This window comes from Lepidochelys kempii, chromosome 4 (assembly GCF_965140265.1).
Source record: "Lepidochelys kempii isolate rLepKem1 chromosome 4, rLepKem1.hap2, whole genome shotgun sequence".
Taxonomy (NCBI): Eukaryota; Metazoa; Chordata; order Testudines; family Cheloniidae; genus Lepidochelys; species Lepidochelys kempii.
In genome coordinates, this window is record NC_133259.1 from 110299235 (window position 1) to 110875950 (window position 576716).

A 576716-nucleotide genomic window follows, 5' to 3' on the forward strand; every position below is an offset into this window, starting at 1 on the left:
TCTTTGCACTCTGCATCATAGTGGTGCAGGCTGCAGGAAAGAGCACCCCTTCATCTCTGAGTTTTTTCTCACCTGCTTCTCTCTTCTCTGTGGAGCTGGGGCTTTTCCTGTCCTCTCACATCTATCGGCTCCTTCTCTCTTTCTCTCTCTCTCAGCGCAACCCAGCCATTTTGGGGGATGCACTAGTGCTTGAGGGTTGAGGAAAACAAACCCTCCCAGTCCCGTCGCTTTGGTGTAGAGTCATTTCCTTTATGGCCCCCTCTCTGAAAGGATATCCTGGTGATGTTGTGGTGCAAGCAGGAACAAGGAGCACAGCAAGGCCCATGTGGCTGCAGCACAGATGAATTATTAATAGAAAGCAGAAGGGACACAGTTGGTGCTATTTCTGGGTGTATTGAGACCTACCACACCGACACTCTGTGTGGCTTCCAGCACAGCTGTCATCCTTAGTTCAAATGTGCTGTATTTTCCCCTGCCTCTATCAAAACTGCAGCCATCATCCTCCATTATTAAGAAGAAATTTTCACTTGCTGACTGCCATCTGTCTCCAGTGTCCCTTACCTCAGAGAATTTAAAAAGCAAATGGTTCTCTTTCATCTGTCTGAACTCCACTCCCAATGCAGCCTTCTTGGTAGCTGCTATCACTCTGGTTTTTCAAGTGTCATGGGTATTGCCTGCTTTTTTGTCTGGCTGCTCAGATCTACTCAGTGCTAACCATGGAACGCTTTCTCCTTTCATTCTAGTTTTCATCCTCCAGCTTTTCTTCATCTAATTCCACCATCTACTTTCCCTAAGGATTTTGATCAAGGATCCAGTGTGATCAGTGCCTTTTTTATAATTCCTGGTTTTGACTTTATGGACCTGATTCCTTAGGGCAGGTCTACACTACAGCGGGGATTGACGCTCTGAGATTGATCCACCAGCGGTCGATTTATTGGGTCTAGTAAAGACCTGCCAAATTAACAACAGATCGCTCTCCAGTTGACCCCTGTATTCTACCCCCAATGAGAAGAGTAAGGTAAATCGATGGGAGATTTTCTCCCATTGACCCCTCACAGTATAGACCCCATGGTAACTCAACCTAAGGAATGTCAACTCCAGCTATGTGAATAACATAGCTGGAGTTGCTTAGCATAGGTCAACTTACTGTGGTAGTGTAGACATAGCCTTACTGCCTTCAGTCTGGTCTACTGATTCAGGGCTTGTCTTCACTACACCACTAAGTGAATGTAAGTTACACTGCTTCTGTTATGTAAACTATATAACTGAAGTCGACATAACCTACATCAACTTACTGCAATGTTTACACCACGTTATGTTGGCAGGAAACACTCTCCTGTTGACATAACTTCCACCTCTCATTGAAGTGGATTACAGATGTCAAGGGGAGAGCGCTCTCCCATCAACTTAGCATGTCTTAACCAGACTCGCTAAATCGACGCTGCTGCATCGATCACAGCAGTGCTGATTTAGCCCATAGTGAAGACAAGTGTGTTGAATGTCCTTTAGTGGAAGTAAAGAACTACTGCGTCAGAATTCTCCCTTTACTTACTCTAATAGTTATTTACACCTGAACTAGATGGGTGTAAAAAACTATGCAAGGTGCAAGGCTGTAAGGAATTTGTGTATCTATATATGAACTGCTCCTTTTTTGTTTCTGGTAGAGACTATACATTTTCTCCTTCTTCTCTTCCACTGTGGAGTGCTCTAAGATTTTCTCCTCCTCAAAACTTTTCTTCCTCTGGGAAATCTCTTTGCTAATTTTTATCCTAGAAATCACTTTATTTACATTTCAAGTGCATCTCTCAGGCTCAAGGCATTTTACAAAGCTGAAAAATCCATTAGGCAACACCTCAGTGTGGAGGGCAGGAGCATTGACCAGTCAGTAAGTGGTACTCTTGATTCAGGGTTTGTTTACACAGGAAAATTGACCAACATAGCTGTAGTGGAATAAGGTATATGTCTATTCTGGACCATCTACTTTTGTGAATGTTCTATTCCAGAATAAAAGTGATTTAGCTAAGTAATTATTAAAATCACTTTTATTCTGGAATGGAATGTCCACACAAGGAGATATTCCAGAACAGCTATAGTGGAATAGGTTATTCCACTATAGCTATACTGGTCAATTTCCCCTTGTAGACAAAGCCTTTGTCCTGAATAAATGCTCCAGCATAGTAGTGGGGCCACTGTGCTCTGTTCCTGTAGGAGTCCTCCCTGCATCAAATGGAAAATTGAGATCCTGACGACTTTGGACTATTCAAGATCCACTACCACGCTTCTTAAGTGTAGGGGTGTTAAACTCAGTGCCCTAGTCAAATTCCAGTAAGGGTAATTACATCCTGCCTGTTTAAATTGTTTCCTCCCTTTCAAATAAAAAAAATATTCCTCACCTTGAATTGTTGCAAGGATGCTGTTAAAACAGTTCCTGCATTTCAGTTTCAGATTAAGTGATTCCCTACAGATAATTTCAATATTTATTGCTTGATTTATTTTTATTCTTTTTCTGTCAGACCTAGAGGTTTGGTAGTTGCTGGTTTTGTCCAGCTCTATCTGTAACATAATCCCGTAGTGTTCTGCAAAAATATTCCTCTTCAAAAACTTGTTTCATTATTTATTTGGCCACTAGGGGTCATTAATGATCTAGAAGAAAAGCAAAGCTTTGTTCCCACCTTCAATATAAAACTGTACCAAAACCAGAATCATGTTCATAAAAACTTTTTATTTTTCATATTTTGCTATAAATCTTTATCTGAAAATTTTATTGTAAAATTCACAAAGAGGTGCCCTTTTCCCCAGCTTCAGTGAAAGTTTTGGTACTGAAAGTGTCATTAATTACAGAAAGTAACAAGGGATTTAAGGGTTTTTGTACAACTTAACTCTTCTTAACATAAAATCTATATTAGCTATTATTTGAATCAAGGACCAAAAGTGTAAAAGGGAAAATATCTTCCTTTTTGCAGGGTACAACAAAGGGTAGTGTATAAATAAGAAGTCTGGCTTTTAATGCAGAAGTGTACAGTCAAAGTAAGGCTCCCTAACTGAAATTTCACTTTGTTCCCACTCTGTTTTTAAGAACCTGTAATTAGAAGTACTAATCATATATATATACACCCACACTGACCAATGAGGGCAGAAAAATCAGTAGTCTACAAGATGTTTTATTTTTAAAAATAAACCATAATCTAGTACAGAATATACTTGTATTTTACAATTGTCCCTAGTCTTCTTAGCGTACACGGAACATGCCTCAGATGGAACGTGACCAAGATTCATCACCGAATGTGGTCCACTGGTTGGATCATTAGCTTCCCCAGCCCGGGCTGAGTACAGAAGGGGAGTGCAACGTGAATGCTGATGCATGTAGAGAATTAGAGCTGAATCCCTTCAAACTCCATGGCTGTCTGGACCAAGAGCTCAAACCCTGAGTCTCTTGTTCACGTACAATGCATGGTAAATGCAAGATGCCATTTAGGAATGTATGCTGCTATTCTAAGATGAAATTTGCTCTTCTTGTGAGAGGAAAACCTGCTTCCTTTGCTGCAGTCCTAGATAAACATCTTCTTACATCTATTCCTTTGCTTTTGGCATTCAGCAGAGTTTAAGGCTATGTTTACATTACGCATCTTTTAGTGACACAGCTGTGCCGCTAAAAGAGAGTTCTCCCATCGACAAAAAATTCCACCCCAATGAGAGGCGATAGTTTTGTTGGCAGGAGAGGTCTCACCGGTGCTTTTAATTGGTAAAACTTTTGTCATTTGGGGGGGGGGGGGAGGGTGTTTGTGTTTTTCACACCCCTGAATGACAAAAGTTTTACCAATGAAAGTCCAGTGTAGACAAAGCCTACGAAAAATATCTTAATGGAGACTGCTTTCTAACATTGGCCATACACCTTGGGAATGTAAATGACTAGTGCTTATGTTCATAATGTTTCTTCTAATAGTTGAATTGACAGCAAAATGCGGCACTTTGAAAGGGGGTAAGTAATCCCTGCTTTGAGGGAAGGGTCAGCTGAGTGTTTTGTGAGCCCTCATTTTCTTGCAACAAAAACCAAACATTTGTGTGCCCCAGGACCTCCTGTGCTGATCAGAGTTCAGGGGGACCATATGAGATGGTCCTGGTTTCACTTTCTCAAACTGGGAATGGCAAGTTTTTAAGTGGATCTTTGGTTCTGCAGGATATTGCAGGCCCACAGGGAGGAGTCATGTCGTTGGGTTTAGTGTGTGGATGCTAGGAGGTGTTGGTAGACTGTGATATGCAGGAGGTCAGACTAGATGACTGGAAGTCCCTTCTCACCTGAAACTCTGTATATGTTGCCTATCCCAGTGTACCTTCAATCCACTGCAGGTCACCTTCTTTTCTATTTCTGTCCATGAAAATAACTGTCATCTACCAACAAAGAAACATTTATTTAGAATCATAAATGCATCTGAAACTATACTATAGAGACACTTTCTTTGCCCCAATACTTCATCACATATCCCAGGATTGGGCAGTGCTGGCTCATTTTCAGGCCATTTCTATAAAACATTTCCCAGATGCATTGCTTCTTGGATAGACACTAAGAAAACATGACAGATTCCAACAGATAGATCCTTGTTATCTTACCATCCTGGGGATTTCTCATCATGCCCTGAAAACATTTTTCAGCTGAACATGGAAGATGGCAGTCTAAGCTTTTAAATTGTGAAATATCTAGAGTCACTCTTAAAAAAAGAAAAGAAGGATTTGTGGCACCTTAGAGACTAACAAATTTATTTGAACATAAGCTTTCGTGAGCTACAGCTCACTTCATCGGATGCATTCAGTGGAAAATACAGTGGGGAGATTTATATACACAGAGAACATGAAACAATGGGTGTTACCATACACACTGTAAGGAGAGTGATCAAGTAAGGTGAGCTATTACCAGCAGGAGAGTGGGGTGAAGGGAAACCTTTCGTAGTGATAATCAAGGTGGGCCATTTCCAGCAGTTGACAAGAACCTCAGACGTTCTTGTCAACTGCTGGAAATGGCCCATGAACTCTCCTTGAGCTCCCTTCAAGGATCCAGTATTGCCCTAGTATCTGCCAGCATAAGTGCAGGCTCCGTGGGTGCTCCGGGGCTGGAGCACCCATCGGGAAAAAATGGTGGGTGCTGAGCACCCAGCAGCAGTCCTCCCGATCAGCTCCTCCCCCTCCCCCCAGTGACTCCCACCTGCTGCAATCAGCTGTTCTGTGGTGTGCAAGAGGCACTGGGGGGGGAGGGGGATAGGAGCAAGGGTGGGGTACGCTCAGGGCAGGGTGTGGAACAGGGCTGGAAGAGGTGGGGCAGGATAGGGGTGGGAAGAGGCAGGGCAGAGGTGGGGCTTGGGGGAAGGGGTGGAGTGGGGGCGTGGTTTGGGGCAGAGCAGTGGTCAAGCACCCCCACCTATGCATTTGACAGTTGGTGCCTCTATCTGCCAGCATTTTTTATGAAACTCCCACCCCAACTTCTAGCAAGCACCAAGGACCCTCCCCTCCATCCCCACCTCCCATGAAGTCTCAGGCGATCTTGCACTCTCCAGTATAAGATGTGTCCTAGAGTGCTAGAGCATGCAAATATTCAAAAAAGGAGATATGCAGGGAGTTGGGCCACCCAGCAGGTTAGGTGTGAGACTGAACTTCTTGGGATGCAGGGGCAACTCTCTGTAAGTAGAGTCACAATTACAATGTGCAAATTACAGTCTCCACCTGTAACTGGGTAACATGGCAGTAAACACATGGACTGCTATGAGTTATCTCCCAGAGGAGCCAAGAAAATGTTCCCCTTAAATCCATGAGAGCAGTAGTAGTGTTATGTGTATGTTTAATAAGAGGAAAATTACAGCGATATTCATGTAGCACGTAAATAAATATAGGCAGTATTTTCACAGTGGCTACAGTAGGGGTATTGTAATGCCTACTGCTTTAACCAGGTTAAATAAAGCAGGGCAAGCATAAACCAAGAAACCGCAATCTGATTTGCTAAACAAGTTCTATCCTGACTTCTTGGTATAGCCTAAATCTTTCTCCAGCTGTTAGTCAAAACAAATGCATAATTAAGGACACTACCCTTTACCTTGGTTTCATTTCCTGGCAATACTATTAAAAACGAAAATTAAATAAAAATCTTCCCAGAAACCCCAAGCCCCATTTCACCCCCTCCCTCAAAACCCAATCCCTACACAGCTATTGGATTTTTGTAAAGCAGAATAGCAAACTTAAAAAAAAAAATCCACTTCCAGGGCTTTTAGATTTATGCAGTTTAATTGTTGGTATATTTTCCTGATAAGGTGAAACTTGTCCCATGTCACTGGGGGAATGGTGTCCTGCTGTGTTTTTCCATCCTCATTTACAATGATTATGTTATCAGGCTAGCCAGGCAAAAGGGTGGAGCAACTATAATTTCAAAGCAGGATTAGGTTGAAATAACGAGGTCACCAAGTTGTGGTTGCCATGGCAACGTCACATCTAAGAATATGGGATGCTTCTAGGAGATGAGGCAAGCCTGGAGTCTCTCTCCTGCTGCACAAAATCCAAGACTACTATAAAATTGCTTAATTGCTTTTAAACATGTTATTTTTTTAAAAGTGGCATCTGACATAACAGTGGACGAGAGTTAGCTTTTTTTGTTTTGACAGTGTCCAGTGTTCACATTACCTCTCAGTTGCCATTGAGTCTGTTTTTCTGTCACCTACCAGATCCCTTCTTCAAAAATCCTTAGTTTAACATACAAGCATTTTTTAAAGGTTATGAGGGTGAGAGTAAATTGACCAGAGTTCAGGGGGGTCTGATCCCATTCCTCACTTAACACATGTTTTTTTCTGTCACTATACTGGGACCTCTGCAATTTCCAGGCACAAAGGATGGCATTTGTCTCTTAACCCCTGTTTGTCTATGCTCTTGATGGTTTGCATCCATCCCTTACCATTATTTTAGCTTAAAAACAACAAAAATTATTTTCCATTGTATTTTGATACTCTAAAGTGTTTTTAATGCATAAATTGATATTGTTTCATGTTGTTTTGGATGCCATCTAAAGAGTGGCAACTCTACAGTGTAACTGCTCTTTCGGAGTCATTATGCCGTTAACCTTTAGTGGTGGACTTTTTAAAAAAGATCCTGTCAAATGAAATACTGACCAGCTGGATTTGTTTTGTTTTGTTTTACTATGCAAAATCATAACAAAAGAATTGTGTTTTACTCTCTCAACCTTTTAGTCTTATAATGTTACACTATAATCTTAGTGAAACATTATGATGTAAATCTTGGGACACAAAGTCCTATTGAAGTCAATGGGATATTGTGTTATCCATGCCAAAGATTTACAGTTAATAGTGTAATATAATGTTTAAGGGCCAGAGGGTCGGGGATTTATTGAGAAAGGGAGTGTGTTACAAACACTCCTAAGGAGGCTTGGCTGTAGCAAAAATGGCAATGCACAGTTTTAACAAAGCAGGTGGGTTTTGCAATGTGCTCTGAAAATGGTTGCATATGCACTCAGTCTGATCTCCTCTGAGAGGGCCCTTGATCAAAAAAGCTTTATCCCTGATATGCTAGATACCAGTCAGCTGCATGCTCTGAGGGGAGCACAAGTGTCTGAATGAGTCATAGGTGGAGTGGTGAGGTCTGAAGAAGCCACTGCCAGGTCCTAACTCACTGAGGGCTTTAAAGATCAATATGTTCTTTAGAGCAGGGTCTGTGTCTTCATATGTTTGGAAGGCACCTACCTCACAGTGATGCTCCACGGAAACTGTACTGAACTGGAACTGGAAGTGGACTGATAGTCAATAGGAGGTGCAGTGCGTTTTGGTAATATGTTCTGTGGTTTGTTCAGCTGCTACATTTTGTGCAAATCAGTGTTTGTGTTGCCTCAGTCTTCAGCCCCAGATGACATGAATTAGAACAGTCCAGTCTGGAGGTGATGAAGGCATGGCTTACTTTGGACAGATCCTCACCCAAGAGGATCCAGACAAGCTGAAGGTAAAATAAGGCATTTCTCACCACTTTTGCTACCTGGATATCTAAGTTTAGTGATGATTAATAGACCCTTGAGACTTGATAATACTTTTAAATTGAGGACAGATGCCTTGAAGGATGGAGGTCAGGTCCCTAAGTCCCCTCTTCCCACCATTCCCACTTAAATCTCTTCTTCTTTAATTATGAGCCAGCCACTCTCTATGAAGGTGTTAATTACATGCAGACATAGTGACATCTTTATTATGGTGCTGATGGTATCCAGTGAAAAGGAGGTCTTAGAGAGGAGTGCTGGCAAGTTCTTGGTATGGGAGCCCTTGGCTTCTCCATGAGGGCTCATAAGACGCAGAGGAGAAGGGGCACAGCATTGATTCCCATGGGACTCTCATGAGATGGTCCTGGGGGATAAGGCCAGCTGGCCATCACCACACTCTGGATCCTGATCAAGAGGAATAATTGAGGCCATCCTATTGCCGTGCTGCCCACTCCAGCTATGCTTCCTAGGGTAGGGTCCCTATGGGAAGTCACATACCTTCCCTCCAGTAAGAGCAAAATATACTGAGTCCCAACACTTAAATATAAAGAATAATACTATCTAACCTGATTAAGAGCCCAGGGCCAGAATAGGGCACCTCCCGTATTTTGTGGGGGTTCCTAGTGCTTGGTACTGTGTGAGCTCAGAGCTGTGTATTCAGATCTCTACTGTGTCATCAGACGCCCGTGCTATGCCAGTCAGGGTTTTCTCTGCTGGGACAATCCAGTCCCAGCTGTGCCTGGGGTCTGCTGCCTGGCCAATCCTCTAGCCCCAGGTTCAAGCTGAATTTAGGCCTACTCCTACAATCAGCTATGTGTCCTCCGGCCTCAACCAAATGTCTCCTCTTTCCAGTCCCACCCAGCCAATTAGCCCAGAGCCTATCCGCCATTCCCACTTGGGCTTGGCTTCTGCAATGGAGCTGCACCATTCTCCAGCAATGTGAGGCAGGATAGCAGCAGGAAGCAAGGGTTGGAACCTGTCAGTGCATCTGTCCTCCAAATGGTGATGTTCTGACAATAATTTGATAGTAGAATAGCTAATGTTTCTGGGGCATTTTGAAAGTTCATTGGGTTTTAGAGTGAGTGAACTTTCTAGCTATTTCACTACCTATATGGGATGGAAGGAAAGCCATGATTTTCAAGTGATGGTCAGACTAGCGGAGAGGGAAAGAGGTTCTAATGTTTATCCCCAGGCTAAAGAGTAGATCCAGTGTGTGCTTTGTAGAGCATGGATCAGGAAAATATCTTGTCCTACATGGAAATTAGGATAATGCTACTGTATTGGAAATGATATTTGCATGACTAGTCATCAAGGCCCTGCTAACACAGAGTCTGGAAGACCCCAGTACTATGCTGGGCAGTTTCTCTTTCGGTTACTTAAAGAGAACTGTGGTATATTTTTTTCTTGGAGGTTTGGGGGCAGGACTTGGTCATGTAACACTGTTTAGTTCCAGGATCTTTCTGTCCCTTGCCTTGCAGATCATGTGGGTGCACTCAATCATTTGGTTTGTTGGATGTTGCCTCTTTTGCATCTGAGGTTGAAAAGGAATTGAACTGCTTCACTCCTGCTTTTTTTTTTTTTTTTGGCTTGCTTCCGAGTGGAACAGCCTGCAGGAAAATTCCTGTGTGTCATGGAAAATTACACAGTTTAAGTTCTGGCTTTTTCTTTGTAATATAGAATAAACATTACATGCAGCCAGTGCATGTGAATAAAGCATAGTAGCTACTTAGGGTGTGTCCACACTGCAATTAGACACCCATAGCTGCCCCTTGACAGCTGTTGCAGAAACTTGTGAGGCTAAAGGGCTGTTTATCTGTGACGTAGATGTTCTGTGCATAAAAAGACTCTACAAGTGGGGGAGGGTCCCAGAGCTTTGGTTCTAGCCCAAACCTGAACTTCCACACTGCAATTAAGCAGCCGCTTAGCCCAAGCCCCACAAGCCTGAGTCAGTTGGCACGGGCCAGCTATGGGTGACTAATTGCAATGTAGACATACCCTCAGGGTGAAATAATTTGGCTGTTTAAAAAAAATTAATTTCACAGTTAGAGCTATTGGTTCACTTTGAAGAATAATTGCTGGTAAAACTTACTTCTTCACAAGTCTGCCAGTTTTTCTCTAGCAGAGTGCAAAAGAGTATCAAAAACACCAGGAATGTTATTCCGTGCAACCTTACATCACTAATGATCAAAGAAATCTAAATACAAATGTGTGGTTCTGTATTATGCCTAAGTCTTTTTTCAGCTGTCAGTGACTCTCTTATATTCATAAAAGTCAAACAAAACTATTCAATAGGATATTAGCCATATATTAACACAAAACAGGCCAAATTTAATCAAAAAGTGAATTAAACTGGCTATGTTATGTGCCCTCAAAGCCCTAGTTCATAATGGGAACAAACACTCTTGTGGCTGGAATGTCAACGACAGTAAAATTAATCTTAAAGTCAGATCTGTCAAACAAAATGCTTTTTTTTAAAAAATGTAAAAGATATGAAAGAACTCTGACAGGGTAATATAGAACTGTATTTTACTCAGAACTACCCACTAGAATATGTATTGTGCTAAAACACATTCCCACCTATTAATTCTGAATCACAAGGCCAACTCTGATTTCACTCAGATGAAGAGCACAATTTGGTAGGGGTCCAGTGCTAATGTGAGGATAAGTCAGCTGAGCCTCCTCACAGCTCCCACTCTGCTAGATAGAATTGTGCAGTGGGCCTTGGGAAATCCAGATTCAATTCTTTTCTCTGACACAGGCTTCCTTTGACAAGTGCTGTAGCAGCACCTGGGGCCACATGGCTTATAAAAGGAAATGCATATGTTCCTCCTTTCCTCTTTTCAGCTGCCAGGATGGTATTAATGGGAATTTACAGGCTGTGGATTCTAAGGATCTAAATCAGCTTTGTTGATCTAGTTCTCGCCATGAGCTTTCTTTAGCTGGGACAGCAGTGACAGATTTTGTGTTGTAGCAGGACCACTACACGTTCAAGAACTTGAATATGGCTATTCTCCTATTGTGCCTGGCCCCCTCTACAGCAAACCCAGATGGGAAGCTAATGGTCTTGTATCTGTTCATTTACATAGTTAAGTGAGGAAAACATTGTTTTTATCATCCTGGGGCTAGGAAGGTCAGAAGTGGCATCCCCCATAGCCAACACTCAGGGCCGCTCTACGAATTGCTTCGCTTATGCATTTGTCAACACCCACCACTCAGGACCCAACTTGCTGAGTGTGAAAGGTCTGAGACTGCTGGTGAATGCTGGTCTTTCGCATTGTGTGACATACATCAGCCCTACAATTTTTGAAAAGTGGGGGCAATGCAGCTGATTGCACTGAATGCAGCATATATGATTACCGCTTTGTGGGCAGGTGGCATATGTATGTATTCAGTACAAACAACTCGTGGCCTTCAGAGACCAAGTATGGCTCTTGAGACCAGAATGGCCAAACTGGACGATCTAAGGGAGACAGAGAGGTACACAAAGGAGACTTTCAGGCACACAGTAGGGCAGTCCCAAACCAGTCTGACCGCCTCTGTGGTGTTGAGGAGAACATTTAGCTGGAGCAGAGGGAAACAATCCCATAGCTGGGACTCCCCTCATTCAAGATGATGTCTTGATATCCTCTCAAACTGAGGATATCCCTCCAGAGGAGGGGAACCCAGTTATTAGGAAGAGACAGGTAACAGTAATGAGAGATTTAATTCTTAGAAATAAAGATAGCTGGGTTTGTGATGATCAGGAGAACTGCATGGTGAATTGCCTCCTGAGTGCAAAGGATGCACACCTCTTGAGACATCTATACAGACTTATGTGCAGTGCTGGGAAGGAGACAGTGATCATGGTACTAGTAGGTACTAGTGACATAGGGAAAGGTAGGAGAGCATTCCTACTGGCAAATTTAGGCTGCTAGGTAAGACATTAAAGTCCAAGACCGCCATGGTCGTATTCTCCAGTTCCACTTCAGGGCAGTTAGACAGGCAGAACAGCAGGGTCTCAATGCATGGTTGAGACAATGGTGTTGGGAGGAGGGATATAGGTTTATTAGGAATTGGGGAACCTTTTGAAAAAGGACGAACCTGTAAAGGAGGGCTGGGCTCCATCTAAATCAAAATGGAACCAGACTGCTGGCATGTAAAATTAAAAAGGTTATAAAGGAGCTTTTAAACTAAGGGCTGAGGAAAAGATGCCAAAAAAGAAAGAGGATAAAGAAATGTCACCATGGCTAAACAGCAGAATAAAAGAGGTGGTTAGAGGCTAAAAGACATCCTTTAAAAATTGGAAGTCAAATACTAAGGTATATAGAAAGGAGCATAAACTCTGGCAAGTCAAGTGTAAAAGCACAATTAAGCAGGCCAAAATAGAATTGGAAGAGCAACTAGCAAAAGACACAAAAGCTAGCAGCAAAAAAGTACATGATAAGCAGGACGCCTGCCAAACAATCAGTGGGGCCACTGGATGATTACGGTGCTAAAGGGAAGCTCAAGGAAGACACTGTTGTTGCAGAGAAGCTAAATGAATTCTTTGCATCTGTCTTCAGTGCAGAGGATGTGAGGGAGATTCCCATAGAATATCAGGGTTGGAAGGGACCCCAGAAGGTCATCTAGTCCAACCCCCTGCTCAAAGCAGGACCAATTCCCAGTTAAATCATCCCAGCCAGGGCTTTGTCAAGCCTGACCTTAAAAACCTCTAAGGAAGGAGATTCTACCACCTCCCTAGGTAACGCATTCCAGTGTTTCACCACCCTCTTAGTGAAAAAGTTTTTCCTAATATCCAATCTAAACCTCCCCCACTGCAACTTGAGACCATTACTCCTCGTTCTGTCATCTGCTACCATTGAGAACAGTCTAGAGCCATCCTCTTTGGAACCCCCTTTCAGGTAGTTGAAAGCAGCTATCAAATCCCCCCTCATTCTTCTCTTCTGCAGGCTAAACAATCCCAGCTCCCTCAGCCTCTCCTCATAACTCATGTGTTCCAGTCCCCTAATCATTTTTGTTGCCCTTTGCTGGACTCTCTCCAATTTATCCACATCCTTCTTGAAGTGTGGGGCCCAAAACTGGACACAGTACTTCAGATGAGGCCTCACCAATGTCGAATAGAGGGGAACGATCACGTCCCTCGATCTGCTCGCTATGCCCCTACTTATACATCCCAAAATGCCATTGGCCTTCTTGGCAACAAGGGCACACTGCTGACTCATATCCAGCTTCTCGTCCACTGTCACCCCTAGGTCCTTTTCCGCAGAACTGCTGCCTAGCCATTCGGTCCCTAGTCTGTAGCTGTGCATTGGGTTCTTCCGTCCTAAGTGCAGGACCCTGCACTTATCCTTATTGAACCTCATCAGATTTCTTTTGGCCCAATCCTCCAATTTGTCTAGGTCCTTCTGTATCCTATCCCTCCCCTCCAGCGTATCTACCACTCCTCCCAGTTTAGTATCATCCGCAAATTTGCTGAGAGTGCAATCCACACCATCCTCCAGATCATTTATGAAGATATTGAACAAAACCAGCCCCAGGACCGACCCTTGGGGCACCCCACACCTGAGCCATTCTTTTTAGGTGACATATCTGAGGAACTGTCCCAGATTGAGGTGTCATTAGGGGAGGCTTTGGAACAAATTGATAAATTAAGCAGTAATAAGTCACCAGAACCAGATGGTATTCATCCAAGAATTCTGAAGGAACTCAAATGTGAAAGCGTAGAAATTGTGCTATGTAACCTATCACTTAAATCAGAATCTGTACCAGATAGATGACTGGAGGGTAGCTAAAGTAACGCTGATTTTCAAAAAAAGTCTCCAGAGGTGATCCTGGCAATTACAGGCCGGCAAGCCTAACTTCTGTACCAGGCAAACTGTTTGAAACTATAGTAAAGAACAGAATTATCAAACACATAGATGAACTTGATATGTTGGAGAAGAGTCAATATGACTTTTCCAAAGGGAAATCAATTAGAATTCTCGGAGGGTGTCATCAAGTATGTGGACAAAGGTGATCCAGTTGATGTAGTGTACTTGGACTTTCAGAGAGCCTTTGACAAGGTCTCTCACCAAAGACTCATAAACAAAGTAAGCTGTCATGGGATAAGAGGGAAGGTCCTTTCATAGGTCAATAACTGGTTAAAAGGTAGGAAACAAAGGGTAGGAATAAATGGTCAGTTTTTACAATGGAAAGTGGTAAACAGTAGGGTCCCACAAGGATTTGTACTGGGACCTGTCTGTTTAACATATTCATAAATGATCTGGATGGGGGCAGGAGGGTAAACAGTGAGGCGGCAAAGTTTGTAGATGATATAACATTACTGAAGATAGTTAAGTCCAAAGCTGAAGAGTTACAAAGGGGTCTCACAAAACTGGATGACCGGGCAAGAAAATGTCAGATGAACTTCAATGTTGATAAATGCAAAGTAATGCACATTGGAAAACGTAATCTAAACTTATATGTGCAAAATGAGGGGTTTTAAATTAGCTGTTAACACTCAAGAATAAAATCTTGGAGTCACAGCAGATAATTCTGTGAAAACATTTGCTCAATGTGTAGCAGCAGTCAAAAAAGTGAATAGAATGTTAGGAACCATTAGGAAAGGATCGCTAATAAGAAGCATATGTCAATTCTACTGTATAAATCCATGGTATGCCCACACCTTGAATACTGCATGCAGTTCTGATCACCTCATCTCAAAAATGATAGATGAGAATGGGAAAAGATACAGAGAAGGGAAACAAAAAAGATTATATGTATGGAACAACTTCCATATGAGGAGAGATTTAAAAAATTGAGATTGTTCAGCTTAGAAAAGCGACTACTAAGGGAGGATGTGACAGAGGTCTAAAAAATCATGAATGGTGTGGAGAAAGTGAATAGGGATCACAGGACATAACACAAGAACCAGGGGGTCACCCAATGCAATTAATGGGCTGCAGGTTTAAAACAAACAAAAGGAGGTACTTCTTCACGCAATGCACAGTTAACCTGTGGAACTCATTGTCAGGGGACGTTGTGACGGTCAAAAGTATAACTGGAATTAAAAAAGAATTAGGTAAGTTCATGGCAGATAAGTCCATCAATAGTTATTAGCCAAGAAGGTCAGTGATGCAACCCCATGCTCTGGGTGTCCCTAAATCTCTGACTGCCAGAAACTGGAATTGGATGACAGGGGTGGATCACTGGATAACTGCCCTGTTCTGTTCATTCCTTTGAAAGTATCTGGCACTGGCCAGGAAGATGGAATACTGGGATAGACAGACAATTTCGTGAGGAGTCCTGACAATGAAATGACTGGAGGTAATTGCACTGGACTACACCTTGCCCAGTCAGGAGGAGCCAAATAGTGCAATCTTTCTTCGCTTTTCTTTTGTTCTATATGAAAGGGCATTATCCATTGCTGACTTGCTCCCTGAGTTGTCTCCTTCTTGGGGAAGTGCAGCTTGAATCTGTTATTCAGAAATCTGTGGGAGAGCTTTCGCAAGTTTTCCAAATTGTGCAAGACTCTATTAGAAAATAATTGAAAGGCTTGTGAGACTCAACAAATATTCCTGTTTGCTCTTGCTACATGTAAATGGATGGCATTGTGCTTCCTCTTAGTTCAGTGTATGCCCTGGTACCATTTGTGTCATGGCTGAATGTTGACTGGCAGTACACTCTGTACATATATGGAGTATTTGAGATGCAGCCAGCAATGTTTATAAACTGTGTTTCTTTGGTGTTTCCTTTCAGGTATTTGGTTTTTGGCACATATTGTACCAGAAGACATGTGATGCCTATTCTTCAAACGTGACCCACTCAAGGGACTCATGTAAAGGCAATGACACTTATAATGTCATACAGGCATCTATCTAAAACGTATGCTGGGTTGGCACCCACGCCTTAGTGAAACTGTCCAGCTAACTTGTAAGTGGGCATCTTGCCATCTGAACAGATGGGCATATGTAGGCAGTCAATAGTCAGGTTTGTTCCTCATTTGTGGGAATTTAGACAAGGATTTTAAATATCTTAAAGCATAAAAGGCAAAACACTCTAAGTACAGGAGACATGATGGGGTAGGATATCCTGATGTGAATATCCAGATGACTGTGGATCTTGTCCTGGTGGCCTGTGCTGAGGGGATTTGCTGTCAGTAAACTAGTTCTGGCCTGGGATAGCTTTCAAAAATAGATTTTGCATTGATTATTCCCCCCAACCTCCTCCTTCTTTCCTGGCTTTTCAATTTGCTCCTCTCCAACCAATTCAAAGTGCTGCTGCAAAAATCCAATGCAAAAATCCAGCACTCAGAATCTCTGTAATGGTTTCCTGTACATATCGCATTAAGTTCCAGCTTCTGGGTCCTGAGTGACTCCAGTTGGGCCTGCTTCTCTATTAGTTTCTTCCTACTCTTTTCATGCCCACTTGCTATCTTCAAGCCTCCTGTCCAACTGTTCTTTTGTACCTTTTATATTCTCCCACCTTCATGCTTTCTTCCCTGTTGCCACTTATTCATGGAGCAGTCTTAGCACCAAAGAGTCCCACCCCCCTTAAATCTTTCCTTAAAACACACATGTATGTGTGATACATGTGATGATTCTGTATACATAGCAACAGAGATGAATGATAAAAGCCTGGCCCTTCAACTGATCACACTGTATCACTACTTTGAATGTCTGTATTGAATTCTCTGTCTAACTTAGATTTAATCCCTTGAGGCAGAGACCATATCTTCCTCCCATATCTCACAGCTGCAAGCACATCTTGGTGGCTCTCAAGAAATAGTAATCAAAGACCAATATTCTTCCATGACTGACCACATATGGAATGTTTCTGGCCCATTTTAAAAAGTGTAAATGCTGTATAGGAAGTGAAGAGGGGAGGGGGCTAAGGGGAAAGTCAGGCCTCACTGTGTCTCTGGCAAAACCCTTTTCAGCATGTTAAAATAAGTGTTCATTGGACTCCATGGTAAACTACCTCCTGCAGACTTCCACACATGTACAGCACTTTGTCCGAATGGATCCTTCAGTACATATTTCTGTCTACTGGCTGGGAAGCTCTCTCTCATGTTTATGTAAAAATCATACCAACACGCTTTATGACCATGTGTGGTTTGTGACTTAAAAGGAGCCATATAAACATAATTTTCTTGTCTCCTTGTTAATAAATGAACGCCTGCACACTTACACAAATGCGGTACACACACAGATCTACTGCAAGTAATGAACCCCACCCCCCAGCCCCACATGTCCAGAAGAACAAGGCAGCGCTAGCAGTCAGTCAACAGCCTTAATCATTTGCTAGGCAGGGACAATGTGAAAGCTGCCACAATGATTGCCTATGGATCTCGCCAAGGATCCAAGTACCCTGGCTGAGAATATAATATACAGACTGGCATCTGGTCTCTCTGATTGTCATCAGTCCCTGAGCACCGAGGAGGAGGAAGCGGATAATAGTAATTGAAATGCTCACTGCGGCATTTTAAAAGTAATGATTTTAAATGTTTTCATTTAAAATATCCACCATTGTGAAAATATTTAAATGTGGTTTTTAAAGGGGTTGGGTGGAACAGTGTTATCAAAGCAATACAAGACTCCTTTTCAATGGATTGCTGTTTAAATGGCCAGGATTTATTTCCTTTGCTTAGGAGTCCCCTCCATATTGTACTTTTAATTTAGCCTTCAAAATAATTTTCCTATATTGCTGTAGCCTGAATAACAACTGTATGGAGAGGTGTAACACAGTCAACACACTATCCCATTGAAGTGCGTGCCTGTGCCTCTTGTGGTCCTGGAATAGCCACACACCATACAACTATTGTTTCAACTAAAGTCACCCCTTCTCGGGTGTGCTTCACTGTTGCCAACTCACACAAGTAACACTATTTTGACCCCCTGTTGTAGGCAGTCTCACAATGATATGAGAGACTGCAGCCTTCACATGATTTGAGAGAGACCCCCACCTTACCCTACCTGCCGCCCTGTAGCCTAGTGGAAGGTGTACAAAACTGCAAGCCCAGAACTGCCAGTCCCTGCGCTTCCGTTGAGCGCTGTTAATATTTATGAGCCCTCCACAACCCTTGTGATGAGTCAAGGTTTCATACCTTGGGGGGTAATTATCATTCACCACCATCACAGATGAGATAACTGAGACTTTATACCAGGTCACTTCAGACAGAGCTGGGAATAGACTCCCAGTCTAACAGAACAGAACTAACTCTCATCCCCTTTACCACACAGGTTTTTGGAAGGAACATCCCAAATGAAGTGCTTGTGTAACCCATCTTTACACAGTAGCTCTTTCACAGTCTGACAGATCACATATAGCAGTTTCTAGTTCTGCAATTACTTCCATGATATGCAAACGGTGGTAAAATTCTGGGTCCACTGAAATCGATGGGAGCTTAATCAACGGAGTAAGATTTCAGCTGTGCTTCTTTAGCTCCAGTGGGAGAGACTCATGCTTTTTTAACATCCAGGTGGCTCCAGTTCATTCCTCTTACATCAGTGGTTCTCAACCAGGAGTACTCAGAGGACTTCCAGGGGCTACATCAACTCATCTAGATAGTTGCCTAGTTTTACAACAGGCTACATAAAAACCACTAGTGAAGTCAATGCAAACTAAAATTTCATACAGCTAATAATGTGTTTATACTGCTTTATATAGACTGAAATGTAAGTACAACATTTATATTCCAATTGATTTATTTTATAATTGTATGGTAACAATTTGTATTTTTATGTCTGATTTTGTGAGCAAGTAGTTTTAAGTGAGGTGAAACTTGAGGAGGGGGTATTCAAGACAATTCACACTCCTGAAAGGGGTACAGTAGTCCGGAAAGGTTAAGAGCCACTGCCTTAATGTCAAAACAGTCATGGCTACATTTGGCTATGCTGTCTCTAACTGCCAGACCACAAGCTGCTCTCAGGCCGAGGAAGAGAATCCTGATGTACAACATTCCACTGCTCTGTCATAGACATGTGTGACCCACTGGGAATGTGTGTGAGGTGGTCCAGAGAAAGAACAGCATCCTGTCAGATCCCCTGCTACTCCGATGGCTGAAATGGTCTGTGCTGTGAAGCTGAGGATTGTAGGCTCAAGCCTGGGTTGATGAAAGAACCCATAAAGGGGTGAAAAAATATACCCATATATGTTTAGAAGTTAATAAAAGGACCCTGGAGTAATTTTTAGGATTATTTTATATTGCAGGATACTGTGGTTGAAAGAGACTTTCGATGTTCTAATATTTGTTTTGTTGTTTTTTTATTATTTGTATTTTGGTTAATCAGAAGTCTCCCTTTAAGAATTGGGTGTGGCAAACTCAGTATGTTTAAAGACTGAAAGCAGTGGGTGGGAGATTTTTGCCTGTGCAGGTAGGAGTGGATGATCCTGCCACTGTGAGTGCTGTAAAGGTCAGAAATGGGTTTAGTAGTCTTATCTTTCCAGAAAATAAGCCTCATCACTTTAAGAATAATACTATCACTGATGAGCTGAATGTCACAGGACATTTCTAATAAGCTATAAAACCTTTTGCTTTATGTTACTAGGATGAATCATGCCCAGTAGGGCTAAAATGTTTCCATTCAGTGGATGTGGATAGCCCCTGTGAAATGGGTATGGCAAGTCCCAGTTTTGACATCACAAACTCCCTGCCCTACTTTAGTTTGTAAACACTTCAGGCCAGGGCTGTCTCTTGCTCTTTGTACAGTACCTAACACATGGGTCCCTGATCTCATTTGGGTCTTCTAGTGACAGCTCCTGTAGCAGGGACAACAACTGCCTCTCTGGCTAGGAAATTTGAGAGAGTTGACAACCTTATATGGTCGCACACGCATTATGGGTGGGGTCGGGGACTTCAGAGATCAGAAGGCAGTCCACAGAACGTGACCTAATTGGAAATTTTTTTTTAAGGCAAATCACATGATATTTGAACTTTAGGGGTTGGCAGTGCTGCTATCGGTATTACTACAAAGTATTCACCTTTCACCCTTGCATCAGAGCGATCCAAGTCCCTTCGTCTGAGTTTTGCTGCATTACCTTAGCAAAGTCTATCGTTAATCTTGCTCTTGCCCTAGCTCCCTCTGCACAGGGAACTCAATCAGTCCTACTCTGGAACTTTGGCCACTGTGCTTCCCCAGACTGCTGTCCGTCTGCTAGGGTCTGCAGAGAGTATCTTCCCTGGGCTGTCCTAGACTGAGAGGAAGATGTTGTTTCTAGCTTGCAATCATGTCTCCTTAGTCATGTGATGAGGAAGGATTTCCACCTCTGATCAGGGGGCTTGCCTGAGGGCTCCCCAGATTCAGGGTAAAACCTGACATTAGGGTTACCAGGTGTCTGGTATTCGATTGGAATGCCTGGTCAAAAAGGGACCCTGGCAGCTCTGGTCTGCACCACTGACCGGGCTGTTAAAAGTCAGGTTGGTAGGGCTGCAGGGCTAAGGCAGGCTAGTCCCTACCTCTCCTGGCACTGCACTGCACCTCGGCAGCGGCCAGCAGGTCTGGCTCCTAGGCAGGAACAACAGGCTCTGCACGCTGCCCCTACCCTGAGCATTGGCTCTGCACTCCCATTGGCAGGGAACCACGGTCAATGGGACCTGGAGGTGGGGGAGCGTGCCTGCAGACAAGAGCAGCACGCGGAGCCTCCTGGCACCCCCGCCTAGGAGCCGGACCTGCTGCTGGCCGCTTCCGGAGTGGAGCCAGGACAGGCAGGGAGCCTGCCTTAGCCCCGCTGCATTGCTGACCAGGAGCCGCCTGACCAGGAGCCGCTGCACCCCATCCCTGAGCCCCCCCAAACCCAGAACCCCCTCCTACACCCCAAACTCCTCATCCCTGGCCCCACCCCAGAGCCTGCACCCCCAACTGGAGCCCTCACTCCCCTGCACCCCAACCCTTTGCCCAGTCCAGAGCCCCCTCCCTCACCCTGAACCTCTCATCTCCAGCCCCACCCCAGAGCCCAAACCCAGAGCCTGTACCCCCTTCTGCACCCCAGCCCGCTTGGAGTGGAGCTGGGCTGTCAAGCCTAGGGGTTGAGTGGGCTTGAAATAACAGGACTTCAGGAGTTGAGGCTTTAAGAAAAACTCCCAATGTGAGCCTTGTGATGAATTGGTGAGAGTTGTGGCATAGGCATGCTGCCACCCTTTTGGTTTTGTCAGGCTTTATAAGTGACAGAGCAATGACTTTGGGCACACTGTTACAGAAATCTTTTATTTTTATTGTTAAGTATTTGTCTTGCAGTAGCATCCAGCAGTTCCAAGTGGAGCCCCATTCCCAAAATGCCAGGCACCATACAAATGTATATGAAGACATGGTCCCTGCCCTACGCAGCTTACAATTTAATGTGAGTAGGTGCAAAAAGTGGTAGTACGGGAGCTGACAGTCTTGACAGCAGCCCTGAAGTGAAGTTTGATCAGGAATTTGGAGGAGAGGGAAAGTGGCTGGCAAGCAGGAAGAGGAGGCTATTCCAGAAGCAGAGTGTGGCATGGGGAAGAGGTGTAGGACTTAATGAGAAGAACAGGCACCATGTAGGAAGCCAGCCAGAGGAAAAGAGAACACGGATGTGGATAGGGGCAGAGCAGTGCAGCACTTTGGAATCCAGGTATGTACTTTTCAGATGCCAAACAATAGCAGCTGCCTGCTACCTCCCCATTGATCTCTGAGGGGTTAGTTGGATAGCATAGTTGGGCTGTAAATGCTATAATCACATACAAAGCAATGGCATCTAAAGTGAACTTCCTTACCTGGAGTTTGTAAATCATGAGTTCTCTTGATTATTGACTGAGACATCAATTGATCAAGCTCATTTTGTTGTTTGTTCACAGACTGGACATCTGAGATCAATCAGGACAAACAAAAAAAGGCTAACTTACCAATTCTGGGGTACCAGGCCTATCTGCCTGCACTGGTCCAAGGAGCGTGACAACCACAGGGTTTATGTCGATGATGACTCCTTTGTTTATCCCATATTACAATTGTTGTGATTTAGCTGCATAGCGGGTGCCATCCAATTGCTAACAAATGCTGTCTTATTGTCAACCTCTTACAAATTCCAGTGTGCCCCAAATTTCCAGCTATAAAGAAGCATAACTTTAACCTACTTTGACATGGATTCAGAACAAGTCTTTAGTCCTTATTTAATATTCAGTCATGCTTACCTTTTCCTTGGTTTTTCCTTTTTATAATGTTCTTATCTACTTCCTTGTGGTTTCAGTTACAATTTGTAACTTGTTGTTCAAGTTGCTTAGCCAAACATATTTTACCTAGCAAGCACATATGCTATTAAAAACAACCTTATACAGCTATAACAAAAGGTCATGCTCATAAACATATTTCCACGTAACAAGCAGTTTCGCTCTTATTGGCTAATAATTCAATATCCTTTCTTTTAGCATTACTTTTTGCAAGCCTTATGGGAGTTCTTTAGCATACTTATGATAAATGCTTAGAGTTTAGGCCTTCATATGCCAGGAAGTTGAGATGCTTTAAAACTGTGGGCCTGGTTCTCCTTGCGTTTCTGCCAACTTCCACTGGCATAAATCCTGGCACAAGTCCGTGAAACTGAAAAGTTTGCCAGGAGGCGAAGGTGACAGCAGCATAAAGCTGCTGCAACCTTCCTTCTGCCAAGGGACAGTTCAGAAAGGGGCTACTGTAGTCCCCCAAAGAGGGTGATGTTTAATGAAAGGCATTGCCTGGGATGTGCCGTTTTAGCAGCTTCTTGCAGCAGAAGTCTGATAGAGCCCCTGGTGCAGTATGAACAGCTGACCCTTGCTGACAGCCTTAAGGGAAGTATAGCAGAAGCATGACCTGCCCGCCATTGGAGCACGAAAGGCATCTCTGATGGATGGTGTTGTAATTCCCCCCCTCCACATACACATATACACATACACAAACAAAACTAGCCTTACCAAATCCTGCCAGTTGTCTCAGCTGGCTAGTGTAGACAGAAAAGCCTTTGAAGCACTGGCAATGGAGAATGGGCAATCTTTCACCCGTGCTGTACAGGTCACTTGGCAGGTGGTGCTGTGAAGCCCTGACCCTGAGGATTTGGTAGCTTTTGCCAGCTCAAGCACAGGGCGCAGGGACAAAACGGAAGAAACCTGTGACAGCCAGCAAATGCAAGTTCAAAGAACGCCCAGGCATCATTTAGGTAACAGTGAGCAAGTGTGAATGAGCATTGCAATGTACTGCATAAGTCTAAAACAAAACCCAGCAACTTTTTGCAAATCTGACCTTTTTTATTTCTATTGGTCAATCACAAAACAACATTTATTTGAACAGAAACTCCAATAGAAGGTTGCAATTGGCAGCAAAATGCCTCTCATCTTGGAATGGGAGATAAACAGATCTATATATTTATTCTTTTATCTTAAGTTCACCAACTATAGCAGGTTTAGTAAAGTCCTGGTTTTTTTTGTTTTTTTACACACAAATGGTTCTAACTCCGACCATGTTAACACAATAATGGGAAGAAAAAAGCCACAACAAATAAACAGAAGGCAAGTTGTGACTTTTACCTTTACTAATTTAGTAGAGACTAAATTATCTACTACCTTTAGCTAGATAGGTGGTGAAAGAACAACTGCTTTGCCATTAACTTTTTGTTAAAAGAAAAATATAAATACAGGCACAATCCTGTCCTTGTCTGGCAGTCCTCAGAATGAAATTGCCTTTATTTTTGTTGCCAAGTAACTCCAGTGGAGTGGACAGATATTTTGCTGTACAGAGAGATACCTGTAGAGAGCAAACGGGGCCAATACCTATTTCATGGCTCTGTCAGTGGCATCTCTTTTATTCCTTGCTCAGATAGGTTGTTGAAGAACCCATCTCCATTTGTTTAAAGGTGATCTGTAAAGGGTATTTTTTAAATTGGGATTTTGCCCTTGCTTTGACAAATAAATAAAATATTTGGTTTTCTTACCTTAGAAATATCAATAATGTCAGGTATTGTCTTCCTTGGTTTTGCTTGGGGAAGTCTCAAGGATATTTTTTTGTGAGACTTGTCACCTCAAATGAAGTGCTGAATCTTTAAAGGGGACTTCATTTTCCCCAGAAGTTCACTGGTCATTGAAGTTACGTAGATGATAAGCGCAAACAAAAAGTATTTTAAGCAGTGTGAGCAAAAAATCCCTTCCCCTCTCAATTGGCCTAGCCGACAGAGGAACTGAATTTCTAATTTTAAAAAAATTCCCACCTGATGTGGTTCACTGTGCCCCAGACACACTTGTTGAAGATTGCTGGCTAGATGAAAACCCACTTGTTGGATCTGATTAAATACTAAAATCAGTTACATAAAGAAAATATAAGGCCTCCAAGTCACAAATTGTCAGATGATTTCTCAGACAACTGCTCCTTCTGTGAAAAGAGGAGGCTTTAAAATGTTCACCTTTTTTTATGTTTAAAAGTTGGTGACTAAAACTTACTCAAGTTTTCTTTCAATGGAAAACTTCAGTCTTTCTTTTCGTAGCAATCAATATTAAAGACAATACCATAAGCTTTGACTTTACCTCCTCTTCCCCCCTCCTCCCCCCCCCCACCCTCCTTTTTTAGGACACTTCTGAAATGTTCCTTCCATTGGACTTAATCTCATGTGGTTTATTTATTCTTAAATCTGCCACTTACTGGATGGGGTGCCCTACGCCATGGCACCAGCAGTTTTGCAGAAGCAGTAAGAAGAGCCCATGCATAGGGGTGAACCAGTAGTTTGTGCGGTTTGTCTGCTTTTTTCTGGATCTGATGCCAGATTAGAAAATACTAGTTGGGACTAAGGTTTTCCAAGGCCTGGGTTTTGGACCAGGTGATATATCCCACAGGCTCTAGGGAGGCAGATGTAAGCTTTCAGACAGCTCTGTTGTTGAAATTCTGGAAAGCACATCACTATCCAGGGGGAATGGAAGAACTCCACATTGTCTCGTGATTTGGCTGAAATGTGAGTAAGGGCGGGGAAGATGTTCTAACATCTTCTGAGCAAGATAATGGAGGCTAGGGACAGGTGAATAACTTTTTGGTTCATCTATCCCAACCAGAATGCCCAGGAGTCAGGCATTTGCCAAATTTGTTTGGTTTGTTTTTGGTGTGGGATGAAAGAGGATTTTGTTCAAGGAATCCATTACAAATAACACCTATGCCTGTTGTTGCTCTGTGGCCATCTGGTAGTGGTCTGATCTCAGTGTGGAGTCCCTTGGCCTAGTATGGTATTATGCCCAAAGTGAAGTTGATGTGAGCAGTATGGTACTTTCAGGTATGGACTAGTGATGTGCCCCTTTGAAAGGTCTGGCTTTGATGGGAATAGTGGTATTAATGCAGCACCCTATAGTGATGTGATGGTGAGAGAGTGGGATGGGTGGGATCTGGCTCCTGTATGAACTGGTGGGGCTTGGTGGCCCCCTAGAAACAGATAATACAAACTCATTTGAGCAAGCTGGAGATGGAAGGGGAATGCTCTAGGATGGGGCAAAAGGCTCCCAACAAAACCTGCTATGGATCACACACAGGACTGGTGGAGGGGAGGAAAGGCTGGATTAGGTATTGTGGCTTTGTAGAAGAATATTCCTGTCTTGCTTGTAGTATGTATGTCCCTGGAGCCATGTGGTGTGAAAGGGGCTAGTCATAGCATGATAGCCAGGGCTTAATTTGTGCCAGGTCTTGCCAGGGCTGAGCCCCAGCGCATTTGGCTTGCAAATTCATAGCCCCGGCACTTCTGGGTTTGCTGTGTCAGTTATGAAAGTAGAAAAACTGCTTCATCCCTGGCACCTCTTTCCTTACCAATTAAGCACCCATAGCTGCCATTGTAAGATAACCCTGACGTCCCTTGAGCGTGTATACAGACAGTTCCTTACACCGTTTTTTTTGAGGTTTTGATCTGGTCTCATTCTATATTATAGATATGGGAGCAACACAGTGTCCATGGCACAGTTGTTGTAGATCTCCTTCCAAATGGAGAGTAACATGGTGTGGGGCAGATCACTGGTCTTAGTACACACCAGGCTTAGATCTGGTGACACAAAGGGAGTGGGAGTTGATGCAGATAACTTTCACCTAAAGCAGTGGAGTGATTTCAGTTACACAATAGCTGAGGAATGCGTATGTACCTACATTAGCGGTTTAAGGATTTTGTGTTTGTGGTTTTTATGGGTCCTTTTGGGCTTGATAAATTTAGTGATTAAAGCAAAAATATTTTCCCTTTCATTACTACCATCATCATTGTGATGTCACACTCCATATTCTTCATAGAAATATTGTTATGATATGGATATGGCATAGCTAATACGTTTTATGCAAGATGGGTCATGTGAGATATCAATGGAAAGGTTATGATTTACTGACTGTTTGTCCAATTTGTATGCGCATATCATTTCTGTATCCAAAGTTAGCCATATTGACTATGTAACAATTACAACTGGGTGTGTACTTGGGGAAACACTCGCCAGACAACAGGCCATCAGCCTTGATGGGCCACTAGGAAGAAACAATAAGACTTGGAAGTGTGATAGACCCAGGCCAGTTAAGTACAACAGAGTAGTCTTATTGGGATCCAGGAAGTGGGCGGGCGAAGCAGATAGTAGAAGGCAGATATACTGGCCACTGGTTTAGCAGTTTTCTGTCCCCTGACAGCCTGGGGCATCCCCTGCTCTGGTCAGATGAGAACACCTGACTTCAATTAACCTGCAAAGAATAAGGTGAGTCCATTAAGTTAATGTGAACACCTGACTCTAAGGCCCTTCTGATACTATAAAAGGGCTCACTCCAGTCAGGCTGAAGAGAGCCAGAGGAGAGGAAGTGTGGCTGAAGGGCTGAGTAATGAAGACACCCTCAAGCCATTGGTAAGGGTGAAGAAGAGCACAGCGGGAGAGCTGTGGGGAAGTGGCCCAGGGAAATGTAGCAACTCTGGCAGTGAAAGGTCAATGCCAACAGCTGCTGCCATTAGGGTCCCTGGGCTGGAACCTGGAGTAGAGGGTGGGCCCTGGTTCCCCCCAACCCACCACTACAGAAACGCCTCCTGGGAGGAGACTATAGGCCTCTGTCAGGACAGAAGGCTAAACTATTATGGAATAAGCCCGTAGGGACAACAGAGACTGTGGGAGTTCTCTCACCAACCTCCTTGCTGACTTATGGTAAGGGCTCAGTAGACTGTAACCCTGGCCCTAGAGAGAGAGAAGGGCTATGTGGAGGGTCTTGGTGAGCCTCTGAGGCAAGCATAAACCTCCTGGAAGCGCGAGACCTATGGGGACAAGGTTGGAGCTCTGCCACAGAAGATACTAATCTCTCTCCTTCCTGAGAAGTGTCCTGGGACCTTGCTTTGACACTACAAGTCAGGTGGTCATGTCACCTAGTACTAAACACCATTTTGGACTTCGAGTGATTTTTCCACTAAAAGGAGGGGGAGGTCAACTCTGGGAAACCAAAGATTCCTGCCTTATGTAAATTCTATTTAAGACTGGGGAGTAAGGTGATCATGGTTCACTCTTCAGTGAATCCCCACCCAGGATGACAACTGGAAAGATCTGAGAAACAAAGACATGGTGGGGGGAGAGGGAGGAAGAGTTGAGCCCAGGCTGGAAAAGGGATCTGGTCTGTGAATATGGTGTCTGAAGTTTTTAAGCTGCAAGCAGGCTTGCTAACCTTCAAGAATTTCTGCAACCTGCCCCCTAAAGCAACATTTAGGATGAGAAATTACTTCTTGAAACCAGTCTCTTTAAGATCTTAAGCTTATTATATGTTGTCAAGGTTCCTCCCCCACTCTGAACGCTAGGGTACAGATGTGGGGACCTGCATGAAAAACCTCCTAAGCTTATCTTTACCAGCTTAGGTCAAAACTTCCCCAAGGTACAAAATATTCCACCCCTCGTCCTTGGATTGGCCGCTACCACCACCAAACTAATACTGGTTACTGGGGAAGAGCTGTTTGGACGCGTCCTTCCCCCCAAAATACTTCCCAAAACCTTGCACCCCACTTCCTGGACAAGGTTTGGTAAAAAGCCTCACCAATTTGCCTAGGTGACTACAGACCCAGACCCTTGGATCTTAAGAACAATGAACAATCCTCCCAACACTTGCACCCCCCCTTTCCTGGGAAATGTTGGATAAAAAGCCTCACCGATTTACATAGGTGACCACAGACCCAAACCCTTGGATCTGAGAACAATGAAAAAGCATTCAGTTTCTTACAAGAAGACTTTTAATAAAAATAGAAGTAAATAGAAATAAAGAAATCCCCCCTGTAAAATCAGGATGGTAGATATCTTACAGGGTAATTAGATTCAAAAACATAGAGAACCCCTCTAGGCAAAACCTTAAGTTACAAAAAAGATACACAGACAGAAATAGTTATTCTATTCAGCACAATTCTTTTCTCAGCCATTTAAAGAAATCATAATCTAACACATACCTAGCTAGATTACTTACTAAAAGTTCTAAGATTCCATTCCTGGTCTATCCCCAGCAGAAACCAGCATATAGACAGACACACAGACTCTTTGTTTCTCTCCCTCCTCGCAGCTTTTGAAAGTATCTTGTCTCCTCATTGGTCATTTTGGTCAGGTGCCAGCGAGGTTACCTTTAGCTTCTTAACCCTTTACAGGTGAGAGGAGCTTTCCCCTGGCCAGGAGGGATTTCAAAGGGGTTTACCCTTCCCTTTATATTTATGACATATGTGTTTTGTTTTATTTGCTTAGTAATCTGCTTTGTTCTGTTTGCTATCTCTTATCACTTAAAATCTGCCTTTTGTAGTTAATAAACTTGGGGTTTTTTTTATTATAAAACCCAGTTTGTGCAATTTTTAACTGGGGGTGGGGCAAGAAGTTGTGCATATCTTCCTCCACATTGAGGGAACAGGTGAATTTATGAGCCTACATTGTATAGCTTTCTCTACAGCGCAAGACAATATTACTTTGGGCTTACTCCCCAAAAGAGGTGTGCACATGAGTGCTGGCTGAATCTCCGAGCTGAACCCTCTCACACAGAGCTGACTTCAGTCTGTGTCTGCAGCTGGGCATGGCCGTGTGTGTTAGCAAAGGCTTGAGGGCCTGGCACAGCAAAAACAGGGTAAGGAGGCCCTGGCTGGTGAAACAGGCGGGCTCAGTGTGGCCCCAGCACATCAGATGGCATCCCAGATGGGGGATCCAACCAGTCACACTCACGTGCATGTTTTCTTTCCATTTTTGATGCACATATTGTAGCTGATATCTTTATTTCCAAGGTGTGTTTGGTATTTTCTGGTATTCTTTTTTGTTTTACTCCTTATTTCCACATGCTTTCTGTAAATTTTCTCATATATGGCTTTGTTTTTGTGGAAGTCTGTTACCATGTTTTTTGGGTGGGGAGCAGTTTGTGGTTTTCAAAAACTAAATTCCACAGCATAACACGTTTCAATATCAGGAAGATTTCTCTTGTTAAGAACAAAACATTCAAACAATTTAATTCATTCCATTACTCATAGTTGTTATGCCCTAGGATCACTCTAAATAACTCCTCTTCTTCTTTGTGGTTTACACCTTTCAAACATCTATAGATTACAGTTTTGTTCATGATGTATAAAATGTCTAGACCCTTGAGTACTATACTTGATTTGTGACTTCAGGAGAAAAGATAATTTTGGATCTTTCACATCTTCAGATTATGTGGTGCCAAAGGAGTTCAGCTAGCTGACAAATGTGCATTTTTAACTGATTGCCATGAGGTTGTCTATAGTATGTTTTACTTTATTAGCATTCACATTTGATTTGAGATGCTAATGATTTTGTTGGATGTTAAAGGATAGCTAGCTTGAAAGCTATAGCTGGAACCTGTTTAAGATGTTTGTGTATCACAGTGTCTCTTGCCGTATATTGATTGCAGCCTTCAGTGATGAACAACTACATTAAGAACTCTTCCAAGACTATTAAGTTTCTTACAGAAATTGGTATAGTGTGGTGCTCTCAGGTTGGAGAGGGCATGGATTATTTTTCTTTTAATCATGCTTACTCAAAGGTGCTGCTCATTGTGAGTAAAATTTTCAGAATTGGGCTCTAATTTTTCCAGCAGCAGGAGGAATGTCTTTAAACAGATGTTTATAAATTCCATTATGTGCTTAAAAAAACTTGGAGAACATTTCAAAACAGTGGGGAGAAAGAAGCTTTTGCTTCAATCTGTTGTGCTGCTCATGGAGCTTCTGAGTACCACAGTAAGGTCAATTGAAGAGCTAGCCTTCTAGTCTGGGGAAATGTGGGGCCCTTCAAAACTGGGTTAAGAGTAGTGACTGGCAACCTTAGAGTCAAGTGGGGCTATCTCTGTCTCTACCACATGTACCTTCATTAGAAGTGCAAAAATTCACTGCAGCCTCATACCAGAGTTTTGTCTCTAAACATTCTGTAGTTCCACAATATCCTGTGCAGCAGTAGAAATGCTTTGTGTGTAGCTTTCCAGAGTCAGGATCTAGGTGGAGAGCTCTGCTTGTGCTGGGATGTTGGTGCTTCAGCCTACTGATACCTCTTTTGTGCTGTCGCCAGGGTCTACAGAAGCTAAACTTTTTTTTTTTAATTTAATTTAAAAAAGTTTTTAGCAAGTCCCTATCTATTTGCTTTGGAATCGTGAACTGATGTAGAGACCTACAACAATAACTCTGAGAGGTGGGATTTGCCCCATTCATGTCAATGGTGCTAGCTCAGATGCCTAAGGTAGTTTTAAATGGCCAGCAGTGCAATAGTTAACAATGTGAGAGCATGTAAGAAAGAAGAAGGATCGTATCATGAAGAGCTACAAAATCTACTCTGAGTATCTTTGGCATCACAAGGGATTGGGCTTGGGAGATACTGCTGCAGCCTCTCCCCCTACGCAATCAAGAAGAATCCTACCAGGGCATCTGAAACCCCCCACCACTGTCCGTGGAGCTAAGCTCAAGAAGCCTAGTGAGGCATATGAGCTTTACTAGGGGCAAGCTAAACCCAAGGAAGTCAGCGGAGCCCATCCATGTACTCAGTCCCCAGTGAAAAGGAACTGAGACCAAGGAGCCCAAATCATATCTTGGACATGTGTGCTATCTATTGTAAATGGTATCTTACTGTGGGCAGATTGTAATTTATAGTCCTATTTGGAAGGGTACCACTGCCTTTCTATCCCCCAGTCTGACCCCTACCTAGAAGGATGAGGGCACAATAGTGTAGCCTGGTACAACCAGATCTTCTTTTGGGGAGCACTGATTGATACAACTGACAAGGAACTAACAGAATTCCCACCATAAAAATCATCCACTAGGACAGCACAGTCTGCCAGCACCATACATAGCAAAATCTGCATAATTTGTTAGCATATTACAGCACCGCTTACAGTGTTTAAATTGTGAACAATTCTACCTTGCTCATTGCCTCTGTCCTCAGCTCAAATATACAGTAGTAGTAATACACTAGAAAATGTGGAAGTCTCATTTGGATTGTCCTCATTTATAACATGGAAGGAAAAGCCTTAGTCGTTTTCTCCATGATGTCTGTCCTATAGTTCCGCATTTGCAAAGGCTATGTGTGATGTGACTCAACAGTTACTGTAGATTTCTATCCCCTTTCCCTGCCTTTTGCACTGATCAATTCTTCTTGTCCCCTTGGAAGTGCTGCCTCAGCATGTTCCTTGCTGTGGGTTTTGTGTGTTTGTTTTTTAAATACACAGGTATCGGTGTGGAAATTTGTTATTAACCATGAGTGGAAGTTTTCTTATTTTAGTTTTGCCTCTTATCTGGTTATTTCTGTCCAGTCTTTAATTTTCTTGCTTAATTGGTGCACTTGTAATACCAGGAAAATTCATATGGATCCCTTTCCCTTTTGATAAACCAGGAACAAAGAATTAAAGTTACTAAATATGTAGAGTGTCACAGTTGTAAATCATGTGGTTTTAATTAACTTTTTAACTAATTCCTTTTATCTTGTCATAGTAATTAGGACTATCCAAGTCCTGTCACCATTAATGTGAAAACAGCTCTTTGGCATTGCTGGCCAAGAAACAAAGCCATTGTGATCTGTCTTGCTAAATTAAACCAGAGAGACTGATCAACTTGTACTTTGCTACCTTCTTTGATAAATTGTGTTAAAAGGTAAAAAGTGTTAAAGCACCAACACACAATGGTGCTGAATATTCCTGAACTGCAGCAGCAAACAAATTGAGAGGAGAGTTCTTCAGACCTTTTAAATTTATGCCCCAGGCATTGATAACAAAAAATGAAATGACATGTAGCAATAAAGTAGTTTAAGAAAATTGATAATGCTTGAACAAATCTAAACTTTATACAGTGTTAGCATAATGGAACTGGTGCTTCAGAAGGCTATTTCCTCCCTTTTAAAAATAAGTGACTTTGTGGCCTCGGTGTATAGCCCTGATTTTGGATGTCTGAGATCCTGGGTTCAAATCCCAGGCAATGCCGACGCACAAGGAAATAAATGTATGAGGTCCAACTAGATGATTAAAATGGTCCCTTCTGGCCTTAAAATCTATGAATTATTCCAGAGAAACTGGAAATAAGCAGAGGCAGGTAAAGGGTATTGTCACAACTGACTCCTGCAGACTCCATATCTGACTCACAAGAGGTGAGTATGTATGTATCTGTCTAATATACTTGGCAAAGGTTGGAAAGGGGAGGAAGCACCTGCACTCCTCCCAAGGGTCTCTTAGCTATTGGAGAGTGTTTCTCCTAAACCATCTGACTGCTGTGAGGGGGTAGGTCTCCTCTCCCTGCCAACCTTTGCCTTTTTTGGGGCCTTCTCTTTGATGAATAGCTGCAGTGCCTATTCTGTTGCTGTCCCAGGCAGCAGCAGGGTGAGTTTCTTCAGAGTCTGGTCAGGTTTACAGCTGCTATTTAGAGCCTAGTTGAGCAGTGACCCTGCCCAGTCTTCAGTTGCACTCAACTGCTCCTCGAGGAACATGCAGAGTAACAAGAGAGGCAACAGAGTGGCTTGTTGGCAGACTCAGAAGGATAGCACTGCTTTGGCTCATGTCTAGAAGGGTGTCTTTGCAACACTATGGGTTAGAAAGTTGCATTTCATTTTCAAAAGTAACCTTATTCTTCAGAAATGGAGGGCTTATGCCCACAACTCTTCAGAGAAAATTTCCTATTGGCTGCTGGTGAGTGGCTTTGTTGAAAGCCCTGGTTAGAGATAGAGGGTGGATAGCCTGGGAAATGAAACTGCTGCTCCATTTCCAAACAGATTTTAGAATTATACATTTAAGTACTATAATTTTTTTTCAAGTAGAAATCAACTTTCACATACTGGATCTTCTGCATTAGAGGTATGGACAGGCCATTTGGAGTGGGGGAAATTAGATGACCATAGTAATGAGGATTTGAAGACTGTTAGGGGTCTAGGCGAGGAAGATGGAGTTAAAGATTTCCACCAATTGAGCTGTGACGCTGTATGATTTGACGTATGACCATTTATATAATATTACCACTGTTAGACAATTCTAAGAAAACTTGTACAATGTATCATGAGAGGTGTCAGTGGAAAAGTTATTTGCTAAATAAGATTATCCTGGTGTGTGTGTGTGTGTTTTTTTTTTTTTAAAAAACAACCACCATGTATCTGAAGTTATGAATATTGGCTATAGCGCCAGAGGTGCTGACTTCCTCCTTGCTTCATGGGTGCTCAGTCACCGTTCTGGCCCAGGCCCTGCCCACACTCCACCCCTTTACCCAAGACACTGCCCCTACCCCTGCTCCACCTCCGCCCGCCCCTTCCCACTTCGTCTCCCAAATGCGCCCCGTCACCACTCCTCTCCCTCTCCCCAGCACCTCCTGCACACTATGGAACAGCTGTTCCATGGCGCTGTGGGGAGGGGAGGAGCTGGCTGCTGGTGGGTGCTAAGCACCCACTAATTTTTTTCTATGGGTGCTCCGGCCCTGAAGCACCCCTGGTGTCGGCGTCTATGTATAGCTCTGTATCCCAAATCTGTTTGTTCCTAGGGTAACACTCACTAGGTAAAATCTACATTGAAGCCAGACAGCTTTGGGTTAATGGCCCATCAAAGACAATTAATTCTCACAATGGGCCATAGAAGAAAGTCTTCCCTTCCAAGATGGCTCTTCCTGCAGACACCTTAGACTTCAAGTGACCAACGTCTGCCCATGTGAGTCAGCAAGCCACGTAAGGACATATAATTTACTCCTGTGACCCTGGACTCCATCTTGTGCCTGTCACTTTCCACACACAGACATTGAGCTTTGTTTTGGGACAGTAAAATTCCATCCACATGGCAGAGGATATAAGACCCTTGAAGCATCTCCATGTTGCTTCTTTCCAGCTCTGATTCTCTGGACTATGAACTTACAACTAAAAGGAGCATTCTGATCTATAGACTGCGGATCTTCCAATCTTCTGGAAGTTACTAGCGACTTTACAAAAGCCAGCAGTCTATAACATCATGGCTACTGCCCTGAGATAAGAACTTTGCCATGATTGTATGTATACGATCGATTAACCATTTAACTCTGTGAATCACTTTGAATGTTAAAGAAGCTGGATTTCTCTTTAGTTTAGTAAAAGAGCTGAGTATCTGGTGGTTTTAAAGCTGTCTCGTCAAAACATTGTTTAACCAGGCCCTATTATAGAAGCTCTTAGTACTCGTTGAATGGCCTAAGAGCTACTTGAGCACTGGTCTACAGTGTTATCGGATGTGACTGGTGAATTGGTTCAGGAAAACAAATGAGGTTCTGAACTCCATCCTTCCCGCCCTCCCGCCGAACCAAATACAGCCTCAACTCTGTTCATTGCAGAATGATTTGTATAAATATCCTCCTTGACCCCATCCCTGCCATTAGGTTCTGTCTGTAGGTGCCATTCCCCCGCGCCCCCCCCCCCAAGCTGGGCACCAGCCATTCTCCCCCCTTCACTCAAAGAAAGAAAAACAATTATGCAAACAGTGAGAAAAATCAAACATTAAGGAAATAAAACCTGAAAAGGGGCGGGGAAGGAGGAAGCATTTAATGTAGGATCTGATGGAATCTGCTTTGCAGCATGCCCCTCTACTTCAGACACTGCTCCCTACCTGCTCTGCTTGCTGGCATAGATCTCTACTGTTGTATAAATTCCTACATTTTAATATTCTCCATCTGAAGAATTGGTCAACTTGCTGTAATATTCTAATGTTTTCATAACACATTGCCTAATAATTGCTCGGACTTTTCTGTTCTCACTAAAATAATTCCACCCAACAGGGAAAAAAATAACATGTCTGGAAGAAGTAGTTACGTAATAGGACTAATGGATATTCAACATTTGATTGGGATTTCATGATCTTAAACCCCTCATGCCCCCAAGAGTATATTTTTCTTTGTAATGTATTTAAACTGTTAAATTTGCACTTTAGAGGCCTGATCTAAAGTCCACAGAAGTCAATTGGAAGATACCATGTGATATTATTGACTTGAACTTGCGACTTTGTCTGTACGAAATGCAAGCTGGTCTTCATATTGGAAGAGAAGGTTCAAGGTCTGGAGCAACAGGTATCGACTCTGCGTTGCATAAAAGAAACTGGAGATGTCAGGATATGCTTCTACGGGCACAATGTTTTGAAGATTCAGAGCAGGCTGCGCAGCGGGGACAGGAGGACGGTGAAGAAATTTGGCAGCATGTGACCTCCAGAAGAAGAAAGGGGAACGTCCATGTACCAGCAACGCAGATACAGGTAAGTAACCGTTTTCATGTTATCTCCACAGGTACTAATGCGGAGAGTGGACTAGATGATACATCTGAGGGAAGGGAACAGAAGGAGACTCCACTGATTGGAAGGCATGAGATGCATTGTCCTAGAGTTGGGGGTTCCACGACCACCGCTCCCAAGAGAAGGAGGCAGGTGGTGGTGGTCGGGGACTCTCTCCTCAGGGGGACTGAGTCATCTATCTGCCGCCCCGACCGGGAAAACCATGAAGTCTGCTGCTTGCCAGGAGCTAGGATTCACGATGTGACGGAGAGACTGCCGAGACTCATCAAGCCCTCGGATCGCTACCCCTTCCTGCTTCTCCATGTGGGCACCAATGATACTGCCAAGAGTGACCTTGAGCGGATCGCTGCCGATTACGTGGCTCTGGGAGGAAGGATAAAGGAGTTTGAGGTGCAAGTGGTCGTCTTGTCCATCCTGCCCGTGGAAGGAAAAGGCCTGGGTAGAGACCGTCGCATCGTGGAAGTCAATGAATGGCTACGCAGGTGGTGTCGGAGAGAAGGCTTTGGATTCTTTGACCATGGGATGGTGTTCCAAGAAGGAGGAATGCTAGGCAGAGATGGGCTCCACCTAACAAAGAGAGGGAAGAGCACCTTAGCAAGCAGGCTGGCTAACCTAGTGAGGAGGGCTTTAAACTAGGTTCACTGGGGGAAGGAGATCAAAGCCCTCGGGGAAGTGGGATACCAGGAGGAAGCATGAGCAGGAGCATGTGAGAGGGCATGGCTCCTGCCTCATACTGAGAAAGCGGGACGATCAGCGAGTTATCTCAAGTGCCTGTACACAAATGCAAGAAGCCTGGGAAACAAGCAGGGAGAACTGGAAGTCCTGGCACAGTCAAGGAATTATGATGTGATTGGAATAACAGAGACTTGGTGGGATAACTCACATGACTGGAGTACTGTCATGGATGGATATAAACTGTTCAGGAAGGATAGGCAGGACAGAAAAGGTGGGGGGAGTTGCACTGTATGTAAGAGAGCAGTATGACTGCTCAGAGCTCAAGTATGAAACGGCAGAAAAACCTGAGAGTCTCTGGATTAAGTTTAGAAGTGTGAGCAACAAGGGTGATGTCGTGGTGGGAGTGTGCTATAGACCACCGGACCAGGGGGATGAGGTGGATGAGGCTTTCTTCCGGCAACTCACGGAAGTTACTAGATCGCAGGCCCTGGTTCTCATGGGAGACTTCAATCACCCTGATATCTGCTGGGAGAGCAATACAGCGGTGCACAGACAATCCAGGAAGTTTTTGGAAAATGTAGGGAACAATTTCCTGGTGCAAGTGCTGGAGGAACCAACTAGGGGCAGAGCTCTTCTTGACCTGCTGCTCACAAACCGGGAAGAATTAGTAGGGGAAGCAAAAGTGGATGGGAACCTGGGAGGCAGTGACCATGAGATGGTCGAGTTCAGGATCCTGACACAGGGAAGAAAGGAGAGCAGCAGAGTACGGACCCTGGACTTCAGAAAAGCAGACTTTGACTCCCTCAGGGAACTGATGGGCAGGATCCCCTGGGAGAATAACATGAGGGGGAAAGGAGTCTAGGAGAGCTGGCTGTATTTTAAAGAATCCTTATTGAGGTTACAGGGACAAACCATCCCGATGTATAGAAAGAATAGTAAATATGGCAGGCGACCAGCTTGGCTTCACAGTGAAATCCTTGCTGATCTTGAACACAAAAAAGAAGCTTACAAGAAGTGGAAGATTGGACAAATGACCAGGGAAGAGGATAAAAATATTGCTTGGGGATGCAGGAGTGAAATTAGGAAGGCCAAATCACACCTGGAGGTGCAGCTAGCAAGAGATGTTAAGAGTAACAAGAAGGGTTTCTTCAGGTATGTTAGCAAAAAGAAGAAAATCAAGGAAAGTCTGGGCCCCTTACTGAATGAGGGAGGCAACCTAGTGACAGAGGATGTGGAAAAAGCTAATGTACTCAATGCTTCTTTTGCCTCTGTCTTCACGAACAAGGTCAGCTCCCAGACTACTGCACTGGGCAGCACAGCATGGGGAGGAGGTGACTAGCCCTCTGTGGAGAAAGAAGTGGTTTGGGACTATTTAGAAAAGCTGGACGAGCATAAGTCCATGGGGCCGGATGCGCTGCATCTGAGAGTGCTAAAGGAGTTGGCGGATGTGATTGCAGAGCCATTGGCCATTATCTTTGAAAACTCATGGCGATCCAGAGAAGTCCAGGATGACTAGCCAGGAAAAAGGCTAATGTAGTGCCCATCTTTAAAAAAGGGAAGGAGGAGGATCCTGGGAACTACAGGCCAGTCAGCCTCACCTCAGTCCCTGGAAAAATCATGGAGCAGGTCCTCAAGGAATCAATTCTGAAGCACTTAGAAGAGAGGAAAGTGATCAGGAACAGTTAGCATGGATTCACCAAGGGCAAGTCATGCCTGACTAATCTAATTGCCTTCTATGACGAGATAACTGGCTCTGTGGATGAGGGGAAAGCGGTGGATGTGTTGTTCCTTGACTTTAGCAAAGCTTTTGACACAGTCTCTCACAGTATTCTTGCCAGCAAGTTAAAGTAGTATGGGCTGGATGAATGGACTATAAGGTGGATAGAAAGTTGGCTAGATTGTCGGGCTCAATGGGTAGTGATCAATGGCTCCATGTCTAGTTGGCAGCCAGTATCAAGTGGAGTGCCCCAAGGATCGGTCCTGGGGCCAGTTTTGTTCAATATCTTCATAAATGATCTGGAGGATGGTGTGGATTGCACCCTCAGCAAGTTTGCAGATGACACTGAACTGGGAGGAGAGGTAGACACGCTGGAGGGTAGGGATAGGATACAGAGGGACCTAGACAAATTAGGGGATTGGGCCAAAAGAAATCTGATGAGGTTCAACAAGGACAGCTGCAGAGTCCTGCACTTAGGACGGAAGAATCCCATGCACCGCTACAGACTAGGGACCAAATGGCTTGGCAGCAGTTCTGCAGAAAAGGACCTAGGGGGTGACAGTGGACGAGAAGCTGGATATGAGTCAACAGTGTGCCCTTGTTGCCAAGAAGGCCAATGGCATTTTGCGATGTATACGTAGGGGCATTGGCAGCAGATTGAGGGACGTGATCATTCCCCTCTATTCGACATTGGTGAGGCCTCATCTGGAGTACTGTGTCCAGTTTTGGGCCCCACACTACAAGAAGGATGTGGAAAAATTGGAAAGCATCCAGCGGAGAGCAACAAAGATGATTAAGGGACTGGAGCACATGACTTATGAGGAGAAGCTGAGGGAACTGGGATTGTTTAGTCTGCAGAAGAGAAGAATGAGGCGGGATTTGATAGCTGCTGTCAACTACCTGAAAGGGGGTTCCAAAGAGGATGGCTCTAGACTGTTCTCAGTGGTACCACATGACAGAACAAGGAGTAATGGTCTCAAGTTGCAGTGGGGGAGATTAGGTTGGATATTAGGAAAAACTTTTTCACTAGGAGGGTGGTGAAACACTGGAATGCGTTACCTAGGGAGGTGGTGGAATCTCCTTCCTTAGATATTTTTAAAGACAGGCTTTACAAAGCCCTGGCTGGGATAATTTAGTTGGGGATTGTTTCTGCTTTGAGCAGGGGGTTGGACTAGATGATCTCCTGAGGTCCCTTCCAACCCTGATATTCTATGATGAACTGGGACCGTATAGAACATTGTTGCAACCAAGGTCCTGTAGTGGCACCAAATCTTGTATCAAGGGGGTCAAATAAGGTGTCTAAGACGAGGTTATGGTTTGCTGGTTATGATTATGCTATCTGTTTGCATGTATCATTTTTGTATTTAAAGGTATCAGTATTGGCTCTATACTGTCTGTATTTCAAACTTATGCTATGCTTCTGGAAAGTTGGTGTCAGCTCTGCCTAGCCTGCTTGATGGCCGATTTGAGGACCATCAGCTATACAATTGACCCATTGAGAGAAGGCAGACACGCCTGGTGACTCGGCAAGGTATGCAGGGACTTGCCTATGGACAGAACTCTGAGGTTTTTCCAGGTCATGTGATGGGCTGCTTGTCCTTGGGACAAAGAAAGAGAGACCACATGGCAAGAGAATATAAAAAGCTGCTGCAGCTCCTCCATCTTGTCTTCAATCCTGCTTCTTACCTCTGGAGGAACTTTTGCTACACTGAAGCTTTGAATAAAGGACTGATGACCCATCCCAGCTGTGAATGTCCTCCAGAGACTTGATTTGAACCTGCAGTTTATTCCGTTACTGCTACAAGCCTGAACCAAGAACTTTGCCATTACTGTATGTAATTGATTCCATTTAACCATTTCTAGCTCTCATCTATATTTCTTTCCTTTTATGAATAAATCTTTTAGATTTTAGATTCTAAAGGATTGGCAACAGTGTGATTTGTGGGTAAGATCTGACTTGTATATTGACCTGGGTCTGGGGCTTGGTCCTTTGGGATCGAGAGAACCTTTTTTCTTTTACTGGGGTATTGGTTTTCACAACCATTTGTCCCCATAATGAGTGGCACTGGCGGTGATTACTGGGAAACTGGAGTGTCTAAGGGAATTGCTTGTGTGACTTGTGGTTAGCCAGTGGGGTAAAACCAAAGTCTTCTCTGTTTGGCTGGTTTGGTTTGCCTTGGTGTGCATAGAAACCCCAGCCTTGGGCTGTAACTGCTCTACTTTAAGCAATTTGCCCTGAATTGGCACTCTCAGTTGGGTCCCACCAGAACCAGCATCGTTACACACCCTTTGATGGAATTTAAGATGAGGCCCTGGGTGAATGGCATTACAGTGGAATTTAGTATTAGAATTCATGTGCAGTCTCCTAACATTTTACTTGTGTGTGTTTTTCAGCCATTCACACGCAATAGGGTATGCCCTGGAAATTTTGCACTGGCCATCTAAGGCAAAATATAGGCTTTTTTCCAGTGACATTTTCTGAAATAGATAGAACAATGCACCTTGAGCTAAATTTGGCCAGTCACTACAACGAGGAGGGGTTGTGCGACTTGGAGGGTAGGATATTGTGTAACTGACACACTGTACAACCTAACCAGTTGGAGATCAATGTTCCCTCAAATTTTTGACAGGCCATGTGTGCAAAAAATTTCTTCTGTGCAAATTGTTGTGCTGTTGTGCAAATGTTTGTGTTTGAGGTGTTTTGCCGTGTGTGCAGGGTTTAGGATCTGTGTGCACACGCGCACAGCTTAGAGGGAACCATGTCAGAGATACAGAAAGCAACGATGAGAAAAGAATACTCTGTATGTGGTTAAAAGGGGAGAAATGGAAATATCAATCCACTAGACATTTATTATTGGTAATACCTAGTCTTTGACCAGCTCCAGTGCTATTTTAGTAAAAGCACCATCCTTAGCTGTCCTGCTTACTCAGCTCAGAACAGCAGCTGTTCCAATAAGCAATTTGATGTTTAGCAGCTGAGAATTTACTCTCTCCTTCAACCAAGATTGCAAGCTCATCAAAACGTATAAAAGCATGAAGTTTCATAACTCTTTCTCTCTAATGCAATAACCATAGAAAATCTGTACGGTGCAGTCATTAGCTCCATAGTAAAATTTAGTTTTGATACCTTGAGTTTTCATTTTTATTTTAAACCACAATGCAAAATCTCTGAGATATATAACAGGAGCTATTTTAAAATGATACAAAAAAATATTTAAAATGTGAAGTGTTAACACGACACCAAAAATAGCTGCTACTCAAATATGTATTATTATCTATAGCCTACATTTTATATTCTGCGTTTTACCAGGTTACCACAATTTAAGAGTGGCTGGACCAGCACAATCCGTACACAAAAATAAAATATTGAGGTGGCAAATGCATCCTTATTCCTCTGTGTCCAAATTCACATTTATTCAGAAGGTACAATAGATACTTTCTCACCTTCTTAGAGCATTGAAGGTGAGTAAATACATCTTCTCCCTTGACTGGAGATCCCTCCTAGCTAGTTGGTCTCCCAATGCTGAAAACTTCAGTGATATATATATTTATTTTTTAATCAGAGGTCTTGCATTTATTTATTTTAAGTCCCAGCTTCTGGTGTCATGTGATAACATAATTACCTTTTTTTTTTTTTTACATTTAATTTTTTTAGACCTCGTTGCAGAGAAAAGCTTGAAAATGTGATTCCAAAGTATCCTAAAGGCCCAAACCAGAAGGCAAGTAAAAAACCCCCTGTATTGCTTTAAAAAAAAATTCTCATGATTTTTAAAGTCACTCATGCCTATAGCGAGGATGACTCCTAATATTTGAATAATTAAGGCTGGCAATACTGCTGTCCTTCCAAAACAACGACCTTTCTCATACTTCCGCCTACCCCACCTTCTCCCCCTGCTCCCTTTTTCCCCCTCTTTGGTTCCAGACCTATTAGTCTAGTCCTGATCTTGGCTTCTCAACACAATTGCGCACCACTGCTGATTCATTGCCCAAGAGGAAAAAGCTTGGGAACCAGCACCTACTGGAATTGGGGCACACCTGGATGCAGGCTGGGAATGGAGAGTTTCTGGTAGTGGGAATAAAACGTCAAGGTTTGCTCCCCAAAAAAACTCAATGGTGGGAGAACCCTACTAATGTTCCACCAAAGAGTCCCTAGTGGTGAATATCCCTCTCAATCTCCTTTAGCGGACAAAGAAAACCCTTGGGAAAACTTGCCAGTTACCAGGTGTTCAACACCAAGAAAAACAGCTGGTTTCACTGCTTTTTAAATAAAATATATTAATTTCTTATGTTTAGGGGAGAAGCCTTAGAAATCACCAAAAAAATAGTTTCTCCATGAATCTCAGCTTTTTTTCTTTCTTTTTTTTTTTTAAAGCAGTAATAAGATTTCATTACAGTGTGATGGATTGGCTGCCATGGAAGTGTTCTGTATTTCAGAGGCTGCATATGGTATGAGGCACTGCAGTCATTTCTGTGGCAGTTACACTCAGGCTTATTGAAAGCTGTACATAATCTCACTCTACTCCAAGACCAGTCAAAAGCAAGCCCTCCTTCTATCACAGGGGTCTCCAGACTTTATGAGACGAGGGCCATATTAGATTTTTTGAAGGGGCTTCGCGGGTCGAAGCGACTGTGAAAGAGATTAAATATATGCAAAATCGTTAAACACTACTGTGTCAGTGTTGCATTAAATTCTAAATCTGGTATAAAAAGTTGGCTCCCCTTTTTGGGTCTGCTCTGGCCCGTGCCTGCTCCCTTCTCCCTGTGCCTGCTCTGCTGAAGAAAAGGACAAAGGATTGAAAGTTTGGCTGTACTTTGGTAAGAAGCTCCAGGTTCCCATTGTTGGCGGGGACTGTTTGATTCTATTAGTGCTGTAGTTAAAATGTAACCATTATGAAATTGTTAATTTCCATCTTCTTTACTCCATTTATTGGAGATGTAATTAAGCATCGGGCTTGTATTTTTACTCTAAGGCAGGGGTCCCTGCCTGCTCGGCTGCAGCAACGACTCTCCCGTAAGTTGGCTCCCCTTTTGGGGGCACCCTGGCTCCCGGGGGCACTCACCCCTCTGCACAGCTCAGCTGTGCTGTCACCTCACTTGAGCTGTTGCTGGCGGCCCCTCCCCCGGCCTGCTCGGTGTGCCTACTCAGCTGTTCACTTCTCCCCTGTTGGTTGGAGGGCCGGACAAATGGAAGCCCCGGGCCGGATCTGGCCTGCGGGCCCTAGTTTGGAGACCCCTGCTGTATCAGACTGAAATAATGGTCTGGTGCTTTGCTCTAGTCTCTAAGGTGCCACAAGCACTCCTTTTCTTTTTGCAAATACAGACTAACACGGCTGCTACTCTGAAACCTATATAGAGTGACACTCAGTCGCCATCACTTCAGAATGTCTTCCTGGGGAAATTCTGCAAAGATGCCACTGCTCTGGGGACTGCTGGTTGGGAACAGAGAATTTGGTAGATTGGAAAGTAGGGAGTTAAGAGCTGCTGGGTTGGTGGAGATGGAGAATGGGGCTCCTCAACTGGGGGAAGTAGTGATGGATGGGGATATGGTGGAGGCTCGAGGAAGATACATACTGTAGCAGCAGCCACTTTCCCTCATGAATAATATCTAGAAGAGCAAGATCTCCTAGTTTCCTTCCTGGTAAATAAGAGGATCAGGCCCAGCATGGCGGGATTGGGTGGGAAACCAGCTCTGCAAGACTGTTTAAAAACTCGAGACAGCTCTGGCAAGTACAGACTCTGCCCTCATCAGTGTGGTACAAAGAACTGGAAGTCAATTTTTTGCCAGAAATGCAAAGTTACATAAGGCTATGTTTAGGGCATGGATTCTCCTACCTGATGGAAAATTTCACAGTCCTGGAAAGTGACTGAGACAAATGAGTCGGTCCTTTCTTTGCTAGCTAGAAATTTACTTCCAATTTACAGTATTGGCTATCACAGTACCACAATGTTGAAATACCCATTTTATCAGTATGGGATAACTTTGATTAGCAAGAAAAAAATCAAGAACCATTTGTATTACAGTAGTATAGTAGGACCAGCCATACATCTTATATGATCTGTGACCACTTCTGTTGTTAATCCCATTGTTAGAGTATGCATACTACATTTATGTATGCAAAAAAAACTCTTGTGGAGGGAACTCCTAGAAGCCCAAATTTTCACCTGGTTTCTGTGGAAACCACACTTCAAAGGACAGATTCATAGATAAAGCCAAAAGGGACCAATGTGCTCATCTAATCTGACTTCCTATCTAACACAGGCCATAGGACTTCCTTGCATAGGTGCTGAAACTAGGGATGCAGTGCAGCAGCACCCCCTGTCTTGAAGGGGTTTCTGTCATATACAGGATTTACAGTTTGGGTCAATGTCCCCCAGAACCCCACTATACAAGTTATTCCACCACCCCTGTTTCCTCGAATTAACTCCTGTTAGAACTAGAGCATATCTTTTAGAAAAATATCCAATCTTGATTTTAAAATGATCAGTAACAGAGATTCCACCACTGCTCTTCATAAATTGGTCCATAGATTAGTTACTCTCACTGGTAAAAATTTGCATCTCTTTTCCCTTCTAAATTTGTCTAGTTTGAATTCCCAACCAATGGATCTTGTTATACTTTTCTTTGCTTGAATGAAGAGCCAATTATCAAATGTTTTGTTCCCCACTTGGTACTTACAATTTGTGATCAAGTCATCCTTTAAGCTTGTCTTTGTTAAGCTAAATAGATTGAGCTCCTTGAGTAAGCAATCATGGGATAAGAAGGAAGGTCCTCTCATGGATCAGTAAATAGTTAAGACAGGAAACAAAGGGTCCAAAAAAATGGTCAATTTTCACAATGGAGAGTGGTAAATAGTGAGGTTCCCCAGGGATCAGTACTGGGACCTGTGCTATTCAACATATTCATAAGTGATATGGAAAAGGGGATGAATATTGAGGTGGCAAAATGTGAAGAGGATACAAAATTACTCAAGATTGTAACTCTTCAGTCAGTTTTGGACTTAACTAAGGGATTTCCCAAAACTGTGTGACTGGGCAACAAAAATGATAAATGAAATTCAGTGTCAATCAGTGCAAAATAATGTATGTTGGAAAGCAATTCCAACTATACATACAAAATGATGGATCTAAATTAGCTGTTACCATGCAAGGAAGAGATCTTGGAGTCATTGTGAATAATTCTCCGAAACCTTCAGTTCAATGTGCAGTAGCAGTCAAAGTTAACAGAATATTAAGAACCATTTGGAAAGGAAGTTAATAAGACATAAAATAATCCATGCTATGCCCATACCTTGAATATTGTGTGCAGTTCTGGTCATCCCCATTTCCAAAAAGATATATTAGAGTTGGAAAAGTATATAGAAAGGCAAGAAAAATGATTAGTGGCTAAGTTCCCTGTAAGTCACGTGGCTGTGTAGCAGCCCTCTTAGCGTGGTGCAAGTGCTCAGGGAACCTGTCTGGGGAGCTGCTGGGGAGGGGCACCTGGCCCCCAACCTCCTGCTGTGGCCAGGGTGCCCCGAATCCAGTCGCAACCAGCCCCAACCCAGCCATGACAGCACCCCTCCCCCAGCCTGAAACCAGCCCTGGCCCAGACCTGCCGGGGGAGGGGCACCTATCCTGCAACCCCAGCCCCGGAGCTACCATGGCAGAGGGAGGCACCTCTACCCCGCAGCCCAGGTGCTGCTATGGGGAGTCCTCTCTTCCAGCCGTAGCCCCAGAGCACCCTCCTGCACCCCATACCCCTTGGCCCTACCCCCACAACATGAATTTTGTTATGTGCACCAATATGAAGGTGATGTGTCACTGATTAGGGGTATGGAACCGTTTCCATATGAGGAGATATTAAAAAGACTGGGACTGCTCAGTTTAGAAAAGAGACAACTGGGATGGGGGGAGATATGACCGCGGTCTCTCAAATCATGAATGGTGTGGAGAAGTGAGTAAGGAAGTGTTAGATACTCCTTCACATAACACAAGAACCAGGGGTCACCCAATGAAATTAATAGGCAGACTAAGATAAGGAAGGATGTCATCACACATTACAGTCCACATGCGGAACTTGTTGCTAGGGGCTGTTGTGAATGCCAGAAATATAACTGGGGTCAAAAAAGAATTGGATAAGTTCATGGCAGATGGGTCCATCAATGGCTATTAGCCAAGGTGGTCAGGGAAACAACCCCATACTCTGGGTGTCCAAGCCTCTGACTGCCAGAACAGGGAGTAGATGAGAGGGGATGGCTTATTCAATAATTGCACTGTTCTGTTCATTCCCTCTGAAGCACCTGGCACCAGCCACTATTGGAAGACAGGCTACTGGGCTAGAGGGACCACTGGTCAGACCCAGTATGGCCACTCTGGATGTTATCATCCCTATACGGCATGTTTTCCAATCCTTTAATCATTATTGTGACTCTTCTCTCCAATTTATTAACATCCTTCTTGAATTGTTGACTCCAAAACTGGACCTAGTGTTCCAACAGCCATTGCATCATTGCCAAATACTGAGGTAGGGATTGATTTTTTCCAACTGCCCAACCCTGCAAATAGATCTTGTCAGGTGAGGTGAATATAACGTGCCAAATTCTGTAGAATTTGTTCTGTGGTCATGCTGTAGATGGAGTTCTGGTAAGATCAAATGAGTACACCAATTTAAACTCTTTCCCTCAGAAGAGATGGAAATTAACCATGAATGAATGAGCACTGTTCAAAAATAGTTACTGTAAAGAGTTAACACATGATTTAAATAGATGGGTGATTCTCTCTCTCTCTCTCGTGTGTGTGTGGGGGGGAGGAGGGGCAATAAACATAATTAAAATGAATGCTCTTCTCAAGATCCTTTTTTAGTCTGAATTCCTTCTTTATTCATATTCCTACCTTTTTATTTTAACAAAAGCCAGCAACGTATTCTGGCCTTCCATATGGAATGCTGATAAGCCCAGACTCACCTTACAAAGATTGCAGCTCCCTAGCAAAGCAGGTGGTTTCAGATTTCATGACTTTAAACTTTACCATCAGGGAACAATTCTTAGCCAACCAGCACAGTGGCTCATTCTCTTATGCTGTAGAGCCCTGGATTGGCTATACGTGGATGCAAAATGTGTTGCTCCTTTTACCCTTTCCCAGTGTGCTTCACTCAGACTACTATTGATTCCCTGAAGAGCAATTGCCACTGACTGTGACAGCCAGAAATACTTGGCGTACTATGTTTCTAAATTCAGAAATGATCCCCTTCTACATACTAAGGCCTCTGTCTGGAGTAAATCAAAACTATATAGCAGGCAACCTCATCATTTGGGCAGTTGGATAAGGAAAGGCGTCTTGACTATCAGCCAGTTTATGGAAAATGATACCGTCCTGCTTTTACAATATTAAAAGAAAAGCTCAATCTAGAGATGGAGGAGTGTCAATATATATACAACTTAAATATGCCATCACAAATCAGTTTTGCCTTGATGTATGTGCTACCTCAGATCCACCTGAACTGCTTTCATTTCCTCAAATATTACCAAGAACTATGGGAACTCTATATTCACACCTGGCCAGCAAATTTGAATTAAACATGGATTCCCTAAAAACGGAGGAGGAACTAGGCCAGTTATTCTCTGCTAACCAATGAAAACAAATTAGCCAGTGCTCTAAACTGCTCCATCTCTGGTTCAGATTAATCCATCAGAAAATCATACAGACGATGGATTGGACCTCTCTGATTGTTCAAAATGGGTGCCACTCAATCAGAAAAATGTTGGTTATGATTCAGCAGGTTCTAATTTAACCCATATGTGTAGGAAGGCTCCTAAACGCAATGTTTTGGGTAGAATTTAATTGGACAGTTAACTTTTTTCTATCAAATAAAGTTGTGTTATAAGCTAAACATGAAATTTTAAACCTAATGAACATTAATTGGAAGCTGAATAAATATGAAAAACTTTGGCTCAGCAGAGCACTAATAATTGTTAAAAGACTAGTGCTACAAAAATGGAAATTCCAAAAAACATCCAATAATTGAATACTGGAGCACAGACCATGTAAGCTTGGCCACAATGGAAAGAATTCTACTTTAACAGGAATATACTCAATTCTTAGAGGTACGAGAGAGACTTTCCTGAAAGTATCTAAATGATACTATTAAATGCACTGGCCCCACGCTCAACTCCCCTTTTTTCTCTGCCCCACTTCCTTCCCTTCCCTTTCTCCCTGTCCCTTCCTGAAGCTTGCTTCTGTTCTTTATTTTTATTTGAATAATCCTTCCCTCCCTCCCCATTTCATCTGTACATAAGACAGAATAAGATTTAAAACTAGTTTGTTTGTAAACTGTGTAATACAAACAATTGCTGTATATTTTAAACCATATTATAAATCAAATGTTTCAAGTATAGTTAAGATTAGGTAGGAAATGGTTAATACATTTCAAGATGGTTTGTGTGCATGTGTGTATACATATAGCTATGGAGAGAGATGCACATACAAAAAGTTAACAGGAAGAAGACAATTGCTGTAAGATGTAGCCACATTCCTCTTAAGGAAAATGGACTCAAAGGGAAGAAATAAGAAAATCTATAACATGTTTGAGTGGAAACCTTCACAAGAAATCATCAGGGTTCAAAAAGAAAAACAAGGATCAATTTTTGTTTGCAGAGGATTTAACTCCTCTTTTTGTGTATCAACTAAAGTGGAAGAAATCGACACATTTTCTAGGTTTTTAGGCTGAATTACAACCAACAATCTTTTCTTTGGCAACTAAAAGAATCCCAGTGAAGACAGAAGAGTCTGCACCTAGTACTAGTATTCACTATTAACTACTTCAGTTAATTGACTGATTCAGAAGCCACCTTGGAAGCTGCTTATGCTAAGTTTAAAATGAAAATATGGAGAATATATTTTTGCTGCCATAATAATTGCATGTAAAAATCTTTATGCTAAACAGTTTGTTGCAGAAGGGCAGGAAGCACTATCAAAGAATAGCAAAATGGGGTCCACTTGAAAAGTAACTGGTTACACAACTAGAACTGGCTGAAATGTAGTACAAGAATCTTATTAGATGTGAAGAATGCCTTTCCGAATTTATTGTGATGGCACTCATAGATCCCAATCAGGATTGTGTTGGATACTGTACAAATACTCAGACATGTACTCCACACTGAAAGAGCTTGTGTTCTAATTTTGAAAGAGGACAGAAGGAAAAAGGACTGAGCTGGTTTGAGCTATCAGTGGGGGGAGAGGGGAGGGGAGGGTTCAGGTGACATCTGCTTTATTGGGTGAGGAGGTGTGCCATTTAGGAGTTAGCATTGGGGCCCTTTCTTCTTGCCAAAGCCTGGCACGATATTGACAAAGCGCCGGTTGTATTGCATGCATCTCTTGGCACGGCCAGTCGTCTACAACTTCTTGCTTGCTTGCTTGCTTGGCAACCTCGGGAGCCTGGCCTCTCACCTTCCCAGCACGAGTCAGGGAGCCATGGACCTTACCACCCAGCATGCAAGCAGCCACCTCTAGGATGGTAAACTTGCTGATGCCACATTGCCCAATGAGAGATCCATCCTCCAAGGGAGTTCCACCCAAGAGAACCACCTGGTCCTCGGGTGCAATGCCCTCCACGGACTCAATGTGAGTGGAGGTTTCCTGTCCGGAAACCTCAAGATGTGTGCAGGTTCTGAGCACGGATGAACAGCTGCATGGTTCCAGCTATGCGCGAGACGCTGCTACCATGTTAGGCATGTCCAAATGCCCTTTGGAACTACAGTGTCTTTAACCAAGACTAATACTGACCCATAAAGACAAAGACAAAACAAAATTGCTGTGAATCACTAAAGATTTTCTAGATAGAGAAGCTTTGGAAGAAGAAATGTTAAAGAAGTTCCACAGCTTAAGATTGATTGATTAAAGGACTGAAATAGACTGGAAGAAAGAAAAGAAAAGCATGAAAGTCCAAACTAATGCACAAAACAGAACAGTCACCACTAAAGTCACTAAAGGTCGTATTATTAGCCTGCTAGATTGTGAAAGACTACTCACCAGGAGTCATACTTCACTGTGCAAACAGACCCATTCAAACCAGTACTTGTGTAAACAGGTACTACTCCAAGGTGAGTGAGGGATTCACAATGTGATCCAGAGAGAAATGAAATAAACCTGCCTTAATCAAAATTCAAATAAATCAGTCTAGGAATTGGCATAATGATGAATAAGGCCAGAAAAGGGGGAAATCTCCACTCAGGAAATGAGTGGAGTAGAACATGGTTGGAAAACGAAGTCTAGCTATTTAACCAAGTAGGAAAAACTCCAAGTAACTGCTTGAGGGTTGCAGCTGGATTTATGAATTTTCATTAATATTTGAAAGTTTACATGTGAGACACTGTAGAAATGTCCAAGTATTCTTTGTGTTTATTTCCTGTGTTCTAAAGGGATCATCAAGTAAACTATAAGGCAGAGAGATATAGATAAATATAAAATTGGGATTCTCTACAAAACAGGAATGCTAGAGGTATTTTATTTATTTTTTAAAGTAAATCTACACACTGAAGCAGGAAAATATGCAGAGGTGAATAATGTTCTCTCTCAGAAATTCCAACAGATGGATCATTATGTATCTTTACTTTTTTGCCTTAAATTAGAAGAGTGCTGGCTGTTCTGCTGTCTTTATCATAGCTCGTGCATACATATACATCCTGTATTGGAGAAAATGTTATTGCTAGTTAGTTTCAGTAGCCTAAATGAATAGTGGTGATAGACACTGTATAGAGCCTAGAAGTGTTGTTGTGGCAAAATGCCTTGGCATATACAGCTGCAGTTTTATGCTTCATGTCATAATGCAGCCAGAACACAGTACTGTGTGAAAGAAAGCTTCCACAGTTTGCTGCAGCAAGGTAAACAGTAACTGGAAAACCAGTAGGGCTGAGTGAATGCACCGTGGTCTCAAAAGGAATACATAGTGCTCTGAGAATAGAAGCCACGGCAATTCGTCTGAAACGAAATAGTGCTTGTGCTCTAAAAGATTAGTTCCTTTCAAAGGAAAGGGGAGGTTTATTTTTCTTAACAGCTTTAGTAGCTTTGAAGAAACTAAACTAAGAATCTTAATACAAAATGCAAAATGGGATCTAGCCATCTGAAATGACCTCTGGCATTCTGGGTCATGCTGGATCAGAGTGCTGCATTTGATGGGTGCGTGTTGTGCCGACATGAAGCACGCAGGGAATGGGTGGCCCGCACTGCAAGCCCAAAGAGGAGAGAGAATTCTCAGCAGAGTGTCTTGTATTAGCTTAGGGGTAAAAGACCCGATTTTAAAAAAAATCTTGCTCCCAGAGTTCCATGGGCTGGGTGTGATTCTCTACCCTGGTCCCATCTTTGGGATCCTTTAGTCTTCCGGAGCCTATGGAGCCAAGAGGACCCTTCTGTTCTGCTGAGGAGGAGTGCTGCTACTAACAGATGGCTCCATAAGTGGATGACTTTACTGGTGTCTGGGGGCTAAGTGATCTTTGGGTCCCTATGGACCAGCTTCAGTCTGTTTTGAGGGGTGCAGCAAACTTGCCACACCAGCTCACCCCCCCCCCATTGTGGCCAGAAGTGGCATTGTAGCAGTAGTGCCTTAGTTCCCCCGCACAAACGCACATACTGTCCTTTGGCCTACTCTGACCATAGGAGTGACCTGGCCTTCCAGCCAGACCCCTTTACAGAGTCCAGCCCTTTCCAGGGTCACAAAGTCCTTTTTCAAAGTCCACCAAAGGGGGTGGGGTAGAGTATACAAATCCTTCAGCCTGGCAGGGCTCAGCAGGCAGTCCTCCATGCAGTTATGCCTCTGCTACTGCTCACTGGTTCAGTCAATCCCCCAATCTAGGGCTGGCACAGTCCTTCCTGCAGGCTTCTTCCTAGAGATAGGGCACACCCTGCCTTCTTGCCTCAGAGTCCCCTCCCCAACTGGACTCACCTGGTCTGTATGGAAACAAGCCTTCCTCGCCCCCAAGCTGGGCTTTAGATCTAATTTAGTTCTGGCTCACCCTCCAGGTGCACGCTGGCTTGCGTTGCCTTGCTCGCCAGTATAACCCTTTTGCAAACTGTGTGGGGTAAACGCCCCACCATGGGTGATTAGCCAGAGAGGAGTGACTTGCGCTAGGCAGTCTTTTTATGGTTCTTCCTTGTTTGATATATCACCCAGGAAAGAGAACAGCCCGTTTAATCAGACATCAGGTGGTTGAACTGACTGCCTAAGATGGACTGAGTGGATGAAAACAGCCTCCTCCACTGCAGTCTGCTGGTAGAAAGTCAATGACGCTTCTTGCCTACATTGTAATGAAAGCAGCAACCTTCTCTGAATTTCACAGTCTTTGCCCAGCTGGATTGCCATATGGTTGAGTCTCTAATACCAGTCCTGGGAAAGGACCAAGCATTGTGGCTGCTACTGAAGGGGGAGCACTCTCCAAGGAAAAAGAGCATTCTCCATAGTTGCATATCCAGATATGCTCCTGGAGCTTCCATAGGGCCTTGGAGACCTTGTTCAGTATGGACAAAGTGATATATATTTAAGATACTGTAATTGCTCCTTAGACCCTTTATACATTGAAAAATATTGGAAGGGAGAGAAATGATGTTGCATGCAAGGATATTTAGTCTATTAAATACTAACTAAGGGGTGATGCAGCATTCATTAGGAAGCTGTTTTGGCCAATTTACTTGCCAGGATGAGACTCAAATGAAAAGAAAATTCTAAAAACCTAAAATAAACAGAAAAAGTTATTATATATAGACCGTTACATAAATGTTCATGTCATCTGAGAAAATTATACACGTTTTGAAAGGAGTAATTTTTGACTTTACAAAAATTCATAGTGATGGTGGCCTTTTGCAGATCACAAAACCCAGGATGAAGCACTTGATAGCTGGGAACAAAGAGTTCTTAGCCAAGGGGAATCTAGCTTGGAATGAATTTCCAGAGGAGATCAGATTAACCCAGATTCTGACCACCTTTAGGAAAGGCTGTAAAACCTCCCCATTTGACCGATCTTTCCCACTGTAACTAGAAAGACATTCCACACCAACCAGTCGCACTCCTTAAATAGCAATCTTTAAAAAAACCCAATCCAAGCAAAAAGAAAAGGAGTACTAGTGGCACCTTAGAGACTAACCAATTTATTTGAGCATAAGCTTTCGTGAGCTACAGCTCACTTCATCGAATGCATTCAGTGGAAAATACAGTGAGGAGATTTATATACACACAGAACATGAAAAAATGGATGTTATACATACTGTAAGGAGAGTGATCACTTAAGATGAGCTATTAGAGCCAGGGACTCCATACAGTTTACTGGGGACTTCGTCGTGGCCAATCTATTTAATGTGAAAGATATTCACATACTACAGTTTTTGGTGTGATGCTGTATGGAATATGTGGGTGATATTGGTTAGTCTCTAAGGTGCCACAAGTACTCCTTTTATTGTTGATACCAGTATTATCTGGCACGATTCATTGCAATGTCATATGTCATGTGATGTATCTGCGAAAATGTTATGATTTGCCAAGTATGATCATCTTGTTTGTGTTTGTATTTTGAGTCACAGATTATATGTAGGGTATATTGGTATTTTCAAACTTGTGCTGTGTTTCTGGGGACGTCCCCAGACAGATTGACATCAGCACTGCCTTGACTCTTTGATGGCCCATCAAGGGCTGTTAACTGTACAATGAACCCATTGAAAGGGTCAGGGACTACACCTTAGGTAGGGGAATGTCTATGGACAGAATTCTAATGCTTTCCAGGCCATGTGCTGTGAAGCTTGTGTTTGGGACACAGGAAGTACAAACCACATGGCAAAAGGAATATAAAGGGCAGCTGCATCTTCTCCATTTTGTCTTCATTCCTGCTTCTTACCTCTGGAGGAACTGTGCTACAAACTGAAGCTCTGAACAAAGGACTGAATGACTCATCCAAGCTTTGCATATGTTCCAGAGAGATTTTCAAGCCAGCAAACTCGCCAATACAGCTAAGCACCTGATACATGGACTTTGAATCTTTGTATGTATCTGACTGCTTTTACTCTCTAACAACTTTTTTTTTTTAATATATGTAATAAACCTTTAGTTTTAGACATTAAAGGATTGGCTGCCATGTAGTATTTTGGGTACGATCCAAACTCCTATTGACTTGGTAACGTGGCTGACCTTTTCAGGTCAGAAGAACATTTTGTACATGTGAGCAGAGTTTTAAAATTTCTCACTATATTGCAGCTTGGTACTGATTGGGAGCCAGAGAGCTAGAATTCAATAAGGAGACTGTGTGATAACCAGTGTGGGGATGTTTGACTGTTTGGGGAGTTTAACTTCAGTTAAAGTGTTAATGACCAGCCTTCGAGAGAATTCGCTCTCCCTTTTGTGCCCTGCCCTGCCCTGCCCTTGGCATTTTCAGTGAGGGCTCTTTCAAGCACCCCAAATCACATCTGGTCTCAGTACTAAACACTAAGATTAAAGGAGGAGGGATTTTAATGCATTAAGTAGAAAAGATCTGCAGATATGCTGACAGGAGTTTCTTATATTAGTTTTGCATTATTCATTAATATCAAGAGGGACACTGAAAACTTGTGCCAGATAAAATCCTTTTGAAATCTGTGACTTAGATTTTTGAACTTCTGAAATACATGATGACTTTTCTAGAATCATTTAAATCAAAACAAGATTACCTGGCATTGTAGGTTCCTTGTATTCTTCCCACCTTGCACAGTGGAACTGTATTGGATTTACTGGATCTGGGATCCTTGGCAGCTGTGGCAGTGGGGCAGGAACTGGCTTTGCCCATGTTTTTGAGTGATTATCTGTATAACACATTCTCAATTACAATACCTACCTCTTAAAAGGGTCAAGGTTGAAAATGGGTTTCAGTTGAGTCCAGCTACCACATAAAAATCAACATTACCCTCACTATGTAACTTTACCTTACTTTCTATACAACTTAAAACATTCCTGCCAGACGTCCTGAGGAAATAATATGTCATCTTCTAAGTACAGAATAGGAGTGGGAATTTCCAAAGTGCTCAGCTTTGGTCTAACTCTACTTCCACTGAAGTCCATGAGAATGTCAATGACAGCAAAGTTAGGCCAATGTTGAGTGCTTTTGAAATTGCCACTCTACATTTTAATGAATAACCACAAGGTAGTGAGTTAAGGCTGCACATATAATCTTGACTTTGGCATTCTTGACTTGAAGGCTGAATTTTACAGACTAAACATTCTGCATGTTTTTTTGCATGGAGTTGTTAACTTTTTTTTCCAGTTCATTTTTTTTCCATTGACACAGTATGTTTGTTTTTTGACATAGGGTAGTAAGATGTGCTCTTCTTTCTCTCTTTGACTGAGCATTATTATCTATATTACTGCAGCATCTAGGCACTCTAGTCATGGACCATGACTTCATTGTGCTTGGTGCTGTAGAAGCACAGATAGTTCTTGCCCTAAGGAGCTTACAATCAATTTATATAACAAGAGACAACTGATGGTACAGAGACAGATAGAAGGGGGATTATAAGAAATAGTCCTGAAGGAATTTTGCTCCCCAAAATTAAAAATTCTGTGCCAAAAAATTTAAAATTTCTGCACACAATATTCTAAAATTCTGCATATTTTGTCAAAATAACACAATATAATCCCATTAGTTTTGTTTCAATTATTCTGGCAATTTTACTTTAGAATACCTGTCAGCAAGTATGTCAACAATACAGACAACAAAAAAGATTATCCCAAGAGTAGAGAGTTAAAGAAACCCCTAAGACAACCCAGTTCCAGCTGGAGGGTGCTGAAGAGAGCTGTTTAGCGCTGCCACCCCCACCCCCGAGCCCAGACATGGGGCCCCTCTGGCCCAGACATGCGTTGCGCCCCCACATCCCTTGACACACATGGGGAGGGGCCCAGCCTAGACACGTGCATGTGCCCCTCCCCGGCACCGAGCCCAGCTGCAGGCTCTGCTCTGAGCAGCTTTGTCCCTCTGGGGAACAGAGTGCTGCCCTGCCCTCCCTCACCCTTTGCCAGAGCCAGGTCTCCCATCCCTAGGCAGATGAGGATCAAGCACTGTAGCCAGAGTATGCAGAGCCTCCATCCCCGCCAGGCCAGGTGCTCACTCACTGCGAGCTGAAGAACCAGGCTCTGCAGCGTCCAGTGGCCCCTAGTAGTTGCAGCAGCTCTGCAGCCCCAATTCTGCTGGGGAAACATTAAATTATGTGCAGAACATTAATTCTGCGCAAATTCTGCGTTGTGCAGTGGCACAGAATTCCCCCAGGAATAAAGAAACAATGAGACAATATTGGTTAATATGATAGGCCACTGGTGCACTGATACCACAGCCTAACCATTTTCAGGTTTTTGTAGGTATCATGAAAAACGAGAATTTGGAGGAGGATAATGAAATAGCTTTGAAAATCATAGAAATGTAGGGTTAGAAGGGATCTCAAGAAGTTATTAAATCCAGCCCCCTGTGCTGAGGTAGGACCAAATCAGCTTAGACCATCCCTTTCAGGTGTTTGTGCAACCTATTCTTAAGAACCTGCAATGAGAGGGATTCCACAACCTCCCTTGGAGAGCCTATTCCAGAACTTAACTACCCTTATAGTTAGGGTTTTTTTTTCCCTAATATCTAACCTAAATCTTCCTTGCTGCAGATTAAGCCCATTATTTCTTGCCCTATCTTCAGTGGACATGGAGAACAATTGATCACCTTCCTCTTTAAAGAAAGCACAAAAGCGGTTGTTTGAACATTTAATACATCAATAATGGGGGAAGGCATTGTTGGTCAACTGAAGGGGGAGTCAAGTACTGATAGCGAATGAGAGATGATATGTAGAGTGGGCATAGGCCATAAAGAGCCTTGAAAGTGAAGACAAGCAAATTATTTAATGAAATAGAGAACGGGGAGACAGTGGAGGGATACAAACAGAGGGATGATATGGTCAAAATGAGGGGCTGGGAGAATGATCTTTGCAGCATCCTTCTGAATGGATGTGAGTGGGGAATGACTGAATTTGTCAAGGTAAAAGAAAAGGATGTTACAATAACTGAGATATGAGATGAAAGCCTGGATGAGAGTTTTAGCTTTGTGGGTGGATAGGAAAGACCATCTTTGAGATGTTACGCAGAAAGGTCTACAGGGAGAAGAGAAGAGGACCAAGGACAGAATGTTGTGGAACCCACACAGAAAGCTGGAGTGGGGATTGGGTGGATCCTCCAAAGGACATGAAGGAGGAGGGATTAGAGAGGTTAGGAGAAGAGTGAGTCACGGAAGCCAAGGGAGGACAAGATTTCAAGAAGAAGAGCACAGTCTATGTTGCTGATGACTGACAGGTCAAAGAGGATGAGAAAGGAGTACTGGGTCAGAGCTTTGGCTAGGCAGAGATCAGGAGACTTCGGAGAGAGTGGTTGCAGTGGAGTGCAATGGGTGGAACATGAATCGGAGAATGTCTAGTTTGAAATTAGAGATAAGAAACTCCAGACATGAATTATAAACAGCACATTCAATGAGCTTAGAAATGAAAGGGAGAAAGGAGACGGCATGATAGTTGGAGGGACAAGTAGGGTCAAGGGTAGCTTTTTTTTAAAGCTGGGAGAGACCTAAGCATGTTTGTATCATGAGGGGGAAGAGCTGGAGGAGAGTGAGAGGTTAAGGAGAAGAGTAAGGGAGGGGATGAGAGTGGGCATGAGGGAGATCAGATAGGAGGGGGCCATTGTGGCAAATGGAGAGGTTAAAGGAGAAAGTGGATGAGAAACTTCTGTATTTTGCCAGGACAAGGAGGAGAGATGTATAGGCAGGAAGGGAAGGCAAGCTGAGGAGAAGGGGAAGGTCACGTTTTACTTTGTCAATGTTTTTGATGAAGAAAATTGGGGAGATGCTGTCTGGAGAGAGAAGTGTGTGTGTGTGTGTGTGTGTGTGAGAGAGAGAGAGAGAGAGAGAGATCCCCTGACTGTGTTGTAAACTCTTCAGATATACTGGGTAAAGTGATTTTGGCCCCCACTGCGGGAGCTCTCTGATGGTGTGGAGTTTCCAGTCTTCTGCCAAGCCCCAAACTTTCATTAATACTGTGTCTATCCCCAGCCCAGCAATTCATTCTATGCCCCCACACCTGCCTGTCTCCCAGGTCCCACATTAGTTCTTCCCCTTGCCCTGGCTCCTCCCTCCCCCAGCCTCACCTCTGCTCCTGCAGCTCCAGGAGTTCTTCATTCCCCTCCCCACCCCAGGTTAGGGCAGGGGCTGCAGCAGAGTCCCTCCTGGCCCTTCCAGGCTGGTGTTGCAAGGAGGGAAGGGGAGAGAGGGAGCAGAGCTGCTCAGTGCTGCTGGGCTCTTTCTACTCCCTATGCCGTGCTGCTTTCCTGTGGGAATGGTGGTGGCTCCTGAGGGGAGACTTATGAGGGGCTTATGAGGAGAGGCTGAGGGAACTGGGATTGTTTAGTCTACAGAAGAGAAGAATGAGGGGGGATTTGATAGCTGCTTTCAACTACCTGAAAGGTGGTTCCAAAGAGGGTGGCTCTAGACTATTCTCAGTGGCAGCGGATGACAGAACGAGGAGTAATGGTCTCAAGTTGCAGTGGGGGAGGTTTAGGTTGGATATTAGGAAAAACTTTTTCACTAAGAGGGTGGTGAAACACTGGAATGCGTTACCTAGGGAGGTGGTGGAATCTCCTTCCTTAGATATTTTTAAGGTCAGGCTTGACAAAGCCCTGGCTGGGATGATTTAATTGGGGATCGGTCCTGCTTTGAGCAGGGGGTTGGACTAGATGACCTCCTGAGGTCCCTTCCAACCCTGATATGCTATGAGAGGGAGAGAGCTCTGCCTGCCTCCTACAGCAACCCCGATTGGCTGCTCTTCCTCAGATGGTGGGTCCGTGGGGAAAGTAGCCAATCAGAGGGAGTTTTCCCTGTGGTATGGCTGAAATTTGAGAGAGGGCTTCCCGAATCGTGGCCAGAGGGGCTGCAGCCCTGGTCAAAATGACCTGACTCAGGAAGAAATCATAAGAGTTGGCAACATTGGGATTGTAGTGAACCTGACTGCTCCTTACTGAGCACTGTGTTAACCCCAGCACAACACCCAGCAGCAGAGGGATCCATAATCCCCCAGCAAAGGGAAGGGACTGATTGCCAGAGATCACTGAGCACTGGCTTAGATGGAGCCAGAGGGCAGGTCAGAGTCTGAAGATAAACACGCTTATGAGGAGAGATTAATAAAACTGGGACTTTTCAGCTTGGGAAAGGTATGACTAAGGGGGGATATGATAGAGATCTATAAAATCATGACTGGCGTGGAGAAAGTAAATAAGTGTTGTTTGCTTCTCAGAACACAAGAACTAAGGGTCACAGAATGAAATTAATAGGCAGCAGGTTTAAAACAAAAGTAATTATTTCTTCACACAATGCACAATCAACCTATGGAACTCTTTGCCAGAGGATGATGTGAAGCCCAAGATTATAACAGGGTGCAAAAAAGACCTAGATAAATTCGTGGAGGATAGATCCATTAATGGCTGTTAGCCAGGATGGGCTGGGATCGTGTCCCTAGCCTCTGTTGCTAGAAACTGGTAAGGGGAGACAGGGGATGGATCACTTGATGATGACCTGTTCTATTCATTCCTTCTGAAGCACCTGGCATTTGCCAGTGTTGTAAGACAGGATACAAGGCTAGATGGACTTTTGATCTGACTCAGTATGGCAGTTCTTGTGTTCTTATGCTGGTAGCAGGCGGAGGAGAGAAAGCCAGGCAGCTTAGGAGCTGGGAGTGAAGGGCTGAGAGCTGCAGTTTTGTGCTGAGGCCACTTGTCCACTAGGAACTGGATTGAGCACACCCTCATTTCACAGAAAACAGCAAGTAGCAATTAAATGGTAATGAGTTTTGGTTGCTATATTCCTAATATGCACCTGAGGGGGGCTACTACTGCAGGAAAAAGGGTCATTTACTCCACTAAGAAATGTAGAAATATGCAAGGGAAAAAACATCAGGCATCACAAAGGGATGTTTGTCACATCTAGCATAATATTAGACTATATACATAGTGTGCTTCAGGTGAAATGCAGGACCTAAAGTGGCAAGTATCAAATACAGGCATATGATTGTCTACAGTAAAAGCCGTAAAGATCCAGGAGGTACAGTAAGATGGAAGTGGATAAAAAGCTTAGCGGTTACACACATAGAATAAAAAGTGCTTGTAAGAGGAGGTATTTCAATTTAAGTAAAGAATTAAATGGGGTCCCAAGGGACCAATACTCGAATCTGAACTGTTTCCCGTCTGATATAAACATCCTAGATGGGAGGGGCGGGGGAAGCTAACTGCAAGCCCATAGTTTTCTTTGGCAATATAAAACTGGGAGAAGGCAGAGTGAGGAAGAGCCAATGATTTAACTTTGAAGTAGGTAGACATACAGCAAACAAAATCGGAATAATAAAATGTAAACTAAAGCATCTTGGATCTCAAAACAGGATAAGTATGAAAAGAGCAGGGTTGTTCTAGATCGGCAAGAGTTTAGAAAGGCAGTCCCATTAGTTGTGGTGGTGTCCAACAGCGTGGTGAAGGAGACCAGGTTACCAAATAGTCAGAGTGAAACTCTGGAGAACTAGATTAAGAGTATGATATCTGAATGCAAAACGTGGCCTGTTCTATAGGAAAGGGGAAGAAGCAGCATACATACCATTTTTGGAAAAATTGATTTAAAATTAATTTCAAAACAAAATATGGTGATTGACATAACTTACTCTGAATGCACCCTGGAGAATGCTTGGGAAGATTCACGAGTGACTGTGATTGGGGGGGCAAACCCCACAATCAGCCAAATCAGGAAAGTGTTAATGATTTAGCCTGAAAACACGGGCTGAAGTCAGCTTCTCTCTGCATCCTTTCCAGTAGTAACAAGTTAGGACAGCTGGAGGGAATAAGAATAGGGTTGCCAACTTTCCACTTGCACAGAACTGAACACCCTTGCCCTGCCCTGCCCCTCCTTAGAGGCCCAGCCCCTGCTCACTCCATTTCCCCACCCCTCCCTCTGTTGCTCGTTCTCCCCACCCTCACTCACTCACTCACTCACTCATTTTGACCAGGCTGGCTCAGGTGGTTGAGGTGCGGAAGGGGGTGAGGGCTCTGGCTGGGGGTGCAGGCTCCCAGGTGTGGCTGGGGATGAGGGGTTTGGGTTACAAGGGGGGGCTCCAGGTGGGGGGGGTGAAGCCGAGGGGTTTGGAGCATGGGAGGGGGCTCCAGGCTGAGGCAGAGGGTTGGAGTGTGGGAGGAGGTATGGGCTCTGGGCTGGGGGTGCAGTTTCCAGGGTGGGGCCAGAAATGAGGAGTTCAGGGTGTGGGAGGGGGCTCCGGTCTGAGGCAGGCGGTCTGGGGAGGTGTGAGGGCTCTGGCTGAGGGTGTGGGCTCTGGTGTGGGGCCGGGGAGGAGGGATTTGGGGTGCAGGAGGGGGCTGGGATCCAGGGGTTTGGAGGGTGGGAGGGGGTCAGTGGTGCAGGCTCTGGGCAGCGCTTACTTCAGGGAGCTCCTGGAAGCACTGGCATGTCCCCAGCTCTAGCTCCTACATGGAGGCACTGCCAGGCAGCTCTGTGCACTGTCCCATCTGCAGGTGCTGTTCCCACAGTTCCCATTGGCTACAATTCCTGGCCAATGGGAACCACTGAGCCAGCGATTGGGGTGGGGGAAGCATGTGGAGCTGCCTGGCCACGCCTCCATGTAGGAGCCAGAGGAGGGACATGCTGCTGCTTCCAGGAGTTGTGTGGAGCCACGGCAGGCAGGGAGCCTGCCTTAGCCCTGCTGTGCCACCAACCGGACTTCTAGCAGCTAGTCAGCAGTGCTGACTAGAGTCCCCAGGGTCCATTTTCAGCTGGGTGTTCTGGTCAAAAACTGGATACCTGCAACCCTAAATAAGAATGAGGCAGCAGATGTCTGCCTTTTGGTTTAAGTATAATGTATTGGAATAAGTCGTACAACTCCCGCAATGCTGATTGTTTAAATATAGCAAGTTGCAGGATGTTCTTGTGTGCTTTTCCTCATGTTTTGTTTTTGGTACAATTAGTTATTGACTGGCTGCTGTTTGTGTATGTGCTTCATACTGCAGTATCTCCTCTGGGTTGAGCAATCCTATCTTTCGGTACCTTAGGAGCAGTCAGCCTTGGATTGGACATTGTCAATTGTTAATTTGTTAGTTCGGTAAAACCCTAGGAGGGATGTAAGCTTTGACTCTAGACAGGGTTTGTGAACTGGGTCTAGAGCATAGAGGGAAAGTCATTTACTCACAGTTCTTGAATGTCCAATTTGAGAGAGGGAATATGGTCTGACAGGGCATATTGAAAGTGATGTGAAAGACTAAGACAAATAAAATCCAGTTTTGCCTTCTTTCCCTGATTCTAAGGGCAGAGATGAAGAGAGAAGCTAATTAATAACTACACAGGTATGAGAGCACTGAAGGGGTCTTTCATTATTTGGTGTACAAGAAACTGAAATAAAAGGCCAAACCCTTCTTTTCTGGAATTCGGAATCTGCTGAAATCTTGCTGTACATCAGAGTAAAGTGAAAACTGATGTTGGCAGTGTCAGGATGAGCTCCACCCTGACATCTGGTGGTGAGGTGTGGCAAGTTGTGGAAAAGAACTTCAGGGGCCGATCTCATTTGCATAGGCACACCCACCCCGCCTAGAATGAGGCCATAGCTGCCCAAATGGTCACTTTGGCTGCTGTGGGAGCCCCAGTGTCTCTGTTATTGGGGCAGGAAGAATAAATTGTTATTACCCTGATTATGGGAACTGTGCTTGGAACTGTACTTGGCCTTTTGTTATGATGGAGGGACTCACCATCAACTAAGTAGCACTCGCTAGGCAAGGGTCATGGGTTCCAAAACTCTGTGAATTGAGAGAGGCTGGGGATAAGTATTAATACTTAGTGGCATGGGCCCCTTGGTGAGGGCCTTACATGCTGATTGTACTTCCTCCTCTCTCCACTGTGGAATATCAGAGCTAATTTTGATTTCATTAGAAGTCTAGTTACAGGCTGCTGAGCTCACTTTGGACTAATAGTGCACCAACACTGAGGCTTCCCTACTATAAGCTGAATTCACCTAAGAGCTGAAATCACTGAGTGTTGTGTTAAGTAGTGGGGGAGCCTGAAGATATATTGTGGAGCAGTTTGTGGGACGGCTGGAGTGCCTTGTGGACAGGCTGGTGGAGCAGTTCGTAGGACAGTGGGAGCTGCTGGTGGGATGCAGAGCAGTTTGTGAACCGGCTGGTGGAGCAGTTTGTGGGATGGCAGGAGCTGCTTGTGGGCTGCGGAGTGGAGCTGAGCGAAGCAGTTCGTGGGGCGGCTAGTGGAGCGGAGCAAAGGCCTATGGAGCTGTGGGGCAGTCAGCTTCAGATCATGTAAGGTGCCTCTTACCCCCGTCCCATCTCCACCCAGATTGGGAGGTAAAGCTCCGCAGATAAACTTTCGAAATGTGGGGCTGCCCTGACCAGGAACAGAGACTTTTGGGTCATTGGACTTTTGGGACTTTGGGTAATTTGGGGTTGCTGGACTCAAGAACCAAAGGGAAAGGGGCATGCCCCATTTGCTTGGGGTGCGTTTTTTGCTCATGGGTTGTGTTATGAATCCTGTTGGTGGTGTTTCCCCAACATAATACCACATTGTTTTTCTCTGTTATTAAACGGCTTTTTGCTACACTCAGACTATGTGCTTGCGAGAGGGGAAGTATTGCCTCTTGGAGGCGCCCAGTGGGGGTGGTATATATTTGTCCCAGGTCACTGGGTGGGGGCTTGAGGCCACCCTCACTGGGTGGGGGCTTATTGTGTTATTGGAATGGATCCCCTAGATATTGAACCCGGCCCTTGTTGCTGCCAACTCTGACGGGCAGAAGGGTTACATGGATACAGAGAATTCTGATGTAAGATTTGCTTTTGAAAACATTTTGATGTTTTAAAAAGCAAGTCCTTATTATGCTGTTGATAAAATGAGATTGTCAATGGGACAAAGAAGATAAAACTAAATCCTGCTGTGTCTGGATGGGCATTCAAACTGAAGCTGGTTTAAAAAACAAAAAAATTGCAAACATTTTCAGTGTTTTTGTTCCATTTGTTTTAAACTGATCTCTTTTTATTTATTTTTTTTTTTTTAAACTTCCATGGAATGTATCCACTTTTTGTGTTTGAAAATAGCAATTTTTAATCTCTAAAAAAACTCATCCTCTGAGCAATCAAACTTGGCAATGCAAAAAACAAAACAAACTACTAACTGTCTAAGTTGTTCATCAAAAGTGTTCATCAACAATTTTTGAAAAGTTAAAATTAAAATCAAAATTGTTTTTGAATAAGGCCATTTTGAGTGAAACATTTTTTAGTTCCAAAACTATAATTTTGAGTTTCAGCTATAATTCCCACTATATTTTGGAATTCATGTATTTTATGGTTCTGTATCCAGAGGCACTTGCCACAGAATTGTGCTCCTCGATATAAGCTTTCATTTAAAATATTAAATTTCTAGTCATGAAAATCTTCACAACGTGAATCAAGTTTAAATCCTCTCAGCTGGAATCTTCAGAAAGAGTGCAAACAAAACAACCCCTTTTCCCAAAACTCAGCCATCCTAAAGAGGTCTGAATTGGTTCCACTATTAGTCTAACTGTGTGTTAACTCTGGAACTGAATCATAATTACATCTCCTCTTCCTTAACTATTTCACTGCCGATTGTTTTAGCAGAATCAGCTAGAGAATGTGTCTATCTCATAATCTCAAACCTGCCGCCTGCCCAGGTTCCAGATGTTCCCTTCCAAACTGCCAAAACATACAATTTTCCTTTGGCAAACTTCTACAGTGCAGTTGTGTTATAATGACATATCCAGTTAGAACTCGGGCACATTGCAATTTAAGGGCAGCATAAAATAAATTGAATTTAATATAAAAAAACCCCTTGGAAATAACATACCAACTTTATCATTAATTTTCATATTTAATTAAACACTGCCATTTTACTTGAAGCTGCCACAGATTTTTTTTTTAGTTTGCCATACTGAAATGCCACAGAAACCCAGGGCCATAACCAAGAATTTGGGTCCAGATGGTGTGGTGTTTAGGGCCTTAACTATGTTTGATTTTGGCTGCACTCTTTATAACATCTTCTGTGCACTGGATGTTCTATTTCAGTGTTTTCCTGGATACATGGAAGGAAGAATTTTCTCTCTGTGTGTGTGTGTGTGAGAGAGAGAGAGAGAGAGAGAAATATCCAGGGGTCTCCTAAATAAACAGAATTAGGAAGATCTATTTCCCCCTCCTGTGGGAGAACCGATGAGTCAGGATTAATTATTTGAGGGGAGAAAGGGAAAGAGACTAGGAAACTCCATGGATTAAATCCTGGTCCCATTAAAGTCAGGAACAGCTTTGCCATTGACGTCAATGGAGACAGGATTTCAGCCAGGGCTGCTGGAACAATTTTTGTAGTGGGGGTGTTGAGAGCCATTGAACCAAACTGTAAACCCGTGTATAACAGAAACCACTTGAAGCCAGGGGATGCATCAGCACCCCTAGTTCCAGCACCTATGATTTCACCCCATGTATTTGAACCCTTGAGGAGGGTATAGGGGAGGGCAAGGGTTATGACATCTCAAACCTGTGCAGCTTGAGGATTTCTGGAAAATGGTGGCTCCCACCCATCAGATCCTAGGTTACCTATATTAGTGGCTGTGACATTCTATACCTTGGGGGAGCATCCTGGAACCCCCATATTCCTCATTTTTATATAATCGTGATCTTATGTATAAAGCATGCCTTGTAAGGTATCAGGGGAAAGGTTATGATCTGCTGAAAGTCATTGCTCTATCCATATATGTGTATCATTAATGCAATTAAGTTATGAAAACTGTGTTGTATAGTTGTCACTAAAATATGCTGTGAGTTGAGGAATAAGCCAGATATTCGCTCCCCAGAGGCATCAGCAAGGAAAGTAACCAATGTTTGGGCGGGGTGTCAAACAATCCATCAATAGCCATTGTCCAGTACGGGAACTACAATTTATTGACTCATTTGCATGAGGCCACACCAGGGGAATTGCTCAACCTGGCCTGGAGACTCAGTAATGCCCACCAGACATGCCTGGACTTTGTGTTCTACAAGGACATGGGACTCAGGGTATAAAGCAGAACAAAGCAAGCCCATGCTTGGCCTTTCTCCTTCATCCAAGCAACAAAGACACTCGGAAGACTGCAACTAGGGAGAATGGCCCAGATTTCAAGGGTGAAATCTGTGTACAATGAACTGCAATATCCAGTGGGGTAAGGAAAAACTGCTTAATCTAGATGTTGCACTGTCTAATAGGTCTGAGAGTTTAGACTGCGTGCTTATATTTTCTTTTCTTTTGGTAGCTAACTCTGACTTTTTGCATGTCACTTAATATCACTTAAAATCTATCTTTTGTAGTCAATAAATTTGTTTTACTGTTTATCTTTACCAGGGAGTTTGTATGAAGTGTGTGGCAAATCTGCTCAGGTTTTGCAAAGGCTGGTTTATATCCACTATCCATTGATTCAGTTAATACATCTGCATTGCTCGTCTTGAGCAAGACGGTATCTTCCTGGGGCACAGTGCTGGGAGCTGCACGGGGGAGGAAATTCAGCTGGTGCCTTTCTCTGAGTAGCTTTGGGAGCATTCATGCAATCTAGCTGGTTGTGGGGCTCCACAAGCAGTTGTGCTGAGTGATAACAGCACCTGGAGGGGTTTGCTGCTGGTCACTAGCAAAGCACTGTAAGAGAGAGCCCAGGCTGGAGAGAGTTAAGTGGGCACATCAGTCCCACAGTCCCAGGCTGCACCCCTGGTATCCCGTCACAATGGCAATCCCTTCATGTTTCCATCTGGTGCATTTCCCCTATTGCCCATTTCAGCAACACAGTTTGGAAACTAGAGTGCCATTCAATTTCTGTGCTCTGATGCCCCCTTCTCCTCCTCTGCCAGTCTCCCTCCAGTTGGTCTCAAAGGAAGCAGCTTGTATTTTAATACTGTTTCTGATGTCCGGTTCAGAAGGAGAATGTCATGTAGAGTGGCTTCTCCTTTTCTTCATTTCTCCCAACTGCAGAGTCCCAAGAATGCAGACGTGACATGCGGGGGATTTCACTGGCTCAGAGGCAAAAGGAGGGCACAGCATATGTCATAAAACCACCACCCTTCTTTCCATAGATCTGTTTGTCTATTCCATCTTCCAAAGGGGCTAGGGCCATCAAGGGTTTTGGTTTGTGAAGTTTTTTTTTGATTGGGCGCTGCATTACTGACAATGTTTTTCCAGTGTGCCCACTAAGATGCTACAGTTTGCAGTATGTTTGAATTGCCAATCAGATAAATTTGGGTTTTACCCAGAAAAGTGTTCAGGTTGACTTTTGCCACTGAGCCTTCCAGGGCTATTTAGAGCCACATGTACAGTAAAAATATCAAGAGCTATGGATGTCAAACTTAAAATTACAATAAAAACCCTATTCTGAAGAAGAGAAGCCAAAATGGTACAAATTACTTTAATTCACCTAAACACATTTTAAACGTTCAGTTTAAAAAATCCTGCTTCACATGAACATCCCACAGAACAATATTAAATGTAGAAAAGCCTTTAAAATGCTCTATAGCAAGACTGAGGAGTGCAAGTTTACATGCAGTGCTGAAGATATTCATTAAAATTGTAATTAGACTCACGATTAAATTCAGTCACAGTAGAAACTTTATGTGTAAGTGTTGCTACAGGAAGAAACCTCCAGTCTGAAAATTAGTTCAGCAGTCTGAGCTATTTTAATTATGCAGAGTTGATTATCATTGGAGAAGGAAACCTTTATTACTACAACAGAATTTTGATTTCCCCCTCTATTTTCTGGGCTACAGTGGTATGTACTTTTATAACCTAATCTTTTCTGTGCAAATAACATGAATATTAATAAGAGCATGTGTTTAATATTGGGATACTGAAATTTATTAAATGACCATCCAGTGACTAATGTGACACATTTTCCTTGTGGTGTTACAACTGTAGTTATAGTGCACATCCTTTCAGAGGCAAACAATCTTTCAGTGAGAGAATTTTGTAAGCTACAAAGCTGTAAAAACCTTGTTTAAAGCTGCATTCCGAGGCAACATCTTGTTTCCATTTGCACACTCAAAGCTTGTGACAGCAGAGATGATGGATGATTCTAACTCTCTAAAACATCACAAACATACTTTAATTTGGCAAATCTGAGTGTAGCAGAAGGAAACATCCCGCTCTATTCATATCTGGTTTGATATCTGTAGAATCTCCTATCACAGCAGCAGATACTATGTACTAATTTGAGAGAGCACATTTCTCTGAAATGAAACTTGCCTTTATCTCAAATAAAACAGCAGAAGATATATAGTGTGCACTTTTTTCCCTCTCCAAGTATGGTCTAGAGGTAAAAAATGTACTACTGAAAACTAGGGTTGCCAATTTTGGTTGCACATATTCTTGGAGGTTTCATCCCATGACAGAATCTCTAAAGATTAATCTTTTAATTCCTGGAAACTCCAGGACAGTCCTGGAGAGTTGGCAATGCTAGAAAAGGCTTCGGACATGGTGATCTGATGTATGGGAGATCAGGGACTTGGGCTATTGTGTGATACTGTTGGAGACAGGGGGTGTAGAGAAGCAATAGGGTCAGGTCCTGGAGGGAAGAAGTTCTTGTGTTACTTTCTGAATTTTCATCTGCTGTTCTGGAATTTAATTTCCAGATTACATGCGCACACAAATAACCTCATAACTGGGTTTTAAATATATGTAAGCTTCAACTCATGAAAAGGAATGTTGTGCCCCTTCAACATGTTCAGAAATCTTCTTTCTGAATTTTTTGCTATATGTCTGCTGATTCTCTGCAGTCCTGAAACATGCCATCTACATCTCCCAAACACTCCATCTTTAACAATCACTCATCTTCACTACACAATATAAGTATTGAAACATAATTGGAGAAAATCCAGAGAAGAGCAACAAAAATGATTAAAGGTCTAGAAAACATGACCTGTGAGGGAAGATTGGAAAAAATTGGGTTTGTTTAGTCTGGAGAAGAGAAGACTGAGAGGGGACATGACAGTTTTCAAGTACATAAAAGGTTGTTACAAGGAGGAGGGAGAAAATTGTTGTTCTTAACCTCTGAGGATATGACAAGAAGCAATGGGCTTAAATTGCAGCAAAGGTGGTTTAGGTTGGACATTAGGAAAAACTTCCTGTCAGGGTGGTTAAGCACGGGAATAAACTGACTAGGGAGGCCAGTCTCTATCATTGGGGATATTTAAGAGCAGGTTGGTCAAACACCTATAAGGGATGGTCTAGATAATACTTAGCCCTGCCTTGAGTGCAGGGGATTGCACTAGATGACCTCTCGAGGTCCCTTCCAATTCTATGATTCTGTGATAAAATATGTCAAAAATATAAACAGTGTCTTAAACTGGCATAGCTAAACTAATATGCCCAGGTGAATTGGACACTGCAGAGCTATCTACTTCCTTTTTCTGATGTGCCAGATCATAGTTTACATAGAGAATTTAAGTTAAAAAATATATAAAACTTGTATCTTAAAGAGCTGACTGAGATGAACTCAGGTTAGCACCTCTAGCTAGAAGAATTAACATGGAAAATCATGGTCATTGGGCCAAAGCAAAGAGCAGATAGCACTTGGAAAAGTACGGGATACTTATTTGTGTTACAGAATGCAGAAGTGAACCAAAAGACACCTATTCATAGAATCATAGGGTCTAACTGCCTGCCAAGATGCAGGATTCATTATGTCTAAACCATCTAATATAGATGGCTATCCAGTTGTGTGTTGTTGTTGTTTTAAACCTCCAGTGAAGGAACTTCCACAACCTTCCAAGGCAGTCTATTCCATTGTTCTACTGTTCTTACAGTTAGGAAGTTTTTTTTTGAGATTTCATCTAAATCTGCTATGCTGTAGTTTGAACCCATTGCCTCTTGTCCTGCCTTCTGTGGCAAGAGAGAACAACTTTTCTCCACCTTTTTTATGAAAGCCTTTCAACTATTTTTGAAGACTGCTATCATGTCCCCCCTCAATCTCCTCTTTTCCAAACTAAACATACCCAGTTCCTTCAGCCTTTGCTCATATGGCTTGCATTCCATCCCTTTGATCTTCCTTGTTGCTCACCTCTGGATTCTTTCCCGTTTCTCCACATCCTTTCTGTACATTGGTGACCAAAATTGGACACAGTACTCCAGCTGACACCTAACCAGCACCAAGTAGAGCGGTGCTATAACATTCCTGTGACTTGCATGCTATGCCTCTGTTACTGCAATCTAAAATTGCATTTGCGGGTGTTTTTTGCAACAGCATTGCATTGCTGACTGATGTCAAGGTTGTGATCCAACATAACTCCCAGATCCTTCTCAGCAGGGATGCTGCAAAGCCAGTTATCCCCCATTCTGTATTTGTGTATTTAGTTTTTCTTCCCTATGTATAGCACCTTACATTTGTCTTCTTTGAATTTAATTTTGTTGTCTATAGTCCAGTTCTCCAATTTATCAAGATCCCTCAGAATTTTATCTCTATCCTCCAAAGTGTTTGTGATGAACTTCCTATCAAGTGTTGTGCACTTCCTATCAACACAGTTGCTAAAAAATTAAGGAAATCCCCAGTTCAGGTATAGATCAACATCAGTTGACATGCCTTATCATCAAACATCATCCTAACCAAACACAAAGGTATTCTTTACCTCAAAACCACCTCCCTCTCATTTCTGCCATACAATTTCCTCCAGTAACAATACCTAGTTCTCCATCAGTAGATCTCAAAGTGTTTTACAAAGGAGTTTGGTATCATTATTTCCATTTCACAGATCGGGAAATTGGAGCACAGAGAAGTGAAGTGAAATACCCAAGGTCACCCAGCAGGTCAATTGCCGAACCTGGGATAGAACCCAACATAGGCACTGACTCCATGGGTGTTCCGGGGCTCAAGCACCTACTGAAAAAAAAATAGGAGCGGCTCAACACCCACAGGGCTGGATGTACCTTTTGTGGGCCCTGGATCATGGCTCTGCCCCCACTCCACCGTGAGGCTCTGTTCCCACTCAGCCTCTTCCCCCCCCGCCCCCCAGCTCACTACTCTGTGGTGGAGAGGGGGCAGAGAGGAACACCTACCAGCAAAAACAAAAGTCAACACCTGTGGAACCCAGGTCTCCTGAGTCCGAATCCAGCGCTCTACCAACTAGGCAATGCTACCTCTGTATACACTTTCAGTTAAGCAAACAAACACTCTTAACAATAACCTCAGATTTCTTAGATAGCAATAACATTTATTGTAACAATTGTTTTTATTGTGTTTTCAGTAGTACAAGAAAATAGGCACTTTCCAAACGTAAGAGAAGGAAAGGTTCCTGTCTCCTGCAATAATGTTCCTTTTGGTAAGATTATTATAGTTGTGCTGTGTGTTTGAGTAACTTTGAGGCCTCTGTATTTTTGGTGACTATGTTGGAAGTGTAAGAGAGTTTGTGTTAAGGGCAAAGAGTCTGTGACTGGATTTTTTGATGACTGGGTGGTAAGGCGTGTGAATTGAATTTCAGCTGTGTGGTAATGAGCAGTGATTTGCTTGCTTTTTAGTGATTGTGTTAAAAAGTGCTCTTGAGCAATCTTCACTCTAACTTAACAGTGTTGTTTTGCATGGGAAGATCCCTTGCATAGAGAACAGAAGGCAATTTATCTTCTACATATGAACTGGAATTCACCATTTCCAAAGAATTATTGCTTCTTGCATTGGAGAAGTGACCTTCAGCAAGAAATAATATGAAGTGACTTCAGGCATTAGGTTTCAGTGTATTAACCTGGGGGGGTAATATAAGCCCCTATGGCATATAAATGTATCTATTTATCTTACAGTTTTGTATAGTTCCCATCACTGTAGTATGTCAATGCTTCCCAGAAAAATAAGATAGGTATAGTGATGTCCACTGGAAACTTCATAGAGTCTTTTGTTCTCCCTTCACTGTGAGTTTTATTTTGGGGGAGACAGAGAGAAGAGTATGGTAAGTGGTTGTATATGTCTCATTCTTGTCATGGTGGAAAATCTTTATCAAAGAGGGGAAGGTCCTGAAGTGTTTCCTGTAGGAGGTCAGACTCTGGATTAGCGTGATCTGCCTTAGAAGTACTTTCACAGCTGTATCCTGTGAATGCCTTCTCTTTGGTATCAGGATATGACATATACACAGATATAAAGTACTTGTACAGTATGTCTTGTATGCATCTCTATTCTGTGCATTAGGGACTTCACCACTGCCTTCCATGTTTGCCCGTCTCCTGCTACAGTTTTAGTTTATTTCCATGTCATTTTGATACTTTCAATTCTGCTTCTATGGTGCATTTCAATATTATCTTCTGGTTTACTGCAGGGGTGGCCAACCTGTGGCTCCGGAGCCACATGCGGCCCTTTAGAAGTTAATATGCGGCTCCTTGTACAGGCACCAACTCCAGGGCTGGAGCTACAGGTGCCAACTTTCCAATGTGCCAGGGGGTGCTCACTGCTCAACCCCTGGCTCTGCCACAGGCCCTGCTCCCACTCCACCCCTTCCTGCACCCTCCCCTGAACCTGCTGTGCCCTCGCTCCTCACCCCTCCCCACCCCAGAGCCTCCCGCATGCCACAAAATAGCTGATTGGAAGGTGCAGGGAGGGAGGGGGAGGTGCTGATAGGCGGGGCTGCCAGTGGGTGGGAGGCCCTGGGAGTGGGGGTGGGGAAGCTGATGGGGCGGGGGAGCTGCTGATGTGATACTGTGGCTCTTTGGTAATGTACATTGGAAAATTCTGACTCCTTCTCGGGCTCAGGTTGGCCACCCCTGGTTTACTGCATTACCTCTTGCCCTGAGTGTTCCAGTCAAATGCTTGTCTTATGTTGTTTGGTTCTTTCATCCATTTATGTTCCATCATTTCCTGTCCTATTGGTTTCTCTTTTGTCCTCCCCAGAGTTCTTTGTGATCTTTTTTTTTTTTTAAATCCATTTGATATTGAGGATTTGTCTGAGGCAGCTGTTTAGGAAAACTTAGAGTTTAGATAGTAAGGTCTTAAGTCATCAAGTTTCAGCTCCATATAGTAAGACAGACTTTATAATAGTGTTCAATATTAGAAGTTTAGTTTGGAGGGAAAGATTTATGTTTCTCCAGACAGGCTTAGAATTACAAAGGCATGTATGGCTTTTGCTATTTTGGCTTTAATGTCTTTGTCTCTTCCATCCGTTGTACTTACAGTGCTGCCAAGGTATGTGAAATATTGGACCTCTTCTATATCAGCCCCAGAAAGTGGTGTTGTATTTCCTGTTGTACGTTGATTCTCATGGTGTTAGTTTTTATCTGTGTTGATTTTCAACTCTACTAACTGTGCACAAGCCTGGAGATGATTTGTTTTAGATTGCATGTCTCTGTGGGTATGGGATAGCAAGTTGATGTCGTCTGCAAAGTCAAGGTCCTCCAACTTCTGCGTGAAAGTCTATTGTATGCCCCTTGGTTGTTTGTTGTCTTTCTCATTGTGCAATCCACTACCAGTAAAAAGATCACGGGTGACATAAGACAGGGGTTTTCAGACTTCACTGCACTGAGATCCCCTTCTGACAATAAAGATTACTACACAACCCCCGGAGGAGGGACCGAAGCCTGATCCCACCCAAGCTGCACTGCCCTGGAAGCGGGGGGCCAAAGCCAAAGCCCAAGGGCTTCATCCCCAGTTTGGGGACCTGTAACCTGAGCCCCACTGCCCTGGGCAGTGGAGCTTGGGCTTTGTCCCAGAGTGGTAGGGCTTGGGCTTTGGCCCTGGGCCCCAGCAAGTCTAATGCCAACTCTGGTGACCCCATTTAAACAGGGTTGTGACCCACTTTTGGGTCTGGACCCACAGTTTGAGAACTGTTGATATAAGACATCCTTGTCTGATGCCCGTAGTAGCCTGGAATAGCTTAGTCAATTTGCTGTTATGTATTGCTTGGCATGTCATGCTGACAGAAGCTCTGAATGTTCACAAATTTCGAAGGGATTCCATAGTGGCATAGCAACTTCCATAAATATGTTCAATCCACTGTATCAAAGGCTTTTTGGAAATCTATAAAATTCTTATAAAGCAGCGATTGCCATTCAATTGACAGTTCTATGATGATGCGTAGGGTTACTATTTGCTCTATACAACATTTCTCTTGTCTGAACCCTGCCTGTTCTTGTTGTAACATTGAATAATTATGTTCTTTATTCTGTCTAGAATAATAATGGCTATTAGCCAGGATGGGTAAGGAATGGTGTCCCCCGCCTCTGTTTGTCAGAGGATGGAGATGGATGGCAGGAGAGAGATCACTTGATCATTACCTGTTAGGTTCACTCCCTCTGGGGCACCTGGTATTGGCCATTGTTGGTAGACAGGATACTGGGTTGGATGGACCTTTGGTCTGACTCAGTATGGCCATTCTTATGTTCTTAATGTAAATACTTTACTTGGAAAAGAGAGCAATTGAATGCCCCTGCAGTTTTTACACTGCCTGGATTGTCCTTTCTTTGGCAACTTCATTATATGACCTTTTTCCACTCATTTAATATTTTTCTTCTAAATCAAGCAAGAACACCGACACAGTAACTCCAGGAGGAATATGCTGTAAAGACCAAAAAGAGCATTAGGAAAGATAAATGAGACTTTATAGACAAAATGGCATCAAATGTACAGACCACTGCTGTGGAAAATGACATGAAGACACTATAACATCATTAGACAGTTGTCAGGAAGAAAAACACATACCAACCAGCCAGTTCAAGTCAATGAGGGCAACTTAATAACTAACCCATCGGAACAGTTAAATATATGGAGGCAGTACTCTTTTTACTCAACTACTGAATGGAAAGCAAGTGGCCAATCCCCCAGATACAGAGGAAGGAGAAGATCTGGATGTCAAATGAGGACCTAACACCAGAGTAGAAATAGAGAGGGCATTCAATCAGTTAAAAAGTGGAATGGAATCTGGTCCAAATAACATTCCAACTGAGGTTCTTAAGGCAGTCTTGACGAACACATTAGACATTTTGATAGGCCTCTTACAAAAGATATGGGAACAAGAAAAAATTCCAAATGAATAGAAGAAGGGTAATACAGTGAAGCACATATACTGTACATGAGTATTTACTGCTTTCCGGACAAGCTCTGTCCAGGAAGCAAACTTGGCCATTTAAAATGTCTCCTTCTCTGGGTGATAGTTATTTCTTTCATTCTATTCTCTATCTTCCTTTCTTTGCCAATGACTGCTCTAATAATCTTGTATCTACTGTATCTCCTCTGGGTGGCTATTGTTTCTATAATATTTCTCCATTACAATAGCAGCTCTCAAGTGTACATCCTCTCCTCAGGGTGGCTTTTAATACATAATCGCTAACTTTTTCCATTATTCCAGAGAGTAAGCAAGCATTTATGATTATAAACAATCCCTGTATCTTTCAGTGCAGTGCCAGATGTGGCAAACATTTGAGTTTTAAACTAGTATTAGTACATCACATAGTAAATATGACCCTTATCAGACTTGACAGGAATCAAAGTGAAGCATTTCTCCTTTACAGCGTGCCACTAAGTGACTCACTACAGTTTTCCTAAAGAAAAACTTGTGCTTAGGCTAAGGGAAAGCCAGTTCTGGTTTGGATGTGGTCAGAAAAGAAAATGCACATGGAAGCACAGGACTGGGTTTTTAATATGTGTTTTTGTCTTCTTCAGAGAGATTTCCTAATGGTGGGTGGTTCAGTAGGAGCATGTGTCTTACTTTATTTAGCTTCTTAGTAACAAAAGAGAGATACAACATGTTTTATTACACTGCATTGTAATATCTTTGGATTGGTAGGGGCTTGTTTTTTATAGCATGAGGTACTTTTTGTTTTGGTTTAAAAAAATACTAGAGGAGCATTTCGTAATTCACTAGTTGTGTTTCATTAATAAAATTAGTTCTGTTTTCTACCTAACTACCTTCATTTTATTTAGATTTAATACCAATTATTTTCACTAGTAACCATTGGCCAGGAACGGCAAACCGCGGTTACTGGGAGCTGCGGGCGGCCATGCCCATGGATGGTCAATGCAAACAAACTGTCTTGCAGCCCGCCAGCGGATTACCCTGATGGGCTGCAGGTTGCCCACCATTGTCTTAGACAGAAGATGCCTGAAAAGCATCAGGGGAAATAATGAAGCAGCTATCTCCTGAATATTTATTTTTGCTTAGCCACATTTATGTACTAGCTGGTCCATTTTTCTTATGCATCGTCTTAACTTGAAGAAGTTCTGTGGCCTGTGTCACACAGGAGGTCAGATTAGATGACCACAGTGGTCCTTTCCGGCCTTGGAATCTATGAGTCTATGAATATCCAGTTCTTGTATCTAATTTCTGTTTGCTTTCTTTTAGCTACCACTGCTTTTTCCCTTCAGGGCAAACCTCATGTTTATAGATCATGCTGGCTGCAGTGGAACCTCTGTGATTCTGCTTTGCTAAGCTAGAGGCAGAATTTAAGGTGCTTGTATGGGAAATTCACACATCCTGTGTACAGTATGACTCAGTTTGCTCAGAAGATTCCTGCATGTGGCTGCAGGAGATGTGTCTTGGGGTTCTGCAACCACTAATGATATACCCCCACACAGGGACAATGGAGCAAATACTCCTACTACAGTAGTGACCACAGAATGACTTTGCTTCTGCTATGCAGCCTGGCTTTGAAGGGGATTGGGGAAAGAAAAATTGCTCACTCCAGTCCTTGCAGTGTCATGCTGTGCCAAGTCCATTTGGTGGATGTGAGGGGAAGGTTTCCCTCAAGGCTTGTGTGTGTGAGGGGTAAAAAGTGTTTTCAAAATGTATTACTACTGTGTTTTAATATCCTAATGTTGATGGGGCAGTTGTTGTAGTTTTAACATGTATTAGCCAGCTGAGGTGAGCCCTAGGGAAGGATACAACTTGCCCTGTCAACACTAAGCTTTTAACCCATTTCTAGTGATCATGTTTAAAAAACACAAAGCAAAAAACAAAACAAACAAAAACCGCCTTGTTTGCTTGGTACGGACGTGCCTTGAGAGAACAAAAGCTGAGGTGACGCAGTAACAGTGCTGCCCATCCAATTCCTTTCAGCTTGAGGTGAGTAGAATAAGACCATAGGTAAATCATATTTAAAGAGATTCAGAGACAGTGGTAGGGAGAATCAGAAAGTCCCAGGAGAGGCTCATATGCCAACTCCGCTGTCCTGTCTGACAGGCCTTTGCCCGCTAATGCCGCTGCTACCTAACCACTATTACTTCATGTGCCAGTTTTACTGCCTTAACTGACAGTCCTAGCTTACTAGCTACTCATTTTAGGCACCTGTTGTCTCTCAACTATCCTTTCGTGCTACATACTCAAGCCCTGTTGTCAATGGAAATTGGTCACCTAGAGGAAAAGAAGGGAGCTCAAACTCTGTGATTTAATAGCTCCAGCTAAAATCATTGTCAGTGTGGAAAAATAAGCTCCCATTGATACTTTAAACAATCATATTTATTGAAGTGCTCTGGTAACTGACCAACTTTCTCTGCTCATTATTTGATGATTCTTCATGTGCCTTGAAATTGGAACCATAAATGGATCAACGGATTAAAATGTCCCGTTGTTTCTGTAGCAAAGTTCTTCTGTATTCACATATAAATTGTTGTTTTGTTACTTTCTCAGGCTATGCTTCTGATTGAATCAGAAAAGACATCCTCATAGATCTGCCAGAGGATGTACTTCTGTACTTTGTCCAGAGATGAAAGCCATCACTGTCAAAAGAGCCGTTGCTACCACAGGGCAGTACCATTTATTGTACAGATGTCCTACACCTAGAGTCAAATGCCGCTTGCCTTACAAGGGCTATTTTCAGGTCGGATTTGGCCCTTCCCATGCAAACCTAACAAGTGAGGTCCTCTTGTTTTGAGAGACTTTTGTTTTTGCTGCTGCTGTTGCACCACTCAAATTGAAAGCCTAGTTTCTTTGACTAAAAATCTGACTCATGTAGCTGTGGGATGAGTGACCAAAAGGATCACATCAGTGGCAACAATTCTGCAGCTGAAAGATTATCTTTGAAAAGCAGCTCTTCATGTACTGTAAAGCCAAATTAAGAGAGGCAAGCAAAAGAGGCATTTGTAGAAAAATCAGGATAGTTTTAATGAACCTCTTGAAGATTTACCATCCATATTCCTTGAGAATTGAGATGCAGATAATTTCAGAAGACTGGAGAGAATAGAGTAGAACTTGGTCTCATACAGTTGCTTTAACACTCAAGGTATTGTAAAGCAGTTTTGGAAGGAGAAACAAACAAACCAAAAACCTAGAAAGGACTGAGTTCTAGTCATTGTAGTAGGAGATACAGTTAAAGTCTTCTGTTTGTTAATTTGTATTATTGTGTTAGGCAGCTCACCTCACCACCTTTACAAAAACAATTAGAAGAAATAAATATGACAATATAAGACTTTTTTAAGCCTTGAATTTCTCTTCTCTCAACTCGATGATTGCTTTAAAAGAACTCAGCAGTTTGATTAGAGGCATTGTTAGTATGTTGCCTACAACTTGTGTCAGTTTTTGAAAAGATTTAATAGAATATTGCTATATTAACCCCCCAAATACGCCATCCCTTCCCAAACAACCTGCAGTCACACAGGTTTGCAGAATTTATGAAACTCTGGGGGGAAAAGGTAAAGTGCAAACACAATTATGAGCTGCTTAAGGGTGAGTAGTTCATTGTACTGTGCCGCCAACATCTGAACTAATGCTAGTGCATGTAATGCATACCATATCTGTCACTGACAACCTACAGGGTTACATTTAATTCTGAATCATCAGTCATGTCTTCTCCTGCAAACATGGAAATCATAAAGAGAAGCAAGAGCGCCTTCGGACAACAAGCTTGTTTTACAAGCTAGGATTCCAGAAGGTGACCTAACTGCCTCTGACAGAGTGGACACCATAAATGTCATTCTCAGTTAGTGGATCCATGTCAGCACATTGTAAGTGGGCATAATTGTCACAGTTGTGTCACAATAAAGGCATAATAATAAATGGTGGAATATCTGCTCTCATTTTCACAGCTCTGCAACTGAAGCCCTTTCTGAAAGGTTTGGGAAGAGGGGATGCAGCATGCCCCACCTCCAAACCTATTGAAGTAGTAATTAGATGAAGCTCAACCTTCTAGAGCAGTGGCGGGCAACCTGTGGCCCGTGGGCAGCACACGGCCTGTCAGGGTAGGCCCATGCCGCTTCCCACAGCTCCCATTGGCCGGGAATGGTGAACTGCAGCCACTGGGAGCTGCAGGCAGCTGTGCCTATGGATGGTCAATGTAAACAAACTGTTTCGCGGCCTGCCAGAGGATTACCCTGATGGGCTGTGTGCAGCCTGTGGGCCGCAGGTAAGTATGGGTTAGCTGAGCAAAAGCATTGCATGTCTGAGGCCATTTGAACAGGTGAGGAAGACTAAGTGCTAGAGAAGTGTGACTGGGAAAGGTCTCGTTAGGAGTTCAAATTGTCCTCTGAATAATTAAAGGTTTCAGGCAAAATAAAGGTATCCATAAGGCCCTGCGAATCTGTGGATCTCCGCTTTATATCCGCAGATACCCACATCCACCGATGCGGATAGCCCTGCATCATGTTTGCGGATTGCGCATCTGATGCAGATACAAAATGTTTATCCATGCAGGGCTCTAGGTATCCGCATGGAAATTCCTCTGTTGCTGAAACATGCAAGGAACTGTACAGGCAGTTGTACCAACCTTTATGGATAGGAAATATGGCTACATCACTTAATATAGATTTTTGAATCAAAACTTTTGGTTTTGCTACTGAATATGGCAAAGGACTCTTGAATCAAACTGTATTGAATTAATTATATATAATTAACTTCTAATATGCCAATCGCAATAGCAGCTGATTGTCATAGGCTGACCAGTGAGGTCTCCAAGAATCAGTATGGAGGAGGGGGAATACAACTTCAGTTTTTGGCCTCAATTTTATTGCATAGTTAATTTGGCAGTTAAACTCATCTGCTAGTATGTTTTTATCTTAAGGCATCAAAACAAATAATAATAAAAAAACCCATACACATGGATAGGGAAAAAGGATCTGAACTAAGGTCTCTGATATATGCTATTATTACAGAAATTAAATCTAAGATAATATGCTGCTATGGCATTTATTTATTCATCACAGGAATTCCCCAGTAGCTTAGTTATTGAGTGAGCCCCCACAGACTTCAGACAGATGGTGTAAAAAAGGAAGAAATTAGACAAGTTCCTGGGTTTTTACAGCATATAGGCATCACTTATAGCAAAGTCACCAAAAGGTAACTAAAGGGCCCCAAAATCCTGAGCTCTTTTCACTTCCTGAATTTTTGGATAACTTTCCCAGGGACAGGATATCCTAATCACATTCATTTTTGGTATAAAACCAATAACTTCAATGGGGTTCACCAGTATAAGAGGGTATTAAAGTATATGACAGGAGACATTGCTAGAGAGAGACTGTTCATCAAATATTTGAATTTTCCAACCAGTTCTAGAAATCACTGAAGGCATCAAAGACTTAATATCAATAATAAGGCAACATACAAGAAAATCCTTGAACAAAATTATCTGACAACGTAATCACTTTTTAACACTAATGATGCCAGCAATGTGTCGCCTCAATCTCTGACAGGGCAAGAAAGATTTGGACGTCAGGAATGGAGTACTTCCTTGTTGGGAGAGAACTGGTACCACCAAGTGGAACTGGTGAAATGCAGGAGACGTGTTGCTAGCAATAGTGACCATAGATCAAGCATAGTGATTAACCTCCTTTTGCAAAGTATATGAGAGCAGAACCCTCAACGGTAGTCTTAGGTTAATAGAATTATGGATAAATGCTATTAAGTCTGGCAATAGCAGGACACACTGGGGCAACCAGAAGAATAACCACTACCCTTATTAGGAAAGATGAGAGGAGATATAGAGCAAGATTTTGAACTGTGCCTCTAAGAGATGCAGCATAGAACTTGCAGTCCAGGGAAAAGGAGAGAAGTGTTGGCTTTAAGCCACTTCTGTGCCCTCCTGATCCCTGAATTAGGCTGCTCTGGAGACTGGAGTGGCCCGTGGTATAATTTAGGCTTCCCAGTGCTGTGTAAGTTACAGTAGCTTCCACAGGCTTCCCAATGGACCACAGCTCTGCACACTGCAGTGCTGTCCGCAATGCGTGCGCGCACACACCCATCCTTGTCCTGTGCATGGCTTATGAGCCGGTCCTCAGAAGGCAGTCTTGCAGCTGTCTACTACAGTACCTGTGCCAGGGAAATCCTCCCTTGGCTGGATATGGGATTTTTAGGGTCCCTTTATGCCACTCCAGCACTTTTACATGGCATACAGGGACTAAAGTAGGGTGTGGATCTCACTCATAAAAAGAAATCCAGCCTCACTGAAGTCAATGGGAGTTTTGCTATTGACTTCAGTAGTGCCAGAGTGTCAATTATACAGTATAATCTTAGTGGAAAAGAAGCAGGAGATTGTCATAAAAGGTAGTAACTAAATCACCTGTTTTAGCATGGTCACCCAAAACTGTGGGTACAAGACTTGTCCACTGGCGCAGTCTATCATATTATTAATAGTGGTTCCCTAGTGCCCAGGCTTCCCATTGTGGCTTTTAGTGAATTGTTTTACTAGAATGTAAGAGGCAGAAATAACACAGCTTGATTTTTAGGTCTTAGGTGGAGTTTGCTTGCTAGGATTCTGTGGATATATCTCACCAAATCAATTCCCCACATTTGCAGGGGTCTTGGGCATTGGTGCACCTCAGTCCCTCGTAATCTCTGCCTCTGGCACACAATGGTTGTGTCTCCTGAGGACTGTAATACTTTGGGCTAATCCAAGTTATTGGACTCAATTCAGGGGTCAGTGGGTGGACTTTGATGGCTTGTGGTGTATAGGCAGTTACAAAAAGTGTCCTTTGACTTATAAACTAGATTTGATTTGGTCAGTGATATATTTTTTTATCACTTTTCTGACCAGTAATTGCATTTTAAATATCTACACAGGAACTCCTTGCCGCACAATTCAAAATGATCTTGGGCAGGATTTATCTACCCATTCCCCAGAGTTGTCATGCCCATGTTCAGAAGTCCCCCTGAATTATCTGTATGCCTTTTGGTCCATCTCTATGGATACAAAACCAATCGACAAACAATTTTGAAAGACTTTTGAACGTTTATTTGATTTGAAAGCATAATCAGACGAAAGAGAGAAAGGGGAAAAAAACACTCCCGGCCACCCAGATTGAATCTCCTAGACAATGTAATTTGTTGATATGAGACACATTTCTTGGATAAGTATTCTAGTTATATGAAGTAAATATGCTTGGATTGGAAAATATCCCAGTGTACCTTTTTAAATACACGGCATGCTGGTGTGAATAATAGTGACTAGTCTTTTAAGAAAGTATTAGGAAAAGTCATGTACAGCTATTGATACTGCTGCGGATGTGAGGAAGAGCTTTGTGAACAGAGGTGGATTAAGATTTACTGGGGCCCTGGGCACAAAGAATATTTGGGCCCCTCACACTCTGGGGGCACAGGGACACCAGAACTTTTAAAAGTCGGAGGGCCATGCCTGCCCACCTTTTAACCTGGGCGTAGTAGCCTCGGGCAGGCGTGGAGTGGTAGCGGCAGGGCTGTACTTTGTGGCAGAGGAGCTGATAAGGTGATCTGCTTCCCCACTGTGAAGCGCAGCCCCTGCTAGTAGGGTTGCCAACTTGGTAATATTTAAAAACTGGACACTCCAGCAGAAGTGCCTGAACCTCCCTTATCACCCTCTTCCCTCCGAGGCTCCACCCCTACCCCACCTCTTTCCCCAAGTCCCCACCTGCATCTACTCCACTTCCCCCTCCCCCACTGTTGCTTGCTGCTTTTCTCCTCCCACATCCCAGCCAAGGTCAGGAGGCACTCTCCTGTGGAGACAGGATTGAGAGCTGCAGCCACCCGATGCAGATAGGAGGTGGCCCTGGCTGAGTAGGGGCTGGCATGGATGATGACCTGGCACCTCCCCTCCTCCTCCATCCACAATAACTGGACTTTGAGTGTCCAGTCAGTAGATCTGACCAGACATGGTCAGGTTCCCTTTTTGACCAGACTTTCCGGTCGAAAACCAGGCATTTGGCCACCCTACCTGCTAGTGGTGCCAGCCTTTTCCTGGTAGGGGGCTGAGGTCAGCCTTAATCCCCTCTCGTCACAGGGCCTGGCCTCCTGCTCGCTCTCTCTTCCCCCACCAACCCCCCAGGCCCCACCTCCTGGCCAGGCTGGAAGCCAGGTGGTAAGGTAAGGGCCACTCTGGGGAGTCCTGGACCCTCCACTTGCCCTGGGCGACATGCCCTTGGGGGCAGGGCCACAGGCCAGGGGCTGCTCTTGGGGGGACCCCCCCAGCTTCCTACCCAGAGCAGATGGAGGGTGTGGGGCTCCCCACAATGGCCAGAGCTCTCTGGATGGCTCTTACCATGGCCTGGCTCCAGCTTCTGGCCTGGCCAGGGATTGGGACCTTGTGGGGGGGGGGAGAGCAGGAGTAGGGGGCAGGGCCACAGTTCCAGCATTGGTGGCCCTCCCACTTCTACATAGGTTCCTATGCTCCTGTGGAGGCCCCCAATTTGGCTGGGGTCCCTGAGCATAGGTGCTGACTTACTCAGCTCCCGGGGGTTGCTCGACCCTCACTCTGCCCCAGGTCCTGTCCCCACCCCTTCCTCCAAGCCCCCGCCCCGCCTCTTCCCACCCCTGCTCCACCGCAGGCTCCACCCTACTCCACCCCTTTCTCCAAGCCCTCACTCCTGCCCTACCTCTTCCTGCTTCTGCTCCTCCCCCCTCCCCACAGTGTATCTTGCATGCCACAGAACAGCTGATTGTGGCAGGCAGGGAGGGAGGGGGAGGAGCCAATTGGCGGGGCGACGGGTGGGTGGGAGGTTCTGTGGGGGAGGGGAAGGCTCTGACCTGTGGGGCTGCCTGTGGGTACTGAGCACCCACTATTTTTTTCCCCCTTAGATGCTCCAGCCCCGGAGCATCCATGGAGTCAGTGTCTGTGTCCCTGGACGCAGGCCCCGGGGGCCTATGCATTAATCTGCCACTGTCTGTGAACCTCGAAAGCTTGTCCCTTCCACCAACAGAAGGTGGGCCAATAAAAGTTATTACTTGACCTGTCTTGTCTCTCTCATGCACTGCTATTGACATAAATTGCCCTCCATAGAAGAGTTTGTGTTTATGTAAACATATTATCACCCTCATGGCACCTCTGTTTTTTGGTGAAATGAACAAAATGTTTCTAATTCCATTCAGCTACTATCTCATCCCCAAAATTTTTGCATTATTTCTGGGAGATTAGAAGATGCACTGTGGCAGTGGCATAATTAATATTCATGGAAAATAATTGTGTCAGGGGAGTTTGTTGCTCTTGCAATTGGAATAAAAAGATAAAGACAAAAGTAGGTTTTCTGCTGATATTTTTTCCCCCGTGCAAACTGTGCTTCATTTTTTGTAAATTAAAAACTAACCAAAAAACAAATGACAAAAAGATTCTGTCAGACCTATAGTATTACAACATGTCTAGATGGATAAATAACAAGTAGTGAAGTAAAGATGTGGTACCCTGGCTTTCCTCCCTTTTGCAGTTTTATCCTCGGTAATTAAAGAAAAAGTATTTCACCTACTGTAAAATTCATGCTCTGTTCTGGAACCGTTAAACAGGAGAATGAACAATTTCAAACAAAACATCAGTATCATTACAATAGCATTTCTTTCTGTAATATTAGTGACAAATACAAGTAAATGCACCAAGAATATAAAAGTTAAGGAAGCTCTATGGGGCATGATATTTTACTGCACAAAAGTCTCATCTTTCTCTCTCTCCCCTCTCTGGAATTTTAAATAGAAGGCCTTGGTTGGGAATCAATAGTTCAATTAGATTATGTGGTAGTTCTCAGATGACTGTTAGCATAGCCAGGAGATTACTTTTGTTGATACTGGGAGATGTGGCTGCTCTGTGATATGAGCTTATAACAGCACCTTGAGCTAGTCTGCATTGTGTGAGACAAAACTGTGGTAGAAAAGAAAAACTGTGGTAGAAAAGAGGCATAAGCTTGTGGTGTTTATATCATGCATGTTGGATATCCAAGGACTGTAACATAATTTGCTACTACGCATCTAGCATTGAATAAAAACCATTTGCAGGACAACAAACAATGAATGAAAGGAGGTGTTAGGCCCCAATGGAGTAAATGATGTGCCTAACTTTAAGCATGGGAGCTGTCTCATTGGAGTCAATGGGACTATCTAAGTACTTTGTTGGAACAGAGCATTGGTGCTGTAAAGAGAAACTGCACCTACAGTACATGTTAGATTGCTAGAAAAGCAGTATTTGAAAATAACAAAAGTAAAATTCTTGTGTTGGAGGGAAATTTAAACTGATGGTTTGCTTAAAAAAGAGAGAGTCAATATGTATAACGCTATACAAACAATTCTGCATAATAACTTTCCAGACTGTTTAGCCAGAGCACCCAAGAGAAAATATACTGTTGACCTTCTAAAATAAATGTTTGTAAATTCCATTTTCCAAAAAAATTCAAACAGAATCTCTATTGGTCTGTAACATCAACACTTGTGTGCATTGCGCAAGTGCTCTTTGGAGTATTTGTTGGATACCTAAATGCTAAAATGCTTGAGCATAGATTTCTTTTGTGGCTATGAGATCATTCATATAAATTACATCAGATTAATTAGGCTTTAGTTTGCACTCTCCTGGCCCCTTTATTTCAGTAGAAAAGAGGAATTTCATTATGGAAAGCTTTCATTTTCAAAAGATTATTCTATTAAGAATGTTACATTGGCGTGAGTGGTGATAAGCATCTATTTCTGTATGTTAAAATCAGAGTTTCATGTAAGCTGCCAGATCTAAAAGATATTCAGGTAGTCATTTGGTAAGCTCATAAAACAAGAAATGAGCCTACATTTTTAATGTAGGGAGGACTAAACATTTTCATAAAGATGTTATTTCTGTTTGCTATTATAAAAGATCTGTTTGTTGGAAAAGATTAATATTGCAGGCTTCCTTTGTGAAGCTTGGGCATTGCTCATTATCATAATATTTCTGGCTGAGAGGTTTGGAAAGGTCAGTCTCTATTCTTAGCCCAGTGAATTTAGAGAGACTGTAACAAATTGCAATTAGAAAAATCGCATTTTTGTATTGATCAAACTTAAATTGCTCACTCAAAAGAATTAATTAGAAAGACTTAAGGACAGGGGTAGTTGAGTTCTAAGTACAGAGAACATTAGAGATGGGTTTACATTATTTAGCACAACCTTTCTCAGACAATGGACTACTGGTAATCCATAGAGAGCTGGTTGATAACATGATGTAGCTTGTTTCTCCCACTCTTTCCAATTGTTTCTCCAGTTATCCCAGGTTCTTCTTTGCAAAGGACCCGGAGGTCTGTAAAAAGAGAAGTCATCCTACCTTCCTCCACTGGTGGCTTCTGATCCAGGAGAAGGAAGGGAAATTGGAGATCTACCAGTGGTACTGGAGTTACCAAGCACCAATGGAAGAGGCAGGAATTGAATTATATTTTTCCCCAAAAAAGACTTTTATCACATTAAAGAGGGATAAACTAGGGCACATAAGAGTGTATGGAGAGGGGAGCTCATAGCAACCAAGATGTTTGCAATCTCCTTTGAGTCTATGTTTAAGATAAATATTGCTGCAAAGAGCATTACACAGTGCTCCCTGTATTTTTCCCTTGGCACATTGGGTGGACAGAATTCTTCTTTTGCTACCTCATTCTCAGCTTGCTGCTGCAGGGATGTCATGAATTGAAATCTAAACAGATAGAGATTCCTAAAAGCTCTGTAGTATCGAAAAGTACCCAAGGCAAAAAGGCAACCTGGGCACTGTCTGACATGCATTTCATTTTTATTACATTTCAGGGATAAGCACAGAAAATGTATTTAGTTTTCAGTGAATGAGAGAAAACAGAGTTCAAAGTCACAAATATGGGAATTTTGGTATATTGTGTAGCACTATGGGTAAATGTATTGATCATTATCCACCACTCATTGAACTGGAGGGACTGAAAATTCATTAACTTTGTTAGAAAATAAGAAAGCTAAGCAAGAAAGAGAAACATTTTTATTTTTATTTAAACATTTTATAGAGTATACGTTTATTTTGGAAGCACTGTAATTTCACATCGCTGTCACCATAGGCTAGAAATGGGTCCAAGCTGCAAAGATCAGGATCTGAACTTCCCCAAAGACTGGAATGTGTTAGTTCATGTCAATCTCTACTTCATTCACACACTAGTGTATGGAACCAATAAGAGGCTGTACTGCAAGTGTCCCATATATTTGTATGATAGATAAGCTATGACAAGTCTTATTTTGTCATCCTATGAACTAGTAATATGTATAAAAAGCCTAGCCTTTTTAAAAAAAAAAGTTGAACATAATAAAAAGCTAGAAGCAAAAGAGTTATTGGACACAGCTACACTCCTACGGGCTCTGCAGGCAAGTTCTTCTGGTTCATCGACCAAGCCTAAGTCAGAGAGACAGGCTGCAACCCTTTCTGCAGTGACTTGTGTTCTGTCCAGTGTCACTCAGTTATTCTCCATCCAGAAAATGCCAGGTGAAAACCCACCTATCGTCAGCGCTGACTGTCAGCCTGTGAGTGAGAACCTGTCACAGTGCTGAAAAACACTAGTGAAGACAATGGATGCATGACCCTTTCTTGTTGTTCCCTCCACTGAAAACAGTTAAAAGGCTGAGGCCAATAGCTGATGCCATGCTAATAAGAACTAAAGAATGGCAGTGGAATTACCAAACTGAGGAACAGGTACATTCAGCATAAACTAAGATTTCAGCTTTCTGCCACAAAATCAATGAGTTGTACAAATTAAGCTTATCCCTGTAAATAAAATTCTAGGCAATCTACCAAATAATCATGATTTGTTTGCCTACATATTACACATACAGAGATTGTTAATATCTCATAATATCGGGGCCATAAGGCAAATCAGAGGCGTTATTTCAAATCCGGGGAAAACAATTTTTTTGGATGACATGATGAAACTTCGATTTCAAAATAGTCTCAGAGGAATGCATGTCTGATCAGTCACACATTATTCCAGAAACCTTATACCTACAGCCCTTCATTTTTAGTTTTTACTGATTTTCACCCAAAAAATGCCTAGGATTTACAAAAACTATTACTCAGTTTTTACTCATTTTTCACCCAAATTTTAGACCACTTAAGTACATAAAAGTACTGATTATGTTAAGAAAATCCAATACATTATACTAGATGCGTTTGTTAATAATAAATTAATCTGAGTGCAAATGCGATGCTGTCTGTTAAAATAAGGCAATGTAGTGGAAAATGTACACACGAGCATGCATATGTGTACATACTCTTAATGTACAGTTCATTAAATAAACTATAATATTAAACTGTGTTATACCAATAAAATAAAAACCAGCAGGATCTTATTAAAGGGAAAAAGGCAAAATACCACATTTATTGTGAATACAGAAAGAATCATAGTAAGCAGTTAGTTATAGTTATAACATTCCATTCAATCTCATATTTATTCACACATTCATTCATACAAACACACACGCACACAGAGGTTCTGCAAGGTTGTTATCATAGTTACCAGCCTTAGAGTTGCTCATGTCAAGCCACTGGCCAGGTGGCCTGGACATGAGGAGGGAGCAGGGCCTTGTCAGATGCTCATCTGATGTTCCTGGAAGTTGGTTTGTAGAATCAGACCCCCGAAAGTTCTCACTTTCTAGAGTCCATTTTTATAGGAGTTTCTTCTTATGCCAGTCTATGGGAATTGCTTCATCATGCTGTTGCTGAATCAATCAGCAGATAGCACATTCCTGACGGCTACGTGCTGCTAGATGTTATCTTGTTCTTTGGTTCTCCCATTCTTGAGGCTGTTGGGTGGATTCCAGTCTGCCCTCCGGGGGTCCTCTGGTTATTTCCACTTGACGCCTTCTTCAGCCGATGGACACTGGATTCTTAGGCTGGCACCTCCCTGATCATTCAGTTATTATCCACACCAAGCATCCATCCACATACATCCTCTATCTCTATTTTAATCACAATTGTTAACAAAGCAAGATGAATACAACAAAAGGGCGGGGAGTCTCTGGGTCCTGTTTCTATTGTTACAAAGTATTGCTTTGAGTCTCTCTCTGTGTGAGTAGCTGTTGTTACAAAGAATTGCTTTGAAAACAGACTCTGTCTTAGAATGTACTAACGCAATTAGCAGCTTGCAAGTTTAACACATAGAGGGAGAGAAACAGTACCAAAAACCAAGAGACCTCTTAATTAGTAATACCCTGGAATTTAAACTATGGGGAATCAAACTCATTTGTGATTTTAATACAGTACTTCTTTAATATGATCCAACAACTGCTTTTGATTTCTATACTCTTAATTTATCTATTTGTTGCTTTTTTCCTCTCCTGCCACTCCACCAATATTAACTCTGATATTTACCCAGAAAGCTGTGAAGTTTAATTTTTTGCACTGATTTTTCACCTGTTTTAAAATTTTTGAAATAGGCTCTGATAAATTCCCAGGAAATTTTCAACAAAATAAAAACTGAAAACAAAGAGACTTGCTTATAACATAGAGGGCCTGATCCTGACAAGTGTCGAGGGCTTCCTGGGAGAGGCCTAGTACACTAGTATGTTTGTGTTTTTTCATGTATCTTATTTGCACATCCACAATGTGCTAAGCACTGTATAGACACTAAAGAAGGCCTGGTGTCAATTCCAAATAACTTAAGGCCTCAAGAGGTGAGACAAATAGATCAGAGATATGAAGATAAGAGTAAGAGTTATAAAATACCAGTACAGGTAATGGGTTGGTGATTAGTCACATCCTAACAGTACGACTTTAAATATATGTAAAAATTGATCGATTATCCTCACATACCCTTCAACCTTCCCATAATCAAATACATCCTTGTAGCTGTCACAATAGAAGTGGATCTTCTGCAGAGATTTGAATATGGAGAAAGTGGTAGACTTATGGACAAGCTTAGGAAGGGTGATCCACGTATGGGAGTATGTGATGGGGTGTACAAACCCCACACTGGACAAGGGGTTAAGGGAATATTTTTGGACCCAGCCCTGGCCCACTACACCTGCAGCAAATGCTCCATCTGCTGGCGGAATTAAAACAGAGAATTCGCTCATTTGGCTGGCAGAGCTGGAGGTGAGCAGACCTGCAGCCCACAGCTCCAGCAGTGCAGTGCATAGGGAAGCCTAAAGTCTCTGACGCAGCTGCCCAAAGGGGCCCTCCCTGAGGGAAAGGAGGACTCACCCCTCTCCCCAGCCTGTGGACTCCAGACACTGGTAATCCCCTCTTACTAATTTAGTTTGGATTTCCCCAACAGGGAAAGCCCTGGACTAAGCTGACCCTGGGGGGCGGGGAGGGATGAGAGGAAGTGGCTGAGGGATGGCAGTCTTAAGCAGTCTTGGGTGCCAGACCACTGGTAGCCCAAAAGGCCCTGGGTTGGAGCCCGGTGGAGTGGAAGGGCGCGGGCTCCACTGTTCCCTCTAAGCTGTGTGCGTGCACACAGATCCTAAACCCCACGCACAGGGTGAAACACCACGTGCACAAAAATTTGCACAGAAGAAATGTTTTGCGCACACAGCCTGTCAAAAATTAGAGGGAGCATTGCCGGGCTCCTTTCCCCACAACCCCTCTGCCTGTCACGGGTTGTGGCCTTGACCACTAGGCCACGCTTCCCTACCAAACCGTGAGAGAGGACCATTACAGAGTATCATGGAAGAAAGCATGGAAATGTTTGTGGGAGAAGTGGACACACTGGACAGAAGGCTGTCATTGTCAGAGCAGATGGGATGGGAGTGGTGCTGTACAGTAAGTAGGGAGGAGCAGAGTTATGCAGGACCTTCCAGGACAAACAATTAAATGCAATGTAGCAGAGCGGAAGGTGCCACCAGTGGAGGGATTCAAAGTGTGGAGCGGTAACTTGGTCAGACAAGGCATGGAATATCTTAGCAGCTACATTTTGCATGGGCTGGGGAGGAGCACCATATGTGTCAGGGAGGACAGAAGGTGGAGGTTATAGTAATTAAAATGGGAAATTATGAGTGTTAGCTGCAGGGAGAGAAAGAAAAGCACAGATTTTAGATGTTTTGGTGGAAGAAGCAACAGGAAAGGGCCCAGGGTGTGTAGGGCACAAGAGGGAGAAGTCAAACATGATCATCGGAAGGACCAAGATGTTGTCAACGGTGACAGAAGGAAGGGAGTGAGCAGAGATTTGGTGGGAAGATAACTTTTTACCATGTTTACTTTTGATGTTGGTGAGACATCCAGCTGGAAATGTAACAGAAACAGAGGTGGGATTGGAGGGATGGCAACAAGTTGAGGGAGATGCAGAATTCTGAGTTGTCTGCGAAATGATGGCAGATAAAATATGTGAGTAGAGGGATCATCCAAAGCAGTGGTTCTCAAACGAGGGCTGCTGCTTGTTCAGGGAAAGCCCCTGGTGGGCTAGGTTGGTTTGTTTACCTGCCGCGTCCGCAGGTTTGGCCGATCATGGCTCCCACTGGCTGCGGTTCTCCGCTCCAGGCCAATGGGGGCTGCGGGAAGTGGCGCGGGCTGAGGGATATGCTGGCTTTCCCTGAACAAGTGGCGGCCCTAGTTTGAGAACCACTGATCCAAAGAAAGAATGTAAGCAAGTGAAAGAAAGTAAAGCAAGAAGTTGGGTGATTTGGTGGAGGGCACTGGACAGGATCCTGGGTTCTATCCCCAGCTTTGCCAGTGATCTGGTGTATGACCCTGGGCAATCCACTGTCTTCCCCTCCCATCCTGTCTATTTAGTTTGTATGCTCTTTGGGGAAGGGCTGGTCTCTTACAATATGTATGTACTGTGCTGACCAGAGTGCTGAGGCCCTTGTCTTGGCTGAGACCTTTAGGTACTACTGGACTACAAATAAAGAACAGAAAATGAGGGTGCCAAAGGAGGAGGGTCTGAAGGAATGTTCAGAGAGGTAGGAGGAGAGCATCCTACTGTGGCTTTGATGACAAGATTTCAGTGTATGTGAGTGACAATGTCAAATACAGCAAAGAAATTGTGGAGGAGAATGAGGATGGTCTAAATACCCTGAATAGGTCATTAGAGACCTTGGGGAGAGTAGTTTCAGAGGAAAGAAGATGAGCAGAAGCAAGATTGGAAGGGATTCAAGATACAGTTTGACAAGAGGAATGGGTATTTGAAGACCATAGCGATGAATGGAAAAATGTATATGTTGTGGTAGCTGGAGAGCCAGGAAGGGAAAAGTTCCTAGTTCAGACAAGTTTTTGAAAATGGGAAGACCAGATTATGTATGCATTGTAAAGAGAAGCCGCTAGAGGACAGTGGGAAATTGAGGGGGAGAGGATAGATTGAGAATAGGAGTGAGGGTTAACAGAAGACAGGGCCTAATAGTATCACTGGAGCAGGTGGAGAGAACAGAGAGCAGGAAAGAAACCTCAGTCAGATGTAGGTAGAGAAGGAGAGCATGTTGGGAGCAAGAAAGGAGGCAGGAGATCGGGCTGATTTTGTTGATCTTTTCTCTGGAAAAGCTGACAAGATCTTGTGAACAGGAAGAAGGCGCAGGTTGAGAGGGTTTCATGAAAGGTTCAAAGGCTCCAAATTGGGAAATGTGATCGTGAGCATGAGAGTCAATGAAGTGGAGAATATACAATAACACCAGGGATGTATTAGGTTAGATAGAAACCAATATGCACTTCTTTCTTTGAATTGTAAATGTTGCTCTTTAATGCCACCGACTATTGGTACCATATCTCTGTGGAACTAACAGTAATGGTCCAAAATTTAATGAACATTTCAAATTAAATTCAAGCTTGCCATGTTTATTTTTGTGACTCCCTGCTTCTCACTTTACCCTTTTTCAACTTTATTGGTGGAATAGTCCCGTGGAAAAACGTCACCTGTAAAACCCAAGAGAAATAAGGCACAGCATCAGTGCTTAATCTGTGCCAGGGTTTGCCAGGACTGAGCCCCGGCACCTCCAGGCTTGGCAGTTATAGTCCCAGCACGTCTGGGCTTGCTGCATCAGTTACAAAAGTAAAAATATTGCTTGAACCCCAGCACCTAATTGCTTGAGCTCCGGCACCTCTTTCATTACAAATTAAGCAGTGCACAGCACCCGTGGTCACTTAGTACAGGACAGGTTTGCTTGGCAGATCCTTCACTTGATGCACATCTAGAGAAGGTCGTTAAAGGAGACTGAGATGAATGGAATATGGAGATGATTCAAATAATCTGTCTAGATAATGTTATAGTACAGGACATCAGTTCTCTAGAAATACCAAATGATACATATCACCCACAAAAAAAATCATCCACCTGTTTTTTTTTCCATTTTCAGTTTATTAAAAGGAATAATGACCTTGGCACAGGGCATTTCTTAGAGATTAATCATCAACTGGGGTTAATGGTCCAAGCTGCCCCTTGGATGGACTGTAAACTCCTCCCAGCCAGTAATTAATTCCTAGAAAATGCCCTCTGCCTCAATTGTTATTGCTTATGTATGACACGGTTTGTCAAACCTGGAGGAAATTGGTTTCTGAACAGTGATTTGGGGATTCTTAGAACCTCTGAGGCAGTACTGACCTCTCCAGAGGAGACCAGTTCATGGGTAACATCAGCATGGTTACTGATACACTACTGTTTCATTGAGCTTCTCCTTTCTCTTCTACAGCACTGACATTTTATGAAAAAAGAAAAGGAGTACTTGTGGCACCTTAGAGACTAACCAATTTATTTGAGCATGAGCTTTCGTGAGCTACAGCTCACTTCATCGGATGCATCTGATGAAGTGAGCTGTAGCTCATGCATCCGATGAAGTGAGCTGTAGCTCACGAAAGCTCATGCTCAAATAAATTGGTTAGTCTCTAAGGTGCCACAAGTACTCCTTTTCTTTTTGCGAATACAGACTAACACGGCTGTTACTCTGAAACCTGACATTTTATGGTTCAACAAGTGTTCAAACTAATTTCTCTGTCATTGAATGTTTTGTTTTTCTTCCTCCCTCCTGTCGTTCCTTTATTTTTGTATTTGGTGAGGTCTCTTTAAACTCAATGGACCAAATTCATCCTTGGTGTAACTCAGTTGTAGCCAATAGAATTAGACTTGGGATGAATTTGTCTCCTTATGTGAACAAACTGTCTTTCATGCTAATTATAGTGGCTTCAATTCCAGTGTATTTTATTGTGTGTTTCTTTTGGCAAACCAGTATAACCAACTCATAGGTAGAGATAGTATATCTAAACAGTTAATCAGACACCGGGATTAGTGTGCATTATTTTTCCTGTGAAAGACCACTAGTCTATGACTTCCATCGATTATTCCATGTGGAATATAGGGCTTCACCATTGCTTTCCATCTCTGGTGGTCTCTTGCTGCAGTCTTAGTCTTAGTCTTAGTCTTCTTCCCATGTCATTTTTATAGCTTTCAGTTCTGCTTCTGCTGTGCATTTTCAAGTTGGCCTTGGTCTACCTCATCACCTCTTACCCTGAGGATTCCAGTCCAATGCCTGTTTTGTTATGTTGTTCAGTTCTTTCTCTCATACGTGTCCTAGCCATTTCCATTTTTGTTCCATAATTTCCTGTTCTGTCAGTTTCTGTTTTGTCCTCCTACAGAGCTCTTCATTTGTGATCTCCAGCCCCCCAACCCCCCGCCCATCTGATGTTGAGGATTTGCCTAAGGCAGCTGTTTATAAAAATTTGGGAGTTTAGATAGTAAGGTCTTGATAAGTCTCCAAGTTTCAGCACCATATAATAAGACAGACTTTACAATTGTGTTAAATATTCAAAGTTTAGTTCAGAGGGCAAGGTTTCTGTTTCTCGACATCGGCTTTAGGGTTGCAAAGGCATGTCTGGCTTGCACTATTCTCACTTTAATGTCTTTGTCTGTTCTACCTGGTTTGCTTACAATGCTGCCAAGATACGTGAAGTATTGGACCTTTTCAGTGTCAATCCCAGAAATTGTTGTTGATGTTTCTGGTTGTGTTGATTCTCATGGTTTTCATTTTGTCTCTGCTGATTTTCAACCCTACTAACTGTGCATAGGTCTGGAGATCATTTGTTTTAGTTTGCATAGCTTTGTGGGTATGAACAACAGTTGATGTCATCTGCAAAGCTGAAGTCTTTTAGTTTCTTTGTGAAAATCCACTCTATACTACTTGGTTGCTTTGTGATCTTTCTCATTATTCAGTTCATTACCAGTAGGACTGTCATGGGTAACATAAGACATCCTAGTATTTAGTGTTGCTTCAAATTCCTTTAAAATGAAGACAGTGGGAGTGATCTTCAGATGTACAACCATGTAAAAATGGTCCAGAAATTCAGCACAAACAAGATACTTCTCTTGTGGCCACAAAATATGCTATCCATTCTATAGCTGGATGGACACACATACATTATGCTAGTTGTGGCTTTTGTGAACACACCCAGCTTTCCTATCAGGAGTGCAATGTTGCAATGAACAAGTGGATTCTGTAGATCTACCCACCTGTTTGAATTATTTGTTTTACTGCGGGTTTTATAAGCATCCAGAATTGCTTATAGCCGGTCGATACATACCAAGTAATTGCTTCGTGGTGCAGCCCTAACCTGTGATACCATTTGTTTTCCCTGAATAAAGCAGCATGTGTATTTCTTTCCCACAAATTCCACTTTTGCTCAGAGCACATTCTCTTAATATATGTGTCATGGATGCTCCACAGATGTATTATAGCTTTTGGATGGTGATTTGAGAAGTAAATTGCAGTATTCTCTTCTTTGCACTTGTACCTGCCATGGGAACCATAGTGTGTGTGTGTGTGTGTGTAATTTCCTATAGGGGCTGTAAGAAAAAAACAAACTTCCCTGTCGGTTACCACTTTATATAAAATAATTAAGTTGATACTATTTTGAAATAACTTCTTTTTTACCCGAGTACATTTTGATCCCAGGGCTTCTGCCTAAAGAGTTAATTTTGAAGAACATATATCTAGAGCCAAAATTCTCTTCAACCATTTAAAAACAACAACATTGGATTGAGTTGCAATTTTATTGTTTAATAACCTGGTTGGAGCATTTTTTCCCCTTTGATATTTCTTCTTTTGGGGACTGTGAAAGCTTATAAAAAAATTTCAAGAACTATCCAGAATAAAGTAGACATCTCTTACTGGTTCTTCAGAGATGCTGTTTGTGTACTTAGTACCGCAGTCTCCTCTGGCCCAGGGAGAGAGCAAACTTATGACTTTGGGTTTGTGGCAATTATTTTAAATACTTTTGACTATCATTACTACATGAACAGAACTTTATGCACCATCAATATTTAAAATGTAAATAAAATAGTTCTTTAAAAATGAAGATCACTTAAAACATAGTGCTGCTTGAATGTCGAACAGCCATTATGTTTAATAGCATTTTTTAAACTATTAAAGTTGAGTGGTTAGTTTTTATTTTGCATTTAGTCACTCATGGGAGACATTTATTTTGTCTTATACTATACAAATAGTGATGCTGTTAGTAGAGAATGTTCTCATTTTGAATAATGGCCTCATTTATGTAATATCTCTTAGCATAATATATTCATAACTTAGAGAGGAATGAAAATTCACAAACTGTTAAAGAAATGGGGAGAAAAGTGGATGAAATGTGTGCCTATAAAGCTAGAAAATATTGGGGTGGGGGAGGAGAAACAGGGGTGAATATTCTATTCTAATAGTAATTTTGCTTGTAGTTAACAACCTTTATGGGCAATAATGACATGGACAGGAAATAATAATGAAAATCATAATTTGTGTTGTGGCGTTTACGTGATTTTTTTTTGTAGTAGTCTTAGATAGTGAACCCCAGGACAACCCAGAATGGCTGACTGCACGAAAACACAGAAAGAAATTATGGAATTAGATGCAGCAGCTTTTATAGTCCTGACTTAGCTTTATGTAGGCGTTTGAGAACGATTTTTGCTAATTTTTTTAATTTACTATTTATGGATATTCCAGCATGTTCTCATGATTCTCTTTTTTTATGCTGTGGTAGCACCAAAAAGAAAGGCTCATTTATTTGCTACAAACCTTGCAGGAAAATAAATAAAAGACGGGTTCATCATTTGTTCCTCACAACATACTTTTTTTCTATTACCTTTGGGTACCTTGCCAAATGCCTGGTTTTATATTTCCTGATCCTGAGTGCTTTGAAATTTGAACCAGAGAAATGGACAAAATTGTAGGAATAGGTGCACTAGTCCTTTTGGACACACTTGATTAAGATAGAGAGGCAGATGCTGGAATTAGAAGCTGATGCAAGTTGGGAGTGGATCAATGATAAGTAGGATGATGGATCTCTGGCTCTTGAGGCCATTGTATAAAATGCACACGTGGAATATTACATAAATTCATACACTAGTGGCCATTTATAGCCTTCTTCCTATGTATAGGTAGAGCTACCATTGATGTTATGTATGGCCCTGAATGTTTAGATAAACACTTATTTTTAATGGTTGCTACAGTGTAAAGTTTAGCAAGAAATTCTATAGGTTTCAATGTGATACTGGAACAAGTATATGTTTGACTTAAATTGTGTTGGGGGGGCATTTAAATTTGAAGAATAGTCATCTGATAAAGTCTCTTTGAAAGGCACGAAGACAAATGAAATGTCCTGCAAACATAAAAACATCCTCTATTTGTTGCTCTGGTGTTAACTTTTTTAAAATACTTAATTTTAAAGGAAAGATCCTTGCAGATTCATTTTTTTTCTAAAGCAAACAATGTATAGATTGCCAACCTCAGTAACAATTTACCATTTGTGTTTTGTAACATTGTCTTCGTAAAGCAATTTTAAAAGTTTTTAAGCTATCCTTTGGAGTGGAGGATTGTTAATAAATGGAAAAGATCTCATTACTTTAGCTAAAGAAAAATGCACAGAGGTGGGTTTTTCGGCAAACATAAGCTATCTTCACCAACATGTCTATAATTCTGTTAAGATAGCTATTTAAAAAATGCCCAAAGGTGTTACTAAAATGATAGATGTTATTTTTATATTTAAAAATAACAAGTATAGCATCTTCTGAAATACATGAAGACCGTTTACGTGAAAAATGAATGCATCAAATAGTTGGAAGAACAGCTTTTGCACTCTGTAATTTTTGCACTTTTAAAGATTGTTTCATTTGCTACACGAAGAATTCGAACTCAGAATGATTGACATAGCTATGTGATTTTTATGTGGAATCCACGGTCTTTTGAGAATGAAACATAATTGCTCTCTGCTTTTAGAACAGTTTCCTTTCAATGATATTAGATTTTCTTGCTTTGACTGGTTAAAATAAATTAAACAATTGACTTATTCTTTCCCTCAGTTTGCCAATGTAAGCCACATTTCTGCATTCAGTTATACCTATGTTATCTATTTAATCTATATCGAATCCATATTTTATGTGGCGATCACTGTAGTATCTGAGTAGTTAATTGATGCAATTAGATTACACAGAGACAGCCCAGGTAGAATTTTAATATAAACAGCAATTTTTAAAGGGACTAATCTGGCATTTCTTGCTCAGACAGAATTCCCACATAATTTTAAGCAATTTGAACCCTGTGCTGTACAAACACATACAAAGACTTTGTTTAGTTCATTTTCCCAAATAAAGATGTGTATGTTTTGTTGAAAGACAGTGAGGTTAGATAGGATTTTACTGGACTCCCTGATACTAGATTAGATCTCTTGTCTGAGGAACTTCTGAGCTAGTGCATTCACCTTGTGGTAAATTTGTTATTTGTGTCACAGTAGTGCGTAGCGGCCAAGGCTTCATTGTGCTAGAGATCGTCCCTACCCCAAATAGCTTCCAATCTAAATTTCCTTCTGAAATCACGCTTGCAGCTGAAATGTACATCATTTGCCATCAACGGTTTTTGTAATTGATTAGAGAGAGTGATAGATTTTTAGGGACAGAAGGGACTATTAGATCATCTAGCCTGACTTCCTGTACAACACAGTCTGTAGGATTTCACCCAGTTACCCCGGTACTGAGCCCAATAATTTGTGTTTGACTAAAGCATATTTTCCAAAAAGGCATCCAGTCTTGAGCTGAAGACATCAACTTTCTTGGTAGCTTGTTGCAGCGGCTAATCACCTTCCCTGTTTAAAAAACAAACAAAAAAAGTTCCTTATTTATGATTTTAATTTATCTGGCTTTAACTTCTAGGCATTGCTTCTTGTTGAGCCCTTCTCTGCTAGATTAAAGAGCTAGTATTTTCTCCCTGTGAAGTTACTTATATACCACAATCAAGTCATCTTACAATCTCATTCTTGAGAAACTAAACGGATTGAGTTTATGCATTTCGCATAGTAATACATTTTCTACAGCCTTCAAATCATTTTTGTGGCTCTTTTCTGCACCCTCTCCAATTTTTAAACATCCTGTCAAAAATGTGAACACCAGAACCATACACAGTATTTCAGTATCTGTCTTACCAATGCCATTTGCAGAGGTACCATAGAATCTCAGAGTTATGAACACCTCGGGAATGGAGGTTGTTTGTAACTCTGAAATGCTTGTAACTCTGAACAAAACATTATGGTTGTTCTTTCAAAAGTTAACAACTAAACATTGACTTAATACAGCTTTGAAACTTTACTATGCAGAAGAAAAATGCCGCTTTACATTTTTTTCCCCATAGTTTGTTTAACACAGTACTGTACTGGTTTGGGGTTTTTTTTTCCTCTTTCTGCTGCTGCCTGATTGTGTACTTCTGGTTCCAAATGAGGTGTGCGGTTGACTGGTCAGTTCGTAACTCTGGTGTTAGTAATTCTGAGGTTCTACTGTAAAATAATTTCTCTATGCTTACTCACTACTTGTAAAGTGAAAGTAAAAGTCCTAGGATGAGGTCAGACCTAGGCATGCTTTGTCTGTTTGTTTTGTTGAAGATTAAAAAGGAAGACATGGTCTCTATCCTGAGGATGGTTGCAGTCTAAGAGTCCAGTTCAGCAAAACCTTATTCATGTGCATAATCTCAAACTGATTTCAGTTTGTAAGCTTGGGCTATGGGGGCCCGATCCTGCAAACCCTTTGTGGTAAGCAATTGAAGGGTCTGTCATTGAGGGAAGAGACTTCCATTTATTATGCGTATGTACAGTGTCTGGTACAATGGGGCCCAGCCTAGTTGTGTCCTTTAGGTGCTACTGCAATATAAATGTTAAATTTGTTATAATAATTCATATCAATCAGAGAAGGATTAGACACTAAAAACCTGATTAAGAGCTCACTGAAATCAGTGGGAGTCTTTTTCATTCATTTCAATGGGCTTTGGATCACGCTCTGAATTAGAGGCTTCTTTCTTGATTAAAAAGCATTTGAAGGCCACTATATAGCATTCCTAATCCTCCCCGTCCCCCACCCTGGGGTTTTATAAATAAATAATGGCAAAAAATTATTAAATAATGTTTCTTATGAACTATGCAATTTGGAAACACGTATTTTTCTTCAGATGTAAATCAGTGACAGAGATGTAGTTAGTGAAAATATATCTTTAACTTTACAAAAGGTTGCAAAATAACACCTTGTTTTTAAAGTCAGTGAGACTGGCAGTGATGGGGCGAAAAAGTTGATGTGCTGATCAACTGGAGTGCTGCAGAGACTATAAACTAAAAGTCAGAAGGAGGAAAGAACAACAAAAAGAAATCATAACAGCAGAAAATCTATTGGAAACAATCCATTACCTACTCCTATGTTTTTCTCTGCAAATTAGACTGTGCCTCACTGTCTGTCTCTTTTGACTAGGTCTAATAAATCTTAAACATTTGGTTTATATTTTTTCCTAAGAAACTTTGAAGGAATTATGGAGAAAATCAAGACATGTCTTTAAAAATTCTGATCAGGTTTCCTCTGGAGTCTTGCTGCTGGAAGAATGTCTTATGGGTAAATTTCCACTCTCTCAGCAGGGCAGTGTTTTGCATGAACTAACTCCCAGGAGAAAATGTTGTGTGCTTATTCTATACTACAAAGCTTAAACAGAATCTCCATATTAAACTGACCAGAATGGGGGAGGTGACCTGAAAGAGAGGGGTGTGCGGAAGGGGCGTGGGGGGAGAGAATGGTTTAGATTTCAGGAGCCAGGCATTGCTATTCACAAAATTAAAAATCTGTGAAATATTTCTATCAATATTCAGCAATGGTTTATTACTTAAAGCTGTTACAATATGTTAATATTACCTTAGCATAAATATGCTTGTTAATAAAATGAGATAAAGCTCCTCAAACAAGAAATCCTTTTATCAAGAAATTGTAAAAGCCTTTAAAATTAAGAGAAATACTCCCCTCCACACCCTTATACTGCTTGGACCAGGAAATGTAGGGACAGATTTTAACCTCTGATAAATCAGTGTAAACCTGGTATAAATTCACTGACTTCACTTGAGTTACTTGGGATTAACACTGTCTTAACTGAGATCAGAATCTGGCCCTTAGTCTGCTTTTGTAATTAATTTTAACTCTCAATGTCTGAGAACTAGATTTTTTTTAAAAAAATCATATTTTTTGTAATGAAATGTATTTGTTACCTGGCATTATATATAAAACTGTGACTCTTAAAACTATATGTTTTTTTTTAATATTCACTAAAAAGTGGCTTAACTTCTTATTCTTTTTTGATACATACTACAATACTAATATTTCTCATTGTTAGAAGGCTATTTCTTGATACGGTTCTGTGATTCAATACTTTTAATTATCTTTTTATTACAACATGTACCAGGTCCTAACATACAGAGGATTTACTGATAAAGCCATATACCACTTGTATTGCATCCTTTTATAGTCATTTTTATAATGGTATCTAACTAATAAAATGTTATCTTATTCATTCAATTTGTGTGTAATAAATCAACACCCTGTTCTCTTTCTTGCCATGCAGATATCAGTATAAGTATGTGTGACTGTGTGCATGTACTAAACTGATGACTGTGCTTGCATACAAATGGAAATTAGCTTAAGAGCATTTCATTAATGAAACTATAGCTGTTTGCTTGAGACCTGAGTAAAATTAATATTCTCTAAATAAAATAACATGGGCTTTGTTTTGCCTCATGCAAGTGTTTTATGATGCTTGAAAAAGATACAGCTTGTTTTTCTTCTATTCCAGTCAGCAATCTCATATCACTAATGAAATAAATAAACATAAACAGTGTGTTATTCTCTCTCCAATAGTTTTTTTAACTATATGATATACATATTGGTAGATTAAAGAAGGCTCAGTATCCCAGACTTTGCATTTGGCCCCAAGAAAACAGCAATTTCATTGGAAGCTAGGCTACTAATATCACACGGATATGATAACATGACACACAAATGTCACTACATTGAAATGGGTTCCTTATAGGCTTTCTTAGTCCATGAAGATGGTTTAAGCTTAAAAATATCTTTACACATATTTGGAGAAAGTATAAAAATAGGATTTGGCTTTTGTTGCCTACAGTAAAAATGTATCCATCATTTCATTTGTGATAAATATGGCAGGAAGAATAATTGTGACTTTCCTAATTCCTTCCTAAACCCAATGGTCACAGAGTTTCAAGACAAAATTTTTAAAAATTATATTAGTACAATGTTGAGAAAATTCAGATGTGATGGTTACTTTTTATAATTTTTTTTTTTACAGTGTGCACAACTTAATAAAGCATTGACCTTGAACCAGCTCACTAAGCCAAAAACATAAACACTAAAAACAGAAAAACTATGTCTTGGGCCACTGGTCTTTTGATAATCTCCATTTCTAGTGCTGTGTGTGGCTGCAAAATATTATAGGCCTTTCTTTGTTCCACATTTACAGCTTCCCGGTCTTCTGGACATGTGGCTGCCTCAGAGATCTTTTTGGTCTGTAGGTAAAATGTTTTGTTTTCTTGACTGTTATGCTGGTGGTAGAAAAACAACTCTCATAGGTCCTTTCTAGATGTGAAATGTAGATCATATTTAAAAATGTGTAACACATTTTTAAACATGTTTCACATCATAGTATAGACAGGATTTAACATAATTTTTTTAAAATGACAGCTGATTATGGACAACCATAGGTTTTTCCCAGGTATTCTGGTCCTAATCTGGCTCTTGATCCAACTGTTTTATAGTTGGCAAAGTTATCTTCTTTTCCTGCATTACCAGCATCAACTCATGGGTAACTAAAAATGGGATCTAAAGGAGGGATATAATGGGCTAATTTTAGTTCTTGTGTAGTCAGGCATGATTATCTTAGATATAAGTGTTAAATGGGATTTAGGAGTTATTACACAAATTGAGTAGTCTCTTGACTCGAGAAGTAAATTGTGTCTCTGTGTGAAAGGAGTATATAGATCCCTCTTCCTGGTTGAAACCAGAAGGGGTAAAAATCCTATCTCAAAGCAAGATATTAACAAGGTCTTCACTAACTCCAGCAGTTGCATTTCAGTTTGCCTATAGGAGAGTGGAGCTGGGTGTGACGAGTTTGGTCACAGAGACCCGCTTAGCATTGTCATCCGACGTGCTGAGATTACCTCTGAGCCTGTTTTCCCTGCCAGCTTGTGACTCCAGATCCCTGCCTTGTTGAGCCAGACATGCTAGCCTGCTGCAACACAGACCCAGGTCTGGTCCACACCCCCAAAGCTGCAGACTTAACTGAAAAGAGCTAAACAGGTCACCTGCCTCCAGCACCCAGACACCCAGCTCCCAATGGGATCCAAACCCCAAATAAATCTGTTTTACTCTGTATAAAGCTTATACAAAGTAAACACATAAATTGTCTGCCCTCTATAACACTGATAGAGAGATATGCACAGCTGTTTGCTCCCCTGGGTATTAATCACTTACTCTGGGTTAATTAATAAACAAAAGTGATTTTATTAAGTATAAAAAGCAGGATTTAAGTGGTTTCAAGTAATAACAGACAAAACAAAGTAAGTCACCAAGCAAAATAAAGCGAAAGAATGCAAGTCTAAGCTTAATACGTTAAGAAACTGTTTTCCGCAGAGATGTTCCAATAAGCTGCTTTCACAGACTAATAACATCAGCCACACTATCAGAGGCTCGTTCACCTGCACATCCACCAATGTGATATATGCCATCATGTGCCAGCAATGCCCCTCTGCCATATACATTGGTCAAACTGGACAGTCTCTACGTAAAAGAATAAATGGACACAAATCAGATGTCAAGAATTATAACATTCATAAACCAGTCGGAGAACACTTCAATCTCTCTGGTCACGCAATCACAGACATGAAGGTCGCTATCTTAAAACAAAAAAACTTCAAATCCAGACTCCAGCGAGAAACTGCTGAATTGGAATTCATTTGCAAATTGGACACTATTAATTTAGGCTTAAATAGAGACTGGGAGTGGCTAAGTCATTATGCAAGGTAGCCTGTTTCCTCTTGTTTTTTCCTACCCCCCCCCCCAGATGTTCTGGTTTAACTTGGATTTAAACTTGAAGAGTGGTCAGTTTGGATGAGCTATTACCAGCAGGAGAGTGAATTTGTGTGGGGGGGTGGAGGGTGAGAAAACCTGGATTTGTGCTGGAAATGGCCCACCTGATGATCACTTTAGATAAGCTATTACCAGCAGGACAGTGGGGTGGGAGTAGGTATTGTTTCATATTCTCTGTGTATATATAAAGCCTGCTGCAGTTTCCACGATATGCATCTGAGGAAGTGAGCTGTAGCTCACAAAAGCTTATGCTCTAATAAATTGGTCAGTCTCTAAGGTGCCACAAGTACTCCTTTTCTTTTTGCGAATACAGACTAACACGGCTGTTACTCTGAAACCTTTCACAGACTAGACGCCTTCCTAGACTGGACCCTGTCCCCTGGTACAGTCTTTGTTAGTTCCAGCAGACATCTTAGTCGGAAAGCCGGGGTATTCTCATGACTGGCAGCCCCCTTTGTTCTGTTCCACCCCCTTTTATAGCTTTGGCACAAGGTGGGAACCTTTTGTCTCTCTGGATCCCCACCCCTCCTTCCAAATGGAAAAGCATCAGGTTTAAGACGGATTCCAGTATCAGGTGATATGTTCACATGTACTGTGAGACCCCAGCCTCCATTCTTCCTGGCCTGGCCCACACATACACAGGGAGGTTTGCAAGTAAACAGAGCCATTTACAACCAATTGTTCTAGTCAATTGGAGCCATCAAGATTCTAAACTACCATTAATACCCCACACGTTGCATAATTACAATAGGACCTCAGAGTTATATTTCTAGCTTCATATACAAGAATGATACATGCAAATAGGATGAGTACACTCAGTAGATTGTAAGATTTGTAATGATACCTTACAAGAGACCTTTTGCATAAAGCATATTCCAGTTACATCATATTCACCTTCATATGCTTTATAAAAATATGCATAGAGAGTGCAACATCCCACTGGGGTCATTTGTAATGATACCTTACAAGAGACCTTTTGCCTAAAGCATATTCCAGTTACATCATATTCACCTTCATATGCTTTATAAAAATATGCTTATAGAGTGCAACGTCCCACTGGGGTCAGCTGGTGATCTCCCCCCCTCACCCCCTCCATCAAGGAGAAGGAATAAGAAGGGAATGGGTTCAGAAATAATTTGCCCTAGGATTTGAATACAAAGGGGAGTAGGCTCTTCCTGAGAGAGAAGCATTTTAAAAGACTGTAGTGGCAAGGAACCTTTCTCTTTTGTTTTTAACACTGGTTATGAAAAGCCACTTACTATGTGTTTGACTTCTGTCACAAGAGACATGTTTTTGCTTGAAACAGCTGATCAACTGAACATGGCTAGTCTGCTTCTGTTGCAGACTGTTGGCTGGCTATACTTTAGTCTGATGTGCTGTATTCAAACATAAAACAAGAACTACTGGAGGTCACCCTGCATATGATGACAAGCTTGGAATCCTGAAAATGCCAATTCTATCACTATTATTCTTTTTGTGTGTGTGTGTGTACTGGAAACTTAGGCCCCAATTCAGCAAAGCATTTAAGCATATGCTTAACATCAGTGTTACTGCTCATGTGCTTAAAGTTTAAGCATGTGTTTCTATTTTCTGGATCAAATTCATTTTTAAAACTAATTTTAATGTATAAACTCATTGATTCACTTCAAAATGCTCAGTAATGTGATTTGGGGGAGGATGCAGTTTATTTGTCACACCAAGCAAAGAGGCTGAATCCTTGCTTTTAAGTGCAAAACTCAACTCGGTATTATCTATGGAGCCATAAGTAATGCCTCTGTAGTATCCTGGATGGAACAATCCTGCTCTGTCAGGAAGAACAGGTAACTTGACCTATCTGGACTCTTCCATTTCTAATTCCTGTGCTATTATAAATGTAAGCTAACATGGCTAATGAAACTGCGCTCCTTCTCATATATGTGAGGCGATGGGAAGAGCTGGAGTCACGCCATGATGCTGGATTCTTTGTCTCTGGATTCAACATGATAATGGTGCTGCAAAATCTACCACTTCAGGGGAAATGCAGTGGCAGAGAAGTCCGAGCCCATAGCTGTCTCAAGTTCAACCAGCTTTAAATGGTTTGAAGTCGGTATGTGTGGCTCTGCAGGCTGCTGCCAGGACTTGTATTGAAAATGGTATGTTGTGATGCAGCCTGTCTGCTTCTAGTGGAACAGTTAATTAATGCACTAGCTGAGACACATAGGCCTGGTCTACACTACATGGTTAGGTTAACGTAAGCTGCCTTGCATCGATCTAGCTGTGGAAGTGTCTTCACTTAAATTTGGCTCCCACCGACGTAAGTGCCTCTCTACACTGATTTAGTAGAATCATGGTAGATGTAATTAGGTTGATGCTGTGTCTGTGTAGACACTGTGTTATTTACATTGACTGTTACTGGCTTTCAGGAGCCATCCCACAGTGCCCCACACTGACAATACAATGGATACAAGTACTCCTGGTGAGAACGCGCAGTGCTGACATAAGGAGCCAACTGTGTACACACACAAGCAGTTTAATAACTGTGGTGGCTGTATAATGACGTAAGTTAAGTCGACATAATTTTGTAGTGAAGACATGGCTTTAGAAGAGTAAGGAATGTGATCGTACACGACTTGTGCCCTGATAAAGCCATAGTGTGAAACAGGATGGCGAGTGATGATGATTCTTTGCTGAAAGTGTAATTGTGTGTGGTATGATAATGGCAGTATTGAGTTCCTAACAGGGTGAGGTGCCAAGAGATTAGGAGCACTGTAGCTCACGAAAACTTGTGCTCAAATAAATTTGTTAGTCTCTAAGGTGCCACAAGTACTCCTTTTCTTTTTGCGAATACAGACTAACCCGGCTGCTACTCTGAAACAGTGTAGAGTGTGTGTGTGTGTGTGTGTGTGAGAGAGGGTGAGATTTGCTTCATTTTTTTTCAGTCACAGGCCACACACCTGGCAAAACCCCCTGGGGTTGGTTGGTTGGTTTGTTTTTGTATGGCAGTGCCACTAAATCTGCCTTGAGTACTGCTGCTGTTATTGTATTACAGATATTTTTTGGCTATGGCCTTACTTTCTTTATTCACATTTGTGGCACTAAAATTACTCATTGCAGGGGCTGCTAACTCAAAGGAGAGAGATCTCTACTCCTATTTTTTTAAAGTAATCATACAAAATACAAGGCTACTTACCATCTAGCAACTTTTGATTGTTTTTAGAAAATTTTTTTAGTAATTTATTTATTTCCCAGTGGTTGTGTGGACGTCTTTCCATGCTAATGTCACCCTGGCTTTCTTTCTTTTTTTTTTTTTTTTAACAGTTGCACAACCGATCGCATAGTTTAGGTAAGGACTAGTGAGCCAGCCTGCTCAATGTCATGTTTTGTATTCAGTGACTAAACTGTGTCCTGTACTAGAATGTTATTTTTTTCCTGTGCTGAAAGTCACAAAAGGTACCTCAGGTTTTTGAAGGGGTGGTCATGAAATCAGAAAAAAAAAAAAAAGTGGGGGGTGAAAAATCTTTGTTTTTCTGTTGTCACATTATCACTCAGGTCTACAGATTATTAAATTGTACAAGGAAAAGTGTTCATGTACAATCAAAATATTTTAAACATAAATTGGCTCACAGAGAAGTGATTTAGAGCAGTGCTTCTCAAGCTATCTGATGTGGGGGACCGGCAATTTTTTTTTCCAGTTTGCGCGCAGACCAGCAGCCGATGGCTCGCGGACCCGCACCAGGCCACAGACCACCAATTTGAGTAGCACTGATTTAGAGAGTGTTTGGGCTTGATCCTACAGGGTGCTAAGCACTCTGTCCCTCATCTAGCAAAGCATTTTAACAACTGCTTAACTTTAATCACATGAGTCATCCCACTGAAGTTAACATTAAGTACATGCTTACAAGTGCTTTGCGAGATTGAGGCTAGAGTGCTCAGCACCTTGCAGGATCAAATCCTTTAGGTACCATCTGGCAGAAAAAACAGAATTTTCCTAAGGAGGGGGCCCAGGCTATCTGCCAAGTAGCAGAGGTCACTACAAAAGCCTGCATTTGCACACCTATTACACAGACCGTTAAAATCCACCTTCACACCACACAGAGCTGTGGGACAAGCTAATCAACATACAACCAAGTGCCACACAGCTCTGCGCATGCACTACATTCCCGATTTCCTTGTTGGTGGGATCTTGCCTTCAGAAAGGTATGCACATCATCTGTATAGGGTTCCTGTGCTTTGCATTGCTGCATGGCACATGTATATTGTCGCCAGGCGACATCTCTCCTTCCAGCTCAGATGCGGAAGAGATGAAGGAGGCAGTGTAAGGAGATGGCGACGCAGGGTTCTGGTAAGCGTGGAGCCAGATCTGTGAGCCCCGGGGACTGGAGTGTCAGGAGGAGCCATTGCCCCCACTCCAGGCTGTGTTGGTTGCTGATAGCTTCAGTCACCACTTCTTCTTCCCCATCTCCAAGGTCTGGCGCAAGTTGAGAGGTTGTATAGGCCTCTCCCCTCCTGCCCTCCTCCCATCAGAGAGACCTACGCTGTATGGCCAAGAGGGAAGTGTCTAGCCCTTCCCCTCCTTATTGCACCTCTACCATCTGGATCCCTTAAACATGGAATGAAACCTCTGACATTTTCTCGACTGGATACTGGGACTCTGGAGTCATAGGTTCTAGTCCTAGCTCATTCACAGGCCTGATGACAGACTTTGGGCAAGTCCCTTTCCCCATGTGTGCTTCAGTTTCCTCATGTGTAAAAATGGGGTAATGATACTGACCTTTTTTAAAGTGCGTTGATACCTACTGATGAAAAGCACTATATAAGAGCTAGGTTTTATTAGTAGTGGTAGTAATAAAATATCTTTGTCAGCTAGAACTCTGATTAGGGAACAGTTCTCAACCAGCAACCGTCAACTGCAGGCCCTGATTCTGCAAACAGTTACACAAACTTTAGTAACCATGAAAAGTCCCGTGGGTGAGACTGATTTTCAATGGGACTGCTTACAGTCGTAAAGTTAAGCACCTGTGTAACTGTTAGCATATGTGCCCCAATTCTGCAAACATATAAAGCCCTGACATAATTTGGGGGAGAGGATTATGTCTATTACTGTGTCATCTCCATGTCCCTACCAGGTTTTACTTCCTGGCATGCTCTAAATGTCTTTCCCCAGGGTTGCACCCTTGGGGTGAATGGCAGCATGTTTTCAGGAGAAATGTGGAATTAGTTCTTTCCTGTGGTCTGCCAGAGTCTGAATTTGGTCACCACGAGGAGGGCCTGGGCAAGATCACCGTTATCATCCTGTCAGGTCCCCAAAAGATGTGGCCTCCTTGCAGATCGAGTGCCACCTGGATTGATCTCTGGCTAGGTCTGTGAGAGAGCAAAGGGACTGAGAGAGAGTGAGGTAGCTTCTTGCAGAAGACTTGAAGCCTGGAGCAGGCTTGCTAAATGAGTCAACCAGAAACACCTTCTGCGGGATGGGAACCTCAGGTAACTGGTTCCTTAGAAGAGAGCTGAAGTAGTTCTTGAAGCAGAGGGAGGTGACGCTAGGAAGTCTGTAAGGGAATCAGCTCTGAGGAGGGCAGCTACACGCTGAAACCAGAACAGGGCACCTCCAAAGAACTGACAAAAGGACCCTGTGAAGGAACCCTCTCACTCACCCAGGCTCTGCAGTAAGAGCCATGCTCTGCGATAGACTGAGTTTTGCTTTTTGAGTTAGTTTGTCCGAATAAACCCAGACCCAATAAGGGTGGTGATTGGATGAACAAATGTGTGGGGTCTGTTTAAAAAGGGCCTGGAAGAGGGAGAATAAAGAGAAGGGCAGTGCAGAGGCCACGAGGGTGCATGGGGGACGCCAACTCATTCATAAGGTGCTTGTCATGGTCTGGCTGTATATTCAATTTATAGCTATCACTGGCATTTTATTGTGCCACAGAAGCTTCTGGTGTCCCGGTGATCACTGGCCATGTTTTAGCATTCCTTGGTACACATGATTTAGAATCTGTTTATCTTCCATTCTAATAATATATCCATACCAAGAAAACCACTGAAACCAAACTAGTTCGGATGGAGGCAGTTGCTAGGTTCAGTATCCTTATTTCTGATCTTGTTCTGCCACTTGATATGGAGCAGCTAATGAAGACGACTAGAATCGAAAACATCAGTTCAGTTTTCTTCAGCCTTCCTCAGTGCCCATGTTTCACTTCCATACAATAGAGTTGGTGTAACCATGGTTCTGTAGATCCACCATTTTTCATAGCAAGTCTGATGCCATGGTGTCCACACACAGGCCGCTAAAAGGCCTGAAACAATGGCAGCAGCTGCTATATGAATGTCCACATATTTTGAACACCCTCCAGAACTGTCTATGATGCTACCCAAATATTTGACAGTTGTCACCTGATTGACGTCCCATCCAGACAGGTTAATAATGAGCTGATTGTAATCTGGATTTGGAGGCTGCTTGATGGTAATGGCCAGGGATTTAGTTTCATGCTGATTAATTACCAGACCAATGTGTTCTGCTTGTTGCCCAAGCAGACTGGCCATCAGCACTGGGCAAGATGCTTTTGCTCAATTTAATCTATAATCTGGCAGAGATATATTGTGCCAGTGTTGGTGGGGATGGGATAGGCTTATTGGTCATGTATTTTGGGTGAGAATTACAGCAAATATTTGGATATAAAGTTTTGTGGCCATAATATACTTTATTTTAATTTTGCACTTGTGTTGTGGTTCAAATACAAGACAGAACAAGGCTTTAAGCAAGCAAGCAGACTGGTCTGCTGACGGCTGGTCTCCTGTCAGCTTTCCACCCTCTCTTTTATTCTTTCTCTCCCCCCGCGCATTACATACTCCAACAGATAAAAGGAATACACTGGCTTTGTTTAATATTCTTATTTACCAATATCTATCTACCGCATTCCTTGCTCTCGGGTCTTGAGCCCAGTCCTGGGAGGCTTCCCACGGTTCATGTCATCTGGGCGAGATTCCAAGGTTCATGCCCTTGAGAGGAGCCGTGTGTGCACTGCTCCTACACAACACTTCGGGTGTGCTCTGAATGTTGCCAAGTGCATGAACGCTACACACTTGCATTAAAATTCTTTTAATACAACCAGTGTATTTCCTTTAAAAATCAATGTGTATAAGCAAATAGCTGGTTTTTCTAAGAGTTCTGTAATAACAAGGGGTTTTGCATCTTTGAAACTCAGTGATTCTTCTGATTTTTTTGAAGATGACACTACTGAGTTAAGCAATGAATGGCTGTACAGTTTTGATTCTGTATATGGTGGTTGGTGTTTGAATTGTATTATTAATCTTTGAAATTAAATAAGGTTATTAATACAATACAACATGTCTAATTTTTCCCACTTTAAGAAGATGACTACATAGTTTCCCAATGGAAATTAAGCCATCAAAAACAAAACACAGCGCCCTCAACACAAAGCAAAAATCCCTTACGTGGCACTGAAGACTAGACTATGTTGTCACTTTATCCTTAACTTATTCTTTTCTGCCAGAGTAGTATTACAGTGTGTATGGTACAACGATGTTGTGGACTGATCTAATTACTATGCTCTGGAAATGAACTTTTATGATTAAAGCCTGTGCAACACCTGGGGCCCTAGTGAGACAAGTGAAAAACAGGGTATTAATCTGATGTAAATCATGAGTTTATTCACTGAAGGTAATACTTAGATTGGAGTAAAATTGGCATGAGATTATTACAGTAGTTACTATCTTTCCGGGGTCCAGCTGTGTGCTAACTATCTAACAGAATCAAGTAAAAACATAGACCTTGACCCAAAGTCTAAATTCTACATGACAAAGCAAGTGAGTCATAAACTGACAAGAAGTTGGGACTAAGGACAAGGGTGACAATAAGACCACAAGGTTACTCAACAAGGCATGAATGCATAGTGATGGTCTCATCCTTTTTTGGAATCAGGAATTGAATCAGTGCCCATATTTCCTATTTATTTTTTAACTTCCTTAATTTTGGGGGGTTCATCAGAACACGGTTTTATATTTACATTCTAAAAATTGTTATAATTATTATGGTATATGAATTCAGTAACAGTGGCCAGAAGTTTCGCAAATAATAATGAGGGAGTTACTGACGCCTAGATTCCTTGTGGAAGTTGTAGGAGTCTGCATCCTGCCATCAGAAAATAGATGTCAGGGAAGTGGGAATGCTGTCAAAGAAGGATGTGACTGGACCAACAGTGCTAAATTTTTGTTGCTGTTTTATTTGTGGGATTTCTAGGCTAGTAGCAAGAGACTAAGGACTGCAAGAACTCCCACTTCAACAGTCTTAGTAAAAAGATACTGGTGGAACCTAGTGCCATCTCTCCAAATTGAAGAATATTACTCATCTTTGTTTCTAGCAAACCTAAGCAAACCATAAATGCATTTATCCATATATTGTCACTTAAGTCATTGCCATCCAGGTGTCCTTGAGGTGCAGGGCACAGGGGAAAGATAGTCACCATTGGGAAAGAGAAAAGGAGTACTTGTGGCACCTTAGAGACTAACCAATTTATTTGAGCATGAGCTTTCGTGAGCTACAGCTCACTTCATCAGATGTTTACCGTGGAAACTGCAGCAGACTTTATATACACACAGAAATCATGAAACAATACCTCCTCCCACCCCACTGTCCTGCTGGTAATAGCTTATCTAAAGTGATCAACAGGTGGGCCATTTCCAGCACAAATCCAGGTTTTCTCACCCTCCACCCCCCCACACAAATTCACTCTCCTGCTGGTGCTAGCCCATCCAAAGTGACAACTCTTTACATAATCAAGTCGGGCTATTTCCTGCATAGATCAAGGTTTTCTCACATCCCCCCCACCCCCATACACACACAAACTCACTCTCCTGCTGGTAATAGCTCATCTAAACTGACCATTCTCCAGGTTTAAATCCAAGTTAAACCAGAACATCTGGGGGGGGGGGGTAGGAAAAAACAAGAGGAAACAGGCTACCTTGCATAATGACTTAGCCACTCCCAGTCTCTATTTAAGCCTAAATTAATAGTATCCAATTTGCAAATGAATTCCAATTCAGCAGTTTCTTGCTGGAGTCTGGATTTGAAGTTTTTTTGTTTTAAGATAGCGACCTTCATGTCTGTGATTACGTGACCAGAGAGATTGAAGTGTTCTCCGACTGGTTTATGAATGTTATAATTCTTGACATCTGATTTGTGTCCATTTATTCTTTTACGTAGAGACTGTCCAGTTTGACCAATGTACATGGCAGAGGGGCATTGCTGGCACATGATGGCATAGATCACATTGGTGGATGTGCAGGTGAACGAGCCTCTGATAGTGTGGCTGATGTTATTAGGCCCTGTGATGGTGTCCCCTGAATAGATATGTGGGCACAATTGGCAACGGGCTTTGTTGCAAGGATAAGTTCCTGGGTTAGTGGTTCTGTTGTGTGGTATGTGGTTGTTGGTGAGTATTTGCTTCAGGTTGCGGGGCTGTCTGTAGGCAAGGACTGGCCTGTCTCCCAAGACTTGTGAGAGTGTTGGGTCATCCTTTAGGATAGGTTGTAGATCCTTAATAATGCGTTGGAGGGGTTTTAGTTGGGGGCTGAAGGTGACGGCTAGTGGCGTTCTGTTATTTTCTTTGTTAGGCCTGTCCTGTAGTAGGTAACTTCTGGGAAAGAGAAACACTTTTATTGAAAAACAGGAAAAGGTTGTTACATGTTACAGAATTCTTAATGCTGCCTCTTTAAACTGATGGTATTTTGTGTTCTCTGCTATCTGATTTATTAGTAATTAATCCATCACATCTGTTCTCTGTCCAAATGGCAGCATATAAATATTATAAGGCAAGTGAGATGAAACAGCCCTGGGATTTCTTTCATAGTGGATCTATGTAAGTGTGGAAGTAAAAGGGTCGGTTGATTCATAGTACCATGCCAGAAAGGGTCTAACCAAGAACAGGCAGCATCATGCAATTTTTCTTATGTGATCAGGTGCTTTATATCTATTTTCCACCCCCTCACATCCCTACACCTTCATTCCTAGAATTTACCATACCAAAAGTGGCGGGGGAAAGGAACAATATTGATATTTATGTAAAACGGTCTTTTCCAAATATGTATTATATTTATACTTGTCAATGGCACCGTCACTAACAACAGCAAATGAAAATTCTTGGGAGACTTGTTCAGAGGGTTAATAATGGGAGATAGTGTCTTTAGGCTGTTGCTTTGAGGCTGGCCAGCCCAGCTCACTAGTGAGCTACAGACATTGTCAGTAACCCATCTTCAAACAATTGCCACTCTCAGTCCAGTTCACAGTGGATGCATCCACATTATATTATCTAACTGGTACCCTTTTTCAGATTTGGTAGACAGGCCTCGGCATGGACATGCTTACAGGTGGTCCCTGCAAGTCAGGGTTGAGACATTTCAGTGAGGTACTTTGGGGTAATTTGCATTGCTGCTTTTCTGTGTCATCAGAAAGAGAAGTTAAATGTCTCATGCTGTCAACTTTTGGACCATTAAACACATTGAAAGAATAAACAGGTCTGAGTCACACAAACATTTGCTTTAATAGCCTCCTTGTGAGTTTTGAGAAGTACACATAAGCAGAATGTTGCCACCAGGTGGAAAAATGTTCATAAGTGATTGAATGTGTCATGCTGTCTGGAGTTGCTTACAGTCCTGAGTGCCAACCTCAGGGCAGACTGCCAAAAAGCAGGGCGGAGATCCCAAACTGGTTGTATGTTCTATAATTAGATTTCACCAACCCAGTAACAAGTGTGAACTCCTAAAGCACTATAACAGTCTAACCATGGAGTCACGGACAGTCCCCTTGGACATTCCAGTCTATACTGCCACCCAGGCAAGCTGGATTTAGTGACTGATGGTTGCTATACATCAAAGATGACAAAATATTCAGGTTGCTCCCAGTCCCAAGAGACCAGTCACTTACCCAGGTCAATTTGTACCTTAGTTCTCATACGAAAGACAACACTTTTGTAGCCAATCCTATAGGAAACTATCTCAGATTTATTAACTAAGAAAAGAAATGAGAGTTATTACAAGGTTAAAGCAAGCAAGCATATATACACAAATGACAGGTTTCAGAGTAGCAGCCGTGTTAGTCTGTATCCGCAAAAAGAAAAGGAGTACTTGTGGCACCTTAGAGACTAACAAATTTATTTGCGCATAAGCATCCGATGAAGTGAGCTGTAGCTCACGAAAGCTTATGCTCAAATAAATTTGTTAGTCTCTAAGGTGCCACAAGTACTCCTTTTCTTTATACACAAATGAGTTAGTCTATGGTTCCAAAAGGTGACAGAGTTGTAGTAATTTGTCAGTTCTGAATGTCTTTTAGGGCTAACCAAGGCTGATCCTGGGGATCTCTGGTTCTGTTTCATAGCTCCGGCCCTGTGAGAGTCCAAACAACAAAAGATTGCCAGCTATCTTTATTTCTTTCTTCCACAATGAATCCTTTTGCATATAGCCTCTTCATGGGTGTAAGGGGCAATTAACAAAGCCTTTGTATTGTAATGTCCCACAATGGCCCATTTAGTTTTGATAGGCCTTTTTGATGGGCAGGAGAATCCCTCCTGACTGGGTTCACAGTTTCAGAGAACACTTTTTTTTTTTTACAGGTAGAAAACAAAAACTTAAATATTACCTTACAGCATATGATAAAAATATAATTTGAGATTAATTCATGCAGCAATTTACAACCATTTCATAAAGTCTAAACACATTGTTATAAATCCAGTACCCATTTTACGCATACTGACACATAAGCAAAAGAAACTGGTTTCCAGCAATGAATTTGTAAGTGCTTGGCTCAGGCCCATAGCCTGGTCTGCCAGCATCACAGTATATATCTGTCTACCTTACTCTTAAGGAACAGTGAAACTATTTTAAACATCTTCAGAAACCAAAATAGCAATGGCTTTAAGAGGGTCATCAATGCAGCATACAGTAAAATATATGAAATACACAAACCTCAGGGAACTAAGAATATGGACCACATGTTCTAACTAAAGGTAGACTCATACTAGGACCACTAATCCATTCCCTCCCCAGTTTCAGGATTGGTGTATTCATTAGATTCAGATCCTCAGATTTAAATTGGCCCTTATGGTTTTTGATCCCAGATCTGATATAAAATGTAAAAATAGGTATTTTTTAAATCTAGTTCATTTTATGTTGTATGTAGGTGTTTCTTTGTCAATAGTTAGAATAGATACTGGTACCTCTAGAGATGAGCATGCTGAAAGCCCCAGTATAAAAGGAGAGCAGACCAGCAACGCTTTTCTACTTTGCTTAAAAAAAGTCATATCTAATTGTACCACTCTCAGACTTAAAACCAGAGCTTAGGTTCTAAACTTCTGAACTACAAACATGTTTTGCTGTGTTAGGGGTCCTCTGTACAAACATAGATTTGACTGCTTATGTCAGGAACAATTGGCAAGTGATTTCCCTTTTTGATCTTATCAGCATCTCTATGTCTTATCTCTCTGCATCTAAATTAAGATGTCAAAATGGGGAAGAAAATTTTTGCTGAACTTCTAAATCCATGTGAATCAAGGTTGGGTTAAAATTTAGTAACCAAAAAGTACCTTTCTAGGTTTATGTTCCATGAAAACAGCTGAAATACAACCACCTACAACCTTTTCATTCCCTTATTTTCTAAGAACTCATTTGAGCTTTTGCTCCCATTCCTGATTCTCAAAATTGCCTTCCATATCTGATCTGCATTACAGAGCTGCTCTATTTCCTGTTGCTGATGTGCCTCAGAATCTTGTATGTCAATAACAATGAGAGCTTCAATTCACAGTACAGATCTATAGAAACATTTTATTTCTTCTTTGGGTGTGGGTCTCTGTGTGTATTCCCCTGTGGGTAACCATGCACTCCATGCACCTGAGACTGGAGAATTCTTGCAAGTGGGGCCCATTTGTCTGCGTCTGCACCCCTGCTCTCCTCCTGTGCTGCACGGACAGTGTAAATGGCAGGGTGGACTGACTGCTTCTCCAATTCCTTCTTATTGCTGCATGGCCTAAGTCAGAATCCTCCAGTGTCCAGGCTGATCCTTCTCTTCTCCTGTAAATATTCAAGTTATATTATTGTTTTAGTCTATAATAGTTTTACAGATTCCACTCTGGGAAACCCATCATTTTGTATGGATCGTTGGGATTATTTTTTTCCTGTGCATTTATCCACATTGAATTTCATCTGCCATTTTGTTGCCCAGTCACCCAATTTTATGAGATCCCTTTGTAACTCTTCACAGTCTGCTCTGGACTTAACTATCTTGAGTAATTGAGTGTTGTCTGCCAACTTTGCCATCTCAAGGTTCACCCCTTTTTCCAGATCACTTATGAACAAGTTGAACAGCACTGGTCCCAGTACAGACCCCTGGGAGACACCACTATTTACCTCTCTCCGTTATGAAAATTGGCTATTTATTCCGACCCTTTGTTTCCTGTCTTTTAACTAGTTACTGATCCATGAGAGAACCTTCCCTCTTATCCCATGACTTCTTACTTTGCTTAAGAGCCTTTGGTGAGGGACCTTGTCAAAGGCTTTCTGGAAATACACAATATCCACTGGGTCACCCGTATCCACATGTTTGTTAACCCTTTCAAATAATTCTAATAGATTGGTGAGGCATGATTTCCCTTTACATAAAGCCATGTTGACTCTTCCCCCAACAAATTGTATTCATCTGTGTGTCTAATCGTTCTGTTCTTTATTATAGTTTCATTCAATTTGCCTGGTACTGAAGTCAGGCTTACCAGCCTGTAATTTCCAGGAATACCTCTGGAGCCCTTTTTAAAAATCAGCATTACTTTAGCTATCCTCCAGTCATCTGGTACAGATGCTGATATAAGCAATAGGTTACATACCACAATTTCTACAATTTCATATTTGAGTTCCTTCAGAATTCTTGCAGGAATACTATCAGTTCCTGGGGACTTATTACTGTTTAACGTATCAATTTGCTCCACTCTTATTCTCTTCTTCTGAAATAAGAGTATCTACGTATGGAGTTCATCAGGACTAGTTAATCCACTTTAGGAATAAGGAAGGATGACTTTAAAGCCTAGTGAAAATTGCAGGTGTTTTTTGTTGTTGTTGTTTTGAGACTTCATGGCAATACCATTAAGGATCAAATTTCATGGAATATGCACGACTGCCAAGTCTACTCTGACCTGCTGCAATTGTTTTCAGCAGTGGGGAGGTGGAAGTGGGTGTTGTGCATCCTGGCCTTGTGCTAGGTGTGGCTTGTAGTGTGTGGTGGTGGCAGCATCACGTAGGGCCTTCGGTTTCGGGGGATGCTTGGCAGCCAAATTTATGTGAGGCATACTAGCCAGCGTCGCCCCTGCTTGGAGCACAGGCAGCAGCGGGCTCGGTGGAGAGGCAGAAACAGGAATCTCATGCTCAGTGCGGCTCATAGCACACGGCAACGTCATGTTGGAGCAGCAGTTTGAGGGGGACTCAGCAGCCGCTATTATGCAAGGTGCCGTAGCCAGCAGTGCCCCTGCTTGGAACGCACGCTGCGAGCTGCACAAGACCAGCGCGCGTGGGAGCCAGCTTCTGCCCGAGGCCGCAACTCCTCGTGTTCCAAGTGGCAGCGGCGCTAGTTACCGTGTCTCACATAAAACCAGCTTCCCCGCCCCCGAACTGCTGCTCTGACACGACACTGCTGTGCACTGTGGTCCACACAGAGCATGAGACTGCTGCACCCAAATGACCATTTCTGCCTCCCTGCTGTTGGAAAATTCATGGTATTGGGCTAATTTCATGATTTCCACACAGTCCATGAAATTGTGATTTTTTTCCACAGGGTGCCACTTTATTCCAGATTAACTATCATGTGTAGACAAGCCCTGAAATTTGTGTATTAGGATTGATTCTTCTGAGCAGAAGACCCCCATCCCAGCCTGCTTTGAAGCCATCACACCTAAGATCACTTTGCTAACACCACAAACAGCTGGCAGCCCACCTGGTATTGCATATGGATGGAAGTGATGCAAGTGTTTATGTACAGAAATAGCAATGATGTAAAGAAATCCCAATTTTTTTTTTAAGAAGACTAAAACTATTCCTCACAGGAGAACAAAGGCACTCTTGCAATAAAGCAATACTAGTTCGTAAGAATTAGAAGTGCCAATTTTTTTAAAGAGGGTGTGTGTAATTTTTTAGTACTGTAAGTGTCAACAAGCCAGCAATAGGGAATTTGAAGGCAATGAGTGAATACCAGATGGGCCATTAGTTGGTAAGTAGCTTCCCTTTTGTGTTGGCAAAGTGACCGTAGACTTGATGACTCCAGTCCCAGCAGGAATGGGGGCCTGCTCTGCTGAATAGCTCAGGAGAATCCATCCTGAAAGACTCATTTCAGACCATCTGGAGCCAGGTGGCCAACTTTAGACAAAAAGAAATTAAAAGGAGGGTGATATCCTGGGTCCATTAAAGTCCATGGAGTTTACCCATTGATTTAACTGGGGACAAGACTTCACCCAGAGGGTTTTGGAGACAGAATTACTGCCTGTATGGAAATCTTTTGGGCTGGACACTGAATGCTGTAACAGAAAAGGTGTGGGGGCTGGGCTGGGCAAGAGAGACAGGATTTTCCAAGAGTGGATGGTGGAAAAAAATCTTTGCTGGTCGCCAATATATGAGTTTGAGTTGTGCTGCTTTTGCTGTTAAAAGCCATTTTGTTCAAAGTCTGTCTGCAGGAATTGTACATTTCTAAATAAAAGTGTAATAGGATAATTTAATAATTCGCTGTCTGCTGTCTACTCATTTTCTCTCCTAAAAGAAATTACCAAGATCTAAGTGCACTAACCACTCAGATCGTGACTACATATATTGCTGAATGATTCTTATCGCATTCATTGCTAAGCTGTTGTTTCTGCTAGATGTTTTGAATCTCTCTCTCCCTCGTTTTGTTCAGCTTGTTTACTGAATTATCAATCCATTTGTTCAAACTGAAGGACCCTCTATTTATGATTTTTCCACTGAAAAATCCCTCTGGAACTAAAACCTTAAGTGTGAGAATTATAAATAGAGGGTCCTTCAGCCTGAACAAGCTAGATAATTCAGCAGGGAAAAAGAAAAGAAAAAAAATCAGAAGGCTTGAGATAAGTCAAAATATTCAAAAGAAATGAGAATTACACAACTATAAAGGCAAGGAATTCTTAACATTGACATTACTTCACCAGGTAACTCCCTTTAAGCACAAGATATTCAATATATAGTACATCTATGGGCTGATCTTGCAATGTTCTGATCTCCCATAATTCTCACTGAGTTCAGCCCCCTAGGAATCAGACTCAAAGTTTGTATATTATGTTGAAAGAGAATGGGATTTGGTGCGCTGAAGAACTTGTATTTTTCTGGCATCTGTCTGTATATGTACACAAGGGTGACAATAAAATAATGGTGGTTACCAGCTGAGCTCTAATAAAACATTTATTGTGAGGTAGCAGGAAATTTTTTTTGATAAAGCGAAACGGTCTTGAGAGATCACATTAACTCTCATGAGCTCTTGTGTTAACTGTCATCACAATTGTGCAAGTACTTTGCGTCAAAAATGTTTATATATACAAGTCAGGTGATAGTCTTCATTCCACAAACAAACACCCATTTATATCAACTGGAGATCTGCTCATACATGAGGTACATGTATGGGGAACTAGTGGATAATATATCCCTATATACTTTACTTTTAATTGTGAAGTGCATATAAGTGTGGCCAACAGTGAGTAGATGTTAGTGGAATTTTCTCCATCACTTCAGTGTACTTTGGATCAGGCTCAATGTGGTAATTTAAGTTTCTTTTTGAAATATGTCAAAAAATCACCATTCCTAATTTGTAAAAAAGCTTCAAAACTGAGCATTTTAATTTCTAGCTAGGCATGTATTGTATCATAAAATACTCTTTTTGTATCAAAGTGCTTTATCTTTAGATGGAGGAGGGTGGAGAGAATACATGCTGTTTTTTAACTAAAAAGAAGAAAATTCCTTCACAGATTCTATATCCATAAACCATATATTTCTATGAGAAAACTAAACCATGAAAATGTTTAGAAACTCTGTGTTAGATGAAAGGTTTGCAGGATACAACACTGTTGATTGCAATTTTCTTGCATTTGATGTATTTGACCATATTTCAACTATCATCCCAATTCCTTTCCAACTGGTAGAGAAAGATCTGTTCTACTTCTAATTTAAAGCTGTCTTCTCTGTATAGTAGATACTAGTAAGTCTTAGACTGTATGCTTCTAGGGGCAGGGACTTTGTTTTACAATATATTTGTACAAAACTTAGTACGAGGGAGTTTGATTCTGATTTGTCGTCTCTGGGCACTAATGCAAAATGCTTAAGAATAATACATCAAAGAGAGAAACTGGCTTGTTTAAAGCAAATGGTGGGTAGGTTTCAGGGAAAAATATGTTGGTTTATTGCAAAGAGGACACTTTGTGGTGGGAGCACCCCTGCTTGCTAAGCTGTTCTCAAATTGCAACCCCACTTGCCTTCCATGTGGCCAAAACATTTTGTTCCCTTTCACAACTTTCAGGAGCCTCGAATGACCAAGAAATAAATGCTACTCTCCAATATAATACCAGTGACTCTATCTGAGCAAGGACAATCCACAGTAGTAAAAAGGACTGTGACAGATTAGTGTAAGTCAGTATGTATCTATCTCAAACTTTTGTTTTGAGTGCCATTTTGATAGTAAGAGTAATGCACCTATACTTTTGCCTTTTATCCTTTATCTTGTGCTGCAACCTCCAGGGAGGTGGTCCGGAGAAAATCTTGTATCTGAGAGAAGGCTAACAATACAGTGAAATCCAGGCTCCTTTACCTGTAGCACTTCTCATTCAAAAGCAAGCACCCTAAGATAATAAGCTAGTTTCTGCCCCAACCATAAAACTCAGTGAGCTTGTAACCAAGGAACAGATCACCTGAAGTCACTGAGGAGAGTCACCTGACAGGGGGAGACTAGAGAACCTTGTAAAAGGAAGACTATGTTAGAGACAGGAGAACAGACTGAGGGTGGTGAAGAAACTGGCAGAAGTTTATGTGCATGTTAGGTTGTTTTTCCATGGATCTTTATATCTTTTGTGTTGTTTAAGAGTAAAGTAAATGTGTGTATGTGTTTAGAAATTCCTTTGCTTTCTGCATATCATAGTTCCAGAAAAGGAAAATAGCAAACCAGAGAGTTCACAGGTTTGGTGTAACTCTGAGAGTATGCAACAGCTACTGCGGAGGCTTGGGAGAGGTGGTACTTGTACCAGGGCCTAGCAATTGGACGATGGGGTACCTATGCTAAAAGGGTGTCAGACACAGGCACTGCATCTAGATTGTGTGCCTAAAGATCCAGAACCAGAAAGACAGTGCCTACACTGCCCAGCCCCAGCAAGACAAGAGCACGTAGAACCCAAGGTTTGGATCCAGTACAGTGAGCGAGTGTCCAGGAAGGGGAGCTCATCAAGGGTTGTAACAGGGACCATTAAGGGGCCCCAACAAGAAGTCACACACATAATCCCTGCAGTAATACAGTACACTGAGTTCTTAACTAGGGTAGCCAGAAAACAATTCCATTTCCTCCCACATTTTCAGGTTTTGACATTTATTTTTGTTGTGATGCAAAATGAAAATGAAACTTGCAACACTTTTTTTTTTAATGTAAAAGAGAGCCACCACATTAGCCAATAGCCTGGTGCTTGGGACACTCATCTGGATTGTGAGAGTCATGGCTTCAAGTCCCTGCTCTACGTAATTTGGACCAACGACTTGAACCTCTCACAGCCTAGGTGAATGCCCTAACACTAGGCTATAGAATCAGTCTCTCTTTCTGGCCCATTGAATGTTTGTTTGTTTATGTGAAGTGGAACAGCTCCAACAGGAGATTGAGAGAAACTGACTGTGTAGTTCAGTGGTTAGGGCACTCACCTGAAATGTGGGAGACCCAGATTATGGGGTGTGGGGAGTGCTTTGTCTATCTCTCTCTCTTTTTGACCAGAAATTCCATCCTGGATCTGTGAAAGCTTCCTGACTAAATTTTCTTCAAAACCAATAAGATTCCCTTGAACATTTTAGAATTGACAAAAATGACATTTTTCAACAGAATTATTATTAATAATAATTATTATTTTATTATTTTGTCAGTTTTGAAAAATCTTTCAACCCTCTCTATCCTATTCTGTAACAGAGTGATTCTATTTTACCTGACAAGTAGTCCACGCTGCCCCCATGCTCAGGGCCTGACTCCCACAATGGGGTATTTCTTGCCCCTTCTGGTGACTGTTGATGCTTGAGTACCATGGAATCTCAGAGTAGTGAGTCCTAGTCTGTGCTGAATTGCCAAATAGGGTTGCCAACTTTCTAATTGCACAAAACTGAACACCCTTGCCTTGCCCTGCACCTGCCCCTAGGCCCCACCCTTGTCCTGCCCCTTCTCTGAGGCCCCACCCGCAACTCACTCCAGCTCCCCTGCCTCCGTCGCTTGCTCTTCCTCACCCTCACTCACTTTCATTGGGCTGGGGCAGGGAGTTGGGGTGCGGGAGGTGGTTTGAGGTCCGGGAGGGAGTTACGGGGTGGGAGGGGATTCTTACCTGCGGCAGGAAGTTGGGGTGCAGGAGGTGGCGTGGGGTCTGCAAGAGAGTTTAGGTGCAGGAGGGGGTTCCAACTGGGAGCAGGGGTTCAGGTGGGGACAGGGCTGGCCACCACAAGCAAAAAATTTGCTGCCCTGAGCTCCGAGAGCACAACTGCCCAAGCAAAAAAACACATGTGCTTGCTTTGCTGGTGCCTAGAGCCGATCCTGGGTGGGGGCTCTGCGCTGCTCCCGGAAGTGGCCAGCATGTCCCACCCCTAGGCGGAGGCGTGGTCAGGCAGCTCTGCACAGTGCACACTGCCTGCCCCTTCAGGTGCCACCCTGCAGCTCCTAGCCAATGGGAGCTGGGGGGGCAGCACGCGGAGCTTCCCTGATCACCCTTGCACCAAGGGGCCAGACATGTCAGCCACTTCCAGGTAGTTGCACAGACCCAGGGCAGGCAGGGTCTTGCCTTAGCCCTACTGTGCTGCTGACCGGACTTTTAACGGCCCAGTCAGTGGTGCTGCCCGGAGCCGCCAGGGTCCGTTTTCGACTGGGCATTCCAGTCAAAAACCGGATGCCTGGCAACTCTATAATGCCAGATTGTCTTTGTCACAATGCTGGTCAGGATTTCCTCTGCTGGGTCTGGGTCAATCTTCCAGCCTAACTGTGGCTGTGCACCTAGGCTGCTCATCGGGCTGGTCTCCTAGCCCTGGATTTAGGTTTAATTTTCTCTCCATCATCATCATCTTCTCTGCTCAAGCTATGCAGCTTTTTCATAGCATTGACCCTGTGCCTGCTGATCAAGCCAGTTGCAAACATATCCCTCAGCCCTGGGGCTGAGCTCCTGTTGCGGGGCAGCATCTCCATCCTCCAACTGGGTGCAGGCTGGCAGCAGGAATTTGGGGTGGAGTTTTCTTCCAGACTTCTAGTTCCTCCTTCTGCCTGCTCCCTAATCAGTCAGGGCTCATGATTGGTAGCGCTGACCCTTTCATACTGTGGGCATGTGGAGTGGGAGCTCCATACTTTGCATATCCTTTTTGGCTAAATGTTTATACATACACATCAATTAAATAAAAGATAAATTAGGAGTACACAAATGTTTGCTGCATGAACTACAGACATGAAAGAGGAAGAAGCGGGTACTCAGATTAATTGTTGTCCAGGAAGTGAAGGTATCTGTATTCAGAATTTTTTTTTGTTCAATATATATAGTCCTTTTCTGATTCTTTCAAGATGTCATTAAAAAAAACCCATAAACTTAGGGCTTCATGCATTAGCATTTTTGATTTGGAAAGAGTCTTGATAGTCAGTTCTGAGATTGCCAAAACTATTCATGATGTCACGAGAAATTTAGAACACTTCCCTTACCATCTGCAAAATGGTTTCTGCTCACATCTGCCATATTTTTCTTCTACAGTCTCTACTTGTTAGATGGTGATATTCCTTTCCCAAGATGGCTCTTCTTCTAGATGATGTAGCAATGTAAGAGAACTGGCAAAATGTTATTTTTAAATATCAAAATGATTATAATGCTAGAACAGGATTTATGACCCTGGTTATGATTTCAAGTCATCAAAAGCCTGAATGCTTATAGAAATGAAATGACTAATCTGAAAATATAAGGATTTATTAATGTAAATATATTTTTTGGGATTTATTGGCATGATTTGTCAAACTCTGTTGTAGAGCTTATAATTGTCTTTTTAAATGATCTTTCAGATTTATTTTCTGATTGACTGATCAATCAAATATTTTGGACACAGGCCAGTCAGTTCTCAGAGTATGATACAAATCCAGAGCAGGATTTATAAAGTCCTGAAATACATACAAATCAGTTTTCTGACCTAAGAATAAGTTTTAACTAAATATGATCATTAAAATAATAATTTTAAAAATCACAACTTTGTGGTTAAGGTTTACAGGAAGGAGTTATACATTTTAGTCTAAAAATGTATCTTCAGCTCTGTAGATCAGCTTTAAAGGACCTGCCTTTCAGAGGCATGGAGCACTTGCCAATCCCACTGAAGTCCGCTGGCATTGTGGGTGCTCAGCACCTCTCAAAATCAATCCACACAGTTAATGCTACCTAGTAGATGTGAAGAAAACATTCCCATCTCAAAGAAAGCAGCTACCTGGATAGCTGACCCACTGGAGCAGCATTGCCTCTTGGCCACCTTAGAGGCTTTTTCCTTTTTGAGGGATTACTGCTTTCATCTTGGTAGTAGCCAAGTAACGCTAGTTTAGACCTAAAATGCAGCTGTCACGGGCTTTGCAAGATCTTTACAAGCTTTGTCCAGAATGAATGCTAAGGTAGAGCCAGTTCAGTCACATGTGGGGACTCTACAAAGTACAACAGTTAGGACAACATTGTAGGGAATGAGATTTCAGGTATTAATTATTGTATATTGGGGGATATTAAATTTAATTTGAGATTTGACATTAAGCTGGAAACTTGACGGTAAGAACTAAAGCAAACCTCGTCCTCACCAAAAAATACCCCGTCAAACTCATCATCATGGTATTTAAGCCCCAAACAAAATTATAAGCATGAATTCAAAGGAGTCTTTTCTTTTCCTGTTCCCTCTATTCCAGGGTGCTTAAATTTATATGGTCAAAGATTTTATTAATTATTATTATTATTATTTTATTATTATTATTTTAAGAAAATTATTTATAGGTGCTGTTCCTGGCTCTGTCAAAAAAGATGAGTCTTATACTACAATCTGAAGAACAGACTTGGGATCAAGGTGATTCTTTTCTATATGGACCTTTCTGCTGAATAACTTTGCCTGTTATGAAGCCAGCTTTCAAGGCCTTCCAGGACCTTGGATGACCCAAAAGGCAATTAATATTTTCTGCTGGCTTGAGCCATAATGGTTTTAGATGAGTAAAAAATATTCTTCATTACTATGTGTTTCAAAGATTTTTATTACCAGAAACAGAACTATTTTAGCATATTCTAATTCAACATTAGATGGTCTAGCTAATTCAGCCAGAAGTTAAATTTAATTCAAAGCTTCTTTTACTTAAATCTCCTGAAGACATGTAGGATATGTTAGGTATTGAAAAACCTGCCTCTTTTGAATTCTTTCCAGTTTCTGGACCATTAATTCTTAGTGTCCATCTGCTTTTGCATGATTTGTTGCTTAACCAGTCATAGCAAACTCTCATCTCAAGATAACTATTTAGATGGCTGTGTGTGGACTGTGTGTATATGTATGGAAATAGTATAAATATTATTGTAGTATAAATATTATTATACGAATAAGCACGAAGAAGTTAGAAATGTTAAAACCTCTGGATTTCTAATGCACAGTTATATAGCCCATCCTGTATTATCCTGTAGTATTGCCAACCCCAAGCGTTCAAAAATAATTGGTCAGACCCAAAAAATCCTGAGACTTTTTAAACAATAATAAATATGTGGTGGGTTTTATTTACCTTCTGGTTTCTGAGTCTTTAGGGTGCAGTCATTTCATGTTTTCAAGCTTTTTTCTGAAGTCATGAGGCTATAGAAACTTACTTTTTATTAAAATGAAAACTGAGCTTCTTCTATAATCACATGAATCAGAAGCTGGGGCTTGAAGTAGGGCACCAAATATCACAAGACTCATAATAAAATCATGAGAGTTGGCACACTGTATAGTGTATTAACTTGGGCTCAGCTCTTGCGACTAGTTTTCCGTGGGCAGACTCCTGAACCTGCTCAGAGGCCAGCTAAAGTCCATGGATTCTGTGGATACAGGGAGTCTATCTGAGTAGTTCCCAGTACAAAATCAAGTTTGTCAAGAGCAATATATTCAAAATTTACATTTGCTATTCCCCCACAGATCAGTTCAATGTAGGAGACCACTATTGTGTGCAGTGAGCATGCTGATGTCACATTACAAATATTTCCATTTTTAATTTTCTGATTTATTTTTATGCTTTATTTCTCAACTTTAATGTTGCATTAAAACTATTTTTTTGCACTTAACTCCAGCTGAAGGGAATGGAAACTGCAAGTGCTCAGCAGCTCTACAAATCAGACTCTTAATGACATAGGCAAACTGTTTAAGATTGTTTATGGCCCATTCCAGTTAAAGTCACTAGGAATCTTTAAATTAACTTCAGTGGGCTTTTGATCAGACTCCTAGAGGTGAAGGCAGTCTTAAAGGCTGAACTACCATTAGGGTAAATCCTTTTCCAGTTAAGGATGACCCAGGTAAAACAATTCAGCAGATGCTTCGTATTCTAATCCACTTTAACTTTGGTATGGAACCAAATAAATATAAAAAACGAACAAATGTGCTCAAGAAGAAATATTCTAACTTTAATCACTTTAAAACTACTAAAGAGATTGTCTTCAAATTTTAATTTTTTCCTTCAATTGAGTATACAAAATAAGCCAGTATGAAGTGTGTCTAGCTTAAGCCATTTTGGAGCTAATCAACTACAAAAAGTTCATTTGGGACATAAGAAATGTATTTTTTTTAATCCTATATAAGTTAAGAATTGCAGAACTCACTTAGTTGAATCTTTTCCCAGGGCAAAATAAAAGCAAGAAAAGAAAAAAAATCTCAGCCCCTATAGAGTTTTTCTGAAAGAACTGTTTCAGAGTAACAGCCGTGTTAGTCTGTATTCGCAAAAAGAAAAGGAGTACTTGGGGCACCTTAGAGACTAACCAATTTATTTGAGCATAAGCTTTCGTGACCTACAGCTGCATCCGATGAATGCTCAAATAAATTGGTTAGTCTCTAAGGTGCCACAAGTCCTCCTTTTCTTTCTGAAAGAACTGTAACTCAATCTTAAATATTTGCCTGCTATCAGTGAACTCAGTGTGTATATAGGTGAATCAGTTTGGTTAAATATAAATAGCTTTCACTCACTTTTTAAATCTGAACATACGTTTTCTAAGGTTTGAAATATTTGGTTAAATGTGGTCCCCCATTCTGTAGGCCTTTGCATTTCTGGGACTTTTTGGGTCAAACCAGAGGTGCCAACATACCAAAAACAATTACAGTTTATAAAGATTTCCAGTCCATTTCATGATACACAAAAGCCTCAGGTACTTTGGATCAGCATCCTTAGCCAAACCAAACGCTGTGAATCTTTTGAGATTCACCCATAAGCTAGTAATTTACAAACTTTGTGTACGCACTTATATACTATTATACACTGAATACCATGCACACAGATGAAACTTGCCAACTTTCAGCTCACTGTGATTTCAGATGGCTGAGTTATTGAACTCTCAAAAATGAGGTTTCTAATGGAAACCTCAATTCAGCATTAACTATAGCAGCTCTAATCTATGCGTATTATATTAGTATCATAAAACAATAGTTTGCTGCACTTTAATCTTTTTGTCAAGTAGCTGAGCTATTAGTGCATGGTCTTCAATTAGGATTTGTACTTTAGAAGAATTTAGACTCAAGGGTTAGGTTGCAAACATTGCTCAGAATCAGTTCAGCAGTGAAAGGAGGAATTCATTTCTCAATATTTTCCGTTCACCAAAAATGTTGAAATTTGTGCAGCAGCCTGGACTGAAATCAGTGCTTATTTTTACTACCAAGTTTTTTTCCATTATCCAGGCATGGTTTTCCCATTTCAGCTTTCTCCTTCCTTACATTTTTGTGGTTTCCCTGCTTGGGCCTCCTTTCTATCCCTCAGTAAGGCTGAATTCCCTGATGGTTATCATAATTATAAGCATATGTTGTTACTGTGGGCTACCAATTTACTTGCAGATTGCGGTATTTAAAATGTGTTTTTTGGAATATATTTCACATAATCAGGGCAGATCTTATGAATAATTAAATTGAAAGTGGAGTTTGTAGTAAAAGAGTGGGCCCTGGCATGTGTTGTTGTTTCAGGATAGTTGCATAATATGTTTGAACTAAGTAACAAGCAAAAAAATATCCTTCAACTTTAGCATCACAGACACAAAGATCTAAATTTTAAAGACTTGTCATTGGAATAGAGACCACTAATGTAAAACTGAAAAATGGATAAATACACAACAATCTTTTCAAATCTGGCCAGCTATTATCTTAAAGTGTTTTGGAAATGATTAGATTTTTGATTAGTTAATTTATCACAGGTACTTGCTGAAAAGGATCATCTTTGCAATCTGAAAAAGCACAGAAGGGCACAAAGTTCAGCCCGAAATTCTGCAGTTTACATTCTTTTAAATGTTTTCCTCCTTTTATTCAGGTCTTTATTTTAAAGGTATGCTTTTGTAATAAACCTGGTGAGATATGAGGGAGATTGTGGTCTAGGAATACTTATTCCTGTCTCAGTTTAGGGGAATGGTCTAGATACCATCTTGAGGTCACTCCCAGCCTCACATTTCTATGACTCTATTTTATTATTTAACATTTTATTTCACGGAGCACTCAGCGTGTCGATCAGTGCAGTGTTCATAATGTAAGATGCAATAGTTATATGATTATATATTGGATCCTTAATTTTGTATTTAATATCCTGATAAGTAAAGCTAAAATGTTTGCAACGTTAGTGGCCTGTGATTTGTTAAAAATGAAATGAAGCCATTACAGTAATTAATGAATGAATACAAAAGGAGTAGAGAGCTCCACCATGTAAAATTGATCTTTGTATGGATCTTGCCAACTGTTATATTTATCTATTGGTAGATGATCCAGTAGAAGCCTGATCCATAGACTATTGATGTCAATAGTAAGACTCCTATTGTCTTCAGTGAGCTTTGGAACATGTCCTACAAGAGGAGAAGGCAAGAAAAGTGCAGCAAAAGATGGGGAAATTGTGCAACCAGAGGCCTGATCTGTGGGAGTCTTTTGATTGACTTCAGTGGCAGCTGGGTTGACCTTTAAGTGCACATGTATGGGATGGGTGATACTGTCCTGACTGTTAAACTTTATCGCTTAAGAGTTGCTCTTGAACTGGTAAGACAGAATTAGAGAAGAACAAAGTGATCAGTAAACTAATTTAGAAAGATTTGTAGAATATTTACAAGATAATACTAGCAATAAAATGGAGAAGGTGGCTGCTGCCTATATATTGATTACAGCAATGATCAGCATCTTTAACTTTGCCAAGAACTAAAGCGCACAGATCAGATAGACTCAAGCCTTTCTATCAGGTCAGCAATCTGAGCAGTTACTCCAAAGTGAATGTGGTAAATACTTTCCCGTGATGTATAGTCTGTGAAGTGAACACCACTCTTTTAGGCCAGTTGGTCAATAATCCTGATAGAATGAGGTACATAATAGTTTGAAAGGTACAAATAATGAGTGAATATGATGCTGTGCTGCTGTTTTGGGAAAAGCAGATGCTTTACCTCCAGTCAGACTCCTTTTGGTCATTTGAAGTCTGGGAAGATAACCGTATTCTTTTTAGCTTTGTGGGTTTTGTATTGTATGTTCGGGTGTGTCAAGGTTCCTTCCCCACTCTGAACTCTAGGGTACAGATGTGGGGACCTGCATGAAAGACTTCCTAAGCTTATTCTTACCAGTTTAGGTTAAAAACTTCCTCAAGATACAAACTTTGCCTTGTCCTTGAACCCTGTGCTGCCACCACCAAGCGTGTTAAACAAAGAACGGGGAAAGAGCCCACTGGGAGACGTCTTCCCCCCAAAATATCCCCCCAAGCCCTACACCCCCTTCCCTGGGGAAGTCTTGATAAAAATCCTCACCAGTCTGCATAGGTGAACACAGACCCAAACCCTTGGATCTTAAGAACAATGAAAAAGCAATCAGGTTCTTAAAAGAAGAATTTTAATTAAAGAAAAGTAAAAGAATCACCTCTGTAAAATCAGGATGGTAAATACCGTACAGGGTAATCAGATTCAAAACATAGAGAATCCGTCTAGGCAAAACCTTAAGTTACAAAAAGACACAAAAACAGGAATATACATTCCATTCAGCACAGCTATTTTACCAGCCATTAAACAAAAGGAAATCTAATGTATTTCTAGCTAGATTACTTACTAACTTAAGGAGTTATGAAGAGCATTCCTGATCTGTTCCCGGCAAAAGCATCACACAGACAGACAGACCCTTTGTTTCTCCCCCCCTCCAGCTTTGAAAGTATCTTGTCTCCTGATTGGTCATTTTGGTCAGGTGCCAGCGAGGTTATTTTAGCTTCTTAACCCTTTACAGGTGAAAGGGTTTTGCCTCTGGCCAGGAAGGATTTTATAGTTCTGTATACAGAAAGGTGGTTACCCTTCTCTTTATATTTATAACAGGGTGCATACAGGGAGACCAGATCAGAAATATCAAAATATACAGAAAGGGCTGTTTTTAGGTTGTTTTTGGCATAGCCAAAATCACAAGCCAAATTATAGTAGGAACAGCTTTTCCTAAAATACTTCAAAATTAGGTTTCTCATGAGATGATACTTTATTCTTACCTTTTAGGCAAAGCAGAGTCTATTCTTGTGTATCATTTTGAACTTTTTTGATCATCCTTCTAGCACAGATCATCTCTGTAAGTTTGATCTTACGAGATTTGCAGTTTCCAGACCAAAGAGTTTTGGATAAGTTTTTAAATAAACTTCTGTCCTGAACTCTGCTGTACCACCAAACATTAGAAAGTTTGCCAACCACTATTTGAATGCTGGTTGTAAGCATTAGCTGATGAACTGATATTCAGACTGCTTACTATAGTTCTGGAACAAGCTGTGTGCTCTGTGTTACAGGGAGGCAGCAAAGTTGACAACACGCTCATAAGCAGTCAAGAGAAGCAAAAACAGCAATAGTCCTAGAGAACACGAACAATTCACATATTCTGTCATATGTGGTTAGTATTTAACATTTTAGTTCCTGAAGGGAGTCAGCATGGTCTAGTGGCAAGGACATTGTTACATTGGATAAGTCACTTTACCTCTTTGTGCCTCAATTTTTAATATCCCCATAAGGGGATAGTGGCACTAACATTCATTTGTGAAAGGCTTTAAGATCTATGGATGGAAATAGCTTTATGAGAGAATTATTGTTGTTCATGTCCTAGAGTTAACAATTTCTCCTTGAAATGCTTGCCGAATGGACTCACCTTATTTCTACTTGACCTTTATTGAAGTTGTAAAATTCCTTACTTTTTCAGAATGTTTTGGTCCATAGTTGGATTACCTGAAACGAGGAACTGTCTTGTTGGAGATATGGTGATCATTTCAAACCAGAACTTGTATGTAGAAAGGCTTTTTACTCGGGAAACTGGACTTAATTGACTTTTTCTTTTTTAAATGAGGGCCTGATTTATATCCAATTTTAAAGCAGTGCTAATAGATTTGCTTGAGGTTACTTAGTGAATGTGTGGTTGAAATGAGATTTCCATCAAGGATTCTCCTGACTACACTTCCACATTTTTAGCAAGTTTGTTAACTGTGTGGAACATCAAACTTCTGTATGAAAAGTTCTATAAATTCTCCATTTCACTTTCAGAGACCAGTGTATGGTAGTAAGACACTGAAGGCCTCCAAGGATTAGCACATAAAGCACTGGGAGGTAGACTTTTGTCTTGTTTGTGCCATTCTTCTGACTGATCTAACAAGCTTTTAGAGCTGATCTGTATGTATGCATTGAAAGAACTGTGTCAATCATCAGTAGACTTGCCATGAAATGCCTTGGAGGGATTCAAATACCAGTGTATGATGCAACCTAGCCCACTACTATCTAAACACAATAGAGGAAAGAGACTAGAAATGTCTCAGAAACAAGAGGAAAAAATGTGTAAAGGTTAAACTCGGTGCTAAAATCACTGACATTTGAACAGCATAGATGTAAAAGAAACATGAAAGCATAAGACATTAACTATGGGTATTGTACTGGAAATGTTATCATTTTAATGACTAATGTTGATTCACAGCATGCCTGTTTGTTCTTAAATAAAAACGCTTTTTCTTGGTGGATATATTTATAGACAGTATATATCTAGATACAGATAATGTACAATACGTACACGCTTATGGCATGTAAAATAAATGAATGTCATGAGACCATTAATCTTAGGGGGTCAAAATTAATGTGCTGCATGCAATATATCCAAACATTATTTTTGTCCTGTGAATTATGTGCATTGTCAGCACCTAGTTAATATGATTGACCCTATGTAAATATCATAGATAGACTAATTGATTGTTAAAATACTTTCTACCTTATGTACACATATGGCCATTTCTCCTGTTTTCTTTCAGACTGACTGAGCATGAAATGTTTTTAAAGGAAATCAAATCAAAGAGGTTTGCAAAAGATGTGATCAGGACCTTTATGTTTGAATTTGAAAGTGATATTTGGATATGGGAATAGAGTGATTTTAAAAATAGCCTAAAATTCAAGAGAATTAGGAAAAAGACTAATAGTGCATTGTGCAGCTTCAGCCAATAAATTTCTAAATTTCATAAAATGCATTTGGACTCCCCTATGTTAAATATTGTCCATGAGTTGCAGAAAAAAATACAACTTCCCAATACCTCATAAAATATATAGATATATACAATAAACTGTAAAGCTAATACTGGAGTGTTGGGAGCATCACATTTCATTGTTTAAATCAATGACTGATGAGACTCGGGTGGGTGGGTGTAGTTGTGCATTTGGCAAGTACTGAGTAGGAAAGATCAAAAAGGAAGTAAAATAAATTCCATTCTCAATCCCCCGTATCACCTTTTGAAAGATCATAGAAATAATTGCTGCTGTTGAGTTAACCTGGCATTACCAATGGCATTAGTAATTGGTGGGATACTTGCTAGCAACACAGATTCAAATCCCTCCTGGAATCCACTACTCCTGTGAGATACAGAGCAGTAAACATCAACAAAATGTCCTGACCATCCCTCTTATACATCCACGTGCATTTGCACACACACACACGTTTGTATAACTTTTTGTAAAGACATTAAGTAAGCACCTTTGTTTTGGTCTCCCAATATGTTTCTGTCTAGTCTTTAGCTTTCAGACTTTCCTACATGGGACATATGTCCATTTGTTTTTTTTTTTACTGAGCTGAGCTCACTGTAAATACTTAACAAATAATAAAAACATAATTAAAACTGGGCATGCACATCTGCATGTTCCAAAACTTACAAAAATTTGGCCTCCATTATGTATTTGGAAATGCTGCTTGTGAACGTGTTTCTTTCTTGGAGTATCATTTTTAGCCACAAAGATTGACGTCTGAAATGTATGATCAGTGGCACAGTAAGTTTATTTTCAAAAACACTCTGCGTATACTTAAGGATAATATGTACGGGTAATATTTAAGGAATAATGTATTTATATTGAAAGTATGCTTTATGGACTTGGAACAGAAATTGGTCACCAGGAGGTGAGGCATCTTGGTGATGACCCATTTCAGCAACAGGGAACTGTTACCCCTCCCTAGTCAACTGACAAAATAATGCACAGTTCTAGTGAATACCCTTGCACAACATTCCAGAACAATCAATGGAAAACCATCAGAGACCACAACAAACAATTAAAGGTAGAGAAGAAACTCTACAACAAGGCTGGGGTTCACCCTGCCTGTGAACAGAAACAAAGGACTGTTTTCAATATAGCAGATGACAGCGCTGTATTCAGTGGATGACAGATAGACTGTGCCTGCAGTGGTAGTCGGAACATATGGTTCTGAGTCACACTTCTCTGCCTTTCATCAGGAGGGAGATTGCAGGTGGCAAGTTGCTTGAGAAGGCCTGTGCCAGCTCAAGGTTGCCCTTGTTCATCTACCTGTTTAGTCCACCAGCTACACATCTTTCATCATGACACCCACTATGGTCAAGGCTGCCACACCAGGATGTGACAGCAAAGTCCCTGTGGTGGGAAGACTGGTGCTTCAACAACCCATTAGTTCCTCGTCACAGATCCTACAGCTTGCCCACCCAGCTTTGACCTGCCATGTCATCAGTGGGCCCTCCTTAACCAATTCCAGACTGGGCAAGGACTTGTGCAGTCAGCCAGCACCGTTGGGGTCTTTGAGATAATCCAAACTGCAGCTATGGCACAAATCAAACAATGATGCACATTGTTGAGGAGTGGCCTCTAATCAGAGTGGGCTCTGAGAGCCATTGGCCACTAAGAACGCTATTGCTTAGCTCTGTGAATATGCAAACGCTAAATAAATAAATTAAATAATAGGACAGAGTGTAGGGAAAGGTACTCTAGATCCATTCACTGGTGAAAACTGCTGGTGGAAGGGTCGAGAGGGATGCTTTGATGAAGGTTTGGATCCTGGTTCTTGAGAAACCATCCAACACCCAATAAACTAAACTTTGGAGGGTCGGGGGGAGAAATCTACTTGATTAGACAGAAAAGGTAACTGACAGATTCCTCCCAGGGTGACACTTGGAACTGGGGTACCACTGAGCCGTTCAGGAATTTCCAGGTGTGTTGTGGGGAGACTGAGGTCCCCTCATGATGTCATTGTCCCACTTATATATTTTCTTCCCAGTTGCTGGAAAGCTCTTTTGCTGTGACCTGGGTCAAACAGTTCCCATTGTGTAGTGCTATCTCTGAGAGGTTTCTGTTATACACAGTTTCTGGGGTAATTCTTGTGCTTGGGTGCATTTCCTCAATAAGCCATTAACATTGTTTGGCCTTTTGAACGGTTGTACCTGAAAGGCTGCTTGTGGGTGTTTTCAACCTCACAACATGTTTCAGCAACACACACATAGCCAAACTCCATAACTTCACATACGATGGTAGCACGTACAATCCAATGAGATATTAATGTCTAGCAGATCACGACTTTTAGAATGATACCTCACAAGGCATACTTTGTACAAAACATATCCTAATTACATGATAGTGGTGAATATTGGGGTTCCAGGCTGTCAAAGTAACTATTGATAAGTGTAGACCCAGAGTCAAGGTTTATGATTTTGGTTTGTATTGTAACCATTTATTTCCATCACTCTCTCCTCTTTCTAGTTAAATCTTTATTCTCTCTTATTCTACTTCCGTATAATTGTAAGTGCTCACAAGTACTGTGTGGTTTACAGGGCTGATGGTTAAAGGTAAAACTGGTAAAATGGGGTACACGGGTGCAGAGGATATGGAATTGCTGTAAGTATCCAGTGTCGGGTTGGATATCCTAGGGGTACGATTCCAGGAGACTCGGGGACTGCATTGCATCTATTACTAATCTGAAGCAGGAAGGAAGGGCTGGCATAAGCCCTCAGGAGAGTGCTTGAGTGGCTGAAAGGCTGAGAGTGGCAGGGAGATGACACTCAATTACCACAAGAAAGACTCCCTCTTGCTAACGGCAGGCGATAACAAGGTGACCCAGAGTCCTGGGTACCCCGAGAACTGTCACACCATCCATTTCTGAATTCATCAGGTAAGTATTTGCATCCTAACATCTGTGACATTTGGGTTCCGAAATAGTTTCAAATATCATGCTGTTCATTACCTGGAATTCAATTTCCTGTGCCTCTTCACTACCATTTTGTTTCGGTGCATAGTGTGTGCATATTCATTAGAAACAACAATAACAAAGTTTTGCTAAAAAAAGAAGGGGGTGTAAATAAAAGCTGCATGGGCAAAGCTGTGTTTTGGACAGTTATATAACTATTTACAGTGCTCTTCAGTTAAATCATATAAAAAAAGTAGATTTACCATAGCAACCGAAGCAAGTATGTGTTACATTTTAAATCTCTGAGATACTCGGAACCTTACTAAGAAAACATACTGGAACAGAATGTGAACTTGTGTGCCTTCCCCATGTTTGAAGGGAAGACCTTGTTTCTTATTTCCTTGCCAGTATTTAATTCTCCCTTTGTTATCAGGGTTGTTTTGTTCTCTGTGCTTTGTTACACTTGCATCTCAAGCAAAGGACGAGTGCAAGAGGCAGCTGAAATGTGTTCTCTTCTGAGACATTGTGGTGCTGCCATGAGAGTGCAGCAAATGGTGGCTATTAAGCTATTGTGTTTTTTTTTTATGGAGTGCTTGAATAAATTCCACATGTGAACATACAGGCAGGGCATCTATAGGCAAAATAATTCTGTAGTTCCATGCCTATTTTACATAAAACTATACATTGTGCTTGCCTGAATCCTAGTCACAAAAAGGTATGTAATTGTCTGAGGGATTTTATTTTTCTTCCCCTATTCTCATTAGTTCTCTCTGGATGAGAGGATACAACATGTCTATACAGAAAAGATTCATAACAAAATTATTTTTAAAAGTCCACATCAGTGTATGTATTTGTATCAGTAGGGGAAGACGAGGGAGGTGTTGGGTGATCCATTAGTGCCTTATGCATTGCAATCCTCTAGGGGTGGTAAATTGGGATCTTATTCCACTTTTTGATGGGAACCATTTTTCCTCTGTCCGATCTGTCCCTGCTCTTGGCGGAGTAATTACAAATCCTCTCATCAAGACAATCTGGAGAATAAAGTAGCTTTTCTCCCCATACTATTTTTAGTACCTTTGTCTGAATCTCTTCTAGAGAATGGTTTCAGAGTAACAGCCATGTTAGTCTGTATTCTCTAGAAGAAAAGGAGTACCTTTGGCACCTTAGAGACTATCCAATGAAGTGAGCTGTAGCTCACGAAAGCTCATGCTCAAATAAATTGGTTAGTCTCTAAGGTGCCACAGGTACTCCTTTTCTTCTAGAGAATGGGGCTCTCACAATAACATGCCCAGCTCTTAAGCCAGGATCAATTTGGATAGCAGGTAATAAATATTTTGCATCTCTTTTCTGGAGACTCAGAGCCCTTGACAAAAGTTTAAAGGAGCCTTACAACAACCCTGGGAGGGATGGAAGTGGGTAATCTGAGGTATAGAGAGGTTGTGCCTGCCAAAGGTCACACAATGAGTGGTTGATAGAGCATTTTATAGGCTCACTGCTGTTTGAGGTGTTAAACTGATTCTGGCATGATATTGTTGTCCATGTTTTGACGCATAAGCATCTTTTACAAAATGTGTCCCTGTGACCTTTATGGAAACTCTCATCCATATCTTTTTTGGATGTTCTTAGTTCATTGCCAAGGCTGCCTCAGTACAACTCGCATTATGTTCTAGGATTTGAAGTGATGTCTGCTCTGCACAAAACTTCAGCCTATTGATGGCAGTGGGGGTTGCATATTCTTATCTGAGGAGAGAACTTGGCTTTTGGCTAGAACCTCACCATGCTTGATTAGCGTGGTGGCATGACACTCTTACTAGAACATGTCAAACATTTTCTGATGGAATGTTTATCCATAAGAAAATGCTGTTTTGTCTAAATCAAAACTCTACACTGTAATGTGTTGATTTGATAATTTTTTGTTTAAAAACATTTTAAATGAAGCATTGCAACAAGATCAGTTTTGGCCTTATCCAAATGGAACAATTCAGTTTTTCCTATTGAAATGACTTTTTGTTTGGAAACTTATTATGTATTATAATATAAAAAGTTGCAAAAGTAATTCTGATTTCTATCAAAATGACGCAAAATTTAATTTTATGGGAAATGTCAAAAAAATTGTTTTCATTTTGATTTGGAAAGAAAATAAATTTTGAAACCTCAGAATTTCGTGTAGAACAAAAATTCTCAGTTCCGACCAGCTCTTATTGTTATCTATCAGATGTCTTCTCCAGTGGCATAACTCAGAAATCTATCTAGTGTTGCTCCCATTAATCACTTCTACAGTAGCATCTCCAGCTTTTGTTAAAGTTAAGCAAAACCAACAAATGAAATATGAATTTGCAGTAGCTTACAACAGCTGGAATTCAAAAACAATTACTACTTTCCTTCCTTTTCTCATTTTGGAATTCATCATGCAGTGGCAATTTACAATTTAGATATTTAACATTCTTCAAGGAGAACATTAGCATTTGAAAACCTTATAAAGAGAAATGTCTATGCTAAAAACTGGAGCTATCTTTCTGTAAGGAGATTTCAGTTCAGCTTCTCATCTTCTGCAAAATAACTCTGACGTATTCTTCAGATACAAATTATTTTCTGAAAGTTAGGCAAATATCTAATTTGGGTAAAAGAGTTTAAATGTGAGAACTCGGGCATCCTGTTCTATCCCCTTGTTGCACCTTTTCAGGAAATGCAGAATGTAGATGTTTCGGGATTTCAGTATTGAAAATAATGACTTCTGCCAATTAGTAGAGACTGGTGAGCCTCAAAAGAGATAAGCACCCCAGAATCTGAAACTGACACCCTAAGAGGTTTTTATTTGTTTGTTTGTTTGTTTAATTTGAATGATACTCTAGTGATGAGCACTATGTAAAAAACTAGGAAGATAGCACCTCAGGGGATCTTCAAAAGTACCTAATCAGGGTAGACATCTAATTCTCATTAACTTCAATGGAGTTAGGTCCCTAACCTGCTTAGTGTAAATTCTACTAGGCACCTCTCTGCATCTTTGGATGGCTAAATACATATGTAAATCAGGCCCTTATTTATTATTATTATTTAATATCTATGTTGCAGATGTTCAGAGTCACCAGTCAGGATCCTGGCCTCCTTGTGGGAGGCACTGTGCACATGGAGGTGCACACACAGAGGCTCTGTCTTGAAAATTTTGCAGTCTATGAAAGTTAGAACCAAGCTCTAGGACTTGCATCAATGGAATAGAAGTCTTGGGAGAATAGACTTCCTTGTAAAATTTCAAGTTCCTCCCAATTCTGGTTGGTCAGCAAAAGTCTTTCTTGTGACACATCAGCACTTCCAGTGCTGACCAGACCCCAGAACTGGGCAAAAAAGTAAAATAAGGGGGGAATTGGAAGAGAGGAATTTAACCACATTTTTTTTTAAGTGTCTGCATTTAGTTTGGGGCAAAGGTTTTGTGTGATGGGGAGGTGGTTCTTTGTTGGTCTGAACTGTTTTTTCACTCCGTACCTGTTAAATGGTATTTTGAAAATGGGCAAGGGAAAAATATGCACATAGCAGACATAATTTAATACCATCTTTTTGTGTGTTCCCATATGCACACTGCAAATCATGTACTGTCAGTCTAGGCGACTTACTTTAGATTAAGAAAAGTAACAAAAAGAGAGCAAGTATAAAATATCTGAGTGAGAAAGTAGAGTATGTCACTTTAAGCTCTTACACTGCCTCATAGCTCTGTCCCTCCCCACCCCAACACATATGTAGGCAGACTTTAAGGTGCAGAACATAGAAAACAGTATCATAGTTACTGTGGTGGGGTGCATAGACTCTACATGGACGAGAAAGGTGTCAGAGAGGCCCTGGTGGCAGGACTAGCTCCACGACTCCAGCCCTGTCAATCATGCATGATGAGGAGGAGGCCTATAAAAGGGAGAAAACTGCAGGGTGTGGGGGAGGAGCAGGAGTGCCCTAAAAAGCAGAATGAGGAGCCAGGACAGCTTCACTGTTACCCTGAGGAGAGTACAGTGGGAAAATGAGCAGGTGTGTAAGGTCTGAGGTCGTCTTCTACAGTAAAAACAGCAGCCATGAGCTAAGCTGCAGAGAGTCACATCCTCACATTCCATATAAATTGCATCAAAACAATGTAATATTGGGCTGTTAAGAAGGCACTCCTGTCCTAATGGTAGTTACCAACACCAGATAAAGGAACAGATCTTAAGATGTTTAAAGAAAACTTTGTTTGATAGCATTCTGTCTGACAAGAAACAGCTTAACAGTTGTGACTGTGAAATCTATACTTCCATAGTTTTGCCTTTATGGTCCCTACTTCTCTACTGTTTATCTGTATGGTCTCTCTGTGGTTCTTTAATTATTTCTGTCTGTTGTATAATTAATTTTGCAAGATTTAAATCAACTAAGGTGATGAGGTATAATTGGTTAAAGAATTTATTCATAATGTGCTAGGAATGGTTAAAGAATTGTTTTGTAATGGGCTAGAATTGGTGAAAAATTGGTGAATGCATTGGCGTTCATTTTGATCCCCCCTCCAGAGAGACTTAAGAAGGCCCACAAATGGCAGAGCAATCCCCTGGCAAATAGTAAGGAAGTGGGGCCTGTGTTGGAACCACCCAATGGAGACAACTGGGCGTGGTCATGTTCTCCCACCTTCGGAGGGGGGAACCACTGAAGATTCTGCCACAGTTACCCCCATGGCAGTTTGGGTGAGTGCTTGAATATCAGTTTAATATTGTACAATATTGCTTAATCTCTGCAACTATACTGAGCAGCAGACTTAAAATGAAAAGTTTCTGCAACCTAAATTTAGTGACAAGAGACATGAGGCAACATTTTCAAAAGCATCTGCATGACCTAGGAGCCTAAGTCCCATTTTCAAAAGTGACTTTGGGGCTTAGGAACTCAAGTGCCACTAAGTATGCAGAATGCACTAGATACTACCACGGAATCCCACAGCTCTAGTCTAGTCAGGAGTTAAATTTGTTTTGAGTTGGTGGGGGTCCTTCTAAGGTGGGCTGCTCAGGAGTGGCCACTTAACAGGAGCTCAAAGCCAGTAACTAATTCATGTATATATGCACATACTGTGTACAACATTTAAAAATGCACACACCCATAATATTTGTTTACATAGGAACTTCCTTGGAAGATGTATAGGAACATAGAATTGGTGTGTTTTGAGTATGCCAGCAATCAGACTTATTTTAGATTAGTTTTGTATTCGCCATGTAGTTTCATTAAAAAAGTGGCGAGGAAGTCTGTATTTCATGACCCGATCAGGCTGCATGCAATCCATGGGTTACATGTTGTTGTTCTCCCAGTTCATTAGAGCTGACTGGAAAACTGAATTTCTCATCCATGGAAAATTTTGATTTTTTTGGCAAAAATAAACACAATCTTTCTGAATTGGGATAAAATGTAGGAAAAAAACGCAGATTTTTTCACAGGAGAAAAAATTCCATTTTGGGAGAATAGAAACTGAATTTTTGGGTGTTCTCCTGGGTGCCCAACTACCTGGACAGCTGCCTCCCAGAGGCTACCTGACTTCACAGGGACCTGGCTACCTGGGGAGGCAAGAAGCCCCAGGAGGCATCTGCCTGGGGAGTCAGGGAACCAGCTCACCAAACAGCTGCCTCCCCTTGTTGCCTTGAATCCATGGGGAACAGGTAGCTGCACAAGGAGCTGGGCAGCCTAGGATATCAGCTTCCCAAAGAGTTAGGGAGCTGGGCAAGCCCAGGCTGGCCAACCTGCCTGACTGGTTTCTGTCAAAAGCTTTGACAAAATTGACACATTCCCATAGAGTGTTTTAATTCTGTCAAATCAGCATTTCCTGACAGAAAAGTATTCCACTGGAAAATCTTCAGCACTTAGTAAATGCTTATCAAAACCTCCTATCATTTAACCACTTTTGTGATCATCTGAGTCTTGTACTAATTCTTAGGTGCCTTGTAGGAACACTGTTGTGGTACACTTTGAGATTGTGCGGGAAGACAGCAGCTTGTTCTCTGCTGGCAAAGGAAGAACCCCAAAGTGCAGAGCTAGGGTTTGATTTCGATATTCTCATGACCATGCTGAGCTCTTGCATCTGCAAACTTAGGCTGAAAAGCCAGTAAGAAAAAGCTTTCTTGTGACATTTCCAGGTGGGCCTACACAAATGGTGGAGGAGAGGATCCTGAACATTGCAGAACCGTATAAAGATTGAGTTCTGTTCTGGAAATAGATGTTGATTTGGGGATAGGGAAGAGTGGCTTTTTTTCCCTTGAGAAAGATCAGGCCAAAACACAGGATATTAAGATCCCCTGAACTTTCATAAAGTTTTAATCTAGATCTGAACTTTGCAGTTAGGGAAGCCCTATAACTTTTTCCATGTGCACGTCCGCTATACTTCATCTCCACTTTTTGTGTTGCAGTTTACCTAAAATGTTTGTAATGATTTCAGAAGATCTGAAGGCCGCCCATTTATGGTATGCATGCTTCTTTGGCACAACTGACTAGTTGGTGTGACTGTCCTGGATTAGCCCATTGGGATTTTACATAGTTTGCTGTTGTGATGAAGTATCTATTTGGTTATGTCAAAGTTCTTCATCAGGAAAGCATGGGATGAATTTTTGAGCTTCAGACATGTACCATATGCTACAACACAGATTACAGCAAAGCAATAGTGTTTTAATTCATTTTACTTTACTTCCATTCATGGATTGGAAGACTGAATATGTTTCAGCTTTAAATGCTTTAGAGGTAGACAGGTTGGATTTTCATTACTTCTAAAAATGTAGTTTCTTTCTTTCTTTCTTTCTTTCAATGGAATGAGAGGCTTTAAAACCTATGTGCTGTAAAGCTGACAGACTTCTAAAAGTTCCCTACCCGTTCACCAACCTCAATGAAAGAGCTGGTATCTTCAAGCTTGCTTAACTTTTGCTCCTAGGCTCATAATTAAAGCCACTCAGATGCTTCTGATTTCAAACAGGTCACATCTGATTTAATCTAAAACATTCCCTTTGTGTCCTCTTAACCTGGCCTTGTTACACACACACACACACACACACAGAGACATTGCCATTATGAAAGCTGAAAAAATAGTGATTATTAATCATTCATTACTTAAAAATCCATAGGCACCCACATCTAGGTTTCTAATCCTGGTAACAGAAAATATTATTTCCAGCACCCTCATTCAAGACTGTTTCCTTCTTATCTTTAAAAATATTGTAATAGTAATAGCCTTTATGATATGGGTGTCACTCTGTATTAGGTTTAATAGGTTTGTGGTATGCGCTCTTCAAGTTAGGTCATCCATCTTTAGATACTGACTTGGCCCCTATTATATGAGCATATCATTCTTTAGTGTATTTATCCTCACAAGAGGGAGGAAGTTCTATTATTCCCATTCTACAGATGGAGAACCAAGGTGCAGAAATACTAAAGGCCAAATTTTTAAAGGTATTAGATGCCTAAAGAAGCAAATAGGCACTTAGTGGGATTTTGAGATGTGTTCAGGCACCCAAGTCCCATTTAAATGGATTGATTTCAATGGGAGTTAGGCATGCTTATCTGCATCTACAGGCACCTAAATACCTCTGTAAATGTGGCCCTAAGTGACTTGCTCATGGTCACACAGGAAGTGTACGGCAGAGCAAGGGCTGGAACCCAGAGCTTCCAAGTCCTATGCTAGCGTCCTATTCACTTCCTCTCTGAGAGTCTGTTCCAGTAATGATAAGCTTATTTTGTTTATTAGGGGTCATCTGCTAGGACAGTGACCTTTGCCAGGTCTTTCCCCTCATTTTGTGCCCTAAGGCTATCAGCAAGAAACAATATTCATAATAACAAATTAGATGTAATGACACGGTTATACGCTGCTTTCACTGGTGTGTTAACTGGACCTGTCCACTTTTCCCTTTGTTTTTAATCTGACTATATATCTGTGGTATCTAACACAAGCAAAAAAACCTAATATCTTTCTGTATTTAATGTTCCTATTACCCTATCCAAAAACTACCCTATTCATTAGAAATCATTCAAGCTCTTGCTCATGCAACCCCTCATCTTCTCACTGTCCACATAAAATATACATACTCATACCACACAAAGATATCCTCACAGCTTTAAGTTTCTACTCAACCTCTTTTTCCTTAACTTGAAACGTTAATCCAAAGTACTGAAATTTGCTGCAAGGAAAGTAATGATGCTCAAAAAGGAATTCAGTGCAACAGGAAAGAACCAGTTTAATTAGCTGACATAATTGCATTGTTTAGGTTTCTTTTAATAATCAATGAAGTGGCTGGAAATGATTTTACTAATGTCTTCATGCCCTTAAAGCCCTCACTAGGCAGCCTTCATTCTCCCATAAAAGAAGTTTTCACCCTTTTGAAATTGTTATAAAGACAATCATTAATGGGAAGGGGGTAAACATAACCCTTCTCCAGGGGAGTAAGGGGTAGGAGGGCGGCATGCTATGGATGTGCCTTCAGTGGTGACAAAAACAGGTTTCAAAGCTGGTCACGAAGCAAAATCCTCTCCCTGTCTCTATCTTCTTGTGTTTCTTATTCTTTCTGAGCTCAAGTAGGTCAGGAAGATATGCCACAAGCACACTTCTCTCCTTCCCCAATCTTCCATTCCCTCCTTCCCTAGTACAGAACACCGCTGATCTCTTCATCATCTTAGTAGCAATATTTTGTGCCTGGGCTCATGCTCAATCAGCCACAAATACTTAAACCAAAACAAAAAACTTCTCAAGCCAAGCCATTTCCCATGGAACCATCTGCCCCTATATCTCCTGAAAATGTAGCGCACACATTATGACATCTAATGGTTTTAGGTATGTATAATTCATGCTTGTCATTGGTTAATGAGGATTGCTGTGCACCGGCAGTGCCAATTAGGCCCACCTACACAACATGGTCCACCAGCAGATGGGGAGCTTTAAAAGGCTGAAGCTTGCTAAAGGGTTGGGGAGTTTGTCCAGGAAGAGAGGCTGTAATTGAGCTCCATTAGCAAGAGGAGCCCAGCCTTGGGTAGTAGCTGACTTTTCTTCTTTCCTGGCTCCTTGTTTGGCTGCACACTGACACTGCAAACTTGATATGGGTAAAGGACCCTGGAAGGCTGCTCCCAGTCAATAACCTGTGATGGGAATACATCCAGGGTCTAGAGGTAATTGGATCAAAAAGGATTCTGGGAGTGAACTGGACTCCTGCCTGGAACGGTGAGATTGCCCAGGATTGGGGGGCTCCTGCAGGGGACCCAAAGGCAGCTCCATCCCATGTGAAAATTGACTGCCCCTCATTGACTAGGGTTTATACTAACCAGAACCACTCTCCACCACCAGTGATACCCAATCCTGTTAATCTTACAGGACTGGAGACGACTCCACACCTCTGAGTGGATTGTTAGTACAGCTATGGAAATGACAGAAGTCTTTAATACTGTTGACCAGAAAGGCTGATTTCTATGCTCTATGCAATGCAGTTGTATATGCTGAAAACTAAAGAGAAAAGAGTAAACTTGCCAATTATTCATAGGAGAGAGATTCTTTTTATTGAGAAGAGAGAAGAGAGTAGCATCTACCTCTTCTGGCTGAGGTTAGTGACAGAATGTGAGAGTTGGTGCCTACTACTACTGCTAATGTTGCTATCAGTTCCACCAGGCCCCACGTATGCCTTCTCTTGCCAAGCTTGTAACAACAACAGAAACTGATTAGCTTTTGTGCTTGCTCTGAAAATCAATGATGGTTTAGGTTTCCTTGTTGCTGGCACTGAACAAGGATACTGCTCTTCTCTTTTGCCCTTCCTCTCCTTTCTCTGTCTTCTCCTGGGTGGCTGAGCGTATAGGCCCCAATTCTGCAGATATTATACATCTGCTTAACATTACACACACGAGTAGTCCCACTGAAAGGCTATCTTACGCTACATGGACATAGAAGACAGAAAGATGAAGACTGACCAATGCACACCTCTTCCCTGTAATAGGATTTTTAAAAATACATCATGAATCCAATCTTACAGCCCTTACTCAGGCAAAATTCCCATTAACTTACTTCAGTGAATGAAGAATGGATTAACCTTCAATGATCAGGTCTTCAGAAGCAAGCAGAAAACTCCACGGTCCCTGAGACTTCACCCTATGGGAAAACTACTTCTCAAGACCTTCCCTGATTTCCTACCCCAAACAAACAATACAGAAAAAGGTACAAAATATTTTTTCTTTTTGGTTCCAGACCAAACACCAAAAGATCTCCATTGCTATTTCTAAATGTACAGAATGCCCATTGCCATAGCAGCTAAATCACAGCTTTTGGCAGTGAAACTTATTTTCTTGAGTCATGCACCTCAGTTCTTTCTTTCCAAGCTCTTCATTGCTGTGTCTGAATATTGCAGTGAAAATGTAAATGGAACTTACCCTTTGACTTTCAATTCCTTCCCATCTTCTTATGCAATACAAATTTGTTTTTATTATGTACAAAACCGCATCACTGGCTTAAAAAAAAAATCTCAACCCACACCTTCCCCCCACGCCCCTTTGGTGTTAGCTGGGGGATGCGGGGGGTAGCTATGCTAGTGGAATTCAGGCTTTTAACTTAAAAAGCCAAAATGCAAACATTTTTGTTAATATGTGAAATGAGCGACATAGTGGTAGGAGCAATCAATAAAAATATTCCTTCCGAGAAACCACTAACAGACAATTTGGAGGATCAAGAGGTAAACAGTAAGAAATAGCCAATCTATTGTATGAAAAAAGCATGCTAGTTCTGTAATGAAGAATCTCATTGCTAAGGAGATTCACTCTAGGAGGCTTAATGTGTGTATTCTTAGGAAGATGAAATCAAGAGAGGAACTCAAGAAACAGAAGGTATCATTTGATTTGCTGCAAAACATGCAGTTTGTTCCTTGGTTTTTGGAGATGCAGAGACATGAAACTTTTTTTAAAAAGAAAAATACTTTGAAAATTCTGCAGGGTAAGACTAAAGCACATTCTGGAATAGAAATGATTAAGTAGCTGTGATGCCATGCCATTTTAAAGATCTGTCTGACTAGAACCCAGCTCTGTGGAGCCTGGAACAGCTGACGTTCCCACATTGTCACGAGGCCATGAAGACTTGCATCCAAGCTGCACTATGGAGATTAGACACCGCAGGAAGTGCTGCCCAAAGGGTCCAGAGTGAAAGCACCTTGCAGCCTTTGATTGGCCCATGCTCACTATTTAACCTGGAATGGCATCCCAAGAAGTTGTCTGAGCAACCATGCAGAATCTGGCCTGCTGGGACTCCGGATTTCACATTACTTTCTGGTCTCTGACCTGACCCTTGCCTCCTGATTCCATTCTCATATTACCTCTGATTTCCGACCCTGGCCTGACACTGACCCTGACTCTTGCTTATCGATTCTAGCTCTAGTGATTATGCCCATCCCTGCTCACTGACTACTACTATACTGCCTTGTGGCCATTTTTGACCTGTGGACACCAGTCCAGCTGTGACTGCTAGGCCAGCTCGCCTATGCCCCGGTCCCTTACGGCCATTAGTTCTAGGAAGAGTTAGTTTGGTTTCTTTCCTCGGTATCTGTATTGCAAAATAGAGTAGAGAAACTGAGAGGGGGGTCATGCTTTGTGCACTGTGCCACTTGTATTTGAGAGAACGCAGCACATTGATCATTGATTTGAATGAGGACCACTTTTGGGGACAAGAGATAATTAGTTTCATAAGTTTACTCAAGTATGTTTGGAATTCAGCCATTTGAGTAAAGAGTGAACTACCTATATATTAGACCCTACCTACCTATGCATTTGCATGGATGTCCTCAGCCATTGCTGTTACACTAAAGCATGGGATTTCCACCAGCCCCTTCCTACATCATAATCTGTAATGCAGACGAGTGTTCATTTTGTTCCTTTTCTTTCAAACAGTATCAGACTTTATCACTGTGTAGTGGTGTTTTCCTTTGAGGATGATCAACTTTTACACATTTTCTGGTTTTAATTATATTTACAATTAACTCTTTCAGTTGTTGCACTATTGTGATAATTTGAACAGTTGCTGGGGTTTCTAAGACAATTACTGTAGTGTTCATGTAATCAACATATGATCAAATACTTAGGGTTCCAGGTGTCCATTTTTTGACCAGAACACACGGTTGAAAAGGGACCCTGGCAGCTCTGGTCAGCACTGCTGACCAGGCCGTTAAAAGTCTGGTTGGCAGAGCTGGCAGGCTCCCTACCCAGCTCCGCGCAGCTCCCCGGAAGTGGCAACGTCCCTCAGCTCCCAGGCGGAGTGACGGCCAGAGGGTTCCGCATGTTACCCCTGCCTGAGTGTGGCTCCGCAGCTGCCACTGGCCAGGAACAACAGCCAGTGGGAGCTGCGGGGGCAGAGTCTGCAGGTGGAGGCAGCATGCAGAGCTTCCTGGCTGCACCACTGCCTAGGAGCCAAGGGACATGTCACCGCTTCCGGGGAGCCCCCTGTGGTAAGCGACGCCTGGAGCCTGCACCTCTTACCCCCTATCCTCCTGCACCCCAACCCTCTGCTCTAGCCCTGAGCCCCCTCTCACACCCAAACTCCCTCCCAGAGCCTGCACTCCACACCCCCTTCTGCACCCGTGCCCCAGCCCTGAGCCCCCTCCTGCACCCAAACTTCCTCCTGGAGCCTGCACCCCTGCTCCAGCCCAGAGCTCCCTCCTACACCCGGAGCCCCTCATTTCTGGCCCCACCCTGGAGCCTGCACTCCCAGATGGAGCCTTCACCCCCTCCTGCACTCCAACCCCCTGCCCCAGCCTGGTGAAAGTGAGTGAGGGTGGGGGAGAGTGAGTGACGGAAGGGGGATGGAGTGAGCAGGGTGTGAGACCTCGGAGAAGGGATGGGACTAGGGTGTTCGGTTTTGTGCAATTAGAAAGTTGGCAACCCTACAAATGCTTATTACGCAAAAGTGAGAAAGAAGTCCACCTTAATGGTAAAGTTGGTTTCTGGTTGATACATATCTCTCATCTTAGAGTTTGAAGCAGGAATTTACCTTTTGGATCTCAGTATTAGTTAAGTGTCACCAGTCGATTTCTTCAGGATCGATAACACTTATGGAACGATTACCATTTCTGCTGTGCTTGGCAGGCTAGATAGTCGATTTATGTACATCAGATATGAACTGCTTCTGATTTTGTCTCTACGGTTGCAATAGGAAAACAAATAGAAAATGACCTCTTTCCAGGCTTGGATTACTTCTGCTTCATCAACTGGAATTTGTATTGCAAATCTGTACCTTTAACTTTTATCAGGCTATATCTTGGAAGTGATCTTCTACAACTTCTACACTTTCTAGTGTTCATAGTTTTCTTTGGTTGACTGTAATCAAGAAAGAACTATGAAAGCAAGTAATGAATGAGAAGAGTGGAGGATGGTCTAGGCTTTATTATTTTACTATTAATTATTATTTGTAGTATAGTAGTACGTAGCAGCCCCAGCTAGGTCAGGTATCCACTGGGTTAGGTGCTATATCGTATCGCAATAGTAAAAGACTGTCCTGCCCCAAAGAGCTTACTGTGTTATCTCTGAATTTACCTCCAAACTTCATTCCATCAGAAGGAATAATGGAATAATTGGACATCAAATGTGGTTGAAATGAATTTGTCCCAGTAACACTGTTTCTGCATAGACACAGTTGGCAAGAATCAGAAATTACAGTAAGGAAGCTTACTTGATAGAGGTTAATTAAGCAGAAAGGAAACAAAATACTCTCCCTAAAGTTTTAATATATGAGGATTTCCAGGGTTTCCACTTTCTGCTCTTGAATGCGGTGTCATGTCATAATCACAGGTTTCAGAGTAGCAGCTGTGTTAGTCTGTAGCTCACAAAAGCTTATGCTCAAATAAATTTGTTAGTCTCTAAGGTGCCACAAGTCCTCCTATGTCATAATCAGAATCCCAACTGGTCTGAATGGTGCGCAAGGCTTTTTACTAGAAGCAAAAAGACTCCTGAAAGCTTTTGAGGAGTAACTAAAACAGGCTCATGCCTTGTGTACTGTATTTAACAAGCTAATTAGTTGACATTCATTTTCAAGTATGCCATTCACAGTCAAGTTAAGGAAATGTGCAACACGCATTATGCTGCCCTGATTCTGACTACTTTGTTTTATTGCTACTACTCTGAGGTATGAATAACGCATATTTAAAACCGAGAGGTGTTGCAAGTATTAAGCAAGCATCCATTCCCAGCTTTGTCTGACTCTTGAGTTCTCTGCAATTTAAATCTCTCCACTGTAGTGAGCGTATCCAGTTAAACAGCCAACTGTACTCTGATGTTATTATCTAAGAAAATGTCTTCCCTTGGCTTTCTCTCTTCTCTCCCTTCTTCACCCTTATCAAAAATACTACCCTCCCCCCTCCACTTTTTTTTTTAAACGGAATTGTTGCTCAGATACTTGCAGGCTATTTGCTTCCATTTAATTTTAATAATAAATTAATTGGATTTTAGTAGTAACACTATATCATGATTTATTTTATATTATTTATTTGTATTTATGTAAGATTTTGTTAACAGTCTCCGTAGTTACAGGTAGCTACTAAGCTAGTCTAGTGAGTCATTTCCCTTACTCTGACTGTCACTGATATGATTCCTTTGGTACATATCCACTTATTTAAGCAGACAGGCAATATCGCGAGAAATCATATCTCATTATTTCCCTTTGCTCAAATATGTGAATATTTCAAAGATGGAGCTGAATCAAAAGAAAAAACTAGCCCATGGTGGGGTCAGTTGGCCACGGCAGCTGCAGGCAAGCACACAGGTGAAAGTGAGTTTTAATCATGCAATTTGATGCAAAACTCTTATTAACTAGGCTTGGTTCAGAATGCAAACAGAAATGTGGTGAAGAAAATGTCTGCATTAATGCATTTCCACCTACACAATCCCTTGAGCATGACTTGCCTATTTGATCAGAGACGGAACATTGAAATCATGGTAACCCCTCAACTCTAGTGGAGGAGGCAGAAGCCATGCTTGACTTAATATTTAGAGGCAGCTAAACTAAATAGACATTATTAATGGTTGACGTTTGGCTGATAACTTATTAATTGTGGTCATTTGAAGACCTCACTTTTTTCCCCTCAGCATTTAGAAGGCATGTAACTGGATCAAGTAGAATTTTTATTTCTGGAATGCTCAAATGTGGGTTGTAGTGGTATTTTGTTGGTAAGAAATCAAACGCCAGCAATGTACAAAGTGTAAAGGAATGCATGTAAATGCTGGAGATCAAAGAGTTAGTCTTCTATGGGGATTATCTAATGTCCCCACTTTCTTCCCCACTTTATCTTTACAGCATCATCCTCAAAATAGTGGAATTTCTTTTTATACTCGTTGATATACTAGAATGCACTTGCATTTCCTCCAAGTCTGCAGAGCTATCTGCCATTACGGATTCCTAAAGAACCCAGAGGGACAGCTTCAGGTAAACCATGGTGTTTTTTCAGTAGACTAAAATGCATTGAAAACTTTGAGATAAATTAATTTCCAGTTGCAGAACTGAAAAAAGAAAATCCTGTCCTCACATGCTTCCTCTTCTAAATAGCATTGTGTTGCTTCATTCTGGCTTTTCCCTTAAGGTAAAATCACGTCTAGTTTGGTAAAATGCTCAGCTTTTTGGCTTTTCAGACCAACAGATAGAGTCACAATCTCTTGTATATCATTATTGGAAAGATTTATTCTGCAGGTTATATTGATCTATGTAGTAATCTATTTTTAAAAGAAATCTCATAGTTTAAAAAAAATCTGCTAACATTGCATTAAAATATTTATTGCACATACTTTGCCAATATTTGAGAAAAGATTCAGTGATTGGTCTGAATCACTCAGCTGTGTTTGCTGGTAAGCAGTAGCAGGGCAGGTGGATTAATCCCTTGCTATGTGCAGGTCATTGGGTGACCAGCATTCTGTAAATGCTGTCCTATTATCTCCTGTAGGTACTCTGGCATGTCTCTACTAATCATTGTGCCTGAACAACCTTGCTCGCACATGGCTCACACACCCACATGCTGTCACAGCCTCAATTTTTAAATAAAAAGAAGCTGACAGCAATAAGGAATTTTTTTTAAAAAAAATGTCTATTAGAAGAAGGAATTGTGTGCAACTGTCTTGGAAGGAACTGAGTTTGGGTGGAGGGAGCAGTGGTGAGGATTCAATCTCCCTTTCTCTCTTAAATACACGACTTAGAACTGGCTGCTAAACAATGAACTTGGATTAGACTGGTATTTCTCTCTATAGCCCTTTCCCACCGTCAGATCTTTTTCTGGGGAAATGATGGGGAAGAGGAGAGAGCCTTCTGCCTCATTTCATGTGTTGTTATTTTATTGGGTGGCGGTCAGAGGCTTTCCTTGCCTTGTTGTGCTCTGCCTGGGGGAAAAAAATCCTCATCAAGGAAACAAACACTGTATAGCTGATGGGTGAACCTCAGAGTCAGCTTGGATAGCTATAGACTGGTCTGGATGCTTGTGAGAAAAATGAGCTTCTTCCACCTTTGTTGTTGAGAGCTTCTCCTTGTGCTCTGGTGCCAGGTTTGTGCAGCCCTCTGCCCCCATCTGCAGGAATTATTATTAGGGAGGCTCTGCAGCCCAACTTCCTCTTGGCAGCAACCTTCTCCACAGGGGAAGCTCCACACAGCTTACTATGGAGAAGTCTTCATGACCTTGCTACCATCCTCCACTCCAGGACTCTTTCAGGAGGAAGTTCTGAACCTTCCACTTCAATAACATTTTTCTTAGGGTGTGACGTGTCCGTGGTCATCCCATTGCCTCCCCGCTCATTTCCTGGAAGCTTTGTTTTTTGGACAAGGTTATATGCTGTTCATAGTCCTCCCCCAGCACTGTTCTTAAGGTAGAGGAATGATTCATGCCTGGCTCCCCCACAACCTTCTTCCAGTAAACATGGTTTTTGGGAGAGGGGCAAATTCTGCATCTCTGCCAAGTGCTTCCTTTCCACCAATGTATTGGCAGGGGAAGCTGAAAGCACTAATTTTTACCTGCATCAAGTGACCCATCTGATGTCGCTCATTCCCAGCTTCTGGCAACAGGGAATTCTAACAATTATACATTAAGTTATTGAGAGTGCTTAATGAAATTCCATTGGCTTCAGCCATAGTATACGGGGGTTTCTTATACAGTAGATTTCCTCTGAGATCAAAACTATGTACAACTAAGTTAATTACTAAATAAAACCACTTTAAAATACAGTATAAAGGACAGCTATATCAGTTCAAAATGTAGGGGTTAACTCTGTGGCTCTTAAAGCTTTTCAGATAATGGACCATTTCTTAGGATAAAATCTGTTTTGGACACGCACACCTTCCCACCCCTCATCCTTTAGCACCTAAGGTTTAGCTCATATTAAGACAGTGTTACAGAGACTCAATGAAAATAAACTCATTTTAATCCTAGGGGTGCAGTTGTTTATTTGCATCCTCTCATTTTCTGTCTTTGCTGCTTATTTTTCTTCCCATCACACTTTTTCCTGCTGAATCTCCTCTCATTTTTATAGTTTTAGATCTGTCCTACATTGTGTCTGTGTACAATTATTGAGTCATCCACAAATCTGAAATGTGGTTAACTGTATAGCAAATGCCCAGTGAAGAGAGTCCTTGAAGCGTGCAGAATGATGCTTGCTTTCTCCCCCCACACACACCCACACACCAAACTTTTGGAAACAGTAAAAGGATTCTGACCTGTGTAAGTGCTTGAAGGTGACAGACACTTCAACACTGAAGAAGTCCTGAAGAGCTCTTTGTAGCTCGGAAGCTTCTCTCTTTCACTTAGGTTGGTTCAGTAAAAGATGTTACCTTTACCTACCTTGTCTCTCTAACTTCAACACTGTTACAGAAGCAGCTCCTCAGACCACCAGTGTTCCATGCACCACAGTTTGAGAACCACTGGTCTACCTTAAATGAGCTATAGCAAGAAAATTCAAACTTAAAGTCAATGCTTTTTATTCTTAGCAGACCTTTTTAGCGTGGATTTTACCGGCATCAGTGAAAACCGATAAATCTATATACACATCTATATAATACCAGGTGTCAACAGGACCAATTAGGCATGAAGGCTTCCTCTTGTTTCTGAAAATTGTAAGTGTTGGTGGGCATTAAACCATTCATTGTCCTGAAATGTCTTTGATATTTAACAGATATACTGCATTTTACTGTTTTGACTCTGCCAGCATGTCAACCTTCTCTTTGATATTCCAGGAATGGTGCTCATTTGTGGCTACTTGCTGAGGCCAAGGAGGAAGGATGAGTAACTTTCCTTGGAAAGATGCTGTGATCAACACCATCACCTGTACTCCCTTCCTTCTTGGTGTTTTGGCTTCTTCCCTGGTATGTGCCTGCCATGGCCTGATGGTAACCCAAATGAGACTGATAGAGGATTTTAGATTCCACAGACAATTGTAATCTTAATCAAAACAAGATTTATTAAAACCAGAGAGAAAATGGAATTAAAACAAAAGAAACAGTTGACTAACACTTCTCATCAGTTAAACCAGATGAGGCATTTTCAATTTAGTTATGGTGGGGGGGGGGGGAGAAAAGTGAATCACTTACATCCCTCATGAACCAATTCCTTCTCTCTGAGTACTTTGGTTCAGCTGTCAGCATCCTTTCCTGTCCAGAGACCAACAACTCCTTTTTTATTAATTAGGAAAGCTCTCTTATCAAGTCTGCCCTGATTTAGGGCTTACTACCCCTTACTTTCCAAAACACTTTCCCCCTCCCACCTCCCCGCTTCCCTCCAGTTATCTACACACATAATACGGTTTGGACTCACTGTTTTCTTTAGGACATGGACCATTGAGGATATCCAGATCCATTAGTGATGATTAAGAGCAATCCCTCAAAGGCTCTAGCTCACATATCCTCTTTCAGAGACTGCTTTGGCTATCTATATCCATTTTAGGTAAGACCTCTTGTTAAAACCCTCTGAACAATGTTTGTTTTGTCAGTGTACATAATGAGCAGGTCCCAGTCCCTCCATCACAGATGCATACTATGAAATACAGATAATGAATGTTAGCACTAGTCATTTTTCATTTCAAATGACCTTTTCTTAAATCCATTGCTCACAGGAATGTATCAATAATGGCCAAAATAAAGAGATTCTTATGAACCAATCCTGGAACCAGTTCTTCCTGTGTAGAACTTCAGTTGTTGCTCATTGACTTCAGTTGTTGTGCTGCTGCTCAGACAACTTGCTTCAATTACTTTTTCTGTGGGGTCACAACTATAGTTTATTCATGTATCCTCTACCAAAGAGGAAGACAATGGACTGAGACACATGAGATCTGAATTCAACTGTGAGCTCCACCTTACACTTGCTGTGTGATGCTAGAATCTTACTCTCTCTGTGCCTCAGTTCCCCATCCTCTAAAATAGGATAAAGAAAAGGAGTACTTTCGTGAGCTACAGCTCACTTCATCGGATGCACTTCATCGATGAAGTGAGCCTCCATCGATGAAGTGAGCTGTAACTCACGAAAGTTTATGCTCAAATAAATTGGTTAGTCTCTAAGGTGCCACAAGTACTCCTTTTTCTTTTTGCGAATACAGACTAACATGGCTGCTACTCTGAAACCTAAAATAGGATACTTATAGTCCTCATCTCCCACCCTTTGGGTCTTGTCTGTTTAGATTGTAAGCTCTTCTGTGCCGGGACACACTTTCACTGTGTGTTTGTATTGTGCCTAGCACAATGGAGCTCTAATGTCAGTTGGGGCTTCTGTATAATATGCTTTGCTCAGCAGCTGGTATATGCGCATGTGTATGTAAAATTAACTTTCCTCTTTCTTATCTCCATAGCAATTCATGTGTCTATGAGAAGCAAAGTTCTCGAAATTAGGACAAACTTTCCTGCAGCCTCTCCTAAAATAACATTGCTTTTTTATGTCTCTATCTTCTAGTGTGGAAGAATCTTCTGATTCTTTGCAAAAGTGCCTCACATGTATGTATTTAACTGATACTTGTGGAAAAAGTCAAATTAGAAAAAGCCCTCTGCCTCTTCCCAGCTGTCATAGTTCTGTAAACCTCTTTGGTATCATATCAAAAATACTAACGTTTAATATATTCAACCATTTGCTATACCTTATTTGAAACTTTGTTGGTAAATACCTTCTCTCTAATTAGTGATATAGTATATGGGCCAGCCAACACCATCATTTTGTAGTGGCTGCTATTCTATTAAAATGCATTTCTGAAGTTGTCAGAGAAAGAGGGTTCCTGCTAACAGCAGTGAGCTGTTCTCCCCATATTGTACTGGACTGTTTATACTGTCTCTGTCCATGTTGCAGAAATTTTGTCAAATTGCAGAATTACTTTTGGTTTACTGTACACAAAGTAGGTGTGGAAAGTTATGCAACTTTATTTACTACAGTATCCTTCATACATGTTACATTCCAGAAAGCCTGACTATGTTTGGTTTGTTTAAATATGGTTAGTAATTAATGAATTACAGCAAAACTTCCTATCAGCAATATTTTATCTGTTACAGACAAAGATGAACTAATGTCTTGGTGATACGAGTTTGACAGTAAAGACATTTATTTGTGTCTTGAAATACAAGCTCTGCCACATCTTCACTCTCCCTGTTTCCTTCCCCACGCCTCCCTCCCCCTCCTGTTTCCCAGGTACCAATCAAATTACCTGTAGGTTTTGTACTTTGAATTTAGGAAAATATCTCTCTTCAACCCCTCTCCTCCCAAAAAGCTGAAAAATTATGACTACCCTTGAGAGGTGCACTAAGGTGTTTTCATTCAGCCTGCCATGCTCAGTAGGCCTGGCTTTCGTGGATTTACACATGAGACGAGAGCTTACAATCTGAATCGAAGTCACTGGGAATTCTGCTCAAAAATACGTGGCTTCCTATGGTCCCATGTTTGTCACAAATATGACACACAAATAAAAACATATTTTCAATCCTCTCTTCCCCACAAAAATATCTGAGTAAAAGGCAGTTTTGGAAGGCAAAAAATGGCCTATTTCCATCCATGAATTTCCTCTCTCTCCCAGTGGGAAATGCCACGTGCAGCCTGGGTCTCAAGTAGGTAGCTAAAAAAATTAAGTAGGGGAACCTCATACTGTCTGAAACCTGCTTCTGTCCCCTTAAAGAACTCCATTAGACAGCCAGGGAGATGGGAAGGTAGGAGTGGTCCATGGTGTTTCTTTGGATTCTAGTTGACTTCAGAATGCTGGCCAAAGTGATGCCCAAAACTTAAATTATCTTTATTTACCCTCTCTATTGTTACATTTTGCTGCATGAGATTGTGGTGGCATTGTTTTAAGTGCCAGCAGTTCATATAAATATTGGCCCTTTCCACAAGAAGAACCAGCAACTTGAGGTAAAATTTAGTTGTTTAAGATACTCATGAGACAAGTGGAAGTTTTAAGAATGACTATTGTACCTGTATTCAATGTGCCTAAAGAGCACATTTTATGCTCTGGTTATATAGTCATCCTTGTGAAGATCAAAGACGGACTCATTTAGAAATATCACATGCATACGCTTTATACAGTCGTGTTCCCCAATGGCAACTTTAAATTCTATGTGACTTTATGACTTTGCTGTCAGTGCAGCTTGTATTGTTTTGGTGAAATTTAGTTGGTGCCTAACATGCATTTACAGACCTTTCAAAGACTGTTATAGATGCATTTTTTCTTCCTTGTTGTTTAGAGGATATGTGACTTCTTCTATCAGTGCAGCAACTTGTGATGTGGTAGTACAATGACATATGAGGCCAATGCAACTAGATGCCTTCTTTTGTTATGTTGTGTGAAGGGTATGCAACTTCTTTGATGGTTAGCGCGCTAATCATGTTTTAGAGTTATAAAAATAAAGTCAATGATCACTGTTCCTTGGCTGAGCAAGTAGTGCCAGATAAGCAGTCTTGTGAGGTCTGTGGAAGAAAACAGCTTGAAAAAATAGCCAAACATACGCTCTTCGTATGCACAAGTTCCTAGACTGCACATGTGACTGAAGAAGTCTTCACCCATTCCATAGCTCGGGGGTGGCCAAACGTATAGGTCCTCCATATGACAATCTTCAGAAGTTTGAGAGCCAGGGTGAGCCTGCTGGGGCTTCAGCCCCATGAGGCACAACTGCAGGGGCTTGCGGCTTCAGCCCTGTGGGTCGGGGGGTCTGGGGCTTCAGCCCCAATCCTGTTGAAGCTCTTAGCCCCAGTCTTGTTGGGGTGAAGCCCTAAAGCCCCCCTTGCCAGTGGGCAGAAGCCAGAGGAGACACGTGGGGGTCCATGTGCGGTGACATCCCCCCCAGATTTTTGCCAGGGTTTGCTGGCCCCACTCAGTCACATAATGTTGCAAGGCTCCCGCCCTGTACAGTAGCTGCTGGAGCCGGCAAGCTGAGAGATGCAGCTTTGGAGGGGCTGCAGCAAACAGCTGGGAGCTGCAGGGAGAACCCTGCTTTTGCAGTTGCCTCTCCTCGCAGAGCTAACATCTGGGAACTTTAGGGTGGGGCCGCTGAAGGTAAGAGCGGGGGCATGCCTCAAATTGGGGGTGGGGGGGTGAACCTTTAAATTGTTCCCCCCCAACTCTCAGCAGGCATCTGTTGTCTCTGGCAGAAGTCCGTAACCCCACCACCCCACTGCAGGGCAGAAGCCCCAAGCTCCCTCCCCAGTCTGTTAGGTGGAGAATGTGGGGTGGGGGCGTGGGAGGCTCCACGCGCCACACTTTAGCTGTAAAAGAGCCACATGCAGATCATGAGCTACAGTTCGACCAACCCTGCCGTAGCTGTTCAGTTCACTACACCCTTTGGTTATTTAACAGGTGGTAAATAGATGCATGATGGGGACAAGTGAACTGGTTTGGATAAAATAGGAAGCCGCCTCATCTTTCAACCAGAACTCAGATCAAACCCAAACTGAAAATTATTTGAGATTGGAAAAAATGTAGGTAACTCTCTATCCTTTATCCCTTGGCATTATTTTGAACTTTGACATGTCCCTGTGCTTCTTAGTTTCGTCTGGGACCAGAAGTGAACTAGGAGTAATCTTGTGATAAAGGAATAGTTGTTCTGTCCTGATTTCCAGCCCATGGATTAGAGCTGAAAGAGCTAATTGGTAATTTTATACATATATTGGTTCCTGTTCATGAATTATCTTCAAGCAGCTTGCAAACTTCACAAATTAATTCATTGTTCAAAATTATCTGGTGAATAATATTTTGGTCCATAGAGCTCAAGCTGGTCCTACGCAAACACTGGGTATTAGAAATTTAAGAGATTTTTGTTTTGACCAGAAAGAGATGATCTAGTAATCTCTCTCCTGCCATCCATCTCCACCCTCTGACAGAGAGAGTATTGTTCCTATTTTCTGATTGCAGGACCGTAACTCTTAGAATCAGTTTACTCAAATTTGAAATTTGCTTTCACTGAATATTACCCAATATTATCTTGCAATTTGCTGTAGCTTTGAATACTTCTGCTAGTGCATATGTTGCTATAACATTTTGGACAGTGAAAACGATGGAGCATCAATACAGCTGAGTAAAATTCAAAATGTTTGAGTGAATATTCACAAACATCCCCACCCCCTCCCCCAAGTATTTGCTTAGCTCTAGTTTGGATAAACATCCAAAGAAACTGATCCCAAACAGAACCTTTTGAGATTTTCACAGACAAATGAAGTACACTTTACACTTCACAACCATGTCAATGCAAAATACCTCTATATTCATGTTTTGATAACCTATATATTTCCCAAATGGAACATTCTGAAGTAGGTATGTCCTAAAACTATCCAACAGATATAACAGCAATATTGCAAAATAGGTGTAAATCAAAAAGAATCAAGGTAAATACCAGATAAATTCTTGATTGATCGTGAAGAGCACAGCAATAAAAGATCACAGAGAAGCCCAAATTCTGCCCTTTGGCTATTGTACTTGAAACTACTGTTGACTTTGATGAGAGTTGTACAATTTGTGCCTACATAAGAGTAAAATTATCCTCGATCCTACTGGAGAATAAAATCACACCTGTAGCTGGTATCCTATTAGGCATTGTAGCCAGAAGAGTTAGCATCTGAAATTTAACCATTGTATCTGGACTAATTGGTATGCATAAAAATATCATACCCAGATAATCCTTCTCTTTTGGTTGGCTGGAGTGCGTTTGTTTTACTGTTAGAAGGTAAAAGTCCTTGGTGGGTTGTACACTAGTCTGCTGTATTAGACACACTAATATATTCAAGTGGGATTTAGCATAAAAGGTGGTGTGCTACACACACTGTATAATAGCTTCCCTTCAAAGTCAACATTTGCCACATACAGTAGAAATGGAGATGAAGATGACATGGTATTTCTCTACATTTAATATAGGGGGAAAATAGGGATCAGTCATACCTCTGCTTGGTAACTGTCAAATATTTTTTTAATGGCAGTAATGTATATGTAAGTATAGGAAACATTTATTTCTGATAACATAATGAATGAAATGTGGCATTTGCAATGTAACCATCCCCTTTATTCTCAATATTATATGTACATATACAACAGCAGATTAGATGACAGTTTTTTTAGAGCATGACATTTTGAAAGTTCCAGTAGATTCCTAGTGAAAAAGTGCATGTACATTTATATAAACTACAGTACAACACACCTATTTGTACTAATAAATACACATGTAAACAGACTACTAGAGAAGTTCTAATGGCTATGCCTAATTTGGCTGCATACTTCTGAGCATGAAGGAGAATTCAGCTTAATTTTCTCACAGCCTCTATTTTAATCTCTGTCCCAGTTTTCCAAAGTCCATCTCTGCTCATGTAAATGTAACATGATCTGAGCTGCATGGGATAATCTTGATGGGAGAATAGTTTATATCATTTTAAATGAGTGAGATGCTTTATGTGACATTCTTGTTTAAGTGGCATGAAAATCTGAAGTTAAGTGCTATGTAAATGAGGGCAGAATAGAGCCCTTTGTATCTCATTTCCAACGTGTTACAGGATCATCTAGAGCTATAACCACATAAATCCCCTGAGGCTGCATCTCCAAGTCTCACTCTTACTATGCTGTTCCCTGATCACAATGGAAATCCACTCAATTGAGATTGAATCTCAGGGAAGTCTCACCAATACTCTTTCTAAATTTGAAACATCATCTCCTTATGGCCCCTTTTTACATACACTACGGTTTTCTGATAGTATTTCTGCTGAGACACCACAGAGTCTGTTTTTATATGTGCGCTAGAGTATTTAAGGGGAGACAGGAGTCAGGCGCGTCTAGTAATCAGACCAGGGAAGAGTTAGCCGGGATTCCAGAGTAGAGCATATTCCCAGCTGTCTGTCACTGATTCATTGTGTGACCACAGGCAAATCGTAACCTCTTTCTGCCTGTTTACTCATCTACAAAACTGGTAAAAAGAAAAGGAGGACTCGTGGCACCTTAGAGACTAACCAATTTATTTGAGCATAAGCTTTTGTGAGCTACAGCTCACTTCATCACGAAAGCTTATGCTCAAATTTGTTAGTCTCTAAGGTGCCACAAGTCCTCCTGTTCTTTTTGCGGATACAGACTAACACGGCTGCTACTCTGAAACTGGTAAAGTTTGTAAACATTTTCACATTGTGAGATCTCAAGGGCAAGGCACTATACAGCACAAAACTGAAATACTACAATTGTTTATATAGGCACATCTTAACTCAGAATGAATTCTTATGCCAAACTAAAAACAAAATAAAAATAGATTCATACAAACGAGATTTTTAAAGTTAAAAAAAAATTGGAAGCGGTAAACTGCAGTACTATTCTTCAGTGTATAATCTGCACACTGATATGTAAATAGGGGGGCAGGCTCTCCTATGGCTATGTGACCCTCTCAGCAGGAAAAGGGGAAGGGGATGCGGAGGAAGGGAATGCATAGAGACGTGTACAAGGATATTCATGAGCTGGGAACTTCTTCTGCAAAAATAGCTTTCCTGCACAGTCAATGGGGCATAGCAGTCTGTTTAAAAACCCTTATTAAATTAAGAGGAGCTTTCTGCAGTCACCACGCTTTGCTGCTGTGTTTGTACTTCCATAACGTGGTTGAGAATACTGCAGCTTAATATCAACATGAAGGTTTAGAAAAATGCAATAACATTCAGATACAACTTGAGTACTGAAGGAGCAGAGATATGGAACATGAAAACTTGATATGTCTCACCTGAGGAAGTACCAGGTCTTCTGCTTCTCTTTGTTCCTTTTACAAAGAATATCTCATATGCATTATTTTGTCACCACAAGAAGACAGAGGGATGGGCAGCCAGGCACTCCTCTGTATGTTAATTACCTAGGCTTTCCTGATGGTGAAAATCAGCAGGCTTCCTTGGCTTTTCGCTCTTTTTTTTTTTCCTTCTCAGATCAGAATACAAGTCCATCCCACCTACTGTAGTAATATTATCAGTCTGTGTATTAATACAATGTATTTGTTCATTCATAAACGTATTCATTTAATCACTGCTGTACTCACCTTACTCCTGAATGTCTCTGACTGGATTTTGTGCCGTTTAAGCAACATTTTTGCTTTGCAGAATTCCTGTGACATGACAAAAACCCTAGTTATTTAAAACCTAATGTGGTACAATGTCTTCCATCCCAAATATCAACTCTTACATAACCTTGAGATGGCCATTCATTCTTTCCCTGAAGAAGTTCAGGGAAAAGGTGTAGTGCTCCTCTAAATCACAAATGAAATAAGTTTGTTGGCTTGAATAGTATTTCTCCTTGCAACCCCCCACACATTTCAATGCATTCCATTAGTCATTGTTCAAATGAGGCTGCTCTCTGACCCCAGGGGGAGAGGAGGAGGGAGCTTAGGGTTTAAACACATTCGCTGATCAGTACATAGAGGGACATTGTTCTTCTTCTTCTTCTTCTTCTTGTTTTTTTTTTTTTTTGCATGTCCTGTTTATTGGGGGGGTGGGGACAAACAAACCTAGTTTCCAGTACCACAATGTTTCAGTTTTTGGGCACACTGTATGTTTGATGCAGCTAATTTAAATAAATGACTTTCACATATAAGCAATTAAACCTATAATTAGCACTGTTTGACTGAACTAATCCTCTAATATCCTAACACACACTTATTTTCGCAGACATTTTTAAAGGGAGAGAATAAATATTTCAGAGGAATTGCAAGTAATGCAATATAAAAACATAATGTATTTTAATTTCTGTGAATCAAAGCAGCAACACAAGAAGATAAAGCCCTATTTAGACCAATATTTTTCTTTCAGCTTTGCAAGGAATGTGAAATTATGCATACTCCCTTCCTCTGAATTAAAAGGAAAAGTCAGCAATAACCAAAAGAACCAAATCTTTTTAAAGTAAATGGTAAGCTTTTAGCACTACTATGTTTTAAAGGTTTCACAGTAACAGCCGTGTTAGTCTGTATTCGCAAAAAGAAAAGGAGTACTTGTGGCACCTTAGAGACTAACCAATTTATTTGAGCATGAGCTTTCGTGAGCTACAGCTCACTTCATCGGATGCATACCGTGGAAAGTGCAGCAGACTTTATATACACACAGAGAATATGAAACAATACCTCCTCCCACCAGCAGGACAGTGGGGTGGGAGGAGGTATTGTTTCATATTCTCTGTGTGTATATAAAGTCTGCTGCACTTTCCACGGTATGCATCCGATGAAGTGAGCTGTAGCTCATGAAAGCTCATGCTCAAATAAATTGGTTAGTCTCTAAGGTGCCACAAGTACTCCTTTTCTTTTCGCGAATACAGACTAACACGGCTGTTACTCTGAAACCTCTCCTTACAATGTGTATGATAATCAAGTTGGGCCATTTCCAGCACAAATCCAGGTTTTCTCACCCTCCGCCCCCCCCCCACACACACACAAACTCACTCTCCTGCTGGTAATAGCTTATCCAAAGTGACCACTCTCCTTACAATGTGTATGAAAATCAAGGTGGGCCATTTCCAGCACAAATCCAGGTTTTCTCACCCCCCCCCCAAACACACACACACACAAACTCACTCTCCTGCTGGTAATAGTTCATCCAAAGTGACCACTCTCCCTACAATGTGCATGATAATCAAGGTGGGCCATTTCCAGCATAAATCCAAGTTTAACCAGAACGTCTGGGGGGGGGGGGGGGTAGGAAAAAACAAGGGGAAATAGGCTACCTTGCATAAAGACTTGATTATCATACACATTGTAAGGAGAGTGGTCAGTTTGGATGAGCTATTACCAGCAGGAGAGTGAGTCTGTGGGGGTGGGGGAGGTGAGAGAAAACCTGGATTTGTGCTGGAAATCGCCTACCTTGATTATCATGCACATTATAGGGAGAGTGGTCACTTTGGATAAGCTATTACCAGCAGGAGAGTGAGTTTGTGTGTGTGTGTTTGGGGAGGAGGGTGAGAAAACCTGGATTTGTGCTGGAAATGGCCCACCTTGATTTTCATACACATTGTAAGGAGAGTGATCACTTTAGATAAGCTATTACCAGCAGGAGACTGGGGTGGGAGGAGGTGTTGTTTCATGGTCTCTGTGTATATAATGTCTTCTGCAGTTTCCACAGTATGCATCCGATGAAGTGAGCTGTAGCTCACGAAAGCTTATGCTCAGATAAATTGGTTAGTCTCTAAGGTGCCACAAGTACTCCTTTTCTTTTTATGTTTTTAAAAATACCTCAAAGCCCTTTTATGAGATCTGTTAGCTCACTGTATTTTGAAACGTGGACACACATCTAATCCAGTGGTAGTAGAACTGACTGAGTCATACCCCAAGAGTTTGCCTCTTACTGGCTGAATTGTAGCCTCTCTGCATAAGATAGAAATTTATTAGGAGAAAATTATTCTGGTGTCCTCTGACAACAACATTCCTGATAAAAATCTTATTCTGAGAGCAGTCTAACAAGATACATTTGTTGGCTGTTTTTGTTCCTTGGACTCGTCTTTTAATTTTAGCTCTGTTTTACGGCTGTATATTTACATTTAGAGCCAGACATGATCTATGTGTGTTCATTTGGAATTTGGGAGGGATGGTGGGAGGGGAAAGGAGGTGTGACAGGGTCAGGCCAGATGGCTATAGGAGAATAATAGAATGCAGATACTGGAGGACTGAGGAGTACAAGCATTATCAGACACCAGGAGGAAGGTCCTATGGTGAGGATAAAGAAGGTGTTGGGAGGAGGCCATGGGGAAGTAGCCCAGGGAGTTGTGGTTGTCACGCAGCTGTTCCAGGAGGCACTCTAGACAGCTGCAGTCCACAGGGTCCTGGGCTGGAACCAGGAGTAGAGGGTGGGCCCAGGTTCCCCCCAAATCCTCCCAACTCCTGGCCAGACACAGGAGGAGTCGACCTGGACTGTGGGTTCAGGAAAACGGCCAAGCTGAGGGCTGCCGTGAAGCTCCAAGGCGAGCAAATCCGCCAATGAGTGCAGGACCCGCCAAGGTAGCGCAGGAACTTTGTCACAGAGGATAAAGTTTAGGTGACAGCCTCTTTTCTTCTGCAGTTAAAATCCAGAGGGGAAAATCCTCATCGTATTTTTGTGTCAAAAGCTGGAACTGGTCAATTATCTGTTTGTGCCACATTGAAATCTGTGTTCATAGGAGTCCCTCATCATAAAAATGTGTAATTTTCTTAGATTTTGATACATCTGTTCATCACCTCTGAAATCAGTAGATTTTACTGCACTACTCAGGGAACGTGGGAATAACACCATACTGGTGTTTTATCATTTTGTTTCTAAAACTATATTCAATTTGTTTCTAGAACAGACAATGTAATCCAGCCTGGCAGCCCTCAGGCCATTCAATTGTGTTTGGGGGCCCACACCAGTCCCTTTACACAACTCTCTGGGGAAGAGGACTCACAACTTACTTCCCCCTGACCAAGTGCCCAAGCAGGTTACCCACTCCTAATTCCACCTCATTTTAGGCTGGGAGTCAGGTTCCTTCCTTCCAGGACTCCCCAACTATTTTTTCCACAGGATCCCTGCCTTATCCAGTGTCTTGAATGAAGGGTGCTCAAAGAAAGAATCACTTTTTTTAAGTGCTTGAAGCTGCTTTCTGTGATGGCCCCAAATTTTTTGTTGCAGAAGTGGGAAGATGTGCATGAATGAGGGAGATGGCTGGAGGAGAAAAGAAGATGGTATTGTGGTGAAGGTAGTGTACTGAGACGTAGGAGACCTGGAACTTGGTTCTCTCTCTCTCTGCTGCACATGTCCTACGTGTTGTTTCCCAAAAAGATGATGATTATTAATCATGTTCTCATTTTCTGGGTGCCCCACTTCAGACACCTAGGGCCCAATTTTTAGAAGTGTTGAACATTCTCACTGCAGCTGAAATCCCGGGGGGCTGCAGATGCTCAACATCTCTGAAAAATCAGGCCCTAAGTATCTCAAATTGGTGAAAACTTGCAAATTTTAGCCTTAATCTCCCTGAGCCTCAGTTCCCTATCTGTAAAATGGGGATAATTATACTTTGGTAACTCAGCAGGGACTTGTAAGGGTTTATTTGTGGGGTCTAGATGCTATGTTGTTGAACAACCCTATGAGGAAATTGGTAATTCTGTATCCAGTGTGGGGTTTGGTTGATGTTCAGTGAATAAGGCATAACAGGGCTAGTATGTCTCAAAAATTGGTCGAGAGATTCCCAATTATGCATGTCCCCTCCTGCTTCTACTTCCTGTCATAAGTGGGAGGGTGGGGGGAGGCACTCTTAGCCACATATACATAGTGAGACTGTTGGGTATTGCTTTAAAATTCTAAACCACAGAGACACAAGGAGTCTTTCAAAACTCAAACCATATAAGTCCTGCCCTAGGGCATATACCTCTCACCCTCTCCACAGCCACAAAGCTATGGCTAGAACAGTGCTATATATACAATCACTTAAATGAAATCTCTGTGTCCATGGTCTGGTTGGGGACCATGCTCTAGGTCAGGGGTTCTCAAACTGGGAGTTGTGACCCTTCTGGGGGTTGCAAGGTTATTGCATGGGGGGCGGGTCCTGAGCAGTCAGACTCCACCCCCAAACCCCACTTCACCCCCAGCATTTATAATAATGTTAAATATAAAAACTGTTTTTAATTTATAAAGGGGGTCACACTCAGAGGCTTGCTATGTAAAAGGGGTCACCAGTACAAAAGTTTGAGAACCACTGCTCTAGGTGGAGTCTTTATGATCAGGGAGCATGTTATGTGGAGGGCAGAGGGAAAACTGAAGGACCCTAATAACGATCTTTTAATGTAGTTGTTGTATGTAATTATATACATATAATATCAAATATTGGTTGTATTGATTGTGTATATATTCCAACAAACAAATCTTTGGTAACCATTAAGGTTGCTTCGGTGAAAAGCCTCCTTATGCAATCTCTTAAAAGCCAAGAAATATCCAGTTAAAGTAGATTTCTTTAATGTACCTAATTTCCACAAATCATATTAACTATCATTCTGTCAGAGTCCAACCCTCTGAACTACTGTGTGAAAATCTGACCTGGGTCAGCAAAAATTATCCTTGTCACAAATTTTCTACTTAGTGTCCTGTTTGGTCCAGAAGTTCTAAATTCTGCTTTAAAGAAACGGTATTTTCAAAACCATATTGTTGTTGTTCCTATTCATTAATTCCATCAGAGAGCTGAAAACCATTAACAGCTATATTTTGGGGAGGGTCTGTTGTATATCACAGTTTGATTTTGATTGTTACATTTCAGTACTGTCAGCATGTTTCAGTATATTTCATTGCACTGTATCCACACAAATAAAAACAGAATGAAAATATGCAATTCTGAAGTGTTCACAGCAAATTGCATAAGTAACTTTAATTGCCTAACTTTTTTACTTTGATTTTTTTGAATGTAGGGGTTTTATATGTAATATAGGTTATAATTAGATGTTAAAGGCCTACGCCAATACCTTCTGAAACTGAAGATAGAAAAGAACAGCGAGAGAGAGGGAGAGGCAAGATAGCCAACCAGAAGCCTGTAAGCACAGCATGACCCTGGAAAAAGCTCGAGAGAGAGCGCTTTTGGGTCTGGGGTTGGATAAAGAGGTTTGGAGGCTGTAAGCTAAGAAAATGCTCCTTTTGTTCCCAATTCCTTCTCCATTCAGAGAGACAAGAGTTTGTACATTCATTGTACATAAACAAGATTGCATCACACAAAATGGTATCAATTTCTACTTCCAACTGGAACATCCCAGGGCCCCGAACTTTGACTAGCCACTCAGGTTGAAAAGGAGCAACAATGTAATAGGACCAACATTTTTTAAAAATGAGTGCTTAAAGTTAAGCTCCTAAATCTATATTTAGACATGTATCAGAGGCTTGATTTTGAAAGGTGCTTAGCACTCAGAGCTGAATAAAAAAAGGGCTGTTAAATATAAGCTGTTGTCTGTAGGACCCCTGTCTGATTTGCTGGAGAAGCTGGGAAAATAAAAGTACTAACTTAGTTTCAAAATTGTAAAAATGAATAAAATGTGTGAATTTTAGATACTATGCATGTAAAATGGCAACAGTATATACAGTATGTCTGCATCACACAGCAGGAGAGCTGTTCTAGTTATTAGCTAGAGAAGCTCCGAGCAAACAAAAACTGCACTGTATGATTTTTCCTTTTTGGTTTCATATGACATATTGACCTCTGCAACCTAAGTAAATCCAAACCCTTCAGCATGACCATAGAAGCCACCCTCTGCAGACATTTGCCCTGCAGTGGATTGGAGACAGGTGATACACAGGGATATGGAATCAGAAGAAATTGATATTGGGAGCTAAATTTGTGTCCATATCCCCAGATTGCTTAGCTTACAAATGTAATGGCATTGTGACCCTAGCTACTGGCATGTAAACTGGGGTTGATTCGCAACAGTCAGCGGAAAAGTGCTTTAGGCCCCTGAGTTGTTATAGCTTTTTAAAGTTATCCAATATAATGTGCTTTTATTGATTTGATGCTCAAATTACCATTTGAGTTTGGTGTTCATTGTAAACCCGTTTTCAGCAAGGAAGAAAACCTGAAAAGGCTGGACTGTGGATTCTGGTAACCATTCAAAACTTTGGATGCTTGTTTGAAGCTCATTAGAACATTTGGAATCTGACTCTGCATATTAGTACTGGGAATTTCTTGAAAACAGGTTTTTTTTGAGTGTGACTTCTACAGCTTCCAATTCTGGTCTAAGACAGAGGTTAGAATTAAAGTTTAAAATTTGAGTTTCAACATTTCAAAACCTGGGCATGGATGGAGCTTGATTCAAGGTCTATTCCAAAAATGGGGAAAGGTACAAGGATGGGATGGCTCTAATGTTACCTCAATCAGTTCATCCAGCTCTATTATTCAGCAGCAGTGGAGTTTCATATCCTATTTGACTGAAATGTCGTGTTAAAATTGCTAGAGTAAATATGTATTTGAATAAAAAATTACTTAAATCTAGATGGTCAGATTTTGATCCCAGTTTCTCTAGGAATTCTCTGACTTCAACAATCTTATTCCAGATTTAAAGATGTGTATCTGACATCAAAATTTGGTCCAAAAGTGTTTGTATAGTGATGCTTTAATATAAAATAGCAATAATATGTCCTAAAATTCTTTTTTCCCTTTTCCCTCTGCCAAAATAAATAAATCTCTCCCCCCTGTCCCAATAGCATAAAACCTTTTTGACTGTCTGGATTAATTTAAATATAATACCCCCATCACTGATCTCATGTCTCTCCCAGCCTGATGGTTTCCAGCAGGCTCCCTCTTACCTTTGCTGATCTCTCACAAAAGTCTTGGCAGAGCATCGGCAGCTCTGATCATTTCCTCTGGGCTGGTTGCCATTGCCATATTTTATATACTTCAGGGTTTCCAGGGGGTTGCAGATGCACAATGCGTCATTGAAGTGTTATGACCAAACAAGGCTTGAGCACTGCAGCTTACCCAGCATTTTGCCAGACCTGCTGTGAGACCCTCTCATGGGCTCGGGGTGGGGAGAGATAAGCAAAGGTTTGTGGGCGGTTGGAGGAGAGTGCTGGAAGCAGAACAGACCTTGGGTGGGGGGAAAAACAAAGTGTTGTATATGGGGGAAAATACACAGGGTGGCAAGGGAGGGATTAGTAATTGCATTGGGAAATACCTAAAACAGAAAGAGGTAAGAATGCAATTGATCTGATTCAGGATGGGATGTATCAGGTAAGGAACAAATTATAGCAGGAGAGAGGGGAAGAAAGGTGAGGGATGGACAGAGCAGAGGGTGAGGAGAAGGCTACAGTTGGAGTGGGAGAAAGAGAGGCTGTAGAGAGGGTTGACGGTGAGGAAGAGACTTCACATAGGATAAAGTGAGATAAGCATCTTTGCTTGTAGAGGTTTAACTGAACTGGACTGTACCTCAAACCTTTTGGGAACAGTCCACCCCTAATTACAATGCCAGTACTATGTGAGATTATGATGTGAAAGCAATGTACCACAAGTCTCCGTGAGCCCATTACTATGCTTCTATGATGTTATGATATGAAAAGAGAAAATTATTTCAGTACAGTATTTCTATGCCTGTTTCTCTGTGATGTTGACAGTGGGTCATGTTACATTATATGTATGACATACATTCCCAATCCCACACATAAGCAATTCATTAATTTAGATTTAAGGTTGCTAGACTGCATACTGTAAAAAGCTAAAAACCAGCTAGATAAGTCACTCGGCACCCTCTCTATGTTCCATACATTAGTCCCCTCCACAGGCTCAATCAACCTCCCTTTGATCACCTACAAGTGATATCTCAATGAACATGTTCATGGGAAGAATAGCTGTGGAGGAGGGATGGAACTGAAGGACAGAGAACGCAAATGGAAGTGTTGGGGGAGGAGAAAGTAAGTGTTCGTTATCCACCTCCAAGCTGTCCAAGGCTAAGTGGGAGGTCCTTGCCTTCTGCAGCAGAAGTTCCTGTCTGATGAACCTGCTCATGGCTTTACCTTTAGCCCAGTGGCTCTCAACCTTTCCAGATGACTGTACCCCATTCAGGAGTCTGATTTGTCTTGTGTACCCCTAAGTTTCACCTCACTTAAAAACTACTTTCTTCCAAAATCAGACATAAAAATACAAAATGTCACAGCACACGATTACTGATTGCTTACTTTCTTATTTTTACCATATAATTATAAAATAAATCAACTGGAATATAAATATTGTACTTACATTTCAGTGTATAGTATATAGAGCAGTATAAACAAGTCATTGTTGGTATGAAATTTTAATTTATACTGACTTGGCTAGTGCTTTTTATGTAGCCTGTTGTAAAACTAGGCAAATCTCTAGATGAGTTGATGTAACCCCTGGAAGACCTCTGCGTACCCCCAGGGGTATGCATACCCTGGGTTGAGAACCACTGCTCTAGGGTACCACAGGAAATTCACTAGAGGGAACCTGGCTTTATTGCAGCGCTATTAGCTCTGCCTCTGAGGACTGCAAACAGTATTGCCACAAACATTTGAAGATGGTGAGTCAGGCCCCCCAAAATCATGAGATTTTAAAAGAAAGTGGATTCTTTATATTTTTTCCTTCTGACTTTTCAAGCTTTTCTATGTGGGTTGGAAATGTTATTTAAAATGAAAGCTAAGAGTCTAATATCACATGACTCTGTGAGCTGGGGCTTTGAGGAAAAACATCAAATAGTGCAAGACTCATGATAAAATTGCAACAGCTGGCAACTCCCCTCCGTTCTTCTTGCCTCTTGTTAGTGATAGAGGCTGGAACATGGGGAGGGGGAGAGGAGTGGAGGAGAGGGAGATGGAGCGATTTCCAGCTGAAAATACCTCAGGAGCAGAAGTATGAGCTTTAAGTTATGGGTGCCTGACAACTTGGGCTTCCCTGCCTTCCTGCCCTTTGAACACTTTTCATTAATAGGGGCTAGTAAGGGTCATAGGAGCAGGGAGAGTTATGGGAGATACAAACACATATACAAGCTGTCTGCTGTAGCCTTGGAAAAGCAGTTCCATAAGTTTTCCTCCTGTCTCCATTCGTCTGAATAAGGGAATCACTGTGAGCTTTAATTTTAATATTTCAAAAGTAGCCACTGTTTGAGATTTTGTCAGGGTATGTAGGAGGTTTGGAGTCTCTGGGGACCAGGGTTGTTTAGCTGGAGGGAGCAGCCAATAAATAAAATTAAAAATGAAAGATTGATCCAGGCAAGATTTTTACAAGGGAACATTAAAAAATCTTTCCTCTGCAAAAGTTAGTGAATATGGAGACTAAATGGGAGATTAAAAAGCTCAAACAAAAACACTTTGATTTTCAGTGGGATTTGTGTTCCTGAGTCACTTATGCACTTAGAAATCCTAGCCTAAATTCATTTAATCAAAGTGTGAAATGGGAGAATTTTAGTCCTGCTGTAAGGGCAAGTCTCAATACAACTTTAACTGTGGACATATCATTACCTCCTCTGTTCTAGCCCCTGTATAGTATATATTTATATAATGTCTAAATATATATCTATATAAAAGAAAAACACTATAAACTATAAGGAAAAAGTGAAGGTTGTACTGAAGAGTGAAGAAAATATTTGTTGCTTATCCTGTTAATATAAAATTGCATTCTGTTTTTTTTTTAGTAATAAACTTTGTAACTGGTTTAAGATCTATCCCTTGTTTCTCCCCCAGAACTTTTCCCTATTCCCCAAACCATTCAAGGTTTAAATTTAAAACTACAGAATCAATCACATTCTGGCTTAAAACTGCAGAACTGTAACTCAGCCCTAGAATTAAAGTGTTGCATCGCATATATTCCTGTATCAGGTGGTCTCAGAACAGTGGGAAGTGTTGTGCTGTAGTTTCTGGTGAGCTATGGGTCCTGCGGCAGCTTTGACGAGTACTTTTGCTTTTGTAAATTAAAACAAAGACCTTACTGTTAATGTAATGCCTTTTTGTTGTTGTTGTTGTCCCCCTCTGCCGTTCACTTTTTATAGGAGTCACATCTCCGGTCTGGTTTAGTATGATCCACTACTGAAAACTAGGTGATGCTATTCAGGACCCTTGCTCTAAAAAGACATGAATAAGGCACTAGTCTGTGCCAGTTATCTGAGCATGCTATCACTTTGGAGAGGATGAAATAGAGACACTGCGTTGTTTGGATAGATGTAATTGGAGTGTCATTTCCTAGTGTAAACAAAATATATACCGAATATAATATGCAGCCTAGAGAAAATAAGGCTTTTTTAGCTCTTTTGCTTTGAGTCTCTTTTGCTGTGTAAAACATCATCCAAGAAAAGAAGAGATCCATAGGCAGCCTTCTGCCCTTATGAGATGGAATATATCACGCCTGCAACATAATCTGAGTCCAAAAGTGAAAAGCCTGGTTATCTCAGTCCTATCTTGGCAGCTGTACAAGATCTTGCCAGCACCAATGCAATCTAGCTCATACAGTAAGCTTTCACCTACTGATATATGCTGAAAGTTGAGCACTGGACGAGTCCTTTAACAGGTAAATCGGCACTGGGGTGGCATGGTGGTAGAATGTAGACAACAATTTGAGTAATTCTTCATTTATTGTGTGATGTTATGATTAATCAATATGTTATATCATACATATTCATTGTATGTTAATTAGAGTTAATTTGTAGGATTATAAAAGTATACAATTGATCAGTATTTAGAGGAACTAAGTATTAGACATGAGTAAGACAAGCTGAAATGCAAGAATCTGTAGGCTGAGGCCTGCATGACTTTAGCTTAGCTATCTTAGGCCTTGGAGACAAGAAATGATGATATAAGTGACTGGAAAATAACCCGATGCCCTAAGATTATGGGAATAGAGTTTCCAACTGGTAAGATTGTGAAAAATTACCCAGAAGATTAATATTAGATAATAAAAATACTGTAAAGGCGCATCTTTCTCCAATGTGTATCTTAACCACAGGATACAGGTTGTGCGTCAATGCTAATGAGAATAAAGAGAACTTATACAGTCTATAGAAAATTGGGGTCCCTTAAGTAGCCAGGGGACAAAGACCAGTAAGAGTAAAGAGGGTTGACACTTTTATGTGCAGAATGTAGGTACAGACAGAATCATATTATAAAAAGGGGATGCCCAGAATGGGAAAATGGAGCTCCTTATGGGAGACTCCAGCATGAACCATCCCTCTTTGATCCCTCTTTGATCCCTGATTATCAAACCATAAGAGACCATCAGACCCTAACACTGTTGTTAAGGATATGAGTATAACTATATTTGTAACTTGTGCACAGGTCTGTGTAGAATTTCTATATGCTTGGGTAATCATAACTTTAATTGTAACTTTAATAAAACAGTGTAGAGCAGACCTTGTACTTGTGAATGTCTATGTGGTCGCTACCTTTGGTCTTTGTGTTTCTAGAGACTCTAATTCTGAATCAACTAGCAGAGGTGACTTTCACTCTGTTAAGCTTGAAACTGTAGACAGCAGAGCTGAACCCACAGTAGTGTAATACCACATTACAAAATTCACTTTAAATAAAATAAAAGGCTACATGAAGGAATACTGAACTTTCATAGGTGAAAATTAGGCCAAAGTTTTCACATATGGATCCCTAGCCATAGTGAGCTTCTTCTTATCTCATACTTCAACTCCCTTCCCCCTGCATTCCCATTACGTTTGTTGTAATCAGGCTGTGCCTTCCTATATTCAGGAAGGATGGGTAGGTGAAAGGATTGCTTAAACTGTGCTTGCGAGTTAGGTTATATCTTTAGCATAAGTGTATGGAGTGAAGCAGATTTTGTTAATTCCTGCGTGGGACTGAGGTAAAATCAAGAACTTTGCGGCTGACCTGAGAGATTGCAAGGGGCACACATTCTAGAAAGCTGCCCATTAAAGTTGAGTGATTATGCCACCTGCATTTTGCTTCAGTGTGCTTGCTTTAACGTGTTCAGATTCCCCATAAGAGAAACTGATGTGCCAGAGTAAACATGGATTTCGCTGGTTCTTGGTTCTCTGCTGATTTACCTGACTTTCATCTTTTGGCTGGAAGCTCAATCTATTGAACTATTCCCTCTTTCCTTCACCTCCTCTCTGGCTTCTCTGCCCGTCTGCCAATATTAAAAACAGCAAAACTTTCCTTTGTGTTTGCTGCTCCAGGCTGTTCACTTCCTCAGCTTCTGGGTGAGGTTGCAGGAGGCCAGTGACTGAAATTCCCTCCTCTCTTCCCTGCCTGACTGCTCAGCATTCACTACTTTCTGCATGCTTCACCTCGGGGGAGAAGCCAGTGGAACTAAGCAAGTTGAACAGCCACTCAGAAAAGGGTGGAGGAGTCTCAGCTGGTTCTGTAACATCAAGCCACACCACCACCAGTGACATCAACCCTGAAACCAACTTCTTGACCTTGGTGCCGTTAAGTTCTCAGTAGGTGGTGGTGGGGGAAGCAAAGAGGTCTGTCTTGGGGGAGGGATGGAGCTCCCATGCTGAGGAGAGAGGGGAAAGAAGGAGAGAAGAGACAGGTGAGGATGCTGTGAAGGAAGGTGCAAAGAGAAAGCGAGAATGTTGGAGTAGTTGGAAGAGATGGGGGGTAAGGTGGGGAATGGGGGTAGGAGAGAGGCTCCTTAGAACAAGAGAGAGAGAAAGCCAACCCCTGAAAATGCTGAAGTTTGGAGAACAGGCCTGATGGCTACCCTGAGAGTTACAATGCAGCAAAAGGCTGTGCATGCATACTGTACATAAATTAAATATTAGGCCTTTTTTCAGTCCAATGTAGATAGGTTGGCTCTGCAAAAGGGCAAATGCACTGGGTAAAATGATGGTCCCATTGTAGTCAATGGCAAAACTCCCATTGATTTCAATGGGGCCAGCACTTCACCCTGTTTACCTATTCTCCACTCCCTTGCACCATGTGTAGCCACTTACCTTGCATAGTCATCTGCGACTTGGTAGCTTTTTATATCCACTTTACACTCACATTACCCAGGGGCACCCCAAGGGGGAATCAGGCCTTCCTGAACATACTGCCCTCCCAGAGTGGAACAATATAGTAAGGTGGCTGAGGTCTTGGTCAGCTCACTGAGAACAGAACTGAGGCTTCCAGAGCTTAAAGCATAAAACTCCACATTTTGAGCTAAAGAGCCATACTGTAGCTGAGAGCTGTAATAGACCCATGTTTTCTGTTCATCTGGCACAGAGGGGGATGTGTAATGCACACTGAATAGTGGGTTACCTACAACAGCTTCATTGAGAGGGGATAACTTAATCTATCAGTATTTTTAGAGGACCCGTCATAGTAGCACCTCGCTATCACTTGTTCCACTTTGCATCAGTCCCATTTTTCCTCCCCTGCCCTACTTGCAGTAGGTTTCTGCCCATGTACAATCTATGTAAACCTGACAGTTTGCCTATTCAGAAATCTGTAGGCTTGCTGAAAGCTTCCTTCAGTTTGCATAGCAAAATTTCAACTCCCTTTCTATTCTCAACAAAGGCCTTGCCTACATAGGGGAATTAAAAAAAAAATCCCACTGGTGCTGTCACTGGTTCACAGGCATTTCTAGCGCAGACATGCCCAACCAGGGCTGGATTAAGGCACAGGAATGGACCTACGGCCCCAACTCTTGAAGTCATGTAATGGTATCAGAATCTCATCTTTGAATATGTTTGTGTGTTTCTAGCAATGATGTATGTGAAAAGAACCCTTGTAATGTGACCGGACTGTAACTGATACAGCTAAGTCTGCCTGAGTATATAGAAAGCCTGAAACAATAACTTGAGAGGTATGAGCTACCTAATTCTTTGTAATGCATTGTTAACTCTGAAACCTGTTCCTTCATGCAGGCTCCTATTTAGTTTTTCCCCTCTTTTACAAAAGTTTCTTGCACTGTTCTAATGGTGAGAGAACATAGTAATTAATAACAGAAAAATCTCATTCATACCAATAGACATTAAAGTATACGCTACATGAGCCAGGCAAACATTTTGTAACAATTTAGCTATTTTTCTGTTCACAAATTGTTTGTGAATGGTGGACTGCAATTTATTTTGAATATATTCACTATTTAAAATGATTTAATTTATGCAACTTTCAGCTTCTGGATTGCTTATAAACTGTTTGCAAATAGCTAATCTCACCTGTGTAACCTATCTATTTATAGGGTCCCTGTCACTGTAGTAACTGATGGCAGTATTCATTACTGAAACAGTCAAAATTCAATATTTGAGCTACGCGATTGGCTAGCTAATATAGGTAATGTGGCATTGTTTCTGTTTCCTGACTGTTTCCAGACTTCTTAGGTTATAAGCAAATTTCCTGTAGCCACGAAACACACTTCATTTTGTGATTGCATGAATGTTCTCAGTCAACTAATTTTGGACCTGTAGCCAAAATTCATTTAATAAAAAATAAGGCTGTCAAGCGATTAAAAAAATTAATTGCGGTTAATCGTGTGATTAATCGCATTCTTAAACAACAGAATACAATTTATGTAAATATTTTTGGATGTTTTCCAAATTTTCAAATATATTGATTTCAATTACAACACAGAATACAAAGTATACAGTGCTAACATATTTATTTTGTATTATAAATATTTGCACTGTAAAAATAAAAGAAATAGTATTTTTCAATTCACTTAATACAAGTACTGCAGTGCAGTCTCTTTACCATGAAAGTTGAACTTACAAATGTAAAGTTATGTACAAAAATAAAACTGTAGAAAACTTTAATGCCTACAAGTCCATTCAGTCCTATTTCTTGTTCAGCCAATCGCTCAAACAAGTCTGTTTACATTGGTAGGAGATAATGCTGCCTGCTTCTTGTTTACAGTGTCATCTGAAAGTGAGAACAGGCATTTGCATGGTACTGTTGTAGCCAGCATTGCAATATATTTACGTGCCACATGCACTAAAGATTCATATGTCCCTTCATGCTTCAACCACTATTCCAGAAGACATGCTTCCATGCTGATGATGGCTTCTGCTCGATAACAATCCAAAGCAGTGCAGACCAACGCATGTTCATTTTCATCATCTGAGTCAGATGTCACCAGCAGAAGGTTGATTTTCATTTTTGGTGGTTTGGATTCTGTAGTTTCCACATCAGTATTGTTCTTTTAAGACTTCTGAAAGCATGCTCCACACCCTGTCCCTCTCAGATTTTGGAAGGTACTTCAGATTCTTAAATCTTGGGTCAAGTACTGTAGCTATCTTTAGAAAGCACACTTTGGTACCTTCTTTGTGTTTTGTCAAATCTGCAGCGAAAGTGTTCTTAAAACCAACAACATGCTGGGTCATCGTCAGAGAGTGCTATAACATGAAATATGTGGCAGAATGTGGGTAAAACACAGAACAGGACACACAATTCTCCTCCAAGGAGTTCAGTCACAAATTTAACTAACGCATTATTTTTTTAATGAGCGTCATCCGCATGGAAGCATGTCCTCTGGAATGGTAGCCAAAGCATGAAGAGGCATACAAAAGTTTAGCATATCTGGCATGTAAATACCTTGCAGTGCTGACTACAACAGTGCCATGCGAACATCTGTTCTCACTTTCAGGTGACATTGTAAAAATAAGAAGTGGGAAGCATTATCTCCTGTAAATGTAAACAAACTTGTTTCTCTTAGCAATTGGCTGCACAAGAAGTAGGACTGAGTGGACTTGTAGGTGCTAAAGTTTTACATTGTTTTATTTTAGAGTGCAGTTATGTAACAAAAAAATTTTACATTTGTAAGTTGCACTTTCATGATAAAGAGATTGCACTATGAGGTGAATTGAAAAACACTATTTCTTTTATCATTTTTACAGAGCAAATATTTGTAATAAAATATTATATAAATTGAGCACTGTATGCTTTGTATTCTGTGTTGTAATTGAAATTGAAATATATTTAAAAATGTAGAAAAACATACAAAATATTTAATAAATTTCAGTTGGTATTCTGTTGTTTAACAGTGCAATTGAAACTGTGATTAATTTTTTTTGTTAATCGCATGAGTTAACTGCGATTAACTGACAGATCTAATAAAAAAAACTTTGCCACCATTTCTTTTCTTGTGGGGAAGACTTAAACTTTTATATAAACAAAAGAAAGGTGGAACAGGTCACTTTGTTCAGTCCTTCCTATAAATTAATAATCACAAGACTTCTGTTTTCAGGTACCTGTAGTTAGACTATCTTCATTTGCCATACATCTTTAGCTAAAGGAGAACAGCCCTTCTTCCTCCTTCCTTCAATTACAAATCACCTTAAATAAACTTTGTGTACTAACAAACTGACTTGTTTGCTGCATACCAAGCAGAGATGCATCAGTAATCAGACTTATTTACAACTATGTCACTTTGCTGTGTTACTACCAATCAGTTATTTAAAAAAAAACAACAAATTATTGCAACCTTTAGAGGTACTTAGATTGTCAGCCCTTGAAGGCAGGGACACTGTCTTACTCTAATGTATACAGACCTGTGCAGTGCTAGATAATGACTATTAATAATTTCAAAAGTCTAGTTGTGGTATGGAAGGTGTGTATGTGTGTGGTGCAGAACAGCTCCTGTTCCAGTGCAGTCTATGCAGGAACATGATCAGCAACTGGCAGGGTAGAAACATAACTCCCCCAGGCTTCTAATAATAGCAACAACCAGAAGGCTGAAAAAGACCATGTGTGAGAGTACAAACGTCAGGGATGGATGAATGAACTGTTCCCGTTCACCCCTTTTCTCTCCTGGTTTTTGTCCTGAAGAAAGTTCTTCCTTGGTGCTTCTTGGCCAATGTATCAATTGTTATATTGTAATAAACCTTGGATACTACGCAGCTGTCATCACATTGCACAACAAAGACTATTCTGAACTTTTGGTGGCAGTGAGGAGGATAACTGAGATCCTTAAACTTCAAAAAACACAGGTTTGTACTGTTTGAACTAAAGGAAAAAAGATAGGGGCTATGACATACGGTGGAGCAGTTCTGATTCCATCCAGCAGAGGGCAGTAGTATACATACACACTAGCCAGCTCATTACTATACTGTGGCTCCTCTGAATATTTGAAAGCCATTGTCTAGTTTATCAGTATACTTTCCCTAGCAAACATGAAAGGTGCCTTTTTCCCCTCTTGCCAGCTTTTACAATTCTCATCTTCTACACAATTCAGTTTTTTTTTCAGGCCATGACTGGGGCCTCCCTGTACTTCAGTATTATTTCCTTTCCTGCATTAATTTAACTTTCACACTTCTGCTTTTTAAGCATCTAATTGGTTGAGGTAACTTAAACTCTTTAGTATGTGGTAATGGAGACAAAGAAATCTCAATTCTAGACACTTTGAAAGTGCATGGGGCTCTGCTCTCTGGCCTGGGGGGGCGGGGGGGGGGAGAGACACACACACACACACACAAACACACTGTTCTGTGCATGCGCTCTCTTTCAATCACATACAGACACGCGGAGATGTTCATCTTCAGGACTGGGGAAACTGGCTGCTTTCTTCCTCATGTCTGCCTATGTCCTCTCTCTGCTTCAGAAAACTCATTTTCCAGATTAAGGAGTGTCTTAGTTTGCTGAAGTCTCGGTTCAGAGGTTAGTTCAGATCAGGGAGCTTCTCTCACTCGCTGCTTTCTCTGAGTTATTCCTTAGTTTGTAATCAGTCCAGGGGGAAGTACTAGCCGAACGCCCCCTAACTGTCAGTCATTCACAGAACTGCAGAACTTTTAAAGGTTTCAGAGTAACAGCCGTGTTAGTCTGTATTCGCAAAAAGAAAAGGAGGACTTGTGGCACCTTAGAGACTAACCAATTTATTAGAGCATTCTAACTTTTAAAGAGACAAGATCCCAGCAGATACCTCTCCAAATTGACTGCCAGGCCCAGTAACTCTATTTTTACTTCATTTTGTGTTTTAATTTACTGGTTTAAACATGATGTTAGTCAGGATGAGAACCTGCAAGTGGAAAAGCAGTGAGAGGTTGTAGGTGGCAGACAACCAGCCTGGAATTGAATTGCTGCTTGTGGATTATAGGGGTTTTATAATATATCAATAAATCAGTTGGTGGTATTAAAAATTACACATTTCTGCCTATCATTAGAGCTCTGTGCATAAGCTCTCTCCCTGTCAAGGTTCCCAGTAAAGCAAAACATGATACTTATTCATATTCCGTATTTTTTTTGCAGAAACAAGCAAAATTTAAAATGGTCATTTTGCTGCAAAACACAGTTTTGTGAAATGGTGAATTTTGGAGTGGGCAGAAGTTCCTCAAAATTGATAAATGTTGCCCAGTGTGTGAAGTTCAGCCTTTTAACCATGAAACATAGTGCACACGCTGTCAGTGGAGCTGGCAACATGTTTTTCTTTTTTTCCCCCCTCTGGATTTAATTTGCAAATAAAGTGCAGTTCCCATGCAGAAACATCTGAAGGGCAGGTTAAAAACCCTCCAGCGCAGCATGTGGTGAAGATCCTATGTGTTGGTCAATTTGATATGAAAATTGTGGGGAAGCATGACAGAGTTTCAGTTAGTTGAGGATTTTGATGACATGGGGTTTGTTAATCAGGTTTTCCTACAGAAGGGAAAAATCACTTGTGTATGTAATTGGTTGAAGAGCTAAAACTGTTATTTTTTCTGGACATCTGTGTCACCCTGGTTTTAGGCTCTGGGTAAGGTTGTTGGGATTTGCTACAGTACAATACGGATAGCTAGAGAAGTACAGTAGAACCTCAAAGATACGGACACCAGAGTTACGGACTTACCGGTCAACCGGACACCCTGGGGAGCCAGAAGTAATCAATCAGACAGTAGCGGAGACAACCCCCCCCCCAAATAAATAAATAAAAAAAATCAACCAGAAAGTATTGTACTGCCTTGGAGCTTTAGCCCTGGGGCTTTGGGCTTCAGTGGGGGAGGAGGGGTTTGGGGCTGCAGCCACAGGGTGTGTGTCGGAGAATTAGGGCTCCAGGCGGGGGAGGGGACCTCGGGGCTTCTGACCCTTGGGAGCACTGGGGCTCAGGGCTTTAGGCCAGGGGGAGCACTGGGACTCGAGGCTTCAGCCCTGTGGGGGGCGCCAGGGCTTGGGGCTTTAGCTACAAGGGGAGTGCCAGTTTCAGCCACAGCGCTCCTCCCATTGCTAAAGCCCCTGGTGTGCCCCCCCACCACTGAAACTGGGAGCAGAGCTGTGGGCAGCCCTGAGCTCTGGTGCTCGCTGCAGGGCAGAAGCCAAAAACGGAGCTGGGGGGCTGAAGCCCCGACCCCCAACACTCCTCCCAGGTCTAAAGCCCCAAGCCCCCCCCCCCCCACCTTGAGCCCTGCCTCTCCTCCCCCCTTCCCCATGGCTACAGCCCCAACCACCCCAGTGTCTGAAGTCTGGAACGTCTTATTCAGAGCCGCGGAACATTTTAGAGTTACGAACAACCTCCATTCCCGAGGTGTTCCTAACTCTGAGGTTCTGTATCATGGCTGCATCCACTTTATACATTTACCACACTTACTCAGGCTTGTCTACATGGTGTGCTGCTCTGCACTAGGGGGATGTACATTCTAGTGCACACTAACATGTTGTGTGCTAACTGGTCCATGTGGACCCTGCTGGTGTGCACTGAAAATTCCCTACTGCGCATTAATGTAGTCCTGTTTCAAATAGGACTATATCATTGTGCACTAGGGAACTTTTAGTGTGCGCCAGCAGCATGCACATGCACCAGTTAGTGCACAACATACTAATGCACACTAGAATTTACATCCTTTTAGTGCAGACTAATACACTGTGAAGACAAGCCCTTAGTTGTGTACCGGTTGAATGTTATATGGTAATGTCATTTGTGTCATTGCAGCACAATTGAATCAGACTTTGTTTGTGTAACACCGGTGTGGTCCTTGCCAGTTGATCAGCATTTTCTGGAAATGATATCACCAATACAATATAGATATGTAGTGAATATTAAAAGAGGAAGTAAAATACCCATTGTCTCCATATATTGTCTGCCAGTCCTTATGCATGGTGACAGAAGGTTTGTGGGAAGCCCGCAAACCAACTTAATAGGCAACATGTTATAGAATCTCACAAAATATATGGAAAATTTTCTGCTAAACATTATTACTGATGCATTCAAGATGATTCCTATCTCACCCCTCCTTGACCAACAATAATCTGAAATTTTCATAATTAATCCTGAAACTGAGGTTCACTGACTAAAGTTGGCAAAGTATAGTCCATGTCAAAGTTCTAGTGCACCTAGGAGCATTTGATAGCATTGGGTGACGCTAAAATGTCTCCCGTGGTTATAAACAGGAAACCAGCCAAAACTTGACTGCTTGTGCCTCAGTTTCCCCATCTGTGAAATGGGGGAAATACTACTTACCTGTCTTTGCAAAGCACTGAGAGGTGTATGCATGAAAAGCAGTATGAAAATGCTCATATTGTCATTAACTTGTTCATATTCGCGAAATCCATCCCTGATTCCCTAACTCCATTGATTTGAATGAAATTCCACCACAGATTAATTCAGGCCTCTTTATTATAATTTTTACAATTTTTCTGTGCTGTAAATCTGCATGGTACCTTACAAAAATATAAAAAGACACAGTCCTTGCCTTAACAAGCTTTTTACAGGGGTATTAAAAACTTCCCTCCCAAAAACTTTTAATCTCCCATGTAGTAGATTAACCCATTTCAGTTTTCTACATATTAAACACTTTTTAATCCACACACTACAGGTTCCAGAACTTTCATATGAATTTAATAGTCAGATAGATTTCACCCATCACTTTTAAGATGTGATTCCCATGGGCAGTTTTGGATTTCTTCCATTTATAATATACTGCAATTGGTCAAAGATTTATGTACTTAAACAGTCTTGGAAAATAACTGGATCTATTATTTTAAAATGATCCATTAGATTATCTATAATAATTTATTGCTAAACAGATTTTTCAGCAGTTATTTTATATAGCCCCCACCCACCTTTAAACAACCCCCTCCCCCCAATTCTTTGCTTTTTATATCTTTCTGGGAGGTTTATGTTGTTAGCATTTGAGTGTTCTCTGTTGCGTGAAGTGTATTACTGAGATTATTTCTCTGTGCAAATTCTCTCTCCACAGTGTTTTTTAGTCTCTGGTGAAACAGTGAGCCAAACCCCTTTATAATCCTTTAACTGTTGATTTGAAATGTAAAAAACAAAAAACATGAAGAAGAGTAATAGGCTGTTGAAACCACTGGAGATAAACACAAACACTTGGAACTGCCAGATCTCTACAGTCTTCTAGAAGTGACTCACCGGGCTCCAAATGCATGATGTTGTTGTGGCCTTTGTTTATGTATTTTGTAGTCACCACATTTCTGATATTATACAAGTGTGGTCTTCTTAGGGTACTGGCTCAGGCAGCAGTTAAACCACCTATATGCTAACAAGCCTTTGCTACCAGGTTCCTAAGGGGTCCTGGCTGGGAAAAATTAAAACCAAACCTTAGACCTCTGTCAGACTGAAAAGAAAATTATATTTTTGAAGTAGTCTACAGTGTGGACAGGAAATGACCCCTTCACAAACTGCTTCTTTAAAAACAAGCAGTGGTGCCTGAAGCTATCCAGTCTCTCTCTCTCTCTCTGGAGCTTGTGCTCTCTCTCTCTCTCTCTCTCCCCCCCCCCCTTCTCTCTCTCTGTCTCCTGCTATAGAAGGGCTCCAACAGCAGTTTCCAGCCAGTGTGTTCTCTCTCTCTCTCTCTCTCTCTCTCTCTCTCTCTGTGCGTCTGTCTGTGTGTATGTGTGTGTGTGTGTCTCTCTCTCTCTCTTTCTCTCTCTGTGTGCTGCCTGCTGCTACTTTGTACTGTGAAGAACACACAGCCCATGTGCTCTGTATGGATGTTGATGATACTCTGTGTAGCTTGATTCTCTGCAAGCAGACAAGATGTCCAGCACACCACATGACCCTTTCTATTCTTCTCCTTTTGGCCCATTTTATAGGAGACACTCACCATACATGGTGCAACCAGAGTACCGAATCTATGAAATGAACAAGAGGCTGCAGTCTCGTGCAGAGGTAAGTCCCTCAGCCTTGTTTTACTGTGCATGGACTGTGAAAGGTTTCAGGCTGAATTCCGGCTGAAGCGTCCCATTAGATAGCACAATCTACACAGGAATGAACACCCTAATTAATTTAGTAGTTTAATTGCGTAATCCTCATTATATTTTCACGCAGAGCAACTCTTTGAGTAGATACCAGTATAGGCTGAAATCTTGAAATTACAGTACAGCACTTCAGGTTTGATGCCAATCTGAGCAAAATTCCTTTTCCTTAAGTGTGTTTGCTCAGGATCTGTCCTGTTGGCATTTACAGCTATAATGTTGCAAGGTATTCCTCGATCAGTTGCACTAAACTAAAGCTTCTCCTTTGCAGGGAAGTGAACCATGACCTGTATTTGTTTTTCAAAGTCTTAACATTAAATATGAAAGATAGCAGCAACCAGAAGCAGAGTTTTAAAAAACTTATTCAAGAGCAGCCCTTAAAGAACACATGTGCGTAACACACAGATACTGAAATATGTGCATGTTTAGAAAAGAGTTGCCATTATCAAGACAAACGATCAGTTCATGACTTTATCATGTACTTGTCAGAATACCTAGAAACGTACTGTTGTAATGCTTTGTGTAGTCTGTTACTGCTTTGTACATATTGAATTGTACATGGAGATCAGCTCCCTTAAAGAATATGCTAAATGAAAAGAAGTGGTAGAAATACTTTTAATACTTTTTGATTTAAAAATTTAATGAAGCAACACTTTTGGTCTATTGGAGTGAAAGTGTGTGTGGACTGGATCAGGCTGCATTTCTGCCCATGTGTCTGTGCAGCACACATGCTTCCTGCTGCAGTTTTTCCAAAGTAGTTTACTGTGGATGCATGCACTGAACACACTTTAAGAAGTATAAATCTTGTAGAATGAATAGCCTTCTGTAAAGTGGAAGTGCCCTGTGAATTTGTGTCAAGAGCCCCAGTGAAGGATTTTGGTGGAATTTAAGATGAATCTATTTGTTGTACTATAATTCTTTAAGGGAACACGAGGTTATCATAAAATAAAATACACATGCCTGAATTGTCAGCTAACCCATAGAGAATTCATGACGTTTAATGTATATGATACAACTAACAAGATGTGACCTGCTTTCTGATTGGTTAACTGCTAGAGAGTGACTGATTTCCTAACGCTGCTATTTTCTAAACATATTGGTCTGTATATGTTAAATACAGTTGATAGTAGCTGAAAATTTAAAGATGCTCATTGCTTCCTTAGTCATATTAAGTATTCTCAGTTTTGCCTCAGGTCGTTAGCTGCTGGCAGTGATTGATACTTGGGTGTGGAAGGTGTTGTGTTTTGTTATTGCTTATTTGTTTGGTTTTTGCAACTCTGTGACTTACATTCCCATACAAATAAATGTAACAATTGTAGTATCTTACACATGAGCAGGAAAGAGAACGTGCTATCGAACGATCACTTTGGGATTATTTTGTAGAAGTTATTTTGAAAAGCTGTACATGTGACTGGCAATTCAACCTTTTTGCATCAATGGTATTTTCGGTATTTTAAATATGCCCTTTTTTCTGATTAGACCTAAGTTACAAATTTTCCACTGCCAAAACTTTTTGGAGGACTTATAGAAAGACTTTTCCCTGTTGCCTTGCTGACGTGAGCTGAGCCAAACGTAGGGTTTAGTACATTTCATTAAAATTTTGCTCCATATATGCTCTTTTGGTTGGGCTACTCTGAGGAGGAAGGGATAATTTACCCCTCTTTGCTGTTACCCTCACTGATTTCAGTGGGCTATAACAGACAGAGTTCAGATAATGAAAAGTGCACCCTTATGAATTTTTCTTTTCTAGGTGTGAAAATACTTTTGCCTTGTGATTGTTCGATGTTAAAATTCTTCTTTTCTTTTCTTTCTGAGTTCCTGATGCCTGGACTGTGGCATTGCTCCTTGTTGAGGCAGATATGATTCTCTAACTACCTTCAGCGCCATCACCCATACTTGTGCTAGAGCAGGTTCCTTAATACAAAATTTAGTTCCTTGGACATTTTGATGTTTACGGTGGCTAGATGTGGAAAGATTGTGATGACGCATTGTTGTCTAATTGCAGGTAGAGAGTGGAAGTTTCACACTCATTTTACACACTTATAAGCCCATCTGTGATTTGTAGCTGTGGAGTTCTAGAGTTTTATTACGACCAGCCTTGGATATCTTACATCCTGATCAGTGGAGCCTTGCAGGTTATGGAAGGAATGTGCTTGGGCTTTGAGGGATATGGGCTCACTAAATAAGCATTTTTCCTCAGGCAATCCTTGGAATAATGTAGGTGATGGCCTCTGATGGAGGCTGCTTGCATACACTCAACCCCACAGGGAAGGTAGCACAAGTAAAGCAGTTTAAGGGGAACGCAGTTATGGAGTTTCCAAAAGGGAGGAATGGGAGGGGGTGGAGGGTTTCTGGGACCCGTTTTGAACCTACTTTGGACAAGGCCAATCGAAAGCAAGGACGCCTGAAGGGTGGAACCACAATGCCTAACAAAACCAAACCCCACAACCTCACACTTTACAGCCTTCAACAAACATTTATCTTGGTTGTCTCATGATGCACAACAATAACTCTCTTAGTAAATCCTCTAGAGTCCAACAACAGTCTTCCTCTTCAGCAAAGGAAGGTCCAAGATAGAGGGTCGTGGGACAGTCTCTTGTATGCCTCCCCTCACCCCACATGCTGCAAAGTCCAGCTTCGCAGTGGCTCCCTGTACATTACTGCTCAGCTGGACTTGTGAGTATGTGAGTATGTTCAGGGCCAAGAAAGGGTGGGTTGGGATCAGTGGAGCCGTCACTACATAGGTCCGCCGTTGCTGCATCCCCCTCTCCTTCCCCCTGGGAGGCAGGGTCTACTATCTCCTTGGGGATGCAAATGTGGGATACAGCTGTTCTGAGGCCTGAGGGCAGGCCTTATAAAGCCTTTTGCATCAAGCCTGATTGGTTTGGCATGGGGTGGGGATAAAGAATAACCTCTAATGAAGCATGTGTAGCTGTAGCTCAAGATGCTAAGCAAATGAAGCTCAGCAAAATGCAATTTAGGCACAGCTTCCAGGTTTCTGTTTTCTTAAGTATGTTTTCTTTAGGAATAAATGGTAGCTATGGGTGAAGAACTGATAACTCTAAACCGTGCTAGACACAGCACACTCTTCTGCACTTCAAGGCCTGTCCCACCCCCAGTGCTTCCAGTGCTCCTATAATTGGCTTTTAAATCCTGGGTCTACCCTAAGCAAAGTCAAGCCCAATTCCGTGATGGTTTTGTGATGTAGAGAGAATTGTCCAATGGTTAAAGGCTGTCACTACCAAACTCATTCTTTCCTATAAAGAAAAGGAGTATTTGTGGCACCTTAGAGACTAACAAATATATTTGAGCATAAGCTTTCGTGAGCTACAGCTCACTTCATCGGATGCATTCAGTGGAAAATACAGTGGGGAGGTTTATATACACACAGAACATGAAACAATGGGTGTTACCATACACACAGTAACCAGAGTGATCACTTAAGGTGAGCTATTACCAGCAGGAGAGCGGGAGGGGGGGTGTAGATAAACATGGGGAAATAGTTTTACTTTGTGTAATGACCCATCCATTTCTTTTTGCGAATACAGATTAACACGGCTCCTACTCTGAAATCATTCTTTCTTATGTGATTTTAAACTGTGCTAGAGCCCAGGTTGTTAACCAGCCTTCAGCCATACTTCAGCCTCTTTAAAGGTTGTGAGAAAAAAAGTCAAATCACACAGAAGTTTGATACAGTGGTTCTTTTCCTTTAAAAATGTAAATTAATACACCAATTCTTAATTCAACATGGGGAGTCAAATGTCCTTCTAGCATACATGATTTTAATAAGTAAACATAAGTTTTTTCTTTAAAATGTTTAAGTTGGCTGACAGAAATAAGGGTAAACTCCATTTAATTTTTATCCCAGGTAACTGAAGTTCTTGGTTTATAAAAATGCAGCTGTTTTCTTGCTGTGTGTGTGACCATGGGATTTCTTTCCTGTACATCCATACTCCATTTATCTGAATGTTTTGGATATCTGTATTAGTTTAACATACTTAGAGAATAAATCTATTGTAGCCATGTAAGAATTCTTTCATGTGTAGTGTAAAGTATTGGTAAATTGGTAAATAGATTTCATATCTCCTTCTCCATGGAACTTCCAACATAAAAGAAACCACCTCTCTCCTTCTTTGATGCTGCAATTCCTATTTTATTAGAATTTTTATAATTAAAAATATTTTAAAATAAAGAGATAACACGTTTGAAATATCCTCTGATACTACAACATGCTGCAGATAAATCACTTATAGCTGCTGACAGGTTAGAGTTTGATCAATTTCTTTATCATCAATATGCAATGAAATATGGCAACTTTTTCACTTGTTTCTAGGTTCCTTGTATTTCTGGAAGTTGTTTGTATTATAGGCTATTCAAATTGTCCTGCAGTCTATATGTTTGTCTCTATCACAAGTGGTGATATTTTTCATTAACTATTATGTCTGATATGCAACATTTAACTTCATACCTGGCTCAGAAAACAGTGTTATAGAGGTGACTGGAGAAGTAGTTTAGAGTAATATGATTCTTTCTTTAAAACCAAAACAAAGCAATCAAACCATATTAGCTTTTATTAATCTGTACAGTAAATTTCACAGAAGTGAAGATTTCACAATGAAGAATATCAGTAAAAGACAATAAATAGTGATTTAAAAACAGCTGCTTAAACATACTGGAAATTTATTTACGCAGATATTAAACCAAACATTTAAAGCAAAAAAAAACAACCCCTCTATACTCCATACTTAAATGGAAGAGTCTCTCTCTCTCTCTCTGTTTTCCCCCTGGCTTATTTCCTCAGATTGCTGTTTTATGAAATCATCTTTTTTTTCTCCTTTCTGATACATTTTTGAATATATTAGTCATAAAATTCTGTGTTGTGACATCACATTTGTTCACATAGCAACTTGATATCACAAACAGATCTCTGGTACCATGTGTATAATAAGTCTGAGTTTGTTTCAGAGGAGGTTGTGTTTTGTGGTGGGGAGAAGCCCAAAATGCTTTGAGACGCTGACTCTTGTTGTTAAGAATTTGAGAATGTTACCCTCAAATATCCTAATACCCAGCAAGGTACTTTAAAAGACCATTCTTAAAGCATGTTTGTCTGAACGTAAAGGTCACTTTTAAAATAGACCGCACAAGCCCCTTTAGACTGACATGGGGTCTTTGTATTTTTTTTACTGATTTCTTTTTCTCTTTTTTAAAAACAATTCTGTTGGGGCTGTTTTCAATTAAAATTGCTACAAACTAACAATATTTATGAGGCTAGAAAAAAATCAGTTCACTTCCTTTCCACGTTGATTCTTAGCTTACAATCAGTGAGGGCTTTCTGCTTGTTTGTTTTTCTTGAGCTATAATATAGAACATGAACTATATAGTTGGCAAGCACAGAGTGTCTTATTTGGTTTTTTGGAGGGGAAAAATCAATGTGAATTTTAAGGGGAACACTCTTCTGTAAACCTCCTCCTTAAATTGCAAAGATCCTTACCAGCTCATTGTTTATAAAGATCATAAAGCATGTTTTGAGCAAAAAAAAAAGCAACATAAATAGTTCAAAACTCAGTCTTCTTCAGATTGGGTGTAGCCACAATTTACAATGCAGATCTTATCTGAAAAGCAAAAGCTGTTTTTATTGTGAGGAGGAGAACTGAGATCATATGTGATGGACCCAATCCTGTGCTCTTATTTCAGTGGGAGTTTTGCCTGCAGTAGGACTGCTAGATCAGACCTAAAAAAATACCCTATTTGGTTTAGATGCATTCGGTGCATTAGCTTCCATTGTGTGTATCACTAAAAATATCTAAGGGTGGCCTTCTGAAGAAATTAAAACATATTTACTAGACACTTTACTTTGTAGGGTATATTTTTTGTGTTATTTTGCCAAAAGTTGCATGTGTGTCATGCACCAAGCATTCCAACTGTGCTGATTTTCCCAGCTCAACACCTAGGCTAGGGACTTTTGCACAGGGCACAAAGGTAGAGCTCATGTGTGTACCCCTCTAGCTCCAGTGTAGACTTATCCGTTGCCAAACTGTCTTATATATAAATATATAAGAAAGGACAGAGTATCAGGCAGGATTACCCAGGGGCTATAACCCACAGTCAGATAACAGTAAGATGTGGAGACTTAACTGTTGAGCTTAATTCTGAGGGACCAGTGAAAATTGCCCTGGCTGAAAAATGTATAGGCTATACAAAAACTTTCACGGCCGTCAGGACTTGGTGGCTGGTAAAGTTTATAAACTCGCCAGGACCAAAGGAAGATGCTAGAGTGAGGTGCCGGTGGAGCCCATAAGCTTCAGAGGAGCTGGAAGTGCTGCTAGGGCTAAAACTCCTGCAGGAGTAGGGATGCAGAACCTGAGCTTTGAAGCTCCACCGGAACGAAACTTCTTTACACTGCCCAGCCCCATGGCTCATCACACCAGGGCAATTCTTCCAGTTGCTCCTTAGTCCTATTGGGATCCAGGAAGTGGGCAGGCGGAAGCCCGCCCACTGCTAAAGGATCCCCCCTCAGCCTAAGAGGAGAATCCACAGGACCTGGGAACCAAGTAATTCCGGGGACCAACAAATGAAATAACAGGGACAGGAGTGCAGTAGATAACCAGTACAGTAGATAACAGGTCAGTATTAGAGTGTAACAAATACTGCAGTAAAAATGTCTGAGTATTAACTTGAATTTAAATATGAATCCATGCCCTTTATGAGTTTGCTTTCTGTTAACATTGAACAGTTGAGTTTCACCCTCATGAATACTTGGAGAAAGTGAATTTTAATATATCCTTCTCAAGTATTCAGCCAGGAAGTTGCCTATTTGATATGAGATAGGATGCTACTTGACCCATCAAAGGGTCAAACGAAGGGAACCAGATGGGGACACCGAGCAGAGAACCCCGGACAGTGCCCACTGCTCCTCGAAGGTGTCAAGGGAGTCAGCGGATGCTGCCCAGAGGAACTCTGCCCGGATACGTGAATGGACGGAGGCTGCACAATCACAGGAGACTCCATCAGCTAACCTCCTCACCCTGGTTTTATAGATGGCCATTTTAGCCAGGGACAGGAGGAGGTTGACCAGGAGGTCCCATGACTTTGTGGGGCCATGGATAGGGAGTGCATAAATAAAAAGGTGAGGGGAAAAGTGCAAACAAAATCTTAACAAGATATTTAAGAGGAGCCGGAATGGGGGCTGCAGCCTGGCGCACTCCAGGTAAATGTGCACCAGGGTTTCCCTCACACCACAAAAGGGGCAGGTGTCCGGGATAGGGGTGAACCGCGCCAAGTACACGCCCATGCTCATGGCCCCGTGAAGGAGCCACCAACTGATATCCTTAATATGAGGCACATGCTCCTTCTTTACCACCCTACACTCTGCACACTAATGTACAAACCACTTGCTATATGGGAACCCAGCCACACCTTCCCATTCTCCCACACTTAGACAGTGAGCACATGGTGTTCCCATCTGCTCCAGAGCAAAATAGAGCTTTATTGGTAATTGGATAACCACAACAAAACAATAAACGTCAGACTAGTCGTTCTTCCTAAGCTTGGCCTGTAGATATTTCTGTTTATAAACTGTATTTCCCCCCTCTCTCTCCAGTCAGCTCCCATATCTCTTTATATCTAGGGTGGATTTTAATGGGCTACACCTGCCACAATGTGTTCACATCTTTATGTAGGTTTCTAAACCTGCCAGCAGAGAGGGCCACTAGGAAAACTGTCACCCTGTTATACAGACCAAATAGCTGCCCTTTCACATCCCCTCCCACTCTCCCTGCCCCATGGTTGAGTAATTAGAACAATTTTGGCTTTCCTACCACATACAGTGCCCGCATACCTGCTGCTTTCTATCCTTACACTTTTCAGAGTAACAGCCGTGTTAGTCTGTATTCACAAAAAGAAAAGGAATACTTGTGGCACCTTAGAGACTAACCAATTTATTTGAGCATAAGCTTTCGTGAGCTACAGCTCACTTCATCGGATGCATACTGTGGAAAGTGTAGAAGATCTTATTATATACACACAAAGCATGAAAAAATACCTCCCCCCACCCCACTCTCCTGCTGGTAATAGCTTATCTAAAGTGATCACTCTCCTTACAATGTGTATGATAATCAAGGTGGGCCATTTCCAGCACAAATCCAGGGTTTAACAAGAACGTCGGAGGGGGGGGGGGGGATTGGGGGGTAGGAAAAAACAAAGGGAAATAGGTTACCTTGCATAATGACTTAGCCACTCCCAGTCTCTGTTCAAGCCTAAGTTAATTGTATCCAATTTGCAAATGAATTCCAATTCAACAGTCTCGCTGGAGTCTGGATTTGAAGTTTTTTTGTTGTAATATCACAACTTTCATGTCTGTAATCGCGTGACCAGAGAGATTGAAGTGTTCTCTGACTGGTTTATGAATGTTATAATTCTTGACATCTGATTTGTGTCCATTTATTCTTTTACGTAGAGACTGTCCAGTTTGACCAATGTACATGGCAGAGGGGCATTGCTGGCACATGATGGCATATATCACATTGGTAGATGTGCAGGTGAATGAGCCTCTGATAGTGTGGCTGATGTGATTAGGCCCTATGATGGTGTCCCCTGAATAGATATGTGGGCACAGTTGGCAACGGGCTTTGTTGCAAGGATAGGTTCCTGGGTTAGTGGTTCTGTTGTGTGGTATGTGGTTGCTGGTGCGTATTTGCTTCAGGTTGCGGGGCTGTCTGTAGGCAAGGACTGGCCTATCTCCCAAGATTTGTGGGAGTGTTGGGTCATCCTTCAGGATAGGTTGTAGATTTCATGATTTCAACAATTTCCATCCCACCATCAACCTTAGCCTGGTCCAGTCCACACAAGAGATCCACTTCCTGGACACTACAGTGCTAATAAACAATGGTCACATAAACACCACCCTATACCGGAAACCTACTGACCGCTATTCCTACCTACATGTCTCCAGCTTTCACCCTGACCACACCACACGATCCATTGTCTACAGCCAAGCTCTGCGATACAACCGCATTTGCTCCAACCCCTCAGACAGAGACAAACACCTACAAGATCTCTATCAAGCATTCTTACAACTATAATACCCAGCTGCAGAAGTGAAGAAACAGATTGATAGACCCAGAAGAGTTCCCAGAAGTCACCTACTACAGGACAGGCCCAACAAAGAAAATAACAGAACGCCTAGCCATCACCTTCAGCCCCCAACTAAAACCCCTCCAATGCATTATTAAGGATCTACAACCTATCCTGAAGGATGACCCATGCTTTGTGTGTATAAAAAGATCTTCTACACTTTCCACAGTATGTATCCGATGAAGTGAGCTGTAGCTCACGAAAGCTTATGCTCAAATAAATTGGTTAGTCTCTAAGGTGCCACAAGTACTCCTTTTCTTATTGCGAATACAGACTAACACGGCTGTTACTCTGAAACCTATGGTATACAAAATTCAATATGTGCATATGTGCCTGTGTGCACCCACGCACTCGTGTATATATATATATATATATATAAAAGAAAATACTCTTTAAAAACATAAAGCAAAAATGGGCAACCTTTTATCCTCCTCCAAAATTCAGGTTACGTCACTTCTTACTTTATTCCTTAAGAAGCTAGGAAACAACACCAAATTTCCACATCCAATTTCTTTGTTGTGATATGGAACCTTTCAGATTATCTGAGACTGGACAGAACAAATATGTGCGCTTGATTTTCCATTGCCTTGCAACATATATGCTATTTTAGACCTGAGCAAAGTCAGTGTGAAATGCTACCTAATCAGAATGGTAGCATTCTACACTCAGGCTATGTCTACACTGCCCCGCTGGATCGATCGCTGCCCACTTATCCGGCAGGTGGTGAAGATATACTCTGAATGAAGGTACTAAATAGCCCTGTCACTTGTCCCTAGTCCTCATTACAAGAGTATCAGTTAACTCTTAAGGTAATTAGCTAATAATGTTGTGTACGTGATTTGAAGTATCATTTTTAGCAATTAGGAGTTCAGATATGATGCACTGCAATTATTATATAGCTCATCTATCTGTTTTACATAGCAATAATTATCATGTAGTAATGCTTTGTGGGATACTTGGCATTATGCACTGAATGGAATCCTGCATGTAATCATGAACAGTGTGCCAACAAGCTATGGTAATAACCCTTTGATTGCCATGCCTTGTGCACATCCATGATTATTATTATAAAGGGTAGGCTCATTATGAAGAATGTGCTGGCATGAGTTGTAGGCGGAACCAATACAGTAGATAACAGCTCTGTATTAGAGTGTAACAAATACTGCAGTAAAAATGTCTATGAGTATTCACTTGAATTTAAAAATGAATCCATGCCCTTTATGAGTTTGCTTTCTGTTAACATTGAACAGTTGAGTTTCACCTTCATGAATACTTGGAGAAAGTGAATTTTAATATATCCTTCTCAAGTATTCAGCCAGGAGGTTGCCTATTTGATATGAGATAGGATGCTACTTGACCCATCAAGGGGATAATTTCCAAAAAACCCTTGCCAGAGCCCTGGCCCAGAGCAATTAAACAAGCCAGGCAAGGATCTTCCTGCCACCTCCATAACCAGGTCTGTGCATACATATGAAGCTATTTAGCGTCAATGACTGATGATGGTGGAAAATTAGAGATTAGTGAATGCCATGTACCTGTGTATTTTATGTGGCATGGGACACTGCTTGACATTCAATGACTTCATGTGGCTGTAACAAGAAAAAATTAGACTGAATCATTTCAAAGCTTCAGTGGCTTTTTAAGCCTTCATCATAATTATAAGGGTTATGGTCATCCAGCCAGGGAACAGAAACAGTACGTGTGGCTTGTATGACCAATCACAAGTTGAATTTTGAATATAGAATATTGTGTACTTACAGCAAATTGGTGATAAATCCAGTGAGTTAAAAAAAAAATTAGCAAAAATTAGTCTAAAATGTGAATAATTAATATATTCCAGGAAGTTATCTGTTCACAGAATTGCTGTGAGCAGAAAGAGGTTCAATTCATCAAGTCTATTTTTTGCTGTGACTAGCTCAGCTCTTTTCAGTACCTCTTAGCACACTGACAGGGTTAATAATGTAAAGTAAAATGATTGGTCAAGAAGCCAGCATACTAAGCGTATTGCTTGTGAGACAGCTAAGATATTTAACACTGACAAAAACAGCCAGTCTGAAACAACCAGGCTGGACTTTGACTGACTGACTTTCATCCAAAGGACTGCAGAATGTGCACTTCTAAATATGCAGCACAGCACAGACACCCTAGTACTGAGCTGTGTTAGCATTGGTATGTAACCTGAAGCCACAACCTGCGTGTCTAGACTGACAAGAGTCCTACCAGTTGAGCCACCATGACACCTTGTGGCTTATTAAGTAACATATGTATCTTTTTGAAAATAACAGCTAAAACTTAGCTTATTTTGGATATTGACAAATACCATGGGATACAATTGTCTATTGGTTTAAATACCTTTACTGGTTTAGTGTATTATGTTAAATTAAACAGTGATGATTTGGTTTTAACTGTGTTAATGGTCCCTAGAATGAATTTGTCGAAGTATTGTAATGTATTTTATAAGTGTCACAGCATACATGCCATTTCACTAAATTTGACCCTTAGATCTTGTATTCATACTCCTAGTATCACCTCATGACTCAGATTAAATACTGAAACTTTGTGTAGCTGCCATACAGGACCAACTAAGTTTGTAACTAAGATTTAGGCTAACCCAAAACCCCCCCTAAAAATGAAGAGAATATTTGTTGGCTGTGGAAAATGGCTACAAACTAGCAGAGTTAAATGAAAGTGACTAAAATGTGCTAAGCAACAGAAATAGGCAATAGACACAAAACCTCTTTACACCAAAATTGGGGTAGAAAATTGTTCACGCTCTTCGGTTGTAGATAATTCATCACCTATTATTCTTAATGTGAATTTCTCATTGTACTTTTTTTTTCTGAAAAATTCTTTCTTGAACTTAAATTGGGCAGGTGATGAATGATGTACCATGCTGAGATACTCAGACAGAACATTACGTCCGTAATGAATCAGGATCTTACAGTACAAGATGCCATCCTCCATCACCTACTTATTAAATTTTCAAACAAGTGGCTGAGACCGCAGCATACTATGCTAAGAAATATTGTCTCATGGTTTTCTTGTCTGTCTATCTGTCCCTGTATCCGTCTGTTGTCTCTTGTCTTATACTTAGGTATGTTTTCAAAGTATCCTACCCAAACTAGATTGAATTCAGCTAGCACAGGTAACAACAGCAGTGAAGACAGTGCAGTGTGGGCTTCAGAACTAATAAGAACATAAGAACGGCCATACTGGGTCAGACCAAAGGTCCATCTAGCCCAGTATCCTGTCTTTCGACAATGGCCAATGCCAGATGCCCCAGAGGGAAAGAACAGAACAGGTTGTCATCAAATGATCCCTCCCCTGACACCTATTCCCAGCTTCTGGCAACAAGAGGTTAGGGACACCATACCTGTTCATCTTGGCTAATAGCTATTGATGGACCTATCCTCCATGACAGTACAAGCCTGGCACCTGGCACAGACCCTGGGTACATACTCTCCTTGCTAACCCTCACTGAAGCCCGTTCTGTGATGTCTTCACTACTATTACCTGCACTAGCTGGATTCAAGCCTGTGCACAAATGAGCCCGTGCCCAGCATTTATTGTGTAGATATGCTCATAGGTCATAAACTGTCTGGGGCAGCGACTGACTCTTTGCTCTATACAATGCCTAGCACGATGGGGCCCTGATCCGTGTCTGGGGTTCTGAGGCACAAAGAAGTAATACAAATAATTGAATAATAATAGGATCATAGACAATACAGAACTAGAAGGTAGGATTTTATATGCTGGTTTAAATCAGATTCTGAGTATTTCACTTTGGTTTTAATCCCACAAATCAAAAGGATTAAATTTATATTTTACATGTTCATCCATCATAAATTTGACTTTGATTAGAAAATACCACAAATTATTATTTGTTAATGGTATCGAATAATTGTAATCTTCCAAGAACATTAAAATGTCATTAATGTGTCATTAACACCTGTTGTTGTTCTCATACCTACTGGCCATATTTTTGCTCTCCATTACACCCAGGCCAGGTTAGTGGCTTTGCTAGGGTTGCACAAATATAGCAAAGGACAGCATTTGTCCAACTATATTGTAATCTGATGTCTGTTGTTAAATGCACCATGATTTTCTATGATTCTAAAGTAGTCTCATGCCAGTTAAAGGGATTCCTTCCAAGTCTCTGTTCTTATAGTAGCAGAAAGTTTAACATACCTTCAACCATAGGTGCTGGAATGAAGGGTGCTGGGCGGTGCTCCTGCACCCCCTGGCTTGAAGTGGTTTCCATCAGATATAGAGTTTACAGTTTGGTTCAATGGCTCTCAGCACATGCACCATACAAATTGTTCGAGCAGCACTGCGTTCAGCTCCATATGAAAAGGATTTTCTTTTTGACAGTATCTAGTGTTGTGGTCTATGTGTTTTATCTCATTGGGATGTTGGGTGGAAATGCAGTAAACTCTTGCAACGTGCATAAGTACTGAGGTACAGTTGAATGCTGGAGATCCTCCTAGGGGACAGAGGAGATACATTGCTTTTTAAGCTCTGCATTCAACTGATCTAATTAACCACTGTGTGCCCAGTATAAACATTTTGAAAATCCCCAAACCCTATTGGTTTATCAAACACAACTCTCAGTACCAAGCAGATATGTATTCGGTTTTGCTTTTTAATAGACATCTGTATTTATAGGCAAATGAATAGAATAAGTCTAAATATTTTAGTCTTGAGCAAAGGGGCTATTTTAAATGTCATTTTGAACATAAATTGGGCTACCTTAAGCAAAGCATATATTGTCTCTGGTGTGCTACATATGCTAAAATAGTAGCAATATTATGATGATACCTTTCTGAGTGCAGGTACAGTAGCTGTATCTTAGCTGTTGCCATATTCTACACTAAATGTTACAGAAGCTGCTATAGGTTGCAAAGAACCATTTCCCTCTGGGGCAGAAGTGACAGAGGGTTATACTTTGGTCAAGAAGGTAAGGGAGCATTGATGTTTAAAACTACTCAGATGATCTCTTCTCCATTTTATTATGCTACATCCTCCTGCAATACAAATAAAATGGAATGAATTTCAATAAAGAACTGGAGCAGTTCACTGTAGTGCTGATTGGCTAGGTCCATTACAGCTAAGGAAGTGAGCTGTAGCTCATGAAAGCTTATGCTCAAATAAATTTATTAGTCTCTAAGGTGCCACAAGTACTCCTTTTCTTTTAGCTAAGGAGCTGTGGCTCTATTCCTAATAATAAATTAGAATATGAATATTAACACACATTCTTGAATATCTGTGTGGTAGGAATGAAGAGATGTTTTCTACATAGATGCCCTTCTAGAGGTGGAAAGATTCAGTGGTTATGATTATTACAACCCAAAGTTTCCCCACCTCTGCCTAGAGCAGCATCGAAGAAAGTGTCTTTTTTAAACAAAAAAGGATGGTGGAGAGAGATCTGATAACTAGTACCACTCCCATGTCTGCGGTGGATAGAAGGTAGATGCCTTTTAAAAACAGTTTTTATGTTTGGAGGGAAAAAAATGCCTTGACTAAACTTACTGAAACGTCAAGGGTGGCCTATTACAAATACAATTAAGTGTATGTACAAACATGCATGTACCTGCACACAATCACACGCACACCTATATATTCAGGGTAATTATCAGGAAGTGTATGAAAATACTAGGTCCGTGAGAACTTGGATAAACCCACCTGGTGAGCACACTTTCCTTAATAAACTAGCTTCTATTAGCTTGCGAACCCAGAGCAAGATTATGAGAGGCAACAGAAAAATATAAATTGAGAAAGCTCAGTTCAGTATTCTCCATTTTTTTACTGAGAAACTGAAGCCACAGAGATACACATGAAAAGAAATAACATAGTGTCTGGTAATTCAATGGCTTTTTATATAATTTTTAACTTGCTTTTTAACACCAACCTAGTGGCAATATGTGTTGGAACTAGGGGTGTTGGGCATGCTGCTGCACCCCCTGGCTTGAAGAGGTTTCCACTCTATACAGGGTTTACAGTTTGGTTCAATGGCTGTCAGCACCCCCACTATACAAATTGTTCCAGCACCCCTGCTAATGGCCTGGATTTCAGTGAGACCTGATGTTTGTAGCGCCTCTGCGGAGCAAACCCTAGTTCCACTGAAAGTTTTGCCATTGACATCAATGGGACCAGGATTTGGCTCTGTCTGTGGAACTTGCATTGAAGCCCCTGGGGAAACTGTAGTAGAGTAGCTGCAGCACTGGGCTCTGTTTGTTCAGAAAAAACAAACAAAGAAACCCAATCCCCCACCTATCTGGGCCTCAGTTTTCAAAAGGGGTATATAAAGTGTCTCAAATTGGGTACCAAAAGTTGAGGCACCTGAAGTCAAAAATTACTCGTAAAATGTTGTCCTTAGTCTGACAGCTGTGTAAAATTACATATACCAGGTTTTATAGGTGCATGAATTTTCCACATACGGTTTCACACACATCACAAATATAGAAAGCTTGGTCAACAACAGCCAGCCTCACTATCAGAGAATATTGGAGAGCAAAGCATACCATGTAAGGGGGATGAAGTTTCACTAACTCACAAGTTTAGCCAGATAGAGAAATGTATGGTATATAAATTATTTAGCAAAATGCTGCTTGGTCTTCGACAAGAAATAGGATGAAGTAACTCATCCACCCAGCTTTGTCCATGCAATTAATTAAACGGGACATTGAAGGCTATATTGTTAGCTATGTTTGTAGATTACAATTTTTACAGGATTCACTCTTAGATTTATTCTCAGTTTGCATCAGAAATTAGACACTCGTAGTTAATATTTTTTCAACATATTTTTCAGACAGCAGCTAGCCTCTGGTACTTGGCTGCGAGGGAAAAGGAGAGGATTAAATGAAACTCGTAGCCTTTTAGTGTGTGTTCAGGCTGAGACTGGCAGCATGTGTGGTTTGTGGCTGGTGAATTGGCACTCTTACAGCCTCCATACAATGTCAAGTGTGCACGTTGTGGATTTGTGCAAGCTAAACATCAGCTTTAAAAAACAACCCCCAGCTTGCTCTTATTTAGGAGGCTATGTACTCCATCTAAAAAGGGAGAAGAAAATAATCAAGCTGATGCTTACTATTACAGACTGGTATTGCTTGTAAGCAGGGCCTCAACTGCTGGGCTCAGCAGCTATCTCATAGTTGTGTTTACTGAAAAGTGTTTTACTTGTTAGCTATAATAAACTACAACACACTGGCTCAATGAGAGAAAATGGCTTCACTGGTTTTGTGGTGCATTTGTGCAACTAGCAAATGCCATGGATGAAATTCCAACCCCACTGAATCAATGACGAATCAAGATCTCACCTCATTTATTTATCTTAAAACATGGATTACTTTAGTTCAATAATTGTACACCTTTATTAGTGGAGCATTAGGAAAATAAGAATGAAATAAATTCCTCCACAAGATTACAATGAACACTGATGACTTTTTATTGTACCCTTCACACACAAACCACCTTGATGCATGTAATACCTTTGGAAGCTTCTCAGGCTACAAAATAAATGTCCAAAAATCTAATCCTAATGGTACTCTCATATTTCAAATTTGTGAATTTTCTTACAACTCCATTTGAAATTTCCAAGCAATTGATCCTTTTTGGCATAAAATTCATCCCTGGTCTTTGAAAAATAGTCTTCATCAACACCAATTCTCTCATTAACAAAACCTGTAGGGGGACTAAAATAACTGGGACTTTTATGGACTTCATTTTAACATTGAAAATGAGAATTCCTTCTTGCCTGCTGCGCTCTGAGTATGATTCCATTAAAAATCCTGCTCAGATCTTCCACAATACAAACTACTGTTTAGTAACCTAATTTGGGCTAGCAGTTCTGCGGGAGACAGTCATATAATTTTAAGGAAGTCACAGAAAATGGAGGACTCTGTCTCAATCTCCATTACCTCTCCCCTCATGAGACATCACCAGATAATTCCCAAAGATGGTAAACTCTCACTTTCCCTTATGGAATCTTGTAGCTCACTGTTGTATTTATCTGCTGTCCACACACTATACCTGTAAGAAGAAACCTGTTTTCAGTATCCATTCTTAAACGAATCAGTGGCATCCGAGAATCCTCTCCATTGTTCTTTGCACAATACTCCACTTCAGAATAACGCTACCTTTCACTCTAGCGAAAGGAAACTTTTCCAGTCTCCTTCAGCAATCCCATAATATTCTTTGTGTGGGCAAACTTTTTGCAAAAGGATACACTGTTACTGGACTTTTTCTTAGTTAAAGGAAAGATCTTAACTGCAGTGCAGTCTGTGTTGTTTATATCAGTTAATTCAGCTATATAACCCTGCTCCACAGCATGGAACTTTCTAAAACATCCCGTAAAGACATGATTAATATGTTTGGGGCTAAACTTTGCTTTTTGCAGGCAACTTCACTTAGGAACATGGGACTGGAAGAGCCCTCCTAGGTGACCAAGTCCAGTCTCCTGCTATCTCAGGACACCCTATCATATAATCCCATTAGTAAAATGATCAAACTCCACCTTAAAACTGATTAGGTTCTTTGCCCCCACTACTCCTATTAGAAGACTGTCCCAGCACTTCATTCCTCTGATGGATAGAAACCTTTTAATTTCCAGCCTAAATTTGCTACATGCTGAAATGTTCTGCTTGAACACAGAATTGATTCTTTCTGGAAAAGGATGGTGCAGAGTGTAGCTAAATGTTGTATTAATCAAGAGCTTATTGAGACCCTTTAATCTGGGAGAAAGAAGACCCTATATCAATTCACAGCTGTAGGAGCCTACTGCTGACCTCTCCCTGAGCATATATGATAAACCACGACTGCATATATGCAGACATCTTAATCATCAGTGTGTTTTGCAACTGAGATTTGCAGCATCAAAAGGACAAGCTGAAGGAATAACTGTGAGCAGTCAGTGAGTAACAAACTCTTATCCTCGCTGGGACCAGTCACTAGAGGGGGGCAGGATCTCACACATTAACGCAGTGAATTACAAATGTATTAGAGAAAGATTGTAAATAATGACTGGTGGAGAGGGGAATCGATTACCAGGTAGCAGTTCTATAGATTTCTTCAATTGTGGTTAAGTCCCTTCCAGCCCACAAAAAGGCCCTTGCAGAATGTGTCCTGATTTTTGGAAATAGGGTTGCCAGGCATCCAGTTTTCAACTGGAATGCCTGATTGAAAGGGTACCCTGGTTGCTCCGGTTGACACTGCTAAAAGCCTAAGTTAATTGTATCCAGTTTGCAAATGAATTCCAATTCAGCAGTCTCTCGCTGGAGTCTGTTTTTGAAGGTTTTTTTTAGTTGAAGAATTGCCACTTTTAGGTCTGTAATAGAGTGACCAGAGAGATTGAAGTGTTCTCCGACTGGTTTTTGAATGTTATAATTCTTGACGTCTGATTTGTGTCCATTGATTCTTTTACGTAGACTGTCCAGTTTGGCCAATGTACATGGCAGAGGGGCATTGCTGGCACGTGATGGCATATATCACATTGGTAGATGTGCAGGTGAACGAGCCTCTGATAGTGTGGCTGATGTGATTAGGCCCTATGATGGTGTCCCCTGAATAGATATGTGGACACAGTTGGCAACGGGCTTTGTTGCAAGGATAGGTTCCTGGGTTAGTGTTTTTGTTGTGTGGTGTGTGGTTGCTGGTGAGTATTTGCTACAGGTTGGGGGGCTGTCTGTAAGCAAAGACTGGCCTGTCTCCCAAGATCTGTAAGAGTGTTGGGTCATCCTTCAGGATAGGTTGTAGATCCCTGATGATGCGTTGGAGAGGTTTTAGTTGGGGGTTGAAGGTGATGGCTAGTGGCGTTCTGTTATTTTCTTTGTTGGGCCTGTCCTGTAGTAGGTGACTTCTGGGTACTCTTCTGGCTTTGTCAATCTGTTTCTTCACTTCAGCAGGTGGGTATTGTAGTTGGAAGAATGCTTGATAGAGATCTTGTAGGTGTTTGTCTCTGTCTGAGGGATTGGAGCAAATGCGGTTGTATCGTAGAGCTTGGCTGTAGCCAATGGATCGTGTGGTGTGGTGTGGGTGAAACCTGGAAGCATGTAGGTAGGAATAGCAGTCAGTAGGTTTCCGGTATAGGGTGGTGTTTATGTGACCATTATTTATTAGCACTGTAGTGTCCAGGAAGTGGATCTCTTGTGTGGACTGGTCCAGGCTGAGGTTGATGGTGGGATGGAAATTGTTGAAATCATGGTGGAATTCTTCAAGGGCTTCTTTTCCATGGGTCCAGATGATGAAGATGTCATCAATGTAGCGCAAGTAGAGTAAGGGCATTAGGGGACGAGAGCTGAGGAAGCGTTGTTCTAAGTCAGCCATAAAAATGTTGGCATACTGTGGGGCTAAGCGGGTACCCATAGCAGTGCCACTGATTTGAAGGTATACATTGAGAACGCTCTAGTCTCTCTGGTCACTTGATTACAGACGTAAAAGTGGCAATTCTTCAACAAAAAAACTTCAGAAAGAGACTCCAAGGAGAGACTGCTGAATTGGAAGTAATTTGCAAACTGGATACAATTAACTTAGGCTTGAATAGAGATTGGGAGTGGATGGGTCATTACACAAAGTAAAACTATTTCCCCATGTTTATTCCCCCCCCCCCCGAACTGTTCCTCAGACATTCTTGTCAACTGCTGGAAATGCCCCACCTTGATTATCACTACAAAAGGTCCCCCTCCTCCCCCGCTGGTAATAGCTCACCTTAAGTGATCACTCTGGTTACAGTGTGTATGGTAACACCCATTGTTTCATGTTCTCTATGTATATAAATCTCCCCACTGTATTTTCCACTGAATGCATCAGATGAAGTGCGCTGTAGCTCATGAAAGCTTATGCTCAAATAAATTTGTTAGTCTTTAAGGTGCCACAAGTACTCCTTTTCTTTTTTTAAAAAATGTGTTTTTCTGCATTTAAAATGGAATGCTGAACTTTAGTTTCCATAGCCATAGTATATATAGGTATCAGTTGAACACAATATTTTATTGTGTAATTACACTTTTTAAGCAAGTTCGAAGCCTACCAGTGCCATCAGTCATTATATTAAAATAAAATTAATAGAATTGCAGTTTTTATCTCTTACATATACCAAAAATTTCTATGTCTGTATTCTGTATTTTCAGAAAAAAAATTAAATGCACAAAAATACTGTAATGATCCAGTCACAGTGGATTGGTTTTTTTACTGTGTCGATGGACCTGCTGTCTCAGCCTCTTGTTTTCATTTCCTTTCATTCAGTTTATGTTTAGAGCATGTGTTCTACAATTGTCTGCCTTCGAACTTAATCTACAGCCTTGCTGCATACAGCACAGCACATTACTATCAATGTGAAATTTGTCCTTGACAAACTCAGTGATGTGGTCTTTAGGTGTGATTTTTAACATTTTCAACATTTTTTCATAACTTTAATTACGTCTGGAGGCTAAAGTGAAATTTGAGGTGCATTAAAACATGAACCTCTATTTGCCGTTAAGTAACCTCTGTATGCTGGAAGCAGTTTATTGGAATTTGTTTTGCTATGTACATTTAAAGCACATTCATAAATCAACCACAAGATGGGGAGGTTGTGCTCATTGAATAAATGAGACTGGTACTTTCAGTAAAATTAGTTAATAGTTAATGTATTTTTAAATTTTTTTTCACAAAACGTAAAAACTAAAAATTCTCTGGTAAATACGCAAATTCCATGTTTTTCTGTGGCAAATGGATTTTTAGGATCCCTGGAGATGATTTATATAAGTGCAAAAACATTCTTTTGAAGAAAAAATGTTTAGGCCTTTAGAGTGGACAAGAAATTATCAAAATGGTGGTGCCTTATTTCTTGTTTATGGGCTAGTAGAAAAAAAATAGTTTAGATGAAAAAGAAAATGTATAGATTTCCCATACCCTTACTGTTTTATTGACACATTGAAGTCCATGGTCTACAAGGTTTATCAAAGGACAACTTTTTGCCCATGAATTTCACAAATAATTCCTTACAGTGTTCACCCAGCTCCAATTCAGACTTTATATTTCATTTATTTTAAACTAGATTTTAATAAATAGTGCCCATACACAAAGAGTGAAATTAACAGTAATCCAGAGCGTCTGTCTGAAATAGTTAAGGGTCCAGTTTAAACAGTCAGTTTTAAATTTCTTTCCATGAGTTTGCACAGGAAATGTTTTTTGCATGTGCACAAATACATACAAATGTATGAGACTGGGAGTACCTGTCTACTTAACTTGTGTTTGCAAATGCCCTTTGTGTTCAAATGTGGGGTTTTTTTTGCGCATGGACAAGTCTCAAGGCTGAGTTAAGTCCTCTGAAAATTGGGTCTATGGAGTTTGGATTAAAACTACTCTTTAACTTGCTTTGCTGAGTCTCATGCAGCTCATATCAGGTCCCAGTGGATTTCCATATCTGACGGTATTTATTGTCAGGTCATCCATTGTTCTTTGGCTTTCTGAAAAAGGACCCATCGTAGCAATTCATTCACATCTTTGAATTTCCTTGCTTTTGTTGATGTCGTGTTAATTTTAATGCAATTTTTGTGTGTCAATCATTTTTTGTGGAGTCTGCATTTCAATATCAAAGTAGAATTTCTCACTCTCTCTCTGTATTACCTTGAAAATCATGTAAATTAAAGTTGGGATGATATCAATCAAGAATTTGGGATTAACAGTGTGTCCTGAATACTCCAATGTCTATTGTGAACATTGATTAGTGAATCATAACCCAAATCTTTTTATCTCAGGCACCTTTTGACTTTCTTTGTGAGCGCACTGCTATCTAGTGATCTTCAGAGGAATAAAGCTGCTTAACTGTTGAAAAAAGATAATGCCATCGAGGCTAACTGCTTCACTAATCGCTACGGGCACGCTGCTGACTGATGCTATATTTTAACGGTGCGGTACTGTACAAAGAGGAAAGGAAGGATAGGTACTCATCCCAATATGTAGGGACAAAAACCTTTCGCTAACAGCTCTTTACCTGCGTAGCTGCAGCAATTCTAGAGTTTTATTTGCAAACTATAAATAAAGAGTAAACACTCCATAAATACTGTTTCATAACAGTGAAATTTCAAATACTGAAAAATCCCCCATTCTGTGAATGCGGCGAATGAACAAGTTTTTAAAATAATTGTGGCAAAGCGTATGTGCTAGCAACATACCTTGTGTTAAACTAGCCAGAGTAGAATAGCATACAGGGATAAGCCCAAAGGCTTAAAAATGAACCCAAAAGCTTTTGTCATTGATGTGTGTTTATATGGGTTGCCATCTCCTCTGCACTGATTTGTCTGCCTGCAAATAATGATCTATTAGGCAGTGCAGAGGAAACACAAATGTGCATGTTTGTCCTACATGTACACAATTCTTGTGACTGCACCAGAAAAAAGTCTGCCCCAAAGCCCAACAACCTGTTCCTGTTGCTGGCAGGCCAGCCAGCATACAGAAGAGGAGTTAGCCTTTTGACAAAGTAACAACCTTGGGTTTAGCCGAGTTTTTTGGACTTGGGCAGAAGTGTTGAAAATCAATAGATAAAATTTAAGGCTGACATCTTTGATGTTGTGTCTAATGTCACAGTTCTTTTATGTAATTTCAAATTCCTATTCCTAGACGAAACCACTGGAGAGAATGTTGTGTTAAGAAACGTCACCTGTAAAGATTAGACAGGTAACGGTTAGTTTTACTTGACCAGATTTTAGATGTGTATGTGCAACTCCCACTGTCTTCAGTGAGCATCATGTTTGTGTATCTGAGGTGTGATGGGGTGTCCACTCCACACAAGGCAGGGCAGATACTTAGGTCAATTAACCTCATAGGCAGAACCTGGGAAGAAAGTTAGGCTTGAATGACAAGCACTAAGTGAAGATGGAGCCCAGCTGGGAAGGAGCAGGTTGGGCCTGTGTAAAGAGAGGAGGCTCAGAACAACAGAGGGCTGCAGGGGAAGTAGTCTGTAGTCACTCATTGGGAGATATGTTTGGGGCTACAGAGTCTGGCAAGAAGCCAAAGGAAGGAGTAGTATACAGTGAGTCCCTGGGAGGAGGGAGTTTGGGCTGTTAAACCCAGAGGAGGGGGCCAGAAGATAGAGAAGGGAAATAAGAAAGAGTCCAGGAAAATGGCAAAAGGGCCTGGGAGCAAGTAGACCATAGCTGCTAGACATATGGTCCCTGGGCTGGAAGCTGGAGTAGCAGTTGGACCCAGGTTTCCCTACCAGCTACTGGGAAAGTGGCACAGGACCTGGCCACTTCTGGAGCAGAAGAATGTCTGAAACGGTACGTGGACAGCTGACCCCGTGGGACTTTGCTACCCCAGAAGGGGAGGGACTCTAGTGACCAGGCCAGAAGGCCAAGTCAAAAAGAGGTAGAACTCCGAATCCCAGAGGGGGAGGCACGGTGCAAGGAAGGAGGGCAACAGACCTGATGTAGCTAATCCCCAGATGAGTTACCAAGAGGCGCCAAACAATGAGTGAACCCTGTTACATGAGGGCAGAAACCGGCACATGGTATGAAAATTGTCAGTGACTATATTCAAGAAGCTTAATATAGATAGAAGAGCACAACTAGAAGAAAATACGAATAAACTGACATTCTATAAAAAGAAATGTAATGCTGTAGGACTAATATAACAATACATGTTTGAAAGAAGGTAAGTATGGTAGAGAATATGGTCTAGAGTTGAATGTGGACAAGACATATGACATAGGTGATATGCAAGGATCCTGGGAAAATATGCAAGATTCCAGTGAATGACAGCTGCATTACAAGTGATAAATTATAGCTACTTAGAAAGCATCGTTACAGGAGATAGAAGATTGTATGCTGAAGCTCCAGAACAGCAAGAGTGAAAGAGACATTCTGGAAGAATAAACATCTGATGAGAAGGGACATAAATCTGAAGACTAAGTTCCAGCTCTTAAAAACTGTTTACTGAAATAATGGTGAATACTCCCACTAATCTGGTGAAGAGGAGCAACTGAAAACCTATCCTATAAAAATCATTATTTTTAGGGCCTGTGAAGTCCTGCCAGTGGAAGCCACTGTGATGTCCTAAAATGCATTATTCTGTGAATTCACAGAATCAGCACCAGAAAACTGCTGCTATGTGGAGCCACCTCCCTGATTCAAACACTTAGTCCCAAATACAACTTCTGTATCTTGATTTATCTCCACTGGCAAGAATACTTTCAAAGTTTAGTTTTTAGCCTTTCTGTGTGCTTCCAAATGCCCTGATCCTACACAGAGATCCAACTCTGAACCCTATGTCCACACTGAATCCCTCTAAATGTCTGACCTGGCTGAACCCATTGCAAGGGGGGGGCTCAGTGCCAGAATAGTTTGCTGTTCCAGTAAAATGAGTTTCCACTGTTTTTTTTTTTTTATCTGCAAATAATCTTCTCTGAACACTTCTCCTTTCTGTACCTCACACTCACATGCATGAAACATTCTGCTGTTTTAACTGAGATCGGCAATAGCAGGAATGAAGTCTGTTGGTTGGAAGAAAGAATGAAACTCTTGAAACCGATGGGTCTTAAACATGTGGGCACACACTTCAGCCTTTGCTCTCTTGAATACTCTAGCAAACACCTCAAATTTCTCATTTATGAGATGGCAGGTTTCTATCATCTTCCTGAGACCATCCTAATCTACCTATCTAGGAACTTCTATTTGCCTCCGTCGATGTTGTATCTGAGCACTTACCAAGCATAAGAACGCCAATGATCTCTCTGTTTTCCTTCCTTGCGGGGGTTGGAAATGGTTGGTTTGTTCTTTCCTAGCAAGGTAACTTAAACTGGGTTGAGCACCTACGTTTACAATACTATATTGTAACTCCGAAAGGTGGGTTGATTTCATACTTGTTTTTTTCCTGCGTGGAGGTGATTGTGCACTTCCATGCCAACTTGTCTTCATGGTCATTTGCAGAACTATAAAACGTAGAGGAAGGTTAGATGTGGTGGATTGCAGAAGTGAAGCTGGGAGGAGATGGAATCATAGAATCATAGAATATCAGGGTTGGAAGGGACCTCAGGAGATCATCTAGTCCAACCCCCTAATCAAAGCAGGACTGATCCCCTATTAAATCATCCCAGCCAGGGCTTTGTCAAGCCTGACCTTAAAAACTTCTAAGGAAGGAGATTCCACCACCTCCCTAGGTAACGCATTCCAGTGTTTCACCACCCTCCTAATGAAAAAGTTTTTCCTAATATCCAACCTAAATCTCCCCCACTGCAACTTGAGACCATTACTCCTCGTTCTGTCGTCTGCTACCGCTGAAAACAGTCTATATCCATCCTCTTTGGAACCCCCTTTCGGGTAGTTGAAAGCAGCTATCAAATCCCGCCTCATTCTTCTCTTCCGCAGACTAAACAATCCCAGTTCCCTCAGCCTCTCCTCATAAGTCATGTGTTCCAGTCCCCTAATCATTTTTGTTGCCCTCCGCTAGATGTTTTCCAATTTTTCCACATCCTTCTTGTATTGTCGGGCCCAAAACTAGACACAGTACTCCAGATGAGGCCTCACCAATGTTGAATAGAAGGGAACGATCACGTCTCTTGATCTGCTGGCAATGCCCCTACTTATGCATCCCAAAATGCCATTGGCCTTCTTGGCAACAAGGGCACATTGTTGACTCATATCCAGCTTCTCGTCCACTGTCACCCCCTAGGTCCTTTTCTGCAGAACTGCTGCCAAGCCATTCGGGGTCTAGTCTGTAGCGGTGCATGGGATTCTTCCGTCCTAAGTGCAGGACTCTGCATTTGTCCTTGTTGAACCTCATCAGATTTCTTTTGGCCCAATCCTCCAATTTGTCTAGGTCCCTCTGTATCCTATCCCTACCCTCCAGCATATCTACCTCTCCTCCCAGTTTAGTGTCATCTGCAAACTTGCTGAGGGTGCAATCCACACCATCCTCCAGATCATTAATGAAGATATTGAACAAAACCAGCCCCAGGACCGACCCTTGGGGCACTCTGCTTGATACCGGCTGCCAACTAGACATGGAGCCATTGATCACTACCCGTTGAGCCCGACAATCTAGCCAGCTTTCTATCCACCTTATAGTCCATTCATCCAGCCCATACTTCTTTAACTTACTGGCAAGAATACTTTGGGAGACCATGTCAAAAGCTTTGCTAAAGTCAAGGAACAACACGTCCACTGCTTTCCCCTCATCCACAGAGCCAGTTATCTCGTCATAGAAGGCAATTAGATTAGTCAGGCATGACTTGCCCTTGGTGAATCCATGCTAACTGTTCCTGATCACTTTCCTCTCCTCTAAGTGCTTCAGAATTGATTCCTTGAGGACCTACTCCATGAGTTTTCCAAGGACTGAGGTGAGGCTGACTGGCCTGTAGTTCCCAGGATCCTCCTTCTTCCCTTTTTTAAAGATGGGCACTACATTAGCCTTTTTCCAGTTGTCCAGGACCTCCCCCGATCGCCGTGAGTTTTCAAAGATAATGGCCAATGGCTCTGCAATCACATCTGCCAACTCCTTTAGCACTCTTGGATGCAGTGCATCCGGCCCCATGGACTGTGTTATGCATAATATTTCCAGGTCATTCATCTATATTGAGTAATGCTATTGGATTCCAATGCAGTGAAGATTTGCAGTGCTGTACAGACAGCTGCCAGGACATTCCCCTTACAGCAGCAACTGGTAAATGGCTAAAAATATTAAGGTGCCAAATCTGCCCTTGGGTAAATACATGGGGCTTGTTTCACTTGAAGAGGGACTCTTGCATGTGTATCCAAGGGCACAATTTGTCCCTTCCTATTTAGAATGCTGCTTGGCCTACGTGTATTTGCTAATAGTTTGCTTAAGTAAGTTTTGTAAAGAACTTTCCAGCCAGCCCCATGTCACTTGCGATTTGGAAAGAATGGATTGGGCCTCTGAATCTCTTCCCCCACCCCACCCCCCGGCTCTTTCTGTTTGTTCTTGTTTGGTTTCTCTCGGCCTTGGTTCTCAGAAACCGATGCCCTCAGTCGCTGTCAGCTAGCAGGATGCCTGGTGGTAGCCAGGAGATTGATAGCTCCTTCACTAAACTTGCATTGCCTTTCTACATCCCCTTCCTTTTCCTTGTTCCTTTTCCTTTTCCCCTGGACGGCACAGTGCTGTCCAAACTATGTCTCTTTAGCGTTGCTGCAACTTTAAAAATACTTCAGAATTACTCCATTTTGCGGGTCCGGTGGTGTGAAAGGGCAGTTACAGGTTTTTCTGTTCCTCTTATTTTCTTCTGCAGTTTTAATTTCCTGGAGTTCCCGTGGGAAAGAGAGAAACTTTAGCAACTGACTCAGTCAGCCTTGCTATGGCTGGGAGCACTATTTTGGGAACTTGCACACAATATGCAATTCACCCCCCAGGCTGGGGATTGTGTGCACCCACAATATGTGTGCAGTAGTGTCAGCATTTCCATTATAATGCCTGTCACTGAGTGTCCTATAATTCAGCTGTTTGGATTCAGACTGGTTTGAAATTTTTATTTCGTAGTCAAAATTACTAAGGGAATGAAATACCCCAGCTCGGTCTGTGCCCTGCCAATCCGGCATAGTGAAATTCTGCCTCCCTGTGGCTGCTGGCGCTATCTAATAGACTCTGACTTTGGGCAGTGTGCATTTTTTGCAGGGTTTTTTCCTTCTCCGTGTGCTGTTTGATGGGCTTTGTGCCTTGATGGGGTGTTCTGAGCAGCCCACCTTGGGGAGAATTTCTCACTTGGTAACTTTCAAGCCTGCTCTTCCTAGCTTAAGGAGACACCAGTCTCCATGCTGCTTTTCTTTTTATTCTACTTATGGTCCATGCATTCACCCGCCAACAAAGCACAACATATAAAGTTAGGGAAAGAGTTCCCAAAAATGCCTGACTGGGGTACAGCACAAAGAGATCTTCCTTTCTGCTTCACTCTCTGCCATAATCTCCCTTAGCAGCTGTCAGGCAAAATAAATAAGTAAATAAATTGCATTGGAGCTGGTTATTGTGTCTGGTGCCAATTTGCAACCAATTATCCCAGCTCTCTATGCTCTTGGGGGATGGGGGGCAACTTGATTGTTTTGTTACAAAACTTGACACTGCTAAAATAAAATCTGTCAGACTGAAAGTCAGTGGTGATACAATGCAGATAGAGAGGAGTCATCTTTGGGCTAGGCCTTTGACCTTGCTCTGTTTCCCTGTTGTCTGAGCGTGGTGCAAAGGGGATGGACAGCCAGGTTAAACAGCTAGGGGCAGATTTCCCTGTGTTGCATAAAGCCAGCATAAACGCTATGCCAGTGGCTCTCAACCTTTCCAATCTACTGTACCCCTTTCAGGAGTCTGATTTGTCTTGCATACCGCATGTTTCACCTCACTTAAAAACTACTAGCTTACAAAATTAGACATAAAAATACAAAAGTGTCACAGCACACTAATGCTGAAAAATGCTTACTTTCTAATTTTTACCATACAATTATTAATCAATTGGAATATAAATATTGTCCTTACGTTTCAGTGTATAGTATATAGAGCAGGATAAACAAGTCATTTTGGTCTGTATGAAATTTTAGTTTGTACTGACTTGGCTAGTGCTTTTTGCTTAGCCGGTTGTAAAACTAGGCAAATCTCTAGATGAGTTTGTGTACCCCCTGGAAGAACTCTGAGTATCCCCCCAAGGGCACACATACCCTGGGTTGAGAACCACTGCTCTACACCACCTACTTCTGGCTGCCCTTTGCATAGGGGGCAGAAGGGATTGTGTGGAGGGTGAGAGGAGTGTGGCAATCCTGAACCGACTTGTGACACTGCTGCTGGCTGAAATTGGAAGCTGCTCCAACTTGCTCTGGGGCTAAACTGGCCTCTGTATACGTCCAAAATCATATGGAAGAAAACCCTAGGCTCCTCTCCCATCCCCTCAAGTGCGCTGAGCACTGCTCTGTGACCCAAGAAGGAGTCTGTCCCTTTGGCTTTGGAAGCCAAGAATGAAAGTAGCAAGATGCCAACTGGTGTCTCCGTTAAAGATTAGTCTTTGTTACGCTGGATAATAGAAAATCTAGAAACTATTAGCAAAATCTTTAATATCTGCCTTTGATAGCTGGGGGGGAGGACCAAAGCAAATAGTTCTGCTTAGTTTTAAATTTAAGCAAAATGCAGATAAATATGTGACTTTGTGTTAAAATTTCATTAAGATCAGTAATGGGGTGCAGGCTGTATCTTATTTCATGTAAAATGACACATGGAGAGAGACACACACAAAAACACACCTTCCCTGGAGTTTGGTTTATTTAACAGCAAAGCCGTTCCAAAATACTTCTACATGGAAACGCCAGCCTAAGTTTTCTTCTCAGGCATAACTGTCCCTATGGTTACTTTAACCCAGTTTAACTCTTCTCCCCAGGGTTGGCTGCTCCAAGGCTCCCTCCCTGCAGGACTTTTAGGGCTATTTCAACCTCTCTTGTACCTGGGTGGAGTAACTAGCCAGCTGCACAAGTAGTCAGAAAAACTCGCTATAGCATTTCCCAGCTGGAACACCACCTGCTAACAGGGTGGAACACTATTAGCCTACTGCTGTATGTGATGTTTTGCTAGTTTTAAAATTAGCCTCTGTAATATACAAAGGACTGGGAAAAGGTGGAAGGACAGTTATAACATGAGTTTATCTTAATCTGTGTCAACAGAAAGAAAAGGGGTACTTGTGGCACCTTAGAGACTAACCAATTTATTTGAGCATGAGCTTTCGTGAGCTACAGCTCACTTCATCGGATGCATACCCTGGAAACTGCAGCAGACATTATATACACACAGAGATCATGAAACAATACCTCCTCCCACCCCACTGTCCTGCTGGTAATAGCTTATCTAAAGTGATCATCAAGTTGGGCCATTTCCAGCACAAATCCAGGTTCTCTCACCCCCCTCCAAAAAACACACACACAAACTCACTATCCTGCTGGTAATAGCTCATCCAAAGTGACCACTCTCCCTACAATGTGCATGATAATCAAGGTGGGCCATTTCCAGCACAAATTCAGGTTTTCTCACCCCCCCTCCACCCCCATACACACACAAACTCACTCTCCTGCTGGTAATAGCTCATCCAAAGTGACCACTCTCCCGACAATGTGCATGGTAATCAAGGTGGGCCATGTCCAGCACAAATCCAGGCTTTCTCACCCCCCCCCTTTTTTTTTTCCAGACACACACACACACACACAAACTCACTCTCCTGCTGGCACTAGCTCATCCAAACTGACCACTCTCCAAGTTTAAATCCAAGTTAAACCAGAAAGTCTGGGGGGAGGGGGGAGAGGAAAAAACAAGGGGAAATAGGCTACCTTGCATAATGACTTAGCCACTCCCAGTCTCTATTGAAGCCTAAATTAATAGTATCCAATTTGCAAATGAATTCCAATTCAGCAGTTTCTTGCTGGAGTCTGGATTTGAAGTTTTTTTGTTTTAAGATAGCAACCTTCATGTCTGTGATTGCGTGACCAGAGAGATTGAAGTGTTCTCCGACTGGTTTATGAATGTTATAATTCTTGACATCTGATTTGTGTCCATTTATTCTTTTACGTAGAGACTGTCCAGTTTGACCAATGTAAATGGCAGAGGGGCATTGCTGGCACATGATGGCATATATCACATTGGTGGATGTGCAGGTGAACGAGCCTCTGATAGTGTGGCTGATGTTATTAGGCCCTGTGATGGTGTCCCCTGAATAGATATGTGGGCACAGTTGGCAACGGGCTTTGTTGCAAGGATAAGTTCGTGGGTTAGTGGTTCTGTTGTGTGGTATGTGGTTGTTGGTGAGTATTTGCTTCAGGTTGCGGGGCTGTCTGTAGGCAAGGACTGGCCTGTCTCCCAAGATTTGTGAGAGTGTTGGGTCATCCTTTAGGATAGGTTGTAGATCCTTAATAATGCGTTGGAGGGGTTTTAGTTGGGGGCTGAAGGTGACGGCTAGTGGCGTTCTGTTATTTTCCTTGTTAGGCCTGTCCTGTAGTAGGTAACTTCTGGGAACTCTTCTGGCTCTATCAATCTGTTTCTTTACTTCCGCAGGTGGGTATTGTAGTTGTAAGAAAGCTTGACAGAGATCTTGTAGGTGTTTGTCTCTGTCTGAGGGGTTGGAGCAAATGCGGTTGTATCGCAGAGCTTGGCTGTAGACGATGGATCGTGTGGTGTGGTCAGGGTGAAAGCTGGAGGCATGTAGGTAGGAATAGCGGTCAGTAGGTTTCCGGTATAGGGTGGTGTTTATGTGACCATTGTTTATTAGCACTGGCCCAACTTGATGATCACTTTAGATAAGCTATTACCAGCAGGACAGTGGGGTGGGAGGAGGTATTGTTTCATATTTTCTGTGTGTATATAAAGTCTGCTGCAGTTTCCACGGTATGCATCCGATGAAGTGAGCTGTAGCTCACGAAAGCTCATGCTCAAATAAATTGGTTAGTCTCTAAGGTGCCACAAGTACTCCTTTTCTTTTTGCGAATACAGACTAACACGGCTGTTACTCTGAAATGTGTCAACAGAGTGGACCAATGCTGGTGCCATTCTCATGCTGTTGAATAAGAATACAGTGTACGTTTGTGGAGAGCATGGACTTAACAATAAGGAATGTTTAATATTCATCTGGGACCTTCAGGACTAAATGCCGGTTTTAGGAATCTAGATGCTAAAGTGAGTGGCCTAGTTTAGGCACCTTCATTTGAAAACTGAGTTCCTCAAGTGTACTGCAAAAGACACTTCATGTACTCTGGCAATTGTAGATCTCTAACAAAAAGACTCTTATACAAGAATAAACACAAAGATGGGCAGGGGAATATTTTCGAATAAGTCATAAAATTTCCTTGTGAAAACTTATGTGAGCCTTCAAATAAAAATCACTGCACAGGATCACTGAAAACAAAATGACCTCTAATATTCATCCCTGGCTCGGGAGATGTAAGTGCTCTTTGTGGCCCTGGTTTTGACGTTGGTGATCCATTCCGAGATGCGCATGACAGACTTTATTTCCATCAAAATTCTAGAATTTACTGATTTGCAGGTTGGCATAATTCTATGTCGCTATCTCCTAATTTCAGACTGTGACAATATTAATGAAATGATGCAACATCAGGTACTGATTCAATGCCAGACATGTTATGCGGTAGTGATGCAATTCCATGCAATAGAGGGCTAAATGCCCAACGTGAATCAGCACAGATCAAGTCAGAATCAGCCTTTGGCAGATTGTGATCTTCAAGATGTGTCTCCTAGTGGTGACTCCCAGGCTATCTTTCCTGTTTATCAGGCAGAGGGGGACAGCAGAGGTGGAAGCGAGCTGCTTCATCACCTGCCTGTGTTTGCCCCTTTCCTCAGAGCTGGGTGTGAATCATTTCAGCTGGATTTGTGAAAGCTCAACACTTTCTAAAATCAGGCTACTTTATTTCAGGTGCCTAAATATGGATTTAGTAACCTAAGTGTAGGCGCTCAGATTTAAATGTCTTGCCCAAAATAGAGAGACAAGTTGGGTGAGGTAATACCTTTTATTGGACCAACTTCTGTTGGTGAGAGAGACAAGCTTTCGAGCTTACAAAGATCTCCTCTTCAGGTCTACTCCTCAGAGTGTCACAGATTGAACAGATAGTTTAGCATAAACAATTAGCACATATTTGAAGGGACCATTCAAGGTAAAGTGGCCCATTAACACCCCTGCAGTCAAAAAGGGGGGTTAATGGGTTACAGATAATTGTAATAAGCCATAAACCCAGTGTCTCTGTTCAGTCCATACTTTTTAGTGTCTAGCAAAGTTATGCACTTAAACTCACTGTCTCATATTCTGAAAGTGTTGTTTCCATTGAGGATGAGGGCTCAGATCTAGGAAGTTTTTGTCTTTTATCATTTTCTTGTGTGAGTTCATTCATGAATGTAGTGATTGTCTGGTTTCACCGACATAGTTGTTACAAGTTGTTTGATGACACCCTGAATGGATCATCCCACAATGGAAACCATATGGGGTACTATCAAACAACCACAAACCGTATTTGATGGGGACCTCATTGGGAAAGAAATCTTTTCTGAACCCCCCTCTTCTGGACTTCAAACAACCCCCCCAAGCTCATTATCAGAAGCCAGCTCCCTACAGACCAGGACACACCAACTCAAAATGGCACCAGACCCTGACAGAACAACAGATGCAAAACCTGTAGACACAGCTCCACTGCTACAATGATCAGCACCCCGCACAACACACCTTTCAAGATCCATGGGTCCTACACCTGCCTATCACAAGATGTGCTGTACCTTATCCAGTGCATTAAATGCCCCAATAACAACTATATGGGTGGAACCAGACCATCACTACATTTCCTTGAGGCTTCACCTTGAGTAGTCCCTTAAAATATGTGCGAACTACTTATGCTAAACTCTGTTTGATCTTGTATTTAGCTGTGACATTCTCAGTACCTTTCCCAGACTTGAAGAAGAGCTCTGTGTAGCTTGAAAGCTTGTCTCTCCCACCAACAGATGTTGGTCCAATAAAAGATATTACCTCACCCACTTTGTCTCTCTAATATCCTGGGACCAACATGGCTACACTGCATAAAACTACTGTAGAAAGCACTCATAACGGCACTGAAATATTGAGTCTGTTCTTGCTAATCAGGCAATTTTTTACAAACTAAAGAAAGATGTCTAATGCTGGATCTGTTATGGTGCTGAAGAGTGCTGGAAAGCCTCTTTACTCAGTGCAGCTGACCTTGTCGTATATTGCAAATCACTGGCGAAATACATAGCTGACATACTATTATTCAGTGTTCCACATTGATTTTTCCCATATTTCAGTCATACAAAATAAAATAAACAAAGATTGATCAGCTTCTTGAGTCCGTAGTGATATTTCATCTCTGAGGCTAGAAAGAGTATGCCTCACATTTTTTTAACCTAATTAATATGTTCAATTACAAATAATTAAAGACACAAAGGTTAAGTTATGTAACAACTTTCCTACACGTTACGTATTGCTTTTCAGATATTCTCCATAGGGTTAAATCTATCCTTATGCAGAGAGCTAGCACAAGGCCAGTATACCAATTACATTTACTTAAGCCCTGTTTGGAGGACTTCTGTGGTGCATAGGCTTTATCCTGGTTCTCTGGCCCAGGGACACAAACTTCACCCTGTGATGAATACTTCAGATATTTTCTAGCTATATGGTGCGGTTTTGTTCCTCAGTGAAATTGAGCTGGTAGGATACCCCTGTGCCCAAAACCTAAATGGGATTGTTGGTGTTTAAAAACATAATTTACAAAAAATAAAATTATTTAAAATAGGAATTCAAGGACTATCTCAGAGGTGACAACACTGTATAGTACTATCCACACAACAAAGAGTTCATGAAAGATTCTTTTTATTTTAAGTTTATGAAAGCAAAGTGGAGTATGTATATTGACGCAGTTTTCACAAGTCAATAAATATTGTATCAAGTCCTGCCTGGAAAGAGGATGTTGCAGAAATAAATATGACATGATGCGATAGTGTTTAAAAAAAAAAAAAAAAGTCAGAACAATACATTAGTGTTCTGGCCATCAGGAAACATTGACAATGCTCCCACCTTTTTCCTGTGACTTACCCAGAGTTCCTTCCAGGCGACATAGATAACTGATCATGCTGTGGACTGAATTCTGTGCCAACTGAAAATAGAATAATTGTTGGTACATTTGTATCTGATTAAGTAATGGATCCAAGGAACACCCTTTCCATGCAGCTTTAAACCACTTCTATGCAGAGTAAATAAAACCCTTCTTTCCAATTCATCAGATTGGTAAAAATGTTGTTGCATCTGGAGACAGGCTCCAGAAATTATTTCACTCTTGCAATTATATATTTTAACAATTTAGAGTGAATAAAAAAGTCCTTTATTGCGGCTGTATTCAAGAAAGAACGTGTATAGTTATTTTTGTTCTTTTAAATGACTCAAAGTGTTCTTGAAACAAATGGGTTTAGCTGTTAATGGTTAGAGGACTGCATACTGCAGTAAACCATCTGATTTCATACAAGGATTATAGTATATATGTAATCCACTGGTGAATGTTTATTACAGGTCCCCCCTCTGTACAGAATCCACAGAGGAAATGAGCTTCTTACAAACCCCTGAGAGAGCCTTGGCTCTTCAGTTCAAGCTGTAGGAGATCATCCATTTAACTCTATTGGTTCCTGGCTTGAGCCTTGACGTGTCAGCCACGAATGGTAGTTGCAGTGTAGCTGTAGCTGTGTTGGTCCCAGGTGAGGTAATATTTTTATTGAACCAACTTCTGGGGATGAGAGCCACACACTCTGTGTGCCTGTCTCTCTCGTCAACAAAAGTTATGACCTAACTCATCTTGTCTCTCTAAGAATGATGCCTGTTGGATACATCCAGGAATGCTAGTTGGGTGAAAATCCCCCATACTTGCAGGTCCCTGAAGGACCCTGATAGTTCTCCAATATGGCACAACTGCATCATGGGATTGGAGGTGGCTACTGTGTAGGCATGCAAGTGAACTCTGTAACTCCCACTGGTGGTGGAGCAGGGCTCCATATAATGGGGTTAGTAATGAAAAGGAATCTGGGATCATGGTCAAAAATTTTGTGGGTCCCCACTACGTGGCTCCAGCAACCATACACTCTCAGGTGGGGAGAGCTGTCTCAAACGCTGCCTACAGTTGGGATGGATTCTGTTTTACCTCTCATCTTAATTCTGAACCAATGAGCCCATTTCCTCAGGTATTTCCCAGAGTTGTGCAAATTCCCCCTTTTATTTAACAGTCAAGCATTTTTTCTAACCAGCTGCTAATGAAGAATAAGTAAGTTATATCCTCCACAGTTATTACATGCAGAGTAAAACCAAAAGTTTCACTAAATGAAGATTGCTTCCTTTTCTCCATTTCCCAAATCCTGCCCAACTTGTTTACATAAAACCTAGATAAATATTTATAAAATATCCTGGGCACAGTGACTAGTGGTGTTTAAAATATTTGGAAGAGATTTTGAGATTTAACTATTAATGACATAGTTTGGCACCTTTGTGACTAACAGTTCATAGTGTTCCACCGTTCACATAGGAAAATGAATAAAGTTAATTTTTTGCAAGGATTTAAAACGAACGTTATATTTGACTTGGAGTTGCATGAAAAAAAAAAAAACTCAGAAAGCCCTGAAAATAGTGGGTGTCCAAGAAGGAGACTTTAGAATAAGTTAATTTCATTCATATATATATATAGTGGCTTTAAAAAAAGGTTCATTACCATCTTATAAAACATTTTTAATGAGCCAGGCCAATGATGACGATCCTTATGTTACAGTATCTCATCTGTTTTCATACTGTGTCCATCACTGTGGTATCTAACCACTTTCAATCTAGTTGGATCCCTAAACATGTTACAAGCTTTACTATGGTAACTGATTGCATGAACTATAGGACAAACCCTGATTAAAGGGAACTTGCAGAGGGTGTATATGTGTGTGTGTGTGATTGGGGGGTGTCCTTCACACACCCAGACATGCAGAGGCAAAAGGCATCAGTGCTGCTTTGCCGTTGGGCTGTAGAAGTAACTTCTGTTCCTTGTCTGTTTCTGTTTCTATGGGATATTTGATCTGTTTAGTCACGGTCCGTCCCTTAGAAATCAGTCCTACTCCCATTGAAGTCAACGCCAAAGCTCCCACTGATTTCATTGGGACAGGATTAGGCCCTCTATCCCAACCTGACTTCTTTTCCATGTATGCTGCCATGGAGAATGTCCTTTGGAGTGCCCTCTCTGTGGCATGCTACTCGACTTGAATGTCTGGTTCCCATCATAATAAACCTACAAGCCAAAAGGACGGACTGACTGTATTTATCTTTTTTTTAAAAGGGGGAGATTTAATGTTTTATTAAGTTTTTAATAATTAATCGTCAAAAAGTGCAACAAAATAGCTGGAAGCAAATTTGTGAGCCAGTGAAGTAGAGATGCAAATAGAAGCAAAGCCTGTATTCTACCTTCAGCTATCAGTATAAAACTCATCAAAGTAAACCTGTTTTATTTAGACATCTGGAAAATGTACTTTGACAAACATCCACTTGATGACTGTCAGTGTCTTATAAAGAGACTTTGATATCAAAGATCCTCAGAAACTGTCAGAATAAATCAGATCTTTTTTATGACAGAGAAATCTTTCCTAGCCATGATTTGTATTGTCTAGTTGATATGTTTTTAGCATCTTAATACAAAGGACTGTTTTGCAAATATTTTTTGCACATTTTTATGCAAAATAATATGATCTTACTAATGAGGCATTTCAGGTAGATAAGCAACCTGGAACAGCAGAATCTGCGTAGCTGCTTTCATCAGTACTCATACATGTAGTCTCCCAGGTTTTTTTAATGTATAAATGCTTACTAGCTTTATATTTGCCATATATTTACACAGGCGAAGTGATCTATTGAAAAGTCCTTTCAAACTAACAGAGAGAAGAACTGTAACACCATATTATAAAAGATGTGATCTCCTTGCATTCAGGCTAGTGAAATCTATAACTCAAATGTTAAAACCTATTAGGAACAGGTAAAATATATAATAGATTTGGTTACATGTTTTAGCTTTTCTTCAAATATCCCTTCATCAGCAGTCTCCAAAGAGTGAGCATACTTCACCTTAAATCAGAAAGGAGATAATTAGTCACTGAACTATGCGAAGCTAGTCATCTGTGTATGACTATGCCCATTCAAAATTGCAGCATGCTTTTTCTTAGCTTAACTTTTTTTTAAATCTAGAAAAGAAGGCATTGCCTTATGATGGGATTGGAGAAGTTGAACCCATTAAAATGGAAAGGAGAGAGTAATGCCTTGTGATGACACTCCTCTTTGAAATGTGGAATCTCTCTACTGCTTTATATTTACACTGTGCTGTGGAAACATTAACTATTTAATTCTCACAACACTGAGATGACATAGGTAAGGGATTATTTGCAATTTGCCAGGAAATTAGTCTTTTAGCTTACACAGGGCAACACAACAAGATACCAGCAGAGCTATCATCAGAACCAAAGAGTTCCTATCTCTCAGCTCCAGACAAGCTCCCTCTCCGAAAATAAGAGGAGTTGGAGCAGAATGTCACATAGACCCGAGTAAGAAGGTTCTGGGAGCGTATAACAGTTTGTCATCTGGGGAAAGAAAAGGAGTACTTGTGGCACCTTAGAGACTAACCAATTTATTTGAGCATAAAGCTTTCGTGAGCTACAGCTCACTTCATCGGATGCAACTGCAGTTTCCACAGTATGCATCCGATGAAGTGAGCTGTAGCTCACGAAAGTTTATGCTCAAATAAATTGGTTAGTCTCTAAGGTGCCACAAGTACTCCTTTTCTTTTTGCGAATACAGACTAACACGGCTGTTACTCTGAAACCTGTCATTATGCAAGGCACTGCATTTAGCTGTATGGAGTGGAAATCTATCAACTGCATGAAAAAACTTGTACAGATACAGACAGACATCATCTTCCTTTCCAAATGCAAACAGATGGACATCATACCAAAAGGGCTGAAGGTAAAAAATCCATTACAATCTACATACCACACAGACTATGCTGACAGCTTGTGCCACACACTCTCAAAGAAACTGCGGAATCACCTGATCAACATCCTCTACAGCAAACAGGGAAAGATTAAGATAGGCAGTTTCCACAGTATGCATCCGATGAAGTGAGCTGTAGCTCACGAAAGCTCATGCTCAAATAAATTGGTTAGTCTCTAAGGTGCCACAAGTACTCCTTTTCTTTTTGCGAATATAGACTAACACGGCTGTTACTCTGAAACCTGTCATCTGGGGGAGTGAGGAACCATAATACTATTGCTTGAAACTTCCAACAGCTCTTAGTAAGGTACTATGACAACATACCAATGGTACAGAACCATCTGGAGGAATCCCAGTTGCAATTGGATGCATTAGTTAGATGCAGTTTCTGAACGGTAGAATCTATGTACCCAGGGATTATTAGAGCCTCATGGACACAGATGGTATTCTGACTACCCCCAGTTACCAGTGGCTGTCACTCTCTTGAATTATGTTTGATAGTACTGCCTCCAAGTGGTGCTTTCAGGAATTAGCACGAAAACACAAATCTGATGATGTCCTTGGGTAGTTCAGATATTTGGGGGCAGGGGAAGGAGGAGCAGACAGATACTATCAGTTTCCAGAGGGTGGTCATAGTTCTAGATTACTCCCAGAAATGGCATCTCTTTCAGGAATCATTTCAGTTTTGACTGCTGCTATAATCCTATTCTCCAAAGTATCATTGCTTTGAGGACGTATTTCCAGATGTGAAAGCATGATATTGCATCAGTCCCTTCTAACTACATTGTGATGCCTACACTCTTTTTCCTTGTATCCAATTTACATACTATAGGTAGGTGAGTTTTTTGTTGTTTTCTGCACTTGAACATATATTAGGGCCTGCAGAAAGATAGTGAGGTATTTTAATATATTCCCATTACTGTATGGGAATAATTTGTTTGCAGCAATACATTCTGTTGGGAGATGGAAAACAAGAATCTTGTAACAGATTGTGTTACTAAATCTAGGCTTCCTTTGGTGTGGATATCCTGTATGGAGTCAGGAAGGTACAGGAGGGGACGGGATACATTGTGCCTGCAGGGGCTGTAGATCTAGAAATGGATAATGGAGGAAGGCTTTTTGTAGTTTTAAGGAAAATGTTAGTCTGCTTTCGCTTTCATATACAATTTTTGTTAAACAAATATCAATCAATCAATACTTAGTAAATAGCCCTGCAAAGGAAATACAGTATTTTAAAGTTTGTTTTGTTTGCTGCAAAGTTTCAAAAAGTTCAGTCAGCCTTATCTCAAAACAAAGTTACTGATTAGAGTTCACTTATTACAAACTGGATGGTTAATATTCATTTAGACAACACTGCTATTTTAGAATAACTGCTCATGATACAGATAATTCCATGGTCTGAATAATTCCCTTATTTAAGGATGACTATTCTGCGAATTGTGTGTACTAGCTTATTTTGACACATCCAGTGTTGGCCAAAGGTTGAATACTGAACTGGATGGATTGCTAAACTGTTTGGATTTGAAGTAATGTATGTTATGTATATGTGTATGTTCCTGTGTAAAGGACCAACAGGTTTACAGCATAATGAATTAGAACATGGTTATTTAACTTTCAAAACCTTCTTTTTCTTGGTGGTCTGTAGGGGTTTTAACATGCTTTGGGACAATCTGAACCAGAGTGCCAATGGTGGTGCAAAAAGAAAAGGAGTACTTGTGGCACCTTAGAGACTAACCAATTTATTTGAGCATGAGCTTTCGTGAGCTACAGCTCACTTCATCGGATGCATACTGTGGAAACTGCAGAAGACATTATATACACAGAGACCATGAAACAACACCTCCTCCCACCCCACTCACTTCTGCAGTTTCCACAGTATGCATCCGATGAAGTGAGCTGTAGCTCACAAAAGCTTATGCTCAAATAAATTGGTTAGTCTCTAAGGTGCCACAAGTACTCCTTTTCTTTTTGCGAATACAGAGTAACACGGCTGTTACTCTGAAACCTGTCAAATGGTGGTGCAGGATTCCGTGCTCTGTGCCTTTGACTTTGAATCAGAGGCTGAAGGACCAGTTGTTTCTCCTTGGGACAAGCCATTGCCATTCATATTATGTGTCGAGCATCACAGCATGATTCTTACACAGAGTTGCTTGAAGAAATACTCCAATTAATCATCAATAATTTAGATTTACCTGAATTAAGACAAGGTTTATTTAACAAAGAAAATAGAGAATCAATGGAAATAAAAGTAAATTACAAAACTTCATATCGCTGTGTAAGATTACCTGGCACTTCTCTGGCTAGGGAACAAAGTTTTTAGAGATACAGGAAAACTGTAAGCAGATAACCTTGTTTCCTAGCATTTCCTTCTGGGTTATGTTCCCTTTTTGTCTCATCCAGTTCCCATGCCTGTCAATGTTTGAGCTTTCTTAAACAGCCTGACTTACCTTTCCTATTCCTGGCAATGTGCTCCCCTTATCCGGGGAGACTTCCAACCATCTTGCTGGAATTTGGTTCAGTATTCTTCTTTCCACTCAATGACAACCATTAAACCTCCTATTCTCTGGAGAAAACTAGCCTCCTCAGCTAGTCATTAAACCACCTTCCCAGAAACTGGCCTGCTTACCTAATATCTTATTAGTGAGGCATTGCTTTGTTGGAATCAATACATATGTCATAAATATAAAGGGAAGGGTAAACCCCTTTGAAATCCCTCCTGGCCAGGGGAAAGCTCCTCTCACCTGTAAAGGGTTAAGAAGCTAAAGGTAACCTCACTGGCACCTGACCAAAATGACCAATGAGGAGACAAGATACTTTCAAAAGCTGGGAGGAGGGAGAGAAACAAAGGGTCTGTGTGTCTCTCTATATTCTGTCTTTGCCGGGGATAGACCAGGAATGGAGTCTTAGAACTTTTAGTAAGTAATCTAGCTAGGTACGTGTTAGATTATGATTTATTTAAATGGCTGAGAAAAGAACTGTGCTGAATAGAATAACTATTTCTGTCTGTGTATCTTTTTTGTAACTTAAGGTTTTGCCTAGAGGGGTTCTCTATGTTTTTGAATCTAATTACCCTGTAAGGTATCTACCATCCTGATTTTACAGGGGGGATTTCTTTATTTCTATTTACTTCTATTTTTTATTAAAAGTCGTCTTGTAAGAAAACTGAATGCTTTTTCATTGTTCTCAGATCCAAGGGTTTGGGTCTGTGGTCACCTATGCAAATTGGTGAGGCTTTTTATCCAACATTTCCCAGGAAAGGGGGGTGCAAGTGTTGGGAGGATTGTTCATTGTTCTTAAGATCCAGGGGTCTGGGTCTGTAGTCACCTAGGCAAATTGGCGAGGCTTTTTACCGAACCTTGTCCAGGAAGTGGGGTGCAAGGTTTTGGGAAGTATTTTGGGGGGAAAGACGCGTCCAAACAGCTCTTCCCCAGTAACCAGTATTAGTTTGGTGGTGGTAGCAGCCAATCCAAGGACAATGGGTGGAATATTTTGTACCTTGGGGAAGTTTTGACCTAAGCTGGTAAAGATAAGCTTAGGAGGTTTTTCATGCAGGTCCCCACATCTGTACCCTAGAGTTCAGAGTGGGGGAGGAACCTTGACAACATACCTGCAATGACTTCCATCTGATCAGACTTGCTGTCAATACTTTAACCAGGAAGTAGAGGAATTTTTAAATTAGTGCTGGGGGAAAGCCGACAGGTGTGGAGGAGCACATGGTTTAGATAGAGACATCCTATAGGGGAATGATCTACTACCAGGGATTCTCTATATCCTGGGAAAGAGGAGAGGATAGATGTTGATAAAGTACAGGTAGGAACTGAAGAGAAACGGTCAAATGAAAGAGTCCCATTCAATTATATCACATGAAGGCAGAAAACTAAAAAGCGACACATTTTATAAGTGCTTGTATATAAATGCTATAAGTCTAAATACTAAGATGGGTGAACTTGAGTGCCTGCTATTAAATGAGGGTATTGCTATAATAGGCATCACAGAAACTTGGTGGAATGATGACAGCCAATGGGACACTGTAATATCAGGGTAACAAAATATATAGGAATGACAGAATAGATTGTGCTGGTGGGGGAGTGGCACTAAATGTGAAAGAAAGCATAGAGGAAAGTAAAAATTTTAAATGAATCAAACTGTACTATAGAATCTCTATGGATAGAAATTCCATGCTTGAATAATGAGAGTATATTAGTGAGAATATACTACCAACCACCTGACCAGGATGGTGACTGTGAAATGCTCAGGGAAATTAGAGAGGCTATAGAAATAGAAAGGTCAGTAATGATGGGGGATTTCAACTATCCCCATATTGACTGGGTACATGTCACCTCATGATGGCATGCAAAAATAAAGTTTCTAGAGACCATTAATGACTGCTTCTTGGAGCAGCTAGTCCTGGAACCCACAAGGGGAGAGGTAATTCTTTATTTACTCCTAAGTATCGCGCAGGGATTTGGTTCAAGAGGTGAGTATAGCTTGAACCACTCTAACATGACCATAATGTAATTAAATTTAACATTCTTGTCAGGGGGGAAGTACCAGAGAAGCCCACCACAGTAACTTCAGAAAAGGGAGCTGCACAAAAATGAGCAAGCTAGTTCAAACAGAAATTAAAAGAAACAGTCACAAGAATGAAATGCCTGCAAGCTTCATGGAAGCTTTTAAAAAACACCATAATAGTGGCTCAAATTAGATATATACCCCAACTTAAAAAGACTAGTAAGAGGACCAAAAAAAAGTCTCCATGGCTAAACAACAGAGTTAAAGAAGCAGTTAGAGGCAAAAAGGCATCCTTTAAAAATTGGAAGTCAGATCCTATGGAGGAAAATAGAAAGGATCTTAAACTCTGGCAAGTCAAGTGTAAAGTATAATTAGGCAGGCCAAAGAAGCATTTGAAGAACAACTAGAAAAAGACACAAAAACTAACAGTAAATTTTTTTCAAGTACATCAGAAGCAGGGAGCCTCGCAAACAATCCACTAGGCAATTGAGGTGCTAAAGGGGCACTCAAGAAAGACAAGGCCATCATGGAGAAACTAAGAAACCTCTGCTCAAGAAACCTTTGGCAGAGGACTGCAGAGTACCTCCATAAAAATTTCCTAGAGATCTCTATGGAGGATTCCTGGGACATCCCGGTGTGCATAAACAAACTTTTCTGCAGGGCTCCCTCTGCCTTGCTGCACAGGGGAATGAGGAACAGATACAAACTGTACCTGTGTTGGTTATTTCAGTCCTGCTTTGCTTTGAGTACAAAAAGCAGGAGCATCTCCCTGGAGCATCAAAGCACAATGAGCACTTACTGGAGCTTCCATCTCCTGCATCAGGCATGCTAGAGCGGGAGTGCTGGGACTGGCTAGCCCCCTCGGAGTTAAAAAAGCAATCCTGATTCGCATTACCGCCAGGCGTTTCTGTTGCTTTTCCTCCTCCAACTCCACTTCCTTGTCCACCATGTCGTACTTGGGGTTCACTCTGCTGGCCATGGTCTCCAGCCCCTGGCAAAGTATCCCTGGGGCTCTCGGCAGTGGAGGTGGGGTGGCTGCCGAGGATGGCATGCAGCTCCTTGTAGAAGCAGCATGTCTTTGGCAACACACCAGACCGATTCATAGATTCATAGATATTTAGGTCAGAAGGGACCATTATGATCATCTAGTTTGACCTCCTGCACAACGCAGGCCACAGAATTTCACCCACCACTCCTGCAAAAAACCTCTCACCTATGTCTGTGCTATTGAAGTCCTCAAATCATGGTTTAAAGACTTCAAGGAGCAGAGAATCCTCCAGCAAGTGACCCGTGCCCCATGCTGCAGAGGAAGGCGAAAAACCTCCAGGGCCTCTTCCAATCTGCCCTGGAGGAAAATTCCTTCCCGACCCCAAATATGGCGATCAGCTAAACCCTGAGCATATGGGCAAGATTCATCAGCCAGATACTACAGAAAATTCTTTCCTGGGTAATTCAGATCCCACCCCATCTAATATCCCATCACAGGCCATTGGGCCTATTTACCATGAATATTTAATTACCAAAACCATGTTATCCCATCATACCATCTCCTCCATAAACTTATCGAGTTTAATCTTGCTTGGCCTCCGATGTTTGGCCTCCCTTGCTTTCTGGTACGCACTCTTCAGCTCCTGGATCTTAGCACAGAGCTGCCGCATGTCCATATTATGCCCCTTCTCCATGCAATGAGCAATCTGCCTGTAGGTGTCAAAGTTCCTGTGGCTGGAGTGGAGGTGTGACTGCACCGCCTTCTCTCCCCACAGACCCAACAGATTCAGCAACTCTGGTGTACTCCAGGTAGGAGTGTGTTTCCTACAGGGAACTAGCTTGGTCATTTGAGCAGTTGCTATGTGAGCTCTCCACAACAAGAAAACAGGAAGAGGAATTTCAAAAATTCCTGGGGCTTTAAAATGCCTAGGGGCGTATGCCTGTGTAACTTGCTGCAGGGCAGTGGAGTTCAAACTGGTGACTAGAGAGGTCACAATGGGCATTATGAGACACCTCATGGAGGCCACTTAGGGCGACACAAGCAATGTAGTGTCTACACTGACACTGCGTCACTCTAACTACGTTGCCCTAAGCACTATGCATCTCACTGAGGTGGTTTTATTAAGTCAGAGTATCAGGAGAGTTTAGTTGGCAGGAGGAGCTTTGCCATGTGTACACCTCCATAGTTAGGTCGACGTAATGTTCCCTATGTCGGCTTAACTGTGTAGTAAAAAGAAAAGGAGTACTTGTGGCACCTTAGAGACTAACCAGTTTATTTGAGCATGAGCTTTCGTGAGCTACAGCTCACTTCATCGGATGCTGTAGCTCACGAAAGCTCATGCTCAAATAAATTGGTTAGTCTCTAAGGTGCCACAAGTACTCCTTTTCTTTTTGCGAATACAGACTAAGACGGCTGTTACTCTGAAACCTAACTGTGTAGTGTAAACATGGCCTTAGTGAATTCTTTGCTTAAGTCTTCACTGCACAGGATGTGAGGGATATTCCCACACTTGAGCCATTCTTTTTAGGTGACAAATCTGAGGAACTGACCCAGATCAAGAAGTCAGTAAAGGAGGTTTTTGAACAATTTGATACATTAAACAGTAATAAATCACCAGGACCAGATTGTGTTCACCTAAGAGTTCTGAAGGAACCCAAAAATGATATTTCAGAACTACTAACTGTGATATGTAAGCTATTGCTTAAATCAGCTTCTGATGACTGAAGGATAGCTAATGTGATGCCAATTTTTAAAAAAAGGCTCCAGAGATGATCCTGGCAATTACAGGATCTTCAGTACCAGGCAAATTGGATGCAACTATACTAAAGAACAGAATTTATTAGCCACATATATGAATATCAGTTGTTGTGGAAGAGTCGACATGCCTTTTGTAAAGAGAAATCATAACTCACCAATCTACTAAAATCCTTTGAGGAATCAACAAACATGTGGACAAGGGTAATCCAGTAGATATAGCGTAGCTGGACTTTCAGAAAGCCTTGGACAAGGTTCCTTACCAGAAGCTCTTAAGCAAAGTAAGCAGTCATCGGGTAAGAGGGAAGGTCCTCTCATGGATTAGTAACTGCTAAAAAGACAGGAAACAAAGGGTAGGAATAAATGGTTAGTTTTCAGAATTGAGAAAGGTAAATAGCAGTGTACCCCAGGGATCTGTACAGGGACTGGTGCTATTCAACATATTCATAAATGATCTGGAAAAAGGGGTAAACAGTGATGTGGCAAAGTTTGCAGATGATACAAAATTACTCAAGATAGTTAAGTCCAAAGAGGTACAAAGGGATCTCACAAAACTGAGTGACTGGCCAACAAAATGGCAGATGAAACTCAGTGTTGACAAATGCAAAGTAATACATGTTGGAAAACATAATCCCCACTATACATACAAAATGATGGAGTCTAAATTAGCTATTACTAGTCAAAACAGATCTTGTAGTCACTGGATTGTTCTCTGAAAACATCTGCTCAATGGACTGGGGTAGTCAAAGAAGCTAACAGAATGTTAGGAACTATTAGGAAAGGATAGATAATAAGACAGAAAATATCAAAATGCCCCTATATAAATCCCTGGTATGCCCACACCTTGAATACTGCATGCAGTTTTGGTCACACCATCACAAAAAAGATATATTAGAAATTGAAAAGGTACAGAAAAGGGCAACAGAAATTATTAGGCGTATGGAAAAGCTTCCCTCTGAGGAGAGATTAAAAAGACTGGTACTGTTCAGCTTGGAAAAGAGACAACTAAGGGGGGATATGACAGAGATCTATAAAATCATGACTGGTGTAGAGAAAATGAATAAACATGTGTTATTTACCCCTTCATATAACACACATAAACCAGGGGTCACCCAGTGAAATTAATAGGCAGCAGGTTTAATACAAAAGAAAGGAAGTACCACTTCACACAACACATAGTGAACCTGTGGAACTCTTTGCCAGGGGATGTTGTGAAGGCCAAAACTATAACCAGATTTTAAAAAGAGTTAGATAAATTCATGGATGATAGGTCCATCAGTGGCTATTAGTCAAGATGGTTAGGTATGCAACCCCATGCTCTGTGTGTCCCTAGACCTCTGACTGCCAGATGCTTGGACTGGATGACAGGGAATGGATCACATGATGATTGCCCTGTTCTGTTCATTCCCTTTTAAGCATCTGACATTGGCCACTATCAGAATACAGCATACTGGGCAAGATGGACCATTGGTCTTATCCAGTTAGAGTGTCAGTGCATTGCTTATGTTGCCCTAAGTAGCCTCCAGGAGGTGTCCCACAATGCTTATCATGACCACTCTGGTCACCGGTTTGAACTCTGCTGCCCTGCAGCCAGGTACACAGGCATGTTCTTGTGTTCTTATATAAAAATATGGAAAAATCAGATGTGATTCACTGAAGATGGCAATTTGGAGAGTCACAAGTGATGTTGAAATCCGTGGTTTACAAATACTGTACATTTCTTTATTGCAACTGGAATGAAAAGAATTGTCATTTTGTTTCTCGTTTCCATTCTTCCAAGAAATGATCATCGGGCATTTTGTTCTGACAAAGAAGTTCTGATAAACTAAGTCATTAAATAGTGATCTTTACACTAAGTGTCTGTCTCCCTCCTGCCCTCCTTCTTTTCCCTTTTCTCCCTGTCTGTAGTGTTTCTGGTGCTTTCAGTGGTTATGACTCTTCCATCCAGCAACCTCCTACTTATCTGAGCCAGGCCAAGAAACAATCATAGTTTCCACTTAGACCTTGTTGGTAACACAAAGATTTAAACTCTCAACCTCTGAACTGTAATAAAATGACTGCTGCTTCATGCTTTGTGTTGACATATCTGTCTTGCCAGATATGGGGTTTTAAAAGGGTGTACTAGAATAATAAAGTTTAATTTCAAAAATAAGTGAAAGGAGTATAAAAGATTAATATTATTTGTAGCGGGAGAGTCTCAGTCATGGACCAGGTCCCCATTGTGCTAGGCATTGCATAAACAGAATGAAAAGTTGTTCCCTGCCCCAAACATCTTATAATTAAGTATAAGATAAGAGACACCAGATGGATACAGACTGATGGGGCCACAAGGAACAATGACCTCACAACACTTTAAGCAGTGGGGGCCATAGTGTGGCTTGTAGGAAAAGTGTGTGACCCCTTTAAGGGCTAGAGAGTTAGAGTGACTGACTGCGGCAGCTTCAGAGCCGATGAGCATGGGGACGCTGACCCATCCCTTCCCAGGTGACCAGAAGGGGGGAGGGGGGCTATTTAGGTTCATACTGATGCAGGAAAAGACCTCTTTTACCCTGACCAGATGGGGCAGCACCCGCCCTCCCACCTGTGGAAGTTGTTAAATACCAGGTTTTGTCATGATCCATTGTAGGCATAGCGCCAGTCGTTCCTTTCTCAGGGGTTAGGAAGGACTTCTTACCACATTGCTAGATTGGCCAAGGGGAGGTGAATTTTTTTGCCTTCCCCATAGCAGGTTGGGGGCTTAGCTGGGGCAAACATGGAAATAGGCTACGATGTCACAATTCATTATGTGTGCATGGGGCAGATGTCCAGTTCAGGTACTCTGTAGGGAAGGGATATGGTGATCAGATGAAGTGGATTGGTAAAGGATTTAAAGGAGGTATTCTTTAAAGCAGTAGAAACAAGAGGTTCAGGGCTCCTATGACTGGTATAGCAGGGAGCCAACCTCTTTTATAGCCCCCCTTAACCTTCATGATGTGTCAGGGTCACAGCCAATGGGTTGGCTGGGGACCAGGATGAGTAAAGGAGGAGGGCTGACATTATCCCCCCTCAGGTATTTGTAAATGATTATGGAATTATCTGCATTGTTCATGTTTATCTACCGGGTACTCCCAGACATTTAGGAATAATGTTGTACCTAATTAAACAGCATCCAATGTCTCCTGTCGTCCTTCCAGCATAGCTGGACAATGAGACAATATTGGTCAGTGGAATTGCCTGAGTATTTTGTTTCAGAAGTGGACGAGATCATTGTGAATCTCAGAGCTACATATACATTGTGAATGCATATATTAGTTCTGTGCATGCTTTCAAAGGCTTCTTCAGAGACTTTTTAATACAAAACCTTGTCCAGGAGTTTTGGGGTCTTTGTTTATTAGCTTCTGTAGTAAAAAATGTTGTTGCAAAAGCTAGTAGTTCATACATTACTAAAATTCATCGGGTTTTTCCTGGGGCATGACTGATGCATGAGAAAGTTTAAGTGACTTACCAAGCAGCAGAGCAAGTCACTGGCCCAGCTTGGATTAAAACTCAGGGCCTTTGCTATAACCCCTAGACAAAACTGTTTCCCTTTGGTATAGGGATTGGAGAAAGTATGCTCCTCCCCTCAGTGCAAGAGCATCCACAGTCTCAGTCCTTGTAACTCATAGCATTTGAAGCATGGGTCCACCAGAACATAAGCAGCTCTGCTAAACTCCGGAAAGCCAAAGCATGCAGCAGTAAGGCTGGACTCCCCACAGTCCCCTCCCTTTCTACACCAGTTCTCAGCACAGGTGTGATGCTGGGAGAACATGCAGGGAACCCTGTGAAATAGTTCAGCAACTAGCTGTTTTATTCCTTTCCCAGCATTCTGGTTGCCTTAGCCCTGGAGCAGAAACCATGCCTCCAGGACATACTGCTGCTAGCTGAACTCCTGTGCACTGCCATGTCCAAGAAGGGTATGGAGTGAAAAGCCACAATGGAGCCCTTGGTATTGTCATCTCACACTTGCCGTGTTTTTTCATTTCCTGTTTATAAGGAATTTCTTTTTGCACGCCGAGCCTATCCATGACAGAGAATGCTTTACTTCCATTTTCACTGTAACAATGCTGTAGCAAATGGTAGCTTAGAATTTTGAGCTGTAGAATTTGCACCAGAGTCTTGCACGGGGAGTGAGGATTTGCCATTTTTTCACTTTAGAAAGTATTGGTAGCTGTTGGGAATTTCCTAGTCCTACTGGGAAATTTCACATCACCACAATTTGGAGCTTTGTGAAAATTTGCCAAACCGTATTCTTGTATTGAGTAGGAAGCAAAAATTACTAGTTTTTATAAAATGTTCAGCGTGATGGATGGGAGAAGTTGTTACATATTCCTACCTACCAACCAAAAATTCCCAAGTGGGATAAATCTATTTAAATTTCACAGGAAGCTGAGAAACCTTGAATACTCAAAGCTAAAGGATTATGCATATTCTGAGAAACTACACTTAAAAATTCACTTTTCTTAATATTTAAACAGACAGTGAGAGAGTATCATGCATATTTACATCTAAACCTAAACTATTCCAATTTCAATAAATAAAAATTTGTTATGCTTTTTAATAACTGTGCATCTGCACTAGACTTAATTAACAACTAAAATATATATTAAGGATTTATAGTCAGTAGAGCTGCAAGTATCTACTAAGGTTGTCAACTTTCTAATGGTGCCAAACTGAACACCCTTGCCCTGCCCCTGCCCTACTCCTTCCCTGAGGTCCACCCCTGCCCTGCCCCCCGCCACTCACTCCAGCCCCTCTCCCTCAGTCGCTCACTCTACCCCACCCTCACTTTCACTGGGCTGGGGCAGGGGGCTGGAGTGCAGAAGAGGGTGAGGGCTCCACCTGGGGATGCAGGCTCTGTGGTAGGGCCAGAAATGAGGGGTTTGGGGTACGGGAGGGGGCTCTGGGCTCGGGCAGGGGGCTGGGGTGTGGGAGGGGGTGAGGGCTCTGGCTGGGGGTGTGGGCTCTGGGGTGGGGTTGGGGATGAGGGATTTGGTGTGCAGGAGGGGGCTCTGGGCTGGGGCCAGGGAGTTTGGAGTGCAGGAGCAGGCTCAGGTCTGGGGCAGGAGGTTGGGGTGCAGGAGGGGGTGTGGGCTCCGGCTGGGGGTGTGCGCTCTATGATGGGGCTGGGGATGAGGGGTTTGGAGTATGGGAAGGGGCTCAAGGATGGGGCAGAGGGCTTGGGGTGAAGCGGGAAGTTTGGGGTGTGGGCTCCGGGAGGGAGTTTGGGTGTGGGAGGGGGCTCCAACCTGGGGCAGGGGGTTGTGGTGCAGGAGGGGGTTTGGGGTGTGGGATCCAGCTGGGCAGCGCTTACCTCAGGCGCATTCCAGTCGGCGGCGCAGCAGGGCTAAGGTAGGCTCCCTGTCTGTCCTGGCTCCATGCTGCTCCTGGAAGTGGCCGGCATGCCCGGCCCCTAGGCAGGGGGACTAGGCAGCTCTGCACAGTGTGCGCTGTCGGCGCCCGGAGGTGCCACCCCCGCAGCTCCCCTTGGACATGGTTCCTGGCCAAAGGGAGCTGCAGAGCCGGCGCTGGGGGTAGGGGAAGTGCGTGGAGCTTCCCTGATCACCCCATGTGCCTAGGGGCCTCAGGGACATGCTGGCCGCTCCGGGAATGGCGCAGAGCCAAGGTAGGCAGGGAGCCTGCCTTAGCCCTGCTGTTCCGCCGACCAATCTTTTAATGGCCCAGTCAGCGGTGCTGATCGGAGTTGCCAGGATCCCTTTTCGACCAGGCGTTCCAGTCGAAAACCGGACGCCTGGCAACCCTAGTATCTACGAGTCCAAAGTACAATAGCTCTAGATTCTGATTAGGCCTTTGCTAGCTTTGGACTTTAGGACTTTAGGACTTTGGACTTTAGCTGTAGGTGGACATGAAGTTAATACAGTCTCTATAGGACTGTCTACAATAAATGTGTATTTTAATTTTGGTACTAGACAAAGGTATAGATATAACAAAGAGTATAAGTGGTCCACAACAATATAAAAGAAGTGGATACAGTGAACAGTAAAACCTGAACTCATCACATCTCATCCAAAATCTACATAATTCTTTATTTCAGGATGAGAAAGAAACAGTATTTTATCAGAACAGCGTGTTTTGAATTCAACCATATTTATAATGTTGCAAACCAAACGCTGTACTCTGGCTCTCTTTAAGTGATGTTTTCCTGAACATTTGTCTGTTCTCAAATGCTGAAGCAATAGTTAGTTTTGCCTGAGTTGAATTTTAACCATGTAATGACTGGGTACTTTTTCTCTGAAAGTTAAGCAAGTATTCCATAACGTTCCAGTGTATTTGATGTGTCAACTAAGAGAATTTCATTGATTTAGGATGTATAAAAAGCAGGGTGTATTTTATGGATTTTAGGTTTAAGAATGAGGAAGTGTGCAAAAATGGAATGTTATCCTGGATTCCATCTTGCAAGGTGTTGAGCACCCTCAACATCCAGTGACTTCAATGGGAGTTGAGGGTGTTTAGCACCTCACAGGAGACCCTTAGTGCCTTACAGGATTGGACCCATTGTGCCTGTTATAGTACTGATTTTCTGTACACAGATGCACGTTAGACTATATGTTCTGATGAAGTCTGAAACAAAACTCAGTAATAGAAGAGTAATAAAGCATCAGACAATAATTGTTCATTGACTTAAATTGTGAACAGAATTTAGCCCAATTTATGTACTAGTTCTCCTCTAAAATCCTTCAGCATTTTCTTATCACTAAAATATATTTATCATTTTAGAAGAATAAAAAGAAATTGCACACTTAATAGCAACCTACAAGAGGTTAGAATAAGGCCCCCAAATTGGGAAAATAGTTACAATGCTTGTCACACTATTTCCCTTAAAATCCTGCAGAATGGATTTGCCAATTACAAAAAAAAGAGTGTTAGATCTCTGAATTTAGAAAGGGAATGTCTGATCAGAGTGAAGAGCAATGCACAATTAAAAATGCTCCTCCTTTTAGGGTTTTTTTTTTTAAACCCCAGTCTTTCTGAATTAATATGCATATCAACCCCACATAAACTTGTGTTCCAGAGATTGTGTGGGCATGATTATATGGGTCACCTGATGACGTAAAGAGAGAGAGAGAGAGAGAGACACACACACACATGTTTTAAAACTGGGTATTTTAAAATCAAATATATTGGTGTCTAATGAAATACCCGGTATTCCAACAGTAAGGATTGTCTATTGGGGTTTCTTTCTACAGTTAGATATATTTTAAAAGGACTCTTGATCGGGAATGTTTGCATACTAGAGTTCCTCACAGTAACACATTGGATGTAAGTGGCCATAAAAGCATTTATTTATTCTCATTATTAGCAAATTCTTAGGATTTTTTTTTTCTGCTTTGGACAGTGTGTTTGCAGTTTTGATCAGGGAACACATTTTCTTGTCTCTCTCTCTCTCTCTCTCTCTCTCTCTCTCTGTTCCCTTTCTGGCTTTGACTCGCCCCTAGGGCAAAATAGTGATTCTGCTGCAGAACACTGGGAAGAGTGTTAAATAAACAGCAAAAAATAAAAACACAGCAGGACTGACTCACTGATAGGAGTATGACTGTTGCACACTTATGAGTAAACGCTGCCAAAATCTGTGTTACTGCATATGGGACTGAGTCATGCATTAGCACATATGGAAAAAAGATTAATTCTTTTCTTGTCAAAGACGCTTTGTGTAGTCTCCAAAACGAATGGAGATGTGATCATGTACAGTTATTATTTTCTTAAATAACTGCAGTTTCTGCAATCCCGGTGTGGGTATTATAGGTAAAGTTTGACTTTTTATGGAATCACCCTAAATATGTGTATTAGAGAGAGAATTAGTAGAAAGTCTTGCATTGCATGTCATGATCATTCCCTTTTTGCTGTCTTCATGGCAGCTAACACTTAATAGTGCAACTTCTTCTATGGCAAATCTATTGAATCTGTTTCAAAATCTGTGCAGCCATAGGGTTAAATGGGTACCACTTTTGTACATAGGGTATGTTTTATATACAGGAAACGTGAGGAGATTTAACATTTCTTTGTAATAAACGTTAGGGGTACTTTTTCTTATATGGGTCCATAGTAGTACTTCAGTTAAAAGACATCAGTGGAGAGTTGTATGCTAAAGAATGTAGTTTTGGAAGAGGAGAAAATGTTTTCTATCTTTGCAGCGTAGTGTTTTGTTCTTATGTATCACTTTGCTGTGCTTTTGCAATGCTCCTTTAAAATGTACGCATCCGGGTTTTAAATCAGTGTGTATTTGATCTTCCCAAACTTCTCTGAGTGACGTGAATTCTGAAAATCGGTGCCTTTGGCTCCTATTTGTGCATTTCTTTTTGTTACAACAGGCCCAACAGCAAATAGTAATGCCAGTGTTTCTCATCATTTGACTGCAGAAAATGTAAAACAAACGCAGAAAATAGCATTTGCTCCTTTTCTTTTGTCATGACTGTATCCCCTGTTTAGTTTCTTATTAGAATTTCATAACTTTTAAAACTTACATCCAGGTTTTACACTTATATTGTACTAGCTTGATAAGAATACTACTTGCAGTTATCATAAAGATTGATCAGTCCATTACTATGAGTTTCTGGATAAACATTTACGCAAATCTGATTATGTTGAATTTGTAGATTCACAATGCCATGGATTACTAATAGTTATTGGTGCCCTTTTAAGATATCTTGAAACTAACACCAATATTAACCATGGTCAAGTGGCAGGTGAAAAACTCTAGCATCTACCTGAATTAACTGTTCTTATTTTAGACTCACTGTTTTAGGAAAAAGTAAGGGAAATGTTACACTTGATATTGGAAGTTTCTTCTCACATAGTTATGTTTTTTTTTAAAAGCTTCATGTAATGGCTTTGTTCTGATTTAGTTAATGTTCATCATATTCAGAAGAGCAAAATTACTGCGGTGAGCTCTATTACTGTAATAGAGGTCTTGAGAAATGAAATCTTAGAAACATTCTAATGCATCTCAGCAGAACATTGCGTGCTTCACCTCTGAATTTTTTGCTAGCACATGCAGAACATGTATGTGGCATTGGGGGCTTAATGGATATGTGCAAGTATAGTTCCCTCCCTGCTCCTAACGGAGCAAAAAGACACTAGAAATAGTTCCAATTTCCCCGTACTTGGGATTTTCATTTTAATGCAAATGTAACCCACACACCTCCTGGGTGTAGTGTTCTGTCCCATCTGGTGGCACCAAGACCACTGAGGGCTTGTCTACACCACGCAGCTTTTAGTGACAAGGCTGTGTCGACACATCCTTGTTGCTAAAAGTCAGCATGTGTAAACGCTCTTCGTCGGTACTTTGTCAGCACTTTTGCCGACCAAATACTGCCAGCCCCACAAGCAGCGTTAGCTTTGTCAGCAGGAGAGTGCTCCTGCCAACAAAGCCGTGTTCACACTGCTACTTGCGTTGGCAAAACTTTTGTCTTTCGCGGGGTGGTTACGTACCTGTGAAAGACAAAAGTTTTGTCAACAACTTCGCAGTGTAGACATACCCTTAGAGAGAGAGATTAATGAATTTGCTCTACAGCCTTAGCCAACAGCTACCTGGCTTTTAGCTCATGTGGTAGAGGCTCATGCACTAAGCTCCAGAGGTCCCTGGTGCAATCCTGCCTGCTGACGACCTGGGTCTGTTGGCGTTAACACAAACTTAAACACCAACCCCTCACCCTGTAATCCTTAGGGTACGTCTTTACCACCTGCCGAATTGGCAGGTAGTGATCGATCTATCGGGGATCGATTTATCGTGTCTTGTCTATACGCGATAAATTGATTCGTGAATCGACGCCTGTACTCCACCTTGGCAGGAGGAGTAAGCGGAGTCGATGTGGGAGCCGCCGCGGTCGACTTGCCTCCATGAGGACGGCCAGGTAAGTCGAACTAAGACACTTTGACTTCACGTAGCTGAATTTGAGTATCTTAGTTCGAACCCCCACCCCAGTGTAGCCCAGGCCTTAGTGTCATAGTCTTCCCATGCTTGGGTTTTCTTTCTTTTTGATGGACATTTCTATGGCTGAAGTTCTTTTGATACGAAAGTTTGCAGAAATCTGTTGTTGGGCTCTCTGCCAAGATTAAGTTAATCATTAAACAAAATTCAATTTGCAACTAAACAAAACTTGTTTTGGGTGCAAATTATTTATAAAAGTTACATGAACCAATCAGGGAACATAAACAATGTCATGTGGCATAGCTTACCAATTTGTACAGCTCAAATGTTGAACTGTGTGTATTGAATTCTTAAGGGAATATTCCCAAGGAACAGTTTGTGTGTATTACAGGTTGAGATTTGTTCACATATACCATTGTACAACTTTGAATAGCAAATTCATAAGAATGGCAGCCTATTTGCAGACAGGTTTCAGAGTAGCAGCCGTGTTAGTCTGTATACGCAAAATGAAAAGGAGTACTTGTGGCACCTTAGAGACTAACCAATTTATTTGAGCATAAGCTTTCGTGAGCTACAGCTCACTTCATCGAATGCATTAGTCTCTAAGGTGCCACAAGTACTCCTTTTCTATTTGCAGACAGTTGCAAACAGGAGAAAGGGCTGATTTATCCAGATAAATGGTTCCCTATTTGCCCCATTGTATGGTATCAGTTAGTAATAAGATGCATTTTAGTAACAGTTTGTGTCAGTTTTCATATTGTGTTACTTCCTCTGGTGAGCATATTCGCTCCCATTAGCCCTTCATTGCTTTCTGTGCCTTGCAGTGTCATTATGGTGACAGTCGCTTTGAACACATACTCAGCTCTCCTGTTGTGTCTGAGCAGTGGGACAGCCATGAATCTTCTAGGGTTGCTCCCCAGACAGAGCTGCTTTTCTGGGGTCTGATCCTTATTTTTAATGAGATTCTTCCCATGAGGCAGCATATAAATGTTCTTAAAAATCAAAGCAGTAAATGTGTGTTTTCTACACAGCGATTGTAATAGATGTTTCAGAGCATGTCTAAAGCCTTACACTGACCTTTCCATACTACGATACACCTAAACAGCTGTTATGATTGAGCCTTTAAATCAGTCAAGCTTAGTACAGTATTTAATCAATCTAGAATTACAGCCGAGTTTTGTAGTTCAAATGTCAGTCTTTACACCTCGTAAGCTTTTTCCATTTATATTTAACTCAGGTAACTTTTCTGAGAGAAAACTGTTTAAGCTTATAGAAAATAGCACATTTTCTTAGCCATTTGTTGACAATGTGATTAACTTAATTTATTACAAATAGCATAGCATGAAGATTTTTCTTCTAGCCATTAGAGTCCAGATTTATGTTAGGCTTCATAAAAATGCTGAAGAAACCTAGTATAGCCATGTATGAAAGTCTACAAGCAAGAGCCTTGTGCTCTAGAGTGAAGCAAGAGGAATTTTAGTGTATGTGATGGATATTGCCACTTGCATAACAATTCACCTCCCTTTGTTGCTAGTGAATATTCATATTCCCATAGTAGGGCTCTTTGTATTTACAATCCTTTTGAAGTGTTGAGACAGCATTCAAGCCCTCTAGCGTTTTATTAGGGTAGATATGTCATTTGCTCTTTTATTCTAAACATTCTTAAATAACCAAACTAAGATTAGCGGTGTCCCCTTATGCCCCTCAGACAACTCCCTCTGAAATTGTAAATATAAAATTGTGGTGACTCCTATTTATTTTGTTGCTCATGCCAAATCACCTTTACTGTCCTGGCTTATAACGGGGAGTTGTCCCTTTTTGGGGAACCACTGGGAAGATGCCACAGATCTCTTGTGGTCTGCAGTGTAGACCTCAGTCAGAGTATTAGAAGAATTCGTTCATAATATTTATGTATTATGTATATGTATGGGAATGAGCATTAAACAGAGAATCAAATATTAATGATATGGGCTATAATTCCATTTAGGGGTTCTAATGACTATCTCTCAGTGGGATTATAGCCTGTGATTGAAGAGTTATTGACTTTTTACTTCATATGAAATCAATCAATCAATCATTCTGGTACCGGGCTGCATGCCCTGTTCCGCTTACTGTACCCTAGACTTTGCTGCCTGCTATACCTACCTTCTTCTCCACTCTCACCCCTTTCACTTTCTTTCCCCATGCTGCATTCTTCATTGTCTAGCACTGGAGCAGCTCTCACTTTCCACTCCAGTGGCTGTGCCTTTTCTGACAGAGCAGCTCTCACCTCCTGCTCCAACAGTCTCATCTTCCCTGTGGGAGGGTCTGTTGCCTCCCTCTCAAGTTGTTGCCTCTTTCCTGCTGTTCTGCCTTTCCATTTCAGCAGCTCTCCACCTTGGCAGGTTAAATCACATCCGTGGATTGCAAGGAGGTTTTAACATTGGTTGCAGTGTATTATGTTACATTACACCATAGTTACTCATGCTGGATTACTGCATTTCAAACAGATGTAAATAGTTTGTGTTCTTTGAAAAGGAATCAAACCTGCACACATGGCCTTTATCAACCAGCTTGTTCTTGTACAGTTAGCTCTACCCTGTCTGTGCAAACATTACTTTTAAGTGATAAGTCAGCATAATTAGGAAGACTGTACTTTAGAAGCACAAGTTAGTTTCCTCTTCATCTCAGCTGGAAAACAGGACACAAACGTCAGGGATCACAATGCAGCAGGTTAGATGCTTTAGACTTACGCAGCAGATACAGTACCTGTAATCAACAGGCTTCATTCCAAATCATAGTTAATGCTTTAGCAAGCCCTTGTCAAATTAAACTGCTGTGCACAGCAAGAGCTACCTACACAAATATGTAAATAACATTTTGTTACTCTTCTGGCAAGTCATCACGTTAATGATGCTGATGACAACCACAGAAGTTACATATTGGTGAATGTGCATTAACACAGATGAGGACTAGTTGGTGGGATCAGGAAGGCTTAAGATCTCAGTGGCGCTGGAAGCAGGGAGGAGCTGAAGCCCCTATGTGTTTGTGCAGGAAATATAGATCTTTGGATTTGAGGGAGATATTTTATCAGAAAAGAAGAGCTGAGCTGCAAAGGGCTTAAGGGTGAAACCCTGCAAACTACAGTCTTCTCCAGGGGGACCTCAGAGTAGTGATTCAAAGCTTACAGGCAGACACCCCCTAAACAGCGGACAGGGAATGTTTAGTGACCCTCCATTGCTATCTTTATTGTGTATTAATATTCACATATACACAAATACAGAGACTTTTGCATAGGGTTCTAGTGCAAATTAGCATCCCAATGCATGAACAAAAGATGACTTTCCTACATGGTGTCGCCTCTCTAGAGAATATACACTCACTTTTCCTGTAACATCCAGATTCCAATTACAGAACTACCACGTTATTCCATTTACTTATCCAAACCCTTTTCACTTTTATCCAGTGCAAATCTCATTGCTACACATTTGTGTTGGAGATCTAGGAGGCAGATTTTCAAAGTCATAAATGAGAGTTAAATGCCCAATTCCCTTTGAATTTCAGTGGGATTCAGGTACCTAAATTCCTTGGGCTCTTTTGTAAATCCCAGCGCTAGGGCCGGTTGATTGCCCTTTTGCTGCATGTGGTCACTGAATAGAATTTATAGGAATGCTTATAATTAATACATACAGGCAGTGTTAACAGTCCTTTCTACAATTCTGTCTTAATTTTTCTGTGTGACGTAATTAAAGTTGCTATTTGATTTTATTCCCAGTCTCTATTAACATTCATTTCAAAGTTTTGTTACTTTTTCATGTATGTATTTTGCATCATAAAACACAACAGCTTTGTAAATGTAAATGGCTTATGACTTGAAACACCCACATGCCACTTGGTAACCTGTTGTTTTGTGTTTTGGAGGTAGCCAGGTTTGCTTGTTTCGTCAGGCAGAATTTAAACTAAAATGCCACAGACTGCAAAATAAGTGTGCGATGTCTTTTTAATGCTCCCCAGCCAAGGTAATTTGAATCAGCCAGCTGAAATGCATAGTTTATGCATTTTATAGAGATGATGTTGATATTAGAGATAGTGAATCAGAAAACCAGGCAGTAAGCCAAACACCTGACTACTTTGTCAACAAAAGAATATAAGAATGGCCTTACTGGTCAGACCAATGGTTCATCTAGCACAGTACCCTCTCTTCCAACAGTGGCCAATGCCAGTGTTTCAGAAGGAATGTACAAAACAGGGAAATTATTGAGTGATTCATTCCCTGTCATCCAGTCTCAGCATCTGGCAGTCTGAGGCTTAGGGACATCCAGAGCATGGGGTTGCCTCCCTGACCATCATTGTTATTAGCCATTGATAGGCCTATCCTCCATGAACTTACTCTTTTTTGAACCCAGTTATACTGTTGGCCTTTACAACATCCTCTGGCAACAAGTTCCACAGGTTGACTGTGCATTGTGTGAAGAAGTACTTCCTTTTGTTTGTTTTAAACCTGCTGCCTATTAATTTCATTGGGTGGCCCCTACTTCTTGTGATGTGTGAAGGGGTAAATAACATTTCCTTGTTCATGTTCTCTACACCAGTCATTATTTTATAGACCTGTGTCACATCCCCCCTTAGTTGTCTCTTTTCCAAGCTGAACAGTCCCAGTCTTTTAAATCTCTGCTCAGAAAGAAGCTATTTCATATCCTTCATCATTCTTGTTGTCCTTCTCTGCACCTTTTCCCAATTCTAATATATCTTTTTTGAGATGGGGTGACCAGAACTGCATGCAATATTCAAGGTGTGGGCATATTATGGATTTAAATGGTGGCATTATGATATTTTCTGTCTTATTATCTATCCCGTTCCTAATATTCTGTTAGCTTTTTTGACTGCCCTGCCCATTGACCAGATGTTTTCAAAGAACTATGTGTGATGATTCTAAGATCTCTAATTTGGACCCTATCACTTTGTATGGATAGTGGGGATTGTTTTCCAAAGTGTATTACTTTGCATGTTCTGACACTCAGAATGGGCTAGGTGCTTTTCAGATGCAGAAGAAGACACAGTTCTCCCTTCCTGCCAGGGCCAGAATTAGGATTTTTGGAAGAGTGAACCAGATGATTCTCTGTGGTCCTCTTTAAACCTTTTTGCCCCCAGCACATCAGTTGACAGACTAATTTATTTTTAAAAAAAGCACCTGTGTGGGGGCACGTGGCGGAGGGATGAGTTATCTATGGGCTCCCACCAGCTGCTTCTGATGCACAATGAGGGAATGCAATTACTTGTGCTGAAGTCTGTATCTATTTGCCAGTATTTATAAATGTTTACAAGAGACTGGCTTTCAAATAAACTGGGCCCTCTGAGAGTGCCAGGCTCCCATCTGCTGGCTAATTTTATGTCAGGGTGAATTTTAGGTTATTTTCCCTACAAATGTCTCTAATAATTATCCCTAATACTTTCTTTTATCATTTATGTTGGTAATGCCTAGCAGCCCATCTGAGATCAGGGCCTCATTGTGCTAGGTGCTGTACAAACCCTCAGTGAAAGACACTTCCTGCCCCAAAGAGGTTATGATCTAAATAGACAGGACCTACAGAGGTGGAGAAAAAGGAAGCATTCACCCTATTTTACAGATAAGAGGTAGCGAGAGAGGCTGAGGCTGATCTTGCAAGATGCTGAACAATCTGCCTCCAGTACAGCAGAGCATTAAGCATGTGCGTAGTCCCACTGAGATCTGTGGTTTACACTTCAAAGGTTATTTTTCAAAGCAGGAAGGGTTAGCAATGTACCTTAAAAGAACGAAGTTGAAATTAACTGTCCAGCTAATGGCTCAGGTGGAGGGAGGGGCTGTATTGGTTTTAAGTCACCTTTGTACCTTCCTGACCCTGGGCTGCTCTATAGCTCTCAGCGTAAGTTAAATGACCTGGGGGCCTCTCTAAGTTATGGCAGCCTTCCTGTGTTGTCCTACAAGGTGCAGTGCTGGCTGGAGACGCTGCCTGCGCCAGGACCTGGTCCTGACTGTGATGTTCTTCCTGTGCCAGGGTTTATGAGGGCATCCTCAGAAAGCAGCTTCACAACCACCTGTGGCAGTGCCTACCCTGGGGGAATTCTCCCATAGCCAGGCCTGGGGCTTTGAGGGCTCTTTTACACTGCTCCTGTTCCTTTATGTGACACAGAGCGGCAAGAGAGGTCGAAACGCTCACCCAGAGTGTCCAAAAAATTGGGCTGATGTATGTTAGTAAAATTGAGCTCAAATCTTTCACACGCAAGTGCTAGACCAATGTAAGGTAGAAAGGCATGCATTTACTTACTTATTTCACAGTTTAAAACTATTTATAAGAATTGAGGACAATTCAAACCAAAACTTTACATGGGTCCCCCCAATACAGAACTATGTAAGAATGTGAAAGTTCTTTTTTTTTATTTCCCCCTTTCCCAAATGAAAATCTGATTGGAGAGAGAGTTCCACCGTCTCTGAGTGGAGGGTTGTGGGTGGACGAGTAGCCCCTTCTGCCCAGCAGAGCCAGCATCCAAAGCTTATAAAACTTACAGATGCCTTTGGTCAAACAGAGGCCTGGGTAAGGTGAAGACTCTGGATGTTGGAATGAAACTAGTAGTGATGCAGATCAAAATTTTGTTTCGGAGTCTCCTTTTTAGCCTCCACAAAAGCTGTGAGAGTAAAATTCTCTAAGAGCCCGGTTAAAGAAACTGAGGTGATGCTGGGATCAAAGCCTGCTAGCAGCACCTTTCATCATACAGAGAAATTCGAGAGCTCATCAGCACCTCAAATACAGGTGGCTGGTTATAACACAGATCCCATTTGTAGAGTAAATGAAACCTATTTAGTAACTGGGCTTAAAGCCTAGGTTGAGGTTAGGATCCCATCTACCCTGCAAATTGTAATCACTTTGAAAGTGACTGTAGATTCATCTGATTCCTCTTGGGTCCTGCTTTTATTCTCTGACCCTATGTGGTGCAGAAAGAATCAAACGGTCTTTTAAAAAAGAGATAATGTATTGTAACCATGAAAGGCTTTTGGCTTCTTGAAAGGAACAAAAGCAATCTCACCTTGAGCTCCGTAAACGACTTTTATAGAGTTAAAACCCATGTTTTTGCTTGTATCAAGGAACCATGTTATGTTTAAACACCCAAAGGAATCTGGAAGACAGAGATTTTTCCTGATATCTTGTCGTTCACTCAAATGGCCAGTGATAATTAGACACTGGAGATCAGCTGTGCCAGTGCTGACAGTTATTTAAAAAGTAATGTAGCTGAGAACTGAGCATCAGTTGCTCTTCTCTGGAGAGTCTGTGTGATGCTCCATCCTAATACAGTATATACTGTACTTAAAATTACCGTGATGAACTACACTGAAATATCCTTAGTGCAGTTCCCTCCTTCCCCAAAAATTACAGTGTTGAATTGTATTTGTTTGTGAGGAATCCGTGAAATACTCATGCATTTAGGGGAGGAGAAGCAGGGAGAACCTGGAGTCCATATTTGTGAGATGCTGAGTGCTTTCAAATCCTGTTGCTTTCCAGTGTGCCAGGCATTCCCTCATCCTACTTCAGTGCCATTCTCAAAATTCACTTCTGTTGATTAGCTGTCCACCACTGACCTCCACTTCTTAGCCATCCTTTCTACTCCACTATGTCCCACATTAGTCTTTCAGATTGGAACAAGATGAAGAAAGAGTAGTAGATACGATGTTATAAATAGGGGGAAAGGGAGGAATCAGAACTAACAAGATACTTAAATAGTCTGCAAAACCAAATCTTTATTTATTGTAGCCCTTGCATTTCCTCCTGTGCCATTATTAATCCCTTGGTCTGTTTTCTTATTATTCATACTTAGGACTTCTGATTTTTGGTTTTAAGTGTTGAACACCAATAAAACACTCCTGATTTAAAGAAAGAAAGAAAGAAGGAAATTGGTGTTTATCCAATGAACACTGAAAGAACACCAGAAATGGATACTTGTATCTAAGGCAGAGGTGGGCAAACTATGGCCCGCGGTCCACATCTGGCCTGCGGGGCGGTCCTGCCCAGCTCCTGGCCCAGGAGGCTAGTCCCCATCCCCTCCCCCACTGTTCCCCTCCCCTGCAGCCTGAGCTCACCGCTCTGCCAGCGCAATGTTCTGGGAGGCAGGACTGCGAGCTCGGCCTGACCCGGTGCTCTGTGCTGCGCGGCTGCCTGTCCAGGTGCAGCTGCGCCACCAGCCACTGGTGCTCCAGGCAGCGCAATAAGGGGGCAGGGAGTGGAGGGGCGGGGAGGGTTGGATAGAGGGCAGGGGAGTTCGGGGCTGGTTGTCAGGGAGTGGGGGTGTGGATAGGGGGCAGGGCAGTCAGAGGGCGGGGAACAGGGGGGTTGGATGGAGGCAGAGGTCCCAGGGCGGCAGTCAGGAAGGAGAGGGGAGTTGGATGGGGAGGCAGGGGGCAGTTAGGGGCAGGGGGTCCGGGGGTGGTCAGGGGACAGAGAGCAGGGGGTGGATGGGGCAGGGGTCCCCAGGGGTTCATCAGGGAATTTGGGGGTTGGATGGGGCAGGAGTCCTGGGGGGGGAGCTGTCACAGGGCGAGAAGCAGGCGGGGTTGGATAGGGGGCGGGGGTGGGCCATGCCTGGCTGTTTGGGGAGGCACAGCCTCCCCTAACTGGCCCTCCAAACAATTTCAGAAACCCGATGCGGCCCTCAGGCCAAAAAGTTTGCCTGCCCCTGGTCTAAGGGCTTATCTACATGGAGCAGTAATGTAGACTACAGAGGTGTGGTTCATAAAGTGTTCTGATGAGTTGATCAATAATTGGTCTGTGTAGACCCTGCTGGTACACACCAAGGGTTGCCTAGGACTTCAACACCGTGCTGTTTGAAACAGTACTATGCTAAAGGGCACAAGGGAGCATTACAAAGAGATTACTCGTTACAGTGTATACTACTGTAATGAGTAATTACATAATATACATTACTCATTACTGTACATACAAAGAGCAAGTTCCAGCATCCCCCCCTCCCCCCCAATTTTTGTTAAAAATACCTAAATTGGAAGCTAAATGTTGAGTTGAGCAGTACATGATAAAGTCATACATATTATATTTTATCATTAATTGCAGGAGGAGGTTGTTAAAACAATACCAATAATTAGTCAACCTCCAAACCTCACAAAACAGAATCTATTAGCTATATTAGCCTTCACAGTGTATTTTATTAATATGTTCCTATGGTCCTCATCACACATTTTGAAATTAAAACTGCAGTTACTGTACCTTGATGAAGGTACTGTATAAATAAAATACTGCATTTGGATGAAGTAGTTGCACCGGAGTCTCAGTGCATCCTTAATTACAATTTAAAAGACTTTATCACTCACTCCTAAAAAAAATACTTTATCAGTTCAGTTTGTTCAGGAAAGAATTACTTTGTCTTTTTATTAAACGAATAACTTGTTTTTGTTTCTAAAATGTAATGATCTATTAATACCTTCTGGAAAGGTTAAAGACTTTACTCTGAATGCTTATATTCAGATGTAAAGATAGTGAGGTTATATGATTATATTCATATCCATACCTTTTAAGACAGATGACCTGATAGTGGCAAAATTATCATTTTAAAATGTAAATTGCCAGGATGAGAAATGAGGCAAATAGCCCCCCTACAAACTAAGGTCTTGATTCAGGAAATCACCCCTATTCAGGAAAGACACTTTAAGCATATGCCTAAGTCCCATTAAAGTCAATGGAACTTAAGCACATGCTTAAACACATGTGCTTTCTTGAATAGCAGTTACCTTAGGCATATACTTCAGTGCTTTCTTGAACTGTGGGATTAAATACCTAAATCACCACTGCACACCCATTTTATGCCAGTGCTACTACAAATGAAATTGTTTATACTTAACATTGATGTAAAACTAGAACAATGCATTGGTGAACCAAGCTTCGTAAGTAAATATTATATCTGCAGTTTTCTAGGGCTCATTCCTCTGTTACTGCCTGATTTTGCTCCTTTTGTAGTCAGTGACAACACTCCCATTGATTTCAGTAGTCCACCTTCACTGAGGAGGAGAGTGGAAGCCGGGAGCCCCAGGTGGGAAGGGGAAGGGGAAGGAGAAGGTAGTGGGAGAGTCTAAAATGAATTGGCCATGAGCAAGAAAGGAGAAGCAGCAGTTTGTGCCACGGAGAAGGAAGAGAAGCTTCCGCAAGCCATGCTGAAATGTGCCCAACATAAGAAACACCTGTGAGGAAGAGAGGAGAAAAAGCGGCTGAGATGGCTCTGACTTCTAGGAAGGGAATGACACCACTTCCTTGCTTCAAAAAGTATGCATGAAAAAAAATGAGGCTAAAGCTTACTATCAGCATTTTGAGTAAAATTCAGCCAAAAGTCTCTGACAAGTCAGATTTTAGTACATCCCTGCTACACACCTGTCCTGTGACCAGGAGAGGCCTCCTAACCTGGAGCCTGTTGGTCCACTTCACCACAAAGCTGTAAATAGTCAAAGATGTAAGGTTGCACCATAACTTGCCGTGGTTTTCATTTAGCCACTGACCCTAAATATCTTTTTTTTTAAATGTTTTTTTTAGGCTAATCCATAAATTATTGACATTGCAAAGTATTCCGCAGTGCTTTGGAAGTATTTACGCGACACCAGTTCAGCTCATGTGCATATGAACACCAGACTGGCTCTATACTATGAACTGATGAGATTTTTTTTTTTTAAATTGCATAAAAAGCTTTTTCAAACTCATTTTACAGTGGTTTTCTTATGAAGGGACTGTTAGCTGACTGAGTCTGTTTGGAAGCATTTCCTCGATAAATTTTGGTTTTGAAACACAGTGGTAGAAACCCCCCAAGGAAATTAAACACCAAATAAAAATGTGAAGTAATTTTAAATTCACACTAGCACCCGACCATGGTCACAAAAAAATCACGTATTAGGCTGAAATTCCATCCCGAACTCTTCCTGTTCTGCCATGGTGTTACAGGGACCTCTGAATAGTGAGTTATCTAAAACAACACATCAAGCTGGAGCTTCCTTCTATTCAAAACTGAGGTGGCTGTTGGCAGCCTCTTTGTTGTTAGAGGCCTACAGCTTTGAATTCACTCTTCCACTATTGGTCCAAATTAACCCAAATCTGCTATATTGTAATGCAGGCTGCTATCTCTTTTTTCAGGCTTCTGGGGAGGAAAGGGTGCTCTGAAAACTTTAGGGAACTTTTGGGTTTTTTTCTATTTTCTGTTTGTAGTAGGGTGGTTGTACATTTGACATTTGTCTACGATGCCCAGAGCTCTGGAAAGCTGTTATGTATCTTGTAAATAAAATACAGTCTGTAATGCCTGGGCACAATGAAGTGAGTTACTAATACTTAGTATTTATATGGCACTTTGCATGTTTGGAGCTCTGTTAAATGTATTCATTAACCCTACAATATAGTGATTTACTGAACATAAACAGCATGATGAGCCAAATTCATTCCTGGTGTAACAGAATTAAATCAGGAGAGAGTTTGAACAAATATTTTACAACCTATATGTCCTTTACTAACTAAGAATGTAAAAAATTGTAAATACTGGGTCAGATTATTAGCTGGTGTAAACAGGAACCCCCCAAAACAAACACAATAATACTAATGGCTAACACTTTACCTCGAAGCTCTTTCATCCTGAAGGTCTGCGCAGACAATGGTTCCAATTCTGATTTTATTTACTCATGTGTAATGCCATTAACTTCAGTGGAAGCTGAGGTTGCTCAGCACCTCTGGAAATCAGGCTACTTAGTTATGTGTCTAAATGTGGATTTAGTTGCCTATCTGCAGGTTCCCATGTTGGATGATTTAGGCCAAAATGCACCTACTGTTTAGTTAACTATTGTGTGAATATTTTTAGGGTGAGACAGAATAAAATAATCGTAGTAACATGCCTTTTCACTGCCAAGAATGTGCACAGAACCCTCTTGGCTATCAGGAACAGTTACGAACATTAAGGGCCTAGTAATTGAAATCAGCGTTTTCCCATCTCCTTAATGAGCATAGGACAGGCCCTGAGGAGAAGCACTGAGAAAACTCTGTTTGGAACAATTCCATTTGGAAGTGATTTTGAGCTGCTCATTTAGATCATGAACTGTTTGTCAATACTGACAATTAGCAGGCCAAAGATTCCATTGACCACATGACAAGAATCAATATACACAGTACTTGTTTGTTATTTACCACAGAGTGTATTAAAGCCTGTAGATTGCCCATAAATCCTTTAAAGCTATCCTGCTATGATCCTTACTACAACATGCATTAACTCATCAATAAATCCTTTTGACAAGGGTGATATGTGAAAATCAATACCAGTTTATCAGCTAGTCCCATGTAGTGTTTCCTGCAAAGGTTTAAGACCATTTCCCAAAGCTGTATAACTGTGACAAGGCTTAGGAGCAGATCTTGTATCAACTGTGCACAAATTTACTGACCTTGATTAATGTCTTTGTAAATCCCATACAAGGGAAATAAAACCACTGTACATTATGAAGTTCATGGTTTGGAAAGTGCTATTCAATGCTTTTATTAAGACTATTATTTTCCAAAAGTGAATGAACTCCTAGTATTCCTAGAGAACAAGTTTAAGTTTTACAAAAATGTTTCCTTGTGCTGTTGGGAAACTGCCAAGTGCATCTTTGTCACTGAGCCATTTTCCATTACGTTAAACCAATGGCAAAAGGCTAATGATATTTACTTATTAAACCACATGAACCTTGTTGCTTTACATTGTAAAAATCCTATATTATTTAAGTATAATAAGCCTGTTTTGGCAGGTTCTATCAATGGACACTGTTTTGACTGATACCAGAGGATTGAGACCATAACTTCCCCCTGTCCTTTATGCAAACTCCAAGCAGACAGTTTGAAAACCCAACTAAATTGTCAGGCTCATTAGATTTCCAGAGACCTCCTGTAATGTCTAGCTGAAGTAAGCTACTTTATCTCCTACAGTGGTGTCGTCGATGACAGACTTTTCCCCCATCCTCATTCAATACTTTTGGCCAGAAGTTGCACAAGTTACTTTACCCGTCAGTTGCAATTGTCCTAGAGCACCTAGAGACCTTTTGAGCCTATTGAAACAAGAAACCTTCTTGCAAATATATAAAAATATCCTAAACAAAGCATATATAGAAAATAATTATTTATTGTAAAATCTACATTTTAGCCTTTATAGGCTGGACTCATTTCCTTATTGACACAACAAAAAAAGAGTTCAAATTCAAAAGAAGGCAAAGTATTTAACTGGTTATGTATTTTATGTCCAGCAGCATGTAAGTCATACATGAGCCTCAAAAGGATCTCAAATCCCAGGCAGAGTGAAGGAGAAGAAAGCCTATTACATGGTGCTTTGGAGAACTAGCAGCAAAGTCAGCCTCAACATACACAAGCCCAACTCCCACTGCAATCAATGGGAGCTGGAGTTGCTTATGTCAGGGTTGAATTTGGTCTCTTGTGTACAATTTTTTCTGCAAGGTCTCTGTGTGTATAACAAGTTATAGCTCAATGAGAATATTTCCTGAAAAATATTCTATAAAGATACAGCTCTTAAGTGGAACTTACAATAATATCTTGGCATAGCAGGAAAGGTTTTAAGTGAATGGATACAAAAGATAGCTACAGCAATTATGATAGAAAATATTGCTCTTTCAAAAAACAATATTATACCACATCTTAGCACAAAAGCCTTACTGTAAACCTCTGCTCCCTGATCATTGTGCTTCTGCCTTTGCATATTATATAGTTTTCTATTTTCTTCCTACTATCTGCCTTTCTCTCTTTCCTATTCTCACACTTCTTTCTTCTGCCCTCTTCTTCATTTCTCCTTCCTTTATATTACACCTACTGATTAATCCTTAAGTACCCACTTACCTAAATTACTAAATGGCAATGAAGCACAGGGACAACTGTGTAGCCCTTGTTTATTGCACTAAAGTCATTTAGATACATTTTTTGTTCTGTTTATGTATATGTCATTTCTTATTCTTCAAACCTGTTAAGTGAATTTCTCATTTTTTCACCAAAGACTTCTTTATCCATGTTCATGCCTTTTCTTTTTCTAACATTAAAAGAAGAAGAGGAGGAAATATGGTAGAATGCTGCAGTCCCATCTAATTCCAATATCATGGGTTTCTCAGCATACAGGAGGACAGTTGTCTGGTGTGTGCTTGGGGGACTGCAAACTGAAAGTGGAGCAAAGAATGGGAAAAAGGGGTGGAATTAAATCCACATAAACAAGTGAAAAACAATGATTCCTAAAGGACAAACAAGTTACACTAGCCCCAGGCAACAGATAACCCAAGCTCATGCTGACCTTGGCAGCCTGGGTCTTTACATAACAATGAACTTGAACAATTTCTCCAATGTATTAGCAAAAAGAAAAGGAGTACTTGTGGCACCTTAGAGACTAACCTATTTATTTGAGCATGAGCTTTCGTGTGGTAATAGCTTATCTACAGCAGGAGAGTGAGTTTGTGTGTGTGGGGGGGAGGGGGGGGGTGGAGGGTGAGAAAACCTGGATTTGTGCTGGAAATGGCCCAACTTGATGATCACTTTAGATAAGCTATTACCAGCAGGACAGTGGGGCGGGAGGAGGTATTGTTTCATGGTCTCTGTGTGTATATAATGTCTTCTGCAGTTTCCACGGTATGCATCCGATGAAGTGAGCTGTAGCTCACCAAAGCTCATGCTCAAATAAATTGGTTAGTCTCTAAGGTGCCACAAATACTCCTTTTCTTTTTGCGAATACAGACTAACATGGCTGTTACTCTGAATCCAATGTATTAGGTACACATAGACTTCCCCCCTTCCCCACATCATCCATGCATATATTTACCCCCTTTTAATTTTTTTCTTAAGCAAATAACTTTGTCACGGCTAATGCAAGGAAAATCCTGCTCTCCTTTTGTGTCTGAGTTCTCATAAGTCTCATGTACTCCAGAGTATTGATGAAATTCGGGATCTTGTTTCACACTTAAAGGAGTGATTCTTGTTCAAAACTCTTGAGCCAGAGGGAAATAGGTACTAGTATTGTTCTGTAATGGCAGGTCTGTATTTTGGACATAGAAGCTGTTTTTCTTTCCATTTTGGCATGGATTTAGAGTGTAACTTTCATCCATCTCCTGTGAATGTGCAGTAGAACCAACAGCAGAGAATGGGGACGCAGCAGTTTCAAACATGTCAGCAGGCAACAACAGGACATTAAGCATGAACAGATTTGTTGAGGCAGCTTTTCCAGCCTATTCTGTAAAGGCAACCAGTTCTCAGCGTTGTGTACTATGACCTGATGGAATCTACTAACTATCCTCTCATAAAACACTCTAGAGGCCAGTGTTAGGGGAAGGAAGGAATAGTATTTATTTACAGATGTAGGTTCAAAATTGACAAGGGTTCTGTCTGACCAAGGCTAGTTGCCTGACTGTTGATTTGCAAAAGATGCCTGGATGCTCTTACATTGCAGAGGCTGTGTGCACTTCGTTGATGAATAATGTGTCAAAAGGCTCAATACATATTAATATTAGTGCTAGTCCTCTGAATGATCAGAACAAGTGATCATGCAATATCAGTAGCTGGCATGTGTATGCCCCAGTGAAACCCCAGAGGAATACCCGCAGAGAGTGAAATTGTTTGGTGATTCTTTTTTTGCAGAGTACTGTATGCACAAGGCACCTATGCTGCTACATGGAGAAAACTTTTACAAATGAGGATTCGTCGCAAAAGCCAAATATTTGTGAATTAAGTTACAGAACATACAAGGTGTTACTATATTGGAACAAATGAAGTTCTTGAGTACGTTGAGTTTCAGAGTAGCAGCCCTGTTAGTTTGTATCCGCAAAAAGAACAGGAGGACTTGTGGCACTTTAGAGACTAACACATTTATTAGAGCTTAAGCTTTTGTGGGCTACAGCCCACTTCATCGGATCTTTAAAAAAAGATTTAAGGGTGGCAATTTTGCAACAGAAAAGCTTCAAAAACAGACTCCAACGAGAAACTGCTGAGCTTGAGTTAATATGCAAACTAGATACCATTAACTTGGGTTTGAACAGAGACTGGGAGTGGCTAGGTCATTACAGATATTGAATCTATTTCCCTATGTTAAGTATCCTCACACCTTCTTGTCAACTGTCTAAATGGGCCATCTTGATTATCACTACAAAAGTTTTTTTTCTCCTGCTGATAATAGCTCATCTTAACTAATTAGCCTATCACAGTTTGTAGGGCAACTTCCACCTTCTCTGTATGTATATATATATCTTCTTACTATATGTTCCGTTCTATGCATCCAATGAAGTGGGCTGTAGCCCATGAAAGCTTATGCTCTAATAAATTTGTTAGTCTCTAAGGTGCCACAAGTACTCCTGTTCTTTTTTTTAGAGTACGTTGATGATTTGGAGAGATTTTTACAAGGTGAAATATTATTGTTATTTTAATGAGTGAGTAAATTCATGGACTTTAAGACCAGAAAGGACAATCATGATTATCTAGTCTGACCTCCTGCACATCAGAGGCCACAAAACCTTACCCAGCCACTCCTTGAGTAGTCCTACAGCATCTGGTTGAGTTACTGAAGTGCTCAAATCTTGATTTAAAGCTTCAAGTTGCAGAGAATCCACCATTTACTTACAAGTTTGTATATTAATTTTTAGGAAAGTAGCATTTTTACTATCTAATTTGTTTTGTCATATAAATATTGATTCGTGGACGGATTGGCTTGTTTCTGATAGATTTGTTTTTGAAAGGATGTCATGTAGCAAAAATATCATTCATTTGTACTTTCATATAATAGATCTAATACTGCTGAAAACGAATGGGGTTAGTAGCCACATAAGAAAACTGGGCTATATTGTCACCTGTTAGAAATATTCGCTATTGTTCTAAGGTTAGATTGCTAAAAAACCTGCAGGGTTTCTGAAATATTTCTTGGAGTCCAGTTTGCTGTGTTGACAACCTTAAGAAATTCTTCCAGTCTGTGCTGGTCTCTCCTTTCTTGCTCCAGGTTTTGCTTCAAAGAAAGTTCAGCAGCAATCTGTGCAAAATTTCCGTGGGAATATCTGAGCCCTGAAAGTACCAGGCTGCACACAGTTAAGCAGGAAACTATGAAGGAATTTCAGAAACGAATTATCTGTAGAGTTGAAAATTCAGGTTAGAGAGGAGGCAGGACTTTAAACAAATAACCAAACAAGGAAAAGGAGGGGAGAAGGTTACAGAAGTAAGGATTTGTTGGGGAGCTGGAAGGGTTGATTTTTCTTCGGACCTACAATTTGACCTTCTTTCTTCAGGCTTGCTTTACTTCTCATCCTGAACAGTGATGTAACATACATGTGAAATAGTTGCAACATTTCACCACCATGGTCATTGAATTTCAGTGATGAGTTCAGTTATTTTTATAAAGAGTTTGTAAATCCCTAGGTAGACGTACGTAAAGTGCTTTGGGATCTTTTTGCGCCAAAGGCAGTGCTGTATAGACATCTAAGTGAATCATCATTAAAGGGAGTAATAAAATATACTGGAGATTTCGTTTTTGCTAGAGATGGGTTTGGGCATGTTTTGGCTTTGGCAAAACTTCCATTGTTGTGTGACAAAACCACCCTGATTTTTAATTTGTGGCATACATAGTGGGGATAATGGAATATTTTGTGCTTTCCAAGTGTTTGACAGTGTAAAACTAAAATAGTAATCTTTTCTCTTATAAACAATACTTGTTTTGGTTCTAGGACTTTGAGGAGAATAAAATAAAGAAATTGACAAACCCTAGGCTTGCCATAACTAATCTACATACTATATATGCCTACTCCTGGAAGGCACAGTACAACACCTGTCTCAACATACTTGGGATATTGAAACGTATTCCACACTCAGGATTAAGACATGGCACTGTGTTGGAGATGTGTGGGGTTCAGGAGGGGTTGCGCTTCAACAGAAGTCCTAGCAGAGATTCTGGCTCCCACGGGATATTCTAGAATGACAGCATTGCCACCCTTTGGAAAGTTGCAATATGTGTACCTCTTTACATCTGAACAGCTCAGATGGCTGTTGTAGAAGGGTGTGTGAGACCACGGCCAATCACTCTTGTCTGCTGCTTTTAGGGAAACTAGCATCACAACCAATCCTAGCATGAAGCAGTTGTTATGGCTCCCTAGTATTTTGTGCTCGGCTCTGTGCATGTGTAACAGCAACAGACCCCGGTTGTCGGCGGGCGGAATCGAACCGGGGACCTCTGGAGCTTAGTGCATGAGCTAAAAGTCAACTAACTTTTAGCTAAGGTTGTAGAGCGGACTCATTTACCTCTCTAAGTGGTCTTGGTGCCACTAGATGGGACAGAACACCACACCCAGAAGGTGTGTGGGTTACACGTGGGCGTACGGGGAAGGTTCTTTGCTTTGTCTCTTTCCCCTCTCACCTTGCAGTCACATGCAGGGCCAGTTGGTGACTGACCCTTTACTGAAGACTTGGAATCCATTTTCTTACTCATCTGTGGATTTTAAGGTTACCAGCAATACCGTGGGAAACAAAAAAGCCTGGAAAACATTAAAGTGTGATTTCTACTCTGAAAAGCGACACTGTGAAAATGATCTCTTGGGGTTCGATCCTTACTGTTTCCCCAGGATTTCTATATCAAACAAGCTCAGTTTTCAAGTGGTAAAACCACCCTAATTGCCAGTCCAACAGACTCCCTCTCATTGCTACAAGCCCAACTATGTTTGTTCTTGCTCATAAATCATCTTTAATAAAGATTCTACAACTGGCACTTAGTTAATGATTCTGTTTGATACCTGAGCCACAATAGGATCTAGCTCATTCATCCGTAGCTGTATTGACTCTGCAGGGAGTAAAAAGTAGCCGAGAATGTCACTTGTGAGAGTGAGTTTACAATAAGTATTTTCAGCCAAAATTGAAGCTACCCTGCAACATAGTCACAGTTTAAATATATTTTAAAGGATTAATAACAGGTGGGTATAGACTGGTTTCAAGGGAAAACTAGCACCCCATGTGCTGAAAAAATGACTTCCTTTGAGCAATCATGTCTTTAGCTGTATCGAGTGTCACTTTTTCAGCCTGCAGAATGACCTGTAGTTTTTCATCTACAAACAGCTCTCTTCTGCATGCATTTATAGCCTTTGCCCTGATCCTGCAATGAGCCTCATGATGGCAGACCCTTGCACCCATGCAGCGTTCCAGGGTGTTTGTGTAGGCATAGTGGTCCCCTCCCTGTGCTTAGCTCATTATACAGTCGAGGCCTTTGATATCAAAATAGTACATGTCCTAAAAACCCACTGAAGTTCATTACAAACTTTATTTTCTAATCTTTATCTATATCTGATGAAAATGTCTTTACTTCTAAACCTGGCTAACTATCAACAGATTTTTTTTCCATTTAGAATAACAGTAGAGGAGCATGTTTTCTCTATGGAAAGTTTAACTACTACTGTACTACAATAAAAATGAGGGTTTAATGCAGAACAAAAGCTTTGAGAGTTCTGGATTGAAAAGGTGGAGGTCCAAGTGCAACAATTGTTTCTTAATTGCTTACCAAATGTTGTAAAATGTCATCCAGCCTTTTCTAATCTGTGGTAAACTCCTGTTTATGTATTCATACATGTGTGCATAGAAAGCAAACAAAGCAAAATCTCCTTGACTTGTAAAAAAAAATACTTCTGTGACCTAAGGAATAGAAAATGAGACACTTTAGCTGCTACCTAGGGAGCTGACAGCTTGATCATTATTAGCTGGAATGGAATTCTACCTACAAGTCCTTAAATATAATTAATTTAAAAAAAACAGTATTAAAGGACCAGTGAGTGTTTTGTTAAACCCACAAAAGCTGGATATTCAGAGATAAGGTTTTTGACTCCATCTTTAATTCTTCCTGTCATGATTAGAAACTGCATCTTATATAGTCATCTACTGAGGGTCTTGGAGATGTAGGGGATCTGACATAATTTATTTTACATTACTTTGCACAATGGGGTGACCTGAGAATGCTTTGATTATCAATCTTAGCTCTGAATTCCTTTGCTTTTGTGCATTTAAAATGGCCTCTTGCTACTAAGACCTATTTTAAACAAATCTGTTTCCCCATTTTTGAACATCAGCTACCGTATCCATGGTTGGGTTTTGTTTTTTGTTTTGTTTTGTTTTTGTTTGTTTGTTTGTTTTTGTTTTGTAAAGGCTAAGTATATGCAAGGAATCAATGTTACAGGGTATTATTTTTTATAGTCATTAGCTAGGTAGCTGGTCTCATTAGGCTCTTGTTTTGAAACTCCTTTTGGCCCTTTATAGAAGAGACCTTTTAATATTAATGGTATATTATAAAATAAAAATAACACACAGTTAAAATGATGTGCACTGAAACTACTGACTCAATCCATCACAGAAAACTATACTTTCATTATATCAGCGGCATCAATAGCCACCTAATTATTACTGTGCTTTGTATACCTCACTGTTACCTATGGCCACATTTCAAGTCCCTGCTCCAAAGCATGAGGGTGCTAGAAAATTAAAGGTTCCTAGAACTTTTTAACATGAAGAAACAACCTATTTTCCCCTAGTCTCATTCTCAGACATAGATGAACTTTTTTGTTTGCTTGTTTTTGTTTTTTTACATGGGGCGGGAGTGAGGAATCAGCCTGAGACAGACACTCAGTAAGGACAATTTCAGTCTAAATGTTAAAGTTTGGTTAAGTTATGAGAAACTGAAAACAGGATCCTAAAATAGAAAGTATTGGGCAAACTTGCTAAGTTTCACCAGGTGTAAGGGGCTTTTATGTCAGGGATGTGTCTTTTCCTGTGCCTGTTAAAATCAATCAAAATTTGGCCAAGTCATAAATCTTCGTTAAATTACAGTTTGCACATGCTCAATAAAGACTTTGATTTTAGCAGCTAAAACCCCCAAAGATTCATCTTCACTGAGCATGCTCAAGCCTCTCATAGCTCCTAGTGCTAACCATAGGAACGTAAGAGTGGCCATATTGGTGGTCAGACCAATGGTTCATCTTGCCCAGCGGCACAAAGTATTCAAGGTGTGGACATACCATAGTTTTATATAGTGGCATTATGATATTTTCTGTCTTATTAGCTTTCCTTTCCTAATGGTTCCTAAAATTCTGTTAGCTTTTTTGACTGCCACTGCAGACTGAGCAGATGTTTTCAGAGAACTATCAAGAAAGACCAACATCTCTTTCTTGAATTGTAGCAGATGATTTAGACCCCATCATTTTCTGTGTATAGTTGGGATTATGTCTTCCAATGTGCATTACTTTGCATTTATCAGCATTGAATTTCATCTGCTGTTTTGTTGCTGAGTCACCCAATTTTATGAGATTCCTTTGTAACTCTTTCACATTCTGCTTTGGACTTAACTATCTTGAGTAATTTTGTATTGTCTGCAAACTATGCCACCTCACTGTTTAACCCCTTTTTCCATATCATTTATGAAAATGTTGAACAGCACTTGACAGTACAGATCCTTGGGGGACCCTGCTATTTACCTTTCTCCACTCTGAAAACTGACCATTTATTTCTACCCTTTGTTTCCTATCTTTTAACCAGTTACTGATCCATGAGAGAACCTTCCCTCTTATCCCATGACTGCTTACTTTGCTTAAGAGCCTTTGGTGAGGGACATTTGCAAATGCTTTCTGTAAGTCCAAATACATTATATCCACTGGAGTACCCTTGTTCACATGTCTGACTACCTCAAAGAATTCTAATAGAATGGTGATGCATGATTTCCCTTTGCAAAGGGAAATGCAAAAGGCATACTGACACTTCCTCAACAGATCATGTTGATCCATGTGTCTTATAATTCTATTTTTTACTACAGTTTCAGCCAATTTGCCTGGTACTGAAGTTAGACTTAATGGCCTGTAATTGCCAGGATTGCTTCTAGAGTCTTTTTAAAAAAGAGGGTGTTATATTAGCTACCTTCCAGATATCTGGTACAGAGATGGATTTAAGTGATAGGTTACATACCACAATTAGTTCTGCAGTTTCATATTTGAATTCTTTCAGAACTCTTGGGTGAATACCATTTCGTCCTGGTGACATATTACTGTTTAATACTTCAATTTGTTCCTAAACCTCTTCTATTTACATCTGAATCTGGGACATTTCCTCAGATTTGTCAGCTGAATATAATGGCTCAAGTGTTGGAATCACATCCTCTGCAGTGTGGACTGATGCAAAGAATTAATTTACTTCTCTGTAATGGCCTTGTTTTCCATGTGGGTTCCTTTAGCACCTTGCTTATCCAGTGGCCCCACTGATTATTTGGCCTGCTTCTGATGTACTTCAATTTTTTGCTGTTAGTTTTTATGTCTTTTTCTAGTTGCTTTTCACATTCATTTTTTTTTTTTTGGCCTGCCTAATTATACCTTTACACTTGACTTGCCAGAGTTTATGCTACTTTCTATTTTCCTCAGTAGTATTTGAGTTCCAGTTGTTAAAGGATATCTGTTTGTCTTTAACTCCCTCTTTTACTCTGTTGTTTAGCCATGGTGGCTTTTTCTTTTTCTTTTTTTTTGGTCTTCTTACTGTTGTCTTTGGGCGGGGGGAGCCATTATCATGGTGTTTCCATGCAGCTTGCAGGCATGTCATTCTTGTGACTGTTTCTTTTACATTCAGTTTAACTAGCTTCCTCATTTTTTGTGTAGTTCCCCTTTTTGAACTTAAAAGCTACTGTGGTGGGTTTCTTTGGTGTCTCCCCCCCCCACAAGAATGTGAAATTTAATTACATTATGGTCGCTATTACTGAGTGGTTCAGCCATATTCACCTCTTGAACCAGACTGCTCATTTGTTATCCCCACAGAGTGACTGAACATGTACCATCCCCTCACAGCCCCTAGCATTGACCAGAATGCACACATGCCATCCCTACAGAGCAATTGAGTATGCACCATCCCCTCTCAGCTCCTAATGCTGACCAGAATGTGCATGCTCTATCCCTACTGAGTGACAGATCATGTTTGCTCCAGTCCAGGCCTACCAGGGGAAAGTCAGACTTTCTCTGTACTTCCTGCTCTGGCTTGGAGCCAGGGAATGAACTAGAACAGGGAGCCTGTATCTCCTTGCTCTCAGTGACCCTCCTGCTGGCAATGAGGCAATGTGGAAGAGGAAGCCATCTGGAGTTGAATGCAGAGAGGACAAAAGCTGCGCCATGGAAGAGGAGAATGAAGTAGATGGGGACAAGGCCTCTGGTGAAACTTGGGGTGGGGAGGGAGAGCAACTGGGATGGGTGGTCAAAAAGTCTGGAACTGTGGGGAGAGAACACTGGGACTGGAAGCTAAGGGGAGATTTAACTGGTTGAGCAATAGGACTGGGACCTAGGTCTGAGACTTGGGAACACAAGGAGAATGAGATTGGAACAAGGAGCCAGGGATGGGGCGGAGACAGGAGATGGACAGAAGCAGGTTGAAGGGTTTGGGGCAGAAGCTTGAGAGGAACTGGCAAAAAAGTTTTGGAGACACTCCCTTCTGGAATGGCATCTGAGTCTCAATATTCCTCTGCAATCAGGAAATATCTGTGAAACCCACTGACAAAGTGTGTGTCTCATCTCCCTCTGGTGCACATTTACATAGAGGATGGCAGCCTACTACTGCTATCTGTTGTTTCTTTAGCACAAGTGGCAGAGGTCTGTGTGGTGGATCTAACCCTGCTGATGATCCATGTGGATGTGAATATGATGCCACATCATGGAATTTCTGTTTTTTCAGTTTTTTTTTTTTATCCAATGAAATCACACACAAAAAGCGATATTAAAAGAATATTACTAAGGTTGCAAAGTTAAGAAATGGCAGAGTTAAGGTTGCTTCTGCAACCTTAATTTGGCCTGCTTGCTCATATGCATTATGATGCAGTCTTTACTAAGGCAACAATTTTTAGCAGTAAGGGTAATTAACCATTGGAACAACTTACCAAGAGTTGTGATGGATTTTCCATCTCTGACCATTTTTAAATCAAGATTGGAAGTTTTTCTAAAAGATCTGCTCTAGGAATTCCTTTGGGGGTAGTTTCTATGGTCTGTTATACAGGAGGTCAGACTAGATGATCTCAATGGTCCCGCCTGGCCTTGGAATCTATGAATTACATGATCACATACTATTTTTCCACAGGACTTCTGCCTCATTTAGTGCACAGCCTGGATCTGCTCTGGGGATGAATCAGTGTTATGTAGTGAAGGAGGTTGTTTGTAGGACCCCTGACTCATTTGCTGCAGAATTTGGAAGGCGTGTAGTGAATGAGGCAGGGTATTACACGAAGAGAATGAATGATCTTATTGTTAAGGAAGTTGAATGCTGCCCTGGAGAAATGAATTCTTTCCCTTCTGCCACAGAGTTCCTGCGTGATGCTGGGCAAGTCATTTAAACCAAACTTTTCACAGGTGGCCACTAATGTGCATGTTCCTCATTTTTTGGGTGCCTGACTTGAGGCCCGGGGATCTGATTTGCAGAATTGCTGAGCACTCACAGCTGAAACTGAAGTAAATGGAGCTGTGTTTTTAACATTCAGAGAGCTATATAATGTTAAATAGCCTAAAAAATCAGGTATATAGAATTAGGCAACCAAAATTTGTGAAAACATTTAATCTCAGTATGCTTCAGTTTCCTATCTGTAAAATGGGGATGATACCACACCCTCAATTCACAGGGGTGTTGTGAAGATCAAATAATTAGTGTTTATGAAGCAATCAGATACTATAATGAACACCATAGAAAAGTCCATGCAGAAATTCATTCTGTCTTCAGAGCAGGATTGGAATACTGTGCACTAGATAAGGTATGGGGACACACATGGAGACACACACATGGGGACACAATTTTGAATGTCTACTCATTAACTGAACATCATCCATGTTGTGCACTGGATGAGGCAGGCGTTCTGTGGAAATATATTATATCATGTAATTGAAGATTGTATCATAATGCATATGTACAAGGGGTACCTCAATTCTGGCACTTCCTGATTTTTGAGCAGTTGACTTTGCACATTTAATAATGTGGTTTGAAAGTGTGTGTGTGCGCATGTGATTGCATTTAATACTATATATATTATTAACTACCTACAATGAAGTTTTAGAGCTCAGATATTTTCAAAGCTGCAGCGCAAATGAATTCAGCGCAGGAGCCATACTTCTCCTGTCCACTCATTCAATATATATGTATGTATTTTGTGTGTGCATGTACATTCATACTAGGGTGGCCACTCAGGACCAGACTTACACCTAGGCACAGCATCTTCACCGACTTCCTCCCTCTTACTCACGTGGCCCTGCCTGGAGCCCTCCTTCCCCCTCCCCATTTGGCCCTGTGACCCCAGCAGCCCTGGCTCCAAGAAGGCTGCTGTGACTTTTCACTTGAGGAAAAAATGCACCCGACACCCTCATGCCAGCTGTTTGCCTCCGCCCTCCGGACCAGTCAGCCTCCGCCGGCTCAGGCTGTTCTGGCGCCACATCAGCCTCTGGTGGGCGAAAAGTAGAACTGCAGCAGATTTTCTGCAGAAAATAAATTGTGCCTCCCTCTGAGAAGAATTCCACACATGCTGCACGCGTCATCTGCAGGGGAGGGGGCACAACGTGAGGCAAGCAGTGTGTGGGGCATCTCATCAGGGGGCAGGTCAGGTCATAGAATCATAGAATCATAGAATATCAGGGTTGGAAGGGACCCCAGAAGGTCATCTAGTCCAACCCCCTGCTCAAAGCAGGACCAATTCCCAGTTAAATCATCCCAGCCAGGGCTTTGTCAAGCCTGACCTTAAAAACCTCTAAGGAAGGAGATTCTACCACCTCCCTAGGTAACGCATTCCAGTGTTTCACCACCCTCTTAGTGAAAAAGTTTTTCCTAATATCCAATCTAAACCTCCCCCACTGCAACTTGAGACCATTACTCCTCGTTCTGTCATCTGCTACCATTGAGAACAGTCTAGAGCCATCCTCTTTGGAACCCCCTTTCAGGTAGTTGAAAGCAGCTATCAAATCCCCCCTCATTCTTCTCTTCTGCAGGCTAAACAATCCCAGCTCCCTCAGCCTCTCCTCATAACTCATGTGTTCCAGTCCCCTAATCATTTTTGTTGCCCTTCGCTGGACTCTCTCCAATTTATCCACATCCTTCTTGAAGTGTGGGGCCCAAAACTGGACACAGTACTCCAGATGAGGCCTCACCAATGTCGAATAGAGGGGAACGATCACGTCCCTCGATCTGCTGGCAATGCCCCTACTTATACATCCCAAAATGCCATTGGCCTTCTTGGCAACAAGGGCACACTGCTGACTCATATCCAGCTTCTCGTCCACTCTCACCCCTAGGTCCTTTTCCGCAGAACTGCTGCCTAGCCATTCGGTCCCTAGTCTGTAGCTGTGCATTGGGTTCTTCCATCCTAAGTGCAGGACCCTGCACTTATCCTTATTGAAGCTCATCAGATTCCTTTTGGCCCAATCTTCCAATTGGTCTAGGTCCTTCTGTATCCTATCCCTACCCTCCAGCGTATCTACCACTCCTCCCAGTTTAGTATCATCCGCAAATTTGCTGAGAGTGCAATCCACACCATCCTCCAGATCATTTATGAAGATATTGAATAAAACCGGCCCCAGGACCGACCCTTGGGGCACTCCACTTGATACCGGCTGCCAACTAGACATGGAGCCATTGATCACTACCCGTTGAGCCCGACAATCTAGCCAGCTTTCTACCCACCTTATAGTGCATTCATCCAGCCCATACTTCCTTAACTTGCTGACAAGAATACTATGGGAGACCGTGTCAAAAGCTTTGCTAAAGTCAAGAAACAATACATCCACTGCTTTCCCTTCATCCACAGAACCAGTAATCTCATCGTAAAAGGCGATTAGATTAGTCAGGCATGACCTTCCCTTGGTGAATCCATGCTGGCTGTTCCTGATCACTTTCCTCTCATGCAAGTGCTTCAGGATTGATCCTTTGAGGACCTGCTCCATGATTTTTCCAGGGACTGAGGTGAGGCTGACTGGCCTGTAGTTCCCAGGATCTTCCTTCTTCCCTTTTTTAAAGATTGGCACTACATTAGCCTTTTTCCAGTCATCCGGGACTTCCCCGGTTCGCCACGAGTTTTCAAAGATAATGGCCAGTGGCTCTGCAATCACAGCCGCCAATTCCTTCAGCACTCTCGGATGCAACTCGTCCGGCCCCATGGACTTGTGCACGTCCAGCTTTTCTAAATAGTCCCTAACCGCCTCTATCTCTTCCGCATTTTGTGATGCCCAGCGCAGCAGTCTGGGAGCTGACCTTGTTAGTGAAAACAGAGGCAAAAAAGCATTGAGTACATTAGCTTTTTCCACATCCTCTGTCACTAGGTTGCCTCCCTCATTCAGTAAGGGGCCCACACATTCCTTGGCTTTCTTCTTGTTGCCAACATACCTGAAGAAACCCTTCTTGTTACTCTTGACATCTCTGGCTAGCTGCAGCTCCAGGTGCGATTTGGCCCTCCTGATATCATTCCTACATGCCTGAGCAATATTTTTATACTCTTCCCTGGTCATATGTCCAACCTTCCACTTCTTGTAAGCTTCTTTTTTATGTTTAAGATCCGCTAGGATTTCACCATTAAGCCAAGCTGGTCGCCTGCCATATTTACTATTCTTTCGACTCATCGGGATGGTTTGTCCCTGTAACCTCAACAGGGATTCTTTAAAATACAGCCAGCTCTCCTGGACTTCTTTCCCCCTCATGTTATTCTCCCAGGGGATCCTGCCCATCAGTTCCCTGAATTGAGTCGAAGTCTGCTTTCCTGAAGTCCAGGGTCCGTATCCTGCTGCTCCCTGTCAGGAGGCTCCCTCCCTCCCTGCAGTGTAGCCAGTGGCTGCAGGGCAGCAAAATAGCCCAAAATACTGCAACTCAGAACTTTAAAAAAAAAACAAAAAAAACCCGGCAACTAACAGCTAACAATAGCTCAGTTGGGCTAGAAAATCACATACTTGGCCACTGCTGCACCCCTAGAACGCCGGTGTCCCTAGGCACGTGCCTAGTGTGCCTAAATGGAAAACCAGCCCTGTAGCCACTGATGCATCCCCAGAAAATCATAGAATCATAGAATATCAGGGTTGGAAGGGACCTCAGGAGGTCATCTAGTCCAACCCCCTGCTCAAAGCAGGACCGATCCCCAATTAAATCATCCCAGCCAGGGCTTTGTCAAGCCTGACCTTAAAAATATCTAAGGAAGGAGATTCTACCACCTCCCTAGGTAACGCATTCCAGTGTTTCACCACCCTCCTAGTGAAAAAGTTTTTCCTAATATCCAACCTAAACCTCCCCCACTGCAACTTGAGACCATTACTCCTTTGTCCTGTCATCTGCTACCACCAAGAACAGTCTAGATCCATCCTCTTTGGAACCCCCTTTCGGGTAGTTGAAAGCAACTATCGAATCCCTCCTCATTCTTCTCTTCCGCAGACTAAACAATCCCAGTTCCCTCAGCCTCTCCTCATAAGTCATGTGTTCCAGTCCCCTAATCATTTTTGCTGCCCTCCGCTGGACGTTTTCCAATTTTTCCACATCCTTCTTGTAGTGTGGGGCCCAAAACTGGACACAGTACTCCAGATGAGGCCTCACCAATGTCGAATAGAAGGGAACGATCACGTCCCTCGATCTGCTGGCAGTGCCCCTACTTATACATCCCAAAATGCCATGGGTGTTCTTGGCAACAACGGCACACTGTTGACTCATATTCAGCTTCTCATCCACTGTAACCCCTAGGTCCTTTTCTGCAGAACTGCTGCCAAGCCATTCGGTCCCTAGTCTGTAGCGGTGCATGGGATTCTTCCATCCTAGGTGCAGGACTCTGCAGTTGTCCTTGTTGAACCTCATCAGATTTCTTTTGGTCCAATCCTTTAATTTGTCTAGGTCCCTCTGTATCCTATCCCTACCCTCCAGCGTGTCTACCTCTCCTCCCAGTTTAGTGTCATCTGCAAACTTGCTGAGGGTGCAATCCACACCATCCTCCAGAACATTAATGAAGATATTGAACAAAACTGGCCCCAGGACCGACCTTTGGGGCACTCCACTTGATTCCGGTTGCCAACTAGACATGGAGCCATTGATCACTACCCATTGAGCCCAACAATCTAGCCAGCTTTCTATCCACCGTATCGTCCATTCATCCAGCCCATACTTCTTTAACTTGCTGGCAAGAATACTGTGGGAGACCGTGTCAAAAGCTTTGCTAAAGTCAAGGAACAACACATCCACTGCTTTCCCCTCATCCACAGAGCCAGTTATCTCGTCATAGAAGGCAATTGGATTAGTCAGGCATGACTTGCCCTTGGTGAATCCATGATGACTGTTCCTGATTACTGTCCTCTCCCCTAAGTGCTTCAGAATTGATTCCTTGAGGACCTGCACCATGATTTTTCCAGGGACTGAGGTGAGGCTGACTGGCCTGTAGTTCCCAGGATCCTCCTTCTTCCCTTTTTTAAAGATGGGCACTACATTAGCCTTTTTCCAGTTGTCCGGGACCTCCCCCGATCGCCGTGCGTTTTCAAAGATAATGGCCAATGGCTCTGCAATCACATCCGCCAACTCCTTTAGCACTCTTGGATGCAGCGCATCCGGCCCCATGGACTGTCCAGCTTTTCTAAATAGTCCCAAACCACTTCTTTCTCCACAGAGGACTGGTCACCTCCTCCCCATGCTGTGCTGCCCAGTGCAGGAGTCTGGGAGCTGACCTTGTTCGTGAAGACAGAGGCAAAAAAAGCATTGAGTACATTAGCTTTTTCCACATCCTCTGTCTCTAGGTTGCCTCCCTCATTCAGTAAGGGGCCCACACTTTCCTTGACTTTCTTCTTGTTGCTAACATACCTGAAGAAACCCTTCTTGTTACTCTTAAGATCTCTTGCTAGCTGCACCTCCAAGTGTGATTTGGCCTTCCTGATTTCACTCCTGCATGCCCGAGCAATATTTTTATCCTCTTCCCTGGTCATTTGTCCAATCTTCCACTTCTTGTAAGTTTCTTTTTTGTGTTTAAGATCAGCAAGGATTTCACTGTGAAGCCAAGCTGGTCACCTGCCATATTTACTGTTCTTTCTACACATCGGGATGGTTTGTCCCTGTAACCTCAATAAGGATTCTTTAAAATACAGCCAGCTCTCCTGGACTTCTTTCCCCCTCATGTTATTCTCCCAGGGGATCCTGCCCATCAGTTCCCTGAGGGAGTCAAAGTCTGCTTTTCTGAAGTCCAGGGTCCATATTCTGCTGCTCTCCTTTCTTTCTTGTGTCAGGATCTTGAACTCGACCATCTCATAGTCACTGCCTCCCATCCACTTTTGCTTCCCCTACTAATTCTTCCCGGTTTGTGAGCAGCAGGTCAAGAAGAGCTCTGCCCCTAGTGGGTTCCTCCAGCACGTGCACCAGGAAATTGTCCCCTAAACTTTCCAAAACCTTCCTGGATTGTCTGTGCACCACTGTATTGCTCTCCCAGCAGATATCAGAGTCGTTGAAGTCTCCCACGAGAACAAGGGCGTGCGATCTAGTAACTTCTGCGAGTTGCCGGAAGAAAGCCTCGTCCACCTCATCCCCCTGGTCCGGTGGTCTATAGCAGACTCCCACCACGACATCATCCTTGTTGCTCGCATGTCTAAACTTAATTCAGAGACTCTCAGGTTTTTCTGCAGTTTCATACCGGAGCTCTAACCAGTCATACTGCTCCCTTACATACAGTGCAACTCCCCCACCTTTTCTGCCCTGCCTGTCCTTCCTGAATAGTTTATATCCATCCATGACAGTACTCCAGTCATATGAGTTATCCCCCCAAGTCTCTGTTATTCCAATCACATCATAATTCCTTGACTGTGCTAGGACTTCCAGTTCTCTCTGCTTGTTTCCCAGGCTTCTTGCATTTGTGTATAGGCACTTGAGGTAACTTGCTGTTTGTCCTGCTTTCTTAGTGTGAGGCAGGAGCCCTCCCCTCTCGCACTCTTCTGCTCGTGCTTCCTCCCAGTATCCCACGTCCCCACTTACCTCAAGGCTTTGATAATAGGGCTTTGGGATACTGGGAGGAAGCACGAGCAGGAGAGCGCGAGACATTCCAGAACAGTGTGGGCCCATCATGGCCTGTGTAACCCCAACCCTGCCAGCGTGACATGCAAGGTAATGTCAGCGGGGGAGGAGCAGCGCATTCTGTAAAATGGCATCCTCCAGGATGATACTGGACAAAACCATGCCCAGTACTGAAGAGGGACAAACCTTTCCAAAACTAGAACTGTCTGGCTTAAAACCAGATGTATGGCCTGCCTAACACATACTCATATTTGTGGGCATGCACACACATGCTCTCACACTCACACACAGAGTTAACTTCTGTCCATAAATCAGGAAAGCACTTAGGATGTTTCCATGCTTAAGCACTTCTGTGAAACATGGTTTAGTTAATGATCTTGAAATTGCCAAAGATCTAAGGGTTAATATTTGGGCAATACAGTTCTGTGTGTTGCAATGAAAGGTGTTATAGAAATGTAAAATATTAAGAAATTATTTGCTTGCTAAAACATTAGGAAAAACCACTGTCCACTGAATAATTGCCTTCAACTGCTTAGGCCTAGATGTTGGCAAAGTAATAGTTAAATTCTCACAAAAACTCTGGTGTTTATAAATCAATACCAGCTGTTCCTGTTTATATAATACTTTGTAAAAATAAAAGAATAAAAAAAATTGATTTGACAATGTATGCCAAGTTTCAGTCCACTGCAAATATAAAACAGACAACATATTAAACTACAAAATGTGGGGTTTATCCCAGAAATTCCAGTCGACTTAATTGGACTTGTGATAATGAAGTTGATAATGATGAATCAACCCCCACCCCACAACCTAGCAACACGGGTACCTGTGCAAACAGATTTCTAAAGCCAGGCGGTAAGAATTTCCTTTTTGCTGTTCCTCTGACAATAAAGAAAGTGCGGACCATCGCATATACAGCATGTGTCTAGCATTAAGTGCTGTAAGGCTCTAATATGCCTTTTAAAGGGCTAAATTCTACTTTATGTTACACCAGAGTAAAATCTGGAGTGCTTCCTTTGAAGTTGGTGCATTTTACTTCAGTGTAATTGGGAGCAGAATTTAGTCCCATAATATCTTTTGTGGGACTCTTTCTACTTAAATATTACTCCTTGCAGCATTAAATTGTGGGGTTGGGTTTTTCTAGCTTCAAATGGCATTTGTCACTGAAGGCTGGAATTAGTCAAGCTATTCTTTATGAACAATTTATTTGCTGGACTTCCTCTTCATGACTTTTATGAAATTGCTGTCCAAAATTGTTTGAATAATCGCTATGAACATATCTCACTATGGATTATTCATTAACTATTTGTAGCAAGTGTTCCATTCATTATTCAATATTCAGTTTGCTGCTCGTGGTTGTGATTGGTCACCTATGTCACATGGTGGTTTTTTTACTCCCTACTGCATGGTCTAACCTTTTATAAATGACCTGTGTCTCCCCTGGAAACAAATTTAATTTAATAAATTAATTTTTGTTTTGTGATTTAAATTAATCCTTGCTACAGGCCTCAGATCCACTGTTCAGACCATTTGCATGAGCAAAACTTTGATTGAAAAAAATCTGCATAAACAGGCAGAATCCAAACCAGGTTTGTAATTTGGCAAACCATTTGCAAGCAGAGTTTTAAAATTATTCAGCCAACTCTGCTGTAAGGCATTGTACTGGAAACAGCCATCTAGTGGTGATGGATTCCTAGTACAGTGGTGGTGAAAGAAGTGGAATACCTGAGGAGTGGAATGTGTTGTCTAGTTCCAAATTCTGTATGCTTTGCTTTTGTAGCATTGTTCTCACAACATTTATTGTTTAAAAGGTTTCATGTGTTGCCATATAATGTGTAGCAGTCTCTGTGTAGAAAAGGTCTCTTGTCCATTGTGGAAAGGGGAAATCATTTTTTGCTTAGGAATGGAGAAAAACACTGTACAGACAACATTCATGTTAATGTAGTTTCGTATGCAATTCTTTCTGAACACCTAGAACAGAGAGACACAAAACTGTGAAATCTCTCGTAACTTTCCAGTTTGGAAATTTTCTGGGGCACACTTGCATGCCGTTTCAGTGGTGGAAACCACTAAATAGTGCATGTTATTTTGGAATGCTATTCTTAGCATATTTATTTACTCCTTGGCAGACTCCTAGTCAGGAGGGGATAAATCTGGCCCTAGTGATAAGTTTTAACAACTGCATGTTTATGCATCAGTAGGTATCGGGAGTTCAGTAATAAAAATCTGTCAGTTTGTATTACTTGTCTGTAGCTTTTCTGTCAAAGCATGAAGAAAAGGGAACTTGCCACCTTTCTTCCTCTAATGGTGGGTAGTCTGTCATTTAATTAGATAAAACAAGTGGATCTTTTTTTGCTGTGGTTCCCCCAGAAATTTTTCACAGGTTACGCACATTGGAGGAGAGGGGTCTTTTCACCTTGGCCCCTACACCTTCACCTTGGCTCCACACTCTGGCACCCCCATCCACTTCGCACCCCCATCTCATGCCAGCATCTAACCCTCCCACCTGTCCCCCCATACCTTTCTGGATGAGGACCTCACTGTCGGGCACATAGCCTACATAGTGGCAGAACTGCCAGAGCCCAGATATGGTGTAGTTCAAGTGGAAGCCATAGTGTGAAACCAGGGCTGTGGTGATGGCGGCCAGGGCAGGGGCCAACAGCTATCCGGGCAGCGAGGCCTGCAGGGGCTGGGCGTGGAGCATTGGGAGTGGGCGTGGACATGTAGCCAGGCATGTCGCTGTGCTTGTGGCTGAAGCTATGCATCTGTCTCATACCAGGAGTTGGTGCCAATGGCCACGCAAGGGCAGGCGGACATGGGGGCAGGGAGCAGCAAGTGACTGGGAACTGGGCAGGAGCGCTTCCCTGGCAGCCAAGCTGGGTTGCCGCCCTATGTTGCCTGGGCGTGGGGAGAGGCACACATAACAGGGGAGGGGGGTCTCTTACCTTCCATGAGCTCATAGAGGGCCGCTTCTCCTTGAAGGGGCAGCTGCAGCTGCAGCTGTCTGGGGTCAGGCTAGGCTCCTCTCTGTGTTGTGTCCTCCTCCTGCCCAGGGATAGCACCAAAACGAATTTGAGGAGCGCACCCTGATACGCACCCTGGATAATATGCGTACGACTGCAGGCACCACTGTTTTCCTATACAGATGTAAATAGCTAAAGCCACTGCTCACATCCTTGAATATAAAGCAATATAATGTTAATAAGTGTAGGGGACAGGTCATAGATGGGATCGAAAAAAGGCTTTAAGGTTTTCTAAATATTTGCTCCATTACTGAGTAAGAGGTGCAGCTCTGTTTCCTCAAGACAATGGAGGTAGTATGCTAAACACATCTGTCTTCCAGTTTCTTAATAAACAATTCTGAACAGCTGTGTCCCCAAAGTGAACCTGTTTGGACATTAATTATTTGTTAATATTTTTAAATCGTGTACAGCAGAGGAAGGGTGGAACCTGCATCTCCTTTAATGAATTTAGACCACTATCTGTCAATACCAACACTCAAATAGAAATATGCTTGGAAAAGAGACAGTAATATCAAAGAGATAACCATGACCTCACCTGCTCTAAGTGAAAGATTTGCACTCTATTTAATGTGTCATCAGTGAGGAAGCTTCCAGTATTTCACAAATACTCTCTCAGTGGGCTTGGAAACGAACTTGTACAATTTAAAATGGAAAGCTATTTAATATTACCATCTCCAAGCATTCAAAAACCAGGAGTCAGGCTCTGAAAAATCATGAGATTGGCTTAAAATCACAATTTTTTTTTAAATAATGTTTTTTATTTCATGTGCTGATTTTTTTTAACATGCACTTGGGTCACATTTTTCAAGCTTTTCTCTGAAACCAAAGAACACTAGCAAGGTAAAACTCCTGCACTTGCTAGAGTACTAGGGTATCTTTAATACTCATCTGAAAAAGACAGGACCTTTGTTTTCAAATTAATTTCTGAAATACCAAATAGGAAACAAAATGACACAGTGCGCAATTTACCAACGTGGATAAAGGGTCGAGTTGCCTTGAACCTGAACTGAGCCTGTGGTTCTAGGAGACTGAGCATTCCAAACATAAAGCTAGAAGTGGCAACCCATCTCCTTCAGTACAACTACTCCAGGAACAGAAGATTATATTGGCGCATCTGACTTGTGATGTAGATTTTAGATCAGAATGGACATCCCAAACCCTTTAAATCATAGGCCTGGCTGGAAAGACATGTTTCCTTTTTTGTAAGCATTGTGTATAGTAACCTTCTCAGAGGCTCCAGAAGTAGATATTTTTGTGGTAGCAGTAGTCAAAATGAATGTCCAATCTCTGTTTGTCTCTTTAGCTTATTTCACTTTGGGGTAAATTACTCCCTAAGTTTTGCTCTCTGACAGGATTGAGGCCACAAGTTTTGACCTCTTTGCATTTGCAAAAATAGTCAATTCAGACACAGAGGTGGCAGTTGGGGATTCATTCGGATTGATAGAGAAGCTTAGTGTTTCAAGTAGGAAACTTAGATTCTTAGAGACATGGTTACTTCATACAGTACCACTTTGTCACCTTACATTTCTTGAGAGACATTTAGTATGCCTATGTTTATTATCATAGGAACATTATGCAATATCATGTGTCCTTTAAGTTTTGCAAGACGCTGTAGTTGTCCTACCTCTGATAGTCCAATAGGTTTAAATCTTTCCATATGACATTCTTGATTGTGATTTAGGTCCTGTATAACTTAGAGAACAACTCTCTTTTCATGTCTGATCCCAGCAAATGAGATCAGCTTTGGTGTTTGAGATGACAGTGCACAGAATTGTATGCCTGGGGCAGGTTGCTAATGTATCCCTCTTCGAACATTATCAGTGTCTTTTTGTGGTTTCTATGCATTTCTCAGTGGACAGTCACACATAAACCTCTCCGCTGGTACTAATTATTATGTATCCTTGGAGACTTGCGAGAGGCAAAGGGATGAATGAGCATGAAGACTATACTGATAGCTTAATCCTACTGGTGGTCCCTCCAGGTCAGGACGCCTGCACATTGTCAGGGCAATACAGAGAAATTTGCCATGATCCCAAACTTGTTTTGTGGACACATAGAGACAGCAAGATAGGGGTCCAAATGTGCTACTGTAGACTTTTTTCAGAGGGATAATCAGTTCAGAAGGAGCATCAGTCAGCCCAAATCTTAATCCATCCGCACATTGGATATACACAAATAACACAAATATGTAGGGACAAAATTAGAAAGGCCAAGGCACAAAACGAGATCAAACTAGCTAGAGACATAAAGGATAACAAGAAAACATCCTACAAATACATTAGAAGCAAGAAGATGACCAAGGACAGGGTAGGCCCATTACTCAATTGTTGCGGGGGGGGAGGGGGGGCTGCGAAATTAACAACAGAAAATGTGGAAATGGCAGAGGTACTTAATGACTTCTTTGTTTCGGTTTTCACCAAGCAGGTTGGTGGTGAATGGACGTCTAACATAGTGAATACCCGTGAAAATGAGGTAGGATCAGAGGCTAAATTAGGGAAAGAACAAGTTAAAAATTATTTAGACAAGTTAGATGTCTTCAGATCATCAGGGCCTGATGAAATGCATCCTAAAATACTCAAGGAGCTGACTGAGGAGATATCTGAGCCATTAGCATTTATCTTTGAAAAGTCATGGAAGATGGGAGAGATTCCAGAAGACTGGAAAAGGGCAAATATAATGTCCATCTATAAAAAGAGAAATAAGGACAACCCGGGGAATTACAGACCAGTCAGCTAAACTTCTGTACTAGGAAAGATAATGGAGCAAATAATTAAGCAACCAATGTGCAAACGTCTAGAAGATAATAAGATGATAAGTAACAGCATGGATTTGTCAAGTACAAATTGTGTCAAACCAACCTGATAGCGTTCTTTGACAGGGTAACAAGCCTTGTGGATAGAGAGGAAGCGGTAGACGTGGTATATCTTGACTTTAGTAAAGCTTTTGATACTGTCTCACATGACCTTCTCATAAACAAACTAGGGATATCCAACCTGCATGAAGCTACTGTCAGGTGGATGCAAAATTGGTTGGAAAACCGTTCCCAGAGTGTAGTTATCAGTGGTTCACAGTCATACTGGAAGGGCATAACGAGTGGGGTCCCACAGGGATCAGTTCTGGGTCCAGTTCTGTTCAATATCTTCATCAATTATTTAGATAATGGCATAGAGAGTACACTTATAAAGTTTCCGGGTGATACCAAACTGGGAGTGGTTGCAAGTGCTTTGGAGGATAGGATTGAAATTCAAAATGATCTGGACAAACTGGAGAAATGGTCTGAAGTAATTAGGATGAATTTCAGTAAGAACGAATGCAAAGTATTCCGCTTAGGAAGGAACAATCAGTTGCACAGATACAAAATGGGAAATGACTGCCTACGAAGGAGTACTTCAGAAAGGGATCTGAGGGTCATAATGCATCACAAGCTAAATATGAGTCAACAATGTAACACTGTTGCAAAAAAAGCGAACATCGTTCTGGGATGTATTAGCAGGAGTGTTGTAAGCAAGACCTGAAAAGTAATTCTTCCACTCTACTCTGCACTGATTAAGCCTCAGTTGGAGTATTGTGTCCAGTTCTGGGTGCCACATTTCAGGAAAGATGTGGACAAATTGGAGAAAGTCCAGAGAAGAGCAACAAAAATGATTAAAGTTCTAGAAAACATGACCTGTGAGGGAAGATTGAAAAAACTGGGTTTGTTTAGTCTGGAGAAGAGAAGACTGAGAGGGGACATGATGACAGTTTTCAAGTACATAAAAGGTTGTTCTAAGGAGGAGGGAGAAAAATTGTTCTTCTTAACCTCTGAGGATAGGACAAGAAGCAATGGGCTTAAATTGCAGCCAGGGTGGTTTAGGTTGGACATTAGGGAAAGCTTCCTAACTGTCAGGGTGGTTAAGCATTGGAATAAAATGCCTAGGGAGGTTGTGGAATCTCCATCATTGAAGATTTTTAAGAGCAAGTTAGACAAACAGCTGTCAGGGATGGTCTAGAAAGATAAAACTTAGTCCTGCCATGAGTGCAGGGGACTGGACTAAATGACTTCTCGAGATCCCTTCCAGTCCTATGATTCTATGATTGAACCTTACTGAATTAGAAAGTTTTTGAAAGTTTGGTTTAGTACCTGCCTACCTAATACACAATGTGATCAGCCCTCAATAGACACCTTTGTCATTCCTTATATCCCACTAAATTTATGGTGTAGTCTGAGCAGTGCTTCTTACTGTTTTCAAGCTTCACATGCTGCAGAGGTTATAATAGTTCACAGGTTCACATTAATTCCGGAGTGCATCAGGTCAGGTAGACCCTAATATATGATTTTAGGATAGCAGCTAACCTGAGCCCAGCAGGTAGTGCCAGACCAGCTGGAATATCTGCACAAGGTAGAGTGATGTGTGTGTATATGTGTAGGCTCTTTGATATCAGAGACAAGTCTGAAAAGAGGAGGGAAGCAAGTTGAGTTGTGGAGAACAAGAGTTACTTGATGCCGGTCAGGGAGAGGATTCTCTAGGTCTAATTTCACTATTTGACAGGTTGCAGAGTGGTAGCTGTGTTAGTCTGTATCAGCAAAAACAACGAGGAGTGCCACAAGGACTCTTCACTATTTGAGGATCAGATTGGGGGTCAAGTGGAGAGTTGGTTGGGGAGGAATTGGTTTTGAGGAAGATGGCATCCCAAAAGTTCTGAAGAAACATCATCCAACTTTTGAAGGAACTTCCAAACCTTTTGACGTTTTTCAGGGCCACATACACATTCTTTGCAGAATTGCAACGCATGGTACTGCTACTAAATCATTTTGATTCTATTCAAATAATAATAATAATTAGTATTATTATTTAATCTTTTTATTACCATAGTGCCCAGGAGTCCCAGTCATGGAGCCGGACCCCATTATGCCAGTATAAGTACAGAATAAAAAGACATTCCTAGCCCCAGAGAGCTTGCAATATAAATGCATGGAGAGCTAGTGTGTGGCAAGCAAGGGTGTGAATCTACAGCCTGGAGTGTGTAGGCACTAACTGGCTATGTGGACCCTGCTACCATGCATTAGAAGTTCCATAGTGTTTCAAACCGCAGTACGTCAAAGTGCACTACCAAACTTTTAGTGGGCAGCAGCAGGATCCGTATAGTCTGTTAGTGCACAGCAGGGTGGTGCACTGTAGATTTACACCCCAGTTTGCTATGCAGTAATTTATCATATACAAGAGACAACAGGTGGCTACAGACAGACCCGATGGGGGATTACAAGGAAACAATGAGACTGTATTCGTTATCGTGATAGGCAGTGGTCTCAGCACAGCAGCTGCCCAACTGTTGTTAAGTTTTTTGTAGGTGTCCTTGTAACAGCGTTTTAAGGAGGGTTTTGAAGTTGGATAATGAGGTAGTTTTGTGGATGTTTATGGTGAGTTCCTCCCAAGCGCGAGGGGCAGCATGGAAGAAAGCACAAAGGGCTTGGCTGAAAATGTAACAAGTTGGCAGTGGAGGGCTGGTGTTATTGTCTGGGTGGAGCTGGGAGTTAGCATCTTAATAGTAAATAAGAAATGAGCTGTAGGTTGGGGATAGGTCGTGAAATACCTTGAAAGTGAAGAAAGTAGTGAAGTTTGCTGTGATAGAGATGGGAGAGCCAGCGAAGGGATGCAAAGAGAGAAGTGACACGCTTTAAGCGATGGGCTAGGAAAATGGTCTTTGCAGCAGCAGTCTGAGTGGATATGAGCAGCACAAGATTATATTTGTCAAGGCTAGAGAAAAATGTTGCAGCAGTCGAGATGCAAGATGGTAAGAGCCTGGATGGGAGTGTTAGAGGCGTGAGTTGATAGGAAGAGTCGTATTTTAGAGATGTTACGCAGAAAGAATCTGCAAGATTTAGACATAGCCTAGATGTGATGACGTAGCGGGAGGTCCAAGTACATTCAAAGAAAAAAATGACTAATGAAACACGGTGTGTAGAAATATGGTAACATTTCATAATAGGGTATTGCTGTGGTGTCTCTAAGTGCTTAATATACTTTAAGTATGTGCAAAGGAATTTAAAAAGCATTAGAAAGCTGGGGTGGCCAAATACAATGCATCAAAAGTAAAGAAATCTTAAGCCATTGGGCTTTACTGCTGATCTAACTGTCACACAATCTAAAGCAGTAAGTCTGCAGTTCACAAGAGGCTACTGCTGTGATGTTTAAAATTTCATTAGATGTTCATGGGCCCATAGGTGAGGCCCCACTGGATTATCAAATATAACATACAGAATTATTTTTTAAAAGTGATGGAACTCTTGCCTCCTGTGATCCTTCCAGTGGATCATATTAGGTTTCAGCAGCAACAATGAGCTTACTGGGTGCTTTTCCTGACATTACATAGTTCACACTTGGCCTTGCTTACTTTGTTAAAATTTAGATTTATACATTTTTTCATGTTCTCGCAGTAGGGCCATTAGTAATTAGACATTTTTAGCAAATAACGGCTCACATTGCCACTAGTTGAGTGACAACCAATGAAATCTTACAAGGAGTTTTATACCTTTTGGTGGTAGTGTTACTGATAAGTGGCCACTTGGTAGGTGAGAGCTTTGTTTGTCTAGGGTTTTAGCATAATCATTGAATCCCAGCTTTCTCTAATTGCTTCTGTGGCAGCCAAACTCAGTTGGATGGGATTCTATAGCAAACGGAATTCTATCACATTCAATATCGGTGTTTGCTTTATTAAATAACATTTCTCGGAGGACTTGCTTAGACTTTTTCAGAGTTTTTAATTTGTTACAATATGTACTAGCTGCCTTCTGTGAAGGAATTGTTCTCCAAACGGCATTCTCTTTATTGCTACTGGTGCCTTTTTACTTTCATTGAGGATGACAAGATAAGATATCCAGTTTAAAAGAAAACTGTACTGACTTTGCTTAGTGCAGACAGAATTTTAAAATAAAGCATTTCTTACTATGCATAAATCTCACTATTCTTTGAAATGAAAATTTAAATTTAACAAACAATAAAAAGTAAGTTAATAATTCAAACAAACAACTTTGTGATCACACCTCTGGCTTTCCCCATGTGTCCTGCCTTCTCTAGATCTCTGCTTTAGATATGAAGCCTTTCAGAGCAAGGACTCTCTTATGTTTTTGTTGTTGTTGTTGTTTAGTTTCCAGCACATACTTGGCAATTAGCTAATAATATTATTATTAATAATAACAATAATAATAGCTATAAAAAGGTTTTGGTGGTAAGTGGTTTTCCTGTTGGTAACAACCTTTCTAAAGATCTTTAACAGGAAGTTCAGGAATGCCTACTTTAACCAAAACTTTATAAATACAAGTGACAGCTCGTATATGTTAGCTACTGTTCATTAATGCTTTCCACCATGTACAATTTCTGAACGGTGTGCCAAGCCGAATGGGTACCACTTTCTTATGCATATCTCTCCCTTCCTGCCCCCTCACTCCCCACAAAAAGTATTTGCGCTTTTGTAAGCTTAACTCCAAACCGTTATTTTTTATAGCACAGACATGACTGTAATATGCTTTTCAGTTTTGGATGTGCACATTGAGGGGGGTGATAGCATTGTAGAATTGAAAGGGAATGTGTCTGTGTGCTTTATGGCTGAGTGTAGTGATGGTAATGGACTAATGCTTCAAGAATGATATTGTTTGATGTGACTGTTGGCTTGACATACGATTTCCTTGCTGTTTAGTGAGGGACTATACTTGAAAAACCCCATCTCTTCAAGTTACTATGATTTTTTTCTTGGGAATTTCCTAGTTTTTAAAAAGAGTATGTACAGTATGTAGGAGGCGTAGGGGCCTGGAACTGGTGAAAGGGACTAGCTAGGGAATGGGGCCGAGGAGCCAAACAGTCAGAGCTCCTTCATTAAAATGTTTCACACTGGCAGTGAAACATTTAACCAATGCTCCAAGCTCTTCTATCTGCCACTCAAAGCTTTTCATGTGAAGCAGCAGGAACCTGGCAGCCTGAAGAGCTTTGAGCACCAGGAGGAGAAAATTTGAACATCATTTAAAGCTTTCTCTGCCAAGAGTGTAAAGTCTGAGAAGGGCAGATATGATTGTTTCGCCAGCTCCCCAGTTACTCTCACCCTGTTGTTGGCTTACTGGGCTCCCAAAACACTCAGCCCATCTCCCTCCGTTAATTTAAGTCCTGGGTAAGCACCTACTGCCCCACCTTCAGTTTTCATCTTGTAAAATATAAGAACATCCATTTCAAGGCTGAGATTTTCAGAGCCACTTAGGGCCTTTGGATGCCCAATTCCCATTAAATTTAATGAAAAGTAGGTGTCTGGGTCCCATAAACAGTTTTTAAGATCTCAGCCTAAGTGTCTAAATTTTAATGCCTCTAACATTTTATAGCTGCAAAATTATACATATAAACTGCAAAACTACACTTATAAAAGCACAGGCATATTATTGTTGCAAGTGCTGGGCACCCAGCAGCACCCTCTGACTGTGATGGCCCAAGTGTCCAGAACTTTTGAAAGTCAGACTATTTAGTCCGATACCTAAATATCATAGCATCGTAAGAATGCAAGGGACTTTGAGAGGTCATCTAGTCCAGTCCCCTACACTCGTGGCAGGACTACGTATTATCTCGACCATCCCTGACAGGTGTTTGTCTAACCTGCTCTTTAAAATCTCCAGTGATGGAGATTCCACAACCTCCCTAGGCAATTTATTCCAGTGCTTAATCACCCTGACAGTTAGGAAGTTTTTCCTAATGTCGAAGATAAACCTAAATATAGATTTAGAAGCCTATCTTTAGGCACTATTTTTTAAAAAAAAATCTTGATCATATATTTTTTAATGGTAATGTTTGTTGATGAAACATCATTGCAATGTAGACAGAAATGGCTACAATTGCTAGTGTTAATAAATAAAAAATGAGCATATTAACATACATAAAATGCAGCCTGTACTTTAAATTTTGTTAAAGTCAAGAAGTGAGTCAAGAATTTGCCTACAAGAGTGGGCTGAAAAAGATGTAACTGACCAAAATATTTTTAAAGGGGCCATTTCAAAATGATTATCTCTCATTTACAAATATGTAAATTCTCAGAAAACTCATTCTGTGCTTAAAGAGCAAGTGCTGTTTATTTGGGGGAAGATACACTATGTTATTCATCCGTAACAAAGAGATTTAATTCCTGCTTTAAGTGCAACTCTCAGCACAGCTGTAACAATGAAGCTTCTGTACCACCACCTTAATGTTTGCCTGCCTGCTCTTTCTGGAATTATATAATGCTCTTGTAAATTGTTTGGGTGATACCAAACAAACAGGGCTACAATTACATTATTAGGCAACTACATAAAATTTAAAAGTGATCACACGTTTGTCAACAGGCAGTAAGAAAAAGAAATAATTTCTGGAACTCCTCTCTCCCTGCAGTTACTGCTATAATAGAATCTCAGAAATGCTGTCTCTTTCTCTGTCTGCCTTTTTGCAGATCAAGCTTCTTTAGCATAAGGCTGGAGGGAACAATCCTATCCTGTAAGGGGGATGGGATAGATAACAATGGGTCTTTCCCATCTCTAGCGTCTTTATTTCTAAGAGGTAAGATCCCTTTTGGAAGAAAGAGGTGCCTAGGATTTTGATGCGTATTTTGCTGCGACTGGTGGGATGGACTTCAGCACTTAATGAGAAGTAAAATAATAATCTTTCATTGGTTTGATTTACAGGTCATTATTTTATTGTTTATAGGCTATAGATATACACTTGGGTCCCAGTCCAGCAAAGCACTTAACCTTGTGTTTAACTTTAAGCATGTGCTTAAGTGCTTTACTGGATCAGAGTTTTATGCAAGTTTGTTCCAAGCCCTTTTAGGCTGGCAGCTCAAGAAAACTCAGATATCATATTGCTATATGTTTCCTCACCTGAAAGCCTTTTCAATCCCTTTAACTTTGTCTAAAATAATCTCAACTCTTCACTATCAAGTTTCTCAGCTTGCTACAATCCTGGGAGTTTGTGAATTATATAACTATCAATAAGCTGGAACATAGGTTTTGCCATACAGGATCAGACCAGTGGTTTGTCCAGTCCAGTATCCTGTTTTATACTTTGGATAATACAGTTGCTTTAGGGGGAGATGCAAGAAATCCTGTAGTGGGCAATTATAGAATAACCTGCACATAGGGACAGTTTTTTCCTAACTCTAAAGTTAGCGCTTAGCTCATGCTCTGAAAATGGAGGGTTTGTATTCCTCATAATTTTTATCCTGTCTAATGTAGTTATGCATGTTCTCATTATCTACATGAAATCTAATCCTGTTTTAAATTCTACTAAACTCTTGGCCTCAAATGAAAAAGCTGTTTCTTACTTTTCACCACGTAGCCATTTTCTGACAAACATGCTGTTTACATTATAAGGTCTCTGGGACAGGGACCTTATCTTCATACATGTCTGCAACGTACCTGTTGCTCTGTTGGAATTATATCAAGAAATGTTGGGATTATGTCAATAATGTTGCTGGTGAGAATCCAGTAAGGTTCACAAAGACTATTTCTGCTGGTTCTCCAGCATGCAGTATTTAAATGTTGTCAGTAGCAGTAATTTAGTTTCTGTAAACCCAGCGATAATGCTATAGATGAGTGGTTCTTGTGATCACTGAATTTGAGAATATTGATTCACTCTGTTCACTAACATTGATAGACCAGGTAGTTTCTGTTTACTGAAGTTGATGGGCATAGGTTTTTTCTGCTCCACTGTGGCAGATGATATTAGGTAGCTTATACTCACTGATGGTGAGCGTAGGTCTGTTCAGTGAGATAGATGGAGTAGGTAGTTTCCATTTACTAAGATAGATGCAAGTAAACGAGGTAAAAAAGAAACTGGGTCAACATATGAGAATAAAATAAGAGAACTCCATACCAATGAGGATAATAGACACCCCACTTCCTGGACAAGGTTTGGTAAAAAGCCTCACCAATTTGCCTAGGTGACTACAGACCCAGATCCTTGGATCTTAAGAACAATGAACAATCCTCCCAACACTTGCACCCCCACTTTCCTGGGAAATGTTGGATAAAAAGCCTCACCAATTTGCATAGGTGACCACAGACCCAAACCCTTGGATCTGAGAACAATGAAAAAGCATTCAGTTTTTTACAAGAAGACTTTTAATAAAAAATAGAAGTAAATAGAAATAAAGAAACCCCCCTGTAAAATCAGGATGGTAGATATCTTACAGGGTAATTAGATTCAAAAACATAGAGAACCCCTCTAGGCAAAACCTTAAGTTACAAAAAAGATACACAGACAGAAATAGTTATTCTATTCAGCACAATTCTTTTCTCAGCCATTTAAAGAAATCATAATCTAACACATACCTAGCTAGATTACTTACTAAAAGTTCTAAGACTCCATTCCTGGTCTATCCCCAGCAAAGACCAGCATATAGACAGACCCACAGACCCTTTGTTTCTCTCCCTCCTCCCAGCTTTTGAAAGTATCTTGTCTCCTCATTGGTCATTTTGGTCAGGTGCCAGCGAGGTTACCTTTAGCTTCTTAACCCTTTACAGGTGAGAGGAGCTTTCCCCTGGCCAGGAGGGATTTCAAAGGGGTTTACCCTTCCCTTTATATTTATGACAAGAGCACAGGAATGTAACCACAATTCATTTGGGCTAAGCACAAACCCAAGTCTATGATTTATCTGCAATAGTCATGGGTAAAGAGTGCTATTAAAGAAATTCTATACTGCTGTCAGGCAGGCAGAGGCCTCCTTAAGTCTGTTATAAAGAGTGCCAATATCTTTAAAGTTTCAAACAACTTTGAAGAATATAGATTTATCAAATACCATATATACCAAGTAGAGTGTGGCCAGGCCAAATGAATGCTATATGAAAGGTGGAAGAGTTCATCTCTATTAACAGCTGCAAAATGGTAATAATTTTAGCTCCTTACTGACCTGTCTGTCCGTCCACTCCCCAGGAATCCAGAAATTACCATGGAGTCGAATGGTTGAGCTATCCCTGAAGGTGACCTATACCAGATACTTCAAAAGAAGGACAAAAAACGTCCCATAATAATTCTGGATAATTTTGCTGTAGAATACCATGTGCCAATGGGAGATTCCTTTTTGACCCCAGCTTCCTCTGCCATTCTCCTTCCTTCCCTCTCCATGACCCTTCTTCATAGTTACAAAATTGCACAGAGGAATATAAATGGTGGGTTTGGATTAAATCCACGGGTGAAGTGACATACCTCATAAATTGTCAGGGTTGTGGTGTTTTTTTGTTTTTTTGCAAGAGCTATTGCATGGCATTAAACATTGCAATCTAGGTATAATTACCATAGGTAGCTAATGGGTCACCCAGAGAGTGGATACTTAAGGATTCATTTCTCTTTTGTCCACAAGCTGCACTGAAATGTAAACAATGGCAAATAATAGGTTTTGGACAAGAGATAATTTTTTTTCTTTCAGTTCTGTTATTATACTAAATCAGGTACTTTGTCTCTCTCTGCTTTTCCTGACTACTAAAGTTAGCAAACTTACAGGGTACTGTTAGGGGGCTTATTCCTTCATCCACTTACTTCCCTGGTCCTTCTCGCATGAACAGAGAGCAACAATACCTGAAGTCCAAAGGTGCAAACAATTCGATGTTTATTGGGGTGAACTTCCAGCAAGCATGATTCCAGTTTCCTTCCTTAGTGTCCTCCTTCCCAGCTCTGACACCACAGAGCCTTACACCTGTGTCCCTGTTCCCATTCCTGCCCTTAGCAAAACATTATTCCAATTTCCTTACCCCCATTCCCTGTTCCCATTTCCCCCTTTAGCAAAACATGATTGCAATTTCCTTACCCCTGTTCCCATCTCCCACACCCACCCACCCTCCCTGACTACAGATTATATAGTAAAACTTGAGTTCTGCTTAGCTATACCTTAACCAATCATTTTCCTGAAATTTAACTAACCAATCCTAACATATTGTAACATGATTATGTAACCAATTATATCCCACCACCTTAATTAGTTTACACCCAGCAAAATTAATATACAGCAGACAGGAACAATCACAGAAGCAGAGAGATTATACAGACAAACAATAGCAAAGTGGGAACTATAATGACAAAACAATACAGAAGTGAGGATTTCACATCCCAGTATTGATAAATGAGTTCTTGCCAGACAGGATGCTGTTTCCTTTTACATTTTCTAGGCACTTCCCTTTCTCTGGAGGCCATAGGCATTATCAGGACAGGATTGTATTCCTAACAGCCCAATAGTACCTTCTTTCAATGTGACTAGTTTGGAATGTGAGGATGTGACCGATCGCTTCCTAGCTTATGGCTGCCTCTGCTGCTTAGCCAAAGGCCTTAGCCTAAGCACAGGGCCACAAACTGTCACAGTAAGAGAAGGCCCTTACACCGGCAGAGAGTGATTTTGATTCTTTCTTTTGTACCTCTATCACTAGCCAAGTGATAAGAATACACCTAAATTCTTAGAGTATAGGCCTTTACAGACAGGCCTGAATATCTATATCCTAACAGGTACATGGGTTTTTCCTCCTTCATTCTAACGAGGTGTCCTACTTGAAATATATTTAGAGTTTGTCATGTTGTGCCCCACTTACGTTTAAGTAGTTAGAGGCTTGTATACATGGGAGAAATTGACCAGTGTAGCTGTAGCAGGTAGCGGAGTAATTATACTGTTATTGCTATGCTGGTATTGCTTCCCCATGTAGATACTCTATTCTGGAATAAAGAATAGCAATGTTGGTATCTCTATAATTATGCTGATCAATTTCCCCTTTAACTATACAAGCCTTTAACTGCTTAAACATAAGTGGGGCACACCATGAAATTGACATTAATCAATCTGTGCCTCTTACAGATCCTCCCTAATGTATTATTTTTCAGTCTAACAGATTTTTCTTGGACCAAAGAATAAATATCTGATTTCGCAGAGTGCCCATTTTAGAAATGAGCCACTATTGCATTGTATTATATTATGGTGTCCCTTATTGCATGTCAATGTGGCAAGATGTTATAAGAGCAATAAATCTTTTATTCTTGGTGCTTCATATCCCATGAAGGAATTATTTGTGAGAGTGGGGTCTCACTCACTTGTGTAATTCCATATATTTCAGTGGAGTTACTTCTGATTCAAATCATGAGTATAGAGAATCAGGCCCTTTTTTTCTTTACATGTGAGTTAGAGGGCATTTTCCCTTTGAAATTATATCTCCATGTTCATTGGTGATGCAATTATATACTGTAGTTACAATACAGATAAAACCTGGGACTGTCTTTACTAGAAAAACTAAGATGAGTTCCAAATTGGACTGTAAACAGTGATTTAATTAATTATTAACTCATCTGAAGAAACTGATATGCTTTGGCTACCAGATAGGTTGTTGGCAAGAAACTGGAGAATATAATTGAATAGAAAACTACTTATGACAAATGCCAAGTCTTCAAATCTTTGTGCCAGCTTTACATCACTTTGTTCCAGAGTCGGCATCCAGCCATGCTAGTAAGGGAACTAAAGTAAGCAATGCCATGAAAGTAAAACTACCAATATGTGTGAAATAACAAATGGCAGTCATAAAGCTTTGTATTCTTATTGTTGAGCACTGGCTGTTGTAGGGCTTTGATAAAATATAATGTCTGGATACGATTGCAGGAGTTTTTAATTCTCCCTGAAAGAGATCCTGTCTATAAGTCAAAAAAAAAAAAAAAAAGAGGCTGAAAAGCAAAAGTAGCAACAGGAGTGGTAAGGGTCAGTTTAAAAAATGAAGGCTGGTGTAAAACACCTAACAAATCATATCCAGGGAAGAAGAGAGAATGCAGGAATGATCAAATTTTCTTCTCCCTGCCAAGTCTCATCATGCATCAATGTCAACCGTTGATGCAGAATCATCTTGTAGCAGACCATGTTTTATATTTTTCCCTTTGGCTGAATCTGAGAAAGGTGTATGACGTGAAGGCCCAAGTATTAGTCTGGCAAAGTTACCAGGTATTTTTAGGACCATTGTTCTGAATAGAAGAAGGGGCTGTAACTCACTGTCAGTTATACCTTTGATTGCTGCATTATTTCAGATAAAGAAGGTCATTTAAGAGGTACAGAAACCTTGGAGAAATGGTGATAGGATTAAATTTGCGTGTGCTTTACCTAAAAGGGCCCTAAGAGGAAGAAAAGATCCCAAATCATCATACATGTGAACTCTTGCCTCACAGAAGCAAAGAGAAGCATATGAGATTTTCTTTTTAAAGTGACTTCTGCCTTATGTGCCCATCTCTGAGAATGGCAGAGAAGGGGATTATGGGGAAAGAAGGGAATGGAGGGTAGGCAGGGAATGTTATCATGGATTCCTGCTCTCACACACATCTTGGCTCAGGGCAAAAGAAAGAATCATTTATTGGAAGCTCTTCTGGGCACAGACTGACTCGTATTTTGCATGCTGTGAAATATCAACCAAATTGTTGGCACCAAACAAATAATACAGTATTTATAGAGGCACTGGTGACTGTTCCATAGATAGAAAAGGAGTACTTGTGGCACCTTAGAGACTAACCAATTTATTTGAGCATGAGCTTTCGTGAGCTACAGCTCACTGTAGCTCACGAAAGCTCATGCTCAAATAAATTGGTTAGTCTCTAAGGTGCCACAAGTACTCCTTTTCTTTTTGCGAATACAGACTAACACGGCTGTTACTCTGAAACCTGTTCCATAGATGTAGACTGTAAGCCATATTTTGACAAACTCCACCCTGACTTTTCATAGAAAGGTGCTATTGCTATGAAAATAATTGTGATAAAGGAGACTTTTGAAATATTTTTAAAAGTGTAGGATAAAAACTTTTCCGATGTGCAAAGATGAGTACAATGTAAAACAGAATGTTCTCAGGATTCTTTAACCACTTAAAACTTTAAAATGGAATACTCCATAAACTCCAAAGTTCAAATATAGGTATATATGTATAAACTCTTTTGCATAATATAGCTTATTATTATTTTGGTTTGGGCATAAAAAGGTTACTGTCAGTCTTGGTCATAGTAGATTGGATCTTTGCCAACTACCAATTCACACAGAGATTTCATTTAAACAGAAAAATTCACAATGTACAACAGCCAAATGACCTTAACTCTGCCCTGTGTCAAAATGTAAATACAAAGTTTAACTGAACTGTATGCATTAATCATTTAGGTTTCTCTCAGATCGTTACATAAACATTCTAATATCTAAGGCTCCTAAGGAAACTAAGTAGTTATGGGATAACAGGGAAGGTCTTCATGAATCAATAGCTGGTAAAAAAGATAGGGTAGGAATAAATGGGCAGTTTTCACAATGGAGAGTGATAAACATTGGTGTCACCCTTGGATCTGTACTAGGACTTATGCTGTTAACATGTTCATTAATTATCTGAAAAAGGAGATGAACAGTGAAGTGACAAAGTTTGCAGATCATAAAAAATTAATCATGATATTTAAATCCAAAAGCTGAGGAGTTAAAGGAGGATCTCATAAAACTGGTTGACTGGGTGACAAAATGGTAGATGAAATTCAACACTGATAAGTACAAAATAATGGACATTGAAAAAAATAATCACAACTATACATCTATAATGAATGGGCTCTAAATTAGCTGTTACCACTCAAGAAAGATCTTGGAGTCATTGTGGATAGTTGTCTGAAAACTTCAGGTCAGTGGGCAGCAGTGGTCAAAAAGTCTAACAAAATGTGAGGAACTATTAGGAGAGGGATAGAAAATATCATAATGTCAAGATGTAAATCCATGTTGTACCCACACCTTTAATACTGTGTCTAGCTCTGGTTGCCCCATCTCAGAAAGGATGTAGTAGAACAGGAAAAGGTTCAGAGAAGGGCAACAAAGATGATCAAGAGCATAGAACAGTTTCTGTACACAGAAAGACTAAAAACATTAGGGCTGTTCAATTTAGAAAAGAGATGGTTAAGAAGGGTTATTAAAGAAGTCTATAAAATCATGAATGGTAAGGAAAAAGTGAATAGAGAAGTGTTATTTACCTTTCTTCCACAATACAAAAATCAGGGGTCACCCAATTAAATTAATAGGCAGGTTTAATACAAACAAGAAGAAGTACTTTTTCACACTGTGTACAATTAACCTGTGGAACTCATTGCCATAGGATGTTGTGATGGCCAAAAGTATAAACTGGGCTCAAAAAAGAGCTAGATAAGTTCATGGAGGATAGGTCCATCAATGGTTATTAGCCAAGATGGTCAGGGATGTCACTTCATGCTTCGGAAGATCCTAAATCTCTGACTGGCAGAAGCCAGGAGGAGAGACAGGGGTGGCTCTCTCTAAAATCACCTTGTTCTGTATAACCCCCCCTGAAGATCTGGTACTTACCACTGTTGGAGACAGGATGTTAGGTTAGAGGGATCATTGGTGTGACCCAGTTTCACAGTTCTTATGTTCTTACTCTGATTCATACAAGTTTGGCTTTTCTTACAACTGTACACAAACAAAATCAAATCATTCAAATATCAATATTCTGTCTCAGATTTCCCAATAGTAACAGAGACAGACAACAACACAATTTATACCACATTGTAAAAATATTGTCCATTACAGAATATAGATAGATATAGGTAGATGTAGATAAATATATCAATTATCAACATTAAATTGATATCAAATTAAATAGCATATAAGGGTCTGATCTAATTTCCAATTAAGTAAAAAGAGAGACTGCTACTGACTTTGGTAGAAGTTGTAGCCAGGGCCTTAAATATAGTAGGCAGAGTTAAAGTTGGGGCAAATCCAAGGGCAGAGTTGGGTTATTCGTCAATGAGAGTTTTTATGTTTCATGGTCTGCATGTGTAAATTGGGTATAAAATTGGTGTCAGAGTTTTTTTCCAAATCTTATCTTCTAACTTCCATAATTTTTAATGTTTGTCAATTTTTACAGGTGTATTTAAAGGCAAATCTTTTCTTGTATTGCACTTAGAAACTTCAGCTATAGCTTTTGTGTGCGTGTTTGGGGGTGGGGGGATTCTTTCCCTTCAGAGACAATAGTTTCCTTGTGCAGAGTTAACTTGAAAGGAAGTGAGAAGGCTACATGTTGCCAAAAGAAGTGAGGATGTACATGGTATTGAAAATAGTAAGGGTCACTAAAGAATTATTGCAGGGCCAGAACTAAAATGTAAGCTCCCCAGGGCTCATACATAGGTTGGTATTTACAAAGCACATCGGTTGGTATTTACAACGCAGTTCTTCTCCGAAAATGACTATGTAAAAATGGTCCCTTTTCACAAGAGACATGCTTCCTGTGAGCATTCAGAGTCACATTTACTAGCTCTAGTGACTGCTGTTTTACAGTACCTTGTACACCCCTGACACATGCACAGACAACTGAGAAGAGAGAGAGTGAACAGGATTCAGCTGCGTCATCAACAGAATTTTGTTAACTAAGGGCCATCTTGTGCCCCAGAGATCCTTAGGCAGTGTGGATCCTCTATACATGTCTCCCCTCTTTTTGGTCAAATGGAAGCAGCCATCTTTAGGCCACTATTTCCCCACACCCATGTCCTGGACCTGCAGAAGATTCTCTGCCAGACTGGTAATCTGAGAGTAGGAAGGAGGACTGGCGGGGCATGTCATTCCTTCCCCTGAAACTCTCACTTGGAGTGAGGAATAAAAAGTGAAGGTGATATAGCCTGAGGTTGTAATGACTTTGTCACAGACCTGTCCTCTGTGCTGTCGAACTCTCTTATGTAAGTCAGGGAATTGCAGGCACTGATCCCTGTAGGCCTGGTTTGAGGGAATCCCAATGATCTCCACAGTAGAAACTTGTCAGCACAGCTCTACTGGGGCCACACTTATGGGAGGAAGGGAAGAGCAACAGGTTGCTCAGGTTGCTCTGCAGAAGCAAAGGACCATGTGCCTCCTGTGACATTTGGGGTTCAGATTCCCTGTTTCAGAGAGGGAGTAGGGAGCAAACCCCATTTCCATCCAATAGAATAACTAGGAGAAAACCACAGGATAACTTTGTAGATATTTTACCTCGCTGGAGAGGGGCAATTTGGCCTTAAGTTCCAGTTGCAGAGTCAGCTCCCCTGTCGAGCAGTCCCCATTGCAGGCAAGAGGGAAGGCATTGTTTGGTCTGCAGACTATTACAGATGCAGGTGTGTAAGGAGAAAAGAATCCAGCTTGATTTCCAGATCTCAGAGTGAATTTGTGGGACTGTCAAGGAAAAAAATATCTTTAAAACTGAGCCCATTTGACATGGAAATCAGTGAGAGAAAATAAATGTGGAGCCCCACAATTTATGAACACTATTCAGAATTGAACCACACTTCAAAATGCAATTAACAATAGGGGTGGAGGTGATAAGAAGGAACAGTGACAGTCATGACTGAGGGACATTTTGCTTCTAGGTAAGATTTTGCTTCTAGAGAAGTTGTCTCTTCCACTGACCTAAATATTGGTTTCCGTTTGTCCTTTCATCCCCTTTGACCTATTCTTTAAGTTTATTTTAATGAAAATAGTTTTCCAAGTATTAATTTTTTTGTTACATTTGGTCCATTACTTCAGTGTTCCAGTGTGTGAGTGCGCTATGTGAAAGGGAGGTTGCCATGGTAATTTCTCATTATTGTTGAATAGAAAAATAATTACTCTGGCAAAATCCCACGTAACCTGTCAGCACATAAGTTAAAGATGCCTGGGGGAAGCCTTGACTTCAACATCCTTCTTTTTTTGTGGGGAAAGGGGGATTTTTCATCCATTTTTTTCATAATAATTATATTCATTTTCTGCAATTTGTCTGGGGATACCTCCCTTGGTTTTGTTCACCATTTGACTAAAAGTGTGGTTGGGCCCATTTGTGAGGAGGTTGGACCAGAGGATTAATCAGGGAAGTGTATCTAATTTTTTATGCAAAATGTGTATATTCCACTGGGTGGTTGGTTTTTTTTTCTTCCTGATTTTAAGTATGCAAAAAACACCAGAAAAAGACTATGGACAATGTTCAAACTGCAATAGAAGCTGGATGTTTTTATTTATCCTTAGAGACAATCTATGATAATGTAGGTTTCAGAGTAACAGCCGTGTTAGTCTGTATTCGCAAAAAGAAAAAGAGTACTTGTGGCACCTTAGAGACTAACCAATTTATTTGAGCATGCTCAAATAAATTGGTTAGTCTCTAAGGTGCCACAAGTACTCCTTTTCTTTTTATGATAATGTAGTTGCTACATTTTCCTAGCCTTTAGAATTAGTGGAAATGAGAGGGAATGAAACTATGTGCGGTTTGAACTGAAGCTCTGCTCTTTTTCTTATGCTCTTTGCTTTGTTTTATGTGTGCATTACAATTGTGTGATGCTTCCTTTTCGCCTCTCTCATTGTTGGATTTTCATTAGTAGCTGTGTTCATACTAAAATACAGAACTAACAGGAGCTTTTCCACTGCAGAACTGTAAATGTGATACATGACTTTCCTTAACCCTCCATCCCCTTTTCAGGTACAAGAAGCATGTCCAAAAGAATTCAGTAGAATTTGGTGGCAAGCGATTGAAAGCAGTAGCCCATAATTACTGGCTGGGCACTAAACTATTATATGCACTTATGATAGCAACCCACCAGACTGCCATGAGTGAAGCCTCAGTGCTCAAAATACAGAGGGGAGCTGTTGGAAGCCCATGTGCTGTGCTGTTACGGAATATCTATCTATCTATCTATCTATTCTGTGCTTGTCACCGTGGCGCCTCAGCTAATAAATACAACAGTGTGTGCATGTGCCCACACCCATCAAAGGTACACAGCCATGCAGGAGAGAGCAGGGATCTGTCACGGACAATAGACTTCTGAAAAGTGGGGTCAGTGTTTATTTATTTTAAAATCTTGTTTCATCTTTTTTGAGAGCGGGACTGAATTATTTCTCAGGCACTCCCAAACTGCTCTGTTCCTGATTACACTGCCCCCTGTTGGTGACGCTGCTGACAGCGGGAATGAGCATTGATGAGGAACAGTGAAGAATGAAGGCTGTCAGCCAGCCAAGAAAGCTCTTGTACTATCATAACAACAACTAGAATGTTATGAAGTGCTCTGATTACTTCATTAAATGTCAACAAAAAGGAGCTGTAGAAACACAATGGAGAGCAAAGCCTATAACAGGGTTCTCAAGAAAAGAAAAGCAGGAGGAGGAGTGTCTAAAAAAGACCATGTAATTATTTATCAGTTTGTATATATATAATTGATATGATATATCCATTTTTTGAACTTAAATTAGCATTTTATCCCAAGTTTTATTTGTTTACTTAGGTCAAGGTGATAAGTGCTTGCTGCCTGTGATACATAGTTTTGAGGCCATATGAGGTCTCCCCAGTGGTGCAAGTAGCATGGTACGGGATGGTACACTGTACCAGTGAGATATTTATAGAGGGTACACTGTACCGGGAAGACACAGGAGGAGCAGAACGCTGGGCGAACCCACACCGGCAGCTCCTCCAGTGTGGCTTTTCTGCCCCCAGCTCTTCCAGGCAGCTGCATCTCCTGAGTCCTGTGTGGGGTCTGTATAGCAGCCCTGTCGGAGGACAGAGCTGGGGGTGGGTATGGGGGCGGTACAGCAGCGCCAGAGGAACTGGGTGGCCCCACATTTTGCTCCTTTTTCCGCGGCGGTTCCGGAGAGCCCTGTAGTTCAGAAGTCTTTGGTGCAGTGGGAGGAGGACAGAGCCCTCCCAGGTAATGTGGAATGGATCATGAGGAGGGGTGCGGGAAAGCATGGGGACCCAGGCTGGGGATGGGGTGGGGAGGAGTCACATGATGAGTCACGTGGGGGGGGTCACATGGGGAGGGCACGGCCCCCTTTCTGTCCCCCCGTTAGCTGCTGCAGTGTACTAGTAAGAAATGAATTCCAGTTGCACACCTGGGTCTGCATATAGCTCACCAAATTGCATCTAGCCACCCATTGGATAGACTGCTGTTGTGATTGTTGTAGAGTCGTTACAGTACATGGGATTCCTGATTTATATTCCCAACTTTGCCATTGAGTCACTTTGTGAGCTTCAGCAAGTCATTTAAATCTCAGTGCCTTGGTACATCCATCCATGTTGCAGATATGCACTCCACATTTTTGGAACAAGCTGCCTACCTAGATTTTCTTTCGTTTGTGTTTGTTAAACCAAAAATAGTTTTCTTTCCGTACTCTTTTTGTCCTCAGAACATTAAGAGGATGTGCATCATTTATGCTGGTGCGTGTCAATGTGTGGCTGGGTTTAGGCAAGGATACAGTTATGTTGTAAAAAAGAAATGTTAATTGGCATCCTTGATGGATGTTTTCAGCACAGAAGCCAAGATGAAGGGAGACTGAACATAAGAACGGCCATACTGGGTCAGACCAATGGTCCGTCTAGCCCAGTATCCTGTCTCCAACAGTGACTGGAACCAGAGCTTCAAGGAGAGTACATCAAGGAGAGAGGCAATTTTGGAAAGATCCACCTCTGTCTTCCCCTCCCAGCTTCTCGCAGTCAGAGATTTAGGGTCTCCCCCAGCATGGGGTTGCATCCCTGACCATCTTGGCTAATAACCATAGGTAGAACTGTTCTCTGTGTAGTTATCTAGTTCTTTTTTGAACCCAGTCATACTTCTGGCCATCACACCATACCACAGCAGTGAGTTCCCTAGGATAATTGTACATTGTGTGAAAAAGTATTACCAGCTGCCTATTAATTTAATTGGGTGACCCCCGGTTTTTGTGTTGTGGAAAAGGGTAAATAACACTTCTCTATTCACTTTTTCCACACCTTTCATGATTTTATAGGTCTTTTTTACATTCCCCCTTAATCATCTCTTTTCTAAACTGAACAGCAGCCACCTAAATAAGGCACTTGATTTTCAAGTTCCCATTGACTTCATGAAGAACTGTGGGTGCTGAGTACCTTTGAAAATCAGAATACTTATTTAGGTGCCTAGCTATAGATTTGGATGCCCAAATTTAAGCACCCACATTTGAAAAATTTTGGTTCAATTTCGAAGATCATCAACCCAGCCTTAGTATTTTATTGGTTATATGCTGTATATTTTACCTTGTGTTAATAATTATTATATTCTATTAGTGTAGAGCAGTGAATGTCTCAGAAAGAGGGGGAGGGGAGACTTTAAAATTCTGGTTTCATCTTCCGTGTCCTATTGAAAAGTAAAGAATTCTCCTAGCAAGTGCATTTAAATAACTAGCTGATATTTAATTAACCTATGGGACGGTCATAGTTATAATAAATGCATCTAAATCCAATAGCTATTACATTTAGTTTCAAAATAACTTACATGTACATGCATGCTAATAATGATCACATTACATAAGATTTCAGAATAAAGTACTGTTCCTTCTCACCCTCAAGAGCAATCATACCATATAGGTAGCACATGAAAAGAAAAAAATAATATTACAGTATATTAAGTACCAAATGATTTGTAAAAACATTTAAAGATTTAACAAAATGTGTGTAAATACTCATTTGTATGGACGACACTATGTTATTTTATATGTTTGAACAGTGCCTAGCTTAATGGAAGATCTCTCGTAATACAAAAAATAAATTATATTTTATTAATAATATATTATCTGTTTCCTTAAATCAGAACAGACCCTTACATGAGTAGATTAATTTGATTAATGACCACATGGACATCCACCCTTCCGTGCAGACAGAGCCCAAACCAAAAATGGGATCCTTTGAATTTCTTCTTTTAAAAGAGGTTATTTTCTTTTTGCCATGTGTTAAATGAATGATCTTTCTCTTCCTAGGATAGTGACAACCTCTGGTGGGATGCCTTTGCAACTGAGTTTTTTGAAGATGATGCAACCTTAACCCTTTCATTTTGTTTGGAAGATGGACCAAAGCGATACAGTAAGAGACAAATTTATCGTTATGATTTTATGCCTTAGTTTCTGTGCATTTATTCTATAAAAGCAATACAGACCTAAGAGCTGGTGATAGTGGTATACTTGCTACAACACATGAAGCTACCATCAAGTTCCATTAACAAAATGCACTGGTTTCTTAAAGAAAGGAATTTAAGTTTTGAAATTTCTGTGTACTTCTATACTGTGAATATAAGTATGTGAATTGCAAGCTGACCTGGGCAAATAATGCAAAACATTCTGCTAATATTCACTGGAATTTTTAAATGAATTTGCTTTGTCTGTGTTTGCACTTTTTATATGTTCACTTTCCATTAACTTTCAAATGATGCAGATTTCTTGGCAAAAATATTCACAGAAAGGGATTTTTGTGGAAAATGTCAGTATTCCTGATGGAAGAGCTTCCACATTCACTCAGAGCTCAGAAAAAATACCAAGAAACAGATCCTTGGCTGGTGTAAATTGGCACCACTCCATCAACGTCACGGAGCCTTTCTGATCTATATTGGCTGAAGATCTGTCCTTGGATGTTATCTGACCAATCACAACTAAGCAATGATGCTGAATTTTTAGAATACGGTCAGTCAATCCATGAATAAATTCGAGTAACAAATACATCTGACAACACTGTGATCCATTTGCCCATGTTCCACAAGGAGGAGAAAGGGCTAAAATTAATTGAACAAATTGTTTGCCGTGAATTATTCACTCTACTCTAGCACTGAGCAACACAGAGATACAGAAACATTGAAAAACTGCATTGCAAATTGTTTCAATCCATTCTGAGTGACCCTTGCTTCTCTGTGACAGCTTGTGCTCTGTGCTTAATGTTCTGAATCTTTCAAGGTTCTTATTTTTCTTGAGATTGACTGATTTTCAGTGTATCACTCACATACTTCTAATTCATTTTATCAATTATCTCAGGTATTTATTTGACAAGTATTACCTTTTTCTGAAGAAAAAATATAAGTCACTTTGAACGCACATTTTGGGATTAGTGTTGACAGAATTACAGTTTCTTGCCTTTCAAAGCGAGTGATAACTCTGTAAAGGTCCTGAAATTACAGCCTGTAGCAACATTGGTAACAGCTGATCTGTCCTGATTAAGTTGAGTCAACTTGTCAGATATCAGATTTCCTAGTTGTATTATCAGTTGAGAAGACACAGATACATCAGCCAAAAAGCAATTAATGTCCAGTTAGATCAGAGGGAGTTGTGTTTCTGGAAAACAGTGCCAAATATGAAATAATTTGTCACAGGTTAAAATATTCCTGTTGTCACAAACGCTTGATAATGGTTGTGCTATGTATAAGTGTGGGTAGCTCAGTCAATGCTGTTGATAAATGTGATTGAAACATCAAATTACTGTGAGTACACTTCAAACCTGTCCAGTATGCACGATTTTAAAAAAAAAAAATTGGTGACGTCTGAACAAACTATTGTTATTGTAGCTTTTGTTATGATGCTCCTTAACATTATGATTAAAGTTGATCATATAGAGATTTTTTCAGTACTTTTTTATTTCTGTACTTTCATTCGCAAATATTTGCATAATTCTGTCATGAAGTAATATTGATGTTTTCAGGCACTAGTCCTATTTATATTCATTGTTGCTGGAAAATCTCTTTTAAGTGTCTCCTAACCTGTCAAACAGCTAGGCCGGTGACTGTTCCCTCAATATTGTCTGGGTTCAAGAGCAACCTTCCTGGGTGGATGGAGTGTGAGTTGTCCCAGTTATGACCTCCTGAGATAGTGTAGTATATGAAGGAATGGGAGGAGATGGACAGGGTCTCTAGGCTCATAGTTTATGGCAGTTCTCTATATCTAGGAAAGCTTCATGTCCTGAAAAGGCCCCAGCTAGTTTAGAACAGAGCAGTTCACTTTGTCAGCAATACAAGTCATCAGGACAATTAACCACTCTTTGCAGGGACTCCCCATAGAATACAGAGTTCCATTCAAGGTCTCTTTCCTGAATGTCAAAGCCATGCATAGGATCAGTCCTTGCTACCTGAGAGACACTTTCTCTCAGGGACCATGACCTACCACAATAGCTTTATTCCCTGGGAACAACTAACTGTTAACTAATAGCAGGAGGCTCATACCACATGGGACAGAACCATCACAGCAGCTGGACCAAGAGTATGGAATTTGCTGGCAGATGAAATAAAAAATGTCTAGTGATCCCCCAGCATAGTACTGCCAATCCCAAGTGTTCAAAAATCATGACTCGGGCCCCAAAATCATGAGACTGTCTGAAAAATTATGATTTTGAAAAAAAACCAAAACTTTTTGATTCTTTTTGCCTTCTGATTTTTAAACTTTTAGCACTCATGTTTTAAAGATTTTCTTGGCAATGGTGAGGGTTGTAAACTCACTTTTTAAAAAAATGGAAATTGAGATGTTCATTTAATCACATGACTCCAGGAGATTGAGGTTTTAAGAAAAACACCAAATTTTGTGAGACTCACAATTAAATCACTATAGTTGAAAACATTCCTTTCTACACTGAGAAAAGTTGCTTGCCAAGATAACACTGCCTCTCTCCAGGCCTACAGCTCTAATGGTCTTGACCACAAGTTCCAGAATTCCTTTGATCTGTGCGGAAAACCAGACTTGGCTCAGAGCTGGGAGTTGAACTCTTAAAGGCCAGGCTCAACCTGTAACACAACCTCTCAGTCAGACCTGGTCTCTTCTGTCCCACCTCATAGTCTTATAATTGTAGGTGCAAGAGCCTTAGCCTCTGTAGCTTCTTGTCTCCAGTACAGAATTCCAGGGAGATTACCATAGTCTTTCAAATCTCATTTGGAAACATATCTTTTCTCCCTTGCATATACCCCCTTAACGTCCCTATCCCTCTGCTATTATTTATTATGAACTCTATCAGTATGTTGTTGAACTGTGCGTAACATCTTGCAATTCAGTTTCAGGACAAATGTTATACAAAATAAATGTATATTGTTATGTAATAAAGGTGTGTAGGACTCCTAAGTGTATTCTGTAGACTGGCCTTTAGGCTGGAGTAAAACCGCACATTCCTGTGGCTTAGGGAGAGGAAAAGCCCCCCCAGGCCAGTCAAAGAGATGTTACTTTATTTCAAACTGAAAGCACTGCACAGTGTATGCTGAATTTCACTGAACAAAGTAATTGAACAAGGAAACCTGTGAAATACATTTTACAATGTAACCAAAATCAAATTTGGTTTAATTTATTATGCCCTGTTTTACTGGGTCAAGACCACAATAGGGTTTATGCAAGACAAGAAAATTTGCAGCTTATTCTAATAAAACAGATTTTTTTCCTGGTTGTGGATAAAACATGTTCGTTTCCTGTTAAGAGCCCTGTATCCTTGTAAAAGAGTAAATACTAGACTCTGATCCGTTGTTGCCCAGGTCTTTGTTTCTCTGAGACAAAATATTTCCAGAACAGATAAGAGAAACAAGTTTGATTGACAGCCCTTAGCAGAGTCTCATCAGCTGCTGCGCTGACAGCCTGATGATGCACACTGTGCTGATGTAGTAGGAACTGACAGTTGATTGACAGCCCAAGACTGTGTAGACAGGGAAGATGAAGCATGCTCAGTAAGAATAATGTGCAGTGTTTATGCAGCACTGCAGAAAATAGGAGCTAGAAAGTTAACTCTTTCAGAGCAAAGTGACATGGCAACACATAATAGATATATCTGCCACTGTACTGGAAATCGGACATGTCTAGGTTACTGTCTAATTAGCTGAGAGCTTCGTATTTATGGGAGAAATATGTACTATAAAGAACACAGAGATTAGTTGTTACATGTATAGCTGTAACAAATTACCTAAATTACATTTATGTTGGGTAAAGAAAGACACTTCAGCGTGGCCTTATCTAAGCTTTACATTCAAAAGCTTATACCTAGAAAGTATTGTGGATTTCAGGCACTTTTTTATGAGCTTACATCATTGTACTGTATATGTCTTTGCATAACTTTACACAGTTTAGAAAGGTAGAAAAATATACTGTTTTATTAGTTTTATTGCTGTTCTAAATCTTTAGATATGTGAATATACATTTTATATTATAGCTGCTCTTGTATTTTGTGGGTGAAATGTACAATGTGACTATAATATACTGTGCACATTATGCACTGTGATTCATGTACTTATTGTTTGGTACATGAAATATGTTCTGTATTTTTCTCTTCATTCTGGATTTATCTTGGCATGTTGTAGAAGTGATTTTACAATAAAGTACTATGCAGCCAACAATGGACCAAATAGCACATGGTTTTGGTTTTAAAGTGATTAAGTAGGTACTGCCCGTGCCTTTACAAAGAATCATTTGTTTCTGTGTATTTTAGACCATATTTCAAATTATGCTCTTTGTGAATACATGAGACAAGCATATTACAAATGCTGCTGATATTTCTGAGCCACATTCCCTCTACCATTTGCCTTGTTTACACCGTGTGATGGTCTATTAATCTCTCAGACTTTGGTTGGATACTTTCTGGCAATCTAACAGCAGAGGGTTGAGATGTATTGGGTGTTTTCCTCAAACAAGATGTGTATTTTGGGACTCTGCCCCCAGGAATACACAGTGACCATCTGCCACATTTTACTCATGTGCTCAACTGTTGTCAGAAAGATTGTTATCAGATGCTGGCACTCTGTCTTTATACCCATGTTTCATAAAACTGTTATCTGACTTCTCTCACATAATTCATAGAGAAAAAAAATATATTTACCAAAAGAAACAGTTTGCCGATATTTCAAGGTATAATCTCTCTTATTCCTAGTTTTTCCTGAGAAATCCCAGTCATTAAACATGATTTGATAATTCAAGTACATTGGAATACAACATCTCTCTTGTCCCTTTTAAGTCCATTTTCATTTTCTTTTTACTAACACATTTTCTTTCCCCCTCTTCCTTTGCTTGTGGGTTAAGATATTTACTAAATTCTTCAATATTCTGCAATATGTTTTACATACGGTGTTTTGACTAGGATCCCTTAAGGCTGTGGTATCACATCGGTAAAGCAGAGTGAGAATCTCTCCATTACTTTCATTACACTTGTCCTTTGCAGTAACATTTATCAGCCAGTGGCTTTTCTGATGGGCTGTCTTTGTGCTATAGGTGGCATGCATGCAATTCCCCGAATGCCCTTCCTTTTGCTGATAACCCATATCTGTTAACTCTTTTATAATTACTTACTTTTAAATGAAAGGGAGCTGTTTTTTCTGAGAAATTTTTTAAAAGACCATTTTAAGCATTTTGGGTGAACCAATGTAACACACTTCTTTCCTCTTTCATATCTTTTATAAATCTGACATTGACTTAAACTTTAGTACGCATGGGAGGGTAGGAAAATGCCAGCAGGCAAAGTATTTTAGAAATGTCTTTGCCACGCCAATATATTACACATCTAGCATCAGTCCCAGAAATTCTATCCCTGAAAGATGGCACTTCTGAAAACAGCTTCCTCGCTTTTAGGCAATTCTTTCAAAAATGGTGATTCAGCAATTGCACAGTTATTATTCATTACTTGCCTTGTATTGACACCTAGAAAGTTGACACATAGGATCAGGACCCATTCTGTTGGATGCTATACACACACATAAGAGTAAGACACAATCCCAACCCAGAAGAATTTACAGTCTAATTTAAGATAGGATACAATATGTGAGTGCAACACACCATCGGAGAGACACCAGGAGTGAAGACAAGCTTAACAATGACAGGCTCACATAGTTATATAAGCTATTTATGAGCCTGCTCCAAAGCCCAGTGGGAAGCCTACCACGGACTTTACTGGGATTTGGGTCAGACCTTATGTCTCCAATTAGATGGTTTTCAGTCATTTCTTTCTTTTTTTTAATGAACAAAAAGAGAAAATAGTGGCAGTACCTATGTATCAGTATATTTTTTTAATACAGAAACACCAAACAGGTATTAAATATAATGAATGTAACAGGCTAAATTCTCACGTTATTTACATAATAAGAGTTGCACTCAGACACTTGAGAGTGGACCTGGTCCACACATTTTTATTTTGTGTAGGTCTAGGGTATCTGCCAGAAAGATCCATGTTTTGGCTGCAAATGGCATTACTGTATTAAATATCTGTTTATATTAGGTATTCAAGTACTGAATAAAATATAAATATTAATGTACTTAAATATTTTTAAATAATTTTGGTCTCAAATTAGTAAGATCTATTCTTTTATAGAATCACCTTCAGCCTTTAAAATAGAACTACCGCTTACCTTTATCAAAAGATCAAACTACTTTTTGTCAATCCCTGGGGTGGCCACTTAATACAGGTTTCACTGTGTATTAATAATAATTTTCGTCTATATCTTACATATCCTCAAATTGCTTACACTTGTACTAATACACATGACAAAGGACAGATGAATCAGTCCCTATAAGACATAAGATTCAGCTTGACTCTTCAACCAAAACTGAATTGTATACTTCTTAGTGTTCAAAAATATATTTTTTATTCTTCTTGTCTGGTTTTTATTTTCCATCTTCGTTTGTCTGTGCTCTGTCTGGTTTTAGAAGTAGAAACACTGAATTCTGTAACAGACATAAGTAGAACCAGAGGAGGCTGGTAATCTCATTAGAGAGACTATTCTTGCTAGATTTTCATCCTGATTTCTGGACCAAAGAGATTCACATAGACACCGACCCAAACCTCTGAACCTTTTTGAGTTTTATCCAGCAATAGTATAAACAGTAATGTTTCAGGGAATTGTGATCGCCTGCAGGCTTTAAAAAATAAATCCTTCCTCTCTCTATTATAAAGCATTGTACAAATGAACAGGTGTATTGTGATATTTTCCCTGCTTCCTTTTTGAAACATCGGGTGCTGATGACTCAGAATACCAGGCTAGATGGATTTCTGATCTGTTGTGGTATGACAATTTAGATAGCAGGATGGATGTTTGAGTGTGTGTATCTATATCTGTATCTATCTATATCTATATCTATAGCCATTCATCCTTTAAATTGATGCTGGCAGTGCCATTACTATCCTTGGTTGTCTTCTGCATTCTATTCTATTCTACATAATTTCTTATATTGCTCTCATCACCAGAGTATCCGAGCGCCTTCCAGTAGTGTATTAAGCAATGTAACTAATATATGTCACTTATTGATCGTTCTCACATCAGGGGAAGAATTGCATGTGCAGTGGAGGGTTTGGTTTTGCTGGGGTTGGTCCTCAGTTCTGTGGGAGTTCATTGACAGTGTTGGGCCGCCCCTGAGAAAGCTCTGTCTCCTGCACAGACAAGCCTACTGTAGTTCTGCTGGGCCTGAGGACTAAAGCTGTCAACCCCAATCTGCATACTGGATTTTAGGAGATATTCTGGGCCCAAGCCAGGGAGCATCTTGAAAATAAGGACCAAGACTTTGAACCTGATTCTATGGGAATCCAGTGTAGGGATTGGAGGACAGGTTTGATGTGTTTGTGGTAACCTGTGTTGCTACGGTGATAGGCTTCAGAATTCTATACCAGTTGGAGTTTCCTAAATATCGAAGGTTTCATGCCCAGGGATATTGCCTTGCTGTAACTGAGAGGTGACAAAGGTATGAATAACTGAAGCCAGGTCATCATTCACCAGGATGGGACAAAATCTCCTAGCCAATCGGGATGGTGGAATGCATTACTCATGGATGCTGCTACGTGAGAGCTTAGCATCCTTGGGGAGTTCAGGAGTACTCTTACACAACAGGTTGAATTGACCAATTGTGGGTGGGTGTTTTCAGCCAAAGGTGACTGCACTGTAGCTGCAAACTCTTTGAAATGTTTCCCTCTTTCCACTCTGTCTTGATTGGGTTCAGCTTCAACCAGCTCTTCTTCATCCATGAGCTGAGCTGATCCAAGCCTGGGGACATCTTGGTGGCAGTGGTGTGGAGAAATGTGGTGAAGGATAAGTAGAGCTTTATGTCATCTGCGTATTGCTGGCACTTGAATCCATGTGGCCTGACCAGTTCACCTAGTGGCTGCATGAATATATTGACCATTTAATTATGTCTTTTAAAAATCCATTACTGCTTCCATTCCCTCCTAAACATTATCATATACAATCTCACATAATGCAGCTCTGGCAAATGCATAAAAATATTAGAATACTGTGTGTGCTGTGAGTCGGTTTTATTTTTGTCTTTTGTGTCCTGGGCCGATTTAATAGGTCATTACTTTTTAAGCTATTATCAATCTTATCCCTCCCATTCAGACTTTGGTTCCTTTGTGACACGGTTTGATTTACTAAAACAAGGTAAAATGAAACCACGGTTCAAGTGGTATAAACAATGGATCATGGAGCCTGCATAAGGTATTTGCATTTTTTTGGAAGCTGGTAGATCTTCAAAGTCCTGGAGACTTAAGTGCCTTCTATTGAAGTTTCTTCTTTTTTCTGTCTGTTTTCTTTAATAAAACCAAAACAAAAGCCTTAGGAAATGCATAATAACATAACTTCTCTTCAAACTGTACTTTATAGAACTAAAAAAAAAGGAAATGTATCTTTTATTGGTCCTAGGCGTAACATTGTCAAAAGCACCCAAGTGACTATCACTTAGGCACTTTTGAAATTTTATCCCAACATCAATAAAAATGTATTAGACCATTATGATATCTCAGCTTAAATAAACATCAATAAAATATTTTAAACTGCTATAGTGTCTCTAGATTGTAGAAGGTAAATGTATATCCACATTATAGAGAAAATGGTATACTACTTTAGAGTAGTAATTTGAGAAAATATAAGTGATCATAGAATCATAGGACTGGATGGGACCTCAAGCAGTCAATTAGTCCAGTCCCCCGCACTCATGGCAGGACTAATTTATTATGTAGACCAGTGGTGGGCAACAGGCAGCCCATCAGGGTAATCCGTTGATGGGACGCAAGACAGTGTTTACATTGACTACAGGCGCGGCTGCCCACAGCTCCCAGTGGCCGCGGTTCACCATTCCCAGCCAATGGGAGCTGCAGAAAGTGGCGCAGGCCTTAGGGACATGTTGGCTGCCACTAATGGGCTGCGTACAGCCCGTGGGCCACAGGTTGCCCACTATTGATCTAGACCATCCCTGATACGTGCTTGTCTAACCTGCTTTTATCATATTTCCAATGATGGAGATTTCACAACCTCCCCAGACAATTTATTCCAGTGCTTAACCACCCTGACAGTTAGGAATTTTTTCCTAATGTTCAACATAAACCTCCCTTGCTGCAATGTAAGCCCATTGCTTCTTGTCCTATCCTCAGAGGTTAAGAAGGACATTTTTTCTCCCTCCTCCTTGGAACAACCTTTTATGTACTTGAAAACTGTTATCATGTCCCCCTCAGTCTTCTCTTTTCCAGACTAAACAAACCCAATTTTTTCAATCTTCCCTCATAGGTCATGTTTTCTAGACCTTTAATAATTTTTATAGCTCTTCTCTGGACTTTCTCCAGTTTGTTCACATCTTTCCTGAAATCTGGTGCTCAGAAATGGACACAATACTCCAGTTGAGGCCTAATCAGCGCGGAGTAGAGCGGAAGAATTACTTCTCATGTCTTGCTTAACAACACTTCTATTTATACATCCCTTGATGTTCCCTTTTTTTGCAACAGTGTTACACTGTTGACTCACATTTAGCTTGTGGTCCACTATGATCCGCAGATCCCTTTCTGCAGTACTCCTTCCTAGGCAGTCATTTCCCATTTTGTATGTGTGCAACTGATTGTTCCTTCCTAAGTGCAGTACTTTGCATTTGTCCTTATTGAATTTCATCCTGCTTACTTCAGACCATTTCTCCAGATCATTTTGAATTTTAATCTTATCCTCCAAAGCACTTGTAACCCCTCCCAGCTTGGTATAGTTGGCAAACTTTATAAGTGTTCTCTCTATGCCATTATCTAAATTATTGATGAAGATATTGAACAGAACTGAACCCAGAACTGATCCCTGTGGGACTCCACTTATTATGCCCTTCCAGCATGACTGTGAACCACAGATAACTACTCTCTGGGAACAGTTTTCCAACCAGTTATGCACCCAGCTTATAGTAGCTCCATGTAGGTTGTATTTCCCTAGTTTGTTTATGAGAAGGTCATGTGAGACAGTAACAGAAGCTTTACTAAAGTCAAGATATACCTCATCTACTGCTTCCCCTGTATCCACATACCCTACAACACAGATGATGCTGGAGATAAAGAAAACAGGGTCCTCATGTTACATGCTCATAGAAAGGAGGGAAAGAATGAAAGGTCAATAGTTTTTAGACTTTTCTTGTTTATGTAATTTATTTATTGTAAGGTGATGAGTCAATGACTATAGGCTAGATGGAGTGCATGATTAAATTTGAAGACCTTTTCGTGCATACCGTAAGTGGTAGTAAATAAAGAGAGAGGATGTACAAGACTATTATTTATGGGGCTCACGCTCAAACTACTATTTAATCCACATTATAATGAATGTATGTTTGAATACAAAAGTTCTCTGGATGTCTATCTGCGTGTTCCACTTCTAACACCCTAATTCTAAAATAAAGGGTATCACAATTATGCAGCACTCATAGTTAGTTTTTGTGAAACTGATACAACTACCCTCCAGACCATGGCATATTTCCCCATACTTGTTGATAGGAAGTGAACTATGGGTTTTGTGTGTGTGTGTGTGTGTGTGTGGCTTTGAATTTTCAAGCAGAAGTCGGTGGGATTTGAAAGGGACAACAATGAGTTTGAGTACCCTTTACATGCAGTTCTCAAGCAATGAATTCTGCTATTAGACAAAAAGAGTTGGAAGCCTGGGGTGGAAAACGGGCATCCTTGTTAATACAGGATGCTGCTTTTCATGTACACATTAATATCCGATCTTAATATTACCCAGGAAGAAGAAAATTGCATTTTCTTCACAAGCCTTTCAAAAATGCTTGTCTTTCTATGTTTTCCCCTATGTAAAATCAAATTGCTGCTTTGATTGTTTGTCGTTGTTCTGCTTTAGAAAACTCTCCATTTGATATGTCAGGTTACGTTAGTTATACTAAGAACAATGAGAATATAACCTCCCAGAAAGCCAATGATAATGAAAGCCAAGTTAATAATGCTTGGGCAAGTCTTACCTCATGCGCACAACATGTTGTGCCTATGCATGGTTGTGTAAAGGGGGAAAAGTGGAATAGTTTTCACAAACAAGGGATGCATAGCGTGAAACGTTTTACATAAGGATTCAGGAAAAGTTCTCTTTGAAAATACCCTAAAAGTTGGTGTTCTGTAATACTACCTGAGAGAAGTATTTGCCCATGCAAAATTCTCTTTGAAAAGATCTATTATGCCATGTATTTGAAGTCCTACCACCATTTGTTAAAGTTAAGTGCATTTTTTAGGTTTGCTACCAAGGCATTCACAAAAGTTAAACTTTTTAGTAGATTTTCATATAATAACCAATTTTTTCAAGGTGACTGGCAATAATAGAGCTTGCAGATTTTCCTACATGTTTACTTTCCTGTTCAAAGACAGTCTAGGGAGGATAAATAATGTTTGATTACATATGAGTAAACCTACAATTTTACACATTGTACCTGAACACATTTTATACAAAAACTTTAATATGCAAAACTGCATTATTCTTTTTATATAAAGATAGGCCAAAATATCAGTAATTACAAAAGTTATTATTCAGGTTCATAGCAGTGCAGCAGCTATTTTTCACTCGGTTATTACCTTGTTAAAGTAATATCCAACTAGCTCTATGTCTCATTTGAGAAAATGGTCTTCTCACCAAATTGAGGCAGAACTCCAGAATTGTGCTTCAAATTTTTGGTTTGGAAGATTAACTCAGCTTCAGATTTTCTGATTAGGAGTAACCAGCATCTTCTCAAGGCTGCACTGGATCCCTTGATGATCTCTTTGATCATGCATTCTTACTCTTAGCTCTAGGCCTATACATCAACCTATGGTATGTTTATTTGGCCATATCCAGGGCCGGCCCACAATATTTTGGCACTTGAGGCGGGCAGCTCAAATGACGACCCCATGCCCCCTCACTTGGGCCAAAACTCTGAAAGGTCTCAGTTCTGCCTTCTTCCTGTTCTACTCCTCTCATGGTACTGCTCTGCTACCTACCCCAATAAAGGAAAACTAACAACTTCAAATGCCTTGTTCAAAAATTTTAAATAACACTTAACTTTCAAACGCCTGAACAGCAAATGTAACTTTTCTTGTCTGCATAGTAAACACTGGCATTTTTATCTGTTTGAATAATCAAAGTGGTGCTTTCCCTGCTGCCTTGGTTGCAAAGATTTGAACTGCTTCCTGCTGAAGGTCCACAGTCTGGGCCAGCTCATGCTCTATTGAGATGGTTGCAAGGCCAACCAGCCTCTCTTGTGTCATTGTGGAGCGTTCTCCACTGGCAACTGTTATAGGAAGTGTTAGATGTATGCGCAGAGCAACAAAAGCATTTGGAAAGAGGGTGGTCATCTTATTTGTGCACATATATTCCAGAACAACCTTTGGAGTTGATCCTGCTGAAATGTATCCTGAAAGGGCTTTCAGTTCATCACCTAAATCACTTGCATCAATATCGCACATGTCATCATGTGTCAACACTGTCTCTAGTGCCCTGCATTGCTGGTGTGGGTCTTCTTCAGGTATAGTGAAGAGTTTTGGAATATCATACAACATCCCAAATATACTGGTGTGTTCCTTGAGCTGCATGAAACATTCTTCAACTGACTGTATTGCACAATCTAGCACCTGTTTAACAAATTCAACTTTGAATTGTTGTTTGGGGTCTCTTATGGGATTATCCCATGCCTCGTAATCAAAATGTCTTCTTCTTCGGTGACTCTTGTATTCTTGAATGGGTGGGAAAATAGCTTCAGTGTGAAGTTCCTCTGCCCACTTCTGTGCAGTCTTCAGAATATTTTGAAATCCCTCACGTGACCAGTAAAACTGTAGGTATGACTTTGCTTTGTCCAGTTGTTCCATTGCTCCAGATATATCAAGGTCAACACCTTGGAGTCTCTTGCTTACATTTATTTCAAACAGTATGTCATGCCACAGCACTAAGCCACACAGAAATTTCAAGTTATCTATGTTTCTGGTGATTCCATTTCCCTCTGCCACTGTTCTCGCACAAACAGTTCCTGTCATAGCATTATCCTCCATAATGGCAACTATGGCATCATCTATCTTTCCAATTTGGTGTTTGATAGGCTTTATCGCCTCCACTCGACTTTCCCATCATGTGGCACTCAGTGGTTTCAGCATCAGAGAGGATGTTCCCAGATGTTGCTTCAAAATTTGCCATCAATGAGTTGATGCAGAGCAAAATACATAGATGCTTTGAATTACTTTAAAAAATTTAGCAGCCTCACTAGAAGCTGATGCTGCATCACTGACCACCAAGTTCAATGAATGAAAACTGCGAGGGACAAAAACAACTTGAGGGTTTAACTCTCAGATCCGTGTCTGCACTCCTCTGTTCTTTCCTCTCATGTTGGCACCGTTATCGTAGCCCTGACCTCTCATGTCAGCTATCCCAATTCCCGTATCTTCCAGCTTTTTAAGAAGCACATTTGTCACACCAGCTCCTGTAGTATCATCAATGTCAATACATTCTAGAAAATGCTCTTTGACAGTCACCATTGCAGGGACATTTTCACTAGGTTCTGTTGTTTTTACAAAACGCACCATTAAAGTAATTGTTTCCGTATGGCTGATGTCAGGTGTGCAGTCCAGAATAACAGAGTAATATCTTGCTGACTTCAGATCTGCCACAATCTTCTGTTTGACTTTTGTTGCCAGGAACTGTATGATCTCATTTTAAATTGTTTTTCCAAGGTAGCGGTGTGTGTACATTTTTTGGGTGGTGACTCTTCTTAGATGCTCCTGGAGTACAGCATCAAACTCAGCCACCAGCTCCACAATTTTAAGAAAGTCTCCATTGTTTGGTTTCAGAGTAACAGCCGTGTTAGTCTGTATTCACAAAAAGAAAAGGAGTACTTGTGGCACCTTGGAGACTAACCAATGTATTTGAGCATAAGCTTTCGTGAGCTACAGCTCACTTTGTAGCTCACGAAAGCTTATGCTCAAATACATTGGTTAGTCTCTAAGGTGCCACAAGTACTCCCTTCCATTGTTTGACACATACAGCTGATCTGAAGTGCCACACACTGCTCGGTTTTGGGTCGCAAGCATTCTCACAATGGTAATGAGCCTTTTCAGAACATTTTGCCAGTAAAGAGACTCTGATGCAATCTTCTCTTGATGCTTATCCTCTATGGTGGCTTTTAACCTTAGTCTCATCTCAAGTTCTTTCCCCCTATGGAATGCTCCTTGGTGATTTGCTGCCTTCTCATGGTATGTCAGATTTCTAGCCAGATTTTTACAGTCCTTTGTTCCTATAGAACCCAGATTGGCTTGAACATTAGACTGGAAGAGTTTGCAACAAAAAACAGTATGCAGCATTCTGGGTTTTTAAGTATACAAGCCATGGCCTCTCCACTTTGTCACCATTGGGGATTTCACGCCAGTAATGTGTTGGATGGAAACTTCTATTTTCATTGTCTTTGGGGAACTTGAAGTTTTTCACTTGCTGTGGCCCATGCAGTAAAAGTCCCTCAGGCTTCTGCTCAAGTGGGTCCACAGTCCTGGATCATCTAGACTTAAGGAACTAAACGCAGCAGCAGCTGTTTCTTGCGCCTCCGCCACACTCTTCTCTGATCTACACCTTTCCTCAGGAATGTGCATGGTTACATCCGTTTGAGGTGGAGATATGGATGCTTCAGTAGCTGCCAGCTCACCTGCACTCTGACTAACTGGAAGATCAGGCATCTCCTCACCACTCACATCCTTACCTGGGCCGGAAGGCTCACCGTGAACATTTGTGTCTATGTATCTCAGGAGAGCTCCTTCCTGCTCAGATAGAAACACTGCCTTTGCTTTCTTTCTTTTTCTGAATGAAAAACACCCAGAGGGGTGTTTTCTTCTTTCACTCATGACTGCTGTTCTGTGCCAGCTACAGTGGCTCTCAACACTCAGTTGAAGGGGACAAATAAGCAGGCTGGTAGCAGGGCCTGAGTGAGGGAAGATATCAGCGTCTTAAGGGCCTAACTGGCTCCTTCTACTTCAGTTGACTGCCTGTTCTCCTCAAGTGGGTTCAGGGAAGCAGCAGGAAACAGGAAGCTCCCTGAGAAGCTGGTGTTAATCAGTCCAGGCTCCTGGGGTGCTAGAGAGGTACATAAGAGGCTCCTCTTCCTCTCTCTCCCTGCAGCTCCTGCTGCTTTCTGTTATTCCCTCTCACCTTTTCTCCTGCCTGCCTGTTATGTCTCTTGTGCCCTCCTTCCTCCAGCACAGCACTCCACCATCTCTGTGCATCTAGAGCAGAGAGAATACATATGCACCAGCAGCAGACACAATTTTCTACACTCAGGGTCCTAGTGGCATGCTCCCCCCACAGTCTGGCACCTGAGGCAGCTGCCTCAGTTCACCTCATGATAAGGCCAGCCCTGGCCATATCTGTCTGAGTTATAGACAGTGCCCACAGGAATGGAAGAGAAGGCAACCTGTCCCTATAATAATAGAAAAAGTGTGTGATATTCCCCTTGCCTCCCCTCCTTTTTTTTGAGAGAGAGTGGGAGAGAGCTTTAGAATTTTATTTATGATCTTTTCCTTTGTCTCTTGTTCTCTCTGTTTTCTCACATATTTTGCGGGCTGGGGAGAGACTTGGTCTGTGTTGCACAGAGGACAAATAACGCAGGCAGTAAATGTACTATCTTAACAAAACATGTAAAAGTTTCCTTGGATGATAGGATAGGACAGGAAGCACTGGGCTTAAACTGCATCAAGGGAAGTTTAGATTGGAGATTAGGGAAAACTTCCTGTCAGGCTCATTACCTTTTGGAACAAATTGCCTAGGGAGATTGTAGAGTCTTCATCACTGGAGGATTTTTAAAAACAGGTTAGACAAACACCTGTTAGGAATGGTCTAGTTATTATTTAGTCCTGTCTTGCGTGTAAGAGACTGGACCGGACGACATATTGAGGTCCCTTCCAGTTCTACACTTCTATGATTCTGTGTTTCTATATGATGCGAGTGAAGCTATAAATCATGAAAGGGAAGCCCCTTCCTTTCTTTGATTTTTCAGAAGTAGCCAAAATCTGTTACATAAGGTGCTGTGAGCTAGTGATGAACTTGGATCAACAGAAACCTTCCTTAAAAGTTCCAGCTTCTTCCTTCTCTTCTTCTAGAAGAAGTCAAACTCCCTGTTCCAGATCCTTCATGTTTCCTGCTGTGGGGGACAACACCAGAATAGGAATTGGTGCTGTTTCAAGACCAATGTAGATAATAGATATCAACAGATAGAAATAATAAATCTCAGTATCTTATTCAATGTTACAGTGCTTCTGTATGGATGCTTTTGCTGCCACAGAAGATGCAGTAAGGACTTCGGAAATTTATTTTTCTTTCTAAACAACATAGAAGCTTTCATCTGTCTACCATCATTACTATTTTCAATAGCAGCAGTGCTAAAGATGTTCTTCCTCAAGTTTCCAGTTCATAGCATTTTCTCAAACCCTTCAAAGCTGCCAAAAGATATCTTAGACAACATATTTAACATAGGCTATTAAATGTGGCACCTTAGATTCCTCGGGACATATGTCAGGATTGGCTAAGTCCTTATTCATTTTGTCCACAGACCTCATGAGAGTTCTCGTACTTGAATTTTATGCAGTGACAAAAGTGCAACAAAAATGATTTCCAATTGACTTAATTATCTCAAAATGATTTGCTAAAGGTGAATCTCAGTGGCGGCTCCTACCATGTGTTCTTTCCAAGAATAGGAAGCTCCCAGAAATTAGGTTTCAAGTTTTCTCATTCTCCTTGTTCTTTGTCTCTGGAACCTACGTCCTTATTTGCTGTAAGAAATCTTCATTTCCGAAGAGCATGATTTTTTAAAAGCCCCTCATGTAGTTAGGTGCTCAACTTACAAGGACTTTGAGAGGAAGGTGGGTGTCTAACTTCCTTATGTGCTTTTTAAAATCCCACCCATGGACTTTAATCCTGGTCCCTTGTGCAAAGGCTAAATAATATGGAAATGAGAGAATGACCCAACACAACTGCCTGTCACTCCATCCACTACAGGGGCCTTTGGCCAGTGGATCAGTATAGTAATAAACTCACTGACTTTACCTGCTACCCAGCTGTCCCTACATGTAGCCTTACAGGCTTCGTTACAACCTGCCGTTCCTGCCCCAGTAGAACTGTAGTGGGTCAGCTGATTCTCAGGCTTTGGACATCTGTGCAAGGATGAGAGAGATTTATCTCTAAAAATATCCTGCCTATCTTTTACCTAGATCTTTCTTTCCAACTATGACCTTTCTGTCTCATCAAACACAAACAGGGCAAATATTATATGGGTTCTGTCACTTGGAGTCAGAAGCGTCCTTGGAATGCATTGGAGAACACCACGTTGTGTGTTTGCCCCTATATTGGCTGAATCTCTGTACTGCATGAAATGTACTTCCCCCGTACAATGACAAACTTATTGAAGTGAAGAGTTGCACTGAAGACCACTTGCCATTTCTTTTAAGTCTGATAGAGCCCTGGCATCCATCAGTATTATTTTTGTGTACAGAAAGAAACATCTCCAGGTAAGCTACCAGCTAGGAGCAGCTCTGTTGTGCAGAACTCTCTTGGAATTGCAGGGCAGCCACATACTGGAGCCTCATTTAGAAAATGTCATGGGTCAGATGATTAAATTATAGAAAATGCAAATGTTAACATTTTCTGCACTGCTTTCTGCAGAGCTGGGGTGTCTCTGTGTCTCTGGAGCAGACACCATGCAGCAGAGCTGACCTCCCACCCTAAGCTCAGCAGAACTGGCCTTGCCCCACACTACAGTGCAGGAAGTGGACATTAATGGAGGCAAGAGCCCAGGGGCAGCCTTTTCCCTGCTGGAGCCTGCCAGGAGATTGGGAGGAATGTGGGAGGGAGCCCACTGGTCAGGGAGTAGGGGACTGTGGGACACTGCTGTACAAACCTCTGGGTAGGAGTGGGGCTGGGAGCGGGGGGGCTGCAGGACACTGTCAGTGTAGGGGGGAGGGCTCTGGACGAAGGGAAGGAAAGGAGAAGAGGGGTCAGGGAGCAAGGAGACCATGGCATACACTTTAGTGTGCTCATCTTTAATTTGCATTTAAGCTTGAATTTTCAGCTTGTAACTGTTACACATATTAGGGGTGGGCAGAGAGAGTTCAAAAAATAGAAAACAGTGTCCAAAAAACACAATCTATTTAAAAACAACAACAATGTTGTGATTTTAATGGCAATCTCCTGATTTTTTGGGATGCCTGAGTCATGATTACTAATCTCTTTTTATGGCTGATAATGCTGCAGCAATCTGTATTATTCTGATTTCTTATATGAAAAACATGGAGACGGGTGAATCCGATGTGAAGTGACTTGCTCTTGATCTGTGAAAAAGCTGAGACTAGAACCTAGGTCTTCTGACTCTCAATCCCTGCTCCCTTAACCACAAGATCATCTTTCTTCCTCAGACCACCTTTTTTGGAAATGTTGGCCAAAATGTAGTCCAAGTACAAAACCATTTTTGCAGTTAACCTAGTTTTTTTTTAAATCTTTTGTTTGTTTTTGTGTTTCTCACCACTTCCTGGTTTTGCCTAGTATTAGAAGTAGAGATACTGAAATAGGGCTACTCTCATAGCATTTGTAACCTAGCCAGGACCACAGAAGATATCAAAACTCTTCTGAAATGGGGTATTCATGTGAGATATCTACTCTGATTTTAAGATCAAAGTGATTTAGAAAAGTCTCAGATAGACTTCCAAATGTTTGAAGGCTTATATGAACTGAATCTCTTGAGATTTGTCCGTCGCTACCAGACACACAGCAGATATTTTTCTTCTACTGTAAATGTTGCTTGAATCCTAAGAATTCATAGAACATGCATAGGCAAAATATCTCTTCTATGCTGCCATCATTAATCCTGGATTTTGTACAGCAAAATACAAATTAATTTTATGTACCGCAGAGCTAAAAATCAAAGGTAATAAACCCTTGCAGGTTGCTTCTAATCTTCTGTAGCATGTCTGACTGCATCACATTAGAGCGGCAGAAAGGACAGTTTCCATTTCAGCACACAGACTTTCTCAGATTTTTATCATATAACCTGTTTTTGTGGGGAAATTACCATGCTCTCATTTATTTTGCGTGCAAGATTATAAAAGCAGCACAGACAAAAAAATCTGTATAATCCAATGATTCCTGTCCAGTGGCTGCTGTAAGAATTTGTGCTCTTATATTATTTCTTGAGCAAGGTTTTTTCTCTTGAATTTATAACCAAAATCTATTGAAGATAATACTCTATTCACAGCATTTTGTAGGTGCTAAATAAAATTGCTGACTTTTGGTGAAGTTTGTGACTGAAACTACATCTCAACTACCGGAGAGAGTCTATAGGGTGTTGCTAGCTAGAAATTAGCTCATTATTTATCTCTTCAGAGTGTGACCACTAACTCTGGCAATACAACTTGGATTGTTATGTTCACAATAAAGTGTTTTTACTTGCTACGGTTCTTATTTACATTTGTTTAATGTTTTCTTTCTTTCATCTGCATTCTTTAAGACTGAAGCAGTGCTGTCTAGTGGTTAGATCAGGGGAACAGCCAGCCAGGAGATCTGGGCCAAGGTTTTAAAGAAGCGGGTTTCTAAAACTAGGCTCCTAACAGTATGTTTAGGCATCTAAATAACTGTCTGATTTTCAAAGGTGCTGATAATGGTCAGTGGGACTGCTTGTACATACACTTAATTGCATTGTTAAAGGAGAAGTTTTCAAAGGTGCTAATGGCAATTTAGGGGCCTAACCCCCATTACCAGTGAATGGGAGTTAAATACCCAACAGTCATCTTTGCCTTTAAAAATCTGCACCCAAGGCAGCATGCCCAACGCTGGTCATGTTTAAACCTGTGGGAGTAGAAGAAGGCTGTCTTGTGAGTGGCCTTTACCAGGTAGGCTGGGATGCTTTTAACATCCCAAACACCATGGGCGTGTCCATCCATGGCCCCAACGTGTAAGTAGGCACGGATCTTACAAGAAGAAAATAAACTTGAGTATCTATATCCCCTATTAAATGTCTGATCAGAAAAGAAAAAAGAGCAAAACTTGTTCAGCCACATTGCAGTTGTATGTCAAATTTCTAAGACCAAATTGTATGTGTTACCTGGGCATACCTGCTGTCTCAGTTTGGGTTGTGGAGATGAGCTCTTTGGTCTCTATGAGAAACTGAGAGTTCTTTATGTTGTTTCTCATTCATACCTTTCTGGACTAGTAGCGTGACAACAACTTCAGAGGTGGCTGCATCATCTTGTCCGTGTCTGTCATCTACCCTGTAACTGTTAGATGCCCTTATCTGTAGATCAGGAAAAGTAAGTGAATGAATTGCAAAATAATTTTGTTAACTGACACAAAAAGTCCAATCTACACCCTTTTTTCCTAGAGAAATACCATGACATTTGGGCAGATGTGGATCAAAAATGCCATACAGATAGGGCTTATGCCTTTTAACTCTGTTGGAAAAAGGAATATGCATAGCTGTCAAAAACAGTACCAAAAAAGCTAGGCAAATCGAAGGTAGATCTATCATTTAAACTGATCGGACTTATATGCGTTCAGTGTTTTCTGTACCTTCTGCAGTCTGGTATTTGATGGTCCAAAAGGCTTTTATCAAATGTTGACTAGACTGAAGTCCATTCAAAATTAGCCTAACACTGAACGCCTTATCTTGCTATGACTCTTGAAGCATTCTTGGGCTGTTGTTTCACTTCTGGGATCACTTCAGACTAATCACGTGTTACTTTAGTTTTATCTGATGATTCATTTAATAGAAAATAGCCAAATAAAATAATTGACAATTTAATTTCGCTGGAGGGAGCAGAATTTGCTGGGATGTTATATTTAATCTTCTTTAATGTAGCTTGTGTTACACATCTTGGTAGTTTAAAACATGTATCCATACTCAATCAAGTTTAATTTTCCCAAACAGCTAGTTATTTATTTCTGTCGAGAAGCAGATCCTGTGGATGGTCAGTGTGTGTTTTATCTCCTATAAATTCTAACGTTCCACCAAAGAAGACAGAGTCAGGGAGAACTGAAATTACAAGTCCTTATTTAAAAAAGAAATTATCATTGCAAATGTAAATGGCTTCAATCAATTGAACCGATTTTATTTTTATATGTCAGAATTCTCAACCATTTGGATCTGCTGCTTCTAAAATGTTGTTACAACTGTAATTTATCTGCACTTAAAGATCTTAGAAATCTAAAATCCTGATATTTTATATTGTAAAAAATCCAAACATTTTGGACTGGCAGACTCATGTAAATTTCCAATTCCTTCTCTGTTTTAAAGCAATGGCTGTTGATTGGTAGTGACCTTTATACTGTATTGTAATTTTAAGCTGTTCATATTATGTAAATTGTGTGCTACCTTTGCGTAATAATTGAGCTTGTTAAGGAGGGGCTAATTTAGTAGAAGTCAAACCCTATAGTGAAATCAGTGTGATATATATGATGTTGTTTAATAATCATATGCTATGTGAAATGTACAGCTTCTTCTGGTATAAGAATAGCAGCTATGGATGCAAGAAGCATTGTGCTAAAATTCACATTAATGAAACAACATTTCCTTCCTGCAGGGGGGCAGAAATCCATGTACTATTATAAGGGAATTCTGTAATTTAGTTCTTTATTTTTTTAGGGTATACCTAAATGCATAGCTAATAACTGTAGTTCCATTTGTAAAGAAAGGTCCTTGAAAGGACAAAGACTCACAGTGCAGATCTGGAGATAAAGCATAAATCATTTTCTCTCTCTGTACCATTTAGTTAGCAAGACAAACTTTTTAGTATCTGGTTCAACTGTATAACAAGTCAGGCTGAAATCAGGCAAGTCAATGATGGATAGTTTAATCTTTTTACAGGGAGTTGCTTCCCATAGGGACAGGTTCCCTTTTTAAAAAAAGAATTACCATGAATTCTAATATTTTGTGCCTGATCCTGGTCTCACAATAGTTTTACTTTGGTGTAACTTTATTGGTTTGAGGACACCTGATTTACACCAGCATGAAATGACCATTAGTCACTTTGTGTCCAAATCCTAAACCTGATTATGTAGAAAGGCAACTGACTGGGTTAAGAAAACTCATTTGGATCTGCCTAAATTTGATGATAAAATTGTTTTGTTTTTCCGGAACAATTACCATAGAACTGAAAGTGAGTAGAACCTAAGTGCACACAGAAAATCCCAAATGAATCTCTCCAGTGTCCATTAGGATAGTTCAGACATTAATTTATTGTCAGGACCCACTGCTGCTGCTTCTGCTCTGGAGTATACACAGGGATCTGGGCTACCTACAAAGAAGAGACAATTGCATCCAAAAGCTCTCAAAATAGGTATAGCAGTTCATTTCACAAGGTCTCTGAAATAGCTAATATGAGTGCAAATATTTGTAGGGCCTAGTCTGGGCTAGTCACTGATTTTAAACAGTCACGCTAATGTCATACTGCCTCCCTAGGTGCTAAAAATCAATAATAATGCTAGAGTACTTTGTTCATTGTTATTTTAGAAAATCTCTAATCAAAGCAAGTATAAGTGCTGATGTGTGCTCAGTGGTGGAGTTTTGTGTATTCCTTGGAAAGATGATATTCCCTGGAGAGAGAAGAAAGGATTAGAAATGATAACCACTTTTTAAATACATCAGCTTGCTCATGTGTGTGGTATTTTTTTATCAGCTTTACAGCAAAAGCTTCATTTTATTTGTCCAGGGATGTGGATAATAAGGTGAGGCCAGTGAGCTGATTTTTATAGTCAGTTTGTAGCTTAAACAAAGATCTGGGATTTTGAGGATAAAGACCAACTGAAATACAGCAGATTATGTGGCTTTCTTTTTTCAAAAAATTGTCAGTTTTTTGCCATACTGCATGGTTTTCCTGTGACCATTCCAAATGAGAATTGGAAATTTTAAATAGGAATTTGTGACAGAACTTCATCAAACCCAGCTCTACGACAGTGGCCAGCTCTCTTTGTATGGAAGACTGTGTCATGCATACGGCCTGGTGCACTTATAATAAACAGAATTTGAACTTAGACTCCAATATTAGAAGGCACAATTACCACTGCTAAACAAGCGGGTTTTAAAATGTTTCTGTGAAAGACATTATTTATTTCCTTCTAAATTCTTGTAGCCAAACAGGAGGTGGGCTGAGCATTAGTGTTTACTGCAAAGGTGAATAAAACCAAGGCACATTCACGGTTTTTCCATGCCACAATTCAAAAGCCTGATGAAACTCAACCTATGTCATCTATTGTGTAGGACAGGGATATGGAGAGATGCCAACAGCTTTTCAGTCCACGCAGGCAAGGTGGTTTTTTTTCTTTTCCCTTTTCATTTGAACTGCTGTTCAGTGGTGTTTATTTTGTACCTGGGGTTCAGGGCACAGGGTGCTTTCTGTCCAGGGTACATAGATCTAGTGTACATAGATCACTGGTTACATAGTTCACAGCTCTGTTTCCTGAAGGGCTGAACAAATTGCCTTCACAACTGAACAGAGGTCTCCTGCATGGTAGTGCAGAGCAATGAGTCAGACCAGTTTAGTAAACATCACTGAGGTACTATATGTGAGGGGTATAGATATCGTTTCCTTAAATGTGTAGGAGGAAACTAGGTGGGGGTAGAGGGTGCCCATGTAAGAGTCAAGGCAGAAGCTCTACAATGAAGGAAAGACACACAGATAGAGTAGCTTTAGAGATAATACCATTTTCCTTATTCTAATAAAGTTTCTCATTCAGTGTTAGAAGAGAACTTATGTTTTTTCTTTAATTCATTACTAACTCAGTCTAAACTGTAGGTTTTACAGAATCTCAGATTGATAGTTAAATTGTTTTTAAATTCTGATGGAAATAAAAAACCTTCAGTATTTGCAACCCAAACACTTTCTAATGCCAGAGAATCTGGAAATGAAGTTGACTAGAATTTGATTAAACAAAATGAAATTGCAATAAATTGGAGCTGCCCTGTTTCTGCTATCCACGCTGGGAAAAATGCAAAACAGCAATCAGCATTATTGTAGGCCGTGTCTTCCAGTAGGTCGGACATTAGAACTAGATTCAGGAGACTTGTATTCTGTTCCCAGCTTTACCCCTGGCCTGCTATGTAACCTAGAGCAAATCATTTCCTTTCTGTGTGGTACCCCTTGTCTTGTCTGTTTAGGTTGTAAACTCTTCAGGGCAGGAACTGTCTTATTCTGTGTTTGTACAGTACCTACAACAATGTTACCCCAATCTCCATTGGGGCATCTAGGCACTGCTGTAACATAAATAATAATAGTAAAAAATGTTAATATATGGTTAAAATTATTTCACTTTTAGTAACACAGGCAGGAACATCTGTTTGAATAAAACAGTTTTAGTCTTTTGTTATCCCTTCAATTTTTTATATAGCTACCACTCGTTTTCCAACAACTAGGCAGAGTGAAAATGGGCAAAGGCGGAGCCCTCTGAAACTGAAATAAACCAAAACTTCTGTTTAATAAGATCAAGCCCTCTGACTATCGGTTAGATGACTTGAAGAGACAAGAGCTGAATTTGTTTTAAATAGCTTGGTTGCACCAATTTTTGGGAGGCACTCAGACTTTTTTGGAGCGTGTTTGCAAAACCATAATTTATGTTGTATCTACAGCCCTCATACCACTTTTTGCTGTAATCTCATCATATCTCAGATGTGAGTCAGGGCTGGGCCTGACTAGAACTCTGATGAAAGCCTCCAAGGAAAACTAGGGGTGAGTGACCAATCTCTGTATACATTTTTTATAAGGTACTTTGGGATCCTTCTGGGTTTAAGGTGCTCTTGTTTACTGTAATAGTACAATATAAAGGCCAGATTCTGCTGTCCATACTGATATTATTCTAGTTCCATATTGACTTTAGCAGTTTGGAATAAGTCTTATTAAGATTGAATAAGGGTATCTGACTCTCTCCCTAAATAAACTGATGCTAAATCTTTCAGAATAATCTCTACTTTATGAAGATCCTGCTATACACAGACAAGAACCTGAAAATGCTATTAAAAGGTTAGCTCTTTGTAAAAAGCCATTCACGCCTATTGGATAAATGTATTTTCAAAATTGTCTAAAAGTATGTAATACTTATAGGTGTTCTTTTGAGATGGTACCAAGCTGCAAAGTTCAGATCACATTTGCTTCTGTTGTGGATGTTTGTTCACATAACAAAACCACCATTACAGCCTGACCCAGTTGACAGTCTATGCTGAAGTGAGATCAAGGTCTGGAATTGTAGGGTGTTTTGCTAAAAATTGGCAAAGCTAGGTGATATGTTCATGACTTGGGCAGTGCTTGTCCCCAGCCACATTTGACTCTATTTAATTTCATGAGTGCTAAAATCACAAAAATCTCTACCAACCTCATTTGCCATCCAGCCAATGGCACAATTAAAATAGAGAAGGTTTGGCATGAAGCGCTCACATGTTGGACAAAGAACTGCTGAATCCTATTCACAGCCATGTTTGCTGGGGGATTCACACACGACCGCTCATAGCATTGAATATTGATAATCAAGGTTAGAGAGACAACTCTTGAAGAACAAGTTACTTCTCAGGCCTGGTCTAATCTGAAAACTAGGTCAGAATAGCTCAATAATGTGGAGAATCCAAACTTCTGAGCACTGTAACTATGTTGACCTAATTCCTGATGTGGACGTAGCTACCATCACACAGGGAAGTGGTGTTCTTACAGCAATAGAAAAATCCTTTCCATTGCTGAAGGTTGCATCTACGTGATGGAATTATACTGGCATAGCTAACAGCAATGTACTTTTGCTGCTGTAGTCCCCATAGTGTAGATGTTGCCTAAGTAATTACAGTATGATTTGTTGAGTACCAACAAAGTGCTCAAAGTTCTTCAAAATATTGTCCCTTCCCATGGATATTGTGATTTAAGGTTCCAATCTTCAAGCTCATATGCCTCATACACCACAGAACTACAAAGATCTGCTGGTGCTGATCATCTTGAAGAATTGAGGCCTAAATCATTTTGATTAACTAGAGAAATGGTAGATAGTTACTCCCTACTTGCTAATGTCAAGGAATTTTTGGAATTAACCCCGTTTGTCAGTCTGTTAATTGTGATCCTTTTCTAACCTGTACTTCTTTCTTAACTGCACTTTCTAAATGTATAACAATTTAAACCTTTCTTTCCAAGTCTATAATGGTGACACTGTTAATTTTTAATGCTTCAGTTTACAGTTTGAAATAAGCTTTTATGATGTTTTATTACTGTACATCAATTTGACAAGAGTTTGCTATTAAAGTTAAATGTTTTAACACAACATTTATACTTGAAAACAATCTCTGTCACTCTGGGATTGTTCGGCAATAAATAAAGTAAATTTTAACTGTTGTGAAAACGGTCTGTTGCTAAATCAAACTTCTATTATATACATATTATATATTACTTCCAATCAAAAACAACAATTTATTTCTATTACAAACTCTAAATTCAGTTACTGTTGAACAGTTAAGTTACAGCATTTGTGAAGCAAAGCTGCCAGTAATGTATCCACACACTGCCGTGATTTCCATTTGGAATACTTGTAACAGGCCATTATGAAAACATGCACAGAATCCAGAGAAAAAAAGAGGTTCCAAATCGCTTAGTTTTTATCCAGGGTCCATTTTAACCATTTGAAAATGGGATGCAATAATTTCTTCAGAATGAAAGAGGGATTAAGATGGCTTTCAGCATCTGAAATCCCACGTCAATCCCTCTTGTTTTTGATCAATTGCCTTTAAGATACCATCTTGAAAATCACTGTGCAGCAAAGCTACTGTTGTGTGCATGACCAAATACAACTGGAACGTGCTCTGTGTCTTCTTTTTAAAGGTGGTCCTTATTTGAGAGAGTTTTAAACTCATAGGTGTTTTTAAATATGCTTATGTAGACAACTGATGAGACTTTGCCTACAAAGATATAATTCACCAAGGGCTTGACCTGCAAGGAGGTGAGCACTCTAGCCTTGATCTTACAAAGCACTGAAGCACAGGCTTCACTTTAGCCACATCTGAGTAGTCCCATTGATTTCACTGAGCACAGGGCTAGAGTGCAGGATGGAGCCCCAAGTGCTGGATATCAGCAAAAATTAACTCAATGGCTAATGAAATACAAAACCTCCCTGGGACTTGACATAAATTTTATATGAGGCCAGGAAAATGCTGGGAGCTTGATTAGAGTCTCTATTCCCAGTCATCACGCACTCCAACTTACAAACTAGAGCCCTTCAATGAAAAGTTATACTTGATATGTGGCCTTTCGTGGTAACAAAAGGGGGTTCCACTAAGTTTACTGGTGAATTCCTTGCTATTATGCAGGGATGACGTAACATCATCAACTTGTAGTGAGGCAGCTGACGTACAGCCACGCTGATTGCTAAAGCACAGTTGGTTTAAAACAAATATTTTAAAAGTACGGCTGTTTTGTTAATCAAACTGAACGGGAGCCCATGTGGTGTTGGTGCTGGTAGCCTTTTTTTTTTTTAAAGTTCGATACCCAGCGGGTCACAACCCCAGCTGTCCAGCCAATGATATGTAGGGGAGTTACATTTTTATCTTGTTGTGGATGAACCCCTAGAATGGGAAACAGAGTGCCAAGTCTGGGAGGAGCACTCACTCTCTTCTATTGTAAAATGAAGAACATCTTAATTGATCCTGAGAATACAATATATTAGGCACATGAACTCCCCTTCCCTTGTGATCTTTACAGTTATGATGTGCTAATGTGACTTCCATGGCTTGGTCATCACTTTTGCTTAGTAGGCCTGTCCTTGTAGAGGAGAGGCACATAGTTGGGCAGGCGTGAGTCTAGGTATCAAAGGCTCTTCCATTTCCAGCAGAAAGGTAGCAAAGACAGCAACTCGAAATGTTTTTGTATGAAATAATCAGCCATTTGTCTCCTCTTTGTCCTTTTCTGACTTAACATGTTTCTAGCATTTCAAAGTTGTTATCGACAGAGATTTCCTGAACATATGATGAAGAATGATGAAAGAAACAATGACATCTCTCAAACTGGCAGAACATTTTTACTGTAGCCTTGTTGATCAGAATACTGTTGGCAACTGGTTCTAGCTAAAGACAGGTTAAGGCGGCATATGGATTTGGTTTTGGCTTTGCAAAACCTCACTGATTTGCGATTGGAATACGAATCCCAGTCTTATGGTAAAGGGCACGAAATAAATGAAAGTTTGTGGTTTTGGCCCATCTTTGATCTACAGCTAACCCTCATAAAAGTTATTGTGTGGGGAATGCTGCTGCTTACTAACGCCAGTTTTTTTCTGCTTCCTATGGTTTCTTTCTGCTACCATTGTGTGTATGGAACAGTCAGCTGAGTCTCTCCATCAGTGGTTGCATCCCTCTTCATCATTACCGTTTCTTTCATTTCAGCAGTTTGTGATGAAATAATTGACCAGACACCTGGTTCACTTCCCCAGGGAGGCTGGATAATCTTCATCTACATTTGTACTGTAATTACAGATGACCCCTTTCCCCAGCTCCTTTCTTTTGGCACAGAAAAAGTAACGAATGATAATGACTCTCATATTTACACTCAAACAACAAATGTTTGTAAAAGTGACTTTTTATTACCAAGCATAACTTTAACAACATTTGCTGAATTAAAAAATATTGTCATTGCAAAGTTGATAATCAGCACTTTTCCCCCATCTCAACAGCTGTTTAAATTCCCTTACTTCTGCCATCAAAATTCTTGATGAAAATTTGATCCTGGGTTTCTATCCCCTTTAAGATCTACTTCTGCAACAGCCACCTCTTGTGTCATTGTATCATTGAAACAAGCTAGAATAATGTACAGCTTTACTGTGCTGTCGTGTGGCAAACAGCAGACGAAGCTGTTTTGTGACTCTCACTTCTAGTTTTATTTCTACATGGTGTGATACAGAATGTGTAGATTTACACCAGATGTGCTGACAGATAAAATGGAGAATACATACTCCAGTTTCAACAACAGTAACACTACCCAGCATGAGATGGCTGCGTTTTTGGTTTTGATCTCTTCCTGCAGAATGAGATTCATTCAGCAATATACACATTATTCTTGTTCTTCAAAAATAAAGTCAAAACACTTCTGGGAAAAGAGAGGCTCTTTTTTGATATTGGAGATTTTGTGTGATGTTTGCCAGTTTAGAAACAATGTGTTATTGTGTCTGTCCCCCACCCTGAACAATACCCCAACCAGTTCTTTTCATTTGATGTACGTGTAGTTAGCAGATTTACTGGGAAAATCTTTGTGGTTATTGGCATGGGAAACTGGCATGAACCAAGTGTTTGAGATGAGCAAACTCCTTTCTAATATTGGTAAAGAAAACATTGTCTGGAGCAGTCAGTCCATATCATTTTTAACACCAGAATTACTTCTCATTTGAATCGTGCAAGCAAATTGCGAGGTGCTTCTCATTCTCTTGTTTTATGTTACTCGAGTGTACATGTTGAGCTCCATGCCTCACAGTACCATATCATGGGTCCCCCTGTAAAAAGTTAGTATAAAATGATACAGCAGCTTATGTGATGACATTTCTCAAGTTATATTTTTCTCCCAAGCACTCCAGAAAAGCAATCAGCCAGTTTTTAAGCAGCTCTGAATCAAACAGGAATTCACCATCAAACTCTTCACCCATCCAGAACCTTTAAATGTTTTAAATAAATAAATAAAAGGATCAGTATAAAATAATTTAGTAACCCACAGAATTTATTTAGCTTAATTTATGCTAATCATAGTGTATTGGTGTTCTGGCAGATAAAATAAAGCTGGTGAAGAAGATTGCATTGAATAAACTACAACAATTAACCCTAGAAATTATCACTGTGAAAATGATTTAAGCTCGCTATTGAAAATAACCCCTTTGACAAATTCTGTTAACTGTCAATGATTAAAGGGTTGATTAAATTCTTAGGTGTGTAAATACAAATTTTATGTATATTTTCATGGGTGTGCATATATATGATAGACATTTTGTTAGGTGTGAGCTTGTAGCCATAAAATATACATTTTTAATGATAAAAACAAGTCAATGTAGGAGCGATTTTATTTTTATTGTACAGTTTTTATTTTGTTTTTTATAAAGACCATTTGATTATTTCTGGCATGCAAATTTAATTCAGATTTTTCTGTAGGTTACCAGGTTTGGTATAAGCGTGCATAACGTAGGTCGCAATATTAGTACAGCTTTCAGTACCATCAGAAGTAAAGAGAAAAGACAACAAAACAGAAAAGGTTATAACTGTCTTTCCGGCTGTTTGATCAGGAAAGGATGAATCATGGATTCTATCAGGTCACATCTGATAGAATTATGTCTTCGGCTCTCGGTCACAGAGGGACACCATGGAGCACATAGCTAACAGAAATAAATAACATGATTATCATATACAAACAACTGTCTAAGGGCTCCTTATGTACTCTTGTTTCTGTATCTGTTGATTTGGGTATAGTTGTAATTTAAGTTCTTTGGTTTCTGAGTTATCAATTCACAGAGTTTTGGATGGGCATTAGATATTAAACATAGGATTTTAAACATAAGATTTTGCCTCTCCCTGGTTGCTATGTGAAAGGCCATCATAAAGAGGTAAAACTGACTACAGAACATACAGCGAAACTGACCATACAAAAGTTCTGCATCGAGTAAACCAATGTGGGAAGGGAAAACAGAATTTTTTTTTTCTCTAACCCATTTCTATTGCAGGTGTTATTTGTAGTAAGAATGGTTACAGAATTGACAGGCACAATTGTGGTTTTGAAGTTGACTGTGCCCTTTTTAAGATTGCATGATGAGTTGAATGTGTATAGTGGTTTCTGTTTTAACTCCTGGTTGTCAATCACTCATAAATTGCTGAAATGCTCACTTTTGAGCTGAAATATTTCATGCATTATATCTGCTAAAGGAGATTTTTTTGAAGTTTAAGTAAAAATGGTTCAGCCACCTTTTAATAAGAGGAGAGAGACGAAGTATATACCTTTCCTCTTATAAAGAGAATTCTTGTGGCCTTTTTTGAACAGCTCTACAGCCAAACTGACTGAGGCCAAAAAGTCTAAATTTTGGACTAGAAATGGTTCTCATTAAGGTCCTTTTGCTTTTTCTAGAGAAAATTGGTGTTGATTTGACTTATATAAGCCTTTGAACAAGAGAAGAGGCCTTTTTTCCCCCACCAAGCTTACACAGTAGAAGGAATCACTGTGCACTTGGTTAATTTAGCTAAAAGTGAAAAGTTTAATGCAATATATTTCTGAATACCAGTAAATTCACAAGGGGCTGGGACCTTGTCTGGTGTGTAGGGATGTGGAAAGAACTGCTGTTAGTTTGTAAGATGCACAGGAACTAAGCCAAGGGCTTCCTCGGAGCCCTTTCCTCAGCTCCTACAGATCTCATAATTGATGCTCATAACACAAACAAACAGTCCTACCTACACACAAAGTCACGCTTCTCTGCCCCAGAGGAACATAGGGAGGAAAGAACCTTTTTGTTCTAGGCTTCTTTGCTCTTTGAACTTGTGCAGAGCTTAGATGTCATGGTGATAGCACTACAGAAAATCCTGCAGACCTGTCATGCTACACATAAAGGGCCTTGTAGCAGCAATTTACCCAGTCTAGCAGCAAGGATGTTCACTGCCTCAATTTACTTTCTTTCCAGTCAATAAAAATACCTCACAAGGGAGGCGTTCAAATTAACTCTTACGAGGTCTGATTCATTAACAGTCTAACTCAAAGCAAATCTTCCATCCCTCTTATCCAGATCCAATAGTTCCTTCCAGTCCTTCCCCAAGTCTTCACCGTCCTTACAGCCCTCCCTACAGGGTGCTACGGTCCTTTACAGCTCTCCCCAGGTTCAAACAGTTCCTTTGCCCTGATGGCACAGGGCTAGGATGACCATATTTTCCAAAGGGAAAACAGGACACCATGTGGGGCTAGCGCAAGGTGTCCCCCCCCACTATCCCCTGCAGGGCTGGCCCAAGCCGGTCACCTGAGGCCCCTTCCCTCTGCACGGCTGGCATCACTGCTCGCTCGAGCCCTGCCTCCCCCACTCCACGAGGCTGACATCGCTGCTTGCCCCCCACACGTTCCTCCGCACCGCGCTTTTTTGGCAAATGTGGTCATTTGTCCCATTTGCTCTTGCCAACTGATGAAGTTTTAAGCTGGGACAGGGCTTAAAAAAGGGACTGTCCCAGCCAAAATGGGACATATGGTCTGGTCATCCTACACAGAGCCAGAGAAGGGGCTTTCTCCCACACGCCTGGCTATCCCTACAGCTGCCTTGGCAGCACTCTAAAGATGGCCTCCTGCCGGGTCTTTCCTACAGTCTTTTGAGAGCTGATGTTTTTCTCCCCAGCAGGCTTCAGCTACCTGAAGCTGTCTCTCCCTCACTAATTGACTGATCCACAAGCTTGTCCTTAATAGGTAGCCTTGTTATGTCACCTGAAAACTGGATTCTTAGTCCCATCACCTCTAAAGCAGGCTAAATCAAGCAGAGGTGAAGTTGAACCCAACACACCTGAAGGGCTAGTTCACCTTATGACAGAGCCTAATTCTCCACTCTTACATCTGTTCTATGCTCCACTGAATTCAGCTCCACTAAATAACATATAATAACAGCAATAAAATTGCTGGCATGCGGTATATAATCCACCTTATTCCCAGTTAAATTAGGTCTGTATTTAATTTTTATCTTCTGAATTGCACCTAAGCAAAGCTGTACTGCTGAATGGGAAAAATGTGTAGTGTGTGCTTGCTGACAAAAAAGATAAAATACACACCTTGGAGAAGGAAGACTTTATCATATAAAAAGTCTAAATCAATCTATACAGTAAGATTCCAGGAATGTCACTCTGTGTGTCCCTCTGAAGGTAAATTGTCTGTTGAGGCAGTGTAAAGCAGTGGAAACAATTCAAGCATGGTTGAGCTCCCGTTAAGAATATCACCAGGTTGAATCAGCACTGGGTTTTGTAGTCTGTTACCAACCAATTTTTGAAGTTCTCAGGTATTTTGACTTGGCAATTGGTGTACAACTACAGAAAGGTGTGTATCTGTGCTGTGCTAAGAGTACTAGACCATTGTGATATCAGAGATAACACAACCAGTCACCACCATTGCTCAATAGCTAATTTGCATGCTACACTTTATTGTATGAGGGAGTCTTCACAGATGGTGGATTACTGCCACACCCTTGTGCCTAGCTGCCACCTCACATATCAGCACAACCACCTATGCAGCAACACAACCAGCAAGTCCAAATACAGATAGCCCCTCACCCCAGCACACACCCTTTATTTGCCACCAACACAAATCAACCCAAATCTCCCAGCACAACACAACACATGCACAAATCAACAGAGGTTCCCATCACAACACACATTTGCCCACCGTCACTCATACTTACCATAAACTTGAGTGGCTAAATGGCAAGTCCTTTAGTAAGCATATATTGGGCTAGTGTGACAAGGCAATTAAAGTCAGTACAAAAATCACTGTAAGATGCTATACAATTTAATGGTGTAGAAAAAAGGTATATATTATATGAGAAATGGTACGTGACCCTGTAATTAAAAGATTACATGATAACACATAGTCTCAAAGGGGCAGAGAAAAAGTTGTGTGTACAACCCTAATTTTGGCACGTGTACTTAACTGTGCAGTCTTAACATTCTCTTAGTGTAGTTTTTTGTATGGAATGTGGTACATCTTAAATAGATATCTCAGTTATGCCAAATGAAATCTATAACAATAGCTGGAAAGACCAAGCCTGCAGTGCATCACAATAGTTGGTAAATATGATTTTAGGAATAGGAGAAGATACCACAATGAAAAGACTGTACTTGAAAAAAAAAATCTGTGAAAAGCCCAGAAACCAATAGCCTTCAGAACATAGCAAAGTACAGCAAACTTTATTTAATTGCCCAAATTGCGTTACACAAAAACAGAAAGTGTAAGTAAATAAATAAGTAATTGATGCAATTTAAGAATAATTCTTCTCTAGTAATAAAACATAATAGAGAAGACTTCCTGCTTCGATCTATATGGAGGAATAAATAGTACCTCAGTAATGAAAGAGTTTTCCCCAAGGCAGTATGGTTTTGTTGTCATTCCCTTACTTGCTGTGGTTGAAGAGAGGGCAGGTTATCACCTGCACACTCATGTAACTCAGTCTTGTTTGCAATAAGAAAAGGAGTACTAGTGGCACCTTAGAGACTAACCAATTTGTTTGAGCATAAGCTTTCGTGAGCTACAGCTCACTTCATCAGCAATGTAATTGTATAAATGGCACTTTATTAAAAGCCATCTTTTATTTCTCAGACTTAGAGGCTAGTTCATGTGTTGATATAAAGATCTCATGAAACTCTTCACATATTGCAGACAGCACTTCAAAAGGGTTTTATTTGGGATTGAGGAAGCCATTTACTAGATTTGTTCCATTGCTGATTTACAGTACATTGTTTATAACATGATTGCAAAATGGAACAGAACACTGAGTCTGGATCTACTTTGATTTTATTAATTTCATCCACTTCCAACTTGAAAAAATCCAGAGTATTTTATCTGTGAGGAGTGTTCAGTGAGAGCGATTGTAATGTGTATTCCATAGGTCACAATGTGCTTTCATATAAGTGAAATGTACTGCATGTTTGAGATGTTGTTTTCTTTAAATTATGAACTACACTAAATAGCTTAACTGACTTTAGAACAATGAGATGCTTCTAAGACGCTAGGGTACTTCAGAAGCAGAGATAATGTGAACTCTGAGGTACTGATCAAGCTATTACCACTGCTGATATCTATATTTAGATTATAATCAGATTACACACTGAATTCTGCTGTTTGATAGATTTTACTTATATTTTATCATAGACCGGTCTATGATAAAACCAGGGGCTGGGTTGAGCCCATGCTCAATGACAGTGAGTCATTGTACCAATATTTCCCTGGTGACCCCATCATCTTCTTCATAATTTAAGTTTCTAGTCCTTCTGGTTGTTAGGATAACCTTCCAAATGCAAAGTGATGGACTTTTCTCTTCCTGAGTTTACAGAAGGCCTAAAATAATAGCTCTAAGAAACATGTGAACTTTTATTCATCTCAGTGGGGTGTTAACTTTGATTTCAGTGGTAAGTTCGGCTTTGAGGTTGATGGTATGATAAATAGCCCTAAATTTGCAAATGAGGGAAATAATGCATGCATACTCAAAAACCAGCATTTGCACATAAAAAGGAACATTGGCATGTTTAGTTCAGGGAGCTGTGTGTGCAAATGATTGCTTGGGCAGGCAGTTGCCTGGTTTCTGGTTGGGAAAGCAGGGTTTTGTGGGCACAAGAGGTATGTGAGCATTTTTAAGAACACCCGTTGTTACAATGACTGTTTATATAGCACCACAGATGTACACAGCACTGTGGAATGGGTAAGTGTGTCAAATAAATTAGTTGCTTCCTCACAGAGTTTAAAAGTACATATCAGTACAATGGAGAAGAAAACAAAACAGAGCAAAAACAGAGTGGAAAATGCTCTTCATAGGAGGAAAACTTTAGAGGGATAGTCTTCAAGAGTTTAATTAATAAAAGAAGAATAAGGGAATGTTCTTGATGTACATTTAGTAGTTTACATGTATTGGTTTTGGGGTCTCTCTTACTTATCTGAACACCTAACAATCTAATTTGTAAATTGAGATTACTTATCTTAAATACATATTGACACAATATTTAAAATGGGAAAGATTCTTGTGGCTTTTCTAATCTGTATTGTGAAAACAGGATTTTTAAAAATATTTAATGCCAAATTTCAGTGCAGAGTGAGATATAATAGCCAAGTTATAACCTCCCCTGAAGAAATATGGCATTTATGATGGTAACATGGGCAGATCTTTAACTGCTATCATTACACTTTATAACAACACTAGTGACCACCACTGTGATATGTATAAATTCTACATGTGCTGTGCTATTATACTCAATTTGAAGGAGGGGGAAAAAGTGATGCTGCTGTACAATACTTCATGACTAGCTATGTGAATAGTAAGTCGCCTTAAATCTTTGCCAGTCATAGAGATAGATAGTGCACTGTTTCTAAAATTTGCAAGTCAAAGGGAGATGCATCTAAATTCTTTCTGCTATGAAACCCCCACAGTCCTCTGCCTTTGAGGCAGAAGCAAAGAGGAATGGAAAATTCCAAAGTAAGGAGCGCTTCGATTTTTTTTTCTGCAGTGCTGTGCTTAGAAAAATTGCACTTTCTTTCTAAGTCAAAGAAGAAAAATTAAAGTTGTATGACTGTTATAAATATTACATGTTCAGGGTATCAAGAGTACCTGTAGTTCTCTGGTTTCAGAGGTGTTTTAGAATTAACCCTTTCAGTTTTGGGGGATAAAGTATATAAACATTCACATACTGTCAGATCTTACACTGGGTGTTTTGGGAGGGCTTGTCCTATCTTACAGATGCATTCGTATGAGTAATAATAGTTGTTTGCATTTATGTACATCTTCCATTGGCATGATCAGCCCTATTTTACAGATGTGGAAACTGAGGCAGTGAGAGGAATAATGATTTGGCCAAATGTACATAGGAGGTCATTGGCAGAGCCAAGAACAGAACCCTAATCTCTTGAATCCAAATTGTGTGGTGATTTATACTCCCTGCAACCTTACTGCAGTAAATTAGGTGGTAGATTGTGTTCATCAGTATTGGATTTGGTCCCAGATTAAGCTCCTTTGTTCTCAACATTAGTAAAATTCAGCACTGAATTGAATTTCTCAGCATCTAAGACCAGTTTTCAGCCCTATTTCTTAGCCACACTTAGGAATAACTTCTGACTATTGCTGTGGGAGGAGTGCGGAAAGGGGAAATGAAGCTGTAGCAGCCAAGTTCCCTGGCTGACGCATTCTGACTGCAGGGCAAATAAAAGGAAAATGTCTCAGGAGTGTGAGGGGTGTGTGCTCAAAAACAGTCTGTTCTGCTACTTCAGAAAAGAGTTGTACACTTCCTATAGCACTAACTTCCAGGAAGCAGTGGTTGCATGGAAGGCACCTGGCTACACCCTCCAATTTAGATGAACACAACCCCTTCAGGTGATGGAATGCTACTGGGTTCCTTTTTCACTCAGGGAATGCTCAACACCAGCTTTGTGCCCGGGTCCTGGAGTAAGGAGAGAGGTTCTTATTACCCCCATTCCTTCCTCACCCACCACCCCCAAAACGTACACATGTAAGACTATCTGTAATTTAGCCCATACAATCAGTAAGATAATATATAGTAAATTTAAAGAGGACTTTCATGCTAAACCAGAGTTGAAAACAGAATATTTATAGAAAATTCAGTGTTGTTGGACTGTATTTTGTTGTATTTACTTTTCTTTTATTTTTAGAATTTGTTTCTGAAAAAACCCTTTCTCCTTTTACATTTCTGCTTCTCCACTTGCTTGATCCTGCTGTAACTTTATGCTCGTTGGATTAAATTTTACCCTGCCCCTGTTAACTCCCTCTTAAAGACCCACTTCTGATGTGCTACTTATGGTGAATGGAGAATTAACTTTTATATAAATTGCCTACTGTAACCTCGGTCTGCCTGTCTGTATATTTAAAGCATAAGCTGCTCAGAGCAAAGACTGTCCTTCAGTGTTTGTAAAGTCCCTAGTAAATTGTGGGCTAGTCAGCACTAGTGTAAATAAATAATAGTAAATAGGAACGATAACAATAATAAATTTTCTAGTCTTTACTCAGGTAAAGCACCCAAAACATCAATAAAAATTTTGTGTGTTAAGGCTTCAGGATTGATCCATTGTGCCTATGGCATTGTTGTCTGTTTTTATGGAAATTAATGGGGTCTCTCAAATTCACCATCCTGTCTTTACTGCAGAATCAAATAGGAGTCAGTAAGCTATGAGGAGGAACACAATCTTAAATAACCACAAGTAGCTTTAATATTTAGCAAGTAGACACAAACAATGAGAAAACGTGTAAAGTAAACTTTTAAATTCCATATATTTATTAAACATTTTCCTAGTTTATAGACCATTCTTTAAAGTATTCACACACTGCAAAGCTATTTTTCACATCTACAGCATATTTGCCATTCACACATGCTAAATACATCATTGATAATAACCATATTTTCCATCTTCCAGTAAAAGTTTTGATGTCTTAAAAGGGACGAGTCCTTCCTAGTGTGGATACCTCTCAGTTATTTTTCAGAGGAGTTCAGAACAACAGAAATTATGTTATAATGTTAAGCAAACGTATTGCAGTAGCATTGTTAACCAAACACATTTTGGATATGACTGCTGATGGTGAATGTATTTTCATGTGACAAATAGCTGTTACTTAATAGGAGACAAAGGGAGTTTGGAGCCACTTGAAAAAATGCAATATTGAATAGATATTAACCCAGCTAAGCATGTAAATGTATTTGACTGGCCAGGTGTGACTAGTTTAAATATAAAGCATACAGTGAAACTTAGCTACTGTTGTTATGTTTTTGGTTTTTTAAATTGAATTTGAATTTAGTTTTCATGGATGTGGACTAATGCTAGAAATACACACTGTGGCCAAGCTTCCCTGCATGGGTGTGTAAATAGAATTCAAATCTCCCAGTGTGAAATACTGGTCTTAGTGAAGTCAGTGGGAGTTCTGCTGTTGACTTCAGTGGAGTCGAGATTTCACCCCAATGTTTAACATCCATACTGTTCTAAACCTGTACCTTTGTTGAATAGAAAATGACAATTGGATAGAACTGAACAAACCCTGCAGCATTTAATTTAATTTAATTTAATTTAATTTAATTCAGGCTACACAAACCAGACCCTGAAGGATATGTTTGCAAGACTGGCAATTGTATGAATCAACTCCTGCTCATGTATATGGAAGCTAAGGTTCTGGTGTTCACATCACACAAACATGATACAATTTAATGTGTTGTGAGGCTGTGCAAATGGTCAGCTATAAAATTCCACCCATCCAAAATCTCGGTGTTTGCAGATTCTATCCCACTGTGGACAACCACAGAAGGTCCTCAAGCTTACAGGAATTTGAGCTATGATGCAGTTATTCTCTCTCTAACATTTGTTGTTCTCTGGGAAACACCTGAAGACCATAGCCTACTTCTCAGCTCTCTGATTCTGTATCATCTTGTTTAAGGTGTGGGTTACGGTTTAGTTACTGCCTCACTTTCCACCAGCTTCTTCCAGGGTACTAGAAAGTTCATGTCTAGAATCACTCTTAAAAGGTTTGTCAACTTGTGAATTCATCATAAGCAATATAAGTTTGATAACTGTGGCAGGCAGACTACTGATGACATGAAAAGTCACAACCCTCATAGAATTTTTGGGGAGGGGTGGTGAGAAAGAAAAGTGTGCATTAAATTGCAAACCTAGGGTATGTCTACAGTGCAATAGAAGTCTTGCAGCACATTTGCGGCAGGCCAGGATCAGTTGACTGGGGCTCATGGGGCTCGAGCTGCAAGGCTGTAAAACTGCAGTGTAGACACTCGGGTTGGATTCATCCAGTCATTAGTACTTCTCAGTTTAACAGTACAGGGCAGCAGATGGAACTTTTTTAAGGGGAGTCTGTAATTTGGGAACCCCTTGATCAAAAGGGTGCAATTTAGATCACTAATGCTATCCTGAGCCCCTATGTGGCACAGCAAATTTGAAAGCTGTCCAATTAACCATTTGGATTTTAGAACACTTACATGAGTCAAGCTTTAAAGCATATAACATGGCAGGAATGGAAACCCTCTAGCCATTTTTCTGTATTGGCTTTTGCACAATGTAAAAAAATGTACATTTTCTTAAATACCATTCTCAGTTTGGGTCCCTCATAGATTTACTGGTTGCCATGCACTATCTTGGGTAAACTCAATAGATTGAGACCATTTTGGCATCAATAGTTCTATCTCTAGCTTGCGGGGAGGGAACCCACCTAGAAACTTTTTTTTAAATGGCTATAAATCAGGGCTTATTATCTGCAGAACCTCTGGCTCTAATGACACCACATTTGGGTCACTAACCCTATTCTGCACCCACCTGAGGCACATCAGATTTCAAAGAAATAGAACTAAGCATGTCAATTTTAGAGGACTTAGAAAGCCCACCTTTAAACAGATGTCAATATTCAATCTTAACTATAGGAGCGCTCCTACACCACTATAATAAAAGCAACACTGAATGGCTGTTAGACTGTGGTTGATGGAAGGGAGCACCAGTGGATTCCCTCTCTACCATGGTAAATCTTAAAGGGTGCTGTCTTCTCTTGCCACTTAACAATGCTGAAAGGAGAGTCTTTTCTCACTTTTGCTCCCTTAAGGGGAGATACAGGAGCTTCCTGCTGTCCTTGAAGACCTTGATGAATTTAGGGGGCTGTTGGCTTACCACATGTTGCCCCTCCATGAAGCCTAACCAAGTAGATACTCTTAGGAGTAAGGGTTATTCACTGGAGTAAGGGTTGCAGGATGGGGCTCTTAAGTGCCCAGCAATGACACAAACATTTAGGATAGGGAGTAAATAATTCCAATTCAAAACAAAGGCACAGTATTGTGCCATTTTATCTTATATCAGAAGATTTAGATCGGTGAATAAGTCTTTCCGGTAACATTTTGCACAAAACCATAGTTTTTCTTAGCATGTGGGTGAAAAATTTCTGTCTTACGCTACCAAACTGAAAGAAAACTATAAATGCAAATGTATTCACATAGCTTGAATATACATTTCTTCAAGAAATATTTGAGAAATGAGGTAGTCTAAAGCTGTCTACTGAAGTTCCACAATGAAGTGATAGTAATAGTCTGATAACAAAACAAAGACTGTGGTAAAGAATTGCAAGGAGCACTGCATTAAACAATTTAAACTTATATCTTAAATCATTACAGAGACACTGTGGGTGAGGTAATATCTTTTATTGGATCAATTTCTGTTGGTGAGAGAGACGAGCTTTCAAGCCACACACAGCTCTCCTCACCCACCTTGTCTTTGTTGAATTTCATTTTGTTGTCTGTAGCCCAGTTTATCAAGATCCCTCTGAATTTTAGCTCTATCCTCCAAAGTGTAAGCAACCCCCCTAGCTTTGTGTCATCTGCAAATTTGATCAGTATGTTCTCTATTCCTACATCCAGGTCATTAATAAAGATGTTAAACAACACGAGACCCAGAACAGATCCCTGTGGAACCCCACTTGAGAGTGCCCTCCAATCTGACATCATTCCTTTAATGCTCTTTGTTTGCAGCTGTTTAACCAATTATGAATCCACTTAATGTAGTTCCACCAAGCCCACACTTCTCCAGCTTACTTGTCAGAATGTCACATGGGATTGTATCCAAAGCTTTGCTGAAGTCCAGGTATATTATGTCTACTGCATTCCCCTGTCCACCAAATCAGTTAACCTGTCAAAGAAGGAAATCAAGCTGGTTTGGCATGATTATTTTTAGTAAATCCATGTTGGCTGCTAGTGATCACCCCTTCATCCTTCAGGTATTCACAAATTGAATTTTTTATACATTGCTCTAGTAGCTTCCCAGCTATCAAAGTGAGGCTGACTGGTTTGTAGTTCCCCAGCTCCTCTTTTTCCCCCCTTTTAAAGATAGGCACTACGTTAGCCCTTCTCCAGTGTTCTGGAATCTCTCCTGTCATCCAAGAGTTTGCAAATATTATTGCCAGTGGCTCTGAGATTTCTTCAGCTAATTCCTTCAGTACCCTCAGGTGAATAGCATCAGGTCCTGCTGACTTAAAATCATTCAAATTGGTCAGAAGATCTCCGATGTGTGCTTTACTTATCCTGTTCTGTATTCCTTCCTCTTTATTGTCTATGATAACATTGCTAATCATCTGGTCACGTTATTTTTTGTGAGTGTGAGAAGACTGAAGCAAAATAGGCATTGAGTAGCTCTGCCTTTCTATCATCTTCTGTTGCCAGTTGACCTTCTCCACTGAGCAGCGGACTCACACCATCTCTGATCTTTCTTTCTTGTCTGACATATTTGAAGAACTCCTTCTTGTTGTCTCTAGCATTTCTTGCCAGCTGTAACTCATTCTTTGCCTTGGCTTTCCTGATTTTGTCCCTACACACTCGTACTATTCCCATGTATACTTTGTTGGTGACATGCTCCTCCTTCCATGTATTCCTTTTGGTTTTTAGATAGCTAAAAAGCTCCTTGTACAGCCACATTGGCCTCCTGTGGCTCTTCTTATTTTTCCTCTGTGTTGGAATAGCTTGATGTTGAGCCTCTAGTATTATGTCGTTTAGGAACTGCCAGGCCTCTTTGACTCCTTTTCTTCCTAATTGATCTTTCCAGGGGACCTTGCCTACTATTTATCTGAGTTGGTTGAAATCTGCCTTTCTGAAGTCCAGTGTCCTCATTTTGCTGTTCTCATATCCTCCTTTCCTTTGGATCTTGAATTCTGTCAGATCATGATCACTTCCTCCCAAGTTCCTGACCACCTTCAGATTCGCAACTAATTCGTCCCTCTTGGTCAATACCAGATCCAAAATGGATGATGATCAAGCTGTTTCCTGTCCCCTACATATACTAAGAACTTGTAGGGCGTATTATGTTTTCCTGTAATAGTCTTCAAACAGATGTCAGGGAAGTTATAATCCCCTATTAATACTAGCTCATATGTGTTAGCTAATCTTGTTACCTGCTTGTAGAATGACTCATCCATTTCCTCTTCTTGATTTGGTGGTCTATCATAGACCCCCACCATAACATAGCTACTATGCTTTTCCCTTTTTATGCCCACCCAGAGACTCTCAGTAGTTCTGTCGCTCTCTGCCTCTTGGACCTCAGAGCAGTGTATGCATTTTTGATGTACAGTGCAACTCCACCTCCTCTTTTCCTAGACCTATCCTTCTGGAACAAGCTATATCCCTCTATGCTGATACTCCAATCGTGGGAGTTGTCCCACCAAGTCTCTGTAATGCCAATTAAGTCATACTTTTCTTCATATACCATGATTTCTAATTCATCCTGCTTGTTTCCCATACTCCTTTGATTTGTACACAAGCATTGAAGATATTTTGCCGACTGCCCCATTGCTTTTCTTCAAGCCTTTTTAATGCAGTTATGGTTTCTAGTTCCTTCTCCAGAAATTAGCCCCTTTCCCTTGTCTTCATTACTTGAGTCTAGATGCACATTGGCTAGATTTTTGTCACCATGCCCAATAAGACCTAGTTTAAAGCGCTCCTTATCAGGTTAGCCAGACACTGTCCAAAGATGCTCTTTCCCAGTGTTTGATAGATGGAGTCCATCCCAGCACAGTAATCCTCTTTCCTGGAACATCAGCTCATTGTCGAAGAAATCAAAGCCCTCTCGCTGACACCACATGCGTAGCCATGCATTTACTTCCATGATTCGATGGTCCCTACCCAGGCCTTTTCCTTCAACAGGGAGGATGGACAAGAACACCACTTGCACCCCAAACTCTTTTAACCTTCTTCCTAGAGCCACATAGTCTGCAGTGATCCTCTCAAGGTCATTCTTAGTATCGTAGAATCATCATAGAAATGTAGGACTGAAAGGGACCGCAGTAGGTCATCTAGTCCAGTCCCCTGCACTCAAGGCAGAGTCAAATAATAACTAGACCATTCCTGACAGATGTTTGTCTAACCTGTTCTTAAAAACCTTCAGTGATGAAGATTCTACAATCTCCCATCTAACAAAGGGTTTTCTATATAACACCCATCTCCTGACTTTCTTGATAATGACATGCCACACTCTTATGTGGTAACAAATGCTGGAGCATGTGTATTTCTTACTGGATTGATCTCAAACCTAAACGCACTTTGTTTCATCATCATCTTTTAGTAGAGTTTACATTTAAATGAGACTTGGGGACTCCATTAATGGGTCTGAGGCTCGTTTATACAGAAAGTTTCTGCATTCAAGCCAGGATGTGAATCTACAATGCACCACCTTGGCACACCTGGCATGTCCCCTGACCCACCAGATGAAATCTGAGTTGCACTGAAGCCACTATGGCAACCCTATGCTACAGGAGAAAATCCATTTTACTGGGAAATAGTCTGAATATACCTAGGGTGGTGGTGCAAAGCAGACTTAGTGCACCCAGGAATTAGCTTGTCTACATGGCAAGTTACTACACTCCAAGTCAGATGTGAATCCTGCTACAGGACAGTGAAAGTCCCAGAGTGTAGCTTACATGCTGTAGCCACACTGTAGTAGGGTTCATGCAGGATGTTACTGCATGGCATGCTGAGGCATGGTAGATTCCCATCCTGACTTGGAGTGTAGTGACTTGCCATGTAGACAAGCTGATTCCTGGGTGCACTAAGTCTGCTTTGCACCACCACCCGAGGTATATTCAGACTATTTCCCAGTAAAATAGATTTTTTCCTGTAGCATAGGGTTGCCATAGTGGCTTCTGTGCAACTCAGATTTCATCTGGTGGGTCAGGGGACATGCCAGGTGAAAATGGACATGGTCAAGATGCCCTTGCATCTGGCCTTTGCCCAAGTGCTGGAACAACCCCGGGGCTTTTAGCTCTTGGATTGGAGTGAATGTAAAGGTGGGTGGTGCCCCGGTTTTACACAGATTACAGTTTGGCCAATTCAGAGAAACTGGTCAGTGATAACATATTAACATTTATTTATTCATTTACTTATTTTACAAAACAAGAAATATGGTAGATCTCCCCGTAATGAGCAAATCAAGCAGAGCTCTGTATCCTGTAGCATGTTCTTGGTTATATGAATCCTAACTTATTCAAGTCCCGTCATTTCCTGTGCATTATTTGCTGTTACACTATGTCATTAGTAATGACATTTCTCCCTATACTAGTGGTATGATTTATATTTCAGTTTGTTGCACACTCTAAAGGATCTAGAAGGAAGTCAAGAATCATTCCTCCTAAAATAAGAGAGATGGTGCACAAAATCACTTCGGGCAGAGTTGGGAATAGAACTCAAGTCTCTAATATGGCAGACTCAAGTCTTATCCACTTTTTCTGAAAGACCATGTTAAAGACCATGTTAAATCTATGTGCATGATTATCCTGCCTGTAAACACTAGACCACTCTCTCCTCCCAGAACTAGGAATAAAATGCAGGAATCCTGATTCCCAGCATTCTGCTTCTCCCTAATAAATAATTTAACTCTCTGGCACAATGTTTGTCAATTCCCCCTTCAGTGGTTGGTCCCCATAGAAGCTAGTAGTTACTCATTTGTAGGGCCCTACCAAATTCATGGCCATGAAATATGCATCACGGACAGTGAAATCTGGTCTCCCCACGTGAAATCTGGTCTTTTTTGTGCTTTTACCGTATATGTATAGATTTCATGGGAGAGACCAGTGTTTCTCAAATTGGGGGTCCTTACCCAAAAGGGAGTTGCAGAGGGGTCACGAGGTTATTTTAGGGGGGTTGCGGTATTGCCACCCGTACTTCTTTGCTGCCTTCAGAGCTGGGCAGCTGGAGACTGGTGGCTGTTGGCTGGGTGCTCATCTCTGCAGGCCGCACCCCGCCAGTATAACTCTAAGAAACTCTAAGAAGTTCTCAAGCAGCATTTTTCTTACTTTGCCTATCTGTAAATTGTGATGATTATCAGTGGAAATATTTTTTCATTGGTTTATGTGTGTACGGTGAAATCAATGTCTACCAACATTTACCAATACAAATCTAATTCTTCCAAGCCTATACATAGATCAACATTTTCAAGGCAACGGATACAAGATTCTTCGCTTCATTCTTCCTCTGCCTATGTGCAAGCATGTTTTAAGGACTGGAAGCCCAGAAAGGAATGGAGCATGTCTGTAGTGACAGACACAGTTTAGTGACTAAAAAGTGTAGGATTTACACTTTTTTGGGGGCGGTGGGGGGAAGGGGAGATGCAGAGTCCATTCAAAAGGCTGTAATTATTGCCTTCAGTCTGCATAACCCTCCGTGTTCATTGCTGTCAGAACAGAGCAGCATATCCTGATTCAAATAACAGGAGAATAATTTCTTCCCTCCCACCACAGAAGAATGAGAGATTAATGTCTAATTGCAGCCAGAATATGTGGTGCTCACAGAATGATTCCTTTCCCTGTAAATGTCTCCATTGGTACTGATGCTGATGCTCATCTCCATATGCCCTTACAATCTGCTAACAACAGTGCCTTGCTGCATAAGCAGTTTTTGCTTTTTTTAATAAGGAGAGGGAAAGTCTTGTGGTCCATCCCTGTAGTGTAGTTTAAGAAAGAAACCAGAACACACAAGCAAACTAGGGCACAGATTAGATTCCTTTAACTCTTTCATTGCCCTTGCCTCCTTTCCTTGGTTTAATTTACTAATAGAATTTTCGGTGGTGCATGCGTGGTACCCTTCCATTTCTCATCCTTCCTCCCTCAAACATCAAATGACAACTACAAAGTGATATTGGCATCTTGCCACCTGTTATTTGTTACAGCAAGTTATCTGCTTCTACTACTGGCTTCTTCAAATCACTGTAATGTATCAAAGAGGAGGGCGAACTGCAAAGTGTGTCCAAATGGGATCACTTCAGCATTGTGCCAGCGAGAGAGAACTTTCTGAAGCATAAATGAAAAAAAACCCAGACTCTGTTGCAGACTCTGTTTTGTATCATATGTAGAAAGCAGCAAAGATTTCCTGAACTTTTGCCCCTGTAAAGTAATTATAGCCTAAATCACCCCGTTGTTTGTAAAGGAGCTCTTTGCAAAAGCTCTGCCACACTTTGCCGTGTTCTCTAAGGCTTTTGAAAAATGGAACAGAGCCCACAGTGCTGTGTTCTCAAAACAGGCCCGCCAGGTAGAGACTGTGCTGACTTTGGGCTCCAGTAGCCAATTTAATTGCCCCTCTCTGGCTCCCCTGAAATGGTTTAGAGAAAGGCAGTGCTGTGTGCCGTGCATGAAATCCATACCTAACAAAGGGCTGGGATATGGGAAACAGCACAATGTTCATGTTAATCACAGATTCCAGTAAAAATGAAATGTCGGACACAGAGGATTGTATGATCACAAACATATCACAGGCCCATGCTGCCTCCATATCTCTCTCGCTCATGGAGCACTGGAATGTAGGAATAATAATAATTTGAGTTTCTATAGCGTCTTTCATCACAAAGGATCCAGAGATGATTTACAAATGTAAACCATTATATAAACTACCCTTATAAAACTGCAGTGTTCTGAGTAATGGTCCGGAACACGACAGCTTACACTGGTGTTACTGAAGTGATTTGGGACATTATTGGCGAATACCATAGAGTTATTTTAATAAGAGAAGAAACATGTTCACTGTAGCCAGCATAGGAGTGAAACATGGCAGCTGTTTAACAGTGCCCAGTAAAGCAACACAACAGCGTAGCTCAGGAAATAAAGAAAAGTGTCTTCCCCCACTGAAAATCCATGAGCATTTGAGGCAAAACAGTGTAATTGCACAAGGTGGAATTTATTCAGGACACCTGGGTAAAACTCCTCCTCTTCCAAACAGTGACATGGGATCTGTAATTATCCCAGAGGGTCACAACCTTGGTGTTGCAACTTGTCTGAAAAATGGCACGTCCAGCAACTTGGTGATCTACAACACGATAGTGGGGTATGAGCTCAGTACTGATTCCAGGGGAAGAAGCACCACCTGTGGAATTGCTAACCCAGCTTCCTGCAGCACCTTAATTTTCCTTGAAGGTTTCTTATTAAGTGCTGATATTACCTGACCCCGTTTAGCATATGGAATTTAAAGGGCTCACAACCTGAGGCAGTGTTGCGAGAACAAGTAATGGGAGAGAATCTGAACAGAATGGAGTCAGCTACTTCCTATTTTTGCTGAAGGATACTTTTTGGTAGACAGTTCAGTAACTACAAAGGAAGAGCCTTTAACCCTCAGAGTGCTGAAGTGGCCTGTATGCATCTTCCTCTTGCATCCGTCTAGCTGGCAAGAAGTTTTCGTTTAAATCAGAAGGCAGCTACAACCAGCTTTTGTAGAAACTGCAGGTTTTTTGTATGACCTTCCTTGCATAAAATGTTAGCCTGAGTGCAGGACTGTTGTAGGTGGGCTTATTACACTGACGAACTAGAACTCTTTCTGGTTCCAGATATGTGTAGTGACTCATCTGCGTATGAATATTAACCTGGAAAGCTTCTGAGATTTTATTTGCACAGTGAAGTCAATGTCAAGAGTAAAGCTGATGATTAGAGGCCTATGTTTTGTACAAATTAGAGGTGGATGTGAATGGAAAGGGGCTTCAAAGAACTACTACTAATCTACATGAGCAGCAGTGCAAACACCTACATGCAAAACATGTTTCCGCATCATGCGAGTACGTATGGTTATTTTTTTTTTGAATACCTGTTGAATAGAGAGCAGTTTCATCGTTACTTTCAAAGTGCTCTGTGGTCTCTTAGGCACTTTTAGAGATATCCACTCTAGTCTATTTCTTATTGTGTTTGTAAACATTTAGGAGATAGAGGGAGGAGTTGTGCACTCTTTGTTGCAGCCTCAAATGTAGCCCCATAGCTTGAATATTTGTACACCTATTTGTATTATAGTTATTTTTTGCTGTCCTGTTTTGCTCTAGACCAGTGGTTCCCAAACTTGTTCCACCGCTTCTGCAGGGAAAGCCCCTGGAGGGCCCGGCCGGTTTGTTTACCTGCTGCGTCCGCAGGTTCGGCTGATCGCAGCTCCCAGTGGCCGCGGTTCGCTGCTCCAGGCCAATGGGAGCTGCTGGAAGAGGTGTGGGCCGCGGGACGTACTGGCTGCCGCCTCCAGCAGCTCCCGTTGGCCTGGAGCAGTGAACCGTGGCCACAGGGAGCCGCAATCGGCCGAATCTGCGGACGCAGCAGGTAAACAAACTGGTGCGGCCCGCCAAGGGCTTTCCCTGCACAAGCGGCGGAACAAATTTGGGAACCAGTGCTCTAGACAACAGTTATAGATATTTTATTCTGAACCAAACAGGAATGTTACCAAATGATCAGACTTTAATGTGTTGTAGGTGTTTTTTAGGCCTAAAGGAAAGGTTTTGCTGGCTCATTGGTATATATAAACTGAAATGTGGAAAAATAAATGTCAAAAATTTAAACTAAAAGGTGCAACATCAGTACATTGAAGGGTACATTTCCAAAACATCTGTGGTATTTTAGCTGTATAACCCCCATTTCATTTACTGGGGATAAGGCAAAACAAAAATCCTGTAGAACAGTTTGAAAATGATAGGGCCCTTTCCAAGCCCATGTCCAGACAACCAGAGGTGTAATTCTGAACAAAACTGCAATTGTACAAACTACAGATACAGTAATGGGCCAAGTTCGTAGATTACAGTTTATTGGGGTGAGGAGCACAGTTGCCAACTTTCATGTGGTAAATAAGCACCCCGACTTTCATAATAAGACAAAAATCAAGCTAATCCCATTTCAAAACAAGGCCAAAACAAGCCAATCTCTAAGAACCCCAACACTCTATGTGACTAGATCCCCTTGGCATGCAGTCTGGGACTGTGGTGGGCCTGCTCTCTCCCCCCCTTGCCCGTGCTTGTCCCTGCCCCTGCTTGCTCCCTCTTTGCCCCTACTTGCTGGGAGCTGATCAAAAAAAAAAAAAAAAAGAAGCAACAAGCTGCTACAAGCGAAAAACTAGCCAACAAACAACTCACAAGCTAATTAAGCCAAAAGCAAGCCCAATTTCTGCGTTTTTTCCCTGGGGGTTGGCATGTCTGGTGAGGAGCTCATGAAAGCCTCCCCCACACTGTGGAAATCCTCACAGATACCACAACGCATCATATTGCATATAACTCTTTTTAGGAAACAGTTCTGCATTTGTGAGGGGATGGACTAGATGGCCAAATAGATCTTGGTCATCTTTCATTTCATGTGATTCTGTAATTCTCTGTCTTGGTTCTATTAAACTGAAATCCCTGCTGCTATTTAAAAATATATATATTTATGTGATCTTGATTTGCTATACCTTGATATCTAACTATTGGTTTTAATTCGTACAAATAGTGCTCTTCCATTTGACAGTTGCAGAACATAGCTGATTACATGATTCTTTAAACCCTTGTAATTACAACTTATAAATAAGTAAGAGAATTTGCTATTTCAATTTTATTTAAGTTTAGAAATATGCTTTCTGTGTTGGCTTTCTGTAGACCAATTAGCGATAGGCTGATGTGGAAGTACATGCTACCTACTGTCTCTTCTACTTAGTGTTCACTTACATTGTCTTGTGCAATTCCTCTCTAAGGACCCATTTCAGTTAAAACTCCATCCAACTCCTGCGGCACAGTTCCCTGTGTGTGGCCAGGAAAGCTCAAAAGTCTGCTTCGCTCCAGAAGCCATGCTGCAGAAGCCAGATGGATTTTTTTATTATTATTACTGAACTGGAACCTTAAAACTAGCATGTGGCATGGCTGGATCAACAGTGGCAAACCCATATATATTGTATAGTTTTAGTCTGCATTTGCTAAGCATCCCCCAGATTGTGTATGTGTGTTTTTCCCTTTTCTCTTGGGTGGGGGGAGATGGGGAATCTGCAACAGTTGTACAGAGAGTTAGAATAATCCACTGTCACTAATCCTCTTTAACAGACTCAGTGCATGAGCCAAAGCTGTTCTCACTTTCCCTTCCCAGCTCTGAGTCCTGATCAAATTCTCTGTTCTTTACCACGACTAGATGGCGTATAGTTTGAGCTGGAATTAGATAGGCAGAAGTAATGCCATGAGGCTAAGCTTTTGTTATTTTTACTTCAGGTTTAGTTTTTTAACAATGTAGTAGTAATAATAACAATATCCTAAATGCATAATAAGGCCTTTCATCCCAAAGGCTCCCAAAGCTCTTTACAAACTCTGGACTGATACCCCAATTGTTCAAAGCCAGTAAGCACATGCTTAAAGTTAAGCACCTGCTTAAGTGCTTTTCTGATTCAGGATCTAAATCCTGACATTCCTACTTAGTTTTTAATAGATTTATAGGTGAGGTAAAACTACCCCTGAAAGCAATAAGGTTTTTGCCTGGGTAAGAATTGAGTAAAAACTGAGAGAGAACTTCAGGACTTGACCTATCTGTAGTGGATTTGCTTTACCTGCCACTGGCTTGTGGCCACGTTGAGAATGCCATGTTGCAGCTCTTCACAGCATTTTAGAACAGTGAAGATAAATGGCAGGGCCAGTTAAAACTACAAGGGAAATTTAGGGAAGCACAATATAACAGCCCAAATTAGGCTTCAGTAAAGAAACCAAAGCCAACACCTCAAAGTGCTATGGGATTTTTAAAGACCACACATGATCAGGACCTCAAATTGACCTCTCATAAGAAATGTGGCATATCTAGTAGCAATAATGTGAATTAACAGAAGAGAGACAAAAGCTCAAACAACAAAAATGGCCTGTTAGGACTTTGATTATATGAGTATAGGCTAAGGCTATGTGCTTGGGAAACAAATGAAATCAAAATCTCTACGTAGTTCTGAAAAATACTGTGCCCTGCTATGAAAACTCAGTGTTGATCCAAGAAATAGAAGCAAGCAGTCAGCCACTTTGAATGAATGCTAAAATGTATATTTGATTAGAGATTCTTATATTTTTACAGTGTATTAGTCCCATGCCTCTCCACCAGGAGACAGCTTGCTGGAGCTTATAGGAAGAAAAATATCCCTTTCTTATGTACTTCTTCCTGTCACCTTGGGCAGAGGGGATTACAGTGTGTTGGCTCTGTCATAATGCTTCAGCACAGGCATTTCATTTAAGCAGCCTTCATAGCATATGTGCAGCTTTAAAACAAACTATTTATATTTTTTGAAATGTCCTGTTACTGTTGCGAGGACTCGGTTCCTTGGAGACTGCACACATGGCATGATGTTGCCTATCTCACAGCTGGTTAGAGACAAACTGAAACAGCACTGGTGGTAAAATCAGCCATTTCAAGGAGCGGTTTTGTAGAAAGGGAGCTTGTTTACTGAAGCAGAAATTCTCTTCTTGTGATAAGTCCCCATGGCTGGTTCGGTCTTTTAATCCAAACTAACTGTGGCTTTTCAGTCACAGCGCATGGGAGGCGGCTTGTGGTTCTGCATCATCTGGCTGCAGCTCCCAAAGGCAGCATGTCTGGGAAAACACAATGGACCAGATCCTCAGCTAGTTTTGCTCCATTGGCTATACCAATATGCCCCAGCTGAGCATCTAGCCCAGTGCTTCCAGCAGTCCTGACACTCTGGATACTGCATCATCATCTCCACCTTCTGACAGTGCAGCATGGTTTCCTTTCTGTGCTGGCTTAGTTCTGCTGGCCATGTTCCTTCCCAGCATCTCTGGAGTTCCACTCTCCACACTGCGGGAGATAAGGATTGGAATGGTAGCTGGTAGCTATCCTCTATGAAAATTTTGAAAGGAAGATTCTTGTGCCCCCCTGGTCCCTTGAACACCCCATACACAATCTAGCCTTAACCTAGATAGCAGGTAATTGATACTGCCAAAACTTGTTCTTTATGCACAAGTCTCCAAACATCTCCTTGCTATGAGAACATGATGGATCTTCGTATTAGACACAATTTATGCATTCCCGTGGCAAGATACGCCCATATCTAACCATGTGTGCGTGCAAATTGGTTATTTGCATACATACATCTGATTGTGTGCAGAATATGTTTGCATGTGTTCAATTGGGCCCAGTGTCTCCAAATTCACCAAAGATGCCATTTCTTAGGCCATCATTATTACTTTTTTTTAATTGATGGCTTCAAATGCCAACTGGCCTTTAAGCAGAACGAGTTGCTGAGAAGTCTATAAAGAAGAAAGAGAAAATGCATAGTTTAGTAATAAAGCCACAGGACTATGATGATGATGTACAGATTTATTTTCTTTAAAAATGCCTTTAACCTCTTTCTAAAGCACAGCCCAGGACACTGACCATGTGGTGGTCCTTTATGTCAGAAAATAAGATAGCTAGATTTCTGCAGCAGGTTGTTCATTCAGTACTGTGAGTGAGAATCTCCTCCTCTCCGTCTGCGTCTTAAGATGGTAAAACTTTGGACTCTCTGAATCCTGCAAACACTCTCTTTTTTCCCCCCAATCAGTAGATTTAACATTTACATTCAGGAAATATATGGAATTAAAGGCAAATAAACTGTTAGAGAGACTCTTAAGTCATATTGACTTAAGTGGTGAGATCATGCCAAGGAAGTTAATACAGCCAGCTCTAGGTGAATGCTGATCAACTGATTTATTCACCTCTCTGCATTTCTAAGCAAAAACATATGTCTAAAGGGATAAGTGTTTTCAAAACTAGGATGAAAAACTAAAACTGCCAAGTTCCCCTCAAATCCTTGCTAGCCTCACTAGTTTCACTATTTAAAGCTTAGCTTTTCATGTGCAAGCAAAACAGAATGAAAACATGACATCTTAAATGCATTTTTGTTTTAAGTACATTTCCTATCCTGTACTGGTTTATTAAATAACAAGGATCAAACTCTGCCCTTGGGTTTCTGTGCATATGACTTCAGTTCATGGTAGAATTGGGTCCTATGCATGCAAGACATTTTTGTTTGTCTTGGTCATTATTGATTTTGCACTCACATCTGATTGTACTGAGAGGTTACGTCTGTGTTTCTATTATAATCTAATTTTAGGGATTTATAACTTGGCTGTGAGAATGTACAAAGAGAACTTGATAAGGAGCCCAGGATCTGAAATCAGTTTGGGCCATTTTAAACTATAAACATGCACAAAGAAAACTCCATGCATCTGAAGAAGTGGTTTTTTACCCACGAAAGCTTATGCCCAAATAAATCTGTTAGTCTTTAAGGTGCCACCGCACTCCTTGTTGTTTTTGTGGATACAGACTAACACGGCTACCCCCTGATACTTGATACAAAGAAAACGGCAGTCTTTTTTTTTTTTTCCCAGCCAATTTTTGATGTGTTCTATCTCATCCTAAAATGCAAATATGCAGGCAGTAAAATGAGGTCTATTTTCTTAAACAAACAAATGAAAAATAAAAACAAACCCTCCACTTATTAGTAACGTTTGGAAAAAAAATAACCCCAACTATACATAGAATAGGATGGGGGCTAATTTAGCTACAACTAATCAGGAAAAAGATCGTGGAGAGTTCTCTGAAGACGTCCACCAAGTGTGCAGCGGCAGTCAAAAAAGCAATCAGGATGTTAGGAATCATTAAAAAAGGGATAGCATATAAGACGGAGAATAGCTGATTGCCCTTATATAAATCCATGGTATTGCCCACATCTTGAGTGCTGCGTACAGATGTGGTCCCCTCATCTCAAAAAAGATATACTGGCATTAGAAAAGGTTCAGAAAAGGGCAACTAAAATGATTAGGGCTTTGGAACGGGTCCCATATGAGGAGAGATAAAAGAGGCTAGGATTTTTCAGCTTGGAAAAGAGGAGACTAAGGGGGGGGGGATATGATAGAGGTCTATAAAATCATGAGTGGTGTGGAGAAAGTGAATAAGGAAAAGTTATTTACTTGTTCCCATAATGTAAGAACTAGGGGCCACCAAATTAAATTAATGGGCGGCAGGTTTAAAACAAATAAAAGGAAGTTCTTCTTCACACACAGCACACAGTCAACCTGTGGAACTCCTTGCCTGAGAACTGGATAAAAGAGAACTGGATACATTCATGGAGGTTAAGTCCATTAATGGCTATTAGCCAGGATGGGTAAGGAATGGTGTCCCTAGCCTCTGTTTGTCAGAGGGTGAAGATGGATGGGAAGAGAGAGATCACTAGATCATTACCTGTTAGGTTCACTCCCTCTGGGGCACCTGGCATTGGCCACTGTCGGTAGACAGGATACTGGGCTGGATGGACGTTTGGTCTGACCCAGTATGGCCATTCTTATGTTCTTAAACAGCTTCTACCTCTGAATATTAACGTCTTCCATATGTTGCTGAATATGCATATCTGCAACCAGTATGTACTGTGGATTGATACAGTATGCAGTAATGCACTACCATTCCAAATGTCTACTTTGGAGCAGAGAAGATGCTTTTAAGTATTATATTTGTTTAATATCCTTATCAAATAATGTCCATGTCACAAATTACATACAACCGTAACAGCTGAGTAAATTAAACTTATTTATATAACTGTGCTTTTGCAAACACCTGTGTATTCCTACGATGGATGGAGATATTACGGTCCTGTCATCTAAACCCTCATCCACTTTCCAGGAGATATTTAACTTTCGCTTGGATTGGGGGGCAGAATGTGAACTTCTGACAATGGTGAGGAGTTGCTTGCCAATGTGAACGAAGAGCTCATATCTGATCTTTTAAAATTAATGGCCAGATTGGGCCAGTCTCCAGCACAGGTTTACAGGCGAGAGTTAAAAGCCCCCTGTCCCCTTCCACACCCACTCAGAGACCCAGGCATAGTGGCACAGGGAGCAAATCTAGCCAGACCAAGCAGCGAATGGGCACTGTTTCCTCTCCAAGACTGGCACAGGGACTATATCCACCTGTGCCCCCAGAGCACGGTGTGTCTCAGAGTTTTCACTGGGGTAATGTATCTCTGCCTGGCCCTGAGATGGGGCTGCTGACACTGTTTGCCACAAAGAGCCCTAAAGGATCTGTGACCGGGAAGGGACTAATTTATAAGGAAAGATTACAAGAACTAAATATTGGATAAGAGGGGACTGAATTGTCTGAAAATATCTAAAAGGTGTAAACACCAAGGAGGGAGAGGAATTATTTAATGTGAACCATGGGAATATAACTATTGTAGGAGTAATGGCATGGTATTAAGTAAAGGAAAGTTCAGATCACGTGTCAAAGGAAGCAATCTCAAGAGTGAGCTGTATTAGGCTGTAAAAATATTTTCCACAGGGAAGTAGTGAAAGCCCCATTGCTTTGGACATTTAAAACTAGATTGGACAAAGCACTAGAAAATGTACTCCAGGCACTGATCTTATAGTGGCAGAGGAAATGTCTGGATGACTTATTAAATGTTATCCATTCTTTACTAGTTAATATGGGCCCAGTCCTCTTCTCATCACTGGACTGGACACTGGGCTCCGCATTGCTCAACAGTACACTTTGCATCCACAAGGGAGGTGGAATCACAGGGAGGAGGAGCACAACCAATCGCCTTCTGCCCCTTATCCCATCCCATCCATTCAGTGGAATCACACTGGTTCTACGCTTTGTACAGGGATTTACAGGGACAGGATTTTCCCCTGCGTGCACATAACTCCCCTTAAAACTGTGAGTTCTGTGCAGGCATCAAGGGAAGAATTAGATCTTAAACATTTTGGAAAACCACGGTACAGCTGAGGCAGGATAGAAACCGATTTACTATCTCTGGCATCAGACTTTACTCCCTTGCTTGTGGTGTCCCCATTATAACGGTAATTGTTATTATTGATTTGATATATTTGTAATAAGGTTGCATATATAAGTCCCAATTGGCAGCCACGTTCCCATTATGCTAGGTACTGTATTCACATGTAATAAATATAGTTCCTGCCCCAGACAGGTAGCACCCTAAGTGTATGATGAGAGACAGCGGGTGAATACAACAAACAAACAGAAGGGGGACAGAAACAGTGGTGCTGGAACCATTTTTATAGCGGGGATGCTGAAGGAGGGAAGCCATGTAATTTGGTTGTTATTGCTACCTCAAGCCTGGGGGTGCGGAAGCACCCCTAGTTCCAGCACCTATGGAAGGAAAGGAGGTAGAACAGGGTAGCAGAGAGATGAGCATGTTGAATATAACAAACATGGTATCTGCCTAGCCGTTGTTGAGTGTTTTGTAGACATTTTTCAGCAAGTCTGCTCCAGCAGCAAGCTCAGAAATGGCACTTTTGAAAAAGGAAAGGTTTCACTGAATTGCCACAGAAATGGTATCAGCATAGAGAAAAATGGGACACTTCACCAGTGACTGCAGAGTGCAGGAACGTGTGAGAGCAGGTCCATCATGACCATTACAGACAGCCCACCTTCAAAGTACTTAATTCATAGGAATACAGTCAAGAGCTCCAGGGTGGGCTTTTCCACTCTGAAGGCCTAACTAGTGTCTACAGATAGATGCTTTTAATTAAAAACACTGGCCTTAATCCTGCACCCACTGAGGCCCATGGCCCGATTTACCATTCATTTCTGTGAAGGAAGGACCGGGCTCTTCTTTCAAATACATGGTGTATTTGAAATGTTACACATGGTGAGAAGTCCTGCTTGTACTGTGTGAAATTTCAGACTGAGAAAAATGGCTACAGTTTCCTTTCAAATCATTTTGAAGTGCAGGCTGTATCTAAACCCCAGGCTGGATTCACTGCTTTCAAATTCTCAATGGTGTGCTGCTGGGCATTAGTGACTACCTTTCATGTATTCAGACACGCTGTTTTTCTGCCACATACTGGGTAAATATTTTAAAAGGATACAAAGAATAAAATCCAAAATGAGTCAAATAATCCTAAATAAAATGTAAGTTGTAGTGCTTGGAATACAGTGTTATTAACTTAATTGGCTTTGCTAGATAACCTAAAATGATCCCAGCACTGTTAGAAAAGGCCTTTCTTTTCTAACTATGGGTAGAAAGGAATTTTTAGAATATGCACCACGTGTATGTGGAAATCTCTGTTTCTATGTATAGCTATATATGTGTACAGATAGAGAATTCTATATGATATATATGTCATACATAGTATGTCATATATGCATAAATGTACTTAGTACTTAATGTGTAATTCTTTGTAGAGCTTGTTGAATATTAAAATAACTGATTTGCAAAAATATTCATAAGTAAAAGTGTCACATTCAATTATCTTTGATTTCAGAGGTGGGTAGCTGATATATAAGGCTCAGTCCAATGCCCACTTAAGTCAGTAGGAGTTTTTCCATTTACTTCAGTGGGCATTGAGTCAGGCCCATATTATTAATCATTCATTAGTATTTAGACAACAGCCAGGCATTTGTGAAAATGTTTACAAATGCTGAAAGTAACGAGTTAAAGTTAAATAGTTAAAGCAACTCTTACGCTTTGTATTAGTGTGTTTATGTAAAGACCTGATGCTGCAGTCCTTAGGCTGCCAGACACCCACTGATGCCAATGGAAGTTTTTTCTGCATTAAAATCATGGTGCTGGTCCAAAAGTGTAGTTTTTTCAAAGAATGTTTATATGGAATTGTGTTGGCATGATGTGTGTGTGTGTGTGTATATATATCTCACTATTGGGAAAGGATGAAAAAATATTCCTAAAATTTTTCAGAAGCCGTACGTTTTTTACAATAATAATCTTTCTTTTTTTCTTTTTCTTTCTTTCTTTTATTGTGTCTTATTTTTTTCATACCATGTCTTTTAGCAAGAAACTGATTAATTCTTTCAAGCTGAGATGTTTTTAATATCCGCATGATTTGAAACTCTGATACCTTAACACAAATTGATGATATAGTCTATGTCCTGTCCATTACTTTCCTGTGGTTTTTTTTAATTTTTTTTTTCACTTTTTTTCTTAATTGCATGTGGCCTGACTATTTCTATCACAGAGGGCAACTCTTTCCTTTTTTTTATCTCAGGCACAGTTCATATTGTGTTGCTGAAAGGTACAGCTGTGTTTAGAAGTCCCATTCTCACACATTTAAGGATAGCTGTGTCTGATTTTTTTTTTGAGACTGAGCCAATATTTCAGATGGCTTCTCCTTTGTTTTTGAGACGTTAAAGCTTAATTTTTGGCATTTCTCAGATTTGACATTATGTTTGTTTTCAACAGCTTTTTTGCAAGATCCATCATATGAAATAACCCATGGTAATTACATGAATTTGTCCTGGTATTGTAGATTACCGTATGCACATGTTTTTCAATGAGAGACTGAGGGAGAGTGAGGGTGGAGGGCGTGTGTGTCAGGGAGCTATTTATATGAAATGTTCTCTGGCTGCTACACAGTATGTGCAATGTCAGCAATAACCCACCTCTCAGACTTAGTGATCTTCAATCAGTCTTTATGGCCCTTAGTTGCCTGTTGTTCAAGCTGTGTGTCACAGCCAGTCACAACAGTTACTTCAAGCAAATTTTCACACTCTTTGGCTCACACTGCTGGCAGCATTCCTGAAGACTCTGAGGAAATAATTCCACAAAGTGGCATAAATTAATGTGACTAATTAACATGATGTTAATTATTTGTAAATTGCATGTTTGGATACACATTACTTGAGAGGCATATGTTACATTTAGTGTTTACTGAAACAAGTGACTACTAATCGCATCTCCTGAGTGCTCCTTTCACAACACTCAGCAATAGAGGCTTCTCTAAAAATAAAAATAATGTCCTAAGGGAATGCATGAACTATACCATATAATGAAATGAGCAACTAAAGTAGTCAGTTACCTTCAGAAACATTTAGTAGCTGCTTTAGTAGGTGCATGTATGTTTGAGGGCCAAGTTATAGTTGCAGGGGCAATCTTAATTCTGCCACTGCTTAATTTTTGAGTGTTTGGCTTGACACCTTTAATGTTCTTTCAAGGCAGTTTTTTTCTCTGGAATATCCTAATTTAAAAAAAATTTGAAAAAGTAGAAATTCCATGATATGGAACCATATTGACCCCCACCTGTGTCATCAGTGGGTTTGGGACCTTTAGACCCACAGCACTGACCTCTGCTACTTGAGTTGAGTAACTGGTAGCGGTAATAGGCTGTTATTCTCTATGTGGACCAGCCATTAGAGGGGGAAGTTAAGATCCCATTTTGCCAGTGGGATTCACAGCTGTTTGGTGACAGCAGAAGAATGATGAGTTCATTCAGTTCCAGGTTCTAGAGGGGAGTGTGTCAAGAAAGTTATGCCAGAAGAAAATTTGGCCCTCCGTTCTTGAAACAAACTGTCTGATTTACTAAAACACTATTTGTTGTTCAGTTACAGGAAAAACCCAGTGACTCCCTCCACTTATGTTCAGCTAACAACCCCTGGAGTCTCATTCCTATTTCCTTGTTCACCTTTTTTGCTGCTTTGGCCTTAGGGTCCTAACTGAACTATTTAATTTTGTAACTAAATTAACAATAATTATTCTATCCTTGAAAACTACTTTTTCCTAAGGTGGGAGAATGGGAGCTTGTCATGTGAAGGTGAGAAGCTATGATCAGGATTCTTTAGCAGCTGCTGGGTTAGTCCAAGATTTGTCACGATGGGTGTTACCGCTGAATGTTGTTTGAGTGTATGATCATTGCATGGTACATTCAGGTTCAATTTTGTGCATTCTATGTAATTGTCACTCTGTACACTGTTATTTAATACGCCCACTTACAGGGAGCCTAATTCTGAATATTGAGTGGATGTGTAACCGGGATCAGAATTTGGTCCTGAAAGTACATCGTTAAAGAACACGGCATACTCTGAGCACGTTACTTTCAAACATTATTTCAAATCTACATTGTAAAAGAAACTTAGCAAAGAGCTTACAAAGACAATGCACATCAGTACATTTGGTCAAGATTTTGAGTTTTCAAACATTTCAGTCTGTAAGCGGGTCAAAAACAGCAAAAATGGTTTGCAATATAATTTGAAACATTTTCACAAAAAATTTCTGAAAATTTGAAAAAAAATCTAACCACATCTAATAATAGTGATCTTACATTTACATATTGTCTGCAGCCAGATGCCTACTAACGTTCCTTACAGACTGATTGTGGAAATCTAAATATGGTGTCCTGAAATCTGTGCACCTATCACTGCAGTGCAGCAGCCTGTGAAGGAGGAAACAAAGCTATTGCTCAGTCATGCACAATGAAGTGACCCTCTGTAATGCAAAATAATAGTGCTTTCAAAACAGTGCTTCCAAAACAGCTTAGAATAAGATGTGAATAAGAAATTAGAGGGGAAGTTTAGCAACCAGCAGACAGAATATAATTGCCACAGTTGAAATTTTCAGGTACCAAGGTTAACAAACCTTGACACTTAAGGAAAGTGCTGTGGGAACTTCACTAACTATAAATGGTGGGGACCTCAGCTTTACATCTGAAGATGGCACCTCAAACAAACAGTATGGTGCTTCTAAGCCCTAACACGATTCTCAGGCACTGATTCAGTACCAATACAGAGAGGAAAGTGAGCTTTATTTTCTACCACTACTACATTCTACAGTGCTTCATTCGAAGTCTCAAATCCAACCCATCCATAGGCACTGACTCCATGGGTGCTCCAGGGCTGGAGCATCCCAGGGCTGGAGCATCCATGGGAAAAAATAGTGGGTGCTCAGCACCTACTGGCAGCCCCACTGATCAGCTCCTCCCCCTCCCTTGCAGCACCTCCCACCTGCCATGGATCAGCTGTTCAGCAATGTGCAGGAGGTGCTGGGGCGGGGGGAGGAACAAGGGCAGGGTGTGCTCAGGGGAAGGGACAGAATGGGGGTGGGAAGAGGCAGGGTAGGGGTGGGAACTTGGGGGTAGGGGTGGAGTGGGGGTGGGGCCTGGTGCAGAGCAGGGGTCAAGCACCCCCAGGAACGCAGGAACTCAGCACCTGTGAACCCAGCCATGTTTGGTTTGAGATCTCATGAGATCACAGCTTGAGGCATTATTGCTGCTGCCTTATAAAGCTCTTGTTGATGTGACTTTAAGAGTCTGACTTAAACCCACAACATTTTGGAAAGATGTAGTTGGGGCTATAACTTTGACTTCCATTCACTCCGTGACTGAGGCAGGAGAATGGCTCTCAGATGCCTTGAGTGGCTGTTGCCAGAGGCAGAAACATACACACCTAGGGAACTTACGACCACAAAAACTTAGGTGCAGAGTTTAGGTGCCTACAGAGTTCAGATGTTTTGTGCACCTCAGTAGAGCCAAAATTAGAATTTAGGCACCTAAAAGAGGGACTTAGGTGGGGTTCCTAACTCCTTTTGTACAGCCAGGCCATACAGCCTGATCCAACTGCCATTGAAGTCAAGACTTCACAACCTAATGAGGTAAAGTTCAAGTTGCAAGTGTGCATCAGTATTTTGGGTATATGTTGCCTTTCAAAAATGCTAATGTGAACAAAATCCCAAAATCTCTGAGTGAAAGTTGTGGTTGTACAACAAGTCAGAGTCACATTAAGATGAAAACCAAAACCTTAACTCTGCCCCATTAGGGTTGGAGCAATGTTATATTCTCTTATGGATTTTGAAATGATTGCATAATGTTATTGCAATTTATCTGTCTGTTCACTTGGACACCTTCAAGTGAGAGATTACAGACACAAGGTGGGTGAAGTAGTATCTTTTATTGAACCAACTTCTGTTGGTGACAGAGACCAGCTTTCAAGCCACACAGTGAGAGATGTCAGGAGTGTGATGGTAACATAGGTGACTTATATCACCTACTTTCCAGCTGTAGTTCATAGACGTCTGGCCTGCAAGGTTATTTTAAAGGGTTTTCTATTGTCAAATACAGGCACAGTGGAGTCCACAGGCTATGGCTATGGACAGATGTAATTTTTAACATGTACTAATGAAGAAATGGAACCATAATCCATTTTTGTCTTAGTGTTCATCTTAGCCATGCATTTACATACTCAAACCTTGTATCCTGAAAATGGCTTGAAATGTAAGTGTATATGTAGTTAACAATATGCAGTGCTTCTACATTTGAACTTCTAACTCCTGAAAGAGAGAGAGCACATGACTATTTTGAATTTAAAACTGATGTTCCTGGTGTGCACAGTCTAAACCTACAATTTTGGATGTGTATGGAACTTAAATTCACAGTGGAGTACATTTTGAAGTAATTTTATTACAGCCCCATCCCCGCTATAGCACCTCAAGCGCTTTATTTGCGCTCCCTGATGATTGTTTAATGCAATGGAATGCTATTATTTTTGTTCCTCAGGTTTGAGTTTTGGCTTTCGTTGTCTCTACTGCGGCAGAATTAAGGTTATGGAAATGGTTCATTTGACTGGAACCGTGTGGCTTGTTGTGGAAGGTGTAACCTTATCTCTGAATTACCTGTGTTTCTACCTTCTAAAAAAACTAACTTTTTAACTTCTAATTTCCTTGAAAGGTAAAATACACTCAAAACACTACTGTGTGCTTGCAGTCTTTACTTTACCTTAGCAAAGGTGGAAGGAGGCTTGTGATTCTCACCCATGAACCTTAGACTCTCACTCATTATGAGCCACACGACACTCGTAATCTCTTCATAGACCAAACAATCTATCCCCTACCTCCCCACAAGGCCTTATAAAGCTTGTTCATCTGCAGTGAGCTAAAATTAGATACGATATATTAGATTTTTATTAAGATAAACCAGCAGGTTCAGTTGCCATGAATGAATGACCATCAGAATACACTCAACTGTTTTTGCAAAAGTTAGAAAGTTCTCTGAAAAGTCAGTCATCCCAACCGTTCAGCAGATCCACCCGAGCTTTGGCAGCACTGTGAAGTATTGTAACATCTTAAAACAAAACTAAATTATTAAATGTTTGTAAAGTACACTCAAGATGAAAATTTAAGTTTTAAATACTGTTATTTATATATTGAAGTTCTCCGTTGTTTTAGATACAGATCTGATTTCTGTCAACATCCAGGCATGCATGTAACTTTTCCCACCGATTTTTTAAAAGAAAAATCTCTTTATTTTGGTTAAAGGTTATCAGCTGTCATGCTCCAGGCTGTACTTAGAATCATAGAAGATTAGGGTTGGAAGAGACCTCAGGAGGTCATCCAGTCCAGCCCCCTGCTCAAAGCAGGACCAACCCCAACTAAATCATCCCAGCCTCGGCTTTGTCAAGCCGGGCCTTAACCTCTAAGGATGGGGACTCCACCACCTCCCTAGGTAACCCATTCCAGTGCTTCACCACCTTCCTAGTGAAATAGTTTTTCCTAATATCCAACCTAGACTTCCCCCACTGCAACTTGAGACCATTGCTCCTTGTTCTGTCATCTGCCACCACTGAGAACACCTTAGCTCCATCCTCTTTGGAACTCCCCTTCAGGTAGTTGAAGGCTGCTATCAAATCCCACCTCATTCTTCTCTTCTGCAGACTAAACAGTTCCCTCAGCCTCTCCTCATAAATCATGTGCCCCAGCTCCCTAATCATTTTCGTTACTGTCCACTGGACTCTCTCCAATTTATCCACATCCTTTCTGTAGTGGTTTCAGAGGAACAGCCGTGTTAGTCTGTATTCGCAAAAAGAAAAGGAGTACTTGTGGCACCTTAGAGACTAACCAATTTATTTGAGCATGAGCTTTCGTGAGCTACAGCTCACTTCATCAGATGTTTACCGTGTATATAAAGTCTGCTGCAGTTTCCACGGTAAACATCTGATGAAGTGAGCTGTAGCTCACGAAAGCTCATGCTCAAATAAATTGGTTAGTCTCTAAGGTGCCACAAGTACTCCTTTTCTTTCTGTAGTGGGGGATCCAAAACTGGACACAATACTCAAGATATGCCCTCACCAGTGTCAAATAGAGGGGAATAATCACTTCCCTGGATCTGCTGGCAATGCTCCTACTAATGCAGCTTAATATGCCATTAGCCTTCTTAATATGCCATTAGCTTAATATGCCTTTAGCCTTGGCAACGAGGGCACACTGTTGACTCAGATCCAGCTTCTTGTCCACTCTAATCCACAGGTCCTTTTCTGCAGAACTGCTGCTAAGCCAGTCGGTCCCCAGCCTGTAGCAGTGCATGGGATTCTTCCATCCTGAGTGCAGGACTCTGCACGTGCCCTTGTTGAACCTCGCCCAATCCTCCAATTTGTCTAGGTCACTCTGGACCCTATCCCTACCCTCCAGCATATCTACCTCTCCCCCCAGCTTAGTGTCATGCATAAACTTGCTGAGGGTGCAATTAATCCCATCATCCAGATCATTGTTAAAGATGTTGAACAAAACCAGCCCCGGCACAGACCCCTTGGGCACTCCGCTTGATACCAGCTGCCAACTAGACATCGAGCCATTGATCCTTACCCGTTGAGCCCAACGATCTCGCCAGCTTTCCATCCACCTTACAGTCCATTCAATCAATCCATACTTTTTTAATTTGCTGGCAAGATTACTGTGGGAGACCCTATCAGAAGCTTTGCTAAAGTCAAGATATATCATGTCCACCACTTTCCCCATATCCACAGAGCTATTTGTCTCACCATAGAAGGCAATCAGGTCGGTCAGGCATGACTTGCCCTTGGTGAATCCAGGTTGACTGTTCCCGATCACCTTTCTCTCCTCCAAGTGCTTCAAAATGGATTCCTTGAGGACTTGCTCCATGTTTTTTTCAGGGACTGAGGTGAGTCTGACCGGTCTGTAGTTCCCCGGAGTCTCCTTCTTCCCTTTTTTAAAGGTGGGCACTCTGTCTGCCTTTTTCCAATCGTCCAGGACCTCCCCCAATCACCACAAATTTTCAAAGATAATGGCCAGTAGCTCTGCAATCACATCAGCCAACTCCCTCAGCACCCTCGGATGCACTAGATCCGGCCCCATGGACTTGTGCATGTCCACCTTCAACCTGTTCTTTCACAACTGAGGGTTGCTCACCTCCTCCCCATACTATGTTGCCCAGTGCAGCAGTCTGGAAGCTGATCTTGTCTGTGAAGACCTAGGCAAAAAAGCATTGAGTCTTTCAGCTTTTTCCACATCATCTGTCACTAGATTGCCTCCCTCATTCGGTAAGTGTAATACTTCCTGTATTATTTTATCAGGGAAATCACCAAAGGGCTATTGGGCACCCAGCACAGACCCCAGACCCACATAGCACTGTCTGTGATAGCCAGTGTGAGGGAATAGTGCCACAAGGTGCAGATAAATCCTCAGTCTACACAGAAGGGGACAGATCTGTGCATGAATTTTGTCAGGATGATCCAAAGTAGGATTTTCATCACTAGTTATTTTATTTAACTGTTCCTTTTCTTGCCGTATAAGGACTTAGAAGTTGCTCCTTTTTCCCTCACCTGAAAATCTATGGTGGGTGATATCCATAGTGATATATTTTGAAAAAGTTGATTCTCTAGGGTGAACATAGGAGGAACTGCCATACTGGATCAAATCCATTGTCCATTAGTCTCCAGTCTTCCACAATGGCCAGCACCAAAAGCATCAGAGAAAGGTGCAAGAAACCTTGCATTAGATAGGTATGGGATAATCTGCCCCCACATTAAATCTCATCCTTCAATTAGAGATTGGCTTCTGATTTTATAATATCTCTTATAGAATTTGTGTTAGCACTACCTCTTTTAATTCTGGCTATTCTTGTTAACCATATAAATGTCCGATACCTTTTTGAATCTTGCTAAATTCTTGGCTTCAACAACATACAGTAGCAGTGAGTTTCACGGCTTCATTACGCATTGTAAGAAAAGGTATTTCCTTTTATTTTTTTTTAATCTGCTACCTTTTAATTTCATTTAAAGATTTGTAAGAGGATCAAAGTAATCAGAATCAACAAACTGTGGATTTGTTTTCTTGTGCTAGAATATGAAGGTAACCTGTTTTCTAGTTCTTGTATACTACTCAAGCCTGCTTCAGTGAAGGTCCTTTTTAAAAGAGAAAATAGCATAGGTGGCTGCTGTATTTATATGGTTGCCGAATAAAATCAAAATAATGATTGTTCCTTTCCCCATTGAAAATCTAAACTCAAATACATTTGCCAAATTCAAGTATTACACCATTCATGCCAATAGTCAACCATATATCTTTTGCTATCTTGTAAAGAATTTTGTTAGACTACAACAATGTGTAGCCAAATAGAGTTGTTACACATGTATAAGTCAGATATTTTCAGTTAATGTTCGTTAACATATCGGTCAAATTTTAGGTTGCACTGGTGTGGCTGGGAGTAGAATTTGACCCGTGGCATACAATATAATATTTATGATACTTAACATTGCCTTTAACATTCAAAAAATTACGATAGTCAAACACATTTGAATCTTCATAATTTAAATCTTTTGGCTATAAAACACATACCTTTTTGCTGCAGATCAGTGTATGTTTTTTAGTTATTTTGTCTTAAATTAAATTTACTTGTCCCTGCCTGTTTTAATTTAGAGATGCTATATAATTAAAATGAAAGTGATGCTATGACCATACAGTGCCTAATTATGATTTACAAATAATGAAAACGATCTACTTTTGAACAGGTAATATTTCACAAAAAGATTGAATTCTTCCAGGGAAGCATATTTGCTACTACCTGCTGTATCATTCATTTAGTTGTTTAAACTTTGTAGACTGTGTGAAGGTTTTCTTCTCTCTGAGTAGTATATTTAATTTTCTAGTCTGGTTGTAACATAACTGCTTTTCTACTGAAAATATACCTTGACTGTAAGATGAAATATTATGCTATGTATGCCATTCATTAGAGAAGTGGTCGGCTGTTTTCTGTATTTTAAGCAGCTCTTTCAAAATATGAATTTGCAAAATTGGCTGTGACAGATCTCCAAGGTATTTTCTGCTTCCCTGGATGTAAACAGAACAACTTGATAGAATCTGTCTACCATATTTAATAACATCCCAGTAGGAACTGTTTCTCTCTCAGAAAAGTCTGCAGCTTTAACAGTGAAAGACTTCAAATGTGCACACAGTCGGGACACAATATACACACAGTTTCTACTTCTTCAGTTTCTTATGTTTATTATTCGTGTTCATTTACGGCTACTTTAGTGCCTATGATTTCCAGAGAAAATAATTTACTTCGGTCATTTGAATTGGGACTGCATAATTGGGACATCAGATTTTCATTGGAAAAATATGAAGCTTGAGTCCTGAGGCCTTCTTGAACCTTAGGCTCTTTGAGAGATGAGAACCCTTTAAAAACGTTGTTGGACCTGCTTACTATGTGTGCCTGAACTTAAGGAGAGTAAGTAAGGTGTATCCAAAGAGCCCAGCAAATGGTGAATCTGCAAATCAGCCACTTATCTTTGCTATTTATTTTGGGGGTATCACCAGGACCAGTCGGGGTGGGGGGGGAGGCAGAAGGGCCATTAGGCCTGGATCTTAAGCTCAAAGAGGCCCTCAAATGTAGACACTTGTTAATTTTTTGGCATTTGATAAGTTTCGCAACTTGTTTTTATGCGCGTCCCTATCGGATCAAAATATGACACACACTCTCAGCTTAGAGCTGCGAATTTAAGCAAATAAGAGATGTGATTTGGTAAAAGACATAATTTTTTTGTTAAGTGATATAGATTTTGTCATATTAAAGAGTTAAAAATGTTCATATATAATAATAAAAATATATCGGTTCTGATAGCACAAGATTAGACCATACGTTGTCATTTTTTATTTTTATTATGGCTGGGGCCTCAAAAGCTGGAAGTGGCCTGGGCCTCTCTGGACCTCTGAGAGGGCCTGGGTGTCACCAAGATGTTAAACCCTTCATCATGTGCCCCTGGAGAAAGAGCTACAATTTAGAGTGTGCATTGCACTATGCAATGCTTAAAAATATGAAAAGCAGTCGGTATAAACTAAGTCCTAAGCTATCAAGCACAAGGTACACATAATATCAATACTCAACATAAAACATTAAGCCAACCATTTGACACTTTGGTCCTCTATGTGTACATGAATTATTTATGTGGAGATAGTTGCTACATTTTTAAAGGTTTTTCTTTGTTTTGTAATCGGAAATCTCCCAATAATTGAGATTTGTAGGCTATGGTGTTGGTAATATTTATTTGTATTGCAATTGTTTTCAGAAATAACATGATATAACAGGCCATGCTGTAGTGAGCTAGTAATATTGTATTTCTTTTTTATATGTTTTTATGCTCTTTGTCACCTTAATATCAGAGTACATCAAAAATAAGAATTTGCCCTCCTCTGTAACAAATGGAGAAATAATACATGTTTAAAACAAAGAGATTGATAAAGGTAGAAATAATAATTTTTAAAAAGTAAAACTGTGTGAAACAAATTCTGCTGTCAGTTATCCTGGTAGGAATCTGAAGTAACTCCATTAGGTCAATGGAATTGTAACCCCAATGGAAATCAGTGGAATTACCATGGATTTAAACTAGTGTAATTGACTGGTTTACTACTGGTTGACTGGTTTACTACTGTAAAATTTTGCCCAAAAAACTAAATTACAAATATAAGCTCCAATGTTATTTCCCTGCTACTAGCTGCCCTAGAAACCCCATCAGGGGACTGCACAATTCACAGGGGGAACCATTACAAACTAATATTCAAATCCAGCAAGTAGTTCTTTGTAGAGGGACCCTCACTGAAACTACAGGATCAGAATTTTGGCTCACGTTACCTTGTGCCAACTTGGCTCGTAGGTTGAGGAGTGACTTTGTCTCTTCTGTCCTTTGGTATCCCTGGAGCCCCTGGGCTAGAGATCATGGGGATGAAGGGTGCCTATCACAGAGCTGACTCCTGTCCTATTCCATGCCTTGCTCACATGTCACACAGATTTCTGCTTTGTCTATTCACAGAAGGGACTGGTTGGGTCTGGTTTTGTTTCTCACTTTGTTAAAAACAAATAAGACATTCTGCATTATCTTCATTGTGACATATCTGCAAAATTTGTGTGTTTACAGGGCACAATTAAAAATTGTTCATGGCGGTGTTAGAGAGAGTACAAGTTCCAACAGTGTTTCCTGTACTAAAATAGGAAATAGTGGTAGCATCCATAATTTTCCTAAAGACGGAATGATCTTTTCAAGTGCACCTGCTGTAGATCTTCCAATATTATTCAGGAATGGGGTTCATTTGCTTTTTCCTTTATTTTTGTCAATATCTTATGTAACCATAAGGAAGAACATGCAGAGCCAACTCTTGCTTGCCTTACTGCTAGGAGAAGCGCAGTTTAAATCAATAGGGCTACTCACAATAATAATAAGAGGAGGGTTAGTCCCATAGTCATGCAGGAAACTATAACAGAGGAAATGATGTGCTTGTCTTATGAAGCATTTAAGTAATAAGTGCTGTATAAATTGCTACTGACTTGTAGCATATTTAAATACAACATTAAAGAAGCTATTATTAATAATATGAGGGGGAAAGGAGTCCAGGGGAGCTGGCTGTATTTTAAAGAAGCATTATTGAGAGCACAGGAACAAACCATCCCGAAGTACAGAAAGAATACCAAATGTGGCAGGTGACCAGTTTGGTTTAACAGAGAAATATTCAGTGAGCTTAAACTCAAAAAGGAAGCTTACAAGAAGTGGAAACTTGGACAGATGACTAGGGAAGAGTATAAAAATATTGCTGGACCATGCAGAGATGTAATCAGGAAGGCCAAAGAACAATTGGAGTTGCAGCTAGCAAGGGATGTGAAGAGTAACAAGAAGGGTTTCTACAGCTATGTTAGCAAAAAGAAGCAGGTCAGGGGAAGTGTGGGACCCTTACTGAATGGGGGAGGCAACATAATGACAGATGATGTGGAAAAAGCTGAAGTACTCAATGCTTTTTTTGCCTCGGTCTTCACAGACAAGGTCAGCTCCCAGACTGTTTCATAGGGCAGCACAGCATGGGAAGGAGGTGAGCAGCCCTCAGTGGTAAAAGAACAGGTTGAGAACTATTTAGAAAAGCGGGACATGCACAAGTCCATGGGTCCGGATCTAGTGCATCCGAGGGTGCTGAGGGAGTTGGCTGATGTGATTGCAGAGCCATTGGCCATTATCTTCGAAAACTCGTGGTGATCAGGGGAGGTCCTGGACGATTGGAAAAAGGCAAATATAGTGCCCATCTTCAAAAAAGGGAAGAAGGGGAATCTGGGGAACTACAGACCAGTCAGCCTCACCTCAGTCCCTGGAAAAATCATGCAGCAGGTCCTCAAGGAATCCATTTTGAAGCACTTGGACGAAAAGAAGGTGATCAGGAACATTCAACATGGATTAACCAAGGACAAGTCATGCCTGACCAATTTGATTGCCTTGTATGATGAGATAACTGGCTCTGTGGATATGGGGAAAGCGGTGAACGTGATATATCTTGACTTTAGCAAAGCTTTTGATAGGGTCTCCCACAGTATTCTTGCCAGCAAGTTAAAGAAGTATGGATTGGATGAATGGACTATAAGGTGGATAGAAAGCTGGCTAGATCATCGGGCTCAACAGGTAGTGATCAACGGCTCAATGTCTAGTTGGCAGCCAGTATCAATTGGAGTGCCCTAAGGGGTCTGTGCTGGGGCTGGTTTTGTTCAACATCTTTATCAATGATCTGGATGATGGGATTAATTGCACCCTTAGCAAGTTCGCGGATGACACTAAAATGGGAGGGAGAGGTAGATATGCTGGAGGGTAGGGATAGGGTCCAGAGTGACCTAGACAAATTGGAGGATTGGGCCAAAAGAAATCTGATGAGGTTCAACAAAGACAAGTGCAAATTCCTGCACTTAGGACGGAAGAATCCCATGAACTGCTACAAGCTGGGGACCAACTGGCTAAGTGGCAATTCTGCAGTAAAAGAGCTGGGGATTACAGTGGACGAGAAGATGGATATGAGTTAGTGTGCCCTCATTGCCAAGAAGGCCAATGGCATATTGGGCTGCATTAGTAGGAGCATTGCCAGCAGATTGAGTGAGTGGGTGAAATTCTGTGGCCTGTGTTGTGCAGGAGGTCACACTAGATGATCATAATGGTCCCTTCTGATCTTCGTATCTATGAATCTATGAATCTATAAAGTTGTCTCCTACAACGAGTTCTTTTTCGAGGTCCTCACTACTCACCAATACCAAATCTAAAATGGTATCACCTCTTGTTGGTTCAGAAACTGTTTGATGAAGAAATCTGTCAGGTATCACATCCAGGAAAATCTGGGCCCTACTATTATTAGTACCACTCATCCTCCAATCTGTATCTTGGAAGTTAAAATGTCATAATCATACAATTTCCAGTAGTATTTATTTCATTAAAAACAATGTGATTTTGACCCAAACAGTCTGTTTTATCCATTCCATCACTTCTAGTTTCTTTAGTCTACCTCATTGTTAATATACAATGCTACTCTGCCACCTTTGCCTTTATTTCTGTCTTTCCTGAACAGCAAATACCTTCAGTACCCGTAGTCCAGTCATGACGACTATTCCACCATGTTTCTGTTCTCCCTATAATATCTAGCTTCACTTCCTGCACCAGTAGCTCTAGTTCCTGAATTTTGTTACCCAGGCTCCTTCCTTAACTGTTGGCTCTCAGAGATCTTTCAAGTGCCTTTAGCTTACTTTTTTTCTGCAACCATTAATCCACTTATCCCCATCATCTTTTTGTGTATAGTCTGCTAACGTGCATGAAGCAGACTTAAATTAATTATGGTGAAAACAGAGAATCAACATTTTCCTGAATTTAGCACATTCCCGGAAGACAAGTTCATAGTTATCCATTTTGTCCAACAATTTCCAAAAAAGGTTGTCATTGTATAGTCCTACAATAGGCTCATATTACTGAGCAATGATAAAATATAACCAATGATGTCACTTGAATTGCATCAATTTTAATTTTGCATTTCTGGTCACCGGGTAATATTTCTTGTATCTTTTTGTTCATACTTTATATGAGCACCTAATTTATTATCCCAGATTATTTTTAGGTGCATATGGGCAAGTATAGTGAAATGTCATAGAGTCCAAGGCCAGAAGGGGTCATGGTGATCATATAGCCTGACTGCCTATATAATATGGACCATAGAACTCCCCCCTCCCCAAAAAAATTCCTAGACATCTTTTAGAAAAACATCCAACCTTGATTTAAAAATGTCCAGTGATGGAGAATTCCTCACAACTCTTTGGAAATTATTCCAAAGGTTAATTATTCTCACTGTTAAAAATGTACATCTTATTTCTAGTCTGATTTTGTCTAGCTTCAACTTCAAACCATTTGGGATTGTGTTATACCTTTCTCTGCTAGATTGAAGAGCCCATTGTTAAGTATTTGTTCCCCATGTAGATACTTGTAAACTGTAATCAAATCACCCCTTAATCTTCTCTTTGTTAAACTAAATAGATTGAGTTCTTAAAGTCTATCACTATATGACAGGTTTGTAATCCTTTAATCATTCTCTTGGCTCTTTTCTGAACCCTCTCCAGTTAATCAACATCCTTCTTGAATTTTGGGTATCAGAACTAGACACAGTATTACAGCAGCAGCCACACCAGTGCCAAATACAATGGTGAAAACTCCAATTCAAAATTCCCATTTATGTATCCCAGGATCACATTCACTCTTTTGGCCACAGCATCACACTGGGAACTCATGTTCACATGATTATCCACCACAACCAAATCTTTTTCAGAGTCACAGCTTCCCAGGATGGAGTCCGCCATTGCTTACGTTCTTTGTCCCTAGATGTATACATTTACATTTAGCCGTATTACAACAGATATTGTTTGCCTGCTCCCAGTTTAACAAGTGATCCAGATTGCTCTGAATCAATGACCTGTCCTCTTTATTATTTACGATTCCCCTAATTTTTGTGTCATCTGCAAATTTTAAATATGTTAAATAGCATAGGACCAAGAACCAATCCCTGCGGGACCCCACTGGAAGCATACCGTTCGATGATGATTCCCCATTTACAGTTACATTTTGAGAACTATCACTTAGCCAGTTTTAATCCATTTAATGTGTGCCATGTTACTTTTATATTCTAGTTTTTTAAGCAAAATGTCATGCAGTGCTAAGTCAAATGCACTGCAGAAATCTAAGTCTGTTACATCAACACTATTACCTTTTGTCACAATGTCTGGAGTGGCTTACCACTGTGACTTCCTCAGAGTAGACTCCTCAGAAAAACAGAGCAAATACCCTAAGCTAATGGTGTGTTCTGCAATTAGATTTCACCAAGCCAGTAACAAATGTGAACTCTTGGATCACAATAACAGTCATACCATGGAGTCACAGACAGTCGCTTTAGACTCTCCAGTCTATCTTGCCACTCAGACAAACTGAAGTTTGCGATAAAAGGTTATTTAAACCAAAAATTACATCACATCAGGTTGCTCTCAGTCCCAAAAGACTGGTCACTTACCTCAGATCAGCTGGTACTCCAGATCTTACACCAAAGACAATGCCGGCAGCCAATTCTATAGTAAATTAACTATAGGTTTATTAGCTAAGAAAAGGAAATGAGTGTTATTGAGAGGCTAAAGCAGGTAAAATGTAATAAAATGTGAGTTACAGTTTGTAATTCCAAATGGTGGCAGTGATGTAATAAACTGTCCCAAAAGTCCTTTCAGGGTATCCAGATTGTCTCTGGGGATCTTGGCTTTGCATCTGGTACACTTCCCTGTAAGAGTCCAAACAGTTAGAGATAAAGGATATTTCCATAAATCCCATATTTATAGCTTCTTTGAACAGAAGACAAGCTGACAGTGTCTCTACCCATGTGGGCTTTTCCTTTGATTACAGTGAGTGAGGAAGGTACTCATATATAATAGCCACTTGCTTTGTAATTAGCATTTTCTGTTAAAGTCCTGAAGTCCTTCATTAGTATTTCACAAGATTTATTTGATGGGTTATTTAGATACAGGGGTATACACAATGTAAATGTTTGCTATTATATTACAACAGGAACACATAACTGAAAACTATGCAAATAATGTCCCATTAGTTTTTGTGAAGTTTAAACACCCAAAACACTTTTATACATCTAACCATTACTTTGATCTGTACTAATACTCAAGTGAATTGACCTGAATACACTCTTGCATGACCTGATCTGCCAGCATCACCAATTTATCAACAAATTTGTAATCTCATTAAAAAATCAAGTTAGTTTGACAGGATCTGTTTTCCATAAACCCATCTTGATTGGCATTAATTTTATTACCCTCCTTTAATTCCTTGTTAATCGAGTCCCTTATCAGCTGTTCCATTATCTTGCCAGGGATCAGTGTCAGACTGATAGCCCTATAATTAGCTGGGTCATCCAATTTACTCTTTTTAGTCTAGTCTCCATTTCATTTGACCCATGCAAAACACTCAGTGACCTTACTCAGTGTCTGGGTGAGAGTGGTACATGGATGCGAGCCACCTGGCTAAGACTGAATCCAGACAAGACTGAGGTGATATTTCCCTGTAACTGAGTGTATGTGTCTCCCATTTGTTGGTCAGGCTCACAGTCTAGGTGTCTGGTGGAGTCCCAGTTGCAGGTAGCAGTAGCAGCCTGGTCACCTTTTTATCTTTTACATTCAGCCAAGAGCAAATCTTGCAAGTGTCATCCCTGCTTTTGTTGCCTTGAGGTTACACTACTTCAGTGTGCTGTACAAAGGGCTAGGCCTAAAACCAGACTAAATAGAAGCTGATACAGGGTATGATAGTTCACTTACATAGCAGAATGTCTCACCATGAGCACTCACCTGTGCTTTGTGATATGCTCTTGGTGAAGCTTAAGATGGTGGTGTGGACCTGTAAATCCCTAAATGAGCTAAGGTATTCGAGGTAGTACCAGGCTGAGCCCCAGTTCAGCAAAGTACTTAATCATGTGCCTGTCTTTAAACATGTGAGTTTACATCAGTTGACTACTAAGATGTTTAAAGTTGGTGCATGCTCAAGTACTAGGCTGATTCAGGGCCATGGTACATAGGCCTTGTAGTGCGTGTACCTCAAAAATCAACAATAAAAAAGGAAGATAAAATCTTTTTACATGAAAATTATTCATTTAATCAAACAGCAACATATTTCAAAAATAATTCAGGACATTGTATATCATGAGGCACTCAATCATAATTTGCTGCTTTGTGTTTGCTGGGGCATTGAAGATGTTCATAATGGTCACTACTAAAGGAAGTTAAGGGATTGTCTGAAAACACAGCTATGTGAGAATTTCAGGATGGCCTACACTAGCTTTCTGGTTATTTGTTTGGCAACATCTTTTATTCCCTGAAGTGGTTGCCTCCTGAGAAGCAAGGTAATTTCTTGCCGTGAAAACTGTCCCTATGTATAAGTTATGGACTCTATCCTGTAAACACTTACTCATGTGAATAGTCCCACACGAATTCATACATTTTAAGGTACTATAAGCTGATCATAAAGTAATAAAGTGCTTTGGGATTTTTCAAGATGAAAGATACCATAAAAATTAAGATGAAGTTATTCTTATTTATTATTGAATGGCCTTGGTTGTTGTGATAATACGGCAAGCCACTTATTGCTAAATTATTGCTTAAATTTAGCAAATATGCTAAATGAAAATATAATTGTACTCAATACGTATTGTAGCAAAAAGGATATTTTCCAAATGTAAGAGGAAAGTACTAGAACTGTATCTTTTAACTGGATAAACAGAAAAATGTAGCAGTATTAAGAAACGTCTAAACACTTTCCCCCCCAAAGTATTTGGAAACAGTATTTGGCACTGTTACTGCCTCCAGGTTTAAAGCCTTTGCCTTCTCCTTTCCGTACATCAAAACCCTTCTATTATTAGTAGGGCTCTCAATTAATCGCTGTTAACTCACATGATTAACTCAAAAAAATTAATCACTATTAATCGCAGTTTTAATTGCACTTTTAAACAATAGAATACCAATTGAAATTTATTAAATATTTCAGATGCTTTTCTGTGTTTTCATATATATTGTATTCTGTGTTGTAGTTAAAATCAAAGTGTATAAATATTTGCACTGTAAAAATTATACAAAAAAGAAATAGTATTTTTCAATTCACTTCATACAACTACTATAGTGCAATCTCTTTGTTGTGAAAGTGCAATTTACAAATGTAGAAATTTTTTTTTACATAACTGCACTCAAAAACAAAACAATGTAAAACTTCAGAGCCTACAAGTCCACTCAGTCCTACTTCTTGTTCAACCAATCACTAAGACAAACAAGTTTGTTTTCATTTATGGAAGGTAACACTGCCCACTTCTTATTTGCAATGTCACCTGAAAGTGAGAACAGGCATTTGCATGGCACTTTCGTAGCTGGGATTGCAAGATATTTACATACCAGATATGCTAAACATTCGTATGGCCCTTCATGCTTCAGCCACCATTCCAGAAGACATGCTTCCATGCTGATGACACTCGTTTAAAAAATATTGCGTTAATTAAATTTGTGACTGAACTCCTTGGGGGAGAATTGTATGTCTCCTGCTCTGTTTTACCCACATTATGCCATATATTTCATGTTATAGCAGTCTCAGATGATGACCCAGCACATGTTGTTCATTTTAAGAACACTTTCACTGCAGATTTGACAAAACACAAAGAAGGTACCAATGTGAGATTTCTAAAGATAGCTACAGCACTTGACCCAAGGTTTAAGAATCTGAAGTGCCTTCCAAAATCTGAGAGGGAGAAAGTGTAGAGCATGCTTTCAGAAGTCCTAAAAGAACAATCTCTGATGTGGAAACTACAGAACCTGAACCACCAAAAAAGAAAATGAGCATTCTGCTGGTGGCATCTGACTTAGATAAAGAAAATGAACATCGTTGGTCTGCACTGCTTTGGGTTGTTATCGAGCAGAACCTGTCATCAGCATGGACACATGACCCCTGGAATGGTGGTTGAAACATAAAGGGACATATGAATCTTTAGCACATCTGGCACATAAATATCTTGCTATGCCGGTTCAACTTTCGTGATAAAGAGATTTCACTGCAGTACTTGTATTATGGGAATTGAAAAATACTATTTCTTTTGTTTTTTTACAGTGCAAATACTTGTAATAAAAAATAAATATAAAGTGAGCACTGTACACTTTGTATTCTGTGTTATAATTGAAGTAATATATTTGAAAATATAGAAAACATCCCAAAATATTTAAATAAATGGTATTCTGTTATTGTTTAACAGTGTGATTAATCACGATTAATTTTTTTAATCACTTGACAGCCCTATTTATTAGCATATATTTTTGTAAGGGTGTTTTTATAGCGTTAAGGCCAGGTTTTAATTTTTTTAAATGATTTCTTGACTATGGAATTATTTGTAGCGTGCCATTAGAGTACTGTGTCCTTACTCTGATAACAGTCCTGTTAAAATCAATGAGTAAGGATTTCAGAATTGAGCTCATTTTTATTATTATAGTTATTTAATCATCCCTTCCATTTACTCATGCATTTCCAGGGTCAAGATTTTTACAAATGATTTCTGGGGAAATTTTCTTCTTAGTTAAAATGGACCAACACTCATGAAGTATTTGTTTTCTATAAATTGGCATTAGAGCAACAAAATGTACAAGTTTCATCAGCTAACCCACATGCCATTTTTTTTGTGTGCCCTAAGACTATATGAGGGCTAATAAAGTGCCTACTGTCAACGTGCATATTCCAGCCTCACAATAATAATCGGACGTTGAGATTAAATTTATGAAAAATTAATTGTACAGTCAAATATATCAGACATTGGGGGTGAATCCCAGGTTGAGAAGAGGTAAAAACAGAGTATAATTATTTAGCCATATCGTCTGCTGTAAAATTTAAATTTTATTTTTGATTCCTCCAAGTCATATTAGTTGCCAGAAAAGTCTTTCTTGAAATCAGAACTATAAATAACCTTTGCAAACTATAGAGTTAGGACTTGTCTACAGACAAAAGTTATCACTTTAATGATACCATATATCCTCTAGTGTGGACACAGTTATACTGTAGCTATTCCTGTGTAAGAAGGGGAATAAGCTGTACTAGTATAAAGCACATTTATACTGGTATAACCACATCCACACTAGGAGTTGTTCCAAGTAAAACTAGTTAGCATACTTATACTGGTACAAAACTGTGTGTACACCAGGCCTTAGGCTGTGAGAACAAAGGGAATGGCTACACTTGCAGATGTAGAGCTCTTTGAGTTAAATCCGCCTTCAGAGAGCGCAGTAGGGAAAGCGCTGCAGTCTGTCCACACTGACAGCTGCAAGCGCACTGCCATGACCACATTTGCGGCACTTGCAGCGGCATTGGGAGCGGTGCATTATGGGCAGCTATCCCACAGAGCATCTCTTTCCATTCTGGTGCTGTGGCTTGTGGGAAGGGAGCAGGGGGTGTGGGGCATTCTGGGTCCTGTCCCAATGCCCTGTGATGTATCGGTTCCTATCCCAGCAGTTTCTGTGCTTCTGTCCACATTTGGCACCATTTTTCAGTGTTTTTTGTACTGCACACTCTGTCTTCCCTTTCGGTCTGCGGGAATAGAGCCCAAACTGCTAAGGAGTATGCTGATGAGTCTCGCCAACACGTCACATTTGGCAGTCGAGTTATTCCTTATGATCCAAAGTGACAGTGAGGGCCCCGACGATATCGCATATGACACGAGTTTGCTTGTGGCATTCACGGACATGCTCACCACCACGGAAACAAGCTTGGGAAACAAGCACTGAGTGGTGGGATCACATCGTTATGCAAGTCTGGGATGACGAGCAGTGGCTGCAGAACTTTTGGATGAGAAAAGCCACTTTCATGGGACTGTGTGAGGAGCTCACCCCCACCCTGCGGTGCAAGGACACGAGATTGAGAGCTTTCCTAACAGTGGAGAAGTGGGTGGCTATTGCAATCTGGAAGCTAGCAACTCCGGACAGCTACCAATCAGTTGCTAACCAGTTTGGAGTGGGAAAGTCAATCGTTGGAATCATGTTGATGCAAGTTTGCAGGGCCATTAATCGCATCCTGCTCAGAAGAACCGTGACTCCGGGTAACTTGCATGACATTGTGGATGGCTTTTTACAAATGGGTTTCCCTAGCTATGGAGGGGCGATAGATGGCACACATATTCCAATTCTGGCACCAGCCCATCTGGCCTCCAAGTACGTTAATCGGAAGGGGTATTTATCTGTGGTTCTCCAGGCGCTTGTGGATCACTGTGGGCATTTCATTGACATAAACGTAGGCTGGCCCGGAAAGGTGCATGACGCATGCATCTTTCGGAACACTGGCCTGTTCAGGAAGCTGCAAGCCAAGACTTTTTTCCCAGACCAGAAGATCACTGTAGGGGAAGTCGAAATGGTGATCCTTGGAGACCCCGCTTACCCTTTAATGCCGTGGCTCATGAAACCCTACACAGGGAGCCTTGACAGCAGCAAGGAGTGGTTCAACAACAGGCTGAGCCAGTGCAGAATGACTGTGGAGTGTGCTTTTGGCCATTTAAAGGGCCACTGGCGCTCTCTGTATGGGAAGCTGGACCTGGCCGATGACAGCATCCCCGCGGTTATATCCGCGTGCTGTACCCTCCATAATATTTGTGAAGGGAAGGATGAACGATACACTCAGGCATGGAACTCGGAGGTTCAAGACCTGGAGGCTGAATTTGAACAGCCAGAGAGCAGGGCTATTAGAGGGGCCCAGCGCAGGGCTGAATGGATTAGGGATGCCTTGAGGGAGCAATTTGAGGCTGAAAGCCACCAGTAATGTCTGGTGCCCTGCACGGGAGTGAAGTGCAGTGGTTCCAATGTTAGTAGAAATCTGTGTTTGCTACGCTGACTTGCAGTGCCTGTTTCTTTCCTGGGCTAAGGTATCTTTTACTTTATGCAATAATAAAGAATGTTTTCAAAGCCAAAAAATCCATTTATTGAAAAGAAACACGACTGCTTGGGAAACGCAAAGGGCAAGGGGGTGGGGTGGGGAACGGTAGAATCACAGATTTGCATATGTCCTGTAATTATACTCAGCCGTCCTGTCTGGAGTGCTGCGCAATGAGTGCTGCACTTCAGGATGGTTATACTGCATGGTGATGGGGGTTGAGAGCAGTGGGTAAGGGTCGAAGTTTTCAGGGCTGGGTGGTGAAGCTACAGGTGTTGGAGGCAGCTGGTAGCAGTAAGAACCCGGATGTTGGGGAAAGTGGGTTGGAGGTGACATGGGGGCAGAAGGGAAAGGGTTTTGGACAAGGGCTTCATGGAGGGGTGGGGGCGATAGTGCTCCGTCTGCATGGCTATGAGCGCCTGGATAGAGTCTGCTTGGTGCTCCATTATGCTTATCAGCCGATCCGTGCTTTGCTGCTGGAGCACTGTGCTTTTGTTCCGGTGCTCCTCATTCTGCTGGCGGATCCTGCTTTCATTGTCCCGCCACTCCTGCACTTTTTTGATTTTCATTACTTGAATGCTGCATTACTTCATGCAAAATGTCTTCCTTGCTTCTATGTGGCCTCTTTCTTATTCCTTGGAGTCTTTCGCCTAGTGATAACACGGAGGCTGAGATCTCAAGGTTGCATCTGTAAAGGCAAAATGCAACACTTAACAGAGGCAGCATTGTTCACACCAGACAGAGCAATGATTCCCCTGTACTTAAGGGCAAGCACAGTCTACACAATAGCATAATTTGCCCATCCCAAAGCGAGCGCACATAACCCACGGGAGCCCCAAAATGGTGAGTAAGCCCAGGGTCAAGCGTGACTGATTGTTTCACGGCTGTACTGTCCTCTGGGTTTCTGTGTCTTGGGGAGAGCCAACAGCGGCATGGGGCCCCTATACTGAATACTGTGCCCACATTTTCCACAGGAGTTTGTCCTGGAAGATATCTTGCTGCTGAGGGTGACCTGGGAAGCAAGGGAGGATCTTCTACTGCAATGTGGCTTCTGCCTTGGCCATTATGCAACTTGCCTGTGTGCAGCAATGGTCCCCATGCCCCCCCGGCACAGTGGCACAGACAAGTTAGCCTTACTGGGGCAAGGACCAGAGTGGCTCTCCCTAGAAACCTGCGCAAGCGCATTGCCCATGTTCTGGATGAGACCTTTGAAGAGATCACTGAGGCCGATTACCACAATGTGAAAGAGCACATCAACTCCCTATTCCGCATCTAGGCATGCATGCAGCCCTAACCCTCCTCGCCCCAAGAGTCCACACCGAATAACTTCCTTCCCAAAATAAAAACTGCTTTCCGGGAATCTCCTTTGGTGTTTTTCCTTCCCCAAGCTCCGGTCGCCGCAACTAGCTACCTTCCTCCTGGCTTGAGAACAGTTCCTGGCTGCATGCATCTAGGAATTCTGGGGTGTCTTCCTCCTCCTCGCTCCCGCTTTGGTCCTCCTCCTCCTCCTGCCTTGTTGCACTGGGCTCTGAAGTGTCCATGGTGGTCCTCGGAATGCAGTTGGGGTCGCCCCCAAGTATCGCATCCAGCTCTTTGTAGAAACGGCAGGTCACAGGGGCAGCACCAGAGCGGATGTTTGCCTTGAGGGCTTTGTGGTAGGCATTCCGCAGCTCCTTCACTTTAACCCTGTACTGCAGGGCGTCCCGGTCATGGCACCTTTCCAGCATGTCCCTTGATATCTAACCAACCTGATTGCCTTCTATGATGATATAACTGGCTCTGTGGATATGGGGAAAGCAGTGGATGTGATATATCTTGACTTTAGCAAAGCTTTTGATATGGTCTCCCACGGTATTCTTGCCAGCAATGTAAAAAAGTATGGATTGGATGAATGGGACTATAAAGTGGATAGAAAGCTGGCTAGATTGTTGGACTCAATAGGTAGTTATCAACGGCTCGATGTCTAGTTGGCAGCTGGTATCAAGCGGAGTGCCCCAGGGTCGATCCTGGGGCGGTTTTGTCCAACATCTTTATCAATGATAGGATTAATTGCACCCTCAGCAAATTCGCAGATGACACTAGAGGGTAGGGATAGGGTCCAGAGTGACCTAGACAAATTGGAGGATTGGGCCATAAGAAATCTGATGAGGTTCAGCAAGGACAAGTGCAGAGTCCTGCACTTAGGACAGAAGAATCCCATGCACTGCTACAGACTAGGGACCGAATGGTTAGGCAGGAGTTCTGCAGAAATGGACCTAGGGGTTACAATGGATGAGAAGCTGAATTTGAGTCAACAGTGTGCCCTTGTTGCCAAGAAGGCCAACGGCATATTGGGCTGTATTAGTAGAAGCATTGCCAGCAGATCGAGGGAAGTGATTATTCCCCTCTATTCGGCACTGGTGAGGCGGCAGGGCAGGAGGTCTCTGGGGAGAAGTGGGGCTGGGGGAGTGGTTGGGGGCTCAACACAGCCCTGTGTCACTGGTACACAGTGACCTGTGAAGCTGTTTAGAGCCCTGCAAATCTGTGAATGCAGATATCAGCAGACAATTTTTGCGAATAGTGGACCAGATGCGGATATACCTTTTTATATCCACGCAGAGCTCTACAAATTCTGGGTGTGATTCAATTCCCATTGAAGTCAACAAAGCTGCCCATTTGTTGCTTTGGGAATTGTATCAAGTCCTGTGTCCGTATCACGCCCTTGAAAAATAGATGGCTTTTGTTCCCATCTATTTGAGAATCTACCATCTTGAATTTCTCCAGTTCCCCGAGGAAGTGTGTTCTGATAGGAATTCGTAATGAAATGTTCCAAGTCTCAGACCAAAATATGTTTGGTAAAAATATTTCTTTAATTAAAATAACTCTCTGATCATTAAAAAGAAAAGGAGTACTTGTGGCACCTTAGAGACTAACCAATTTATTTGAGCATGAGCTTTCGTGAGCTACAGCTCACTTCATCGGATGCATACTGTGGAAACTGCAGAAGACATTATATACACAGAGACCATGAAACAATACCTCCTCCCACCCCACTGTCCTGCTGGTAATAGCTTATCTAAAGTGATCATCAAGTTGGGCCATTTCCAGCACAAATCCAGGTTTTCTCACCCTCCGCCCCCACCCCCACCCCAAACTCACTCTCCTGCTGGTAATAGCCCATCCAAAGTGACCACTCTCTTTAAAATGTGTATGATAATCACGGTGGGCCATCTCCAGCACAAATCCAGGTTTTCTCGCCCCCCCACCCCCCTCCAAAAACCACACACACAAACTCACTCTCCTGCTGGTAATAGCTTATCCAAAGTGACCACTCTCCCTACAATGTGCATGATAATCAAGGTGGGCCATTTCCAGGACAAATCCAGATTTTCTCACCCCCCCACCCCCATACACACACAAACTCACTCTCCTGCTGGTAATAGCTCATCCAAAGTGACCACTCTCCCTACAATGTGCATGATAACAGAACCACTAACCCAGGAACCTATCCTTGCAACAAAGCCCGTTGCCAACTGTGCCCACATATCTATTCAGGGGACAGCATCAAAGGGCCTAATAACATCAGCCACACTATCAGAGACTGGTTCACCTGCACATCCACCAATGCGATATATGCCATCATGTGCCAGCAATGCCCCTCTGCCATGTACATTGGTCAAGCTGGACAATCTCTATGTAAAAGAATAAATGGACACAAATCAGATGTCAAGAATTATAACATTCATAAACCAGTCGGAGAACACTTCAGTCTCTCTGGTCACGCAATCACAGACATGAAGGTCGCTATCTTACAACAAAAAAACTTCAAATCCAGACTCCAGCGAGAAACTGCTGAATTGGAATTCATTTGCAAATTGGATACTATTAATTTAGGCTTAAATAGAGACTGGGAGTTGCTTAGTCATTATGCAAGGTAGCCTATTTCCCCTTGTTTTTTCCTACCCCCCCCCGACGTTCTGGTTAAACTTGGATTTATGCTGGAAATGGCCCACCTTGATTATCATGCACATTGTAAGGAGAGTGGTCAGTTTGGATGAGCTATTGCCAGCAGGAGAGTGAGTTTGTGTGTGTATGGGGGTGGGGGGTGAGAAAACCTGGATTTGTGCTGGAAATGGCCCACCTTGATTATCATGCACATTGTAGGGAGAGTGGTCACTTTGGATGAGCTATTACCAGCAGGAGAATGAGTTTGTGTGTGTATGGGGGTGGGAGGGTGAGAAAACCTGGATTTGTGCTGGAAATGGCCCACCTTGATTATCATGCACATTGTAGGGAGAGTGGTCACTTTGGATAAGCTATTACTAGCAGGAGAGTGAGTTTGTGTGTGTGGTTTTTGGAGGGGGGTGGGGGGGGGTGAGAAAACCTGGATTTGTGCTGGAAATGGCCCACCTTGATTATCATACACACTTTAAAGAGAGTGGTCACTTTGGATGGGCTATTACCAGCAGGAGAGTGAGTTTGGGGAGGGGGCGGAGGGTGAGGAAACCTGGATTTGTGCTGGAAATGGCCCAACTTGATGATCACTTTAGATAAGCTATTACCAGCAGGACAGTGGGGTGGGAGGAGGTATTGTTTCATGGTCTCTGTGTATATAATGTCTTCTGCAGTTTCCACAGTATGCATCCGATGAAGTGAGCTGTAGCTCACGAAAGCTCATGCTCAAATAAATTGGTTAGTCTCTAAGGTGCCACAAGTACTCCTTTTCTTTTTGCGAATACAGACTAACATGGCTGTTACTCTGATCTCTGATCATTTGAAATCTCGAGCATAACAGGTTCCTGAAGTTGTCTATCCACTGTATTTTTTAAACTGTCAGACACTGTTCCTTACATATATCAGTTCCAAAAATTTTAGTCAATTGTTATGGCAAATATATAGAGAAAAGATAGCATAATGATTATATGAAACGTGAAAAATATCTCACAGGTGAAGGGAAAGAAAATCATAGGAAGGGGTCATTTTCTCATCAGTACAGATTTGTTACAGAACCTACAATACACGCTCGTTATTGGCATACATTTATTTCTGTATAATTGAATAAGATTTTATTGGAAACGGTGTACAATATATGTTCTGACTGAAGCACGGAAACTTGCTGCATTTCTTGCTCTTTGTTGAAAATGGTTTTGACACAATTTTGTCAGAAATCTGATTTGTATTGCTGAAAGCAGTGCACTGGTTCTCTAAGTAATAAACAATCTTCATATTTAAAATGAACAGAACATTTTAAAACTATGGAATATTTTTTCTAATTATTTGGTCTACGCTCTTGAATACAGTTTTTGACTTTCTCTACAGTTAACTTTCATTCACATTTTAAAAAGAAAAAGAATGAAAGAAAAAGAAAAAACACTTTGCAGTAGAAAAAGAAATCAAAGCTAACCACCAACCACTTTGTGGGTGGAAAAAGTGTTCTGGTTATTATAAAACATATATGTGACTGACAACTGATGTTATCCACTGGTGAGATATTGTTCATATGTCTACAGTATAAAATTACCAGAAAAATCACACTGGTTATCAATCCACATATGCTCACTGCAGTCTTATGAATTTGAGAAGTTTTGCAGATCTTTTATGATATTGTTCTAAACCCCTCCCTCCCACAAATTCTCCATACATGGTCCTCACTACAAAGTAGCCTTTGTTGCAGATATGGACGAATGTTTTTCTGTTAGTATTTGTAAATTGAATGTGGAGCTGGTTGAGTGGCTGGATTGACAGTCCTGGAACATGAAGTTTTGTGTCCACAGAATAGGCAAGCTTCCCCTCCCACACTGCCTGCCAATACACCTCAGTCCTGACCTGAAAAGATGTCTTTTAGGGTTGAAGAGATCATCCAGTCTCAGTGTCCATTCAATCCTTGAGCTCTCTTGAGTCGACTGGAAAGTTTAGTGCTAGTGGTGATGATTTTGTGATATGCACATCTGTCTACTATGAAATGGACTGAGACCAGAAACACAGTTCACAAAGGCTCATGAACAATGAGCAGCTGATAAAGATGGGTTGATACTGACATGATATGGATGTAAACAAAAGTGTCAAATCCTCTGGCCCAGTACCCCTCGACTTGTTTTTTGATATTTCTAAGGGTGTGCATTGGTGAGAGAGATCTCTCTGTCTTTCCATTCAGAGTAATACTGTACCAGGAGTACACCTTCCCACACAAAGACTATAAATGGTGAGGACTTATTTAGAGCAGACTGAAGGATCTTTTATCCATGGCCCTCCATGGCCCTCCAGAGCATATCAGCATGGCTTCGAGTGGACATTGGGAATTAATAACTGAGGGAACTATGTTTGGAGACAGACTATTGTAAATGAGTTCCAGAACATGTTTGCCCCAGTGAATCTGGCAGAAGGGACCTTGTTGCTTGATTGCCTACTGTCATAATCATAAATTGAATGTTTATATTGTTTTTCATCCGGAAGGATCCCAAAGATAATGGCCAGATCCTTAGCTAGTATAAATTGGCATAGATCCATTGATTTCAATGGAACTGTATCAGTTTACACCAGATGATGATCTGGCCCGGTATAATGAAAATGAAATGTGTACATGGGTCACTTAACCCATCACTGAAATTCAGTAGCCTTTTAGTAGTGTCTAGAAGTATAGCACACCATTTCCTGCAGCAACCAAGTATTGATTCTGAGGTCTCCCATCTAAGTTCTGACCCAGCCCAGTTCCAATTAGCTTGTGATATATGACAGGATCACGGCACCAGAGAGTGTGTGACTGCTATCACTTTGGCTTAATGTCACTTTGCTTGTTCATGCACATAATTTTTGTGTAATACAATCTTCAATATACTGCCAAAGTCAACTAAAGTCAGAGGGTGGATGTCTGTTTGATCTAGTAAAAGTGGATTGTTTGCCTGTCTTTTGTTTATTTCTTTTGGTTGGGCTGTCATTTGAATTTTATGTGTTTGTCCTTATTTCTTCAGACCATTTATCTGGGTATCATTTTCTATGTTGTTGTGGTACTATGTGGTGGCAGGGATTGCATTTGTTCCTCTATAATGCCTGTCCTGCACAATCTCCATCATTTTTATGGTCTTGCATTTTGTCGGTTTTTTGCTTGAGCTTAGTTGTGGTTTGTTATGTTTTGACAGTAGAGTGTCATAAAGCTGTGGATAACTTCTTTGGCTTGCCTTTGAAACTTCTGTGCAGTTTTTGAACCAAGTCAGCTAAAATAATTAATACAGACAATACTCACAGAGCAAACTGTAACTGTGATTATATTAAGGTAACACATTTGTTAGTTATATTTGCACTCTGTTAAAAGTACATATATTTGTGTCTTTTACTGAACCCAAAGCTGAAACTTGACATATTAGGTCTTCACTGGGGAGTGATGGTTTTGGTTTTCCAAATGTGAATGTTTATATGTTAAAACTGAAGGTTCTTTATCACAAATAGGTTTTTCCGTTCATGTAAAATTAATAATTGACAGTATTTTTAAAAAAAATTGAAAGTGGGAAAATAATTAGTTCATAATTCTTCCCAGAACAGTTGCAGACTATAAACTACATCCATCTTCAATTAGAAGTTTTGAATTCTGTATTTGGAGTACAGAGTGGTCTATTGTGAGCCTCCAGAAACCTAGTTCAGCTGTTCAAATGACAAGCCATGTGAGCTGTTATATCATCCTTTTATGATTGGTAAGCCTAACAAAAAAACACTGCAACATTATATTAGTCTATTGTAATACACTTTATATGGGGCACTTAAAACCAGTTGGAGACTTGAAGCTGGTGCAGAGGTTTACTTACTGAGCAGAGACGTTACTAGGAGCATACACTGCCAGTGCCCTGAGATCTGCACTGGCTGCGTATTGGTCTCCAGATGGAGTTCAAGGTGTTGGTTATGACCTCAGCTGTGGTAAATGGCCTGGGACTGGCCTCTCTGAGAGATTGCCTCTCACTCTGGCCACACTGCCACAGTCATGGTCAGAACTAATGTGCAAGTTGGATCCCCCTCAGTATAAAAGAGAAGAGGCATTTGGTAAGGCTTTTTCTGCGAGGGCTCTGGGACCCTTGTTCTGAAATACCCCATATGTGGTGACTTTCCAGGTATGCTGCAGAAGACACCTGTTTTGGAAGGGGCTGAGTGTATGTTTCCCAGAATCATAAAAGGGTGGAAAGGACACTTTTTATTTTTGGTAGGAGGCAGGCTTGCAAAGCTCATTAATGAATAATTATTTTAATGCTACTGGGGTTTTGTTGTAGAATTCATTATGTCTCCAGGTCCTCTGTACAGAGCTTTGTAGAGGCCTCTTTTTATTATTTAAATCAAAATGAATAAAATATTAGATTTTTTCTGGGAGACGGTGGAATTAGGATTGTGCTGCCAGATTTTCTTCAGAGAATGTGTTTATGAGAACAAGTGTTTAGAGCCAGCCATAAACAGTTGAAGAAATATCTCATTTTCATGAAGGAGTAAACCATCATTTGTTCCTTACTTAAGAGTTTTGCAAAGAAAGGACAGCAAAGCTGGTGAAGATGTTACAAACTTTTGACAGGAAAGAAATATATTCCCTGTTGAATCAAAACAGCTTGGGCAAAACTTTTGGAGAAACCAGTGTAAACTGTAGTGTAGCAAACTCTCAAACCAGCAGTGTTTAATTACTGTAGAAAAAAAACACTTGCAAGCAACCTGGCCATATCTGAAAATAGGCAGAAAAGATTAAATTAATCATTATGCTTTCTGGTATTCATAGAATCCTAGAAATGAAGGGCTGGCAGGGACCTTGAGAGGTCATCAGTCCAGCCCCCTGCACTAAGGCAGGACCCAAGTACATCTCCTAGACCATCCCTGACAGATATTTGTCTAACCTATTCTTTATAACCTCAACAGACAGGGGTTCCACAAGCTCTCTTGGAAGCCTATTCTTAAGTGTAGTACTTGGAACTTGTCTTTATTGAATTTCATCTTGTTGATTTCAGTCCAATTCTCTAATTTCTCAGTTATCTTGAGTTTGAATCCTGTCCTCCAAAGTGCTAGCAAGTCCTCCCAGCTTAGTGTCATATAAATATACTCTCCACTCAGTGAAGATGTGATATATGTGAAACTGTATATGTGATATATCTTGCTTTTAGTAAGGCTTTCAACAGAGTCCTACATGTCCTACAACTAGGGAAATGTGGTCTAGACGAAATTACTATAAAGTGGATTCATAACTAGCTGAGAGACCATATCCAAGTCATTAATATAAACACTGAATAGTACTGGACCAAGGACAGACCTCTGAGGGACCCCACTGGATATGTTCTCCCTGTTTGACAATAAACCACTGATAACTACTATTTGTGCATGGCCTCTCATCTGATTATGTAGCCACCTTACAGTAATTTCATCTAGACCACATTTCCTAGTTTGCTTATGAAAATGTCATGTGGGACTCTGTTGAAAGCCTTACTAAAACCAAGATATTATCACATGTACAGTTTCCCCCCATCCACTTCACCAGTAACCCTGTCAAAGATTTCAAGGAATCAGACAGGAAGACACAGCACAGCCACATAACGAAACTTAGTACAAGAGCAAAGCGGATGGAGTCTCTAATCTTCACTCTTCCTTCATTTCCATAGATGAAAATCTTTAAGGATCATTAGTAAGAGAAATAGTTTTGTTTTGCTAAATAAATTAAGCACCCTTAATAAATTATTAGTATGCTCTTGAATTTTCATCCAAACTTTATTGAGCCTGAAGTACTAAACTGAATCCAAGAATTTGTTGTTTCCAAACAGCGAGTTATTTGCATTTCAACTGAAATGAGGTGATGTAGCGTGAGCAAGGATAGGTGGAATCAACATTAAACAGTAGTAGGAAACGTATATACTTGGTAATGATAGAGTTGCTAGTGTGACCATAAACTACCTGGTTTCCCAAATGGAAAATGCTAAAGTTTGGGAAATGAAGCATTTTACTGTGTATGAATCTATTCTTGTCTACAGGATATATACATTTTTAAATGGATATTTTCCTTTAGTAACATTTCTGTAATGTTGGTACATTATATAGATTTTTCATAGATGTGTAAATACAGTCTATGTAATAGAATTATAGATTTAATCTTGCATTTAAATTTATTCAGTTAATGAAAAAATCTGATGAACACACGACATAAAATAATTATAAAACTAATAATATATTTTAAATAAATGATGCATTTAAACAATGCCTAAATGAAAGGAGCCAAATTTTATCCATTAGAGGAAACAAGTGTGGACACTGAAGACTTTGGCAGGTTTGTATGCAAAATTCTGCATGTAGGTGCAGCATGTGGGTTGCTTAATGGTGTATATTTGATAGCAGAATTTGGATTTATAAGGTCAGTGGAACTTCTGTGATATTCTGTCTTTTGACTGCCCTGCATGCCTGCCAGATCTGATGGTAGCTTCTTCTAGGGATAAGCAAATTCATATTTTTTGTTTTCAAACCCAAACCAGACTCTGTGTGTGTGCGTGTGTGTGTGTGTCTAACTTGACATGAATTTGGGATGGGCACACTACTCTTAAGTTTGTAGTTCACTCCAGATGAGTGCCAATAAAATTTCTGTATCATACCAGCTTATCATGTATTATATATGTTAGTTTATTTGTTCCAGTTACAAAAACAGAACATAAAAGAACACCCATCCCAGGCTTTGGGCAACCTTGACGTCAATTACAATATAAAAATTATTATAAAGAAGACCCACGCCAGCAGGATCCTACCCTTCTGCCCAATCACATAACAGTCTCCACTCAGCAGGGTTATTGAAGGTCCCATCCCATGCAGAGGCTTCACCCAAAGCCTGCCTCAGCCCTCCCTGAATGCCCACTCCAAGAGATGGGCTCTGCACATGCCTGGACAGTCAAGAGATTCTAGACCAAAGGGAATGAGAGCAGATTCCCAAGAAGAGGAGCCCTCACAAAGAATGGCTTCCCAGCAGCCCCATCTTTATGATATGGCGCCTGAGCCAAAGCCAGTTGAAATCAGTAGGAGGACAGTAGACTTCTGTTGACTTAAATCAAGCACATACTGAGGGAGAATCATCTTGAGCACCTTCACTGATCACAACTGTGGCATTCAGGTTGGGGAGAGAGGTGGTATTTCAGATAGGAAGGTCCCAATCTGTCTAGGGCTTTATAGGTGAAACCAACACCTTACACTCCACCTGGAGGCCAATAGGCAACCAGTACAGATAGTGGCGCACAGGTGAAAGTGCTCACAAGATGCTCTTATCAAGTGAGCTGCTGCATTTTGCACTAACTTCAGCTTCCAAATAGATCTAATCTAAGACATAGTCCCACACAGCGTGCAGTGCAGTCCAGTCTAGAAGTGACAAAGGCATGAGTCTTTTTTATTATTTAATATTTATATTGTGTTATTGCGTATAGGTTTCAACCAGATTGCCATTTGTGATTCTATATAAACGTATAGTAAATGACAGTCTCTGTCTCAGAGAGCTTAGAGGCTAAAAGACAAGACATGGCAGGTGCATCAGACAAACAAGCAGGTTTGGTGAGAGGAATGACGATAGCCTCCATATATATAATGCACATACCATGAATATTTTGCCAGCCTTGCTTTGGGACGTAAAGGGAAGATGTGTTCTTTTATCTCTAATATCACAAATAATAGAGGCTTCCCATTAACTAGAAAACATGTTATTTTTTCTTTTAATTGACTCTGTCTTGAAAAAAACCATGGAGTCACAAACGCAAACTAATTTTGAAAATTCCCAAAACAGTGTAAGATTCACAAACGCTGAACCCCACAAGCTTCACCCATTCCCAGGGTTTTTTATCCCAGTGGAAGTATAGACAGACTGTTATATAGTACATGGACCATGCTTCTTATGTGGCTGATCTGTTCATACAGCCATCCTGTTGTTGGTGCTTTTGGATTTTTTTTCTGTACATCTTTCAAATAAAATAATTAAAAAATAAAATTCTTAGAGTCAGCTTCAAATCCTGAACTTCAGACACTTAGGTTGTATTTAGAGTTAACCTTTAGCTTTGTTGCTGTACCTTCTTTCATACTTCCCAACAAGCTGGGCTCCCTCTGTACCCCAGGGTGCCAACCACCCCACCCTCTGTTTAGTCAAATCCCTTCTTAAAACTCACTTCTTTGCAAAGTCCACAATTACTAAATGCTTACCAATAAAAAAGCTGTCACTGACCTGCTGCATATAAAAGCAAAACAAAATCATATCTGGGTTGTCTAATGCAGGGTTGTTAAATCTTATTCTTAGCTGCTTGTATAGCTTGAGGCAGAGGCTCCACTGCCATCATCTTTTGTTGTCATTTACATGTGTGCATATGTGGTGTAAAATACCAGCAAATCAGAATTCCTCACTCATTCACCTTAGTGGTCACTATTTATACCCTTTTGCACTCACTTGAACAGGTGTAAATGGTGACACAAAGTGCAAAGCCGGTAAGAATCAGGCTCTTCTTTATTCCTTTGTATCTTGTATAGTGCTGACCACTTGTTGGCCATCAACAAACAATCAGATTCCCATATATTTCCTATAGCTAGCCAACTACAAAGAGATATTTTTAAAAACAGAGGTTTTCATTTAACCAGCTAACAACATGGCAGATAGTTTGCTGCAATAGTGGTGAATGACAAAGAATGTAATGGAAAGCCTAATTTTTGTGGTTATACAGGTTGCAGAACTTTCACTCGAGTAAATAGGAGTATTGTACATGGAAAACTTGCAGAATCAACTGCCTCAAAAGAAAAACAGAAACAAACAGAAAAACCCACCTCCTTCATTTTATAATTTGATTTGTGATTTTTTTAAAAAGTAGTTTGGAAAGTAAGGGTATCTCCTGGATATTTTAATATGAAAGCACAGCATAAAAATCACTCTGAAACCTGTCATAAAAACCTAGATAGATAGATGGCAGTGTTTTCAGGGAGAAGAAGGGCAAAGTTGCTGGGAATTTATGGGTATTCTGTTCTGTTTAAGAGAGAAATAACTAAAAAGACATATGAACATAATTTTAACTAGTATGACAGTACTGCACAAACAGCCCTGCTAAGTGACAATGGCATACGAAAGCCAAAAAGCTAGTATGTGACATGCTTTTCACTTCACTGGGAAGCAGACTACATGCCATGAAATGCTTCAGCCCTTCTCAAACAGTGCATATAAAATTTCCATTCTTTTGAGTTTTATAAAGGTTCTGTAGTATGAAAATCACTAACAGTATGGTGTTTGTCACCTCCTTTTCTGGAGCAGTATAAACATCAGTTAATTGATTTCTGGATTCCTGCTACTCTGGGACTGTCATAAATCCACATGATTTTCTTGAGTTCTAGAATTTGTATTTAGATCTCTGATTCACTGAAAAGTATACAAAAGAGCACATAGCTAGATAGCTCCTTATTGGTTTCACATCTGAAGAGGTTAAAAAAATTGTACATTATTCTAGCTAATGTTGGCATAAGATTACACTAAAAATACCTGATTTCAACTATGCCTTTTCTGTAGCTATTTTCATATAAATAACTTTTACTTGTTTCTACATCCAGCTGCTTTTTGTCAATTCACACCCCTTTTGCTATCACATTTAAGCCACGGTGACCTTCATGGGCAATAACAGGATGGCAGCAGATACTCAGTTAAATGCAGAGGCTGGTATCCATTCCTAAATGCATAACTTAAAACAAAATTCTGGAGATCAATGCATGCTTAAATGGTAGTGAAAGAGAGGGAAAAGAGTCATCTTCTAGGCTGCAGAATGTGCAGTCACTGCTGAAGGTAGTGGTGGTTAACTCTAAGAAAGGGCTTGATCTTCTTCAAGTGCTGGTCCCTACATGTATTTCACTGTGGGTAGGCATGTGCTCCATGTGCCCAGAGCTGGAGAATTTTGAAAGTGGTGTCTGTTGGTCTGCACATGTGCACTGGCTCACCTTATGCCTCCATCTGAGGAGATAAAGGGTGGGCAGACTGCCTCTCCCCAGTTCCTTGTCACCGCCACGTGGTCAGGGTCAGAACCTCCTGTGTCTGAAGCTTTGGCTTTCTTCTTTATCTGTGGATATGTTCAGATTGCTATAAATAATTTTTGTATTCTGAGTTTTAAAGTTTTTATTTGATAGTTTTAGTGTTTTATCATTAGTCTCCCTGACCTGGGGAGCTCCCGCCCCTTTCCCCTGCCAATACCCCGTTTGGGTACTGGATTATGCCCAGGACTCCAGGCTTCAAAATTTGACCCTGCCCCCTGTACATCGGCCTGGCTCAGCAAGAAGACAGGGATTAGGACCCAGGGGCAGGGCAGGTTGTGACTAGTTAGGCAAGGAGGATGGGACTAGTAGCTGCGTGGGAAGGAAAGCTGGGACTAGTTGGGCTGGGTCTGAGATCTGTGGAGGAGAGACTGGGACTGGGAGCTGGTGGGGAATATGTGTATGGGGAGACGACTGGGAGCCAGTTCACCAGGTAGGGGAAAACACTGAGATCAGAAGAAGAGCTGGGGAAGATAAGGAAACTGGGACAGCCCAGACAAGGAACTAGTGGGGAGAACATGAGAAGAGGGCAGGAGCGGCAAATCTGACAAACAGCTAGTGTATAGCATGAGGGAGAACTGGGACTGGCTGGGCAAAGAGACTGGGACAAGGAGCTGTAGGGGTGGGGGGTGAGGCTGAGATTGGAGGCTGACCCCAGGTAGGGAGGCTGGGAGCCAGTGGGGGACAGGGAGAGAGACAGATGGGATTAGGAGCCACAAAGGGGAAACTGGGACAGGTTGGATAAGGAGACTGGGGAAAGGAGTGGGGGAACTGATACTGGCTGGGCAAGGAGACTAGGACCTTTGGGTGAACCATCTGGGTGTCAGTATGATGCCACATGATGGAATTTCTGTTTTTTCAGTTTGCTTTATTAAAAACCTAGGAAATTATGCACAAAAACCTACATTAAAAGAACACTAATCAAGTTGCAAAATCAAGCACTTGAAACTTAGGAAATGCTGGAATTAAGATTGCCTGTGCAATCTTTATTCATCCCCCTTGTCTTTAATTATATGATCACATACTATTTTTTCCACAGAACTGCCTCACTTAGTACACAGTATGGATGGTGCTCAATTAATTGTTTGTATTGACACCATACTGCAAAAGGGTTTTCACGCTCCTTCACAGCATGGGGCACATCTTTATAGAGAGATAGTCATGGGGACACCTCCCTTCCCATTCATGATTGTGGAAACCCCCACTCTTCCTATACATAATATCCCTGTGGCAACCACAGCCATTGCTTATGTGTAAATTAATAACAGGAAAGTATTCAATACATTTGTAGCTTTCTTTAATGTGTTGCAACAGCTGGAAACAAGGAGGAAAGCCAGCACCATGTGACCAGACCACTTTGGGAAACACCTATCAAACGATTTTAAATTGCATTTAAAATATGTTCATGATATTTATGCATTGCACAAGTAACGTGAATATACATTTATTGCAATCAGTAGAAATCCTGGATTTTCATATCAGGCAGTAACTGCTCAGGATGATTAGCAGGAAACTTAATTTGTCCTAATTAGCCTTAGGGGAGTGAGAAATTAACTTGATGGATAAAATTTCTCATTTTATAATATACCATACTGAGCAACATAGGAAATTGTTACTCAAAGCTTTAGAAAAGTCTTCTGCTGATTCACTGAACTTTAGTTTCTCTAATTAAATTAAAAGACTATAGTAAATTAATACATACTTGATGTGTGGGTGGGTTTTTTATGGGGGCTTGTATGGTAGAACAATTGTTCAGATTATACATTGACTTGTCAGCTATATCCAGAGACTTCAGTATAGATTTATAAATTACATGTAAAACTTCAATGTAATGTAAGGCATTCATAGCCATGTTAAAGTTCCATATCTCAGCAAAAACTTTTAGCAAACCCTTGTATATTTTCTATATTTGTCTATCTATTGTACTATTATATTATTATAAGATAGAAAATAAAAAAGAGAGATTTATTAAAACCTGGGATTTTCTGTCACAATTCAATTAGCTGAGACAGCTATATATGATATTTTTTAAACGAATGTGGAAAGACCTAAACTACTTCCACAAAACTGCTCATCTATAAAGCGTCAGACCTTTTAATTCCCAAGCCCCACTCTCAAATATATAAATAGGATACATTCCTTAGTTCTTATGCAGGCAGAACTCCAAAGGAGGTACATTTTTAAAAATTACTCTCAAAACATACAGAACAAGACAGAGAGACATGAACTCAGTTGTCTGAGCTAGGAATTAATGAGTTCTAATCTGGGCTCTGATATTCACTCCTCTATTGGCTTAGACTAAGTCACTTAACCTATTTGCCTTTGGGTATGTCTACACTATGAAATTAGGTTGAAATTATAGAAGTCGGTTTTGTAGAAAGCGTTTTTATACAGTCGATTGTGTGTGTCCCCACACAAATGCTCTAAGTGCATGTAGTCGGCGGAGTGTGTCCACAGTACCGAGGCAACCGTCGACTTCCAGAGCATTGCACTGTGGGTAGCTATCCCACAGTTCCCACAGTCTCCACCGCCCATTTGAATTCTGGGTAGAAATCCCAGTGCCTGATGGGGCTAAAACATTGTCGCGGGTGGTTCTGGGTACATATCGTCAGGCCCCCGTTCCCTCCCTCCCTCCGTGAAAGCAAGGGCAGACAATCATTTTCGCCTTTTTTCTTGAGTTACCTGTGCAGACGCCATACCACGGCAAGCATGAAGCCTGCTCAGCTAACCGTCACCGTATGTCTCCTGGGTGCTGGCAGACATGGTACTGCATTGCTACTCAGCAGCAGTTTATTGCCTTTTGGCAGCAGACAGTACGGTATGACTGGTAGCCATCGTCGACATAGTCCTTTTAACCTTGGTAAAAGGTGCTCTTTTAACCGGGCGCCTGAGCAAACATGGGAGTGACTCAGCCAGGTCATTTCCCTTGTTTTGTCTCATGGTGATTGAGTCTTACCGGCAGTGCACTGTCTTTTAATCTACAGCTAGCAGAAGACAATGGCCAGTAGTCATACTGCACTGTCTTCTGCCAAGCACCCACGAGATGATGATGGCTAGCGGTTGTACTGCACAGTCTGTTGCCAGCAAGATGTATAAAGATAGACGAAGTGGCTCAAAACAAGAAATAGACCAGATTTGTTTTGTATTCATTTTCTCCTCCCTCCCTCTCTCTGTGAAATCAACGGCCTGCTAAACCCAGTTTTGAGTTCTATCCTTGAGGTTTTGAGTTCTATCCTTGAGGGGGCCATTCAGTTTCTCGCAAAGCCACCCCCTTTGTTGATTTTAATTCCTTGTAAGCCAACCCTGTAAGCCATGTCATCAGTCGCCCCTTCCTCCATCAGGGCAATGGCAGACAATCGTTCCGCACCTTTTTTCTGTGCAGACGCCATACCATGGCAAGCATGGGTAGCCCGCTCAGATCACTTTGGCAGTTAGGAGCACATTAAACACCACACACATTATCCAGCAGTATAAGCAGCACCAGAACCTGGCAAAACGAAAACGGGCGAGTAGGCGACGTCAGCGCGGTGACGAGAGTGATGAGGACATGGACACAGACTTCTCTCAAAGCATGGGCCCTGGCAATGTGGGCATCATGGTGCTAATGGGGCAGGCTCATGCAGTGGAACGCCGATTCTGGGCCCGGGAAACAAGCACAGACTGGTGGGACCGCATAGTGTTGCAGGTCTGGGACGATTCCCAGTGGCTGCGAAACTTTTGCATGCGTCAGGACACTTTCATGGAACTTTGTGACTTGCTTTCCCCTGCCTGAGGCGCAAGAATACCAAGATGAGAGCAGCCCTCACAGTTGAGAAGTGAGTGGCAATAGCCCTGTGGAAGCTTGCAACGCCAGACAGCTACCAGTCAGTCGGGAATCAATTTGGAGTGGGCAAATCTACTGTGGGGGCTGCTGTGATGCAAGTAGCCAACGCAATCAAAGATCTGCTGATATCAAGGGTAGTGACCCTGGGAAATGTGCAGGTCATAGTGGATGGCTTTGCTGCAATGGGATTCCCTAACTGTGGTGGGGCCATAGACGGAACCCATATCCCTATCTTGGCACCGGAGCACCAAGCTGGCGAGTACATAAACCGCAAGGGGTACTTTTCGATAGTGCTGCAAGCTCTGGTGGATCACAAGGGACGTTTCACCAACATCAACATGGGATGGCCGGGAAAGGTGCATGACGCTCGCATCTTCAGGAACTCTGGTCTGTTTCAAAAGCTGCAGGAAGGGACTTTATTCCCAGACCAGAAAATAACTGTTGGGGATGTTGAAATGCCTATATGTATCCTTGGGGACCCAGCCTACCCCTTAATGCCATGGCTCATGAAGCCGTACACAGGCAGCCTGGACAGTAGTCAGGAGCTGTTCAACTACAGGCTGAGCAAGAGCAGAATGGTGGTAGAATGTGCATTTGGACGTTTAAAGGCATGCTGGCGCAGTTTACTGACTCGCTTAGACCTCAGCAAAACCAATATTCCCACTGTTATTACTGCTTGCTGTGTGCTCCACAATATCTGTGAGAGTAAGGGGGAGACGTTTATGGCGGGGTGGGAGGTTGAGGCAAATCACCTGGCTGCTGGTTACGCGCAGCCAGACACCAGGGCGGTTAGAAGAGCACAGGAGGGCGCGGTACGCATCATAGAAGCTTTGAAAACCAGTTTCATGACTGGCCAGGCTATGGTGTGCAAGTTCTGTTTGTTTCTCCTTGATGAAATCCCCCGCCCCTTGGTTCACTCTACTTCCCTGTAAGCTAACCACCCTCCCCTCCTCCCTTCGATCACCGCTTGCAGAGGCAATAAAGTCATTGTTGCTTCACATTCATGCATTCTTTATTAATTCATCACACAAATAGGGGGATAACTACCAAGGTAGCCCGGGAAGGGTGGTGGAGGAGAGAAGCACTGCGAGGGGTGGTGGAGGAGGGAAGGACAAGGCCACAAGACTTTAAAACTTATTGAATGCCAGCCTTCTGTTGCTTGGGCAATCCTCTGGGGTGGAGTGGCTGGGTGGCCGGAGGCCCCCCCACTGCATTCTTGGGCGTCTGGGTGAGGAGGCTATGGAACTTGGGGAGGAGAACGGTTGGTTACACAGGGGCTGTCGCGGCGGTCTGTGCTCCTGCTGCCTTTCCTGCAGCTCAACCATACGCTGGAGCATATTAGTTTGATCCTCCAGCAGCCTCAGCATTGAATCCTGCCTCGTCTCATCATGCTGCCGCCACCTTTCAGCTTCAGCCCTCTCTTCAGCCCGCCACTTACTCTCTTCAGCCCGCCACCTCTCCTCTCGGTCATTTTGTGCTTTCCTGCACTCTGACATTGTCTGCCTCCATGCATTCGTCTCTGCTCTGTCAGTGTGGGAGGACAGCATGAGCTCAGAGAACATTTCATCGTGTGTGTGTTTTTTTTGCCTTCTAATCTTCGCTAGCCTCTGGGAAAGAGAAGATCCTGTGATCCTTGAAACACATGCAGCTGGTGGAGAAAAAAAAGGGACAGTGGTACAAAAAGACACATTTTATAGAACAGTGGGTACACTCTTTCATGGTAAACCTTGCTGTTAACATTATATGCATAGCACATGTGCTTTCGTTCCAAGGTTGCATTTTGCCTCCCCCCACCATATGGCTAGCCCTCCCCCGCCCCCGTGGCTAACAGCGGGGAACATTTCTCTTCAGCCACAGGCAAACAGCCCAGCAGGACCGGGCACCTCTGAATGTCCCCTTAAGAAAAGCACCCTATTTCAACCAGGTGACCATGAATTATATCACTCTCCTGAGGATAACACAGAGAGATAAAGAACGGATGTTGTTTGAACGCCAGCAAACATACACTGCAATGCTTTGTTCTACAATGATTCCCGAGTACGTGCTACTGGCCTGGAGTGGTAAAGTGTCCTACCATGGTGGATGGAATAAGGCTGCCCTCCCCAGAAACCTTTTGCAAAGGCTTTGGGAGTATATCCAGGAGAGCCACGAATGCCAGGGCAAATTAATCCTTTCACATGCTTGCTTTTAAACCATGTATAGTATTTTAAAGGGTACACTCACCAGAGGTCCCTTGTCCACCTGGCGGGTCCAGGAGGCAGCCTTGGGTGGGTTTGGGAGGTACTGGCTCCAGGTCCAGGGTGAGAAACAGTTCCTGGCTGTCGGGAAAACCGGTTTCTCCGCTTGCTTGCTGTGAGCTATCTACAACCTCATCATCATCATCTTCCTCGTCCCCAAAACCTGCTTCCGTGTTGCCTCCATCTCCATTGAAGGAGTCAAACAACACGGCTGTGGTAGTGGTGGCTGAACCCCTAAAATGGCATGCAGCTCATCATAGAAGTGGCATGTTTTGGGCTCTGACCTGGAGCGGCCGTTCGCCTCTCTGGTTTTCTGGTAGGCTTGCCTCAGCTCCTTAAGTTTCATGCGGCACTGCTTCGGGTCCCTCTTATGGCCTCTGTCCTTCATGCCCTGGGAGATTTTGACAAATGTTTTGGCATTTCGAAAACTGGAACGGAGTTCCGATAGCACAGATTCCTCTCCCCATACAGCAATCAGATCCCATACCTCCCGTTCGGTCCATGCTGGAGCTCTTTTGCAATTCTGGGACTCCATCATGGTCACCTCTGCTGATGAGCTCTGCATGGTCACCTCTGCTGATGAGCTCTGCATGGTCACTTGCTGCTTGCCACGGTGGCCAAACAGGAAATTGAAAATCAAAAGTTCGCGGTTCTTTTCCTGTCTACCTGGCCAGTGCATCTGAGTTGAGAGTGCTGTCCAAAGCAGTCACAATGGAGCACTCTGGGATAGCTCCTGGAGGCCAATACCGTCTAATTGCGTCCACAGTACCCCAAATTCGACCCAGCAAGGCCGATTTCAGCGCTAATCCCCTTGTCGGGGGTGGAGTAAGGAAATCGATTTTAAGAGCCCTTTAAGTCGAAAAAAGGGCTTCATCATGTGGACGGGTGCAGGGTTAAATCGATTTAATGCTGCTAAATTCGACCTCAGCTCCTAGTCTAGACCAGGGCTTTGTTTCCCTCTCCATATAAACCTATCTGCCTTGGTTTTCCCCCTATACAATGGAGTTAATCTTTACCTACTACCACACAGGAGTATAGACACAGGAATGTTGAGGATTAATTAATATTTGCAAAACATTTTTCAGGTGAAAAACATAATATACCGTAAGTTCAAAGTATTATTAAGTCATTCTAAAAATACAGTATTGATCTGTTTATAAAGTACTTATTCCTAAAATATTGTCTTGGTGTTTTAAGTTGCCAATAGCAACCAAACTGTCTGCAAAAATGGAGAAGGAAAACATCAATTGCACATAACACATTTCCCTTCGATGTCTATTACTACCACTAGTCCGTGCAACTGAAAAACATTCAGAACTCTATTTATTTATTTATTTATTTACTGAGAGCTACGTCCTGCAGTCCTTATTCAAAACTGCCATTGATTTCAGTGATGTGAATTCAATGGGAATTGTTTCCAAGGATTGCAGGGTTTGTCCCTTGAAGTCTATGAGTTGGGGTTTAAAAAACAAATGCAGATTGTTCTACTGGTCAAATCTTTCTTCGTATATGGCCCATCTCTATGGTCAGGGTATATCTACACTGCAATAAAAACCCTGTGGCACCGAGTCTCAGAGACCAGGTCAGCTAACTTGGGCTGGGACTGTAAGGCTAAAAATTGCAGTGTAAACAATGGTGCTGGGGCTGGAGCCTGGGGACTCTGAGACCCTCCCCCTCATCATGGGGTCTCAGAGCCTGGGTTCCAGCCAGAGCTGGAGCATCTGCACTGCAATTTTATAGCCCTGCAGCCGAAGCCCCACGAGTCCAAGTCAGCTGACGCAGGTTTTGTATCACAGTGCGTGTTTACCCCATGTGCATCTTCAGCCGTTTTAGATTATAGAGACAACTATTTCCACTTGAATTGAAAAAGAGATCTCAGATGGGCTCTGTGCTCTGAGCATATGGCTTTATATATTGCATCCCACTGTCAGGCTCTTTTTCAATCGCCGGGATTTTGTTTTTCTCCTATAGTTCTCTTTCCATTCAACAGACTATATTAGCTATACATATATATTGTATATACTGTATTAATATATATGTGTATGTACTCTATGCATAAAGAGTTATATGTTTCCGTGCATGCATGTATTTGCACAAGCACATGTACGCTCTGGTTTTATTTACACATTTATTTATGGAAATGAGATATTGCATCCAAGTTTCAGACAAGATTTACTCAGCATGGCTCCTGTGTAGTAATAACCTTTGAACATCTACAAGCATCTCCAAACCTTCAGGAAGAAAGAAGCTAGTTCACCAACTGTATAAAAAAGCTATACGAACCAAGGTCCAAACCTACTGAAGAGAATAGGCTGTTTGCCATTGATTTCAATGGGAGCAGGTGGAGACTCTAGTTCTGTAGCTCTCCGAGAACATGTATTATATTCTTTAAATGAAAGTTTCACTTAAAAACACTGATGTTGTGTTTGTTATAACCTACAGTATTTGTTGATTTTTTGCTTTGTATCTTCCTCACAGCCATTGGAAGGACCCTAATTCCTCGTTATTTTAGCACGGTCTTTGAAGGAGGTGTAACAGACCTGTATTACATTCTCAAGCACTCAAAAGAGTCATACCACAACTCATCTATCACAGTGGACTGTGATCAATGCACCATGGTCACCCAGCATGGAAAGCCCATGTTTACCAAGGTAACAGGAAAGACTCAGTAAAACATATTGTGTTTTGTGTGTGTGTGTGTTTTTCAAGGAGTATTTGAAGGATAATTATGTTTTCTGAAAGGCTTTGTTGATTTCTAATACCTCAAACACTTTCATACCTTTGTATTTTGTATTATTACTATTTGTTACATGACTGGAAAGCTTTGTGGGCACCTTTTGCTGTCTTCCTAGGAAGTTTTTCAAGAGAAAGCACGTAAAACTAAGCCACCACAGCCACCAAACTTTTAGGAACTAAGTTTCAGCTGCCTGTGTACTTTAGCTCATCTTAATTTTACAACAACAGTGAGTGATTACATGGTTGATACATTTTGGTTAACATGCTTTATTTAGATATGTTACCCATTGGGGACTGGGAAGTCTCAGTACAGCTAGTGCTTTAATACAACAGAGCCTGATCCAAAGTGCATTGAAGTCAAAGGAATGATTTACAGTGATTTCAGCAGTCTTTGGATGAGGCCCTAAGCAGGTGTCCACCACATCTGATTGAAGATTGAATTCTCTTCAGACTTCGGCCTCTTCCAGTCTTGCAGCTAAATCACATAATTAGATAGGATGTTTATACTTATATAAACAAGACCAAACAGGCAGAAAAGCAATTAGATATACCAAATTAAAATAAAATAAAAATCTTATGGAATTAAATGACATACTTGAAATGAAAAATTACAACAAACTGTGGTTAGTGAGAATGGAAATGTGTGCATTGCTTATTTAGCCAAGGTCATCCTCTTTTATTCTCATTTTTATGCATCCTCAGATGGCTAAATCCCACTCTTTGAATTTTACAAGAGGGAGGGGACTGATTAAATGTAGCCGAGCCTTTAGGGAACAGTTAAACCTGTTCTATCTTCCTCATTGGCATGTGGGACTGGTGAGGTTCTAGTGTAGGCAGAGAATATGGCCGCTGGCATTGTGATGACTGAGCATTTCTAGGGTGTTCATGGCATGGTCTGATCATGTAGAACTTGTTCCATCAGATCGCATTGACTTCTTGCCTGCCATATTCACATATCTCTTTCACAGTATTTAAATGACATTGAGATTGAGTTACTGGTAGGGTTGGCCAGAAAACAAGAATTTTGCTTTGTGAAACATTTTGAGGTTTCAACATTTGGGTCTATTCCAGGGAATGAAACCAAGACGATTTGAATTCTTTTGCCAAAACAAAACAAAACCACCACAGAGAGAGGGTGGGACTAAAATTGCCTGCTAGTTGGGGCACCCACCTGGGATGAGGGAGAACCACATTCATGCCCCTGCTTCAACTCAGGCAAAGCAGGAACTTGAACTAGCATCTCTTACATCCCAGGTGAGTGCTCAAACCACTAGGCTATTGGCTTTTCTGGGGTCTCTTTTCTTTCTGAAGTGTTTTGACCACAAAGTCCATCCTGGACTTGAGAAAGGTTTGGTCAAAACCAATTAGTTTCCACAAACTGGCATTTTCTGACCCCCAAAAAACAAAACAAAAAACAACTAAACAAACAAACCAAAGACTTTACTGAAACATTCCAACCAACTCAAGTTACTGGGGCTCTGAGTTTATGACGCATGTATTGCATCATAATGTTGTCCCCCAAGGAGGAGGAAGCATGCCAAGTAAACCAGCTGTTCCTAGATGACCCCTCCTCACCACCTGACCTATGAAGACCTTGCATATTGCAGCCATGGCTAGATGTTTGTCTATGTGCAGTGGAAGGGAAGCTATAGTGTAGCTACTTGTCCCTTCTGCATGGCACTCGAACAACATTTGTGTTATTTCCATGATTTTTCTCCCCTTTGTGATGCACTTGGCCAAAGGGCAGAACACGGGTCAGTTGGTTTAATGCAATATTACACAGAGAAGCAGTTTTTTGGAACCCTTCCTTTGGAATCTCCAGCATTCAATAAATACTTTTGCTGATTTAACACATTTGTTTTGCGTTGCCAGCACACTGTACTACAGCGCTGTTCCTTCAGAGGGGGAAATAGTACCCAGCTGATACAAAAAAATAAAAGGTGAAACACTCCTAAGGACCAAAATCTGGCTTGGGCTGAATATATACAGATCCCATCTACTTCAAGAGAAGCACTTCGTATATCTGATGGCAGTTTGGTCTTAATCGTGCAAAGATTCGCAGGATTGGAGTCTTAGTGACATCATACACGCTCCATTAGTGAAGGTTCTGTTGAGGATTCTAATGTAAATCTCTATACTTCAATAGAAAGTTCACTCAGGGATTCAACTTAGCTTCAGGAAAAAACTTAAATTGTTTTTATTTGTTTTTACAATTAAAACATTATTTTTCTTTAGAACGTAGAATAAGGGAGAAAAGAGAAACATTACTTGTCTTGTTCGAAAGTGAGTTAGAACCAAATTTTGCCTTGGACCCAGCACATGTAATGGCAGAACTGTATCTTCGTGGCATGGGTACAGTGGACAAAATTAAAACCTCATGTAACATGTGTAACTACATTAAATTTAATTCACTCACTTAACACTATGTCAGAAATTGGTCGAGTAAGGTTTTTCCTTCCTTTAGTGACTCTATTGTAAACATTTTTAGTACGGTTTCAGAGCAGCAGCCATGTTAGTCTGTTTCCGCAAAAAGAACAGGAGTACTTGTGGCACCTTAGAGACTAACAAATGTATTGAGCATAAGCTTTCGTGAGCTACAGCTCACTTCATTGGATGCATGCCTCTGATGAAGTGAGCTGTAGCTCACGAAAGCTTATGCTCAAACAAATTTTTAGTATGCAAACTCATCAAGCACACTGCTGTTGTTTAGCACCCACTTTGGTCTGATGAACAGTCTGCAAGCTAAAAAATTCTCTAAGTAGTTTTAATACAATAGTCTGGAACAGTCCTGATAGAGGTTTGATCATCTGTTGCATCAATGATCCACATGCTATGCATTTTTATATTTTCCTGCTTCGGTCAATTTATTAGATAGTACTGAGTAAATATGAGATTAGTAATTTTTTTCTTTTTTAAGCAAGGTACTCAAGCATATACCTGACTTTAAGCACAAGTAGTCAAAACTGACTTCAATGGGGTTATTCACTTGCTTACAGTTACCCAAGTACTTAAATATCTTACTGAACTAAGAAGTAAATGATACATTTTTAATAAAACCAGAGGAAATAAATTAATAAAAATATTTTAATAACATTCAGGGTGTGAATTAAAGCTAATAAAAGAAGGGAAATACATGTTCAGGATTAAAGGTCCCAGTTAACAGGTTTGCCACTGACTTCTGTGAAAGTAAAATCAGGTTCTAAACATCCAAGCTACCATGTTAATTCACCCTGGTGTTTGGATTTTAAATTTTTTTTTTCCTTCACGCAATGGAAGCACTGCTCTCACAGAATTAACCTAGACTCTTATAATTTACTTATTCTCAAACTTTATATGGTAGTTGAGCTGTTTTTTAGTGCTAGTGATTTTTGTATTTCCCAATAGCCTCACATAAATGAACTTTACAGAGATCAGCGCTACTAAAAAATGGTAATAGCCTACATGCACGTATCGTTATAATAAAAATACTTTTTTCTCTGCAGTTGACAATGACTCAATCATCCATACTTCACAAGTATAACACTAAAGCTCACTTTATCTTTTTTAACTCTTACTGAGTAAATAATTTTACTAATTTTATATATTCATATAAGCTTTAGACTGCTTTTCAAGTAAAGGAGTCTAAAGATCTATTGAGAAATGATCTATTAATATGGCTGAAAAAGGAAGAAAAGATTTCTTATTTTAGAAAAACTACATTCTATCCAATAAAAAGCAATTTTGAGGTCATTTTTCATGGTTGCAACCCACTGACTAGCCTACAATTAATCAATGCAAGGAAGGGGTTAAAAAGCTATTGGTTAGTTTGAGAAATGTTCTTTTTTAGTTTTCTTTTTCCTGGCCTAGTCTAGAGCTACCACGTGATATACTGAATGCCTGCCAGCCTCTTTCTTGTTGATCCTCCGGAGACCATCTGTGCTGGGGGCATTGATTAGAGTGTGTCTGCTGGGATTACATCTTTTCTGTTGCCATGCCAACTAATCAGCTGATTTTGGTTACCACAGAAACAAAATGTCAGAGCTCACAGTAAGGTAACATGAATTCAGCACAACAGAAAATGTTTTCTTAATTGGAGACCCTTTTGATTTTGGATTCTGTGGGAAAGGCACCTTTTCTTAAAAAAAAGAGGCCAACTTCAAATAAGAACTACATTAATTTTATTGATTAGAAGTAATATCTGAAATTATTTTGTAGAGGGGAAAATTAAATTCCTTTATGAGATGTGTAAAATTTTGTCAATGATATGAGGTATGTGTTCCAGCTTTTCTGTGACCATTTGTTAACATATGTGCATAAAATAAAGTCTATTGAGAGCTATATTTCTTAACATTTCAGAGAAGACATATTTGTGAGCCTATGGGATATTATTATAAGACATTATTATAAACCTGAAGTAGTTTAATATTAACTTGGCAATAACCAGGATCCTTGGCCTCAGTACAGTAATATTGATAGGCTCAGCTACCTCACATTGGTGTATTAGAGTCGTGGGTGTGAAATTTTTAATCTTAGTATGAAAATAATAAGAACATCAAAGAGTCAAGGGAGGGAATGAATCCTGCATATAGGCCATCAGCAATACAAAACCTGAATGCATGACTGAGGTACAGTGAATAAGAGAATCCTATTAACAAGTTTCTCTTTCCTAGGCCTATAATATTTTGCCTGCACAATATGCCTGGTAGCCTAGCCTAGGTGGTTTTGAATAGTATGCTAAAGCTGATCAAACTGTGAGGAGACACAACTATGGCATCAAATAAGTAATTAGAAAAAATACACACTGCAAAACCACAAACTATATAAATCTGGGTTTGGTGATCACACCAATGTGCAAACAGACTAACTAGTAAACTAGCATTACAATTTGTTTTATTTAATTCAGCTATGATTTGATTAAAGTTGCAATAAGTGTCTTTTTTTTTTAATGGAAGATTGTTATCTAATTGTCTGTGCACAGTACTGTAAGAAGATTTCACTAATTACTGTGTCTCTCCTTTCATTATTTCTTTCACTGCAGGTTCCTTCAGTCATACTAACTCCTAACAGGAGCTTTGAGACTAAATTCATAACCAGTTTCTTTAAAAGAATTTCCAGTGCTGCTAATGTGTACAATGCTTCGGGGATCCACTAGCCAGGGCACCATGCAAGGAGTGCATTTGGCACCCTGAAGAAGACTGAATGCATGACAGCCCCATGATACTCAGATACTTCACTGCTCACTGATAAAGCTGTGGGCAGCTCTATGAATGCCAGTCACTTCCCCTCCCTTCTCCTGCAGTACCCAACTGCGTTTACCCATCCTTCTACCTGCCCACCTACCCCCTTGCTTTTCTAATACAGCATCGTTCACAGTATGATATGAATTATTTGACTGTGGAGGGCAGCTCACATGTACAGGGCTACAAGATCAGGCACTGGCATACTGGTCTAAGTGTCTCTTCTTTGCCCCCACAACACTCAATATCACATGGGAGTCAGCCTCATGGAGCTACCAATGCAGACCCAGGGACACCTGCATGTAGCTTTCTGGTTAGTGGCAAATCTGTGGTATAGGCAGCTGATAAAAGAGAAAGAAAATGAGAGAAGAAAACCAGATTAAAAATAAAAAGTGGGTGTGTATGTGGGGAGGAAGCACTTGGAAAAAGGGAATAAGAAAAATGAGTATTGACAGCAACCATGCTGGGGCATTATGCACTGCTAGTGGATGCAAATGGAGCATTTATACATTAATCCATTAGTAGGGAGGATCAAACTTCAAAAGGTTGGGAACGACTGGTTCAGCAGCTTGACATCAAGTATGCACAACAGTCACCTATGCTGAAAGGTTTAGTGTCATTAATTAGCAGTGGTGATTAAAAAGGGAAACAGATATGGTGCAATAAATAAGATTTAGTGCACTCAATGCTATAAAATCTAGAGTATAATAAGTTATTGTCTCCACTGTGAAGTTACTTTCCCTAATCCTTTTTCTAGAGAAGGGGAAACAATTAACCCAATGACAGTGAACACGAAAATACAGATGATATTTTGGTGTTTAGTTTAAATGAGTGAGAATACTGTAATTCTGCACAGATTTCCTGGAAGATTTTATTTCATGTGTTTTATTAATCCTAGGTATGCACAGAAGGGCGTCTTATCTTGGAGTTTACCTTTGATGATCTTATGAGAATAAAAACATGGCACTTTACCATTAGACAGTACAGAGAATTAGTCCCACGGAGCATTCTAGCCATGCATGTAAGTAATCCTTTTTCCATTTGACCTAATGCAAAGAGATGAGATTATGTTTTTAAAGAACTCCAGCAAATTTCACAGCCCAGGCAATTAACTATAAATATTTTGTTCTGACTGCAACCGCATTAATTTATAAGCCCTTCTTTCATCACTCTCCCCTGTTTCTCAGTGTTTCATGTAAGACTATATTGTAACTATATTTTCACAGTTATTTTTCACTTCGCTCTAATAAATTTTTTCTTGAATCCCATTTTGTCATCGTGGGTTGCATGACAAAGATTTGGGGCCAAAGTCTGCTTTCATTTATATTGAGGCAACTCCACTGAAGTCAGTGGGCTTTCATCACTGTAGCTGAGGGAAGAATTTGGCCCTTAAATGTGAAAGCTGATTTTTATACTCACAGGAGATAGCAACTACATACATACACACATTTTTGGTAGAGATGGGCCCAAACCAAAACTTCAGAACCTGATTCCAGATCTTATTTTCACATTGAAAGCCCCTTCTCTGTTATGACGTGAACCAGATTCCAGAGTACTTTTACATTGTTACTCCTGGGGGCATTCTGCACCAAAAACTTAAAAATTCTGTGCACAATATTTTAAAATTCTGCAAAATTCTGAAAATCTTACATAATCATGCCAGTTTCAAGTATTTTGGTAATTTGTTTCAAAATACCTGTCAGCAAGCATGTCTGTAACAATACAGACACACACAAAAATTCCCCCAGGATCAGAGAGTTAAAGAAACCCCAATGACAACCCAGTTCCTGTTTCTCTGCCCCCTTTCCCCCTCCCCAGAACCCAGCAGGGAGCCAGACACCCACAATGCCTACCCCCAGAGCCCACCTGCAAGGCCCCCACAGCCAATATACCTGAACCTCCTCCTCCCCAGAACCCAACCGTGAGGCTCCCCTTGCCCAGACACCCATTCCCCTCTGTCCCCCAGAGCCCAGGGATCCAGAGGAAGAAACAGCTTCATGCTCGGTCTCAGGCTTGCAAGGAGTTTTCTGCGTGCCACCCTCTCCTTCCCTTAGGGCATGCTGGGAACTGCAGCTCCCAGGAACCTTCTAGCTCACTCTCTCTCCTCCCCAGCAGCATCTTCTATGTGTAAGCTGGGCTCTGCCAGTCCAGTGGCTCTGTACAAATACTGAAGTCAATGGGACTCCAGCTGCACACAGTGAATTGCAGGATCAGCGCCATAGGGGTTTTAAGGACATAGGCCCAGATTTTCAAAGGTATTTAGATTCCTAAATATACAGATAGGCACCTAGTGAGATTTTCAGAAGCACCTAAGTAGGTGAAAATCCCATTAATTGCCTATCTGCACCTTTAGGCTTCTAAATACCTTTGAAAATCTAACCCACAGTCCCTACCAGAAGATCTTCTAGTCTGTGGCCTGATCCTACAAGTCCTCCGACACAGAACCCTCATGAAAGTAAATGAGAGTTTGCACAACTGGGTTAATCACTTAAAGCAAGAGTAATGTATTTAGAAGAATGTGATACAAAAACATTACAAACTTGGGGATGGTCACTATCTCGTACTATATCTTTTGTACAGTGTCTACTACACTGGGGTCCCAATCTCAGTTAGGGTCTCTAGGTGCGAATATAATATAAATAATGGTAATTTTATATAAATCCATTTAGCTTTTCAGATGAGCTGGAGCAGAGGAGGGAGTTATAGAAAGACCATCTGAAATGGACTTTGTCTTACAACAAATTAGTATTGCTTAATATTACAAATCCAGTAAAAGACCTCCAGAGTGGTTTTATTTATTTAACTTTTAACTCTAGCCTTGAAATGTAATTTTTCCACAAGAGTGATTTCCCCCCACGAAAAACAAACCAAAAGCAAAGTGCCAATTTCCTTGCTTCCTTCCTACTTAGGCACAAGACCCTCAGGTGCTGGAGCAGCTGTCCAAAAACATCACCCGAATGGGTCTGACTAACTTCACCCTCAACTACCTCAGGGTAAGCGCTACTGCACTTGCCAGTTATTGTGAGTAATTTTAAAAGGTTACAAGCATTGTTGAGCCAACATAACAAAAACAGGGTCTAAGACAGTCAGGGAAGGTTGGAACCAGCCCTTAATGAGGGTTGTGGGGAGTAATATTGTGATTGGAATTAGGGTAACAAAGCAGCACATAGCAATGTTAGGGCTCAAACCTGCCCCACTGAAGTGAATAGAAAATTTGTCATTGACTTGAATGGAAGCTGGATCGGCTTCTGTGTTTTTCCTGGGCTTTCTTTTCAACTTTGCATAATTTAACAGGATTTATTGTTTGTAAACTAGAAGTTTTCCATCCTGTTTTGCTCAGATTTCTTATTTTTCTCTTGTCTATAATCATTGTTTCTGAGAAAACTGCAGCTACTTCTTACCACCATCCAGTGGTCTCAGCCTCCTTTCTAGCTCCCTAATAAGAAGCAGTATTAAGAGAAGGCACAGGTCCAGCTCTGAAAGCAGGCATACCCTCCATGCTTCCACCCTGCTTTGCCTCTGGGAGCCAGAGTTCTTTCCTCAGCTTTGCACTACATTGTCTAAATTTTTTTATGATTAAATAATGCATTTGTTCCCATTGCTTTCTGAACCTTGAAGTGCATTCAAAGTTTGTAAGTTTATTTTTATTTTCTGAAAGTATTCTCCTGTGTGGGTTCACAGTGCACACACTGAAATAAGAGTCTGGGAAATTAATATTGTTATGGTTAAAATGCAAATCATTTCTAGTTTTGGAAATATTATTAAGAATATAAAATGAGGCAAGGTACCTAACAATGCACCAGTGGACACCAGTAATTGTTTGTTTTTCCTTTTAATTAAGTGAATAGTTATTCAAAATGTTTGGGCTTTTAGAAAAACAAGAGTATTCTGGAAGATGAAAATGTTATCAGCCCAATGCAGAGCTGCACAGAATAGCAGTTAAATCAGCTGCAATTCAGTGAGGGTCATGATTCTACAAAATGTTCCAGGCAAACAGAGACCTGCACCAAGCAGAACCCCACTGAAATCAGTGAGGCTCTATGTGAGCACAGGGATAACTTGCAGGACTAGGGTCTAAGGTGAGATCTCACCAAGATGTCTCTATGGCTATGCCCTTGTTCCCCCAGTTGACTAGATGGTCATTGCTAATTACTTATTTAGCATCAGATTAAAAACGATAGCTCAAATGCTACTCTCAGTTATACAGGGCAAGTTTACCCCAATGGAACTGAGAGCAGAATTCAGCACAAAACCTGAGGTGAAATAAAACAGCATATTAGAAGTGTTGCAAGTAGAAATTCTACAATCAGATGTATGTGTAGTGGTGTTCCGTGTGCAATCTTATATGGTTCAGGGAGTGCCATTTTGAATTTGCAGCACTCTATCACTCTAGCAACTGCCAAGACCTTACAATTCCTTTGCTACATGTTCTCTAACTGTTGAATGTGAGATAGACTAATGAAATAGGCAGAAACTCTGAGATATAGATTAGTGCACATTTGGCATGAACTGTCCCTGCTGGTATCATACTGTCGGCGGGGGACGGGGGAATGGTATCAATATAAGCACTGGGAAGATACACAGTGAAGTGGAAGGGGATTAAATGATGAAGTCTTACCTTTTTTTTTCGTCCGGAGTAGTCTAGTTTTGTTAGTTTAATAGGCAACATTAGATCCCTAAGTACAAAGCTTTCGCTGACTCTTGGCCATGGTGATTCCAAAAGGAAATCTTTTTCGAGGCAGTCTCTGCTTCTTTCTGCTTTGTAGTGATGAATTGATCATTCTGCTCTTTTCAGATCTGCAGCTCATCATTGGCGCTCACATGAGACGATACACTTCCAGTTTGATTTACTTCTTTTCCCATCGTTTTCTTCTGTTAATTTTGAAAAAAAATCCCTTCCTAACCCAGAGCTGTAAAATTGTTCACTGAAAAAAAAAAAATCTGTTAAATGCAGCTATGTTTAAGTTTTTAAAAGTCAGCATTTTACCTGATTTTTATTTAAACCTTTCTGGTGTTTAATAATTAGTATTGTTATGTGTTTTTAAATAAGGTTTTAAACATAAGCCTGTACATGATTTTCATTTTTCTTTTCTGCATGCTGCAAAGGCTTGTGATAATCATAAGAAAAAACTTCACTGATGGGCAGAATTAATCATTTTTATCCTCCAAAGCACACACAGCAGTGAGCTATGCTGCAGTCTTTTTAAAAGCGGAATTTAAACCTTAATTTAAGATACTGCTGTTATAAAGGTGTAGCGTGTATGTTGTACTCTGTAAACACTATAGTATAGCATATCCCTATTATTTGGGATAATTACAATTTCGGCTATTCAAACCTTCAACCTGTGTACTCTGTTTTTTCTTTATTCACTTTGAGTTGGTGGAAATAAAGCTGCTGTGCTTAGAGGAACATTAATTTTGTTAAAGACTGGAGGGAGGTAGAAATCTTAAAAATATTTTCTTGGAAACTTGAAACAAAATTTACAGACCTACCAGTTTTGCCGTGTTGGATTTGGCAAATGTGCTTTCTCCCCACTCCCTCCTGGTTCTGTAAAGAACATGGGTTTTCTTTTGGTTTGGTTATTACCTTGTTTTGTACCAGCATAATTGATTAGCTTATCAGTGAGGTCAGCATGCTTTGCAGTAGCTCTTACATAGGATTCATTAGTTACGGGTAGTCCTCTGAGAAACAGTGAACGATACCTCATAGGTTTTAAATTAATATCAACTACTGTTTTTATTTTGTTTCTTAGCAAGTTTTGGATATTGTAAAAAATCAGATATTAAGGCTAAGAACTATATCCCACCCTCAATCAACACTCTAGGTAAAGAATAGGAGCCCTATACAGAGAGAGAGGATGAACATGACAGTCCATAGAACAGTTCCTATCAGATTGTAAGAATTTTAGGTAGGTAAATTGTTACCTGTGTGCTTTGTTAGATACTCAGCTACTCCCCTTAGGTTTGAATTTAGATACATCTAATTTACAATGGACTTGAACCAAGTCTGAACAATAGGGGTATACTTGGAGTACCATTCCCTTATATTTTAGAGCTCAAATTCCTCTCTGTCCCTGTCCCGTACAATTTCATATTCCAAAAAACAAAGCTACATTTCTCACATACTTGAAGTTTAAAAAAATGTCACTCCAGCATTGTAAGCAGTTGCAGCTAGATGGAACCTTTAGGCACAGCCCTATGCTGTCCATCAGAAGCCCAGAATTCCTCCTCTGCTTCTCCCTTGCTCTGGGGAAGGAAGGGAATGGAGTAATTTTTTACAGCTCTTTACCAGATGTAGATATTCCATTTTCCCCTCAAGCCAATTCAGCTCTACTCACTTGTGTGTTAGGGTGAGTGGAACCAAAGCTCTGCCCATTCCCCAACCTCCGCCCACCCCCTGCACAGGAAGAACCAGCTCTGTAGAGTCAGCCCTCCCCACCCAATGTCTGGGCAATGATCCAGGCAGGCCCGAGAGGGAAGTGAGAGGTCTTTTTCTCCCATATGTCCTTGCATGAGTGGGTTAAACCCAGCCATGATCTGAGCCTTAATTACAAATTATCCAATTCTCTATTATGCACCCCAGTAACAAAATATCACTATTGCAAATGTCAATTTTGGGGGCAATAACCCCTTGAGCCCAGGTTTTACTTAATTAGTTTCTCACTAGACATTTTCAGACTTCTAGTCTTAGAAGGCTAATGTAATAAATTATATAATGGGATAACATTTTGAAAGGGGACACTTAAATTGCATCCACACTGTTTATATGCGTACCTGTTATGCATGCACATTTTAAATTTGTACATGCAAAATATACACTTATGCATAAAATTATTCCTTTTAATGTGCCATTAAGGAGTTTGCATGTATAAATATGGGTATTAGGACAAAATATTTGAGTGTCATTTAGGGGTTCTGCTCAGGAAGTTTGATCCTAGTTCTGCAATTATTTGTGGTACTGTCTGATCAGTATTTCACTGTTATATTGCACCCCAAAAAACTATATTAAAAGAATATTAAGGTTGCAATGTCAAGCACTCGAAAGTTAGGAGGTGCCAGAATTAAGGTTGCCCTCTTAATTGTTCCCCCTTGTGCATTATCATATAGTCCTTATTTACATGTTCACATGCTATTTTTTCCCACAGAACTTCTGCCTCATTTAGTGCCCATGGTAGCTGGTCCTCATTGAATGGGTAGCTATTCAATATTTCTTTTTATCTTCATAATTCAGTGTGTGGTCCCATGTATTATTTACTGCAAACCATCTAAACCCCACACTGAACACAGAATTATTAATTTCCTCGTGGGCTTTTCTATGGTGCTTTCATCATAGTATCTTCGTCCTTTACAGATGTTAATGAATTTATATTCACAAAACCCATATGAGGTGAAGCCAAGGATTAAAGCCAAAACTGTCAAAAGTGTCAACTAATTCTGGGTGCCCAATTTCAGAGATTTAGGGCCTGATTTTTCAGAGGACTTAGAATGTTATAACACTTCATATATTCAGAGCAGAGCTCCTGTAATTGGAAGAGTTGAGCACTTTTGCGAATCAAAAGAAAATGAGGAACATGCTGTTTCCCCATGTGAAAAGTTTTGTTTAAGTGACTGGCCCACTCTGTGACAGAAGCAGGGATAGAATTTTTCTCCAGAAAGTCTGGAGAATTCAGTTGCCTTAACCATGAGGCCATCCTTTGTTTTCCTGGAGTTCCCTGCCTCATTCACCACCTGAGTTCAAATTTTTGCAACAAATGAGGGAGGGGTCCTAATATTCCCAGAGCAAGTCCATCCTGTGCCCTGAAAGAGGGACCCTGTAGAAACAATAGTATGTGATCATGTAATTAAACGCTGTCAGAATGTATACACATGGGTGGAGTAGAGGGGCACACCAACCTTATTTCTGGCATTTCCTGACTTCTGAGAGCTTGACTTTGCAACTGTAATATTTTTGATGTAATTTCCTATGTTTTTAATATAAGTAGAAATTGAAAAAACAAAAGTTTAATAATGTGGAACCATACCAACTTCCAGCGTGGTCATCAGGAAGTTTGGAATCTTTAGATCAGAATGGCACAGTTCTCTACTGCTGGAGCTCCACATGAGCTAAGAGAAAAGGAGTACTTGTGGCACCTTAGAGACTAACAAATTTATTAGAGCATAAGCTTTTGTGAGCTACAGCTCACTTCATCAGATGCATACAGTAGAAAATATAGTGGGGAGATTTTATATACACAGAGAACATGAAACAATGGGTGTTACCATACAGACTGTAACAAGCGTGATCAGGAAAGGTGAGCTATTACCAGCAGCAGAGCGGCGCAGGTGGGGGGGACGGGGGACCTTTTGTCGTGATAATCAAGGTGGGCCATTTCCAGCAGTTGACAAGGACAGTAGGAGGGGAAATAAACAAGGGGAAATAGTTTTACTTTGTGTAATGACACATCCACTCCCAGTCTTTATTCAAGCCTAAGTTAATTGTATCCAGTTTGCAAATTAATTCCAATTCAGCAGTCTCTCATTGGAGTCCATTTTTCAAGTTTTTTTGTTGCAGAACTGCCACTTTTAGGTCTGTAATCAAGTGACCAGAGAGATTGAAGTGTTCTCCAACTGGTTTTTGAATGTTATAATTCTTGACATCTGATTTGTGTCCATTTATTCTTTTACGTAGAGACTGTCCAGTTTGACCAATGTACATGGCAGAGGGGCATTGCTGGCACATGATGGCATATATCACATTGGTAGATGTGCAGGTGAACGAGCCTCTGATAGTGTGGCTGATGTTATTAGGCCCTATGATGGTGTCCCCTGAATAGATATGTGGACACAGTTGGCAACGGGCTTTGTTGCAAGGATAGGTTCCTGGGTTAGTGTTTTTGTTGTGTGGTGGGTGGCTGCTGGTGAGTATTTGTTTCAGGTTGGAGGGCTGACTGTAGGCAAGGACTGGCCTGTCTCCCAAGATCTGTGAGAGTGATGGGTCGTCCTTTAACTGGTAGCTGTGGAAGGCGGACCCACCACTAGAAGGGGATGAGATACGTAAAGCACCAGCGGTGTCACAGCAATTTCCTAGTCAGTGAAGGAATGTTGACACTCAGGACTCTTGGGTTCAACTCCATGTTCTAGAGGGGTTTGTGCTCTAGTGGTTACAGATCCTTCTGCCTCTTTCCCCCACCTCAGCCTTTTCCTGTTCCCTTCTGCTCCTACCATACACATCTGTCTCCTCTGACTCCCGCCTACCTGCCTCCTGCTTGGCTCCTGTCCTGCTCCAGCTGCTAATCTCCACCCAATTCATGCCCCTGCTCCTCCTGAGCCCTGCCCATGCCTCCTCCCTTTCCCTTCTACCTTCCCTCCCTCCCCTGAATCCCAGTCAGGCTGTTTCCTCCTCCTCCTCACTGCCTGGGCACCATCAGTGGGCATTGGGAGAACAGGAGCATCTGCCCGCTCTCGGTTCCATTGCCACAGCCCCATGCAGCTGGGAGGAGCAATGTCAAGGAAAGTCTGGCTCAGCCCCTCCAGCCCCAAGATGGAGCATGCTCAGTTGATCTATGAAGATGGGCATGCACAGCTCAGTTACAGGTAGGAGCAATGAGGGGATGGAGCATGCTCAGTGCAGATGAAATCTCCAGAGATTTAGCTGATGAGCTAAGTCTCTGCAGAGCACATAGAACCTGAGATTTACAATTTGGCCAAATTTGGGTGATTTTTCTGGGGACAGCAAAAGGCACAGCTCTGACACGAAGGTTACCTTCCTGCCAAATGTTTAGTTCCTGCTCCAAAGCATGGAGCTGCCAGAACTTTTCAACAAATCAGTTATAATAGTTTTATTTTTTAACGTGTGCAGAAAAAATTTATTTTCCCTTAAACTCATTCTCAGAAATGGCTAAATCATTTTACCTGAAACTTTCCAGAAACCTTCAGCCTGAGGGAAAGGCACCCTCCTTGCGAAATTTCAGTCCAACTGGATTGAGTTTGGCAAAGTTATAAGCAACTGAAAGCAGGCATGGCCCAATATCTTAACAAATACTTTGCCTCAGTCTTTAATAAGACTAAAGAGGATCTTAGGGATAATGATAGCATGACAAATGGGAATGAGGATATGGAGGTAGACATTACCATATTTGAGGTAGAAGCGAAACTCAAACAGCTTAATGGGACTAAATCGGGGGGCCCAGATAATCTTCATCCAAGAATATTAAAGGAATTGGCACAAGAAATTGCAAGCCCATGAGCAAGAATTTTGAATGAATCTGTAAACTCAGGGGTTGTACCGTATGACTGGAGAATTGCTAACATAGTTCCTATTTTTAACAAAGGGAAAAAAAGTGATCTGGGTAATTATAGGCCTGTTAGTTTGACATCTGTAGTATGCAAGGTCTTGGAAAAAATTTTGAAGGAGAAGGTAGTTAAGGACATTGAGGTCAATGGTAAATGGGACAAAATACAACATGGTTTTACAAAAGGTAGATCGTGCCAAACCAACCTGATCTCCTTCTTTGAGAAAGTAACAGATTTTTTAGATAAAGGAAACGCAGTGGATCTAATTTACCTAGATTTTAGTAAGGCATTTGATACCGTGCCACATGGGGAATTATTAGTTAAATTGGATAAGATGGGGATCAATAGGAAAATTGAAAGGTGAATAAGGAATTGGTTAAAGGGGAGACTACAACGGGTCCTACTGAAAGGTGAATTCTCAGGCTGGAGGGAGGTTGCCAGTGGAGTTCCTCAAGGATCGGTTTTGGGACCAATCTTATTTAATCTTTTTATTACTGACCTTGGCACAAAAAGTGGGCGTGTGCTAATAAAGTTTGCGGATGATACAAAGCTGGGAGGTATTGCCAATTTAGAGAACGACGGGGATACCCTACAGGAGGATCTGGATGACCTTGTAAACTGGAGTAATAGTAATAGGATGAAATTTAATAGTGAGAAGTGTAAGGTCATGCATTTAGGGATTAATAACAAGAATTTTAGTTATAAGCTAGGGACGCATCAATTAGAAGTAACGGAGGAGGAAAAGGACCTTGGAGTATTGGTTGATCATAGGATGACTATGAGCCGCCAATGTGATATGGCTGTGAAAAAAGCTAATGCGGTCTTGGGATGCATCAGGCGAGGTATTTCCAGTAGGGATAAGGAGGTTTTAGTACCGTTATACAAGGCACTGGTGAGACCTCACCTGGAATACCGTGTGCAGTTCTGGTCTCCCATGTTTAAGAAGGATGAATTCAAACTGCAACAGGTACAGAGAAGGGCTACTAGGATGATCCGAGGAATGGAAAACTTGTCTTATGAAAGGAGACTCAGGGAGCTTGGCTTGTTTAGCCTAACTAAAAGAAGGTTGAGGGGAGATATGATTGCTCTCTATAAATATATCAGAGGGAAAAATACCAGAGAAGGAGAGGAATTATTTAAGCTCAGTACCAATGTGGACACAAGAATAAATGGATATAAACTGGCCACTAGGAAATTTAGACTAGAAATTAGATAAAGGTTTTTAACCATCAGAGGAGTGAATTTTTGGAATAGCCTTCCAAGGGAAGCAGTGGGGGCAAAAGATCTATCTGGCTTTAAGATTAAACTCGATAAGTTTATGGAAGAGATGGTATGATGGGATAACATGGTTTTGGTAATTAAATATTCATGATAAATAGGCCCAATGGCCTGTGATGGGCTATTAGATGGGGTGAGATCCAAGTTAACCAGGAAAGAATTTTCTGTAGTATCTGGCTGATGAATCTTGCCCATATGCTCAGGGTTTAGCTGATCGCCATATTTGGGGTCGGGAAGGAATTTTCCTCCAGGGCAGATTGGAAGAGGCCCTGAAGTTTTTTCGCCTTCCTCTGTAGCATGGGGCACGGGTCACTTGCTGGAGGATTCTCTGCTCCTTGAAGTCTTTAAACTACGATTTGAGGACTTCAATAGCACAGATATAGGTGTGAGGTTTTTTTTGTAGGAGTGGTGGGTGAAATTCTGTGGCCTGCGTTGTGCAGGAGGTCAGACTAGATGATCGTAATGGTCCCTTCTGACCTAAATATCTATGAATCAATGAAAATGCCAGACAACGATAGCCAGAGGAATCTACAGTCTACCTGTGCTGCCTATAATCTGTGCTGCCAGAAGTTGGGACTGGGCTACAGGGGATGGATCACTTGATAATTACCAGTTCTGTTCATACCCTCTGAAGCACCAGGCATTGGTCACTGTCAGAAGACAGGATACTGGGCTAGATGGACCTTTTGTCTGACCCAGTATGGCCGTTCTTATGTTCTTAATCAGATCATACTGCCACGGAATTTCTAGTGAGGCAAACACTATATTGCAGGAAGTGTCTATTTTAGTGGCAAACACAGTAGCTTGTATCCCTCCCTTTTGTGTGTCTACCTCTTTGTAGGATAAGATAGTCTGGTACTTTCTGAATGGAAAATTTGATGAAGTATGCATCTTTGACAATCAAATACAAGGTAGTTTTTAAAAAATATAACGTCCTTTAATATACGGTGTCACAAAACGCTTTACAGCAAGAATCCATCCATCATAACCTGAAGAGAAAAGGGAAAAGAAGTTCTTAAGAAACAGTTTACAGAAAAGAAATGATCAAGATGAAAGGGATAGGGGGCTAGCTCAAGTAAAAGATGAACATACAACTAAGCAGTATTATAAAGAGGAGACCAAATCTAGGGTAACAGAGTCAAGAGATGGATACAAGGTCATAAAGTTGTCAATTATAATTGCCTCTTATGTAGCACTTTTTATCCATCAATCTCAAAGCACTTTACAAAAAAGGATACATATTTTGTGGATGGGGAAGCTTAGGCAGATAGAGGAAAAGTAGGCTGGAGCAAGTGTCTCAAGAATTTTGAAAACCAGGAAGGCAATTTTTAATGGGATTTTGAGATGCAGAGGAAGCCAGTACGGATGCCAATAGTATAGATATGGATGATCAGTTCTGTTTCTTGGCATAGTATTTGTTTCTCTAGATAATAGGAATTTAGGAAGACAATAAACAAGAGGGAATGGTGGCAGCAAGGGAGTAAGTGATTAAAGCATTAAGAATTTCAAGTGAGGCAGAGACAAATTCTATCAAAATTGCAGAAGTAGTGAAGGCAAATTTTCACGTACAGGACACTGTGATGGGCTCTTGGGTCTTAGTTTAAGAGAGTCCTAAAAGCAAAATATATTGTGTATGAATTCAAACTGACTATTGGTGCACTGTGGACATACAAACACATGATCTTGGGAGCAAAATTAAGGTCTAGATTAAAGAGAATGGGAGGCTCATAGAGAGATTGAGACAAAGAGGTCTTCAGTCTCTTCAGGAGTGGGAAATCAGGGTATAGCATGATGTGGGCAGTTTAGAAAAAGACAGAAAGATGGAAGAGAGAATGTTAGGAACGTTATCTTGGGAGATAAGATAGAAGGAGGGGAAAAAAGAGGGCCAAGAATAGAGCCTTAGGGCAGTTTTTAGAGGACAGGATGAATAACCTATACTAGAATGCAATACAATCATAAATAGTGCTAAGACATGAGAATTAGGGAAGTAGGATTTATATGAGGACCTGACAATGCCAATCCCAACATTTTGTTCCAGGCAGTCAGAATGGCAGAATGATTTATTGTTTATCAAATATCAGTGGTGTGCCTGATGCAAATAGGAATGTGAAGAGAGGGATGTATACTCAGAGGCAGTCAAGGAATAGGTACTGATCCAAATCCAATGGCTTAAAATCGCTGCACTAGGTCTTCACAGGGTGTTTCATAGTCTGAAGCATTAGCAACAAAAGCATTGCCGTTACGTGGTTTGCTGGTAAGCTGGGTAGACAAACTCCATCCCCCCAACCTGTGTTTATATTCTTGCACAACGCCTGATTACTCTAGCTTTATGTAGGCAGGAGTGAATTTCACGATAAGTGAATAGCCACCATTCACTGATATTAAATGGCAGACTGTGCAGATAGCATGAATTCATGTAAAAAACTCAACAGCAGTATGTTTTTCCTGTTTCGTGAAGGACCAAAGCTTGAACAGCCAAAAGGATCCTAAGCAGCAAATGTAACTATTTTATTTCTTGGAGTTCAACTTTCTCTTTATGGTGATTTGGTTGAACTCTGTGAATCCACACAGGAACAGCTAAGGAGACAGACAAGGCGATGGTACGTTGATGTGACTATTGACTGAAGTGAGAAAGCACATATAACAATTGTAATTACAAAACTAACCATTTTGTTTGGTTTGAGTAGCTTTTGTATCTCTTGTTTTGAGTTTGCTTTGTCTTGTACACCCAAATGTTCCCCAAACCGGAAAGTAGTCTCACCACTTTCTATTCGAAAAAATAGCAATGAGCCCTAAATAAAAATGTAAGCCAAGATTTTCAAAAGTGACTAGCTGTTTTGGGGTTCTCAGCTCTGAGATACCCAACCTGAGACAACTTGAAGAGGCCTGATTGTTAGAAAGTGCTGAATATCCAGTCTTATCCTGGGCTGTAAGTTTCCCATTCTTAATCTATGAATCTAAGAAAACTACAGCAATTGGGTCTGATTTTGATCTCTCATACACCAGCTGTACAGTGTTATAACTGTTGACGTCAGTGGATTTACTGCTGATTTATATGGTTGTGAGAGCAGAAACTGGCCCATTGAGAATTTACCATATTTGATGGTATTTAACTGAGAATGTCAAGCCAATGCTGAAATAAGTGTGTAAACACAGGGTTGCTTTGTGACTCTATTTCATTTGAGCTTGCGTATAAATATGTATGATTCACAAACATGTTTAAACATCATCATGGGTACCTTAGATGTCCGGGATTTAACAGCCTGTTGGGTTAATATAAAATATTCTCTTGAAACTTATTTAACGTGTTATGCATTTGTAAAATGAATGAAGTGCTATGTGTCCACGTGTTATATAAATAATAATGTATATCGATGCAGTGTTGTTGTAGCCCTATCAGTCCCTGGATATTAGAGAGACAAGGTGGGTGAGTAATAACTTTTATTGATCCAACTTCTGTTGGTAAGAGAGGCAGGCTTTCAAGTTACACAGAGCTCTTCTTCAGATCTGGGAAAGGTACTGAGTGTGTCATAGCTAAATATAAGATTGAAGAGAGAGTTTAACATAAGTAGTTAGTATATATTTTAAGGGACCAGTTAAGGTGAAGTGGCCCATTAAGACCCCTGTAGTCATAGGACAAAATGGGAGGTTAATGGGTTGCAGATTGTTGTAATAAACTGTAAATGCAGTGTCTCTGTTCAGTCCATGATTTTTAGTGTCTAGCAGAGTAATGAGTTTAAGCTCCCAGGCTTATCTTATGAAAGTGTTGTGCAGGCTTACTTTGAGGATGAGGACTGAGAGGTCAGATATGGAGTGATCACTTTGTGCTCACCCAAAAGTGCTCACCCACAGGTGGTAGGGTGTTTTTGATTTTTATCGTTTTCCTGTGTAAGTTCATTCGAAACCATGGTGATTGTCAGGTTTCACCCCCATAGTTGTTATTATGGCATTTAGTGCACTGGATGAAGTACAGCACATGTTGTGATAAGCATGTGTAGGACCCATGGATCTTGAAAGGTATGTTGTGGAGGGAGTTGATCATTTCAGTGAAGATATGTCTGCAGGTTTTGCATCTGTTGTTCTTGCAGGGTCTGGTTCTGCTTTGAGTTGGCATGTCCTGGTCTGTGGGGAGCTGTCTTCTGATGATGAGCTTGGAGAGGTTGAAGGGTTGCTTGAAGGCCAGAAGAGAGGGTTCAGGAAAGATTTCAGGATGCAGACACAGCTCCACTGCTACAATGATCAACACTGGTGCCGGTCCCTGAGATCTCTCTGGCACCATTTAGGAAGGCAGCAAGCCTGTCCCTGGTATTAAAAAGGTTGAGAAATACTGCCTTAGAATATGTACAAACTACATATGCTGAACTATCACTTTGATCTTGTATTTAGCTGTGACACTCTCAATACCTTTCCTAGACCTGAAGAAGAGCTTTGTGTAAGCTCAAAAGTTTGTCTCTCTTACCAACAAAAGTTGGTCCAGTAAAATATATTACTTCAGCCCCTTGTCTATTTTATGTATAGCTAAGTGGTTTGTAAATTGCCTTTGGTTTCCATGCAAAGCTTCTATTGAAGTTAGTGGAATTTCAGCACATGGATCAAGGACAATAAATAAATAGCTGCAAGCTTGGGTTTACCTTCTATAATAGCTGGAAAATCTTGCATAGAATCATAGAAGATTGATGCTGGAAGAGACCTCAGGAGGTCATCTAGTCCAACCCCCTGCTCAGAGCAGGACCAACACCAACTAAACCATCCCAGCCAGGGCTTTGTGAAGCCCAGCCTTAAAAACCTCTAAGGATGGAGATTCCACCACCACCCTAGGTAACCCATTCCAGTGCTTCACCACCCTCCCAGTGAAATAGTGTTTCCTAATATCCAACCTAGAGCTCCCGCAGTGCAATTATTAAACTAAATAATCTTCTGAGTGTGAGGCTCAAAAAAAGATAATGCTCAACATCCTCAATAGATGCCACTGGACACTTCAGTTTATTGGGTTTTGGCAAGAGGTGTCAAAGCATGAATGCCACTTTAAAATATTATTTTAATGTTTAGTATTATGCTTCTGTGTTTTATAACTCTGCCATGTGCAATATTATGACTGATATTCCTGATAGATTAATTAGCCTGTGATGTGGAGGTGAAATGTCCAGCCATGTAAAGGACAGAATATTGTATATACTATTATTATGTTCCCTTAAATATAGTAGTTTTTAAATTCCACAATAAATTTTGTGAGAACAGTTGCAGTAAGAACCAGAACATGGAACAAAACTCGTCCATTCTGATGACGGAGATCGTAAGTAGAATGAAGAATGGTACAGTCCAAAATCTACATTCCTGTAATTCTCTTCTTGATGAAGAGTAAAACATAGAGAAGAATTTAGAACACAGAAGAGCGTGGTTGAGGGTCTGAAATACAGCTGCGAAAAAAACTGTACACTTGTTACACCCACACCAAATTGAAACAATAACTGGAAATCCCTCTTGCTGATAAATTTCACTTTTTCCATATTAAGATTTCACTTGGGAGGAAAATGCCAGTTTTTGCTTTACAAACGTTTAGCGGCAAAATAACAAATGTTCATGACACCTTATTTTTTTGCATCTTCTGGGTAGTTTACAGTACCTTGAGGGCCATCTGGACTCCTTGTGTGCCAGCTCTGTCAGTTCTTTCTGGCTCTGTTTCTGGGAAGGCTGGCTCAATTAGTCATCTTTTAACATTTTTGGCTCATATTGCCGCTTAACTCCCTTGGAAAGTCATTCTATAAGCATGCTAAATAATATATAGGACCAAATTCTGCTTGCAGTTACATCAGTATATAAAATGGAGTAACGCCTCAGAAACCAATGGCATTACTTCAGATTTACTGTGATATAACTGGGAGCAGAGTTTCATCCTTGTATGACATATTGCTTTCAAGATGTAATGCATGAACGCTAACAATTAATCATAAAAATAACACCTTGAGGAGCCTCAGAGAAGCAAGAAAAATGTGAAGATTGTAATCATTTAATTTACAACAATATTGGATACAAAGGCCCTTATCTTCAGCTGTGTAAATCAGCATAGCTCTGTTGAGGTCAATGACGCTATCCCCATTTGCAACCATGGAGGATTTGGCCCCAAAAGTACAAATCTGGTTTACAGAGGAAAAGCTTTTCTCTGATTTGGACTGAGAAGGAGAAGGTAGTTGGATAGGGAACCACGGAAGCTTTGAGAGCTTTCATTATTTTTCACTGTTTTTTGCAGTAAAGATTAGAAATACACGAAGCAGGGGGGAAAGGAACAGAAGCAGAACCTAGCCACAGGAGTGAATTATGGCACCCAGAAATGCATGAACAAGTTGCTCTCCCTCCAGATACTTTTAATTTTATGCTAACTCCTTCCTGCCTTTCTTTCTGCCACCAAAATTGTGCTCACAATTGTTGCCTGAAAGAAGAAAGAAAGTAAGAAAAGGGGTTAAAATATAGAAGAAAAATAGATTGTGCTGCCTAGTTTTGGGCATATGTTGTTGTAGCCGTGTTGGTCCCAGGATATTAGAGAGATAAGGTAGGTGAGGTAATATCTTTTATTGGACCAACTTCTGTTGGTGAGAGAGACAAGTGATAAAAGATATTACCTCACCCACCTTGTCTCTCTAGTTTTTGGCAATTATTTGAGACTGATTTCTCTCAATGTCTGCTCTTCCCTAAAATGAAGTGATATAAGGATAAACCAAGCTGACATTGTAGGACTTTTTAAATACTTGCTAACAATGTAATTCTGAGCCCAATTTTGCAAGATGCTGAGCTCACTGAATTTCAGTGGAAGTTATGGTTGCTCAGCGCCTCTCAAGAGACAGTTTTTGGCATCTTGCAGGATTGTGCAAACACAGCTACAAGGGTGACTACATTTCTGTCTTAGAATGTTTTGCTTTAATTATCCAAAGGTTGCTTATTATGTGGGCTTCCCCTGAAAAATGACGAGCTGGGCCAGATCCTCAACTGGTGTAAATTGGTATAGATCTGTTGACTTCAGTGGAGCTATAATTATTTACACCAAAATGTGAGAAATCTTAGAAGAAAATACCTGTACTTATTGGTACCAGAGTTTCTTTTCAATGAAGACTTAGAGAAATTTATCAATGAGCTTTACCCCTTGGATTTTTTAAATTACTGGATGTTAATTTGCTTTAAGAATATAACTACATACTTTCAGTCTAACAATTAGTGCATTTCGTTTTATTCTGGAACATTTTTGTTGCATTGTAGAGCATTCATGCTGGAGGCAAATGTTTGATCTGTCTCTAATGCTTGTGGTAGTGTTATTCTAAAAAGCTATCCATCTCAAGCTGTAATCTCGGAAAGGTGATGTATATAAAGGTGAAAAGTATCATTTGTCATTGCATTCTATCTTAAAGATGTCTTGAGACTTGGGAATTAGCCAATATGGGCAGTTTTTCTTCTCATTAGCTGCTTTATTCGTAACTGCAGGGGCTGTCAGAAGCGCTTACTAACACTTAGCTCTCTGCATATTAATAAATAAAGCTGCATGAATCTATGGGATATCATAGGCATCATGATCATGTAGAAAATGCCTTTGGTAACAAAAATTTAAACCTTCTATTTGGGAATGCTCAAAAAAATTAAATGTGAAACTAGACTGGATTTATTTAGGGTGACTTATTTATGCTGATCACATAGATATTTTTATATGTATATAAAACTTGGTGAGTTTTCTTCAGTTTTTGACACATAAAAGTTACAGTAGCTAGCAAGTATTGGCAGTGTGTTATTGATGCAGTAGGAAAGTCCAGGAAGTGCATCAGTGGTTGGTTATCAGTACTGAACACCTTGAATGTATTGTGTGGCATCAGGAAGGCCAGATGACTTCAACCACCCAAGGAATGCCAGAAAATGCATTGCCTGCAGGCTGTTGGTGCTATTATAAAATGGAAATAATAATGAAGAGGAAAAAGGTTCCTACATGTACATTTTACTAGAGCGTATGCCTATAACATCATGGACAACACGGCCGAAAGTTCCATTTGTGTCTGGGGTACTAAAGGTATTTCATAATGTAAATCTTGCTATGCCTACTGCTGTATACTCTGGACTCTGAAAATCTTGAACTATCTATGGCACTTATGTGGCCACCATTACTATGGTATCTGACCACTGCACAATTTTTAAATTATTTTTTGGTACAACAGCCCTGTGAGGTGGGGAAGTGCTATTTTTACAGGAGGAGCTGAGGCACAGGAAGACTAAATGACTTGCCCAAGATCACCCTGGAAGATTCTGGTAGAGCAGGGACTTTGACCATAGGACTCCTAAATTCTAGGCTTGTGTACTCATCGCGGGACCATGCTGCCTGTCTGTCATTATTTTCCACACATGAATTTTCCATATATTTATCATCGCAGGTAAGAGCTACTTCTACTCCCCTGAAGTATAGGACCATGGTTGGAAGCAGCTCTTCACTGCCCCAACTAGCAGTAGTAATAACTCATTTTTATCCCCCACTCATCAGAATCTCCGGCAGCAAGAGCAGCAGCTTCTCTTTGCTTACCGGAAAGACGCCAGCCACCTGAGCTGCAGGCAGGCATGACAGGGCTGCCAAATGTATTAGTCTCACATGAGATGCATGACACTTGGCAGGTCTGTGCTGCTCTGTGATCTGCAGAGAATCCCCAATCCTCATGGAGAATCCCGCGTTGTTATACATTAAAATATGAGTCTTCTGAATTTGCTTGAAATACGGCTGTTGTCAGAAAAATGAGACCTTCTTTTCAGTGGATCAGCTCCTTGTAAGTATTTCTGAGTAAAATAAGGATTTGCTATTTTTTATTACTTCTTGCAAGCACTCTAGAGCCAATGCAATGAGGAGAGACTAGGCTAGACTCCATTCTGACTTGCACTTCAGCAACAATATCGTTAGCTCAGTTCTGGTTGCAGAATTGTTAGGATGGTGATACAGGAGTCAGAAAGAACACGGCTTGACTCTCAGAGTCCAAACATTTAGGGAGAAAATATTTTTACATGTAAACTTCAAATCTTTCCTGGAAGTCACCCTTAGACAATAAGCTTGGAGCTCCATCATGCTATTTTATGGAGTGACTTAATGAGCCTAACAATTTAAGGACCTTCTTGTGTGAAGCTTTGTACGAAATGCTAGTAAAAGGTCTGTTTTTTAAAGGAGGAAATGAAGACCATTCCTCTCTGCCCCCAAAGAAACGGTTGGAATGGGGTTTTTTCGCTTAGCAGAGGAGCACTTTTTCCCCTGGATGCTGTCTCTTTCATATTTGTCATATGTAACCTGGTAAGGACAGATGTGATTCCAGACCAATGTTTGGGCATGATTTTAACAAGGGCTGTCAAAAAATTATTTGTGATTTTAAATTTTTAATTGTGATTTTAAAAATTAATCATGATTAATCACATTTTTAATTACACTGTTAAATAGAATACTAATTGAAATTTATTAAAAAAATTTGGATGTTTTTCTACATTTTCAAATATATTGATTTCAATACCAACACAAAACACAAAGTGTACAGTGTTCAGTTTATTATTTTGATTACAAATATTTGTACTGTAAAAATGATAAACAAAAGAAATAGTATTTTTCAATTCACTTCATACAAGTACTGTAGTGCACCAATCTCTGTGTCATGAACTTACAAATGGAGGGGGCTTTTTTGTTACATAACTGCACTCCAAAACAAAACTATGTAAAACTTCAGAGCCTACAAGTCCACTCAGTCCTACTTCTTGTTCAGCCAGTCGCTCAGACAAACTAGTTTATTTATATCTACAGGAGATAACGCTGCCCTCTTCTTATTTACAATGTCACCAGAAAGTGAAAATAGGCATTCACATGGCACTGTTGTAGTCAGCATTGCAAGGTATCCACGTGCCGGATATGCTAAACAGTCGTATGCCCCTTCATGCTTCAGCCACCATCCCAGAGCACATGCTTCCATGCTGATGATGCTTGTTAAAAAATAATGTGTTAATAAAATTTGTGACTGAACCCCTTGGGGGAGAATTGTATGTCTCCTGCTCTATTTTACCCGCATTCTGCAATATATTTCATGTTATAGCAGTCTCTGATAATGACCCAGCACTTGTTGTTCATTTTAAGAACACTTTCACTGGAGATTTGACAAAGCATACAGAAGGTACCAATGTGAGATTTCTAAAGATAGCTACAGCACTTGACCCAAGGTTTAAGAATCTGAAGTGCCTTCCAAAATCTGAGAGGGACAAGATGTGGAGCATGCTTTCAGAAGTCTTAAAAGAGCAACACTCCGAAGCGGAAACTACAGCACCTGAACCCCAAAAAAGAAAATTAACCTTCTGCTGGTGACATCTGACTCAAAAGATGAAAATGAACATGCATCGGTCTGCACTGCTTTGGATCGTTATTGAGCAGAACCCATCATCAGCATGGACTCATGTCCTCAGGAATGGTGGTTGAAGCATGAAGGGACATATGAATCTTTAGCATATCTGGCACGTAAATATCTTGTGACACCGGCTACAACAGTGTCATGAGAACGTCTATTTTGACTTTCAGGTGACATTATAAACAAGAAGCGGGCACCATTATCTCCTGCAAATGTAAGCAAACTTGTTTGTCTGTGCAATTCGCTGAACAAGAAGTAGGACTGAGTGGACTAGTAGGCTCTAAAATTTTACATTGTTTTATTTTTGAATTCAGTTATTTTCTGTACATAATTATACATTTTTTACGTTCAACTTTCATTATAAAGAGATTGCACTACAGTACTTGTATTAGATTAATAGAAAAATACTATTTCTTTTGTTTTTTACAGTGCAAATATTTGTAATCAAAAATAAATATAAAATGAGCACTGTATACTTTGTATTCTGTGTTGTAATTGAAATCAATATATTTGAAAATGTAGAAAACATCCCAAAATATTTAAATACATGGTATTCTATTATTTATCAGCATGAATAATCGCGATTAATTTTTTTAATCACTTGACAGCCCTAATTTAAACTTTTGTTTTAAGCTTGGAAACAGCATATAGTTGTTTTGATCATTTATTTTGCTCATTCATGACATTGGGCTATTTCACAAATTGTCCTTAAAAATAAAGTCAAAATTAAGTAATCCAGCTACTTTTTAATAATAGACTACTTGGTGGTTGAAAGTCCTGTCTAGGCACATGGGATACAAATTATCTTGCTTTCTCACCACAAGTTGCACTGAGAGTAAAGAGTTATCCCCCTTTGCACAAATGATGATGAGATGAGAGGGAATATGTTTGATGTAGATTCTTGCCTGAAAGTTTTATCTAGACTCCCTGTGCACATTTTTTGATTGACTATATGACAATGGGACAGGCCGGAGAGTGTCCAGTTTCTTCAGAGATGCACAGGGAAGGGCTGGAGTGGAGATGCAAACTCCACATTCAGAAATCTTTGCACCCATGGGGTTCAAGAACCTCCAAAAGGGTAAGAGAGTATGTGGGCTACTGCCTCTACTAGTCAGCGGAGTGGCAATCACATGCAGGGAGTATGCAGCACCTGCTGAAGTGGTGGGGCAGGAGAGATCCAGGAATTCTTTATGGAGCTGTCCTTGCGGATGGAGGGTGGTAACAAGCGGAATTGCTCACCTGGCAAAATTGAGCCCAGTGATGGCAACTACCTCAGCACAAGCTAACTGAACTGGACAGACCTTTTCAAAAGCAAGGTAATGTCTGATGTAACTCATTTGACTTTAGTGGTGTGTGATGGGGCTTAACCCCTCAGCCTCAATGCACCAAATGAGTCATGCTTTTGCACCTGGGGGAGGTGAGGAGCTAATTGTCTCCTGGCTAGTAAGTAGACTGAAGAGTCCAGCCGAAGGGGGGAGACAAGTGTCTCTGACTGAGAAAAGCCCACGGTTAGGGAACACAAGACAGAGACAACAGGAGCAGTGCACCATATGGACAGCATAGGATTCTGCAAGGGAAGCCCTAAGATACAGGTTGTAAGTAGAGAAGAAAAGATGTCAGTAGTCCAAAAGGGTAGGAGAACTATTTAGTTTTATTTGGACTTGTTTATGACTCCCTGGAAGGTGTAAACTGTGGTGATGTGGCCAGAGGACTGAGCCACAGAAGACTTGGGGTCAGGATAGGCGGCTGGCAGGAGGTGCCGGGGCCAAAGGTAAAGGCAACATCCCACACTAATGTGAGGGGATGCTCTGAGGATGAATGAGCCCTGCCACATGGTGTTACATCAGGGATTTGATACTGTCCAGTGCACCTGCAGAGTGTTGTACATAGGAATACAAAGTAAAAAGTGATAAGTGGGACAGGGTAACCTAGTCCCATGTTAATGAGATGCTGCTGCATAGCTACCAAGTTATTCCTGCCTTGTAGTAGAAGTAAAGTCTGAGAGGGGAGTGTGTTTTAATCCCCTCATCTGCGTGCTGTGGTCACCATAAAGCCTCTGCCTTCTCAGACAAGCCCATTCTCCTCCCACACGTCTTTTAACTCACAGTTCTGACAATAAGGTAGCGGATGTATGACAGGCTTGAGGTGACTGCTCAGCATGGAGAGCTAAGACAGGCACTTAAGCTTATCCAGGGCTGGGAGCGGGGCCATGGCTCCGGGAGGTGGGGAGGTGGACAGGGTAAGGGGGCCCAGGCTGGGGCCACAGCTAGGGTGTGGGGCCAGGAACAGATCCCCGGGCGTGGTGTCAGCAGCTGGGGCTGGGGCCAGAAGCAGAGCTAGGTGGCACTCCCTCTCCACCCCTGTGTAAGGGCTGGCCCAGGTCCTAGCCACCCCACCCCCAAATGTTCCTCCGTGCCCCCTTAGGGGGGCATGCCCCTCAATTGGGGACCTCTGGGGGGAGGGATAGCTCAGTGGTTTGAGCATTGGCCTGTTAAACCCAGGGGTGTGAGTTCAATCCTTGAGGGGGCCGTTTAGGGATCTGGGGCAAAAATTGGGGATTGGTCCTGCTTTGAGCAGGGGGTTGAACTAGATGACCTCCTGAGATCCCTTCCAACCCTGATATTCTATGATTCTATGACATAGAGGCTCAAGGAATAATTTTACCCAAGGTTTTGAATCTGAAATGAGTAAACAGGCCACAATATATTTGCATGAAATTAAAAGTCTGATCTTTAATTTAATTATTCCTGTATTTTCCTCTCAACACTTTCTGTTATATACAGTATTTCAGTGATGAATTATTTCTTCAGCCTACTGTTATCAAGTGCCTTGAAACAAAGGCTCAATTAAAAACATAATGAGAGCGGGAAATCAGAGAATAGAAAGTGAGCTACACCTACAGATTCCACACCCAGAACTCCTTTTTTTGTTTGGTTTGGTTCAACAACCAACCTTTTTGCTATTGTGTCCTGGGTCATGGGCCAGCATCCATCAAAATAAGAAGAAAAATACAGATTTAGCTTTGCCTGCCAAACTAAGATAAATTATCAGACTTTCAAATACCATCAGGAAACTCCTCTCTCTTCTCCATCACACTAGACCACAGAGCAAAATGGGAAAAGCATATCCACATATAAAGAACTTGCAAGTGCTAGATGTAAAGGCACTGAGTGCTTTTTGTTGTAACCCCAAACTGTCATATACTGGTGCATAGCCTCCCATATACCATAGTGTTACAAAACTGTGGAAGATCTGGTAACCCTCAAAAGGAGGTAGAGAAATGGGGAAAAAATGGTTCTGTGACCTGTTCTAGCAGAAGGTAGAACAAAGAGGAGAAAGCACAGTTTTAGGGCATGTCTATGCTTCGATCCCAGCACAGAACCATAGAGTTAGAAGGGACCACAAGGGTCATCTAGTTTAACCCCTGAATGAGGAGACATATTTGCTCTAGCTCTCAACGAGCTAGCATGCTAAAAATAGAATGTAGCCAGAGCAGCGTGAGCTGTGGGGTGGGCTACCTGCCCTGAGTATGTGCCCATCTGAGACCCTTGGCATGTACTCTTAGAAAAATAGAAGGGTATAAAATAAAGTAGGAAGAGGTACTTATATACTTCTGTTAGCTGTTTTTGCTGCTATACTCTCTCTTTTTATCTTCTTGATGTAGGGACTCTTCTATGCAGGGAAATTGACTGGCACAGCAGTAGTAATTCCAGAATAAAGTGTCCACATGGGGAGCTATACCAGAATACCTGTTGTGAAATAGTTTACTCCACGAAAGCTATGCTGGTCAATTTCCCCATGTCGGCAAGGCATTAGTTACATCAGCACACTGACTCATTAGTATGTCCTGATCAATTGACTCATGCCACAATATACATTATCACTCTGATTTTTCCTTAATTGTTAAACTACATTTAATGATAAAAAAGTCTCTGGTTCTGATTTTTCTCTGCCTTGCACCTCGTGTAGTCATTTACACTTATACAAAGTGAGTGGAAAACTGTTATGGAAGCATTTTCCCATTCACTTTGAATAGGTGTAAAAGACTATAGGAGCTGCAAGGCAGTGGAGAAACAAGCCCCCTGACAGCAGACACTCTTGGGAAGGGGAACAACAACAAAAATCACACAAAAAAGATAAGGCTGTAATATAATTCAGAAACACCCCAAAATGCAAAATCACAATAATAAGCAAACACCATCACTCTCAAAGTAGAATGTGATGCCACAGGGCAAAGAAACAAAGATTAGTAGGTTTCTGACCTTGATTCCACAAATGCTATGTATGCCAGTCCATTTGCACCATCTGCTGGACCAAGTGTCGGTAGAGGACAAGATGGCAGACACTTGGGAATATGTGTTGAAATGCCATTTGGAAAAAGAAAATTGGTTCACAAGGCCATGAAAACAAAAATCCTGGGTGTTTAAGAAGCTGATGCTAGTAGACAGAAGTAAAAGCAAACCCCAGTGGTACCATTTCTGAGTCTTAGAAGGTTACCTGACTTTCTTCTATACCACCTATATGAGTAGAAAAAAAATTGAAACATAAGAGAAAAGATGATCTCCAGCATGAGTGTATTACAGCAGGAATGATAATGTGAATTAAACTAGCCCAAGAAATGACGACTTTTAGAATAAGAAGTGCAGATTTTTCAAATGTGCATGGACAATGCCAGTGCACTCATGCAGGTTGGGGGTTTGGACACACATGCCTATGTGTCAATCATAAAATCATAGGACTAGAAGGGACCTTGAAAGTCCAGTCCCCTGCACTCGTGGCAGGACTAAGTATTATCTAGACCATCCCTGACAGGTGTTTGTCTTACCTGCTTTTAAATATTTCCAATGATGGAGATTCCACAGCCTCCCTAGGCAATTTATTCCAGTGCTTAACCACCTTGACAGTTAGGAAGTTTTTCCTAATGTCCAACCTAAACCTCCCTTGCTGCAATTTAAGCCCATTGCTTCTTGTCCTATCCTCAGAGCTTAGGAAAAACAATTTTTCTCTCTCCTCCTTGTAACAACCTTTTATGTATTTGAAAACTGTTATCATGCCCCGTCTTAGTCTTCTCTTTTCCAGACTAAACAAACCCATTTTTTTTCAATCTTCAATGCACATTCATGGTGGAAGTGTGTATAAACTGGACACAATAGGTTTGAATATTTCAGAAAGTTTAACCCAGTGGTCTAACAGGAGTGCATTCTGTTTGTCATATTGAATTACCTAAATGTGGGTCCTTTATTCTGGCCTTCTAGATTATTGCATCAAATAAGGGTCTTAATTTGGACTGTATAATTATATCCAGTGATTGGGAAGCTGTATTATTCAGATAGTCTTTGTGAAAAGAAATATATATATTTCTTTTCATAAAGACCATCCGAATATTGGAAAATATAATTTAGTCATTGTTTTTGTTATACAAAATGTAATTGAATTGTTACATTTAAATTGATCATAATTAAACTAAATCTATGCTACAAAGGATGGTGGCTATACAAGCAAAAAGGGTCTTGCACACTGGTTTAACTTGCTGATAAATGACTTCTTTTGTGAGATGACATGCAAGAACTGCAAACACTGTGCCCCAGCCTTGAAAAATTCTGATTCAGCTGCAGCAAGAAAGGAGCTTGCTTAAAAAATATCCACTGCAGTGGAATATGACAACATTTTGGAACACAATATTGCATATATTCGAGAGGCTTTTAAAACAACAAATACAACACAATGTAATTTTATAACTGTTTAGCTACTTAAATGGCCCCCATATGTATAATATCTGAGTCCCTCACAATCATTGATGAAAGATTCATAGATTCATAGACTGTACGTCCAGAAGGGACCATTAGATCATCTAGTCCAGTGATACTCAGACCTCAGTGGTTCAGAAGCCAAATTAGTGATCAACATTACCCAAAAAAGCCACAGTGGTGTGAATTCATTGTTTCATTTATATATATAAAATTCTCACAGCAAAATGACTGGCCAAGTATTATTTTATCAACTGCAGTTGGTTAATAACATAGTAAAAGCATCTGGATAGGTCAATAATTTAGATTGGTTAATAATTAAATCACATAGTGTTTGAATATCATGTGCCTCAAAGAGCCACAGGAGACACATTAAAGAGCCACTTGCTGCTCACGAGCCTCAGTCTGAGTATCACTGATCTAGTCTAACCTCCTGTATATATTGTAGGCTATTGAAATTCACCCAGTTACTCTTGTATTGAGGCCCAATGACTTGTGTTTGGATAAAGTGTAATCTATCCTCACAATATCCATTTAAGGTATTGAAGTATTATTGTCCCAATTTTACAGATGGGGAACTGAGGCACATCAAGGGTAAAGTGACTTGCCCCAGGTCATATAGCAAGTATTGGCAAAGCTGGGAATTAAACCCAAATTTCCCAAGTTTAGTCCAGTCCAGGGCCTTAACCACAAAATCATCCTTCCTCCCATGAGCCCAGGCCTTTTATACAAGTATCCCTCGATGCACACCCATTGTAGTAATAGCGAAGCAATAGCAATGCAATAAGAAAGCGTGAGAATAGGTGGAAATGTAGGCAAGAAGAGGTATGCAGTGGGTTGGAAATGATAAGCATCCTTGTTGGCAGTAGGTAGTGAAGGAGAACTGGAGGGCTAGAGTTATATTATAAATAGGAATGGGCAGAGGTTAAAGTAGATTGAATAGGTAGAACTCTCAGCACAACTTCCCCGCAGCAGGGAGAGCTGTGAGCAAGCGCTGCTACCCCAAGCCAGTGAGAGGAAGGGGAGCTTTTAGCAGCATCTGGTGAGCTGCCACTCCTTGCCACATGGCTCCTTCTTACTTTAGCCCTTGATTGGGGACTCAGTGAGGTGTAAGGGGGCAGGCAGACTGTTCCAGATAGCTGGTGCACTGGAGATAGTGTAGAGAGAGGAAATGATAGAGTAGAGAACTGGGAAGAGCCCAAAACCAATATTGTGGAAAGAGGAGGCAGGGTGCAGGGAACCATGAGCGCATGCAGGTAGATTGGGATAGAGTCTTCATGACAGGAAGAGAGTGGAACCATTGGAGACATTTTCTAGATGAGGTGGCATGAACATGTGATCCATCAGGAAGTCATGTACACGAGGAAAAGGAAAACACTATCCTTGCTTCCTATCACTGTAACCCTGTGACTAGCTTAGTTAATATTCTCCGCCCGGTAGAACTGGCTACTTCTGACCCCAGTGGTGACAATGAGAGTTTGACAATTGTGCTTTGTGGTCTAAGATGTCTGGAACAAATTAAAAGCACATTTGAAAATAAAGGCTATGTAACTGTGATCACAATAGTAGAAAACAGCTTAAGAGTTGCCCTCAATTTCTGGAATCAGTGGACTGTCTGAAGAGGAAGAATGTGTTGCCATTGGCGATAATGCTTGATCCACATGCCAAAGGCAGAATTCACACTACCCTCCTTCCCTCATAAGATCCAAATTGCTAAAAATTTGTTCTGTTTAACAGAGTACATTATGACATACTGTCAGTCTACTATAGTAACTTAGCTGTGTGGCATATGGAAAATGTAGATCTTTTCTTTCCACCCCGGAGTGAAAACCCAGGCTGTTTTCATTGCAGTAAAAGTGGCACTCCCTGTCATCCGATCTGCAGCTGTCCTCAACTGGAAGATGACTCTGGTAAAACTTTCTCTCTGACATGCCCACATTTGGCAGTATTCAGAGTGCTGCTTCGATGCAGCTGGTGACATTGATACAGAAAGACCTTTCTCAGTATTGCCACTGTTGAGATCCTAAAATTAATGGATGAATTTGAAAAGCATCTCAGATAACACATCTACCCTTCAACTTGCAGCTCAAATTATTCTTCTCAATAGTCATGTGAATTAAGAAATTTAAAGAGTGAAATATTTTCTTTCCATAAGACAACTGTGAGTTATTGTCCTTCCCCTCCCCATTCCATCTACAATAACTAGCAACAACTAACCCACAAGTACAAAACAAAAAAATACTATGTGCCAGGTATGCTAAGTAGTATGTATGATGCTGCTAATCTAGCTCTAGAACATGCTAGGAGTTTGGTAGGAGAAGGGAAGGAAGAGAAGTAGTCATGCAGGTGAGAAGATGTTTTTCTTACTACTCATTTTCATTTAATCTCAACTCCTTAATGCTTCTAGGAAAGGGGAAAGCAGTGGACTACATTCAGTGATTCTATGGCATTAGTACTGAATGCTGTTGAGGCCAATGTTTGAGGCAATATCAGATATTTTGTGTCTACTAAACACACCAACACTTAACCTATTAAGGTACCAGGCGGATTGTACTACCTGATTATTCATAGATATCCAGTTTCTGAGCCTGATCTGAATTTCTGCTATTTTTACATGAGGGAGGAAAGGAGACCTTTCTCTCTCTCTCAAAGGCCCCATATTTTGTCAGTCTTCCTACTTGCAAGGCAAGCTGGATGCAAGTCCCAGAGTCTATCCACAGCTCTCTGACAGATGGTTAGAAAGGTACCAAGTGACTGTGTGGCATAGCCCAACCCTGAGCACAGTGTAATGGCTCCATAACACTCTCACATCCTACCATTCTGGGAGTCTAGACCCACATGTTGTTCTGATATTTGATGCTAGACACCCCTCCACACACACACCCTAAATCCCATATCTGATTTTGTATAGATCTTCACAGAACAGCTTGAGTACAGGCAGGGGTAAAATATTGATTTGGTGTATCTGACTGGAATTCTTAGCAAAAACACAAACTTAATGGTTGTTTCCCTTCTGACTTTTGTGGATGGCTTTCCACATTCGCCATATAGCTCTTCATCCATTGTAGGGTACAGACACAGGGCCTGAATTTCAAAAGGGATGCAACCTGGACACTGATTTTTGGGTCTGCAAATAATTTTGTCCAGTATTTGGTGACTGCAGTTAACTGTAGGTGCAGATAATAACAGTTACATATCTACTTACCAGACTGTACCTGCAAATGAGATAGCTAGATGTGCAAATGTTACAAACCAAAGCCCTGTTTTTTCAGCATTTATCAAGGAGATTTGAAATGTGTCAAATACACAAACCCGAGGATCTATGGAAAGCTCTTACTCAAAGTTTATGTTCCTTTAATTGGAGAACTCAAATTAGAGCATGTTGCTGTAAACTATATTTACTGTGCTATAATTGGTAGTGCAAAGTTTTGGGTACAGTATATAATATTGTGTTACTAATTATATTGTTATGGACATAGTTTAGAGCATTATTAATGCAGGCAATATCAATACTTAAAAGCATCGTTGGCAGACAGCAATAATACAGCTTCAGTAGGGGATGATCTGTGACTGTAAGCATTAAATACTCTCCTACTTTAAAGTCATTAATCCCTACTTCCTTCAAATGCATTTAATTAAAAAGCTCCATTTTCCAGTAATTGCTGTTTTTATGTAACTCCAAAATGGAATTTTATTGAGGCACAAGGTCTTTTATATAAACATCCATCTGTCAACAGTGTAACAGTGGCTGGGACAAGTACTGTAGGTTGGGTGAGAAGTGGGGAGATTAGGGAAGAATCTGTGTCCCTGAAAGAACTCTGAACTCTTCCCCTATGTATAAAGGCTCCGGAGGATTTTTGCTTTCATAATTTTCATAAACAAGTGAATTGCAGAGTCAGTGGAAGAGAGAATCACAAACCACGGATTTAGTGGCCAGACATGTTGCTTTACTAGTACATTTTTTAAAAGCTCTCTTGTTTTCCTGCTTTTCAGACTTTGCACAGTAAAATGTCATCTGCTATTCATATTGTTCCATTCTGTTTGAAAGTAGAATTAAGAGAGCCTCAGTAACTTACATATAACAGAATCAGGCTTGCTTACAGAAATATGACTAACAAAATTGAAAATGTTGGTATTAATACAGCTGGCATGCAAAAAGTATGAAATAAATGCATGAAAGTTTGTCAGCTTATTAATCATTCCATTATAAGTGGTATTTCTACTTTCATTTCTCTAACATCTAACCACAGTTCATTGGCTATAGGCCAAAGTAGCTTTTACATTGGCACATTACCATGTGGTGTAGTTCTGTATTTCTCTTCCATTTATTAGTGTTGCAGACTTCCTCCAATTCAGTCTAAAAATAGAACTGGCTATGTGAAAGATACTGCATTTGTGCCTGAGCTGCAGTATAGAAACAAGATGATTTTATGTGGACATGGGAAAAGATTCATGACAGAGAAACAGTTAGCTGGTTACACCCTGGAAAAACTTCCTTTTTACATGGTGGTAAATAAGATAGTTGCTATGTACATGTAACCTTCTGCAGATGGATGTGCTTCATTTGTGATATTGACTCAGTTTGTCTGGATGATTGTGTGTGCACGCATGTGTGCGTGTATATAAGTAAAGGGCGGTTATGACTTTTGGTACAGGAAACCTGGATATAAGAAAATGTAGGCAAATGAGCTTTTAAAACAAAAAGCAGAGAATGATGTTTTGATTTCCAGTATAAAGAAAGTGATTACATATGTGCTGTATGTTTTGAACTGCCATCTAAAATAAAAAAGTAAATTATATATGATATTAAAACCTATAGAGTGCTGCTAAATTATAGACCCATATTCTTGTCAGGTGTGACTTAGTCATTCTTCTGTCTTAGCTATTTCTAAAGTTCCATTTGCTGTCTGAAGAACATTTCACCAAGAAAACATTCCTAAACTTATTTGCAAGTTTTAATATACCTGCCTACTTAAAATTGTCAGCACTCAAGTGCAATCTATACACCCTTGATTTTTTTTTTACAAGACTGTGATTTGTTTGGGATCAGCAATAGTTTGAACAAGACAAACAACATCCTAGAATCCATCTGAACCTAAGGGAGCTGCCAAGGACACAGGTGAAGGGAGATAGTGGATGCATTTTATAGTCCAGATGAAAAGCAGAAAAACTGATAAGGTCTCATTGTTGCACAAATAGAAAAAGCTAAGAGTTTGCGTATCAGAAATATCAGGTGGCAGGATTTGACTCAGAACTGCTGTATAGTAGCTTGTTTGCCTTTTGGAGAAATTGAGAGGAAGGAAATGTCATGCAGCAACATCACACATGATAGTGATGGGAGATGGCAAGCAGGGAAATAGACCTTTCCCATGCTGTTTCCTAAAGATACTGTTTGGACTGGGTTTGCCAGCAGTTTACTAAGAAATTGTGATTAGTAAAAATCTGCACTTTGCAAAGAATAATAGAAGAACATCTTTTGAAGTACACATCATTGAGTGTTTTAACTGTAATTCAGTATGATGCAAGAAATAAAATTGGGCATTGTATTAGTACTGGATATAATAATAAAGAAACAAGAACAATCTGTAAGCAATACTGGTTTTGGACAATTTAGAAAAAATTGAATTAACGAAGCTTTCAAATGTCACATACTTTTCATCGGGTCATAATAAGATAGATCAACAGATATGGGATAGTTGCATTGATTCATATTCCATAATTAAATTGAGAGAGATCAGATCATAGGAGGAGGTTTGGATCAAAAATATTAGGGTCAAAGTGCAGAGGTCCTCTCCTAAATACTGTGGGCCAACCTTGTCCATGGCATAATGGTGCAGCTCCATCAAAGCCCAGTGAAGTCAATGGAGTTGTACCTTACGTTAAGGGTGAATTTTTTCCAGTGACTTGATTTATGACAAGTTCTTTCAAATTGATACTCAGTATAATATAATTTGCAGGGGATCTTATCAGTCAATCTGTTGCACTTTGCAATATAGTCTAAAACTAATGCTAATTTAAATTACAAAGATAATTTTTATGCTCGCTCTTAAAATCATTAAGAGATGATCTCAGATGTGCAAGGTACTGATCATTGGTAGCATGAAAAATGGGAATGAGGATATGGAGGTAGATATTACCATATCTGAGGTAGAAGCAAAACTCGAACAGCTTATTGGGACTAAATCAGGGGGACCCAGATAATCTTCATCCAAGAATATTAAAGGAATTGGCACATGAAATTGCAAGCCCATTAGCAAGAATTTTTAATGGATCTGTAAACTCAGGCGTTGTACCATATGATTGGAGAATTGCTAGCATAGTTTCTATTTTTAAGAAAGGAAAAAAAAGTGATCCGGGTAACTACAGGCCTGTTAGTTTGACATCGGTAGTATGCAAGGTCTTGGAAAAAATTTTGAAGGAGAAAGTAAAGGACATTGAGGTCAATGGTAAATGGGACAAAATACAACATAGTTTTACAAAAGGTAGATCTTGCCAAACCAACCTGATTTCCTCCTTTGAGAAAGTAACATTTTTTGAGACAAAGGAAATGCAGTGGATCTAATTTACCTAAATTTCAGTAAGGCATTTGATACGGTGCTACATGGGGAATTATTAGTTAAATTGGAAAAGATGGGGATCAATATGAAAATTGAAAGGTGGATAAGGAATTGGTTAAAGGGGAGACTACAGCGGGTCATACTGAAAGGTGAACTGTCAGGCTGGAGGGAGGTTACCAGTGAGTTCCTCAGGATCGGTTTTGGAACCAATCTTATTTAATCTTTTTATTACTGACCTCAGCACAAAAAGTGGGAGAGTGCTAATAAAGTTTGTGGAAGATACAACGCTGGGAGGTATTGCCAATTTAGAGAAGGACCGGGATATCATACAGGAAAATCTGGATGACCTTGTAAACTGGAGTAATAGTAATAGGATGAAATTTAATAGTGAGAAGTGTAAGGTCATGCATTTAGGGATTAATAACAAGAATTTTAGTTATAAGCTGGGGACGCATCAATTAGAAGTAATAGAGGAGGAGAAGGACCTCAGAGTATTGGTTGACCACAGGATGACTATGAGCCATCAATGTGATATGGCCGTGAAAAAAGCTAATGCGATCTTGGGATGCATCAGGCGAGGTATTTCCAGTAGAGATAAGGAGGTGTTAGTACCGTTATACAAGGCACTGGTGAGACCTCATCTGGAATACTGTGTGCAGTTCTGGTCTCTCATGTTTAAGAAGGATTAATTCAAACTGCAACAGGTACAGAGAAGGGCTACTAGGATGATCCGAGGAATGGAAAACCTGTCTTATGAAAGGAGATTCAAGGAGCTTGGCTTGTGTAGCCTAACAAAAGAAGGCTGAGGGGAGATATGATTGCTCTCTATAAATATATCAGAAGGATAAATACCAGGGAGGGAGAGGAATTATTTAAGCTCAGTACCAATGTGGACACAAGAACAAATGGATATGAACTGGCCATCAGGAAGTTTAGACTTGAAATTAGATGAAGGTTTCTAACCATCAGAGGAGTGAAGTTCTGGAACAGACTTCCAAGGGAAGCAGTGGGGGCAAAAGACCTATCTGGCTTTAAGATTAAACTCAGTACATTTATGGAGGAGATGTTATGATGGGATAACATGATTTTGACAATTAATTGATCCTTAACTATTCATGGTAAATAGGCCCAATGGCCTGTGATGGGATGTTAGATGGGGTGGGATCTGAGTTACTACAGAGAATTCTTTCCTGGGTATCTGGCTGGTGAATCTTTCCCACATGCTCAGGGTTCAGCTGATCGCCATATTTGGGGTTTGGAAGGAATTTTCCTCCAGGGCAGATTGGAAGAGGCCCTGGGGGTTTTTCGCCTTCCTCTATAGCATGGGGCACGAATCACTTACCTTGAAGACTTTAAACCATGATTTGAGGACTTCAATAGCTCAGACATAGGTGAGAGGTTTATTGCAGGAGTGGGTGGGTGAGATTCTGTGGCCTGCATTGTGCAGGAGGTCAGACTAGATGATCATAATGGTCCCTTCTGACCTTAATATCTATGAATCTATTGGCCATTGCCTAAGTGCAAGTGTGTCTGAGATGAGACACGTGCTATGTGATAACCTGATGGTCTGCAGGAGGCCATGCCTTATGATAGGGCTTATAATGGCTATATTAACCCTACTCTGTGGTTAGGCTCTCTGCTGAAGGAGAAGGCTCAAAGTATTGGTTGTAGAGAATGCCAGGAAACCCAGCATGGGAGGGATGAGGATAGAGTTCATCTGGAGGGACCATAAGAAGAGTTAGATGTTGAATTAATCACACTCTGGGTCTTCATAGATCTGAGAATCAGACCATCAAAGATGAGATGAGACTTTGGCCTTTTGCCTTTGTTTGTTAAACTATGACTACAAGATGCAGTTTGCCTTTGCAGTTAGGAATCCAAAATTGTATCTTATTCCCTGGGAACCAAGCACCCTCAGTTCACCTGATTTGTCATCTGTAGAGCCCTGCGCAGTTATAAAATTTTTATCTGCATTTGGTCCACGATCCACAAAATTGATCCGCAGAGATAAAGCGAATATCCACAGACTTGCAGGGCTTTATACATAAAATTTGGATCTGCATCCATCCACAATCCACAGAAATGGTCTGCAGTGTGGATATCTGTGGCTATAAAGTGGATCTGTGCGAATTTGCAGGGTGCTAATCATCTGGGACTAAAGAAAAGACCCAAGTCACCTACAGCATTGAGTTTGCATATAAGGAGTAAAATGAGGCATGAGCCTGGCAGAAGTAAACTATTTGAAAAGCTCAGACAAATAAGATGGTGCCACCTGAGGAAGGGCTTTAAGAATAATTTCTCCACTATACAGAAGTCTAAAAATAATATAAATCTATTAGAAAAACAATATAAAAACTTCAAAGGGAGAAGCACTAAACATAAGCAATAAAACCGCCTTTATAAACATATAAACTATGCACTAAAATAGAGTGATTAAGCATAATAACAAGGAAAGTAAAAAAGCTACATTTTCAAAAAGCCTAAGGGAAAACAAGTATCAAATGGGCTTAGCAGTGAGAAATTGGTAGGTCTAAAGCTTTTTATAAAACCTCAAGAGAAAGATTCTTGCAAAGCAGGATCCCTCCCAACCCATGTCATAACATCATGAAGAGCATACTGCAAAACAGATAGGTTAGGCAGATGTCAACCCCATCTCCAGAATGCTTTACCTGAAATGGAGAAAGGAGGGCATAGCTGGCTAACGCAGCATACATTAAAAAGGTTCACACACCCCTTTCTGTGTGAACCAAAGATTCAAATAGGGTTGTACATGTCCAGCAAAAAGAATGCTAACCTCAGTGCAATGAGGTTAGAGGTATACAAAGAGGAGCAACAAATGCAGTATGAATCCTGAGGAAGACTTTAAATGGGAGCTGGTGTGCTTGGATGTTCACAGAGCATTACAGTAGCAGTTATATAGCCATCCAAGCAGGGCCCTCTTGACCACAGGAGTACTGAAATGCCAAGCCCTTTGGTTAGTATGAGCAAGCTAATTGCCAAAAACAGAACTTTTGAGGGAGGAGGTTCTCGTCTCTTTAAGGACAGTAAAATCCTTGCCCACCTAGACTCATGCTGCTGGTCTCATTGCTCCTGCCACTACTCAGATACGGCAGGATTAAGAAGAAGAAGATGTGGCAATGTAGTCATATACCCCTACATTGGTCTTGAGCACAGTGGAGGGAAGGGCAGTACTGGATGCCAATAGCTGGACAATATTTAGAAATACTGCAATACAAAACACTAAAAAGAATTAGTAGCAGCCTTGGTCAGTGATATATTGAGTTAATTTTATTTTCTAGATGTCCATAATATATGTGTAGAAAATATTTAATTTTTAAAAGCTTTGCCTTCCCTGAAATGATACAGCTTCTTTTCCATTCTCACTGTTACTAGGAGTTGAAATGGCTGCTGATACAGAGCGGTGTAAAAAGATGATGAGCTCTGTAACTTGGGAACAATTGAGCAACTGAATACTGCATTATTGAGAAATCATTCCTTACCTCTGGGTGTTAGACAGAAACTGGAGAGCCCTAGACTGACATTCAGGGCAGAGCATAGGATGAATAAACATAACCGAGCACTGAGTACTTATTGATAAATTCAGGATGGAGATTCAGTAGTCCCAAATTGGCCAGTGGAATACTACAGGGTTGGCAACTCAAGGTAAGGTGACCCTAAATTTCAGGAGCTTTCTGCTGTAATTTGTATTGAGTTTCTCAAATAACCAAACAATGAATGAGAAGAATAACAACTTGTTTAATGTGCAGCAGGCAAGCTGCATGAGCAAAACAGCCATACTCCTTCAAAGCTGCCAGAGGCAACACTCCAGGAGCATCTAAACAAAATCTGTGCAACACTCAAGAGGCCTTCAGGTGACCTCATTAAATTATTGTCTTCACCCGTCTCTCCATTCCCCCGTCCCCAAATCTCTCCTGTCTCTAACATCTCCTTCTTGTCTTAACTGAAATAGTAATCTCTTCAGAGCAGGGACTCAATGGTTTGTAAATCACCATTCATACCTGTAATGCTATACAAGTAATACATAATAATCTCTAGATTATAATAATCATTAATATTTTAAGTGTTCAGTTGAAAACTCCAGTTCTGAGCCTGTTAGATAATCACAAATATAGATGCTTCTTGACTCACTGTGACAGGTCATCACATGAATCAAAGGCATACCCAATGTGAAATGGGGGGTCATTAACGATATCCAGGGCCAGGGATCCAGGGTATATAGCAATGTATTCCACAGCTGTGAGAATTGTCACAGAATTTGCCTCTTGGTGCAGAATTGTGCTCTGAATCATAGAATATCAGGGTTGGAAGGGACCTCAGGAGGTAATCTAGTCCAACCCCCTGCTCAAAGCAGGACCAATCCCCAACTAAATCATCCCAGCCAGGGCTTTGTCAAGCCTGACCTTAAAAACTTCTAAGGAAGGAGATTCCACCACCGCCCTAGGTAACGCATTCCAGTGTTTCACCACCCTCCCAGTGAAAAAGTTTTTCCTAATATCCAACCTAAATCTCCCCCACTGCAACTTGAGACCATTACTCCTCGTTCTGTCATGTGGACCACTGAAAACAGTCTAGATCCATCCTCTTTGGAACCCCCTTTCAGGTAGTTGAAAGCAGCTATCAAAACCCCCCTCATTCTTCTCTTCCGCAGACTAAACAATCCCAGTTCCCTCAACCTCTCCTCATAAGTCATGTGTTCCAGTCCCCTAATCATTTTTGTTGCCCTCCGCTGGACTCTTTCCAATTTTTCCACATCCTTCTTGTAGTGGGAGGCCCAAAACTGGACACAGTACTCCAGATGAGGCCTCACCAATGTCAAATAGAGGGGAACGATCACGTCCCTCGATCTGCTGGCAATGCCCCTACATATACATCCCAAAAGGCCATTGGCCTTCTTGGCAACAAGGGCACACTGTTGACTCATATCCAGCTTCTCGTCCACTGTAACCCCTTGGTCCTTTTCTGCAGAACTGCTGCCTAGCCATTCGGTCCCTAGTCTGTAGCGCTGCATTGGATTCGTCCGTCCTAAGTGCAGGACTCTGCACTTGTCCTTGTTGAACCTCATCAGATTTCTTTTGGCCCAATCCTCTAATTTGTCTAGGGCCCTCTGTATCCTATCCCTACCCTCCAGCGTATCTACCTCTCCTCCCAGTTTAGTGTCATCTGCAAACTTGCTGAGGGTGCAATCCACACCATCCTCCAGATCACTTATGACAGGTTTCAGAGTAACAGCCGTGTTAGTCTCTAAGGTTAGTCTCTAAATTGGTTAGTCTCTAAGGTGCCACAAGTACCCCTTTTCTTTTTGCAGATCATTTATGAAGATATTGAACAAAACCAGCCCGAGGACCAACCCTTGGGGCACTCCACTTGATATCAGCTGCCAACTAGACATGGAGGCATTGATCACTCAACTTTCTCAGCTTTCATTTTTCATATGGTCGTAAAGTGCTTGAAAATGTGAGCCAAATATAACCTGATGCAGTGCCATCTTGCAGAGTCTTCAGAAAACCTAAACCAATAGCTCAGTCTTTTTAGTGGAAACCTCCAGCTACTGTGCTTATCCCACATTCCTAAACTGCCTCCTATGCCCACCTCCAGGTACCAGAAGTTCAAACTGCTTCCTAACCAGGTGCCAAAAGCTCCACCTTAACCTCTGACAAAGGCTATGATAGAGCAGTTATGCACAGCAACACTGTCAATCTTTTCATGGCAAAAACAGAAAATATAGGGACAGTAACAAATAAATGGAAATTAATATAAAAATAAATGATTCAGGGACTACCAGAGGTTACTGGACTAATTAGATTTTAGGCAGTGACCATCTTTTAGTTCCGTGTTTGTACAGCCCCTAGCACAATGGGATCCTTGTCCATGACTGGGTCTCCTGTGCACTACTACAATGCAAAGAATGAATACTGTACTGACTGAATTATTAATTTTCAGATTGTATTTGCTACTTTTTAATTGAAATAAAACTGCTGCAGAATATCCTGTCTGCCACATCAAAGTGCCACAGAGTCCAGAAATCTAGAATTTAGGTTCAGCTTGCTGTGGGGCATGCAGGGCCTTGACTATATCTTGAAAATGGCTAGTTAGTTTCCAAAATCTGAACAAATATACGATGATACAGAGAATGTACTCTGGGTGCTAAAGAAGATGCAATTAGGTACCAAGGAGTTGAGCTTAGTTCTGTTTTGTGGCAGCAGAAATCTGCTAAAATTCTAATTTTGGTGTAGTGTTCATGATGTAGGAAGAATGCATGTAGCTGACCCACTAAAAACTCAGTGCTGCAAGAGAGTCATAGGAGAGGTGACAAACCAGGGAAGTGCTTAGAGCAAAGTAAAAAACCAACCAAACAGTAAAATTAGTACTAAAAGTACTATTTGGGGTCATGAAAAATCTAAATACTTTTTTCATGGGTGCCTAAATCTTTTTAATGGAATCCATTAAAGGCAGTTTTTAAGGTGAAAATCTATATTCACATGTGAATACTCACAAAAAGCACCAACTATTTTGAGTCATGCATTTTGCAGCCTGGCTAATGAAAGACTCAGCAATATGTTGCATGCTCCTGGGACGTTTCCATTCTGTTCTACAAAAGAATAGTTAGATTAATTTTGAAAAAGTCATCAGCAGAGACGTTTAAAGTGACCCCAAACCCTTCCTTCCTTTTATTTACCTCACCTAAGGGTACATGATATTCAGAGCTGCTGAGAGGTGATACTGTTTCAATACATTACTGCCATGTACTATTATACAGTGCTTTGAGGGCACAACAGAGGTCAAGCTTTCAAGGCTAGTTCTTCTCAGTGTGACATAATAGTACTCATATTGTATCAACCAGCTGTTCACGGGGGTATCAATAACGATATGTAAAAATACCTGCGGGGCTCTGAAAAACACAGTGATTGGATATACCGTACCTGACATTCAAATTGCGATTTCTTTGGTGAAATCTTGCTCCACTGAAGTCAGTGGGAGTTTTGCCATGGAATTTAGTGGGGCCAGGATTTCATTCCCTGTGTTAATTGAAATGAAAGCATTCTGTATAGAACATACACAAAGTGCCGTTGCAAAGCACACGCTGGAATGTGACAGTTCAACCTAAAAATTAAAGCAAAAATGTGTGTGTTCAGCTTTGTTTGTTATTAAGTCAGACCCTTTGAGGAGAAAGAAAGAGCTGTAAAACAAAGCATTGAACTATATCAAGATTGCACAGCCTATTCCAGGTATAATTTAACTGTCTAAATCTAAACTGGTGAACAGTGCTCAGATTGAAATGTGGGGTGGGGGTGGGATGGGGGGGGAGAGAGAGGGTTGTCACTTTTATGAAGAGTTGTAAATCTGTCTGAGCTGCAACTGTTCCACAGTTTCCTCCGTTTTCCAAGTGGCTGATACAGGCTCTCAGCTGGAGAAAGATGCCAGATATTGGAGAGTAAAAGCTGAGTTGTAATAAAACTTCAAGGAAGTCTCTCTAGCTGCTGGTGAATTTCTCACTCTTGTTTCAGTCAAAATAATATTACGTCATCATATTCCACATCATTTTCTAGGTGTCATCTCCAATGAAATATTTAAAAAGTCCATCTTCCTTGGTGATGAATGTAGCTTTTCCTTATGAGGGGTGAAAGCTATATGCCATAGACAGAGGCAGTCTCCCTCTAAACCTACTGCTTTGGGTAGAATTTTGGAGTTGTTGTTGGTATGACACATACAGACTAAATGGATTTCTTGCTGTAAAGATATTGGCTTGCTGATTGTGATCCTTCTTACCACACATAAGTACTGCATGATTCCAAGTCCCACTGCATTCTCTTTAAAATGCAAAAAGCATTGATTGACAGAAATGAATGCAGTTCTTTTGTGCTCCATAGCATTTAAGTAGTGGGAAAAGTTTCTTAGCTGAGTTAGTTCTGCCACCTGCAGCTCATAACTGGCAGAGCTACGATAGCTTTAAAAAAAAACATCTTATGCATGGAAAAATAAGCCTAGATTATATGAGCGGTAGCAACTCTGGTGGAGAAAAAGAAGAGAGGCTGAAGAGAGTGAGAATCAAAGTTAGAAACAAGAGACATAAAGTTCTTAAACCGTAGTGTGAAAGAGAACTTTCCTCTTAGCCCTTTCCTCTAAACTGTGGTGCTATCACAATGCACTGAGATTCTCAAATGAGTATAGAAAATCAGTGTTCAAACAAAAATGGTGGTGCCAAATCCAACCTTGGTGTAATGACAGTGACCCTCCAGGGCTGGATTTGGACCATTATCTGTGAAAGGAGATTTTGGCCTTGTATTATGTACTTGAACCAATAATTGAAGGACTACAGGAGCTTCCATACTGCCCCAGACACTTGGAACCCTTGTTGACCCTGTCTGCTATGTCTCCAAGTCCCTCCTTAAAACACTGTTCTTTCTCTGAAGCCCATAAACAGTAGCCTTCTGTGTAAGAAAAATGTGTATGTTTAACCCAATGTGATCTTCTCGTTCTTATCCTTACCTTTCTTTCTTTCTTTCTTTCTTTCTTTCTTTCTTTCTTTCTTTCTTTCTTTCTTTCTTTCTTTCTTTCACCATTACCTTCCCTTCCCCTGAGCTCGAAAGGCATATTGCTGCTCATTCTCTCATATTTTATCTTAGATTCTAATCTGATCATTGGATCAGTGTGGGTCCACCATAGGGCCCATATGTAGCGCCATTGAAGTCATTAGGACTCCACACAGGTGTGAGGGTCAAATCATGAGGATCCAGTTGCATGATTAACACCCTAGAATGTAAGCTTATCAGGACAGTGGGTTTTCCTGTGGCTTAAAGGGCCATGCTCACTTATGGCACATAGATTCTATTAGTACTCCTAGTAGTACTGTAGTCGTAGTAGTCAAATCCCATGGTCAGAGGTGTAATATAAAAACCTAGGTGGAGACTAATTATAATAATACTAGAATAGTAAGTGAAATGTATGGTACTTTTGGGGATGTTTTAGTAATGCAGGGAGATCATATAGTCTTTCCATGTCTGTAAAATGGTATGCATTCTTCCAAACACTCATTTTATATTATGAAAAAGAAATATAATTTTCAAAGACTTTATGTTATGAAAATTGTAAGCTTATCAGATTAGGAACTGTCTCTTTTGTATCTTGTGCAGTGCTAAGTGCAAAGTGTCTGCAAAAAAATACTAATACTTAAGACATAAGAAAGGCCATACTGGATTAGACCAAAGGTCCATCTAGCCCAGTATCCTGTCTTCCGACAGTGGCCAATGCCAGGTGCCCCAGAGGGAGTGAACCTAACAGGTAATGATCAAGTGATCTCTCTCCTGTCATCCATCTCCACCCTCTGACCAACAGAGGCTAGGGACACCATTCCTTACCCATCTGGCTAATAGCCATTGATGTATTTATCCTCTATGAATTTATCTAGTTCTTTTTTTAACCCTGTTATAATCTTAGGCTTCGCAACATCCTCTGGCAAGGAGTTCCACAGGTTGACTGTGCATTGTGTGAAAAAATACTTCTTTTTGTTTGTTTTAAACCTGCTGCCTATTAATTTCATTTGGTGACCCCCTAGTTCTTGTGTCATGAGAAGGAGTAAATAATACTTCCTCATTTACATTCTCCGCATCAATCATGATTTTATAGACCTCTATCATATCTTCCTTTAGTCGTCTCTTTTCCAAGCTGAAAAGTCCCAGTCTTATTAATCGCTCCTCATATGGCAGACACTCCATACCCCTAATCATTTTTGTTGCCCTTTTCTGAATGTTTTCCAATTCCAATATAGCTTTTTTTTTATATGGGGTGAGCACATCTGCAAACAGTTTTCAAGATGTGGGCATAGCATGAATTTATATAGAGGCAATATGATATTTTCTGTCTTATTCTCTATCCCTTTCTTAATGATTTCCAACATTCTGTTCACTTTTTTGACTGCCTCTGCACATTGGGTGGATGTTTTCAGAGAACTATCCACAATGACTCCAGAATCTCTTTCTTGAATGGTAACAGCTAATTTGGACCCCATCATTTTATATGTATAGTTGGGATTATGTTTTCCAATGTACATTACTTTGCATTTGTCAACATTGAATTTCATCTGCCATTTTGTTGCCCAGTCACCCAGTTTTGAGAGATCCTCTTGTAGCTCTTCACAGTCTGCCTGGGACTTAACTATCTTGAGTAGTTGTGTATCATCTGCACATTTTACCATCTCATTGTTTACCCCTTTTTCCAGATTATTTATTAATATGTTGAATAGGACTGGACCCAGTACAGACCCCCGGGGAACACCACTATTTACCGCTTTTTATTCTGAAAACTGACCATTCATTCCTACCCTTTGTTTCCTATCTTTTAACTAGTTACCAATCCATGAGAGGACCTTCCCTCTTATCCCATGACAGCCTACTTTGCTTAATAGCCTTTGGTGAGGGACCTTGTCAAAGGCTTTCTGAAAATCTAAATACACTATATCCACTGGGTCCCCTTTATCCACATGCTTGTTGACCCCTCCACTCCCAAAGAATTCTAGTAGATTGGTGAGGCATGATTTCCCTTTGCCAAAACCATGTTGACTATTCCCCAACAAATTATGTTCATATATGTGTCTGACAATTTTGTACTTTACTATGGTTTCAACCAGTTTGCCCAGTACTGAAGTCAGGCTTACCAGCCTGTAATTGCTGGGGTCACCACTAAAGCCCTTTTTAAAAATTGGCGTTACATTAGCTATCCTCCAGTCATTTGGTATAGAAGCTGATTTAAATGATAGGTTACAGACTACAATTAGTAGTCCTGAAATTTCACATTTGAGTTCCTTCAGAGCTCTTGGGTGAATACCATCTGGTCCTGGTTACTTATTACTGTTTAGTTTATCAGTTTGTTCCAAAACCTCCTCTAATGATACCTCAATCTGGGACAGTTCCTCAGATTTGTCACCTAAAAGAATGGCTCAGGTTTGGGTATCTCCCTCACATCCTCAACCGTGAAGACCGATGCAAAGAATTCATTTAGTTTCTCCACAATGGCCTTGTCATCCTTGAGTGCTCCTTTAGCATCTCGATCGTCCAGAAGCCCCGCTGGTTGTTTAGCGGGCTTCCTTCTTCTGATGTGCTTAAAAAAAATTTGCTATTACTTTTTGAGTCTTTGGCTAGATGTTTTTCAAATTCTTTTTTGGCCTTCCTAATTATATTTTTACACTTAATTTGCCAGAGTTTATGCCCCTTTCTATTTTCCTCACTAGGATTTAACTTCCACTTTTGAAAGATGCCTTTTTGCCTCTCACTGCTTCTTCTACTTTGTTGTTTAGCCACGGTGGCTCTTTTTTGGTTCTCTTACTATGTTTTTTTAATTTGGGGTATACATTTAAGTTGAGCCTCTGTTATGGTGTCTTTAAAAAATTTCCATGCAGCTTGAAGGGATTTTACTTTTGGTGCTGTACCTTTTAATTTCTGTTTAACTAACCTCCTCATTTTTATGTAGTTACCCTTTCTGAAATTAAGTGCTGGGCCACTGTGGTATTTTCCCCGCCACAGGGATGTTAAATTTAATTTTATTATCACTATCACCAAGCTACATTCACCTCTTGGACCTGATCCTGTGCTCCACTTCGGACTAAATCAAGAATTGCCTCTCCTCTTGTGGGTTCCAGGACTAGCTGCTCCAAGAAGCAGTCATTTAAGGTGTCAAGAAATTTTATCTCTGCATCCCGTTCTGCAGTGATATGCAACCAATCATTATGGGGATAGCTGAAATCCCCCATTATTATTGAGTTTTTTATTTTAATAGCCTCTCTAATCTCCCTGAGCATTTCACAGTCACTATCACCATCCTGGTCAGGTAGTCAGTAATATTTCCCTACTGCTATATTACTTACATACTCCTACATCACTGCAGTAGAATATTTAATGTGTGTATCTTTCCCCATCAATGAAATTTGTATTGGGCGCTCTAGAAAATGCTTATAAATAAGATAAGTATGTATTATTGTTGTTATTATATTATTATTATTATTTTATTAAGAACATAAGAATGGTCATACTGGGTGAGACCAAAGGTCCATCCAGCCCAGTATCCTGTCTACCTACAGTGGCCAATGCCAGGTGCTCCAGAGGGAGTGAACCTAACAGGTAGTGATCAAGTGATCTCTCTCCTGTCATCCATCTCCACCCTCTGACAAACAGAGGCTAGGGACACCATTCCTTACCCATCCTGGCTAATAGCCATTAATGGACTTAACCTCCATGAATTTATCCAGTTCTCTTTTAAACCCTGTTATAGTCCTAGCCTTCACAACCTCCTCAGGCAAGGAGTTCCACACTGTGTGCACTGAGTGAAGAAGAACTTCTTTTATTTGTTTTTAAGCTGATACCCATTAATTTAATTTGGTGGCCCCTAGTTCTTATATTATGGGAACAAGTAAATAACTTTTCTTTATTCATTTTCTCCACCCCACTCATGATTTTTTTATACCTCTATCATATCCTCCCTTAGTCTCCTCTTTTCCAAGCTGAAAAGTCCTAGCTTCTTTAATCTCTCCTCATATGGGACCAGTTCCAAAGCCCTAATCATTTTAGTTGCCCTTCTCTGAACCTTTTCTAATGCCAGTATATCTTTTTTGAGATGAGGGGGACCACATCTGTATGCAGTATTCAAGATGTGGGCGTACCATGGATTTATATAAGGGCTATAAGATATTCTCCATCTTATTCTCTATCCCGTTTTTAATGATTCCTAACATCCCATTTGCTTTTTTGACTGTCACTGCACACTGCGTGGACGTCTTCAGAGAACTATCCACGATGACTCCAAGATCTTTTTCCTGATTAGTTGTAGCTAAATTAGTCCCATCATATTGTATGTATAGTTGGGGTTATTTTTTCCAATGTGCATTACTTTACATTTATCCACATTAAATTTCATTTGCCATTTTGTTGCCCAGTCAGTTTCGTGAGATCTTTTTGAAGTTCTTCACAGTCTGTTTTGGTCTTAACTATCTTGAGCAGTTTAGTATCATCTGCAAACGTTGCCACCTCACTGTTTACCCCTTTCTCCAGATGATTTATGAATAAATTGAATAGGATTGGTCCTAGGACTGACCTTTGGGGAACACCACTAGTTACCCCTCTCCATTCTGAACATTTACCATTTATTCCTACCCTTTGTTCCCTGTGTTTTAACCAGTTCTCAGTCTATGAAAGGATCTTCCCTCTTATCCCATGACAACTTAATTTATGTAAGAGCCTTTGGTGAGGCACCTTGTCAAAGGCTTTCTGGAAATCTAAGTACACTATGTCCACTAGATCCCCCTTGTCCACATGTTTGTTGATAATAATAATAATAATTAGTATCATGATACTTAAGTAAGGATTGTTACCTTAAGCATGATCTAAACCTTTGTAGAACGTTAATAATTTTTTAAAAAAGACAACTAAAAGAATGAGATTATCTGATAAAGTCAGGGGAATGTCAAACACTTCTTTACAATTATTTGAGAAAAATCACTTCATAAAATGGTGTAGTTAAATCTGGACTGCCATTTAGACTACTTACTGGTACGTCAGAGTGGCAGGTGCATTAGGTCTGCATCTGCCCCTGTATTAAATGCATCTTATCCTTACGTTTTTAATCCAGCTCTTTGCAAGGACCAAGATACTGATTGTTGCTGGCAGATTCTTCAGACTTAGGATAATTGGACCATGATCCCTTCCTCTTTCAGGGATTTGTTCTTTGAGTCACTTTAGATTTCAAAAGGGTCTCAAAGGTCACCAAGAAAGACTGAAAGATTTAATATCAATCATTGTTAATCCAGTTCTTTTTATATGTGTCCAATTCACAGCGAGCTAGATGCATTTAAAATGAACTTGTCACTGCAGAGCACAGTACCTGTTATTCCTGAGGCATCCAGAATTGACCTTATGCTTTGCAGGGTCCAAGGCTCTGGAGAGAGAAATGTGCTGAGAATGTCCTGATTCCAGAACCAGAGGGGTTGTTCAAGCTAGACTGAGTTGCTAAATCAATCAGTACATGAGGGCAACAAGGAATCACTTTGAATGCTTGTGCTTATGACCAGTCCTGCAGGCATCTCTACCTTCTTCTGTGTTTCTTAACCAGTTATAATTTCTCTGTGAAATTAAATAGATTACAGACAGAATTATCATTTAAGAGATCTATAGATAGCAGTGACTCAGTAGATTTCCCTAGTTACAATACGGGCAGCATAAACCCATATGGCACAGGAGAAATTTTGTTTGTGCATGGCCAGCAGTAAGTGGGCGCTATCCAGTTTATTGCACTGAATGCAGCATGTGTGATTATCTGCCTTGTAAGCAGGGACATATGTGTACATTCGGTGCAAGCAATTCATGGCCCTATGGTCTCTTGAAACCAGGGTGGCTGAACTGGAGGAGCTAAAGGACACAGAGAGATACAGAGACAAGACTTTCCAGGACACAATAGAATTGTCTCACCCCAAGTCTGACAGCCTCTGTGCTGTTGAGGAGGATGAAAGTCTTGGGGAAGGACATCAAAATGGCACAGAGGAAGACGATCCCATAGTTGGGACCCTCCTTCCAGATGATGTCATGGTATCCTCTCACACTGAGGATACCCCTCCTGGGAGGGGATCCCAGTTATTAAGAAGAGACAGGTAAGAGTAATGGGGGATTCATGTACTAGAAATATAGATAGTGGGGTTTGTGATGACTGAGAGAACCGCATAGTGTATTCCTGCTGGGTGCGAAGATTGTGGACCTTTCAAGACATCTAGATGGACTTAAGTGCAGTGCCGGGGAGGAGCAGGTAGTCATGGCATGTGTAAGTACCAGTGACATAGGGAAAGGAGGAGAGAGGTCCTGGAGGCAAATTTAGGCTGGTCTCAACACAAACAGAACTATACTGTATTGGACACTCTCTATTAGCTAACTAGGAAAAGCCAAAACAAAAACCAGGAAAGCAATGGCTGAGTTTCAGACTCTGCCAACCCTTTAATGCTAAGTTGTTTTTAGATTAAATCATTCTGTTCTGATTCTTTCAGTTGTGTGTAATATTGGAGCCAATGCAAGAACTGATGTCAAGACATAAAACTTACAATCTAAGTCCTCGGGACTGCCTGAAGACATGCTTGTTTCAAAAATGGCAGAGAATGGTGGCACCACCAGGTATGTTTTTCTCTCTATTTTTATTGCACTTGTTGTTGTTATTATTGAATGAATATAGAAACACTGAAAAACTTTGCGGACAATCCACTAGGAAAGGAAATAAGACAACAAAGTTAAGCACTATTCTAAACATAACCTTAGGGATTACATTTACCGGGGATTGACGCTGCTGCAATTGATGCAGCTGGAGTCGATTTAGCGGGTATAATGAAGACTCACTAAATTGACTGCAGAGAGCTCTCCAATCGACTCCGGTACTCCACCAGAACGAGAAGATTAAGGTAAGTCGATGGGAGAGTGTCTCCCATCAACGCAGCATGGTGTAGACATTGTAGTAAGTCATCCTAAGCTATGTCAACTCCAGCTACACTATTCATGTAGCTGGAATAGCGTAATTTAGGTCAATTTACCCCGGCTGTGTAGACCAGGCCTTAGATATAATTCTAATGGTATGTAATCTGACTCTGATGCTACATAATATTAAATAAATTTTAGATGTATACACATTCAAATAGTTTTACAACATGTAAGATATAATTCAGCATAAGTAAAAGATAATACATAGTATATGAAATGCTCATTGGCTCCATTAGAATTCATAGTTTATATATTACAGCTTCCTGCTGTGACTCTGGAATTACAGCTTCAAGTCATAATTAATAGTCTTCTAGTCCAATAAATTTTTACTTACAGGCCTGAATTTAACTTCATTGATCATAAACACAAAAATACCATTTACAAAAAAAATTTAAATTGAAAGTAAACGCACATACCACAATCTGAGTGAACTGTACAAGTTATCACCTTTGGTTTTTTGTGGCCAAAGGTCTTAAGTCAAGTGAATGTAATAGTCTTGACTCGATAAATATTTGGAAAACTAGTAGAGAAACATATTTTAGCACAGGTCGACATATTCTACTGTGAGGGTCTACCAAAGGTGAGGTCTGTGACTGAAGTAGCAGAAAATGATGTAGCCTTTCACTTAATTGCAATTGGATGCTGACAGTACTTTAGAAAGCTGCTCTTATCTGTAAAACATGTTTGACATAGACAGATAGTCCAAAGGTTAGATTCAGTGGGCTTGGAGAAAGTAGAGTTGGATTCGGTTGTTAGCTCTGTGCCTGACCTACTATCTGACCTTCAGCAAGCCACTTCACCTGTTGGTGCCGCAGTTTTCTCTAATGATACTTAACTATAGTGGTTCTTTGTAAAGCACTTTGAGATGCATGGATGGATAGTGATGTAAAATTAATTACTACTAAAACTGAAACCAGATTCCATTTCTTTTTGTTCCATGCAGCATTCACATGCTCATGGGTTCGCTCCAAAATAATAATGATAATAATAATAATAATAATAATAATTAATAAAAATCAATAATTACCCATGAATTTTAAAAAAGCTGAGAAGAAACAGATTTTTAGCACTTCTTTTTGTAGTTAATTCTTCTATGGGCTTTAAAATGTCTGTAATTTGCTTTGCCTCTTACATTTTTATTATAGCAGAGCCCACAAGACAACCAACAACCAAACGGAGAAAAAGGAAAAATTCAACCAGCAGCACTTCAAACAGCAGTGCTGGGAACAATGCAAATAGTACCAATAGCAAGAAAAAAACAGGAGCTGCAAACCTGAGCCTGTCAAGTCAGGTACCTGTAAGTCTCACTTTCCTTTTAGGCCTGAATCACTTACAATACTTTAAGCTGCCCCTAAAATTTTAAAGAAGATATATTCTTGAGCCAAAATTATCACAAGCATGAAGAGACCTTACATAATATGGTGTGGATACAGGGGAAAAAGAGATGAATTGTGAGGAATCTGTGCTGAAGTGCAATTTTAATAAATAATCCTCAAGCAATGGATGTAATTTTGGGAGGCATGATCCAAATCCCATTCAGGTCAATGGGAGTCTTTCCACTGCCTTCAGCTGGAGTTAGGTTGGGCTTTTGGTTATCAGTAGTAGCAGTGCTGATAGATTCTTTCAGACTCCCGTCCATCGCAAGGCAGATGAACACATTAACCTTCGTAATAGGATCACAGGGATTGCCAGACCAAACCAGACCAGTGGTCTCTCGAGACTGCTGTCCTGTCTCCAACAGTGAGTGACCTTTGTCAGATGCTTCAGTGGAAGCTGCAAGAAACCCCACACTGAACAAGTATGGAATAACCTGAGAGTAGAAGTTATCTCCTCATAATCCCTATCAGTTAGCAGTTGGCTTATGCCCTGAAGCATGAGAACTGCTGCCCCTTACAAATTTTTATCCCGTTATGTGTAACTATTAATGATTTTGTGATACATATTAACAGCTAATTCTTTTTTGAACCATACTAAGATCTTGATCTCAGTGGCATCTTGTGGCAATAGTTCCATGGGTTAATTATGCAGCATGCAAAATAATATTTCCTCTTACCAGTGTTAAGTTTATTGTCTTAATCACTACATATGAGTAATCAGGCCCCAGACTGTGAGTGAATTCTCTCTTATATCCAGAGAAGGTAGCACATGCTTTTGAAAGCTATGGAAATTAATTTGACAATATGGGAACTAACAGAATAACATGCAGTGACTTTTATTGTATTTTTGATAAACATACAAAATGGTGGGTCCTTTGTGGATCCTAACAAAGGATGTAGGCCATTAATAATCACCTGGAGGTGGGCTCCCAGAAACCCTGACTTTTTAGGTAAAAAAGAGGAGTGGACTATCTAAAAGTAATACCATACAATATGAAATGGACTGATTCTACAACTGATTGAGCAACCTCCTAGATTACTACAGCTTTTGGCTTCAGTATATCAAGTTCATATTTTCGCCCTGTCAAATCAAATTTTTCATGTGGATCCTTCATCTAAGGAGAAGATTTTCACTGCAACTCTGGCTGTTCTTCCACTATTCTGGTGGCAGAAAGCATCCAGAAAGCTGGCATAACTGGCTACCCTGGAGATTCCTTCCATCCTCAGGTGCCACATGCTGTTACGTCTGGCTATTCCTGGCTGCCAGGATGATGCCTTCGCAGCTGTGAGAAACCATGTTGAAGAAAAAGCAACCTTCAGGTGTAGGTAGAGAATCCAGATTGCTCCCCAGCTGTCTCCAGGATCAAGGGACAGTAAAGACAGCTTGTACCACTTCATTTCTCCCACCTCCTTTAGTGAGCTCAATTCAGCTGAACCAGAATCTGTCCCCCTGCATACACATCACTTAGGCCTCCCCATCCCAGGAGATCTGTTCATGCAACTCTCATCGACTGCAGTGGAAGTTGGCACTCACATCTTATTGAACAATCAAGCCCTTTAATAGTAAACTTCACCCATTGATACACAAGGGTGAGAGAGTTTTCTTTATATCTCACTAATTAAAGAATTATTGTAGTGCAGCTCTCATTGATGGTAATGATTGTTGTACATCTACTCTGATGCACACAAGGGTACAATATATTCCATATGATTTTTCCAAGTCATGTGGGTTGACTTTCAGTCTTCACTGTATTTCATAGTGCTTCATAGAGAACATATTTTCATTATTGTTCATCTTTTGTAGAAAAAAATACTATTATATAGGACAGACAGAACCTAATGTGTTTTCAGTTATAGGGCATTCCGGTGTAAACCTATTCAAATCTTTTTTCTTTAAATTAAATATACCTTTCACCTAAACATACTGAAGTGTCAAGGGCATGTGAGTGAATGAGGCAAGACCATATTTCTTTAAAACAATACAGTCTAGGATCATCATTTCAGAAGAGTTTGTGTTCTCTAAAGCTGGCTACAGGTCGCAGCAATCTCGCTTTCAGTTTGCCTTTTTTAACCTCATCCACAAGCAAAGTGATCAATAGCAAAGGTGAAATTTATTACACTTGCCTTCACCGATATGCAGTGAGGGAGGGAAACATACTACATTTCCTTTGCCCTTGCATGTGTTCATCCTCAATATAATGCCCTCACTTCACAAGTTTCAGGCTACAGTTTGCCATTGAACTGAAATCCCTGTTTGTCATGGCACTCTCTGTGGCTAGACCTGTCGTTTTCTCTGCTCGTGGGAAATAAACAACTTGGAACTAAACAATTCTGCAAATGTTGAAGCACCAGGCAAGTGAGGAACTTCTCCTTTCTTCCTGCTCTCATTAGCTAACAGAAATTAGATGATCCCAACTTCTGGCTCCAGGTGACTCAACTAAGCAGCACCCGCTCCTGTTCCATTTTCCTCCACATCATTTCTCTGGAGGACCCAATGGTGAGCTCATATCCAGAACCATATTGGGTTAATATGAGGTTTCCCTTTTTCTCCAGTGATACAGCTCCACCCAGCAAAGAACTCTCTCCTGTGGGGTACAGTCATTTCCCCACGATCTAGTGAATGCTATGCTTCTATCTCAGTTTCTCTCTAGTAAATAAATTCATCCTGTCTTCCAGGTTAAAAAATGTTTCTGTGGCCTGTCCCCAATAAGGTCATTCCTGTTACAGAACATCAGTAACTCTCCACTCCAATACTGCCCCTATATTGGCACTGCCTGTGCTCTGGATGCTGTACAAGACATTACCCCCCGTAAATGTCACATTTGTCACCTGAGCCAATAGAACCTTTTCAGAACCCAGTATGAGGTCTCCATCATTCCACAGTACTCTATAGGCATGTGATAGTTCATCTTCAGCACACGTGGTCACATCAGCTAACACAGACATTGAAACCACAGTGGGTCTGACACTTCCTGCATAAACCCTCACAGGACTTTGTCCAAACTCACTGGGATAACAAAAGCTTTATCAGTGCACTACTTGAAACACTATTTGCCTAAGTGGCCTTCTCCCCCTCCTGCTACAATAGTAGTACGGATGCCGTCTCCTCAACCTGCTTCCATTCTGACCGATACTTCTGGCAGCGACAATATTGACAATTCAGTTACAAGCACCGGCAGTGAGACAAGGTGACTGTATTTCCATGCTGGGGCCCTAGAATTGTACTGCTCCAGCTTATCTGTTCTTTGCATTGCCTGAAGTTTGACAGAGTTTGTAGCACGCTATGCAGTGATGCCCACATTATGGGTGAAATATCTCTGCCAGTAATTCCCTGTGGGTCATACAGTAGTTTCATTCCAGTTTTCTGAAGATCAAGCTATAGAAGACCACTGTCCATTCTCAGTCACGTCCTCTTAGGAGAGCACAGCTCCTGTCTCTCACTGGCAGCTTTTCCCAATGCAAAAGAGCATCCCTTTCCAGATATACTCTGAATGATGTTCTGATCAAACTCTCCTTCGTCTTCTGGAAAGCCTGACTGCACTGAGCGGTCCCCCAGAATAGTGATCCCTTCTATGTCAAACTGTACAATGGGCAGTGATAAACTTCTAGCACAAAGGGACTCCTGTAGCTGGCAGAATGCTGAGATTCCAAACCCTAACATTGTAGTCACTTTCCTAAGTCTACAGAGATGCCCCAGAAACACCATTCCCCTCTAGAAGAACTTGCCCTTCACAGGGTTAAGTTTCAGGATTGCTTGCCAAAGCCACTCCAGCACATCCATTCACCATTTTAGTTCTAGCTCAGAACTTCCTGCATATGCCAGGATGTCACCCTTGTGACACCTGACAGAATAGTATCATGCCATCAGATCCATGTAGAACACCCAGAGACTTCTTGATGACTCAACAATTCCCTTAGTTTTAAGGGAATGGAGGTGTGCAAGTCAGTTTAGAATTTTTTCTCAACCATGACGGCTAAATAAACAAGAATAGATTGTCAACCTAGTGGGCAGCTGAAACTGAGAAGTGTAAACTACCCATGCATCTCAAGGGGCTGATAAGCCTGAAACCTAATTTAAATGGCAGCTCTATCGCTGCCCATCATTTTAGCAGAAATGTCAAGCTTTCTTCACTGGAGGTAGTCACAGATTTTGGTGTGGGAGGCACTTGGGCAGGGGATTGTTCATGGTTGCTGTGGTGGGAAACCAAAAGTTCAAACCCTTCAGCATAATCACCTCCAACCCCATTGACAAAGGACAAGGAAAGAGAGTTACATCCTCACCCCAGTATCAACTGATACTCCTGGGTGCCCAAAGTTGTCAAAAACAGTGCCAAATTGTCAAAGCCAGGAGCTGCTTGCCCATGAAAATGCCTACATTTACGCATTAGAAGTACAGAAATTTGGGCAAATCAAAATTTGAGGACAGCTTAAATTAAATGAATCTAATATCACAGGAAGTAACACAGGGAATAATGGTCTTATTGTTCTGTTTACATATATATATATATATATATATATATATATATATATATATATATATATATATATAAAAATTTAAATTTGGGGTCAGTTAGGGATTTTTCAGTATGAAAGGCACTAAATATATGTAAGCTGTTATTATGATTATATTATTAAATGATCATTTTCTATCACGTAGTGTAAAACATCCACTGCTTTATTTACAGAGCTTCACTGCAAACATATTTTCTATCACTAAACATTCCTTGGCTAAAAATGTTTCTAATCACAAAGTAAATTAATAAGAATGACTATAGCCTAAATCTTTATTTAAATTATCTCGTCAAATATGTGCTACTGTAACTAGCCCAGAGCAGTATGTGTGGCCATGCAACAAACTAGGGTTTAATTCTTGGATTCTGCTTCTCACTCCATGAGCAGGAGCTAGGAGTACTCCAGAGCTGCAGCCTCAACCCTGGGAGGGATGGAGCCTTGTGTCATTCGAGAACAGTGACCCCCACTGGCCAATTTAAGGAGAAGCGTTGAGGGGCTCTAAAAGGAGTCACTTCCAGTCCTCCTCAGAGGTTGGTGGAACTAGTGAGTGGAGGTTAAATGGGTGGGGATCTTCAGCATTCCATTTGAGGAGCAGAGAACCCACTATGGGGAGAAGATAGCATGCGTGCTACCTGAGAAATTATTTATTGCCTGATATAATACGCTACAAAGAGCAAGAATGTAAAGAGTATGTGCTCTCTAGCTAATGCTGTGGTATCTTGTAAGTAAGATCAGGGAAAACACCACTAAACTCAATAAAATTGTAGTTTAGCTCCCAGACAGAAATTATATACTGAATATGGTGAGGAGAAAGATAAGCAAGTTGTTCTCTCTTGTGGGTGTTGTTATACTGAAAGAATAATAAATGATCTGCAAGGGATCATAGAAATTGGAGATGGGACATACTTACTGGGTCACTTAGGGCTTGTCTTCACTCCCGGGTTATGTCGACTTAAGTTACGCTACTCCAGCTATGTGAATAACATAGCTGGAGTTGACATAGCTTAGGTCAACTTACCCCAGGGTCTTCACTGCATTGCGTCAAGGGGAGACGTTCTCCGGTCGACTTACCTTACTCTTCTCAAAGAGGTGGAGCACCTGAGTCAACTGGAGAGTGCTCTGCCATTGATTAGCGACACCTGCTGCATCAATTGCAGCAGCATTGATCTCCCCCGTAGTGAAGACAAGCCCTTCATTTATACCCTGCCATTGCAGGAATGTTTCCTATATAATACTGAGGTGACTCGAGTGATGGGGCTCTTACTGATTCCTTTCAGATATAATTCCATAGTTTGCTAGTCTGAGCATCAGGAAAAATGTCCTTCCAATGTGAGTTATATTGTCCTTTACTTAGTTTCATCTTGGTAGTCCTGGTTACACCTCTTTGGACCACCCTACACAATTCCTCTCCCTTTAATCCTTCTACCCATTTAGCATATGCCTCCGTAGCAGTAATCTGGTAAAATGTGTACATATTTTGTTCTTTTAATTGTCCTCTTAAATTGGGCCTCTAGCCTCTTAGCAATTTTTGATGCACTTCTCTGAACTTCATCCAAATTGCTGACATCTTTCTAGTATTGAAGTGCCCAGAATTTGATGCAGAAGTCAAGGTACAGTCTCACCAGTGTTTCATAGAGATGAACTATCACTGCCTTAGTCTGTGATTCAATATCCAGCTCAACGTCACGCTGGTCTTTTTTGGCTGCCATATCACATTGCAAGCTCAAATCTAATTTGCTGTCCTCTTACTGCTTTCCCTACACAATAGGGTCCATCCTGGTTCAGCACTGCAAAATAAATGTGGTCTGTGCTTTAAAGGCATAAGACTAAATTAGAACAAACTTTTGATTATAAACACCTTTGTTACTTTAAACTTTTATGTTGCAAAGCTGTGTGATGGTTTGATTTAAGAAATATTTTATTGATATTGAGAGTAACACAATAAAGACAATGTAAAGAAGAAATTATGTAATACATTTCCTCCATTCCACAATTCCTCCCTGAGTACAGTTTGAAAGTACCATATACACTTTCTTCCATAACATCTCAGCTTTTGTTAAGGAATATGATGAAGCAGTGTAAATATTTATAGGCAATAGCTTGTTTTATTTCATGGAGAGTGAAGTACATATGTAATAAAAATCTTATTATATGCAAGCAATAGTATTCTGTTTGCACTTTACAGATGCTTTATATTCATGAATAAAAATACATCCTTTTATATATGAATCTGTGTGGATCGATGGGATTATTTGAAGGGCTGGTTAAATCAGCAGGTACAAATCTGGACATCTGGAATTATTGCACTTTCACCAAATATGTTATCTGGAGCCCTACCAGTCCCGCTGCATCAAAAGATTCATTCCATGTATTTACTTCCCCAGTGCTGTGGTTTGCACAGCAAGCTGATTTTCCTCAAAACAGAGAAAACAAGAGAGCACTCTGTTTTCCAGTCTGGCTTTGCACCTTTCTACTCCACGCTGGTTAGCGTGCAAAAGCAACAAAACTGTGGTACACTGTAGTACAGTCGGTGGTTTACTTGTTGTCGTGGAAGGACAATTTGTACTTAAAGCAGTGATTAGATGGATTCTTTCCTTCTTGAAAGCTTCAGTTTTTGATGACTACTAGCTTCATCAGTATAATTATAATTAGCACTCTTCATCTTCCTTTGATGGTACCAGCTGGACAGATTGGTCCTCTGACTGCACAGATTGGCGGCAGGGTTGCCTACGTGAAGCTGGGTGACAGGCACCATGAAATAACAGATGGTAAATTTAGGGCTTGTTGGCAATCAGCAGGTTTTTGCTAATGACTTAATTAACTATGCAAATTGTCAAATCAGCGTGAACATTGTTTTTATCAAAAACTTTACCTAAATTAATTACCATAATTAAGTAGCAGAATGTCAAGTATATTGGATGTGCAAAAGGGCTTCATTGGCTAGGGATGAGAGTTACCGTCTTTGCACTGTGTTCCTTTTTTCAACAGCCTGAGTGTGAGAAGTACTGTGTCATGTACTAGATTTAATGCATGAATGTTACAAAACTGCAACTCATTTGCATCCTGAGCAGCCTTTGTAAACAAAATAATTTATGGCCTGGAAATTAAAATAATTTATAGAGGATAAAAATACCAAGTAGAAGGTTAAACCAATCATTTCAAACTTTCGACCACTTTTGTAGTCGGATTATTTTTTAAATGTATATTTCATTCTTCTTGCTATTTTTATATATTTTTGGGGTTTTGAGACCCAGGGCCTTGAATATACAAATCAATGAGGGTTTTACAGTATTTTATTTTATAAATTAAAAATCAAGTGCAAGTTTGCATCATGGCTCTAACCATATAGGAGCGTCTGATTCCATTGTGTGAATGTCACAAAATTAACAGATTCAGATCCTCTAATATGGCTATTTTAAGTTGGTTTTTTCTCTCTCAAGGTTTCCATATAACAAATGTTGGGTGCTGTTCACAGGATGTGATGGTGGTAGGAGAACCAACACTGATGGGAGGAGAATTTGGGGATGAAGACGAAAGGCTTATCACTAGACTAGAGAACACACAGTATGATGCAGCAAATGGCATGGATGATGAAGAAGACTTCAACAATTCACCTGCGCTGGGAAATAACAGCCCATGGAACAACAAACCTCCTGCTAACCAGGAGACCAAATCTGAAAATCCCACGCCACAAGCTTCCCAATAGGTTATTCTGCAGCATTATCCACTGTTATGTATGTCAGTGGATTATAATTACTATTTTACACCATTCTTTAAAAAAAAAAACCTTTCCAGATACAGTATCTATTTCTAAACTACAGCTATTTGATTTTTTTTAATTAGAGAAAAATCATATATAAGCTTTCATGTACCTTTCTTGGAAGCTTTCACACATGACATGATACTGGCACTGAACTCAATTAAAATAATTGAAAATTAAATAGCACCTGGTGGCAAATTTCAAACAAAGCATTTTGTTGGAGGGGTCTTTTTTCCTCATCAAACAAAGGCCATATTTAACAAGTCTTCAGTGCTCAGGATCTCGTTAACATAACTATGGAAAACTTTTTTAAAATTGTAAAATATTTTCTTCTTTTCAACTTGCACCTACAATTTCTTGTTTCAGATAAATCAGCTTTTTAAAAGTAATTTAAAGCAACCTTAGTTCTTTCTTTAACTCTTCTTTCATTGGTTAACCATTTAAAGGATCCAGCATTTTTAATTTATATTGTAGCTGATGCCAATAGTCCTTCTGTCATTTATCAAAGTGCTGAAACAAGAAATGTCTTTTTTTTTCATCAAAGACATGAAAAATATTTTTATGTGGAGAAAGATGCCCTGTCCTATGAGAGTTTATGCTTTGTAAAATTGCTGTTGATCCAGATATTTTAAAGCCATGTAATCCATTAATTTTGTGGGCAGCTTAATAAATCTAAAATTTTTGTGTTTATTATTGTATCTGAGTTGGCTTTGTTGTTATTTCTTTTCATAGTATATTTCTTGTATCATATTTTTGTAAAGCCCTGGAGCCCTCAAACCAGTTAATTTTTTATTATTATTCTGGTGTATTTATGTGAAACTTTATAAAAGAAACTAATTTTTTTCATTTCCATATTAATATGTTCAATTCATCATGTAAAGACACAGTGAGTCAGTGTGTTATATAATACAACTGTATTTTATGTATGCTTTGCCAATAAGTGTGCCAATAAACTGTGTTAACAAATGTGCTCTTATATAGTACTTTTATAGTTCCTTACAGACAAAAAACATACCAACTTTGACTGATCACATAACAGAAATGATAGGTGCAGTTGATCTGAATTCCTTTGTCGATTTCTTTTCTTGAGATCAGTGTTTCACCTACCATCATCATCATCATCAACTGTTTCTAGCACAAAGAAAAGGCTGTATTTAAAGGTATATAACAGTCACATTTTAATTGGTTTATATCTTCTCTCATTAAGTGTTTGTGTCAGTGAGAGCCCAATAGCAGTGGCTAGCACCAAGCCCAAAGAAGTATAATATAGCAGGATTAGCACTGAACTACCTAGGCCGAAGCACCCCAGTATTGAGCTACATACCTCTGATCTTCTGGTCCAGGGAGTCAGTTGAGCAGAGGCAGCCCACTCTGCTGAATTCCGTGTGATAGAGTTCCATAGACTATTGACAAAAGGATTGGAAGTTATCGTTTCTTCTTGTTTTGCTATCCAATACAGTATTCAAAAATTCCAATTTGCAACCTTAACAGGAACCTACAGCGTTTTAAATAGCACTGAACAACTTGATGCACATGATACCAGAGCAATCCATTCTGGGACATTGTAACAAAATTTGTTTCAGACAGAACAGGAATTGCTGAGAATGTCAAAAGAGTACTGTGAACTCCATTAAAAAGTGCAATCCTGAAGGGAAAGTACTGCACAAGATTCTCAAGGGCAATGCACTTCATAATACTTTTTTTTAGTGCATAGAAGATCACACGATATCTCCTAGGCACACCACTTTTGAATGTCTGCTACTGTAGTAGCCGCATCACTAACACTGCACCAGTTTACTGAGAGATCCCACAACTTAAGCAATATGTGATGTTAAAGGGGCAAATAAAATAATGCAGCAGTTCCTGATTCCTGATTTGGACTGATTGATTAAAGACTGCAAACTGTTAAAGCTGATAAAAGAAATATATTCTAAACAATTGGCCCCTCATGAAAGTTACTGTAACTGAGCTCTTAAGCTAAACAAGCTGAATAAAGTGTGATTGTTGGAATCTTTGGTACTCAAGAGATCCTGAAACACAGCAGTATTGGGATAAACAGCAAAAAAAATAAAAAATAAAAGTAATTTCTACACTATAAGCCAGATCATTAATAGATATAAATTAATGCCAGTGAGGCTATGCCAGTTTACACCAGACAAGGATCTGGTCCTCACGGCTCATGTGATTTTATGCCCCGGTAAATCAGTTATTCAATAACGAAATTGCAAATTAAAAAAGAGAAAAGTTTGCAAGTGTTTTCTCATTCTAAAAAGTTTAAGGCTTGTTCCTATCTGTGTAGTTATTGTGTTTCTTTCTTGGTAACCTTTTCATTTTGGAATTTTTCATTAACAACACTTTTTTTTTTAAACCCAGAGAGATACAGATTTTAGCCATGCTACCGAGTCAGCCATCAAAATAAACATTATCTAATACAAAAAATGCCCAAACTGAGGATTTTACTAACCTGTGGTGACCTGTATGTTTTTATTGTGGAGTTAGACTGTCAGAAGTTTGGAAAACAATCTTTCTAGGACAGTGACAGATTTGCAGATTGCAGTGTTGCCAACTCTCATGATTTTATCATGAGTCTTGTTAATAGTGGATGTTTTACTTAAAGCCCGAGATCCTGGAGGCAAGTGATTAAGTGAGAATCTCAACTTACATTTTAAAAAAAGTATATTGTCAGTCCTCCTGTTGTAGAGAAAAGTTTGAAAATATGGCCCAAGTGCACCGTAAAGGCGCTATTACTTTGACTGCGTCTGTAGCTGCTCCTACTACTGGCTGGAGTGTCTGCCAGGGAACATTTTTTAAAGGAGTGATTTTGAAACCTTTTGAATTCTGAAAATACAATAAAATGAGTGCTAAAAGTAACTAGAAAATTAAAGTTTGTCCTCATTTGAATAGGTTTATGTTCAACTCCTTTGTGTGAATTTTCAGGTATAATTAAGAGATTTAAACCCCACTTTAAAGTTCCAGTCCCTATTCAGCAAATAAGCCCACGGTTAACTGCTTTGCTGAACACAGATGGATTTAAGTACGGCCTTTTGTATCTTATTGAATAAGAACATGAAGACCTAATTCAAAATCTATTGTAGTTAATGGAAAACCTCCCATTAAGTTAATGGACTTTGGATCAGGCCTTACATGCAAAACCTTACCAGTGCAACCTTAACTAGGGAGCTGCTGATTTCATAATACTATTTATGTTAAAAATACAGTTTCTCTCACCAGAAAACCTTTGCTAGCCTGAGCTAAGGGGACTCGTACATTGGCTCAGTGTTTCAGTAACTAGTACAGTAGGAACGATCTAATGTCAGTAACCTCCTCTCCCTATGATAATTTAATTATATGCACTGTGCATCTCTTGGAAAGTTACACAACTGCCTCTGGGTACAGAATAGTTCCCTCTGTGATCTCCACGATGTTACAGGGGTACTTGTGCACTGTGTGTTTTTCTCAGATCCCAGCTCTCGTTACAGAAGTGTATAGTTATCTGATGTATTACATGTAATATAATGTAGGAAAGCCTGGATTGAGTATGGCTGCAGAGATAGCGGAGTTGCTCCATCATAGCACATTCAGCATGTCGAGACAGTGGGTCTATCAATCAATGACTTTATCAGCAATTATTTTTTCCCTGTAAATAATTAAATGCACGCTGTATTCCATTAAGGGATTACTGGCTCCTATATAGCCGCAGAAACATTACAATTACACACTGTAATTCTAATGTTCTAAAACCCTAATCATTTGTATTATATTTCCATAAGAACACTTAAAAGGCCTTCCTTATTATTAATCTTTTAAGACTGATGCAATCATTTTAATTCATAAAAAATGTATAATGTGATATCACTCTTGTCATTATAGTAAATAAACAGGAGAACATTTGAAAAATGGAAAACAGACTCCTTGGAATGTCCTTCTTGAACTAGACTAGTGCCCCAAACAACCTCAAAACCCTCCCAACAAGGTAACAGTCCAAAAATGATAGGTTGAATGGCAGACGGAGATAGATAGGTGAATAGGTAAAATTAGCTAGCTATGAAAGAAAACTTTCACATGATTTGGACCAATTAAATTATGCAATACCTAGTTATGTAAACATGATCTTTTTATTACCCCCACCTCCCTCATCTAATTTGTTAAACTCACTCTTTGGATCTTGTTTCAGATTAGCTGGTTTACTCTTCAAGGCTGATCTAGCATCGTAGAAATGTAGGGCTGGAAAGGCCACTAACAAGTCAAAGGCCAGCCCCCTGCGCTGAGGGTGGATCAAGTAAATCTAGATCATCCTTGGTGTTTCTCCAACCTGTTCCAAACCTCCAATGGTGGGGATTCCCCAGTCTCCCTTGGAAGCCTACTCCAGAGCTTTATTGCACTTATAGTTAGAAAGTTTTTTCTAATAGTGAACATAAATCTCCCTTGCTGCAGGGTAAGCCTATTGTTTCTTGTCCTACCTTCAGTGGACAGGGAGAACAATTGACCACTGTCCTTTTTATAACAGCCCTTCACACATTTGAAGACTATTATCAAATCCCATCCAAACCAGTCTTCTTTTCTCAATGCTAAACATGTCCAGTTTCTAACCTTTCCTCATAGGTCAGGTTTTCTAAACCCTTTTTTGTTTTTGTTGCTCTTCTCTGGACTCTTTTGTCCACATCTTTCCAAATGTGGTGCACAGAAGTAGACACAGTACTCCAGATGAGGTGTCACCAATGCCGAGTAGGCCAGGACAATTACCTTCTGTGACTTACATATAACGCTCCTGGTGATACACCCCAGAATAATATTAGTTTTTTCCTCAGCTGCATCTCATTGCTGACTCATATTCAATTTATGATCCACTATAGTTCCTAGATCATTGCAGCTGTACTACCACATAGACAGTTATTCACCATTTTGTAACTGTGCATTCAATTTTTCCTTCTTAAGTGAAATACTCCACACTTACATTGAATTTCATCTCGCTGAATTCAGAAGGCTCTGATTTCTCACGGTCATTTTGAATTCTGATCCTGTTATCCAACGTCCTTGCAACCCCCTCCCACTTGGTGTCACATGCAATTTCCCTAGTTCGCTTATGAGAATGTCATGGAGGACTGTGTCAATGGCCTTACTAAAATCAAGATATAATCACACCTACTGCTTCTCCCATCCACTAGGCCAGTAACCTGTCAAAGAAGGGAATGAGGTTGGTTTGACATGATTTGTTCTTGACAAATCCATGCTGTCTTCCTAATATCTTCTAGGTTCTTATTTATTTTTTGCTTAATAATTTATTCCATTACCTTTGCAGGTCTTGAAGTTAGGCTGACTGGTCTGTAATTCCCTGGGTCCTCTTTGTTCCCCTTTTTAACGATAGGTATTATGTTTGCCCTTCTCCAGTCATCTGGGACCTCACCTAGCCTGGAGTTCTCAAAGATAATTGTTAATGGTTTGAGATTGCTTCACTGCATACCTTAAGTACCCCCTAGAATGAATTTAATTAGGCCACAACCAACTTGAATATATCTAACTTATCTAACTATTACCTTGTTCTTTCCCTATTTGAACATAAGAATGGCCCTACTGGGTCAGACCAAAGATCCATCTAGCTCAGTATCCTGTCTTCCAACAGTGACCAGTGCCAGATGCCCCAGAGGGAATGAACAGAAGAGGTAATCATCAAGTGATCCATCCCCTATCACTCACTCCCAGCTTCTGGCAAACAGAGTCTAGGGACACCATTCCTGCCCATCCTGGCTAATAGCCATTGATAGACCTATCCTCCATGAATTTGTCTAGTTCTTTTTTGAACCCCGTTATGGTCTTTGCCTTCACAACATCTTCTGCAAAGAGTTCCACAGGTTGACTGAGCGTTGTGTGAAGAAATAATTCCTTTTATTTGTTTTAAACCTGATGCCTATTAATTTTATTTTTGGCTTGTGTTCCTTCCCCCTTGTTAATATTGTGTGGAGTATCTTGTCACCATTAACCTTTGTAGTGACAAAAGAAGCAAAATAGCCATTAAACACCTCTTGATGTCACCAGTTATTAGCCCTCCTTCCCCACTGAGCAGCCTTACTTTCCTTCATCTTTCTCTTCCTCCTAAGGTATTTAAAGTACCTCTTCCTATTGCCTTTTATGTCCTTTGCTAGGTGTAACACATTTTGTGCCTTAGCCTTTCTGATTTATCCCTATATGTTTGTGCTATTCTTTTGTGCTCTGAGAAATTCATCCATGTTTCCACTTTTTGTAGGATTCCTTTTTCATTTTCAGGTTGTTAAAGAGCTTCTGTATCTTTCTGTGTGTTTGTAGAGTAGGCTCTACTCTACTTGGGGTATGTCATAAATATAAAGGGAAGGGTAAACCCCTTTGAAATCCCTCCTGGCCAGGGGAAAGCTCCTCTCACCTGTAAAGGGTTAAGAAGCTAAAGGTAACCTCGCTGGCACCTGACCAAAATGACCAATGAGGAGACAAGATACTTTCAAAAGCTGGGAGGAGGGAGAGAAACAAAGGGTCTCTGTCTGTCTGTATGCTGTTTCTGCCGGGGATAGACCAGGAATGGAGTCTTAGAACTTTTAGTAAGTAATCTAGCTAGGTACGTGTTAGATTATGATTTCTTTAAATGGATGAGAAAAGAATTGTGCTGAATAGAATAACTATTGCTGTCTGTGTATCTTTTTTGTAACTTAAGTTTTTGCCTAGAGGGATTCTCTATGTTTTGAATCTAATTACCCTGTAAGGTATCTACCATCCTGATTTTACAGAGGTGATTTCTTTACTTCTATTTACTTCTATTTCTATTAAAAGTCTTCTTGTAAGAAAACTGAATGCTTTTTCATTGTTCTCAGATCCAATGGTTTGGGTCTGTGGTCACCTATGCAAATTGATGAGGCTTTTTATCCAACATTTCACAGGAAAGGGGGGGGTGCAAGTGTTGGGAGGATTGTTCATTGTTCTTAAGATCCAAGGGTCTGGGTCTGTAGTCACCTAGGCAAATTGGTGAGGCTTTTTACCAAACCTTTTCCAGGAAGTGTGGTGCAAGGTTTTGGGAAGTATTTTGGGGGGAAAGACGTTTCCAAACAGCTCTTTCCCAGTAACCAGTATTTGTTTGGTGGTGGTAGCGGCCAATCCAAGGACAAAGGGTGGAATATTTTGTACCTTGGGGAAGTTTTGACCTAAGCTGGTAAAGATAAGCTTAGGAGGTTTTTCATGCAGGTCCCCACATCTGTACCCTAGCGTTCAGAGTGGGGAAGGAACCTTGACATATATGGATGTTATCACAACCTAAATAACAAGTAAATAATCTATTTATCTTTTGAGGTTCATCCCATATGATACACCATTTGCCTAACCCTCATCAAGGCCTACCAGAAAAGCATGACAAACTTGAGTTGAGTTGACTTGCATTATAAATCATACCGTTTTGTGGTGTGAGCCTATCAAATCGCCCAGATACGCAGGTTTGACCTGGATCAGTATATGGACTGGAGACATCCAAAACACAGCTGTATGTGCAGGAAATGGTACTGATTACTCAGTAGCATGCTTCTGAGTCAGTACTAAACAAGTGCACCACTCTTGGGAAGACTGGCATCAGGCTTCTGAAAATGCTCTCTCTCAACATCCTGGCCATTGTTTAATTGCTCCTGCTGTATTCTTGGGTACATCGGCTTACAGGTGCAACAACCTGTATATATAAGTCAAGTAAATCCTAGCTTTTGCACATGCGAACAGATTTTCATATAAATATTGCGGGAGCAGTTAAGGAGGGCCATTGACAATGTTGCCCCATTGATTTATTTGTGCTTTTCCAACAAGTATGTAAAGAAGCGGGAGAGGGGAAGAAAAATCACTTGAGAGTTAAAGGAACAAGATCATGGGAGTCAATGTAGCTGTCTGAAAAATGAGTGTTTAAAATTAACAAATAATTTTACTGTAATCTAATCTTGCCACCGAGGAGAACATTGTGTAATTGTTTTAGAATTTGGAAGGAAAAAATGTTGTCAAAGCTTTCTTCCATGGAGTCATGCAGTTATTAAAGGAGGAAGGAAACTTATCTCAAACTGCTGAAAAACTTTACAAAGAGGAAGATGTTGTTTGGAGGGAAGCACTAACCGCAAGAAGTGTTTTGTCAAATCAGGAGGAGGAAATTCCAGGAGCTTGCTTAGAAAAGCACAATCATATAATTAGCTAGTGGACCAACTAAGACATCTGATAACTGAGCTAGCTGCAGTTCCAAAGGACTATGGTCAGGCAGGAATCATAGGCAATGGGCTCCATCCTGGGACTTTTGACTTGTATGTATTTTTCATTTTGCTTTATTTCTGCAGCTTACTTCATAGTATCCTAATCAAAGAGCATCGGAATTATGTTACCCTCCTGTCAGTCAGCCCTGGATTTCACAGCAGCACTTTTGACAGTAGATTTTAAATATGGACGCAGAGAAATGTTTTTTGAACATACAAGGGAACTGCTCAAGTCAACACACAGGGCCTGATTATTCACCCACTGAAATCAGTAAGAGTTTTGCTATTAACTTTAATGAGAATCTGATCAGCTCCTCAATGTATATACTTCTTGGGCTAAATCCTGCACTGGCCCAAAACAGGGGCAATCGTGACCATGAAGAGAGTGAAGATATGGCACCTGAGTACAGCCCAAATCCCCCTCGTGCCAACCACTAAATTGACCAAGTAAGTATCTCCAGTTACTGTACCCCTGTACTGTACTGTAAATGGGGAAGAGATGGCCAGCCCTCTGTGGAGATAGAGGTGGTTAGGGACTATTTAGAAAAGCTGGACGTGCACAAGTCCATGGGGCCGGATGAGTTGCATCCGAGAGTGCTGAAGGAATTGGCGGCTGTGATTGCAGAGCCATTGGCCATTATCTTTGAAAACTCGTGGCGAACGGGGGAAGTCCCGGATGACTGGAAAAAGGCTAATGTAGTGCCAATCTTTAAAAAAGGGAAGAAGGAGGATCCTGGGAACTACAGGCCAGTCAGCCTCACTTCAGTCCCTGGAAAAATCATGGAGCAGGTCCTCAAAGAATCAATCCTGAAGCACTTGCATGAGAGGAAAGTGATCAGGAACAGCCAGCATGGATTCACCAAGGGAAGGTCATGCCTGACTAATCTAATCGCCTTTTATGATGAGATTACTGGTTCTGTGGATGAAGGGAAAGCAGTGGATGTATTGTTTCTTGACTTTAGCAAAGCTTTTGACACGGTCTCCCACAGTATTCTTGTCAGCAAGTTAAGGAAGTATGGGCTGGATGAATGCACTACAAGGTGGGTAGAAAGCTGGCTAGATTGTCGGGCTCAACGGGTAGTGATCAATGGCTCCATATCTAGTTGGCAGCCGGTATCAAATGGGTTACCCCAAGGGTCGGTCCTGGGGCCAGTTTTGTTCAATATCTTCATAAATGATCTGGAGGATGGTGTGGATTGCACTCTCAGCAAATTTGCGGATGATACTAAACTGGGAGGAGTGGTAGATATGCTGGAGGGGAGGGATAGGATACAGAAGGACCTAGACAAATTGGAGGATTGGGCCAAAAGAAATCTGATGAGGTTCAATAAGGATAAGTGCAGAGTCCTGCACTTAGGACGGAAGAACCCAATGCACAGCTACAGACTAGGGACCGAATGGCTAGGCAGCAGTTCTGCGGAAAAGGACCTAGGGGTGACAGTGGACGAGAAGCTGGATATGAGTCAGCAGTGTGCCCTTGTTGCCAAGAAGGCCAATGGCATTTTGGGATGTATAAGTAGGGGCATAGCGAGCAGATCGAGGGACGTGATCGTTCCCCTCTATTCGACATTGGTGAGGCCTCATCTGGAGTACTGTGTCCAGTTTTGGGCCCCACACTACAAGAAGGATGTGGATAAATTGGAGAGAGTCCAGCGAAGGGCAACAAAAATGATTAGGGGACTGGAACACATGAGTTATGAGGAGAGGCTGAGGAAGCTGGGAATGTTTAGCCTGCAGAAGAGAAGAATGAGGGGGGATTTGATAGCTGCTTTCAACTACCTGAAAGGGGATTCCAAAGAGGATGGCTCTAGACTGTTCTCAATGGTAGCAGATGACAGAACGAGGAGTAATGGTCTCAAGTTGCAGTGGGGGAGGTTTAGATTGGATATTAGGAAAAACTTTTTCACTAAGAGGGTGGTGAAACACTGGAATGCGTTACCTAGGGAGGTGGTAGAATCTCCTTCCTTAGAGGTTTTTAAGGTCAGGCTTGACAAAGCCCTGGCTGGGATGATTTAACTGGGAATTGGTCCTGCTTTGAGCAGGGGGTTGGACTAGATGACCTTCTGGGGTCCCTTCCAACCCTGATATTCTATGATTCTATGATTCTATACCCCTGTTACTAAGTAAGTGTGACTATTTTTGAACAAAATGGTTTCCAATATCAAGTGCAAGGGGGCTTCCCCCACTTTCTATCCACACCAGGGCCACTTATTTCTTTATTGCAAATATGAGGTGTACGGGGGCAGATAAGAAGTTTGACTGTGGAAATTTGAGCATGATATGGACTGATTAGTCTTTTTGTCATTTACAAAGCTTCTTCTTTCCATCCTTCACAATGTACAGAACGATGCACTATTGGCTCCTTTCTAACTCTTCCAGAAAGAAGGCATGCTCTGTTCTGACCACCCTGGCAAACAACAAAAGATTTGGCAATATAATATGTATTACATATTTGCATTCTGGTAGCACCAAAGAGCGCCACCAAACATCTTGAACAATTTAATCTGTAAACCCTGTGCTGGAGAAGCTGATACCTTCATACCCTTTTCTCTTAATCAATTCCCACACTTGGGGAACTGGGCAATGGCCTTCACTTGCTGCACTGATGCCAAACTGTGGATAATCAGTTTTGATCCATGCAAACAAGAATGAAACAATTTATGGAAAAGTGTAATAACATATAGAGGGTGCTATATGATCTGAGTGTACAGCAAGGTCCTTTACTCCATCCTCACTCTAAGACACTGTAAAAGAGCAGAAAAGAAGGAGCCCAGCCATAAGAGCCACTTGACTTTTCTAGTTTAATGGCCTTACCTGATCTGCCTATTTTAGAAAAGACCGGTTGAAAGGGAAAACATGCCTGATTATGTTGAAGAAAAACCTGTCTGTGCCTGAACTATCCTGGAGAAATTGCTAATTGAAATTGTATTCTCTTCCTGAAAATATGCCATGATAGTGCAACCCTGGTGAATTAGAAATCTACCTTAGGGCACAGCTAACGCTGGAAGTTAATTTTACAAATTTTAAAATAGTCCCACTGCCAGCAAAACTTTGCAAGAGTGGGGGCTAATGAATCTATGGTTTAAATAGCTTTGTGTTTACTTCCCAGATGCCTAAGACACTGAGGTTTCCACTATACAATAGGCCCCATCAGTCATTTAACACACAGCACCGCATATAACTGAAGCAACACTGATATGTTCCTGTGCTAAGATTGGAAAATACTGTGGTACCACAATATTGCAGAGTGAGAAATGTTGAATTTTTAATTGTGCCCCGGGCAGAAAGAATTTTTTCAGCTAATTCTCTAAATTTATCAACAATACTGCTGTGCCATACCAACAGATTGTAATTTCCATTGAAGAACTCAATATTGTACTCAGATTTACATCGAACTTACTATACCAGAGCCGTGTAATTCAGCATCATGTCTCTGACTGGCTGGTACTAGATGCTTCGGAGGAAAAAGCCCCATAGAGGACAGTTATGGAATAATCTGGATTTATGGAACATTTCTTCCTGACCCCGTCAGTCAGTTGTTGGCTTGTGCTCTGAAACATAAAGTTTTATATCTCTTATAAAAATATTTTTTGGTCTTAATGTAACTGTGGACATTCTCATATCCATGTAAATGTTTAATCCTCTCTGCTTTTGTAAAAGTACTTATACAAAGCTACTCTCCACACATGCACAATAGATGACTTTACAAGCTAGAAAGCAATGCACCTATGTTTACAGAATCTAAAGGCATAAAAAGACATTGTGCCAGGCCAATATGCCAGACACCTGACTTAGGTGGCCTGAAGTAAATCCTATTGAAGTCAATGTGTGCATTTCCATCGAATTCAATGGGAACTGGATCAGGCCCATAGGCCTCTATTTAGCAAAGCACTTAAGCATATGCTTAACTTTAAGCATGTCTGTAATCTTATCCCTGGTCAGTTATGCATTTGCTAAAATGCCTTTCTGAACTGGGCCCTTAGTTTACAGGCTATCTCCTGGTCTGAAAATCATCGTGACTTGGCAGCCTTTTCTCTTCAGGGCTGCTCTCAGCGCTAATGGTGATAGTGTAAACACATCAGAGCCATGCTTTTTAAGGGGGCAGGTCCTTTCTTGTAAATCATATGTCAGAAAACACAGCTGATGTTCAAAGTGCCATATATACAGTGCACTTGTTCATCCTGGGCATTCAGGAGGTAAAGTATCATTTAAATATGTATTTATACCTGAGGTGCATATTGGGCCAGAGGTGTTTTTTGTTTTTGTTTGGTTTGGGGGGAGGTGCTTTGTTTTTGTTTTTGTTTTTAATTATGGTATCATATTTAATTATTTTCAGCTGCTTACAATCTTATAAGTTGTGAGCCGGTAAGCACAAATGCCATTAGACTACAACTTTCTCTTAAGTATTTTATAACATGCTAACATGAATTCCATCTAATGACTGGAGATCCACAAGTTTTGTATCTCTCTAGTTTAATTAACAGCTCTGCCTCAACAATTCTGGATTCATCTGAGATAGCATGGAGACTTCAGTATTGGGCAGTTATAATGTACAGCTAGTGTCTCCTTTGTAAGAGCATTCAGGAGGCATTTACAAAAACTAAATACGAAACAGTCATTTGACACTTACTTCTTATCGTATTCAACTCCCACTCTCATTTCATCATGTAAAGTTTTGTCTGCCTTGAGTGATCTCTGGGGGGGCCCGAGTACTGGAAAAGATTTTATGAACTGTGTTCTTCATTTCTACTGCTGATTTTTAAAACTTTCTCTCTAATCTTCTTGATGGCTTTTTTTAAAACCTCATTTACTGTTTTGTCCAACATTTTTAATCCTCTGCCCTCTGTTGGCCATGTATAAAACTAAATTGTGGCACACGGGCAACCCCATTAAAATCAGGACGCGATATAGGTTGCAAAAGATGATCCATTTTAGCTGATAGCACTGCAAAATAAATACAAATAATATTTTCTGAACCACACTGTTTTATATTTTATTACAGAGGAGTCCAGCAATACTGTAAGGCCATGTCTATACTACCCGCCGAATTGGCGGGTAGTGATCGATCCCCGATCGCTCTGCCATCGACTCCGGAACTCCACCATGGCGAGAGGTGGAAGCGAAGTCGACAGGGGAGCGGCCGCCATCAATCCCGCGCCACGAGGACGCGAAGTAAGTGATTCTAAGTCGATCTAAGATACGTCAACTTCAGCTACGCTATTCTCGTAGCTGAAGTTGCGTATCTTAGATCGACACCCCCCCAGTGTAGACCAGGCCTAAGAGACCTAAAACTGTCAGTGTATTTAGCGTAATTATCATTTCTATTTTACACCTTCTTTATGAAGGAACTGCAAGACCAACCTCTTAAATTCACTTTGGGTGAAATTCACACCTCTACACAGGCCTGGCAGTGGCCCAATGCACATGGGTGAATTTTACACTTTGAGCTGTAATCTGGCACATGAATTCTCAGCAAGAGAGCTTTGGAAGGGGAAAAAAACACCGCTATGAATTCTTATTTCTGTACCTTTTGTTTCAACATGTGATTGCTTAGAAATTGTTACAGGAGTCCTCTGAATATGTAAACAGTTGTTAGAAAAAGGAGCCAATAGATGGTGCTCAAAAATACTTAGCATAGTTCCTGGGTTTTGTAGGATGAATAAACTTGCTTGAGTGTGCACTGCAAATAGTTTCCTTTGACTGCTCTTTAAATAAACTCTGAACAGGAATCTCAGGTTTCACTATTTTTAAAAAGTAATTATTTAGCTCTCATGATCTACAGCTTGAAAATGTGCACTTTAAAGACTCAAAAAAAAAACCAGAAGAAAAGCAAGAAAAAAAACAAATTAAACTCTTTTTTTTTAAAATGACATATCCTGCTTAGTGGGTCTGACTCAGGAATGTTGAGCACTTGGGGTTTGCAATATCGTGGATGCCAGTTGTATTCCAGCAGAAAAGAACAGCTAATCACCAATTTATAAGAAGTCCGGATGCTGTGATGTGAACTTTAAAAGTCCACAGGGACTTAACAGTTTTAAATTCAAGGACACATAATAGACATCACTCATAAAACCTGGGCACAGTCCAACACTTTTAAAATTGGTAGCGAGTTTTAACTTCTTCTTCTTTTCTTTAACTACAAGAATGGAATTGCTAAGAAAAACCGACATAGAGGAAAAAGCCCGAACAACTAATAATTGAGGCTCCATTTCTGAAATGAGCTCCATGCAGGCAGAGCCATGTGAATGTGTGCAAATTATTGCAGGGTCAGCACTTAAAAAGGAAATGGAAAAGGTGTTGTTGTTGTTGTTCTTAATTTGTTCTATGATAATGGGGGCATAACAATCTGTTTTGCAACCTTAATTACACCATCTCTATTAGCCAATGCTGTAATGCAATGATGAATTAATTAGCCATAACCCTCCAAGTCAAAAAATTGACCCAGAGCCCTAACCGGATGTCAATGAAGTAATTTTGTAACACTGAGACTTTGTCTACACTGGAAAGCTTTACCATTTATACCAATATAGTGATATCAGTATAACACCCTTGCCCTCCACCATGTGTGGACACTATTCCACTATACGAGTAGTTTTTTTCAGTTTAGCTTAATAAATTTAGCTTAATAAGCTAAACCCAAAAGATGCAGTCTTATACCAAAATAAGAGTGTCTACATATGGAGTTATACCAGCATAACTATACTGATTTAAATTCACATCTTAGCTTATACCTTATTCCCATGTAGACAAACCCTGAAGTTCTTTTCTCTGTACTGGCCATTCAGCAATAATGCCCATTAGTTCAGTACGAAATATGTAGTGGGGACTGATTATTTTTGCAGGTTGTCTTTTTGCAGTAAGACATGTATATGAAGGGGTCTTCTCATTTCTTGGTCGATGCAGGCTTCCTGTCATTACCTTCTTTACCAACATTCCCATACTAAGTGGAGGCACCAACCATAGAAGGCTTTCAATTTACAGACATAATATATCAAAAGAAGATAAACAGGCATAATTTTAGGGTTGTTTGAAAATTTTCCATCAAAATATTTTGATGGAAAATTTTCCATATGTGTCTGCTTGCCATGAAAAAACTTCCATTTTTGGACCAAAAATAGTTTGATTCTGAAATGCCAACACAGTGCCACCTGGGAGTTATAGTTGCAGTGCTTCATATGATTAATCTTTGTGGGCCGGACTCCCCAGATGGACTTTATCTCCCCTGAGGGACCATAGCCAGGCAACTGCCATTATGCATTACAGTGCATCATGAGAGCTGTAGTCTGACCAGGGAATCTAGTCCATAAAGGAGGATGGGGGCATGAGGCATCTGAACTACAACTCCCAAGAGGCATTGTGGGAGCATTTCAGAATCAGATATTTGGGGGGTTGATTTCCTGTCAGAAATGTGAAATTTTCCATGGGAAAACAAAAAACCCACAAACTTTTTCTAAGAAGTTCTAATTATTATTCCAAACCATGAGGCTCTGGTTTTGAAAATCTTGGTGTGTCCTTTAGCCAAATCCCTCACACTCAAAAAGGGGAGAGTTCATCCCCTTCACTCTGTGATTGCATGATTACTATTGAAACTCAGTAGTGTAGAGTAACCAGTATAGAGAATACCAAGCATTCAAAAATCATAATTCAGGCCCCTTAAAATCATGAGATTGGCTTGAAAATATTAAATACTAGATTTTTTTCATTTGTCTTTTGAGTTTTCAGTTATACTTTGGTCACATTTTCCAGCTTTTTTTCTGTTACCATGAGGGCCACAGACTTGTTTATTTTTTTCTTTAAATGAACACTGTGATTCTCCCAACTCCAGCAGCTGAGTCTTTAAGAAAAACACCAAATATTGTGAGACACAATAAAACTCATAAGGGTTATCAGATCTGGATCACCATTTTACAGGATCCTATCCCAGCATACTTTTATTGTAACCGGCCATTTAAGTCTGGCAGGAACAAACAGCTGTGGTTTTAGAGAAGCCATTTACAGTTGGCTGGATTTGTTGCTTTTCCTGCCTTTCAATCTGGTAAGTAGTATTAATTACTATTGTGTTTTTCTTTTCTGTTATTCTTTAGAAGATAACACATCCTCATAAAACACCTGAAACACTTAAAAGAAACTTGTGTTGAAGTATGCTTTCTGATCACTAGAACACCAAGAATTAACAACACTGGGACTCAGGGTGTTTTGGTATTAAGGATAGGTTCATTTTGTTTGTAACATTATCCCTTGAGGTTTTAATATGTTGACTATCCCACTTTCTACCATTCAGAGCCTCAGATTTCCAGCACATACCAAGTTCTTTTATTCCCAGCTGTGCTTTTTGACCATACCAATCATAAATTATTTTTGTTGAGTTCATGGCACATAGTTGATTCCCCATCCGTTGTGTTCAGCTGCCATTGATGAGTAGTATGCAGTTAATATCTAGATAGAGTAGGTATTCCTTTTTAATTCTTTGCCCCATGCTATTCTTCATTATGTGTCCACGGTAATATTTTAACATATATAATTATATATTGAAGCCACTCGATATTTTGCACAACCCAAGATAGCTGTATATTTCAAGACTAGTGAGTCTTCTGTGGAGGTCTGTCAGTTTGGATCTATTTATTAGAAATATTAAATTACATAGGTGCAGGTATTCCCACAGCTGTGAATCCAACAAACTTCTACGGAAGCAGAGAATAGGATGCAAATGACCCACCTCCGAACAATTGCTGAAGTGCTAGCTAGTCACCCAGCAAATTCTTTCATTCTCAATTTGGTAGCAGGATTATTCCATAGTGAGGACAAGTCTGGGGTTATAATGTATTTGGTTATTGATAGTCAACATCTGCATAAAATGGACAGGTATTATCTGAGCAACACAGGCACAATGATAATTTTTAAAACCAAGATAATTATCTGTGTGCTTGTGCAATTGCTTACACCATGGAGAATATAATTTTGTTTGGGTAGTTTTTCAGATTCCCCAGTGATTTTTCTGTTCCCTCAACAGCCTCCTCCAGTCTGTGAGGAGTGGGGTGGGGCAGGGAGACCAAAGTTCTGGTAGCTAACCACTCCTACTCCCTCTATAATCCTCTCTTCATAATTATTCCCATTGTCCAATGATCCATTCTTTTCTCTTAACACCCTTACTGCATCCCTCCTCAGGGGAAAAAAAATCTCTTGTAGTCATTTCCCTCTGTATCTTCACTTCCCTGGATATGATTTCTGGCTTTGGGAAACCCAAATTCCCTTCTAACCAGGTGTTGCATGACTTGTCAATCTTAAATAGATTGCACTGAAGCACCAGTATTTTCCCTTCTTTTCGTTGTCCAAGGAAATCTGCACCATGTGCTCCCCAACTGCTCAAGTCCTTCAGACTCAGGAGCACCCATCTCAAACTTTACCTCTACTGCTGGTCTTGATGTGACCTAATGCTACCTATTGGAGCGTCACACCCAGTCCCTGCACTCATTTGGGTAGCTGCTCCAATTTATCAGCCTTTAGGGCTTTTACCCCACCCTTCAAGTTGAGAACTGTCTATGGAGGGAAATACTCCAATTTCCACTGCTATAGCTAGTCCCTCTATAGATGTTAGCTTGCTAGAAATCACGTACAGCTTTATGGAGCAATATCTACTGTGGTGCTGGCAGATCAGGTGCCAGCTCATGCCAAGGCCCTTTGGCCTCAGCTGAACACTGCCAGAAACCTGTTTCACGTATACCATGTTATGAGGTTATATTAAGTGTTTGTACTGCAAACCGCAGTAACTATGTAACTCACTAACAGGAGGAGAGAAGTGTTGCCAAGTGTGAAATGCTAATTTGCCATGTGAGGTGTTATCTCCTGCCCAACAAAAGAAGGTCCATAGACACCAGACAAGCCCTTGTGGAACATCAAAGGACAAAAGACTTTGTTGATTGCTCCCCACCACACACACAACCGTGAAGAGGAGGTGTGAATGTGGACTCGTCCCATCAGCTTGAACTCTGGTGGGGAGGAAATAAAAATCCTCAACCAGAAGAAACTGCTTGGATTTTGGAGGGCAAGATTTCTAAGCATAGCAAGAGATTCCTCAGCTGCTTAGCCTGGGTTAGCCCTAGAGGATATATAGAGCTTGCATACTACAGCAGTCTCTATTACCTTTGGAATCTAAGACTGTAACTCATTTGTGTATGTTTACCTACTTTAACCTTGTAAACAACTCTCTTTTCTTTTTCTTAGTTAATAAATCTTTAGTTAATTTATTGTAAGACTGGCTGCAAGTCTGTCTTTGGTGTGAGATCTGAGGTGCAATTAACCTAGGGTAACTGACCAGTTCTTTGGTAACCTGAATATTGTTGTAATGCTTTGCGTAAAGGATCACCTATCACAAAAGCAAGCTTACCTGGATGGCAAGATGGATCAGCATACCCAAGGGGACTGTCTGTGACTCTGTGTTGAGGCTGTTTAGTGCCTGAGGAGTTCACACCTGATACTTGATTGATGAAATCCAAATATAGAACTCACCACAAATTTGGGTGTGTGCCCTGCTTCTTAACAGTCTGCCCTGAGGATGGTACCCACGCTCCTGAGCCACTCCAGACAGATTGACATCTGCCCTATAGGCAGTGCCTCCAGGTCAGGGCTGAGACACATTGGCAGGACAACTTGGGGAAAGCTTGCACTGTGGCTAAGAGAGAGCACTTTATTCTTCTGCCCTTTCAGTGGCACCCAGCTAAACAATATTTCACGTGAACTGAAAACTATTTTTTTAAAATGCTGAGCTATGCAGTCTTTAAATATAGATGTGATTTATACCTGTGGGTGTTCTAATGGCAGGGATAGGAAGGGGGCAGGCATCTGACATGGAGAGGCAGGTTTTGAAACTGCTTTGTACTCAAAGATGAATCAGTACAAATCTCTTCAGGCAGTAAATCAAATGAGTCCTATCACCACTGCCCAGTAAAAAACCTGCTATTTCTGACATACAAAGCACATGATTTGTCAGCGTTTCTTGATGACCACTGACTTCATGTTTTGTAGAGGTAATTAACTGATCAGCTGGAATTTCTGTCTAAGAGTTGCAAGGAGGCACATTAATATGGTTTGAGTATCTGTTGCCATATAAAATACACAATAGAAATGGTAATTGTGCTAGTCTAGGAGCAGTTCATTTGGTGATCTGAACTGGTGCTCTGCCACTACATCTGTAGTTCTGATTCACTTTCTTCCCATGGTCTGATGATGAAGAGAATCTGATTTTAGAATGTACATTCATTATACTAAATACCACGAGAAAGGCATTGCCTGGAGTTTATTTTTCATCTTGATCATTTATGGACATAAATTGGTACAGTTTCAAAGGGTTGTGCATAGATTTTATTTGTGTGACTCCCTGTAAAGGGCTTTGTCCTCACACTGGCAGAGAGGCGACTAACGTGCTCCTGTGTGCCCAATCGACATCAGTGAGGTGCACCTGCAAGGCTTGTTCTGCCTGGAAGATATGGGGGAAGAGGGGCAGATTTTAAAAGGGAAAACTTTCCACAGGAATGGGTGGTAAACTGGGAGAAGACTGCTCCACCTCAGACAGCCAAGATAGGCCTGGTGAGAGGCAAACAGAGACAAGCCTCACTGCTTCCAAAGCTGCAATATCTGACTTCAGAGTGGTATGCCCCATGAGGATGGGCTGGAGGTAGACCCTATTTTAGACTAAGCCCAAAGGGCTTAGTTCCAAGTCACCCTTGCCTCTCTTTATTTTCTCACAGACTCCTCTCTCCCATAAGAGAAGGAAGAGGGGAGAGGACGTTTCTTTGTTTGTTTGTTTGCGCCAATGACCCCCTTTGGTGTCTGCCACTGGCGGTAGAAAAAGATAGTATAAGGACCTGAAGCGGGGACTTGAAGTGGGAATCACTGCCCCCCACACTTCCATTGATTTTAATGGGAACTTTGTAGCTAAATCCCCCAAGTGGCACATAGGGAAGTATGGCATAAAGTCTTAGAACCACTATCCTTCATCCAGAATGTACAGCCAGCAATTGACTCTGCATGAGTGAGTGAGGCTTGAGGAGAATATGCAAGAAGCCCTCCCCTGGCCCTCTGGTGCAGTGGCCAGCCACAACCCCCAGTATATAGTCAAAAAACCCTCAAGAGTCCAGTGTCACTGTGCTACAGAGCAAGATCATCACCTGCATCAGCTGCAATGGCATGAAAAGTGGAGCAAGAACATGACCATCCTGTAAAGAGATGGCAGGTTCCTACTGTCCGAAGCCTTATTTCCAGCTCCCTCAGCAAACTTTTGGTTGAGTCATCTGGAAAACTTCAGGGGACCCTTTCTGATGCCTAGCCATCCTCAGATCAAGCTGTAGCTTTACATATCCAATGTAGTCTTCATTTGCCTGAATTAGATTTTAAAGGAGGGGGGGAATTGCTATGGTGATAGCTCTCTCTGCCCATTCAGTTAATGTCAGTTAGTGTAACCAGCCAATGTTGGGGAGTTATTCTTCAGCTAAAGTTTAATTAGAGATATCTCATTACCTTGATTTGATTTAATTTATGCTGGCTGCATATGGCCCCAAGAAAGTGTTCTAACAGCCATAGAGCCCACGGTGGTGACTCTCCATTATTGGAGGTTTTCTGTAGGATGGGGGAATCCTCAAGTACCTGATTAAGCCAGCTTTGAATGAGAGAAACAGTTACTCATAGCAGCCTCCTGGGTTTGATATGAGAGAGAGGACCTGATCCCTTTCAGAATATTTTCATTTACCCTGGCAACATTTTGGAGAAGGACAAGAGAATCTTACCAGCAATAGTAAATGCTGCAAAGAAGTACAATGAGTGAAGATGTATTTCCCCTCTGCAAGGGGAGCAGGAGGTCAACCCCAGAGCTACAAGAGGTGCCTCAGAACCATGTCCTGGTAGGGTTACCCAGTCAAAAAGGTGCTGACCAGACTGTTAAAAGTCCACTTGGTGTGGGGCTAAGGCAGATTCCCTACCTGGCTCCATGTGGGTCCCTGGAAGCAGCGATGTGTCCCTGTAGCCCCTAGGCAGAGGGATGGCCAGCGGGGCTCTGTGCACCACCCCCGTCCTGAGTGCTGGCTCTGCAGCTCCCATTGGCTGGGAACCGCAGCCAATGGGAGCTCCGGGGGCGGCACCTGCATAGGGGGGCAGTGCGCAGAGTTGCCTGGCTGCACTTCCCCCTAGAGCAGAGGGACATGCAGGCCGCCTTCTGGGAGCCATCTGAGGTAAGTGCCACCTGGAGCCCGCACCACTGACCCTCTCCCACACCCCAATCCCAGCCTGGAGCCCCCTCCTGCACTCCAAACCCCTCATCCCCAGCCCCAGAGCCTGTACCCACAGCTGGAGCCCTCACCTTCCCCCCACATGCCATCTTCCTTCCCCAGCCCAGATCCTTCTTCCGAAACCTGACCCCCTCCTGCACCCTGAACCCCTCATTTCTGGCCCCACCCTGGAGCCCACACACCCCTCCCACACCCTGCCCCAGCCCAGTGAAAATGAGTCAGTGAGTGAGTGTGGGTGATGAATGACAGAGGGAGGGGGGATGGAGTGAGCAGGGGAGGGGCTTCAGGGAAGGGGCGGGGCAGGTGGAGGGGCAAGGGTGTTCGGTTTTGTGTGATTAGAAAGTTGGCAACCGTATGTCCTGGCCTGAAGCTTGCCAGAGTGATCCAGGATACTAGCACTGTGATGTGGGTATACTGGGCCCTTTGAGGCCCCCTTCTGCAGGCCTCATGGTTCTACCAGACCCTGTCCTAGAAAAGGAGCAGTGAAGTGAGTCCTCCAGGCTTGCCTAGAAAGGCTACAGGAAAGCAGCCAATCAGAGTGCAGCAGGCTCAGTTAAAAGGAGCTAAAGGGCTTAAGCAGGTCAGTTCCTGGCTTGGACTAAAAGGATGAGGAAGTCCTAAAAGATGGAGAAACTCTCTAGGCAAGAAGAAAAGGAGTACTTGTGGCACCTTAGAGACTAACCAATTTATTTGAGCATAAGCTTTCATGAGCTGAAGCTTGGGGGTGGCCCTGCGCAATCAGGGAATGAGACAAAGAGAACCTACAGACTGTAACCTAAGGTAATGGGTGAAGGTGATGGGACTGAGTGGGAAGTGGCCCAGGGAATAGCAGACACAACCAAGTAAAAGAAAGCAGTATGTGGCTGTTATCTATAGGGTCCTTAGGTTGGGACACGGAGTGGTAGGCAGGCCTGGGTCCCTGCCACTGGAAAAGTGGCCTAAGCCCCCAAAAGTGGCTAAGACTCTATATTAAAAGCCCAAGAAAGGGGTTGGAAATTTAAAAAGGGCCAAGGATGGAGTTAAAGACCCTGGAAAGGGCCAACTCTTTCCTGAACTTTGTTACCCTCCCAGAAGGGGACTGAAGTGAAGTTACGTGATTGGAATAGATGGCCAGCCCTCTGTGGAGATAGAGGTGGTTAGGGACTATTTAGAAAAGCTGGACGTGCACAAGTCCATGGGGCTGGACGAGTTGCATCTGAGAGTGCTAAAGGAACTGGCAGCTGTGATTGCAGAGCCATTGGCCATTATCTTTGAAAACTCGTGGTGAACGGGGGAGGTCCCAGATGACTGGAAAAAGGCTAATGTAGTGCCAATCTTTAAAAAAGGGAAGAAGGAGGATCCTGGGAACTACAGGCCAGTCAGCCTCACTTCAGTCCCTGGAAAAATCATGGAGCAGGTCCTCAAAGAATCAATCCTGAAGCACTTACATGAGAGGAAAGTGATCAGAAACAGTCAGCATGGATTCACCAAGGGAAGGTCATGCCTGACTAATCTAATCGCCTTCTATGATGAGATTACTGGTTCTGTGGATGAAGGGAAAGCAGTGGATGTATTGTTTCTTGACTTTAGCAAAGCTTTTGACACGGTCTCCCACAGTATTCTTGTCAGCAAGTTAAAGAAGTATGGGCTGGATGATTGCACCATAAGGTGGGTAGAAAGTTGGCTAGATTGTTGGGCTCAACGGGTAGTGATCAATGGCTCCATGTCTAGTTGGCAGCCGGTGTCAAGTGGAGTGCCCCAGGGGTTGGTCCTGGGGCCGGTTTTGTTCAATATCTTCATAAATGATCTGGAGGATGGTGTGGATTGCACTCTCAGCAAATTTGCGGATGATACTAAACTGGGAGGAGTGGTAGATACACTGGAGGGCAGGGATAGGATACAGAGGGACCTAGACAAATTGGAGGATTGGGCCAAAAGAAATCTGATGAGGTTCAAAAAGGATAAGAGCAGGGTCCTGCACTTAGGACGGAAGAACCCAATGCACAGCTACAGACTAGGGACCGAATGGCTAGGCAGCAGTTCTGCGGAAAAGGACCTAGGGGTGACAGTGGACGAGAAGCTGGATATGAGTCAGCAGTGTGCCCTTGTTGCCAAGAAGGCCAATGGCATTTTGGGATGTATAAGTAGGGGCATAGCGAGCAGATTGAGGGACGTGATCGTCCCCCTCTATTCGACATTGGTGAGGCCTCATCTGGAGTACTGTGTCCAGTTTTGGGCCCCACACTACAAGAAGGATGTGGATAAATTGGAAAGAGTCCAGCGAAGGGCAACAAAAATGATTAGGGGTCTGGAACACATGACTTATGAGGAGAGGCTGAGGGAACTGGGATTGTTTAGTCTGCGGAAGAGAAGAATGAGGGGGGATTTGATAGCTGCTTTCAACTACCTGAGAGGTGGTTCCAGAGAGGATGGTTCTAGACTATTCTCAGTGGTGGAAGAGGACAGGACAAGGAGTAATGGTCTCAAGTTGTAGTGGGGGAGGTTAGAAGTAAGCAGCAGTTTGTGTGGCCACTAATGTGGAGCAATGGTATTTAGCACTAAAGAGACTATTGCTTGTTTTAGAGTAGAGGATGGTGGGTTTCCCTCATCAAAGCAGTTGTTGATAGTTTCCGTTAATAGGGATTCTTTGCTTTCTCTTACCACCTACAAAGCGTAGAGACAGTCACAGAAAGTGGCCCTGGTGACCATCTATGTTTAAAAAACATCCTATGTTGTTTCTTGGATGCAGGATGTTGTATTTCTGGTACTGATCTTGGCTTGCAGTTCTTGACAGCCTGCATCTGAAATAGTCATTGTGAAAGATAATCTTCCACAGCAGCAGTTGTGAGGAGGCAAGCCCAGGTTTATTAAACACTGAACTATCTGGAAAAGTGCCACAGAGCTTGGCTGTACTGCTCCTATGGTAGAGGAAAAGTAGGTCCATTGTCTGCGGAAGACTGAATTTTCCACCTCTGATGTGAAAGGTTTTTTTCCTTCCTGCTTTTTCTGTCACATTTGAGAATCATGAATGGTGGGATGGGAGAGTGTGTTTGGGTGTTGTTGTCCAGAACAGTGGCCATGGAGAGGCTATATTACCTCAAGTCCTCTAATTCTGCACTTTTAAATACTAGTTTTATATAAGAAAGATTTCTAATTTGACAGGGTCTCAGTTTTTTGAAGGGCAGATGCCAGTAATGATGGCTTCTTGTTTGGAGAGGTCTGACCAGGATATTGCTTGGTTCTTCCACTTCTTATGTTCACATCCATCCCGATGATCCAGTTCGGGATGTGGCTGGCTGGGTGTGTAGGTCTGGAGATTACTTGTGAGGAACCTAAAATGAAGGGTTCAGTTAGGAGTTTTGGGGGTATCTCATTAGAGGCAGCATCTGTATGGGATGTTGAAGCCTCTCAAAACAAGGAGTCTTGTGAACTTCATCACTACATCAGGCAGTGTCTGTCAACTCCTCTGAAGAGTCTTTGGTGTCTGGTGGTTTATAGATTAGCAGGCTACTCAGGTTATTCTTGGCTCTGAACTGAAGGAGTTTGGTTTGTGTGAACCTCTCTTACATTTGAGCCCAACAGGGAATAGAATGGCCACTCTGCCTCTAGATTTGACCTCCTTGGGCCTAGGTCTCTGGTGAATGGAGTGTGATGGGCACAAGGTGAACTAATAGCAGTCCTGTACAGCCAGCCAGGCTGGTTTGTGATGCAACTCAGGTAGGTGACTCATCATTAAGGGGTTATTAACCACAGATCTTGCAAGGATCAACACTCTGTTGCATTGACACGGGACACCTCTTCTAAGCAGACTTCAGAAGCACTGAACAGTGAAGTACGCTGGTGTTTTCTTTTTTCTTCATGTTAGCTTCAATGTGCTTCAGTGCCATCATGACTGAATCTCTGATGTGAAACTCAAAGCAAAAAGCAAGTGGCCATACAGAACAAACAACTGAGAGGCTTCCCAGGGGTATTTAGGGTTGTAAGCCAATTAGCATGAGGAAGCCTTGTCTGTGCCTGCCAGAGGTCAACTTCCTGACTCCACCAGCCACAGGCAACATAATCCCTCCCCTCTCAGCCTCCGTAGGCTCTACTGTCCCTTTGCAGGTTAGCAGTAGATACAGGACTCGGGGGTTGGAGTGTGTCATCCCCCTGGAGTACCCAGTTCCTTATTCACCAGACACTCACAGGTTTCCCAGATCCTCTGCTTCCAAAGGAATAGTACACTTCTGCTTACCGGTTATACCATCGATCACAGGTCCGCTTAATGCAATGTACTTAGCTTTGCTTATTGCAAACCAGAATAAGTTTATTAAACAAAGCCTAAATTTTAGAGATAACAATAAACAAATGGTTAAATATAAAACAAAATCATAACACACATTCTAGAGCCTAAACTCAACTAACAAGATGCCCTCTTGTCAAATCAAGTACTGCTTACCCAAACTCTCAATATTTTTTCAACCAAGATGGCTGAGACACTTTTTTGAGATCAAGCTTCCTGGCAGCTTGACTCCCTGGATGAAGGAGTACCCTTAAATATATTAGACTAGTTCTTTCTTCTTTGCTTGTAAACAGGAGTCTTCTCCCTCCTTCACCTCTTCCCCCACCCTTGTTAACAGGAAGAGGTGAATTTCTCCTCCTGAAGTCCCTGCAATTTCTTCATAAGCATTTGACTTACACTGGAAGTCTATTTGCATTCCAAGACACACAATGGTCAGCCAGGTTTCAGAGTAACAGCCGTGTTAGTCTGTATTCGCAAAAAGAAAAGGAGTACTTGTGGCACCTTAGAGACTAACCAATTTATTTGAGCATGAGCTTTCTCCTTTAAGAGGGGGATGCTAATGTACTGCCTCTGGTTTCAGCCCTTAGAAGCCATCCCTGGAGAGGCCTTGAAGGTAAAGGCACGTCACCTAGAGGGGACATGCCTTAAGACAGGTTCCACCCGACAGGAGCAAGCGGTTCCTGACTCCTGTCGGGTGGAACCTGTCTTAAGGCATGTCCCCTCTAGGTGACCTGCCTTTACCTTCAAGGCCTCTCCAGGGATGGCTTCTAAGGGCTGAAACCAGAGGCAGTACATTAGCATCCCCCTCTTAAAGGAGTTGCGTACAAGGCCACAATAACACCTACACTTGCCTGCACCCCAGACCCCCTCCCAGACCCTGTATCCTGCACCCTAATCCCCAGCCCAGGGTCTGCACCCCAGACTTCCTCTCCCCCCGCAACTCCCTCCCGCCCCCTCCCTGTCCCTCCTTAGACAGGTGGGGGGTGGGTTCTGGGCACCACCAGAATCTCTACAAACCTGCCTTCTCCTGTAGCCATATGCTACAGCCTACTCTTTCAAACACACATTCCTTTTTGTTTGTTTTTGTTTTTAAACCTTTACTCCAACACTTTTTTTCACTAAGCTGTAGACATCAGAGAGACCAAGAAAGCAGCAGAGCGACCACGCCCAGACTAAACAAAAATTGTAATTCCAGCTATTTTGTGGTTTATTGAATCTTCTCTTATATTGTCACTAAAGGGAAATGTGTATTGCATTTTTATACCAATGCCATAAACAGATTTTGGTAGTTATCAAATGCCCTAACTTTGCCTCTTTACTTAATCACTTGTTGAAGCCATTTATAGGACAGTCAGTATGTGAAGCAATAGACTATGTTCTTTAATTCATAAAAGCCACTAATGTGCTCCTTCTGCATATGGCTACAGGTAAGGAGGGGTTAATAGACCATATTGTATAAAATTATATGTTTAAAGACTAATTTACAGACATCATGGACCATGGTCAGACTTTAGAGATTCCTTTAGGATAACTGTTCTCATAAGCACAATTTAGGGTGGAATGTTTCATATTCAGTTTGCCATTTTCTCTCTCTCAGATCCAAGTTTGTCCTGGCCTTTTAGGGTACAGAGAACTCCTCAGACCTACTTGTGTTTCTTGATCTAAACATCTCCCACTGTTAAAATATTGCATCAAAGTCTTCAAATGAACACACCTGTAGCCTAACTACTGCTCATTTAGGAACTAGTAAGTTCAATTATCCCTCTTCTTCAGCCTTATATCCTTATGTAGCAGCATCCCTTATTTGTATGCTAATTCTACTCTCTACTTCAAAGAGGAGAATTTTTATAATAAACAATCATCCACTCCTGCCTCAGTTCAAACCATCTCATTATTTACCTGGAAATTTAGGGAGGTATGGGTAAAGGCTCTGTTCTCTTATGAGCTATTGCCTAGATGATCAAAGGAAACCATTTAGTATGAAGATCAAAAAGACTGGCTCCAAGCAGCTGGCTCAACCAACTCCCAAAGTCCACAACCTCTCTTCTAATTAAAGTGATTTTACTATTAAATAACTTTTTTATTACAAATAGTGGGGTATGGAGGGGAGAACCCACCTTCACAACTGTATTTTCTTTACAAAGGTATGATGAAGCCAGGCTTTAAATCTATATTATTCTAATTATTAGTAAAGCAATCACTATTGAATATATGACAGGTTTCAGAGTAGCAGCCATGTTAGTCTGTATCCGCAAAAAGAAAAGGAGGACTTTTGGCACCTTAGACGAACAAATTTATTTGAGCATAAGCTTTCGTGAGCTACAGCTCACTTCATCGGATGCATTCAGTGGAAAATACAGTGGGGAGATTTATAGACACAGAGAACATGAAACAATGGGTGTTACCATACACACTGTAACGAGAGTGATCAGGTAAGGTGAGCTATTACCTTCTCTTAATAACCTCAGATTATGCAAAACATCCCTTTGGCATGGCTAATAATACCTGATAAATCGCTGGTGACCCACAGCTAACCCAGATTTTCTTTCTATGTACATGCACTGTTCAGATTTAAAAAAACAAAAACAAAAAAAACCCCTGCTCACGTACAATGCTTATTTACCAAAGCTAAAAGCAGAGATTGTAGGATGAAACATCACTGGACACGTCACGTCCCAGGCTGTTAGTGAATTATGGCAACAATGTGATATAGTGTGCCCAATGAACCCATGCTTCTCTGGGCTGACATCCTTTATCATCTGAAAACATTTCAAGAGCTGTGGTTTGCAGAAATACCATCTTTCTAGGAAAAAGAAAACAACTGACCCCCCCCCCACGCTCCCAGAATTCCTTACGTTTATCACAAGTGATGTGTTAAAAAGGAGCCAGCTCTTACTGAAATAAATACCAGAAACTAAGCACAAAATTCCACTTGTGCGCGTGAGTCTCAAGCTTCACAACCAACTCATTAATAATTCAATATGGTACATCACCTTTCCATACTACAGGTGGAGATGAACAAAGGCTTGGGAATAGAAGCAATTTTTCAGGGATCCTGAGATGGACTGGAATATAAGGCTATTTTGATATCTGAGATACTGAAATGCATATTTTACCAGAGTAAGGTAAAGCAACTATACATATAAAATGATGGGGTCTAAATTAACTGTTACCGCTCAAGAAAGATCTTGGCGTCACTGTGGATAGCTCTCTGAGTGGGTGTTTTCAATGTAAAGTGGCAGTCAAGATTCCCAACATTCTGTTCACTTATTAAGAAAAGGATAGATAATGAGACCAAAAGTATCATATTGCTTCTATATAAATCCATGGTACACCCACATCTTGAATACTGTGTGCAGATGTGGTTGCCCCATCTCAAAAAAAACCAAACTGGAATTGGGAAAAGGTTCAGAAAAGGACAACAAAAATGACTGGCTATAGAACGGCTGCCATATGAGGAGAGATTAATAAGACTGGGACTCTTCAGCTTGGAAAAGGGACGCCTAAGGTGGGATATGATAGAGGTCTATAAAATCATGACTGGTTTGGAGAAAGTAAAGAGGTGTTTACTCCTTTTTATAACACACGAACTAGGGGACTCCCAATGAAATTAATAGGCAGCAGGTTTAAAACAAACCAAAGTAAGTGTGTGGGGGTGTTTTGTTTTTGTTTTTTTGTGGGGTGTTCCTCCCCCCCCTCCACCGCCACAATGGACAGTCAACCTGTGGAACTCCTTGCCAGAGGATGTTGTGAAGGCCAAGACTATAACAGGGTTCAAAAAAACTAGATAAGTTCATGGAGAATAGGTCCATCAATGGCTATTAGCCACGGTGGACAGGGATAGTGTCCTTAGCCTCTGTTTGCTGGAAGCTGGGAATGGCTGATGGGATGGATCACTTGATGATTACCTGTTCTGTTCATTCCCCTCTGGGGCATCTGGCATTGGCCACTGTCAGAAGACAGGATACTGGGCTAGATGGACCTTTGGTCTGACCCAGTATGGCCGTTCTTATGTTCTCAAAAATATTAAAGTAGCTCTACGGGGGTGGGGAAGAGGGTACCTGCTAGTCTGGGGACAGTGAAAGTATTTTTCTGCCTCCTTCATCTCTGATTTTGTTGATTCAGTAGATTGCACTCTTCCCTGCCAGTCAGTACTGAACCAATACCCCAGCATGGTTTTACATGATTTAAACCTCTTCTTGTTTGGAACAGGTCTAAAGCTGCTGCCCTGACCATTTGTTGGTATTCAAGGTCTGATGGTAATTTACATAAGTAGGGGTGTTGGTCCTGGTGTCCTTCCTATATTCCAATATGAGTAATTACATCTTGTCCTTCTAAACCTCCCACTGTGGCTTTAGTTGGCTCAGATACTCTTCATTTCATGTCTGAAAATGTGCCACAGCATTGCAGGGGTGCTGTTAAACAGTTGTTAGGTTTTACTTCCAAGTGTGAAATGTTTCCTGCCACACACACTTGGAGATAAATTCTATTCTTGGATAAGTGCAAGCAACTTGTATTGAAGTCGGTGTGATCTGCATAGCCCCATCCAGAGGCTGGATGAAAGAAGGTATTATGATAGATGGTCATGATTAGGATTTCCTCAATTATTTTTCAAATTTCACTATCCCTTAAAAAAAATTCTGACAGCCAATAGTGTTTTTTTGTTTGTTTGTTTGTTTTTCTTTAAGAGATGTCAATAAAAGGACAAAATAATGACATGAGCCTGCACTGGGAAGGAACCCATTTTTTCTTTTAATCAGGTTATAAGCTAATTAGAAGTTCAAACAAAAATACAACCCCCAGAAAAGCTTGGTCATCCATGATGTGCACATGCCTTCACTGGTTCCTCACTTTTTCAATTATTTTTTTTTACTTTGTCTCCTACCTCTCATCTCCCAAATCTAGATAGCTTATTTGCTCCATCATTGAATAAATTGTGAAACTAGATTGTAAGCTCTCTGAGTAGGGATCATGTGCAATTTATCTGTACTCTGAGGCACCTAGCACATTTCTTGGCGCTGGAAAACAAAGTAGTAATAACCTGGTGGCAGATTTTACTAAAATACATCTAAATAATTGTTCCTCTTTTCTAACACCCTTGACATGAGACAACATTCTGTCCAAAATAAAAGGTATTTCCTGTGCGCTCCCCCCCAAGGTGAGGAGGGGGGCAGGTTGGGGAAGTAGGTAGGAAAGAAGTTTAGTCATCATTGAGGCTATATCCCCATCTTAACAGCTTAATCGGCTAGCTCATTGTCAGATATTTTACATCAACGTAATATCTGACTAGTTCCCTCCTGGCAAATGCCTGGCCCATTGTATCCAGTGAGCCTTGTGAACTGATGGCAGGACTCTTGCCTGGCTGTCCATAGTATATCTTTGTATTCATGAGGATTAACAGTTAGCAGTGGTGTAGCCTCTTTAATTTATCCTAAATAAATACCAAGAATTTTTTTAAAAGGGAAAACAAAGGCATGCCAGCGGGGTGTTAATGGCCAGCACAGTTTAGTGACATAGAAGGAACACTGGTGTCTCATTTGAGATAAGGGTGGCTTGAGCAAACACCTCTTTAACTGATCAAAAGGGACCTTCTTACTAAAGTTTTAAAGAGAGGAGGCTCAGAAGAGCAGAGGGCTGCAGAGGCAGTCATTTGCAGTCCCTTCTTAGGAGAAGGGAGATGTTTGGGGTTACAGAGTCTGGCAAGAAGCCAAACGAAAGAGTAGTAGACAGTGAGTCCCTGGGAAGAGGGAATTTGGGCTGGTAAACCAGGTGTGGGGAACCTCCGGCCTGCTGCTGCTTTTCATCCGTCCTGCAGCAAGTCTCTGTGCTGCAGCGGGGTAAGATGCCCTGAACCTCAGCGCCCCCCCACGGGGCTGGAGCCACAAGCCTGGAGCTGGCATGTCCCTGCGGCCCCTAGGCGGAGGGGCAATCAAGGAAGCTTCACACGCTGCCCTCGCCTCCAGCTCCGCAGCTCCCATTAGCCAGGAACCGCGGCCAATGGGAGCTGAGAGGTGGCGGGCCATGCACACAGCACACTGCACAGAGCCGCCTGGTCCCGCCACCTAGGGGCCAGACATGCTGGCCACCTCAGGGAGCAGAGCAGCACGGAGCCAGGGCAGACAGGAAGCCTGCCTTAGCCCTGCTGACCAGGAGCTGCCCGAGGTAAGCGCCTCCCAGCCGCAGCCTGCACCCACACCCCCTCCTACACCTCTACCCCAGCCCGGAGCCCCTTTCTGCATGCCAGCTCCCACCCAGAGCCTGCACCCCGTCCCATCCCTGGTCCCACCCCAGAGCCCACAGCTGCAGCTGGAGCCACACACCCTCCTGTACGCAAGCCCTGAGCCTGCCCCCCCAAACCTCTTGGCCCCAGCCCAGAGCGCCCTCCTGCCCTCCTGAGCCTACCCCACCCCAGAGCCCACATCCCAAGCCGGAGGCTTACCCCTTCCTGCACCCCAATCCCCTGCCCCAGCCTTGAGCCCCCTCCCACACCCTGAACCCTAGGCTCTGGGGTGGGGCCAGAAATGGGAAGACCTGAGCCTCCACGCCCACCACAGAGTTGGAGCCACGAGCACTGGCTCACCCCTCTGCAGGGGGAGCCCCAAGCCTCTGTGCCCCCCCCATGGGGCTGTGTGGCCCCCAACTGATTTTTAGTAGAAAGGTTCCCCGCACCTGGTTTAGGTCTAAGATACAAACTATACAGCCCCTATTTCTAGGCACAGTGCTAAACTTTTTATTCTCAAGATGCCACTAAAGAGAACACTTAGGGTTTGATCTTGTATATTGCTGAAGGTACTTGTCTCCCAGTAACAGCCCAGGATGCACTCAGCATTACCAGAATTGCATTCTCAGTTTTTCCCAGGCCTTCATGAATGAAAACAGAGCCAAGACCTTCATTTATTAGAATGTTCATTGGTTGCACAAACAAATGGTCATGAAAACTGGACTAGGATGCAGTAATAATTCAAGCTCCGTTTTAAAAAGTCAAGAATTTTTACTTCTTCCTAAGTCAACTCAGACAGAAGTTGTTGTTCTTTTGACTTGTTCAGATCCTGAGGCCCTTAAATATATTTAACTCCCATTTTAATCAATGGGAGCCCAGCACACTTAGAGTGGCTACATCTGGCCCTTAAATGTCTGTCACTGATTGTGCAACACATCTGCACTATTACCATTGATTACAAGAACAGAGTGCCACAAGTATTCCTTTTCTTTTTGCGAATACAGACTAACACGGCTGTTACTCTAAGAACAGAGCTGTCAACAGCCGATGAAACCTTAGCACAAATAGGATCAAAGTCACCAGATTTCATACTGTGCGACAGTGGTTTAAGTGAGGGAGCATACAATATTTAGGAAAGTGTAAGTAAGTAAGTGTATTGAATTCTTATGTAAACACAAGAAAAATATTAAATGATTCCTATTTTAAACCAGGCTATAAATATTAGGCAATGTGAATATATTTTCTGTCTAAACCAACATACATCAGAATTTATCTATAATATACATAATAAAATAAATTATGTTGGCAGAGATCCATATGCTCATCTCAGGACAGGATAGTGGTAAGGTGCTTTAAGTCACCTTGATGCCTTCTAATCCTAGGGTTGTCTGGCCACAAAACTGGCTTCCTCCATGAAGTAGAGCAGTTTCAGGATTTCTGTTTTATACCCTGTTACCTATGGCTGTGATGCAGCAAAGCACTTAAGCATCTGCTGCATTTTAAGGACCTTGATTTCAATAGATCTACTCATGAATAAAGTTAAGCAGGCGCTTAACTGTTTTTTGGGATCAGGGCTTAGATTCTCAAGGTGCTGTTCTGGAAGCTGGGAATAGCCAGAGAATTAGCAACATCTTGCCCTGGCCCCCTTGTCTCCAGATGTACTTGATATGTAGGAGGATGGGAACAGACTGATGAAGGGGCTTTTTTGGGGTCTCTACACCATTGGGAGATTCCACTGTGAAAGAATCTTCAACTTACCAGTTAAATTGGCTTTAAGGCTGCTTTGTAGTACTTAACAGGGCAGAGGAGCTGACCTATTATCTAATATTTTCTACAGCTAAGAGATTTCTTAGTTTTTTGTTTTGTTGGGCTCTGCATTTTTCTTCAGTTCATCAGGGATACCAAGTATTGCCTTCTGTCTAGCTAAATTTCCCAGTTGCTTCAAATGAATGTGGTACTATTCTTTACTTCCTGTCCAAAAGTTGTTTTGCTGAGTTGAGGGTTCTTTATGATAGTTGCTGGCTCCCACTGCAGAAATAGCTGCATTTCAGTAATGGTATGATGAAGGGATACATGTACTGTAAGTGTCTTTACAAAATTTTACTATACAGTCCTTGAGTGCTTGTGAAATGCATTTGATGAATCAATAGATGATGCTATCCTGGAAAGTGCAGGCATTCTAATTCAAATCTCAGACCAACTCTAAATACTTTCCTGCAATGAGGACATCTTTTCTATATTCCCTTTCTCAGGATGTCAGATTTTTTTTTCCAAAGGACTTGAATAATTTGATGGGGACCCGAGGGGAAATTCTGGATGCTTTGCGGTAGAATAATGAGTCCAAGTTTTGTTGCCAGGGACTGAGTAATGCTGGACCTCCTTTCTTCGACGAGAGGATGAAAGAAAAAGATTTTTTTACTCTGTCAGTGGAGCTCCAAATGTTCCATGTAAATCTCTGCTGTGTGTGTGATTGCTTTTCAATTAATGGACTTGCTTTTCAATTAATCAGTACCTTGTGATTATGCATTTTGCTTTTGGGGAAATAGTTCATTTAAAAATAAATAAATATATATATTGACTGGTAGAATTAAGACCTCTATTAAGAGTAAATCATTTGCTTTAATTTTCAGTGAAAGCATAAGTTGGCTGTTTTTAAAATGAACAAATATTAACTATGCCTCTGTCAAAAATAGTAGTATGCACTTGTCTAAATAAGTAGATATCAGCCCAGGTAGTGTGAGGAATGAGTTTTCACAAATTAGTGGCAATTCAAGATCTTTAGTAAAGGTAGTGCCTGATCTTGCAGTCATTCAACCCATGGAGCTCCCAGAGGAGTTCCACAAGTAGAACTACTATCCGATCAGACTCTAATAAAAAATCAATGCCAACTGTGCATATATAGCACCTTTCATCCCAAAGGAGGGGTAGTTATTCACAAAGTTCACACACACCAGAGCACCACTGGAATGCAGCACCTCTTGGGTGGTATAAGGGGAACCAGCTATCCCAGCAGAAGACAGTAGAGCAAATCTCTGCTCTTACAAAAATTGACATGGAGTCTTTAATGTACATGAAGAGCAGATGGCACCTGGGTTTTAAAGATCTCATCCAAAAGGCCCGCATAGCACTACAGTAATACAAGTGCTGAATAACACTGTAATCTGTATTGAAGTCAGTTCAGCTATCCTGAAAGCATTGACTTCATCCACACTGCCAGAATCTGAATTGGCAAATCTAAGCATTTCATACTTGATGTGGAGATTATTTACCTAAAAGTATTGTACCATTCTATGGGAATATCTTCAATGCTGAGGGCTTGCCAACATGATATCCTTTAGTCTTATTAAAAAAAAATGCCAGGCCCCAAATTTTCAAGATGAACAGGATGCAGTTAAGCTTTTTAAACCCATAAAACATTTGCAGAGGTTCTGAGCATCTGGAGCTACCACTGACTTCTATGGAAAATCAGGCCACTTAATTAGGTGTCTAATATGGTTCAAGGCCTCCAAATTTGAAAAATTTGTCCCTAGTCTATCAATGCATTCTCATCTCTCATTCCTGCTGAGAACAACATGATACAGCATGTTTCCTAATTTTTAACATATGTTGTGTGCTTGTGTCAAAGCAATTTCTTTTTTCCCCCCAAAGTAAAAAAAAAAAACCAAACCCTACAATGCATGAATACATCTTTTTTTGGCCTGACGCGGCCAACTGATTGGAGAAGCCAGCCGTTATTTTCACGAAGGCTAGAATTTGTAAGACTTCAGTGAAATGTGACTTTATTACATTTTATATGGGTTATGCAGAAAATCAATTGCACACAAGTGTATTACATAAGAACTGTTTCTGTATTTTTCCTCACTGAGAGATTTGAAAGCAGTATAAATCAAAGGCTAAATTTTTCCTCCATCCTTGATGAGCCAAAATCCCATTAAAGCTAACTTGGAGATTTGTCCCCATGACTACATGATATAGGAAAGCCTGTAATTTATAAGGCCATATCCAGGCTATCTAATATACCAATGAAAAATGTGCATAAATGTGTTTTTAAAGAGACTTTTAGTTCCTAAAAAAAGATGGAAAAGGGGGAAGATCTGACAGACTTGTATGAATATTTATATAGCTAGTAACAGAAGGGGAAAACCTTCAAAACACTTTGTAAGAACATCCAGTTGAGTGAAACACTGCATTAACTTTGCCTATGTTTGTGCTCCTTTTCTATTAACTTTCTGTGAATATTCAAGCAGAAAATATTACAGGCGGGAAAGTTCATGGTAACATTTGAATATTCACAGAATGAATTTTAATTTATAGCCTTGAATATTCACACTGGAAACCTCATTCAATCAGTGAACAGAAGCAATGATGTGGTGAAGTAGGTGTCCAATCAAAACGAAGAACTCAAATTTTGAATTTTCGGATAGCAATTACTCCCAGTATAAATAGTCTACAGACCAAAAATTTAACAGAGGCTATTTAGATGATGATTTCAAAACAATTATGAAGTGGTTGCAGAAAAACAGGGTAAGCTTATCAAACAAATTATTTATTGGGTGCTGAGTGGTGTTGCTGGCATCTGATACGCCGGAGGTTAGCTGGATGATCTGATGGACCCTTCTGGCCTTAATTTGTAGTAGTCTGATGCGCTGGATGAGGTCTGGAGACCCCTGCTGGAGGTCTCAAGGCCCTGTCTGCTCTTTTCTTGGGTGGGATGAGAGGAGAAGTTCTCTATGCAGCCTAGAGTGGCTGCAGGCGAGCAGCCAACCAGGGGCCAGAAAGGCCATATAAAAGGAAGCAGCAGAGGCAGAGTTGCTGTCTGGAGCTCAAAGAGGGAGTACTGGTTGCCTGGCTGGCTGGAAAAGCAGCTGTCTGCAGGCAGGACAGAGTTCAGGGGAGTGAGCCCAGAACCTAACCTAACCAGGCGAGGGTACTGTGATGGGCCCAGCTGGTCTGGTTGAAGACTGAGCCTAGGTGAGGGCTGCTGAAAGGACACCAACTGAGGGTACCGAGATGGGCCCCTGTTGGGCTGCTAAAGAAGGCAGTGCCTCCAGGGAGGAAGCCTTGGTGTTACAGCCCCATCCCAGGTCACAGCTAAATGAAAGATCAAAGAGAGAGCACATATTCAAGTGTCCCTTAGAATAGGTTCTAACTGATCATGCTAAACAATCTATTCCACTTTCCATTTATCTGTGATGCTTGGAGTACCTTTCCCAGACCTGAAGAAGAGCTCTGTGTGGCTAGAAAGCTTTCTCATCAACAGAAGTTAGTCCAATAAAAGATGTTATCTCTCATATCTTGTCTCTAATATTCTGGGACCAACAGGGCTCCAACTATACAGCGTACAACAATATGACTAACCCTGAATGGACATGAAGTACTCACTCAGATGCTTCTGTGGTCTAATTAAGAAATACATTTCTTAATTATCTTTAAAAAGAAATAAGTACCCTTTAAAAATGCTTCTTGAGATTCCAAGTCATTACAGAGAACATCTGTAGTGCAGACTTAAACAAGGCAAATAAACATGTCTTAAAGGTCAAGACCTGAGTTGAGAAGTAAGTGTTGCCATTAGAGGAGTTGATGACATCTAACACTTAAACAGAGCAGAAATGCATGACAGAGCTGGCCCAAACCAAAATGTTACATCAAACTTGCTTGAACTTTGGTTAGGATGAAATTTTCCAAATCCTGATGAGAGCCACTGTGGCTGTAACTAGGTTCTCCACCTCATGGTACAGCGGAGCAGGCAGTTGCAACATGAGCGGACTTTTTGCTGTAGCAGAAATGGCAATGTGCAGGTGGGGGAAAGAATTGTACATATCAACTAGCCCTGTGAAGATCTGGGACCAGCCATCTAGATGACCCCAGAAGTCAGTTGTGAGAGCCTAGTCATCTTTTCCTCCTTAAAATAATATAGGGGGAGAGGGCAAGTGTGTGGGCTCCTCAAATTCACTTTGCTCCTGTTATTTCTAGATAACAAAAAATGGACCAAAAGCTCTGGAGCAACTTTGAGTCTGATACAGTAAGTCAGGAGAAAAATGTATGCTAGTTTTACATTGATGCAATTCTACATGAGTGTAACGTGGGGGTGGGAAGCAACCTTTTAGTGTGGTGTGTGTTGTGTTTCTTTGTTTTTTTAACTGGTAGAGTTTGGGCTGATTCAGAGCCAGAGTTTTTTGGTTTTGGTCCTGGTCCATCTGTAAAGAATTTATTTTAAAATGATTAATTTAAGTCTACAAGGTAAACATGTCTACTGGTTGTTTCAAGGCCTGATCCTGCCCCTGAAGTCAGTATGAGTTCTGCTATTGTATTAATTGGGAGCAGAATTGAATCCTAAAAACCAGCTTTTTAATTCTTTAATAAAAGCCATTTCAGGTTACCCGTCAAGTAAACCTCAGGACTGAACCCCTAATAATACCTTATTGACATGTAGGTCAGTAAAGAGAACATTCTATTCTCACCTATGTCCAAAGATGACAATAAAATAACTGCAATAAACAGTGTTGATGGGCGTATTTCCCTGTCTCAAATCTAGTTAATACCAAATTATTTTGTTAGTAATAGAACATAAAATATTCAAGCATTGGTTCCTGACACTCTTGTATAGGTAAGTGTATGGTGCCTATACTTCCATATGCTTACCACTTACAGTTGTTTGCAATACTCATAACTTGTCAGACAAGAACAGTTATTATATTTTACAAGCTTATGTTTATGACTGTCGGTATGTTTTGATTGAAATTGCTGCTGAATAAAGTTGATCATTACTTTGTACAAGAAATTATAATTCCTTTTTTATTACCATGACTGGCATTGAGTTTATGAATCATAGCACCAATGACAATTATCAGAGCTAATTCGTGTCTAATGCAGATATATTAATTGCGCAAATACAATGGAATTCACATATTTTCACCTTGTTGCTTATTTTAAGTCAAACGGTCGAACATGAGATTATGGAAAAACAACCAGAGCTTGATTCTACAATACCTCTTATACTCCTCTGCAAGCAAATTGTCCTTACTCTTAAGAATAGTCCTATTTGAATCAATGGGACTTTAAATGTGGAAGCTTTTCCTGCAACTGTTTGCATAACAGAATGCTATAATTTTATTTTAATGCATTGTTTAATTGTCTTTATTTCTCCAATCAAAAGTTATTTTTAATTGTTTTGGTTGTATTTTAATTTGGTTTTCTTGAACAGCACCCTGAGTGCCTCGAAGCAAGAGATTTTTAATTTGTTATAATTTAAACACACTACAGTTCAATAAAAAACAACCCCAAATACAGACACACCAAGGAGACAGCATATCACAGAAAGAAAAAATTAAACAATTAAAGTACTTGACAGTGCTCATTTAAAATCCCACATATGTGCCTTCCTCTTGCTTTTGGTATCCAGACAAAACCCTTGATCTAATTTTACAGTATGTGATAATAGTTTACTAGTTGTCCTTACTATTTAGTTGATATGTACTAATATCCTCCATGTCAGTAACACTGGCCCCAAGTCTACAAAGCCCTTAAGCCTGTTTTTAAGTCCCACTGACATACCCTCACTTACATGTTTTGAACTGGGGCTCTTGTCAGTACAGAAGAAAATTAAGATTTTCAAAAGTAGCCACTCATAATTAATGGTCATATTTGACCTATACGTTTAAGCCAAAATTTTCAATGTCTCTTTCTGTCCTTCTCTCTGAGATTAATGATATTTTGCAGGATCAGGACCTTATGCTGTCTATACTTTGTAGCTGTGATCCACTTCTAGTGTGTCTATACAGAGCTCATTGCAGGATCAGGGACACATGTAATATGCATGGTCAAATATTTTCTTTAACAGTGTTTACCCTTGTACTCACACTTTAGGCCTGCTAGTGAAGGCTGATCATTTATTTTGATAGAGAGAGTGACAGAGAGCTACTTATAAGGGCCTTTCAGAATGTTCATAATTAAATCTTCCACTTGTGCTCAGCAAAAGTGGAGCTATTCCATGAGGAAAAAGCATATACTGTATCTTTAAGGAGTCAGTTGAAAAGTGACTTGAAACATCACTTGAAAGTGATTCACAGGAAAAACACTAGTGAATGTCATTCTGATCAAGCCCTGCCCCCCTACTCCCCACCCCCGTGTGCAGGAGAAGGAATAGCAGCCCAGCAGTGGACCAGCAATTAGGAAGCAATTGAGCCTGGAACACTATTTACTTCATGAACTTTGGCGATACCATATAGAACAAGCTTTGCACACAGCCACAAGAATGATTACTGAATTAGAAAACATGCCTCATAGTGATAGATGGAGTTCTTTCAATCTATTTAGCTTAACAAAGAAGGTTAATGGGTGACTTGATTAAAATCTATAAGGTATCTACATGGGGAACAAATATTTAATAGGTTTCAGTGTGGTAGCTGCGTTAGTCTGTATCAACAAAAAAACCGAGGAGTACTTGTGGCACCTTAGAGACTGACAAATTTATTTGGGCGTAAGCTTTCGTGGGCTAAAACCCACTTCATCAAATGCATGCAGTGGAAAACACAGCAGGAAGATATATATACACAGAACATGAAAAAATGGGTGCTGCCATACCAAGTGTAATGAGACCAATTAATTAAGGTGGGCTATTATCAGCAGGAGGGGGGGAAAACCTTTTATAGTGATAATCAGGATGGCCCATTTGTATGAATAACAGTAGGGGGGGAATTCAGACCTAAAAGTCGCAATTCTCCAATAAAAAAACTTCAAAAACAGACTCCAATGAGAAACTGTAGAATTGGAATTAATTTGCAAACTGGACACCATTAAATTAGGCTTGAATAAAGACTGGGAATGGATGGGTCATTACACAAAGTAATACTAATTCCCCCCTCCCGCCCCCACTGTTACTCACACCTTCTTGTCAACTGTTGAAATGGGCCATCCTGATTATCCCTACAAAAGGTTATATTTTTCTCCTGCTGATAATAGCCCACCTTAATTAATTGGTCTCGTTACAGTTGGTATGGCAATACCCATTTTTTTTCATGTTCTGTGTGTATGTATATCTTCCTACTGCATTTTCCACTGCATGCATCTGATGAAGTGGGTTTTAGCCCACGAAAGCTTATGCCCAAATAAATTTGTCAGTCTCTAAGGTGCCACAAGTACTTCTCAACTATTTAATAGTCTCTCTTCAGTTTAGGGGCTTGAAGTTGAAGTTAGAGAAATTTAGATTGGAAATAGGATGGCTTTTTTTTTGACAGTGAGGATAATTAACCATTGGAACAATTTACCAAGAGTCATGGTGGATTCTTTTTCACTGACCATTTTAAAATCAAGATTGGATGGCTTTTCTAAAAGATGTCCTATAGGAATTATTTTGGGGAAGTTTTATGGCCTGTTTTATACATGAGGTCACAATGGTCCCTTCTGGTCTTGGAATCTATGAATCCATGAAATGGTAGAAGGTTGCCATCTTCTCTATGGACTAGCACTAGTAGGGGGTGAGACATTTGCCAGAGGGTTTCATAGGTATTTGCTGTAAGCAGAGCAATGGTGTGATTCAGGATTCTTAAATTCCATCCCTGGCTCTTGAAGGGAGTGTACTCTAAAAGGCAGACACTATTTGCCCATTTCCCCACAAACTTGACCCCGGCGGCCTTGTCCCCACCAACCTGTCTCTTCCCCAACCCTGTCTCCTCCTCCCAGTCCCTTCCTTTTCAAGTAGCCAGTATCAGTCTTCACTCTCCAGGCTTCTCATCCCAGTCCCTGTCTTCTTGCTCAGCCAGTACTAATCTTACCCCTCACTTTTCCCAGCCCAGTCTCATTCTCCTTCCTGCACTCCTCCCAGTTTCCTTCTCTAGCCAAGCCACACTCCCAGCTAGGTAAAGGGATGGGTAACCACCTTTCTGTATACAGAACTATAAAATCCCTCCTGGCCAGAAGCAAAACCCTTTCACCTGTAAAGGGTTAAGAAGCTAAAATAACTTTGCTGGCACCTGACCAAAATGACCAATGAGGAGACAAGTTACTTTCAAAGGTAGGGGTGGGGGGAACAAAGGGTCTATCTGTGTGTGTGATACTTTTGCCAGGAACAGATCAGGAATGCTCTCCAGAACTCCTGTAAAAAGTTAGTAAGTAATCTAGCTAGAAATGCGTTAGATTTCCTTTTGTTTAATGGCTGGTAAAATAGCTATGCTGAATGGAATGTATATTCCTGTTTTTGTGCCTTTTTGTAACTTAAGGTTTTGCCTAGAGAGATTCTCTATGTTTTGAATCTGATTACCCGGTAAGGTATTTACCATCCTGATTTTACAGAGTTAATTCTTTTACTTTTTCTTAAATTAAAATTCTTCTTTTAAGAACCAGATTGCTTTTTTCATTGTTCTTAAGATCCAAGGGTTTGAGTCTGTGTTCACCTATGCAAATTAAAGATTTTTATCAAGCCTTCCCCAGGAAAGGGGGTGTAGGGCTTGGGGGGGGAAGTGGAGGGGATATCTTGGGTGAAAGACGTCTCCAAGTGGGCTCTTTCCCTGTTCTTTGTTTAAAACGCTTGGTGGTGGCAGCATAGGGTTTAAGGACAAGGCAAAGTTTGTACCTTGAAGTTTTTAACCTAAGATGATAAGAATAAGCTTAGGGGGTCTTTCATGCAGGTCCCCACATCTGTACCTTAGAGTTCAGAGTGGGGAAGGAACCTTGACAGGGGCAGTGAAAGCTTAGGGGAGACAGTCCCTACTTTCATTCCTGGTACCCAGACTTCAACTAGCCCAGAGCAGCTGGGAGCTCAAATTGCAGAGAAAATCCTGGTCAGCTGCTTGCATGCTCAGAGAGGAAATCTTCAGGGAATTTAGTTGCAACATTCTAGCAGGTGCTAATTATGACTTGTTTATAGTTTGGCCACATTTGGATGGATTCTAATTGGAAGGGCAACGCATATCCCAGAATGGGACTTCTTATGAGAAACCAGCGGTAGCAAAGAGACAGGTCTGGGACAGGTTGGAGAGGATTTGACATGTGCCTTTTGACCATTTTATGGCAACTTTCAAGTCCCTCCTGCAAAGCATGATCTCACTAGAGCTTGTCAACAAAATGGTCATTAGAATTTAACAGAGGCAAAGAGAAAAAGGCTGAACAATTCTGTCTGCAATAGTTCAAAGATTCAGTCTGAAACAGATGCCCAACATGGAGAATTTCAGGCCTAATGGTTAAAGTTTGGCAAAATAACTAAAAACTAGGTCTTGTACCAGGCAACCTTAATAGGTGGGGTTATCAGCCCTGCCTGTTACATATGTAAGTTAGAACTAGTTGAGCATTCAAACCCTATTTTGTGAAGAAATTTTGAAGTTGTTTTAGTTTCAGATATTTGAAATTGACTTAGTTTAACGAAAATTAAATTGTTTGAAACTTGGTTCTCCAGAAATAACTTTTAATATTTTCAATGAAAATATTGTCACAATTTTTCACAAAAAGAAAACACTTATCTCTTTCAAAAAGAACCCTTTTGATATTGAGAAGCACGTTCAAAAAATTTCAGCAAGCCTTTATGAACTCTGGGCAACCTGAAACACTGGATACCACTGTAATGGGCATGGTATAAGAAACTCTGCACATAGAAATAGGTGGACCAGTAGTTAGATTTGGAACTCTGGTAAATGAATTACCATATCATCTTATTTTTGATGTCACCATGTTTTTCTGGCTTGCCTGAACGTTTTCAGAAGTATTACTATCTTGCAGCATTATACTGCTAACTATGGAATGTGGGACATAATTTATGGAAGTAATGCCAAAACAAAACATCAGAAAATGACTCTATGAATAAAAGCTATTTCCATAAACTCCCAGTGGTAGTGGGGTTGCTGAATCTGGAAACATTACAACAAAAGATTTTCTTCCTATGGTGTGACACCCAAATGGTTAACAGCAAACTTTTACAATCCGTTGTGAAAAGCTTGATGAAAGAGCCTGATATTTTGCCTTTATTTTTCTTTTCCTTCTCTCTGTGGACAAGGGCCTGGAAGGCTGAAAAGCCTATTAGAACCAGAAAGAAATGTAAGTAAACAAGGCATTACAATAATGAAGTCTACAGTACATGAGACCAAGGCAAGAACTAGCTTTCTGTAGCAGGCAGTGAAGGATTTGGCTGTAGCTTGGCAATTTTTCCAAAATAATAACAATAAGAGGTTTTGTCACTTCAGACATAGAAATCAAAAGTATATTTCAGCTCTAAAGATGATACTCAGAGTGTCTAACCATTGACCCCAAAACAGCATTCAAAACTAGTAAAACTAAGAAACTATAATCCATCAACCATGCACAATTGAATCTAAGGCATTAAAAAAAATAAAAATGAATTTTTAAAGTCATATGAAATTAGGTTGTAATAACCACACATCCACAGGAGGAAAAAAAATTGATATTTGGAGTTGACTTTTTAAAAATAATTCAAAAATTATACCAAGAATATATATTGAAACTAGGTTGTCAAGCACTTAAAAAAATTAATTGCAATTAATCATGCCATTAAAAAATAATAGAACACCATTTAGTTAAATATTTTGGGTGTTTTCTACATTTTCAAATATAGTGATTTCAGCGACAACACAGAATACGAAGTGTACAGTGCTCACTTGATATTTTTGATTACAAGTATTTGCACTGTATAATGATAAACAAAAGAAATAGTATTTTTCAATTCACCTAATACAAGTACTATAGTGCAATAAAGAGATTGCACTACAGTACTTGTATTAGGTGAATTGAAAAATACTATTTCTTTTGTTTATCATTTTACAGTGCAAATACTTGTAATCAAAAATATACACTTTTTGATTTCAATTACAACACCAAATACTATAATATATATAAAAAAGAAAATGTTGGAAAAACATCCAAAATATGTAATACATTTCAATTGGTATTCTGTTGTTTAACAGTGAGGTTAATCACAATTAATTTGAGTTAATCGCATGAGTTAACTGCAATTAATTGACAGCCCTAATTGAAACCCAGTTTGAAATGAGCTGAAATACCTCCATTTGCTCCCCTCCCCAAATAAATGGTGAAGACAGGGAGCTGCAGGCTACAAGGAATATGAAAGGATTTGTTAGGTTCCATCCAAGACCTCTTCTATTTGGTTCTTCCAAGAATTCAGTTCAACTTCTGTTTCATAACTCTGGTTCCTTTATTTGATCAACATAGCTTTGCTGAGTTGATCAGACTCAAGCTTGGGCGGGAGGCGGGGGGAATATCCAAAGTTACATAGTAACCTCTTCCTTTATATACATTTACACATTTATACTGCATTTATTATGTATTGCGTTATATGTTTTTGGGATTGGCTTGGTCATTTTGTCAGAACCATTCCTGTACAGCACTTGTACTGTCATGAATGTCTTACTTCCAGGCTTATCTTATCCATTGTTGTCTTGTCCATTGTAAATGGTTACCTGGGTGTTTCCCCTTATCTTAGTTAGTAGAGACATTCTGTTTCCAGCCTGCTGATCCATTTACTTCCCTAATCCTGTCTCCCAAGAAATAAGGCCTCACGCATGTCCAATTATTCATGTCAAATGAGGCCTACAAGAACTACATGGCTTCTATTGTGTATTTAGGTGTGTATATATAGTGGCAGTGAGTAGGTGGTGATGAATTTTGCAGAGCAAAAGGTGGGCTTGCACAAGACTGTATGTCAACATAAAACCCAAAATTACAAATAGTATATTTCCCATAAACAGTAGATGTATGTATGAGATTTTTGTAAAGTCATCTACTTCTATGTGAAAGTAGAAATGAAAGTATGGCATGAGAGAAACAAGGTGAGTGAAGTAATATCCTTCACTGGACCAACTTCTGTTGGTTTGAGACAAAAGCTTTCAAGCTACACAGAGCTCTTCCTCCGGTTTGGGAAACCAGACCTCTGTGTAGCTCAAAAGCTTGTTTCTCTCACCAACAGAAGTCGGTCCAATAAAAGAAATTCTCTCTAATATCCTGGGACAAATACAGCTACAACAACACTGAATAGTATATGGCATGGCAGTCCATTAATGTATATCAATCATATTGCATTGTCTTTTTTGTTATTAAATGATTAAATAAGTACAATTGGGGTAGGTAAATGTGGATATGGTGTTTACACTGATTCTACTAGATTTGGCTTTGATACCATGGACAACAAAGTATTGACTTATTTGTGGGAGTGGTTGGAGTGTCTCTTTGGTAGGTTTACTCATAAATCCCAGAGGATAGTGCTAGGCAATTGTTCCTCCTCTTTGCCTACGTCTTCATTGCCAGCTACATAAATAACATGCTAGTTATCTCAATGGTCTCAAACCAGAACCTCCGATCCAAACTCAGTTCTGGATTTTGAGCTTCATATCTCTGTAACAGTGTGACAAAATACTGGTATCTCAGACCTAGAAAAGGGTGGAAGTAGTTACACTTCACCAAAAGAGAAGCATCCCCTAGTCCAAAGACTGCAAGTTGTCAGTCCTGGAAGGAAGCAAGGGCTGACTGCTGTGCGTTGGTGAGAAGTAGATCTTTAAAAGCTGAGGTGTGGACCATAGTACCCAAGCAGGAACACACACTGTTTTGGATCCAGGCTAAGAAGACTAAGACTGCAAGGTTGAGTGTGGAACAGAATGGAGAATGAGAGATTGGGTGTATGCTGTTTTAGGCCTTTGAAGGAGGAGGCACATTTTGTAGACAGAAAGCAGGGAGACTAAATAGACCTCTGTTTAAGACCTATGGCAGTGGCATGCCTTGGTGTTTGAACCTCAAAGCCATCAGACTCAGAATTTGCGAGTTCTGCTTGTTTGTAGCAGCCTAAAATCCTGGATCTGAACATCCCAAAAGTTCTGATCCAAATCCAAAGTTCACAAGGTTCAGCTTCAGTGTTTTGATTTGGCCTATTGCTAAAGAAGATTTGAGCTTCAATTTGTATTTAAATTAGGATTCAGATCAGGGATTGGATTCCAGCCTAACTCTAGGTATAACCACTCTATTGAAGTATGTGGATCTATGCCAATTTGCTTTAGATGAGGATCTTGCTCATGGTGTAAAAACTACAGCATATTGAAAACTGTTAACATTTTATGCTATCACTTTTAAATGTTTTATGATGATTTTCCTGGTCCTGCTTACAGACTAGGGGCTCAGTAGAGAAGCATGCAATCTGGGCCTACCTGAGTTAATTTGCAGACAGCTTAAGAGTAAGAGAGGGTTGAGTTGTGCCTATTTTAGGGAGCAGCCTGATCGGTCTCTCTCTCTCTCTCTCTGGTCTGGAATTCTTTTTCTTAGAATACAGAACACACAAGTAGTGTTTACATAACAAAATTCTCTTGCTGAAAGTTTGCAATCGAACTTCTCTGTATGCTGTGAAACATCATAAGCAAGCTAAATAGAATGGTCAAAAGCATCAATACTGGTCCACGGTGTTTGTACTGTACAATAGCACTTCTTAATAATTTAGCTTGTACATGAGGTAATTTTGTCCATGCCACTTTTTATTGCTTGGTGTGTGCGTGTGTGTGTGTTTCTCTCTCTCTCTCTCTCACTCACTCACTCTATAGCCCTTTGGCAAGAACTGTGAAGCCACACAGGGTTTTTTAAAAAAAATATATTTACACAGTAAAATAAAGTAGATATCTTGGTAAAACATGCAATAATGTATTTGTTCCTAAAGAAGTGTAAAACTTTTGCTGATGCTCAGTGAATAACAGCTCACGCATTATTATAAGGGCCTAATCATATACCTGTTACTGAGGTAAAAACTGATGTAAAAAATCCCCATTGATCTAAGTGAGGTGTGTTGGGAATTGGGCCTTAACTACAAAAACACTTTCAGAGTTGCTCAGCACTCATACCTCACTGATGGCATTTAGAGTGTGGGTGGTAAGTACACAATTCTCAGCAGTGTAAGTTATTAAACCACCTATTTTGGGAGTCTTGCCAGTGAATCTAAAAGACTTACTGCAGTTACAACACACTCTGAAAGGACAAAATATCATCCAATGGGCTCATGTATTCTTTCCCAGTATCAAATAGTTGCACAAGTCTTCCTTATTTTCCACATACATAATTAGTTCCCCCTGGATTTAGATGATTTTAGTAACATTGATGCCAATAAAATACTTTCGGTTCACCTTATAAATGCCTAATGTTTTCATTAAACTGCCTTTAAGTAAAAGCATGCATAGTGGACTACAACTCCCAGATGCATTGCACAATATTCATGCTTAGTAGGTCACAAAATCATTAGGAAACTGAGAAAGGAAATAGTTGCTGAACAGGGTGATGGTGGGGAGAACTGTAAACAAACCAACCAGCATAACTTACACTGAGTTCCATAAGAATTCTATAGAATTATTAATTGCTGTTTAACAGGGAAAGGCTGTACTACACTGGAATGAATGCAATATCCTCAGGAGATGCATGTGCGTAATGGAGTCTGTTTTTCTGGTAGGAAAGGGAGCTACAAAGAGCTATTGTCAAACAACTTAGCTTCACTACTGCTAACTCCAGTGTAGCAGGCATGTCCCTTTGTCCACAGAAGCCACTGAGCAGGTCTACACAGGAGTGGAAAGAGGAAAGCATGGAGCAGCCATGACTATTCCAGCCTGTAAGCTAGAATCAGTGGCTCTCAACCTTTCCAGACCACTGTCCCCCTTTCAGGAGTCTGATTTGTCTTGCGTATCCCCAAGTTTCATCCCACTTAAAAACTACTTGCTTACAAAATAAGACATAAAAATACAAAGTCTCAGAGCACACAATTACTGAAATTGCTTATGTCAGGGTTTCTTCCCCACTCTGAACTCTAGGGTACAGATGTGGGGACCTGCAGGAAAGACACCCCCCCCACCCACCAAACTTATTCTTACCAGCTTAGGTTAAAAACTTCCCCAAGGTACAAACCTTGCCTTGTCTTTGAACAGTATGCTGCCACCACCAAGCGTTTTAAACAAAGAACAGGGAAAGACCACTTGGAGACGTCTTCCCCCAAACCCTACACCCCCTTTCCTGGGGAAGGCTTGAGAATAATATCCTAACCAATTGGTTACAAAATCATCAAAGACCCAAACCCCTGGATCTTGCAACAATGGAAAAATCAGTCAGGTTCTTAAAAGAAGGATTTTTTTTTTAAAAGAGAGAGGTAAAAATCATCTCTGTAAAATCAGGATGGAAAATACTTTACAGGGTATTCAGATTCAAAACACAGAGGATCCCCCTCTGGGCAAAACCTTAAAGTTACAGAAAACAGGAATAAACCTCCCTCTTAACACAGGGAAAATTCACATAAAACAAAAGATAAACTAATCTGCCTTGCCTGGTTTACCTGTACTGGTTGCAATATTGGAGACTTGGATTAGGATGGGTTGGAGAAGATGGATTTCTGTCTAGCCTCTCTCCATCCCAAGAGAGAACAACCATGTAAAGAGCACAAAACAAAAGCCTTCCTTCACCCAAGATTGGAAAGTATCTTGTCCCCTTATTGGTCCTTTTGGGTCAGGTGCCAGCCAGGTTAGCTGAGCTTCTTAACCCTTTACAGGATGTAGTCTCTGGCCAGGAGGGATTTTATAGCACTGTATACAGAAAGGTGGTTACCCTTCCCTTTATATTTATGACAGCTTACCTTCTCATTTTTACCATATAATTATAAATCAATTGGAATATAAATATTGTACTTATATTTCAGTATATAGAGCAATATAAACAAGTCATTGTCTGTAGGACATGTCAGTTATACTGACTTGGCTAGTGCTTTTTATGTAGCCTATTGTAAAACTAGGCAAATATCTAGATGAGTTGATGTACCCTCAGAAGACCTCTGTGTACCTCCAGGGGTACATGTATCCTGGTTGAGAACCACTGGGCTAGAATAATCAGACCCCTCAGCTTCCAAACATAACTGTAAGATGTCACAAATGATCAGAATGTGGAACATCTGGACTTTGTTGTGCATTGTGCCATAATTAACAGATTATGATTTTTCACTAAAAATCTGCTTCTAAGGATGTTTTCTCTATGAATCAAATTATAAAACTCATCTATTTGGCTCACACAGTGAGAAAACAGCCTTAAAATAGGTGTCCTAGTTAAAACTCTAAAGACGCTAATTTTGTCACGACACCCCATCTGACACAACTCTTTTCCCCCATTCTTACTCTCTCCTTTTTAAACTGTTCCTGCCCCCACCCCTTCACTTGCCCTGCCCTCAGTACCCTCTCAGAGTGAGATGTTCAGAAGCCCCTGACAGTGCCCTAGGTGAGGCAGGAGGAGGTAGAACCTCTGAATTTCTGGCAGCTAGTGAGTTCACGTCCACCATGAAGGCAGATGGCTATAGTGGCAGCATCACATGGTTGAAAGAAGCCTTCAACCCATGAATGCTTTGAGTGAGATGGAGCTGGAATGAGGGAGCGGTGCCTGCCTCTTTCCCTCCAGGTGTGACAGGAACTTTTCCAGTGACCACAGGGAAACAGATCTGCATCAGATACTGATGTGATACTATGCTGAGGCCTTCGTGCTGAGCTGCAGATCCTGCAGGAGGAGGTGGTTTGGTCTCAGAGCTCCTCTCTGTGCATGTGTTCTCTGTGTAGCCTAGGGTTGCTACCTGCTTGGTTTTCTCAGGATTGTGTCCACTTCCCCCCCCCCCTCTTTTTTTTTTTAAGGTAGCTGGCCCAAGAAATCTGTACATCTTCCTGGGATATTAAAAATCCTGTTTTTTTTGGCAGTCAGGCCCTGCTGACTCTCCCAGCCCTTAATGGCTGGGGGGAACCATGGGGTAGCAGTACCTGTGCAATGGGAGCTCTGCATCTGGGATCCACGGGGACAGGATGGTTCATGAGCAGCAAGCATAACAGGGAGCTTGGGGCTGGTAGCACCCAGTCACCACTGCACAGGTATCAGTTGGACAGCAGCTAGCACCACATCCTGCTTGGCAAGGTCCGTGCCTAAGGCAGCCCTTGGAGCGGTGGGTAGGATGGGGAGACAGCGGCCTAAGTCAGGGGCAGGCAGATGTCCTGATTTTTTGCTACCTCAGAGGTGGTAACCCTAGGCCTAACTGCTTGGAGACACCCTATGCGCATACACTTCTCCACCCTCTTCCACAGGCAGCCAGTTGCTGATGCCTGAGACAGCAGCAAATGTGGCCCACAACCCTTTCAAAGAGGGTGTGGCACTGTCATGTATGATGTACTGTGAAATGTGGTCCAGCTGAGAGGTGTGGCTGGAATAGCAGCTCCAGAGGGATTGCATTGAGCCCCATGACCTGCTCCTGATTTGGCATGACTTATTCAATTTCTCCCCACCACACCAACCCCTGTGAAGCTCCTTACACAAAGCCTTTTATTCAGGCCTGGGGTGGATAAATTTCTCCCTACTGGCCATATTCTGCCCCCTTTAGGCATCTTGGGCAGTACTTTCTCACAAGAGTAGTCTATTTCCCAAGAGGAAAATTTGTGCTATTAACAGCTTTTTTTTGTTGTTGTTCTCCTCCCTGTAGAGCTTGTTACCATCCTATGTTTTGCTCCTCACCTCTTCCTCTTTCCTAGTTTCCATCAGATAGTGAATATGTTTGTAAGATACCTAAACATTATCCCCTTGATGAATTTGACCCATAGCTGTGATTATAAGTACACATCCCTGCAAAAGCTAATACAATCAATTGCAGTTTCATTTCTTAAAATTAGAAAGGTGTCAAATAAATAAATCCTTAGTGATCATTATCGAATTTGAATAAAGTGGTACATAAGCATTTACTATAATAGCAAAATTCAGTAGTTATGAAGTGCCAGTTTTCTGTAACTATTAAAATGCAATACATTATCACTAGTATTATTGATGTGTTTTCCAGTTTGAACAGAGACCTCTTATTTACTAGCTAAAAATTTGACACCCCCCATGTCCTTTTCTTCATTCTGCCCCATGCTACTCAACAGATTCCATGTTTTGGTATGTGGTATTGCAGAGCTGTGTAAAGTCTACAGGCATCAAAAACACAACTTAAAAATAACACATTTGAGGCCCAAGCCCATGGTCCTTTCACACACAAACTCCTGTTGATTAGAAGCTGAGTTACCATGGTGATAAGCATGGTTTATATGCTCACATACACGGGGCTTTTGGTGGAAACATTTTTAAGTCTGAGCTTTCAAATGATTTCCGATATATCATGTTAAACTCAAGCACAAAACTGTCCCAACTGAAGTGCAACATAACATTAAGCATATCTGCAAACATCTAGAGGATAATAAGGTGATAAGTAACAGTCAGCATGGATTTGTCAAGAACAAATCGTGTCAAACCAACCTGATAGCTTTCTTTCACAGGATAACAAGCCTTGTGAATAGTGGGGAAGCGGTAGACGTTGTATATCTTGACTTTAGTAAAGCTTTTGATACTGTCTCACATGACCTTTTCATAAACAAACTAGGGAAATGCAACCAAGATGGAGCTACTATAAGGTGGGTGCAAAACTGGTTGGAAAACCGTTCCCATAGAGTAGTTATCAGTGGTTCATAGTCATGCTGGAAAGGCATAATGAGTGGGATCCCGCAGGGATCAGTTCTGTTCAATATCTTCATCAGTGGTTTAGATAATGGCATACAGAGTACGCTTATAAAATTTGCAGATGATACCAGTCTGGGAGGGTTTGCAAGAGCTTTGGAGGATAGGATTAAAATTCAAATGATCTGGACAAACTGGAGAAATGGTCTGAAGTAAACAGGATGAAATTCAATAAGGACAAATTAAAAGTACTCCACATAGGAAGGAACAATCAGTTGTACGCTTACAAAATGGGAAATGACTGCCTAGGAAGGAGTACTGTGGAAAGGGATCTGGGGGTCATAGTGGACCACAATCTAAAAAATATGAGTTGACAGTGTAACAGCTGTTGCAAAAAAAAAGCAAACATCCTTCTGGGATGTATTAGCAGGAGTGTTGTAAGCAAGACATGAGAAGTAATTCTTCAGCTCTACTCTGTGCTGATTAGGCCTCAACTAGAGTATTGTGTCCAGTTCTGGGCATCCCATTTCAGGAAGGATGTGGACAAATTGGAGAGAGTCCAGAGAAGAGCAACAAAAATGATTAAAGGTCTAGAAAACATGACCTATGAGAGAAGATTGGAAAGAAATTGGGTTTGTTTAGTCTGGAAAAGAGAAGATTGAGAGGGGACATGATAAGTTTTCAAGTATGTAAAAGGTTACAGAGAAGAGAGAGAAGAATTGTTTTTCTTAACCTCTGAGGATAGGATGAGAAGCAATGGCTTAAATTGCAGCAAGGAAGGTTTAGGTTGGACATTAGGAAAAACTTCCCAACTGTCAGGATGGTTAAGCACTGGAATACATTGCCTAGGCAGGTTGTGGAATCTCCATCAATGGGGAATTTTTAAGAGCAGGTTAGACAAATACCTGTCAGGAATGGTCTAGATAATAGTCCTGCCATAAGGGTAGGGCACTGGACTAGATGACCTCTCGAGGGCCCTTCCAGACCTATGATTCTATTATTCTATATTGAGTGAAATCTTGATCACACAGAAGTCAATGGGAGTTTTGCTATTGACTTCAGTGGGACCAGGATTCACACATTGTGTTTTAATCATAGTGCTGCCTCTATCTTCTCAGTTAAGAATAGCAACAATTAAACAATAGAATCATAGAAGATTAGGGTTGGAAGGGACCTCAAGAGGTCATCTAGTCAAGCCCCCTGCTCAAAGCAGGACCAATCCCCAACTAAATCATCCCAGTCAGGGCTTTGTCAAGCCAGGCCTTAAAAACCTCTAAGGATGGAGATTCCACCACCTTCCTAACCCAATATTCCCAAATCCTGGTTGAGGAGAAGTTAGTATACAGTCAGCTTCATCCACTGTTATGCTCAGTAATGGAAGAGCTTGGAGAGTCTATGTAGACAGCATCCTCAAAATAGATAATGAAGTTTGGCCAATGGGAGGTAGCCCAGTCACAAGACTACAATCTAATCAGGACAAATAATTAGTCTTCCTAGTAAGCATGACTCAGGTAGGATAGAAGTCAGAGTGAATGGAGCACAGCTGTCTAGTACATTTTATATCCTAAAATCATCAACACTTGACTACTGATGATTAGCTACAGGACTCCACTATCCTCATTGTGTAAAATTGTTAGAAATATTTCGTACTTTTAGTCCTAAATGCCCAAAAAAACTTCCACAAATGCAATTTTACTGCTGCTGCAAGAATTGCTACATTTGCATCATTTTATTTAGTATTCTTTGCAAAACTAAAATACTTTGAGTTCTTCTGCTACTTTTTATGTTGGTCATCAATTATAAATGCAATTGAAGAAGTCTCATGAAAGAACAATGAAGCTTTATGATCCAGTACCTAAATTCTCTTCGGAATTGCTCAGAGTATATCTCATGAAGCTGCTGAATGCCCAAGCTTTGTCGGGTGCCATCAAAGTTACAGTTCTGGATAAAGGATTAGGAAATGTGAAAAAGGGCTCCTTTATTTTTAGAACTGTAAGCTTGGGGAACAGAAATAGCACTCAGTTTCATTGGCATAGCTTGTTACGCTTACTAGGTAGAACTTAATATCAAAGTTGTGTGAGGTATGTGTGTGTTTAAAAAAAAAAAAACAACAAAAAATGAGCCACATGGTCTGTGTGTGTCTCCATAATACACCTCGAGCAAATAATTTTTCAAAGCTCAAGCAGAATTAAAGCTAAAGTTAACACTTTCCATATATATTTAGATTGTGCTGTCTAAACTGATTTTCTCCAAATGCTCATAAGTCCAGTATTCCTTAATCCAAATGGTCTTTTTTTATCCATCATTTACCATCTTAAATATTACAATATGCATTAGCCTGTTTTTTTTTATATAACTGTCCTTGCTTATACCACTAACACCACCATCTGTTAAAATGGAATGGACATGAAGGACTTGATCGTGTCATGTGTATAAAACTGAAGTTGATAAGAATTAAGGTATTCAGCTCCTCCGAGGATCTGGCCCTAAAAACCGAGGATGAAATCCTGGCCCCAATCAATGTGAGATTAGCCATTGATTTCACTGAGGCCAGGATTTCACCATAATCTACTTTTCACTAATCAGGCTGCCTTACTGTCTGCATTTCCCTTACTCTGTTTCTTGTACCCTAGCACAATACTGTAGTTCTGGGGCTTTAAAGAACACAAACTCTTTCAGGAACTGTGGCAGGTAAGATGTACAGCTAAATCGTGATTAAAATGGCTACCTTGAAAGAACAAGTCACCAGAGATACCAAGACAAATGGTAAAGCACTCTTTAAGGGCTAAACCCTTACCTCACCCCGCACACACACATTCTCTTCAGCTCCGTGTGCGCCCTAGGGAACACAGGGCTGCTACTGAGATGTATAGAGGCTGCCATTGTGGCTAATTTATAGACAGGCTACACAAGTGGGGGAAGCTCCTTACTTCCACTTCACCACTGCACACCTACCTATATGCTGGCCAGAATCTATCCCTCATCATTTTTGAAGAGGGTACTATTTGTGGCAAATAGTATATCTTCAGTCACAGGAAATCAAATAATCTCACTTTCAGTCAATAAAATTTTTCAAGCACTGTAAGGGCTTGTCTATGCTACTGCGCAGGGTCGATCTAAGATACGCAACTTCAGCTACGTGAGTAGCATAGCTGAAGTTGATGTACTTAGATCTACTTACTGCAGTGTCTTCACTACGGTAAGTCAACAGTTGATGCTCTCCCCTTGACTCCGCTTGTGCTCCTTGTTCTGGTGGAGTACCGGAGTCAACGGGAGAGCGCTCAGCAGTCCATTTATCCTGTCTATGCTAGACACAATAAATCGACCCGACCCCCTCCTCCCAGCTGGATTGAGCGCTGCCCGCCGATCCGGCAGTTAGTGTAGACAAGCCCTAAGAGCTAAACTCTGTCTCTAAACTAATTAGTGTCCCCACTTCCTTCCCCCCACTACTCCTATTGGAATATAAAATAGGTGGGATGAAGAACTGGGCTGTAACCAATTTAGTGCATCGATGCACATACAAAGCAGAATGCAAATAGATGTACAATAGATATCCCACTGCTCCATTAGCAAAGAATCACCTTTTACCCATGAGGTCAGAGTAGAAAAGAGCCACTGTGACACACATCAATTAAGTGGCTCATGTGGGAAAAGTCAAGGTTTTAGTCCTGCTCTAGCTAATACCATTCTACTCAGATTTACCGGATGGCAATGGCATGCAGTGCTACTTATTTAGGCACCACACTAACCACACACATAGCTTAGTGCCGTGCAGCTGAACATAAAGAGGTTGCTGACATAATTTCCACTGTACAATGTCATCACTCGCCAGCAGAAATTAAAACACATAAAATACTCCTTTTCCCACCTTCCCATAAAAGGACATAGGAAGGTCCTTTCTGTCTAGACATGTATCCAAACATTCTGTTGTGTGCATTTCTGCTTCCAAAGCAAGCAACATTTTTCTTTTTTTTTTTTATCAAGATAAATCAGTACCAAGGTTCAAACCTACACTCACATAGGAGAGCATGTTACCTAAGCAAGTCAGTTACTGAGCACAGTATCTAACTTCTTCACCCAGTTCTCAGAGGTGCTATAGGCAATTTCTTAATTCCTTCCTACATATTGTATCTCTCACGTGGGTCTTTAAAATTGATAGGTTTTAACTGAGTTTTCTCTTCAGGGATTATTGTAAAGAAGAGAAATATTTAGTTCTCTTCATGGTAAATGTATTCTAGGTTGTCATTACTGGTATTGCTCCACATCACTGTATTATCTGAGCACCTCACAGTCTTTAGTGTTCTTATCCTCCCAACATCCCTGTGAGGTTATACCCATTTTTTAGATGGAGGGGACTGAGGAACAAAGAGGCACCAATGACTTGCCCAGGGTTAAACAGGATATTTTTGGCAGAGGAAGTGAATCTTGGTCTCCCACTGTCCAGTGCTCTAACCACTAGACCACCCATCCTCATAAAAAGCAATAAAGGGACGCAAGCTCAGCTCACTGAGGTACCACTGGAATTGAACCCAGGATCTCCTGTTACTAGCCAGGTGGTTTAGGCACCTTTATTCATGACCATCTACAATGTGGCACCATGGCTGAGTCTTTGAAACCAGAATATTAAATTTTAAAATCTGAAATAGTACCAGTAGCTGTAGCTATAAGGTCTGAATTTAACCAAGCTGACATTCTCAAGTACTGTATGTTTATTTTTAGAGCTTTATTCCTTCTGGTATTTCAGATTGTGTGCTAATGCATTTGAGAATCAATTATCATGAACACAATGCACATCACAAACACAGCAAAACTGGGCTTAACTGCTAGACTCAAGAGTGTTGATTTTACAAAGTTCTTTGCAATAGATGTGCCTTTGTATGTAGCAGGAAAAAATTGGTAGAGATGGGATAAGAGTAGCAGTAAAAAGAAAAATGTTCAAACTCTTAAAATACATCCTGCAGTTTAGATATAAAGCTCCTTATTTTTAGAAAACCAGTAGAATTGTTCAAGCTCTGCCCCTACAGTTTCAATAGCAGCCTAGTGCTTTAAAACGCTGACCTTGAAAAGAAAACGTTTACATTGTGAATGTACTGGCAGTATGAAGACTATTCTATGAGTGAGTATCCAACTGTGGCAAAAGGTTCAGAAGTGGGCTTTCCTTATTCTGAAAGGCCTAACCCATGGAGCTTTTGTAGTGGTTAAAGCAAACCTTTGGCACAAATTATGCATGGGTTCTAGCAGAGCACCAGTATAAAATGAAAATTTCACTCAGCCAATTAAATCTCATGAATGTATGCCCACTGAATACCAGAGATCAGTGTTTCTGATAAGTGTTGATATAATCAGAACATTTGATGTTCAAATTTTACGCACATACAGGAGCACTTTTTAATAGTAGGGGTGCTGAAGCCAGCCCCTCTACCCTTGTCTGCTCCCCACCCCCAGAGCTGGGGCTGGGAACAGGGCTGTGTCTCGGGGGCAGACAGGGGTAATAGGGGGTCGAGGCTTGGGCTTGAGCTGGCAATATGTGATATAATTTAGTAGGTTAAAGTCAGCTTGTGGTGGCCAGAGTACTTGAAGGAGACCTAACATCAGGGCAGAACAAGCTGTACAAGGAAACAGAGAAACATTGTGGCATTAAATGGAGTCACACCTGCCTCAGCAGCCCAGCTGGAGTTCCTAGAGTCACTTCCTCAGGCAAGCACAATGCCCTCTGACATACAGGTGAAGTGATACCCTTGAAAGGCTGAAGCATGTCCCCAACCCCACCTGGGAGGCCAATTCTGCTGGTCCATGGTGGGCTGTGGTGTGCCACAGCCACATAAGAACCTTGATAGCTAGATCTTCCCTCAGGAAAGGATACTGCACAAGCTGCACAGCGTCCTTACAGACCTGAGCACTGGGTCAGCATTCCCAACCCCAAGCATTCAAAGACTGTATCAGACTCCAAAAATTGTGAGATTCACAACTGTGTGCCAGCCTTCTCTTTTGGGGGAGACGCTTGTCCCCCGGTTTGTGTCAATTCATCTCCGGGTTAAAATGCAAACTTAAATATGCACACATAAATGCAGCCTCCAAGTTCATTGCTCATTGTTGACCCTTTCCTATCCATTAGGATGTGGATGTCTGTATTCTATTTCCTCCCCCCGCCCCCACCCTTGACAGTATAGGCAGCTGTCCCAGTCATTCTCCCTCATAGTCTCTGCCCCACATTTTCCCTCAACCTCCTATCCCTCACATCTTCTCTGTCATACCCTACTCCCTGGAATACCCTCTGTCTTCCTCCTGCTCCCCCACATTCCTCTAAATCCTCATAATTTCCTGTCCTGTTTCCAAACACATTTCCCCCTCCCTGCTGACCCTGCAGCTTCATTCCTTGCATCTCTACAGTCTCCTATGCCATTTGGCCTTTATATGGTGACTAAGGGCCACCATTTTACCTGAAAGCAGGTTGGCTTCAACCCCACTGGAAACACTGAAAAACGCTCAGGGTCTAACTGATTGCCATATTTGGGGTCGGGAAGGAATTTTCCCCCAGGTCAGATTGGCAGAGCCCCTGTGGTTTTGTACCTTCCTCTGCAGTATGGGTCATAGGTCACTTGCAGGTTTAAACTAGTGTAAATGGTGAATTCTCTATAACTTAAAGTCTTTAAACCATGACTTGAGGACTTCAGTAATTCAGCCAGAGGCTAGAGGTCTATTTCAGGAGTGGTCGAGGTTCAGTGGCCTGCAATGTGCAGGAGTTCAGACTAGATGATCATGATGGTCCTGACTGACCTTAAAGTCCGTGAGTCTATTAGATGTCCCTTTTGCTAGGAACAGACTCACTTTAATCTACAAAGATTAAAGAGGCATGTCAGTGATTTTTGCTAAGAACAAACTGTAGCTTCAGCCCTATTAACAGTAACGGGAGAAGTTGGCCATCTTTGTTGGAGGCAGCCTCATATTCACCCACAAAGGCTACCAGGATATTTGTAGTACTGCTCATGACTTCAGTCCCATTGACAGTAACGGGAGATGGTGGCTGTTTCGGATGTGGGCTAAACTGTTCAAATTGGAAGGCCAAAAATCAGGAAAAAAAACTGTGACAACCCTTAGAAAACACCAAAATATCTCAAAAATTGCAATAAAATCCTGAAAACTGCCAATACTGGGACTATGATTGTGCCAAGCCATGAGCAGGAGGATAAATTGAGGAAGCCTCCTGTGCACTACCAACCTCAAACTCCTTGAGTATTCATCCAGGACCTAGCATAATCTGTCTCAGGATTATTATACTTGATGTGGTTGTTATTACAGAGGCCCTGGTCACAACTTCATGGTTAAGGTTATCCTGAATAGAGTGAGTTTTCTGAGAACTTACAAGTAAGTTCATTAATTTGAGTTAAAATTAAACTTAGTCCTTTAAAAAAAATTGGCATCTATGTCAGTCTCTTTTGTATTGAATGATCCTAACAAAATAACATTCTTCAAACTCTCCATATATTGAAATTAACTGGAATCTTATGCACAAGCTATTCTTAAAGAAATTAGGTTGTAATTAAGCTCAGTTACTAGTTATCATTTTATCTAATTGTTATGATTATATTGGATCCACAGAGGGTCAGGTGAAGAGCTCAGGTCATTCTTCAGTGGTGCTATTGTGACACCAGAAGTAATTCAACCAATCACTGTCTAGCCTCTATAGTTAGTTAGTTTGTTTGTAAGAATTCTGTGGGCTGTAACAATTTGGTGCTATGTGGGAGATTAGACACATGTCAAGAGTTCCATTAGTAGATCACTGGGCATTATTGTCACTGTTCTTTAAAAAGGTTCTGTGGCTGCATACTAGTTTGGGCATCAATGCTTGAAAGGCTCTCTATGGCACCGTTGTCTCTACTCCACTGAACATTTAGGAAGCACTACCAGGGCAACTGAGGCAAGAGCACGGGGGAATCCTTAAAGCACAGACATTTGGACTCCGTGACTGGGCTCTACCTGCCCCTCTTCACATAGTACCAGTCCTATTAAGCCAGCCCTCTAAACCAATACATTAATTGCAAATTAAGGTGTTAGGACATAGATATTCAGGCCTGTCTGCAAAGGCCTGTACTTTAAGAATTTAGGTGTATTCTTATCACTTGGCAAGTTCTAGAGGTATAAAAGAAAGAATCAAAATCACTATCTGCTGGTGTAAGGGCCTTCTCTTACTGTGACAGTCTGAGGCCCTGTTCTTAGGCTAAGGCCTTTGGTTAAGCAGCAGAGGCAGCCATAAGCTGGGAAGCGACCGGTCACATCCTCACATTCCAAACTAGTCATATTGAAATAAGGTGCTATTGGGCTGTTAGGCACTATCAGGACAGAATTGTATTCCTATCACCTCCAGAGAAAGGGAAGTGCCTAGAAAATGTAAAAGGAAACTTAGTTTGACAGCATCCTGTCTGGCAAGAACTCACTTATCAATAGCTGGGATGTGAAATCCTCACTTCTGTATTGTCTTGTCATTATAGTTCCCACTTTGCTATTGTTTGTCTGTATAATCTCTGTCTGGTTCTGTGATTGTTCCTGTCTGCTGTATAATTAATTTTGCTGGGTGTAAACTAATTAAGGTGGTGGGATATAATTGGTTACATAATCATGTTACAATATGTTAGGATTGGTTAGTTAAATTTCAGGAAAATGATGGGTTAAGGTATAGCTAAGCAGAACTCAAGTTTTACTATATAATCTGTAGTCAATGAGGAAGTGGGTGTGGGTGCGGGTGGGAGGGGGTGGGTGTGTGGGGGAGATGGGAACAGGGAATGGGGGTAAGAAAATTGGAATCATGTTTTGCTAAAGGGGGAAATGGGAACAGGGAATGGGAGTAAGGAAGTTGGAATCATGTTTGGCTAAGGGTAGGAATGGGAACAGGGACACAGGTGTAAGGCTCTGTGGTGTCAGAGCTGGGAAGGAGGACACTAAGGAAGGAAACTGGAATCATGCTTGCTGGAAGTTCTCCCCAATAAACATCGAATTGTTTGCACCTTTGGACTTTGGGTATTGTTGCTCTCTGTTCATGCGAGAAGGACCAGGGAAGTAAGTGGGTGAAGGAATAAGCCCCCTAACATAAGGGACAGATTCACCAGTATTTTTAGGTTGCTTTGTGCTGCGCTGAAAATGCAAATCAGCTGAAAACCCAGCATAACTGGTCAGTGCTTTCTGGCTGGCTTGCACTGTTCTTGGGTACCAGCAAATCTGCCCTCAAGTTAACATTTTAAAAAATGATTTAAGGATTATACTACATATCAAATTCTTTAGAAATCCCACATGGTAGCATTCTCTTTCGGTTTCTTGTATAGTGTTTATGCATGACATTTTTAACTACTCTCAAACACCAAGAAAATTCCTGGACAAAAATCTATTAAAATGGGGTGATTGATTTGTGGGATGTTGTAATTATCCCCAAACCGACTGTTATAAATTCTAGAAATTCATAGTTAAGGTTACACTGAAAAGAAATCCAAACATGTTAAGGTAAGAAAACTGACCACATAGGCGCCAACTCCGTGGGTGCTCCGGGGCTGGAGCACCCAGGGGGAAAAATTGGTGGCAGCTCCCCACCCTGCCCCAGCTCACCTCTGCCTCCTCCCCATAGTGCACCACATCCCCTCTTCTCCTCCCAGTGCTTGCCGCCATGAAACAGCTGTTTCGCAGTGTAACAAGCTGTGGGAGGGAGGTGGGAGGAGTGGGAACATGGCGTGCTCAGGGGAGGAGGCAGGGAAGAGGCGGGGCCGGGATTTGGGGAAAGGGTCCAATAGGGGCAGGGAGGGGGTGGAATTGGGGCAGGGACTTTGGGGTTGGAATGGGAGTGGGGCAGGGGCAGGGGTGGAGTCAGGGTGCCCATGAGGGGTCGAACATCCACTGGCGCCAGGAGAAGTTGGCACCTATGACTCACAGTGAAGGCACCCAAACAATTTTAACTTTATCTTATAGTGACACCATGAAAGGAAAAAATATGGAAAAAATCTGTGTAATTAAAAATCAGTTTAATCTAATCTGAAACTAATACACTAAAATGCCTTCATCATAATCATGTGCATTGTAAGGTGACACTACAGACAGAGCTAAGGTGGTTCATTCCCATAAGTGGACAGGTTAGAAATTAACCCGCCTCATTTCACTTAACAGTAATAGATATCACTGTATCTCATGCCCTTTCCAAATATTTGAGGTCTGTCTGTAATCATACAGCTCATTTTATCAAAGTTTGTGGGACATAGTTTGGCAGAAGGAAAATACATACAAAAAGGGCAAGAATAAGGCCCTTGTATTATATGTCTGCTTTGTAACAACCCAGCTTGTACAGAATGATAGATTTAAATGTAAACATTATGAGCCTGATTCTTCCTTCACAACAATTTTACATTAATGTAATCAAATGTACTTCCACAGTTATAATTTACACTCATGTAGAGGAATCATAAAACTGTAGGACTGGAATGGACCTTGAGAGGTCTTCTAGTCCAGTCCCCTGCACTCAAAGCAGGACTAAGTATTATCTAGACCATCCCTGACACATGCTTGTCTAACCTGCTCCACAACCTCCCTAAGCAATTTTATTCCAGTGCTTAACTACCCTGACAGTTAACATTTTTTTCTTACTGTCCAACCTAAACCACCCTTGCTGCAATGTAAGCCCATTGCTTCTTGTCCTATCCTCAGAGGTTAAAGAGAACAATTTTTCTCCCTCCTTCTTGTAACAACCTTTTATGTACTTGAAAACTGTCATCATGTCCCCCCTCAGTCTTCTCTTCTCCAGACTAAACAAACCCAGTTTTTTCCATTTTCCCTCATAGGTCATGTTTTCTAGACCTTTAATTATTTTTGTTGCTCTTCTCTGGAATTTCTCCTATTTGTCCTCATCTTTCCTGAAATATGGAGCCCAGAACTGGACACAATCTAGTTCAGGCCTAATCAGTGCAGAGTAGGGCAGGAGAATTACTTCTTGTGTCTTGCACCCGCTCTCCACTTGGTATTGTCCGCAAACTTTATAAGTGTACTCTCTATGCCATTATCTAAATCACTGATGAAGATAGTGAACAGACCCAGACCCAGAACTGATCCCTACAGGACCCCACTTGATATGCCCTGCCAGCTTGACTGTGAACCACTGATAATTAAGGCTACAATTTTTTCACAGAGGTTGTGGAAGTCACGGAATCCGTAACTTCCAGCGAACTCCGTGAATTTAGCTCCATTGGCCACTGGTGCCAGAGTTCCTTCTGGAGTTCCCAGATGCTATGGACAGCAGGGGGCCCTTGCAGCTCTCCAAGGCCACAGGTGGTAGAGGCTCCCTGCAGCTCCTGGCTGCTATGGCAGCGGTTCTCAGCGAACACGGGACAATGGGGCAACACAGAGCTCCGAGCCAGGGAACCCTGGTGCTCCAAACCCCTACAGGCGGTGGGGGCCCCCAGAGCTTGGAGCAGCTCCTGCAGCTGCCCAACTTCTGCAGGTGGTGTGGGACCCTGCAGCTGGCCTCCCCATTTTGTCGGATATTTTTAGTAATATCAGGGACAGGTCACGGGCTTCCATTAATTTTTCTTTATTGTCCTTGAGAAATCTTAGCTTTATTGATAACTACTCTCTGGGAACCGTTTTCCAAGCAGTTATGCACCCACCTTCTAGTAGCTCCATCTAGGCTGTATTTCCCTAGTTTATGAGAAGGTCATGTGAGACTGTATCAAAAGCCTTACTAAAGTCAAGATAAACCAAATCTGCCACTTCCTGCCTAGCCACAAGGTTTCTTACCTTGTCAAAGAAAGCTATTAGGTTGGTTTGACATGATTTGTTCTTGGCCAATCCATGCAGACTATTACTTATCACCTTGTTATCTTCTAGGTGTTCGCAAATTGATTGCTTAATTATTTGCTCCATTATCTTTCTGGATACTGAAGTTAATTAATTAGCATTTCGAGTTCTTCCTGTTTATTCCCCACATTTCTTGCATTAGTATATAGACATCTAAGATACTGATTTGATTCCACACGCCCACGTTCTCTCTTGTCTCTCCCTTATCCCTGCTATAATAGACCCTGTTCCCCCCAGTTTCAAACCCTTCTCCCAGGTTTCCATGTTTTTGACTTACCTATGGATTTTTGTGTCTTGCCCCCATCTAACCTAGTTTAAAGCCCTCCTCAGTAGGTTAGCCATTGGAAAGACAAATCCAGTCAAATCTGTGTATTCCTAGCAAGAGCATCTGAAGCCAGCTGCTTAAATTAACCTTTTGATGACAGAAATGAAATAACAAAGTATCTGGTTGTCAAATTGTACAGTGTATGCGGTTAGAGTGAGTGTTTAAACCTATTTACCAGTAATATATTACCAGTGGGATTACTATCCCTATAGTTAGGAATACCTGCTCAAACCAGACAGGAAAGGAAGACTCAGAACTCTCATTTGGGGGGAGGGAGGGGAGAGGACAGCACAAGGGAGGTCAAGTTCTGCACTGGATTAGCCTAACACCCAGCAATGTGAAGTTAGTGTTGAGGTCAGCCGGCTCTGCAGTGCGCTGGCCTCACCTGCAGGTACCACCCCCGAAGCTCCCATTGGCTGCGGTTCCCTGTTCTCGGCCAATGGGAACAGTGGGGGGAGGTGCCTGCAGGTGAGGGCAGTGCACAGAGCCCTGTGCCGCCTTCTCCCGCAGGGGCCACAGAGACATGGTGCCAGCCGCTTCTGGGAGTGACAAGGGGCCAGGGCAGGAAGAGAGCCTGCCTTAGCCCCACTGCGCCACAGGGCTGGCCATCCCATGGGCTGGATTGAAAGCCCTGATGAGCCAGATCCAGCCCTCGGGCCATAGTTTGCTCTCCCTTGGCCTAGGGGAAGGCACCTAGATCTAATAAAAGAGAGAGCTGCAGCAAATACCGTAGAGAGCTGGAGATCAAAGGTGCCTGAACAAGAGGGATGAAGACTAGGGGACTAGCAGATGGGGTTGCCTGTTGCCCTTTCAAAGCTGGAGAATGGACAGTGTGGGAAGAATGTTGGATCCTCTCCTTTGGAAGAAAGGACTCCAAGTAGGGAAGACTGGTGAGTCTTAGCTGGGAAGAGCAAAGAAGGAAGGGCTGGACTAGCTAGAAAGGGCTGGACTGATACAAAGTAGGCTGAGACTGGCAAAAGATGCTGGAGATGTGTATGTTGATGCACTATGTTTTGGGACTTTGAGGGCTGTTTGAATTCTGTCTTGTTAATCCCAGGCCCTAAGGAGGGGTATAATTGGCCACAAGAGAGCCTCTACTGGATTTTTTTATTTCAAGTCCTGAAGAAGGGGAAAATTACATAGGGTCAAACTTGACCTCTGGCCAAGAGGGGGGCACTTGATAGGTGGACTGACCTGTTAAACATCTCAGTGCTTAATTCTCCCATTGGGTGTTTTGCCCAGCTGCTTTGTGAGAAGAAACAAAAAGCTTCCTGCTCTTACACAACATCCTGGTTTAAATTTCCCTATGGCATATTCTCTAATTGATTCTGTGCTAGCTGATACTCCAAAGAGCTGGGGCTTGAAAAGCAACAAGATTGTTTCTGCAGATGAACATGAAGGCTCACTAATCGGGTGGCATGTGGCAGCTTGGACTCCCCTAGTAGTGAGGGATTGATAGAAGCACATTCTGGCTAAGCTCACACACAGCCTCCATATGCTTCTCTGCCTGCAGCACAGGGCCCTGGTGGCAGGACCAGGAGAAAGAAAGAAAATGTGTGTGTGTTTTCTGAGTTAAGTTTCATTGGGAATTATTGTGGTTCTCACTCATTACTCCTGGGAGAATTCTGCATCACTGCACATTTGCAGAATTCATGTCCCCCGCAGATTTCTTTGCTTCTCCACAGAAAAATGACTTCTGACTAGGAAGCTGCAAGAGCAGTCACATGCCCCTCCCTGGCAGTGCAGGCAGGTCAGTTCAGGCATCTGGAGCAGCTGGTAGAGATGTAAATCACAGCGGGGCGGGGGGAGGAGGAGGAGGAGAGAATGGACACTTCTGCGTGTGAGAGACACTCAGTCCCTCTCACTCACTATTGCAGCACGCTTGGCATAGAAGGACAGGGCTTTGTGGTGTTTCTGAGGAGACAGGCATGGGGCAGCCTCTGTCCCCTCAGACAGAGCAGAATTTAGCAGCCTGCCTGCTTAATGAATTGTTCCCATTGTCTTTGTGAATTCCCCCAGGAGTACAAAACAGGTGTGTAAGTTTTAAGACTCCTTTACATTGCCAGAGTGGGGTAAAGGACAGTATGGCCGTATAAATGCTTATGATGCTTTAGTGATTAGAACTGGTCTGAATTTTTGGACTGAAAATATTTCCTATCAAAATGTGCTCCACAAACTGTTTGCTACTGACATTTCTGGAGATAGTCAGTAGCCAATATAAACTGGGAGTTTGATTTTCCAGCCTGCACTTGCTCTTCAGTTGCCTATGATGTAACACTGAGCATATGGCTGCATATATTTGTTAACTAGAAATAAAGGGTCAAACCTATCTACATTACTATTAGATGGGGGATTGGGGATTTCCTCCAATGCTCCCCACTCCCATTCTCCATCCATTGTATTGTAGTTTAAATAAATTACCAAAATAATTGAAACCAGCATGATTATATTATCATTTTGACAAATGAAATTGGAGATTTTTTAATATTTTGGCACAGAATTCCCCCAGGAGTAACTCATCCTTTCTAAAGTACAGACTTCAGTTTCTTTGGAAGGTCTGATTCTTACAAAACACCCCCCTCTCGTAGGCTGAACCACTGTGACTATTTCCTCCACTTCTGCTGTATGAGTTAAACAAACCAAGACATGACTGATTTGTTACTGTACATTGCCTTTTAACAAAACTGGAATCCTAACTGATGGGGCAAGGCCTAAGTTTTTAATATTTATATGATTTTTGCTTGCAGTGCACAGCTGAAGGCCCTCAAGGAGGGCTGTCTTGTTTAGAACTAAGCAAATAGTGGATTATTTTTCCAGGGGATGAACTGAAAAATCCAGTTCAATTTGAAACAAAACCAATTATTCTGAAATTTCATTTTTATCAAAATTCTCATTTCCTTTTCAATTAACAAAAACATTTTGGTTTGACTCAAAATGCATTGAGTTTTTCATTTCAATTTGGATGGGTTTGGGGTGGGGTGTCTTTTCAACCTTATTTTGTGTGTGGTTTTTAACTGACCACATGTGAAAACAAGATGCCATTTCAAAACCAAACATTTCAGCTCTTGAAATTTTTTCTAGTTTTTTCCCCAGCCAAAACTATGTCAAATTCAACCCAAGTTCATGAATAGTTTGAGCCTCCCCAAAAATGCACTTGTCAGTGATATTTCTATTTGCTGAATCTTTTTTTATCCAGCTCTAATTTTGCTGCAAAAAAATGGACCTAATCTTCTAAGTTAGCTGTAGTTCACGAAAGCTTGTGCTCTAATAAATGTGTTAGTCTCTAAGGTGCCACAAGAACTCCTGTACTTTTTGCGGATACAGACTAACACGGCTGCTACTCTGAAACCTATGTTATACATGGTACTGTCACTTCAACTATAACTGAAATCCTTCTTATAGGAAGGGCTCAGCATCTTACAGAATCAAACCCTTACTTTGTAAATTGTTTCCTAGTAAATCTCCAAGACAATGAGGCATCTTCTAATTCAGGCAGAACTGATCATAGGCAGATTATCCTGCTGTTGCATTCACACAGCAGGCTGATCATGACTACAACATATGTTACTTGTTCTTTTGGCTCAAGTTATGGTTGTCTCTCTCTTTTTTTCTCTCTCCAACTCGCTCCGGAGCAATAAATGCCAGCAATAAATATTTTCAGCCGTACAAGGATTTCAGTAAATTAGGGTTCACATCCAAGTTTGGGACAACTTCCTGTATTCTAAATAGAATCCAAATGAATGTCTTCCAAAGTCTACACAGCACAGTAATAATAATAAAAAAAATCTAAATCATTAAAATGAGCACCAGCCCTCTACTCCATGAATAATGTATAAAAGCAAGCTGCATTATATTAGCAAAGGATAAAAATTAGAGCTGAGTGAAAGTAAAAATGTCATTTTTTGATTCCACAAAGAACATCCTCTATGGCTCTAGCTCAGAGCTCCATCTTGTGGAGGATTATATATGTGGTTTCATTTTTCTGTCTGCCATGATGTTTTGATTTTGCAATTTATTTAAAAACATGTATCAGAGTGTAAGTTATCTTCAGGGAAGAGCTTCGGAATGAAACTAGTAACACCAGAGCACAACCACCAACAGTATCTGTATAACTTTCTTGTCTGACTCGCTCAACCTGCCTAGACCTACACTATTACTATCATGCATACCCTTTCAGCTTTCTCCCATTAGAAACAGTACAGTAAGTTCTCCTCAGTGATAGTTGTAACCTAGACAACTAGTGTATTGTAGCTAGTGATCCCTTTGAATCTGCATCTCATGAATCAAGTTTTGCTCTGTTATACCAGTTTAAGTATGTAGTAACTCTATTGTCTTGAATACAGTCATTAGGCTTAGAGCCTGACTCTAAGCCCATTGAAGTAATGGAAAGACTCCTACTGACTTCAATGAGCTTTAGACCAAGCCTTTCATTAGGACCTCTGGGCCAAATTCTGTTCTTACTTAGGCACTGATGCCAGTACAAAATTGTTCCTTATAGAACATTTGTCAGTGCTCTCTCTATTTATTTATAGAAAGTGGAATAGGAGAGATTGTGTGACCCACTCCAGAATACCTAATAGCATGGTGGCCAGGGCATTCACCTGAGAGTGGGGGAGACTTGAATCACTATTCCAGAGCAGGGATTCAAATTTGTATTTCCTATATCCCAGATGAGCACCCTAACCAGTGGGGGCACCATTATTGCCTCCTTGGTTGTGTGAATACCAGTGGTGTTGAAGTCCCCTTGTGAATCTAGCCCTTTGTTTTTATTCTAAAAAATTGTTCAGTGCCCAAAATCAACTCATTTCAAGTCAAACAAAATGGTTAGTAAATACTGTGCATGAAACATGTCACAAATCCACCTAAACAGAAAAGAGCCTCTGTTGATAAACAATGAACAGTTAGCACACGATCTAAAGTTGGTGTATTTATTTGCATATGCCAGTAAAGACTGTTTTGATGTTATAATAGTATTCTCATTACCCAGAGGTTATTAGAAAATATCTCATCAAAACATGTAATGTGCATGAAATATATATTTCCCCGGCATGGAATCCCTGAAGGTATCATGTCTGATAATGGTCTGTAGTTTGATGGACATAAATTTAAATTTGCTAGAGAGTATGGGTTTAAGCATGTGACTTCGAGTCCCAGGTATCTTCAATCCAATAGTCCTGTAGAGAATGGTGTAAAAAATAAGACTTTTTTGAAAAAGACCACTGACTCACATACTGATCCATATTTGGCTTAGGGTTGCCACCCCTCCAGGATTGTCCTGGAGTCTCCAGGATTTAAAGATTAATCTTTAATTAAATCTTATGTCATGTGATGAAACCTCCAGGAATACATCCAACCAAAACTGGCAATCCTAATTTGGCTATGCTGAACCAAAGAGCAGCACCAATGAATCATGGATTGGTGCCTGCAGAGAGACCTAGATGTATATAAGGAACAAAGTGTAAACAAAAGATGTATTATAAAAGGGTCCAATGTGGTGGAGCCTTTAAAACCTAAAGATGCTGTGCAGATTCACAATGGTACTTGCTGGGCACAGAGGACAATAGTGACTCATGAGGTTGCTGCATGATCTTATGAAGTACAGACTCCTGAAGTACATATGTTTTGGAGGAACAGGAGACATTTGCAATATCTTCCTAAAGAAGAGTGACGGTAAGGAGGCAGATACTTCACTGATGCCTACAGGACAAAGCACTGAAGGAACCACTGAGGATCCTTCAGATCAGCAAGTAGAGCAGTCTGCTAGTGCAAGCATTGCAATGGTGCCACGTAGATCTAATAGACTGAGCAGAGCACCTGAAAGACTTGTTAGCAGTGCTCCATAAATGTGACTATATTATGGTATATACAGGGCGGGGTGAGCGGGGCAGCCACCCAGAGTGCAAAGCCGTGGTGGCAGAAAAATGGAATGGAAATAGAAATGAGACACAACGCCCCACGTGGTAGGGCTCACTCGGGCCAGCCCTGCACCACCTCCACCCTGACTTGCCTCAATGGCCTACCCAGCCTTTCTGGGTTGGGGGGCTGCAACAAAAACATCGGGGGGGGGCACATGACCCCTCATGTGTTGCCTCCAGGTGGAAAAAATTATGATAAACAGTAGGGGTCACAAATATGCTTGCTTGCCCTGGGCGCTAAAATGCCTAGTTATGGCTCTGGGTATATATGTTATTGTTTGTGATGGTAGAAGTACGTACTCTCTTTAAGAGCAGAACACATGCTAGAAAAAGGTTAGCTGGAAGCAGTCTAGTGCCCCTTCACCAGATACACAGCTAGGAGCTCATACATCTCCTTTGTCTTCTGTAACTGTTTTAGTTCTAATAAAGCCCTCTAAGAGTCCAGGCTTCTTATGAACCCACATGATAATGTTTTTGCTTAAGCTAAAATTAAGTTTTTTCCAGCTTTCAGATTCACCAAAAATTCTAAATCATTTAAGTTTGGGGTTGACCCAAAATCCCCCCGCCCCCTAGTTTCTTGGAACGCCTAGCAAACCAAAAAAAATCAGTTATTCACTCAGCTCTACTTAGGACATCCTCTACTAACAGATCTTGCTGATAAGAGGAATATATTTTCTTTTGCATTAATAAATATTTGTAAAGGACATTATGGATGAAAAAGCCATATGTAAGCCTTGTGTCAGGGCACACCACTGCAAAGGTTCCTTGTCCTACTGGACAGCTGCCTCTCACTGGGTCTTCTGTGGCTCAGCCCTTCAGCCAAGTCACAAAGTTCAGTCCCTTTCTGAGGTAAGAGGAAGGTCCCACTAAAAGTGCACAAAAGAACCTTCACTCCCCCCCCCCCTCATCCCTTTTGGGCTATTCCTCAGTACATCCTTTAGTCAGTCTTCAGCCCTACTCTGGGCTCAATATTTCCTCCTGTTGAGCATCCATGCCCCTTCCTCGGTGGTTGGTAGTGGAACCCAGCCCCACAGTCTACTCTGGGTTCCAGCCCTGGAATCTTGTATTAAGCAGCTAAGTCTGCTTCTTCAGATATGCTGCCCTTTTCCTGTGCCACTATTGGTAGTCCATCACTGATGATTATGATGATATATAATAATATAAAACCTGTGCAGGAAATTTTTGAGTGAGAAAGCCGTTGCATAGGGGCAGTCCCACTCTCTCGGCTGTGGAAGCCAGATTCCAGTGGCACAAAGAATCATTATGTCTGGGGACCTCCTTAGCTGCAGTGGGTGACCAGGACATCTTCCATACCTTGTCATGTTCCCTGTGCCCCACAGCACGTTGCTGAACCGCCTTCCCGGCCATTGAATCACAAATTGATTTCTTCCGCCCCGTCCACCGGAACAGTCTTCATATGCTAGGGAAACTGCCTTTCTCTATCTCCCTGAGGGAAAAAGCCCCATCAGCTACCCTCACCTGGTTGGCCCATTTGTCAAAGCGGGGTGTGGCCCCTGTCCCCTGTATCCTGGGGTGTGGTCGCTGTCCCATGCAAACAGCAACTTGGAGCCATAGGTGAGAGCTGGGTGTAAGTGGGGACCAAAGCAGATGAATTACTCTCAAAAGAGCATGATGTGTTCCTCCAAAGAGGTACTACCCCATACACCCTTACCGCTAAACCTTCTAGCATTGCTTCCTTACAGCTTGTGCTTTAAACAGCCTCTGTTTGGTTCTCAGGCCTCTGGTTTTCCCCTAGAGCTGAACCACTTTTCTACCATCTTGGATTCCACTGAAGTGCCTAACTCACCTTACCTCAGGGCCTCCTGCACAGGAACATAACCTGCTCCCTATGAATTTTCCTGCCTGGTTTCCTGCCTGTTTAAGCCCTATCTCTGGGCTCCCCTGCACAAGAGTCTGACCTGCTGTCTGTGAATTTCTCTCCCAAGTCAAATCCTATTTCCTCCACTAAGGCCCAGGTGCCTAATAATATTTTCCTATCTCCACCCCTGTGGTGAGGAGGCAATCAATTAGACATACATTACCTGGCTCTTAACACCTTTCCTAAAAAGTGATGGGAGTAAGCCCCACTGTGCCCCATATACATGATTAATAGTATTACTTATTTCAGAGTAACAGCCGTGTTAGTCTGTCTTTGCAAAAAGAAAAGGAGTACTTGTGGCACCTTAGAGACTAACCAATTTATTTGAGCATGAGCTTTCGTGAGCGACAGCTCACTTCATCTGATGCATACTGTGGAAACTGCAGAAGACATTATATACACACAGAGACCATGAAACAATACCCCTCCCACCCCACTGTCCTGCTGGTAATAGCTTATCTAAAGTGATCATCAAGTTGGGCCATTTCCAGCACAAATCCAGGTTTTCTCACCCTCTGCCCCCCCCCCACAAACTCACTCTCCTGCTGGTAATAGCCCATCCAAAGTGACCACTCTCTTCACAATGTGTATGATAATCAAGGTGGGCTATTTCCTGCACAAATCCAGGTTCTCTCACCCCCTTACCCCCCTCCAAAAACCACACACACAAACTGAACTACAGCCAAGCTCTGCGATACAACCACATTTGCTCCAACCCCTCAGACAGAGACAAACACCTACAAGATCTCTGTCAAGCTTTTTTACAACTACAATACCCACCTGCGGAAGTGAAGAAACAGATTGATAGAGCCAGAAGAGTTCCCAGAAGTCACCTACTACAGGACAGGCCTAACAAAGAAAATAACAGAACGCCACTAGCCATCACCTTCAGCCCCTAACTAAAACCCCTCCAACGCATTATTAAGGATCTACAACCTATCCTGAAGGATGACCCAACACTCTCACAAATCTTGGGAGACAGGCCAGTCCTTGCCTACAGACAGCCCCCCAACCTGAAGCAAATACTCACCAGCAACCACATACCACACAACATAACCACTAACCCAGGAACCTTTCCTTGCAACAAAGCCCGTTGCTAACTGTGCCCACATATCTATTAAGGGGACACCATCACAGGGCCTAATAACATCAGCCACACTATCAGAGGCTCGTTCACCTGCACATCCACCAATGTGATATATGCCATCATGTGCCAGCAATGCCCCTCTGCCATGTACATTGGTCAAACTGGACAGTCTCTACGTAAAAGAATAAATGGACACAAATCAGATGTCAAGAATTATAACATTCATAAACCAGTCGGAGAACACTTCAATCTCTCTGGTCACGCAATCACCGACATGAAGGTCACTATCTTACAACAAAAAAACTTCAATCCAGACTCCAGCGAGAAACTGCTGAATTGGAATTCATTTGCAAATTGGATACTATTAATTTAGGCTTAAATAGAGACTGGGAGTGGCTAAGTCATTATGCAAGGTAGCCTATTTCCCCTTGCTTTTTCCTGCTCCCCCCCCCCCCCAGACGTTCTGGTTAAACTTGGAGAGTGGTCAGTTTGGATGAGCTATTGCCAGCAGGAGAGTGAGTTTATGTGTGTGTGTTCCCCCCGGGGAGGGAGGGGTGAGAAAGCCTGGATCTGTGCTGGAAATGACCCACCTTGATTACTTACTTAGTTTCATCCCATTATTCCTAATTATAGTCCCTCTTTTCTAGTCCCCAACAGTTCCTGTAAGGCAGTACTACCTCTGGAGCGTGATCCCCCTTCCCTATATATTAATATAGCCTCCATTCTCTTACCAAGACAGATCATGTAAGCATTAACTAAATAAGATTTCTTAGTGCTCATCTTGTCTTCCACACACTCATAATATGAGATTCTTTAAATCTAACATTACTTACTAGACACCATTATCCAACAAAAAAAGCTTTGTTGCAGGCAATTATGAAAAGTACTGTATAAATTATGTAGCAATATTTTGCTCTAATATATCAAATGGAACAAGCTGCTACATTGTCAGAAGGCTGGCTATTAATAAAAATGAGGGCCCTTACGTTGTCTGTTTAAAAATTGTGGATTGGAGCACAGAGGGGATTAAAGAACAAGAAGAATATATTCAGAATGAGAGGACATTGAGGTATCTCAGATATAAAACAGAAGCCCAAGTGACAAAGCAGACTGCAAAGGAAAAAGAGAAATCATTAGGATGATTAAGTAAATGGCTTTTCCACAACAGCTGTGTTACCAGAGACGTGACAAAAAGACAGACATTTTCTCTCAAAAGATAACTTGTAAGACACCAGGGGCTAGATCCTGGCCAACACTATTCACCGCTATTGCCACTAGAGTTGCAAAGAGATTGTAAAGCTGCTCTAAGAGGGTAGCCGAGAATTCTTCTAGCCTGGTTGACATTGAGATAAATTAGAGCAGCAAGTCTGAACTGCCACCCCTCTTCCTGCATCCCAGCTAACTCAGGAATTTTGGGGAGGACAAAGAGGATGTATAGCCACCTTCCCGTTTCCTCTTCAAGTCCTGTTGCAAGTGAAGCATAGCCAGACACAAGGATCATGACCAAAAGTGCCTACATCAAAGAGCTTTAAAATCTAAATTTTAGGTGCAGCAAAAGAGCTTGGTTAGGAACTGCCATTTTTAATGGGATGTGACCAGGGCTCCATAGAAAGATTCCAATTATGTTATCTTTTCTAACATAAGATGGAGATATATCTAGGTAGGCCACTTAGACTATAGGCAGAATATGCATTGTTATTGTATTAACCCTTCCTCACAGGCTGCGCGAGAGAGGATGCCATGTATTTGTATCACTAATTCTGAGAGAGTACAGGATCTAAATTTATCTTCACTAATTTAATGTTTCTTGGTTATTACTTTATTGCACCAGTTTCCTTCATTACAGAAGCAGCTTTGCCTCTCCTTGAATTGACACCTCCTCATCTATTGTTGGGAGTGGACTATATCCACCCTGATCGAATTGGCCCTGTCAGCACTGATTCTCCACTTGTGAGATAACTCTCTTCTCTTCATGGGTCAGTATATTTTTGTCTGCATCTGTAACTTTCACTCCATGCATCTGAAGAAGTGAGGTTTTTACCCACGAAAGCTTATGCTCAAATAAATCTGTTAGTCTTTAAGGTGCCACCGGACTCCTTGTTGTTTTTGTGGATACAGACTAACACGGCTGCCCCCGATCTTTTAAACCCTGTTATAGTCCTAGCCTTCACAACCTCCTCAGGCAAGGAATTCCACAGGTTGACTGTGCGCTGAGTGAAGAAGAACTTCCTTTTATTTGTTTTAATATACCCTGCTACCCATTAATTTCATTTGGTGGCCCCTAGTTCTTATATTATGGGAACAAGTAAATAACTTTTCCTTATTCACTTTCCCACACCACTCATGATTTTATAGACCTCTGTCATATCCTCCCTTAGTCTCCTCTTTTCCAAGCTGAAAAGTCCTAGCCTCTTTAATCTCTCCTCGTATGGGACCCGGCCCGTTCCAAAGCCCTAATCATTTTAGTTGCCCTTCTCTGAACCTTTTCTAATGCCAGTATATCTTTTTTGAGATGAGGAGACCACATCTGTATGTAGTATTCAAGATGTGGGCGTACCATGGATTTATACAAGGGCAATAAGATATTCTCCGTCTTATTCTCTATCCGTTTTTTAATGATTCCTAACATCCTGTTTTCTGTCGCTGCACACTGCGTGGACACCTTCAGAGAACTATCCACGATGACTCCAAGATCTTTTTCCTGATTAGTTGTAGCTAAATTAGCCCCCATCATATTGTATGTATAGTTGGGATTATTTTTTCCAATGTGCATTACCTTACATTTATCCACATTAAATTTCATATGCCATTTTGTTGCCCAATCACTTAGTTTCGTGAGATCTTTTTGAAGTTCTTCACAGTCTGCTGTGGTCTTAACGATCTTGAGCAGTTTAGTATCATCTGCAAACTTTGTCACCTCACTGTTTACCCCTTTCTCCAGATCATTGTTGAATAGGATTGTTCCTAGGACTGACCCTTGGGGAACACCACTAGTTACCCCTCTCCACTCTGAAAATTTGCCGTTTATTCCTACCCTTTGTTCCCTATGTTTTAACCAGTTCTCAATCCATGAAAGGATTTTTCCCTCTTATCCCATGGCAACTTAATTTACATAAGAGCTTTTGGTGAGGGACCTTGTCAAAGGCTTTCTGGAAATCTAAGTACACTATGTCCACTGGATCTCTCTTGTCCACATGTTTGCTGACCCCCTCAAAGAACTCTAATAGATTAGTAAGACATGATCTCCCGTTATAGAAACTATGTTGACTTTTGCACAACAATTTATGTTCTTCTATGCGTCTGACAATTTTATTCTTTACTATTGTTTCATCTAATTTCCCCAGTACTGACGTTAGACTTACCAGGCTCTAATTGCCAGGATCACCTCTAGAGCCCTTCTTAAATATTGGCGTTACATTAGCTATCTTCCAGTCATTGGGTACAGTAGCTGATTTAAAGGACAGATTACAAACCATAGTTAATAGTTCCACAATTTCACATTTGAGTTCTTTCAGAACTCTTGACTGAATCCCATCTGGTCCGGTGACTTATTACTGTTAAGTTTCTCAATTAATTCCAAAACCTCCTCTTGTGACACTTCAATCTGTGACAATTCCTCAGATTTGTCACCTACAAAAGACGGCTCAGGTTTGGGAATCTCCCTAACATCTTCAGCCATGAAGACTGAAGCAAAGAATTCATTTAGTTTCTCTGCAATGACTTTATCATCTTTAAGTGCTCCTTTTGTATCTCGATCATCCAGCGGCCCCACTGGTTGTTTAGCAGGCTTCCTGCTTCTGATGTACTTAAATATTTTGTTTTTGCCTTTTGAGTTTTTGGCTAGCTGTTCTTCAAACTCCTTTTTGCCTTTTCTTATTATATTTTTACATTTAATTTGACAGTGTTTATGCTCCTTTCTATTTACCTCACTAGAATTTGTCTTCCACTTTTTAAAAGATGCCTTTTTATCTCTCACAGGAATTTTAAATGTTATTATATTATGGTCACTATTTCCAAGCGGTCCTGTTATAGTTACCTCTTGGACCGGATCCTGCGCTCCACTCAGGACTAGATCAAGAGTTGCCTCTCCCCTTGTGGGTTCCTGTACCAGCTGCTCCAAGAAGCAGTCATTTAAAATATCAAGAAATTTTGTCTCTGCATTTCGTCCTATAAGTTAGTCTACACAGCCCTGCAGTTTGGATGCTTTTTTAATCAGGACCAGTCAGTGCAAATGAAGTACCTTTTAGTTCACAGCAGCAACATCCACACAGGGAGTTGCAGCACAGCATGCTGGGAAATGCTACAGTTCATGCCTCTGTAGTCCACACTCAGGGGTGTGTGGATAAACTCCTAGGGCTCCTAGTGAAGACCTGCTAAATCGACTGCCAATGGCTCTCCCGTCGACTCTAGTACTCCACCAGAATGAGAAGCTAAGGTAAATTTAATGGGAGAGTTTCTCCTGTCGACCCAGCACGGTGTAGACACTGCAAGAAGTTGACCTAAGGTATGTCGACTCCAGCTACGTTATTCATGTAGCTGGAGTTGCATAACTTAGGTCCACTTAACCTCGTAGTGTAGACCTGCCCTCAGTTTCAGGTTTAGGTGCTTAAGTTCCAGGTTTAGGCTCCCCTGTGATCCACAAAACTGCTGAACAATGGAGGTGCCTAAACTCACTTGGCACCTAAGCTTTCAGGGTAAAAGTTCCCCTGGGTCTGTGTCTGGGCATATGCACTGCTACCTCGCTCTAGGCATCCTGACTCCTCTCTCCTGCCTAAGCCCTAGAGCGATTTATGAAGCAGGGAAAGATAGGTATTCCTCCTCCTAAATCACGAGTTACCCAATCTGGTAGGCATCCTCAGAGGCCACCTCCTGGATCAGATCCCATTCAAAATCTGGCTGGAGGAGGAAACTTCTAGTCAGTGATTAGTATACTCCTCTGAGATGTGGGCAACTCTGGTTCAATTCCCTGCTGTCTGCCAAAGGGGGAGAAAGGATTTGAACAGGGATCTCCCACCTCTTAGGACAGTGCTCTTATCACTGCACTATGGGATGTTCTGATGTGCAGCTCCCTCAGTCTCTCTTGTTGAAGCTGTTCCACTGTGGGTAAATAATGAAAGAGTGATTGGAGCAGGGGGACTGAACCCTGGGTTGGAACAATTTTTATTGTGGGGGTGCTGAAAGTCATTGAACAAACGTGTATATGATGGAAACTATTTCAAATCAGGGAGTACTGCTGCACGCCTAGTTCCAGCACCCCTGCACTAAGCAGAGATAGGTGCCTTGCTATTACCCACACGTAGATGCCAATTTCTATGAGAGGCGTGAGGTTTAGATCACACCCCTATCTTCAGCATCCCCCATTGGCTAGATTAGGCAGCTCCCCGCTTCCCATGCTGGCTTTTGTGGGTTGCATTGTAAGGCACGTCTCTTCCCATTCATTGTATAAAGAGCCTAGGCACCTAACTCAGATTTTGTGGATTACAGTGTTGTCCCTACGATTTGCTAGGTGCCATGATTCTGAGAATTCCAACATTTAAATTCCCTTGTGAATCCAGGCCTTAATCTATCTGTGCTTCAGTTTCCCATCTGTAAAATCTGGATAATACTACTTCCTTTGTCTGCCTTGTCTATTTAGATTATAAGATCTTCAGGTCAAGGACTTTCTTTTTGTATGTCTATGTACTGTGTTGGTTTGGTCCTGCCTCTAGTTGCTACTGAAATACAAATAATACATTTTAAAGGGCTGGTCTCCCTTCAGTGAAGAAAGAGGGGAGGTAGCGGAGCCTAACAGCAAGAGACGAACAGGAGTCCTGGAGAGTTGCAGGAATTTCCCTTAATATACTCAAAAAGAAAAAGAGTACTTGTGGCACCTTAGAGACAAGTACTCCTTTTCTTTTTGCAAATACAGACTAACATGGCTGTTACTCTGAAACCTTAATATACTGTTCTGCTTTGGTGCCTAAGAGGCTCTCCAGGTGCATGAGAAGGATGGCAGCAGAGATGTTGCTTGTGTGATTTTTGTTGTTTTTTGTTTGTACTAGAAAAATCTAAATAAACCTGAAAAACCATAATATCCTGCTGAAAAAATAGGTTTTACATCTGGATGACATAAAGAGAGAGGTTTCAGAGTAGCAGCCGTGTTAGTCTGTATTCGCAAAAAGAAAAGGAGTACTTGTGGCACCTTAGAAACTAAACAATTTATTTGAGCATATGCAGTGAGCTGTAGCTCCCAAAAGCTTCCAATGAAGTGAGCTGTAGCTCATGAAAGCTTATGCTCAAATAAATTGGTTAGTCTCTAAGGTGCCACAAGTACTCCTTTTCTTTTTATAAAGAGAGAGGACTCTTACTGAACTTTACTGATCCCTACCATCTACAGAATGTTTGTGTTTCTTTCATATATAAAGCCTTAAATAATATTGATCCAAAGTATTTGTGCAATCACCAACTGCTGTACCTTCCATTTCCACCTCAGATAAAATGAATCTGCTAATCTGCCCTATTTTGTAACTTCAAGAGGCTGAGACATAGGGTGTAGCAACCTTCATGGAACATGGAGGGGAAAGTGCAAGTTGCAGAAGGGAAGAGTTTGGAGGAGGCAGTCTGTGTGCACATGGCTGGAATGCTATCTACTTTTGCAGCATCTCTGTAAATAATTATTTTAAAAAAGAGCCAAGTTAGTCATAGAACTATGCAGTCCTATCATTTTATTATTCAGCACATGATATATGAAACACCAGGGTTCTCTGCATGAAGGACCTTTGAATTCTGAAGGCTCTCTATCCTGCACACCACAGTCTATGTCCTCCTTCCAGGTGACCCTGGAAATGTTTGTGTTTCCTTTTTGGTTGGGCTGGGGTCTGGATTGGTGCATGTTAGTTGTATACTGGTCCAAACCTGCTTTCTTTGTATTCAGTGGGATCAGAACTAGGCCCTATGTTTGAGATTTTTTTAGGTTGATTGTTGGGTAATTTATTATTTGATGTCATGTTGCTTTAGTGGCTAGTTTATTTTTATTGCAATGATATACCTTTATGTTAGAAGGCTTTTATAAATAAATACATAATAATAAAATCAATATAGATGTAAAATACCATAAAAATCTCAGGTGAATGAAAACTGATGAAAAGGAAGGATATACGTTATGGCTGAAGCTCTGGCTCTGTGGATTTTTGGCATGGTGCAGAAAATAAGTAGCCTGATTTTAAAATGTGCTGAGTATCTTTAGCTCTCATTGAAGTCAATATTAGTTGTAGGTGCTCAGCACCTCTGAAACAGCAATTCATTTGAAAATGTTATTCCCAGAAGCTGACTTTAATTATCTCTTTTTAAAAGAAGCCTGATCCCAAACACTTTCTGGTCCTTTACTATGGGAAATGTTAATCAGATCATTGAGAGGTTGGGTGGGAGCTTGTCCAGCTCCTTAGTAGTTATACAAGAATATTTATTTACTGTGGTATTTAACGAGAAGTTTTAGAGTAGCAGCCGTGTTAGTCTGTATTCACAAAAAGAAAAGGAGGACTAGTGGCACTTTAGAGACTAACCAATTTATTTGAGCATAAGCTTTCGTGAGCTACAGCTCACTTCATCGGATGCATTCAGTGGAAAATACAGTGAGGAGATTTATATACACACAGAACATGAAAAAATGTGTGTTATCATACACACTGTAAGGAGAGTGATCACTTAAGATGAGCTATTACCAGCAGAAGAGCGAGGGGTGGGGAGAAAACGTTTTGTAGTGATAATGAAGGTGGGCCATTTCCAGCAGTTAACAGGAACGTCCGAGGAGCAGTGGGGGGTGGGGGAAATAAACATGGGGAAATAGTTTTACTTTGTGTAATGACCCATTCACTCCCAGTCTCTATTCAAGCCTAAGTTAATTGTATCCAGTTTGCAAATTAATTCCAATTCAGCAGTCTCTCATTGGAGTCTGTTTTTGAAGTCTTTTTGTTCTAATATTGCGACCTTTAGGTCTAAAATTGAGTGACCAGAGAGATTGAAGTGTTCTCCAACTGCTTTATGAATGTTATAATTCTTGACATCTGATTTGTATCCATTTATTCTTTTACGTAGAGACTGTCCAGTTTGACCAATATACATGGCAGAGGGGCATTGCTGGCACATGATGACATATATCACATTGGTAGATGTGCAGGTGAACGAGCCTCTGATAGTGTGGCTGATGTGATTAGGCCCTATGATGGTGTCCCCTGAATAGATATGTGGACACAGTTGGCAACGGGCTTTGTTGCAAGGATAGGTTCCTGGGTTAGTGGTTCTGTTGTGTGGTGTGTGGTTGCTGGTGAGTATTTGCTTCAGGTTGGGGGGCTGTCTGTAGGCAAGGACTGGCCTGTCTCCCAAGATTTGTGAGAGTGATGGGTCATCCTTCAGGATAGGTTGTAGATCCTTGATGATGCGTTGGAGAGGTTTTAGTTGGGGGCTGAAGGTGATGGCTAGTGGCGTTCTGTTATTATCTTTGTTGGGCCTGTCCTGTAGTAGGTGACTTCTGGGTACTCTTCTGACTCTGTCAATTTGTTTCTTCACTTCAGCAGGTGGGTACTCTAGTTGTAAGAATGCTTGATAGAGATCTTGTAGGTGTTTGTCTCTGTCTGAGGGGTTGGAGCAAATGAGGTTGTATTGTAGAGCTTGGCAGTAGATGATGGATCGTGTGGTATGGTCTGGGTGAAAGCTGGATGCATGTAGGTAGGAATAGCGGTCAGTAGGTTTCAGGTGTAGGGTGGTGTTTATGTGACCATTGCTTATTAGCACCGTAGTGTCCAAGAAGTGGATCTCTTTTGTGTGGACTGGTCCAGGTTGAGGTTGATGGTGGGATGGAAATTGTTGAAATCATAGTGGAATTCCTCAAGGGCTTCTTTTCCATGGGTCCAGATGATGAAGATGTCATCAGTGTAGCACAATTAGAGTAGGGGCATTAGGGGACGAGAGCTGAGGAAGCGTTGTTCTAAGTCAGCCATAAAAATGTTGGTATACTGTGGGGCCATGCGGGTACCCATAGCAGTGCTGCTGATTTGAAGGTATACATTGTCCCCAAATGTGACGTAGTTATGGATGAGGTCCTCACCCATAACTATTTCACATTTGGGGACAATGTATACCTTCAAATCAGTGGCACTGCTATGGGTATACATTGAGGTCCTTACCCATAACTATTTCACATTTGGGGACAATGTATACCCCCTTCAAATCAGCAGCACTGTGATGTGTACCTGCTGTAGCTCATGAAAGCTTATGCTCAAATAAATTGATTAGTCTCTAAGGTGCCACTAGTACTCCTTTTCTTTTAACAAGAAGTTTTGTTACTGTCAGAAATACAGTACCAAATTAATCTTGTGCCAGCAGGTATCGTGTGACCGTACAACATGACTGTGATATTACTTGTCAAATGCTTTGTGTATGGATGCACAAACTGCAAATACTCTTTAAGAGATATTATGCATACCTGGTCAAATCCAGATACACTAAAGAGGCTGAAAGAGGTGGTGCTGTAACTGAAAAGTTTTAGAATATAAGAATGGCCATATTGAGTCAGACCAATGGCCCATCTAGCCAGGTATCCTTTCTTCTGACAGTGGCCAGTGCCAGATGTTTCAGAGGGAGTGAACAGAACTGGGCAATTTATCAAATGATCCATCCCCTGTGGTCCAGTCCCAGCTTCTAGCAATCAGAGGTTTAGGGACACCCAGAACATGAAGTTGCCAACGTGGTCAGGGAAGCTAATAACCATTGATGGACCTATCCTCCATGAACTTATCACATTCTTTTTTGAACCCTGTTATACTTTTGGCTTTATAGCATGCGCTGGCAACATGTTCCACAGGTTGACACTATGTTGTGTGAAGAAGTGCTTACTTTTAAACCTGCTACCTATTAATTTCAGTGGGTGACCCTAGGTTCTTAAGTTATGTGAATAAGTTAATAACACTTCCTTATTCACTTTCTCCACACCATTCATGATTTTCAATACCTCTATTATATCCCCTGTCAGTCGTCTCTTTTCCAAGATGAGCAATTCCAGTCTCTTTAATCTCTCTTCATATGGAAACTGTTGCATACCCCTAATCATTTTTGTTGCCCTTCTCTCTATCTTTTTCAATTCTAATATATCTTTTTGGAAACTGGGTAACCAGAACAGCACATAGTATTCATGGTGTGGGTGTATCAAAGATATATGTTATGGAATTATATTTACTGTGTTATCTATCATTTTCCTAATGTTCCTAACATTGTTAGGTTGTTTTTTTGTTTGTTTTTTTTTAACTGCCAGTGCACATTGAGCAGATGATTTCAGAGAACTCTCCACGATGATTCCAAGATCTCTTTCTTGAGTGGTAACCGCTAATTTAGATCCCATCATTTTGTAGGTATAGTTGGGATTATGTTTTTCAATGTGCATTACTTTGCACTTATTGACATTGAATTTTGCCTGCCATTTTGTTGCCCAGTTACCCAGTTTTGTGAGATCCCTTTGTAAGTGTTTGCAGTCTGTTTTACTCAAAACAGTTAAATAGAATTTTATATCATCTGCAAATGTTGCCATCCCACTGTTCACTTCCTTTTCCAGATCATTTATGAATACGTTGAACAGCACTGGTCCCAGTATATATCTTTGGGGGACCCTGCTATTTATCTCTTTCCACTCTTTCCACTGTCTATTCCTACCCTTTGTTTCCTATGTATTAATCAGTTACTGATCCATGAGAGGACCTTTCCTCTTATCCCATGACTGCTTACTTTGCTTAAGAGTATTTGGTGAGGGACCTTGTTGAAGGCTTTCTGGAATTCCTAGAATTCTATATCCACTGGATCACCCTTGTCCACATGTTTGACACCTTCAGAGAATTGTTAGATTGATGAGGCCCAATTCCCTTTTATAAAAGCTGTGTTGACTCTTTCCCAACATATCATGTTCATCTATGTGTCTGATAATTCTGTTCTTTACTCTAGTTTCAACCAATCGGAATGGTACTGGAGTTAGGTTTACTGGCGTGTAATTGCCAGGAGTGCCTCTGGAACCTTTTTTAAAAATTGACATCAAACATTCCTATCTGCTAATCATCTGATATAAAGGCTGATTTAAGTGATAGGTTACATACTACAGTTTGTAGTTCTGCAATTTTATCTAAGTTCTTTCAGAACTCTTGGGAGAATACCATCTGGTCCTGGTGACTTATTACTGTTTGAAGGAGGTTTTGTTTATAAATTAATGACACCTCAGTCTGGGACAGTTCCTCAGATTTATCACCTAAAAGGAATGTATGGGCTCAGGTGTGGGGCTCTTCCTCACATCCTCCGCTGTAAAGATTGATGCAAAGAATTCATTTAATTTATCTGCAATGGCTGTGTTATCCTTGAGTGCTCCTTTGGCACCTCAGTCATTCAGTGGCTCCAGTGATTGTTGGGCAGGCTTTCTTTTTCAGCTATACGTAAAAAATAAATTGCTGTTTGTGTCTTTTTCAGTCGCTCTTCAAATTCTTTTTTCATCTGCCTTATTATACTTTTACACTTGACATTCCCAAGTTCCTGTTTCTTTCTGGTTTTTTTTCAGTATGATTTGACATCCAATTTTTAAAGGATATCTTTTTGTCTCTAACCACCTCTTTTACTCTATTTAACCAAGGTTGCATTTTTTTGGTCCTCTTACTTTTTTTTTATTTGGGGTACACATTTAATTTGAGCCTCTATCATGTTTTCTTTAAAGTTTCCATGCAGCTTGCAGGCATTTCACTCTTGTGACCATTCCTCCTAATTTAATCTAACTATTCCTTTTTAATTTAATTTTGATATGGAAAGCACTGGAAAACATTTAAGAGTGATAGTTGGGGCTTGCGCTGAGGAGAAAAAAGTAGAGCCCTCCTCCTCCTTGAGATGCTAAAATGAGACCCCACTCACAATAGATAGTGCAGATGTTTAAAATATGATCATATATGCTCTGGTGGCTCCTCTGCACTGCTCATCCTTGGATAAGATGGTCCTGTCAGTGGGCCTTGCATATACCTTTGAACTGGGCTTTGCTGGTGTTGGTCCCCCTCAGTAGGGATTAATGGCCTCCTGGCCTCTGCAGGACTGACTCCTTCCTGGTGGATCTCAGATACCACCTTGGGCGCCCTGGAGAAATAACTAACAGGCCTGATGAATGTCATACTTCTCATATAACAGCTTCAAGCTTCCACACAACTCCCCACCAGCTAATCCAGCACTACTCATCTTCCACCCCACAAACCCAGCTGTTCCTAGCTTCTCCCCAAAGCCATGTAGCTACCCTCCTTGAATATTCCCAAATCTAGTTATCTGGTTATCCCCAGCTACTTCTCAGCCACCCACCTGTTCCCTGTATAATTCTACAACCTAGCTATACGCAGCTTCTCTCGCCACATTTCTATCCCAGCCATTGAGCAGCCACATCTCCACATCACCCCCATAAACCCAGGCTCCCTAGCTATCCTCCAGACCCCAGTTCCCAGCTTTCACTTAAACATCCCCACAAACCTAGCTTCTTCCAACTACTCCAATACCCTCAGCTTCTCCCACCTCTCAGATAATCACTACTCAACAACAAGCTACTCCGCAGACACCCTTCAGTGACCACCCACCTGCCATAGCTGCTGTGTTTTATGCAGCTCCATGTCTTACCCCTGCCACTGATTGAGAAATGGTATATTGACCATAAGCTAAAGTTTATGGTCTTATGCAAGTTAACAAGTATGCGCGTTACCTAATTCAGTTGTTTTCATATCTGCAAATAATTTGCATAAAGTGCCACACATGGATCTGCACAAACATTGGCAACTATGAATTAGGGCATGGAACAAAGAATTCAAAGGAAAAACTCATCTCTTTTGGATAGAAACACACAAACACAAGCTTTCCTACTGCCCAGGCTCTTCGTCAGAAAAACACAGAAAAGGAGTTGACACTGAAAGAAATAGCTCTACCTAATTCCTATGTAGTGTTACCTAACTCACAGATACAATCACTGGCTGTGTAATACTGTGTGTGCACAATATTTTAGAACAGAAAAGGTTACCTACTAATAGTAACTTAATCACGCAATGGGTTTGTTGCAACTGGAATTTGCTTTTCAAGCCTGGCTACACAAATCTTCAAAATATGGTTAAACACATTCAACTGTACTGAACCGTCCTTTCCTTCCTCCTGCTACAGGTGCAGTTTCCTGAGAGAATGAGAATCAGACAGATCTGATCAATGTTAGAGTTAAATTTAGACAAAATTAGAGCTACCCTTTGAACCTACCAGACCCCAATAGGCTGACACATAGTTGGACAGGGAAAAAGCTCAAACCTTCAGGGACTTTGGAGTTATCTTACTCTGCAAATTACTCCACTTTGCAAGCAGAACAATTATTCTGGAATAAAGTCACTTTTATTTCATAATAAAGTGTCAACACAGGGAGCTATTCCAGACAATTCTCTTCCTCTTGAAATCTTCTCCTTTGCTTTCCATGACTCTGTCCTCTCCTGGTCATCCTCCTACCTCTCTAATTACTCCTGCTTGTCCTCTGGAGGATCCTCCTCGTTCCCCCCAAATTCTTGTGTGGTTTCAGATGGCTCTTCTTGGCTCTTTGTCTTCTTACTCTACACATTTTCTCTGGGTAATTTCATCTGCAAACACCAATTCAACTACCCTCTCTGTACTGTTGACTCACAGATCTACTGCTCTACTCCAGGTTATTCTTCTTTGCATTGGTGCATTCACTGCAAAGAATGTGAGAGAGATTCACACATCTGAGTCATTCTTTTTAGGTGACAAATCTGAGGAACTGTGCTAGACTGAGGTGTCAGTGGAGGAGGCTTTGGAACAAATCAATAAATTCAACAGCAATAGCTCAAAAGGACCAGATGGTATTCACCCAAGAGTGCTGAACGAAATTAAATATGAAATTAGACTCAGAGGCCTGGTCTACACTGTGGGGGGGATCGATCTAAGTTACACAACTTCAGCTACGTACATAATGTAGCTGAAGTCGACGTACTTAGATCGACTCACCACGGTGTCTTCACTACAGTGAGTCGACTGCTGCCGCTCCCCTGTCGACTCTGCCTGCACCTCTCGCTGAGCTGGAGTACAGGAGTCAACAGGAGAGCACTCGGGGAGGTTGATTTATCGCATCTAGACTAGACGCGATAAATCGATCCCTGCTAGATTGATCGTTGCCCACCGATCCTGCGGGTAGTGTAGACATACCCAGAGACTTTAAGATCAGAAGGGACTATTGTGATCATCTAGTCTGATTACCCACACATTGCAGGCCACAGAACTTTGTCCACTCCCTCCTATAATAGACCTATAAACTCTGGCTGAGTTACTGAAGTCCTCAAATCATGATTTAAAGACTTAAGTTACAGAGAATACAACATTTACACTAGTTTAAACCTGAAAGTGACCTGTGCCCCATGCTGCAGAGGAAGGCAAAAAAAACCCCAGGGTCTCTGCCAATCTAACCCAGGGAAAAATTCCCCCCTGATTCCAAATATGGCGATCAGTTAGACCCTGAGCATGTGGGCAAGACCCATTGGACAGATACCTGGGAAAGAATTCTCTCTGTAGTAACTCAGAGCCCTCTCCATCTAGTGTCCCATCACCAGTGGTTGGGGATATTGGCTATTAGCAGTAACCAATAGCTACAAGTCCCATCTCCCCCACCCCCGAGTCTGATCTGTACCTCATCGTGGTGGAGGGGGTGTAACATCTGAAATAGGGGATTGGTTGTTGGTGCTATACCATCAGCGATGAAGGCTTGTCAGAAATATCACCTTGGGTATTATGGGAGGTGGACAGATCCAATGTGAACCCTGAAAATGATGGCTAACACAGGCCGTGAAGATGCAGGGCAACAGCTGCACTTAGCTACCCAAGGTGAAGGAAGTCATAGAGAAGACTCAATGGCTCGGGTTGCACAGCGTGAAGCCAGTACTGGTAGACCAGGAAAAGAGCCATGTTACTGCACCTCCGTCTCATTGCAGTGGGACGAGGTATTTCCTGGGAAAATTGTTCCCTCTTGTTTTTCTGACCATGAATAACCTAGTACTCAGTGTTAGGGGGCTTATTCCTTCACCCACTTACTTCCCTGGTCCTTCTCACATGAACAGAGAGCAACAATACCCAAAGTCCAAAGGTGCAAACAATTTGATGTTTATTGGGGTGAACTTCCAGCAAGCATGATTCCAGTTTCCTTCCTTAGTGTTCCCCTTCCCAGCTCTGACACCACAGAGCCTTACCTGTGTCCCTGTTCCCATTCCCCCCCTTAGCAAAACATGATTCCAATTTCCCCACCCCCATTCTCTGTTCCCATTTCCCCCGCTTATCAAAACATGATTCCAATTTTCCCATCCCCATTCCCATTTCCCGCCCCCTGACTTCCTGATTGACTGCAGACTATATAGTAAAACTTGAATTCTGCTTAACTATACCTTAACCCATCATTTTCCTGAAATTTAACTAAGCAATCCTAACATATTGTAACATGATTATTTAACCAATTATATCCCACCACCTTAATTAGTTTACACCCAGCAAAATTAATTATACTGCAGACATTAACAATCACAGAACCAGACAGAGATTATACAGACAAACAATAGGGAAATGGGGACTACAATGATAGAACAACACAGAAATGAGGATTTCACATCCCAGCTATTGATAAGTGAGTTCTTGCCAGACAGGATGCTATCAAACTAAGTTTCCTTTTACATTTTCTAGGCACTTCCCTTTCTCTGGAGGTGATAGGTATTATCAGGACAGGATTATATTCCTAACAGCCCAACAGCACCTTATTTCAATGAGACTAGTTTGGAATGTAAAGATCTGATCATTCGCTTCCCAGCTTATGGCTGCCTCTGCTGCTTAGCCAAAGAACAGGGCCTCAGACTGTCACAGTAAGAGAAGGCCCTTACACCAGCAAACAGTGATTTTGATTCTTTCTTTTTTACCTCTAACTAGCTAAGTGATAAGAATACACCTAAATTCTTAGAGTACAGGCCTTTACAGACAGGCCTGAATATCTATATCCTAACACTCAGCACCAGGGTTAATGCCCCTGCCTCACTTTCAACTCTAGATGCTTTGTGGGTGCCGTCTCCACTCAGTGCAAACATCACCAGTTCATGCCAAAGCCCCTTTGGGAACATACGTCCTCTGATGTTGACAGGCACATCTGCAGTACAATGTGACAATGCATCCAATTGTACCTGGAATCTCCAACAGTCCATCAAATTTGCAACTTGGAATGTTTCAACTCTTCACAGGCATGGTCATCAGGTCGCTGTCTCATGCTAAATGGACCATCTTGGTATATCAATCACAGGACTAACAGAAGCAAGGTTGATAGATCACAGACGTCACAAGGTGGAAGATTCCTTACTTTTGTATTCTAGTGGCCCCAACCTACATGAGATAGCACTACTATTGCAAGGTGAGGCCAAGTCCTGACAACCTGGATGCCCGTGTCTCCTTGTTTACTTATTACACGTCTTAAACATCGGCACGGTTATCTCACTGTATAGTAGTCTATGCGCCAACAGGGGAATCTGTTGACTCAGTTAAAGATCATTTATATGATCAATTGGAACATCTAGTATGCACAGTCCTTCCACATGATAATCAAGTGATCTAAATGCAATTACTGGCTCTCTATGAACTGTGTTTGAATGGTCATTGGTCATTATGGTTCAGGCACATCCAATGATAACTCTCGCTGCTTCCTTACATTCTGTGCCTCCCAGAATCTTTCCATTCTTGGGTCACGGTTCAAGTCAGATGTCATGAATCTCTCATGATGGTGTCACTCAGACAGAGTTGGACCACATCATTACAAGCGATAGGCAACTCTTTGCCTCCTGTAGAGCATATCGTGGTGCAGAATGCGCGGCGAACACAGATCACCATCTAGTGGTCGCCCATATAGTGTTGATGCTCCAACGAGCATTTAAGCCTTCTGCATTGATGAAGTTTGACATCGACACACTCTGCGTGCCACATTTAGCCAACAAAATTTGTATTGACGTCAGCAACAGATTCTCGGCTCTAGCTAATCTGCCAGACTATGTGGAGGTTGCCTGGTCCCTGTTCACTTCTACCATCAACCAATTTGTGAGCAGATGACTGGCTATAAGCATCCAGCACGCCAACCATGGTGTGGCCTCACCAGTGCTGTATTAGTAGGAGCATTGCCAGCAGATTGAGGGAAGTGATTATTCCCTTATATTTGGCAAGGTGAGGCCACACCTGGAGTATTGTGTCCATTTTTGGTCCCCCCACTACAGAAGGTATGTGGACAAAGTGGAGAGAGTCCAGCGGAGGGCAACGAAAATGATTAGGGGGCTGGGGCACATGACTTACAAGGAGAGGCTGAGGGAACTGGGGTTATTTAGTCTGCAGAAGAGTAAGGGGGGATTTGATAGCAGCCTTCAACTACCTGAAGGGGATTCCAAAGAGGATGAAGCTAGGCTGTTCTCAGTGGTGGCAGATGATAGAAAAAGAAGAAATGGTCTCAAGTTGAAGTCGGGGAGATCTAGATTGGATATTAGGAAACACTATTTCACTAGGAGGGTGGTGAAGCACTGGAATGGGTTACCTAGGGAGGTGGTGGAATCTCCATCCTTTCTTTAAGGCCTGGCTTGACAAAGTCCTGGCTGGGATGATTTAGTTGATGTTGGTCCTGCTTTGTGCAGGGCATTGGACTAGATGACCTCCTGAGGTCTCTTCCAACCCTAATATTCTATGATTCTATGAATAGCTACAAGCTGTTGTAGGCAGTCTCATCATACCATCCCCTCTATAAACTTATCAGTCTCAACCTTGAAACCAGTTAGGTTTTAAGCTCTGACTGCTTCCCTTGGAAGACTGTTCCAGAACTTCACTCTTCTGATAGTTAGAAACGTTTGTCTAATTTCAAGCTTAAACTTGTTGATGGCCAGTTTATATACATTTGTTCTTGTGTCAACATTGGTGCTTAATTTAAATAACTCCTCTCTCTCCCTGGTATTTATCCCTTTGATGTATTTATAGAGAGCAATCATATGTCCCCTCAGCCTTCTTTTGGTTAGGCTAAACAAACCAAGTTCTTGGAGTCTTCTTTCAAAAGGTAGGGTTTCCATTCCTCAGATCTTCCTAGTAGTCCTTCTCTGCGCCTGTTCCAGCTTGAATTCATCTTTCTTAAACATGGGAGACTAGAAGTGCACACAGTATTTCAGATGTGGTCTCACGAGTGCTTTGTATAATGGTACTAACACTTCCCTGTCTCTACTGGAAATACGTCAGCTGATGCATCCTAGGATTACATGAGCCTTTTTCATGGCCACATCACATTGGCAGTCCATGGTCATCTGAGATCAATCAATACACCCAGGTCTTTCTCCTCCTGTGTTGCTTTCAATAGATAAGTCCCCAGCTGATAGCAAAAATTCTTGTTGTTAGTCTCTGTGTGACTGCATTTTTAAATTTAATCCCATTTATATTACTCCAGTTTTCAAAATCATTCAGATCTTCACAATAGGGGATGGATCACTCAATAATTGCCCTTTTCTCTTTATTCCCTCAGAAGCATCTGGCGCTGTCCACTGTTCTCAGACAGGATTCTTGGTCAGATGGACCATTGGTCTGACTCAGTCTGGCCATTCTTGGGTTCTTATATTTATTCTGTGTCTTGTATAGCACCCAACATAGCAGCTTCCTGGTCTATAACTAGGACTCCTAGGCACTATGGTGAGGAGGAGGAGGATGATAATAATATAATTCCAGTGTCATTAGGTTTGTGGGTTTTGTGGGTTTTTTGGCTTGAGAAAAGGATTGTGTCTCTTGAGTAAGCAATAGAAATGGGGGGCTCTTTGGGTCAGCAAATTTTGTGTAGGTTGTCTGGAGCACCTATACAGACAATTGTGGGAATCAGTAAACAAACACCTGACAAGTACCTTCCTAAGTGTAGTACTTTGAGGTTGTGCTTATTGAATTTCATCCTATTTATTTCAGACCATTTATCCAGTTTGTCAAGTTCATTTTGAATTCTAATTCTGTCCAAAATGTTTACTACCTCTTTCAGCTTGGTATCATCTGCAAACTTGATAAGTGTACCTCTATGCCATTATCCAAATAATTGATGAAGATATTGAATAGAATCAAACCCGGACAGATCCTTGTGGCCCCACTTGATATGTCCTTCCAGTTTGACTGTCAACCATTGATAACAACTGTTTCAGTATGGTTTTCCAACTAGTTGTGCACCCACCTTATAGTAGGTTCACCTAGGCTATATTTCTCTAGTTTGTTTTTGAGAAGGTCATGGGAGACTGCATCAAAAGCCTTACTAAAGTCAAGATATATCACATCTACTGCTGCCTCCTCTCCACAAGGCTTGTTACTCTGTCAAAGAAGGATACTACATTGGTTTGACATGATTTGTTCCTGATAAATCCATGTTGAGTGTTACATATCACCTTATTATCTTCTGCACACTTACAAATGGATTGTTTATTTGCTCCATTTTCTTTCCAAGTTAAGCTGACTGATCTATAATGCCCTGAGTTGTCCTTATTCCCCTTTTTATAGACAGGTACTATATTTGCCCTTTTCCTGTCCTTTGGAATATATGTATGTTAAACTATATAACATACATCTATTCCAATTAATAACTTTGACATTTTTATTATGTTAGAAAATAGAGGAATGATACATTTCTTATTTACTAGAGTAATTTTTACTTGTGATGTGTGTCAAGTTTTTTTTGGATGGAAATCAGAATTAAATTAAATTAATGCACAGAAGCAGCATTTTAAATTTGTTGTTGGTTAAATAAAGCTTCTTTAAATGTGCTGGATATGTAAGAGGAAAAGAGTTTATCAAAACATGTTTTGCATGTAAAACTGATGTATGAAGCAAAGGAAGTATGATCTACAGTTACTGAACAGAAGTGATTGTTTTTGGTCACCATGCCTTTCAAGATTTTAGAATTAATAGAGCTCATCCTCTCAAATCTAGTTGTTATTAACCCCTATATTTTACATTACTACTGTGTCTTTTAGAACTGAGCACTTGAGTGAGCTGTCAATCATGAGTGTAACTTCTTGCTAATTGGAAAGTGCTGTAGATCACTACTGAACCCTGCAGGCATCCTTACTCTGCTGGTGCAGCAAGTATTTATTAGATAAAGATCTTTCTTATAATCAAAGAAGTTGTATGCACTATACTGCTTTTCATAGCATTCTGAAAAACAGCCTTGCAGAATGCTCTTATGCTTGCCATGGAAACCGTCTCTGATGCGCCACTGAATTCTAGGGGCCATAGTAAAATTCATCAGCAGTCCTGGCTGGTGGTGGTTCTGTGTTTTCCCAGTGCATTTAATGAACTACTGCAGAAGCCTGCTTTTCAGAAACTGTCTGGGCAATGGTTTCTTACTGTGTGCATTATTTCATGAAGTTTTCAGCAAATATATTCCATCCAGTTGATTGACTATGCTTATGTCAGCCTCATTGGTGATGGTATCAGCAATATGCCCTGGCAACATTTGTTTCTATTCTTTTCCTGTCATGTATTTAGTAGGTAGCAGTCACACATAATGGACTGTGCACAAAGGGAAGATAATTTCAATATTACAGCAACAGCAACAGTTGCATAGCAACTGCATCAAACTACCCGATTAGCACTCTAGCCATTATATGTGCAGTATATATTTGCAGACACAAGATGGCAGCATGGAATAGAAAATAATAGCACTATACTGTATCATTAATGGTGCTTTAGTTGCATGTTGTATTCCGATTCACCAGCTTGATGGAAGAAGTTAAGTTAAACAGTACAATTTTTCCTCATTCTTGCTGGTATGTAAATTACTTAAATATTTTTATCAGCACTACTCCCTTTCTGTGCTACATATTTTCCTATACATTTCTGGACCTTTCTTGCATTTTTCACTGGTTATCCTTGGATTTCCTTTGTAACAAGTCTATCATTGATGGGGGTTTTCATCCACTCCAGATGGGTTTATTTTGGAAGCACCTAAATGTGGACAATTAACAATCACATCAAAGCTATAGTGCAGTATGACAATTAGACACTGGGAAGTTTGAGTAACTGCCAGCTACATAGACCAGCCACTAAGCAGACTGTGCATATAAAATTAATACAAATTACAATGGAGTGAATATTTTAAAAAGCCAAATGTTTGGGCATAAATGAACAATGTAACTAAAGACAGGTCTGAATTCATCACCGGCTTCGAGCAGGGACCAAGGGCCTGATTCAAAGCCCATTGAAGTCAATGAAAAGACTCCCATTGACTTCAGTGGGCTTTGAATCAGGCACCTTTTGTGCCATGATTTTCCTAGAGCTGCCAGGAATCAGTTCAGCCCTTGATACACGTTAGGCATGTCCTGAAGGCTACGAGAACTTGCACCTGGCTGCACATAGTCCATATAGGCTTTGCAACAGCTAGGAAATAAGCAGGGTGCAGGACTGCCCTGCCCATATATTCACATCCCCCTGTAGAGCAGTGGTTTTCAAACTTTTTTTCTGGGGACCCAGTTGAAGAAAAGTGTTGATGCCTGTGACCCAGTGGAGCTGGGGATGAGGGGTGTGGGAGGGGCTCAGGGCTGGGGCAGAGGGTTGCGGTGCAGGGGTGAGGGCTGCAGGGTGGGTCCGGGAATGAGGGGTTCAGGGTGTGGGAGGGGACTCTGGGCTGGGGCAGAGGGTTGGGGTGTGGGAGGGGGTCAAGGCTCTGGGCTGGAGGGACAGGCTCTGAGGTGGGGCCAGGGATGATGGGTTTGGGGTGCAGGAAGGGGTTCTGGGTTTGGGGGAGCTCATGGCTGGGGCAGGGGATTGGGGCATGGGGTTGGGGCGCGGATGTACCTCTGGTGGCTCCTGGTCAGCGGTGCAGCCGGGGTGCAGAGGCAGGCTTCCTGTCTGTCCTGGCACCACGGACCGTGCTGCTTGCCCGAAGTGGCCAGCAACAGGTCCGGCTCCTAGGTGGAGGTGCGCGGCACTCTCCTGCAGACACTCCCCGTCCCCAGCTCCTATTGGCCGGTTCCCAGCCAATGGGAGTGCGGAGCCAGTGCTCGGGGTGGGGGGGCAGCTCACAGAGCCCCTTGGCCCCCTGCCTAGAAGCCAGACCCGCTGCTGGCCTCTTCCGGGGCACAGCACAGTGTCGGAACAGGTAAGCACCAAGCTGCCTTAGCTGAGCAGCACCACCAACGGGACTTCTAACATCCTGGTTGATGGTGCTGACCAAAGCCGCTAGGGTCCCTAGGTGCTGAGCAAGGTGACCCAGTGCCTTACATGCTGCGACCCAGCACCAGGTCGTGACCCGAACTTTGAAAAACACTGCTGTAGAGCACCCTCTGACATGTCTCCGAATGCTCCACTCCATCCCCCAGGGCTTTTGCAGAGTGGTGGTCTAGTCTAGTCTAGTCTAGACTACCAGGGATGCTCTCTGCACCAGGAAGTATTCCCTGTCCCCTTCCTTGTGTCTTTGCTTGGCATCCCCTTTGCACCAATATAGCTACAGGATACCGGAGACTTCTTTACAGAATGCTTGACTGTTAGATTGTTCACAACAATATATTATTTCAAAAGAGGCTACACTGGAAACCGTCCTTTTAAAATCAGTCTAAATGACCAGTTTGCAATAAACGCTACAGATATGTATCGATTCATACACGACGGGGTGTGTTTCAAATGTATCTGTTAAATACATATATGCTTATAAAATCAGTAACAGATAAGCTAATTTATATTTGTGCTCATTTACAACATCATCTTTCTTTTTCCCTCTATTGATTTTTTCTCCTGTTTCTTCAAAAATGTGACAGCTCCTTCTGTGATAGTATCAGATCTCACAAGCTTGGACCAGGAGAGTAGCTAGGTGAAAGACCTCCAAGCAACACCTAGGGTGGCGTTCACAAAGGTAATTCATCACCTACCTCACACAAAGATAACTCATCACTGAAATCAGTGGGAGTTAGGTGCTAAATACCTTTGTGAATCCTACCTCTAGCCACTAGCTCTTGGTGATTTGGGAATCACACCCCCCAGCTCAAAGTGTGGGCATACCCTTAGAGAGTGTTTCAGAGGAGCAGCCGTGTTAGTCTTTCTCCGCAAAAAGAAAAGGAGGACTTGTGGCACCTTAGAGACTAACCAATTTATTTGAGCGTGAGCTTTCTTGAGCTACAGCTCACTTCATCGGATGCATTCAGTGGAAAATACAGTGAGGAGATTTATATACACACAGAACATGGAAAAATGGGTGTTATCATACACACTGGAAGGAGAGTGATCACTTAAGATGAGCTATTACCAGCAGGAGAGCCGGGGGGGAAGAAAACCTGGTTAGTGAACCACATCACATATGGTGGAGAATGTGGGTACACAGTCACCCCTGATATAAGGGGAAGATAGAGGACGGTAGGGACAATTGCCCATTACAGAGATTGCAGAGGATATCTGAGAGACAGTGGAGGTGGAGAGACAATGGAGCCTCAATATGTAGAAGCATGTTTTGCTGAGGGTTTATATACCCTCCCGGCCTGGGCTCCAAAGTCAGTGCCGCTGCAAAAAGGGGCTGACGAGCAGCAAGGGCAGCTTCAGGTCCTGCTTCTGCAGGTACTCAGGCCCCAGCAGAGACAGAGGGAGGCACAGGAGTGCTTGCAGACATGTATGCCTCTGCTAGCTGAGCAGCAGCTCTGTATACTTAAGCTGCTGTGAGAGTGGGTCCATAGAAAGCAAGAGGGGAAGCCAGACACCAGGGCCAAGAGGCCAGTGACTGGGCTGGGTGAATGTTATGCCTGCCAGAGACAGGGACATTGGGACATCCCTACTGGAATGGGGAACAGAAGCCTCACTCTGAAAACAGAAAGAAGAAAGAGCCCTGTGAGGAGAACAGGGAGGGGATGAGCACGTTGGACCTATGGGCAACAGGGACACCGGCAGAGGGAGTGCCCTTACATGAGTTGTAGGGTTAAGGCTAGCCCAGGGGAAGGGGCTGAGCAAGGGAAGGACAATGAAAGTCCTATGGCCAAGGAGGGGGAAAGGGTTTGCTTCCAGTGCCATGAAAAGGGCCATATCAAAAGGCACTGCTCCCTCAGGAGAAGGCAGGGAACACAGAGTGTGGCACAGCTGGATGGCAGTGTCACTGAAGAGAATGCCACAGTCCTGGGAGTGATGTGGGTCCTGGAACAAAAGTGACGGTGTCAGGCACCACCAGAGGAAGGCGCCCTGGTGAGGAGAGCTAATTCCCAGGACAGCCATCAGGAGGCACTGGAGTGGTGAGTAAACCTCGACACAGGAGCTAACACCCAGCTGTCACAAGCAAGACTCTCTCACACTTGAGGCTGGTGGCAATAAGACGATGCACAGCCATGGGTCCCTGCGAAGCATCACACTCACCCATCTTTTCATTGTTAGCCTTTATTACTGTATGTCTCATTTAGATTGAAAATCGTTGGAGTAGGTTTCTGTCTCCTTTATTTTATGTAAAACTGTGTGTCTATTATGCTGTATAAATAATACTAATAATAATAGTGCAAAGGAATATCAAGATGTGAGATAGTTATAATAATTGCAGTTTTCATCTGAGAATATCAAAGCCATTTATAGACATCATTTAATTAAGCCTCACAATTCCACTGTGAGGGAGGTAAGTGGTATTATTCTCATTTTACCTATAAGGAAACTGAGGCACAGAGAGGCTAACCTCCAATCTCATAAGAATACTGAACCAGAACCAGAAGTAGAACTCAGATTTGCTGACTCCCAGTGCTTTAGTCATGAAATCATTTATTCCCCATATGTTTGTCATGATCATGTATGGCCCCTCTAAGAAACAGAATCCCCTTAACACCACTCTGGTGGAGAGGCAGATGTAATTTTGATTTGTTCAAATGTGCTGAGATGACTTTTTATTAAGAAGATCTACTTTTCTTTTTGCTCTGTACATTTAACTCCTCTAGGCATTTAGCATCCAGAATTTAGTTCTTTGCTTGTTGGCTCAAAACATTTGCATTAATTATAATGTCATTTCCTCATCCAACTAATTACTTCACTATATTAATCGATATATTGCTTTTAATGTAATTGGATACTCACATATCTTCAAATTAAAATGATTGACTATACTAAGTCCATCTGCTTAAGAGCTAGAGATGGGCCTGAAATGAAAACCTAGGTTTGAACTCCTCACAATCATAAGAAGTTTAGCTCTTACTCCATTATAGAATTTTGGGGCTTATGCCCTACCTTCAGTAATAACCGTAGCCAAAATTTTCAAACCTAGATGCTGAAAACTAGGCTCCTAAATAAGTGTCTTCATTTCAAAGGTGCTGGTTAGCTGCAGCTACCATTGATTTCAGTGGGATTTGCAAGCACTCATTACTTCTTGGTGCCAAATCCTCCATTACATTCCTGCAACTCCATTGAAGTCAGGATTTGATGCATGGAAAGATTTGGCTCAACCTCATTCTAGTCCCTTCTTAACTTTCCACAGCTGCTGGTCTTTGGGGTTCAAGTATATGAACTGCTACTATAAACGCATGTGACTGTTACTTTCTCTTTTCCAGTGTGTGATGTTCAACATGTGGATGTTGATTCATTGATATCAACATGCTGTCACTGCATTTTTCAGCAATGTGATGTGAGAGACACGTATGGATTGGTTTGAAAGTGCTAAGAGCTTCACATCTCCCTCCAAGCTCTGGTTGAAACTTGCCAACTGAGGAAAAGAGTCAAATGTGGCTAAGGAGACAAGTGCAAGAGCTACCTTGGAGCCAGGAAAGGTGAACTGGTAGCACCAGCAGTCACAAATGGTAGCATCAGAAGCCAGAAAAATGCTGGCAAAAGGGGAGAGTCAGAACAAAAGCCTGCAATTCTTAAAGCCTTTATTTCTAATTCATAGACGTGGTTTTAAATTACATAAAAAACTCATTAGTCCTGTTAATTGCAATACAATTTGACCACATTATTGGTTGAAACTGAAATTAGTCTATTCTTATGTGATTGCAGTAGTGTTGTAGGCATGTTGGTCCCCAGATATTAGGGTGTGAGAAACACATCCCTAAGTGCTGCAAGTTTCAGCACTGTAAAGTGCCATTGTAGACAGTGCACCAGGGCTGGTAGCTATTCCCCCTCGTGGAGGTGGGGGTTTTTAGAGTGCTGGGAGAGCTCTCTCCCAGCGCTATGCCACGACTACACAAGTCACGTTAAAGCGCTGCCACAGCAGCGCTTTAATGTTGCCGGTGAAGACGTGACCTTAGAGAGACTAGGTAGGTGAGTTAATACCTTTTATTGGACCAACTTTTATTGGTGAAAGAGACAAGCTTTTGAGCTTTCTTCTTCAGGTCTGGGAAAGCTACTCAAACTGTCACAGCTAAATACAAAGTGGAACTGATTGTTTAGCATAAGTAGTTAGCACATATTCAAAGGGACCATTCAAGGTGAAGTGATCCATTAACACTCCTGAAGTCATAGGACAAAAGAGGTTGGTTGGTGGGTTACAGATTGTTGTAAGTAAGCCATAAATCCAGTGCCTTTATTAAGACCATGATTTTTAATGTATTCCTATGTCATGCAATTAAACCAGGGAATGCAATAATGTGTCTTAATTCCAGGGCAGATCTTCACGTAAAATGCTGCATTGGCACAGCTGCAGTGCTTTAATCAAGATGCTCTATAGTGACAGGAGAGAGCTTCTCTCATTGTCTTGGGGCTTGGCTACACTTGCAAGTTAGAGAGCATTAAAGCAACCCCAGGCACTCTAACTCCTGAGGTGTCCACACTGGCAAGGCACATAGAGTGCCTGGACTCTGCAGCTGGAGCACTCCTAGTAATCCACCTCCACGAGAAGCATAAAGCTTGCTGTGCCCTGGCTGAAATGCCCGGGTGTCAGTGTGGATGAGGTGTTGCATTACTGCACTGTGATTGGCCTCCAGAAACGTCCCATAATCCCCTGAAGTCAAGTGGCCACTCTTCTCATTGTTTTGAAATAGGCTGCAGGCATGCAGATATCCCCTTTCAAAGCTCCGTTTCTGACAGCCGACATGTTTATCTGCTCCGGGATAAAGCAAACCATTAGTGTGGAATGCTGCTGTTGTGAGTGGGGGGGAGGAGAGAGGGTCTGCTGCTGTCTGAACTTACAAGACAGCATGCTGACATGCTCTCAGCTCCCCAAAACACACTGTTTCACATATACACAACACACTCCCTGTCACGCTCCACCCCCTCCCTCCCATTTGCGGCCACTTGCACACTAGGATAGCTACCACAATGTACTGCTCTTTGTGGTGTTGCAAGAGCTACTAATGTGGCCACGCCAGTGTGCTTGCAGCTGACGGTGTAAACACACGCAGCGTTTTCCCTGCTGCGCTCTCCAAAGGCTGGTTTAACTCCCAGCGCTCTACATTTGCCACTGTAGCCAAGCCCTTAATTACTCCACCTCTGTGAGCAGCAGTAGTTATGTCAGCAGCAGAAGCTTTCTCTCACTGACATAGCGCTGTCTACACCAGTGCTTAGGTCAGTTTAACTATGGGCTTGGCTACACTTGCGAGTTACAGCGCATTAAAGGAGCCCTGGGCACACTAGCTCACTACCTGTCCACACTGGCAAGGCACGTAGAGTGCTCTGACTCTGCGGCTACAGCGCTCCTGGTACTCCACCTCAGCGAGTGGAATAACGTTTGCTGTGCCCCTGCTGGAGCGCCGTGGCACCAGTGTGGATGCCCTGGTCCTACAGTGCGCTCTGATCAGCCTCCAGAAGTGTCCCACAATGTCTGTTCTAGCCACTCTGGTCATCACTTTGAACTATACTGCCCTGCCCTCGGGTGACCAAGCGCCAGACCCGTCCTTTAAATTCTCTGGGAATTTTGAAAATCCCCTTCCTGGTTGCTCAGCCAAGCATGGAGTGCGCTCAGCGAATCTTTCCAGGTGACCATGCCTCCACGCGCCAGGCAATCCCCAGTATGGAGCAATGGTGAGGTGCTGGACCTCATCAGTGTTTTGGGGGAGGAAACTGTCCAGTCCCAGCTGTATCATAGGAATTATGATACCTTCGGGCAGATATCAAGGGACATGATGAAAAGGGGCCATGACCAGGACACCCTGCAGTGCAGGATTAAAGTGAAGGAGCTGTGGAATGCCTACCGCAAAGCCCACGAGGCAAACAGCCGCTCCGGTGCTTCCCCTGCGACCTGCCTTTTCTACAAAGAGCTGGACGTGATACTTGGGGGTGACCCCACCTCCACTCCAAGTACCACCATGGACACTTCAGAGCCCAGTGCAACAAGGCAGGAGGAGGAGGAGGAGGAGGAGCAAAGCGGGAGCGAGGGTGCTGAGGCAGAGGAAGACACCCCAGAATCCCTAGATGCATGCAACCAAGAGCTGTTCTCAAGCCAGGAGGAAGGTAGCCAGTCACGGTGGCCAGTGCTTGGGGAAGGAAAACACCAGAGGAGGTTCCCGGTAAGCAGCTTTTATTTTGGGAAGGAAGTTATTCAGTGCTGGCTCTTGGGGCGAGGGGGGTTAGGGCTGCATGTATGCCCAGATGCGGAGTAGGGACTTGATGTGCTTTCTCACATCATAGTAATCGGCCTCAGTGATCTTTTCAAAGGTCTCATCCAGAACTTGGGCAATGCGCTTGCGCAGGTTTCTAGGGAGAGCCACTGTGGTCCTTGTCCCAGTAAGGCTAACTTGTCGGCACCTCTGTGCCGTGAGGGGAGGAGGACCATTGCTGCACACAGGCAAGCTGCATATGGGCTAGGGCAGAAGCCGCATTGCAGTAGAAGACCCTCCCTCGCTTCCCAGGTCACCCTCAGCAGCAAGATATCTTCCAAGATGAACTCCTGTGGAAAATGTAGAGACAGTGTTCAGTATAGGGGCCCCCTACCACTGTTGGCTCTCCCAAAGGCACAGAAACCCAGAGGACAGTACAGCTGTGAAACAATCAGTCATGCTTGACCCTGTGCTTACTCACCATTTTGGGGCTCCTGTGGGGTTATGTGTGCTCGCTTTGGGACGGGCAAATTATGCTATTGTGTAGACTATGCTTGCCCTTAAGTACAGGGGAATCATTGCTCTGTCTGGTGTGAACAATGCTTCCTCTGTTAAGTGTTGCATTTTGCCTTTACAGGCTTGAGATCTCAGCCGTCTGTGTTATCACCGGCCAAAAGACTCCAAAGAATCAGAAAGAGGCCACGTAGAAGCAAGGAAGACCTGTTGCATGAAGTTATGCAGTATTCAAGTAATGAATATCAAAAAGTGCAGGAGTGGTGGGACAGTGAAAGGAGGATCTGCCAGCAGAATGAGGAGCGCTGGCACAAAAGTGCGGTGCTCCGGCAGCAAAGCATGGATTTTAGCATTGAGAGGGAAGAAAACAAAGTAAGAAAGGATACAGCCGTGGGTAGGAGAATGGACATAAGGAGGAAGGGCAGTGTGGATACCAGTCTAATAGGTCATACTGGCGGTAGAATGTCTTTGCCTAATCGGGTAAAGAATGTGAGCGAGGCCAAACAGCAAAAATTAAGATGTTTGTACACCAATGCGAGGAGCCTAGGTAACAAAATGGAGGAACTAGAGCTATGGTGCAGGAAGTGAAACCAGATATTATAGGGATAACAGAAACATGGTGGAATAGTAGTCATGACTGGACTACGGGTATTGAAGGGTGTGTGCTGTTTAGGAAAGACAGAAATAAAGGTAAAGGTGGTGGAGTAGCATTGTATATCAATGATGAGGTAGAATGTAAAGAAATAAGAAGCCATGGAATGGATAAGACAGAGTCCGTCTGGGCAAAAATCACATTGGGGAAGGGGGAGGGATAGCTCAGTGGTTTGACCATTGGCCTGCTAAACCCAGGGCTGTCAGTTCAATCCTTGAGGGGGCCATTTAGGGATCTGGGGCAAAAATTGGGGATTGGTCCTGCTTTGAGCAGGGGGTTGGACTAGATGATCTCCTGAGGTCCCTTCCAACCCTGATATTCTATGATTCTATGATACCAGAGCCTCCCCTGTGATAGTGCTTGGGGTGTGCCATAGACCGCCGGGATCTAATTTGGATATGGATAGAGCCCTCTTTAATGTTTTTAATGAAGTAAATACTGATAGAAACTGCGTGATCATGGGAGACTTTAACTTCCCAGCTATAGACTGGAGGACAAGTGCTAGTAATAATAATAGGGCTCAGATTTTCCTCGATGCGATAGCTGATGGATTCCTTCATCAAGTAGTTCTTGAACCAACAAGAGGGGATGCCATTTTAGATTTGGTTTTGGTGAGTAGTGAGGACCTCACAGAAGAAATGGTTGTAGGGGACAACCTTGGTTCAGGTGATCATGAGCTAATTCAGTTCAAACTGAACGGAAGGATAAACAAAAATAAATCTGCGAAAAGGGTTTTTGATTTCAAAAGGGCTGACTTTCAAAAATTAAGGAAATTAGTTAGGGAAGTGGATTGGACTGAAGAACTTATGGATCTAAAGGCAGAGGAGGCCTGGGATTACTTCAAGTCAAAGCTGCAGAAGCTATGGGAAGCCTGCATCCCAAGAAAGGGGAAAAAATTCATAGGCAGGAGTTGTAGACCAAGCTGGAGAAACAAGCATCTCAGAGAGGTGATTAAGAAAAAGCAGAAAGTGGGAGTGGAAGATGGGAGGGATCAGCAAGGAAAGCTACCTTATTGTGGTCAGAACATGTAGGGATAAAGTGAGAAAGGCTAAAAGTCAAGTAGAGCTGGACCTTGCAAAGGGAATTAAAACCAATAGTAAAAGGTTCTACAGCCATATAAATAAGAAGAAAACAAAGAAAGAAGAAGTGGTACCGCTAAACACTGAGGATGGAGTAGAGGTTAAGGATAATCTAGACATGGCCCAATATCTAAACAAATACTTTGCCTCTCTCTTTAATGAGGCTAATAAGGATCTTAGGGACAATGGTAGCATGACAAATGGGAATGAGGATATGGAGGTAGATATTACCATATCCGAGGTAGAAGCGAAACTCGAACAGCTTAATGGGACTAAATCGGGGGACCCAGATAATCTTCAAGAATATTAAAGGAATTGGCACATGAAATTGCAAGCCTATTAGCAAGAATTTTTAATGAATCTGTAAACTCAGGGATTGGACCATATGATTGGAGAATTGCTAACATAGTTCCTATTTTTAAGAAAGGGAAAAAAAAGTGATCTGGGTAACTACAGGCCTGTTAATTTGACATCTGTAGTATGCAAGGTCTTGGAAAAAATTTTGAAGGAGAAAGCAGTTAAGGACATTGAGGTCAATGGTAAATGGGACAAAATACAACATGGTTTTACAAAAGGTAGATCATGCCAAACCAACCTGATCTCCTCCTTTGAGAAAGTAACAGATTTTTTAGACAAAGGGAACGCAGTGGATCTAATTTACCTAGATTTCAGTAAGGCGTTTGATACAGTGCCACATGGGGAATTATTAGTTAAATTGGAAAATATGGGGGTCAATATGAAAATTGGTTAAAGGGGAGAGTACAGCAGATCATACTGAAAGGTGAACTGTCAGGCTGGAGGGAGGTTACCAGTGGAGTTCCTCAGGGATTGGTTTTGGGACCAATCTTATTTAATCTTTTTATTAATGACCTTGGCACAAAAAGTGGGAGTGTGGTAATAAAGTTTGTGGGTGATACAAAGCTGGGAGGTATTGCCAATTTAGAGAAGGACCAGGATATCATACAGGAGGATCTGGATGACCTTGTAAACTGGAGTAATAGTAATAGGATGTATTTTAATAGTGAGAAGTGTAGGGTCATGCATTTAGGGATTAATAACAAGAATTTTAGTTATAAGCTGGGGACGCATCAATTGGAAGTAATGGAGGAGGAGAAGGACCTCAGAGTATTGGTTGACCACAGGATGACTATGAGCCATCAATGTGATATGGCCATGAAAAAAGCTAATGCGATCTTGGGATGCATCAGACGAGGTATTTTCAGTAGTGATAAGGAGGTGTTAGTACCGTTATACAAGGCACTGGTGAGACCTCATCGGGAATACTGTGTGCAGTTCTGGTCTCCCATGTTTAAGAAGGATGAATTCAAACTGGAACAGGTACAGAGAAGGGCCACTAGGATGATCCGAGGAATGGAAAACCTGTCTTATGAAAGGAGACTCAAGGAGCTTGGCTTGTTTAGCCAAACCAAAAGAAGGCTGAGGGGAGATATGATTGCTCTCTATAAATATATCAGAGGGATAAATACCAGGGAGAGAGGAATTATTTAAGCTCATAACCAGTGTGGACACAAGAACAAATGGATATAAATTAGTCATCAGGAAGTTTAGACTTGAAATTAGATGAAGGTTTCTAACCATCAGAGGAGTGAAGTTCTGGAACAGCCTTCCAAGGGAAGCAGTGGGGGCAAAAGACCTATCTGGCTTCAAGATTAAGCTTGATAAGTTTATGGAGGAGATGGTATGATGGGAAAACATGATTTTGGCAATTAATTGATCTTTAACTATTCATGGTAAATAGGCCCAATGGCCTGTGATGGGATGTTAGATGGGGTGGGATCTGAGTTACTACAGAGAATTCTTTCCTGGGTATCTGACTGGTGAATCTTTCCCACATGCTCAGGGTTCAGCTGATTGCAATATTTGGGGTCGGGAAGGGTTTGTCCTCCAGGGCAGATTGGAAGAGACCCTGGGGGTTTTTTGCCTTCCTCTGCAGCATGGGGCATGGGTTACTTGCTGGAGGATTCTCTGCACCTTGAAGTCTTTAAACCATGATTTGAGGACTTCAATAGCTCAGACGTAGGTGAGAGGTTTATTGCAGGAGTGGGTGGGTGAGATTCTGTGGCCTGCATTGTGCAGGATGTCAGACTAGATGATCATAATGGTCCCTTCTGACCTTAATGTCTATGAGTCTATAAGCATAATGGAGCACCAAGCGGACTCGATCCAGGCACTCGTAGCCATGCCTGCGGAGCACTACCGTGCCTGACACCCCTGCAGCCCTTTTCCCAAAACTCTTTCCCTCCTGCCCCCATGTCACCTCCAACCCACTTTCCCCAACATCTGGGTTCCTTTCTGCCACCAGCTGCCTCCAACACCTGTAGCTTCACCACCCAGCCCTGAAAACTATGACCCTTACCCACTGCACTCAACCCCCATCACCATGCAGTGTAGCCAACCTGAAGTGCAGCACTCATTGCACAGCACTCCAGACAGGAAGGCTGAGTAGATAACAGGACATACACCAATCTGTGATTGTACCATTCCCCACCCCACCCCCTTGCCCTTTCTGTTTCCCAAGCAGTTGTTTCTTTTCAATAAATGGATTTTTTGGCTTTGAAAACATTCTTTATTATTGCATAAAGTAAAAGATACCTTAGCCCAGGAAAGAAACAGGCACTGCAAGTCAGCGTAGCAAACACAGATTTCTACTAACATTGGAACCACTACACTTCACTCCCGTGTAGGGCACCAGACATTACTGGTGGCTTTCAGCCTCAAATTGCTCCCTCAAGGCATCCCTAATCCTTGCAGCCCTGCGCTGGGCCCCTCTAATAGCCCTGCTCTCTGGCTGTTCAGATTCAGCCTCCAGGTGCTGAACCGCCAAGTTCCATGCCTGAGTGAATCGTTCATCCTTCCCTTCACAAATCTTATGGAGGGTACGGCATGTGGATATAACCGCAGAGATGCTGTCATTGGCCAGCTTCCCATACAGAGAGTGCCAGTGGCCCTTTAAATGGCCAGAAGCACACTCCACAGTCATTCTGCACTGGCTCAGCCTGTTGTTGAACTGCTCCTTGCTGCTGTCAAGGCTCCCTGTGTAGGGTTTCATGAGCCACGGCATTAAAGGGTAAGCGGGGTCTCCAAGGATCACAATGGGCATTTCGACTTCCCCTATGGTGATCTTCTGGTCTGGGGAAAAAATCCTGGTTTGCAGCTTCCTGAACAGGCCAGTATTCCAAAAGATGCATGCGTCATGCACCTTTCCGGGCCAGCCTGCATTAATGTCAATGAAACACCCACAGTGATCCACAAGCGCCTGGAGAACCAGAGATAAATACGCCTTCCGATTAACATACTTGGAGGCTAGGTGGGCTGATGCCAGAATTGGAATATGTGTGCCATCTATCGCCCCTCCACAGTTAGGGAAACCCATTTGTAAAAAGCCATCCACAATGTCATGCACTTTACCCAGAGTCACAGTTCTTCTGAGCAGAATGCGATTAATGGCCCTGCAAACTTGCATCAACACGATTCCAACGGTCAACTTTCCCACTCCAAACTGGTTAGCGACCGATCAATAGCTGTCTGGAGTTGCCAGCTTCCAGATTGCAATAGCCACCCACTTCTCCACCGTCAGGGCAGCTCTCAATCTCGTGTCCTTGCACTGCAGGGTGGGGGCGAGCTCCTCACACAGTCCCATGAAAGTGGCTTTTCTCATCCGAAAGTTCTGCAGCCACTGCTCGTCATCCCAGACTTGCATGACAATGTGATCCCACCACTCAGTGCTAGTTTCCCAAGCCCAAAAGTAGCGTTCCACAGTGGTGAGCATGTCTGTGAATGCCACAAGCAAACTCATGTCGTATGCATTACTTGAGTCGATATCATCGTCGGAGCCCTCACTGTTACTTTGGATCATAAGGAATAACTTGACTGCCAAACATGATGGGCTGGCGAGACTCATCAGCATACTCCTCAGCAGTTCGGGCTCCAATCCTGCAGACTGAAAGGGAAGACAGAGCACGCAGTATTAAAAACGTTGAAAGATAGTGCCAAATGGGGACAGAAGCACAGGGATTGCTGGAATGCGAACTGATGCATCATGGGGCATTGGGACAGGACCCAGAATGTGCTGCCCCTCCCACTCCCTTCCCACAAGCCACAGCACCAGAATGGAAATAGGTGCTCTGTGGGATAGCTGCCCATAATGCACCGCTCCCAATGCCGCTGCAAGTGCCGCAAATGTGGCCACGCCAGTGCACTTGTTCCTATCAGTGTGGAAAGACTGCAGCACTTTCCCTACTGCACTCTCTGAAGGTGGGTTTAACTCAAAGCGCTCTACATCTGCAACTGTAGCCATGCCCTTTGTCTATCAGAGGTGTGGATTATACACACCCCTGAGTGACGTAGTCATACTGAAGTAATTCTGTAGTGTAGACCAGGACTCAGAAAGACAGCAAAAGTTTGACTTGTTATATGGGGTTTGGTTTAGTGAGGTGGGCTATGTACGCAATGCTGTATACGTTTATTATGACAATTCTGGGTCCATAATGTGTTTATCCTAAGGTGCAGTGTTTAGATACTTAGTTGCTTTTATGTTAATTTGTAGCTTTTTTTTTAACTTCCATTCAACTATCTTTACTTAAGACCATGAAAAATGGTAGAGTTAAAAAGGGACTGGGTGTACAAATGGCATATGTACAAGAGGGGTGACTCATATAACCTTCATGAGCCCTATCAATAAAGGGGTCTTCAGGACTGCAACGCCTTGAAATTTATAGTCACAATATGTATCTA

General features: G+C 41.3%; 1 protein-coding gene and 1 pseudogene across 6 annotated transcripts; one reads left to right on the top strand and one right to left on the bottom strand.

The window, feature by feature from the left end:
- Positions 1–49308: 49308 nt before the first annotated feature.
- On the bottom strand, positions 49309–49720 carry LOC140910991 (ubiquitin-like FUBI-ribosomal protein eS30 fusion protein; annotated as a pseudogene).
- A 136021-nt stretch (positions 49721–185741) lies between these two features.
- Positions 185742–468685, top strand: LDB2 (LIM domain binding 2). Of its 6 annotated transcripts, none has more exons than XM_073342445.1 (8): positions 185742–186241; positions 299858–299960; positions 402838–403010; positions 409210–409332; positions 411221–411304; positions 457591–457714; positions 459220–459362; positions 467435–468685. In XM_073342445.1, the coding sequence occupies exons 1-8, from the start codon at positions 186110–186112 to the stop codon at positions 467663–467665; spliced, it is 1113 nt and encodes a 370-aa protein (XP_073198546.1). In that variant the 5' UTR covers positions 185742–186109; the 3' UTR covers positions 467666–468685. The 6 variants fall into 6 exon arrangements, with proteins under 6 accessions (XP_073198546.1, XP_073198544.1, XP_073198548.1 ...); XM_073342443.1 differs by having other exon boundaries at positions 185743–186241; positions 459220–459368; XM_073342447.1 differs by having other exon boundaries at positions 185743–186241; positions 459217–459362; positions 467400–467505.
- Positions 468686–576716: the final 108031 nt, after the last annotated feature.

Excerpts from the sequence above, each read along its gene's own strand:
- LDB2 (XM_073342442.1), top strand. The coding sequence starts at position 186,110 with ATGTCCAGCACACCACATGACCCTTTCTATTCTTCTCCTTTTGGCCCA. Across the intron at positions 409,333-411,220 it reads GGAGCATTCTAGCCATGCAT|GCACAAGACCCTCAGGTGCT; the intron begins GTAAGTAATCCT and ends CTTCCTACTTAG. Across the intron at positions 459,369-467,434 it reads GCCTGTCAAGTCAGGTACCT|GATGTGATGGTGGTAGGAGA; the intron begins GTAAGTCTCACT and ends TGCTGTTCACAG.